Here is a 576,716-nt window from a genome sequence, read left to right as displayed (position 1 = left end):
TCTTTCTTCCTTCCTTCCTTCCTTCCTTCCTTGCTTCCTTCCTTCCTTCAGTACTGAATAGAAATAAGCCCTGGGAAGGTGGGATCATTTTCAGGGCTGAAAGCACACGTTGCAAAGTAGGCTTTGAAACAGACTCTATTTTAGTGACTGAAAGTGAAGTGAGAAACGAAGGTGATTTGTGTTTGTGCTTCATATGTTTCTCTATTTGCTTTAAACATGGACAGTATTTAATAGCACATGCAGCTTCTAAATCCTCCTGATATTTTTGGAGCTGAGAATTGCTGGAGGCCTAAGCATAAAAACTCTGTCCAAATTGGTTCCTTTGGTAAGAAGAGGAATAACAAGGAAGGGAGGGGACCCTCAGAGGCTGGTGGCCTTTTCTCTGCATTCTTGTCGGTCTCGAAATGGGTAATTACCATCCTCAGGGTGAGAAAAGGCAGAAGAGACAACGTCATGCACCAGCTGGAGCTGAGTAGTGCAGCATTAGTGACCGCTGGGCAGTTTGGTTCCTCTCTATGATTACACAGGGTGTTGATGAGAATAGAAGAAAGCAGAGTGTGCGGAGAGGGGAGCAGAGAAACAAAATCACTCCAGGAAATCGGGAGAAATAAGTGACATGAGCAGCAATCAGGCTAATGACCAGGGAAAAAAGGAGAAGGAAGGAAGTACAACTTTCACAGGGAAACTGTTGGCACTGGTCTCATTTGCGTCTCTTCCGAAGGGATGACCCAGGATGAAACCAACTCAACGCCACTCACCAACGCGCTGTGCGTTCTCCAAGGAGAGGAGCCCCGAGGGGCTGTGACCTTGACCACACCCCCTTCCTCACCAGAAGTCATCCCACACCAGGTCCAAGAGAAGCCAGATACCCACAGGAACTCTGGCCTCCTGCCTGATAGCAGTCAAATCAGTAAGTGGAAGAGATTCTGGAATCTTCCTATGTCAATTAATAATTAAATTTGGCAAACCATAACCGAAGACTTAACCCAGAAGCCAGCAGTCTTTGTCAGAAAAGGGCCAGAGAGTAAATATTTCAAGGCCACACGGTTTCTGTGTCAGCTGCTCAACTCTGCCATCATGGCATGAAAGCAGCCAAGACAATACATAAACAAACAGGTGTGGCTGTGTTCCAATAAAACTTTATTTACAAAAACAGGCAGCAAGCCAGATGTGATCCACAAGCTGTCGTTTGCCAACCCCTGAGTTCAGTGATAATAACAAATCCTATTTGACAGCACTTTACCATCTAGGCAGCGTCCTTGCCTCCTCACTGGCTCATCTCATTAAGTTGTAAAGAGGCAGAGTAGGGATTGCTAGACTCATCTGACACACAAGGAGCTTGGGGTTCACAGAAACCAGTGCAGGGCACAAGGTCCCACAGTCTAGAGCTTTCTCAAAGTCAGATGTTAGCATAGCACACACTGCCAAGGGCCTATGACCTACAGGATAAGTCCTACCCTTCTTGGCTCAGGCCACAGGGGTCCCCCGGCTCTGGCCTCTGCCTCTCCATCCTCCACCCTTTGTTGAGATCTCCTAAACCCCAGCAACTTCAAACAGTATGGCATGCCCCAAGTCATCGCCCTGTGGCAGTCCCCTGGGCCTTTGTACATCCTGCCCCTGACACATGAAAGCCCAGCTCCATTCTCCACCCCTTACTCCAGGAGTTCTTAGGCAGGCCAATGTGCTATCTAGAGAGGACCCAAGAATTCTCCCAAGAGTGACAAAACCTGGCTTCTCATTCTAGTTCTGCAAGGGGGTACATGGCCCTCTACTGGTGAGCCAGCCCTCCAGCACTCAGTTCAAGGTCTCTGCCAGAGGATGCCTCTGACCCCATCCCACAGGGCACCAGGGCTCCTGCTCACATCTGGGTGATGATCAAAGCCCTCTGCACCCCCAAGTGTCAAGTCTTACTGTTCATCATCTGCAAACTTGGGTGTTCAGGCAGAGACCCTCGTGTCCACCTGTGTCCCCAGCACAAGGCTGAGGGTCTGGGACGGAGCCAACCATAGTGAATGGTGGTTGACTGGATGGATAGAAGAACGAACCAGAGGACAAGGGTCACAGATGAGGAAATGGAAAAATCCTCACACGACCATTTCTAATAAAGGGTGAGGCTGAACAGAGGGAAAAATTTAAAATTTCCGGGGTACTTGGGTGTCCTGGTTGGATGAGCAAATGACTCTTGATTTCGGCTCAGGTCATGATCTCACTGTTCGTGAGATGGAACCCTGTGTCGAGCTATGCGCTGACAGCAAAGGAGCCTGCTTGGGCTTCTCTTTCTCCCCCTCTCTCTGCCCCTCTCCTGTTTGCGTGCGTGTGCTCTCTTTCTCTCAAAATAAAAAAAAAAAAAAAACATTAAAAAAAATTAAAAATTTCCTTTGCTATGACATAAAATTTAGACAGTTCCCCAGTGGTGTTTCTGATGACTTAGATTCCAAATAATAAAATGAGCATTCTATGAGACTGCCTGTTAATATGCTGATGTTGCATGATTTGTAGGTAAGGAAGGGGGAGGGGAGAAGGTCTGTGCATGGTTGAGTCCCCACATTGATGAAGAATCGGTGACAGCTGACTTGACAATAAACTCCCGCTCCGAACTCCCGCAGTCCAATTATTTCAGCTATATTCAAGCCTATTGGTGCTACACATGCAGAAGAATGAACAGCAAAACTGTATTAATGAGGTTCTTCATAAGATAGAAAAATAAATGCAATGTGCAGCAAAACATACTAACAGGGGGCTCAGTGGAGTATAGAATTAAGATTTCACAAAATAACTACAAAGGCAGGGTTCATTTCTGGTGTGGCCAGGGAGAATATGGAGGGGAAAAAAATTAACCTAGGAGTCAGAACACAAGCCTTTGTCCTGACTCCCCATCTCTAGCAAATGACTTTACTTACATAAGACTCAGCTTCTTCATCTGCACAACATGGGTAATGATCAATGCCCTGCTCACCTCACAGAGTTGTGAGGGTTTTAACAAGATGACCTCATTTTCTCAACTACAGATAGCTATAAAGAGGCAAGGTGTTACCCAATGGCCCAGGCTTGCTTCTATTCAACCTAGCAATTACCTTCACTGAAGGACAGCAGGATGCTTCCTGTACGAGATGAATTTGGCCCATGTTTTGCTTTCAACACTGAGACTTCTGTTGGAAATTAAACCTAAATGCACTGGCTAGCACCAAAACATAATTGGGGAAAGGCCAGCATGCCACAGTGAAATGCTACACGTTAACAGGAGCTCCCAAAAGGATGATGTATCGAAATCAGATTTCAAAAGAAAGAACCCATTCTGCTCAGTTAGCAAAGACTGATCAATTCCTAAATATGATCTCCCAAAATAAATATCAAAATCTCAACCATGTATTTTCCAGCTTTCCAGAGGCATTCCAATTAGACAAATTGATCCAGGCAGCGTTAATTGATCAGCCCCACTGGGTCAGACCCTGTGCTGAGACTTGAAAATACAATATGCTCCGCTCTTGAGCTCCTAGGCTAACAGCAAACCGGTCAGGAAGAGAAAGTATTCTGGAATGGCGTGACAGGAGCTAATGCTGAGGAAGCACAGAGAGGGAAACCATTCTCTGCACATGTGTGGGCAGTCATCCTAACCACCAGGAACACCGATCCACTGGAGTGTCCCCACTGTGCTTTGTTTATCTGAGATCATGGAAAGGTGCTACCCACACCCCCACTCAAAAATGCCCTTCCTGGCATCAGATGCAAGGGCCTGAAACCCATTACTGGATTTCAGATAAAAAATATTGCCATTTCTAATTTTTTCAAATCCCTGCTGGTCTTGGGCTGGGGAAAAGAGATTGTTTCTCTTTTTTTTAATGTGAATTCTAGTTAGTTAATATACAGTGCCATATTGGTTTCAGGAGTAGAATTCAGTGATTCATCACGTACTGTTTCAAGAGAACTCCAAGTGCATAATCTCAGCCAATCCCCATTGCACTAGAGTGAGATAGGCTACATTAATCCAGTTAGAGAGGAAGGCACTGAATCTCAGAAGGGTTAAGCAGCTTTCCCAATGTGGCACAGCCAGAAAATCCTGAATCCTCCCCTCTCGAGTCTCTTCAAATACTGCACACCTCAAGCATCACAGATTCCATTCCATCCTGGGACTCCCCACCCCCACTCTTTAGGGTGAAGGAAGTACAGGTGAAGCAAGTGCCCTTCTATTCCTAAACTGCTGATGTTTATGTCAGAAGTAGGTGTTAAGTTTTGCCAAATGCTTTTCATGTCTCTGTTTATATGATCATATATTTTTTCTTCTGTCGTCTCTTAGTAAATTAGTCAGACTCGAAGTGTTAAGCCAACTTTGCATTCTTGACATGATTTCCACTTGGTGGAAGACTGATTTACTAAAATTTTCTTGAGGGCTGTTGCATCTATGTTCACAAGGATTATTGGTTCTATTTTCCTGCAATGTCTTTGGCTTTAGTAGTAGAGTGATGCTAACAAGGAGCTCGGTGGAGCATAGAATAGAAGACAAAGTCTCTTCTATTTTCTGGAAGAATTTGTAGAGAACTGACATTATCTCTTCCTTGAATGTTTGGTATCATTCACTGGTGAAACCATTTGGACCTTTAGCATATTAATCATAGTTCTCCCTGCAATTCCTCGTCAAATAGTCTCTCCATCTGTGCGGTATCTGTGTTGGATTCTGATGGTTGCTCTGTTTCTTGGGAGCATGTTGTTTTTTCTTGCCTTCTCTTGCCTTTTCACATACTTCATGATCCTTTGTTGAAACCCAGACATGAGCGCAGGACAGGACAGACTGAGGTAAATCATTGTACGTCTAGAAAAGGACACACCTTTCCTTTGGCTGGGGCTCTCATGTGAGGGTTTGCGTTAATCCAGTCAGGTGCTGGGCTGGGCTGGAGCTTTGTCATTGCGTCTGTCTTGATGCTGAGTTTTGGTCTCCCCATTATGCTGTGTTTCAGAAAGGCTCTCTTTCCATACTCTTGGTCCTCTCCTGTCCCTCCCCAACAGTACCCCGCTGTCATTTGTTACTGAAATCTTAGGTTGGTGGGAGGGATGGGGGTGGGCAGACCCATCTCTGTAGTTCTGATTAGCCTGTACTCAGGCCTGGGTTCCTGGAGTGTGGCCTTCCAGGAGCCCCTGCCTCCTCCCTTCTGCAGTTGTGGGCTCCACACTGGATCCTTCCCTTCCCTGAGGACGAGCAGAATGGCCTTGCTTGGGGCCCCAGATGCTGAGTGACTCTGCAGCAGACATGGAGGGAAGGGTGGGGCCCAGTTCCTGGCCCCTCCCACATGGCCGCTGTTTCTTTCCTTCACACCTTGTGCCTGAGTCCCTCATACAATAGTCGGGTTTCATAGGTCTGTGGGAAAAGCCTGCAAGTGGGTCCAGACCCCTAGTGTCAGCAGCCCCAGAGGCTTGGCTCTGTCCCTCCAGGGCATGCCCAGCCCTCACCAGTGTGTCAGCTGCTCTTGGCCAGCTTATCTTGCTCGTGGGGTGCCTGCCCCATGGGGGATATGTTCTCACACCTCCTCCGCCCCTCCGAGGCACAGCCTCTCCTTGGATTTCCCCCAAGTCGCTACCCCCCATGACCTCGGTCAGCTCTCCACTGGGTTCAAAAGCAGTCATGAGTTTGAAGGAGGCCCAGCCATCTCTCACTGCAAGGGCGGTAGCAATACTCTGCCCCCTCTCTCCATCCTGGGATAGAGGCCAGATTCAGTATCCTTCTATGGCTAATCTTTATTTTGGTTCTAAGGTTTAATTTGAATGAGCTGAAAACCTACCTTCACTGAAATGTCTTATTCCAATTCACACAAATCGTAAAACTTAAAAAAAAAACAAACTCTAAAAACTATCCTCATATGTCTAACTCAGAGAAATATCTTTTAAGCACGGTACTCACATAATTACAGAACTGGGGGGTGGGCGAGATGGATGATCACTTAGACCCAAAAAACAAACTCTGAACATTCTGCATTCTTTAGGCTCCTGAAGCAATTAAAATGAGAATCATTTGAAGGCGGACAGAAAGCAAGTTTCCTTTCTGGAATAACAAGAAGGTGGTGCTCCTGCGTGGAAATAGAAAAAGCGTTCTATTTTTATTTATTTTATTGTTTGCCCCTCTAATACTGGCAGTGGCTTTATTTTTAGTTCACTCCTAATTAGTCGTGCAGAAGAAGTCAGACTCAGTGCAAGGTGGAGAAAAGAGTTATTCTAGGCAACTCCACACTCACGATACCCTGGAAGGTACTGAGCGAGAGATTTAACTCCCAGTTTGCTCAACGCCAGGGCATTGGTGAGGGGTCACCAAGGAGGTGACTGGGCCCTGAAGGGTTGGGTGCTGAGGCAATGTGAAGGCAGGGCAGAGGCCCAGGATCACAGTAAAGGGTTCCAGAAAGACCCATGAATCAGTGAGGTGGGTGTCGGCAGGGGCAGAAGAGAAAGCCAGGGGTCCACCGGAGGGCGGTGTGGGGAGTGTGCATTCCGTCTGCCAGGTGCTCTAAGGGGCTGAATCTGTTGAGCAGGATGGATGCTCAAGGGGTGAGGCTGGCGGTGAAGCAATCAGGGTCTCCCCTCGGTGCTGGCAGGACGATTGAGAGAAAGGTTGGAGAGCGATGACACAGGCAGAGGAGGAAGAATGGCTCGCGCCTGAACGGGGTGAGCAAGGAAAGGAGGAGTCAACAGCGGCTGAGGTTCTGGGCCTCGCATCCGCCTTAGCAAAGATGTGGTGCTAATGGGGGACAGGTGGCTGAGGCAGGCCAGGCGGCGGCCGAAAGGGCTGGGCACGGGCCAGCGAGGCGGATGCTGTGCCCTGGGAGGGAGCCCACGCCCTGCAAGCAAGAGACCTGGGCTACCGCCTCAGCTCTGCCCCTTACCAGCTATGTGACGTCGGGCAAGTTACCCTACCTCTCTGCCCTAGCTTCCTCAGCTGCAACACGGGGATACTGGTCTCAGAGCATTCTGTATGCCGAAATTAGAAAACTGCTAGAAGAGGGGCTCCTGGGTGGCTCAGTACGTTCAGCGTCCGACTTCCGCTCAGGTCATGATCTCATGCTTCGTGGGTTCGAGCCCCGTGTCAGGCTCTGTGCTGGCAGCTTGGAGCCTGGAGCCTGCTTCAGATTCTGTGTCTCCCTCTCTCTCTGTCCCACCCCCGCTCCCACTCTGTCTCTGTGTCTCTCAAAAATAAATAAACATTTAAAAAAAAAACTGCTAGAAAAGGCTTAGCGTGGTGCCTGGTCCAGAGCAAACAGAGATTGTTCTTTAATCCCGTGCCCCGAAAATGTCTATGGAAATCTTCCATGTGCCCAGTACTCTGCCCAGCAGTGGGGCCACGGCAGTGAGGAAGACAGTCATTGTCCCCACCCTCTGGAGCTCGAAGGCCCCCAGAACTGCCGGTGCAGGGAGAGCTCTGGGACTGGGAAGGAGTAAGCTGGTGCACAGAACAAAACCACCCCTGCAGCGGGGAGAGGAGACAGAGGAGGCGAGAGAGCAAAGCAGCCTGGGCGTCGGGTGATGTGTCCCCTCCGTCCACTCCTGACACTGCCTCCCTGCCCTTGAAGGCCCTTGTGCAGGGCAGGCCCAGGCCCTCATGAGAAGCAGCCCCATCTCTCTCCACCCACCTCTGAGCACAGGCTACCTTCTCCATCAGCCTTCTCTCCGAGGCCAGAAGCGCCAACCGCAGCAGGCTTTCCAGCATCAGGAAGCAGGATGGATCAGCTTCAGGCTCTGCCTGGTACTGACTTTGGCTCCCTTACTTCTCCCTCTCTGAGGGCCACTTGCAGCCTCAATCCTACATCAAGTGCTAACTCCTGTTCAGTCCCAGGTCAGACTGAAGGGAGCCCGGCTCAAAATCCAGAGACCACCACCATTTCGAGGCCGTGGCCCCCGCTCTGCCTGGAACTCGGTTCAACACCACAGCTACTCCCTTCATCCTAAGACCAGCAGCTCAGCCCTGCCCTACGCTGGGCTCTTTGCTGGGCATATATCCCGAGTCCTACACGGACTGGGTGGTGTCCTCACACTAGGGCTCAGCCGGATAAGACACTGCCTCCCACCACAAGCTCTGTCTGGGACGATAACAGGCCACCAGAAGGCACTGTGGTCAATGTGCAGCAGAGAGAAGGAAGTGCTGGGGGACACAGAGGACAGGCTCCCAGCCCAGCCAGGCGAAGGGCCTGGCAGGCAGGGAAAGAAGCCGAGAGGACGGAGGATGGGTATTTAAGGAATTGCACCCTTCTCAGTGCAGCTGAGCCTTTCTCCAAAACCTGGAACGTTGCCTCGAACGCCAGTTCCATCCGGGACTCATCGTCTGTGCCCACGGCTCCCAGATGCCAGTCGTCTGCCTGCCAAGAGCTCAGGTGTCACCTGCTCTCAGACTTGCCACCATGCGTCAGCCACCTGCAGGGGCCACTCTGCTCCCCCGCCCCAGGCTCTCCCATGCCACCACCTGCTTGGGCGGCCTTGTCTCACCTCGTTTGTCACAGTGCTCTCTGGGGCACTGCCTCTGGGGCTTTCCTGTCTCCTGCAGACAGGAGGACCCCTGCTGCTCAGTGGCTCTTAGCTCAGCGCACCAGAACCCAGTGGACCTGTCCGCTCTGTGCCGGCCCCCAGGACATGGCCCCCCTGAGCTGCGACTAGGAAAGGTCTGCCGGCTATGGGCGCCTCCCGGGGGTGGGGGGTGGCTGGAAACAACCCTCCTCCCAGCACTTCGGCACCTCGGGCCTGTGGACCTAAAACAAGAACCCCTAAGCCATTTGCTCTCCGAAATGGTGCTGAACTCTGCCGGTGGAGAACCTGCAGAGACACATGTCCTCCTCCGGGGCTGCCATCGGGCAAGGGACATAAGTGCCCACTGCCTCACCACACGGGAGCAAGGCTGGCCATGCATCCAGCTGGGGGTCGGGGGGGACAGGCGAGAGGGGTGTGCAGACAAGCTGGTGACAGAGCCCAGAAGCCAGCAGATACCTGGGGAGCCAACAAAGAGGGACACACAGAAGCTGGAAGAAACCTTTGTCCGTGTGTGTGTGTCAATACCAGAGGCACTGGGGACGCCCTCCCAGGTGCCTGCTCCTGGCAGCCCCAGCCCCGGCCGCAGGGCTGGACGCCTTAGGTGCCCTGGCCTGGAGCCCCCACACTGGATTTTGCCTCCTCAACTGAGACTCTAATCGATGTTCCCTCTCTCTGCACCTCAGCTGTATCATCCATGAATAACCCGAGGCTTCAGCTCTTTCCACAACATGAGGTCTCTGTGACATGCTTTCCACTTCACATACGTCACTTCTCTTCGCTAGTGCTGTCCCGTCACCAGCCCCAGCATAACCCCCCACAACACTCCCTCTGAATGCCCGCTGCATTTGATACGTGCTTCCTAAAAATCTTTCTTTCTCTCTCTCTCTTTTTTATGACTAGGCTTGATCTCTGCTATAGGTCTACAATCCTTTCTCTGAAACCTGAGGGGGCTTCAAAATTCAGAGTTTTCCAGATTTCAGAAAGGGGCAGAATGAACATCATGTCTAAGGTGTGCATGGCACCAGCTACATTTTAGGAGGCGCCTGGCCACTCGGCATTAGCGACTCCACAGCAAAGCATACACATGGGAACCTGCACCCAGAATGGGATCAGGGTGACTCAGCTCAGCTCAGAGCAAACACCAGGACTGCTGCTACAGGGTTGAGAGGCCGCGGTAGGCGGTGTGGGTCACGGCAGCACGGGGTGAGCCACGCAGCCCCCTGGAGCCCTAGAGGGCTACAGGCCAGTGGCACAGAGAGTTTGTACAAACGGGGCTGCTGGTGACGCGGCTGCTGGACAGAGCCCAGCCCGGGCATCCGGATTGGGCTCTGCTAGGGTTTTCGCCTGCCCCGTGCGGATGTGGGCAAGTTCTGTATCCTGAGCCTCATTCTTACGTTCATCAAGAGACCACGATACTGCCCACGGGCTCATAATGACAGGAACGAAGGAGGCCGAGAGCGATAGAAATCTAAGGAATGGCGGGAGGGTCCTCTGGGCCTGCCCAGCCCTGGTTTTCTCCACTGGATCATGTTAAGTGAGGGTCTGCTTGTCCCCTCCTACGCAAGCCCCTCAGGGCATGTGCTGAGCTTTTTCTGTCCCTATTTCCAGTACCTAGAAGAGAGCTTTGCAACAAATGAGGATTCCATAAATGTTTGTTGAATGGATGAATGATAGATAGAATGAGTCATGGAGGATGTAGTCAAGGGTTACTTGGTGGCTGAACAATGAACACATCCCACATCCTCTTGTCCCCCTCGTGTTCCACTGTCCTCTGAGCAGCCACCCTTGGCCAGTGACAACCACTGTGTCAACACCTGCAGAACTGACTGTGCATCAGTCAGCAACCTCAGCAGAACTGGGTGATGGGCACCCTGCCAGGTGAAACAGGTGCAGAACGTAGAGCCACAATGGGATTTCATGGAGACATGAGAGAGAAGAAAGCCAGTTACAGACTGCGGCAGGAACACTGATTCTGAGTTGGACGCATCTGCTTGTAAATTCCAACTCAGCCCCTGGCCAGCTGTGGTCCTGGGGCAGGAGCCCTGATCCTCGAAGGGCCTCAGTTTCCTGTTTTCAGTGAAAATAATAACGAAACCTGCCTCCCAGAGTTGTTGTGCATATTAAAGGCACAAAATAAGCAGCCAGAAGGAAGGTGTTATCATTTTACAGTGCAGACAATTGCTCTTTAGAGTGAGATGCAGTCTCATACCATCACCGTAATTAGGTTAATTGCTCTAATATATATTGCAATTAAGGCACCATATTTGTCTCGGGCATTTTATCACATATCACTTGATGCCATTCTGAATGTCACGGAGGGACTTTGATCAAGTCAGTGATTGACAGATGGCAAACATCAATTAAGGAGCAACCAGATTTATTTTGTCCTCCTTGCCTCCTTCTAGAAATACTTTTCGAACCCTCGCAGACTGTTCAACCCCTACCCACTTTTTCAAGGGCCAATTAAAATGAAACATGCCCTAGGAAAACTTTCTTTCTTGTCCCCCAGCTGTAAATACTCTCTCAGCCCCATGCACCTCCCGTAAGGCCCCATCACTGTATTACCGTGACCGTGGACTTCTCTCATCCCCCTTCTTGATGTGGGGCATCTGGAGGGCAAAGGCCAGGTTTGACTCATCTTTGTCTCTCTGGTGCTCGACACAGAGACTGGCTCTTAAAATACCCTCAGCAACTTCATATAACCCCATTATATGAAGCTGGGAGAAGAAAGAAAATTTCCAGATCCTGAGTTGGGGAAAGCAAACTAAAGCAAACTAAACACATCGCCTCTCAACGAGAAAGAATGAAATCTGGCCACTTGCAGCAACGTGGATGGAACTGGAGGGTATGATGCTGAGTGATAAAGTCAGTCAGGGAAGGACAGGTATCGTATGTTTTCACTCCTATGTGGATCTTGAGAAACTGAACAGAAGTCCATGGGGCAAGAGAAGGGGAAAAATTGATACAAGCAGAGAGGGAGGGAGGCAAACCACAAGAGACTCTTAAATACAGAGAACAAACTAAGAGTGGATGGGGGGGGTGGGGGAAAGGGAAAGTGGGTGATGGGCATCGAGGAGGGCACCTGCTGGGATGAGCACTGGGTGTTGTACGTAAGCCAATTTGACAATAAATTATATAAATAAATAAATAAATAAATAAATAAATAAATAAATAAATAAAAATTTTAAAATGAACACATTGCCTCCGTCTTCAGTGGGACACTTAGGACCTAGCCTGTGCCCATGTGCTCACCTTGACGGCCATAGTTTTTGAGTCAGGTGCGATGGCCCTGGAGATGCTGGGGACTTTCCACAAAACCCCAGGACATGGAGAATGTTGACACAATCAACTTCTCAATCCTGGACTTTTAAATACTCTTTCCTCCAATCCGACCTAAGAGAACAGTTGTGGTAGAGGCTGGCTTCACGGTGCCTCTCTCTACCTCCCCTTTCATGGGCATCCTTCTCCCACCTCCCACCATGCAAGAGAAAGATACACCTCTTCCCCACCTGAAACCCTCCCAGACTGTGCTATCTTGGAGCACGGAACAAGGAGAGTGGAAGCTCTCCGAGTCCAGAGCCTCCTCGGGCATGGGACAACAACCACCTGATCCATCTTGCAAAGACATAGCTTCCAACAGAGTTTACTTTTTACGTTTAGTTAGTAAGTATAAACATTTGTAAGATGCAGCTATATATAAATGGCAAATTAAAATTATTGTAATAGTAATCCAGGGCAGAAGAAAATGTTGACACTTAAGAGCCTTAATAATTAAGGGAATTCACAAATTATATTTCAAAGCATGTACATGTCTTTGTGGCAGAGATGTACGGTAGGGTGATTAATAAAAGACTTTAGGTGTAAAAATATATACTATGTTCACTTAAAACCCTGAAGGGGGGGCGCTTGGGTGGCTCAGTCGGTTAAGCGTCCGACTTCAGCTCAGGTCATGATCTCGCGGTCTGCGAGTTCGAGCCCCGCGTCGGGCTCTGGGCTGATGGCTCAGAGCCTGGAGCCTGCTTCCGATTCTGTGTCTCCCTCTCTCTCTGCCCCTCCCCCGTTCATGCTGTGTCTCTCTCTGTCTCAAAAATAAATAAAACGTTAAAAAAAAATTAAAAAAAAAAAAAGGGGCGCCTGGGTGGCGCAGTCGGTTAAGCGTCCGACTTCAGCCAGTCACGATCTCGCGGTCTGGGAGTTCGAGCCCCGCGGCAGGCTCTGGGCTGATGGCTCAGAGCCTGGAGCCTGTTTCTGATTCTGTGTCTCCCTCTCTCTCTGCCCCTCCCCCGTTCATGCTCTGTCTCTCTCTTTCGCAAAAATAAATAAACGTTGAAAAAAAAATTTAAAAAAAAAAAACCCTGAAGGGGAAAAGGAGTGGAAATTCAATATCAAGGATAAAAAGGAACAGTATAAATCTGCAGCCGTTAAAAAATAGGTTACTCGTGTTGTAGTTTTAAAGATGAATAATGGTGAGTTAGAATCAGTATGGTTTTTATATTCCGTTAAATACATTAAAAGAAGGGATGGGACATTTTTATTATAAAATGTCAATAGTTTACAGTAAGCCTGAAAATTACATCATTTGTAGCTCTTTTTAAGTATGATTAAAATGTTTAGATATATACATTGATTTTAAAATTGTTTTAGGGCTATGGCATGTTTCTCTGATCTGGATTTCTACATTTTAACAAATAACTCTGTTGAAATCTGAGAAAGCAAAGGCGAAATGAGGAAAATACTGCAATAGGCGATGTCCCACCCCACCCCCTAGATTTATATGTTGAAGCCTAACCCCCAATGTGATGATACTTGGGAAGGGGGGGCCTGTGGGAGGCAACTAGGTCATGAGAGTGGAGTCCTTACAAATGGGACTGGTGCCCTTATGAAAGAGATCCCAGAGAGCTCCCTCCCCCCTTCCGCCACCCCTGCCACTATGTCCCTGAGGACAAAGTGAGAAGGTGGCCATCTGCGAATCAGGAAACAGATCCTTACCAAATACTACCTCTGCCGGTGCCTGAATCTTAAACCTTAAATTTCCAGCCTCCAGACTGCGATAAATAAGTGTTTGTTGTTTAAGCCCCCCATTGGGTTTTTTTACTGTTTACTTATTTGAGAGAGAGAGAGAGAGAGAGAGAGAGAGAGAGAGAGAGAGCGCATGCATGTGGACAGGAAAGAGGCAGAGAGAAAGAGGGAGAGAGAGAATCCCAAGCAGGGTCCATGCTGTCAGCACAGAGCCCGACAGGGGGCTCGATCTCAAAACCATGAGATCGTGACCTGAGCTGAAATCAGACGTTGAGCCACCCGGGCACCCCTGGGCCCTGCATTCTATAACATTCCGTTACAGGAGCCTGAACGGACTAAGATAATACCCATGAAATTAGAAAGTCAAAGAAGTTAATATGGCATGTGTAGGGGCCGGCCCCAGATTCTTACCCTGGCGAACACCTCCAAGTCACCGTGTGACCTTGAACACCTCCCTTCCCTTCTCTGAGCCTCTGTTCACCCACGAAATGGGAGAAGTAGACAGGAAGTTCTATAAAGCTCTTTGTAGGTTTAAAATACTTCATCACCTAATTTCCTAGAAAGCAGACCCAGCTCAGAGAGGTAAAATAAAGCCTCAACAGATTTAGTTTGAATTCAACTCCTCGGAAACAACTCTCCCCAGTCCTGGATCCTCTGAAGGAGACCTGGTGTCCTTCCTCCTCGTGGTGTGGGACCATCTCGAGGTCTAGTGACCAAGAGGAAGGAGGCTGGGGTGCACGTGATGTCCTCCAAGCCTTCCCAGGCGGCACATTTGCCTGAAGACCAATTAGCAAATGAAAGGGAGAGAAAGAGCAGAAAGAATGGACCTCTCTTCTTTCTGAGCCCAACTTCAAATCCAAAGCAACAAATGAGGCCAATTTACCTGTCTCCTCACAGTTAAAACAAAACAAAACAAACAAACAAACAAAAAAAAGCTAGCTGCTGGAGTTTGGAGGCCTTATGGTGCGGTGGCTGAGTGATGTCCCCAAACCAGCCGAGACAATGGCTGTGTCCTGGGGGTCAGTCCCCTTAACACTGGACTCTTCGACGTATGCACTCTTTAGAAGCATTCTGCTCGATATTTACTGATTCTACAAGCTCAGCCTCTGCGCTGAGCTCTTTACACAACTTCTCTTTCCATCATTTCAGCAAAGCTTGAGACAGGTGTTGTCTCTCCATTGCACGGATGAGGAAATGTTTGTTCAGAGAGGCTAGGAAAGGTGCCCCAGGGGGTCAGCTCCTGCAGCCTGCAGTGTCGAGGCCACATCTGCTGGTTGCTGAAACCTGGGTTCGAGTGCAGTTCCACGATTGGCCACTCGGGGACGCACTGACACTCCCAGAGCCCCATCTCCCTGGAAAAGAGGGTAGGCGGCCACCGCAGCTGCCTGTGGCAGAGGGGTGTTCTTTTCCAGTAATGAGAGGATAACACACATAACGGAGTTCTTGTCTCACATCCGCCTTTGGAGTAGGAATTTTCTCCTGTGCACTGTCCGGGTAGGGAAACTGAGGCTAGGGGCGCAGAAGTAACTTGCGTGTACACAGCAAGGGGCCTAACCTGACCTTGAATCCTGCACAGCTGTTATGATAGATGTGTGGGGTGCCCAGTTTAAGGGAACAGATGGGAATTTCACATCGGCATCTCCGCATCACTCAGACGGACAGATGCACACTTCTGATCCTTCTTCTAAGGAACCTCCAGATGGTCCAGCTGAGTATGACATGTCAAGTGCGCTCCCGGATACGTCCTCCAGAGCACCCATTAAACAATGCTTGAAAGCAGCAATTTCTATGCTGAGCTCCACTAACCGCCAATGTGTTTACAAAATGTTAAAACTGACTCCAAAAGGAAAAACAAAGGAAAATTTGGGAGAAATCAAATAAATGTGGGACCGGGATCATCACCCTCAAAGATTCAGAGTGTCCATTAAGATGTTCAGAGGCTTTTTAAAGCCCTGTAGCAAAGGCATTTGTTTAACTGAGCTACTGCCTCTGGCTTTGGCCTATGTCATTCATTATGTCCGGCGTTTGGTAAATGACATTGGTCGATGGCTACCTGTGTGATCTTGGGGTGAGATCGCCTGAAACACTGATATAAAAGGAAAAGAGAGAGACACTAAGGATGAATCATAAGCAATCGGCAATGTTCTAGGGGAGAGCGGAGAAAAAGACCAGTCAAAAGTTTAAGAACCTAGTGGAGATACGATAGAAGAAATAAATACTAAGAGAGAGTGGACGTTTATGAATCAAAGGAGAGAGTTTCAGGAAAGATGCATTAGCACGGTATCTGCATTGAAGGATGGAGCGTCAGACGGACATGGGAACACCAGTGGCTCCCCAGACAACGGGGGTGAGATACAATCTCACCAGCTCTTCCTCTGCCTTCTCCTGCTCCTCTTCCTCTCCTCTTCCCTTCCTGAACAATTCAGTCCTACAGCCATTGGGTGGAACTGAGCCAGGTGCTGGTGGGGGGGGTGGGGGCAGGAGGAGCCACTGTTCCCGGCGAGGGGCACAGGAGCCAGAGAAGGAGGACGAAGCTTCCGTGAGCCTGGGACCGGGTGGGAAGGGATGCCCGGAGCAGGGAGTCGGAGCCTGAACCTGGACAGCAGCACAGGCTGGGAGGCCGAAGTCTGGCCAGGTGGGGGGACTGTGTGTGTGGTAGACACGGGTGCAAGGCTGGTTACCCACGGGGCAAAGATGAAAAAAGACAGTCCATTACCAGAGTGGGAGTCGGATTTCTCACTTTCAGGGAAGGGAGTTACAAATGCGGAAAGGACAAAAACCAGAATGAACTTTCTGTCTTAGACTGAAATACACCTATTATGTGAATTTATGGTTTTCAATATCCTGCGTGTCCCGAAATATAGGTATAGTTTTAAGCTTTGATAACTTCAGACTATAAATACTGCAAAGTTACAGAACACAGCATTTGAAAGATTAATCATTTACGTTTCTTTTACATGTTATTTAGTTTGTGAATTTTGAGCTACGAAGCGTCCGTTTTCTCAGTCCTTCTGAAGATGCAAAGCAAAATTTTATAACGTATTCAAAATTTTCATAATTAAAAGAGTGTGATGGAAAGTTAAAGAATTAAACTTTCAAATACTGGTTTTTTGTGTGTGTTTGTAGTCTTTATGCTTCTGACATTATTAAATCTTAAAATGCCACTAAAATCATGGCACACTATATGCAAATGCTATTGGGGTGATACAGAGCTAAGGAATGTGCACGTGTATATGTGTATTTATAAATACACATATACTATTATACTATACATGTTTGTATTTTTCATCTGCAGATATCAGTGTTCTACATGGCAGAGATGAACACCACTAACACCCAAATCTTGGTTTGTAAATACCATTCTCCATTAAAAGGGACACTATGTATACAGAAGATGCTTGAATAAATTAGCCTTAGAAAACCACAGCTTCACCTCTACTCTATTCTTGCCAAAGATGCATAACCGGAACATAATCGCCAGAGAACATTAGACAAACCTCAACTGAGGGACAGTCACCAAAATAACTGGCCTGAAATCTTCAAAAGTATCATAGTCACAAAAGTCAAGAAAAAGTGAGGAAGTGTTCCGGACGGAAGGAGACTAAGGAGACAGGACACGAGACATACGAAGCAGCCCTAAAAACATTGCATCTGCTCTTAAAGACATCAGTGGAGCTACTGGCAAAACGTAAAAGGGATCAAGGGTTGGCGACTTTTTCCAGTCTTTTTCAAGTTTAATTCAAGTTTCAAGTTAATCAATGTTAATTTCATGGTTTTGTGTGTATGTTGTGGTTATGTGCAAGACTGTCCTTGTCTGTAGGACAAGGTGACAGGGCACCAGGCGGGCAACCTCCCCTCAAATGATTCTGGAAAACAGAAGTGATCTGCACTGCACTTACAACTTGTCCATAAGTTCAAGGCTGACTTAAAGGTTTTCCCAGTGAAATGAAAAGGAAATATTGATTCTGAAGACACTCCATTTATTCACCTGCCAAATGAAGTGTTGGTGGCTGCCGAGGCTTATTGAGAAGACGATAATGTGCATACGTTTTTCTGTTGCCTAGGAAAATACCTTGCAGACATTCAATATGAAGTACAGAATGACTGGAGGGACAGTGGAATACAAAGAAGCCTTGGGGAAGGTTGGATGAGCCAACGGCAAGAAGGAGGAAACAGCAAACCAGTTCTGGAGCAAGAAAGACCTCCCGGAATTTGAAGGCAACGGACTAAGGATGCTGCACTCACTTCCCCATTTTGCTGGCATTTGCCAATATCGGCAAGGCCAATGTAGACTAGTTTCCCCCCTACCCTGTGAATGGCAGGCCCTTTGGGCAACCAAAGAGAAAACACACACCTTTCTGCCTCCTTCCTTCCCTTTAGGTTCCCATATGCAAGGTCAGTGTGCATTCAGAAATGAACAGTGTACCTTTGTTGTAAACACCCAAAATATCAAGTTAAAAAAAAAATTGGTTGAGGGCTGCCTCGATGGCTCAGTTGGTTAAGGGTCGGACTCTTGGTTTTGGCTCAAGTCCTGATCTCATGCTTCATGAGTTTGAGCCCTGCATCAGGCTCTGTGCTGGCAGTGAGGAATCTGCTTGGAATTCTTTCTCTCTCTTTCTCTCTCTCTCTTCCTTCTCTGCCCTCTCCCACTCACGCTGTCTCTGTCTCTCTCAAAATAAATAAATAAACTTAAAAACAAGTGATGGGGAGCTGAGTGTTTGGGCAGAAGAGGAAGAGAGACTATTCTTATACCCTTTGTTATCTTTTCAATGGAAGATCGTGTCAGTAGATCAGTGATTCTCAATGGAGGGGGTAGCAGGCAATGTTGCCCCCTATAGAACATTTGGCAATGTCTGGATTCATTTGGATTGTCACAACTGGGGAGCAGGGGTGGGGAAGAGAGGGCATGGCTGTTACCAGAATCCAGTGGGTAGAGGTCAGGGGTACTGCTAAACAGCCTACAAGGCACAGGACAAGCCACAACAAAGAATTATCCAGTCCGGAGTGTCAATAGTGTGAAGTTTGAGGAACCTGAGAAATATACACAAATTAAAAAAAAAAAAAAAAAAAAAAAAAACTTTGGCTACTGCTTTGAAAAAAAAGTTTTTTAATGTTTGTTTTTGAGAGAGAGAGACAGACAGTCAGAGCATGAGCAGGGGAGGGGCAGAGAGATTAAGAGACACAGAATCCGAAGCAGGCTCCAGGCTCCTAGCTGTCAGCACAGAGCCTGACGCGAGTCTCAAACCCACGAGCAGCGTGATCATGACCTGAGCTGAAGGCAGACGCTCAACTGACTGAGCCCACCCAGACTCCCTGGCTGCTACTCTGAATAAAAATAAACATACCAGAGATCACTGAGCAGATGGCTATTGACGTTTTAATGGGCTGAGCCGTAGAGAAGACAGAGGATGTAAGTTCCTATTCACAAGGCGGGCATGACAGGGTACTTATTGTACATACAGCCACTTATTCTAACCTAGGCCATTGTGGTTGGGGGGCAAGATGAAGTCCTTGAGGCACAAATGGCACTGGGTAAAAGGAAGCGGCTGGGATGAAGGGGTCAGAGGCCAAAACTTAATTTGGGTTCTATTGATTACTACTTTCACAGCCAGCCAGGAACTTCCACCTTTCCCCATCTGTAAAAGGCAGCTAATATCCTCACGCGGTCATCCTCTGAAGCCTGGATTCTGGTGGCCCTCACTCCACACACAGGCACCACATAAAAGCAGACCTGGAAGGCTGGCATTTGTGTTAAGCGGCAGCCCACATCCCCCAGGATTCCTTCGCTCTTGTTCCTAACAGCTCCCATTCTCCAAGTCCTTGCTTCAAACACCAGCTTAAGTGTCTGCTGCAGGCCTGTGTGCCTGAGCAATGTTCTAGCCTCCCTGCGGGCCTCCGAAGCCTGTCTCAAACTCTCTGTGCTTGGCCCTGTTTTGGAGCATCCCCCAATCTTTCTGATCCCCAGCCCTTGCAAAATCTGTCACGAGACTGGGGTCGGTGCTGGTTGCACTAGTACATCGTGTTGAGGTGCAAGGGTCACTATGACATGACGGAAATGGAAAGAATCTGTAGACTCAAATATGCTCCACATGTGGGGAAGTTATTCTTGTTAAGACAACCTCTCACTGTGTCCCTCACATCCTTAGAGCCCGGCACAAACCGATGCACAACTGATGTTCAGTAAATGCTTCCTGTTGGTGAAGGTCATGGGTGCAGGGTGGGGAAGGAGGGGAGAAGTTGAAACACAATGCCCAACCCCTCAAAGCTTACACACAGTGAGGAAGGAAGACAGAAGGCTCCAGAACCAGCAGAGAACCCTAACTGGAAATGGACAGGTGGGACAGGTGGACATGTCCCCTTCAGAGACTGTGTCCCTGAGAGTGCCAGCGGCCCCAACATAACCAGCAGAGTCCTCCCCGTGCACGGACTTGATTAGATCCACCCTGGGGTACTGAATTTGTATTTCTCATGATATACATATCCAGAAATCATCCAAAGAAGGCAAACAGGGCAGAGATAGTCTGGACTTCTTCCTAGAAGGACAGACTGAAGAAACCAAAGATGGTGACCCTAGAGAAGAGAGGCATGGACTAGAAACATTCTGTGCAACCCTGGGGCCTGAATTGGGATGATGGGGAGGATTTCAGCTCAACGTCAAGAATTTTCCAGTAATTAGAGTCTGTCCGCAGCAAGAAGGCTGGGCTATGGGGAAGTATGTACTCTTAGATGTGGAGGATTTCAGCTCAACGTCAAGAACTTTCCAGTTCCTCAAAAAATTAAAAATAGAACTACCCTATGACCCAGCAATAACACTACTAGGAATTTATCCAAAGGATACAGGAGTGCTTATTCGTAGGGGCACACATACCCCAATGTTTACAGCAGCCACTTCAACAATGGCCAAATCGTGGAAAGAGCCCAAATGTCCATCAATTGATAAATGGATAAAAAAGATGTGGTTTATACATACGATGGAATACTACTTGGCAGTGAGAAAGAATGAAATCATGCCATCTGCAGCAACATGGATAGAACTGGAGGGTATTATGCTAAGTGAAATAAGTCAGTCAGAGAAAGACAGATATCCTATGTTTTCACTCATATGTGGATCTTGAGAAACTTAACAGAAGACCATGAGAGAAGGGAGGGGGAAAAATAGTTTCAAACAGAGAGGGAGGCAAACCCATAAGAGACCCTTAAATACAGAAAACTGAGGGTTGAAGGGGGTAGGGGGTTGCAGGGGTGGGGAAAATGGGTGACGGGCATTGAGGAGGGCACTTGTTGGGATGAGCACTGGGTGTTGCATGTAGGTGATGAATTACAGGAATCTACCCTCAAAACCAAGAGCACATGGTACACACTGTATGTTAGCTTGACAATAAATTATATTAAAAATAATAATAAAATAAAATAAAGCAAAGTAAAGTAACTTTCCAGTAATTAGTGTCTGTCCACAGCAAGAAGGCTGAGCCACGGGGAAGTATGTACTATTAGTCGTGAACAATGATAATGGAGAAGGATGCTGGAGCCGCTTCAGAGGTCCATGCAGAGGCTGGTCACTTAACACATCAGACAAAGGCCTAATCACGGGTAGGTCCCCAGGACCCCACGCTTGCTGAGTGATGCTCAGTGAACCACCTAATGCCCCGGGGCTCTGCTCCATCCTCCATGAAAGAAGGATAATTGTATCTGTAAGCATCAAAGTGAAAGAAGATCTGCACGTTCGCTCGCCCTGCACAGGGTGTGGACTTGGGTTGCAAGTCTCCCTCCCCCATGAGATGTTCTCCGGAATGCAGCTCTGCCCCACCAGCGTCCCTGGGGGCTCACGTCTCAGGGCCACCATCTGTGCCGAAGTGAAATTTTCTGTGGTGGAAACAACACAGAGAGAGCCCTGGGTTTAATGAACTCAGTGGACTCCCCGGGCTGTCTGCGTGAAGATCAGATTTGATTGAAAAGAGGGACATAGTACAGGGCCTGCAGAGCCCTTGAGCCCTGCTCTGACGCGGGCATTCACAAGGCAGGCGGCTTCCTTCCCGCTCAGGGGGTCCGCGGCCATCCCAGCCTTCCAGGGCCAGCCGCAGGTCAGGGAGCACGTCCAGCCAGGTGGGGCGGCGTAAGGAGGACAGCTCTCCAAGTCAGGGGTCCCAGGGACCCTCTCTGAGGCTCAGCGTTTCAACTGTCAAACAAGGGACAGCATCATAATCCTCTTTGAGGCTACAGGGAGGGTTACGGGAGACAGTGCCGGGCACGGAGGCACGTGCCCACTCCCCCTGACTGCCCAGAAACAAAAACAGTGTAGCTGGGCAACATGGGACAGGAGCCTCAAAAGTATAAGACATCGGCTACATGTCACATAAATCAGGTTCGATTATTCATGTCACGTAAATCAGGTTCAATTGTTCATTCAATTATTGTACCAGTGTAAAAAAAATTACAATTATTTCACCTATACAGAACCCTGAGTACTCGCTTCTGAGAGAGGCTGAAGAGGACAGATATGAGGACAGAGAGGGATATGGTGATAAAACTGTGTCCTAGGGGATTTGGAACCAGAGACACAGAGCTTGCTCCCCTGGTATAAAACCCCGCCTAGGTATAGGTACTCGAAAACACACATGTGGGCACAGACACCCACACATGCACACTCACACACACTTGAACCCAAATAGGTCTAAAATGTTCACTGAGAGGCAGCCTGGTGTGGAGAAAAAGCAAAAGCTTTGGAGTCCAAACTACACCCTGGGTTTGGAGTTTTCTTATTAGTTTTATGACTTTGGGCAAGTTTACTCCTCCAATCTTCATGATAACTAATTTTCAAAGTCATAGAGAGTAAATTAAATCATATAGGTAAATCGCCCAGCCTAACGTGTGATTCGTAGTATTTGGTAAGTGGGAGTTTTGGGTGGTAGTCCTTTATTAATGCATGGGATTGCATTAACATGTACTGTGTGTTGAAGAGTCCCCCACGTGGGCGGACAGCTCCGAGGTCACATGGGACACAGTGGTTGGAGTAAGAACCCATAGGTCCCGCTCCCAGTCCTGAGCTCCACCCACCTGCTCCTCTGTGAGTGTGGCTCCGAGGGAGACCCACCAAGTGAGAGAACCCAGCTCCAGCCAGGAGCCCTATCAGTCTTCCAGCTCCCTCCAAGTTATTTGCGCAGAGACAATCCAGCAGGAAGCAATCTCAAATGTTTGTTTATGGAAACCATTTGTTTGCAAAATTCCTTTTTGTGTACATCACTAAAACTCTTCATTTGTAATTCCCCATCTGTGGCTTCCAGAAAAGCAAACCTTAAGGAAACCTTAAAGAAAAGTGTCACATGAGTAAACCTGCAGAAATATACATGAATCAAGAGGGCCTGGCAGGGAGGAAGAAGAAATCCAGGGGCCCAAGCGAGACAGGGTCCACCAGCACCCCCTAGGATGGACAGCGGAGACCCCAGGAAGCCCCCTCCAGACCTCTGCAGTGAGAAGAGAAGGTACCATCTGCTGGGCGTTAGCGGGGCCATCCACGGTTCTGGCTACCACTGCTGTCACCAGTAGGGATAGAATGGGTCCTCCAGTTCGAGCCCCGCGTCGGGCTCTGGGCTGATAGCCTGGAGCCTGTTTCCGATTCTGTGTCTCCCTCTCTCTTTTCCCCTCCCCCGTTCATGCTCTGTCTCTCTCTGTCCCAAAAATAAATAAACATTGAAAAAAAAAAAAAAGAATGGGTCCTCCAGGGACTCACTGTAGAAGAACAAACCTGTATTGTTGCTGTCCCAGCTGCTGGCACCTTTAGCATTTCCCCAAGACTCAGGTTTTGCAATCTCACCTGCCACAGCTTTGAACCAGAGAGAGTATCTTCGCCATTGAGCTTGAAGGCTACCTCTCAGACTATCACCTATTATCCCGTGTTATCACTACACAGAAAATGGACTCGGTCAAACCACACAGAGCAGTGAGACGCAGGGGCTGCCAATGGGGCTGTTTATACTGGAGGAAGGATATTTGAAAACCCATCTCAGAATGTAACCCAGCATGATCCTTTTATATGCAATTATCCCCCAGTTTGGCATGAAATTCAAATAAATGTTTAGAAATGCTCCAACCTCCGGATGAAAGCTATAATTAATGTATCAATGATTTTTTTTTTCTAAAGGGCATGCAATCAAAAAGAGGAGCCAGCATATTAGAGCAATTAATGGAAATTATACAGAGTTGTGAGGACAATGGGTTTGCATTCTGGTTTTAAACATTTTCAGGATTTAGACACTGTCAGGTCAAAATCTGTTGTGGCTGGAACCCAAACTCTGATTAATGTCTGTGGCTTATGAAGGGCAAATGGCACAGGCAGGGTGAACTTTACAAATAGTAAAAAACAAAAGACAAGGTCCTGCCACATGGAACTCAAAATCTGAACAATATGTAAACTAAACAGCAGATGGAAGCTGAGTTTTCAATCAAAACAGTGTGGACAGGGAAAGGACACTAAGTCTAGGCAGGGGTGGGGAGCTTCTGGAAGGACCGAAATGGAGCCAAGGTTATCAGCACAAACAACGCCTTGTTGCCAACATTGGGTCCCTGAGCCACGCGTCTTTGCTGTTCCCCAGCAGCCAACTTCCGATGGCTGAGCTGTGCCACAAACATTCCTGTTTATTATATTATCAACGCTCGAACTGCTCTAAAATCACCCTTCTCCTGCCCTGCAGGCAACTCAAGGGCAAATGCCTGACTTTGTATTGTATCCCTCAGCTCAATGCCTGGCAGAGTAGATTCCCAGGAAATGCTTATGAAATCATATTAGATTGAGTGCTCACTTCTCACATCTATTTAATTTTTAGACAGGGTCTTCTCTTTGGGCTTCTAGAAATGTACATGCATCTCCCAAGACTCCCCGTATGTTGCCTCCTCCCAGATGCCTTCCTGAACTGCCACAGCCCATGGTAACTTGACCCACGTCTTAGCTCCAAAATCATTCATCATCTCTATATTTCTTTAGGTATCTCTACCTGACCTGAAAGCTCCTGGCAAATGAGGAGAATGTCTTCTTCATCTTTGCATCTTTCACAACTGATTTTTTAAAATATATTAGATGTTATGGACTGAAGTGTGTCCCCCAAAATTGACATGTTGAAGTGCTAAGCCCTGTACATCTCAGAACGTGTATTTGGAGATGGGGTCTTCGAAGAGGTCATTAAATGAGGGTCTTGAAATGAGATCATATGGGTGGAGCCCTAATCCAACAGGACTGTGTCCTTAGAAGAAGAGGGAGAGACACAGGACTGTGTGCACAGAGTAACGGCCACGTGAGGTCACAGCAAAGACATGCCTATCTGCAAGTCCAGGAGAGAAGTCTTCAAAGAAATCAACCCTGCCAGCACCTTGATCTTGAACCTCCAGCCTCCAGAACTATGGGAAAATAAACTTCTATTGTTTAAGCAAAGGGAGATCAGAGAAAGAGGGATAGATTCAGCCTCCAACTTCTGAATTTGACAAGCACATTGATAATTTCCAGAATACTAGAATCAAGGATATGCATAAGTTAACTGTGAACACCAATTTAGGACAAGGCAGAAATGACTTAAAGTTGACAGACTTTGGAAGGAAGAGAACTGGAGTTGAAGCATAGCTCTGTCCTTTATAGGTCATGTGTCATTTCAAGTCCCAGGACCTTTGTTTGCTGATATTTTTTTCCTCAGGTTTGAAAAATCTCCTCTAGGGTAAGCCTGGGACTGCTGTGAGCATTACTGAGTTAATGTGGGTAAAGTATCTACCCCACTACTGGCACATTCCAGACGCTGAATTAAATAGCAGCCATAATTAAGAAGGCACCCAAGGTGGGAAGGAAAACAGAAATTCTGGAGACACCGAGGATGATACGTGCTCAGTATATGCTTTCTTGGAAGGTTCTGGGCCCACATCTCTACTGAGAGCCTTCACTCACGCTGGAGTAAGAGGCAGAAGTGATGAGTCCTGACGAGGACTCTCCTTGGCCAAACTTTTGCCAGGCTCCTCCAAGACCTTGATCCCCCAGGCCCCATCCTGGGACCTTGTCCTCAAGAGCAAGAATCCTGCTACATCAGTGCAGTGAAATTCTCCTACCGTCAATATCTAGTCATCCTTGATATTCGGCCAATTCCTCATTTCCCTTTATCCCCCCTGAGTGACATCCTATCACTCTGGCCTGGCTTCAGCAAGAATCCAGTATGGTCAGCTTAGCAAGAGTTCCCCTACCTTCCTGGTAATTTTCCATCCACTGACCCCCCTCAACTCCATCCCTTGGCTATAAATCCCTTACTTTATTCAGAGGGGAGCCCCATCTCTCTCCCCTATTTACAAAACCCCATGGCAGCGGTCCTTCCAATAAAATCTTCCTCACTGTCTTTAACAAGGGTCAGAATAATATTTTCTAACAGTCCAAAGCTCACTGTGTGGGCTTGAATACAGTCTCCTCTGGGGGGCAGAAACAGCATCCTAATCATCATTTGAACCCCCGTAACTATCACATGGCAGTTCTGATAAACTATACTCATAATAGTAGCAGTTGGTAAGCATAGGAAGAGAAATCGTCATTCCTACTCAGATTTGCTTTTCTAAACAGCAGGCTGAATTGTTCTGACTGCCCCAGCCAGAAACCACCCCTCAGGAAGGTGCCTGCCCCTGGCTCCTGTCGATGCTGGATACATCCCCATATCTCCCAATGAGAGAAGAATGTGAGGACACACACACTTCGCCTCTTTCTGTCTGGCTTGTCAAAACTCTCGCAGCAGAATGCTCAGGCCTCCCTAAAATAGCTCCTGATTGCCATGCCCAGCAGAAAAGCTGCTCTGGAAATTGTCGGGTTGCCCAGAGAAGCGATTCCATCAGTCATGACAAAAGCCTATGTTGTCCCTCAACCCTCCAGCTTGAAATGGTTACCTTCAGAGCCTCCTGCGTCATGCTAATGAGTTCTTTTTCTGAAAGATCTCCATCTTTCAGACCACCAAGCTTGGAAGTCATGCTCACGGTGGGAACTACAGCTCTTAGGGTTTCGTGAGGCTCAAGAAAAAAAAAAGCAGATGTGGGAAAGAATTAGGGAAGATGGCAAATGTCACCACTGAAACCGTTTTCCAAATTCCGAAGGATTAAAAGCCAGGAGGCTTTTCTCACCTCATCTCTGTAAAATCTCCAGTCATGTTCAGGGAGAAAGATAAATAATTACTTTTCAAGGCTGTTTTTCCTCAGCACCTACATACAACATGGATCCAAGCGCAAAGATAGACCAATGCTTGACTGAAAGTAGAGAAGCATTATGACAGAGAACCAGGGGTGATGCATGGAGCGGGAGTTGGAGTTACCTGGTTCTTGATCCAGATACACCTGGGGCCCCTTGGATGACATCGGCGAGGAAAAGTGCCCCTGACCCAGGTGCACCATCTTTGGTGAAGACCTCCACCATGAGGGGGTCAGAACTCTTTATTTAAAAAATGAATTCACTCGGAGCACTGGGTGGCTCAGTTGGTAAAATGACTTTGCCTCAGGTCATGATCTCTCAGTCTGTGAGTTCGAGCCCCGCGTCGGGCTCTGTGCTGACAGCTCAGAGCCTGGAGCCTGCTTCGGATTCTGTGTCTCCCTCTCTCTCAGCCTCTCCCCTGCTGATACTCTGTCTCCCTCTCTCTCTGCCACTCCCTCGATTGCTCTCTCTCAAAAAGAAATACACATTAAAAAATTTTTTTAGTGAATTCACTTTTTAAAGTGGAACTCGATGGTCTGTTGAATTGCTGTCCCCCATGGGCCTGTTTGCTGTGCAGTGTCCTGGTTTTTTTCTGTAGGTTTCCCATTTGAGGGAAACCAAGGGCCGGGAAGAATGGCTCTACAGCCCATCTCACTGGCGCCCCACATCCCGCCCCCAACAGACCCAGTTCTCCCCTCAGACATCCACCGCTGAGGCCCCTAATCAGGCCTTGGTTGGCTCTTTTTGTGTGCCTAGGCTCCATCCTGGCCCCTCTCGTAGCATGGATAAAGCTCAAATGCATCCACATTTAGACTAGAGGACTCCACAGTGGCTGCACCTGCTGTTGGCTCCTTGCTGCTCTACAAGCTTCATGTGTCAGCTCCTCAACAAGAGCAGGCACATTCTATGGCTCCCCTGGGCCTCCCAGCCAAAGGCCAATCAATTTTCCTGCCCTAGGTAATGGCTCTGTACCAGGACCACCAATCCCCTGCCTTGGAAAACTCCATCCCCCCTCACACCAGGGTGTGCCCTTGTCTTCAAGGCCCGCACCGCCATCACAGAATAGGCGCCTTAGCACATTTCTCAGTGCACCGGTTCATCACACCTCTGCTCCATTACACCATGACAACATTTCTTTGGAAGACCACAGTGGAAAACAGATCCAGTGAAGCTCCTTTGGGAAAAGAAAAAACGGTACCTTCCTAGCCTGCTCCTTTATCTTGCAGCAGCCCACACAGGGCCTCTGATGAGCAACTTAAAAGCCAACGATTCTAGCTCTAATTCTTCACTTTGGCAGACGGAGAAACGGAGGCCCAGGAAACAACATGACTGGCACGAGAACACACAGTGGGTTAGTCGTGAAGTGGGTGTGGCCACAGCATCCAAAGTCGCCCACTCCAGTGTAAACCCATCCCGCATGCTCTTCTGATGATGTAAGATCAACACACCTCCACTGAGAAGAAGGATTTATGTTCCCAACCCAGAGGAAGAGGAGACAGACATTCCTAGTAAGACTAACTCTTTAAACCAGAGGCAGTTTGCCCCTCCCCCAGGGGCAAATGTCTAGAGACATTTTTGTCACGACTATTCTCCACTGGCATTTTGCGGGTAGAGGCCAGGGATGCTGCTCTCCACCCTGCGACATACAAGACAGCCCCCATCACAAAGGATTGTCCAGCCCCAGACATCAACAGTGCTGAGGTCGAGAAACCCTGCTTCAAGCCATGGCAGAAAAACACCAACCAGAAGAAGGAAGACACATGGCTTCACGGCACACTTAGAGGGAGGATGTGGATTGGTCCTGTCTAAGAGGACAGTACAATACACATCTACACAGTGTCTTCGTCAGCTGGCAGTGAGGGAGAGAGCAACAAAGATCTAATGAAAACATTATCAAGGGAAAAAATGAAGTGTACTCATTAAATCTTTGTAATCTAAGAGTTTGTAGAGTAAATAGACACGCAAGCAAGGATGGATATACATACGAATGAACATTTGCATTTTTCTGCCTAATTTTTCAGATGGATCTCTAGAAGAGATTCCTGTTTCTAAGGTCCTGGCAATATTTCCTCATTACTTTCCTAAAGTGTCACCAGATAAAACCCCCACCAGCAGTGCATGAGAGTAGCCACCTCATGGCCCTTGCCAATATTTTTTTGCCTTATACTTAATCTTTGTTTATGTAGCAGGTTAAACGGTCACCTTGTTGTGTTGTTTTCATTAACGTTCGTAATGCTAAGAATGCTTTACTTGTTTATTGGCCATTTGCATTTATTCTTCAGTGTATTTCCTGTTCAAGTCTTTTGCTCATTGTGTTCATTACAGTTTTAGCGTTTTCTCATTGATCAGTATAAATATTTTTATATATAAATGTATGAATCCTTTACCGTGACCGTAAATATTCTTCTAATTTCTCATTTGCCTTTTAAATTGTTTATGATGTCTTAGTAGTAATGAAGATTCTTAAAATTTGTTATTTAGTCAAACCATTTAATTCTTTATGATTTCTTCTAGAGAGAGGACTGCCTCTTTTAACAGTCCTTAACTGCCTCTTTTAACAATCAGGTAAATAGTTTCCTATTTCAACCCTGGTGTTGTCTTTATAGTTTTACAAACATTTAATTATAAATATTTAAAATCCTCAATAGGAAGCAATAAGGGAAATGGTAACTATATTGCCAGTTGGAAGTCACAGAGAACTGAAAATATGATATTGATGTTCCTCATCTACAAATGAGTATGTCTTGGGGAGCCTGGGTGGCTCAGTCAGTTGAGCATCTGACTCTTGATTTCAGCTCAAAGTCGTGGGATCAAGCCCCCCATCAGGCTCTGTGCTGAGTGTGGAGCCTGCTTAAGACACTTCCTCACTCTGTCTCTATCTTTCTGCCCATTCCTTTCATACACATGTTCTCTCTCGAAGAAAAAAAATAATTTTAAAAATTAAAAATAAAATAAAATAATAAAAATAAAAATGAGTATGACTTCCCATTGTATTTATGACTTATTTTACATACTCAATAGACCTTTTTAATTAAAATAGAATTGTAAACATCTAAGACATATAAAAATGTATAAGGAATAATATAACAAAGTCTCCTGTATCTCAGCTTTAGGAAATAAAACCATATCAATAGACAGGGGAAGGCACTGGAGGCTGCCCCCAGCCATACCCCCTCCCTGCCACACTACAAGTAACCATAATCCTGAACTTGTGTTTATCATTTCCATGCATTTCCTTTCACTTTTATTGCTTAAAAAGTAACAGACAAATCAACAGAATAGTTCAAAGAACTCAAAAATAAATCCAAGTTCCTATGAAAATTTGTGCAATGTCATAGGAGACATTTTAAACCAATGATAAAAACAATGATTTAATCAAAAATGTTGGGATGACTGGCCAGCTATTTAATAAAACTAGGCTGGATTTCTATCTCATTCCAATATAAAAATTAGTTCCATTTGGATTAATAATATAAACATGAAAGAAAAAGAAGGAAAGAAAGGAAAAGAAGAAAGAAAGAAAGAAAGAAAGAAAGAAAGAAAGAAAGAAAGAAAAAGAAAGAAAGAAAGAAAGAAAGAAAGAAAGAAAGAAAGAAAGGAAGGAAGAAAGACAGGCACCGAGTGGCTCAGTTGGTTAAGCGTCCAACTTCTGGCTCAGGTCATGATCTCATGGTTCACGAGTTCAAGCCCCGCGTCAGGCTCTGTGATGACAGCTTTGGATTCTATGTCGCCCTCTCTCTCTGCCCCACCCCCGCTCACACTCTGTGTGTGTCTCTCTCTCTCTCTCTCAAAAATAAATAAACATTAAAAAAAATAAAAAGAAAGAAACAAATATGAAAGAGAGAGAGAGAAAGAAAGAAAGAAAGAAAGAAAGAAAGAAAGAAAGAAAGAAAGAAAAAATATAGAGGAAAGAAAAGAATATGTGTATAATCTCAGAATGAAGAAAATCTTTTTAAGAAAACTATGACCACAAAAAATTGTAAGGAAAAATACCAACAAATTATATTTTGTTAAATAAATAATTTTAAAGAATCCATGGGGGTGGGAGAACCATAAAGTCAAAGACAAAGATCTGTGGAGGGAAAGATCTACAACTCATGTGACAGATACAGGGCAAATTTCCATAATAAATGAAGAGCTCTTACAAACTACTATGGAAAACCTGAAACCCACAACAAAAAAACAAGTAACAGATTTCAAGGAGTGTGCTCACACACACACACACACACACACACACACACACACAATCAATGGATATATAAAGAGGGTCAATAGAACTCACAGTGAAAGAATCCAGTATATCTCTTTTTACCTACGATAATGGCAAGGATTAAAGGATGGACAATACCCAGTGTTGGAGAGGATGTGCCACCTCTGTTAGACCCAGGGCCCTTGGGTTCCAAGCCTGTAAGTCTTTCCCCTCCATTCCACGCCAACAGCAAAGGCCAATGTGCCTTCTCTCTCCTGGTGATATACCATCTCACCCATGCTAATGTGGAGGAGGCTGAATGGTAGAAAATATAAAGAAAATGTCTGTGAAAATGTCTCCCAGGATCAGACATGGATGGGGACCTCCATACCTGAGGCAACTGCCATTGTACTGTGGCATCAGGTTCTCAGATACCTTCACCACTGTTGGCCAAGTTCTCAGTTGAGCTGTCCCCAATGGATTCCTTCAAAATGGCTGTCGCCATGAAGCAGGCTAGTGGAACACTGGTGGCTGTCCGTCAGCACTGATTTAGAGGGCCAGTGCTTGTGCACCCAGTCGTACATTTGGATGTCCTACCCATGATTCCATACTTTGTTAGTCCCTGTTTCACGAAGAAACAGAGCAATATTTCACAACTGCTCAGAGCTTTTAATAGGAGCTGGTAGGGGTGCCTGGGTGGCTCAGTTGGTTAAGGGGCCGACTTCGGCTCAGGTCATGATCTCGCGGTCCATGAGTTTGAGCCCCGCGTCGGGCTCTGTGCTGACAGCTCAGAGCCTGGAGCCTGTTTCGGATTCTGTGTCTCCCTCTCTCTGACCGTCCCCCATTCATGCTCTGTCTCTGTCTCAAAAATAAATAAACATTAAAAAAAATTTTTTTTTAAAAATAGGAGCTGGTAGGATTGCTGCATCATAATTTAAACAATCAAGAATGAAATTAACAACCTTATTTATGCTATACAATCAAATCACAAATTACACAGAGAAATTCTGTATTTTTCAGTTAAGATGTCTCTCTTTTCTATATGTTATTTCACAAGGCTTACACCACTAGGCTCTGATGTTTTTCCAGCATGTATGTGGTCCAAGCATTTAGTCCAACAAACTTCTTTCTGTGTCAGTCATTTGCTAGGCCCTGGGATACAGTGATATGAATAGGACACCACCCCCTCCTTCAAAGGTGTTTCATGTAATAGTGGGAGCATGGATGAGGTTCTGATATGGTCTTGAAGTGTGTGATGCCTTTGGGAGGAGAGAGAGGGGCAGGAAGGTCATGGAGGAAGTCTCTGGATCATGACTTTGAAAATTGCATGGGAGTTTTCAAGATGTACAGAAAAAGACATTTTGGACATTGGGCCAAGCATGTGCAAAGGCCCTGAGATATAGTTGGACTCGCAGAGGCCTAATGCTCAGAGTAGATTGTCAGTAAATCATCTGACAGAATCAAAGTTTATCTTGCAGGCAATAGGGAACCCTGAAAAAGTTTCCAACAGGGAGTAACAAGGTCAGATGAGTAGTTTCCCTATGGTGGCTGGGACGGGAACAGAGCTAGCAGGGTTATCACAGTATTACTATTATGAACAATAATGGGAATATTAATGAAGCTAGCATAACACATTCTCTCTCAGGGCACCTTCTTTTACTGCTAGAAATAAATAACACCTTGTCCTACATTGGGTCTTTCTTTTAGGAAGTTCAAAGAAACTTGTTGACTTTGCCTCTTTAATCTTTTCCAAATTCTCTGAGAGATAGGATGAGGAAAATGACACTTCTATTCAGGCACTCACAAAGACTTTTTGAGTCTAGTGTGTGTGAACTACGTACATGAAGGGCTTTGATCTCTTTCAATATCACCCCACCCTCTTCAGGGGAAGAGGCCCTAATCCCTGGACCTTTGGGGTGAGGACAGAACTTTCAGACTCTAGATCTGACTGCAGTAACTTTCCCAAAGCTTTTCCTCGTAAAAATTTGAGACCAGAGAGAAAAAAAAAATGAAAATCACAAACACAAAAATCAGTAGTTATTCCATAACCCAAATATGATTACTTTTCACATTTGGATGTATTTCCTTCTGGTCATCTTGGCCACATAAGAAAATCATGGAGGATCCAGAAGAATATATAATTTTGTACCCTAATAAATTTAGATCTTACACAAAGTAGAGTGGGACACAAGAAAATGTGCATTATATAGGGAGGAAAAAGAGGAAAATGTACTGCAGTTTAAGATGACCCAGTCCTGCCAGACAGGAAACTGCACACAAGTGAAGGTCACATCCACAGTAGCTTTGCTAGACTGCTCTCAGCTAGGAAAAGTGCAATGAAGTTTTAAGTTACAGGGGACTAACGAGGTGGCCTCAGAATCCCCTCCAAATCCTGGATAATCTGACTATGAAACCGTGAAATGACAAAGTACCAGATTAATCTCAGAGGCTTTAACCCTGATTAAGTTTGATTCTTCTGAAAACAGGAAATGTGAAAATTTGAATCAAACCAGGGTGAAATGAACTAATTCAGCCGCTTAACCAATGACCTTGATCAAAACACTGAGCTTCTCTAACCCTCAGTTTCCTCGTCCATAAAGTGGGAATGATATTTCCTTCCTCATGAATGTTTAGGAATTTAAAAGAGAGAATACTTAGGCACGCAGTAAGCACTCAATAAAGATGCTCCTCACCATCCTGTCACTTTCTGGTCCCTAAGAAACCAATCAGAAGCCACCACCCACTTTTGAGACCTCTGGTGGGGGTCTATCGGGTCCACCACCTTCATTCCTCCTTTCCACACACATTCCCAAGGACACAGGACCTTCACGTGCCCTCTACTCACCTGGATCCCTCCCTGTCACCCCTGCCACCACCTCTGGAGCAGCAGAGCCTGAATTATGACATGTTCACTTTCTGAAGCTCTTTTCAGGAAGATCTCCAGTCGTGCTTCCGTCTGATGTGCCCAATCCATTCCCGAGAAGTTCTTGGCAGACGTTGCCATCCTCCCCTGGGCTTCTGCTGCCCTCGGCACGGTCCCCCAGGTAGCACACACTCCTCACGTTGCAATTCTCCTATTTCTCAGCCCTCCGACAGACAGTGAGCTCTTCGAGGGCAGAGCTGTGTCTTTGTCATCTCTGTAGAGCTGGTCCCCATCTCCAAGGGCCAGACACAGAGTAGATGGCCAATACCTGCTTACAGAAGGAGTGATGCTTATAATCACTCAATCTGTATGGCATGACTTTTTACATCGGCAAAGCGACAGCTCTTCTCTTTCCATGTTTGACTTTGATATAGACTAAAGGAATAGAAGAACTCAAGCCTACCCTAGAGGTTCATAGTAGATGAGGGGACCAAGGAGCACAAGCCAGATCCTCTGCCCCAGAAGCCAGTCCTGTCACACCACAGACACGCTGGCAATGCTCCAGGCAAGCAAGCAAATAGGTCTTCTCATTCAGCACTAGTGGATTAGGCAGGCTCTTAGCTGGAAGAGGACAGCACGTTCTCCTCCAGAAGACCTGAACCATCACGGTTAATGCCATCTTCTTTAAGCCCAAAGGGCTCCCATACACCTAGACATGTTTTATTAGATCTGAGCTGGTGAGAATAAGGCCTGGGTCCACACAGATTCAACTTCAGAGCAACACCATCCTTAAACACTCTCATGTGCCAATTACACTTCCTGCTGCTCTCCACAAACATTGGTCTCATGACTAACACTTGAAGCCCTCCCCGGTTTGGACAAAAAGAGACCTAATTGTTCTGGTTGTCTATTACTGCATAACAAATTCCTCCAAAGCTCAGTGTCTTAAAAAAAGTGCGGGGGCAACAATTGACTATATCTCATGATTTTATGGGTCAAGGACTTGGGGAAGGCTCAGCTGGGTAAGTCTTCTGCTCCATATGGCATTAGCTGAAACTATGCATTGGAATCAGCTGGCGGATGGGCTGGTCTGGAGGACCAGATGGCTTCAGTCTCATGTCTGGCACCTTGGTGGGGATGGCTGGAGGGCTGGGCACAGCTGGGCTGAAGGGTCATCATGTGACCTATCCAGCACGATGATCTCAGAGTAGTAGTCAGACTTCTTACCTAGTGGCTCGGAACCCTTAGAAAGAGAATTCAAGGAACCCGGAAGTATAAGCTTCCAATTTCTTAAGGTATGTAATAGCATCACTTCCATCCTAGTCTATTGGTCACAAAGCCCACTCAGATTCAAAGGGTTGAGATAGAAACCCTGTATGTTGGTGGGAGGCCTGCCAAAGAATTCACAGGCAACTTTAATCCTTCAGATGGAGAAGGACTATCCTGCAGAAGTGGCCAACTTCTTCCCCCTGAATTCTCTCTGTCTCTCAGTGATGCTTTCACAGCCATACCCACGGTCATCTCTGTGGAGCTGGTCCCTCGCTCCAAGGGCCAGACACAGAATACACAGCCAATACATGCAAAATCCATTTCCCTGTGAACCCAACATCCCCAGGCCTCAGTGGCCTGTGAGGAGCAATGGGGTCATGTTTACTTCAATGTAGGATTTTGACTAGCATGCCATCCCTACCTGTACGGTTGTTAAACCTTCACGGTTCACTCTCCACAAGCTACTTCTGGGAGCTCTGAGGGGCTTCTCCAAGAGGGGTGTTTCCAAGATGGTTTATTCAGAAGTAAGTCCTCCCAGGTTGTTCCTTACCCTTCATTGAGCAACTCAGCCTAGACACAGAGATAGAGAGACAGAAAGAGATCTCACATGCCACATTCACATACCTCCTACCATGTTACCGGGACCATCCAGTGGACCCCAACAAGGCCACTAACACTGCACAGCCAACAGTCCACAGGCTTCCCGGACACTCGTACCCTCTTCTGTCCCATGACCTCTTCATCCACAGATGCTACCCAAGAATCCCATTCTGTAGAGAGCTGCTCACGAGGCAGCCACATCCTTCTTCAGGCCTCCTCACCGGAGAGAAGCTCTGTGGGCCCGCAGGCTCTCTCTCTTCCCCATCCCATGTAGTTACGGCCAGGGGCCTTGTCCTTATGGACCCGAGCCCAAACTGCCCCACTCAGTGTGTTAGATGACTGCCCTCATCAACCGGAGTGATACAGGTATGGCTCTGACTGGTTGTGTCCTGAAGCCTAATTGTTTGCGACTTTGGAAGCCACATCGAAGGCCAGCTGTTTTTGTCCACCCACGGAGGTTGCATTTTCCAGAAGGCACAATGCCACAGCCAACAGGGTAGTGTGGAGTCAGGCACATCTGGGTTTGAGTCACAACTCCCTAGACGTGGAACCCTCAGAAAAGTCTTTCACCTCCCAGCCTCGGTGTCCACGCCCGTGAGACAAAGATAACGACATCTGTCCCACGGGGGGATTGCAATAATTAAATAAAACAATTTAATGTAGAATCTGGCTTTAAAGAGTGCTCAAAAATAATAGCTATTAAGAAAGTGAGGGCAGTGGTAGTGGTGCTGGAGGTATTATCAGACCGATTTACCTAGTTCTGACTCCAAGCCCTCTGCCGTGCCCGGGGCCTAGGACCATCTGTGACTCTGTGTCACCCACCTCCTGTGCCCGGCTCAGCTCCATCTGCTGTCACAATGATCTGTGTGCCAACCTTCACCCCCTCGCCACTCATCCACCAGTTCATTCACACACAACACGTGCAGAGAGGTAAGGGACAACGTTCCCCCCCCCTTTGAGGAGTTTCTCCTCCTCTGGAATATTTCCATTCACACAGGTCTCCCTGTGGTGGGCATAGCAACCCAGAAATAGGGCAGCAGATATGTGAAGCCTGGGGCAGGTATGTGGGGTAGAGCGGAGGGGAGGTGACGGGTGCCACCCGAGGGGCAGGGGCCAGCCACTCCCCAGTGCTTTCCTCCCAGTACCCCACTGTCCCAGAGCCTTGGAGTGGGTGGGCTTCTGCTTCCTGCCTCCGAGCTCGCACTTCCGTGGCTCACAAAGGGCAGGGCCTGCCTCCCCCCCTCCCTATCTCCCCAGCGTGAGCCCTGAGAGGACCCAAAGCTGATGACGGAGTACACAGCAGCAGCCTTTTAGCGTTTTTTAACTACAAGCTGGGTTTTTGTTCTCCCCCACCCCCGGTTTGTCTGCAAGGAACAAAATGTCCTAGTCTACTCCACATAAAATATGTACCTCCTTCAGCACCATTTGCAAAAGTGTTCTAAAATTGAAAACTGTTGTGGGCTAAGATGGTCTGCCCTCTCCTGCGTTTTTTATTCTGTCTCAGAATTCTGCCGTGATGGAGGAAGCACAGATGTTCAATACAGGTAGAGCCCGCTTTTACCAACATAACACACAGGATCATCAAGCCATTTTCACCCATCACGACAAGACTGGTTTTTCCAGATCTGTACAGATGCATCCGGGAGGGGAGGGGCATTCAGGGGCCCCTGGAATGGCTGAGCAGTTTGTAAAAAACCAGCCTGTTCTCCTGAAGGTGAGACGAGAGAGATGGGAAAACATGAGCCCTTAAGGATCAGCGTGTCAGCCTCGGCTCTGTGCTTCCCGGCTCCGAGACCCAGGACAAGTGGCTCAAGGTCTCTGAGCCTGGTTTAGCATCTACAAGATAGGAACCAAAATGCACACAGTGGTAGGTTTGCCAGCTAGATCGAATAAGAAAACATATAAAATAGCTACCATGGTAAATAGTACGTGGAAGGCACTCTACAGTTGCTTTTGTTGTCATGATAGAAGGAATGTTCAATGAATTACAGCTCTTGTTACGTAATTAATCTATCATTCCCATGATTTGTTCTCTGAAGAGCCAGCATTAGAAACAGCCCCGTGTCTGATATGAACTCTATCCTGCTGACTCCAGATCACCTGCTGGGAGTCCCCATGCTTCTTCAGTTCCCGTCCCTCAAGGCAAGACAGAGATCCCAGCGCTCATTAAACTAACACATCGTACCCTCTATCTTCCCGTACTGGTCTCAGGAAAAGCTGACACACACACACACACACACACACACACACACACACACACACAGGAAGAACTTCTCACGGAGGACTGTGTGCCCCTCACCCCCACATCACCCACCCACCTCTCTTTCTCTCCCATTCACGGTGAAAGACAAAATTGCAGAACACTTAGATACTATAAGGCAGAACACATTATGCTCAGGTACTGTAAACCACTTTAAAATTATTCACTATATAAAAATCTATTGGTTGGTTTACTATAAAGATTAATTTTATGTGCCAACCTGACTGGGCTACATACAGGGTGCCCAGATATTTGGTCAAACATTATTCGGTTTCTGTGAGGGAGTTTTTAGATGAGATTAACCTTTACATCAGAAGACTGAGTAAAGTAAATAGCCCTCTCTAATATGGGTGGGCCTCATCCAGTCAGTTGAAGGCTTCAAAAGAACAAAAAGGCTGAGTAGGAGGAAACTCCTGCCTGATGGCTTTCAAACTACAACATCTTCCCCCCATCCCGTCTTTGGACCTGAACTGAACTGAAACTTGGCTCTTCACAGGTTTCAAGCCTGTCGTCTCCAGCCTGGAACTAAACCATCAGCTCTCCTATTTAGTCAGAAATTCTCCAGAGAATTCTGACTAGTCCATCACTAGATGTTGTTCTTGTCTGTGCATTAAAACGGGCATCTGAGTAACTTCTAAGCAATACTGGTCACATACTAAGAGGTAGTTAAAGAAGATAAACTGAGGGGTTTTTGAACGTGATGTGTGTAGTCAGGCTTTTCTCCTTCCTCGCTCTGCCCTTCATCCCTAACTGGTCAGGCTAATGGTGTTTGGCTACAGATATTACAGATAAGGAAGACAAAGTGCCCAGCTCACTTCCCCTACAACAGTGCCCCTAGAGGAAGGAAAGTAGTTAAGTGTCCTCGCGAACTCATCAGCCAGTCACTCTCTGAGGCACCAAAAAAAAAGAAAAACAGTCAATCTTGAAAATCAGATCCTTTTCAGAAGGACCGCCGCCAGCCAGTGATAGCAAAGGAAAGGAAATGCCAGCTGGTGTGACATTGACGAAAGTGAAGACAGAAGCCGGCACACATTGACCTGGGTGACACGTGTTCCCAGCTGTTCTTTTTCTAGCTCACGCCTTCATTCACTCCTTCATGTAGCCACAGGACAAACACTCACTGAGCTCCCATGGTCCCAAGCTCCTGCAGCAGGGACTCAAGAGGGCCTGACTCCGGCTAGCTAGGTGGCACAGGAGCGGGAGACGCAAGGGAGGGGAAATCCTTTAGGACACGAGGCAGCGTGTGCGGGCCAACAGTGGGTGAGTCAAGGGCAGGGAGCGGACAAGAAAGAGCACTGATCCGGGAAGGCGTCGGGAGGGAGTGCCCGCCTCCGAAAGAAGGAGAGGTGCGGTGGGCGGGCGCAACAGGGATAGGGACAGCTCTCAGGCTGAGAGCCACAGTGTCCCTGGTCCAGGAGCAGCAGAAGGTAGCCATGCTCTTGTCTGGAGCCACAGGGCAAAGTGCCAGTCAAAGAGTTTGCACCTGATACATGACTCCACAGGGACGAAGAATTTTGGAGTGTGTCCTAAGAGCTGTGTTTTCAAAAACTCAGTCTGACAGGGGACATATTTTTTCCCAATTTCCTATTTTTCTGTTAAATTCTTTCTTTCTGTTTCTCTACAAAGGCCCTGATGCTGAACATGCAAGACCTTTAAAAGTGGAGAAAAAGGTGACAAGAGGCAGGTGTTTCCCTCCTATGGTAGAGACTTCTGTACATGTTTCATGTTTCCCACTGGAAGGAAGGTTTCTTGAGACTGGCGGCCAGGGCTGCACATGAGCCCCCGCAGAGTCTACGCCCTGCCCCTGACACGTTGCACAGCCGTCTGCAGGGGGGCCCAGCAACTTCCGTGGGCTTTCCCTTGATGCTTCCTATTCAAGCACAGGATGAACCTTAGGACCACAGGATGTTAGATCTTGAAAACATCTCTTCCAATCTTACAGAGGTGGAGACAGAGAGTGGATGTGAACACCACCAAGCAATGAGTCCATGTTGGATCCAAGACAAGAATCCAGACCAGCTAACTTCTGGTTGAGTGTTGTCCTCACTCTACAAACTGACTGGGATGGGAGAGAGGACACCTGCATTCAGGCCGATCGGGGGGCCTGTAAGACAGACGGGGCTCTACCGAGCTATGCCGATCTACGCGGCCAGCACCAGACAAACACAGAGCCAGGGGATCCACCTCCGTCCCCACAGCCCCGTCCCCATGGCAAAATTACTCTCTCTCTTCTCCCAGGAATGTTCCCAGCCTCTGGAAGGCTGGATCTCATTATGCCAAATTACAAATGGTTTTGTAGTGCTTCGTGAACGTTAGAATGCTTCAAGGTCGACAAAATGTAATTGTCTCTCAGTATATGCCCAAATAATTATTTTAAAGTCCCTAATCATCCCGGAGTCACAGAATACTCTGGACCCTCCCTAATCCAATTCTTCATTTTACATATGGGAAAACTGAGGCCTGGGGGAACACGAAAGACTTGAGACCTGCCCAGAGTGGTGTTCCCAGCAGTGGCTTAGAGCTGGGGCCACTGGCTCAGAGACCCACAGACAGCATGTGGCGGGGCATACAAGGCTGGGGTGCGGGAGAACGGGGTGCACTACAGGGTGAGAAGGGCTGCAGTGAATGATCCAGCAGTCGTCCTGACTCAGCTCCAGAAATTGATGTGGGGACACACTGGCTCAAGGTCACAGGGAGTTCTTTCCCCAAAAAAGCTGAAAGTCAGATTTTCCTGTTGTCAAGAGTGAGGATTTTTTTTTAACCTTCTATGGGCCAAAAGCACGTGTCTGTGGGCCAGGGGTGGTAGGCACACCAGGTCCAGCCGTGGCCGGTCTCGTGGTCTCTGCTGCCTTGAGCGCTGGTCTTTTAAGCCTGATTGAGGGGTGATGTCACATCTCTTGAGTCACTGGGGACACAGAGGCTGTGAGTTTCTAACTTCAGCTCTCTCCACCGAAGCTGACCCCCTCAGTACAGGCAACTCGGACCTCTGGGTGCATCACTTCAGCTCTGTAAAGAATGGCTTCCCAGGGACGTACAGTCTTAAGCAACCTTGACATAAGACATCTGCCTGGGGACCATAACGGAATGTGATGGGCTGATCCCAGCATTAACATTCCGGTATCCATGTAGGGCCCAGGTGTTTTCAGTAGCATAGCTGCAGGACAGTCACCCAGCTCGAGCAAGCTATAAAAACCCAAAGAGAAACCGCGAGAACATCCCTTTACACTTACGCCCAAACCCCACTGTTGTAAATTACCAAGACATCTATGAAATTGTGCTCCAAATTGAAAAGTAATTAAAACAGGAAAACATGGCCTCATCTCATTATGTTTCCCTCACTGGGGAGAACCCACCTGAGGCTGTAAAATCCCTCTGGGTAGGTAGCCAGCTAACGCGCCTGCTGCCCAGATGCAGATTTACGTTGACATTTCTGCTGACAAAATGCCCCTCTCCTTATTTGGAAAAGCCACAGGAAGCCAGAAGGCTTTCATGCCGGGGCTCTGCCGCCCTGTAGTAAAGGCATCTCAAACAGTTTTCACCCTGTAGCCTTAGGTAGCCTACACTGTGAGATTCGAGGGGGATGTCCTTCTTGGCAGTCTCCTCCTGCACAGAATCCTCCAGCTGACGCTGTGTCCAGCTAAGTCCTCAGAAGCCCTGAGCTCTGAAAAGATTATGGTACCTGGTGCCCAACCCTCACCTACACCTGTAATTCAAAACACACTCCAAGCCCTAACACAAACAAAACTTAAGCAGTGATAAAGTCAAAATAGCCTTTTCCTAGATAACTATGGTTAAAAACTTCTGGATAAGTCCATGAAATCGGAATCTTTTTTTTGGTGCCCCAAAATGTCCAGGATACCTGTTGAGCAACTAGCGACTGAGTTTTGCAGAAACAGGGTCTCAGTGAGGAGAATAAACCTGGGCCACCCTCTGACACAGATACTGCCACGAGGGCTCCCTTAGGGGTCATCTAGTTCAGTGACCTTCACCTTTGGCAATGGAAACAGTGGCCCCGTCCCAGTAGCGAGGTGTGAACTTGATCTCAGAAATTTCCAATACGCCGTACTGCCCTATTTTGATTGCCAGTGAGCAAAATGCCCACCCAACAGGCGATTTAAAGATTGCCAAGTAAGGTACGCTTTGGATGCTTCTCATATGAACTCCTCATTCCATCATTGAATTGCATAGCTGGTGGTGAGTCAATTTGCATACATTTCAAAAAACTTACCTGCTCTGGCTTCAGGAGCCCAGCGTGATAAATTATGCACCCTTGCCAAAGTAGGGAAGTGCATGCTCCAATTAGTTAGGAATGCAAAACACAATTAATTAGGTATGCAAAACGCAGTGAGTCCTGGACCTGAAACAAAGGAAGAGAAAGGGAGTTCAGGGTAAAAACAGAAAAAATATGCTCCCAAAGAAATGAAGTCATTGCTTCTGCTTTTTGTCCCCTCCCCACCTGGATGTGCTCTGCAAATATGTTACAAGTCTTAGTTTTCTTTTTAGCCTTTGACTCGTTGACATTCCCTGTTTCTGCAGTGATGCACTTCCTTCACCAGGTTCAATGCTCCCTAGCTGTGGATGCAGTCAGAACTTCCTCCAATGTGTCCAATTCACGGATAATTAGTCCAAACTAAAAACATAATCTGTTCAGGGTAATTGACTCTATATGAAGTCAGGTTCAAAAAAAAAAAAAAAAAAAGGAAACATGTCTACTTTGGGCTTCACAGGTTTGCATATGGCATGATTATTTCTTAAACCAAGTTGAAATCATATGAGGTCTAATCCCCTTTTAGATCTGGTGGGTCACTGCTGAGGGAGGAAGAAGCAAGCCGAGTTCCATAAACAGAGCACTGAATCTTTACGCAAAACTCAGAATTTACGTGGAATTATTCTAACATGTTTTGGGGGGTTACATTTACTCAAACACAGCCAAGTGTTTATTCCTGGCACCAGAAATGTTCAAGGCCCTCCACGGGCTGGCCTAGCCACCTTTAAAACCTCAATTACTGATAGTAATCCAGGAAATGAACTGAAATTAAGAAGGTACTCTTGTATTTCTGCCTAGCGGTGTTCACAAACATGTTCAAAACATACTTTGTAAGTTCCTATAGGAAATATAAATTGGTACAAACTTTCGGGAAAGCCAATTGGCAATAACACTTGGAGTTACTGGAATTACTCACAGTAATTTCACTTCCAGAGATGACTCTAGGAGAGTAACTGGCAATACTGACCAAGAGTTTCTATAAGGAAGTTTATCATAGTGTTATTTACACGTATGAAAACTTGAAAAAATTTAAATGACCAACATTAGAGAATTAGGTAAATAAATTATGTTACAATCAATGGTTAAATATTATGAAGCCATTTAATATGGTGTCTACCAGGCTCCAGGCTCTGAGCTGTCAGCACAGAGCCCGACGCAAGGGTCAAACTCACGAACCATGAGGTCATGACCTGAGCCAAAGTCGGATGCTTAACTGGCTAAGCCACCCGGGTGCCCCTTTTTTCTTTTTAATATAGAGAAACATTGTATTTTCCCAATTCATTACAATGCAAATGTATTCCTCTTATAATACAAAAGAGTTTTTAAAAAGAAAAAAGACAATTCTTTATACTTTACAATACTTTATAAATGTAAACTGTTTTTGAATTATAGTAGATGTTATCAGTCAGTTTCTAGCTACTAAGAGACATAGAAAGTGAGCTGTGTTAATTTTAATAATAGTTTCAGAAAGATATACAATCTATGGAACCTTCGTTCCTAGCCAAACTGGAAAATCAGCTTCACATTTGATGGATCTCATTTTAAAACATACAAAAGGACGATTCTATAAAGTAAAGCCCGTAAAAAAGTCATTTGCTGAGACCTGTCATTCCTGTCCAGTTCGGCCCTGGCTAGCTATTAAGGTAACTGTTTGGAAAGAACATATTCCCCTCTCTGGTAATCAAAATGCATCTTTTCCTCCATCTGTCTCATAATGAGAAGTCATAATCTTCTTTTTATGACATCACCATAAAAGACATCAATGGAACAAAAAATACCTTGCCCCTGGTAATAATAGTGTTTGTTATGGAAATTGTAAAATGTTCCCATATAGGTGCAATCCCCTTTAATTAAGCCTTGTCAAAGAATACATTTTCAAAACATCGAAATCAGATATCGCAGAGCCATGAACTTGCTGTCTTGGAAAAAAAAATGCACCTCAGGGATTAAGCTTGGGGCTGAATCAATTTTCTTATTAAGAGGCTGCATGGCTCAGGACGTTTGCAACAGAAGCCAAGCCAAGCCTCTCACTTTATGTTCAGCCTAGCAGTCCAGAACTGAGACTCCTTTGAGCTTACGATCTGGGGGCTGATGGTCCCAAAGACTGTGCCAAGCTTCCCTCAGCAGGCTGAACCCTGTGGTGCCCCCACCGGCTCCCTCTGCCGTGCTCTCCTCCAGACTGAGCCCTAATCTGACCGGAGAGACAGGGTAAGAGACCCAAAGGACTCCCACTACTGACTCCGGGATTCGGGAAGTTCCCAGAAGAGGGGAATGAGGCAGTCGTGGGCCCAGCCACATTCTAAGAAGAAACCATAATTTTCTTTTCATGTTACCTAACCCTTTTATTTAAATTTTTTTCAAAAATTTTAAGAGTGACATGTGTGCCCCATGATTTTAAAAAAATTACTAAAAGGTACAGTAAAAATCTTCCCTATGGCCTCTGTGGTTCACCTTTCCCACCCCTCTTAGGTAACCAACAGAGATAGCCTGGAGTGTATCCTTCCTCACTTTCCTCCCATGCTCATAAAACATACATGGGGGGGGGGGGGGGGTATTCAAATAAGGGCATTCACTTAGTCCTCCAGGCCAATAGCTATAGATCTGGAAAACAGCATTTTCTCTTTTTTTAATTTATTTTTAACATTTATTCATTTTTGAGAGAGAGAGAGAGAGAGAAAACGCATAAGTGGGGGAGGGGCAGAGAGAGAGGGAGACACGGAATCCAAAGCAGGCTCCAGGCTCTGAGCTGTCAGCACAGAGCCCAAAGTGGGGCTTGAACTCACAAACCATGAGATCATGACCTGAGCCGAAGTTGGATGCTTAACCATCTGAGCCACCTAGGTGCCCCAGAAAACAGCATTTTTAACCATTCAGTTCTGATCTCCTGAACACTCACTCTGTAACAGGTGGTAAGCTGCAGATAGGACCTGGGTGGGGGCCTCTATCCTGGGTGTTCCTTTGTAGGGGGACAGACACATGCCTGTAAGAATGCCTCAAGGAGGTATGAAGTCAATGCCAAGGAACATCCAACCACATCACCCCAAAGTAACAATGAGAGCTAGGTCCAGAAGGATGAACAGATCTCACCTAGGGTACAAGGATAAAAAGAGTATTCCAGGATGTAGGGGCAGCATGTACAGAGGCATACGGCCATTAAAAGAAACAGTAAGAAGTCTGGTAAATCTAGAGCTGGGGTTTGTGGTGGGTAGTGGGCAGAGCAGTGATAAGAAATGATAATGGATATTTAAGCTAGAGTCAAACCTAGGAAAGGCTTTTTGTAGCAGACCAAGGAATTCACTTTTTATTCGATAGGTAATTGGGAGCCACTGAAGGTTAAGAGCAAGGAAGGGGCCATTGCAAAGGTGGAAGTCAGGAGGAGGGAGGACCCTGGGTATCTTCCTCCCCATCCCTGCTTCCTGGGGCATCTTTGGATGTGACTCGTCTCCTCCAGGGTCTCAAGGCCTACGTGACATTTCCAGACCTGCTGAAGCTGCCACCCTCCAGTCCCTGCTTCTAGATAACTGGTAACAGCATCACCTCCCGTGTTCATCCAGCCCTTGATCTAGAAAGGGATTCCTGCCACTGCTAATCTCTGGGCCGTTCTCCGGATCTTCTGCTTGGCTGTGGGTTCTGTCACTTCCTTCACCCGTGTAACCAATTCCCTGCTGAAAATTCTACTAAAATACTTAGAGTGGTTCCTATTTTCTGCCAGACCTTCACTGATACATAGTACTTCCATTTTGTCAGGATATTATGAGGCCATTAAATTTGTTTCAGAAAGGGTTTTAGTAAAGTGAAAAGGCATTTATGTTATAATATGAAAAAAATCACAAAATACAGACCCATCTACAGTTATCACCTCAACTATGTTTTTAAAATGAGATTTTTTTAAGACCACAAAGGCAACGTTAAAATGTTTATAGTTGTCTCTGTTTTAGGAAGTAGAATTTTTTTTCTTCTTTTCACTTTTCCATATGCTCATAATTTTCAACAATGAGCATATTTTAAAGTCGTTTTTTTTTTTTCCTGAGAAAGTATTTGAGTATTTTTAATCAGGATAAAAGTAGACAAGATTTTTTTTTTTTTTTTTTTTGTAAACAAGTGCCTTGAAGTTTAAATTTGTGGCTTATGTTTCTCCAATAGTTTTTAGATAGGTTTTTGAAAAGTTGATTCAGAAACGCTCACATGGTACAAGACCTGTGGAAGGGGATTTGGAATATCCAACAAAGGTAAATGAATATTTGCCCTCAAAGTTTATTTATTTATTTTAATGTTTATTTATTTATTTAGAGAGAGAGAGAACATGGGCAAGGGAGGGGCAGAGAGGAGAGGCAGAATCCCAAGCAGGCTCTGTGCTATCCAGAGCCTGAGGTGGGGCTTGATCCCACGAACTAGGAGATCGCGATCTGAGCCAAAATCAAGAGTCGGATGTTTAACCAACTGAGCCACCCAGGTGCCCCAGCCCTGAAAGTTTATTTTGTAAAGCTGTCGTCTCCTGGACGGAGTCCGACTGGGAACCAGGCACATAGCCCGTGACTCCCCACTTCCCCAGCTGTGCGTGAACAGGCCGGAAGGAGCCACGCCGCGTCCCCTGCCCCGGCCAGCCCTCTCTCCCGCTGTCTCCCGCCACCACCAGGAGGTCTGGAGCGAGCAGGACCTTCCCTGTGCACATTAATACCCCTCCCCCTCCCCTGATGAACATGGCCCGTGGTTCAGTCGGAGGCCACGTGGTCCCCTTCCCCCAGGCCCTGGCAGGGAGCGTAAACTTCCCCTGAAAGCTGGACATGATTACCTCGTGGGTGGTTCTTCCCATCTGCTGTTCTGCATCCCCACCGCCATCAGAGGGCAGAAGGATCACAGTGTCTGCGAGCCCATAGGAGGCTGTCCCAGAGGACGGGTCTGGAAGCAGTGCCCGGGTTCCCCAGCCCTGGAGCTGCCCTGACCCAGCACAAGCACAGGCCACGTGAGGCTTGACGGGGGGCAGACACTCGGGTCTGGACTTAAGGCACCCGGGCCGGGTGCCAAGAGGCCTATCAAGACACAGAGCTTGTGGCCTACCTTTGGATCAGTTCTGTCAAACCAGCTTTTCTCGAGATGCTTCGCTTTAACACAAAACAATAGCTCGGCTCAGCCATACAAATATGAGCAGTTGCCCTCAGCCCCAAGGTTTTCCAAGCCCCACATTCACTGCTTTGCCTTTTCCAAGTCAGCTGGTCCTTTAACATGAGATGGAATACTGCCCCCCCCCCCCATTCACCAGCCGATCAAAGAGAGACAAAGACAAATTAGGTAATTAACAGCCCTTCCTGCTGTGATTCAAAGCCACAGCTGACATCCAGACCCAGCCTCCTGGGCCCCCAATGCAATCATTAGTGGCCCTCATTGAGGCCATTCTGGGGGCCACAGAAAAACTCTCTGCAAAACCAGTAAAAAACGAGAAAGATCTTTGGACACTCAGAGACAGTCCTGCAGCCCAGGAGCCCTTCTTAAGGCCATCCCAGTGCTTCACACCCCCAATCCGCCTTGCGGAACCCACAGTCTCTGAGACCAAGGACTGTCTGCCACCCACAGACAGCAAGATGCCATGCCACCAAGCACCTGTGACACTCGGGAGCCGTCAGCAGAGCAGGAAGGAGCAAAGAAGGGACTGGGTTTGCATCAGTAGGTCTGAGGCTCAGTCTGAGGGTTTGTTCCCTGAGCTCTCTGTCGTGATTCTCGTAGGCCATCAGCCACTTCACCCACGATACAAACTTGCTCTTTCTGACCTCCCTAGAATCGATTTGTTACCATCGCAACACAGACAAAACCAGGGAGATAATCTTCATTGAGAGTGAGCATGGGAGAGAGACGCGCAAGGAAAGAAGGAAGGAAGTGGAGCCTAAAACAAAGGAATGGGTGAGATTTGGATGCATAGCCATTATTATAAAGGTAATCCGTCTACTCTGAACATACATGCCTTTGGCTTTAAGAGTGAAAAGTGTTCAGAATATGGAATTTTTAAAAAAGTCTCTTGTTCTTCCTGCCGCAGCAACATGACCAATATTACACACAGCTACAATATGGCAACACGGCGGTAAACTAAATTGCGTTCTTTGTCAGAAATAGCTTTTGGAAGATACACCAAAATTTCTGTGTAGGAACATTTGGGGGAAATGACATTAGAACACATTCTATAGTATCAATGTTTTTCCAGGCAGTTGAATTAAAGTGTGGATGTCTCCAACATGTCCCGTTTCATGGATTTGGATTTGAGGTGTTTTATTCCAGCTCCGCGTGCCTCCTACAGTTGCTCAGGTTGTGCACTGCACAGTCCAGAAGGCATCGTGCACGTTTTAGTCTATGGGATGTGTGCCCCTGACACTGTGCAGTGCACATTCTGGGACCATGATGTAGTGACCTGAAATGACACATGGGAAGAACTGATTTATATAAGCCATGAATGGAAAGTTGTATTGGAGAAGATACAATCTCAACAATCAATTCTGTAATAGTAACTGTGTTTTATGGGAACACTACAGAAACATAACCAGGAGAATTGATAAACAATTCCAGAGTGAGGTTACAGAGATAGCATCACACATGAAATTTATCCACAGCATCATTTACCAGCAGGCTATCGCAGCAAGGAAATATAAGACACTATGTGCACATAGTGTCACAGAATACCATTCACATGATTATATATAAGGGGAAAAGGATATTTGAATAGTTGAATTTTCACAAGTCTTCATAACGATGTAAGGTATGACCATGAACTTCTTTTGGAACGCACGGTGTACTTGAAATAGTAACTGAACTAGAAGATGGGTTACGCATTTTTCCTTCACAAAGAGTGTCAAATTTGGCGACCTTTTCTGTGATGATTCAGTGGCTCTGAGCAGTGTGCCACAGGTTGATTTTTTAAAAAAAATAAACACATTTAATCTGACCCTTTGGGGTGAAGAGTGAGTGATGAAGTAACTGCTTTGCTAAAGGAACTCAGACGGAGAAGAATACTTTTGAAAGCATTTCCATCCCTATGTGATTTTCTTACCAATATACTTGATTATCAACTTTAACAACATTCACATGTGCACACTTAAACGGATGTCTGCAGCCTGCTTAAAATCTTCCAAATGAAGTTTCACTGGGTTTTGGACCCATTTGTTTAAAAATGTAAAAATGAAATATCTTCCAATTAGTTTGCAAGAATAACTGCCTGACATCAGGAAGACGGAAATTTACTAGCCCAATTTCAACAAAAACCTTTGCATAATTGGTGGATGGCACTGAAAAATGAGAATCATGATTTAGTAAACACAGCCGCCAATGCCCTTCTTTCATGTGGATGGACGCCTCTTTGTAAGGAATCCTTTTCAACTCTGACAGCCACTAAAGCCAAGTTTTTTTTCTTTTTTTTTTTTAAGTTTATTTATTTTGAGAGAGAGAGAGAGCATGCGGGAGGGACAGAGAGATAAAGAGAGAGAGAACCCCAAACAAGCCCGGCATCGCCAGTGTGGAGCCCAACGCAGGGCCTGAACCCACAAGCCGTGAGATCATGACCTGAGCTAAAGTCAGGTGCCCAACTGACTGAGCCACCCAGGCGCCCCAAGCCAAGTATTTTTTTTTATAACTGAACTTAGAACTTTGCTACCTTGCTATGTCATCTAATGTTAAAAATTTGAAAATGAAGCATATCCAGCCTCAATACTGGATAAAATATCAATTCTAGGGGGAGCAGGGTGGCTCAGTGGTTAATCATCCAACTTTGGCTCAGGTCATGATCTCGTGGTTCACAGATTCAAGCCCCACATCAGGCTCTGTGCTGACAGCTCAGAGCCTGGAGCCTGCTTTGGATTCTGTGTTTCCCTCTCTCTCTGCCCCTTACCCACTCATGCTCGCTCACTCTCTCTCTCTCTCTCTCCTCTCTCTCTCTCTCGAAACTAAATAAACATTAAAAACATCTTTTTAATAAAATCAAATATTAATTCCAGTGCAGAAAACAAAAAGTGGCAGATAAAAAGGGATTTTATAAGGCAGAACCCCTGTAGAAACTCATTTCCCTGAAAGATGATAGAGGGTGGAAGAAGAAGGTTCAGGAAGGAAGGTGGACCTCAGTCTTCAGCGAATAATCTGAGGGCTCCTGAGTACACAATCCATCTGTGAGAGTACAGATCACTGGGGCTTCTCCCTAACCCTCCAGAGGATGCCTCTGCATGGCTTTGGGGCCATTTCTCATGCTCCCGTGCTCAGTGACCTGCCCTTCAAGACCCATCTCAAATGTCCTTTCCACGACGTTCTCTAAGCCATGAGTTGGAGGTGAGTTCCACTTCCCTTCATCCACCCTGTTCAGCAGCACAAGTATGGCCTGTTAGTTAGGGAAATTCCGAAAGAAGAGGATCCTACGTGTCCAAGGGTAACTACCCACAGTGACATGAAGGAAAACCTCAACATCGTGAGAGAACACGCAGGTTCAAAATCAAGGAGGCAATAAAGCATCAAGGTGGTGGGCTGATCCAGGTGCGTGGTCCAGGACTGCATCCATACACGACACTCTCCACCCAGGCTGGTGTGCTCCCGTCCCTATCACTCAGTATGCCGGGGGGGGGGGGGGGGGGTGGGGATCAACTTGTAGCCATACATCCATTTAACAATATTTAAGAAATATAGTCAGATATTGTCAGATGCAGGGCCAGGCTGGGCACTTTCTACCTGATGATGTAGTTATTTCTGCTCCTCCCTGAATTCCCCTACCCAACAGTGCTCCTATAGGGCAGACCTCTGTTCAGATTCACAACTCCATGGGGTCTAGGATAAGGGCCCTCGCAGGTTTGATGAAGAGAGAGGGGATCTGTGAGCCCATCGTGAAGCCAAGGGACTCTCTCCAAAACGAGAGGCAGCTGGCTTGATTGCAGGTTTCAGCTACCCCAGGATAGCTCTCTCTGTTTCCTCCCCCCACCAAGACTAGTTTTTGTCTTCATGTCAGACTAACCTAGAATAAGTGCAAAGAGCAAAAAGATAATGCGGTAACAATTCCAAAGTGTTTTCCTTGTCTCTACCCTTGTCTGGACCTCTGCTCTGGCCGGATAATCCATAGGCCTTGAACCAAGACTCAGTCAGACTGTTTGGAAAGAGGTCTTATTTGTTGAGGCTTACAGCTTTTGGAGGGTTGCATGTGGAACATTGAGGAAGGAAGGAAGGAAGGAAGGAAGGAAGGAAGGAAGGAAGGGAGGGAGGGAGGAAGGAAGGAAGGAAGAAGGGGAGGGAGAAAGGGGAAGGGGAAGGGGAAGGGGAAGGGGAAGGGGAAGGGGAAGGGGAAGGGAAGGGAAGGGAAGGGAAGGGAAGGGAAGGGAAGGGAAGGGAAGGGCTTGCCCAGGCCAGCCAGCAGCCAGTCAGTCAACAGAATCACCCTGATCATGGGTAAAGAGGAAGAAAATCAGTCTCACATGGGTCTGCTCCCAACACAGCCATGTTCTTAAGCCTCCCTCTGAACCTTCAGTCCTGTTGTCTGTGAGACTAGAATGTTCCTCTGCCCTCTTTCACTGTTGTGATGGTTAACTGTATGTGTCAACTTGACTGTGCCATAAAGCGCCCAGATTAAACACTATTTTGGGGTGTGTCTGTGAGGATGTTTCCAGATAATATCAGCACTTGAATCATGGACTCAGTAAAGTAGATTACCCCCTCCCCCAATGTGAGTGAGCATCATTCAATCCACGGAGGGCCTGAATAGAAACAAAGGCAGAGGAAGGGAGGATTCCTTCCCTTCCTGTCTGCTTCTTTGAACTGAGACATTAGTCTTCTCCTGCCCTTGGACTGTGAATTACATCATTAGATCCCCTGGTTCTCAGGCCTTTGGACTAAAATTACACTCCTGGCTTTCCTGGGTCTCCAGCTCACTGAGAGCAGATGGTGAGACTTCTCAGCCTCCATAATCTCATGAGCCAATTTCTCATAATAAACATATGTCTGTATATCTACCAGTTCTGTTTCTTGTGGAACCTTGACTTATATACATGTCAAGCTTCCTTTTGAAAAATTTTACTGATGCCTCACCCTAAAAGTAAGGTCCATATTCAACATCATTACTATCACCTGAGGAACATCTTAAAATCCAGATTCCTAAACCTACTGATTCTCTGGCAGGTGACACATGCATTGAAGTTTGAGAAGTTTTATTCTATTCATTCAAAAGGCATACACTAGGCACTTAATCTTTGCCCTCACTGTACTAGGTTTTTCCTGAATGTCTTCACTTAATATAATAGTTCTTTATCTTCCCCCACTATTATATTGCGAGATACTGGGGAAGAAGGACCATGTCTTACATTCCTTTGTATCATTGGGATGTCTGGCACAGAAAAGTTGCTAACTAAATGATTTTAGATTAAATGATTAATCAAAATAATGTTTCTATATCTCTGGAGAAGCTGTATTTTTTCACCTGAAAGTTTCATTTCAAGAGTTTAATTCAGGGAGCCTGGCACTGGTCCCAGAAATGAAGGAAGTGCAACAGTTATGGTCTGGTCAGAACAGAACTGTCACCTCCATGGTCTACATGGCTTACATACATCACACGTCCAAAAGAAAAGTTAGCTATTTTGAGGACCATATAAGTTTATTATTATGAAACTGACTAGCAACTGAAGATCATAATGGTGTTCGCGAAGCAGCTAAGTCCAGCCTTCCTATCTCCCCCATTGTGCACCAGTGAGAAATTAGCTTCTGGATGGAAGGTAGGACTTGTAATTATGCGTTCATTTAAGAATCACTTATTGTCCCTCTAACCTGCACTCAGCTGTCTGCTACACTCTGAGATACAGAAATAAAAGACAGGCTTCACTTCCAGAAGCAAACTATGTCACAGGACCACTTATCTGCTACATTTTTATTAGACTGAGGATGTCTCAGCATAGAAAAATCTTTCTGATACTGCACTGATTCGGTCACCCAAAGTTTTTATGGTCCCTCCCCACTTTCTAGAGGGTAGGAGATATCCTCTATGGCTCATTGAAGACACCATTTAAAATCCATTAAAGAGTTCAGAACCAAGGACAGAACTCTCTGGCACCTGGAGACAAAAATTCAGGTCTAGTTTAATGCAAACATTTAATTAGCCTCTACCTACTAGGTAATTCAAGCTACTCGGGATTCAGGGATTAAGGAGGCACAACCACAATCCTATAAGAAGCCCCCAAATATGACTGTGACAGGGACACAGCACACATGTACAGTGTGATGTGACAATGATCATCAGTCATGTTCAGATGATATTTCTCCCCTTGTCCTCCAAGATCGTCAGAACTTTGTCAGTCGTGTCCTTTTCCACAGAGAAGGCTGGGGCTTGTTTGGAATCGAAGTTGGCAAAATATTTCACAGATTACGATTGTCTTTTGCCTTAGGCTACATCTGTCCAAATTGGATTTACTTGAACAACGGGATAGCTATTACAACGGCAGTCTTTCAGCCCTGTAATCTAATGAGATGGCTTTGGATACTATTAAAAGTTAAATCAGTCGATAAATGAAATATTAAAATCACCAGAGAATTGGCCCAATGTACAAAATATTAACACTGCAAGCTCTAAATCAAGTGCTGAACATGAATTTTAGCCAAAGCCATTAAAAGAGTGTGGACTCTGTCCTGAATTTTGGAGCTGGGCCTGAGGCGAGTTTTTCAAAACCTCAGGTTCTCCTCTTGTTGGAGCCTTGGTGTGAGAGAGGTCCACACCGAGGGCTCTCTCAGGACACTTGACACTGGAAAATCTCTGGAGCCCACGACATTTGGGAAATGGTGCATCAAATCATAGGGCAATGTGACGAGCACTTTATCTATTAATCATCACATTGCCCCACTAGACCATGATGGCCTCGAGGACAGGGGCTGGGTCTCACTCACCTCTGTATGCCCTTCTCTTAGTGCAGTGTCTTTCGGAATACAGGTGCTCACCAAACGTTAACTTCAATCTCCTTCCTCTGATTCCTTCTCTCCCTTCCTCCCTCCCTCCCTCTCCCTTTCTCCCCTTTCTCTCTGGGTGTCACAAGAGTTCCCTGTCAAAGCTGTATGCACCCTTTAAGGCTCAGTTCAAACCCCACCTCTTCTTGGTGTCAGAATCACACTCTCTTCCACAGTCAACCCCTCCTCACATGGCTTGATGTTTGAACATTTCTTGCACCATTTTTTTTTCCATTGAGTTACAGTTACCTGTACAAACACATATCACTGTCTTTTTTCAGGTTCTCCTAGACTCAGGCCCTGAGACAAGGATCCAAGTTCAAATGGTTTACTTGGCAGATGGAAGGAACACTTGAATGGGAGCAGCCTAGAAATACAGGAAAGAAGGGTGGTAAATAAAAAGTGTGGTACCAAGCCAGTTGCCAGTAGGTGACTGGTACTTTATCTCAAGAGACAACTCTGAAAAGTGGTATAAAAACCATCCCTCCAAATTATCCACCTAAGGGGCAAGATAGCTGGGGTATTTATACACCAGCTTCCAGAAGTACTTACTTAAGGACTGCTCCCAGAGATTGCTCCCCAGTACATCTAACCTGCCACATTACAGCCTCCTTCTGTAATTCCAGGGGGGAAAATTCAAGCACAGGGTAGGCTAGGTCTCTTCCCCCTACCACCTCCAAATTCATATGTTGTAAGCCTTAACCCTAATGTTACTGTGTGTGGAGATAAGGCATTTAGGAGGTAATTACAGTTAAGTGAAGTCATAAGGATGGAATCCTAATCCAATAGGATTGGTAGCCTCAAAAGGAGAGAAAGAGAAGTCTCCCTCTCCAAGTGCATGCACCAAGGGAAACCCATGTGAGGACACAGTGAGAAGGCAGCCATGTGCAAGCCGGGAAGAGAGCATTCAGCAGAAATGAATTGGCAGGAACCTGAATCCTGGACTTTCTAGCCTCCAGAGCTATGAGAATAAGGTTCTGTTGTTTAAGCCACACAGTCTGTGGTATTTTGTTACAGGAGTCCGAATGTTTGGAGGGTTGTACACTGAAAGGTCAGAAGAATATGGGAGGGACACTGAAGGTATCTCTTTTGTCCCATATACAGGGCCGTGAGTCCAAGAGCTTCAACCATGCAATGTTGTCTTCCCTGAGTACAAACCAGAGAGAGAAGGGAAGCAACACTTCTTGAGCCCTTACTACATGTCAGGCACCATCCAGACATTTAAAAAAATCTACTTTATTAAGGCATCATTCACACACAATAAAATGCACACATTTTAAGTGTAAAATTTGGTGAAATTTCACTAAGGTGCATAGACATGTAACTCCCCCCACAATCAAGATATGGAACTCCTTCTTTCACCCAAAGATTCTCTCGTGCCCCTCCCCAGTTAATTCCTACCCCACCCCTGGTTTCAGGTTACCATCGATCTTTCTTTCTTTCTTTCTTTCTTTCTTTCTTTCTTTCTTTTTCTTTCTTTCTCTCCTTCTTTCTTAGGGAAAAAATGTGTATGGAGTAGGGACAGAGGGAGAGGGAGAGAGAGAGAGAGAGAGAGAGAGAGAGAGAGAGAGAGAGAAAGAATCTTAAGCAAGCTCCACATTCAGCATGGAGCCCAATGTGGGACACAATCCCACAACCCTGGGATCATGCCCTGAACTGAAATCAAGAATCCAGATGCCCAACGGATTGAGCCACCCAGGTACCCCACCACTGATCTGCTTTCTATAACTACTGATCAGATTTCTCTTACCTAGAGTTTCATGTAGAATCACATAATATGCAGTCTTTTCTGTCAGGTCCCTTCTGTCTGCATAATGTTTTTTGAGAATCATCCATAATGACTCATGTATCAACAGTTCATTCTCTTTAATGCTAAGCAGAATTTCATTGTATGAATATATCATAATTTATTTGTTTGCCCACTGGTGGACTTTTGGGTTGTTTCCAGTTGAAGCTATTGTTAACAAAACTCTTATCAATATTTGTGCATAAGCTTTTCTGCAACAAATGCTTTTATTTATCTTGGGTAGCTTCCAAAGAGTCAAATTGCTGGGTCATATGGTAAGTAAGTACATGTTTAACTTAATTAATTAATTAATTAATTAATTAATTAATTAATTTTGGAGAGAGCGCATGAGTGGGGGAGAGTGGCAGAGGGAGAGAGAGAATCTTACCGGCTCCATGCTGTAAGATTGGAGCCTGATGGAGGGGCTCAATCCCACAACCCTGGGATCATGACCTGAACTGAAATCAAGAGCCAGGTGCCCCAGTGCATGTTTAACTTTGTGTGAAATTGTATGCTAGGAATTCTTAATTTATCTCATTTAATTTTTTCACCACTCAACAATGAGGGTATAATTAGTCCTGCTTTTTGAGTACACTGAGGCTCAGAGAAGGGAAATACTTGCCTAAGCTCATACAGCTGGTAAGGATGGATTTGGGATACACACCCAAGTTTATCTATCCCCAAATCCTGTGTTTTTTTTCATGAAATCAACCTGATTTCCTTTACTGACTCAGCAAGGAGGACTTGACATTGAACCCCCCCCCCCCAAAAAAAAAAAACAGATAAAGACTTACATCCTTCTAATCTCTAAAATTACCTAGTCCAAGAAAGGTTAAATGATCCCATTGGGGTGAGGCAAGCTTGGGATGGAGAAAGAAAGATGATTACAGAGGCAGAGAACTTGGCTGGGCCAGACTTAGGACAAGCACAAAGATACTACCAGCTACCACAAAAGCTGCCAAAACGGAGAAGACAAGCTTATACCTACCAGTGTAGAGCTCCTAGTTCTGAAAGCTATAAGTGATTGCCTACAGCCTGACAGGCTGAAAATATAACCAATGAATAATGAAGATGAAAGAACCAGTCCTTGCTTTTCAGTCAGCATCTGAGAGTTTTAAAACTCTACCAGTGTCGAGGCAGCAAAGTGATTGCTGACCAAAGCAATCTAATCAATTAAAACCTAGTAAATACTCCTCCACACAGGCTTCAGAACTCACAAATGGGAGAATCTATTCACTGGAACGAGGAAGTAGTTGGGGTCAAGTTCAGATCTCTACAGTCTGTAAGGGTGGAATTGACCTGTATGGCAAATCTGTTACTGCTAAAGATGCCCACTTTGGCTAAAGTCCAGAAATAGATACTATTAAAAATGCATTAGAATGGCCATGTTTACATCTCTATGGCCAACTGAAAGCCTCTGCTCATATAAAATGAAGCCCCCTCTGTATATTATAGTCTTTCGTGCCTGTCAATACACAATAATGTGCTTGAATTTCATAGAATTAGAGTTCTTGAAAAAGTGGGGAATATTCCGTGAGTGCATGGCCAGTATAGGAGATTAAACATATACATTACACAACAACAACCAGGAATCATACATTTTAGTGTGACCCAGTCACCCTGATGAATCACATAACTACTGGGGGTCTCCGCCTTGCCACTTGGAACTAAGGGAAACAACCTCTAGGCAACTTACCTCACGGGATGCTCTAATGTAGAAGTATGCCAGAAGGTGCTTTGGGAATAAGTGGTGCTGTGTTAATGTAAGGTTTTTAAACATTTAAATTGCTTAGCTATTAAGTGCTTCTCTGTTTGTGTTAATTGTTCATTGTTAAGATGTATTTCTGGCAGATGGAACACATGTGTTAATCCCTTTCCCCTCGAAAGGTCACTAAAATGGCAGCAAAATCATTTTAAAAGTGTGAATCCACAGAGACGAAGGGACTAGTACAGGAAACCACTGGAAGTAAGAGAAGTCGATTAATTTCCAAAGCTGGAGGAGAGGCTAAGGGAAGCTTCACTCAAGGACTATATTTTTTTTAATATGAAATTTATTGTCAAGTTGGTTTCCATACAACACCCAGTGCTCATCCCAACAGGTGCCCTCCTCAATACCCATCACCCATGATCCCCTCCTTCCCACCCCCATCAACCCTCAGACTGTTCTCATTTTTTAAGAGTCTCTTATGGTTTGGCTCCCTCCCTCTCTAACTTTTTCTTTTCCTTCCCCTCCCCCATGGTCTTCTGTTAAGTTTCTCAGGATCCACATAACAGTGAAAATATATGGTATCTGTCTTTCTCTGTATGGCTTATTTCACTTAGCATCACACTCTCCAGTTCCATCCACGTTGCTACAAAAGGCCAGATTTCATTCTTTCTCATTGCCACGTAGTACTCCATTGTGTATATAAACCACAATTTCTTTATCCATTCATCAGTTGATGGACATGTAGGCTCTTCCATAATTTGGCTATTGTTGAGAGTGCTGCTATAAACATTGGGGTACAAGTGCCCCTATGCATCAGTACTCCTGTATCCCTTGGGTAAATTCCTAGCAGTGCTATTTCTGGGTCACAGGGTAGGTCTATTTTTAATTTTTTGAGAAACCTCCACACTGTTTTCCAGAGCAGCTGCACCAGTTTGCATCCCCACCAAGAGTGCAAGAGGGTTCCCATTTCTCCACATCCTCGTCAGTATCTACAGTCTCCTGATTTGTTCATTTTGGCCACTCTGACCGGCGTGAGGTGGTATCTGAGTGTGGTTTTGATTTGTATTTCCCTTATGAGGAGTGACGTTGAGCAACTTTAATGTGCCTGTTGTCCATCTGGATGTCTTCTTTAGAGAAGTGTCTATGTCTTCTGCCCATTTCTTCACTGTTTTTGGGTGTGGCGTTTGGTGAGCTCTTTATAGATTTTGGATACTAGCCCTTTGTCCGATGTCATTTGCAAATATCTTTTCCCATTCCGTTGGTTGCCTTTTAGTTTTGTTGATTGTTTCCTTTGCTGTGCATAAGCTTTTTATCTTGATGAGGTCCCAATAGTTCATTTTTGCTTTTAATTCCCTTGCCTTTGGAGAAGTGTCAAGTAAGAAATTGCTGCAGCTGAGGTCAGAGACGTTTTTTCCTGCTTTCTCCTGTAGGGTTTTGATGGTTTCCTGTCTCACATTCAGGTCCTTTATCCACTTTGAGTTTATTTTTGTGAATGATGTAACAAAGTGGTCTCGTTTCATCCTTCTGCATGTTGCTGTCCAGTTCTCCCAGCACCATTTGTTAAAGAGACTGTCTTTTTTCCATTGGATATTTTTTCCTGCTTTGGATTAGTTGGTCATATTTTTGTGGGTCTAATTCTGGGGTTTCTATTCTATTCCATTGGTCTCTGTGTCTGCTTTTGTGCCAATACCATGCTGTCTTGATGATTACAGCTTTGTAGTAGAGGCTAAAGTCTGGGATTGTGATGCCTCCTGCTTTGGTCTTCTTCTTCAAAATTACTTTGGCTATTCGGGGCCTTTTGTGGTTCCATATGAATTTTAGGATTGCTTGTTCTAGCTTTGAGAAGAATGCTGGTGCAATTTTGATTGGGATTGCATTGAATGTGTAGATTGCTTTGGGTTGGGTAGTACAGACATTTTAACAATATTTATTCTTCCAATCCATGAGCATGGAATGTTTTTCCATTTCTTTATATCTTCTTCAATTTACTTCATAAGCTTTCTATAGTTTTCAGCATACAGATCTTTTACACCTTTGGTTAGGTTTATTCCTAGGTATTTTATGCTTCTTGGTGCCATTATGAATGGGATAAGTTTCTTTATTTGTCTTTCTGTTGCTTCATTATTAGTGTATAAGAATGCAACTGATTTTTGTACATTGATTTTGTATCCTGCGACCTTGCTGAATTCATGTATCAGTTCTAGCAGACTTTTGGTGGAGTCTATCAGGTTTTCCACGTATAATATCATGTCATCAGCAAAAAGTGAAAGCTTGACTTCATCTTTGCCAATTGTGATGCCTTTGATTTCCTTTTGTTGTCTGATTGCTGATGCTAGCACTTCCAACACTATGTTAAACAACAGCGGTGAGAGTGGACATCCCTGTTGTGTTCCTGATCTCAGGGGGAAAACTCTCAGTTTTTCCCCATTGAGGATGATGTTAGCTGTGGGCTTTTCATAAATGGCTTTTATGATGTTTAAGTATGTTCCTTCTATCCCGACTTTCTCGAGGGTTTTTATTAAGAAAGGATGCTGAATTTTGTCAGATGCTTTTTCTGCATCGATTGACAGGATATATGGTTCTTATCTTTTCATCTATTAATGTGATGTATCACATTGATTGATTTGTGAATGTTGAACCAGGCCTGCAGCCCAGGAATGAATCCCACTTGATCATGGTGAATAATTCTTTTTATATGCTGTTTAATTCGATTTGCTAGTATCTTGTTGAGAATTTTTGCATCCATATTCATTAGGGATATTGGCCTGTAGTTCTCTTTTTTCCTGGATCCCTGTCTGGTTTAGGAATCAAAGTAATGCTGGCTTCATACAATGAGTCTGGAAGTTTTCCTTCCCTTTCTATTTTTTGGAACAGCTTGAGAAGGATAGGTATTATCTCTGCTTTAAATGTCTGGTAGAATTCCCCTGGGAAGCCATCTGGTCCTGGACTTTTATTAGTTGGGGAGATTTTTGATAACTGATTCAATTTCTTTGCTGGTTATGGGTATATTCAAGTTTTCTATTTCTTCCTGTTTGAGTTTTGGAAGTGTGTGGGTGCTTAGGAATTTGTCCATTTCTTCCAGGTTGTCCAATTTGTTGGCATATAATTTTTCATAGTATTCCCTGATAATTGCTTGTATTTCTGAGGGATTGGTTGTAATAATTCCATTTTCATTCATGATTTTATCTATTTGGGTCATCTCCCTTTTCTTTTTGAGAAGCCTGGCTAGAAGTTTATCAATTTTGTTTATTTTTTCAAAAAACCAACTCTTGGTTTCATTGATCTGCTCTACAGTTTTTTTAGATTCTATATTGTTTATTTCTGCTCTGATCTTTATTATTTCTCTTCTTCTGCTGGGTTTGGGGTGTCTTTGCTGCTCTGCTCCTATTTCCTTTAGGTCTGCTGTTAGATTTTGTGTTTGGGACTTTTCTTGTTTCTTGAGATAGGCCTGGATTGCAATGTATTTTCCTCTCAGGACTGCCTTCACTGCATCCCAAAGCATTTGGATTGTTGTGTTTTCATTTTCGTTTGTTTCCATATATTTTTAAATTTCTTCTCTAATTGCTTGGTTGACCCACTCATTCTTTAGTAGGGTGTTCTTTAACCTCCATGCTTTTGGAGGTTTTCCAGACTTTTTCCTGTGGTTGATTTCAAGCTTCATAGCATTGTGGTCTGAAAGTGTACATGGTATGATCTCAATTCTTTTATACTTATTAAGGGCTGTTTTGCGACCCAGTATGTGATCTATCTTGGAGAATGTTCCATGTGCACTCGAAAATAAAGTATATTCTGTTGCTTTGGGATGCAGAGTTCTAAATATGTCTGTCAAGTCCATCTGATCCAATGTATCATTCAGGGCCCTTGTTTCTTTATTGATCCTGTGTCTAGATGACCTATCCATTGTTGTAAGTGGAGTATTAAAGTCCCCTGCAATTACCACATTCTTATCAGTAAGGTTGGTTTGTATTTAATTGTTTTATATATTTGGGAGCTTCTGTATTCAGTGCATAGACATTTATAATTGTTAGCTCTTCCTGATGGATAGACCCTGTAATCATTATATAATGCCCTTCTTCATCTCTTGTTACAGCCTTTAATTTAAAGTCTAGTTTGTCTGATATAAGTATGGCTACTCCAGCTTTCTTTTGACTTCCAGTAGTATGATAGATAGTTCTCCATCCCCTCACTTTCAATCTGAAAGTGTCCTCAGGTCAAAAATGAGTCTCTTGTAGACAGCAAATAGATAGGTCTTGTTTTTTTTATCCATTCTGAAACCCCATGTCTTTTGGTTGGAGCATTTAGTCCATTTACATTCAGTGTTATTATGGAAAGGTATGGGTTTAGAGTCATTGTGATGTCTGTAGGTTTCATGCTTGTAGTGATGTCTCTGGTACTTTGTGGTCCTTACGACATTTCACTCATAGAGTCCCCCTTAGGATCTCTTGTAGGGCTGGTTTAGTGGTGATGAATTCCTTCAGTTTTTGTTTGTTTGGGAAGACCTTTATCTCTCCTTCTATTCTGAATGACAGACTTGCTGGGTAAAGGATTCTTGGCTGCATATTTTTTTCTGTTCATCACATTGAAGATTTCCTGCCATTCCTTTCTAGCCTGCCAAGTTTCAGTAGATAAGTCTGCCACTAGTCTTATGGGTCTCCCTTTATATGTTAGAGCATGTTTATCCCTAGCTGCTTTCAGAATTTTCTCTTTATCTTTGTATTTTGCCAGTTTCACTATGATATGTCATGCAAAAGATCAATTCAAGTTACGTCTGAAGGGAGTTCTCTGTGCCTCTTGGATTTCAATGCCTTTTTCCTTCCCCAGATCAGGGAAGTTGTCAGCTATGATTTGTTCAAGTACACCTTCAGCCCCTTTCTCTCTCTCTTTCTCTTCTGGAATTCCTATTATATGGATATTGTTCCATTTGATTGCATCACTTAGTTCTCTAATTCTCCCTCATACTCCGGGATTTTTTTATCTTTTTCTCAGCTTCCTCCATAATTTTATCTTCTAATTCACCTATTCTCTCCTCTGCCCTTCAATCTGAGCTGTGGTAGCCTCCGTTTTATTTTTCACCTCATTTATAGCATTTTTTAGCTCCTCATGACTATTTCTTAGTCCCTTGATCTCTGTAGCAATAGATTCTCTGCTGCCCTCTATACTTTTTTCAAGCCCAGCGATTAATTTTATGACTATTAGTCTAAACTCCTGTTCCATTATATTGCTTAAAACGTATTTTGATCAATTCGTTAGCTGTCGCTACTTCCTAGAGTTTCTTTTGAGGAGAATTCTCCCGTTTCGTCATTTTGGATAGTCCCAGGTAGCAGGGAACTGCAGGGCTCTTCCCCTGTGTTGTCTGGAGTAACTTGTGTTGGTGGGTGGGGCCACAGTCAGACCTGATGTCTGCCCCCAGCCCACCGCTGGGGCCAGTCAGACTGGTGTGTACCTTATCTTCCCCTCTCCCAGGGGCAGGACTCACTGTGGGTGGTATGGCCCATCTGGGCTGCTTGCACCCTGCCCGGCTTGTGGTGCTGCTTTGATGGGATCTGGCATATTAGCCGGGGTTGCTCCACAAGGTGCACAGAGGTGGGAGGGGCAGGCTCAGCTTGCTTTGCCATCAGTGGTCCCCTGTGGGAGGGGCGCTGTGGCACCAGGAGGGAGGCCGACCCATCAGAGGGATGGACCCACAGAAGCACAGCGTTGGGTGTTTGCACAGTACAAGCAAGTTTGGTGAACTGGTTCCCTTTGGGGTTTCGGCTGGGGGATGGGCGAGGGAGATGGCGCTGGCCAGCGCCTTTGTTCCCCACCGAGCTGAGCTCTGTCTTCCAGGACTCAACACCTCTCCCTCCCAGTGTCCTCTCGCCCTCCTGCTCTCCGAGCAGAGCTGTTGACTTTTAACATTCCAGATGTTAAGTCCTGCTGCCTGTCAGAACTCATAGAGTCCGGCCCCTCCGCTTTTGCAAGCCAGACTTCGGGAGCTCTGCCTTGCCCAGTGGGCTGCCCCTCCACCGCCCCGGCTCCCTCCCGCCAGTCCGTGTAGCACGCGCCTCCTCTCTGCCCTTCCTACCCTCTTCCATGGGCCTCTTGCCTACGCCTGGCTCCAGAGAGTCCATTCTGCTAGTCTTCTGGCGGTTTTCTGGGTTATTTAGGCCAATGTGGGTGGAATCTAAGTGATCAGCAGGACGCTTGAGCCCAGCATCCTCTTACGCCGCCATCTTCTGAACCTCTCCAAGGACTATATCTACAGGAAGTCACCTAGGAGCTCAGGACATAGGGTTACCAGGTCCCCTGAAGGCAGGTGGGAGGCATAAGGCACAAGACAAGGAAGGAAGGTGAGAGTCCACACAGAGAGGGCAGATGCCACTGGAACTCTTCCCTTCCAGACATTTATTCTTTGATCAGATGTACACGCCCCAGAGGGATGATACGCAAGATAATTCACTGGGGTATGGGAAGAAAATACTAGAGCTTCTATTTCTAGTTTTTCTTAACACAGAAATAAAACTAGGCTCTACTAATACTTACTACACTGATCGGGAGTCATACATGTAAGGCGCTCATATATATACAGAGATGGACAGCAAGACCAAAGTCAATGTTAGCTCAAGAGAAGTTGGACCAGAGAGTTACAGCCTGTTTGCCAGAGTAAGAGAGACGGCCTGTAAACAGTGGCATTACATGAGTCTAACCACCGAAGAGTGGAACACTCTGACCCCCTTTCTGTGTCTAAGGAAATACTTCCCATTCAGGAGATTGGAAGGTACCTTTCTGGAGAATATGGTCAACTGGAGGGAAGATCAAATCATACTGACAGTCAGTGTGCCCCAGTGAAAACTGTTGGAAACTCAATGGTTCCACTTGTAGACAAGCCCTCTCCCACTTGTATTGTATACAAAGACACAGAGAAAACTCCATTTCACTTTTGATGTCACTTGTAAATATGAACAGACAACCTGAAAGAAACAGAAATCTGGGGAAAGCCTCTAGCATGAAAAACAAGGAACAAAATAAAAAACTTGAAGGAAATAGAAACAAAAAGACAATACAATGAAGAATTCCAGAATCCCAAAATGATTTCTGGGGACAAACAAAGCAAAACAAAAATATGTGTAAGAAGAGAAACAGGAACATAATATACGATTTGAGTATAGAAATAGTAATTAATAATGACTCCATCGGGAAGTAACTATAAGGCAAGAACGGAGGGTGTGTGAGTGGGCACTGGGTTGTAAGGAAGCTAAATTCCTGTCCGCCATACTGGGAGTCAGTAGGTGATGCCTTAACATGGCAAGCCATGAAATATAGTACAGGATTCTGGGAAGATGGCAGTGAGATCAGTGGTTTTTAAAATCTAAGTCACAGCTCTAAAAACACATAGAGCAACTAAGGTGGAAAACATAAAAACCCACATATGACCTCTACAACAGGTCATATGGATGTCATATGTGATCCTGACACCTGACAGGTGTCAGGATACACCCATGAGCTCCCAAGTTATGAGTGGGTTGAGGACAAACCACATGCAGGCTCTCAGCATCTGTGCAGAAGGACGCAGTGCAGCAATGGGTAGATGCAAGAACTGTAAAGTAACCAACAAGCACTCACCAGAGAGCTCAGAGGGCCCATGTTGTGACAGCCAGAAGCGTGAGGGGTTTACACACCCCAGTAGCACTTGAGTCCATGGTGCCTTCCATATGCTGGGAGGGAGATGGGCCAGTCCGGGCCCCATGAATTCTCAGAATCACTCAGCCAAAGTTTCTTTCCAGGAAGAAGTAACCACAGTAAAACCACTGCTGGGAACAGAACCTACACTGAGGAGGACAATAAAGGGAAAAGAAAAAAAAATAAAGTCTAGATAAAACTGGAGAAGGAGAACAGAGCCAAGAATGTTTAGAAAGTACTTAAGTCTACTTGCACAAAAACAATAGAAGAGGGAACTCTCAAGCCACAAAATTAGAGAAACTCTCCCAAACCAGCTTACTTTCTGATAGTTCAAGAAAACTAAATCATTAAAAAAAAAGAAAAGATCGCCACAAGGCATCAAGACAAAATACAATGCAAAGTTATAAAAAAAAAAAAAAAGAAAAAAGATTAGAATAACATCACTAAGGATAATGAAAGCACACCAGAAAGACAACTCAACAAAACAGATAAACACTACAACTTAATATCTCAAAATGGGCTAAAATATATTGAAAGGTGGTACAAGCTATGAAAGAATAATATTATTCAGAAGCATAAAAAATCACAAATGAACTAAAGAACACAGAAAATTAGACATTTGTAAAGTTCACTTCAGAAACGAAGGCAAAACAAGGAGGAATAAGCACAATAGATAATGCCTTAAGAGAAGCAGACCATTAAAGGAGGGGGGTTGGAAGGGGAAAAAAAAGTTTTTAAAGAAAAAAATGAAAAGAATTGCAGATTAAAAAATATTGAGAACACAGGTAATGAAGAACATATATAATGGAGGACCTCAAAAACCAAAAACCTCAATAGGGGAACAGATTAAGTTCTAGATGTAAATATTGATTTATAGAAAATACAAAGATGGAAGAACACATTAAACTATACTGTGGAAATGCAATCAGCAAAAGCCCAACTGTGGGAAACCCAACAGGACAAATAATCTAGAATCTCCCTCAAATAAATCACAAGGAGGTCAACAAAATGGAGAGGGACTCCATTAGCTGCCAGAACTGCCATAACAGAGTACCACAGATTGGGGGGGGGGGCGGTGCTTAATCAACATAAGTTTATTTTCTCGCAGTTCTGGAGGCTGGAAGTCCAAGATCAAGGCGTTGGTTTCTTCTGGAGCCTCTCTCCTTGGCTTGTGGATACCCACCAGTTCTGCCCTATATCTGTGTCCTAATATCTTCTTATAAGGACAGTAGTTACATGGGACTAGGCCCCCATCTTAATGACCTCATTGCAACCGACCACAGCTTTAAAGAGCCTAACTCCAAATACAGTCACATTCTGATATACTGGAGGCTAGGACTTCAACATATGAATTTGGGGGCGTGGGGGTGGACATAATTCAGGAGCCTGTAGATTAAAAGAGACTTAAAGGGGCACCTGGGTGACTTAGTCAATTGAGCGACCAACTCTTGATTTTGGCTCAGATCACAATCCCAGCATCAGACTTCGCACTGAGCATGGAGTCTGCTTAAGGTTCTCTCTCTCTCTGACTCTCTCTCTCTCCCTCTTCTTCTGCTCCTCTACCCCACTCAAGATCTCTCTCTCTAAAATTAAATAAATAAATAAATAAATAAATAAATAATAATAAAATAAAATAAAAATATAAGAGACTTAAAATTAGCATCTTCACAAAGTAAATATTTGGGTGATAAGACTATTAAGAAAAATAAAGACGTGGAGACAACAACAGTTAGGATAGCAAATAATTTAGGGGGGAAGATCAGGGCTGTGTTTGGCTATGGGCATGCAGAAAGCATGGAGGGTGACTCCAACTTCTATCTCTTGACAAGGGAGGGGTTTACAAGGGAGTTCCTCTTCTAGATTTTTTTCTTTAAGTAACCTCTCTACCCAGCACAGGGCTCCAACTCATCACCCCGAGATCAAAAGTCGCACGCTCTGCCGACTGAGGCAGCCAGGTGCCCCTGGAGCTCCTCTTGTAATAGTTCATTATGCTGTACGTGTTTTATATAGTATTTGTGTTATGCTTAACAAAAATAAATAGAAAAATAAATATGTTGGTATTCTGGAACATGATGATAAATATAAGAAGTAGTTGAAAGGATCAGAGTTTTCTGCATTTGGGAGAAATGGAGGCAGGAATTGCACATACATACTTCAATGCCTACAACATAAATCCTGTAGTTGCTAAAGGCTTTTCATTTACCTATAGTATACCCTTATGAAAAGTAAAAAAAAAAAATTTAAATTAAAAAGCATATATTCCCATTTGGGTCTGTCTTAGTAAACCGTGTATACTCCAGTGACTAGCCCATTGCTGGAAACTTAGCACACATACCCCATAAATAGACTTCTAACACATGGACACTTGATTTCATTCCAGAATCAGAGATAGACAGTATCTAAACCCAGGTGTGCCTTGTTTACCTTGGCAAATGGCTTTATTTTTTTATTTTTATTTTTTTGAAAATGGCTTTAATCTGTGCCTAGAACATGGGCACATCCATGTAAGAAATCAGATGCTAAAACATACAGTAGTAAGGTCCAGAGCTTGGATTTGATTATTTAGGCAAATTCACTTCATAAATGGTATTGTGGGGGAAGATTTGATTATACTTAGGATATGTAAAAGTGCCCAACACTTTGTCAGTCTCATAGCAGATGTGCAAAAAATTTTCAGTAATTATTAATAGAGCCACCAACCTAGGGCCTCAGTGAGTGACACTAAAAATGGACAATGAACATTGGCCAAAGCTGTTCTTTTACTAAGTCACAATCCATATATAGATATTTCCAGGCCAATAGCTAATCTTCAGCCCTTTGTGATGCTTGAAAAGAAGGTTCAAGAACATCTTCTCACACACAACATATAAACTAAGTTCTCACAACCAAAGACTGTGAGGGTATTAGCCACAGAGAGTTGCAAAGATGGGCTGATGTTCAACTCAATTCTATTGGTCTTTAGGTAGTACTCAGCCACCTTTGGGTTTTCCAGACTCCACTGAAATGATGGTCCTGCTCTTCATTGACAGGTATAGACCCCCGCGAAGGCTCACAAGGAAATTTTCTTTTGAAAAGACATCAGTCAGCTCAGGCTGCCACAACAAAATACCATAGACTGTGTGGCCAAAACAACAGAGCATTTATTTTTCATGTTTTTGGAGGCTGGGAAGTCCAAGATCAAGGTGCTGGCCAATTTGGCTCCTGGTGAGCACTCTCTTCCTGGCTTGTAGATGGCTACCTTCTCACCATATCCTCACATGGCCTTTACTCTGAATGCACACGGAGAGAAGGAGACCACTGGTGTTTCTTCTTCTTATAAGGGTGCCAGCCCTATCAGATTAGGGATCTGCCCTTACGACATCATTTAACCTTTATCACCTCATCATGGGCCCTATTGCCAAATACAGTCACACTGGAGCTTCTACAGTGAATTTTGGGAGAACGCAAACATTCAGTCCATGACAAAGGGCATCATCAGTAACAATCGTATATTGATAACTTACATGTTGTAGCACTTTACAGTTTACAAACACTTGCACACCCTATTTTCGTTTGAACCTCTCAGCAGAAGGCAAGCAGTGAAAGGATTATTGCATCACATTTGCAGATAAAAAAAAAAGTCTTGGGATGTTTTAAAAGCTGCAATTAAACCAGCTACCTTTCAAGAATTTCTTGATTTAATGCATATACAGGTTGGGTGTTTTTATAAGAAAGAAAACAAAATCACATTAAATATGTATGTTAAGCTCATTTTACCATTCTAGCAAAAAAGATTTGGAAAAGTGGAGTGATCCTTTTTTCTTTCTCTCTTGAATTCTCTTATTGTTTTTTTTCCCCCACCAGATGCTAACAAGACCCAGTTTTCAAATCAATGCTCTACAAATTAGACACAGTACAGGAAGTCATGCTCCTCTGCTATATACATCAGCCCTCACGTGGCATCTGGAGCCATGCAGGGTCAGTTCATACACAGCCACAGCTTGAAGGTCTGGGTCAAGAAGCCGTCTACCCCCAGTACCACACTCACTGGGGCAACGGAGCCTGCTCGAAACAGCTCAGCACTCAAAAGGCAGCTGGCCTACCCCAGTAGGCAGGAAATTAAGCCACGGCCACTCCAGGCCAATTTCCCTGCCTTCTATCCAACCCATCCACTCTAGGACCTACAGAGGACAGACTTTTCTCATCCGGGACTCAGCTCCTCCTCTGCATCTGATGGCTACACCTCCCTGACTTCCCTGAGGAAGACCTTGCAAAGTATGTCCCCTCAGAAGGCCGGTCTCGAAACTTAACCCCAAGAAGAAAAGGAGACTCTATTGAGAAGTCTGGAAGTTCTTGTCCGAGCAGAGTCAGACATGTTCCTAACTGCTGGCCTTCTCAGGGCCTTTGCTGTGCGGATGCACTGATCTGCTAAAAGGAAAGCATTAGAGGGGCGCCTGGGTGGCTCAGTTAAGCATCTGGCTCCTGATTTTGGCTCAGGTCATGATCTCACTGTTTGTGGGATCCAGGCCCTCGTCAGGCTCTGCGCTGGTAGCCTGGAGCCTGCTTGGGATTCTCTCTCTCCTCCTCTCTCTCTGCCCCTCCCCTGCTCATGCCGTCTCTCTCAAAATAAACAAATATTTTTTTTAAAAGGAAATCATTAGAATGTACGCTTTTCCTAGAGTGTTGGGGATCCCTTACGGGGGACAGTAATACCTCTTCCCACCCCTAGGGCTGATGTCACCAGAAATGCTTTCTGAGAAACACTGTCCTGGGGGGCAGGGACTGCACTGCCTCCACCTGCTCTTCCTGTCTGTGGGCCACCCTTGGCCTGTCCCAGATTCGCCCCAGCCTCGCCCATCCTCTCAAGAGACAGGGTGCTGGGGCCGCACAGGCACCTGCTGGAACATTCTGTGCCAACATTCTGCTATGCAGCCGGAGAGCAGCCAGGACTGGGCCACCCAGGAGGAGAGGCAGGACGGCAGAGCTCTGCTCTCACTCTGCCCTGGGTTCGTCAGGAACTGGCTTTATTAACAGGAAAAAAGAAGCAGTTCGTTATTGACCGGCCCTAGTCATTTGCTGCCTCTTGCTCTCACTCACAGGACGCCCCTCTCGACCCTGACGGTGAGCAGGGGAGGCCTTCAAGGGCCTGCGCGGACAAGGCAGACACTATTGATCCTCAAGTCTTTTGCTATCGCTGGTTCTCGGCCTGAGGCAGTCATTAATCAGGAATTTTGCGGGCAGCTGGACCAGCACGAGTTTATCAATGAAGTTCACCGTGGAAACTCCTGCAGAAGTTTCCATGTAGACCAGACATGGGTTTATGCTTGGCCACTGTCGTCATTAAAGGACATGGAGAGGGGTGCCTGGGTGGCTCAGCCGGTTAAGCATCCGACTTCAGCTCACATCATGATCTCACGGTCCGTGGGTTCGAGCCCTGCGTCGGGCTCTGCGCTGACAGCTCAGAACCTGGAGCCTGCTTGGGATTCTGTGTCTCCCTCTCTCTCTGCCCCTACCCCACCCACACTCTGTGTCTATCTCAAGAATAAATGTTTTTTTAAATTAAAAAAAAAAATGAAGGACATAGAGAGCCCCACGTGCCCCCCACTGCCCGTTTTTGTAACCAGGTTGCCACATGGTGTCTGGCTGGCGGAGGGAGGGGGGAGTCAGATGCTCTCTCAGTTCCAGGCCCTACTGTCAGGAAGACCTGGCGGCTCTGCTCTGATGACGTGGGGACTCTTGTGCCGCCACGTAGAGCTCATCGCCCTGCAGGAGGGACTGCGTGGAGAGGCCACGTGGAGCGGCCACAGAGACCACAGAGAGCGGCACCGCATCCCACCAAGCCCAGCCTTCCAGCCTTCCCAGCCAAGGCGCCAGACGATGAAGAAGCCAGCTGGGTTGTACGGGTCCCCACAGACATCACGTGGGACAGAGGTGAGCCAGCCCCACCCTGCCCGATCCAGTTGCTGCCCCACAGGAGCCTGAGAGTAATGAACGTGATCACTTTCGGCCACTGCATTCTGGAGTCGCCTGTGAGGCAGCCGTAAATAACTACAATGGAGAGCAAGCCAAGGGTTACAGACTTTGGAGTCAGGATCCCAGAGACAAAGGGCGAGCCAGCCGGAGGGGGTGGGGTCAGCAGAGGGGAAGGCTGAAGACCCAACGGGCCCAGAAAGGGACACGTCACAGAGGGGCTCAGACTCAGCCCAGACAAGTGCTCTGTGTCTTCTGTTTCTTTTAAAGTTTACGTATTTATTTTGTGAGAAAGAGAGAGCACGGGCACAGGAGAGGGGCAGAGAGACAGGGAGGAGAAAATCCCAAGCAGGCTCCGCGCCCAGTGTGGAGCTCGACGTGGGGCTCAATCTCACAATAGATCACAACCTGAGTCGAAATCAAGCATCAGACACTTAACCAACTGAGCCACCCAGGAATCCCAAAAGTGCTCTGTGCTTCTGGCCGAGCCTGTGGTCTGCAGCAGGCAGAGAAGGGAGGGGCAGGGTCTTAGGTCTGGTCACGTCTCGTGGCCTCATGGAGGAGTTGGCCACACCTGGCACGGAGTCCCTGCCGTCTAAAGAGACACACGCTCCCGCACTCTCAGCGTCTCGGCATGAAACCTCACACACACACATGCTATCAGAGATCCTCAACCCAATCCTTTGTGGCCGGCAGTGCCATCACCCCATTTTATGGCTTAAGAAAGGGAGGCTCAACTGTAAGTGACAACCTGGAGGCATAGGACAGTGCACAGAGCTGGTAGGACTCCCGCCGGAGTCCTGGATGTGGGACATGTGGCACGTCCCCTGTCATCGCTGGGCAAAGGAGGTGAGGTCACTGCTCATTACTTCTTCCCCTGGATGTGGGTCTGCAGGGCACACACTGGAAGTCCAACCTTCCCTTTCTTAAAATAGCTAACACTGGCAGCATGGGTTTGGCTCCCAGCTCACCCCTGACTCGCTATTGGAACCCTGGACCACTTATCTGAACTTTCTGGGCCTTTGTTTCCTCCTGAGTCAACACGGATGTCGATAGTATTTACCTTATAAGGTGGTTTCAAGGATTAATTGGGTGAATATTTGTAAAATACTTGTAGCAGCGTCTGGGCAGAGCAAATGTTGTGTGTTTGTTAAACAGGTAACGGTTGAGAGCGTCCTGGTAGCGACTACATTCTAGATAGAATGTAGCCTCCAAGGTGAGGCAGGGACCCCTACAAGCAGTGTGCGAAGGGTGTGGTATGGACCCCCGTGGTCCGGCTCAACCTGAACCAGCTGTGGGGTGTCCCAGGTCCAAGGAAAGGGCTCAGGTATAAAGGAGCTGAAAGTGGGGGGAACCTGCTCTTCCCTGGTCTGCTTGTTTACACCAAAGGTCAAGTGCAGGGTTCCATCAGCCATTGGGAGCAAGTGCACAGTTGGGCCTCCGTGGCCCTTCCTGTGAATGAGGTCAGAGAACCCAGGACAAGCCTCCAGCCCCACTCTCTGTGGAAGGTGGGGTAGCCAGAATACATTTTCCTCCGTGCCATCTTCCCCACAAAAACTGTGATGTGCACTACCATGGGGTTCTCTAAAGTCTTCGAGAAATACAAGAATACGATAAGCAGGACAGAGCTAACAAGTGCTGAGCACTTAATATGGAGACTGTGCATCCAGTTCGTGTGCATTACCTCCTTTCTTCTCCACCATAATCCTATGGGGTCAAGACCATTATTATCCAGATGTTTTGTTTTTTTTGTTTTTTTTGTTTTTTACAGACGAGAAAGCTAAAACTTAGGATAAGTGACCTGCCCAAGGTCTTGAAGCTAATACCAGGGCTGTTACTAAAATCTGCTTTGAAGCTGGTACTTTGACCCACCACATTACATCATTATTGGTGATTGAAAGGATAATATCAACAGCAAAAACTACTGGGATTTTAGAAGCCATGTCTATATGATATGGCAGAGCTGCCCGAGGGTAAGTGCACTTGGCTGTGGAAAGGGCTGGGACTCAGGAAACAAAGGGACCTTGATTGAAAATACAGGCTGCCCCTACAAAAGCTCTCTTCAGGGCCTTTAACAGCGGCAGAACTGAGCACCTGTGGGGTTCCCGGTGCTCGAAGCCCTACACCATTCATCCACAGACCTCTGCGCATAGAAGTCACCACCCCTTTTGCAGCAGAGGAAACTAACAAAAAGGTCACCAGCCAGGAAGTGGCTGGGCTGGGGCAGGAACGCAGGAAGTCTGTGCCCCTCCCCCACACACCTCCAGCCCATAGCTCTCTCTGGTCTGCCAGCTACCCATGAGGAGGGAGGGCAGGGCTCAACTGTTTCTGGAGGTCCTGGTGACCAAAAATGTTTAGAACCCAATGTGGGGCTTTAGGTGGGCAAGTTTGAAGGACAGCCTGTCAGCCAACCGAGCTCCAATCTATGCCTCCTAAAATCTGAAGGCCCTCGGTCCCACCGGCGACACCAGAAGCTAACAGAGGCTGACCATGAACATGTTTCTTTTCTCACTTCAACCAGCGAGTGCCTGTTCCATGTCAGGGTATTGGTTGATAAACATTCTTGGCCACATTCAATGCCCACCACACACCTACAACGTGGATATTTGTATCCTCATTTTAAAGCCAAAGAAACTGATGTTTCGAGATGTAAGTGACATACTCACGCCTGTTCCACTCCTCCCTCGCATTCTTTCTACTCTAGGTGTGTCCGAGGGATAGGAAAGGGTGGGTTAATCCTGCCCAACCACCTGAGGTAGAAAGCTGCTATATTCTCACTTTTCAGGTAAGGCAAGTGAGGTTCAGTGAGGTCGAGGGCTCCTAAAAGCCCCCAGATGTGAAGTGAAGGATTTAGGATTTGACCCTGAACCGTCATCTGACGGTTTGACCCTCATTTGACCGTCATTTGACCTTGATTCCCTCTGCATCATCCCCTTCGAGGGCAGGGACCTGGCTTGTCCCCCTTTGGCACTCCACGCGTCAATGTGCCCTACACAGAAAGAGGATGGAACCCGGGAAAGACAAGAAGGAATGGGCACTGGGCAGGGATGTGTGACACAGTGAACAAAATGTGTGAGGAATATCAGGCAGCCCACAGCCTCCGGCTCCCTGCCACGCTGGGGGCCACTAAGGCACCCCTGAGCTTTGCTTTGCTTCCACAAGAGGTATCTCTGGGCCCCGGCCTTTCTCTCCGCACGTAACCTTTCCCCCAGTAGGATGCCTTTTGCCACTGTCCAACGGCCTATTCCCAGCTCTCCTCAACCTCTTTCATTCCTTTTTGGCTTCCACAACATCTATGTTTCACTCAGCCAATAATTTTGCTCAATATCTAATTCATCTTCTGTCTTGATAGGAAGCCAAATGGGGACGAGATACAATTATTTGTGGATTTCCAGCCAGCCCATATGTCTACCAGCGTGAGGGTCGGGTTTTCCTCGCGGGCAATCTTTGTTTTTCGTGGAATTACATTCTGAGACAGTGGCCTGCTTTGACATCCTAAAGGACAGGCAGGACACATCTTTCATCCCTCGTTGCCTCGTAGCCACGGTGCTTAAAGCCCTTCTGTAGCCAGAGTCTGCGGCCTGTCGCTGTCGCCACGACCAAGGCGAGAGAGGAGTGTGCCCAGGGGACGGTTGAGGGAGCAGCGGGCAGAGTGTCACGTGAGCCACGGCTGATGTGGGGATTCCTCTCCTCATGCTAGCAAAGGTGGGAAAGGCTGGAAAAGGTTTCAGGTGCACGCGAAAGCATTTCTTTCGTCTACGGAAGTGAGCAGCAAACCAGGAAGTGTAGCTAGCCACGCGACTTCGCCACCATAGACATGCAGGTATGTTTATATCGTGTGACAGCGACTGCAGGTATATCAAAAGATTTTTCATGCACGTGACTACTTCAAGCTGGTGGGAGTTATCACATCTAAACCAGATCGTGCTATTAAGTTTGTTAATAGAAGCACAAATAGGACTAGATCACAAATTGAGGATTTAAAAGTTTTTCTCTCTAGCGTATCAACATAATCAAACATTATTTATGTCTCACTCTCTGTAATCCTACGTAGTGTTTTATTTTGTGCATCAGGAGACGCTACTTGGAGAAGCGGATCCGCAAGCTTCATTGGACCACCAAAGGGGCCCACGGCGCATCAGTGGTTAAGATCTTCTGCTCCAAGGGAAGACCGAAGCTCTTCTACCCCCTCTCCAATGGGACGTAGAGAAAGAAAAAGGAGGAGAGAAAACAGAAGGAGGAAGTGAAGGAGAAGGAAGAGGGCTGGAAATGGTACCAAAGGAATCCAGAGGACCAAGAAAGAAAGCAGATTTGGAGCTGTACAAAACCATTCTAAGAACATAGCAAAAAAGACTCAGTGAAGGAAGGAGAGATTTAAAATAAAGAATCTGAAAATAAATCTTAAAACTCTACACTCGAGTATCTACTGCAAGACAAACACTGAAATGAAGAACCAAACACCCAGAGGACCCCGCTCTTGTTCCAGGGACTCCTAGAACGGCTTCTGCCTGAACCTGCTGAGGCCAAGGCCAGAAGGAGGAAAGTTCTGGGTTTTTCATGGGATCCTCCTGTGGAATGATAGGACCTGAATGCCTTCTCCCCTGCCGCAAGCAGCAGAGGATATAATCCGGCCGATGAGGTCCCGGATGACGCCGAGCTCCAGCTCAGTCCTCAGGGCAGAAGTGGAGTCCCCCTGTGCCTTTCTACGGGGGTGGCCCAAAGCAGGCGCCACCAGTGAGGCAGGGTGGGGGTGGGGCGGGGTCGTGGGCTGTCCTCCCGGCCACACAGGTTCCGGGCCAGAGCAGCTACTGGACCAGCACCCTGCCCTCTCTGTTTCCCCTTCAGTGTTTGCGTCAGATCAGACACAGCCTTCCAACACCGATGTAGCCGAGGGGGCTGCTGGGACCAACGCCCCTATGCCCTGCTTTCTAGCTTCGTTTCCCACCCCTTTCACAAAGGGAAGGAGGTGGAGAGAGACCTGGCCGGAGATCAGGCTCCCCGGAAGCAGACCCTGACAGCAGGTGAGGGGTGAGGGGGACCACAGACAAGGGAAGGTGGGCAGAGGACTGTGTTTTCAAGCCAGCCACTTCCGGGGGGGTGCAGCGCTCAATCCCACTGCGGGAACTCTACGGGCCCGTAAGCGACCCGCAACTCAGTTACCCCGCAAGGAGCCAGGGAGCTGGGGTACAGATGCCCCACATCCCCCCAGGGCCTGGCTGAGGGCTGACAAGGTGGCAGTGATGATGGTGATTGGCTCTGGCAGCAGCAAGAGAAAATCTACCCGCCTAAAAACGCAGGTGCTGGCATCTGGAAGCCAGCTGGTCAGCACTTGAGGAGGGACAGGGTAGAGGACGGCGGGGCCCCAGCAACAGGGCTCCGGGGCTGAGATTTATTGAGCTCTTATTAGATACACACTCTCCAGAGTGTTCTACACACTTTTCTTTTCATCACGTCCCCAGAGGATGAGCACAACTGGCTCCACTTTACGAAGGAGGAGTCGGGGGCTCCCTGCTCTGTGTCCAAGGTCGACCAGCCTGTAACATGCAAAACTCCGAACTGACCACAGGCTTGTTTGGCTAGAATTCGGCTCCTTGATTTTTCTGTCTGCGTCTCAGAAGGCCCTGCGGCAGGGCCGGCTTCCTGGGCATGTGACCTGTGCGTTCACACAGGGCTCTGGGCTCCGAAGGGCCCCCTGCTTGGTTCTGGGCTCTGCAATTTCACCCTCTTCAAACTACTTTTTGAACAAGGGGGCCTGCATTTCTGTTTTGCGTTGGGCCACAAATGACACAGCAGGTCCTGACTCAGGGCCGTGCCCACCCAGGCTCTAATTTCTCTAAGAAACGCATCTCAAACCCTTAGCCACTCAAAACCTGACTGCCTTGACAGAAATTGAAAAATCCCCATCATATGGATGATAATCTTCCTCCCCAAAGTTACACCGAGAATTAACAGGTGATAATGGTTTAACAGCACACTCCCAGCAACAAAGACAGGCCAAATTATTTCTCAATGGCCCTGGCTGTTTCTTTAATCTTCTCACTTCTTCTCTCTGTCGTGGCACAGCAGTTAATAACTTGCAATAAATCCAAGCAGCTGTGACTTGAAAGCTACCGAGGCCCAACCAAAAAACAGATCTATATTTTCTTTGAGGGGTGGCATCTAGGTTACCTGGGCCCAGCAAGGATTCCTCGATATTAAGGCTGTTCTTTTAAGACCCACACCGACATCTCTACAGTCTCACCCAGGGACTTGTATTTTTCCTTTTAATCACCTGCACCCACCCTTCTCCTCTAACCTTTCCAGCCGGCTTGCTCTTTAAAGCGCAGTGGCTGGATTATCAGACAGCGGTGATCACAAACATGGCGTTGAGGGCAACAGTCGCAAAGCCTGAAGATGTGGTCCCCCCAAAGACCGTGTTCGAGTCCCATTCTGGGGCTGCAGCCATCACCTGGGGTAGCTGGACACCGACGTGCACAATGTTGTGTGACTCCAGAGGATTTACTGAGGCCAAGAAGGCATCACGTACACCTCTGCGATTGCAATTTCCCCGTCCGGCAAAGCCCTCTCTACTTGTTTCTTAACATTTATTTATTTTCGAGAGGCAGAGAGAAACACAGCATGAGCAGGGAGGGGGAAGAGAGAGGGGGAGACACAGAACGCGAAGCAGGCTCCAGGCTCCGAACTGTCAGCACAGAGCCTGACGTGGGGCTCAAACTCACAAACTTCGAGATCATGCCCTGAGCTGAAGTCGGACGCTTAACCGGCTGAGTCACCCAGGTGCCCCAGCCCTCTCTACTTACAGACTATGTGATATAAACCAAGTCTGAATTACTCCCCTGTCTGCCTGGCAGAGTGTATAAATGGGCCCCTTTATTCCCTCCAGTCGAACCCCGGAGAACACGAAAGGGCATTCCCAAGGGACCACAGGCCCAGTCTCTCATCCCCAGTTCCAACATCAAAAAAGCTCAGAAAACTAAGTTTTTCTCGACTTATTTGGATTATCAGACAGCGGTGATCACAAACGTGGCGTTATTTGATCAAAACCTGTCCTGAACGTGACTGCAGCCGATACTGTCTTTAAAGATCTCTTTATAAGGAATATTCCCACTTTCGCAGCAGAAGTATTAACAGTTTGACTACAAGGTCCCACTCCAGACCTCCAGGGCTATTCCATGATACAGAACACACGCACCATGTAGCGGTCCAAGATCCGAAAATTCCAAGTTCCACACCACATGCATTTCCTGGGGTTCGGCTAAACCCTTAACACAGCAACCACAGGGCACTCACAGCTCAGGGCATCCTGTCAGGCAGTCTCTCGTCCAAGAGAAGGGATGAGACACATTGCTGCTGGGGAACTTCCCTGGTGGCATCTCAGACTGGCCCTGCACTCAGAAGGCTGGATACGGAGGGCAAGGAGAGGTGGGAAACAGAGGCAGGTCCCCCCTGGTAGGTCAAAGGTTCAATAAGCGAGGAAACTTACATCCAAGGCTTGTCTTGGGCACCACGAGACTCTGCACCTCCCTAAGTCTTAAAAGCGTATAGAGGGGCCTCTGGGTGGCTCAGTCAGTTAAGCAACCAACTCCTGATCTCAGCTCAGGTCATGAGCTCACGGTCTGTGAGCTCGAGCCCCACATTGGTCTACCCACTGCCAGTGCCTGGAATTCTCTCTCTTTCTCTCTCTACCCCTCCCCCACTCATGCTGTCTCTGTCTCTTTCAAAATAAACAAACTTAAAAAAAAAGTGTACGTAGAGGCCTTAACTGAGTTCAGCCATGTACAATGTCCAGATGGTCACCTTGCTCTCTCAAGGCTGCATCTGTGAAATCGCTCTGCTGTGGGAACGCTGGAGGAAATACACAGGGAAGGGGGCAGGAATCTCCAATTGCCCGGGGCCATCTCGCAGGTCACCCTGTGGTCATGTCCCCCGGATGACCTCTACCGACAAACACGCATAAATGAAGTATACAAAGTAGGACACCATCATTTCTGGTTTGGGGTGGGGGAGGGGAGTGCTTCATGGAGGAAATATAATGGGACCAGGAGATGGCCTGGGAAGGGGAAAGTCATTCCCAACCAGGCAAAGGCATGGAGGCCGGAAGCTGTGGGGAGATGTGGGACAAGGGAGGTCACTTTCAGAGAAGCCAAAGGTCTAAGGGAGAATAGGAAATAAAGCTGGAACGCCCACATGGGAGTGGGGGGCTTGAATGCCACACTGAGGCCAAGCTTGGCAGGGCCACTGGGGCCGTTTTCGGGAAATTAAATCCTGGCAAGGCTGCAAAGAGCCCAGAGTGGCCGAGTGGCCAGGAGGCAGCTTCTGGAATCCCATGGAAAAATGACTAAGCCGTGGCCCAGGCCGTGGCTGGCTGTTGGAGTCAGGGGGAGCACACGCTGGAAAGACGATAGACGGCCTAGACGAAAGGGGTCTGGGAAACATGGGCAACCCCGGGTCTCGGGCCACAGGAGCGGGACATTTGTGCCGCAGCTGGGTGGGCCAAGGCACCCACGGGTGGGCACCACTCCCCTTGCCGTGAGCTCACGACTGGTGCACCTGTGGCGACCCCGCCGGCTGCACCCATCAGGGCTCAGTACCATCAGCAAGGCTTTTCTTCATTTGTATTTCTCTCCTGACTTAGCCAGTGAGGCCTAATTATTTAAATCTCAATTAATCTCCGTAAGGGTTCTTGCATGAGAAGTTTGTTTAATTACCTCCTTTAAACTCCCTGTTGCACATGGCCTTGTTTGGCTTATTGATCACTCGGCCTCCACACTTCTCCCTCGGGGCTGGCAGCTCAGTAGCTCAGAGGACATTCTTCAGCAGCACATCCGCGGGTTACCGAGCTCTTCCTGTTACTGCCCAGGGTGCACCCCGATTGAGGACGGGGCTCGGGACAGCCATGTGGTAGAAAACGAGGTGGAGGGGCGCCCGGGGGGCTCAGTCAGTTGAGAGTCCGACTTCAGCTCAGGTCATGATCTCGCGGTTCGGTTTGGGAGTTCGAGCCCCGCACTGAAACAGAGCCCGTTTCAGATCCTCTGTCCCCCTCTCTCTGCTCCTCCCCTGCTTGCCCTCTCCCAAAAATAAATATTAGAGAAAAAAGAAAAGGAGGTAAGAGTCTCACCAGCAAAGGCCCCCACCTCCTGTAGCCACGAGCATCTCTGGCCAGCACCAATGATCCATGGGAGGCATTCCACGCCCCCTCATGCTGGCCAGACATAGGTCCGCCCTGTGTCTGTGCCCCCACGGACTCTCCCCACCACTCGGTGTGCCGCCTACCCTTTGCCCATGTGAATCCCTCTCTTCCTCCAGGGCCCCATTCATGCCCTACCAGCTCCAAAAGACCTCTCCTGCACACCCGCCTTCCCGTCACCTCCGTGTTCCCAGAGCCTTGCTCAGCACCTGGACGGGCAAAGGGACCCCTGCTCCTTGGAGCTCTTGTTATGGACTGAATGCGTGTGCCTCCCCCCCCCCCCCATTCACCTGTTCAAACTCTGATCTGATGGTATAGGAGGTGGCTGCATGTCTACACAAGTCTGCCCTCTAACACTCAGGCCAGACTGCAGCATGCATGTCCAGAAGCTCTGAGAGATGAGTTCAGGAAGCCACCTCTGCCCTCTCACATGAAGGGGGCAAAGGCAGGGCGGCGGGCAGGGGGGGGGGGGGGCGGGGAGGAGGAACTCAACACTGAGCTCCCCAGGCAACAGGGAGCTTCTGAGGAATCTGAGGAGAGGGGACAAGGAGATTTGCATGCAGCAGGTTACAAAACAGTATGGCTGGGACCATCCCATTTTTTTGGTAGAAGTGTGTGTGTGTGTGTGTGTGTGTGTGTGTCTGTGTGTGTGCAGGTGTGCGCGCACGTATGTGTCTTTGTTAGCTGAATTCTAAAAATCAGCATATATAACTTTCACAACAGAGAGTGAAACAAATTCACTTCCTTTTCCAGCAGGTGCTATGTGCCTTTTTGAATGACTGCTGTTAAGAGCACAGAGTACCGGTTAGAAGAGACTTTCAGACTCGTCAACAAGATGTGTGTGTGATTTGAGCAAATCTTCCGCAGAATTGTGAGAAAACCACCTCCACACCCACCCCTCTGCCCACCTCCACAAACCCCCCCTCTACCCACTTCCACACCCAGGCTCTACTCTTTATCATGCACAAATGCAACATTCCTCTCCATGTCTCTTTCTCTGTTATGTACTGAATGTGTCCCCCCCTCCCCCCACCCCCGCCCCAAATTTAAATGTTGAAATCCTAACCCTCAGAGCTGATGGCAGTAGGAGGTGTGGCCTTTGGGAGGTAATTTAGGTCACACCTCCTACTACCATTACCAATTTAGGTAATGAGGGGGAGCCCTCAGGAATGGGATCAGTGTCCTTTAAAAAGGGACCTCAGGGAGCTCTTTTGCCTTCTGTCTGCCCCACGAGGACACAACAAAATGCGGGCAGTCTGTGACCTGCAAGAGGGTTCTACTGGAACCCAGCCTGATCTCGGCCTTGCAGCCTCCAGAACTGAGAGAAACACATGTCTGCTGTTTAAAGACTGCCCAGTATGGTCCTTTGTCATAGCAGCCCTCCCTGACTCTCGCTAGGACTCTGGCTCTCCCCCTCACACGCACACATCACACGTGCACATGCAAATCTCTAAGGTCCAAGAAGAGAACGTCCTAGAAGGTCAATATTCAGACCATCTCAAAAACAAGAATGGAGCACCTGAATGCAAGGATCCTGACTTCCGCTGGAGGCACACATGCCTGTGAAGCAGACGGATGGAGACATAAACACCGTGTTACCTGTTGGACTCCAGGCTCACCTGGGGCTCAGAACTGGGGGGGGCTCTTCACTCTTTCATTCAAGTTTCCCCACCCCAAATCACACTGATGACACTACTTAAATCACTTGCTTCTTTATGGCTTTTATATCTACCCCCTTTTTCTAATAGTCTATTTAAAGCTGGAAAATGAACCTCATTTTTTCTAAATGTAATTTGAGCAAATTTGCATGATACACGCAGTAACAAGTGGGTCCTGAATTATGTATGATCCTTCTAATGGGCCGGAGCTTGTTGGGAATGTGTGATCTTATAAACTACTGGGTTTGCTTTTTACGGCAAATTGAACACCATTCCCCCCCTCTTGCTTTACATATTCTCCTAATTAGGGGAGATAAAATAGATTTTAGACCTGAAAAAAGTGATTTCTTTCCAAGAGCCTACATTTGTATGGAAAATTAAGCTCATTGCAGTCAGCTGCACCCTCTAATTTAGAGCTGTTGTCAGCATAAAGGATAATCATAAAAGATTTCCCCATCAGGAGCTCTTACGCAGTCGAGATCCTAAGGTGACATTTTCAAGTTAAGTAGGGGACCGTGAGCTGTGCTCCTGCGAGCGGCCTCAGAGACTTTGGGATGGGACTTGGATTTCACTAAGGAGGATCGATTTAAAGTTGTTCTACATGTGGCTTGTCTATTCCTCAGGAAGCAGAGTTAAGTTTGAAATTATGAACGATTGCTGCCCCTTACTGAGCGCTGACAGCACGCCAGGAGAGGCGCTAACTGCTTTTGTGCTGTGGTCTTGGACAGGAGGCGGTTCGTTGACGGCACAAGGCCACTCAGCGGTGGCGGAGAACCCCTGCTAGGGATTCCAGGGGATTCTGGAGTTGCAGTGGCCTTTCTTGTCCTTCTGTACAGGGGGAGCAGTAGGGTGGGTGAGGGTGGAGGGTGTGAAGAGGTGCGGGCGCGGTGGGTGGAGGAAAGTCTATAATTATCCCGAAGTATTGCATCATCATGAGCCTGGTAGTGGGGGCACTTCTTTCCGCTTTCACCCCAAACAGGAAGACATCCTTTCAGAGACTTTAAAATCCCTTCCCCTCGCTACAGGCTATCAACACACCCACCCTGCGGAGAGACCACACACCGGCTGACTGGGTTCAAGAGAGAAAGCGCCAGAACCCACCACCATTCTCAGGGTGAAAGAGGCACAAGCCTATCCTTTCCGGGGCCCATGGCGGGGGCCTGAAGGGAGATGCTGACAGTGTGAAAGCAGTGGCTTAGCCTCCGGCCCCTCAGAAGAGAGAGGAGGAAGAGGCTCCCTCCTGCAGCCTGCCTTTTCTGGCCTCGTTTTCAACCTGGGCAAGCCCTCCTGTCAGGGCGGCTGCCAGCAGGACTGTCTTCTCCTTCAGGAGGGACCCCATAACCACACAGATAGTCAACCCCAACAAGACGGTCACAAAACACAGTGGTATCGGCCAGGGGGTGGCAAACTGCCTCTGGGAAGGGCCACATAGTAGATATTTTTGGCTCTGTGGGCCATACCACAACCGTTCAGGTGCACCACTGCAGCAGGAAAGCAGCCATAGACAATATGTAGATAAACCAGTGTGGCTGTGGTTCCAATAAAACTTTATTTATAAAAGGGGGTGGTGGGCCGGATTTGGCCCATGAGTCAACCCCTGGTCTAGACATCCTGCATGTCTCAATGGTAAATAACATCACACCGAGTATACTAATGATCTAGCCATGCTGTTTATGGCCTCTTCTCTAGTAATAGGTGAAAACCTGCCCGTCTTTCTGTGACACTTAGTATCTTGTCTTGATTGTCTGCTAAAAACTACTGTGAATAAGAACATTCATGTCCCCCAGGGCAAGCAACTCTTGCACGGAAGTCCATTCCACACTCAAGAGAGCCACGAAACATCATAAGATGTGAGAAAAACACACCAGCTTCTTAGAACACAGCTCTGACTCCTACAATTCCAAACAAAAGGACTTTTCTGAATCAAACATCTGCAGTCAGGTTAATGGCTCCTTCAGTTTTCCCCAAGAGCAAATGGAAGGAGGGTCTTCACTTTGCATTTCTGTAACAACCTGCAGAGATTTCTCTCGGGAATAAAAGCATCATCTTTGCCCAAGGGAATTCACCTCTCTACCCCTGGGAGGGGGGAAAGTGTGCTCACAGCTATTCATCAGGATTCCAGAAGAAGTCTCAGGATTCTGATGCCGCTACCCTGACAGACAATAAATGGGCCCAGGCCCTGGGGCAGAGCATGGGCCAGATTTGGGGCTGGAGGAGGTCACATCTGAGCTAAGATTGGAGGGTAGGCAGCAGTTAGGCAGGTGGAGGGAGAAAGAAGAGAGGCTCAGGTCGGGGAAACAGCAGAGGCAATTTCTCTCCTTGAGGAGAAAAAGAGCCCAGAACCTTCTAGAATCTCAAATAGGTTCAGTGGGGCTTGAGGGAGGAACTCAAGGGTGGTTCTGAAGAGGTAATTAGGGGTTGGGTGATGCAGGCTGGTGAAAGTCGAGTTATATGATGTTGGGAAGAGGGTCTGTGAAGCATTTTAAGCAGAAAGGTGATGTCATCACATTTCGCTACGGAAAGAACAGCGATCAGAATTCATGGAGCATTCTGCTCTACACCAGAACCTGCGCTCCGCTTTTCAAACACTATTCCGTTTATCCCTGGGAACAGCCTGGTGTAATGGCGAGGAGCACAGGGTCTAGAAGCCAATTCCGAGGCCACACACCAGCAAGGGAACCCCAGGCTCCTGGTTCTCCTCTAACCTCAGACCTCAGAACCGAGCTGTAGGCCTTTTGTCTTCAAAACAATAGTTAACAAATGAAGAGATCAGCCCCCCCCCCCCAATATTCAGAAGATGCTCATTTCGTGGCTAATTTCTTCAGACTCAGAATGCATCACTTTTGTGCAGTTGCTGAAAGAGACCCCATCAAATCATAAAGAGAATTTATTCTATAAAGAGTAGGATAATTAAGACACATTAGTTAGCTCAGCGTGAAACAAAGAAGCCACTCAAAGAATTCACCTTTCCCTGGAAGAAAAAAGAGAAAGAGAAGGTAATCTTTTGTTTGCTCCCTTTTGCCTCCGAGATGCCAAACTTACTTTTCACATCTTAATTTTTCTGATTTTTTTGTTTGTTCTTGGAGGGTAGGAGGTGGGTGCTGTTTTTGCTCAAGTGCCCTGGCCTGGATTCTGGGAGCAAGGCCAGTGTGAGCTGCAAGACAATGAAGTAAGTTCTGCCTCTTTCGGAGGCTTCAACCACAGCGTGACAATGACCCCAGCTGTGCCTCTCCAATTTACTTTTTTCCTCTGAAATGTCACAAACACAGGCCATTATCATCTTTTTAAAAAGTAAGAGGCTTTTTAAAACTACCAGAACGCTGGGGGTGGACAGCAGTGGGCAATGCTTGGAAAGAGAAGGCAGAATGGAGATTGTGAGGGCGACTGAAGACCGTCTGATGTCACCAGCAGGCCCGGCCCTTCTGCCTTGACCTCCAGAAAGCTCAGAGCTTGACCCTGTGTGTAAGTAGTGTAGGTATGATTTTAAGATAGTAAGTGTGGTTTTAATGTGAGTTGCTGTGTGTTTTACTTTCTGCCTGTATGTGTGGTTTTTGATCTTCTGTGTGGGGTGTGTGTATGTGTGTGTGCATGCCGAATGGAAAGCCACCTCAAATCTTCTGTGGAATTAGGCAGGAAAGAGACATTTTAGAAACCAAAGAATCCTGCTGCGGTGACCATTTGTTAGCCCCATTTGTGAAACGGAAGCATGAGAGGAACCGTTCCCCGGAAACTGAGCAAGGGTCCTTGGCCCCCAATCAGTCCTTCAGGACTAATAGCAGGGGTATTAGAGTGCATGCCAGCTTGTGTTTTACAAGCCACAATAAACCTGCTCTTCTTTTTTCTTTTTTTAACATTTATTCATTTTTGAGAAAGAGAGTGAGCAAGCAGAGGAGGGGCAGGGAAAGAGAGGGAGAGAGAATCCCAAGCAGGATCCACGCCATCAACACAGAGTCCAATGTGGGGCTCGAACCCACAAAGTATGAGATCATGACCTGAGCTGACATCTGACCTGAGTCAGACCCTTAACCGGCTGAGCCACTCAGGTGCCCCCCACCTGCCCTTCTTATAATGTCACGTTGACATTCTTCCCATGGAGAGGAGAGATCTGTTTCCCCTCCTGGAATCTGGTAGGTTTGTGGCTACGGTGGAAGGCACGCCATGTGGCTCCCGAGGTGAAGTCATGAAGGTGATATATGACTTGTGTTCAGCTCATTTTTGGACACTTGCTCCTGGAACCCGGCCACCACACTGTGAAGCCCAGGGAGCCGCATGGAGAGGCCACATGCAAATGCCCTGACCCCCAGCCCTCGCAGAGCTCCCACCAACAGCTAGCCTCCACGTGAGACGAGGGATGGGTTTCCAGATAATTCTACCTTCCAGCTGTCACATCACCCCAGTCTTCCAGTCTTCCCAGCTGGAGCCCCAGACAACATGGAGCAGAAACAGCCCTTCCTGCTATGACCTTTCCGAACACCTGACCACGGGATCCACGGGCGGAACACTCTGGGGGTTGTCTGACAGTGCCTGTAACTGGCACACAGTGGAAGGGGAAGGGAGCGTGAAGTTTCTCAGCACTGTCGACCGTTACCACTTGCTGACCTCCAACAAGTCATTTCACCTCTAGGAGGCTCAGGGTTCTCATCTGCAAATGGGAATAATACCTCCCTCATGGGGACTTGTTCAGAATTTTGTATAGAAAATTTTGTACGGAAAAGCATTTGATAGATATCAGGAAGCGCTGTTCAAAGAGGAAGAATTATTATCTTTAAATTTCAGAAATGTCACCAGTAAGCCAAAGGCAAATTCATCAGGAATCTTATATGACTGTGGGTGACAAGGCCGGATGGGGTCATTAGGACAGGGTGTCTCTGTCCCTCAACTTTTAACTGTGACCTAAAAGGTAGTCATGAGAATCCAGGAAGTGAAAGTGTACATGAAAAGCATTTAATGACATAGTCCTACTAACTAGCATTGTTTTGAGTATTAAGTTGTAGAACACGTTTACATTAAGGTTGAAAATAGAACATTTCTGGGCCACCTGGGTGGCTCAGTTGGTTGGGCGTCTGACTTCGGCTCAGGTCACGATCTCATGGTCCGTGAGTTCGAGCCCCGTGTCGGGCTCTGGGCTGATGGCTCAGAGCCTGGAGCCTGCTTCGGATTATGTGTCTCCCTCTCTCTCTGCCCCTCCCCCATTCATGCTCTGTCTCTGTCTCAAAAATAAATAAAACGTTAAAAAAAAAATTAAAAAAAAAAAAAGAAAATAGAACATTTCTTAGGGAAGCCCACAAGTTTTCGCTTGTAGCCAGGAGTATACCCACCCCAGTAGGAGACTGGGGATTCTTCTCCAGGACAAATGTCCAGGGTCTGGCAATTTCGTAAGAGTTCAGTAAACGCGGACCATTGTTTCTGGTGCCATCTGACGTGGTTTTATTTCTGTGCAGAATATTTCTTTTGGAGGAAATCTCCCTCTTGGGGATTTCCTGGATCCACTGGCTAGCTCTTTTTTGGTCCTGATTTCTCCCTCCTCATTCCTTATTCCTTCCTCCTGTGTCCTCATTTCCTCCCTCCTTATTTCTCTTTCTCACCCTCTCCCTCTGTCAGTCTCTCCAATTTGGAGTTTTGAGTTGGTACAACTCGCTATTGTGAACTTCCCTCTCTTCGGACTCAGCTCCTGCCTGTACAGTGTCTTCTCCGAGCTCCACACTCCCCCGCGTGCGGGCGCACCGAATCCCGGTGACTGGCGGGGAGGGATCGCTGCTCCCATTTTACAGATGAGAACAGAAAGGCTCAGAGAGACTTGTGGTTTCATCCAGAATACACCACGAGAGAGGCATAGCTCGGATGGAAGCCCAGGCCTCTGACCTCCCCATTCCAGCTAGGCTGAGGGCACGCCCCCCTCCTTTGTCCGCTTCTACCTCCATGTTCTAGAGGCTTGGGATGACGTCACTGCGTTTTAAGTAACTTCAATTAGCCCCTCAAACTGAAGCAGGAGGAGCGTCTGCAAGTTGGTTTTATGAAGGCTAGACTCATTTTGATACAGAACCAAGATATTTCATGTATAATGTTGGCATATTGTCGATTATCCACAGAGTCTGTTTTTTCATCACAAGCCCAAGGGTTCCCTTTACCAGATTACACTCTTTCCCCAACAAGAAAGGGGCCGGTGGGTACTGGAGAGGGTTCGTGTCCGACGTGACTGAGTCGGGCATCGCACAAACCCAGATGTTATTACATCTGGATGTTTGTTTGTTTGTTTTTCTTCCTGGAAAGAGAAATAACGAGCTCTTGAAATTCAAATTCCCATGGACTCTGAAGTCATGAACATATTTAAAACCAGTGTGAGGCTGTGACATTTACAATCACCGAATTCATGTCGGAGAATAAATCCGGAATCACCTACATATGGAATATCCATTCATCTCCAGCCATGTGTTGGGCTATGTATGCTTCAGCACTGAAAATATTCAGAAAAGGTGACAGGCTCGTGTTCTGGAGGTAACCACCCTCGACCGCCAGCCTCTAGACACTCAGCAACATGTGCTAAAAATCAGGGGAACCCAGAGACACAGCAGCAGGGAGGAGAGAACGGAACAGCGGAGAGAGACAGGGCCCGGCCGTTTGTCAGCTCCTACCTGAGCGGGCGCACTTGGCTTTGCCTGGAGACACAGGTGTGTGGGCTGACCGCAGCAAAATGAATGTCACAGCCGGGACGGGCATGTGAGTTTCTCAGCCAGAAACGCATCCCCATTAAAACCAAATGAGGCTCCCGCAGATGACGTCGGGAGTGCTCAGCCGCTACTGCCACAGAGGGACAATTTATTGAAGAGCTAAAGATGCTCACCTCGGCGAGGCTGACAGGCAAACACGTGAGGGACGCTTCACTGGCCACCTACCCTTCCGAAGAGACATCTGCCAGCCCTTGCTGTGTGAGTCATCCGGGGAGGCCTTGCTAAAAGCTCCAAATACAGGTTTATTTATGCTACTTCCCATTGTCTGGGGGGCGGGCTGTGAAAGCTTCCTGTCTTCCTCCTCTCCAGCCTCATCCTCCTGTGTCTGGAGAGGGTGAGGAACCCACCATGGCCGGAAGTAAACACCCCGTGTCCAGATCTCTCGAGAGCACCTTTGTTTTACTTTCTGAACCTGTATCTGGCACACTGATGAGAAGAGCGAAAGTGCTGGAACTTCAGAAGAACCATTTCTCCACTTTTCTCATCGGTTTTATGACTAGAGGCCAAGAAAAGGAAACCCAAATATTCATCCCGCCCTCCCTCAGCAAGTAATTTTTGAGCACTAGTTCTGGGGAGCAAACAAAGTGAGCCACAGATTACCTCCACACAGCTTCCTCCGCTGAAATGTGCGCATGGTGGTTTTCTGCTTTCAGAGTGTGTCTTGTCACCTCAAAGAGAGCGGAAGCTTCCGGAAGCCCACCGTTGTCTACTCCTTCGGGCCCCCCCGCAGAGCTTGGCCACGTGTTCAGCACCCTTCTAGGATTCCTTATCTCACTTAAGGCCACAGCCACCCTGTGAAGTCAGTTAGGACTCTCGTTTTAGAAATGGGGAATCTGAGCCTGGGGAGCCAGTGGTTCTGCAATGGACCGATGTTTGTGACGCTCTGGTCCAGGCCTCTGAGCCCAGACTGTGCACTGTGTTCATACCGCAAGGCAAGGAAGACACAACGCTGATGAATGGAGAGAAGTTTTGATCCCGAGGCTCTTATAGTTTAATGGGCAAGTCAACTGAACATGAGGAGGAGGACTGAAGCTGGGAGAAGCCCAAAAACTTAAGAATAAGGGTAAGGGGAGGGCACCTGGGTGGCTCAGTCGGTTGAGCGTCCGACTTCAGCTCAGGTCATGATCTCACGGACTGTGAGTTCAAGCCCCGCATCAGGCTCTGTGCTGACAGCTCAGAGCCTGGAGCCTGCTTCAGATTCTGTGTCTCCCCCTCTCTCTCTCTGCCCCTCCCCCACTCACACTCTGTCTCTCTCTCCCTCAAAAATAAACTTTAAAAAAAAATTTTTTTAGGGGCGCCTGGGTGGCGCAGTTGGTTAAGCGTCCGACTTCAGCCAGGTCACGATCTCGCGGTCCGTGAGTTCGAGCCCCGCGTCAGGCTCTGGGCTGATGGCTCGGAGCCTGCAGCCTGTTTCCGATTCTGTGTCTCCCTCTCTCTCTGCCCCTCCCCCGTTCATGCTCTGTCTCTCTCTGTCCCAAAAATAAATAAAAAATGTTGAAAAAAAAAATTAAAAAAAAAAAATTTTTTTAAAGGTAAGGTGGGGGGGTGCCTGGGTGGCTGAGTCAGTTAAGCATCCGACTCTTGATTTCCACTCGGGTCATGACCTCACAGTTCCTGGGATGGAGCCCCGCTTTGGGCTCCACACTGAGCCTGCTTAGGATTCTCTCTCTCCCTCTCTCTCTGCCCCTCCCCCCGCTCATGCTCACGCTCTCTCTCAAAATAAATGAATAAACTTAAAAAAACAAAAAACAATATGGGTAAGTCTGGGAGCTAAGGTCATTGGCTCAACGCTCCATCCAGGGGCCTCGTCTCGCCAGCGGGGCCACAAGGACCGCGTCTGCTTCTCTGCAGCCCGTCAGAGGTTTGCCAGTGGTGGCTCTGCCCCTCCAGCTGCCCTTGGTCGGACTGTCATGTCTTTCACTGCCTGGCCCCGGGGCTCCCATGCTCACTCTCCCGCACTTGGGCACACATGACACCATAGCATGCATTCCACACATCAGGCAGTGTGGCTTCGGGCCAGGAGCGCCCCTCTACCCCAGCTGCCTTGACAAAACTTCCAGAGCCGTGTGCACCAAGGCGATTTCCAGAACTCATCCCAGGAAAGCCTGTCACAGACCCAAGTGTCAAAAACGTCACTCCCTCAGAACTCCTGGCAATCTCCGAATCTAGTTAAAGAAAGGTAAGATTTGTTTACTAATGGAATGGCCTCTGTGTTTCACAGGTTTTATTACCGACTCGACTAGGGTTCCATTCAGAAAGCCCATATTGAGCAAATGCCCTGGGTGGGGCAGGGTGCAGGTGCTGTGGCAGTCGGGAGGCCAGGACACAAGCCTGGCCCTCCAGAGCCACCCCCCCCTCCCGCAAGGCAGAGCTCACTGTGCGGCCATGACACAACACGTCCCAGCAGCCCATGGCTGCTGGCTTTGCTTTCTGTGTATTCACTGTTTAATAAAGGCAGCAGAATAGGAAAAAGTAGGGGGCTTGTAGTCAGCCAACTTCCCGCCTAGGGCCTGACACGGCCTGATTCCTCAGAACACACTGGAGATAGTTGCCCTCTCTCCGTGTAGTCAAGGCAGCTCTGTGCCCTGCCTGTACCCATCACCTCCCGTATCCGTAGCCCCGAAACACAGGGCGGTTGCTGGGATGTTGAGAGACATAATTATCACATCACTTCATGAGCGAATTAGGAGCAAACAACTCATTTCCTGGGTCTCCTGTCGAGTTTAAATACAAGACAGCAGCCTCAGACCGGGAGAAATCTGGCAGATCTTACCTGGGGCCCGAAGCTAGGCTAAATACCGTCTTTGAAAAAGAATGAAAAAGGCAGAGGTGAAGGTGTGTGTTTCCAGACTCCTGGCACCCAGCTCTGTGCCAGGGGCGGGAGGGGTGGCAAGGACCCTCATGCCTGCTCTCTGTGCCCCTGGGAACCAGCCTGAGGTGGGGGACTAACATGACACAACCGGAGACCCTCACTGTGTGGTGCCGTGCTCCAGGGACTCAGGGGGTGGACAGACTCAGGTCCTGCCACTGAGGAGTTCCTGTGTAGTAAAGGACACGCAGATGTCCGTGGTGACTACAGTCCCCGCAACGAAGACCCAGGTTGGGGGAAGGCGAGTGGCAGGGCCCTAAACCCAGTCTGGGGGTGTCCAGACAAGCTCCCAGCAGGTGAAACATCACCTCAATTCTGGAGAACAAGACAGAGACGAAGAGGAAAACATTCCAGGTCTAGGGCAGCACTTACGAGTACAGGACTGGGGACATGTTCAGGCAAGGGGGTGCTGGAGGTTTACCGGACGTGGGGTCTCACCTGATCCTGAGAAGCCACACAGGAGAGGACGCTTGACTTGTGTGAGCCCTGGGGCTGCAGCTCCATGGGACACCAGTGGCTGAGGCCTCCCTCACGCCTGTAACTGCAGCCTCAGCAGGATGGCAAGACGGCTGAAATCCTGGCCTCATCACAACTGATGGGAGATATACAGAAAAGAAAGAATTAAGAATAAGAATACCTGTAGCCTAGAGATTTGAGATTTATTTCCTTATGTAAGTTCACAGCAATCAGAGGAAATGACCCAGAGAGAATCTTCCATGGCTAGTCTTCCCATTGTAGGAAAGAGAAAACCTTCTTAGATCCCAAGCTCTGTGGCCCATCAGTATGGTTTCCTGAGCGTGGGAGATGAACCTGGCATCGAGCATTTTGGTTTGTATCTGGGAGCGTTTGCCTGGATGGTCCCTGGTAAGCTACTTACATCCAGCTTGCCCTAAACCCCTGCTCTAGGAAGGCCTCCTCACTTACCGAACCCCTTGATCCTTTAGGGTGGACTAGAGCCACAAACTTTAATCCTAAGGTTCTAAGACTACTCATTAGGCCTTGTTGGGGGGGGGGGGGTCAGGGGCACAGGCTTTCTCAGAGCCAAGCCCATCGAAATCACTGCACACAGCCTTGGGCAGGACTCTCTATAACTGTCTATAAGATGAAGGGGGGCAGGCAGCTGAGTGGGGTGTGGGAGCTCAGAGGGCATGCACGGGGTACAGGGGAAAGGACAAGGGAACAAGAATGAGACAGGTCTGGGTTCAAGGTCCAATCTCTCCAGCTTACAAGCTACATACCTGCCGGAAGTCAGGTGACCTCTTGGGGTCTCAGTTTCCTCCTATGTCAGCTTTCAGATAGCATCCCAACTCTTATCAGGAGGTAAAAGCTTTGTATTATAGCCAGAAGACAGTGTCAAAATCTGGTCAGTTCCCAGGACCCTAGAGCACAGGGACAGTCTTGTGTAGATGTTAACTTTACTGACCAAAGGCCCTGAACAGGCTGAAAGGCCATGAGCCAGGTTCACAGAACAGGAGTCAGAAGCCTGGTGCCCAAACCCCTGCTAACAGAATCTCCCCTGAGGAGGACCCAGGAGGCTACTGGCTCCAGAGCGAGGAGGAGCAAATCCGATTCTCCTATGAGTCTGAACGAAGATATGTCCATCCCAGTGAGTCTGTAGCTGAGCCAAATATCGTGCACCAGAACGAGAGTGAGGCCTTCCCCACTAGCTCTCCCTTGGCTCCACAAGATCCAAGTTTTTGGCAGTTCTCTTCTTTTTAAATAATTTTATTTTTTATTTGAGAGAGAGAGAGAGAGAGAGAGAGAGAGAGAGAGAGCGAGCGAGCATGCTGGGGAGAGGGGCACAGGGAAAGAGAGAATCTGAAGCAGGCCCCATGCTCAGTTCATAGCCCAATGCAGGACTCAATCTCACGACCCTGGGATTGTCACCTGAGCTGAAATCAAGAGTTGGACGCTCAGCTGACTGAGCCTGCTGGGCACCCCCCTGGCAGGCCTCTTCTGAGGCACCCTAGAGTGTGTCTGTTCCAACAAAGGGTCCTGCTAGTTATGTTTTGCTAAAAAAATTATGTTTTGCTGAGTAAATCTGAGGATCTAATTGGCTTTATTAAGCAATTCATGAAGCGGACGGCATTCCCTCCAGCAAGCAGATGGGAGCTCCATAGAGGGGCACCAATGGATGGTTTTCATAGGGAGGAGGGCAGGGTACGAAGGGATTAGCAGAAGAAAAGAGGGTTCCAGGCAACATCACCTTCCCTGAAGGGGAAGGGAAGGGGGTCTTTTGGGGGGGGAATCTCCTCATCTTCCTTCAGAGGATGGAGAGAGCCCACGTGACAGATTACCTCATTGGTGCCAACCAGAAAATTCCAGATTGACTGGCTTCAAATTTCTTGCCTGGAGAGGTTGAGACTGCAATTAAGTCTTGCTTTGCTGTCCTGGGGGTCAAGTGACTCCATCTTGGGCCTGTGGCTTTGTTTCTAACAATTTATAGCAAGAAAAGCATTTCCTTCTGAGCCAGGTCCAGTCAGCTACAAGAGAGTGGGCACCTTCCAGCTCCTCCCTTCCTGTCCAACCTCGCCCACCAGAACCGTCCTTATTGAAGCAAAGGCACGAGGGACAGAAGTCAGGGTTGAGATCTGCAGCCAGTTGGGACGGAATACATGAAACGCGGTTAAAGGGAGTTTCTAGGCTCACACAGGTTATAGAGCAGGACTGAAAAAACCTCGCCAGGATTTTTCAGAGCCACTTCAGGTAAGAAAAAGTATGGAGAATGATTTCTGAAAGCGAGGGAAGACAGAAATTCAGAAGCTCCAGCCCAGTTAGCTCGATGTCAATTCTGGGCAGAAACCTGTTGATGGGGATCATCCAGGTGCGTGAGTTTGGTTGGTGACACTGACATTGCCCGTCTCACTTTAGAAATGTGCAATGGGCAGAGTCCAGCTTCTTTCACCCAAATACTTGGTAAAATGCTTTTTTCAAAGCAAGATGAGGAAGGAGAAACTGCATAATGTGCGTTGAGGTAGCCATTCACAGCGTGGAGCTGTCCCTTTGGAAGCCACTTCGTGGGAGAGCTGACCCACTGGTTGCTTTTGCGTGGAAATCCACGAGCGGGTTTTATATGGTGGCAACTTTTGCCTCAACTTGCCAACAATCAGAGCTGTTCAATAATACACTGACATCCTCCGAGAGGGAGCTCCCCATCACAAAAGGTATTCAACTAACATATTAACATCTGCTAGCATGGCTCTTAGAGGCGCACACAGTGTCGGGGTACAGAACGAAAAGACCCAAACGCCAGGATTTACTTGGCCGATCACCACCTCCGCGACCTTGGGAAATTCCCTTAACCGTTCGAACTCTCGGCCAACTCTTATGTAAAATGAAGATAATTTTTTATAGGGAGGCTGTGAGTTCCAGGAGATGGTAAGTCATAAATTAAATGAGATAATGTCCATAAAAGCATTTTATAAACTAAAAAATGCTGTACTGATGTGTGTTATCATTAAGATTTTAGGGGCTTGGAAATACAGGACTCTTGAGGCTGGTAGCATTTGGTACAGATTGCAGTATTTGGTGCTGGCGCTCTGAAGCCTGGATAGAAATAAAGTGCCGTGAAGCAGATCACGCCAGCTCTGGCATGTGGTGCGCAGATTATTACTCAAACTTCTCATTCAGTCGTAATGATTATTTTAAAGCATCAAGGCCAGGCTAGTTATATCGGCTTGCAAGTTGGCATATTTTTATCTTGGTCTATTCCAAGTTCGAAAAATGATATATTGGGTATGCTCTAGGTCCGGTGACAGTCCAAGAAATCCCCTACCTAATTAAAGAGGTTGACAGATGGAAAGGAGTTCGGGACACGGTATCCCCAGCTCACTGCTGGGCTTGGAGCAAGGTTGCCGGCTGTGCACGGAGTCTCTGTGGGGAGAAGGATGCCGAGCTGGACAGGGTGGCTTTCCTCCTTCTGTCTCGCTGGGGCTACACAGGCACTGCGTCCGGGGTCGGCTTCTCGGCTGTGACTTCTGGCAACCGGCCTCAGTTCCACCGAGAGCTTCCAGTTGGGAGAGTCGGGTGCTGGCATCTGGGGCCATGAATCCTCTCGATTCTCATTTGCTGTGTACCGTCTTTCTGGTAGAAAGGCCGTTCGGCGAGAACTTGTGGAACGACTGCTCTACCCAGCAAAGCTTTTGTCTCTTCTGAATAAGACTTGAGCGCGGTCTTGTCCCAACTCAGCACCTTCTAGCCCTAAAAGCCACCAGAAGTGAGAACGGAGTCACCAGCTGACCCTGCACTCACTATTGTCCTTCCGTTCCCTTGGGTTCTAGCCCTTCACCCGTGGACGCCATGAGGGAACCAGGCCTGGGGAGGCAGGTGAATTCCAGTGACCCAGTCTATCTGGTGGTGGAGCTAGGGAGAAAACACTTCAACAGAAGACGTTCCTTACATTCTCTGGGATCCCCACGCTAAAGGATGGCTGAATTGGGTGATTCCTGAGGATGCTTCCAGCGCTCTAAGCTATCGCACATTTGCTGCTGAAGAAGAATTACATTTCTAAAATATCATAATACGATATAGCAGAGAAGCACCAGCTTGGGGGGCTGTCACTTGACTGGCTGAATATCCTTGGGCCAGCACTTGGTCTCTCTCATATTCCATTTTCCACCAAAAAAAAAGAGGATGAAACTCTTTGACTCCCAGAATGAACTCAAGTTCTAGAGAAAAACGGGTATGTCAAGCCCTTAAAAGCTTGAATTGCACCTAATAGGGGTTCAATAACTCCTTGCTTGTTCCTGTCCCCTTTATCTCCAACAAGGGATGGACAGCATTTTTTTTAAGAAAGTGAGGACTCCTTTGTCTGGAGGCCTGACAGATAATGTGACAGGAAAGAAGGGAGCTGGAAGGACCAAAGTCAAGTGAGAGAGATCGAGGCTCCCGTCTCCTCCACGGTGGGGTGTTTCTAAGACTACCAACCCCTGGCGGCTGGGGGGGGGGGGGGGCCCTCCCTTCCCACACTCCATGTGAGTCCCCGGGGGTCTGGTGCCATTTCCTGGTGGCTTCGAGCGGCACTAGATGCCCCTTTCCTGAACCCAGGAGCAGGCAATGTCCCACCACGACTCCGGACGGCAGGGCCACCCACTTCCAAGCTGGGCCGTGTTCCGGACGCTGCATTTTATGGCACGGTATTCGCAAGGCTCTGCATTTCTTGACGCGGTAAATCTTCCTTCTTCTTCCTGCAGAAGGAATTGCCATACGCGCATAAAAGTGACTGTAGGAGAAGTTTTAGGCGTCTCTCTGCCCCTTTCCCACCGTGTAAGCATTCCTGCGGATCCCGGCTTGGTCGCCCAGATGGTCTATGAGAAGAAATCCACAGCAACTCATCACCGGGCGTTTCTTCTTGCCAAGATGCACAGAAGGTTTATGTTTCATGATGGAAAGGTAAGTATCTCGAACAAGGCAGAATCCAGGGTAATAAAAGCTCCTTTTATTTCATATTCTCTTTCGCAGTGGTGGGTTCTATTCTGAATCTCACTAGACGCTTGACAAGCATAAAAAGCAACCGTTTCCTGCCTTAAAAATGTTGCCTTCTGAGGTCTTTTTGTTCCCTTGAACCCAGCCAGCCTAGGTTCTCCATGGGAGGGCAGAGATGCTGAGAAGGATACCATTGTTTGCACCGGAATAGCAGCTGTGTGGGGTGGGGGTGGGGTGGGACCTCTCCTACAGGCAGGGCGACAGGTCCCCTGGCAGAGGGTGGCAAAGCTTGTTTGTTTTCCTCAGGTATCTGTGTGTGAAGCTAACCCGTGTGACTGCCGCAGCCTTCTTTCCGTGCAGGGGCCCTGTGCCGGGCACACACTCTGCATACCGGATGCAATGCTGGTGCTTCCAGTTCTGTATCCAGCCATTTGCGTCACCCTCAGAAAGGTTCTCATCCACTGTTGCTGGATTTCAGAGAACCCAGAGAAAGCCATGGGCGTCTTCCTCCTCTCTCTTACACACACGGAGTAACAACGCATGCAATTTCGTGGATTCCCTGCGCCCCCTTCACGAAGCCCATCCATTAACCCACAGGATACTGGACCTCCGAGCTAAGAAGTTGCTCTAATGTGTGCCCTATCTGGGAAGTAGCCTCCAAAGGCATCTTTCCCCCTTGAGTGTGAGCTCTGTGGGAGCAAGGTCACCTCACATTCAGCTCCGCGTTCCCCACAGCCCATTAACCCAGGACCAAAGTGACAATGAGAGATAGATTCCAGGTCCAAGTCAGCAAGGGCATTAGGACCCACCAGATGACTCTGCTTAATCCGTGACTGAAAGAGATTCTGCCCACCGAGCAGAGGGTAGAAAGATAGCACAGCTTAGGCAGAAGCCTCTTTCTCGGCAAACCCTTCCCCCCCAGATCTGGGGCCGCGCTCCCCAGTCCTCTGCAGCGGCCAGCGTCTGCTCCAAGCACCTTCACAGCAAGCCCCCGCCTTGCGTCTGCTTGCGGGGACCACGTCGTCATCACCCAGAGGCCCCCTCCTAGGGCGACCATGGTACTGATCCGGCCCGAGTTGAACAGGCCATGACACTCACGTGTCTTTTTCCATCAGAAGCAAGATATCTAAGTATTTCACAGAAAGCTTCATCGAGCCTATTTTTTGACCCTAGAGATGAGAGCCGGTCTGTGAGTGTCACTTGGATAAGCCAAGGTGGTCGTGACAACTGTGGGAGGCCCAGGGAACAGAGGCAGGGATCTGGATGGAAATAGCCAGTTTCCATCCCCACCCTTCCGTTGAGAGGCAAGGTGACCCTGCCCTCACCTCCGTTTGCTCATCTGGAAAGTGGGGATGACAGTATTTCCCTCGCACTGTTGTTTTGAGAATCCAAGGCTGGGGATGGGCCTTGATACCTGTGGAGAGGGCTGTACGGGAAGAATATGAAGAGCGCCACCCTGAGTGCACAGCCCCAGCCTCTCTGCACACCCGGAGGGCAGGGGCACCCCGCCTGCCAGCTCATCCCACAGGGTGGGGGCCCTGAGCCACGCACTGATTCCGGAGACCCCGATCCCTGGGGACAGGGCATCTCCAGGTCTCCTCCTCCGGGACCAAGAGTGCTGACCTTACCCAGCAATTACCCTTCCCTGGTAAAGCTCTCCGGCTCCCACAACTCGAAGCCCCGCAGTTAACAGCCGGCGAGAAGCTAATAAGCCCCGAGCAGTGAAGAGCCCGGGCCGCAGATCCTGTTGCCATGGCAACTCCTGCAGGTGTTCCTGAAAGGAAGGAGGAGGCCAAGGGGTTCGGGTTGCCTCTGGCTCCCTTTCCGAAAATCTAACAGTAAGAAAGGTCACCGGGTGAGAGAGGCCTCCTCGCGTGGGCAGCAGACACAAAGGCCCTCGCCCGGGGTTGCACGGCTAGTAACCCGCACGGAGCGCCGCCATCAAATCTGCTCTTCCCCGCTCCGCCCGGGCTGCCGTCGCCGGGAGTTGGGGAGACTGTCTCTGCCGCCCAGGCCTCCCACCTTCTTGTCTAGGTCTGCAGACACCTGTTCCCTCCCATTCCCTGTCACCATCCAAAGGAGATCTCAAGTAGGACAGCTGCTGGGCCCCAGGTCCCCACCCCTGCCCTGGATGAAGGGGGCACATGGAAGGGGGCTCCCTTTCCTCCTGGTGTCCCAGCCATTAAGACTAAGCCCACCAGGGGCTACAGGTGGCCGGTGAGCCCTGCCTTGTGGAAAAGGACCAGACAGAGAAACCCACAGGCAGGGAAACTCACAGAGGGTTGGTAAAAATAAGAGGGGCTCTTGTCGCGTCTGAGCCCCTAGATCTGGTGTTCCCAGAGGTCCCCTACACCCTGCCCCTTCTGTGGTTGGTTACGGGAGCAAACAGTCACCCCTCCCATTGCTCTGAGTTGTGTTCTGTTAATAGCACAGCTCCCACCCCCCACATCCTCTAAGGCTGTGGAGACCTCAGCTTGGTGTGGGGACAGTCACCGTGCCTTTCTGCTAGATCTTCTGTCTCCTGCTCCTGGCACCTGAAAGCCTCCACCCCAGGGAAAGGCTTAGAAGGAGCATCAGGAACAAGGAAGGAAGAAATTGGGGCTGGGGCTGCCTCTGGGGAATGCCTTTCCACATCCCTAAAATACCCTGCAGGCAGCCAATCACCTGCAGGGGATACGAGCAACATCACGAAGTCTGGGGAACCAGGAGGTGATTTCGGTGCAGAGAGCTCTGACACTCACAGCAGGGGGACCTCACCTCTATGTGCCTCAGTTTCCTCATCTGTAACAACACCCACCTCACAGAGTTGTAAGGATGGAAGTTGAAGAATGGAGATGATGCACAGAGTACCAGAGTTTGGGCAGGATGTACATGGGTGCCTAAGCCCTGCCCCGCCCCCCCCCCCCCAGCACTTACTATAATCGACAAGGAAAAACAAGGGAGGGGGATGGTACCCCAGACCTCAAACCAGAGAAGTCCAGCCACCTGTTGCAGACTTAGAGGAGTAGCAGCTTGTTACAGAGCAGATGGGGCCGGATTGAAGGAATGTGGCAAACACGACTCTCAGTCCCTCAGCCCTCCACAAAATCCATGCAGGCTCCCAGGAGGTGGTGGAGGATGCTGGCAGAAACTCACTGAGCCCTTGGGAAGACAGCACTGAGTGCTGGAGGTGAGGGAGGGCCATGCAGAAGCCCCTCACAGAGTCAGGAGTTGCTCTCGGACAGTGGGGGAAACACCAGGATCTAGAAGTTAATGACGGATGTCTACGGACGTCACAGACACAACTCCTAAGCAACTTTAACCAACCCGCAGTAGCAGCAGGTCAGAAATGAGTGGGAATGCGAACATGATAAATCAAAACTTAGAAGATGAGGCCAAAGTGACCTTTCAACCACCCAAAACACCCCAACGAACTTCAGTTTGCCTAATCGAGAAAGAGGAGAAAACCCTAACGCACAAAATCAGAAATGATAAATTGTATATAACAAAAAAATACAGACACAGAAGACAAAATCTTTTTATAATTTTAGGCTATTATCTTAAATCTCGAGAAATGGGTGATTTTTGAGAACAATACTAATTTACCCCCCAACTGAGTCAAGGAGTAGAAAATGACTCTGAAAAGACTGATCACCATAAAAAAAAAAAAAAAAAAAAAGAAACAAGAAAAAAGAAACAACTGAAAATGTTGTCAAAGAATTAACTCCATAAAAGATACTAAGTCTCAATGGTTTTGAGTGAGTTCTTCCAAACTTTTAAGATTCAGTTAATACTCACGCTAGGTCAGTGACTTTAAAGCATTAAAAATACTTTTCATTTTATAAAGCCAGATTTAGTTCATCTAAAATCTCAGACCTTGATAAAGAGAATCTGGATGTGCACAAACACTACAAGCAAGTCTCATCTATTATGACAAAATGTACACCTTTCACATAAAATACTGTGGTTGCACCCAGCGCTAGAGCAAACAGATGATTCACTAGAATCCCCAATTAGCTCTTATCGAAGAAATGCAAAGAATTTGAAAATAGGCAGAAAATGCAAGGTTTCATAGTAGCAGAGTTACCAGTTCAGCTCTTCAATTGATTGAAGAAAAAAAATTTGTAAGATTATTCTATGTTGAAATACATTTGATAAAATCAATATACAACCGTTTCTGACTTAAAAAACAAAAGCAAAAACCAAAAACACCTCTAATGTTTTAAAAAGATTCCTCTAGGAGTAGAAGAGCTCTCCCTTACTGTGATGGAGGTAACACCCAACTGTCTTTTGAGCTGACGGCCAGTCTTTTTCCCGGGGCCCAGGTTCCTCGCCCTCCCTGGCAGTCCACCTCCTCCCCCTCCCTCCAGCCTCTGCCCCTCCAAGTGGGAATGGGTCTACAGGTCAGAGGCCACCTTTTCAAGGGGGGCTTGAGGACTCACGTCTGCAACTTGTAGGCCTGTGCTCCCAGGATTCATTCACGGTGGGGACTCCTACTGCTGGTACACTTCCAGATCACCAGCAAGCTCTCTTTCTGGGATTTATCCTGGCTCCCCTGGGGCATAAGCCATCCAGACAGAATCCAGAATGTTTCCCCCTGCAGACATTTGCCACGGAATAATATTACAACCTGGAATAGATGAAGGCGGTGAACACGACGTTATGACCACTGCTCAACACCCCCCACCCACCCCAGCCCTACTCCCGGCTCACTGTAGGCCTTTCCACACGATGGAAGAAGGCTCCACTTTAAAGGAGGGAGATTCTGAAATATGCTGCCACACGGAAGAACCTGGAGGACATCATGCTGAGTGAAATAAGCCAGTCACGAAAAGGCAGATAGTATGTGATGCCACTCATGTGAGGTTCCTAGAATAACCCAACCTACGGAGACAGAAAGTAGAAGGGGTAGTTGCCGGCTGGGCAGACGGGGAGATGCGGAGTTGTTGTTTAATGGAGTTTGTTTTGCCAGATGAGACTACTGTGGACAGTAGTTGCACGATGTGAATCCACTTAACATTACTGAACTGTGCACTTAGAAATGGTTAAGATGGCTAATGGTTTTGTTTGTTTTTACCATAACTAAACACACACCCTGCTGCTGCTGTTACTACTACTTGGGACACGGGAGTCAAGTAGGAGTTTGAGGCTCCTGTCACCTACTGGCTGCGTGATTTGGGGACACTATTTAAGCGGTGAGGCTCACTCTGCTCTGTAAAATGCGTTTTAAAATGATATTATCCAGGGGCGCCTGGGTGGCTCAGTCGGTTGAGTGTCCTACTCCTGGTTTCGGCTCAGGTCATGATCTCACAGTATTGTGAGTTCGAGCCCTGCGTTGGACTCTGCACTGGCAGCACGGAATCTGCTTGGGATTCTCTGTCTCCCTCTCTGCCCCTCCCCAACCCATGTCATCTCTATCTCCTTCAAAATAAATAGACTTTAAAAAGAAATGATAATATCTAGCATCAAGCTTGCTGTGGAGATTACTTACAAAGGATGTTGCACATTACAAGAAAGTCACCAGTCCAAACGTGATGTAAATAAAAGGCTTTGATTATCATGCTAGGGAGCTTATCTTGTAGAGCACAGAGAGCCACTGGAGGCTTTAAGTTGGGGGATGACAAGATTTGCTCTGTTTTAGAAAGATGGCTCTGCTGGTTGTGAGAAGGGTCCCTGAAGTAGTGAGAGTGGAGGTAAGGACACTGGCTACCCTAGTGTGGGATCCAGGTGACGATGGGGGTCTCCGTGCCCACTGCAGTAGAGACAGCAGCTTAGGGAAACACTCAGGGAGTTGGCCCAACACATGTGGGCAAAGGTGTGAGAGAAAGGAGGGCTCGGTGGTGCTCACTCGAGCATCACAGCAAGGTCCCCTGCAAAGGGAGATGCCAGGCATGTCCAGGGGATACAGCAGAGGGCTCAGGAGGCACCCTATGCCCGGGATGAACGGTGGGGCAACCTTCAGGCAGAGGCTGGGCCACCTGTCAAAGGCACCGAGCAAGGAAAGAGTCCCAGCGGGGGGGGGGGGGGGGGGGGGGGCTGGGAGGCTGCAGCAGGGGACCTTCAGAGATCCCTCCCACCCACAGGGCTGATTTCCTGCTCCCTCACAGAGAAACCAATCTCATCCCATCTACTCTAAGGTATTTCCACCAACTGTGTGTGTTTACTGGGAGTTAGGTCTCCAAATGGGAACATCCCTCCTCTGGGTCAGGAGGATAAAAACGTCCACTCCAGTAAGAAGTTAGGGCTCAGAGGACTTCTCTTTCGCCTAACAGATCCTGGATACATTTTGGATCATCTCCTCTACACGAGGAGACCTTCTGGCTGTGGTCGACCCCTTGGTTCAAAGTGCGTGGCCACAGACTATTAACAGGACATGCGACGCCGGGACTCTCCAGGAGTGTGGAGTCACACAGAAGTTAGGCTCTGGAATCAGACTGGTGTGACTGGTCCTGACCCTCTCTGTTCGGGCGACCTTGGCCAGGTCAGTTAGCACCTCTGAATTCCTCTTCTCGTACGTAAACGGGAGACAGTACCTACTTGCCTTGCCGGAGTGGTTCACGGAGATGAGACCTTGCGCTACACGGGTGCTCAATAAATTGTACTTTATCTTTAGGGTGCCTGGATGGCTCAGTCGGTTAAGTCTCCGACTCTGACTTCAGCTCAGGTTATGTTCCCATGGTTTGTGAGTTCAAGCCCCACATCAGGCTCTGCACTGACTGTGGAGCCTGCTTGGGATTCTCTCTCTGCCCCACCTCGTCCCCCGGTCTCACTCTCTCTCTCCCTCAATAAATAAATAAACTTAAAAACATTTTTTATGTTTATTCGTTTTTGAAAGACAGAGAGAGACAGAGCATAAGCAGGGGTGGGGCAGAGAGAGAGGGGGACACAGAATCCAAAGCAGGCCTCCAGGCTCCGAGCTGTCAGCACAGAGCCCGATGCGGCCTCTTCCAAAGAATAGGGCAAGAGATCCCATGGACCGAGAGATCATGACCTGAGCCAAAGTCGGACACCCAACTGACTGAGCCACCCAGGTGCCCCAAAAAACATTTTTTAATAAATAAATACATAAATAAAATAAATTGTACCTTATTCTTATTGCTAATAGTAGCAAAGAGTAAAATTCTTCAGTTAAAGCACAAGAGTTATAAAAAAAAAATGGGCTACAAGCAAATTTATCAAAGGACAGGAGGAGGCCTTTTCCAGTCTCCCAGGAAGAAGACATGAACAGTGGGGCTAACTTGGACAAAGGGAGGCAAGGGAAGCCAGCGCGGGGAGGACAGTGCTGGAGACACGCAACACTGGAGCCCTTCAAGTACCCAGAAGAGAAAGTCAATGTCTTTTCTAAGAGACAAATGTCTCAGGGATAGGGTGGCTTCACCCCCCGGCCTGGGCCACAGGCTGGGGGAACAGAGACCCTCTTGGAGTGGCAGCAGAGACCCACGTGGCTCGGCTGCCGCCACTTTCCTCAGAGCCCAGGATGCCCCTTGCAGTGTCCTTGTTGGTACACAAAGGGGCCACCTGCCTCCTCCCACAAAGAGAATTCTGAGCATCCTGACTGCTTGCCCTCAGCCCGGCTCAGGCGTAGCGGGGGGGCCGTGACACTGCAGGTGCCAAAGAGCAGCAGAGGAGATCGGGGAGGTCACCTGAGGGTCTTGGAGACCACTTCCGGACCCCAGCTGTGCGGACTGTCCGTCCTGGTGACGAGCCGTCTCCGCGGCTGTCCTCTCCTCTGGCCTCTCCCCTCATTCTGACACACCCTGCCCTCCCCGAAGACCCCATGGGAAGCACTGCCCTGCTGAACGGGGGCCTCCCAACGATGGAGAGGTGGAGTCAGGAGGCACACAGAGAAAGCCAAGCAGGGAAGCTGCCCAGAGTCACGAATTAGGCAGGCCGGTGCTCAGACCCAGATCCCGGCTCCAAACCAGTCCTTTGGCCCAAGCGGCCCAGACTCGGCAGCAGGCCCGCCGTTCGGTGTCCAAATTCCATCAGGAGAAGGGCTGCCTGTCTACAGCGGAGTGGAATTTCCACGCTGGCCCCTTCCCATTGTCAGATGAAACATCAGGAGAGCCCCCGCCTCTAGAGCCTCTCCAGGGCCACCTCAGTCACCTCTCCGACAGCTTCCGCCACTGCCCGGCTGTCGTTGAGGGTCTCGGTCTCTGAGATCTGCCTCGTGTGCTCTGAGGTCCCCTTTCAGGCCTCTGACAGCCACCAGGCAGGAGCTCACAGTCCAGGAGTTGAACACCAGCATCCAAACCAGACGTTACACGTTACTCCTGAGTCTGATGTGCACACGGCTGGCTCGCGACCCTGAGCACGTTGCCGCGCGGTGTCTCTGGGGTCTGCAGCATCCGACTGTAGGGCCTTTGCTTCTCGCGTCTCCCATGGCCGGTGGAGAGAGAGAGAAAAACCAGCGTGTGGCTGCTCAAACAAGACCCTTCCTCTTCTTCTTTTCAAGCCCCGGAACAGATGCTAGCCTATTTTCCCATTGTCTCATTTTCTAAGCCATCTTCAGTTTATAATGAGTTTAAAGTTATTAAGAAGAGATACGGAGTCCCAGGCGTTGGAGCGCAATGACAGCACAGAGCTGCTGCGTTTACAGTAAGCTGGAGAAAAAGGCAGCCTCTTCCAAAGAATAGGGCGGAGCTGCCTTTGAATGCTCTCCTGCTACACTGACCACGATGAGTTTCTTTCCAAAGAGAGAAGGCCCGGTTTTCAAGGGGAAGGTTGACGTGCCACAGGCAGTGCCGTTCGGACACGGGGAGCCAGCTGATTCCGGCCGCCTCGACTCCACGTCTAAATTTAGTGGCAGGTTAAGCAAGTGGTGGGTCTTTTCATCTTCCTGTGAAGCCACTCCCCTTTACAGGCAGCACATGCTCACCTCGCAGGTGAGGGCCTGCCAGAGTAGGCGGTGCTGACCGGCACTCCCAGACCAAGGACTCCAGCCCCTCGTGCTCCAGGCCACCTTTCCAGAGTGAGGCTGGTGTGGACGGAAGAGCCACATTCCGATCCTGTCCCATTCCTTGTTTGCTTCTGAGCGAAAGGCAAGCGGGTAGGGACACGGCCAACGAGAGACAAGAAGCCAGTGACATAAATCTGGTTCTCCCGTTGGCTGTGGCTTCCCGTGATTTGGTGCCTCACCCCTGGATAACAGTCGGCGTCACGGTGGGGGTCTCAGCATCAGCAAATTTTAAATTCTCCTCAGGTTATTCTAATCTGCAGCTTGATCCTTAACCACGGGTCCTGACGAACTTCAAAGTGGAGACGGGCGCTTCTGAAACCCTTGGCTCATCCTCCTTTTAGTAAGCTAGGTGATGCCCCAATAATTGTCTACAGACAACAGGCATGGTGGCCAAAGCCACGTGTATGGTTTGGGAAACATGGAATGCCAGGGAAGGTTTGAACAAAGGCCCCTAGGTATTGTGTGGGAAGTGGGGGAGTCTGGACATTTTCGAATCTGAGCTCTTGAACAGAGATCTCAGAAGGCTGGGATACCAGCAGGCAGCTGGGAAGACTCAAAGAACATTCCACAGACCCCTTTGCCATATGATCAGCTCATGAATGGAAAAGAAAGATGGAAAATACAGCCTAGTGCCATTCAGATGCCCGCCAGGAAGTTCACCCGTGTTCTTCAGCAGAGGGAGAAGGCACCACGACAACTGGGGTTTTACCCAGCAAGTGGCCAAGGTTGAATCAGACTACCTCAGATCGCCAGGCAGTTCCATTACTTACTAGCTTTGTGTCCCTGGGCAAATAACTCACCCTCTCTGGACCTCGTTTCCTTATAAGGTTATCATGAGGATTAAATGAGTTAATGCATTTCAAACTTGGGGTATATGTTTGGGGGGAACTCCCTCGGCTGAAGCAGGGCCCAGCACCACTGACAGAGAGGAGTCCTAGGCAGACGGTGGGTTCAGCAGGGCACAGAGCAGGCCACGTGGTATCACCTTAAATACCTGGAAGGCATTATTAGCCCTACTTATGCGTAAGAAGACGAGGCTCCGAGAGATGAAGTTATCCGCTGAACGTGGCACTGTGTTCACACCAGGCCATCAGATACCGAAGGCTCACTCCCTACTCCGCCCACCGTTGGGTCCACTTTCCAGGCCAGCAAACCTTTAAAATCTGGGTGTGAGGGGGCCAGGGCAACCCTTTCTTGTTCTGCTTCGTGTGCAAAGAGGAAGGTTTTGAGATAACTACTAGGAGCTTTTTACAGGCTCTGTGCTCGCGGCTCGCAGAAAATAAATTATCTCCTTTAACATACATGGTGCACATCCTGAATACTGACACAGAGACCACCTCAGTCTTCTAGAGTATTTTATGCAGTTGGGAGGAATCTGGAATGCATTCCTTCATTTTTTCTTTCCTTCATAGAAACTGTTCAAACTTTGCAAATTTGATTTCTGGTGAGGACATGAGTCAGATCAGAGCAACATAGTTTATATGAAGGACTCCCTTCCCCCCCTTTTTTTTAATATAAGGGGAAATTTATTTTAGTATTATTTATAAAAAATCAGAGACTAAAATTCCGACAATGAGGACATCATTACATTATTACAATTGGCTTACAAGTAGGTATTAACCTGTTCTAGAATAATTTTAAAGATAATTTCCATGGTATGTATGTATTTAATATAATTTATTGTCAAGCTAGCTAACATACAGTATATACAGTGTGCTCTTGGCTTTGGGAGTACATTCCCATAATTCATCACTTACATACAACACCCAGTGCTCATCCCAACAAGTGCCCTCCTCAACGTCCCGTCATCCATTTTCCCCTCTCCCCTGCTCCCCTCCCCAATCAACCCTCAATTTGTTCTCTGTATTTAAGGCTCTCTTATGGTTTGCCTCCCTCTCTGTTTGAAACTATTTTTCCCCTTCCCTTCTCCCGTGGTCTTCTGTTCAGTGTCTCAAATTCCACATGAGTGAAAATATGATACCTTTCTCTGACTTATTTCACTCAGCATAATACCTTCCAGTTCCATCCACGTTGTAGTAATGGAATTCATTCTTTCTCATTGCCAAGTAGTATTCCATTGTATATGTAAACCACATCTTCTTTATCCATTCATCAGCTGATGGACACAGCCACTCTGGAAAACAGTGAGGAGGTTCCTCAAAAAATTAAAAATAGAATTTATCCAAAGGATACAGGAGTGCTGATCCATAGGGGCACATGTATTCCAATGTTTATAGCAGCGCTATCACCAACAGCTAAATTATGAAGGACTCCTTTCCACATAATCACTGCACAGTGGCCGGCTGGGGATGTGGAGACCCACAATTGGCTGTTGGCCTCCAGCAAGGCACTTCAGCCCTCTGGCCCTCAGTTTATCAGTCTATAGAGTCATGGTGTTATATTCATGTCTAGGGCCTATAATTCTGCAAGTTGGAAGAAAAACATGGCTGGATGGATTCCATTCAAATGGTATCTCAGAAGAGTGCTCACCTTGTTTTCAGTCACCTGAAATGATGGAAGGTATCTGGAAGGTTAGAAAAAACCCATGTGACCAGTAGGCATGCTTCCTGAGAGAGGCTTGATCAATGCCATCTGGTACAGCTGGTGCCCTCAGAGTTCTAGGAAGACCTGTTTGGCCTTGTGGATCTCTCTGGACAGGTGTTCCCTAACTGGGGAGAAAAATGTTGACCCCTTTCCTTTGAAGCATTTCAGAGGCTTGTGTAAGCCATTCCCAAATTCCAGGTGCTACCAAAGGTTTGGACAAGGAACTCAGTGCTGGGGTAGACAACAGGTCAGGAGTCAGGGGAGTGGGCTATTAAGCCAATAAATCTCATCCAATGATGAAAACTTTTTGTTGTTGTTAGAGGACTCTGTGGCTACATCCACAGGAGTAGAAATGAGATGAAGCCAATGAGGAGGACAATGGTAGGGAGTTTAAGGTAAAGCGACATTATTCTTAGAGTGCGTGCCCAACCAGGTAGGACACTGGTGACAGTGTGGGGAGATGTGGAGACTAGGCTGCCCCGGTATGCCACACGCCGAGACCCACACTGAGCCACATTACATGCAGCCCACAGGCTTTGACAGAGCAATATAGAACCAGACCATCAGTTACCTTTTCAAATTAATCAAAAATTTTTCCTTATAACAAAGGATTATCCTATATAACATCATCCCATCTGTCTAAGTTAAACCTTCTTATTAACACACGGCCACCTCCCACCTTCCCTCTTGCCACGCACTTCTTTGGAGTTGGGGTAATGACCAGTGTGCGTCAGATGGGGTCTCACCTGGTCCGCTGGTCACCGAGTTGCTGTGGCTTGAATCTGGTGTGAGGTGGTCACAAGCGCAAAGTCCAGAACTTCCATACCAAGCCTCCACCTTCAAGCACCCACTTCTACAGCGGAAGCAAGTGCCAGGGAGTCATTCATGGGGATCCTTATCCCCCTGCACGGGAAACACCCCTTCTGTGCGGGTTTTCCTGAGTGTGTTGCCATCCACACCTTTGCTATTTGCTAGGATCAGCTCTATGCAAATTAGTGATCCCCTCACTAGGAAAAGTGTGCACACCAGTTAGCCCACCCACCTGGTTATCTAGGTGTCACAGACATGCAAATGTGCCAACCTTAGTACGGCGATGGTGTAAGTATGGGGACCCCTAATGCAGTAGGCATCTCATATGCTCGGGTTGATCTGGCTGTGGCCTCAAAATCATGATTCACATACTATAACACTAATGAGTGAGGGTAACATTTCTTGGGCCCCTACTATGTATCTCACAGAGCCTAAAGCACACAACCTCACATAACTCAACAACCCTTGGCACAAAAACAGACACTCAGATCAATGGAACAGAATAGAGAACCCAAATTGGACCCACAAATGTATGGCCAACTAATCTTTGACAAAGCAGGAAAGCATATCCAATGGATAGTCTCTTCAGCAAGTGGTGCTGGGAAAAATGGACAGCGACATGCGGAAGAACGAACCTGGACCACTTTCTTATACCATACACAACAATGAACTCAACATGGATGAAAGACCTAAATGTAAGACAGGAAGCCATCAAAATCCTTGAGGAGAAAGCAGGCAAAAGCCTCTTTGATCTTCGCTGCAGCAACTTCTTACTCAACACATCTCCAGAGGGAAGGGAAACAAAAGCAAAAATGAACTATTGGGACCTCAACAAAATAAAAAGCTTCTGCACAGCGAAGGAAACAATCGGCAAAAGTAAAAGGCAACCGATGGAATGGGAGAAGATATTTGCAAATGACTTATCAGATAAAGGGTTAGCATCCAAAATCTATAAAGAACTTATCAAACTCAACACCCAAAAAACAAATAATCCAGTGAAGAAATGGGCAAAAGACATGAATAGACACCTCTCCAAAGAAGACATCCAGATGGCCAACCGACACATGAAAAAATGCTCACCATCACTCATCATCAGGGAAATACAAATCAAAACCACAATGAGATACCACCCCACACCTGTCAGAATGGCTAACATTAACAACTCAGGCAACAACAAACGTTGGCGAGGATGAGGAGAAAGAGGATCTCTTGCACTGCTGGTGGGAACGCAAGCTGGTGCAGCCACTCTGGAAAACAGTATGGAGGTTCTTCAAAACATTAAAAATAGAACTACCCTATGACCCAGCAACTGCACTATATCCAAGGGATATAGGTGTGCTGTTTTGAAGGGGCACATGCACCCAATGTTTATAGCAGCACTATCAACAATAGCCAAAGTATGGAGAAAGCCCAAATGTCCATCGATGGATGAATAAAGAAGATGTGATATATCTATACAATGGAGTATTACTTGACAATCAAAAAGATTGAAATCTTGCCATTTGCAACTACGTGGATGGAACCAGAGGGTATTATGCTAAGGGAAATTAGTCAGAGAAAGACAAATATCATATGAGGACTCATAGGAGGGCTTTAAGAGACAAAACAGATGAACACAAGGGAAGGGAAGCAAAAATAATATAAAAACAGGGAGGGGGACAAAACAGAAGAGACTCTTAAATATGGAGAACAAACAGAGGGTTACTGGAGGGATGGTGGGAGGGGGAATGGGCTAAATGGGTAAGGGGCATTAAGGAATCTACTCCTGAAGTCACTGTTGCAGCATATGCTACCTAATTTGGATGTAAATTAAAAAAAAACCAAGAAACAAAAAAACTCAACAACCCTGCGACATAACACAACCCTCATTTTACACACGGTCAACTAAGGTTCAGGGAGTAGAGAACTTTGCCCAAAGTTGCATAACTAACTTGAGGCATTCCTCCTCCGTCCCAGGACATCTGCTCCAACCAGTGACCGTCCCACACACACTCCGTTTCTAGCGCAGCCCTACCCACCTCCACATCCAAATGTCTTCATTCGCTGTATTGTATCCAGAAAAGACGGTTCTGAATAAAGGGTGAGGAGTTGAGTCGTCTCTTAGTCAAGAAGAAAGTATGTTGACCGGTCACGGCCAGAAAGAAAACGTGTACACAACGCTCATCACTTATATACAGCTTTATTTGCATTTTTGGAACCACTGAGAACGATCAGCAGGTGCACACGTGGCCCATGGAACAGCATTTGGCTTTGGGGTTCCTTCCCACCGGGTGGCTGAGAAACCTCGACCACGCAGGCCCAGACCGGACTCACACCCAGTGCTCTCCTGCGCTGAGCGCCGCGTTGAAGGTTCGCAAGGCCCGGTGCGTTCCCCGCAGGGCCAGAAGGAGCGACCCAGCTTCGGCTCCGTGGCCGGCCTCTCGCAGGTGTCTGGCCAGCCCCTCCGCATCCCAGGGCCCCTGCTGCGGGCTGGCTAAGAGGTGCTCGATGATTCGCGGGTAGAAGGGAGTAGAGATGCACTTGGCCAGCAGCCTGGCGTCCAGGAGCAGGGAAAGAAGTTCTTGGTCGCAGTTGGAGTCATTCACCTTCAAGAAATGAGACAGGCAAAACATGAGAGGGGCCCTGCTCAATTCTTCCTGCCAGAGAACTCATCACGCATACCCCCCACTGGCTGCTCCACGCCGCCTTTCTTCCCGCTTTCGTCATCCTGCACCCTTCACCAGGGTTCACGGCACTCACGCCAAAGAGCACACACGGGGGCGCGAGCCTGAGCTCACACACACATGGGACCACAGACACGGTTCCCCGGCAGCAGCAGACGCAGCCACGTGCCAAGAGCCCCGAGCCGCTGCCACAGCTACCAAACACCGAGGGCCAGAAACTGCCAACTGTGTCCCCATCAGCCCTGGAAGTCACGGATCAGGGAAAGGAGGGGGTAAGAACGCTGGCACACATCGTGGCAAGTCATGCGGCCAGGACGGAAGCTGAATTCAGGCCAGTCTCGACTTCAGAGCCCAGGCTTTCAACAACCACAGTTACCATCTCGTTGGTGCTTCGCCACGGCCCATTTTCTTTAACCCCAAACCTCTGCTGTATGTAGAGGCCCAGGCAAACAATTCTTTCTACAAGAGAAAAACCTGTTTTTTACTCCACTGAGAAAATCTATCCATCAACCCCACTGATGTAACTAGGAAGACGGACAGGAAGGCTTTAGGTCGTTCTTGCTTAAGCCTCTAGAAAGCTCAGTACCCAACTTACCTTTTTAAGACATTTTTGTATTTTGGAGACCAATGTTATGTGGCCTGTTTTACAGGCTCTTTCAGCTCGGATATCCTCTGTGTTTCCTCCCTGGTCTTCTCTGCTTAGTCTCTGTATGGTTTTCGACAGGGTTGACACTTAGCATACGCTTTTCTATTTTCTATTATTTCCACATTTTTTTCTATAAGGAATCAAGTCAACATTCGTCGCACGTCAAAATCCGGAGCTCCTCATTTACGTGGGGCTGTCATAAAACAGCTTGATGACAGTCCTTCCTAATGTCACTGAGCATTTTTAGCAATTTTGGTTGTAGGGACCACAGGAATAATGTGGCATTTCAAAGCCAATGAACTAATGTTTGGGCCAACTATGTTATACAACTGTTCACAGGGTGCTCGTCCTGCATGTTCTGTGACAAGGAGGAAACGCTACTGAAGACGAGGTCAACTGCATCTATGGACTGCAAGAATGAAAGCAAGAGCTGTTCTGAGAATGAGAGTCACCGCCCGCTGTCAGAGAGCATCAATCTTTCCTGCAACTTAGTGATCCTTTAAAACCAACCGCAACGTCAGTCTCATCTCCTGGGTGACATTTTCCCTACGTCCCTCACCTAAGCTGATTCCTCCTTCCTTACAGATGTTCTTCCCGCGGGAGTAATCTGTAGGTCTGGCTCCCTTGCCAGACTGGGGGCTTCTTGAGGGCACAGAGGCTTTATCCTCCTCTCCCAGCATCCAGTTTAATCAACTGTTGTTACAAGGCTGGACGAACCCGCATCATTGAATGCTGTCACACTTTTGTCAATGGCACAAGTACATCCTAAGAGCGCTATCCCAGCAGAGGATCTGAACAGAGCCACGTTCCAGGACTGAAGAGTCTCTTGCAAACCCTGGGCCTCGTGCTTTTGTCAATACGAGCACATGCAGCTCATCCACTTCGGACTCAGGAAGACACTTAGGTTGAGCTCAGTTTAGCATCTCTTGCTGGTTTTTGTTTGTAGAGGTGGGATGGTGGGAAAGGAAAGGGCTGTGGAAGACCGGTGAGCACTCTCCACTGGGGTCTGCTTATGGGTTCTGTGTCTCTTCTTTCCTTCCAGCTTCCCTCCCTCTCCAGAGCTAGGAAACAGGAGTCTTGACCCTATGTGAGTGCTGCCCCCACTGTCACAGTGTCTTCCATTTGCTGAGGGCCATCCACGTGCCAGTGAGCACTCAGTCTCAACCTTAAAGCATCCTTGCAAGACAGTTACAATCTCATTTGATGGATGAAGAAGCCAGTTCAGTGAGGTCAAAGTCAATGTGCCCAATGTCATGTGGCTGCTGAACGGTGAGCTGGACAATGAGCCCTCATCCTTGACTAGTTGTGTATTATTTGTTTACCTCCAGAGCAACGATCTCGTCTTCCTTGTTTATCCCCGCATCCCCCATGGCCAGAACAGTGTTGGCCACAGCTGGGGGCTCAGCAAGACTTGTAGGATGAATCCAAGAATGAGTAACCCTAAAGCTCTCACCCTTTCCTTGAACACTACTGCTTTCCTGAGCACATGTGCACGCACACACATAGGGCATCTGAGTTACTGTGTAATTTTTTGGTTCACCCTTAAAAACAAAGAATCCCTGCACCCAGCCCTCTAGGAGGGAACAAATGTGTGCCAGGATGCTACAGGCAAATGTTTGATAAAATAGACAGATAAAAGACTCGGAATCCAAACACTGCAGGGCAATACCTTCTCCACTGCCCTGAATAAGTCTTCAAGGCTAGGACACCTTTATTATTCTCTCTGTTTCCTCACGAACCCTTCCTTTGGGGGTCTGAAAGACTCCTAGAAAGGGAGTGATGGATTTTTTTCAGCTTGAGGAAGAGACAGGGGTTCTGTCAATGCTCACAGTTACTGCTCCTCTTATCCCTCTCTTCTGTTTGCTTCTCTCCAGGGCGAGGACATCCTAGAAATCGGTTTCCTGCTGGCCAGGTTGGGGTCAGGGGCGGGCGGCTAAGCACTGAACCTCTCAAAGCTCTCGGTCCACTCCCTTGCCTAAGAAAACAGAAGGGGTGCCTCGGTGGCTCTGTCGGTTAAGTGTCGGACATTGGCTCACATCATGATCTCATGGTTCCTGAGTTCCAGCCCCGCATTGGGCTCTGCACTCTCAGGACAGAGCCTGCTTTTGATCCTCTGTCTCCCTCTCTGCCCCTCCCTCGCTCATGCTTGCTCTTTCAAATATAAATAATAAAACATTAATAGAAAGCAAGCAAGCCAGCAAGCAAGCAAGCCCAAGGCAGAAGTCACGGAAATGAAACACAATGATTCCCCTTGGGCCCTGGCCCACTCAGATGTTGCTGACCTCCACTGAGCTCTGTGGTGGCCCGGCCAAGGCCTAGGGGGAAATTCTGGTTTAGCTTCTCGTAATCAGGTCCTGAGAAAATGGGAGTGGCTGCCTTTGTTCTATTTCCTTTCTCTGACCTTGCACCTGGCTCTGGCCCTTTGCAAAAGGTACAGAATGGTCAGAGCATACTTTGTAATTGTCACGCACACAGGAAATACCGTGTAGACACTTACACTGTGCACATTTGGGACAAAATAGAGAAAGAACACAGAAAGAAGGATGGCCTTTGTGAGGACTCGTTCCAACAACTGCATCTTAAGGAAGAGGGGCCTGAAGGTCAGAGAAGAAATGGACTGGCCAAGGTCCCACACCAGGCCTCCTGCCTCGGGGGCGCCAAGGCCAGACTGAGTCACTGTCCTCAGTCCGGCAGGGTGCCCGGCGGTGCCCCAGACCTTCCCAAGCATGACGGCCACATTCCGAGCTGCCCGCTTAATGTGTTGAGCTTCAACTTTTCTTCATGTTTCTTGTTTTTGACTGAAATTCTAACAAAGTACTACAAGTCTGGTAGCCACCCATCCCTCATTCTAACCCAGTGCGTTTTCCTTTTTCAAATCAAGAAAAAAAGAAAAGGTGGAAATAGTTTGAAAAAACAAATCCTCTATATGTGGATCCCACAGGAAAATGACTTCCCTCCTTTCCTCTCTGGTAATTCTCCACGTGCAGAGATTTTGTGGTCTACTTCATTCACAATATACTAAAAGATTCGTAAGTGTTTTTACACAGTTTTCATTCTTAAAGATCACAATGGCTACAAAATAGTCTATTGAAGAGAGAGAACAGTTATATACCTTCTCCTGCTATGGATATGTCAGTTGTTTTTAAATGTCTGATATTATCGAAATACCAAAAATCAATTTTTTTATGTAAATGCTTTCTGTGAGTTCTAGAACTTAAATTATCAACCCTGATTTTAGTTGAAATAAACATTCTAATCTGTTTGCTATTCTGTTTTTATTATTTGTTTTACAGAAGTTTTACATTTTTATAATGTCAGGAAAAAAACTATTCGTTTATGATTTTTTTTCTATTGCTTTAAATATTAAAAGTTTTAGTAGAATTCCTCAAAGGATCTGATACACACACACACACACACACACACACACACACACACACACACACACATTTTACTGACTTTTAAAAATATGTAACTTTTTAATTGATCAAGACTTATTTTGGTATACAGTCTGTAGAAAATCACACATTCCTGACATTTGCTTGATTGGTGCTTTTAGAGCTTGAGGAAAAAAATATGTTCTGTCATTTCTGGACTCAGCTGGATGTTGGAAATAAATATGAGACAAGTCCAGGAGGATCAGCTGATTTAATTCCTCTGATCAAATAACTCGGAATTCGAGTCAGAGGCAGTCTGGTCTTGGGAAGAGAAGACAGACTTTGGGCTAGAGACTAATTTCCAATCCTGGTTTCTTTGCTGGACAGCCGTGTGACCCTGTTAAGGACAATCTCTCTGAGCCCCAGGCCCGTAGACCTCAGACTGTCTCTGCGGGCTGTGATAATCTATGTTTTTAAGTGCCTAACACAATGCCTGGTGCAGAGTTCAAGTTCAGTAAATGGCCGAAGTTGTTACAGTCAGACAAACCAGGCAAGATGCATGTTCCAGAAGGAGAGGACATACATCTATCATAAAATGACTAAATGCTTGCCATCTCGGTCACTGATTGTTTCTTCTGTCAGTAATTAATTTTTGAGAATAAAATAAACTTTGCAGATCTTGGGAAATAAATCTATTAAAGCACAAAGGGCTATCATCTTCCAAGCCATTAAAACGTTATCTTCTTAATTCCAGTTTCAACAACAGGTAATGAACTTTCTCTGAATTAAAGTCTCCGACTTTATGGATCTATACAAAACCAAGAGTAATTATAGTGATGAGGTAAGCTGAAATTCGGTAGGTACCTGAAATGTATGCAGGGCCTCATTCCAATAATTCTGCAGAAGATTATGTACTATTATTTCACTGTTTGCTGGAGGACAGGGTGCCTGTCTCATTTTTACATATACTGCTACTAATAGAAGTTATTGAACATCAACTCCAAGGGCAGAAAAATAAAAGGGCAGCACGAGTGTATACTCGGAGAAGGAAAATGCCTGCAGGGTTTCTTTTGTTTTCTGTTTATTTGAAAGATATTCAGACTCCACTTCGCAGCATAAATACCAGCCTCTCCTAGCACGGGATTTCACAGTATGCCTCTTCTGAAACCAAAATTAGGGCAAATCATCTAACTTCTGCTCTAACATTGAGAGAGAATCTTTGAAAAGCCGAGTCTGATCGCTTCTATGACCACAGCAAACACTGCATCGTGGGCCCTGAGTTTTGCAGGTTCCACACTCTGTACTTACCCTGTTCCTACCTTCGTTTCTTGTGCTGTTATCTCACATATGAATCTCCATATCATTCCTTTAAATAGAGGATGTGATTTTATTTTATCTTCACAAACATCCTGCCCATTCCTCACTCCTACACACACTAACAGGCTAGCACAATGGATGCTTAGCACATCTGCTCACACTAAGTAAGTCAATCAACCACCAATGAGGCCTAGAAATCGAATAGATTAACTGACAGGGAGTGAGCTGCCTGTCACCAGAGGCATTCAGCTGAGAACTGTGAGAAGGCAGTATTGAGGGAGCTCTTCAGGGTGGAACAGACTCTCATCAGGGAGGGACTAGTTGGAAGCCTGGATAGAGTTAAAGAGGAGACAAAGAAAGGAAGAAGGTTTCTTGGTTTTGCATAACAATGTTAATCCAAACGTCTTTTCCTGAGCATCTTTAAGGCTCTCCCTCCTCCGATCTAGACACAGTGCAGTGTAAGTAATGTCTGTGGGCTCCAGTGCCTTCAAGGCAAGACAAAAGAGGCTAAGAGTCACCAATGCTAAATATGTGAAGGACTGTCCATGGAGGCATCTAATATCCTGAGCAACTCCATCGGGCAGGGCCAAGATCAACATGTTCAAGGTAAAGGTGCAGCTTTCAGTCCCAATCCAGAGGTGCTCTCTTACTATGAGGTTTATCAAAAAATGGCCGAGAGCACCCCAGGAGGTGGTAAGCTCTCGGACCCCAGCAGTGCTCACCCAAGACCCAGGTTTCCTAGTGGGTTTGAAAAAGGAAGCCCTATAGTGGGCCACTTATTAGACCAGCTCAGAGCTAATATGATTCGAGATGCTCTCAGCAATTTCATTTCTCTGCAGAGACAACCCGTTTCCAGGACAAGACAGCCTGCCTCGTCACATGAATGCAAGCAGCATTACAGGCTTTGAACACTGGATCTACAGTTTAAATTCCAGCTCCAGCCGTTCCTAGCTGTATGACCTCTGGGTGTGTGTTTCCATCTGTGAAACTAGAATGCCACCTTTTCACAAGATTAGTAAGAAGATAAGGTGAGGATGTGCCCGTAACGATGTCGGGAAAAGAGCCAGTACTGGAAAGACACGGGTTGTCACTAGCTTCTGAGAGGAATGCTTAATTAGGTGACAAGGTCTGTAACCCCTCATCTGTCACCCCTTGAATTCTTCTTTCACTAGGCACTGCAGTCCAGGACAGGCCCCAGGATGGAGGCCGGGCAGAGGCGGTGAGCAGCACTGACAAGGAGGAAGGAGTGACGAGCAAAGCTACCACAAGTCCGGAATTATGAAACGGGGGGTTTCGGTATACAGAACTCTTAGCGATCGATGTCTGCTTACTCTGAGGAAATGAGCGAGTGACTTTCCCAGTGCAAAATACTCCAGAGACGAGATTCGAACACAGCAGCAGGAAGATTTTTCTTGGAGAGAAGAAAGTTTTGGAGGTGAGCTCGAATCTCACTGGGGCTGATGGTCGAGGGAAGCCAGCAGTCCATACCGACCGCCCCTGACTCGCAACACTCTTACAATTTTTTGACTTCACAGTGGTGCAAAAGTGATACACATTCAGTAGAAGCACCACTTTGATTCTGCATCTTTTCCTGGGCTAGTAATACCCAGTATGATCCTCTCTCATGGTGCTGGGTGGTGGCAGCGGCCACGGCTCCCCGTGAGCCACACGACCACGAGGGTCAACAACCAATATGCTGACACATCTTCTGCACCCGGACGGCCGTTCCGTTTCTCACTTTCAGGACAGTCTTCAGTAAATTATATGACACATTCATACTTCGTTATAAAGCAGGCTTTGTGTTACATGATTTTGCCCGACTGTTGGCTAACAGAAGTGTTCTGAGCACATGTGAGGCAGGTGAGCCTAAGCTCCAGTATTTGGTAGGTTAAATGCAGTAAGTGCCCTTTTGACTCACGATATTCCCAACTTGCGATGGATTTATTGGGACGTAAGCCCATGGTTAGCTGAGGAAGATCTGCACCATGCGGGGGTTTTAATTATTCATCGACAATATAAGCTCTAAGAAAGACTTTCTCTTGCTCCAGGAAAGAGGCTACTGGCCATTTGTAAGAGGTTACATGCTGAACACTAGAGGCGGGCAATTTCAGAAAAGCTTCGAGAAGGAAATGAAGAAATGCGGTCCAATCTCTGGCATCAGCACTTAATACACCACCTGCTGAGCTGTAAACACCTGTAAAGCTGTCAGCTTCTTGTAACCAATAGTGAAGTAACACGTGCCAACAGCAAGCACGTGGCGCTGTTTTCCCACGTGGATCCACGTGCTGCGCAGGCGCGGCTGCCTACCAGAGGAGTCCCTTGGTTTTGTCTTTTAATGTCAACAGGAACTACCGTCAATAACCACAAGGGAGAAACTGAAGTTACTAATGAACCCAGGCCCTCTACTAATGGACAGAGTGAATAGCAAAATAAAAACAAACAAAAAAGCAAATGTTATTATGTTTTTCATTGCAATACCACATATGATTTCAAATAGAAAAAAAATTTAATAAGACAGAATAAAGACAGCTAGTCAGGAGTCCTGTAAAAAGGCCTACTGAAACTCTGCCCTTAGAGAAGGGTCACATGACCTTTTAATGGTGCTGGGAGAGCAATGATGAACTACAGCTAAGTTCTTATTTCATTTATACAGCATTCTTGAAGTGACAAAGTGACAGAGATGGAGAACAGATCAGTAGTTGTCACAGGTTGCTGGGGGCGGGGGGGAGCATGTGGGGGAGGGAGAAGGTGGCTGTGGCCACAAAGGGTCCACCACAAGAGATCCCTGGGATGCAACTGCTCTGTGTCTTGACCGTAGTGGTGGTGACACAAATCTCCATGGGACAATATTGCACAGGACTTCACACCCAAGTGAGTGCCTGTAAAACCACTGCCATCTGAATAAGGTCCAGAGATTGAATCAGAACATTGCACTACAGCTCTGCAACATGCTACCATCAAGGGAAACCATGTGAAGGGTACAAGAGATCCCGCTGTACTATTTCTTCCAATTGAATGCGAATTTAAAATTATCTCAAAATAAAAAAGTTAAAAATTTTTAAAAACTGGAAAACCCTGCCAAACTTCAGCTCTTGGGAGGATGCACAAGGTCTGACGATACTCAGCATTTCCATGAACACATTTTAAGGTCACAGATGGGTTGGCCTAATGTAAAAACTCAACCTCAGTGCAGGGAATTACAGTTAAGTGCCATTACCAACCTCCCCCAGGTAAGGGCCTCGGTGGTCGGTAAGTAACTCACCTCAGCAACTGACATCTCCGGTTTTGATTTGTGGATCTGAAGGCCACTGAGGTTTTGGGTGTCATCATCACAACCCCAGACAAACCACCCACAGTCTGAAGGGCTATTTCACAACCACAGAGCTTTAGCCCAATGCTGCACATGACACGGAAGTGTTATGGAGGTAACTCAGCACCATTTACAAATGACTTGGGTGTTGCAGTGTTCCCACTTGGTTTCTTACTGTGATAGCCAGTGGTAGAGGGTGTGCGTGGGTGTGTGTGAGTGTGTGTGTGTGTGTGTGTGTGTGAGAGAGAGAGAGAGAGAGAGTATATGTGCGTGTATGAGGGTGTATCAGGGGTGTGTGTGTGTGTGTGTGTGTGCGTGTGAGACTATGTGTCAAGGGCGTGTGTGAGCATGTGTGTGGGGGGGTGTGAGCGTGTGTGTCAGGGGTGTGCATGGGTGCGTGTGTGCAGCAAAGCCAGTCTGCAGGTGGGGAGCCCCAGTTCTAGTTGCAGTCCTCACGGATGCATCCGGGATGAAGAATCTTTACAATGAAACCTGATCTACTCGCCTCTGGAATTTAGGAGGCACTAAGGGAGCTTCATGCAGGATGAGTGCAGAAGGGTGATGGATAACACGTCACTGTAGTCTTCTCAGAGAGGCCCACGGCCAATTTAGTGGGAACGCCTAAGCAGAGACACTAAGACAGAGACGACAGCGGGGAGAAGGAAAAGCGCTGAAAACATGCAGCCTGATTTTCTTGTTTCTCCCTTCTTCCTAATTTCTTGGATTTGCAATAAAAAATGGGCTAAAGAAAAAAAAAAAACATTGTAATCCATTCCCAACACTATGCAGGGTTTATCTGAGCACAGTTGGATGGAGGGTTACAGCAGACAGGCCCCTCCACTCCCTACTAATGCCTTGTTTCCAAAGAGGCCCCTGCTATGATCGATCATCAGTGATAATGAAGAGTGGTCATAAAAATGTTTGCAGAAGCTTTATATTATTTCAGAAATACATCTCAATGAATAAACGCATTAGATTCTTTTCATTTTGCTCATTATGACAATTTCCAAATGGAATTATTGCCTACTTTCTGTAACCATAGACCTAACTTTCTGTATCCGTTGTCATTAAATCTCTTCATGGTCTTGTTTGGCAAGTATGTGCCCAGGTTCTAGAATTCTCTTCTCCTCTCTTGTCCCTAGAAAACATCCTCTAACATTTTTGTTAAAAAAAAAAAAACAAATATAATTGTGTGTGTGCGTACATGTGTGTGAGTATACACGCATACCTAAAATTATATCTGTGTGTGTACACACTCACATAGACACACACACACACACACACACACACACACACACAAATTTTACAGTGAAAGAATGATCTCTACAGAAGGATTTCAGTAAGGATCATACAATGGAAATTCATTAAAACACAACTCTGAGCTACCTATTTCTAAAGTGTAAAATTTGAAAAGGGAAGTGAAAGTTTCTTCCTTAATCACGATAACAAGACAACCAGCCTTGAGGGAGAAATCTCAAGCCTTGACTTTAGTACGTCATTCCTCAAGCCCAGACACTGCTTCAATGGCGCGTTAGTTTGCCAGGGGAAACAGGGCTTGAGATTTTAGAAGGTGCCAGTAAACATTACCTGCAGCCACTGTCTCACCTTTAATTAGCAGGCAACCAAACACATACATCCAGGCACAGAATCCTGCCTGACGCGACAAATTCCTGTGATCTACATTTCAAGTGGCAAGGACACGTCCACTTGTCCTGGGCTGCTCTGACATTTCTTTAAAGGGTATGCAATACACTGGCTTCTCCAGAGAAACTGCTTCATCATTCGGATTTGTATTCTCAGCACATGAACACAGAGTCTGGTTCATGAGAGAGGTTTAGTAAATGTTTATAGAATAAACAAATATTTACTTCTTAGACAAAACAGAAACAGCGTGGTCAGAGAATACTGCAGACAAAACAGCCTTAAATCAATCACGGATGTTATTTCTGAGAATGACAATGCTAATTCGTTTCTCCGAAGCACAAGCAACGGTAAACTCCACCGGGGATACCTGGACGAAGGCGGTGATGTGCTCCAGCGCCGTGGCGTGAAGGCCGTCGTCCTGGCTCTCGAGGAGAAGCTTCAGGGCTGGGAGCGGCAGGGACTGGCTGAGCAGCAGTGAGCTCAGCGCCCTCACACCCTGGAACCACAAGGGCAGTTACGTGAGCAAGCAGGCAGGAGGCACCCCGGATGCCAGGCGCTAATCTGGCGGCGTCTTTCCACACCTTTTCTAGGAGGGTGTGTGCAGAAAGCGCACACGGGACCACATGGATTGTTTGGTATCTGCTTCACTCACTTCACCATGTATATTGTAAACATCTTTCGGCCCTATCAGATATTCACTTGATATTCACCAGATATTGCGTTTAACAGCTGCAAAGTCTCCCTCCGGGCGGACACAGGACTGTAATCTATTCTCCTAATCTCTCAGAGCCCTAGTTTCCTCACAAGTAAAATGGAGGTAATTATATCTACCTTGCAGTTCTGTGCCTGCATGCGTGCGTGTGTGTGTGTGTGTGTGTGTGTGTGTGTGTGTGTAGACACTTAAATGATACAAATGATTACAGGTTGTTAATATTATCACCAAGATCCAGTTATCCTCTGCAACAATAAGAGTCAGCAACTTACCTATTGAAAAACGTGTTTATAATTCTGTCAAGGTGAACTGAATGTTTCATGAAAAGTATCTGTAGTCCAAAAAACTGAAAATGCATTTGAATTTTATTCTCAGCCCTTTATTACCCTAGCTGAACCTGTCATCAGAGAGCAAGAGTTTATACAAGATAACAAACGATGGCCCTTCACAACAAAAGTACAAGAACACAGGATATCTGCAAGCTCTTCCTCTCTGCAGAGCTATATGCTCCCCCGGTGTCCTGAATGTAGCTATAACAGAAAGAACAGAACATGTGCACTGAGGACCAGACAGAGAGTGCAACCTCCTTATACAAAACAGGGGTTGTTTTTGAAAACTAAGAATCCCTGTCCCCCATGGGACTGGCCTTTCTCCTATGCTACTCCAACAGCAGCATTCCAGAGAAGAAACACTCTACTTTATGACATTTTGATAATTTCTTTACATTATTATAAAGTCTAGATAAAACAAGGGTGACACGAAGAAGCTCCTATTCAAAGCCCCCAGGAGAAAAGCGTTCTTCAGAATCCCACTCACTGGAGTGTTTTACCATTTTCTCCTTAGTACATCTTTGCTGGAAATCAGCAAGGCCTTCAATTTCAGACTGGAAGGTTGTACTACGTGAACTTGGGTGGAAATGATCAATACCCGCAGGGGAACACGTTTGTAGAATGTGCACTTCAAGCATCATGGATTCTACCTCACATTCTGTGTGCCCTAAAGCACACGGTCCTACAAGGAACCTCACCGAGCTCCTGGGCCAAAGAGAAATGCGGATCTGCCCTCTGGGATGCCACAGCCCACAGAGAGTATTTGGGAGGAGGAAACACGGACTCTCACACACGACAATTTCACGCAGCTGTCCTGCACCAACTTGCTTCTGTCACCCTCCACCTCCTCCTCCTGGAATGTCACAGCGATGTTCCCCCACCTGCACGTTGCTCAGACAGCGCTCAGACCGCACTGCCCAGGAGACCTCGCGGCCACGACAGACTATTCTGTCCAACATGGCAGCCAGGAGCCTCACGCTTATGAGCATTTGAGATCTGGCTGGTACAACTGACGCACTGCTTTAAAATTTTTATTCCATTTTCCTGAATTTAAGTTTTAATAACTGCAGGTGGCCAGTGTCCTGACAGTATAGCTACAGTTTTGAGTTTCTGCAGACCTCTGGGTCTGTGCACAAGAGGTGACCTCTGCTGTTTCTCTTTCTAATGGACCCCTATTGGTTCATTGAGTCTCTGCTGAAAAGGGCACAGGAAAACCCCATCTCCTACCAAGCTGCCTCGGATTTCCGACATTTGGCAACTCCTATATTCCGACTACACTATTTGTCATCTTGCAATATTGTAATTAACTCATTTGTTCAGCTGCCTCACTTGAGGGCAAGGATATTTTCCCTTCTCTGTATTCCAAATTTGCTTGGTAGAGACTATACCTAAAAATATTTGTATATCACTCCCTCCCAGCACTCATATTTACTAAGTTCTCTGTAACAGGTAAACAGGTATTTCCCAGCAACTTATGATATTTAGACTAAGCGTATCACTTGGCTGACCTTAGCTTTGATGACAACTTTTATCAAAATAACCTGTATACCCCTCTGAGCAGGCACATGTGCCTAACTGTCTGGGACATGGTACTTAAAGGGACTTACCTTTCCCTTCGCCCCCACTTCCCATCCCCTAAGTTCCCGTATTTAGAAGGTTGTTTTTTCTTCGTGGCTCTTTAGAATGCATTTATGTCTAGCCCGTTACTGCTCATGGTACTTGCTGACTTACGGCCATGGCGGTTTTGCTGACAGAAATACACTTTACCTGAAGTATAAAGTCAAGGACATCCAAGAATGGAGGAGTACTTTTTGAGCTACTGAGTACTTTCTATCTCTTAGCTAACAGTTACTGGCTAAATACTTACTCTGTATTTAAATACTCTACTAGGTCCTTCGGTATGTTCCCCTGTGTTACAAGAAGAGTTTATCGGGAGATTTACAGGGGGATCTGGGAAGCTCTAAGAAAGGACAAAGTAGCAAAGAGAACCATAAAATACCTCATCAGCACCTTCCCAGCTCAAACCTGTCTGGCCATCAGGATACAGAACGAGAGGCCTTGACTTAAGAGGAACAGGTGCATCTGGGACCAAAGCCAGGCCAGAACCCCGCACAAATGTGATTCATGGTGATGTCCCCAAGGCATGGTCCCTGTGGCTGATGGTTGTCAAAGACGCAGGACCGGTCCACTAATGGTCCTTCTGTCCCTGCACAGCCCTCCTGCTCGTCCTGGGGTATCCTGCACCCAAACGTGCTGCAGGATCTACAGCAGGAGCAGAGGGGCACAGAGATGCAGGTCATCTGATCTGCAAATCAACTCTAGACTCTATCAAAAGTACTTCAACTATGAGAGAGAACAATCACACTGAGACTTAGAGGCTGCAGATTAGCTAGGCTCGCTCATTAGCTGGGCCTTTAACTCCCAAACACCTGACCCAAAGCATGTGTGACTCTAGTTCATGCTGTGCTTCAGCAAAACCAAGGGCTTTCAGGGTCAGTCACAAAGAGCTGCAACTTGGAAGTTTAAATTTGTAAATGCCAAGAATCTGTTTTATGCTGGTTTCTAATTCTGAATATCCCCCATTCCTGAGAATGCTTCATATATTGCCATGGATACAAGCTAAGAAGGATACAGAACTTTCAAGACTACAGAAATATAATCTGCGAGCAGCACTGATCTTATCCTTCTGGTAATATTTTCCATTAGCAAAACCAACATGGCGGGAAGTAAACAAGAACCAGGAACAACGGCAGGGATTGCATAAATAATATGGGAACTCAGTGGGGAGACAGGAAATGTGGAGAAGTACCCTGTCCTAGACAGTTGGACAAACGTACTTTATAAACCACAGAGTAGAGCAACCAAAAGTAATAAATTTTAAAAAATTGAGTCATGGATCATTTTACCACCAGAGTGATATTAAATATTATGCACTTCTGAAATTAGACAATGTAATTTCCAAAGGTGGTAAAATAAACTTAAGAAGACATTTCCATTTCTTAATTACCATGTTCCTTCCTCTGTAACCATTTTAACTCACATTTGAGCACCTTTAACAATCAATAAAAATAGTACCTAACATTTGCAAGGTTCTTTTAATCAAGGCATCCTAAGAAAAAAAAATCTGTAAACATACCCAAATTCAAGACAGAAGTGAGGCATCGTAAGGAAAATAAAGAAAAGTCACTGTGGCAACACAACTCGTTTGATAATGATTATCTTTCACCTTATCAAACCGGAACAGAGAAGCGCTAATGGCTTACTTCAACATGGGCTTTAATCCAGTACCTTCCCTCCTGCCCCAAGAGAACCAGAGGCTGATGGAAACTCGTGATTAGGTGCTTTGGGTGCAGTTGGAAATAGCCTCCAGTCAGCCTCCTCAAAGGCCTAGAGACCTTGGGGAATACTCAGAACTAGAGTCCCCTCGGAGATCACATGATCTAACTCCTTGTTTGTTTCCGGGGCCAGAAAAGGGAGGGGCAGAGCATCTGGTGCTTTTCTCATGGCCACAGATCACGCTGTGGCCCAGACCGGAGGACAGTACAATTTGCTGCATCACCAGGGCTCCTGCTGCTCTTGTACATCTGATATCCCCTGACCTTCAGGTGCTCCCAGTCCCAAGAAAGAGGACAGGCTCTAATCCCCTTCCCTGGTGTGTGAGGAATACTCTAATAGACGTGTGCTTCAGGCACTGTGCTATGTATTCTGAGTTCCTTAAAACACTCGGGAAGCATTGGTCCGATGATTCTGAGATTAAGCGGGACCACTGTAAATAAAATATTATTCCATTTGTCAAGGCACCTCAACCTGGCTGTAGAAGCATATTAGGGAGCTGAATCATTATAGTTATTTAACTTCTTGTTCAATCACCAACTCTTTCTTTTTTAATAGGAAACAGAGCATAATTTACGATGCGTTAGTCAATAAAAAGAAGAACAGCATACTTCTCCCTGCATGTCCTCGAAGGTCGCCCCTAAACTTCACATGCAATGCTGACAGCTCTCACTACTGCTTTGGACACTCAGATATGTTATTACCCGCTGCCGGGTGGCTGCAAGATAACACATGTAACTGTTACTGAACCTCAATTATGTAATGAATGGTATGATGTCAAGGTCAAAGATGCAGTGGCCATGTTCTCAGCTAACTTACATTCCTTGCCTCAGAACTAACGGTAGTAAAACCAAACCAGTGAGGATATTTAAATAAAAACCAAATTCTCCAGGTAACGATAGAGATCTCGACACACTAGAGCTAACACACTACAGGCCATTCTTGAAGGAAGTATCATAGAAAAGGGGGATGACAATGAAGCTTATACAAGCACATAAAACATGCACATTCAATATGCAGACACCCCAAGCGTAGGAAGCATGGCTCACTAGGAAGTATTCATTTTCCAAGCATTCAAGTGGAACGTCGGTTTGATGACCAGATCCGCCCTTCGTTGCCCGAGTGACCGGGAGCCAGACCTTTGCTCTCAGAGCCTCAGTTCCATCAGCTGTTAACTGAAGGTCAAGGAGCCTCCTTACCGGTGGTGGAGAGGGTTAAGTGGGACGATGGAAGTGGACGCCCAAGAGTGGTAGCAAACGCTAGTTTACTGCCATTACCACCAGCTTGCGATACAGAGACAGTCGGCCCTAAATAGTGCTTCCCTAACTCAGATTCGGCATAACTGGCATTTCTGCGATTTGGTCCTGACCTAACGGTGCTTGATCTTAGGTTATGGTAAGGCGAAGGTGAACCCCTCATCACGTACATACCACTCACCCTGGTGAGGGCAATAAACTGTGTTGAGTCCCCGCTCCACACAGTAGGTTGAAACCCGCTGCAGGTGAGTGATAACACAGCCACGGTTCCCACCCTTCCAGTGCTCACAGCGCAGTGCGACAGATCACAGGTAGGTAAGTAGCGGAGACAAGCAAATCACACACTCTGGCATAAAGGGAAGTTATTTCTGCTGTTGGTACTTTAAATATTTTATAGAAGAATTTTGTCATTCTGGTGGTTGGAAACCTTTAAATGGAGAAAATATTTTAAAATTCGATCAGAAAACACTTAGCCGGTCCCTCATTCAGAAAACAATCCATTAAATGTACATTCATAATGAGAATATCTTCCTTGAGTGATTACTGTGAGGATTCGAAGCATCGTATTTACAATTTTATTTTCAAGTTTACCTCCTATGTGGCAGGAACCTGAAAACCAATTAATCAATTTAGTGCCATTATCCAAATGCTTATATTTAAGACATGTAGAAGTTGCTCAAACAGCACACTGCTGAGGTCAGATTCACAGCAGGGAGCTGTAATTAATACGTACTTATTTGAGAATGTACAAATTTACATACATTAAACAAATGCCTCAGTGACAGCCAAATTATGGGCTCAGAGAGAGAATGGTGGTCAAAATGGAGGTGGCTGAGTCTTTATCGTGTTTACAGAGATTAAACATTGTGGTTATGTGATCTTCCTACAACAATGGCAGAAAGCACGGAAAAGCGAGAGCGGCTGGCCACCTGCCCAGAAGGGTGCTAAGGCTTCCCACTCCATCACCTGGTCCGGTTCGGGCAGAGACAACACAGGGGCTGGCTACGCAGACCCCTGGGGACGTAAGCTTGAGTTAGACATGAAAGGGCATCCAAGAGGAACTGGAAGCTGAGTCACACCCTAAGATTTGCAAAGGGAATCGGCTCAGAGCATCCTTTCAATACGACTTTTCTTCATTTGATCTACTGGAAATTATGGGCCTTTGCCTACTGATAACTTCAGCCAAGTGTTCCTCAAGCAGAGTCACTGATGACTGCTTCTAATAAAGACTTTGGACAAGGAAAAGGGATGCCCCCCGGGAAAGCCACTTGAAATACTCGCTTACCTCTACGGGGAGCATCTGCTTGGTGTCATATAAAGAGCGGCACATTCTCAAAACCTCATTCCCCAGTCCGTCCTTGTTCTCCGATGTGCACCTGGTCAGCATGGCTGTTGCCAGTCTCACCCACGGATTGCTGGTTGTGCTGGACCTGAGGGAGGAAAACACGAGACACTGGGAATGGATGATTAACGCTCTAACAACTGCGGTGCGGAATTTTTAAAGAGAGAAGAAATGCCACCTTTGGAAGCAAAATGCTTTGGGCAAACTACAGTCACAATCTAGATGCTGCGTTCCTCCTTCAAGTCTGTACTGTAGAAGGGAGAACATCTCACAGAGAAAACAGCTTGCTGTGGCATTACCAAGTGCCTAGCAGCGTGGAGGCCGTGGGCAGACACTATGAGCAGAGGCCTCCCTCGGGCCAAAGGCCGGCTCCCTGGCTTCCTACTTGGGTGACTCAGGGAAGTTACTGAAACCCTCTCTGCCTAGTCATTTAGTGCTGGGGAAGCCACCCAACCTCTCTGGGCCTCAGTTCTTTTTCATTCTGAAAGAGCAATTTAATGTGTTCTTTGCAAAATTGCTTTATTCAATGAATGATGTTTGTAATTGTGAATTATCGCTCTTAATTGCAGGCACATTTCACTATCTACTACCTAAATAATGGCTTTTGTTTATCATAGGATTATGACAGACTCAGGGGTCAGGGCGGGGCTGAAGGACACAAGGGCGCAGCAGAGGTCAGCCTGTGAGCACAGACCGAGGAAGCAACACACAAGAGGTAGAGACATCACACTTCATACAGCTTCCTTATTTCTGAAACATAAAAGCATCCCAAAGTTTGCTCTGTTTCCTTCCTCTGGATGTCAGGACCTCATGTTTCATACCAACATCACGATTTACATTTCAACAGGCAAGGTGAAGGCACATTCATCCCATGGCCTCAGGAACAGGGTACCAATTTTACTTAGACATATTAAAATAATTTTCCTATTTATGAAGATTCTGTTGTCTCATTAGAATGGCTCTAGAGTCTAGACACTGAACACCTAAGGATGGTTCTTCCCTTGAAAGGGCCTTATCCCTCGCCCCCTAAGGAAAATGTCACGTGTAACAATGACAAAGGGACTCACTAGCCTCTGGCAAAGCCTTTGTGTCTCAGCTCAAACGAACAATGTGTGAGGACAAAGAGCCCTGCTTATTCAAGGTACAAAGCTCTGAGAGTGTCTGGTAGACTGAGGAGTCTTCTTACACGCGAGGACCCACCCTCTGCTTTCCTGTTTCAAAGTCTGAATTCCACCTTTCTGGGTTTTCCCTACCAGGCCGCCTCACTGCAGTAGGAACACTGGCCTGCCCAAACAGTAGGCCCCGATGGGCCTTGTGGCTTTGACGACAATTATCAAGATGTACTTTGCACCAGCCAGCTTTGATACACTGGATGAGAATTATACATGTCCCATAAGTACGAATCTATTATTCTTCCCATGCATTTTCCCACAGGGGAATAAAACTAAAAAACCAAAGTTGGTTCCAGTAAATTACAATCACGTGGATCAGGCAGATTTCTCAGTTTTTACCTTTATTGTGTTAACTGGCAACATTCCGTCATTGTCACACTATCCTTCCCTTCCTCCTGGCCTTTCCTGATTTTTCTCCCCTCTTTCCTTAACGGGGGGTGGGGGGTGGTGATTTTGGAAGTGAGGTCACACATTTGATTGTCTGGGAACAGAAAAGGGACTCAAAAGTACTTTAAAGAACCTATTGGTAAGGTGTCCCATCATACAGTGTCTTGTGGTGAAACACAAATTCGGGAAAGGAAAAAAGCCACAAGAGACCACTTTATTTGACTTATCTTCAGGTACCCGCTCGGATGGAGACACAGCTGGTCAGAGGGGTTAGGCAGACTGGTAGTGCATTGTTTCGATTCTAATGATTTAGTAAAGGAGGTTTTTAGAACACAGGTCAGCAATTTAGTGATTTCACTTCATTCTGGCTACAAAAGAATATACCTTTAAAAACTGAGGCTTTAAAAACCTGCTAATGCATTAAATGTTTAAAATGCAATGCATGCCTTAAGCGATTAAGCTGAGTTCACTTCGTGTGGGTAAACCAGTGTTTCGAAATGGTCACTGTTCTAAACGTCACAAGAAACTGTAAAACCACAGTAAGCTCCTCTACTAGACAGTATCGTTTTCCGATTTTGAAAAACTCTCTTTAGACCGAGAGATCCGTTTGGAGGGTATGAAGGAATCCGCAACGCAACCCTGATCACTTTCTTAAAAAGCAAAGCGTTACTGACAATCTAATTAGTGAGTGAACCGCACACCATCATCACATTAGAGCTGCTTGGGAACCGTCCAGAGAGGCGGGCTCAGCAGGCCCAGCGGGGGACCCTGCTCCCAACGGGGACCCTGCTCCCAACGAGAACCCCTGGGCTCCGGGGCAGCCCCGCCATGACAGCTGGGACCCAATGGAAACGCTGCTCCGATACACGGTCACGTGGGAAACTGAAGGCTTGAGTGTGAGAAGCTGTACTGCAGGGCTTCAAATAGGGAAGGTGAGACCCGAATCTTAAAAGTTACACATCCGCATGTCATCTATGCCACAAACGGTAGAGATCAAAAGAAACGGTCTTCCCCCTTTCTGAAAACACTCATTCGGACACAAAACAAAACCACCGCTCTCCTTGGTTGGCTTCAGGAATTCCAACAGGCTCACCCTGGGGTTAAGTGAGAGGGCCTTTGCCGGCTGTTTGGTAGCAGTCCTTCACAAACAGCACACGGAAGAATGACTCTTCAGGGAAAACCTCCGTTAGCTCCTGGGGGGAACAGAGGTGCGCGCTGGCCCGGGGCAGAGCCAGTTGCTGGGCCCGGGGTTGGGGGGGGGGGGGGAACAGCTGAGTCGTGGGGCAGGCGGGCCTGTGGAGCAGAGGCACGGGTGGGCACGCCTGCTTTTTGCCAACGAGGAGCAGCAGTTTGTCGCAGACGGTGCATGTGCCCAGAAGACAGCTGGCCGTCTTCCATGGGCATCCTTGGCTGACAGCACGGGGACTGCATGACTACCGTGTGTGGCCCTGAGTGGCAGCTGCGAGCTCAGCACGACGTGCAGGAAACATGGGCTGTAAGGGCGGCCGGTCGTCAAGTGAGACCTCTGCCTCGTCCACTTACTGACCACGTGGGGCCGAAAGTTCTTAGACTTCTGAATTCCCACTCCCTCTTTAGAAAATTAGATGATGTCACTCTCCATGCAGGTTTACTGAATGAATTAAGACTAAGCGTAAAACGCACGTAACACTGTGTGTCCTCACTAAATGGGAACTATCAATTGATTCCATTCGGATTCTCAAGTCGGCACTGCAAGCTGTGTTAAAAGAGACTCAGAACATTTCCCGGTGAAAATACTGGAACGGAATTATTTTGCTGACGTTATAAATCAGATGTTATTATAAAGCACTGATATTTTTGAATAAAATATTCGGCTGTAGGGGCAAGGAGAAACGGAAAGAAACAGCAATATTTCCAAAAAAAAAAAAAAAAAAAAAAAAAACAATTTTAATTTTCTCCAAAGGTTGATGCTGATTTTATACATTTCTTCTCACTGGCTCTTTTCAAGTTACTGAATTAAAAAAATTTTTTTTACTCTTTATTTATTTTCAAGAGAAAGAGACGGAGTGTGAGTGGGGAAGGAACAGAGAGAGAGGGAGACACAGAATCCGAAGCAGGCTCTAGGCTCCGAGCTGTCAGCACAGAGCCAGACGCGGGGCTCGAACTCATGAACCGTGAGATCATGACCTGAGCTTAAGGTGGCCGCTTAACTGACTGAGCCACCCAGGCTCCCCTGAAGGTACTGGATTTTTAAATTTTTTTTTTTTTAAAGTTTATTTATTTTTGAGACAGAAAGAGACAGAGCATGAACGGGGGAGGGTCAGAGAGAGGGAGACTCAGAATCTGAAACCGGCTCCAGGCTCTGAGCTGTCAGCACAGAACCCGAGGCAGGGCTTGAACTCACTGACCATGAGATCATGACCTGAGCCGAAGTCGGCCGCTTAACCGACTGAGCCACCCAGGCGCCCCCTGGATTTTTAAAAGTAAAGAACAGACCAAGGAAATTTAACTTGATGTTAACACTCACACAAGGTCGTGTTTCATAGGCGGCCAAGCTTGCAGGAGCAAAACCAAGTGTTGAAATTCAACCTCCTGGTGGCTACATTCCAGGAGCTCCACGAAGAGAGAATAGCGGTTTTCTTCATTCTCGATGTCAGCTATGTCCACCTGGAAGTGGAAATACACACTTGACACTGGTGGCAAAGGCTACTTCACTGGTTTATAGAAGAATTCGTATTTGATGACTTTGAGGAAACATTCTTGAAAACTTTTACAATGTGTTGGGAGGTAAGATTCAACACCACCACCCTCACCTCCTCCCTACCGCCCCACCACCCGCAAAAAAACCTTCAAAAGCTCTCTGCTTCACCCAGCTTAAAATGTTAACGTTAAACACTGTTTAGAACATATCACAGGAAAGTTCTGAATGTTCCTTACGAAAATAAATTTAAACAAGTAGATTTCCAGAGAGCTGGCTTAGTGATTTCCTAATACACGTTAAGTTAAAATATAGAATTATTTTATATGAAACTATAATAATTTGTCTTACTTAACATTAGCCAATTTTTTTAGTTTAAATTATCCTCCATGTACTTCTACTTTTCATTTTAGCATTTTTTTATTGCTGAGTCTTCATGCTGTCTAGAAAATTTCTCTAGACTTGACTAAATTGTATTTGTTATGATTTTTGTTACACATCAAAATAAAGCAAAATATCTTTTATTTGAATCTCCATTTCTGATGCAAAAGAAGTCCTGATCAGTAAAAAACACTAATTTTTCCTCTCATCGCATAACTGAATATTTCCTTTATTTACACTGAGGCAGTCCTGAAACGAATCACATCTCCAACACCTCTGTGGGTGAAAATGTTTGCTATGTTAAGTTAGAAAGCAGTTTTAAATATAAAAGTAAGCCAAAAGCTGGTTTGCCTGTTCCCTAGCCTCTCTTAACACAGATGCCCCGCATTCGAGTACATTAGATACAGATGATGATAGAGACCTTGAAACGATAAAAGAATGGATGGTTACCTACACATTTGTTAAATTTTCTGTATAAATACATATTTCCAAAGCATTTAATTTAATGGTCATTCTGGCTCTGGTCCCAAGTAGCCACCTGAAAAGTCACAGCATATAGTCTGCATTCTCACAAAAGCTGATATGTACTATGAAATGTTCAGTAATTATAGGGGAAGTGCTGCTCACATGGTGACCTGGCAGATCAAAACCTGCTTGAAAGCTCCACGTCCTTCTTCCATGGACTAATAACCCAAAAGCATTTTATAGTTTGGGAAATCATTTCATGACCCAGGAAGAGTTCACCCTTATAACTGTTTTGGGTGGAGAACAGCACAGGTGTTATCAGCATCCCTTTATAGATGCAGAAACAAGCTTATCTGTCCCAATAACAAGGCGAGCAAGTGGCAGAGCCAGTAGGTAATTATGATCATATCAGAATGTTCTGGAATTAGAGGACTCAATAAGCTAGACAAGCCCTGAAATATTTAAATAGGGGGTCTAATTGGGAGTTAGGCAACATTTTCTCACCTATTTATACAGAAATGTTTAAAAAAATTCCAAACTGAAGAAATCCACCTGTTTTTCACCTGACCTCCCACCTTCAACTCCTCTCCAGGCTCAGGGTCTTTCCGATCATCCGCATCCACCATGTGCACCTCCCCTCGGGAACTTTGATCTTGTTTTCTCTGCCTGCCACATTCTCTCTGCAGATATCTGTATGGTGCATTCGCTTATTTCCTTCAAATTCCTCAAATGTCACCTCATCAGGGAACGTGCTGTGTAACTGTCCACCTTAAGTAGCATATTCCCCCACACCATCTGTCTCCCTCACCTTGTTTTGCACTTACAAGGATGGGACATGTTTCATATGTATTGGCTGATTGCCTTTCTTCCTCTATAAGAATGGAAGCTCCTTGAAAACAGAGACTTTCACTTATTTGTTCACCGGTTTATCCCTACTCCTTAAAATAATGCCTGACAGACAGCAGATGCAGAATACTATTGAGTGTATGAACTAATGCGTATACAAATGAATAAATGAAGACAATCCATCATTTATAAAACATTTTAGCACAGAATGGTGATACTAAATATTCACGAGTTGCCATAAAGTTTTGGCTCTTCTCTCTCTCTCTCTCTTTTTTTTTTTTTTTACTGGAGACAGACATGAGGCTTAAAACGAAGACGCCAGTGAGAAGGGGATCACTAAACATGACTCAAAGGAGGCCCGTGTATTGACATGATGTCTCCACCAACAATGCCCTGTGGCTACTTGTGTGATTTCAGTACAGTCCCTCTCTTTGGGTCCTATTTTCCTCATTTCAAAAATGTGCTCCAAGAAGCCCTGAAGTTTCAGAAGATCTGAGGAGGTGCCTGAAGGTCTGTGAGAGGGAAAAGGGCAGGTAAATGGCTGCTCTTGTCGGAGTTACAATCCAAGCTTTTATAGCCTTTTTGTAGGAAAGGTTTTGTGGGTTTTTAAAAATGTTTATTTTTGAGAGAAAGAGAGAGCGTGCGCACATGTGCGAGCGGGGGAGGGGCAAAGAGAGAGGGAGAGACAGAATCCCAACCAGGCTCCACGCTGTCAGCACAGAGCCCCACGTGGGGACTGAACTCATGAACCATGAGATAATGACCTGGGCCAAAGTCGGATGCTTAACCGACTGAGCCACCCAGGCAACCCATGGGTTTTGCATTTTAAAAATAGTTAAAAACAACTGAATGATGCCTCTAGTGTCAGTCCTCCAGTTTCCATAATCAACGACTGTATGATGAATAACAAGCAGTTGCTCCTTGACATGAAAGGCAGAGTCTACATAGGTTTCCTGAGGACACCATGAAAAGGAAGAGATTAGGAAAAAGTGATTCTTGCTTCCAAGATCATTTAGATTTTTTAAAATATTTTTTGAGAGAGAGAGAGAGAGAGAGAGAGAGAGAGAGAGAATCCCAAGCAGGATCTATGTTGTCAGTGCAGAGCCTGACACAGGGCTTCATCTCCTGAAACATGAGATCATGACCTGAGTCGAAATCAAGAGGCAGACGCTTAACCGATTGAGCCACCCAGGTGTCCCAAGATCATTTAGGTTTATTTTCAGAAACTGTAACATACTGTAAATTTTTAGGAAGTGTAGTGTATCTAAAAGGAGAGAAAGATTTTTAAAAAACTGTAAATTAGGGGCGCCTGGGTGGCTCAGTCAGTTATTTGGCTCAGGTCATGATCTCATGGCTTGTGAATTCGAGTCCCGCTTTGGGCTCTGGGCTGACAAGCTGGAAGCCTACAGCCTGCTTCAGATTGTGTCTCCCTCTCTCTCTCTGCCTCTCCCTGACTTGTGCTCTCTCAAAAATAAACAAAAAAAATAAATTTTAAATAAATTTAAAAAAAGCAGTTTTAAATTATCTATCACTGTAGCTGCAAAAGCTTCACCTTACATGAGAGAAGAATGTGGGCCTGAAAATGGACTCGAGTGCATGTTTTTTTAACACGAGAAAGAATATGCCTTGCCAGATGATCAGTACACACAGTAAAACCTTAGATTATGAGTAACTTGTTCTGTGAGTGTTCTGCAAGACAAGCAAACCTTTCTAATAAATTTTAACTTGATGAACGAGCAGTGTCTTGCAATATGAGTAGTATATGACAACAAATGTCATATGATCACCAACTGAGCCAATGTTTCTCCCTCTCCCCCTGCCTCTCTCGCTGTGGGACTGTGGGTGATCACCAATGCAATGTCACATTTCTGCAAAATCCTCAAAAGGAGGCAAAAGCAAGTGTCGCTGGCCAGGTTCCTTGTTCAAGTTGCACTAAAAGGAAAAGATTCCACTGAGCGATAGATAGCAGTGATTCCATTAGTGATAGTGAAAGTCGTGCTACACAATAACCCTCTTCTCTCGTCTCCCTCATACCAGCCACGAAGGCTTTCAAAGGTAAGTGCAGGTTCATTTGTTTACTTTTCTTTATATTTTGTATTTTCTTTATTATTTTGCATTATATTACAGTATTGTAGTCATTTTTACGTGAGTATTTTTGGGTTGTGAAATGAATCATCTGAGTTTCCATTATTTCTTGTGGGAGAATTTGCTTTGATATACAAGTACTTTGGATTACAAGAATGCTTCCGGAACAAATTATGCTTGTATACATATTAAAATATCTAAATTGATCTAAATTTACCAAGATAATATAAGCTTATCTTGTTTATCATATCCTATAAGATTTTAAACATAAATTCAGGTAACCAAAACAAAATGAATTTTTGTATAAAGAAATATACACATTTACAAAGGACTTACAGCCTGAACAAAATGGCTTTGACCCATTTTTCCCTACTCCTCTCTTAAGCACAACTATAAACTTTGGAAATAACGAGAGAAAACAAAAGAACTCTTAAAGGTGGAAAAAAGAAAGTTAACTAGTTGGGACCTGAGGACTGGACAAACAACACAGGTCTGGGGTCTGGCATCCCCTCACCCAACCGAAGGATACTCAGACTCAGTATTTCCTGACTCCTGATTGAAAAATACAAGACAGGCCAGGTAAGGTCATTTCTCGTCAGAGTTCCAGAAGGAAGGGAGAAAGAACGTGGAGTTTAAAGAGTATTTTAAGAAGTAACATTTAAAAACATCCCAAATCTTGGGGCGCCTGGGTGGCACAGTCAGTTAAGCGTCCGACTTCAGCCAGGTCACGATCTCGCGGTCTGTGAGTTCAAGCCCCGCGTCAGGCTCTGGGCTGATGGCTCAGAGTCTGGAGCCTGTTTCCGATTCTGTGTCTCCCTCTCTCTCTGCCCCTCCCCCATTCATGCTCTGTCTCTCTCTGTCCCAAAAATAAATAAACGTTGAAAAAAAATTAAAAAAAAAAAAATAAAAACATCCCAAATCTGGTGGAAGACATTAACCTACAGATTCGAGAAGATGAGCTAACCCCAAACAGGGGTTAGTGAGTCCAAAGAAATCCATGCCCGGACACATCATAATTAAACTCTTAAAAATTAAAGACAAAAAAAAAAAAAATCTTGAAAGTGGCCAGAGAGAGAATACAGTACCTATAGAGAGAAAAGCAATTTTAATAACAGTGTATTGCTTATGTGAAGCCGCAGAGGCCAGAAAGAACTGGCCCAATATTTCTCAAGTATTAAAAGAACTGTCAATTACAAATTCTATATACAGTAAAACTATCCTTTAGGAAAAAAAGGGGGAAATGAAACCATTCTCAGGGAAGGAAAACTAAAAGAATCTGTTACAAACAGCCTTCGTCTTAAAGACTGGCTAAAGAAACTTCTTCAAATAGAAAGGACATGGGTTTTGGCCCAATATATTTTTCTATCACAACTAGTAACGCTCATTAATGGCTGCAAAAATTAAACAATCTTAAATTGAAGAAAATCACTGTGTCATATATCTGACAAATTATCTGGAAAAACAAAAGAGGGAAGTATTGTTTTGAGTCAGTAAAAGAGAAAGCAATGGGTCTCAGAACCTGCAGAAGTCATGGGAACATGAGATCAACATTAATACCACAGGAATTTAAATTCTCCAAAATACGTGGACACAAGGTGTTGCGTGAACATGAATGCAGACCTAGGAAACAATCAGATTCTCTCTTTTCCAGAGGGTAGCACAGTTCCTATTCAAATATGTATTCCCAGATCCTAAATACACTTCAGGCAAGGGTGAGCAAGCAATACAGTATCTAAACAGCCACAAGATGAAATGGCCATAGAACATATTTTAACATAGAGGGAAAACCAACTGGAGGTGGCTAGCAAATGCTTCCTCATACCTCACCAAGGAGACTGTAAAATAATAAATTTTGCTGGACCTTTCTGACCTTAAGTGCCTCTTCTGTAAGATGAAGGTAACATAGTGCATGATAGTTCTGGTTATTAAATAAGAGAGTGTGAATAAAATAGGCTGCAGAAAGACTGGCCCATTGTAGGCACATAATAAATGACAGGTATGATTTATATTACAGCTCCATATAAAAATATGGGCTGTGATTTCTTCTAATAAGAATTGGGTCAACAGATTAGATGGGACAGGAGAAGAACACAAAGGAATGTGGCTGTTTGGGGATAATGGAATCATGGGTTAACTTTCATCCCTTTTTAGAATCTCATTTATTTGTACAATATAGGATTTGCAATGGCTTTATAGCATGCCTTCTAGAGATGAGTGAAAATAATTAGCAATTTCTCACAAGTTTTTCTTCTATGTTTTGTTTGATTTTATCCTTTTTTCCCTCGAGAGAGAAAGTAATAATATGCCTCTGTCTCTCTGAGTGAGCGGGGGGCGGGGGGGGGTGGTGAAAATGTCCAATATTTCACAGGCACCCTATAGTTCGCAATGATTCCATACAGACACCTCGAACTGAACATTACTGGATTTTAAAGGGCAAAATTCACATGTGAGTCAAACATAAAGATATCTCTTTCCCTTTTGTCTCTGAAAGCGATGCTTCTGTCTTCACTGAATTAGGTGACTTTAGCCCTTGCTGTAAGTCAATTTGTCAAGTAGCTACAGCCTCCTTATCAGACATTGAGTCACTGTCCTTGAAAAAGTGGACTGAGTCACCTATTCTCAGATGAAAACAGCTTTAACTTGAAATTCCTCTGTGGCCGCGGACAGTGAACATGACTGTCGTAAACTGAGGCGCCCCTCCTGAAATCTGCATCTTCCCCCAGGCACGGACAACGTGGCTTATTTGATCTTCAGATATGTGTGAATATGAAATCAGTATTAATGTACATAACCATACTATGTGAACAGAAAATAATTAGCGTCACATAAAGGATTATTCTCAATGTACTACCATCAATCACCACAGTCCTACCTTCCATATGGGCTGATGGGCTGTTACACTGCCTCTACGATTTATGAAATTTTGGGGGTAAATCTGAAATTATTTCAAAACTAAAAGTTAAAAGAAAAAAACAAGAGAAGTCATCCCCAGCTACCTCATATCCTCACCACCCTGCAAGATGCAAACGCTGGGATGTTTCCTGCCTCTCCTCCCCTTCGTCCTCCAACCTTTCCCTCTAAGCCCGAGAAGGAAGGAATGGACAGCACTGCTACGCACGACGTCAGGAGCACCACCCGTGTGGTGGCTGAGGTTCTTGCACCTCTAGGCAGGAGGCTCTGGATGTGATTCCCCCTCTACAGACAGAGCCCAAGAGGCTCCCCAGCTGACCTGGCCCTGGGGGAAGTGTCCCGGGGTGGAGGAAGCAGTCCCACCCAGGAGCAGTTGCTAAACCCGAGTGTGCGTCCCAGGAAGAGGTTGCTGTGACCCAGGAAATGTACAAGGCTCTGAAGAAGGTCTGCCTAGTGAAGGGGAGAAGCAGGGCCTCCCCATCTGACCACACCACCCCCACCCCCCAAAAACGTCCTTTTGAGTGAAAACACAGCCCTGACCTCCAGTGTCTTTCTCCACAAAACTAGTTTGTCCTCTGCTCTTTCCTCATGCTGCTCTGTCTTTAGCAACTTAAGCAAACCTCAGAGGGGCACTAAATGTGTTTCTTGTCCCCCCACGTCTAAGCAGTCACCGGGCCCCTGGGATTAACTCCTTCAGCTCTCTTTACCCTCCTCTATCTTCACAGCTGGTACCAAGTTCAGGGCCAAGTTTGGGCAACCTGACCCCTGCTTTTGTCCCCTGCCTGGCACCCTCCAGTCTGTTGTTCGTGAAGAGGTCAGAGGGTCTCTCCTAAAAACGCATCTCTGATCACGCTGCTTCTCACGTCTCTCTCTCTCCCACGCAGTCTCCGCACCGCCACGGTAAAATGTGCACAGGACACTGGGGGCTCTGCTGCGCTGAACTGAGTTCGGGAATCACCTCCTCAGAGCAGTCTCTCCTCACTGCCTCCAGGCAGGACGACTGCATGCCCTGCCCTGAACCCTATGCACTGTGCAGACTCTTAACAGCAGCGTTAGAGCCTTCGGGGTACGGACTTCTTTGTGCGCGTATCTACGTGCTCCGCTGGATGGGATCCCCACACGAACAGCGTACATTTACCTGGACCGGAGTTAGAGATACACACATACCATCCCATTTAGTCTTCACACATCCACGCATTATGTCCGTTTTACAGACGAGGAAACTGAGGTTGTGAGAGGTTTAGTAACTTCTCCAAGGCCACAGAGCGAGTGAGTGGTAAAACTGGGATCTGAATGCAGTTTTGTGTGAAGCGCCCAAACGCTTTACTGCTAACTGTCTGGTCTCTTGTCTATCCCCAGAGTATACAGGGAATGGTGCATAAACCATGCCGGAAGAATCTTCGATGAATATTTCACAGACCACGGTTACTAGGCATGGCATTTTTCAGCATGTTTTAATTGAGCAGCAAAGAACATACGCAGTGCTCTGTACTGAGCCAGGGAAAAATGCTACTAGATGAAGCAATGCTTTCTGTTTTCTTTTTTTTTTTTCTTTTTTTTTTTTTAATTTTTTTTTCAACGTTTATTTATTTTTGGGACAGAGAGAGACAGAGCATGAACGGGGGAGGGGCAGAGAGAGAGAGAGAGACAGAATCGGAAACAGGCTCCAGGCTCTGAGCCATCAGCCCAGAGCCCGACGCGGGGCTCGAACTCCCGGACCGCGAGATCGTGACCTGGCTGAAGTTGGACGCTTAACCGACTGCGCCACCCAGGCGCACCAATGCTTTCTGTTTTCTGAAGCAAGCTCCTCATTCCCCTTGCCTAGTCACACTCAACCCAGGCAGTCACAAGCAGAAAGACAAGATGAACAGAACACGCGTGACATGGTGCAATGCTACCCAGACGTTAGAGCTGAGTATCTTTCCCTGGCAGATGGGAAGAAGTGCGGTAAAGGGCCAAGAAGACAGGCATTGACATCAGACAGAACCAGGTTCAAACTCCAGTACGATCGTTCACAAGCTGGGTGACTGTAATAGGTTATGTGACCTCATCTCAAACAGAGACTGGTAATGACTTTGCAAGCTGTTCTAAAGAGTACACGCAGTAATGTGCACTTAATACACATTCCTCAGTCCCATCTTCTTCCCTTGACGATGCCCATGACAAGAAGGAATATCTTTAAAGGAAAGGAGCCCTAAGTCATCAAGAGAGGCCTTCCGAGGTGCCTCTTCCAAAGGTGGAAGGTGCCTCTTCCAAATAGTTGCAGAACCCAGTAACACTGACGCTCTCTCAACCTGAAAAGGCACATCAAGCTCTACTAGAACATTTCAGATCTCTTGCTTCTGTCCAGAAACATGCTTGTGAATCATTTGCTTCCATACAACAAGCAGCCGGCTGGTCAGAAATCACTGGGAGCGAAGTACAGCAAATTAATACAAAACAGTATCAGTCTAAAAGCACCAGGCCACTCTGTAAGGAAACCTTTCCATTATTCCAAGGAAATCATTTTGCTTGTACGTAAGTGGGAAGCAGCATGGTCTGAGCCTTCATCATTCACGGCAAGAACAGCAGATTGAAGCTCAGGGGTCCTGGCCTTGCCATTTTAAAGGTGACCTTAGGTAAGTTTTTAAAAATTGAATATTCATTTATTCAGCAGATATTTACCGAGTGTCCTTAAGATCCATGTTCTCATGTTATTTATATTCTAATGGAAGAAGAAAGACATCATATAATAGAATGACAGACAGAAGGACAGGCAGGGAGAAGTGAGCAGATACTGGTGATCAGAAGAAAACTAAGAGGTTGTGAAATTGATCGTGACTGGGGCCTGATTTAGGATGCAGTATTTTAGAAATGGTGACATTTAAGCTAAAATCAGAGGAAGTAACTTCTTGTTTCTGGACAGCATGTCCTTTTCTATAAAATGTGACTTTGGAATTGGCATGCTTTTGAAAGTCTCCTCTGGTTCCAGGAATCGGTTTCCATGGCTAGCAAAGATGTATTACATGTACGGGTAATTCACATGTGTGGGATATATTATATGTGTGTGGGCACATAGGCACATATATTTTTAACATCAAATCTTATCCTATACTTGATTAAGCAAACCATTTAGGGCAGGGAGTCTTAGCTTTGAAGACATTTAAGGTGACAGTAAATTCTTTGTAAGAAACTAAATCTAGCTTTGCATCCTGAAGCTGTTCCACTGGTCTTGGTCTGATAAAGAAGTGTGTATTTTGTTAATGTTTTGGCAAAACGAAGCCAAACTGGCCTTTGACCAGAGGAGTTAATATGTCCTTGCATGTTTCAAAGTAGGCAAAATGCATGAATTTGTAATAAGATTAGGAGTTTCCTTAAACTAATTTTTCTAGTGATCACTTACAACCACAAATCCAGACAGATCGAAATTTTAAAAGGTGAAACTCTAAGCCACATGTCCCTTTTTATACAAAAACAGAAAAAACAATAAGGTGAAGGGGTATGGAATCTTTTAAGGAAACATCAGTATTTTGACCCATATTTTTCATGCACCAGTTAACCAGAAAATTACAAAACCTGAAAAACTCAGATAAATTATACCAAGGGAATTAATACAATACATTCCTCCCTTCCCCCTCCTTAAGTCTTTCCCCTTCCTTCTCTCCTGTACTCCATGCTGGGGTACTTTTCTGGAATGGAAAAGGAGGCCTCTCAAGCTGTTGAAAAATGAGGGCCTCTGAATTTTTAATTCTGTTAACTAATCATTAGAAAACTAGGAATTGCTGTCTCTCTGAGAACCAGTGAGGTAGCAGGCTCCACAGACTCTGCGTTTAATTTTGCAGGAGCTGGCTGGTTTCCCGGCAACACATTGATTTGTAGGGCCACTACTTTGGGCACCTCGAGGATAATTAAATATTAAGTCCCTCTTTGATGTATGCAAAGTCTGCCTAAGAGGATTACCAGCCACAGCGAAGGTAGCAGTCCTACATTTTCTGGTAATTGAACGTTGCAATATCATTATCTAGTCTTATCTTTGCTCTGTAAGAATCTGCCTCTACCCTTAATATTACCTTTGAGAACAGAGAAAGGGGTAGGGAGTGGAGAAAACGAGAGCCTGTGTAATCAACATTTTGGGGTCTTCTAGGTGTTTGGGATATGGAGATGAAGAAGACTCTAATGTGTGTGGAAGAAAGAAGAGTGAGCAAACCATCCTCTGTCTCCTCCAGCTCAAGGTTCCATTTTGCACACCAAGAAGGCAAGGCTCACGGTTTAGGAATCTTTTCCAAGATGATGAAGCAATGGAGGTGGGAGGGTGGCCAAGATAATAGGCTTCTGAAGGATTTGTGCACCGGCACCCCGATCTTTCTACTGCTCGAGTGAAAGGTAAAACAGTTTTTTAAAAACAATAATGGAGACGGCTTCAGATTTGAACTAGGAGCGTAATTCTGTAACACTCTACAAGCTGCGGTTTTTCCCACTGTGAAGCCACAATTTTTCCACATTCGCTCTCCATGTAGCAGTTATTTACAATGATAAACAGAGTGCCCTGGCCAAATACGCTTGCCCTCCAAAACAGATTTCACACAGCAATGCCAGACTGACACAGAATACTTAATTTTTATAGGAGGAGGAGATACTCACTGATTTGATTTATTTTGGAACACTATAGATGAATGACATAATTAAACTATGGTAGTTTTGTTATTTCCACTACCAAATACTTTAAAGAAACTCAGCTCAATAGCTTCAGAGAACAGGGAAATTGCTCTTCTATGAGGACAAAGTAAGAGGGGGAGAACCGAAAGGGGTAAGGAGGCACGGGACGAGTTTTACTGGAGTCAGGGGCGTTGGGAGAGAGGTTTTCTAAGGGCCTGAAAAAGTTTTCGCCACCAGAGCAAACAGTGGTGAAATGAGACTCTCCGTACACACCGTGCAAAGGACAGAAACCAGACTGCGCTCAGTGAAATGGTCAGGTCAATTCAGAAAAGTACACGGAAAAGGAATCTTAACAAAAGGCTGAGCTCCCTTAAATCCTGTATTTGGAAAAAGTTTTGCTATGACGAAATTAAAATCTCAGAAATATCCAGAAATCACTGAAATCATATAAAAGATGGTATCCCTTTTATACCTTGTTCTCTGGGTAACTGGAAAGTTAAGAAAAGCTTAAAAGAAGAAATCATGGTTATACTCCTACTCTTTCTGAAGCATTTTGGCCCAAATACGCAAGTGTGTGTTCTACTGTTTCAACATGACAGGTAAGATAGATGTTTTCCCTTTCCCTGGCCTCCACGTTGTTTGGTAGTATTTTTGGTATATTGATCTGACGTAACGCGAAGTGAGGCTCCGACCGGAGAAACCGGCCTCATCGTTCTGGCAGGCTTCAGCCAACAGCGAAGACGAAACTGAGCAAGGTTGAGCACTTGAAAAATGGAGGTTCTGTCAGAAAAGTACCTAACGGTAGGGGCGTTCATTTGTTTCAGAATGAGTCAGAATCCAAGATTCCACGTGGCAAAAATAATATGACCTAATTTTGAGTTTAACCCAAGAGATGCTACGTGAACCTTCCTGTCGCTAGAAACAAGCATACTTCGAACGTCTACTGTGCCGGAGACCTGGAATATATTTTGTAGCCTATTGCATCTGTGTTCATAGACCACTCTTTAAAAAGACGGTTAGTGATCCCTTCATGTAATGCAAGGCAACATGTTGAGACTAAGTATGTTGGTAAGGTCATGGGGCTTCAGAAAGAGTATTATTCAGATACCAGTGACTTTTAATACAACCCATTTCAGGAATTTGGCAAGATTAAGAGAATACCTGATAATCCATCTCTTCTGAATCTCAAATTCTCTAATTCTAAAGAATACATAAGAGTAATTACCCGTTTCTCTCATGTAGGAAAACAAGAATACTTAAAATAATAATTGTGAAGTTCTGAGATGAGTCTCAAGATATTCTTAATATCTGATGCATTTTTTAAAAGAAAAATTCATTGTTCTTTCGATGTAGTAATAAGGACATAAACATTAATTAGAAAGCGAAGCTTTAAAATTAGAAGGTACATTGAGTTGCAGTCAGACTTCCAGGAAAGTCTCTTGCAGAGTAGATTATGTGGGAAGCCTTATTTTTTTGGCGTATGGTCTGCAGGCTGACACACTTGACTGAGATTACTGATCCTTACATCCTATGTCTTTAGGCTGCATCAATTTAGAGTTTGAGCCAAACTTCAATGGCTACCGTATTTCTTTGATTTAGGAATCAGTATTCTCATTTACTCAATCAACAAATATTTGAGCTCCCAATGTGTGCCCAGCATACTTAGGGGAATTCAAAAGACAATATATCCTCCAGGGCTTCTGAATTTTCCACAGTAGTGGGGAGACAAGACAATAACAGTAACAACAATAATAATTATTATAATTATATTATAATTATAATTATTATATATAATAATTATATACAAAATTATATATGTATAATCATAAAATATATATAATTATATATAATAATAATAATAATTATTATTATTATATAGCTAAAGCTCAAATGTGTGGAATTCAAGGTTTAATTAAGTTTGAAGTGGTCAGGGAAGGTTCCAGAGAGATGGCAGACCAAGTGAGTCTTGAAGGATGAGTGGAGAAACTAAGATCTTGTGTGTGCCTACGTTGTCGATATAGGGACAGAAGAGAGAGGAGGGCACCTGCCTGCCTGGGTAGAGTATGAAAAAAGTGAATTAGCTAAACTGCACACTGAATTTCCATTTAGATCCGCATTTCTCCAGGGACAGGGAGAGTTGCGATAATTAACGGATACTGTCAAGAATCCTGACTATATCCTCTGAAGAGAAAAATGCCACACACATGTGAAGTGAATGAGACATCACTCCAGCACCTATGCACGTTCAAACACATGGAAAAATCCAAACCAATTCAATCCAATCCAATCCAATCCAAACGTATTTAACTACTAAACAGCTGGACTGAGGAACACAGTGGAAAGTCTGTATTACCAAGCTGATTATTCACTGGAGGGTGGTTTAAAGTAATCGAGAAATAACCTCCAATTATTTTTAATAGGGAAAGCATGCAAAAACCAGTCGGACGCTCCCTTACCTGTCTCTGGGGCCAAGCGGCTTTGAGAATGGCTTCCGTTCGAAAGAACACAAGGAGCTTGCCATCCTCCTCAGTCAGGTTAAATGACTGTCCCAAAATCTGCAGCACTTGAATGCGGGGCCTCACGGGCCAGGTGTCATCAGCACAGAAAGGCCGCAGCCACAACAGCAGGTCCTCAGAGGAAACCAGGTCTTCCCTGAAGGGCAAAACCAAGGGTTAGGCAGAAACTCCTAAACCTTCTTTAAAAAAAATTCCAGTAACCCAATATAGTGATTGAGCCAAAGACTTGTTTGTTGGGTGACCTTGCCTTTTTTCCTATTGAGAAGAGAAATTGAGGTTCTTCTTTTTTTTTTTTTTAATTTTTTTAATGTTTATTTTTGAGAGAGAGAGAGAGACAGAGACTGAGACAGAGACTGAGTGTGAGCAGGGGAGGGGCAGAGAGAGGGAGACACAGAATCCGAAGCTGGCTCCAGGCTCTGGGCTGTCAGCACAGAGACTGACGCGGGGCTCGAACCCACAAGCCATGAGATCATGAACTGAGCCGAAGTTGGACGCTTACCTGACTGAGCCACCCAGGTGCCCCAAGAAATTTAGGTTCTAAATGGCTTAAAGAAACCATATTAGGTATTTAAAAACTATGTAAAATGAATGTAGTTTTTACATATTTTATAGTATCATATTGAGTTACATAAAGCAGATGAAAAATAACCATGTTCTTAGCTACTCTTTCTTATGAAAAGCTTAATAAGTATGTATTTCTATTAATGCTACTAACAGAGGTAGGCATCATTCTAAGTAATTTTAGGTAAACTAGTTTATCTAAACTAGTTGACAATACCTATGCAAAATCATTATTATAAATATTCCATTTTATTTAAATTTTTTTCCATTTGCAGAGATTACTGACATAACATCATACAAGTTTAAGGTGAATAATATAATGGTTTGATATATGTATATTGTGGAATGATTATTAATAAGTTAACATCCATTACCTGACATAGTTACAAAATTTTTTCTCGAGATTAGAATTTTTAAAATCTACTCTTTTAACAACCTTCAAATATATAATATTGTTAACTGTAGTCCTTACGCTGTACATGTAAATTCCTTTTTATAGATGAGGAAATAGCCTTTAAGGAAAGGCTGTGATATGCCCACACACATCTAGAATAGCGCAATATGACCCCAAAGTCCATGTTCTTTCTACACTTTTCTCTCTGATAGAATTTCAATACAGGGTTAGAGTATCAAGTTTTCTACTAAAGATAAAATATGAATGCATGGTTATTAAAGACCTGGGAAGTCTGAAAGGCTTCAGAGAAGGGAAGATTTGTACGACTTTCTATCCAGTGCTAGAATCTATTCCTTTGTAAACCCAAATGGGCCATCTCAGGAAAACAACTCCTTTGATGATGATGTCAAAGAATTACTATTGATTACGGTTAAGAGGCCTCATATAGATACCTCACGTGCACAACAGCCCCAGAGAGCAGTGCTACAGCACTGACATACAGGTTTTGCTGTAACGACATCCTTATGAGGCTTCCAGCAATATATCACCAAGTCCCAAATTCCACGACCCAACAAGACCACAGGATGTTTTTTAAAATTCTACAATACCACTGAGTGTTTCTGTTACTACACATTCTATAATACACTTGTCAGTACAGTTTCATGGAAATTCGATTTAAAAAACAATTCATCACTTGTATTTAGGAATGAAAGAAATTCTAAAACACCATGGAAAAGTGGCTTAAGCATTTTCTAAATCTACGAAGTCGTTTGTCAGTTTTAACTATGTGAGCCCTTGACATGTATCAAAAACGGCAAAATCGGGGTGCAAGAGAAGTAGATTTCTTGGAAATCTATGTGCAAAGTGAGCAGATGGTATCATGTGGTGGAAAAACATTTTGGGGAAACGTGATGGACCTGTGAGCCCTGGCCCCACCATGTGCTAACAACTCTAGATAAAAACCATGAATGTCATCATTCCCATTTTATAGTTAGGTACCAGAGGTCCTGAAAGTCTGTCTCTTGGGAGTCTGTGAAATCAAGATAATGTATAGAATGTACTTAGCCACAGTACATGGCACAGAGGAAGTACTTAATAAATAGTAAGCATCATCTGCATAACGATCATTATGATTATTAGCAGTATCATGAAAGCACCAGCTTGTGCATGATGACACAGGGATGAGAATTATAGGATTCCTGCCTTCAAAGAACTAACAATGGTCCAGAAAGATTTTAAAAGTGACTACTATTCAAATTACTAATATATGTAAATATGAACAATCATTTTGGAGGAACAGAGAGTAGGGCCAGGGAAGGCTTCACCGAGGTCGTGGCATTGGAACGGGATCATAAAGGTCAAGTGGGCTACATGTCAATGGCAAGGTGAGAAAATATCATCCAGATCAAGAGAACAGCAAGAAGAAAGAACCAAGGATTTCCAAGGACAGAGCACGTTCAGGGAGCAATGCAAGTGGGCGGTAAAAGAGAGGAGAGAGCTAAGGCAGCACAGGCCTCCTCACCTGGGTAACCGAGAGCACGCACCCCCGGCCACAAAAGCAGTGCAGCTTCATGCTTTGACAGCACAGGATCTGCAGCTGTCAGGCTTACATTCAGCTCCCAGAATCCCCTCTTCCTGACAGCGTGCCAGTGACCGGGAAGTCACTTAATGGCTCTGAGCCTCAGTTCCTCATTAGTAACTTGGAGAGAAGTACAACCCCTTACTTTTGAAGCTTTTGAGAATTAAACAAATATGTAAGTAATAAATTTCAAGCACATAATACATTATCAGACCTATGACTAAGTGCTTCGATTAACTGGCAACCATTATTACTGAGGCCAATATTTGAACTTGGACTCTCTTACTGCCGTTATGAATGACTACACGATGCTCCCGAACCAAATAGGGGATATGTTCCAGAACACTGTGGCAGCTGATTAAAATTATTTAGATACTGATGTGATATAGAAAGATTATTATAATGTTTTCCAAGTCAAACTGAGTTCGATTCCATTTACATTAGAGGTTATCATGCAGTTGATAACACTTGATATTTTGGAGGAATCTGCTCTAACTGTGGGTTGACAGTTCAAACACATAATGAAGTCGGCAAAATTCATCCCCAGAACAGAAATGCTGTGTTCTGGAAGCACCATGTTCCAAATGAGCTTCACTGTATGTCCACGTGAATACTGGTGTTCAATAAGACCACACAGAAACGAAAGGCAGCTCTATAGGAGAGCTACCCAAGGACATGGCCTGGACGCTATCTCCCAAAGACATCAACTGCAAAATGGTTAACATTTTAATTTCAATCTGAGTTTTTAAAATCCGTAGTCAGTCACTCCCATGACTCATCAAATACACATACGCACACATACAGAGAAAGAGCAGGATTTTTGATAAAATGGTAACAAATTGGCAAATCAAGGGGAAGCGTACATAGGTATTATGTTTTTCTATCCTTACAATTTTTCTGTGGGTTTGAAATGTTTGAAGTAAATAGGTGGGTGAAAAATAACCAATTATGACTTTTATAATGTCAAAAAAAAAAGACTGAGAAGAAGGAAAATGATTCCATTTTTAGAGTATCTTATGAAGGCAAGGAGAGGATTTAATGAGCTTAGGAATAAAAAGAACATTGTTTCAAAACATTTTTACTTTATTATGAAAGTCATACAAATGTTTTTCAAAAGTTATAAACAGATAAAAGAAAAAACTGCTCAGAGTTTCACTGCAAATACATAGACATTTTCCACCTTTTTCTCTATAATGAGTATTTTCTGGGGAGGAGGTTTTTATACTGCACAGAGGTAACTTACTACTACTCTATTTAAAGAAAAATTAGGGGCGCCTGGGTGGCTCAGTCGGTTAGGCTTCCGACTTCAGCTCAGGTCACGATCTCGCTATCCGCGAGTTTGAGCCCCGCGTCGGGCTCTGGGCTGACGGCTCAGAGCCTGGAGCCTGCTTCCGATTCTGTGTCTCCCTCTCTCTCTGCCCCTCCCCTGTTCATGCTCTGTCTCTCTCTGTCTCAAAAATAAATAAAAACGTTAAAAAAAAAATAAAAAAAAAAAAAAGAAAAATTAACAACTACTGGAAACACGTTCATACAATCGGTTTGGGATCAAAAAACAGAATCCTCTGAAATAGCTCTATTAACGGAGAAGGACAGCAGCAGCAACAAGAACAACAAAAATATACTCGCCAAACAATTAGTTCTATAGTGGAGCATGACAGGATACTCACTAAAGGAAGGGAACTGTCAACAAACAAAAGCAATTATTGAATCAAAGCAAAAAGACAGATTTTGAGAAAATTAGTAAGCCAATCCTTGGTAAAAGAATTTTCAGATTCTGCCTGGCATACTCATATGAGGAGAACTCAACCTTGCACTTAAACAGTTAAAGTACATGAAAAGACATGGCAAACACAAAAAGCACTTTACGTAGTCTTGATGCACTACACAAAATGAAATTACCGTTCTCATTTGAGAATGGGGGAAGGAAAGATACTGCATTCAAACAGGAAAAACACAGACCACTGTGATTTCTTGTAAACATGAATGTCACAGAATCTGAATGCCTAAAGGGAACAGAGGGTCACTTAGTCGAATCTTCTATATTTGAGTTACAAACTGGCAGCCAAATTTGTGTGTTGCCTTGCACGGCATACGACAATGTTTCAAAATTTAAACATTTTACAGAAAAATCAAGATTTTCCAGTTCCTTTTCCCGGCCTCCCCCCAGTTTTACTGAGATACTAGCGACACACGGAGCTAAGTTTAAAGGTGTAGAGCATAACGATTTGACTTACGTGTACTGTGAAATGATTAAACAGTAAGTTAACATCCATCACCTCATTGAGATTTAAAAAAAAAAGGGGGCGCCTGGGTGGCTCAGTCGGTTAAGCGTCTGACTTCGGCTCGGGTCGTGATCTCACGGTTCGTGAGTTCGAGCCCCGCATCGGGCTCTATGCTGACAGCTGGGAGCCTGGAGGCCTGCTTCGGATTCTGTGACTCCCTCTCTCTCTGCCCCTCCCCCTGCTCGCACTCTGTCTCTGTCTCTCCCCAAAATAAATAAAACGTTAAAAAAAATTTAAAAAAAAAAACAAACCTTTTTCTTGTGATAAGATCTCTTCAGATCTATTCTCCTAACAACCCAGCCCCTCTTGAAAAGCTGAAAGAGGACAAGCGGGCCACTGTTTCCTTTAGACAAGGCGTGTGTGAGCTCCCGTGCCCCTCAGCCTCCACCACCCCCAACCTCTCCTCAAGCCCAGCCCACCTTGCTCATGTCCGTTACCTGCCTGGCCTCAGTGGGAAATGAATGTGCAAACCCTGATCTGTAAAATTCTAGGTGAGGTTAAAAAGGGAGGGAGGAGGGGCGAGCAAGTAAACGTAAGTAAGCAAACAGTGAGAGACACCAACACTCATATTCTAAGTAGGTCCCTTGACTCAAGTAACTGACCCACACACCACGCACACTTTGCTCCCTGCATACAGAGCTGGGTGGGGTGGACGCTCCCCAGTGTAGTACCTTCTGTTTCCTGGCTCCCATGAAATAACTGGGGCACCCGGCAAGAACAAGAGAGAACTGCAAATAAATGAATGCAGGGACACATCAATGGTATTGCAGGAGTGTAGAAAGAAGTGTGACTTTTCTTCAAATAATTAACAGAATTAAATTCTATGAAAACTTCCTGCAAATGAAATCATTTCGATGTGCATACAATTCCAATCTCAAGTCTGAACTTTTGACAAATACTAAGAACCTCTTTGTGGCTGCTCTTGAATGTATGCAACCCAGAATCTCTTCCTCAGGTTCATTTATCAGTAAAAACCTGGGTGCATCTCACTATAATGAGGCAGGAGTGACAGCTATGAAGTCTTAAGCAGAACCTGAGCTGGCCTCGAGAAAGACCGCAGTGGGAGGGTGGATCCGCTGTGCTGCCCGTTGACCGGGGCTGTTGGCAGGGCTCAGCGTCGCGGCACACGATGTTCATGCTTTGGGGGCACTCGGCGAACATCTGATGATTTACTCTGTCCCACAGAGCACGAAGACTAAGAAGAAATCAGATTCTATTTGCTTTAGTGGGCTTTCTTTCTCTTTTTTTTCCTTTCATTTTCTGTGCTTAAAAATACTGTGAAATCGCTAGGTAATACCAAAGAGCTCAATGCAGTCTGAATATCTGATGCTGCTGAGTATACATGAAGCTTTTACACAGCTGAAGCTGGACTGTGATCGAGGAGCAATTTAAACAAACAAATAAAATCTTCTAAAATACCCCAATACTTTTGGAGGAAATCTTTCTTCCTTTTTGAGTAGCGTGCAGAGGAATTCCTCATTAATTATCTGTTTTCTGAGTGGATTTATTTCTGCACGTCCTTTTGAGAATCACTAATATGCCGGTTCACACCCGTGGGCCATTCCTGTTAGGAAACTGTTTAAAGGTATACAAAGGCAGGGAACAGAAGAGGGAATGAGGCCAAGGCAGAGAGAAGTAGACAGAAAAGGCGAGAAAACTGAGGGAGGTAACGCCTGAAGACCTTGCTACATGAAGTTCAGTCCCTGGATGGAGGAGCACTTGGGAGCTGGTTACAAATGTAGAATTTCAGGCCCCACCCAGACCTACTCTAGTAAAGTCTGTATTTTAATAAGACCCGCAGGCAATTCCAGGGCACGATGGCATTTGAGAGGTGCTACCTCACTCACTGTCCATTGCAGGCTCTTTAATGTCAGAAGCAGATGAGATATGGTGAGAGAAATTCATAACATGTTGTTAGCTGGGCGACCCCGGAAAAATAACAAAACCTGTCTGAGCATCATTTCCTAATCTATAAAATGGAGACAACAATAATAGAATAGGGTGGTTGTAAGGATTTGGTGAGTTGCTGAGAGCCATTCCGGAGATCTTGCCACTGACTGATAGATGCTCATTAGTTTTTTGTTTTGTTTTTGTTTTTTTAAATTTTTTTTTTAACGCTTATTTATTTTTGAGACAGAGAGAGACAGAGCATGAACGGGGGAGGGGCAGAAAGAGAGGGAGACACAGAATCGGAAGCAGGCTCCAGGCTCTGAGCCATCAGCCCAGAGCCCGACACGGGGCTCGAACTCACGGACCGCGAGATCGTGACCTGAGCTGAAGTCGGACGCTTAACCGACTGAGCCACCCAGGTGCCCCTACAGTTTTTTGTTTTTAAACACATGATGATATTTTCTTAATTATGGGTTTACCAAATATATTCTTTTAGAAAAATATTATTTTAGTTATTGGAGGCTTTTAAAATCCATTTATCTTAAGCAATCTAATCAATTAATTCTTAACTCAAACAGGACATTTGGATTCTATTCTTAAAATGTTATAGGCATACATAAAAAATGGGAGAAAACATACTCATCAATTTAATGTGCACGAGCCTCTCAATAATTAATTACCCTAAACTCGTCTTCAATTGTAGAGGTTGTACAAGATTTTTGACACTATTTCAAATTCTTACGATACTCCCCCCCTGATGTCCGGAGGCAAGAATGCGGTGAAACTGGAAAGGAAGTCTGTCTGTCCCGACACTCCACTGGTGGCCTGTCTGGGTGTGGTGGCTGTGGTGGCTGACACTTAGCACAGGCGAAAGAGGAGGGAAAGAGGGCTTTACGAATGGGGCAGAAGCTGCGGGTCAATGGCAAATCATACTTGTACCAACATAAGGAGTCAAAGGAGGACGTACCCACGACGCCATAAAACCCAACACGTGGTGGTAGCCACGACTCTCCGTATGCAGTCTGCCTGCCAGGACACTATGGGATGGCGTATGCCTAACCTAAGAGCACGTGAATGTGTGTGACAGCTGACAGTGTGCAGAGAAAGAGGTGACTGGCTCTCTAAACATGCCATGGAGGGCAGTGGATGTTCAAGTTTGGGGGCGGGGACCGAGGGAGGCTGATGGTATGTCCCTGAAATACCCAGGCCTGGTGTGGCCTCCTGGGGGTCAGGCAGTCAGGTCAGGCTAAGTAGTGAGTGACTGAGAGGGTTACTTCGAAAGGGTCCAAGTCCCCATGTCGCTCCAAAGACCTCACTGAGAGCTACGTGGAAAGGAGGGACTCCCCCATGTGACGCTGCTGGGCAGAGTTTTGGGAAGAGAAACTGAAGCCAAGGATTTGGGTTTAAAATCCTTGTGGATCCAAAAACTACCTGTCAGGAATAAAAGTTATGACTTTGTCTTTCTTCTTCTTTTTCTTTTTTAAGAAAAAAGAAATTGTTCACTGAAGTTTTTCTGTTGAGAAGACTTTGTTATTCTGTGTCTCTGGAATAAAAAAAGTAAGATCTCGTTCTGTTTCTCCATTCCCCAATGTCTTCCTCTTTGGAAATCAAAGCTAAAAGAAAAAAAAAATAGTCTGTATGCAAGACACCCGAGTTGGATTCCTGTGTATCTGTGGCTGGAAACCCACTAAGAAAAATACTGCCTTCTAATCCCTCTGTGACGTGTCCCCTGGAAGGGGCTTAGTGCCCTTCCAGATCCCTGTCATCCCGCGAGGCCAGGCTCCGGGGCGTCCTGCCCTGAGAGCAGCTGTGCTCTGACAGGAGCGGCCGGCAGCGAAGGGGCGGCCGGGCAGGTGCGAGGAGGCGCACGTCTGGGAACGGGGCTGAGGGTCTCCCACACGGCGTCTCTGCTCTGCCACATCTGCAACGGTTCTGGTAGTTTCCTCAGCCCGGAGTACCGTCACCCTCCTCCTCGTCCTCACAGACTGACATTTCACAGACCAGGCCCAACGTGGCCCCTCGTGTATCCTGCTCTGACCTCCCCAGGCAGAATAAACTGCTCCCTCTACTGTGCTCTCTGTCTAGCACCTGCCCCTCCAGAGTGTGGTAACCAGGGCTGGGGGAGGGGCACGGGGGGCTCGTCGCCCCTGCAAGACTGAGCTTCTGAGGTTGGGGGTTATTTCCTCCCCGTATCTTACTACTCGTGACTCAGCACATGGTGCACATGTAGGTTATCTCATTTCTCTTTAGAACGAGAGGTAAATCGGCCCCTGCTGTGGCTTCCTTCTTACTGAAAGACCCACTGAAAGAGCAAAGGGGATCAGAACAAGCATGTGAGGCAAAAGGCTGAGTCGGTAGAGGGCCCTGACTGCCGTGTTTTCCCACTTTGACCAGTATGGCTTATCCTCTGTCTTCCACTCAAACCTCGGGCACAGAGCAATGCATGGAAATAGGCTGCAAAGGCATCTAAGAGCTGAATCACGACTCAGAGCCTGGCTGGGATCCTGGCTCCATCTCCCAGGCCTACGACTGGGGGCAAGGCCTCCTCCGAAAATGGCAACAGCGTACGCAACCATCAGAAATAATACTCAGGGAAGCTACAAAGACCAATGGGAAGACTCACAATAGCAAGCAAATAAAAAAAGAACAGGAAGTGTTCATACGTTTTGATTGAAGCTATATAAAAATACATCTGTACCTGCACAATAACTAGAAGGTAATGTACAAATAAAAACAATTACAATACTCAATGAACTATGAGGAATTTTTGCAAATATTTCTTCATTGGTATTATTATATCATATTTCCTATTAAAAAAAACGGAGGGGCGCCTGGGTAGCTCAGTCAGTTAAGCATCCAACTCTTGATCTCAGCTCAGACCTTAATTTCAGGGTTCTGAGTTCAAGCCCCACACTGGGAAACCTATAGGAAGGAAAGGAAAGGAGAGGGGAGGGGAGGGGAGAAAAAAGAAAACTGAGGGGCGCCTGGCTGGCTCAGTCAGTAGAGCATATAACTCTTGATCTCAGGTTTGTGAGTTCAAATGCCATATTGGATAGAGAGATTTTGTTAAAACAAACAAACAAACAAACACACAAAAACAACATAAAAAAAGGAATTGGGGCCCGGCCTTACAGGGATGACATGAGTAAAAGCCACAGGAAAGATGTCTGTAAACTCTGGTGAATATATAACCACCCATTTGATGCTATTAACGCTGTCACTGCCACTGGACCTAAATGAAAACTTCTTTCTAAAAATGGCATTAGAGACACACATCTTTCTAGACTCATAAAACCTGTACACTCATAGTCCTCCGACAAGACAGACCTAGCATGTATAAAGCTCTAAGAAATATATAAACATTCTAGAAATTTCCATACTTCACTCAGTCCAGCTAACCTCTCGGAGATGTGAACCTCTCTCTCCTAAGAAGCTCAGAGCAGCTCCCCCTCCTGGCCTCACTCAAGAGGTGGCGAGAAGAAACCATACTCTCCCTGCAGACGGGGCTCTGGAGAGAAGGGGGGTGTCCTGCTGGAGCTGAGGAGTGAGAGGGCAGCTGCGAAACTGTGTCTCCAGATGGAGAGCCTCTGTAGTGACAAAGTTCTCAGCAACTCCTTCCGAAAACACCTGGGAAGACTGCTTCCTCTCGGCAGTTTCATAAATATGGATATTCACGATAATTCTAAGATCCTGCGGAGTGCCACAAAGCGAGACACGCGAGCCGTTCTAGGCTTACCCCTTGTCCACGCTGGCGTGGACAGCTGCGACAACACCTTCCAGGACCTGGAGGGGGTCCCTGGGCCCACCGAGCTCAGCGCTGCCTCCGCTGTGAAGGGAGAGAGAAAGAACCGGTTCAGAAGGGGGCTCCGGGCTCAGCAAGCAGCACGGCGTTCGCACTCGGAGCCCGGCTGGGCTGTGGCAGTGCATGGTGCCGGCTCCCAGCCACGCGGGCTGCGTGTGGTCTGCGAGGGCACTGAGCCCTACACGACGTGCCAAAGGTGTGGAAACGAAACACCTTCTGCCTTTAAGACGCTCACGGTCTCATATGTGCTTGTTTTGCTGGCAAGAAAACACAATCTACCTGCCTTCTGTCCTCGAAAAAACAGTCAATGGACATTATTATATGTGTGCATTAAATACATAATCATCCAAATTCTCCAGCTGGACTTAAAAAAACCCTAATATTTACGTGACGCTCACTAGGTACAAGACACCGTTGAATGCTGTATGCACATGTACCATTTAATCCCCAACAGCCCACAAGGTAGGTACTATTATTATGCCCATTTTACGAGTGTATATATCTGGGACTCTAGTAAATTTTGAAAAAAAAAGCAACAGAAGACAAGTTTTAGCAGAGTGTTCTGAATAATTTCAGCGGTAGGACTTAAATCAACTGCTGGATTCAGTTCTTTACATGCCTTTGTTGTTTCATATCTACCAAATTCTACTAACTTTCTAAAAGGTGAACGTTATGGATGTTGTCAGTAGCAATTTCTTTTCCTTTGAAAAGGAGGTAGCTGAACTTCTGAAGTTCCCTCTCCTCCCACTACTGAAAGATTTAATTCACATTTATTGAATATCTTCTGTGTGCTAAGCATAACGTTTATTAGGTGAGAACCAAATCTTAGTAAGTGGAGCTGGGTGCAGGGAAGGAGAGAGAAGTGTAATTTCTGGCACAATTTTACAAGGGTAAAAATATCACATATTTTCATTATCTACAAAAATAGGCAATTTTTAGGAAATAAATTCATCAAAGCACCGATTTTTCAAAATGTTTTGTTTTTGTGAGGTTCATCTATAGTTTGATTTAAGAAACACTAAAAAGATAGCTATGAATCAAAAGGTGCAAAATGTGACCGAGTATCTGTCATCAATGAAAAAGAGGAAAGGGGCGCCTGGGTGGCTCAGTCAGTTAAGCATCTGACTTCGACTCAGATCATGACCTCGAGGTCTGTGAGTTCGAGTCCCGTGTCGGGCTCTGTGCTGACAGCTCAGAGCCTGGAGCCTGCTTCCGATTCTGTGTCTCCCTCTCTCTCTGTCCCTCCCCTGCTCGTGCTCTGTCTCTCTCAAAAATAAATAAACATTAAAAAAAGAAAAAAGAAAAGAAAACAGGAAAGTGGGCGGCTCTTATAACCACCACCACCACCACCAAAACATAGTAAGCTAATAACAGAATACTGCTTTATTAACTTGACGTTTGTTATTTCTTACAAAGTGTTATATTTTATTTCTCTATCTCTATCTCTGTCTCTGTCTCTCTCTAAAAATTACCAGATACCTCAGATCATTATAAGGTGAAAACTGTATGAGGCTGGGGTAATTAAACTGATAAAGGCTCATTTGATTTCAGTTCAGCTGTGGAAAACTGACATGCATTTAATCAAAAAGTTCCTCAAGAGCAATGCAGAATTACAAAGAATGCTTAAAAGGAGAATACATTAAACACAACCAAATCTTTCAGCCTAATTGCATTATTCACAGAAAGCACTTCATGCCTCATTCTTCTTTTAGCTTAACTTTCCCCCTTTTCTAACCGTCCCGGATGCATTCCCGCGAAGACACCCGCATACTGACATAAAGCTAGAATTTCTCAATTGTTGGTTTCAGGCCATTAACTGCAGGTAAATAAAACTCTAAGAGACTTAACAGATGTCTAACTTCTTCAGTATACGATTAACCCTGCCTTGTGTATACTTCGAAAGAAGCTTCTGGGAGCCATTTTGCAAGCTCTGAAAAGAAGTGTGAGTAGAAAAGTCAGGATGTGTACATCCACCGGGGGTCACGTGATGACCTGACATTTAGCTACCTGCTAATCTTGGCCCTTCTCCTACTTCAAGAATTATTTGGGGATGGGGACGATGGCGGGAGGAGGGGGAGCGGCAAGAGGGTCTAACCAGAAGTTAATTTCAGGGTGGGTTACACACAATACCAATGGGGCAACACTTTCATGGTTCTCCACCCTTGAGGTATTTTAAGACACAAGACTTTGAGAAATCTGATAATAACCTCTCACTTTTATGAAGTACTTCCTAGTGAATAAGATGCCTCCACATACATGATCGTATTTTTACCTTCGTGACTGTGAAGCGAGGGCCATTACTGGCAAACTAGCGCCTCGGCTTTCCGGGGACTCTTTTCTGGCTTACCTCAGGGCAGAAACTATTCTCCTCACTGCATTCTGCACTACGTCCTTGGGCGAGATGTCGAGAGGGCCCACGGCCACCTGCAGCAGCTTCTGGATCATTCTCAGAGGCAGGCCATCTAGACACATGGCCACGGCTTGATCGTGAACTTTCCCCTTTTCTGATCGGGACAGATCATACAGGCGACTGTATTTCTGCAGCGCTTCCTGAAAAGATAAGGGGCACAACACCTAAACATCAAGAAGAAATAAGGTGTGGCCACATGTACAGAGTGAAGCAGGTTTAGACGACTCTCAAACCCAACACACTCGAACTACAAAGGCCACACGGAAGGAGACGTAGTGGTTTTCAAGAGCTTGGGCTTCCCGGACACCAGGCTGGAGTACAAATCCTTGCTTTTTCGCATTTATTAGTTGATGAGCCTTCGGGACCTGCAAAATGAGGATGATGACAGAGATTCTTGGGAAGAGAGGGTGTTGTGAATGTTACATGAGATCATATAAGAGCCAGGCCTTTGCACAATGTCAGACACAAAGTGAACTCATGAAGTCTGAGTTTCTTGATTATTATTACGGTGATTATTATTACAACCACATAACAGCTCTGATCTGCACAAACCCAGGTAGTACACGTGTGTTACCTAATTTAATGCTTAGAGTGAGCCTGCAAAGAGTTTTAATTAGCTCCGTTTTACCAAAAAGTAAATTGAAAACCAAAGATGTTAAGTAACATGCCCAAAGGCACACGGGGATGTTCAGGGGGACGAGGATCAGAATCCAAAAGACTACATCTCCCCACCCCCATGCCACACAGCCTGCCCCTCTTCGATAATATCTGTAAAAATTAATGTGACAACAAATAATTTATGAAATGGGCCACAAACTACTATTTTTCATCATACCAAATGTGGTCACTTAGTGTTTAGAATGCTTTCCAGGTTCTTTATGCTTCTCAGGTAACCTAGAATGCACTGTTTTGCTTTTCAGAACCACCATGTAAAAATCCGTTAACTGGACAGTTGATGATACTGAAGCAATACTGTTCATGTTTTGATTGTGATAATGTTGCAGTGGTTGTGTTCACATGTATCCTTTGAGAAAAAGATAAGGAGATATTTACGGATAAAATGAAATGATGACCGGGATTTTCTTGAAAATAATCCACAGGAGTGGGGAGAGGGTAGGGGAGGTGGGCATGAGATGACGGGTCACATTCTGATGACTGTTGATGCTGGGAGTTGGGCGCATGACATTTCGTTTTACTCTTCTCCCCACTGTGAGACTTCTGATAACAGAAAATGCCCGTGAGTTCAACAGAACAGTTACTCAGGTCCCTGCTGAGCAAGAGGGAACTGAGGCGTCACAGGATAAAAACCTCGAGTTTAGACCGCGCTAACGTAGGGTGTGGGGGATCTTCTTTCACTGGGTGTAGAATTAAAGAGGTGAAAGTTAAAGCCTGAACTCAAAAGGGACAAATGTATGGGGATAAAGGTTATTTCCAGTGTTTGCTATGAGAGGAACTCTAATAAAATCAAATAGGTCCAATTTAGGAACCAGAAGAGTATCCTATTATGGACCATCCACGGTCTGACTGAATAGCATTTGCAAGCAGTCATTTGGTACCTTTAGATCTCAGCCTGTTTGAAACAAACAGCTGTTTTTGTTAATAACCCCCCTGGCCCCACAGACGTGATTCAAGTCACTGAAAGATAATACTTGTTCCAAGGACAGTAATGACAATTCTCCCGATTTGAATACAGCATACTTAATTAAAAAACTAAGCAAGACAAGTATGTACATTTTTATACTAATCAGCATAATCATTTTAACTTGGAGGAATTCAAATTTTACCCTAGTTCTTATAATTATGGATTACAGTTCTCTACATGTCAGTAGGATAAAATCAAGATTGGAAAAGCCGATCCGTTCCCTGCAAAGGCTTCTATCTGGCTTGCACATCATTTAATGTTATTCATTAGGCAGGCGAATAGCATTGAAAAATACAAAATGAAATAAAACTGCTATCAAACTTTTGAATTCTGCTCATTATCTTTTCCACGAGGGTTTGCATTTATGCGTCTCCTACACATTTTGAAATCTTCCATTTGTTCATTATCTGAACTGCTCTCCACTGACCGATCTTTCTAGTCAGGAATATTTCTTTACAAGCCAAGAATACGATTCAATCAATATGTAAGGTTTTAGAAAAATAAAAGAGGAGATTAGTGGCCACTTACAGGTTCATTTACCGTAACATTAATGGGGCAAATGAAATATTGCTTATATATCTAAACATTGTTTTTACCTATATGAATCCATTTACTTATTGATCTGGCAACTTCTCAGTTATGGAAAAGAACAGCTTAAACTCCCTCGGCTGTAACAATACAGAAGAAAAACTAGAAAAGCTACAGAGGGTTCCCCTGTGTTGTCCTAACACCCTGTCCTAACTGCCTCAAGAATCATCCTGGGCAGGGGGCTCCTGACTCTCACGAGAGTATTTTCTGAGACACCATGAGGGTCTCAACTAGAAACCATGTAGGAACAATTGTATCAGCCAAAAAAATGCATATCGATAAAATTATGTTGGAAACAGAAAACATAAACAGGATGGGGCGTATAATTAAAAAAAAATCTGGGGGCGCCTGGGTGGCGCAGTCGGTTAAGCGTCCGACTTCAGCCAGGTCACGATCTCGCGGTCCGGGAGTTCGAGCCCCGCGTCAGGCTCTGGGCTGATGGCTCAGAGCCTGGAGCCTGTTTCCGATTCTGTGTCTCCCTCTCTCTCTGCCCCTCCCCCGTTCATGCTCTGTCTCTCTCTGTCCCAAAAATAAATAAACGTTGAAAAAAAAAATTAAAAAAAAAAATCTGAAGCAGGCATGGATGGCTCTTTCTGGACTTTTTGGAAAATTCGGGGGAAAAAAAATCTATCATTTTTCAGTTGGAGAGCAAAACACCTACCGGCTAGAAGCAGGGCTTGCAAACCACCGACCCCATCCTTTCTCAGCCTCAGTGACCACTCCCTCCCCCAGGCGCCCATCCTGGGCCATACCCCCCGGGTGCCCATCCCCCACCCCAACCACCTTCTGTCCCTCAATCCCGTTAAGTGGCCCCAAATCCTCTTCAAAGAACCGCAAACCTGCAAATGGGAGTCCACAAACAAGAGGTGATGAAGAGGCTAGAGGATAAAGGGTTGAGGGACATTTGCCAGGACATCTGCAAGACTGAAATCCCTATCAACAATCACTAATACGGCTCTAAAGGACGAATGTAAGCCCTACTGAGGTTGCCAGAGGGAGTGAGCACAGAGAAGAAGTTTTCCCTTCATTACCTGCTCACTATTCCTCAGAGAAACAAGGAAGCTGTGGTTGAGGGTTTCCAGGTGAGCAAGTGATTTCTCCAGATGGCCCCGGGCATCCACATAGGTGATTTTACAGTCACTAGCTTCTTGAATGTCGTCTTCTGAACTTCTTTTCCGCGGCTTCTCAATAAAATGCTGGACTGCCTGGACAGCCTTTCTAGTCATCTCTTTGCGTGCTTCCACGGACAGCTTCAACACAAAAAGGTATTGAATGGCAGTGAGACAAACCGGCCCTGCGTTTGCATTCAATACGGTATTAATAAGGTGTATTTAATAAGGTATTAGCGAAGTAAAGAGAACAAGAGTGAAACGTTGATATACAACTTTAATTGGTGTCTAGGACTTTTGTTGTATTAGTTTTTCTTCTGTGAGGAGAACAACAGTGAGGTGCCATATGCACTATTAAGGTAGTAAATCCAGATTTTTTTTTTAATGCTAAAATGCAAAAGTAGGTGGTGTTATGATGAAACTAGCATTCAGATAGATTACTGGTTACAATGCAGAAATGAGGAGTCATTTCTACAGTTACAATTCCCAGTTTCAATCATTTATTACAAGGAAATGATTAAAAAGAAGAAAATTGTATAGGCATAATGATTTCAACTGGAATAATACTCTAAAATAAAGTCTCAAAAGCAACCTAATTGCCTGGTAATAACAGAAATGGTAACTAACTTATGATAAATTACTAGATAGAACATTATGCAGCCGTTAAAATTAGATATAAAATCAGTATTAGCAATTTGGAAAGTGCTTATCATGAAATGTTGAATTTTAGGAATCAGAAATCATAAAACTGTCTACACCACGCTCGTATTAAAATCCGAACGAAACCTGTATGGCTGAACAGAAAATACACACACACACACACACACACACACACACGCACACACACACACACAAACACAGACACCAGTGACTGCTATGTTAGGGTTATGAGCAATTTTGTTCTCAATTTTGTCAATTTTCTACACTAATGTATTCATTCAATTACTCACCAAGTATTTGAGTTGTGACACGCGAAAGTCACTTTCTTAGGTATGCACGAGTTGTCTTTTTCTCATAATATTAAAAATATTAAGCTTGCTTGGCCTCAAGTCTAAACGTAACCCATCTTGACGGACGCACCACAGACTGGTGAGCCACGCTGGGCTTTTTGAGGCCCCGCTGATTTGCGCTGTTTTGGATCTTAGATTTAAGCCTCATGTCAACTACTCAGGCACATTTTTACTACAGCCTTAAAAGGGCTCTGTGTTGATTTAAGTAAATAAAATAAAAAACAGATGAGGAGTCTTAGGACAAAATCTTATCTTTATTTTCCTTCTCAACATCAGGTACCCTGTGTGTCTGGTTATTCTGAAAAATACCACAGACATCAACATGGCACCTGCAACCACACCAGGAGGCAAACCCCGCTCAACCCTCCCCACCAGCAGCCTCCAAGTCACTCTGTGTAGAATTCATGTGGCATAATGAGGACAGCTGACATTTTCTTTGGTCTATACAAATATGGGTAAAAAGGAACTTGAGGAAAGTACTATTTCCACTGAACTGTAATTAAGTGTGTGCTTTGCAAATGCAGCTTCAAGTAAGTTTTGTGGCCAGACTGCTACCCCCAAGCACCTTGGCATACAACAACATCAGAAGCCACTATTGACCATCAGTATCAGTGCATCATTCTCCTCCCTTGCATACCCCGTGAACTCTTTTCTGTGGTTGAGAAATATAAGATCACAGAACTTGTGTTTAGTTCAACAGCCCTCCTTACTTTCCCCCATCATATGGATGGAAGGACTGAGCCCTGGGGAGGTTCTGTGATATGTTGGGGTTCCTCGCATGAGTGCAAAAAGGAAAAGCCAGAAGGCAGGGGCCTTGGTCATGGATCTGGTGCTCCCCTTTCATTGCACGTCACACAGCCTCCACTTTGCCATTTCTACCCCCTCACGGGCTCTGACAGAGCATATGATGGGTGCACACTGGCCGAATGCTCAACAGAAGGAAAGACAAGTAAGAAAATGGCCTAGAGAGTCCTTCCTTTCCACTCACTCCTGTCTGCTTCCCCAAGAAACACGGGTTTGGGGAATGTTTGGATATCCAGCTGGCCAAATGTCTATGCTCTCCCAGCCCGTCAAAGGGCGTGGAAGGTTTCCACAACAGACTGGCAAGAGAGTAGGAACAGGACAGGCAATTCCCCTGTGCGGAAAGCAGCATCCTGAGAGAAACCACTGGCCTCTGTGCCCTGGGAGGAGTCCAGAGGCCATCTTTGTTGTCCGAAGTCAGTCTTGTGACTGTCAACCACCCCTAGAATAGTTGGTAAGTGTAGGGAGAGCACTAACCTCACAAAACCCGTGTTTGATTTTTACTACCGGGGTGACACTTGACAACATGCTTCAAGCCTTCGTTTCTTCATGCATAAAATGCAAAAAAAGTCATCTGCCACACAATGTCATTCTGACCATTTAAATGAGAGAATATGCAAAACAATCAGCAAAATGCCTTACCCATATAGTAGGAAACTCAGGAAATCGAGGCTCAATTCTAATTTGACCAACTGATACACCACCCAGGCCATCATCTACCTGTTAGGTTTTTATCTTCCTAGTAAATGTGCCATGTAATCTCTTTTAGAAAAACCTTTTCATAAGCTCCGCAAGTTCCTTGGCACGGCAGCTCGAGGACCCTCCCAAGCTGGCCCCAAGCTATCCCTCTAGCCTCGCAATGTAACCGTAGCCCACACTCTAGGCTCCACACGCGGAAGCTTTTCTTCATTCCCCAGTGTCAACTGGTATCTTATCTCAGTGAAACACTGTCTCTTCTCTTCTTTGCAGGGCAAATGCCCGGTCATGACTCAATACCGAGATACACACAAGTCACCCTGGACTCGGTTTCTTCAGCCTCGACAGCTGGTCCACTGGCAGGCCGTCTGCCCGACAACCAAGTGCATACTCCATGCCGACATGCGTGTGGACCCCAGCTGCCCAGCAATACTGAGCACAGGCCTCACACTGACATCCGTGCTTTCCTAGAATCTGCTATGGAACCGCCACAGAACAGCCAGTAGAGGTGAGTGAATCCTCTAGGAGTTTAAGTTGTTTGACCTCATCACCAATCTCATCAGAAAAGTACCTCCCCCCGTTATTCTTAATGATCTTTCAAAATAAGTAAATAACCACGGTTACTAAGAATACAGCATGTAAACAAATGTAAACGTAAGTTAATTTTCCTGAGGGAGCCGGGGCCTGTACAAGAGGCAGAATGATATGATAAAAGATGCAAGGGCTTTTACTTGCCTGGGCACTGTGCTTGATTGGATATTTAAGCTTTTCACTCTTTGTGAGAACAGGTTCATCGCTGAAAGTCCCTAGGGTGAGGGGCGCCAGGGTGGCTCAGTCCGTTAAGTGTCTGACTTTGGCTCAGGTCATGATCTCACAGTCTGTGAGTTTGAGCCCTGCGTCAGGCTCTGTGCTGACAGCTCAGAGTCTGGAGCTTGTTTCAGATTCTGTTTCCCTCTCTCTCTGCTCCTACCCCATTCGTGCTCTCTCTCTCAAAAATAAACATTAAAATTTTTTTTTTAAAAAAAGACTATAGGGTGAGATTAAATACAAGTTTCACACCGAGTAAGTCTATTAGACTTATTTTGCTTAAACTCTTCCATGATAGAAGAAATAAGTAGTAAAAGAAAAAAAAAAAAAGATAGACAAATGTACCGGAGAGAAAAATCACAGTTTCTTCACTGACCCTAGTAGCCACAAGGTACTTCTGTTCCTAACCTTCTATTCTGAAGCCCACGGCATTAACACATCACTCATACACATATTTCTATAATTAGAAATCAAAGATTTTGTAAAACTATCCCCTGACAGCAATTAGTAACTACTTACTATTTAAGAAACTGTGGGTTGTATAAAATAAAGTTAATTGTTCTAGCACTCAGTAAGTATGTACTGTGCATCTATTTCATAGGCCCTGTGGAAAAACAGGAGCCAGGCTCAGAGAAATCCCATTTAGTATAGGAGATAAGCTGGTGGGAAGGGGTTGAAATCTAGGAGTCATCCCCAACATCCCTGAATCTCACTGGGTCTACCTTTGAAATATATCCAGGTCTACCCAATTCCCACCACGTTCACCGTCACCGCTCAGTTCTAGGCCACGTCACCCCTCTTGTACTGCAATGGTTCTGACTTGTCTCCAGATGAGGCAGAGAGTGCAGCAGTCAGCAAACACAAGGATTCCGTGCATTCTACCGCATTTGCCAATCCCCCTGCAGCTAGGATGAGTCGTGTTCCAGGCAATGGAATCTGAGCAGAGGTGACACGTTTCTTTTCTGAGCCAAGGCAACGTATAACCCACATGCGTCATTATCCAGTCTCCCTTCTTTCCCAGCCATGGCAGAGAGTGCTGGTCCCAGATGGCACCAATACAAGATGGCAGAGCTCCCGTCAGCCTGGATCCTACGTGACTTTGTGGTAGACAGCCCTTTGCAGTCTCTTACTGGATTGGGAGCACAAGGGAATATTAACCTTGGTTGTGTTAAGCCACTGTGATCCTGGGGCTAACTGGGTACTCCAGCATTACCCAGTTGCACAGTGATGTTTTAAAAACATAAATCTGGGGCGCCTGGGTGGCGCAGTCGGTTAAGCGTCCGACTTCAGCCAGGTCACGATCTCGCGGTCCGTGGGTTCGAGCCCCGCGTCAGGCTCTGGGCTGATGGCTCGGAGCCTGGAGCCTGTTCCCGATTCTGTGTCTCCCTCTCTCTCTGCCCCTCCCCCGTTCATGCTCTGTCTCTCTCTGTCCCAAAAATAAATAAAAAACGTTGAAAAAAATTAAAAAATAAATAAATAAAAATAAAAACATAAATCTGATCACGTCACTCCTCTGCTCAAAACTATTTAACGGCTTCCTAATTTACGACAAATAAAATCCAGCCTTCAATGCCCTATGAAGCCCTATGATTTGTTCTTCACCCCACCCTACCTGTCTAATTCTACTTCCTTCCTTTTTCTACACTCCTGCTCCGCTCCAGGCAGACTGGTCTCCGTGTAGTCCGTCAGCGCCTTTCCACATGTGGGTTCCTCCGCTTGCGATGTTCTCCTCCAGGCTTCCTCACGGCTGGTTCCTGAGCTTCGCTCAGGACTCGGCACCGATGCTGCCTCATCAGAGAGGCCTCCCCTGGCCACTCTACGAAAGCTAGCACCTCCTGGTGCTCTCTGTCCTTATTCTGTGTTCGTTCTTCTTCATAACTGACACCCTGTCTTTCCATCTGCTGGCTGCCTCCCTGTCACTTACGTTCCTAGAGCCCCAAATCCAGAATGGTGGCTCGTAGGGAACAGCTGCCCAATATGTTGAATGTACAAGTGGGTGAATGACAACATTTTATCTATTTATTTTTAATGTTTATTTTTGAGAGACAGAGACAGAGTGCGAGCAGGGGAGGTGCAGAGAGAGAGGGAGACACAGAATCTGAAGCAGGCTCCAGGCTCTGAGCTGTCATCACAGAGCCCGATGCAGGGCTTGAACTCGTGAACCACAAGATCACGGCCTGAGCCAAAGTTGGATACCTAACTGACTGAGCCACCCAGGCACCCCTCTCGGTTCCCATTAAATGGGAACACATTGCCAAACAATCTTACTTCAAAGAAAAATATGAAAATGCAGATATCTGAGGAAAAAACATCATCCTTCCTCAAGCCTCCCCTCATCTGTCCTTCCAGAATCTGTTCAGAGTTCACACATCTGGAAGCGTCCCCTGACATCACCTCTTCTCGGGGTCATAAACCACTCGTAGGCGCTCTTAAAGCACTCTACGTTCATCCGCATTGAAGAACATATCGCACCACATTCACATCGTTGGGTTACTTTTACATCTCCTTGACTAAACAAGGAAATCCTTTCAGGGTAGAAACTGTGCTTTTTAAAATCTCTGTGTTTCCTACCACCTAATTCAATGCTCGGCACATTGTAGACAGACAAAAAACAGCTGTTAGATTACTCAATTCTGATCAAAGCAGTAGCTGGGGCTGGGGGAGAACCTTCAGAGGAGCAACGAAATGACATGTTCTCAATACATCCCTAGAAACCTGTGGTCCAGAATGGGGCCAAAAGGCTCCAATTTACTGCGGCGTCCTGTTCCTGTGAGAGGGCCTTTGGAGACTAAAATTGCAAAAGGATATTTTAAAGGACTCGAACAACAAAAAAACCGTGATCGGATGTGTGCCATCAGGACAATGCCACTTGTGGCAATCGGAAGCCATGCAGGAAGAGACACCGGGACATTAAACCCGGGGCGACCTTGAGCGTATGCACTGGATGCACACCCGGTGAACACACGGTGTACGTGTGCCTTGGGCCGGGTGCTGGCAGCACAGACAAAATTAGATCAGGTCCGGGTATCTAGGAGACGGTGCACAGGCCTCAGAAGGGGCGCCCCGGCTGACCGGAAGTGAGTCTTCCAAAGGCGGCCACTGTCAAGGCCAGCCTCTGCGGTGCGTAGGCGTGAAGACAGGCCACACATCCCGAGGGGTCAGCAGGTCAAAGGGGCAAGTGGGGAACCCGGGAGTCGGCTGGCTCGGCTGGAATCCGGGGTGCACGCAGAGGTCCGCCGGGGAATGAGGAAGAGCCGAGCAGGCGGGGGGCACACGGAGGGGCCTGCTCACCAGGCTGGCCGGACGGCTCTCTATCGCCAACTGGGGAGCAGGGGAGCTGAGGCAGAAGTCGACACAATCAGTGCTATCATTTTCAGGTAATGGCTTGATTCAAAATTCACCAAGACAACTCTCCTCATCTGCGCGTACCTGAAGGCCGATAAACCTTGCAGAGCAGAGACCGTTTGCTTTCTTTTTAAAATGAACACAGCATGGTTTTGAAGATAAGGCTGGTGTTTAGCAAATGGCAGGTGACTCAAGAAAACCCAGTTGCTACTTCCAGTCAGCTGGAAAAATCAGCGTCTGCATATACCGTTCACGTTGCTAATAGTAACTACATAAGACGATGGAAAAATCAAGGGCAAAATTCTTCATTTTTCTTTTTTTTAACATCACAGCAAATATGACAGAAGGAAGAAAATCTCTGGCTGATAAAGGACAGACCTATAGCCTCTCTTTTCAGGTCCCCATTTAAAACTTGTACTTTGAGGTGCCTGGGTGACTCTGTTGAGTGTCCAATTTCGGCTCAGGTCACCATCTTGCGGTTCGTGAGTTCAAGTCCCGCGTCGGGCTCTGTGCTGACGGCTCAGAGCCTGGAGCCTGCTTCTGATTCTGTGTCTCCCTCTCTCCCTGCCCCTCTCCCACTCGCTAGAGCTGGTCTTGGCACAGGGGATACAAAGGCAAATTAAGACACAATCTCTACCTCTGAAGAACATACATCGTACTGGGAAAGCCAAACACAAAATAAGCACTTCTAAAACGTAACAAGTATAAAACTAAGCATGGGGGGTGTATCAAGAAAAAGGCAGGAAAGTCTTGACAAAGGAGGTAACATCTGAACCAGAACTTGAAGGATGAGCAAGAATTCACGTGGATGAAGCGGGTGGGGTGGATTTCAGGCAGAGACAGCAGCATAGGGACTTTAAAGAAAGGCTTTTATAAACGAGAATGTTCTGCGGCTGTGACTCTAGAACACCTGAGGGATGGAATACCTTCCCCCCACAACCAGCGGCTCACTACCTCAAAGAATCTCAGGGAGGTGGAGGAGTGGGTACAGAGCACCAGCCAACAGTGCATCTGGGAAAGGAGGAAGAAGTGTTTTTGAAAACAAGTGGTCCCAGGACTTTGATGCTCCCCGGCTCCCCCACAACCCCATCCCCACAAAAAACTAGGCACTACCTCCTCTAGCATCACTCCCGCACGAGACCTGGACGGTCACTGTTCGAGGGGTGAGGAAAAGCCCACGGTGGTGTCCACGGAGAGTCTGCGGGTGCTTGGGCAGGAGACCATCCTGCAGGGGAACAGATGCAGAGGAGGGCTGGGCTCCCCAGGGGGGCCACGGTGAGGAGCTTACACATTCTCCTCGTGGCCAGTGAGCCGCACACAAAGCTCTTCTGAAGGGTAGGCCCGGGAAGCGAGTGTTAAGGGAATGAGTTTCTAAATCTTCACCTTCTCTAAACCCTCTGTCCTAAAACTGATCTGGAGAACACTCTGGAAGTCAGGATGTCAATATTTCTCCTTCTCGACTCTCGTTTCACAGAGGCCTTCCTCCACTTACATAAGAAAGACACGCACCACATTTTTCCCGAATCTGACTCTGCCGCATGGACCTGGAATCTACAAAGTTCCAGACCACCAAGCAAGGGACAGCTGACAATCCTGGTGTGTGACAGGCCTCCGACAACTGGATAATGAATGTCTTTTCGCACACAGCACGGTTTCCCCTTCTTTTGCTTTCAACAAAATTTATGAAAGATTTAATGGAGTTGTCAGTTGATAAAGCATTAAAAATAATTTTTAACAACAGATTGACAAAGCTCCTTCCCCATCCACTGTGAACAAGGTTTTTAAATATTCCTATCTCTGAAAATGTAAAAGGGAATGAACTGATGTTGAAGGCAATCTCAGTGTAGCCATAACTAGCGCTCATCAAAGGGCACGTAAACTAATTAAGAAGCAATATTTAAAGCCCTAAGCATCTCATTAAGAGGTACATTTTAAATACACTTTTAATGCTATGATAAATTCTTATGGATCAAAAGTTAACACATTTATGTTGTTTTCATCAAATGTATGGCTGAAACAATAATACAGAAAAAAATTTTTTAAAAAATCTCAGAGTGCTTTGGTCACAAGAAAAACTTTAAATGTTAATTTCTCTCTCTACAATTCTTTTTGATGCAGAGAAAGGACTTGTAAGTATAAAGACGTATACTTTTAAGTATAAAAACACTGCATTGGCACAAAACAACTCAGTGTGTTCATTCACCAACTCCCAAACTCCTTCACTAAGAGACCCGAGCAGACTACTGTGAGATCTAGCAGTTTAAGTCTATGTCTCTGTCTCTAGAATGACCAAAGTCTTTTTTAATGTTTGTTTGTTTGTTTGTTTGTTTGTTTTGAGAGAGAGAAAGACAGTATGAGCCGGGGAGGGGCAGAGAGAGAAAAGAAGACACAGAATCTGAGGCAGGCTCCAGGCTCCGAGCTGTCAGCACAGAGCTGGATGCGGGGCTCAAACTCACAAACCGCCGAGATCATGACCTGAGCCTACCTGACCCGACTGAGCCACCCAGTGCCCTTAAGGTGACCAAAGTCTCTCTTAAGATTCTTTCCCGAGAAAGCTCAAAACTGCCAGTAGAATCTACTGTTTATTTCAGTCAAAACCCAGAGATAGGCTGATAGGCCCCTGAACCCTTCTTGGAGCAGTGACTTTAGAAAGCTTGCCATTATAAATCCTCTCTCTGCCGCTTTGAGATGTACATCTGGAAGCATCTCTTTTTTTTTTTTTTTTTTTTTTTTAATTTTTTTTTCAATGTTTTTATTTATTTTTGGGACAGAGAGAGACAGAGCATGAACGGGGGAGGGGCAGAGAGAGAGGGAGACACAGAATCGGAAACAGGCTCCAGGCTCTGAGCCATCAGCCCAGAGCCCGACGCGGGGCTCGAACTCCCGGACCGCGAGATCGTGACCTGGCTGAAGTCGGACGCTTAACCGACTGCGCCACCCAGGCGCCCCTGGAAGCATCTCTTTAAAACACAGACATCCAAGGAGACAACCAAGGAGGTGGTCCATGCTCCCAACCCCGTGGCAGGGTGGGGGGCACAGTTGGTTAAGCATCCGACTCTTGGTTTCAGCTCAGGTCATGATCTCATGGGTTCGTGGGTTCGGGCCCCGCGTCAGACCCCACGTCAGGCAACGTGCTGAAGGTGTGGAGCCTATTTGGGAATCAATCTCCCTCCCTCCCTCCCTCTCTCTCTCTCTCTCTGCCCTTCCCCAACTCGCACCGTCTCTTTCTCTCTCTCAAAATAAATAAACTTAAAAAAAAAAATCAGTCTTTATTGCCTTTAACTAGTGCCCTTCATTTCTTGTTGACAAAAGAAACAGAGTACAAGTCATTGGAAAAGAACACGACCTTTCCAACGCTAGAGATGTGCTTGTTCTTGTACTTTTTTTTTTTTAATTTTTTTTTCAACATTTATTTATTTTTGGGACAGAGAGAGACAGAGCATGAACGGGGGAGGGGCAGAGAGAGAGGGAGACACAGAATCGGAAACAGGCTCCAGGCTCTGAGCCGTCAGCCCAGAGCCCGACGCGGGGCTCGAACTCACGGACCGCGAGATCGTGACCTGGCTGAAGTCGGACACTTAACCGACTGCGCCCCCCAGGCGCCCCTGTTCTTGTACTTTTTAAAGGGACTATGGTAGTTATCAAATCGCTGTGTGATTTCTAGATGACTCTGGACACAAACAGAGCTACCTAACAGTTTTACTTTAATGCCAACATTTAAAATATAGAAAATTACATCCTCCTTTGTACCCATTTAAAATTATGATTAAAAAAAATCTTAGATAGCAAGTGCTATCTGAATGTTTGTGTCTCCTCAAAATTCAGATGTTGAAATCCCATCCCCCAAAGGTGGGGCCTGGGGGGGGGTACTTCAGTCATGAGGGTGAAGCCCTGGTTAAAGGGATTAGCGCCTTATAAAAGAGGCTCCAGAAACCATAAAAGACTCTTAAAAACTGAGAATAAACTGAGGGTTGATGGGGGGTGGGAGGGAGGGGAGGGTGGGTGATGGGCATTGAGGGGGGCACCTGTTGGGATGAGCACTGGGTGTTGTATGGAAACCAATTTGACAATACATTTCATATTTAAAAATCAATAATAATAATACAAATAAAAAGAGGCTCCAGAGAGCTCCCTGCCCCTTCACTATGTGAGGACACAGGAAGAAGGTGCCAACCGTGAGCCAGGAAGAGAGCTCTCACCAGAACTCGATCATGCCCGTGCCTTTATCTTGGACGCTATTTCACTGAGGTGTGATTTTTAGACCACGTGCATTGAAACAACTGAGCGCTACTGCAAAAGTGAGAATCCCCGAGCCCTTGCTAGACTTACAACTCTCTCTGTGGAGTTAGGGAAGGCACTGGCACCGGTGGAAAGAAATCTTTCCTTTGCACAAGCTTCCCCAGGTTAATTCTAATGGTAAAGGAAGCGTTCGACCTCTTACTGTAAGCTCTGGGGACTTTAAACTTCTGAAGGACCCAATCAACTGGCTGAGGGAGAATGTGGGGTGGCTGGAGGTGGTTTCTGGGATGGCAGCTGAGGGGCAGGAAGGAGGTCACTGCAAGAGTCCAGACAGGTCGGGAGAGAGGGGCAGGGGGAGACGAAAGAAGGCGGCAGTTCTGGATTTAGACATTTGTAACAGAACTAAGGGATACCAACACGCTGTCCTGGGCTAGGATGTGCTTCCCCTGGTATATGTAGCCAGGTGCCTATCAGCTGACCCAGCAGCTTCCAAACCCTTTTGTCTAAGACCCAGAGTAAGAAACACACTGCATACCAAAACTCACTGTCTGTATCTATAATATGCATATATTAAAAGCAAACAAAAGTTTCCCGAAACAATACAACCCCTACTCTGGTGAGACGCATACTGACATTTCTGATGTTAATCTAAATACTAGTCTTTTGTGGTTTGATTGTTTTTAATACCGATCACAACACTTAATTACAGGCCGCACTAATGGGTCATAACTCAGTCTGTAAAACACCTGCAAATCCGCTCCAGCGACAACAGGATGGTTTGCAGGGGCCAGCAAACATGGAGGCTACAAAGTATCAAATTGCCTAAGTCATATTGAACTGACTTCATTAAAGAAGAAATTACTTTATGTTTTACCAATGGCATAACACTAATTTCGGTGTGGACACTGAATGCTGCACAGATGTTTTATTTCTAAGTCGGCTTTCCTTATTAGATTATGAGATCCATCAGAGCGGGGCCCATATCTTCTTCATTTTTTATTCCCAATGCTTAGATAGCACTTTAAGCACCGTTTTTAAGTTACAAATATAAAATATTATGACATAGTATCTTAAATATCATGCAACAGAAAATGAAAAATGAGAAGTCTTAACAATTTTGCTTTAATATAGTTAACCAGATATTCAACCACAAAAATAAGAAGGCATGTCTTGTCACATTCGGCTATATACTTCACAGAAAATCAATGTTATAACTTTGCCTTTTTGCTTTAACTATCAATTGCTTATATAATAAAAATGAATGATGCAGGACACAGAGGCCACTTTATCTCTGCCTTTTGCCTTGTAAAATAACCACAGAAATATTATTCTTCAGCAAGTGTGAATAGCCCTATCTTTTTTACTATTCACGTTCAGTGGTGACATAAGCTTCTCCATTCCTAAGTTTTTCAATAGCTTGAAGGTCACTTTTATCTCAATAGGGAAAGACGTGAAGAATGCTAGAAATGAGATGAGACATTACCGCAATCGGTAATGAATGCTACCGTCCACCGCTGTTGTGCGTATACAGGTTTTAGCAAGCTCTGAAAGCACACATTCACACTTCCATTTAAAAACCTTTTCCTATCATGTAATTATTAAGATCACTTTACGTAGAGCCACTAAATTTATATCACAACCAAATGTAAATTTGAAAATCCAGATCTTAATCCAACACTTACAACTACACAGGGTCATTTAAAACCAAAACTGTGGCTAGAGTTTTCAAATTGGACCCAGAAGAAATCAATGGGTATTTCTTGTTGTTTTGTTTTGTTTTTACCTTCTAGGTAAGAATAAAATAGAGCGATAAATAAAAGCAGAGGGGAACCGACTAATACCGCGTACCTACTTGCACCCAGATCTTTATAAGGGTTATTTTATTTAATCCTCACAATAGCTACACGTGAACATGTTCCAGATATCGTGGGCATCTTCCTGATATCCACTCAAAAGCACGTGTACCAAGAGCTGACCGTGCAGTCTGTAAAGGACCCACTCAGTGCTGCTCTGGGGAGACTTCAGGTAGATCATTCAGGGGACCCCACCCCTCTCACCACAGTGATTATTAGTGCAGGTAAATCCAGATCAAAGCCAGTCAGGACCTGGCATACCAGGGCCACAGGGGTTGGTTCGGGGGTGATCTTATCAGCGTAAACTTAAAATTTCTGTGCGGTGCCTGTGGGGAGCTTGCTCACTCGATCTGCCTGGATGTAAATTAGGAAACAGCATAGCCCCCATTACTTCCAGCCATCACACTGAAGCAAAGAACCTTACGATGAAGCTAACACCATAAGACAGCGGGGGGAAAAGAGATGGAAAGAAATTGGCTCCTTGATGACCACTCACTGCTGGGTCAGACGACCCTGAAGTCAGCCCCACCTCTGGACCTTTCAGTTCATCAGCCAGTAAATTTTCTGGTCAATTAAGCCAATTTAACTGGATTTTTTACCTGTGTCTAAAAACATTCAAAAATTAATCTGTATATATATATAGTAGTGATTATTGTTCTCCATTATACAGTGAGGAAAACTCGGAAGATAGAGTAATTTTCCGAAGGCCCAGCCAGATGGCAACTCAGGAAATCTGACTATAAACTTGCCTCTTTCTCCATCAGCATGCTACCATCAAAATAACTTAAGATGCGTCTAAGATCCATCAACACATCAACATTCAATTCAACACGTTGAGAAGCCACATTATTAACGTATGACACTTTTCAAATTCCTGGGTCAGTGGTGATTTAAACTTGCTTTTCTCTGTTCTCCTCATGAGAATTTTTGACATCTGCTGATCAGTGGCATCAATGTCTCATAGTCTTTAGACAGAGAGGTGGCATTAAATATCCCTCATCAGACCAGGTATACTGGACAAAAACTGGTTATGCTCTGATTAAGGAACTCTGCTAGGTGATTCAGTGAAGACAAAGAAAAATAAGGTTATATAGTATGTGGAATTTCCTCACAGGATGTTTAGAAAAATGCGCTACAAAAACAAATACATACAGCACATATGCCAAAACTACAATAATGATCACAAGTCAGGTGAGTCTGGTGTTGATGCCTTACCCTGGTCCATCACCATCACCCAAAAGACACTGCAATGACTATCAACAAAACCAAAAGGCAACTTACTGAATGGGAGAAGGTATCTGTATATGATTTATCTGATAAGGGGTTAATATCGAAAGTATATGAAGAACTCATACAATTAAACACCAAAAAACCACAGAAAATCTCATTAAAAAAACAGGCAGAGTACCTGAACAGACATTTTCCCAAAGAACATATACAGATGGCCAACAGACACATGAAAAGATGCTTATTAGTAATCATCAGGAAAATGAAAAACAAAACCACATGAGATACCACCTTATGCCTGTCAGAATGGCTAGTATCAAAGAGACAATAAATAACAAGCGTCCAAGAAGATGTGAAGAAAAGGAAACCCTCATGTACAACTGATGGAAATGTAAACTGGTGAAGCCACCGTGGAAAACAGCATGGAGGTTCCTCAAAAAATTAAAAATAGAGATACCATATGATCCAGCAATTCTACTACTATTCACCCAAGAAAAACAAAAACATTAATTTGAAAAGATATATGTACCCCTATGTTCCCTGCAGCATTACCTACAATAGCCAAGATATGGAAGCAACCCCAGTGTCCACTGATAGATGAATGGACAAAGATGTGTTATATACACCCAATAGAATATTACTCAGCCATAAAAAAGAATGAGGTCTTGCCATTTGCGACAACATGGATGGACCCAGAGGGTGTTATGCTGTGTGAAAAAAAAAATCAGAGAAAAACAAATTATCATATGGAATCTAAAAAACAAAACAAACAAAACCGAAACAGACCCATAAATACAGAGAACTGGAGGTTGCTGGGGGGTGGGGGTGGGGCAGGTATTAGGCCAAATAGGTGAAAGGGATCAAGGGCTACAAACTTCCAGGTATGAAATATGTAAGTCATGAGGATGAAAGTATAGCACAAGAAATACAGTCAATAATAATGCAGCAACTCTGTATGGTGACAGATGGTAACTATACTTACCGTGGTGAGCACTGTTATCATGTACAAAATGGCGGAATCACTGTGTTATACACCTGAAACTAACAGAACATGGTATGTCGACTATACTTCAATTTAAAAAAAAGGAAAAAGATGTTGCAGTGGTTTCACATTGGAGTTTCCCTGTCCCCAGGCTGGTGCCATAGGTTCCTTCTCCAATCATCACCAAACTAATCTTTCTTTTTTGTTAAGTTTATTATTTAGAGAGAGAGAGAGAGCATGTGTGCACGTGTGCATGTGTGAGCCAAGTGGGGGGAGGGGCAGAGAGAGAGGAGACAGAGTCCCAAGCAGGCTCCGCACTGCCAGAGCAGAGCCTGAGGTGGGGCTCGATCTCACGGTTTGTGAGATCGTGACCTGAGCCAAAATCGAGTTGGACCCTGAGCCACCCAGGTGTCCCCAAAGTGATCTTTCTAAAGTGAGAATCTAACAGCATCACTACCCGGCTTAAAATTTATGTCTGATCCATGACCAGGACAAAATATAAACTCTTTAGTCAGGTATGTGAGAGTTTTCATTACCAGGCCCTGCCTTATCACTGTAGCCTCATTCTTACCCTCTCATTCATACCATATTTCTTGTAGTTTACTGAAGGTACTAGGTTTTGGGGTTTTTTTGTTTGTTTGTTTATGCCTTTATGACAACTACTATATCTGTCTGGAATGTTCCTCCATGGTATGCAAGCTTTCCCTCCATGGTACTCATGACAAAATATCCTCATTTATTAAGACTCAACTCGAAGACTCTTCTTCTCTGGGGCCTTTCCTGGCTATACCCCAGCCCTACTGACCATGTCTACCTTGCTTCTTCCACATCACGAATCACATATATCAAATCATCAATTACAAACCTATCACAAATGTATCCGTTGACCATCTTTCTCTGTGAAGAGTACCTCCAGCTGTCAAGTAGACAAAAACAACCAGTATCCCGAGGTGGGATCTTCCCACCGGTACCAAGGCTCAGAAAAACCAGTAGGCAATAGCTCAGAAGAGGGGGCGTGGCTTTTTATTCCAAATTCCTTTGCTGCACAGGCTGGAGAAAGTATTCATAGAAGAGCGATTAGGAGGTAAATCTGTTTACAAGTTTAAGCAGTACTAAAATGAGAGAACGGAGTTTACAGGATGAACAAAGAATGGAGAAGTCAAGAGAAGCCACGGCACTGAGGAATTACAACCGCACAAGACGCGGTTCGGAACTGGGGGGTCGGCCGGGGAAGAGCATTTCAGTAGGCACGGTATTTTCAGACTTCTCCACTGCTTTATTTTCATGGTAAAACATGCTCTGGCATTTGCGGCACATGATTCTGAGGTGGCTTCTTTATTCCCGGGTCATCCCCACGACTTCCACCCGCTGCGGACTCAGAGCCTGCGGCCTTCCCTGCAAGGGGTGTGCCTTCCTTCTTGCACTTCCTAACGGGGAGGCCTGCGGGGGCCGCAGAAACACATTCCGGCTCCGTGTCCCGCCAGACTCGTCTTCGGGAGCAGGGGCACCATCATTTATGATTGGACTGGCCAATTTTCAATCTCTGTCACTAATTATTACTTTAGCCAATTTGAAATAATTTTCCCAGCACAAACAGAATGCGTTTTCAGTTTGCCAGTCAGGCCAATAATTATGATCGCCCCAGATGGGCTTCCTGCAGCCAAATTTTTCAGGCAAGGGAGATAACAGAAAGCGAGATTTTGGGAGCAGGCCTCTATGTAAATCCTGACTTTGCCACTTTTAGCTCACAAGACACTGGGAGCTGTTATTCAACTTCCCTGAGCCTTCATTTTCTTTTCTGTAAAAACGGTGATAAAGCATTTACTTCCCAGGGCTGGCTGGACAATTCACAGAGGAACATTACAATCAACACTGTCTTCTTTCTCTTCTGGCATCTGTTTGGAAGGCTGGATGTGAAGGGGTAAGTGAAGGCAACTGGTCCACCCATACCAGTACTCGGCCCGGAGGATTATGGGTAGACTTTTGGAAGGGAATATCAGTTCCCCTTATTGTTGGGGGGGTGACGAGGACACTGACTGATGTTTAAGGGCCAACTTTTAGACTCCTGCATGTCCCAATATCCACGGCAAATGCACGTCCACAATCCTCCTTTGAGGAAGCAGCCAAAAGGAGCCTGTTAAAAATAGGTTATCTGCTTGGCTTCATAATCTGAGCACAGCTGATGGCACCAGAGACTAGCACTGCGGCCAAAGGCAGCCACAGAGGTTGGACGGTGAGACAATTAAAAAGGATCGGGTCAGGGGCAATTTTCATATGCACGGTGTGGGGGTTCACACCTCCAAGTCATGACTTGTGAGTTGTTCACTGAGAAGTTTCCTTCACTCACATCCTCAGTGGACACAGTATTCTTACTATCATGTCCCATAAACTGAAGTGATCAGACTTGGGGCGGGTGGGGCGGGTGGGAGGGGGGGTGTCCTTACAGCCTGAAAGAAACCAACTATCACAGAATTCTAAAGCAGAGCTCACTGTACATCTGCCGTAGCAAAGAACATGTGGGACTGTCCTTCCTTAGGTCCCTGAGCTAGTGCTCAAGGCTAACTCCATGCACTACACGGCTCCGTTCTGAGCCACACACGTGTTTACAAATAAGATGTACCAGGCCACCTGGGTGGCTCAGTCAGTTGAGTGCTGACCTTGGCTCGGGTCATGATCTCATAGTTTGTGAGTTCGAGCTCTGCATCAGGCTCTGTGCTGACAGCTCGGAGCCCGGAGCCTGATTCAGATTCTGTGCCTCCCTCTCTCTCTCCCCCCCTCCCCAGCTTGTGCTCTGTCTCTGTGTCTCTCTCTCAAAAATAAACAAACATTAAAAAAAATACAAAATAAACAACAAATAAGACGTACGGAGCACGAGCATGAGGAAAGCGGAGGCTGATCTCCTCCTGGCAGTTTATGCTTTCAAAATGTTTTACACGTGGAGCCATTTCCAGGTTACTGCCCTGACAAAAGCACCTCAGTTTTATATTTTAGTGACTGTCCCCTAGCTGCCCCACTACCCTGCACAGACGATGTTATCAGTTTAAATTAAGTAAGTGAAAATAAATTTGTAAAATAGAGCTACAGTTTTTGTATAAACAGCATATTCAGAACAAGGTTTCAGAATATGACAAACTTAAAGTCGACTCCTGGTTCTGTCACTCAGATGCTAGCAGTTTAGGTTAAGTCCCCTAGCTTCTCTGAGCCTGTCGTATGCACCATGAAAGAGGGGCGGCATCGTCTACCGCACCTGGTGGTTACAGAGAGCGGATGAACTACACTAGGCACCAGCACCTGGACAACCGGGCACCAAGCCGCTACCTCTCTCCCCTCCTTCCGCAGTCCTTCCCCAGGCTGTGGCCCTTCACAGGCGTCCACTGGCTTAACTTCATCTCCATGTCACATTCAAAATCACTGGTCTTTAGGGGACTCTTCATAACAGAGGCCCATTTGGACCAAACTCTCCAACTTACTAAAGTTAGACTTTTTATGCGTTTGTGAGCCTACAAAATAATGATGTCCTGGACCTCACTTATTTCAGTTCCAGTGACCTTCCTTCTCAGTTCCTAAAGCAGAACTGTGTCATGTGATCACCGTCAAGTCTGCAATCGGAAGACCTGGGTGTGAAAATGGGATTGGACCCTTAGTCCTATTTAAAACTCAGGACGGTGATCCTTCAGGAATCTGACCTTCCCACTGGAGATGGTAATATCTGCTCCATCAGCACCCCTCTAAGAGATCTGGGACTGTAAGATGACCTAACGTACGGGGAAATTATTACACTCAAAAATCCATGTTTTCATGCTGCCTTGAATTCCTTGCTCTGTTTTTACCAATGTTTGCCTTGTCTTCCTAGGTCGTTAAGGCCACTGAAAGTGGGGATCACATCCCACATTTCCTTAGGGTTTCCTGCAATGGACCAGCACAGGGCTCACTAACAACAAAAGCAGCAGCAGCAGCAGCATCATTAGCAACAGTAGCCAACATTAACTTTAATATTTACTGTGCCCAAGCATGGTTCAAATCACTACACTGGTATGAAGTCATTTAGGTAAGGAAGCCTAATATTTGCATTTCATCGTACAGAAACTGCTGAAATGAAAAGGAAAAAAATTCTAGTATATGTTTTATGAACATATAAACCTTATTAAGAATAAAAATAGGCATCTGGCAAGAGGAGGGTCAACCGTAGGGTCAAAGCCAAGGCTCTGTAGTGGGGGTAGGTGTGTCCAAAACATGCAGATTCTAGGGATGGGAGACTTATTAACATTTCAGGAGCTCATAATCAGGGTTACAGTGAAAAACTGGGAGAGGCACTTATTAAAATGCTAGGAGGTGGGCAGCAATCGGACGACATTTCCCTGTTTTTCCCACTCTCCTATATGATTACTGCTTCATACCTTCTCCTGTCTCAAGTCTCCACAGTCCTGGGGTGCCTGGGCATTCAGCCAGTTAAGCATCCGACTCTTGATTTTGGCTCAGGTCACGATCTCACAATTTGTGGGTTCGAGCCCCACATTGGACCCCGCAATGACAGTGAAGAGCCTGCCTGGGATTCTTTCTCTCTCTCTCTCTGCCCCTCTCGTGTACTCTCTCTCTCAAAATAAACTTAAAAAAAAAATCTCCACAGTCCCTACTTTATACTCATGCCGAGTTTTCTTTCTTTGCCTCTTCGCTGAGAAAACAGAAGCAGCGAGAAGCTAATGACTTCCATCTCCTATCACATCTGTGTCCATGGGTTCTGCCTCCCTCTATCTGCTATCATGGGAAGCAGACAGGGATCTTGGCTAAGGCCAACCATTCCATCTGGCCTCTAGGGCCTGTCCAGTCTCACTAATTACAACAGAAATTAGTACCATTTTTTTCCCATTCATTACTATGTCTTTTCCATTAATGAATAGAAAAAAATTTTTATATTAAAAAAAATCTTAAGTCTGCCTGTCAGTGTTGGTTCTTCCTCATCCTCAAGTCCTAATGTTGGAGTGCCCTGCACTCTTTTTTTCTTCTCCACCTACTTGCTCCCGTGGGAATTATACCCAGCCACCTGGCTTTGACTCCTCTCTATATGCTGACAATTCTGAAATGTATTTCTGTGGCCCAGACTTTTCTGTTGACCTCCAGATTCATACTGACAACTTCCTGTCAACAGCCTGACTTGAATAAGAACCACATGGTCCTCTCAATAGATGCAGGGAAAGCACTTGACAAACTACAGCATCCTTTCTTGATTAAAATCCTCAAGAAAGTAGGGATAGAAGGAACGTAACTCAAGATCATAAAAGCCGTATGTGAAAGACCCACAGCTAATATCATCCTTAATGGGGAAAAACTGAGAGCTTTCCCCCTAAGGTCAGGAACACGACAGGGATGTCCCACTCTTGTTCAACATCGTGTTGAAGTCCTAGCCAAGGCAATCAGACAACAAAAAGAAATAAAAGGCATCCAAAACACTAAGGAAGAAGTCAAACTTCTGCTTTTTGCAGGCGACACGATACTCTACATGGAAAACCGAAAAGATTCCACCAAAAAACTGCTAGACGTGATACTTGAATTCAACAAAGTCGCAGGATATAAAATCAACGTACAGAAATTAGTGGCATTTCTATACACCAATAATGAAGCAGCAGAAAGAGAAATCAAGGAATCGAACCCATTTAGAACTGCACCGAAAACCATAAAATACCTAGGAATAAACCTAACAGAAGAGGTAAAAGACATCTCTGCTGAAAAACTATAGAAAGTTATGAAAGAAACTGAAGAAGACACAAAGAAATGGAAAAGCATTCCATGCTCATGGATCAGAAGAACAAATATTATTAAAATGTCGATACTACCCAAAGCAATCTACACATTCAATGCAATCCCAGCAAAATAACACCAGCATTCCTCATAGGGCTAGAACAAATGATCCTAAAATTGGCATGGAGCCTCCGCTCCCGTTCCTCTCCTCTCTCATCCCCCTTCAGCCACAATGGCCTCCTTGCTCCTCCTCCAGCACATTCCCTGTCAGGACTTTTCACTTCCCCGTCCATCTTACTTTTGCTAACCAAAGAACTTGTTGCCGCCTTACTTCCTTAAGATGTTTGCTTGAATGTTGCTTTCTCAGTGAGGTCTTCTTTAACCATCTTATTTTAAATTGCAGCCATCCTGCCCTCCTGAGTCCTTTCCAGGTTTATTTTTCACTTGTACTGATTGCCATCTCACATGTCTGAACTTAATCATCCTTCTTTATTGTCTGGTTTCCACTTGTCCCTAATGAACGGTCCCTAAAGTCCCAGGTGCCTGTCTATTCTGTTCAGTGCTATACAGCCAGCAATGAGAACAATTCCTTATATGCAGTAGGCGCTGATAATGACTTTCCATTGCTGTGTAAAAAATTACCCAATTTTAGAAGCTTATTTATTATCTCATAGTCTCTATAAATCATGAGTCTGAGTGTGGCTCTGGATCAAGGTCTCTCATGAAGTTATGATCAAACCATTGGCCAAGACTGTGGTCTCACGTGATGATAAGGCTGGGTGGCAGGAGGAGATCCACTTCTATGCTTACTCCTGTGGTAACAGTAGCTGTGGTCTCTTGTCAAATGGAGCTCTTCACAACATGGCAGCCACATCCCCCAAGAGTAAGTGACCAAGAAGGAAACCACAGTCTTTCTGTAACTGAATTTTATACATGGCATCCCATCATTTTTGCCGTATTCTGTTCGTTAGAGGAAAATCAATAAATCCAGCCCATACTCTAGGAGAGGGGATTACACAGGGGATTAAATACTGGGAGGTAGGGATCATTAAGGGCCATCTTACAAGCTGTCTTCCCAAGCACTCGATAAATATTTGTTCAATGAATGAACAAATTAACCAACGATGTACACTTGAAAAAAAGAAGATCCTAAGCCAAATGGGAAAATCAGACTGACTTCTCTAGGAACTTATGGATTTTTTACTCTTAATAAATGGGAAAAGGGCAGGTAGGACAAATAATCAACTTTGGAAGTATAAACACCATGTAAAACCTTTACGAGAGGAGACTTTCTTTAGAGTATTGTGATAAAAGGTCATTTTTCTCAGGACTATCTGTATTTTATTTATATATGAGCAAATTGTGTTATTTTATATCAAGTTTCAAAAACTATATTCTCTATCCTTCAAGTATTCTCTGTTCCCATTTATTCTGTGCCGTTGACAGTCATAATGGGAAAAGAAAAAACAATTCATTTTTAAATTTCCTCTTCTATGCCTATCTCCCAAGCTCCTGGTTTGTTTTGTTTTGTTTTGTTTTTGTTTTGTTTTTTTGCATTTTTGTCAAGATAGGATATGCTTATCGGACTAAACCCTCACCCTTGAAAAGAGAAGGAAATAGTTCCTTAAAAGCAAAAACATTCAGGAGGAGGAATGGAAAGATAATGTTCACAATGACAGTAATATGCACAGGCTAGCTGAAAGACACATGGGAGTGATATGCTCTGCACATTTGAAAATCTGGAAACAATCGTCACTACTGGGCATCATTAACAAACATATGCCTGAAACAGAAGGTCTTCAATAAATGTTGGTTGTGTCTTCCTTTCTACACAGAGCACTTATTAAATGCTTCAACAGTACTTTTTACATTAAATTATCATTCATCTGTTACACATGCATACATTTGCGCCAATCAGCCACGAGCTTCTCAAGGGCAGTCTTTTATTTACAGCATCTAGAACAATGGCAATGAAAAAGCGCTCACTTAAACATTTCCTCAATGTATCTGGTATGAAAAAAACTCATTCAGTTCAGAATCAAAGGAGTCAAATGATGACTATACCATAACCAGAGATCAATGGGAGAAATACTTACTATGAAATTAAAAAAAAAAAAAAGAGTTAACATTTAGTCATCTTGTAACACTGAGTAAACATTTTATAATACTCATAGTCGAGCTTAGTATGATTATAAAATAGCAACAGTGAACACCGTAAAATTTGGGGAGGGGACTGACACATAAGTATAACCCATGACCTTTGACAAAGGAGCAGAGGAACTATAACGGGACAAAAGTCTTGTCAACAAATGGTGCTAGAACTGGACATCCACATGCAAAAAAGTGCATCTAGACCCAGATCTTACATCCTACACAAAAATTAACTCAAAATGGACCACAGACCCACCCATAAAACATAAAGCTATAAAACTCCTAAAAGATTACAAAAGAAAAAAAATCTAGATAGCCTTGGATATGGCTGAGAATACGGCTGTGAGTTTTTCAAGAGTATCAAAGGCAAAATGCATGAAAAAAATAATTGATAGCCTGCCTTCATTAAAATTAAAAACTTCTGTTCAGCAAGACAATGTGAAGAGAATGAGAAAAGAGTCACAGAGTGGGAAACATATTTGTAGTAGTCATATTTGGTAAGGGACAGTTCTACAAAATACACAAGGAATTCTTAAAACAATTAAAAAATATTGATTAAAAAATGGGCCAAAGATCTTAACAGATACCTCGCCAAAGAAGACATAAAGATAGCAAATAAGTACATAAAAAGATGCCTCACATCATGAATCTTCAGGGAAACACAAGTTAAAAGAACAGTGAGATAGCCCTATGCACCCACCAGAATTGTGAGAATGACTTAAAATACGGAACAGTGACAACATCAAATGTTGGGTGAAGGTGTGGAGCAGTAGGAACGCTCACCTGTCGCTGGTGGGAATGCAGAATGGTGCAGCTGCCTGGGAAGACAGTTGGGCAGTTTCTTACAAAAGTAAACATACTCCCACCATATAATCCAGTTACTGCTCTCCTTGGTATTTACCAAAAAGAGTTGAAAACTTACGTCCACATAAAAACCTGCACATGAATGTTTATAGCAGCTTGCTTCAAAACCACCAAAACCTGGAGGAGACCAAGATGTCCTTTAACAGGTGAATGGATATATAAACTGTGATACATCCAGACAATGGAATACTGTTCAGGACAAAGAAGAAATAAACTATCAAGTCGTGAAGAGTCAGGGAGGAAACTTAAATGCATAAGACCACGTTTAAGAAGCCGATCTGAAAAGATCACATAGTGTGCAATTCTGGAAAAGGCAAAACTATGGAGCCAACAGAATGATGTAGTTGCCAGGGATTGAGAGTAGAGGGTGAATAGGCAAAGCACAGATAACTTTTAGGTCAATGAAAATATTCTGTATATTATAACGATGAGTAGATGGGTACACTGTCCGCACCCATACAATAAACAACGCCATGAGTGAGACCTAAGGCAGACTACGGACTTTGGGTGATGATGATGTGTCAATGTAGGCTCATCAGCTGTAACAAAAATGTACCTTCTGCTGAGGGATGTTGATAATGGGGGAGGCTGTGCATGGAGGGGGGCAAGTGGCATATGAAAAATCTCTGTACCTTCCTCTCAACTTTGCCGTGAACCTAAAACCGCTCTTAAAAAAAAAAAAAAGAGTCTTTTTTTTATTTTTTAAACTTTTTTTTTTAATGTTTATTTATTTTTGAGAGAGAGAGAGAGAGATTGAGAAAACAGGGAAAGGCAGACAGGGAGACACAGAATCTGAAGCAGGCTCCAGGCTCTGAGCTGTCAGCACAGAGCCCAATGCAGGGCTCAAACCTACAAACCGTGAGATCATGACCTAAGCTGAATTTGAACAGTTAACCAACTCAGCCACCCAGGCGCCCCCCCCGAAAAACCAAAGTCTTAAAAAACATAGGAGTATGCCACTTTCCACCTAGAAACAGGAGCTTCAGAAATGCAGTTAGTGCTTCCTAAGACAAATGTGGGTCAAATATCCTTTCAATTTTAAAAATCTTAACAACAGGGGAGCCTGGCCGGTGCCAGTCAGTGAAGCACGCGACTCTTGATCTCAGGGTTGTGAGTTCGAGCCCCACAGTGCGTGTAGAGATTACTTAAAATCTGTTTTAAAAGTTATAATAAAAAGATCTTCATTTAATATTCCAATAATTATACATAAAAATCCCTGTGGTTCTTTCTCTCTATATATATATGAATAAATAAATATATACATATATGCATACATATACACACATCAGAAATTAGAAACAGGTACGTGTGGTTTATTTTGCTTTAAAATGTTATATATTGAATAAACTAAAATCCATTTACTTACAGATAAAAATAGATTTCAGCTTTGAGTTAAATATTTTTTTCAGTTTCCCAGTTTGGTTTTAACTTCAGGTTTTTTTTGTTTTGTTTTGTTTTTTCTGTAATCTCTATACCCAATGTGGGGCTCAAACTCACAACCCCAAGATCAAGAGCTGCACGCTCTTCTGACTGAGCCTGTCAGGCACCCCTAACTCCAGTCCTTTTTTAAAACCTTATTATAAAGCCTATAAGGTCTCTAAGCCCTTAGTGTATGTAAAGGTATAGGCAGGCACAATTATGGTTCCCAAAGAGGTCTACACCCTAATCCTTGGAATCTGTGAATATGCTCCTTAGATGGCAAAGAGACTGTGCATATGTGACTAACAATACGGACCTAGAGATGGGAAGACCATCCTTCGTTATCCACACAGGCTCCAATCTCATCACATGGATCCTTAAATGTGAGAACCTTTCCTGGCTTTGGTCAAGACAGGAAGATGGGAAGACAGAAGGGTCAAAGACAGGCTACTGCTGCTGGCTTTGAAGATGGGGACAAGGAGCCCTGAGCCAAGGAATGAGGGCAGACAGCCTCCAGTTATGCATAGGAGAAGGCAAAGAAATGGATTCTCCCCAGAAGCCTCCGGAGACCTTGGTTTCTGCCCACTTCTATCTTAGCCCCGTGAAATCTTCGTCTGGCTTCTACCCTATGGAAGTGTCAGGCAATAAATTTGTATTGTTTAGGCCACTAGGCTCCTGGTAATTAGCTACAACAGTGCTAGGAAACTAGACACAGAGAAACCTTCTCTTTTTCTTTTTGTTTTCTTTTTCTTTTTTTTTTTAATTTTTTTAAAGTTTTATTTATTTATTTATTTATTTATTCCAACATTTTTATTTATTTTTGGGACAGAGAGGGACAGAGCATGAATGGGTGAGCGGCAGAGAGAGAGGGAGACACAGAATCGGAAACAGGCTCCAGGCTCCGAGCCATCAGCCCAGAGCCTGACGCGGGGCTCGAACTCACGGACCGCGAGATCGTGACCTGGCTGAAGTCGGACGCTTAACCGACTGCGCCACCCAGGCACCCCAAGTTTATTTATTTTTGAGACGGAGAGAGACAGAGCATGAACGGGGGAGGGTCAGAGAGAGAGGGAGACACAGAATCGGAAGCAGGCTCCAGGCTCTGAGCCATCAGCCCAGAGCCCGACGCGGGGCTCGAACCCACGGACCGCAAGATCGTGACCTGAGCTGAAGTCGGACGCCCAACCGACTGAGCCACCCAGGCGCCCCTTTCTTTCTTTTTTTTTTTAAAGAGGAACACATAAACCGTTGAGGACAAGATGAATCGATGTAAAGTTTTGGATGAGGCATAACTTATTCTATTACCCAAAGAGCAGTCATGAGGAGGGCAGGTGGCTCTACTCCTCAGTAGTTACAGAAAGGAGGGATCAAGAAAGCAGACGTGGAGCCCATATGAGAGAGTAACAAATAAATGGGCCCAGTAAAGGAACAGGTTGCCTCCGAACATAGCGAGTGGGCCCTGCCACATGGGGTAAAGACGATTGTTGGCTGAAGACCTCTAACATGCCGTAGGTAAGACTAGGAATGGCATTCTGGCTCAGCCACTAACTTGCTTCTGACCTTGAACAAAGTACTTAACCGCTGACCTTCAGTTACTCATTTCTAAACTGAGATTGAAGGCTTCATTGCAGGGCTTTCACGATTAGTAGAGATAAGGTGAAATGTCAAGCCAGCACCTGGAACCGATGGTAAACAACCAATGGTGGCTATTATTACCATTATTGTGTAGCGGGGGCAGTGATTTCTGGAGATGAGAGATAACGGCTCAGGTCTTAGAATTTATTATTATTTAGCTGGACATCCATCTGGGTATGTGTGGGAGGAAGAGTTTTCTCTTGCTCTGGAGTGCCTACCTTAGCTGTAAAGCAGAAAGTTCCCTTTGGACGCCAAGAAAGTAAATGGTGCTTCCAATCTTTCACTTCTCAAGACAGGAGGAGTGACACCTGGAGCCACAGGGAGAAGAAACTGATGACGGGTGGCTAGTCCTTTTCTTTCCTTTTTGAGACCTGTCTGGCAGCGGGGAGACTACATTTTTCTTCTGCTCTTCTCCTTCCAGTGGTAAACACTTGCGGGTCAGGCCCAGACTCCGGTTCCCAAGAAGCATTATCCGTCCGACACATTCTTGTGACTAATGAGTATCTGAAATGTAACTCGTTGGAACTGATACGTGCTTTAATTTAAGTACACCCTAGATTTCAAAGACCATTAAAAAAAAAAAGGATCAGTGTCTCATTACTATTTTTATACTGATTCCATGTTGAAATGATAATATGTGGGACAATTTCACCTATTTTGTTTCACTTTTTAAAACTTAGCTACTTGAAAACTTCAAATTCCACACGTGGCTCACATCATATTTCTACTGGGCAGCCCTGATCTAGAGGCCACTTCTCTGGGCCCCACAAATAAAACTCAAGTTGGGAGACTGCCCTTCTGAGAGAGCATATAAGCTCTGCAGCCCTAGAGTGTGCCCGGCAGAGCCGTCTGAAGGCCATCTGAAGGTCTGGCACAGGGAGCGACACGCGGAACCCCGATGTGGAGGGTCGAGCCACGTCTGTCACTCCCAATTTGACCAAAAACAAAGCTGTGATTTCCAACCACCTGATCTGTCTCTTAACTGATCATAACTTGAGAAGAAAGGATGTTATTTATTGTTCTTTCCCCATCAAACCCCCAAAACATGATTGAAATATTTCTGTTCTCATGAAGTAGCACAAACATAAACTCCGGGTACACGTACCCAGGGAAGGTAGTGTAAAGGTAGTGGTCCTCTTTAGGTCCAAAGGGGCACGGGCTTCAAAAACATCTCCATTGATTTCAGCGGAGGGCGGTTTTCGACCAAAATGAAACGTGGGCATGAATGGCAAACTTCCCCAGGAAACTGGTTTCTGAGACACGTGGGACTCTGCAGCAAAATGGCAGCATCAGCCGTGGTGGGATTCGACTGAGAGGAACGCAGGGCCTAAATGATGCAGCGGGAAGCAGGAAGGCAGGGTGACTACCAACAGGGACACGCAAAGTAAATCCATCTCGGACAGGAGGCAGTACGGATGGGTGGATTTTCCTTCCCGCCTGATGAACGTATGCCACAGTCAACTCCAGACAGGCGACTTTCTCAACCCATCTCCTTGCTTGACTTCACCTGGCATCCTGGCAAAGCTAAATCCAGAGAGGTTCCCGTGTCTACTCTCCTTCCCCCCGTGTCACCGAGCCACTTCTGTGCTCTCCAGCATTCTAGGAAGGTGTGTCTGGATTGAACTGAAACCAGGCCTCTAGAACCATGTTTCGCTTGGCTGTTTCATGGCTGGTTAAGTTGCATGGCTATGGAGCTGATGCTGATATGATTTTATTTTTTTCTATTTTTAAAATGAGATGCATGAAGAACTGCAGGTGGGATTAATGTAACTTCAGATGTGCTGAAGAAGCCCCACTGCTCCAGTGAAAGAAAGTGTATTTTGCTGAAGGAACCTGCGATTACCCAAACACCTAAGTCAGACCTCTTTGGCTACGACGGCAAAAACCAGGGAAAATCATCCGTGGCCCTTACCTTTGTGAACTTATGAATTTTGTATTTTGATGTAACTGAACTCTAACTAAAAGGGCAAGAGGCTTTGATTTTGGGGATGTCAGTTTTTCCTCTGGGAATTTAAATTGCGACTATTTTACAGTTGCTGACCTGTATTACTTGGCGTATTTTCTATTCTCGCTTAAACTCCTTGTTTCATTTCTGAGGAGTTTTAATTATCAGTCCAGTGGGGCAAAATCTGAGAGGAATTGATGCCTGAATCTGGTGTTCTGTCTACAGGGAGTCAGAAGAGTGTGCTCCTCTGATCTATTTCAGAGCCTTCTGGAAGCAAAGGCCACTACGGGTCTCAGGAAGACATAGCATGAAACTCGTCTGTGTGAGAGGAATGGCCTCGTGAAGTGGGAACACCAGGACCAGGTTCTGAAAGAAGTCGGACTCCTTTCTCCCCTTGTTGGCAACAGCTTTTGCGATTAAGCCTAATCAGGTAAGGGAATAAAAAGCCCACTGCCCGTGCCCCATCCTCCCCTGACAGGGAGAAAACTTCACTCCAAACAACGGACAGGAAACTACAGGAGGAATGTTTGTGGCATCTCTCTCCCTCTCCCTCCATAATCTCCCCCACAGGAGAGGAGCTGACTGGAAGCCGTGGGGAGTGTGGCTGCCCCCTGGCTGCGACCTGGCTGTCCACAGAATGACCTTCTGGAGCAGCTCTCAGGAGTCAAGTTTCACGCAGGTGTAAACGTGACAGAGAGGCCATTGGGCCGCAGACCCAGGCCACACTCTCCAATGCCAGCTGTTCCAACAATAGCTATTAACACTTATTGATTGTGGATATTTTTGCTTTCAGCTTTCTGAATCCTAAAGTGGGTGTTAGTGAAGTAGAGGAACATATTTAGGCATCACCCTCAAACACTGCAGCAAAGAGACCTCAGAAAAATCACCTTTTCTCCGATCTGATACCCTGGCCTGGGAACACAGTTGAGGGTCTCTTAGGAGACGCCCCCTCATCCAAGCCCTGTCTCCTTTTGGATACATCTCTCGGTCACCTCCCAGAGAACTCCCTGCTGAGCTTGATTAACAACAAAAGATGATGTGCTAATCAAAAAAAATTAGAGACTAAACTGTGAAGAAAGAAAACTGATTTTGCACAATTCACAAGTTCAAAGGGTGGTGTAATGGCATTTCTAGGCACACATTCCATCTTGCATTTTCAAATTATTTACAGAATCTCCATATCTGGACACTGATAAGAAATTAATCTCTTTTAAGGAACTGAAAATTTAAGGCAATCCTTTATGCATTTATCAGAACAAATCTTCATGATTCTTATTTATATCATAAATATTTAGGAAGCTGAAATGATCTCTCACATATCAAAGACAGTTGTAGTTTTAAAAACAATAACCTATGACAGTGGTTCTCAAAGTGTGGGTCACAAACCACAAGACTCTATCAAGGAGTCTGCTGAGTCAAAATTATTTTTAGGACTCTAAGACATTATTTATCAGTTTTTACTGTATTGACATTTATAGGTTGGTAAAAAGGCAATGGTGGACAAAAGTGTGGGGTCTTAGCACAAATCAAGGGAGTGGCACCAGACTGGACTAAGAGTCACTGTGTTCTTTGCTGGCAAAGTTTCACTTAAGAGTGTTATTCTTCTTCTTTTTTAATACATTTATTTATTTTTATTTATTTATTTAAATTCGAGTTAGTTAACATACAGGGTAGTATTGGTTTCAGGAGGAGAACCCAGTGATTCATCACCTACATAGAACACCCAGTGCTCATCCCAGCAAGTGTCCTCCTAATGCCCATCACCTATTTAGCCCATCTCCCCCCCACTCCCCTCCCCTCCATCAACTCTGTTTGTTCTCCGTATTTAAGAGTTTCTTATGATTTGTCTCCCTCTCTGTTTTTATCTTATTTTTTCTTCCCTTCCCCTATGTTCATCTGTTTTTTTCTTTTTTTTTAATGTTTATATTTATTTTTGAGACAGAGAGAGACAGAGCATGAGTGGGGGAGGAACAGAGAGACAGGGAGACACAGAATCCAAGCAGGCTCCAGGCTACAAGCTGTCAGCACAGAGCCCAACACGGGACTCGAACTCACGAAGCCTGAGACCATGACTTGAGCCGAAGTCAGACGCTTAACTGACTGAATTACCCAGGCACCCACATCTGTTTTGTTTCTTAAATTCCACATACAAGAATGTTCTTGATGAAGGAGTAAAAATTACTAATATTATTAAGTCTCAAACATGGAGTGCACGGGTTTTTAATATTCTGGGTGAACTGACATATATACACAAAGCATTTCACTGTATACCAAAGCATAATAAGGAAAAAGCATTTGTGTGATGGTTTGATTTATGAACTGAAGTAGTTTCTTTTTGCGTGCATGATCATTTTTGCTTAAAAGAACAACTAATAGAAAACTCTGGTTGTTCAGACCTGGATATTTCACAGACATTTTCTCCAAAGTGAACAAAATGAGCCTGTCACTTCAAGGAAAACGATTCATACTATTTGTTGCCACTGATAAAATTTGAGCTGTCAAGCAAAAAATTAGAATTTTGGAAAACTCGTATCCACCACTGTGAGACTGACAGCTTTCCGATACTTAAAGACTCATCTGCTAAGAGGAGTGCTCATATTAGTACATGTGACTGTCGATACTGCATAATGCAATTTATCAACATCTGGTTGATCTGCATAACTCAACGGATCACGATTTTCCAAAGGCCTAACGCGTTATATTACAAGCCACACATGGGTAAAAGATACACCCAGAGTGCAACATAGACCAGTGGTCTTAATGTAACAGAGTACAAAGGGTTCAACGATATGGTTTTAGATTCCACACTGCAATTGGCCTTTAAAAAATCTACCACTTGTGAAGTTTCAGTGTAGGATCAAAGGAGAGCACGCCAACTCATAGGCTATGAAAGCACTCCTCCCTTTCCAACCTCGCATCTGTGTGAGGCTGGGTTTTCTTCATTTACTTCAACCCAAACAACAAAAACTGAAGGCATAAACACGAGAATCTAGCTGTGTTCTCTTAAGTGAGACATGTAAATATAAAATAATGTTAGTCTTTCATTAATCTTTTTTCTTTTGGAAGCAGTTATTTTCCATTAACATATGCTATTCATGTCAACCCACGTAATGGGTCTATTATTGGTAGTTATAAGCGAATTAAATAAATATTTCTAAAATTTCTTCATTTCAATTTCTAACATGATAAATATCTATAGCTATATCCTCAATAAACAAACTCTTTTTACAGTTTTCAATAATTTTTAAGAATGTTAAGGCACTCAGATCAAAAGGTTTTACCATCACCAGTTTTGATAATAACTGTTTAAACAACACTGAAGGAGTTCCTACTTCATACTGTGCTAGGAACTGGAGAAGTAGATAAAAGGCAGCATCCCTAGCCTCAAAGAATTTCTAATTTCATGAAGAGTGTAATTCTCAATTATAACATTTTTACTGTAAAAAAGAAAAAAAAAACATTTCAACTTTCTTAGGAATGTATTTACATCTTGATGTTCTCAATGGCAACTAACCTTGTATATGGCACACAGCTGATATCTAAATACTTAGTGATTCAGTCTGAATCTACATAATATGCATTTGATTTGTGCATCAGAAAGTCCTATATCTGCCACATACTTAGGAACTGGGCATTGCCTAAGCATTTTTACATAGGATTCAGACACTGACTGCTCTTTATGGTGACAAAGGTGCTCCGTCCTTAGTGAAAAGACCCTGAAGTTACAGCAACAGTGCAGCCTTCCACTGAGACAAACCTTAGGAAATAAATTTTATTTTTAGGTCATATCATGGTTTTTAAGACAAATTTACTCTTCCAGATTTTATATCAAATAGTCTGGATAACAGGATGAGGGAAGAAACGGTAGCTTATTTCAGGAACAATCATAACATGAAAAAGAGATTCCCTTATGCTGTTTCCATAGCTCTAGAAGGCAGAACCGAAAGGTGGAAACTATAAGGAGCCTGAAAAAAAATGTGGTTTTACACACACACACACACACACACACACACACACACACACACACACACGGGGCAGTAACTTAATTATCAATAGGTATGATGCTTGAGGGTCAGAGGTCAGACCTATTTTTCTATTTTCCCCCACTCTACCCCAAAGGAGACAGCATGTTTCCATCAGAAACAAATGGTGGGAGTTGAAACAGAGAGTGCAACCAGGGTGGGGTGAGGGTGGTCAATGTCCATCCAACTTCAAGTTGAGAAGCACCTGGCAGGAGGCAGAAGGCCTGTGTTAGTTCTGTGATTACCTGGGGCTCTTAAAGTAGGGTCCTAGCAAGCTGCTGGGCAGCAGTTCGTAAGTGAGCAGAGGATTTCCCACGTCGTCACTTAAGGATGCAACCCTCCCCGCCATTCCCAGTGCGTGGGGGTATAAAAGGCTGGGAGTAAGGAGAAGGCTGAGGTCGCACCTAAGTCCCGTCTTAGCACATCACATCTGAACCAAGCACACAGTGTTTTGACCCCAACTGCAGCTTCTTTGATCATTTTCCTGGATTTCTAACCCACTAACTTGCTCTCTGTCCCTTCTACAAAATGTATCTAATTGCTCAACCGGAAAAGCAATAGGAAAGCAACTCTTACCTGACTCCACAAAAAAACAAACAATTTAGATTTGCAGCAAATGAACTTTAAACATTTGTGTTCTCCGAAGCTTCTGCATATTCATCACCTCAAATGTCATGAAAATTCAATCTCTGCCTATATGACATAATACCACTTTGTGCATATTTTCCCCAGAATTTCCACAAATTCTGCCAATGCAAATGGCAACTGAATGACAATGATCTCGAAGGCAAACAGCCCTCTCTGGCTTATTTTGTCAGGGGAAGGGTACAAAGTGCAGGCTTCTGGACCCTCCTGTCTGAATTCTAGCACCTATACAACAGCTTCGTGCTCTTGTCCCGCACTCTAGAACTAGCTCACCAGTTCCTTCCACAGTTCGGTTTGGAATTAAACGTGGGTACACATTTGAAACCCGCACACCACATGTGAGCAGTACAGACTTATTTTACATTTTTAACATCATGTACGAGCTGTGGGAACATCTGGTGTTTTGCAAATTTGGCCAAATCCAGCTGCACTTCCTTTTCCAAACGTGTCCTCTGACATGTAAGGGTTGTATTTCAATTTGAATTTCTCTCGCTCTCTGTCTCTGTCTCTCTCTCTCTGGCACAGTACTGTGGGACTTCAAGCAACCACTGTACCTAAACTTTATACTTTTCCTCTCTCAAAGGAAAACTGAAAGCTTGCCAATTAATAACATGAGGAAAAACAGCTAGACCAAAGATGTAAAATTAATTTTAAATGCTTCTCTCTCATTTTCCTCTAGCTTGCCTGACTCAGTAGAAAACCATCTCTTTTTTTTATATTTATTTAAGCAATCTCTATCCCCAATGTGGGGCTCAAACCCATAACCCCAAGATCAAGAGTCACATGCTTTTTCCTACTGAACCAGCCAGGTGCCCCGAGATCGTTGACTACACAAGGGTATCTTGCTAAGGACGACACCATTTGAATGGAGAGAAAGCAATGCCATAGTTATTGACTCACTCTTTACTGGGTCAGCCAGACATGTTCTCCTCAGGAAAAGTGCCCATGTGTGCACAAACAATTGGGTCATACGTTTTCAGGTGGTTGGAGAATGTGCTGTAACCGAAAATCATCGGACTTGAAACTTCATAAATAACAGCTCAAATTCGGAGTGGATTCTATGTCCATGTCTTACGTTTAATCCTGAGTAAATCACTGCTGCTGGAAATCTAGACTCATCTGTCCCCTTCCATACACATACTCGCAATTAGCACATGGCCTCGGCGATGGCATGCTACTCTTTGTCCTGCCCTCACATAAAGCGTTGAAAACCCACATCAGGCTGAGGGGAAAGAAACGGCCTTAGAGTGAACCCCCCCCAGCCCCCCCACCCCCCCCATCTTCCTGGCTTCCTGTCTGGTCTGTTTGCTTGTCCAGCTCCTGTAGCCAGTTCATGGTCCCACCTCTGGAGCCTTTTCCTTGCACCTCAACTCCCCACTTGGTTCCTTCCCTTCCCTGCATGTGTACTTCCTTGGACTCCAACCCTCTTCTCGTTCCGGGAGATTCCAAACCCACGTTTGCCGGACTCTTGCCTTTTTCCCATACTTGCCAGGTTCCTGCCCACCCTTCTTTGTTCAGACTCAGCCCTGCTCCGGGCACATCCCAGGACAGGCTACTCCACTTGGACTGAATGTCCCTGGGGTTCTCTAGGCCCTGCTCCCCTACAGCTCCTACAATGGCCCCAGGCCCTTGACTCTAGCTGCTGGTTCCAGGGCTCCTCACATACAGTACAGTTCGGGGGTTAAGAGCAAGGACTCTGGAAAAAAGCCTTCTCGACTTCACGCTGTGGTTCCTCTATTACCAAATTAACTTTGTAGGCCTCACTTTCCTCACCTGTCAAAATGGGGGTAATAATATATCTGTACCACAGATTACTCAGCCACAAGGAGGGAGAGGTCTACCAGATTCCTTAGTCTAAACCACAGAGGTATTAAGTTGCTGGTTCAAAGTTCAAAACCAGGTTCAAAGGACTTGAAACACGTACTCTTTTCAAATATATGAGGCTATCCTCCTTTAAAATCATTTTTAGTTGCTTCCTTGGAAACAACAAAAACGATCATTTCCTTTTCGTAGCAGTGCTTGTAAAATTTCTTTATTTTAATGTTTGTTTATTTTTGAGAGAGAAAGAGAGAAAATGTGAGCAGGGGAGGGGCACAGAGAGGGAGACGCAGAATCCAAAGCAGGCTCCAGGCTCTGAGCTGTCAGCACAGAGCCCAATATGGGGCTCGAACTTGCAAACCGTGAGATCATGACCTGAGCTGAAGTCGGACGCTTAACCAACTGAGCCACCCAGGCATCCCTGCAGTGCTTGCAAAATTTAAAACCAAGTTATTAACTAAAGTGCTTGAGTTCTAATAGTCAGTGATGAAGTCCTTGGTTCCATCCACAACTATTAATCGAATAAGTTAGTTAGAACTAGAATTCCCCACAGATGTTTGAACCTCTACCTGTATCAACATCCAAATGAATGACTTGAATTCTTAGCCTTTACACTAAATTTTCAGGCTAATATGAGCCATGTGAAAAATACTTGTAATATAAAAAAAAAAAAAAAAAAGGAATGCATCTCCAAAAGAGATTCAAAAGAACTGTATCTCCAAAACTCTCTTTTTTCCAAAAGAAAAAAAAAAAAAGTACTCTCAATAGTGGGGCACCTGGATGGCTCAGTCTTAAGTGTCCGACTCTTGATTTCTGCTCAGGTCTTGATCTCACGGTTCGTGGGATCGAGCCCTGCATCAGGCTTGGGATTCTCTCTCTCCCTCTCTATCTGTCCCTACCCTGCTCACTCTCACTCTCAAAATAAGTAAACTTTAAAAAAAAAAAAGTTTAAAAATACTTGTGATAGGGTACTGGGCAGACTTGCCAGCTTGGAGACGGGGAGAGCAGCAGCAAAGACCGTCAAGCAGAGGAGGAAAAAAGTTCCAAAGGCAACAGAACTCAGCAGTTGAGACCAGAGGTGGGAGGTGTTTTCGGGAGAGACATTCCCCGCCACCAAACAGCGAGAATTTTGTTTTACAGTAAGGTCCCGAGACGGCAGGAAGAGAAGGAGAAGGACTCACGTTATTTACTCTGTATGAAACTAGGTATTGTTGAAGGATCCAGAGCAGGAATTGGGAGTCCAGTTAAAGGCGCTCAGACCTAAGCGTGGAGCAGACATTAGAAAATGTCTACAGAGACTTTCGTGGATAATTCTATCACCAAGTCATACACTACATGGAATTCATGCAAAAATTTTTAGGGGCTCGATTTCACCACAGCTGAGCTGTCGGCCTGCCACTGAAAGCAGGTAATGTGGGTGGGGCACTGGACGTGCTTCCCGCTTCGCAACTGGAAAGAACAAGGTGGCGTATTCACTGTGACACAGGAGAACCGTAACGTGTACAAGACGCACACGTGAATCAGAAAGAGTCAAGTCAGATTTAGACTACTTGCACATCTGTGACAGAGGAAAACGATTTCCCAATTAGAACATCTCGCCATCTCGCGCTTAGCAAGAAACGAAAACGCCAAACACGTTAAGTATTCTCCATCCCAAGAACGGAAATAAAAACAATCTACTGGATTTAAGAGCCATTTTGGTTTCTTCTACAGCATTCAATGCACTTTCAACGATCTTTTCAGTTACCTTGGTCACAGCTTTCGGAGAAAATGTAATGGCATCCACCACCGTGAGGAGGTCGCCCGGGTGGAGGCGATCAAAGTACTTCACGCAGACGTCATAGGCGCGGAGCCACTCGGGTGAGGACTCCGGGACTTGTTTAATGAGGTGCGGGTCTCCAGTCCAGAACAGCTTCTGCAGCCAGATGGCGTACAGAGAGCTCGGGGAAAGCATGTGTCCATCCTTTGCGGGGATTTTGGGAACAAGTTTGGAAATAGATAAGATATTTTGACTTGAAAGAACTGGCTCCAGGGCTTCAAGAGGATTCGCGCTGTCATCGGTCAGCTTTTTGTAATTAAGACCTAATGGAACGAAAAGAAAAAAAGGGAGTGGGTTCTTTCCAACATAAACATACAGGAGCTTTCACACAAACACACACACACACACACACACACACACACACACACACACACGCGCGCGCGCGCGCACACACACAGCCCTCTGGACTGCTGAAGGGAAAATTTTATCTACCAATTTATAGCAGATATTCTGTCGATTACAGAGATCAGAAGATGTGAGCTCCTGTCCCAGCCTGCGAGGCGGTCAGCTGTGCGGTCCTCCACAGGCCGCCCGCTTCCGCGTGCCTCAGGTTTCCTGGCATGCACGCTGGAGAGGGCTTATCCTCTGGCTTCCTCCATCCTTCTACGTCCTTCCACGGCACCTATATTTCCTTTGGCCAGCATGCTCATCGCACTGCATTCTATTTCCCCATAGTTCGTCTGCCATCCCATCAACTACCTGCAGGCAGGGATGCAATTTTGCTCCTTTTCTTGCATCTGGTCCAGCTTCTAATTTGGTTACTCGGTAAACCACTGACAGACTGAAATAAATTCTCACAACTGTTTTAAGTATTGAATAGAATATAGATTTCAAAGTAAATTATAAAGTATCATACAGACTGGAGAGGTATTAATGTGTTTAATGTCTTCGTTAGGAGCTTAGAGAGACAGGGATACCATTCTAAAGACTGCCACCATTTATCAAAGGTGCAAATGCTCTTATTTTAAGGGTTTCACACATCCTTAAAACACAGTCTCCAGTGAGGTGAAATTCGGCCAAATTGCCGAATGTGAAGTGTCTCAGCCCTGTCCTTTCTATAGATAAAATAGAACCACTGGGAGTAGGGAACAGACCTCTGGAGGATTAGTCAAAAACTCCAGATCTCAGCACCAGGCCTACTGTAAGACAAAGTCAATGTGTGACTTTCCATAGGTCTCTTATAGTTTCTTTGGTATTTAATTCCTTAAACACAGTAAGTAAAGGAGTTGCAAAGATAATAACTAAAGTCAATTAGCATCAGATCCTGTGATTTCTGATCTCTGCCAGTCACAAAATGCACAAACATGACTGTGCACAAAAAAATTAATTCCTGGCTTTAGTTTAAAGAATGAGTTCAAGCAGGGAAAGGATCGTCTTACCTGCAGCAACGACCTTAAATTTCTTCAGGAGCCGAATGTGCGTTTCTGGCTTAATGGCATATTGTGCCAAATCTGCACAGCCACAGCTTTCCAGAAGAGAGAAATAATATAGCAACCTTTCGTGATCAAAGCCACCTATAGCAGGGTAAATATACTTGACCATGTGCTTGTGAAAGGCTTCAGGATCAGTCTTCAAAGTCTCAAAGAGATGAAGGGCTTGGGCTCGATTTTCAATTTCTACTGTGGACAAACTGAAATTAAGGAGAAAGAAATTGTGTTAAGATTTGGTCCCTTTAGTAAACAATTTGTTGTTGTTTTTTTCCCCTCTGACTGAAAAAGACAGGCTGCTTCTTACAAGTCCCTTCTTCTTGTCAATCAATTTCAGCAAACCACCAGAATGTGGGCTGTTTATATAAGGGCAAATAGGAGTGTTAAATGCTTACTGTTATACAATTTTCACGTTCTCTCATATGGGTCACAGCAACCCTGTGAAGTAGGGTTCACATTCCTTCAGATGGGAGATGTCACCCAACGCTTAACATCCAGGAGATGAACCCAGACCTGTCAGCTTCTGTTATGCATTATTTATTCATGTCACAAGAAACACTTAAAATCTGAGCTTCATTATAGAAATGTAAACAACCTTATTATTTCAGGAATTTAGGAAATGGTGGGGGAGAAGAAACAACTCCAACTTTGAGGCATATAAGTTTTACACCCAAGAGCCCCGAACTGCTATTCAACACACCCAAATTTGATACTGTGTTCAAAGAGAATTAAAATGGGAAAGAACAGATATGTTCACTTGACTTATCTGTGGTAATGAATGCCATTAGAATGAGCACACTTCTTGGTATTTTCACCATGATTTAGAGGTCTTTATAATGTAATAAAAAAAGGGTCATTTAAGGTTAAAGTACTGCAAACAATTTTTAAGGAGTCTTAGTTTGGTCAATCAGTTTTTATTTCTGGGGGTAAAGGGGAAGACTTAATTTTGGTCTTGGCTTCTCCCCGGACAGAACATAATGCCTCCAGCCCGGTGTAACCCTGATGCCCCGTGCAGAGTAAGTCAGCACTCATAGAAATGTCCAGTCTCCGGGGCATTCAGCAGTAGCATACAAAGGATGCGAGGGGTGCCAGAGAGACTTCTGGTGGAATCAAAGTTAGATCACATACAATTGAAAAGCAGCATCTCTGAAATATGATGCCCTATTTAATGGAATTCCCACTTTTAGGAAATGCCAAGACATGTTTTTTGGTTTAAGGACATAAAGTTAATACAAATTATGTTTTGAAATTTTTATAAGGGTGTGATGATACTTGGGATACCAGCAGCAATCCATAAAGTGAAAATATCAAGTAATTTTTTTAAATACTCTTTTAACTGTCACTTCTCGAGAAACTGTTTTTCTATTAAGACATAGTTCAAACATCTATAAAAATGTCCCCAGTCTATAAAAATGTCCCCGAATGCCTCCTCTGAGCACCCTTCTCTTCTAGCACTCATAACGTGCTGTAACTTTTCATTACCTTGTCTGTCTCCCTCACTAGGCTATGTACCACTTGATGGAAAAGATGATACCAGATCTTCATCTTTAGTTTCTCAGTTCCAAACACCAGTGTGTGGTAAAAAGGAAACATTCAACATGTGTCTTATGAATGCCAAACAGATGGGTGGATGAGCAAAACGTAGGTGTCCTCCAGGGACCAGGCACCCTGCTCATCGTGGGGGGAGAGTATAAAGATTTACAACAGGGGCGCCTGGGTGGCTGAGTTGGTGAAGCATCCAACTGTTGCTTTCAGCTCAGGTTATGATCTCACGGCTCCTGGGTTTGAGCCATACTTCCAGCGTGGAGCTTGGCTGGGATTCTCTCTCTCTCCCTGTCTCTCAAAATAAATAAATAAACTTAAAAGAAAAAAAAAAAAGATTGACAACACAGAGCTCTATCCAGCAGTTTGAAAAGCTAGTTGAGTTCTAAATACTTAAGAGTTAAACCACAATGCAAAATAATGATAAGGACAAAGGCCACACAACCATATTCTAATTAACAGTAGGATCCCTAAAGCTGTATCTTGAGAGGAGATAAATGTCAATGTTAACAGAAGGCTTACTGAAGGAAGCACTTGAGCTTGGCACTGAAAAAAGGAATGAAGCAAAGAGAGTTTAACAGAGGTATCGAGACAAGAAAGCACAAGGTCTGTACAACAAATGAGTATAAACGAATGGCTGGTCAGAAAGCAACCTTGATAGTATCACTATTCAAAGTATGCAATGTCACCTCTGAAATATACTGTACGCGCCGTCATGTATGAACGCAATTCACAGAATTTCTGATGTTTCTGCATAATTTGTAAAACGAAGTCTGCAGTAAACAGCAAACCGTGTAACCCCATGAAGACAGGTCATACGGATGAAAACTTCCAGGCAGAACAGCATGCCGATGGAGGGGGGAAGGGAACACACGTGCACTTCTTAGGCTGATTCCTAAGCAAGGCAAGTGAAATCTAAGTAATTACCAACCTACAGACGAGAAACTGCCATCAGAGAGGTTAAGCGACCTGCTTAAGACAAAGGGTCCACATCTGTTTGGACTTGGCGTGTGTTCTGCTCAGCTCATCACAAAGTAGCCTTTGACTAATGAAGGTCAAGTGTCTGCAGTACCAACCATGTCAAAAACAGGAGTTTTTCTGTAATGAACATTAGTTCTCTCTCCCAGCGGCAATACTCTCAAAGAGTTCTCCTGTCATACTTCATTCTTAACACCCTGATAAACAGAATACTTGAGATAGACTCATCTACAAAGTGGCCAGTGATTAAGCCCTAACAGTTTTAGTTCACTGGTGATTGGCTTCATTCTGAATATAGTCTCTCCTAACCAACACGACTTTCCCCTTTGCCCACCCACTTATTCTTCTGTGCCTACAATTCGGTTTGTCTGATGTGCAATTTTACCTACTTATCTTGTCAAGAAAGATCTGGAATACCTTTAGTGAAACATGATTAAATGCCAAAACCTGCCTCTTCAGTAAATTACAATGTGCTAAGATCTTTTATAGACGCCAGTAATCAATAACCCATTTTAATAGTTTCCATTGAAAGAAGCTGTTATCTTCCCTTTGGAACAAGAAATGAAAACTCTGCTTGGAAAACAATTCCAAAGAACCCACATTCAAGAGAATAGGAAGAAATACCATGAAACCACTATGGACTTTTCACTAATCAAATTAATGATTACCCTTGAAAACAGTTTAAGTGCTTTATCTTGAGCCTAGTTTTAGCCATAAAGCAGCTTATATATATAATGCATATTTAGCTTTCAGAGATTAACTAAAGGAAGAAACTAGCATGAGTTGTACCCGGTGCACAAGGAATAAATTAATAGCACTAATCCTTTGATTAGTGTTCTGTAATGGCTTCAAGTTGTCAATCACCCAAAAACGTGATTCAAGAACAGCATGTATTGAAAGAACTTACATTCAAATAGGAAAACAAATTTATTTAAATATGTTTTTCTTTACTCAGTCTGAGACTGATTGATAATAAAGTTCTATTACCTGTCTGAACAATACCGAGAAGAGGAAAGGAAGAAAAAAGGACAGTGGGACAGGAGAAGGCAGACGGCCGCTGGGAAAGGCAGAGACAAAGGGATGGGGATATGGCTTCACACAGTCCAGATGTACTAACTTCCAGGCATTTCCGCCAAAGACTAATCCTAAAAGTTTAAAGACATATGGGTCCAAATTCATGACCCTGATCATGAGCGAACAGGGTTCCTCCACTGATGCCTGTGCAAAGAGACAATTCTACCCTCTAAGTTATAACTACTCTGACCTGAGGGAAACAATCCAAGGTATTCACCACACAAATGCTCAGAATGAACTTGACGTGGCCGACTTGATGTGCAATGCTGCCTGACAGTTGCACATGGGAGTACAAAGAGAAAATAAGGTCAAAATAGCCGTGGCGTTTTTCAGTTTTGCCAACATTTTGGCCAAGTCTTTGTAAACTGAAAAATGGAATTTAATTTTATAAGTTCACCTACACAGTTGATGGGATGACCAATAATGAGCATCTCTGTCTATTTCTTGTCATACAACTACTCAGATCCTCTGCGGAATGTTGTATATGAACAGAGCATGATGGGGCAGGCCATGAGAATAGGCTTCGTCTCCTCTACAATGACAATCCTGACACCTTAGATTCTCACTGGTTTATATAGTCTCATATTATTACCTAACAAAAAAATATTTTCAAAGACACCACAGCACAGAAATAGATGAATAGGTACCATTTACTGAGCATTTAGATGTTAAGTGCCATGTCAGCTCATTTATTTCTCACAAAGCAGATACCTTATAATTAATGTTGACTTGAAAAATAACTATTCAAAGATAAGATGTACAATGTTGGGCTAATACTGGTCATAGGATGGGTTTGGTGTATATGATCTGTTTCCAGAATTAACAACAGCTGTTTTTTGAGCACCTACCACATGTCAGGTATTTTGTATAAATCTCTGAAATCTCACAGCAGTTTTGTCAAATGGAATGAGAAAACTCATTTTGCAGACAAGGAAACCTAGGCATACATACAGGGCTGAAGCAACGTGTCTACCTGGCAGGAACACTTTAGTAGGAAGTCACAGAGCCAGAGTTTGAACCCAGGATTCAGAGTCTGAGCACTGTCCACCAGATGGAAACAAGCCAAAGTGCATTGTCTTGCTTACATTTTATGCCAGTGTCAGGAGCTTTTGACAGTTTGGGAGAGAAGTGGCCTTAATGGTCACAACATGGAAAGGAAGGTTGCAGATGTATGGAAGGAACGGCTTCCACTTTGGTAATGGTGGTAATCAGTTCTTCCACTCTTAGGAATGGCAGGTTTCTTCTTAGGCACAATGCAAATCGGAGTATGGGTCATGATCCACAACCCCCCGCCCTTAGGCCAAAAGAAAGATCAAAACCAAATTTAACGACTACAGAAGGCCTATGTCCTGAATATCTATATTCAAACTTCCTACTCTAATATGGATTTTTTTTCCTGGTCCTGAGTTTTTATTTTATCCTAATTTTCAATGTTATGAGCTACTTTTAGTAAGCCGAGCTACCTTAAATCCTCTCTCTATGCGCTAACTATTCTCACACTAACTCCTCAACCAAGCCAGGCTTCCTTAAGGGAGGAGACAGAGAAAAGGCCAGGATTTAGAATCCTTTACAGTGTGGCCGTGTGGACACAATTCTGCCTCTGAGCAGCAGCAATCCTGGGACACAAGTCCCGTGTATCTTCTGTTTCAATTCAGAAAGAGACAGATGCCTTACAGTTTATTCATCCTCCCACAGCTAGAACTTGCGCTGGTTCATCCCTGTACCTGAGAACAAAAGAATCCTAACAAAGAATATGAAACTGATTGTGAAAAATAGAAGAGTGCAGGCAGGTTCCATGCGCCAGGGGGCCCCTTGCCACACATCTAAAGGAGACTGAGAAGACGGTATCGTGATCTCTGACACTTGGGTAATCACCTGGTGATTCAAAGGTGGCTATCAGAGTGAAATGAAAATGCAGGATGCAGGCCTTCAGATCTGCTGTTTAATTAAGAAGGGAAACAATGGAAAGTGTCACCAAGGGTGACAGTCGAAGGGAGTTCTGGCCCCTACTTAGTTCTCCAGTGCTAAGGTGCCATATGCTCCAGCCACAATGGTTTTCCTTTAGTTATGCAAAATACCAAGATCCCTCCTGCTCCAGAACCCGTTCCCTCTGCCTAGACTGCTATCTACAACTTGTGCACTTCCTTTATGGTACTTACTAGGACTAGCAATTTACTTTTTGGCTATTTTCAAGTGCGTGCATGCATGTGTGTGTGTGTGTGTGTGTGTGTGTGTGTGTGTGTGTGTTGAGAGTGGGCACGTCTCCCCTATTACAATATAAGCTTTGTGAAGGTAATAATGTGTCCGTCTCATTCAGCACTTAAACCTAAGCTTAGAATAGGAAGACACTATAAAAATAATAATATGTAGTGAGTGAACAAATGTGGTACTATTCAATCGTCTAGAAGCATCCGCTGGTATTTTAAAAATGATCTTGTGTCCAAAACTTAAAGGTGCTCACAGAGTCAGCAGAATTGACAAGAATAATAACAGGAATAATGCAACAGTATGACAGAGTGGCCAGGCTATATACTTCCCACAGATCCTCTCTTACCTTTAGAACCTTACAAGGTAAGGATAATGGTCGGATCACTGAGGAAACAATGACTCAAGAGGATTAAGAGGCTTGCTCACAGCTACATAGTTGGGGTTATGGGCAGCAGATGTGGACCAAATGTGGCCAGACTCCAAAACCCGTGCCCTCATGCTAAGCCACACATACACTGGTAGTTGATGGTGTAAGTATTTCTGCTGGTCTCTTCTAAAACGTCCCTCTTCTAAAACATCCAGAACAGCCCAGAAGTGAAGGTGGCCACCGAGGCTGTAGTGGGTGATAGATATACATCAGCCCTGAGCATGGGGAGCTGAACATGCCGGGGTGTGCCAGCTGGAAGGGACGCCAGGCACACATGGCCACTCAAAGTCATCACTGATATTTACAATGACTAAGAAGAAAACAATGGGGGCGCAGGGGAAATAAGGGGAAGGAGGAGACCAAGAATTCAAGTATGGGTGTTTACGATGATTATCTCCTTCTCACAGGAGTGAAATTCCAGGAATAACTGCCAGTAATGATGTACTGGTCATGTGAAAAGGGGTGCAGGTTTGATATTTTACCGTGAAGTCATTTAATTTTTGTTATCCCTTAGAGTTGAGGAAAATAAATTCCCGAGAACTGAATGACCTTGCATCGGGACATACAGCTAGAGACTGACAGTTAGTATTTGATCCAGCTACAGTGATTTGAAGGCTTATGCTCTACTGCATGACGTTGCCTCACCCACGACGGTGTGCACCCCTCTGTATGCGAGCTGGGCAGGGAATATCTCCAAACTCAACCAACAGGAAAGAGAATATAAAATTATAGGAAAATCAACTTTTCAGGGAAAATGACTTTTTAAAGGGACAGAAAAGCAAAAATCTTCAGGAGAGGAACATTATTTTTCTGACCTATTAACTTCTCATAGGCATTGACTCAACAAGTAAATGTTGGGCAATCTCTATTCTATTAACAAGGCTGGTTTCAAATGCCTGTGTTACCAAGTGTGATTAAACAGTAATGTGAACCACATCTTTTAAGTAAGGAATGAGGGGCACCAAACACCACTTACTAAATCAATATTAGGTGTTTTGTCACTCACAAGTAATGATGCCAGGCGGTAATGATTTCCTGCTTTTGTAATTGCTGTGCGTCTCCATAATCACACTGCTATCAGGTATAATGATATGCTGTGAACAGTCTTGCACATTACTAGATTGCCTGATAATTTATAATAAATTCAGACCAATGGACCAATCCTGCTTATATAGATATGATACCCTTTTATGTAACATTCAATGAAAGGAAAAAGATATTTAATAAAATGCCAAGATATTTTTTAAATGCCAATGTGCATAACAAACATTTATTTGAACCTATTACTGGACTTTAAAAACGGTGCAGTGCAATATTTATCACAGATAAGACTATCACCCGTGTGGTCATTTGTTTAGCATCATCCAATTATAATCTGTCGCCCACGCTAGACTACAGGTTCCAAGACAGCTGGGATGCCAGTGGTTGCTGACCACTGTAACCTGAGTATCAACACTGTTCCTGGTACACGGTAGATTCTCAATAAAAGCAAACAAACAAACAAAAGAAACCTCTGAATAAACACACCAACATTACAGTAACTCAGGGCTATTATTACTGAAAAACAAAAACTAATAAACTGTTGTTGGAATATGGACGTATCAGGAGACATATAAAGGGAGAAGGTACAGATGTTGGTCTACTACAGGTCAAAAGGAAAGGTGAAATTGCACTTCACAAGGTCAAGATCCTTCTAAAATAGAACGGAGAAAAGACAGACACGGAAATAAACGCACATCTGAACCGTGCACTTACCCGCTGTCCGTGAACAGGAACTCCAAATGCGTCATGAGAACTTCCCAGCGGGAGACACTGTAACGCTGTGCCAGAGAAAGGGCAATGCTGTAGACGTTCTCCTCAAGTGTTCTTCAAGAACGTCCATCAGCCACAGGGAAGGGAAAGAAGAGAAACACATTACCCTTAATCAGCAACCAAACTATTCATTAGGACTCTCTCCAGCTGCAAGGGGTGCAGCCGGCACGGGCCTTAAAAAGACATTTCACAGCAATTCAGGAAACGTACTTCCCAGGCATGTTAATGCTCCTTTCTCACCGCGGTGCACTGCAACTGACCAAGGAACTGTCCGGAACGGTGGTTCTCCACCGAGGGGGATTCTGTCCCCCAGGGGACATCTGACAGTGTCTGATTATCATGGCAGGAGAGGAGGAGGACAACGCTACTGGCATCTGAGCGGCGAAAGGACAGGGATGCTGTCGAACTTCCCGCAAGGCACAGAAGGCTCTCCCACAAGGCATTATCCAGTCCAAAATGTACGGAGGTCAAAAAATTCTGGTACAGACACCAGAGCCTACAGGCCAACAACAGTGCAAAGGAAATGTATCCCTGCCCTACAGGCATGTATCTGAGAAAGCACAGTCACTCAACAAATGTTTGTTTTCCAGACTGTATCAGGTATTGTGCTAGCTCCGTGGGACACAAAGACAAACAAGACATTTCTTGAGGAACTCACAGCCTAGTGGAGGATGTGAGATGTCAACCAGGAACCAAATACAACGGGGGGGGGGGGGGGGGGAGGGGGGGAGGGGGGGCTCCCAGAGGACTTCAAATACTGACAGCAGAGATGAGGGAGTGACCAATTTGAGCTGAAGCCTGGAGGATAAAAAAGCAGAACTGAGGGAAGGTAGTTACGAGAGAAGAGCCAGAGGGCTTCTGAGAGAGAAGGCATGGGGGGTGGGGCAGGAGGTGTTCCTGCCAAGGGACCTGCACCTTATCCTACCGGCAGTGGAGAGCCAGAGGAAGGTTTAAACCAGCGCATGGGGTCACCAGACTTGAGACCTTGTAGGTTTATGAAGAATTCTGGGCCCCAGCACCCACCATGAAGGCCATTCTGCAAAGACTACGGCAGCACCTCTATTTCCCAGAAACAGAGAAATTCTAAGGATGAAATTCTCGTTTGGAAGATTGGTGGACAGAACCACAGGAACAGAAATGAAATATCTGTTCTTATTAAGGGATATTGCTAAGACTATATACATGCTAACTGAGAAAAACAGGACGTTTACTTCTATGTTTGATTAGCCCACAGTTGGTAAACATCTTCTGTGAACAGCAAGACGGTAAATCTTTTAGGCTTCGCGGCCATACGGTCTCTGTAGAAAATTCTTCTTTTTATTATTTTTTTAAATTCTTGTTTTTCCACAAACCTTTAAAAATGTAAAAACCACTCTGTGTATGTGGACTGTAAAACACAGGCCCAGGGCTGGAATAAGTCTGTCACTGCGTGAAGTACTAGGTCATTGCCGATCAAAAATTTCTTCAAGTATTTACTGAGTATACTCTATGGAATGAGAAACCCTTGAGAATAGCGACCATTAGCAATTCATCCTTTCTCTGAGGGGAGTCTGACACAGTGCCTGACCCCAGGAATGTGCTCACTAGGTACCGGTACCTTCATCACCTGAGAAAGGTGGGAAGAAGCCAAGCTCTGTGTGCCCTCCTCCAGGTTAGCCCAACGAAGCACCGAAACCTATTATCTAAGATACATGGGCAATAAAGGACGGATAAAAGGCACTTATAGAAGGCCAGTGCCATCAAAATGGATGCACGATTCGCAAGAAAACGAAGACTGGTCACGCTGTGTACAGTGAGGGGGCGGAGGGGGGGCTGCAGAACAGGAGGAAGCAGACGCGTCAAGGATTTTTGTAACACACTGAATGCCCGCCTCCAAATCGGAACTGCGAACTCAAAAACGCCACACCCACTCTGACATTTTAAACAAGCCGTTCAGAGAATGTTGGATATTTTTCTAGGTAACAAATTGTGGAGAAGGTTCTATGGTATGTTTGTCAAAAGCATGTATTTGTCCTCTAGGACACACTTCAAATAGCATCCTGGATACTTACAAAAGAAAGTAAAGGACAAAAACCCCAGCAAAATGTAACAGATGATGTTAAGACATGCCTTACCTCCTAACTGCATTCTGCATAATAACCTTCTTCTAAGAAACCATGAGCATGGGTGGCACCCAGGATTACCAAATGCCCGGAGGAGAAGCCCACTGGACTTGGCAACGGGAAGCCGAGTCTCACCCCTGGGCTGTGTGACCTCGAACAACTCTTTAAAGTTCTCTGGTTCTCAGATCCCTCTTCCGAAAGTGAGGAGGCTGGATTAAGTGACCCCTTCAGTCACTTTCAAATTAGACATTAAACGGCTCCATGACATTGTGAACCTCCAGGAGAACAGAGGAGGAGAGAAAAAACTATTCCACATTTCTCTTAACTAAATCCCACTACAGGCTGTTCTTACTATCTTTTCTTTGATCTGTCTATTCCCTGCCTTACTCTAAAGAGAATTTGGGGCGGGGGGTGCCTGGGTGGCTCAGTCGGTTAAGTGTCCGACTCTTGATTTTGGCTCAGATCATGATCTCACAGCCCGTGAGTCTGAGTCCCGCATTGGGCTCTGTGCTCACAATGCAGAGGCTTCGTGGTATTCTGTCTCCCTCTCTCTTTGCCCCTCCCCCGCTTGCTCTCTCTATCTCTATCAAGATAAATACAAATAAACTTTAAAGAAAATTTGGGGTGCTTATGGTAGGAAAGAAGCTTGGGCTCATATAAAGTTATTACAGAGTGCCAAGGGTACTTTGCCACTTTCTTAGAGGTTTAAATAATAATAACGAAAAATAGCATATACTACAACCATAACCAGGGCTACATTTGTTATTTTAAAGTAATGTAGCAGGAAGGAAGAATAATCACTAAATATAGGCACAATTTAACCTTAGCTTCAAAGGCTGGAAGCCTAGACTGCATTGCAGGCCTCGCTTGCCTGGGAATACAACCGTGCATCGGGGGTAGGGAGTGGGCGGGGGGCGGGGGGGGCACAGGGCGTTGTGAAGATGGGATGGCTTTGATAATTGAGAGACCAAGGCCAAGATTAATATCACGGTGATGATCCTTACCACCTATGTAAACTTGGGCCAGTTACCTCACACTCCCGAGTCTCACGTTCTTCAGCTATAAAATGGAAATACCATTTTACGCCACAGGGTTATTATGTTCGAGGAGTAAAAGAGATTTACAAAATAAGCTTTATAGAGCACCTAACACAGCTCCTTGCCCATGGGAAGTGCTCCACAAATTGTGATGTTAAGAACAAAACAACTCTACTTAATAACCATTATGGGTGAACACGCTTTCCCGCTTTCTTTTTTTAATTTGTATTTTTTTCTTTTTTTGTTTTTTTCCACTTTCCCACCTTCTGACATGTAACTAATTCTCATTTGATCTCAGCTAAAAAAAAAATGGAGACCAGTATTAAAACCAAGGGGCATCCCACGCCTCCGAAGAAATGCTTCTCACTGGGCCTTAACCTGTACTGCCATCTCACATGGGGCTTGCTGCTGGAAGGGGTAAGCGACAAAGGGAAAAGTGGCAGGTGCTACTGGCTTCCACCAAGAGAGACTGCTGGGCCTACCTGGTCAGCTCTCCTTCCTCTGGAAACCCATGACAGATACAGGTGCCCTGAATCTAGACTCTGGGTCCTTCCCCCGGTACTCAGTCAAACAACATCTCATTCTCAACACACGGGGGAAATTAAACTGCCCCCTAGTTTGCAGTGAGACTTCCAGGAATAACAGGCAATCTTTTTAAACGTCTATAATAAGCTTCACATTTTTTATGCCGGTCATACCCTCACCCCGTTAACATGGTAAGAATGTTGGTATTGGGCTAGCCAAATCATGGGAAACTTTTAAATAATTCCCACGCTTATTATTTAAATCTGCAGGTTTAAAACTTTGTCTGCCATCAACTGATCCAACTGGGAACAGCCACGTGTCCATCACACCCCAGGAAGAAGGAAAGTCCTATTTATAACAACCACAGATGTAAACCTTCAAAGGACAGTGTCCTGACCATTCAACCTGTTCTTTTAGGCTTTAAATCCAACCCTTTAGGAGACAAAGGTATCCCTTACTCTGCCAAACCAAGGATAGTTTCCCTTTTATACTGGTCATCTGCCGTAAACCGCTGTACATCCACACCCTTCCGGAGGCCCTGAAGGATCTGGGCCTGCGTGAAATCCAGGAGACGTTCGTTGTAGTAGTGTAACTGCTTGGTCAGTGAAACCAGGTCCTCTGGCCAGGCGTCGTGTCCGTATCGAGTCACATGCCTGGTGACCATCTTGATGAGCTCCTTGGGATCAGCCTGTAACAAAAACAGCAACAACAAAAACAAAATAAAATAACAACAAGACGACCACGTCTCCTGGGCAACCTGTTTGCCTCTTCCCCTGCTGCCATTTTATCAAGGCTCACAGCCACCCTGAGAAATCAGTGAAGGCTCACAGCCACCCTGAGAAATCAGTGAAGGCTCACAGCCACCCTGAGAAATCAGTGGGGGAGCCAGTGAACTTTGCAGACCAGAGAGACAAGACACAGAAAGGAGTCCAGAAGGAGTTTTCTGGACGCCTGCTCTGTTCTTCCACCTTAAAAATCTCCACCCGTTGAAAAAATAATGTACATTTGCTTTTTCAACTCTCATCACCCTACGTTAGATTGGGGGCCAAATTACCTGATCATTTATAATAATTCACCCTGAAGTAATTGTCATCTTCAATTTTCTTTGGACCATGTAAGTGTTCTCAATAACTAAGATGCAGCTCAGTAATGCCACTCTAAATGCCAAGACAGCTAAGTAGAAGAGTGTTTTCTCCAGGGATAAGTTGGGGGGAGGGGGAACCCATCCCTGTTCCTAAAATCACAAAACACTTCTAGTTGCATAAGAGAGCATCCAACCAATTTTTCTTCTGCTCAATTTGGAGCTCAGTGGGATATTGCTCTATAATTCTTTACAGCTTCTCTAACAACAAAAAAATTACTCAAAGAGAACAAAACCTGGAATCTGACAGCCAGCAGGAAAGAAAAATAAGTGATGAACTGGCCACATTTATTTACATTAAAGTTGGTCAGGGTGTGTCAACGAAGCAAAAGTGGCTCAGCTATGATTTTGGAATTGTTTAATAGGGAGCCTAATACTTGAACAACAGTAATTCGATCCCTCAATTCCTAGGAAGACATGGTATATATTTTAATATAAGCAAATTAGGGGAAAAAACTTCAGAATCTATCTTTGGTTCTTAGAAACACACCTAATTATAGTAAGCTGTCAGCATTTCTAACGTGTACGCCATTATTCTGAGGTACACAGGAGATTTGTCAACGTCGAGTCTGTATTACCAAACCTAGCCTGACATTTCTCTCTTGATCCTATTAGGAAACATTCTGAGAGAACCGATAAAAACCAATTAGAGAAATCTTCTCGGGTTCCGGTAGGTGGATTTGAGAAAAAGTCAATGTTTTTTTCCCTACCTCTATGCACACACTCGGTCCTGTTGCATAAACCACAGATTAAGTCTCAAGTCAAAAGGCCTGGGTTTGAAAACTCACTCTTCAAAGTAAGCTATGAGGCCATCTTTCATTCATTCAACAAATATTTCTTGTGCACCTATTATGTGCCAGTGAGAAGATATGACCCTCTCCTCTAGGGATGCAGTCTCTGGAGAGAGACAATCAAGCAAATAATTGTAAAATGGTACAATACAGGTAAGCACAGGGTTCTGTGGGAATTCAGAGGAAGTCTTCTTGGAAGATTTAATGCCTAGACTAACCACTCCGGTATCAGCAGTGAAAACGCCAGGAAAATCTAGGGAGACAAAGTGCAGTGAGGGTTCAATATGCGCTAAGGCCTGGGGAGCTAAGACCTGACGGAAAGATGGCAGGAATAAAGCAAATCTAACTGCAATTAGAAGAGATTTGGGAATCGGCTGCATATGGATGGTGTTTCTGGCAGTGGATTTAGACAAAGGGGATCCCACGCCTCAGCACTTAGTACCGCCTCCACAGCTGCCATCGAGCCCCACCCCCTTTCCGCTCAAGGGCTGAAGCCTCGGGGCAGCACCCTGAATCACGCAGCAAGGGCTCAGCCGGCCCTGAAGTCACGCGGCACAGGGCCACTGCTCCAGGGCCAGCGAGCCCATCCACACCTGCTCTGTCCCCGCCCCCAGGTGGGCACCGTCCTTGCCTGTTTTCCCAGCCTCACCCTGTCAGCACTTTCTGGCCTCGCAGCAGAAGAGAGCAAGAGCGCATCTCCAATGATCGGGTTTCAGGGCGGCACAACTCTCCCGTCGTGGCCTGTCACCTTGTGCCCCGATCCTACACCCTGCCAGCAAACCCATGCTCACCACCAAAGGACAGCTTTTCCCCCACAGACGCTCTGACCCGGCGGTTTCGGACCAAAGCCCTGGGTCTGCACTTGCCCGCTCCGCTGCATTTGGAGGAGAGGCTACGAGCATCCCGCCATCGGGCTCTCCGAGCCCCTCTCTACCAGGCTGTGGCTCCCACGCCTGCTCGTGGAGTCAACCGGTTCCATTCTCTCAAGGCTTCTCCCACAGGTCTTGTCTCCACATTCATTTTTCACTTTGTTTCCTGGCATCTCAAGGATTTGGCACCTGTATGGGGGGAGCGGCCTGCATACTTTTCACTTGACCTCAATAGCATAACGCCTCCTGCTTTCTATTCTCTTACACTTTAACACTAATTCAAATTTACAATTTACACTGCTTTTTCTTATATTACATTATAGCTTATTAAATTATGGCAGAGACCACGAGTATTTCGTGAATTTGTCTTTTCCAGAGCGCAGTAGCCTCTCTTGCACAAATCAGGTACGGGGTAAAAGGGAAAGACGATGAACGGCAGTAGTGGCTTTTGTTTATTTATTTATTTTGAGAGAGAGAGACAGAGATTGTGGGCATGTGCAAGAGAGGGAGTGGCAGGGAGGGAGGGAGAGAGGGAGAGGGAGAGGGAGAGGGAGAGGGAGAGGGAGAGGGAGAGGGAGAGGGAGAGGGAGAGAGAGAGAGAGAGAGAGAGAGAATCCCAAACAGGCTCCTCGCAGGCTCCTCGCTGTCAGCATGGAGCCCGACGTGGGGCTCGAACCCACAAACCACGAGATCGTGACCTGAACTGAAATCAGGAGTTGGATGATTAACCGACTGAGCCACCCGGGTGCCCAGGTAGCAGTGGTTTTAAAGTCAATAGTCCTTCTATTCCAGGTCCCTCAGTCAGTAGGGATGCAATTTGGGGCAAGTTATTTCAGATCCCCACTTCCTCACCATAGGACTCAATGCGCACACCGTCCTGATGGTTTGCTAAGAGGCACAGATAAATAAGGTATGTTAAAGTGCTCTTTCTCTATCATTATAAGAAAGCAAACTGGGCCCAGGGCTTACTCGCAAGCAATTAAGAAGCAGTGGCTGGCAAAGATGGGCACATAAGCAATTCACAGAAGGCATCTGCATATACCCACCATTGCCGAGTCACAAACCCAGAGTGCCAGGGAGTGGCAGAGTGCAGGGAGCAATTACTCCTCTCTGGACTCTTCTGAGGCTCAGCTTCTTCAGATGTATAACAAAGGAACATCACCAGAGGATCGCCTTTCTCAGGCTAAAATCCCATGAATGTAGAGGAATTCAATCATAAAAATAAAACAAATCCTTGTACATCCCTCCAGGTGTGGAATTGGGGAAGTTCCACACCTTTCCTCATGTATGCCTCCACTAAATATTCAGAGCAGATTTCTTGGTTAAAAGTACAATTTTAGACCAATGAATTGCAGTCAGTACATTCCTTCATAGTTTAAACAACTGTAATTTCTTTTACTAAGTAGAAATTATCTAGCCACTCTGGAATTTTTATTTCATGTTCTTTATACATCAAATGTGTTCGCTTTTCTAAGAAATATTTAAGAACAAACACCTAATATTTTTCAGTATTGGAGACCTAAAAGTCTTCGGTATGGAGACAGGCACAGAGCTAAACATACGTGAAGTGAATCTCACTTAAAACTAACCATTCGGTGGGACCAGTCTGCTAGTACCATCTGTTTTTACAGAGGCATTGGGAGGTGAGAAACTTGACCAAGGCCGCTGGGTTGAGTGGTGGTGTGGCATGTGACTCCCGAGCATAATGCCTCCCCAAAACCATCCTTGTACATTTGGCATGCAGGGGAGGGGATCTCTTGAAATTGTAAGGATCCTGACGAGACCAGAGTATACACAGCTCCCCCCGAATGTGACAAAGTCATGGCACCAGAGTCCTTTTACAAACGATCAACTGTCACTGATGGACTTAATGCTGTCATTTGTTATTACATCCAGATTGGCTTTTTTTTTTTTTTTTTTTTTACACATAGGTACATTCTCCCTCACAACCCTTTTATACATGTATACACATGTGTAAACACAAGCGACCATAGAGGACACACAATGGTAGGTGTTCAACTAAATACCTGATTCGAGCTGTATCTTCAAGTCTTTCGGTTCTTAATTCTCTAATGACAACAGAGAGAGTTTAGAACACCATTTTCTGTTAAACCCCTTGACATAAATATACCTTGTTTAAAATTCTGTCTTAATAAGGTGGTGACAGTAGGGGCATACTATTAACCCTCTGATGATGACTTCCAAGTGTCTTCAAGCTTATGGATCATCAAATCTCTGTTAAATGTACAGAAAGGTTTTCAGTACTTCAACTGATTGTGTAAAACGTAATACTAATGAGAAGGGACAACTCACAAAGGCTTCTAAGAAAAAGGAAATCAGATATGGGTAAAAAACCACAGGAATAGGCATCAAATAACCTGGGTTACTGGTTCTTCTCCCCTGAGCCTCGGCTTTTCCATTATTAAAATGGAAGCAATTTCTTCTTTATGGAGCCCCCATAAAGATTAAACGAGGCTAGATGGATTAGCATGTTGTAAGTTCTAGCCCTCTATGTAAATTATCTTCTTACCATTAGCATTACTACCTCTCTCTCTTCCTCAAGGAACTTCACTGGTCGTGATTACTTCCAAAATTTGATTTAAATTTTAATCACCATTCTTCCCCTGAGCTTACCACAATTTCTCTCAAAATATTCCAAAGCATCCCCCCACTCACCCCGACACGTTATTTCACGCATTCAAGCGTCTAAGCACTCTGGCACGAATGTCATTTGACCCTCACACCGGCCCAGCAATGTGCACAGGAGACCATGGTTCCCATCGCAGATATGCCAATCTGCACCGCAGACATCCTCGGCTGGGGGCTGACAGCAAGGAAGTGAGTCAAGCCTCTTGATTCTCACCTACCGCACTCCTTATGCTGCTGACAGGTCCCCACAAATGTTCTACACCCGAACTCACATCGCAAATCGCTGTTTGTGTGTGTGTAGACAGAGCCCTCCCTCTTCTCCCAACTAAGTCCAATGATGTGACCCAAGCATATGAAAGCTTTTAGCTTCTAAGAAGCTTTTGAAGGACTTTACAGGTAGCCTCAGAATCTCTCATATTTGGCATTCAATGTGATATTGCAAAACATCACAGGCTGCAAAAATAACCACATAAAAAGGCATCAAAAATTTTAAACGGAAAAGTGTGGAGAATTAAATTATTCTAAATTTTTCCCCGAATTTGGCAACACAGTTCTTCAGGGGGTGAATAAAATATGATTTCTTTAAAGAATATGGTCAAATCCCTGTAAAAACAAAATATGCATAAACATTCATGGCTACAGAATGCTCGATGACTTAATCTACTGCTTACTAGTAGAGGTAATAAATCCATTCCAGTTTAATAGTCTCCATTTCTTGGTAATATTGGTTGGAAAGTTTTAAACAGGTGGTGCGTTTCCCCTCTAGGGTTGTTATTTGCTTGAGATAATTTTCTACTTAGTATTTTCAATTAGTAGCTTAAAAAAACCACATTTAGAAATGGTCTACCATAAAGTTTTGAATTTCATCCCCTGCTGGGTTTGCTTCTCTAGCATATAAAACTGAAGGGCATGTTTCCATTTTTAACTGATTTTATCTTCTGAAACTTTAAAAAAAATGCTAGCAAGATCACACTTACACAGATGCATTTACAATAATTATAAAGGTAAGGTATAAATGCAAACAAAATCAAGGTACCTAACAGTGGGTATATTCACATTTGTATAAAAAACGTTTCCATAAATACGTATATCCATACACCATGTCTGGAAGGAAACAAAAGGGAACCACTGACTTTCTGCTGTATACCATTTTCATCGTTTGAGTTTTGTGGCCACATATGTGTTATTTCTTAAACATAAAAACAAGTCAATCAGGACAAACACAAGGAGAGAAAACTCTCTCCAGCTGACCATTTGTCAATTGTTACTATAGGTCCCTAAAAAGAAGAGTTGAGGTAAGGTGGGCTGCTCCAAAAATGATCTAGAAAAGCCCTAGGAGCCTGTGCTGGCAGGCTTAGGATAGTGCTTCCATTAGGGTGCACAGGCCTTTTGTCAGAAATAACCCCACAAATTCTCTCAGTACCTGTATTCGAACCTAGTAATCATCCCGCAGCTCAGAACTCGGGTTGGGGAGGGGCGGGGAGAAGGAGAATTCCTGAGGACTGAAAATTGAAACGAGCTGAAGTGGCGAGTGAGGGAAAGCTAGCTTCACTGAGTGCTGTTATGTGTAGGCCACAAATCGAAACCACTTTGATTCCAATTTCTACGATGACTCATTGGGAGTTTGTTATATTTAATTCCAAACTCAGCAGTGTTGTTTTATGCAAAGGAAGATGCTGAAAAGACTCCAACAATGAGCCGCCCTGTTGCCAGTGGAAAACTCTATGTACTTAAAACACACAGCTACTGTTTCCATCCGCAATTCCTTCAAACCGAAGAGAGCGGGAACTTCAAGCCGGAGAACTCGGGCCTGAAGGCCGCCCTGACCCACGGCAGCTGAAATGCCTCCTGAAGCTATTCCTGTGCCGATAAACACCCACCGAGCCACTACGATGGGTGAGGTCCCGGGGACTCGGAGAGAGATGGGGTCCCTGCCCTACCACAAGGAGAGGGGGCAGCTGTGTGTCACCTACAGTACCACGGAAGAACTGCTCGCGGGGCGTCCACGCTAGAGCAGTGAGACATGGAAGGGACCCGTGTGTGCTCAGAGGCAGAGAAGGCTCCACACAGGAGGCTCTTTTGAGTCAGACTTATCTGCTGAGAGTGGGAAGAAGGAGGCACTTCAAGCGGGGAAATTACATCTGCACAGGCACAGAGGTGTGAAAAAGGATGTTAAATGCAGAGAAATATAAATTCTGAACAGCTAAAACATAAACTTCAAAAGAGCTAGCGTCAGGATCGTGCTGGCGGGGTAACGAAGAGCCAGTCAGCTCAGGGAGGGTCGTCTCCGTCACACAAAGGAGTTTAGAGTTCACCTGTAGCCACAGCGGAGCTTCCCGCAGCGACTGACTCATTAGACTGCACGCCAGAAACCGCTCTGGTGCAAGCAAAAAGCAGGTAAAGCCTAGAATCAGGAGCTTTAAGTGACAGGATGTCACTTTCCACCAGGGCAACCTGGAGCGAGTAACTGGATTTCTCCGAGTCTTATCTTCTGCAAAATGGGCTTGCTCAAAGGATCAAGTGACAGAATAAATGGGAGAGGTACTTTAAGACAGCCAGTGCCTTCTCAGGGTTAGTCTGATCTTTCTAGCGTCCACTGAAAATTCCCATAGGCCAGACCCTTGCTGCTACTGCCCCCCCCCCCCCCCCCCACACGCCTTTTGACACTTTTTAGCTGGACAGAGGAGACCCTGCTGTCACAATGAGGTCTGGTCACAGACTGAATTTCTATCCTTTCCATCTGGGGTCAGGCAACTCTTCAAAGCTCTGAGTTTTATAGAGTAAAATTTCAATACTATCTCAAATACTTTGTGAAAAACTGCCACAGTATGCAGGATGGGTGCAGGGATGCTTCAGTACTTTCGTCATGCTATTCCCTTTGTTTGGAAGGCTCTTCCCCTCCCATCCTCCTGGCTCTGCCCTCGTCTTTTTGTCCTGTCAAAAGTCACTTTCTGAATTGAGGCCTCTCCTGAGCCTGTTTAAATTGTGCTCTCCACACACGCACACGCGCGTGCTGCTTACTCTTCTTTGCTTTTTGTTTTCATAGCTCTTACCCCCATTTCACAGAGTATATATTGTATTTACTTATTTTGTTGATGGTGTCCTTTCCTCAATGGAATGTAAGTCCCAAAAGGGCAAGGGTTCTTATGTGTCTTGTGCGCTTGTGTTTCCCCAGGATCTAGAACATGGCCTGGCATAATCACCTGATAAATCCCTGAGCGCATGCGCACGCACACTCTCTCTCTCTCTCTCTCTCTCTCTCTCTCTCTCTCTCACACACACACACTTCAATCATTTCACATGTGCTGAAGAATTATTCATTAATTTTCAATAATCTACCCAGTGAAGATTTATTTACTCCTCTTTATTATCCAGGTCCTGCTCTAAGCATTGGGAAAAACAAATACCACTCAGACACTGGCCTCAAACAGCTCATTATCTAGTGAGATGAAAGATACATAAATGCAAGACGAGAGTGTAAGCACAATGACTGGAGTAAGTACAGGGCACTACAGATGTCCACAGAAGAGCACCAAACACAGCCTGGGAGCACTGCCGAGTGACGGCAGGGGACAGGAACCCAGCCTGGGCGAGGTAACACCTGAAGCAAGTAGCTAAGCAAAGAAATGCTGGGGGAAAACATCATAGCAAAGAACACAGGTTTGAAGACAAGGAAAGAGAACGCACAGGGCATCTGAGAAATTTAAGTGGCTTGGTATGGCTGGGCAAAGGAAGATGGAGTTGGAGAAAGAGGCAGAGGCCAGACCGTGGGGGACATGCAGACCTTGCCCGGACAACAGGAAATCACTGAGGGATTTTAGGCACAAGGCAGGGTGACCAGATCTCCATTTTAGAAACACCACTCTGGCAGGTGTTTGGGAAAGAATACAAACCTAACAAAAGCAAAGACAGGGTGGTGTTTATGAGACGGTTACAGTGCTCCAGGTGAAGAACCACGGAGCCCGGAGACTGAATTAATTTGAGGACCTGGGGCAGAGAGAAGAAAAACAACTGGAGAGGTGTTCGACCTCTCCCACTCCCTTTTAACACATCTATCTGGAAGAATTTCAGAACATCTTTGCATCTTGATGTTAAAAAAAATCATGGGTACTTTCTACCTCTTCAGCTCACCTTTCAGACTACCAACCAACCAAATGCTTTCCACAGAACTGCCACGAAGTCCCTGGAGAATGGGCTGGCCCCTGAGCCGGCCATGTGCTGTCTTAACGCTACCGGAAGAGACACCTGTTTCTGTCTGCAGCAGCCGAGAAGTTAGAAATCATGTGTTGAAGCAAACACGCGGGGCTACGTGGACTTTACTGTTTCTGTTCCCACGTGGCTCTACTGCAGTTTCCTGAAGAGAGGACCCTGAACAGCAGCTGCCTTTTGCTACCAGGCCCAGAGACAGAGGAGGAGCAGGTGTCCCGAGCCACGCCACGGGGTGGATGAAGAGTCTAACAACCAAGAATCAGAGGCCCAGGGCTAGGGCAAGACAAGATAGCTCTGAGGGACATCTTCAAAGGAAGGATAGTTTGATAGGAGGACGGTGACGGGAACAAGGCCCAGAGTTGACGGGTGGCGGGGTGACATGAGATGGAAGGAAGAAACAGAAATTGTGGTTAAGGGTAAGAAAAGGGCAAGAATCAAGTCTCACTGTTCTTCTCACTGTGATGCCAGGCTCCAGGTCGTTCACACTGGGCACTTGATAAACACTGGATCTATGGCAGGATATACAAAATACAAGATCTGGAAATAAAATGTTCACACTTCTACTCAGTGAAAAGAACTGCTGGGAACACGGAGGAAACCAAGATGGAAGCACCTTTACTTCTAACCCTGAGCTTTCCATGTTCTTTGTCTCTTCCCATGGTTGAGTTGGGGAGACTTTCAATGGGGCTCCTTATGGAGTGACTGCAGGATCTGAAGAAGGAAACAGTGACTGCCAGATATAAAAGTCGGGGTGGACTTGAATGGTTTTCTCCCAACCCACCTCTCTCACAAACAGTACAGGATTTAAGGACTTTCAACTTTTGTTACAAATAATTTTTTATAAAAATAATTTATTATCAGGGAAAAGAGGAACATACGTTGTACTAGAATTCTCCTCCAAGAGGACTACTTTTGGAGGAGGACTACTTCAATTAAGATTTTTTAAGAAACGAAACTGAAGACTGGGCCAAAATGTAGCTCTACAGCAAGCTCTTTGGCCCTTACGGGCCCAGCGAGTCTGTGGTGCATCGGTCTGCAGCGCTCTCCTGCAAAGCCCGTCCAGTCCCCTGCATGTAACTGTCTTCTCTGCATTTATAGTAAGCGGCCGGTTCATGGCGCTCAGACAGCCATATTCGTCTTTTGTCTTAATGCTCAGAGCCCACGGCACTCTGAGCACGGTTCAGATCCCACGGCACGCACCCAGATGACTGACCTTTCAATGCTCTGTATTCATGGAAAGTGCAGCACAGTGCTAGGCACACAGTGTGATCTTGATACAGAGTACGTACATGGGAACAAGAGAGGGCGATCCCACTCCAGCACTTGGATCCCATGCCAACGGCACCCACTTAGAAATTGCGGTCAAGGAAGTCCTGAGGACACAACTGACTTGTGTTTGTAACAAGGCACAAGGCTTTGGGTCAAAGTAAAGCTTCACTGCGTTTCAACACGCTTCGTGTTTTGGAGTAAATTACTTGTTGCTTATGTATGTGCCCAGCACTAACGAAAGACAGACACCGGCAAATCTGCCGCGCACATTCTCTGACGGCCACCGAACATAATAAAGACAGTGAGTACACTGTTCCGGAAGGACATTCGCCACGCTTCCACCTATGTGATCACTTCTGTCCCTCAATTTACAGCACAGTGGTTCAATTTGTTATTTCACACAGAAACATACCTGAGACATAAAAATAAAACAAAGGAAAATTACTAGAGCATGGAATCAAGTCACTGCACAAAGCAATAGCTATAAAAGACAAAACAAAAAAATTATATGTATGTATACACACACACACACACACACACACAGACAGAATCCCCAAAATAAAGTAATATATTAAGTAGCTAAAAAGAAGAAAACGTTCCTTACTTGGCCAACTGTCATTCATGATAAAACTATGCCTGAGGACAATACAGGTCTAATAACAGTATGCCCTTGCAAGATTAACGTGTGTTCTAGATGATCCCCCCTCTTTCTCTTTTTAAAGAAAAATGGATGAATGAGAGCCATGAATTTTTGCCACAAAGGGAATGTTTTCATGTCCTTGTAGATTCCTAGAGATGTTTGGGAAGGCTGAGGCAGCTAGAACTTTGATACACACTTGGATTGTAAAAGTACTTCTTGAAAGTGTGCTCTGAGGTCAGGACAGAAAGAATCCTGCCACGAAATTTGACCTTTTATCTGTACACATGGTGGATTTCAAAGTCCGATTTGCTTATCTACTCTTAAAGTAGTAATTCTCTTAAAAATAGCTCAGTACAAGGGCACCTGGGTGTCTCAGTGGGCTGGACGTCCGACTTTGGCTCAGGTCATGATCTCACCACTCATGAGTTCAAGCCCAGCATCGGGCTCTGTGCTGACAGCTCAGAGCTGGAGCCTGCTTCTGATTCTGTGTCTCCCTCTCTCTCTGCCCCTCCCCCACTCATTCTCACTGTCTAAGTATAAATAAACATTAAAAAAATACACCAGTACAAAAAAAAAAGGTAGATAATTTCCCAAGGCTGATAATTAAAACTGGTATATATACAAGTAAACCTGGAGGGCTTTGATTTTCCCGTGGCATCCGTAATAAGTCTGTGTCCACAAAAGAATGCACACATAACTTGAGGCCACACTTTATAAGTTATGTAAAAGTTGTCCGGAGCTTGGTGGCAAGTAGACATAACATGTTTCAACATTCCATCGGCACAGTAACTACTCTCGTATTTCTGGCTTAAAAATAAATAAAAGTACAGCACTGCTCAAAGAACTACATTGCCTACTGTCCTAAATTAGAGCCATCTTCCTTTCGGGAGGTGAATTAAACACTCAATTCTCCATTTCTCCTCTCCTACTACTTTAACCTTTCCTAAGAAATTGTAAAATAAAATAAATGACAGCAAAGTTGTGGGAAGAATCAGCATTCACAATGACATGAGAAACTACCTCTTCCAGTGCCTGGAAAAGTTATTATGTCCAACGCTGGGAATGCATTCTGGATATAAAGCACATCAGTCCCTCCAAAGATAAACATGTGTTTTAACTATTTTAGACAAGTAACTCAGCTCTGCTTGTTAATAAAGTGGAAACGAGGAGGACTCACCCTGTAAAGAGGATGGCACTTGTCCCTGAAACATGGAGCCAGTCGGGCATAGATCTGGAGGCTATAGTAATATGCTGCCAGCTGGAGAGATAAAGCAGAGTGGGCCTGCTTTTCAAAGCACTTGTTAGCATCTAACACCTAGAAAGGAACATGACAGAATGAACTCAGCTGAAAGGAAATTAAGAAAATCATCATAAGCCATTACATTTCTAGTCATCACTACAGAATTTATGTTCAAAGTCTCCATCACATCAATGCAAGCTCACGCTCAACTGAACAGGATGACGTTAAAATTCAGAAGACACTGTAAAGGCAGATCCTGTGATGGAGAGGCAGATTTTGAAATGAACACTTCAGCTAAAATGGTAGAATTTGCTCTCTGAATACTGACACCACAGTCCTTCCAGCACATAAGAACAATCAGAAGGAAGTGAGACATGTAACAACTTATTTGGTGAAAAATCCCCAGGACAGATTTTTTTGTTTGTTCATGAAGTCCCTTCTTGGTAACGGCAAACTCACCTGTGGTAAGGCCAGGAGGTACGCCAGAGCCAAGGTCATGTCACTTGGTAAAGCATCACTTGCCAGCTGCAGGAGAACTGAAGGCAGGGGAAAAAAATGCACGATTTTACTTGAAGATCTATACGACATTCATGGTTACTACGTGCCATGTTTTCAGTCCTACATGATTTCAACAGATACCTAGCTTGAGAGGACTCTCTGAGACCTTTTACAAAGGTCTATGCATACCATCTAATACAGATCACATGAAGCCATGCTATTAAATAGTAACCTTGCCTTAACTCAGACAAACTGTGCTATTCATTACACTTTTAAATAGGAGAAAATTCTGTTAGTGCAGGTACAAAGTCTAAGTGCAAAGAGATCAGTGAGGATGGTTTCTTACAGCTAATCTTTTGGTTATAAAGGCCCAAGCCATGCTATAAAATTATATGTATCAATGACAGCTGACATGGTAACTGAGCATATGAGCAACAAAGAGCAAAGCAACAAGAAAGCTATGTGAGTGCAAATTTAGGATAAATCTTTTGAATACTACAATGAATAGGTTTTGTTCCTTCCAAGAACATCCCTCTTCATCACACTCCACAAAAAGCCCTTGCTTTGATTATATAAGATCTTAAGATTCCCAACTATTAACAACTTTTCCACACATTTTTTTTATATAAGCGACAACTTATCAGTCTCATGGCTTTAATAAAAGAGAGCACACTGCCAACAAAGCCTGTGTTTATGCGTGGTTTGTATTAACACGGGATTCATTTAGGGTTTTAGCGACAAATACCAGGTAGTCATATGTAATCACAATGTAAATCCTTTTATTTTTAAAGGACACAGAATCTCATGATCTGCACTAATGAAGGAGAACTGTTACGTGGATAATCCAAAGTAAATGATATTTGACTTCAGAAATACACCATATAATGTTTTTCCAGAAGATTTACCTTCCTAATTGTGTCTCACTTGAACTAAAATTTAAGTCATTTATATAATCTGAGTTTAGCTAACAGTCTGGACAATGAGACACTGGTGGGGCGAGGAACCACCTACAAGTGGATGAAGTGTCAAAAGCTGACTTAGAATTCAGAATCTCCTGTGGAGGACTCACGGGAGGGATCTGAGCTTTCTCTGCTGCACCTTACAGAGGCAATATTGGTTCTCTAAATACTCATTTCCTCGGTATTCTCCAAACCTTACGGACCAAACTGGACCACCAGTCAGCCTCAGGACTTCCGAGGAATCGCACTATTTTAGAGAGGTTTTCTACTCAAAAGCTACTCATTTCAAGGCCCATCTGCAAATTCATTCCTTCATTCCGTGGCAATGAGAATCTTCTCTGAACCAGACATTGCCCCAACAATCAGTCTCTGCCCTTTGGGATAAACACACTAGGACAAGAGAAAGTCTCCAAATAAATAACAAAAAATACAATGCAAAGAGCCCAAATCAAATTTTCTACAAATAATTGAGAGCGAAGAAGAAACAGTACTGGTGAGTGTGTTGTAGAACACTATTAAAACTGAAGGATGAAGGCTTAGCTCTATCTTTGGGACGCCAGAAGATAAAGCAAGAAAAGCATGTAAGTTTAATCTGCGAACATTCTGGACAATATGCGGCAAATTTACTTCGTGTCTAGAAATTGCATACTGTACACACACACACACACACACACACACACACGCATAAAACCCCTGGGCCACCATTTTGACTTCTACCTGCCTTATATCTTCTACCATTTGATGCCTGCCTAATAGTCCTTCAGGATCCATGTTTTGGAGGGGAAAAAAGTCCGATAGTTTCACATACTAGTGATTTTTCCCTTTTAATTTTCTTTCTTACATTATTTCTTATAAAGTGACCTACAATCTCACCTAGTTTTTTCCTCCTCCCATTCTGTTTTCAGATACCTCCTTTCTTTGTGCACAAGGGAAACCAATTTTCTTTCTTTCTTTCTTTCTTTTTTAATTTTTTTTTCAACATTTATTTATTTTTGGGACAGAGAGAGACAGAGCATGAATGGGGGGGGGGAGGGGCAGAGAGAGAGGGAGACACAGAATCGGAAACAGGCTCCAGGCTCTGAGCCATCAGCCCAGAGCCTGACGCGGGGCTCGAACTCACGGACCGCGAGATCGTGACCTGGCTGAAGTCGGAAGCTTAACCGACTGCGCCACCCAGGCGCCCCGGGAAACCAATTTTCAAATAAGCATATCTGAACCCACTCATCAAAAGAGCCCAGTCCCCTCAAAGTTCAGGAGCTTTTATTCAGGTGTGTGGCTGTTTCTCTGGCTATTGAAGGACCGTCCCTCTTAAGAGTTGTGACAGGGGCCAATCTGACACCTATCTGTCATAATACCAGTTCCATTACTATCTTCCAGTCAGATCTATTTTTTTTAATATCACTGACTTCATCTTTCACTCCATTTAATGTGCATATTTCTGTGTCCCCAAACCAAAGCACCCTCCAGTGAGGAAAATACTCCAGGAGATATTCCAATGAATATGCTACAGACCCTGAAGGAAATTCCAAAACAAAAACAACCCAACAACAAACTAAAACGACAGAAAGGAACAACTGACAACATAATTGAAATAGATGCAGAGTCCTCAGGAAAGATCATTCAAGGGGAAGATCTTCATCTGAACACCTAAATTCCAGTAGGTTTATTTTAAGAAGTTATATTATTACAAAGATACAACTGACAAGATGATCTCTAGCATTTCTTGAACATATAATAACTGAATACAAAGCTTATTATAGCAGGAAAGATAAAAGAAATACTTCATTTCCATTAGCTCGGAGTATGACAAAAATCACCCTCAGAAAAAAGTCTAAAGAATCATCACTGTTACTTTTACCAGCAACAGTAATCACCCTAAAATATAAATGTTTGCTTCAAGTGAATAATATCCACACAGATTTTATTTCATACGCACAAATGTGTTATTCTTTTTTTTTTTTTTTTCCTATTTTATGATGCTTTGACATTCTGGGTGTTTGATAATCCTGGAAAGACTGCCCTTTCTCAGAGCTAGAAATTCCTAAAGATACCAAACAAATTACTCTGAGCACATCTCTGATATGCAAACCAACCAATTTAGAGCCAATACTCTGAACCACCTTCTCTCCAGTGGCTTTTATATTCCTCCACTCTAACCACCCCAGGGCCAGCCACTGGACAACCAGAGAAAACTACAGCCTGGAGTCTTACAAAATTATTCAAACAATCTATTTTAGGCTCGCTCAAATTTGCCTACAATCCCTCCCCTACTGTTCCCATGGAAAGTACAATAAAGACTTTTGCCCAGGCTTTCCCCTCACACCTCCGCCTCCTCTGCCTCCGACCCCAGGCTGACCCAAGTGTTCCCCCGGCAAGAAGTGATTTAAAAAAGGCCAGCCAGGTGTCCGAGGCCGGATACTCTCCTTGCATGCTTTTGGCTTCTGTAATCCTGCTTGCCTCTTGCATCAGCGAACTGCCCACATAGCACAACTGATAACGCCTCCCACCCACCCCTTGCAGCCAATAGAAGGTTTCCAATACCCGGAAGCTAGCCAGGCATAAAAGAAGGCCAGCGCCAGGGCTCACGGCTCAGCCTTTGGAGGTGACTCCGCTGGGCCGACCCTGGTGCGAAATAAACAGTCTGCTCTGATTCCCCGAGTACATGTCGCGTGTCTCTTCCTGGGCGTCAAGTATTTGCTGTAACAATGGGGCCCTGGGTGGCCTGTCCTGCCTCCTATGTCCAGGGATCTGCAAGTAGAAACTTCCTTCATGACCATCATTTCCACGCCTGGGTGTCTTACCATACCTAACATAAAACCAAAATCCCAGGTACATTTTGGAACAACTAAAACAGCATCTATAAACTATAAAAACAGGCAGAATGATACAGTAATTTGGGAACCATCTTCAGAAAGAGAACCCAGACCCACCATTGATTTATTGCATGGCTCTGTGTCCCAGAATTCAGAACGTTCTGAACTTCCAGGAAGTTATGCTAGAAATGTATCACATGTGACATGATACCTTCAGCACGTTCTGAGAGCACCCAGAATCAAAGACATGACATTTCTGCTGTAAAACATTTGAATGCTCACACTAGATGAGATAAAGCAAAGATTAAATAACCTCATGTCAGTTTAATTCAGGTTTTGATGCCAAACAAGTTATAAGAAGTCCTTTTGGTTTTCGAAGCATTGTGAATTTTAGATCAGAGCCTTAGTTTTCAACGCGTATCATCTCTTTAGCATATAGAAAGCATCTAGAAGTTCCCTCCCCCCACCCCCACCAAACAGTATAGACTTGAGGGAACAAATGACTTTCTTCAGTTAGGACACTTTTTGATTCCCCCCCAAAGATGATGGATAATAGGTTCTTCTGTTAAGAATTGCCAGAGCGGTAACAGAGGCAATTACTTCCATTTCATATAACTCATAATAATTAGTATTTTTTTAATGTTTATTTATTTTTGACAGAGAGAGAGAGACAGAGCACGAGCGGGGAAGGGGCAGAGGAAGAGGGAGACACAGAATCTGAAGAGGCTCCAGGCTCCAAGCCATCAGCACAGAGCCCGATGCGGGGCTCGAACCCACGAACTGCAAGATCGTGACCTGAGCCGAAGTCAGACACTCAAATGACTGAGCCACCCAGGCGCCACTAAATCATACTTGTTAATGGATTAGCTGCTGCATTTAGGCGTGGAGATGGGCTGCAGCAGGACGACAAGAGCAGACATGCACACACCCGAGTAGCGGGTGCACTTCTGCCATCCCTGCTGTTACTCAGCCTCTTCTCACTGGGACCCGACCCTCACTTAGCTGCTCCTCCCAACCTGTCTGTGGAAGAAGTTCGCGGTTTTCCTCAGTCAACAAAAAAGAAAGTCCCTTTCTACTGGTCCTGTGCCAACACATAAGTAAATCACACCGGTCCTGGGAAAAAAGGTTCCTCCCTTGGGAGCTCTCCCTTCTAACCCACTCTGCAGGCCTCGCCATCCTCTCTCAGATCTCACCGAACCACAAGGCACTGCCACCTGGTCCCTCCTTGGCTTTCAGGGTCACAGCGTTCCCCGCAGCTCTCCTCAAATGACCCTCCTCCGTGTCCACGTCACCAGATCGCCTTCTCCTCGACCGCTGACTGTGGGAATTCAGTTAGACTATTTCATCCCTACCTGTCAACTCCACTTCACAATCTCTACCCAGGAGAACTCAGCCGTGTTCTTCATTTCAGCTGAGACCTCAGTACTTTCCTAATCTTTATCTCTAGAGCCCTGATCCGTTTCCTACGACTTATATTACCGACCGGTTACTGTGACACTGCCACTCAAATATCCCCCCACGTTACTAATTCTCTCCTCGGTATCATTCATATTTCTGAAAAGGGTGCACTATTCTTCCCGTTAGCAAAACACAAAATCCCAGAGTCATCCTGGACTTCACCCTCTCCCCTGCTTCCAACCGTCAGCCACCCAAGCAGGCTGATTCATTTCCCAAGAACTCATTCCCACAGACTTTCTACTTCCACTGCCACACACTCTCCTTTAAAAACTGGAATCTTTCAACCCTACTTGATGCCTTCCAATCCATTCCAATCCATTTTAAAACCGTACTTTCATACTAACTTCCTGTTATTTTTCATCAAGCATTAAGTCTCAACAGCTTAAAACACACATATACACAAACGCAATGCAGATATGCAGCTCTTCAATGGTTTCCCATTTCCTGAAGAATGAAAATTAAATTTTATTTGATGTTCAAGGTCTCGATAAATATGGGCCAACCTTAATTTACAGTTTTAACTGGTATTATCCCTGTCCTACACACCAGCTAAATTAGTCTGAATCTCTAATGATTTATATGCCAACTCTCTGCCTGCATTCATGCCATTTCTTTACCCAGCAATAATTATTAGTAGTATAAAACAAAAATACCTATAATTTTTAAAATATCTGCTCCAACAAGCCAGATATGAGAAAGATGCTTTGCATGAATTAGCCCTAATTCTTTTTGCATCACAAAAACCCCCCAAAGGAGACAGTGTTATCTTGCTTTCTACACAGGCTTGGAAAGCTAATGTAAATCACCTACACTCAGAAAAGTAGCTAATTTGTAAAGACAGTGTTGTGAACAAACTGTCTGTGCTCCCTTGAAATTTATTTGTTGAAACCGCAATCCCTAGTGTGACGGTATTTGGAGATGGGGCCTCGGGATGGTAATTAGGGTTACATGAAGTCACGCCTCTGGGCATTAAAACCTTCTAGGCAGCATGGAGACTCCAGGACTTCTGCAAAGTGAAAATCAAACCCCACATACAGGAAGCTGCTCAGTCTTTGAATCTGAAGCCACTGAAGAACATTCGACAAAATTATCAGTGAGGATGTGAAGTAGACTGATCCCAAAAGGTCTCACTGGGATTCACCAGGTGTCATGATGACTACAGGCTGAGTTGGCGTGATTTTACTGTACCATTAAGGTATATGGGGGGCGGTGGGGGGGGAAGCCTGCCTTACATTTAAAAGTGTATATGAATTTAATTTGCAATGCTGGCTCTAAAATCTTGAATATAATGCATTTTCTAAACAAGTTATACAGTCAAAATCAGATGAAATCTATGCATAAGCCTCCAAGCACTAATTCTGTGCAAACTAAGTGCCTCTGGAAAGCACTCTATGATAAATTTAATTCCAGAACTAAATTCACATAGGAGAGCTGCCCATATTATTGATTTGGAAATCATTAGCCATTAAATCATTCATTTAGCTAAATAAATAATGATCAATTTTCTTCAGCTAGTCTCCATAAAAACCTTTTCATCAACTTTATTAAAAAATTCTGAAAAGCCAGATCATATTGGGAAGTTTAATTTGTATTATGACCTATTTCTGAACCAAAGTTAGAAGTCATATTATCACAATTTCTATTTTGGGTCAGTTAGCCTATATCAGTCTTCAAATCTGCTGAGTTTCTGACAAATATTTGATTTTATAAAGTACCCAAAGACACCTACCTCAGATAAAATAGCATTATCAAGGGATGTCAAATGTTGACAGTGCTTATGAACATGCATCATAAGTTGCATCCCCAAATATAAACTAAAGAGATTATTAAAATCACCTCTACATTTTAAAAATAATTCCATTTTTAATATATACAAGCATTCTGAAATCTTTTTCCCACTCAACTGAATAATATTGGGGAAAAAATTTTAATACTTCAACGCACTTGGATTCTTTCCCTTGGTGGAGTAGTAAAATCTGAGCGTCAGAAAAGATAATTTGATGAAACACCAGGACACACACACACACACACACACACAAAAACCACATGCAGTCCCACTAAAATCTCACAGACACTACTAAGAACAGCGCACACGCCCCTGGGAAGTTAGAGTCGGATTCGCCAAGAGCGTGGCCTCAATTCCTGTCCCAGCAACTGACGCACACACGGTGCTCACTCTTGTCACCGTGGAGACGCTGATTTCACGTCTGCCATATGGAAAACCTGAGCAGGCCTGTACACCTTAGAAACAGATAGGACACGCAGGGTTTGACCCCCAATGGGAAGAGAACAGACACAGATATAACAGGTATCGATGGCATTCTCTGGATTGCCAGGTGAGAGGTTTACAAAGCAAGTGTGTTGGTTTGAAGAACAGACACGTGATGGGTAGGGAGATGCTAGCGTGTTAAGTGAAACTTCCAAAGGGTCTTCACCATGGCTTCCCAAGTGAATTGCCTTAGGAACTCTAAAAATATTTCATGCATGGGCTGCACTTCAGACGTTCTGAAATACAAGGTCTGTAGTGGATCCCAGGCATCAGCACTTCTTAAAAATTTTTCCAAGGGGCTCTAATGCGAAACAACTCCCCCTGCTCTTTTGATCTACGTTGCCCTTCTTCATCCTTCAAATCCCAGGTCAAGTATCACCAGCTTGGAAGCCTCTTCAGGCCACCTTTCCACGTGGCTGTCACATGTCTATAATCCCAACACCTCTTGCGTCTGCTCTCATAGCCCTTATCACACACAAATGTGTCTGTCTTGTCTCCTCACCTGGACAGTAAGCCCTTGGAGGACAAGACCAGGTCTTCTGTGACTTTATATTCCAAGTACGGGGACAATGCCGAGCACACAGGTGGCTCAAGGACCACTCCTTCAGTGAGTAAAGGACGTATGGTGAGAAAAGGCACTGGAAGGGGTCCCCTGGTCCATCATCAGGCACGTGTCCTCTGCTCCACACAGCGCCTGAAGAAAGTCTCTCTAACCTGCTTCATGTTTCAAGATCACTTGAATGTCCCATCATTTAGTTACCAAGTGCAGCAGAGATGGTCAAGTACTCTCAAGACCCTATGAAAAGGGGAGGCCTACTAACCCAGAAATCTGCACCTCATGAGGAACTTTCACTTTCTCAAAAAAAAAAAAAAAAGAACACAGCTCTGGAAAATAGCAGAAGCCTTAAATACACTGAGAAATCAGTCTGAGACGGGATGCTTGCTCTAAGAAGGCATCTGCAGGTTGGACAATGTGATGCCACTGTTTTGCCTTTGGGCGAAGCATGCCTTTTGTATGACAGATACTCTCATCAGCACATATATGTATGATGCAAGCTAAGCAAAACACTGTATCAATCCATGTTTCCAAACTTCCCGGTTATGATTTTAGTCCATTATTATGCCAATCAATGGGTGATACACTTCGACATCCAACCCACTATTTTCCTAAGGTCTTAGATTCTATCTGTGCAAAGCAGCTCAATAACCATTCATACTTTGATCCACAAGCAAACAATTACAGAGAATTTATCCAGAAACAGGTCTGAGGAACAAATGGGTGAAACAGAGGACACTTCCTACTCCTCTGGTATCCCTGCAGAACATGAGTATGGACAGGTCACATGTGATAAGATGAAAAAGGTCACGTGTGATAAGATGAAAAAGGAACAAACAGTGATTCCATTTTGAGATGCTTTTACTCTTCAGGACAATTTTTTCTCCTGCAAACTCCACCCTGCAAAAAATGGTATCTTCGACATATTAACAAATTTTGAACAGAAAATATCAAACTAGGTGACACTGGCATGTTTTTGTTCGTTGCTGTTATTATTTTTGATTCAAGGTCTAATGCAGTCCCCTGCAGAGGCTGGTAAAATGGGGAGAATACTACCCACGGCAACGATCAACGCTGAATCTGAACTCAGTTCAACCAACCACTGGCTGCGTAACTTAAAACAAACAAAACAAAAATAAAAACAAAACTATTCTTATCTCCGAGACATGCTTCTTTACACTGTAAAATACGACTGATGGTAACTATCAGGTGGTCTGGTATTCAGATTAAATAAAATACTGTACTAATAGCATTTGATACGGGGCTTCTCTTGCAGCAGGCAAAGCAAATGCCGCCTACCAATAAACGTCTATGGAACTGAAAAAAAATACTTAAAAGACAATCAAAAAAAGAAAAGCAAGCAGTAATAAAGAATAATTAAAAGGGGAAACAGCAATGTAACTACACTCTTCATGTATATTCAGCATTCTTTCTAAGACGTGCCATGAATTTAATAACAGCTTTTTGGAGAAAAGCAAACAAACAAAAACGTACTCATCGATTGTGAGACACCCTGATTTCAGAAATAAGAGGTAAAAAAAAAAAAAAAACATACATTCAGAACTGAAGGAAAAAGGTATACTTAATAAAAACCTCTAGTATTCAAGAGGCCCACACAGTAGATAGAAAAGTGGTATTTGTTCCCCCTCTTTCCAACTACATATAAATACTGATTGAAAGAAAGATTATCCAAAAATGAGTGACAAGAACAGGATTCTGGGAAAACAGCAGTTCTATTCCACATACACATTTTCCCCAATTTTATCCCATACATCGATGTGCTCAGTTAAGACAGCATCATCCAGATTTACTGGTGGTGAGAGACAGTCAGAAATATGTAAGTGGCAGGTGTGGATAGGTCTGCCAAGGACACAATGTTTTGCCCTCCCTCCTCTTTTCTTCTTACTGATGCCTGGAATATAGACAAGATGGCCGGAACTCCGGCAGCCTTTAAATCATGAGGTATTCACTATGGATGACAGAGCAGAGAGACAGGGAAATGAAAGAAAACAGTTGAGGCAACTATCCTGGAACCTTAAAAAGAAGTAAGGAGATGAAAGAGAAAAAAACACACAAATGGTAAGATGCCATTGGTGAACTTGCGTACACTGAATTCTTTTCAAAAAATTCTACATGGAAAGATATGCTGCCACACAGAAAATTCTTAAATGAAATACACATCTACGTTCTGTGAAGCAAATACTTCAGAGTTCTTAATTAACACATAAAATCGGAAAGCATCGAATATTTATTGAGCACTTTATACCATTCACTGTAACAATCACTTCACATAATTAGAAACTTAAATACAGGAATCCTATCATCCTTATCCTTTTAAATCCTCAGTAAGTATCCAGAAAACGGAAGGTACTCAATAAATGTTTTAAATAAGTGAATGGTGGTGTCAGGTTAAGCTATTCAAAACTACTGAAAACTTATATTCTTGTTTTTCCCAACTTCCATTCACTCATATAGTTTTTCACTTATGGATCTCCTAGTAAGACTTACACACAGTCAAGGAGCTGGAACTTTCTTTCATACCTTCTGTTGTTGGAAATACCTCCTCCCCTTCAGTTTTCGTCTCAGCCAGTTTTCCAGTTCTTAGCAATACTTCTGCAAAGCTTTCTACTGGAACGTGCTGATACGGGTCACAGGTCACTGCAGACTAGACAGAAGCGGTTACACCATTTAGTAGGATGTCTTTTCTTCTATGAAGATGTTCTAAGAACAGAATCATAGGCTTTTATATCTTCTGATGATGCGAATTATAACTTCTCACTTACTAAAGCACATTATTTTATGTAAAGTTTCAAACAGATTTTAATCTCACAATATGGCATAATAGACACAAGTCATATAAAACCAGTGAATAACATGAGTACGAAGCCAAAGATGTACATTTTCCACAATATTTTAGGGTTTTTTTACTGAAATGCCCACAAGAGCATGACAGTTGAGCCTACATTCTTAGGCGCACTGTCCTTACCTCTGTGACAAAGGGATCGGAGAGGACAGATTCATAAAACGGATGGTAGCCTTGTCTTTCTAGCCCTTCATTGGCTATGGTTCCCATTGGATAAGCACCGCCAAACTCTCGCCCCTAAATAGAACAAAGTGAAGAACAGTGGGTAAGAAGAAAGGCCCTGGGGGTGGGGGGAGAAGGGAAGCAGGGGTGACTTCAGGAGAAACTGACCCACGTGCAGTGTGTTAGAGCTACAGACAGTGTCACAGCGACACAGACACCCAGCAGAGGACGTAGGAGTGACAGCTGCCCTCTAAGCGGCGTTTCTACCTGACCCTGCAGCGCCTCTGGATTCTCCGGTCACTTTGACATCAGGGAATCAGAAACAAAGAAGCAATCAGTGTTCGACTCACGGCAAGGTCTCTAGCCTAGAGTCAGAATAACCTTCCTCAAACATCACTTGGTACACATAGCTCCCTTGCCCAGCTTTGAACAATACCAACAGGCGGCAGCATCAAGTCTAAACCATGTAAAATAACACTTAAAGTTCCTGGAGGTTAGTTAGCATCATTAGTTAACATCGAAGGCTAATTCTTCCCTCCAACCAGCCGATCTACTACACACATCGTACCAGCTCCTAGGCCTTTCTTCCACTAGGAGCGGCCTGTCCATTGCTGACTGCCTTGTTAACCCCCCCCCCCACCCCCCTGCTTGCAGGCCTGCCTCATACCTCACCGCTGAAACCCTCCCAGCTGGACACTGGAAGGAAGTGCGCCCGTCACGTCCCCGCTCATGTCCCCGCTACCCCACACCCCAACGTGTGCCAACCATGACCTTGGGCAGCAGCAAAGGCCCTTCTGTACATGACGATGACAACTACAATGGACACTTACCAAAAATGATCCAGTATCAGGCACAGGGCTAAACATTTCATCTGAGACACATACCCCCAAAAGGTCCACGAGGGGAGACAGAAAAGTGACCAAAATCATAACCCCAGTGATACACACCACGATAGGAGATGCAGGGCCGTCCCCCAAAGTCAAGCACTCTCCATCGCAGTCAGTGGTAAGGACATCTACCCAACCGTCTCGGCCAGGTCATCCTCGGTTCTCCCCTTTCCCGCAGAGTCCACACCCAGACCACCCACAGGTCCACAAAACGCATCTCTCACTTCCTCCCTGGCTCTCCAGTCACCCCAGCACTACCTCTCGCCTGGAGCCTCTTTGCTCCTACTCCTGACTCACCCGGCCAGCTCTCTACACAGCACTCAGATGACCTTAAATGAAGGTGGATCACACGACAGCATTGCCTGCACTCCACACCAGTTCCCTGTCCTACTCAGAATAAGACCTGTGGACCCCACCAGTGTCTCTACAAGGCTCTGGACACCAGCTCCTTCCTCTCATCTCCTACCGTTCTTCCTGCTGCTCACTCTGTTCATACTACACAGGCCTCCTTTCTGTTCTACAAGGATGTCAAGCACCTTCCTCCAAAAAGGGCTCTGCATGTGCTCTATGTGGCTCAGTCAGGCTTCTGCTGAGAGTGCGTCCTGGGAACCCCACCTTCTATCCACGTCGGACATCAGAACTTCTCTCTCCCCAATACGGATCCTTCTCCCGCCACCTTGCAGAAGCCTCCTCACCGTCCGCATGACTGCCTACCGCTACATTACTGCACAATTACTTTATTGGCGGGTCTGTGTGCAGGCTCTGCCAGGCGAAGGGCTTGCCGCCCTGCTCCCGATCACTAGCTTGGGCTCTGGCACAACGAAGACGCCTGAAGAGTAGTTGGACAGCAAATAAACTGAACGCTACACCCAGAGAGCATCTGGGGTGACCTGGTAAACAGCATGTTTCTCTTTCCTCTGAGCTTTCCGGAGAGCCCAAGGACTGCAGGGTGAGAACGCACGGAAGTCAGCAGAGGAGCAGTGGGTTTCATGTGTCACGGAGAGCACAATCGCTCAACCGCTTGTCCTGACCTCGACTTCCAGAATGGGTGAAAGAGGCTGGTACGCTGCTCTCTTTACCCAGAGCACCTACTAGAAACTGAATGTTCGTGTCACCTGCTGAAATTCACATGTTGAAATTCTAAGCCCCAACATGACAATTAAGAGGTGGGTGGGGCTTCTGGGTATATATACATGATGAAATATTACTCAGCCATAAAAATGAATGAGATCTTGTCATTTGTGTTGACATGGATAGACTTAGAGGGTATTATGCTAAGTAAGAAAGACAAATAAAATATGATTGCACTTACATGTGGAATCTAAAAAACGAAGTAGCAAACCAAAAGAAAAAAATAAAAAGGCATAAACAGACCCATAAATAAGAGAACCGGTGGGGGCCAGAGGGGAGGGGGTGGGGGATAGGCAAAATGGGCGAAGGGGAGTGGGAGGTACAGGCTTCCAGTTACAGAATGGGTAAGTCACAGGTAGGGAAGGTACAGCATAGGGAACATGGCCAAGGCCACTGTAAGAGTGTGGTATGGTGACAGATGGCAGCTATGTTTGTGGTGAGTACAGGATAGCGTATAGAGTTGTCAAATCACTATGTCATACCCCGAAAAAAATAAGAGTTGGGACCTTGCAGAGGTGGTCAGCTCTGGGAAATGGAGTCCTCATGAATGGGACAGACCAGACCTCTTATAAAAGAGGCTCCAGAGAGCTCCCTCACCCCTCCCACCATGTGAGAACATAGCAAGCAGACCCCCGCAGACACTGAATCTTCCGGAGCTTTGATCTCAGACTTCCCAGTCTCTAGAACCATGAGGAAGAAATGGTTGTTGTTACGCCCCCCAGTATGTGGTTTTACTGTTATAGCAGCCCAACCACCTCAGCCTTCCTGCCAGCTTCTAGCGCTTTTTCATGACTACTGGCCCACAGAAATACAGCAAAAACAAGTAAGCATTGATGGAATCATTTTCCTTTTCATCCCCCTAAATTCTAATTCTGACATCTAATCACACCTAAATCTGTAGCAGTGTCTTTTGCAAGACCCTACAAAATTCTATAAAATAAATGCCACATTCTATAAAATAAATTACTCTTCCCCTGGATGATGGGAGGCTTAGATTTCTTAACGCATTATTTTAAGGATCTAGAGAAGAGAAAGCTGTAACAACATGAACACAACTGAAAGCCAGTGCTGAGGGACTGACACAAGCCACACAATGGGTCTTCAGAAAAAAGAGGCATCGCTTACTTGAAGTGGCCGAAGGTAAGTTAAAGACTTCTTCCACCACTGCCCATCACTCACGGCCTGCAGCACGGCCTTGGTGGTAGTTGTGGTGCTGGACAGGACTTTCATGGTGGCCGCGGTGCCCCAGTGGAACAGGTCTGTGTTGCTGCCAGGAACGCTGGCTTCACCCTAGTTAGAAAAGAAAATGGCAAGATCAAAAATGTAGGCTGTCACTGTCGTAGGAACAGAGGGTGATCATGAGGTTACTGACAATTATCAGACACAAAGATACATTGTAAAATCCACCTGTGGGGCACCTGCATGGCTCAGTCGGGTTGGGCGTCCGACTCTTATTTTTGGCTCAGGTCATGATCTCACAGTTTTGTGGGTTCTAGCCCCGTGTCGGGCTCTGTGCTGACAGCAGGGAGCCTGCCTGGGATTCATTCTCTCTCTTTCTCTCTCTCTGTGCCCTTCTCCCACTCATGCTGTCTCTCAAAATAAATAAACTTAAAAAAAATAAAAATAAAAAATAAAATCCATCTTGGCTAGCAACAAAAAAACGGGAAATGAAGCATTATTGGTATATCGTACCTCCTTGGAGCACTTACAAAAGAAAATTTGGTAAAGGAAAAACCATCATGATGCATTGTCAAAGAATCCCCTTCAGAAACGTTTATAAAGCAAATAACGGGTTCTTGATTTTTTACCAATCTAATATCCTACAAAGACAAACTCCCATTTATTTCTTAGACATTCTGAAATATTTGTTATTTAGGTTAATTATGAAATAAATTATTCATTTGAACAATGCTACTATGACCCAGACAAAGGGAGAGAATTCAGAGGGCCCATCTATACACGTTGAAAGGTATTTTGTTTTTCATCTAAACAACTTGATGATTAATAGTGTTTAAAAGGTTTATAACATGAAACTTCCTGCCAATCTTGAAGCAATCAAGCGAAAATTCTGACTCCCCATTTACTCACCTGAGAGATTCCATGTGGAGAAAAATGCTAATATATTAACTTCATTTTAAATGGAAATGACAACAATCACATCTGCTTCTGATCAAAGAAAAACATTACTTGTTCTATAAAAACCAAGTTCTTGGTTTAGTGTTAATCTACTTCCGCTTATTTTAAGTTTCCCATTTAATAGAAAGCAAAAATTGAGGCCTAGTCCCACTATTTCAATAGCCTTCTTAATACTAATAGAAGGAGAGTTTAGTTTGGCTATTTAGATCCATATCACAGCACAAGCAATAAAAAATGTAAACTATGTAATCAGTCAGTAGTCTCCAGGGCATTATCACACCACAAATAATGCACCATTGCAGACTATCCGGCCAGTTGCCCTTTATGGTAAGTAGCATTAAAGACCCCCAAAGATGTCCGTGTCCCAATCCCTGGAACCTGGGAATACACTGCATTTCATGGCAAAGGGACTCTGCAGATATGATTAAGGACACTGACCCTGAAGTAAAGATTATCCAAAATTATTGGTCCTTTAAACGAGGCTTTAATCACACGAGACTTTAAACAGAGAAGCTTTCTCAGTTAGGGTCAGAGAGAGGGTGTCCGGGACATGCCATGGGGGAAGAGGCAAAGAGAAACCTGAGGCATTGGAGACTCAACCCATCGTCGCTGGCTTTGAAGATGGAGAAAGCGACCACAAGCCCAGGCATGTGAGCGGCATCTAGAAGCTGCAAACAGCTCTGAGGTGACAGCCAGCAAGGCTACAGGGACCTCCGTCCTATGACCACAAGGAATCGACTTCTGCCAACATTATGAGTGAGCGTGGAAACAGATCCTCCTTTGAGGCTCGAGAAGAGCACAGCCCTGTGTGCACCATGATCTTGGCCATGTGAGACTAAAGAGAGACCCATAAAAGTCTGCCAGATGTCTGTCCTGGGGGAATTAGAAGATAATTTATTTGCATTGTTTTTAAGTGGCTGAATTTGTGGTAATATGTTATAGCAGCAATAGAAAACAAATACATCATGTTAGGATACTTAATTTCTAGAAAACTTTGTGAACTTTACTCTTACTTCCAAAAGGAAATGAATTTAAGCTTTACTAACCAATGCTTACAACTTAACTTATCCAGTTTTTGTTTAAGGCTTCTGGTAAGATTCTCTAAACTGTGCTTTTAACATGAAAAAAGTTGTGTCCCAACACTAGAAGAAATGGTAATTAGGTGACAGAGTAGTGGTGTTAGCTAAGCTATAATGGCAACCATACTGCAATATAAATATGCCAAATTAATAACCTTATGCTAAAACAATGTTTTATGTCAAATATATCTCAATTTTTAAAAAGTTTTAAAAACTGTTTCTTGGGGGCTCTTTGGACACTGAGAAAAGTATAAAATACCAACTCAATGTAATCATTGTCATTTGATTATAAAAACAACATAAACACTGGATGTAAATATGGAAAAAAATCACATTAAGTTGCTTGTATACTTATAAGAGCAACAATGTTAAAAATAACTGAGGTTTAGGTGCCAGTAAAACACAATACCTCTCCTGGGTTTCAGATCATCTCAGATACTGCAGCTTGGTTCACTGAATGCCATTCTGCCCCTACAAACTGTCCTACTACTGTTACAAGTTGATACGTTAAAGACTACATCTCTCAGACTCCCTATATTGGCATTCCACACATAATCTAGTTCTCCTCTCGTAAATGCACCTGCTGCATGGAATTTGGGAGGCGGAACTCTAGTAGAGACCACACCTCTGTTACTTCTGCCTTCTGCTGCTTTCCTTCCTTCCTCCCTTCCTCCCTCCCTCCCTCCCTCCCTCCCTCCCATAGTCTTAGTTATTCTTCTACAACAGTGGTAATAGAAGCCCCAGTGCCCAGACTCTAGTTTTATGCGTGTAAAGGCTGGCTTGTATCCTGGTCATCAGTTACCACTGGAGCCAACTGATAAGGAGTGGCTTTCTGCTTTCGCAGCTTATTTATGGCAGATTGCAGCTCCCCTAGCAGGCAGGTTCTGTCATTTTTCTAGTAGTTGGTCTTAGAAACACATCTAAAGCCTGCTCCTCCAGTCCTCTCAGTGATTTTTAGTCCCAATCTCCATAAAGCCCCTAATTTTCCATTTAAAAAAAAAAAAAACTCATTCTGCTAAGAGCTAGAATATTTTCTGTAACCCACAACTGAATCTTGCATGATTTTTTAATTAAAAATATATAAGTAGGAATCAGAGAAATCAGCAATACTATCTTCATTCTGGAATAGAGAACATGGCTTAAATCCACTGTCATAATTAGGCTAAAATTTTTCTGCAAGTCTTGGAGTAAATTTTCCAAGGAGGAGTTGAGTCTACAGAGTAGACAAGCCTAACCAAAATCACCATGGCAGCTCAGAGGGAAACTGAGCAGAACGAATACCCAGAACTGCCTCAAACCAGTGCCGTCCAACCCATTAGCCATAGTCATGCGGGGCTATCGCACACTTGATACGTGGCTATTCCAAAATGAGATGTGCTGTAATGTACCACACTGGATTTCAAGGGCTTTGTACTAAAAATAACAAATAAATAACATAACCCTCATGTGCGTAACCTCAAGGAACAAAGATCAAAGCAGAATGCACCCTTTCTGTGGACAGGCATAAGCAGGAGGGAGCCCAGCTGGGGTGGGGTGGGGTGGGGGTACTAAGCCTTACATTTCCAGTTTCTTCTCTCAATTTCAGAAATCAGGACAATTACACACACCCCCTCTCCTTAGCATGTGTTGGACGGAGGAGGTGAAGAGCATGGAAGGAGAGATGATGAGAGACTTAAACTCATCATCCAAACCTCAAAGGACAAGGCAGGAAGTCCTATGTAGAAAAAACCAGACTTCTCCCTTCAAGAGTAATAATGATGGTAGCTTGCTATGTGCCAGCACTTTACAAAGTGCTTCATACATGTATTGGGCATAAGAACCAGAAGGAAATACACACACACACACACACACACACACACACACACACACAATAGCTTCAGTGGTAGCATTACTAGAATTCCTTTCTGTCCTTAATCTCTTCGCTATGTGAGGAGACAGCAGTGGAGGCTCATTTAGTCACCGCTTTGGTACCACAAACAGCTGGTTCATCAACGAAGAAAAATAAGCTGATTCCAGCTCCTGCCCTGCAGAGGCCCCTCTTTGCTAGTAAGGCCACAACCCCAGCCAAGGAGCATGTGATGTCACACAGTGGCAATGTTACCTCCAGCTCCTGTCCCGCATTTACAGGGTGTGGACTTAGTCCCCTGGTCCGCCTGTCATCGTGCATGTGACCCACCAAGTCCGGCCTAAGCACACCTCTCCGGGCTACCGAAAGCCCGTGTATACTCTGCTTCATTCTGTGTCTAAGATCCCCCCACTTGCCAACCGTGCGTGGAGAGGAGAGAGCTCTATGTGTCCCTGTGTGAATAACACTGCCAAGAATAGTTCTTCGCCAGAAATAAATCTCAGAAGGAATCTGAAGTATACATTGTCTCTATATAGATATAGGAGATACAGATATATATGTAAAACATACAGTAAGCAGCTTGATTTATTGGCTATATTTCTGAATTACTTAATATTTACAACTGGAAAAAAAACACAGAAGCAAATTAGAATTCATTCACTTACACGGCAGTTACTGCGTGACTCTCATTCGGTGTCACGCCCTACACCAGGCAATGAGGTGACAAAAACAGGGAAAACACAGTCTGTGCTCTCAAGCTGCTCAGAAACCAGGGAGGGAGGCAGACATGTGGACACAGCCCTGCAGTACAATCTCAGCCTCTAAAGTAGACAGACATCTACGGTGCCACGCGGCACGAAGAGAGGCCACACCTCCTCCGCCCAGAGGCGCAACCACAGAAGGCTTCACACAGAAGGTAGTATCTCATCGGGAAAGAATGTAGGCCCCCCCCACACCCCCCAAAGGAGGAAGAGAGACTTTCAGGCAGACTTACACAAGAACGAGAGCGTGAAATGAAACGACACAGCAAACTGGAGGAATCTTGATCAAGTCAGTGAAGGTGTGGACAGTGGCACGCGAGGGCAAGGGGCCGATCGATCACCAGCATGGAGGGACAGAGAAGGAGCTGGAGCGAGAACCCCGCTGACCAGGCCAAAGCACCCCCGCTGCCGGCCTGACAGACGGGAAGCCACTAAAACCGTTCACGCAAATGGGGTGGCAAACTCAGATCTGTGTTTTAGAAATATCATTCCAGGCACAAGAATCCAGTCAGGAGGTTGGTGTGTTAGTCCAAGCTTAAAATAATCACGGGCCGAATTAGGATCATGCTAGGAATATATGAGGTTGCCATAAGGGTATTTTGCCACCTGAATGCATATATTAAATTCAAATGTTTTTATTTCTAATTCTTCTCAAAGTGGAAAGGGCCTGAGGTAAGTCAGATAAGCAGAGAAATTCAAGGATTCTGACTCCAACTTTCTAAGAAATAAAGTACATGGTCACCAAGCTGGGTCTTAGTGAAGAGCAGAGAGAAAGAAGAAAAGAACAGACGTTAAGTCAGGAACCCAAGCAAACATTCATGGTTAGCTAAGCAAGGTTAGATGCAGTGGGGGAAAAACAATGAACAATGCAAGTTACTGAGAAAGAATGAAGACAGGACCAGGTTTGCAGAGAGGAATAAGAAAGATCAGGGGGCAGCTGGATGGCTCCATCCGCTGAGCATCTGACTTCAGTTCAGGTCATGATCTCAGGGTTCGTGGATTCGAGCCCCACATCAAACCCCACACTGGGCCCAGCACTGACGGTGCAGGGCTTGCTCGGGATTATTGCTCTCCCTCTCTCTCTGCCCCTCCCCCACTTGCGCTCTGTCTCTCTCAAACTTAGGAAAAAAAGATTATACACACACACACACACACACACACACACACACACACACACACATATATACATATTTTTTTTTTTTCTAGGAGTGATGTCTAATAGGAGTCTGGTTTATATTACATAAGAGACATGACGGCTACCATTTACTAAATGGTTCCTATGTGTCAGGTGCTGGTCAGGTGCTTCCTCTGGTCATTCCTGGGTTTTAGAATAACACTGCAAGATAGGTATGCGGAAGCCATATGATGCACAAGTAAAGTGCAGATGCTGTCCACACGCAACTGGCCTAGGGGTGTCTCCTCTTCCTGACCAGGTCGGGCTATCAAAACATGTGGTCCACTTGTTCTGCAGAGGGATGTGACACACGAGTAACATCACAAGCACACACGAATGTATTTGAGAGTACTTACTCTCCTGTGTCATGAAAATACGATCTCATTAAAGATGGTTTGAAAAATTCAAAAGGTTAGGGGGAAAAGAAGATAGTACTTAGTCACAGCATCGCAATACAAAGACAATACTGCCAGGATACAGTCTCTCTTCCTGTCTTTAATCCAGGCTTAGAGATCTTTCTTTAAAACCTTTTATCGAAGAAGAAGATACATTAAAAAATGTATGCACGCAAGCATACAGTTTGGTAAATTATAACACACTCATGCAATCAGCACTTAGACTAAGTCACAGACCATCACCAGGATCCCAGATGCCGCTTTTGAGATCACTTCTAGCCATCCCCGTGGCCGAGGTAGATGCTATTCTGACTTCTGGTAGTATAAATTAGTTTTGCCTATTTTTATACTTTATATGAGTGGAAGTGTGTCTTGGGGTCTGATTTCTATCATTCAACATAAATTCATCCATATTCTTGCAAGTAGTTGAAGATTGTCCGAATTGTTGTTAGTATAATATCGTTACACTGTTAATGTAACAGTGTTACATAGTGTGAACATATCAGAACTTACTTATCCTTTTTTTCTATTGATGAGTATTTGGATACTCTCCAGTTTGTAGCTAATACCAATAGTGCTGCCTTGAACATGCTAATAGTTATCTGTTGGTGAATATATGCATTTCTGGAAACAAATCTAGTAGGGGGATTACTAAAACATAGAGTATGCATATGTCCAGACGTAGTGAATAGTTCCAAACATTTATACTCTAACCAGCAATTACAACAGTCTGGTCACTCCACATCCATGCCAACATCTAGCATTACATGTCTATTTCCTTTTAGCGGTAGCACTGAGGATATAATAGTATCTCTTTGTGGTTTTAATTTGAATCTCTCTGATGACTAATGAAGTCGAACAGCTTTTAATAGATCCATTGGTCATCTGACCATCTTTTGTGCAGTGTCTGTTCAAGTGTTTTGCCTTTCTTCTGTTGGTTATCTGCCTTTCCCACTCACCTCTAGTTCTTCACACGTTCTGGACACACATCCTTATTACATGTACAAATTGTGAATATGTTTTACTACTTGGCAGATTATATTTTCATCGTCGTAATGTTGTCTTTTGATTAATAGAAGTTCTTAAATTTTACATTACTCTAATTTATCATTTTTTTCACTTTACGATTAGTATTTTTTGTATATTTAAGAAAGTGTTGCTTACTCCAAGCTCACAAAGATGTTCTTCTATATTTTTGTTGACCTGTAATATTTTTGCTGTAAGTAAAATCCTGTTAAGACAGTGTCCCGCCCTCTCTCCTATGCACCTGGAGCATTAGATGCATTCTTTCCATGCACTTACCATAAAATTTTGATAATCTCATTTTTTTTGTTTGCCTTCCCAACTAGACAGTAGCTTTTCAAAGGTAGGGGTTATGTTTCTTTACCACTATATCCTCAAAGCATGGGAAAATCCCTAACTTATAGTGTATATCTGTAGATATGTAGAAGTCTGGCTTTACTGCACTATTGAAATGTTTGAGGATACATTTTCTCAGGCCTAATATGTTGTGCCTATAGTAGCTAATGTTATTCAAACAAGACTTCATGCCACATTTCAAATCTTATTCACCTTTATAATCTTCTTAATTGAGAGGGTGTATTGAATGGTTAAACTGTCATCAACTAATCCAAGTACAGAATTAAAACTACAAACAAGGTAAGAAATAAACGGCACTTGAACAGAATGCAACTTCACTCGGAGGAAAATCAAGTCAACTGAAAGATACCAAAAAATACAGGCTATAAAACAATCATTCCATTTCATAAAATGAACCTAAACTTTACTTCTCTATTTCATACAGATAGGCTAACTTCAGACAGGACATTTAAGACATATGAAAATTAAAATCTTGTTCCAGAAGATAAATGAAATTGACATGCTCAGAAATGTATGAGATAAAAGGCTTGTAAGAGATTCCCTGATGAGAATTACAAAACAGAAAGTAAAATAAAAGGCTCATTTGGACCACAGAAGAAGCATCCAACTTGGGGACAGTCTACCAGAATTATACTCTACCTAGAATAATTAATGAGGAAAATAGTTTTCATTCAAATACATATAATGGGGGGGGGGGGGAGGCTGGGCAAAATTTACTCCTGAAACGATCACTACTGGCACTTTTTATATTCATAGTTGCACACTGTTAATTAACTTAGAATGTATAACAGCAGAAATAGATTAATCCCCCAAACCAAATCAACAACTGCCAGCATAAAATTTAACATGAAATCTCATTAACGTCAGTATGTTACACAGCTCAGAGGTTAACTTACAAAGCTCTAATAGTATCTCTCAAATTCTACACAGACACCATTACCGACCAGGTTCACGAGAACAAGAATAGTTCCACATCTCAAGTCTGGCTTACAGAGTCTTGTTGATCAAGGACTATAGTGAATAATCTATTTTGGAGTTGCTATCTCTGGTATCTGGTAACATAAGGGTTAGTTTCTGAGAAATCTGTTTGCCTCCTATAAACTGAGTTGGTGGTACACATAAAATAGGTAAGGATTACAAATAGCGCTCGAACTGAACTCATCCACCATCCCTTCCCTTCCAACAGATCTTTAGATGCTCCAAAGTTCTTCCCTGCACCCAACGCTTCCAGCAAATTTCACCCTGAACCTAAAATATTAAGAATATAGTCTTTATTATTACTGGTGATACTACTTTTAGAAGTGTCTGAGGGAAAAGAAAGAAAAAAGAAAAGAAAAGAAAAGAAAAGAAAAGAAAAGAAAAGAAGGAAACAAAGAAAAAAAGAAAGAAAGGAGAAGGAAAGAGAAGAAAGAAAAGAAAGGAAGGAAAGAAAAGAAAGAAAGAAAAGACAAAATAAAAAGAAAAGAAAAGACAGAATGAATCTGTCAGAAGCAGAAACAGAAAAATACCTCATGGAGCAAATCGCTCCAAGGTCTGACTCTGCTTCAGTTCATCTGCTAAGTAACAGGTCAGGTTATATAATTCAGATGTTTTCACCTTTGCGAATCATGAACCCCTACACAATTCCGATCAAAGCTGGAAGTCATTCCTCCAGAAAACAGAACGCACATGCTGTGCACACACAGGAACACACAAAGTCACATACACAACCCCCCCACACACACACACACAACACACACACACACACACACACACACACACACACACACACCCAAATACAGCACACTACTTCAGGGGCTTTGGGAATCAAACCCTTCTTGAATCTGCTGGCATTCCTGGACCAAGATTAAAAGACCTGTAGTTAGGAAAAATACAGGTATGTGAAATATATTTTTATTTTCTTTCAGCATGCCAAATTTTTAAATCTCTTTTGATTAAATAATTTGGGGTTCTAAATCCATCCGCAAAACAAATTTACGGAACATATACCTCTGGCATGCTTACTATGTTTAAGACCCAGTGCTAGGCAACAGGGTTACCACAATGATTAAGACATTGTCCCTGCTCTCAGGAACTCATAGTACATCAGGAAAGACAGGCAAACAGGAAATTTGCCTTATTTCACCAATGAACTGAGAACTTATCAAATTGGATCCCACTGGAATATTCCTCCCCTTATAATAAAAGAATTTATCCACACCCATCATATCCACATCTTAACCTTCCTCATTTATTTTCTTCACATATTCAACAAATATTTGGACATCAAATACAACAAGGACACTTGTAGTAGATACTGAAAACAGAGCAGTGAACAAAACATGACTCCTGCCACCCAGAGCTCCTCTTGTATTCCAAGAGGAGATAAGCCAAAGATAAATATAAAGCATGTCAGAGAGGTGTATCAGATAAATGACAGGAAAAGAGCTAGGAAGAAAAATAAAGCGGTATATTGGGAGTAGGGGGAACACTGTAATTGTGTATGCAGGGACCGGGTAAGCTCTCACTGAGCAGACATTTGAGCAGAGACCTGGAAGGAGCGAAGATAAGTCACTGAATATGTGAGAGAAAAACACAGCAAGGATAAGGACCAGAGGGAATGTTTAGAGAATGGAAAGAAGGGCAGTATGCCTGGAGTACAGTGGGCAAAGTCAGCGGGGGGTTAAGGAGAGAAGAGATCAAGTCAAACAGGTAGTAGGGAAGATAGATCACGGGTGTCCTCATAGGAGATCATAAAAGCTTAGCTTGTACTCCACGGAATGTGGCGCGATCTGACATATTTTTAAAGAATCACTCTGGCTGCCTTGTTGAGCACCAACTAGAGCAAGGAAAAGGGCCGAAAGAGGCGGACAAACAGAACACTACCGTAAAACTCTAGGTGAGACACGGCAATAACTTAACCAGGGTGGTAGCGGTGGTGATGGTAAAATATGGTCTAATTCCAAGTCCACTGGGAGAGTGGAGCCACCAGGCTTTCTTGACAGACTGCTTGCGTTACACAGGACAAAGAGAACTGAGGACGATGACAAGGTTTATGACCTAAACAACTAGAAAGACGGAGCTGCCATTTTTTGACATAGGAAAGAGCACAGAAGGAACACCGCTGGTAGCCGGGGTGAAGGGTGCGATGCTAAGATCAGTGGCTCACTTTTAACACGCTGAGATGCGATGCCTGTAAGAAAGGGAAGTACAGATGCCAGACTGGCAGTCGCGCACACAAGCCTGGAACGCAGAAGATCAGGGCTCAAGCTACACGTAGAGAATCATCCGCACAAAGTTGCACGATCACAGGTGCAATCATCTAGGGAATCGGCAGAGACAGAGACGAGATTAAAGACTGAGACCTGAGGTATCTAACATTTAGCTAGAGAAATGAGGAAGGACCAACAAACACGGTGAGAGTAAGTGGCCAATGAGGTATAAAGAAAACGAATAGACTGTCCCTGAAACAAGTACGTATCCGATGTTACTGATACGTCACATAAGATAAAGACAGACTTGACGCGTGAATTTACCAATAGGAGGTCACTGGTGACCCAAACACAAGCTGTTCTGAGGAAACAGTGAGGAGAAAAAGACGCATGGAGAGCACGCAAAAGACAACAGGAGAAAAAGATGTGGCCACTACTGGGTATAAAACCAAAGCGTGTACACAAAGCCCCTCAGCATGGTACAGATGAGCCCTGTGTTCAGATCACAAGGCCTCCTTAAAAGGAAAGGAAACTGTCAAATCCCCCAGATTTCACTGAAACTGAGACATGTTATTTGAAAAGTATCCTTTGCAAGTGAATTTAAATCCAAGTCTAGATTAAAAAGTAAAAAAAAAAAAAAAATAGGGGCGCCTGGGCGGCGCAGTCGGTTAAGCGTCCGACTTCAGCCAGGTCACGATCTCGCGGTCCGTGAGTTTGAGCCCCGCGTCAGGCTCTGGGCTGATGGCTCAGAGCCTGGAGCCTGTTTCCGATTCTGTGTCTCCCTCTCTCTCTGCCCCTCCCCGTTCATGCTCTGTCTCTCTCTGTCCCAAAAATAAATAAATGTTGAAAAAAAAAAAAAGTAAAAAAAAAAAAAAAAAGTAAAAAAAAAAAACCAAAGTATTCTTTGTTACTGAAAGAGTCAAAGAAACTTAAAGAAACGAAACAAATGTATTAGAAATGCGTGTACTGGGGCGCCTGGGTGGCGCAGTCGGTTAGGCGTCCGACTTCAGCCAGGTCACGATCTCGCGGTCTGTGAGTTCGAGCCCCGCGTCAGGCTCTGGGCTGATGGCTCAGAGCCTGGAGCCTGTTTCCGATTCTGTGTCTCCCTCTCTCTCTGCCCCTCCCCCGTTCATGCTCTGTCTCTCTCTGTCCCCCAAAAAATAAACATTGAAAAAAACAAAAAACAAAAAACAAAAAAAAAGAAATGCGTGTACTCTGTGAAGAAAGGGCAGGATGGAAGAAAGAAGAGAACCTGGAACATGAGTGGCAGAGCCCGGTGAGGAGGCAGCTAATCTAAGCCTCTCTGAGGAATGGAAATCTGTGGCCCCGATTCTCCGAGCCAATCAAAGTGACAGGATTCACAGTCCTGACCATCAAGCCGTGGACCGAGCGATCACAGTCTCCTACAAGCATGCCAATGGGCAGAACACGCCCTCCTTCGGTCAGACCTCAGTGAGAGAGGAAACACCACATGGTGAATGAAATGCAGGAGTCTTGTGAATCGTGCTGGCTCTGCATTATCATCCAGTTCGCGATGTCACAGATCACCATGAACTCAGTCTCACGTAAACACTCATTAGGCAATGTTATCAAAAAAAAAAAAAAAAAAGTGAATAAGGACCTACTCTGTTCCCAGTGATGTGCTGGTGTCACAACAGTAAAGAAAGCAATCAGCACTTAACAAAGTTATGGAGAATACATTATAAGAAGATAGGAAATTCTCTATCTCAGGAGCTCATTCCCACCACTTTATCCCAGAGCAATGCATGACTACACAAAATGTGCATGTAAAATGTTCACTGCGGCTCAGTCTAAAAGAGAGGAAAATCAAACATAATCTAAATGTTCAAAAACAAAGCAAAAGATAAATTTTTGTACATACATCAAATGACTGCTAACCTGCCATTATATAAATGGTCTGTATATAAGGAGAAGGGCAGCTATCTGTGACAAATAACATTACGTGGAAAAAAACAAGCTTTAAATTAATATGCAGGGGCACCTCGGTGGCTAACCGGTTAAGTGTCCAACTTCAGCTCAGGTCATGATCTCACGGTTTGTGAGTTCAAGTCCAGCCTCGGGCTCTGTGCTGACAGCTCAGAGCCTGGAGCCTGCTTCAAATTCTGTGTCTCCCTCTCTCTCTGCCCCACCCCTACTTACACTCTGTCTCTCTCTGTCTCCCCAGAATGGGTAAGCGTTAAAAAAATTTTTAATGTGGAATTAATATATGCAGTACGAATCCATTTTAAGTTTACAAAATAATAATTCTCCAGGAGATAGACAATAGCTATCCAGAAAATCTGTTCATATTCAGAAAAATTCTGGAAGATATATATAAACTTAAAAATGTTTACCTCTAAGCAGTAGGCTTCATGGTATGGGTAGAAAGAACTAAGAGAAGAAAGAGAACTTATATACTAATGTACTGCTGATTAAATTACTTCATAATTTATTATTTTTTTAATGTTTATTTATTTTTGATAGAGCCTGAGCAGGAGAGGGGCAGAGAGAGAGGGAGATACAGAATCCAAAGCAGGCTCCAGGCTCCCAGCTGTCTGCACAGAGCCCGATATGGGGCTTGAACCCACAAACCATGAGATCATGACCTGAGCTGAAGTTGGACACTTAACCAACTGAGTCACCCAGGCACCTCTATTTCATATTTTAAAAAGTAGAAAGGCCAAAGCTACCATAAATTTCCGTGTACTTATCAAAAGTTAACAAATGTTATTAATATTTTATCATAGATGTTTTACATTTCTTTTTTTTTTAACTTTCAGGAATAAAATATGCTAAATAGAGTCAGTTATCTGAACCCATGCCTCCTCTTAAATGGATTGCTAAAATAAAAGATTGTGTTATTTCTGTAATTAAGAAAGCCATTATGAATTCCAGTCAGGATGGAGCAGTGAACTCCTGTTGCAATGTGCTCGTGGTACTCCAGAATACTAAGGGTAATTAAAAACAAAAGTAGAAAGGCACTCACATTCAATGGAATTCAACATTTGGGGGCTCGGAACTGAGATGCTGACAGTGCCTGTGAAACGCTCCTCTCAAGGCAACTGTGAATCGAAAGGATCCCCTGTAAGAGGATCAGACCCACTGCCTGGGATTATGTATTTATATAAAATTGCAGGAATAAAGAGGCAGAGAACTAACAGGGCCCAAGTCCCTCGTTGGCTCCATGCCTGGATTCCTCAGATCCTCAACATTACAAGAGGTTGGGCGTCCCACGTCAAAAGGTATTAATAGGACATGACATGTTCTGGACTGAAGCACTAAGGGTACAGACTGAGGAAAACCACAAAACTCTATCCTTAGAGAAGGTCTAGGGAGATAAAAAGTAAACAGAATGGAATGACCCCCCCCCCCCCCCAATGAACTTGGAAACCAAAATTCTAAAACACATCGGGGGCGGGGGGGGGGGGTGGATAGTAAAGTGATAATTTTAACAAAAATCCATTCCAGATGAAACTCTTTCTTTTCAAACTTCAAAATATTAATGTCTTTGTGCATTCCAAATATGAAATGTAAAATCCTTGGCATGCCTGCATGGCTCTGTTAAGCATCGGACTTGGCTCAGGTCATGATCTCACACTTTGTGAGTTTGAGCCCCACGTGGAGCTCTGTGCTGACAGCTCAGAGCCTGGAGCCTGCTTTGGATTCGGTGTCTCCCTCTTTCTCTCTCTCTGCCCCTGCACTGCTCACACTCTGTCTCTCTCTCAAAAATAAACAAACATTTAAAAAAAATTTTAATTCTTTATGAAGGAATAAGCTATCATAAAACATAAAAGAAAACAAAACAAATACCATCTCAATGAACTAATTTTTGTGTATGTTAAGAAGCTCTAATTCACCTTTTCGTATATGAATATTCCTCAAGCCTACAGTTATTTCACACAAAAAGTGGATTATTACTTCCTTATCAATAAACACAGGAGCCACAACTATAAAAAAAAAAGCATAGGAATAAATGCCCACACTCTTGAGTTATGCGTCTATTTCTTAGATACAATACCACAGCACAAGCGATACAAGAGTACTACTGGTAGGCTGGACTTCAGCCACATTAGACATGTTTGCACTTTATGAAAATGAAAAAGTCAAGTCACACACAGAGAGAAAAACATTTTCAAATCACCTACTCAAGAAAGGATTTGTAGCCAGAATTTAAAAAAAACAAAACAAAACAACAAAACTCTTACACCTCAATAAGCAGCAGCACAAAAACAGATGTTCACGATCATTAGTTCTTTGGAAAGAGCATACCAAAATGATAACGAGATACCACACACATCCCCCCTAAGGATGGCTTTTGTCAAATCCAGGCAGGAACAAGCATTATGAGAATGTGGAGACACGGGGATCTGAACACTTCCTGGTGGGAAAGGAAAATGGTGCGGCCACTTTGGGAAGCAATCTGCCATTTCTTCAAAAGTTGAACACGTATATGCGTGCAATGTAGCAGTTCCTCTCCTATACACCTACATGAGAAATCGAAACCTATTTCTCTATTTCCATATTTTCCAGCAAATAGAAATAACCCACATGTCTATCACCTGGTGAATGGAAAAAGAAATGGTTTCCTAGGATACTGAAAGCCAACTGTCCTTTTGCTCACTTTTAGAGATTTCTAAACAGTCCTTTTATAAATTTGAAATCACTCTATGCTTAGCCCACGCCACAGTTATAAACATTAATTAGTCTAGTTGTATAAATCTATGGCCACTTAAAACGCTCATAACAAGTTTTCCCACAGTGAAAATGATTTTTTAATGGGAATCTTATATATAATCCATTTCCAAATCTAATTGGATTTATCTGGGGGGAAAACACCATTGGCTAAGTGATACAACTAATACTAGCTAAAAACAAACGTTAATATACTCTAAATGGCGAAATACTGCTACATCTAAAAAGCATAATAACCAACATTAATAAGAAACTGAAAAATTGTAATTTTGGTAGTTATTCACAAAATATGCATTCTGGTCTATTTATACACTAATATCTTGTTCATGGGGACAACAGCCAATATCTTCAAATCTGTAGGCTCTACTTGAACTAATGCAAATGCTACCGCATAGCAATTACATCTTTACTTTGCTTGGATATATAAATAAAAATTATTATTTTCACAACTGAGTAATGAAAGTCTTGAGCATTAAGCAGATTACATATATAGTCAGCTCTCATTTATGAGTTAGAATTTAGTGTGGTTATTATATCTACTGTTAATGTGTAACGCACAGCAACCTACAGCTGAGCACTGTATTTTAATCTAATAATAGTAGCTATAATATTCTGAAATGTGCTTCATGAATCAAAGCCATAATGTGTTCATTGAGGGTTTAGATTTGCACTTCATGAGATCTAGATTTTCTGCAACTTGCTGAGAAAGGACACACGAAGACAAGAAAGCTTTTTAAGGAGCTACAAAAAAAAAAAAAAAGAGAGAGAGAAAGATTTTAAAAAATAAATAAATAAAATAATCATTTTGGAAGAATCCCTTTTCCTTGCTAAGTAGAATGTGTAAAAGACTGCCGTGTAAAGGTGGTCTCCTTCATTCACTAAAGAGACTAATGGAGCAGGATGTGCCCACTTGTGGAGACACAGCATGTCCTTCTCCAAAGAAGCCACTAAAGGGCCAGGTTGACACTTTGTAATTTATTGAAGAAGGAGAAAATAGGAAACCCAACGTCACAAAGGCTTTTCATGGATTTTATAAAGGACGGGGATTCAGAATAAGCTTAGAGAGCTGAACTCAGCAGAAACACTTTGCAATTCTATACTGAACAGAGAAATCACACACCCCGTACGCTGGCCAAAACATAACAGATCTCAACAGCCACCACAGCACATACATATGAGTTAAATGGGAAATTCCTTTTATTTTAAGCTAAAATCTACTTTATAATTAGTTTTTACCACAGAATAACCCGTATGCAGACGGAGTTTCCAAGCGGGCTTTGTCGAACATTTCCTACGCATCCGCCATGTGACAACCCCGTTATGGACGGTGCAAAGATAAATGACCTACTTCCAGTGACCACGTAATACCAAAGCACACCACGTACATGCTGACACGATGATGTGAGAATGTGTGGGGGATACAGAAGCAACAGTAATTAGAGAACTCGAGGAAAACCTGACGAAGAAAATGATACTTCAGATGGGCTCAAAGCGTAAAAGAGATGACCAGAGCACAAGGCAAGAAGGGCAGCAGAGGCAGCCAGGGAAGTAACACCAAAGGTGTGACAGAGGCAACTCCGGAGAACGGTGGCAAGGTCAGTAGGACTGCAGCCCAGCGCATGTTTGGGAGGCGTGAAAAGAGACAAGGCGAGAGAGACAGACGGGAAGGTGGGAGATGTGGCTGAACCGCTGGAGAAGCACCAGAGGATCAAAAGATACAAAACTTGGGATAAAGAAGATCTCACTGAAAGTAGGTCTTCACCCGGACCCTGAAAGATGGCACAATTGGCCAACTTCCTCCTGATACACAGGACATTCGGTGACTGCTGGCCACAAGTGTTCTGAGTCCCATGGAGAAAACACCACAGAATTTAATGTGCTCTCACATCCAGTGAAAACAAACGGTAATCAGTACGACTACAAGTCAAAGCATGCCAAAGAAGAAACGTATCCACCACACTCCAGGCCCCTAGAAAACACTTCGGCTTCCATCCAGAGGGAGGAGTCCCACGACAAAAAAGTCCACCGTCTGCAGTGTTGACAGTGGCACACAATCCTCCACCCGGTGTCTAATCTTCTCCAACTGCGATACCTAATCTGGTAGCCAGTAGCCTCATGTGGCTATTTAAATTGAACTAAAATGAAATTAAATTTAAAATTTGATTCCTTCGGTGTGCTAGCCACATTTCAAGTACCCACGGCATATGTGGCTGGCGGCCATGGTGGGATACAGGACGTCTTCCTCACTGTGGAAAAATCTATTGGTGGATGCTGTCCTGAAGTCACCATCACAGGAAGAATAGGGGAAAACTCCCAAAGCACAAAAGGATCTCCCATTCTGAGATCCTCAGATCACTCGGCACTGAACTAGGGTTACACCGGTATATTCAATAGGTTTGTCAAATTGAATTTTAATAGAAAAGAACGAACTGCGGAAATGGCGTAGTCATACATAACCCACGAGGAATAATATCTCTCCAGAAACTCCATGAATAGATTCTGCAACTGAAACTTTGTATCAGATGTCTAAAAGTAACTATATAGTACACAACTGCAAAGGAGTTTGGCAAAATGGATACAGCCAATTAAAAAAAAAAAAAAAAGATTAGGTGCACCTAACGCTCCACAATAGATGGCTTCCAAAATAGAATGACGTTTCAGAAAAATGAATGACTTTTCACATTTTGTAAGTGAAGCTTAGGCGCGCCTGGGTGGCTCAGTAGGTTAAGCGTCCAACTTCAGCTCAAGTCATGATCGCGCTGTTCCAGAGTTTGAGCCCTGTGTCGGGCTCTGGGCTGACAGCTGGGAGCCTGGAGCCTGCTTCAGATTCTGTGTCTCCCTCTCTCTCTGCCCGTCCCCCCCACTGCTGCTCTGTCTTTGTCTGTCTCTCTCTCTCTCAAGAATAAACATTAAAAAAAAAAAAAAAGTGAAGCTTACCATTTAAAGGAATCCTGTGGAAAACCAATCTATAAAGAGAATTACTATCTCTTAATTGACCCAATTAGAATGTCAAAAACTGGGCTACTTTCTTCAACCTAAAAAAAATGACAATTTTATGTTTTTAGAAGCAGGTCTGGAGAGTGAATGGCCATGGAGCCAGCACTGACCAAAAGAAAAACGGTGTCAGGGCGCAAGTATTCTTCCTTTCTCTCCCAGGACGAACTATCCCAAGGCACGTACACACTTAGGTGGCTCAGACATATTTTATTCACAAGAATCTCAGTGAGCCAAGGGAAAAGGAGAAAAATTCTATAGAAAATGGGCAAGAGAACTGAACAGACACCTCACAAAAGAAGAGGTCTCCAGAGCTAATTCCATCTCATTAGTCATGAGAAAAATGCAAACCAAGATCCCAAACAGATACCGCTAAATACTTAAGAGAAGAGTTAAGATTTTTAAAAAGCTAACAAGGCCAAATTGCTAGATTGGAATAAATGGCAAACCCAAACACTGCTCCTGAAAGTGCAGTCGGGGGAGTCTGGGTGGCTCCGTCGTTGAGCGTCAGACTCTTGATTTTGGCTCCGGTCATGATCTCACATTGTGAGTTCAAGCCCCACACCAGGCTCCACGCTGACAGTGAGGAGCCAGCTTGAGATTCTCTCTCTCCCTCTCTCTGCCCCTCCCGTGCACGCGTGCATGCTCTCTCTCTCTCTCTCACAAAATAATTAAGATAACATAAACTTGAAAAAAAAACAAATTAAAAAAAAAAAGAGCAAATGGTAAAACACCTTTGGAAAATCATTTGGGATTCTTGACGGAGGCTAAACGTACAGACACCGGCTAACATACGCTTCCAGGCCGAGGTAAACAGATGCCGGACAGAATGGTATGCACATGTGCGCCAGCAACACGTAGAAAATGCTGATGCAGCCTCATCTCTAGTAGCCAAAAGTAAAAAGACACCAACGCCAGTCAACGTCGCAATGGATGAACTGTAAAATACACACACCGCAACTAATTTCTCCACAGCAGAACAGTGAATAAACTATACACGTGTAAGAACATGAAGGAATCTCGCAAAAATTATGGAGCACAGCCATTTCTATTAAGTACAAAAATAGGTCAAATCGTATTGGGAGGGGTGTGATGGGTATTAAAATTCCTTAAAATAAGAACAAAAGCCACAAAGATCTGGTGTCACAACGCTGGTGATTTCCGGAAGGAAAAAGAAGAGCTAGAAACTAAGCTGGGACAGGGTGCAGGGGGACTTGTGGAAGGCTGGTCATACTAATTTCTCTATCTGGTGGCTTCATGGCTACTTTCTTTGTGATAATTTATGGAGCTGGACACTTTTCTGTACTTTTTCTTTTTTTAATATGAATGTTGTATTTCTCACACACACACACACACACACACACACACACACACACAAAACGTTTAAAAGAAAAAGTTTTCCCACACACACACAGCCAGGCGACTCCCATTTCACTCCAATCATGGTCACCTTTCAAACTCCTCCCTCGCAGACTAACTCACCTCATGGAGCGCTTTACTAATTAACGGTGAAACACTGATACTCTCTCCTCCTTCTGGATGGATCTGGACATTCACTTTTTGATAAAGAATCTGAAAAGAGAACATGACATACTGTAAAGGAACTGTTGGGTTTGTTTTTTTTTTTTTTAATGTTTATTTATTTTGGAGAAAGAGAAAGAGACAGAGCCTGAGCAGGGGAAGGGCAGAGAGAGAGAGGGAGACACAGTATCTGAAGCAGGCTCCAGGCTCCAAGCTGTCAGCACAGAGCACAAAGTGGGGCTCGAAGTCACGGACTGCAAGATCGTGACCTGAGCTGAAGTCAGACATTTAACCGACTGAGCCACCCAGGTGCCCCTAAAGGAACTGTGTTTTAAATTTGCCTCACTTTACAACATAGACTGGAAATTTTAAAAGCACTCTTTTGAGGAAAAAACTGGTACTTCATAATGAACACTTTTTGGTAACAGGCTTACTTCAGGACTTTCTGAATGGCTTCCCAATTTGAGAAGTGGGCACCAACGGTGAAAAACCTGGTGTATAATGTACTGAATGACGAGGATATGAAAAGGAGAATTCCAGAATCTCCTCCTATATTCTTATACCCTCTATTTATTTCTTCTATATTTTTTGCAACAAAAGTATTATCCACTCTTAGGCAGATCCCGTGAATTTTGGGAAACTGAGCATCTCCCCAACCAAAACTCCGTCCTCCGCCATTTCCAAAGGACTTCCAAGTTCCCTGGTGGTCTAGTGGTTAGGATTCGGCACTCTCCAAACGACTTCCGAGGGATGGTATCACCACTGGTTTTTAACATATTTTCCATGACCATTTCTCATGTTTAATTCTTGACAACGCTAATTTCTTCCATTATATCCAATAATTTACCTCTTAATATTACCTCCTACCTTTCTCCCTTACTATAATAAGCCAACAACACTACCTTCTATCCAATATCTCCAAATCCCTTTTCACATAAGTGACAAGCTATTTTTCTTCCATATTATTTAAAAAAACAATCGCAAGATCTCAGATCCACACACCCAACAAATCAGATTTCCTACAGTTTGGGATTTACTTTACTGGAACACTTACTTCTGTCTGCAGATTGCTGCTCGCTGCCAGAAGAAGTTCAATGCTGCCAGGAGGGCAATGTGTCAAAGCAAAAGCCATGAGCTCCTGACGCGTGGCCAAGTCCTGGTAATTTTCTGATTGTCCTAACTGGCTACAAACATCCCAACTCTTAGAATAACCTATAAAATGAGCAAGAAAAAACAAACGGATTTTCACCAGAAGAAAAATCTCCAATCTAACATGAGAAACTCAGTGGATTTCTGCTCAGGTCTTGTGTCACCAAAGCACAATCTTGGTCATTAGAGATGCGTAACTTTTTTATAAGCAGTAAGAAACACATAAGGATCTAAAGTAAAGTAGAAAAGAAATACTGGGCTGGCTTATTATCCAGAAAGGTTAGCAATATCCCACCTGTTTTTCTGATAAACTCTGTTTCCTTTTAGAATACCTGACAAGGACTACCCATCATCTACTTAGCTTTGACAGTGAGTAAAAAGCTAAGTCAGAGATCTGAATTCGGAAGACCTGAGGATACAGCCCAACACTGCTATTTAGCACTTGTGTGTGCCTGAGAGAGTCCCAGATGTCACAGCTCCTTTACTACCACAAAGGGACAGTAATAATGCCTTCCTCCTTGAGTTGTTGAAGGATTAAATCACGTTTATATTTAAAAGCCACTTTGTAAACTTGCCAAGTGTGAGAAAAGAAAAACTATTACAGGCAGCTACACAGACACATTCACTTTATAGAAGACAGAGATCCAAGGACAGCGCAAGGCACGCTGTCCGTCGTGGCACTAAGCAGAGATGTTTGCTGCACAATGTTATACTCCAGTAAAATATAGTTTTATTTGTCACTGAAGGAGTTCTAGTTTGAAAGGGTTTGTTTGTTTTTTCTAAGTACTAAGTTCTATTTTGAAAGGGTTTGCTTTTTCTAAGTACAAAGGCCTGGGTCCAGAACAATTTCTCTAAACATATAAAGTAAAAATCCAGGTACTACACTTTACGGGAATAAAATTCTTTAACAAAGCTTTCAAAATAATTTTAGAATAATACACGTTTTTTTCAGACAACCATAATTATTCTGAACTTAATGTTACAAAGTCAATATTGGTTAATATCAATAGTGGCTTAATAACTGGTTAATGTTAATATTGGTTGGTATTCTGAAGGTAGGTAGCTTTTATGAAACGGATTTTCTAATGCTGATATTACAAACCACAGTGTTTTCCCCTAGACTTTTAAACATTTTCATAGATGTACTGAAAACAATTTTTTCATTGACCAAATATTAGGCTCTGTTGAAGCTTCTTCACAACTAGGCCTACACCTTGGCCTGGCTGAGCCTGCATACTCCAGTTTCAGCAATAATCCTACAAAAAAGTCAGTTTAGAGAGAATCTCCCACCCTTGACAACTGATCATTGCTGATATGTGAGCAAATTCCCCATCCCTCATCCCTGATATCTAATCACCCTGGCCTGCCTTCAGCAAGAATCCTGTTAAGGCATGTCAGAAAGAATGCCACGAACCTTGATGTCTCATGCTAATTTTCCATCCACTGACCCCCTACCATGCTCCTTGGCTTTAAGTCGCCATCTGTCTTTCTCGTATTTGGAATTGAGTCTCTTCTCTCTCCCTTAATGCAATAGTTTTAACATCTATTGCAAAAGTCCTGAATAATGTCTTCCTTACAATTTTTAAGAAATGACAGAATATTTTTCTTTAACGGTATACACGAAGTGCAAAACTCTTAAGTGCACGCCCCATGAGTTATTACGAGGTGAAGCACTACATTTTTAACCACTCGCTATGAAAACAAAGACACTAGGTAAAAAGATACGCTTGATTTTTTTTGTTTTTTAAATATGAAATTTATTGTCAAATTGGTTTCCATACAACACCCAGTGCACATCCCAACAGGTACCCTCCTCAATGCCCATCACCCACTGTCCCCTCCCTCCCACCCCCCATCAACCCTCAGTTTATTCTCAGTCTTTAAGAGTCTCTTATGGTTTGCCTCCTTCCCTCTCTGTAACTTTTTCTGCCTTCCCCTCCCCCATGGTCTTCGGTTAAGTTTCTCAGGATCCACATAAGAGTGAAAACATATGGTATCTGTCTTTCTCTGTAGGACTTATTTCACTTAGCATAACACTTTCCAGTTCCATCCGTGTTGCTACAAAAGGTCAGATTTCATTCTTTCTCATTGCCAAGTAGTATTCCATTGTATATATAAACGACAACTTCTTTATCCATTCGTCAGGTGATGGACATTTAGGCTCTTTCCATAATTTGGCTATTGTTGAAAGTGCTGTTATAAACATTGGGGTACAAGTGCCCCTATGCATCGGCACTCCTGCATCCCTTGGGTAAATTCCTAGCAGTGCTATTGCTGGGTCCTAGGGTAGATCTATTTTTAATTTTTTGAGGAACCTCCACACTGTTTTCCAGAGTAGCGGCACCAGTTTGCATTCCCGCCAACAGTGCAAGAGGGCTCCCGTTTCTCCACATCCTCTCCAGCATCTATAGTCTCCTGATTTGTTCATTTTAGCCACTCTGACTGGCTTGAGGTGGTATCTCAGTGTGGTTTTGATTTGTATTCCCCTGATGAGGAGTGACGTTGAGCAACTTTTCATGTGCCTGTGGGCCATCCGGATGTCTTCTTTAGAGAAGTGTCTATTCATGTTTTCTGCCCATTTCTTCACTGGATTATTTGTTTTTCGGGTGCAGAGTTTGGTGAGCTCTTTATAGATTTTGGATACTAGCCCTTTGTCCGATATGTCATTTGCAAATATCTTCTCCCATTCTGTCAGCTGCCTTTTAGTTTTGCTGGTTCCTTTGCAGTGCAGAAGCTTTTTATCTTCATGAGGTCCCAATAGTTCATTTTTGCTTTTAATTCCCTTGCCTTTGGAGAAGTGTCAAGTAAGAAATTGCTGCAGCTGAGGTCAGAGACGTTTTTTCCTGCTTTCTCTTCCAGGGTTTTGATGGCTTCCTGTCTCATATTCAGGTCCTTCATCCATTTTGAGTTTATTTTTGTGAATGGTGTAAGAAAGTGGTCCAGTTTCATTCTTCTGCATGTTGCTGTCCAGTTCTCCCAGCACCATTTGTTAAAGAGACTGTCTTTTTTCCATTGGATATTCTTTCCTGCTTTGTCAAAGATTAGGTGGCCATACTCTTGTGGGTCCAATTCTGGAGTCTCTATTTGATTCCATTGGTCTATGTGTCTGTTTTTGTGCCAATACCATGCTGTCTTGGTGATTACAGCTTTGTAGTGGAGGCTAAAGTCTGGGATTGTGATGCTTCCCGCTTTGGTCTTCTTCAAAATTACTTTGGCTATTCGGGGCCTTTTGTGGTTCCATATGAATTTTAGGATTGCTTGTTCTAGCTTTGAGAAGAATGCTGGTACAATTTTGTTTGGGATTGCATTGAATGTGTAGATTGCTTTGGGTAGTATTGACATTTTAACAATATTTATTCTTCCAATCCATGAGCACAGAATGTTTTTCCATTTCTTTGTATGTTCTTCAGTTTCCTTCATAAGCTTTCTATAGTTTTCAGCATACAGATCTTTTACATCTTTGGTTAGGTTTATTCCTAGGTATTTTATGCTTCTTGGTGCCATTGTGAATGGGATCAGTTTCTTTATTTGTCTTTCTGTTGCTTCATTATTAGTGTATAAGAATGCAGCTGATTTCTGTACATTGATTTTGTACCCTGTGACTTTGCTGAATTCATGTACCAGTTCTAGCAGACTTTTGGTGGAGTCTATCGGGTTTTCCATATATAATATCATGTCATCTGCAAAAAGTGAAAGGTTGACTTCATCTTTGACTATTTTGATGCCTTTGATTTCCTTTTGTTGTCTGATTGCTGATGCTAGCACTTCCAACACTATGTTAAACAACAGCGGTGACAGTGGACATCCCTGTTGTGTTCCTGATCTCAGGGGGAAAGCTCTCAGTTTTTCCCCATTGAGGATGGTATTAGCTGTGGGCTTTACATAAATGGCTTTTATGATGTTTAAGTACGTTCCTTCTATGCCGAACATAAAAAGATATGCTTGAGCTTTCCTACACTCAGAGACAGCTACAGAAAGCAGATCATTTAGTAGAGAGTCTATGATCAGACAACATCACTTCCTACCCCATGGGGGAATATGTTCTTTCATAGTGAAATTATTCTACACACACACAGACACACACAAATCTGATCTTCCAGAGACTGGAATTTTCACTATAGAAAATTTTAGGGTTGCAGACTACTTTCTAACTTCTCAAGATCGGTTTGAAAAGCACTATGTTATCCTTTTTTAAAAAAAAAATTAAAGACTAGAAACATTAACTACTCACAAATCATAGATAATTCAAAAATTTTAAATTTTCTTTTATATAACAAATACATGAAAAGGCATTAAAATATTTTATATAAAATTGTTCTTAAAAATTATGAGCATATTTTTAATAGACAATGGAAAGCAACCAAAATCTCAGCTAAAATATAACCCCTCAGCCCATTAAGTACTTACATTAATATATAAGCACAAAGAATACAGACTGATTAGTGCTCCTAAAAGGTTCCTCAAGTCTTTTGAAGAAAATGTGCCTGGCTTCCCAATCAGGCCAATTGATTTCAGAACAGACCTTTTCCATTACTCATCATGCAAAGCGGACCTGAGCAAAGTGTTAAGTAATTTGTCTATTTCACCTGTGGCCATCAGCTCCTGACAATGCACATTGGCTGCTTTGTAGTCATGGAAACGAAGTGCTTGTTCCACTAGAAGGATCAGAACTTGTCCACGCCTTTCTTCTGGGTCTTCACCTGTAAACACATGCAAACAACTTAATGATTATGGCAGCATCAATTAATAAAACAGCTCATTAACATTGTATTTTGAATTAATTAAAAAATAAAAGGTAGAGATGAGACTGATTTTTTAAATGATTACAGGACAAATGTCAAGGCAACTTTGACCTTCCAATCTATTTATTAATCCTGGAATTAGCTCTCATTCTCCTAAGAGATCAATGATCAGTATCAGCCCCAGACCAACCATTCCAACCTAAGTGGGGAGAGAAAAAGTTTTCCTCCCAGTAGTGGCATTAAATATTTTGCTATTTTTTTAAATTAATTAATTAATTTATTATTTATTTATTTATTTATTATTAACAAATGACAAATACAAAGAGGGGAGCCTTAAACACACAGTAAATTGGTTATAACTTTATGGTTTCACTAGCAGTACTATCTTTTATTTATCATAGTAAGCATGCAGGCTCTCAGAAAACATACCAAAATTCAGTTTACGGTAACACAAGATCTTAATCTCTCAAAAAGATTCTTAGAAGTCAATTTAGATGTGATGTCCTTCTTTGACATCTCTACACTTTCTTCACGAAAAAGGTATGGTTTAGGTGACCTCCTACATGTTTATTCACTTTTCATTTTCAGAATACCAATTTATTGGGATTATTGTTTTAAAAATCTACATCTAGTATCAGAATTTAAGATCTCTCAAGACAGGGGTCCCTTCCCTTGTTAAATTCTCAGTACCTCCAAGTCATACATATAATTGGGGTTCAAAAAAAATACTCAGTGAAATGAGTAGAGATTCTATTATAATTCAAAGTTACAACATAAACACAATTTGTACACTTAGACAAAAAAAAAGTAAACAAGTTATATTTTAATCAAGTAATGAAACTTTAAAATTATTTTCAATATTTCCAAAAAGAAAAAGGAAAAATGCAATGATCCTTGCATTTTTAAGCTATAATGCAGTTTGGAAGAAAAAGTAAACATATCACAGAAAGGTTTGAATGAAAGTTTTAAAATATGTTACCGTTAATATCCATCCTGTGTTTCACAGATTTAAAATCCAAGTATTGGCCTAAGCTAATTGAAAGACATTAGGTTTTGTTTTTTTTAAGAGAAGATAGAACACTATGATTCATAATAGTATTATTATTAGAACAACAAACCCATGTTCTGTAACACGGACACATAATACTGGAAATGGAACAATATGCACAAAGTTTCTCAAAAATACATGCACATATCACACTTAATATAAAACCTATTTCCTAGATAATCCTCTCAAAATGTTTCCATTTATTCAGAATATCTAAATAAAAAAATGAAAGGACCAAGGGTGATTTTTTTTTTCATAAGACAGCTTGGCTAGGTGGCAAAGATATTTTGCAGATATAAAGCCTCTAGTCAGCTGACTTTAAGGATCCATTAATTACCATCATCCAACAATAACAAAAAGGTGGAAAGAAAGGATAAGAGTAAAGGATTCAAAGTGAGAAACTTCTTAACTGTGAAATCATCAATAAATTGTTTCACTTCTTTATCCCTGTTTTCTCACATTCAAAATAAGAGTCATATCTTTGCTATAAGGGCAGTAACACGTAACTTAGATAAGAATAAAAGCATAAGGGGAGGATTATTATTGTAGTTAATGTAAACTTTTATATGGAGATAGGTTAAATGGTCACCTTCAAGTCCAAAGTTCAAATATTTAACTGTTTTTCTTTCTAGAAAGTTCCAATCTGAACAGGTGGATTAGTGGGAAAACATAACCAAAAACAGCCTAAAAGAATGATCTAGAAAAATATTGCAAACAAAACAAAACGAAACAAATTCTTAACAGCCAGGAGTATGGCCAGACAAGACATCTATTAAAGGAGCTCTTGGGTGGCTCAGTTGGTTAAGCATACAACTTTGGCTCAGGTCATGATCTCACGGTTCTTGAGTTCAAGCCCCGTGTTGGGCTCTGTGCTGACAGCTCAGAGCCTGGAGCCTGCTTTGAATTCTGTGATTCCCTCTCTCTCTCTGTCCCTCTCCTGCTCATGCACTATCTCTCTCAAAAACAAGTAAACATTAAAAAAAAAAAAAAGACATCTATTAAAATAATTCTGATATTTAGTCTGAAAGAAAGAACATAAATGGTGGCATGATAAGGCTTTGAGTATATGAAATATAATTTAAGCCACATCCACAATTTCTCTGACACTCCTTTCTAAAGATGGAGCACAGTGACCCTCCCATTGACAGGGACTGGTTACTGATTTACTTGACTAGACTTCCAAGACTAGGTCATAAAGGACACGAGGGCTTCCTCCTCAGTCTCTCATGGTTCAACTGTTTGAGGAACAATTAGGTGTCATGTTGACAGAACAGTTAAGGAGCCCTATGAAGAGGTCCATGTGGCAAGGAACTGAGGCCTCTTGCCACCAGCCAGGAAGAAACTGAGGTCTCTTCCAACAGCCGAGTAAGCCAGCTCAGAAGCAGATTATCCGGGCCCAGTTAAGCCTTCAGGTGGGGCCCATATGTGTTTCCCTTATACTCGGGAGGGCCCATGTGACTGCCTCCATGAATAAGACACAATGGCAATGAAACTGGCCAAATTCCAAAACTGGACTAGAAAACTCCATGAAGCTTTTTCTGGTTTCTCTCAGAACACTGACTCTGGGACCCCTCAGCCATCACATAAGAAGTGCTGGGACTCTGAGGCCACCATATGGAAAGACCACAAGGAGAAACCATAAAGAGAAGAGACAAGACCCCGACCCCGACTATTTTATCCCCCAGCTATGTAAGTCTTCCCAGACCATGTGCCAGGCATGTAAGTAAAGCAACCTTTGAGATGAACCCATCTATCCCTCGACACTATCTGAGTGCAATTTCATGAAAGATCCTGAACTGCCTGGCTGAGCCCAGTCAACCTCCAGAACTGGGAGAATAAAAATCAAATGATTTTGCTTTAAGTCACTGAACTTTGGGGGTGGTCTGTAAGGCAGCAGTAGATAACCAAACACCCTGTGTGCTTCAGATCAATGTCACCAGCTTTGTGATTCCTTTCTTAATTACCCTCCTCACTGGGAAAAATATTAGCATTGCCTTTCTTCCAACCTCTGTAATATTTGGTTGCAGAAGCCAGGTACACATCATGTCCTGTGTTGCAGCATAGTTATCTGCTTCCTCAGCCCTCTAAGATTCCAAATGCCCGGAGGGCAGAAGCTGCGTGGAACAGAACTTTGTATCCAGAGTACCTAGCGGTACTACTTTACCTCTCTGTGCTTCCGCTTCCTCATCTGTAAAACGCAGGGAACAAGAGGTTGTTGTACATCACCGAAGAGCTACTATGTAAAAAGGAGTATCCGGGCACCTGGGTGGCTCAGTCAGATTGAGGATCGAGCCCTACACTGGGCTCCACACTGAGCATGGAGCCTGCTTAGAATTCTTTCTCTCCCTCTACCCCTCTCCCCAGCTCACGCTTTCTCTAAAAATTATAATAAATAAAAAAATTTTTTTAATGTTTATTCATTTTTGAAAGACAGAGACAGAGCACAAGCAGGGGTGAGGCAGAGAGAGGGGGACGCAGAATCCGAAGCAGGCTCCAGGCTCTGAGCTGTCAGCACAGGGCCTGATGCGGGGCTCAAACTCACGAACTGCGAGATCATGACCTGAGCTGAAGTCGGATGCTCAACCGACTGAGCCACCCAGGCACCCCTAAAAATTATAATTAATTAATTAATTAAATGAAAGAATGCATAGTACAGAAGGGGACTGAAAGAATGTCAATACCATTAAAAATTCCTACAATTTACCAAGATCACTGATATTCCTGTTTCGTGTCAACATGACCCAGGACAAAACGGGAAATTAGTCTTAGTGGGTACATAAAAATGCTGGCAGTATCCCTGAGCTGCTTCATTCGTTTCTGTGAAATTTCCTTATGAAAATGTTCCCTGATGAACAGAGCGCTTCAAAGTTTACGAAGTGCTTTTATAGGCATTAACTCCTTCAGGGATCCTGTAACTTGGAGGGTGAAGCAAGGGTATCATTGCCAGTCACCAGAGACAACAGCTGGAGCTAAAGCCACTTTGCAAGCGTATGGGACAGTGAGGACTGAAGCGGTTTTCTGACTCCCTGCCCCCAATTTCCGCCCCCACCCTGTCATCCAAATGCCTCACGATGGGTGACAGGTCCCAAAGCTGCAGCGGGCCCGAGGGTAAAGATGCTAACTCTCTGCTTTCAGAACTAGAAGAGGACAATGACACAGGACAATTTACTAAAATGTAGCCCTTAAGAGTAAGTCATTTATATTAAGATTTAAAAACATTTATAAATGTATGTCCCCTAAATATACTAGATATATATGTTTTTAAAAGTTCAAAATATAAACAGAAATCTCACTTACTTTTGAGCCTATACTATGTGGTTTGGACAAGTCTAACTTCAAACCACTGCTTATAAAACATATGGCCAACAACTGTTTTTGTGGAGATAAGCTTAAGTCAAAAATACAAAAGAAAATTATTAACAGACTCTGGTAAGCAGAACAGTGTGGTTAAAGAAACATGAAAGAGTCAGAAAGACTCCTCAGAAGTCAGGCTCTGCTATTTAACCCTGCTGAGCCAGATATTGGACTTCTCTGATCCTTAATTCCCCTTATAAAATGAGAAAAATACCATCATCACCACCATTTAATAGGAGATGAAGTAAGATCACCTATGTGAAAACCCCACCAAACAGTAAATGCACGCATTTTTCTAAGAAATTGTTCAGGTTCAAAAACGCCACACCGAATCTGGGCACCGAAAGTGACCTGGTAGGCCTGACCTGTTCTACACTTAAGCTTTCTGGTGATAAATGCTAATCCTGGCTGCTGCTCTTTGTAGCATCCTGAATGAGCCTGTCCTCATTTAAAGGACCAGCAGCTCAGTATGGGTACCCATTTTTATAACGTGCCAATCTTTGCAGAGAAGACAAATCCTTGCTCAAGAACAGCTCTCTGACACCTGGAGGTAGATTTTCTGACTTTTGCCTGGGATGATGGCAAGAATAACACAGAAACCCTACTCTGCAATTTAGCATTCAAAGCTTACCTGCTACCCTCAGCAAGTCAGCAAGGCCCAGAAGCTTGGCGGACTGTCTGTAGCACGTGGGGGATTGGCAGATACACTCCTTGATGAGCCCGATCCGATCAGAGCACAGTCGCACTAAGGAAGAGAGACATACTAAAGACTGGTAACCAGGGACATCACGGAAGAGTGTCATGACTGTCCAAGTTTTAGGTAAGTGAACACAATGAAAGCTTTCAGCCTCCAGATCAAAAAGAATTAAGACACGATTGTTTTTAAAAAATTACAATTGTTGTTGCTTTTGAATAAATAATGTACAGCTTGGATCTTTTGTCACCCAGCTTCTGAAAGAGTGAAGGCGCTGACGTTAGGGAGCTATGACAAAGCGTCACCTTTTCAACTGCCATGTAAGGCCTCGGAAAATTTTAAAGAATTCACTATCTGTCTCTGAAAACGTCAGATACTTCCTATCACACCTGCACCCCCATTCACCTAACCCCTCCACCCCAAAATCCATCCCATATTCCAAACATCCATATTTCTACCGCCACGTCATCACCCCTGTTTTTAAAGGGCAGGGATCTTTCAAGTGCTCACAGTTCCAATGTATTAACCTTTCTCCAAACCGGCCCTATCTTCTCACTTAAGACAGATATTAGGAAAATAAAACATGTCTGATCACAGTGATTCACACTATAAGATAATTAAGGACACTTAAAGGGAGAAAAAAGCTTCAGCAAAGAGTATTATGTATATGCTACGAAGAGATGTTTTTTTTACTTAAGGGAGACGTAGCAACCTTTTTTTTTTTTTTAATTTTTTTTTTTCAACGTTTTATTTATTTTTGGGACAGAGAGAGACAGAGCATAAACGGGGGAGGGGCAGAGAGAGAGGGAGACACAGAATCGGAAACAGGCTCCAGGCTCTGAGCCATCAGCCCAGAGCCCGACGCGGGGCTCGAACTCACGGACCGCGAGATCGTGACCTGGCTGAAGTCGGACGCTTAACCGACTGCGCCACCCAGGCGCCCCCGTAGCAACCTTTAAGAAGCATGTCACTATCGGGGAGGCCAGGCCCCCATAATTACAACAGTAGGAACTATAATGACAGCAGCTGACATTCAGTGAGTATGAGCTATATCCCAGACACTGTCATAGGTAATTTACATATATTAACCCTACAAGGCAGAACTTGTAAGGCAGATGCTATTATCTTCAAAGGAAAAAAAGGTACAGAAAGGTCACTGAAAAAGTGATGGAACCAGAATTCAACCCAGCCCCTTAAAATATTTTTCATACCTTCATTCCTTTACCCATTCCCAAATCCATGGCTTTATCCCATATATTCTGGGTTCTCCCAAAACTTCTTATAGGTAAGCGGCAGGAGGTCCAGGGGTTGGTGAGATAAAGGAGAGCGGTAGTAGTTTTCTTTGGAATGGGCCCTTTTATTGTACGTTTTCATTATGATTTAATTTCAAACTTACAGAAAAGTTGCCCGAATGATACCAAGAACTCTGTACGTTTTGCCAAGAATAACCAATTGCTAATAATCTGCTCCATTTACACATGCACGTGTGCAATCATGCAGGTGAGCACTCCCTCTCCACACATATACGCACACGAATGCCTGTGTGCACACGTGCGCGCGCACGCTCACACACACACCTGTTTTTCCTGAACTACTTGCGAATAAGTTGCATATGTCGCATCCTTTTATTCCTAAATACTTGAGTGTACACTGGGTTATTTTAAGAGGGCTATTCATGCATCTGCTAGTACAGTAATCCCTTGTGGCCTTCACTATAAAACGGAAGGTAGACGTAGACTTCAGTTCCTTGCTTCACAATGAGCCGTGCCCCAAATACCCACCTGACGTTAGACTTAGGCTTGGTCATGTGATTTCTGTGGCCATATGCCACGTCTGAGCAAATGTTTAAGAGTCACCGTGGGATCCCACTCCTTATCTTCTTCCCTCCCGTGAGAACGCCACTTCACAAAGCTGAGCTGCAGAAATGCCAGTGTGCGAGAACTCACCTTCTATTCCGTGGCCCTGAGGCTTTCGAGACTTTTCCTATAGCACAGGCTAGCAAAAATTAACTGATACAGCGTTCTTCAAACTTTTCTCAATCAAAAAATTGTTTTGTTTTTTTTCTTAACATTTGCTACTGTTTTACGGGTTTTCCTCCTTGTATGTATTTTACGAAAATGTATATTACTACCTCATTATTTCAGATGCAATTACTATGAGAAAGGTACTTTCTGCATGTTTCTCATTTGATTTTCCAAATAAAACCTGCCCTACCGAGATATCATGGTCAGTCTACATATGTAAGAACCTGGGGTTTCTGTACACACTTTTATAGCCACATTTGATGAATGCTGGTTCTCTCGGGGAAACCCTGGTTTCAATAACTCTAGTAAGCTGACTTCCTTACTATATAGCCATTCTTTCTCTAGTTCAATAAAATCAAAGTTCTACTTTTTCAGTTTTCTAAACTGAAGTCACACATAGCAACAGATCTTCATTTTCTCTGAAGTTCCAAGTTTGGTTCTTTGTCTGTTTCTTGCCCGAAGCAAGGCATAACTACTAATATTTTAAGGACATTAAGTAAATTTGCAGAGTGGAATTCTAATAGAGTGCAATTGCCTTATTCAAACGTCTTTTTACTTTATTTATTTCTCTATTTTTTGAGCCTCTGGACAATCACTAGACCAATTCTCTTTTACTGCTTATTGTAGGACATGCTAAATTATATCTCAAAATGTGATTTCTTGGTTAGGCAAATTCAAGACTTAGATGTTATTATATTTCTATGAAGGAAAGGAGTCTCCGACGCTTAAAATTCCTTTTCAAATGGAATTAGTGACCATGAAAAAGATATACACGTATGCATCTTTTAATAGTTGAGGATCCCTCATTTTCCTGTGGATCTCACAAATATAGATCCAGTGTTTTAAATGCACACACACACACACACACACACACACACACACACAAACTATAACTCTCACAGACACACACACATCTCAGACATAAGAAGCTCTTACCGACCAGCTACACACATGCCAAACGCTCTAATCACGACCTTGTAAGGCACAGACAGGGAATCATGCCCAACAAACCACAGATGCAAAATACCACTTTCAGTCATTCACGAATGGCACCAAATGTACACAACAGCACAGGCAGTTACTCGTGACATTGCTGAAGTACAAATCTGAATTGGACAGGGGAAGAAGGTGACAATATGCAGCAGTCACTTAGCCAATGAACAAGAACACCTGAGTTTCCTTATTAAATCTTTTACTTTCACACCACTTCATCAGAAGAGTATGGTTCACTCTTGACAAACACAGGTTTTTGTACCAAACTATCTAGCTTTGAATTCTAGCTCCATCTCTAACTGTGTGACCCTAAGCAAGCTATTTAACCTCCTCTATTTTGATTTCATTATCTGGAAGTTGGAAACAATAATAGACACTACTTCATAGAGGACCTCTGAGAACAAATACATATACTTAGAACATGAAAGCTACTCAATAAATGTTAGTTGTATTACTACTACTGACATATGCACAGAAATACTTGTGAAGTATGAGATCCTCTAATGTAAAACTCCTCAATGTTTCAAGACAGAGTTTTCAGGTCTATCTACAGAATATTGTATTATTATCTCCAACTGAGGAAGGGGACATTCAAAAACACGAAGATGCCACAGGTCACAAAGCTCAGAGCAGATGAATCAGAATTTAAACTCCTACGTGACACTCATGTGACTCTGTCTTGTTATCGGTGTTAGTCCCCCCGAGTCAGAAGTGTGCCCTATTCTCTTCATCATTTCAGTTCCTAGAATAGGGTAAGAAGCTAACTTGGGTTTTGAATGGAAGGAAAGCAGAGTAGGAACACGAGAGTGAAGAGATGGTGGGGAAGAGGAACAACGACAAGCAGGTAAGACCACTCTAATTCCACCACCAATTAGACACTAGAACCTCCATGTAAAATAACAAAGATGACACTTGATGCTTGCACGGCCCTTACGATATCCCAGGCACTGTGAACACATGGCCTTCATGTCTATTAGCAATTCTAGAAGTTGTTTGTTAGCATCCCCATTTTGTGAATGAGAAAACCTAAACAAAAAGAAAGGTGAAATACGTGTCCAGTCACTAGCTGGACAAAACTGGCTGTGGGTGGCTTTAACCACAGTGCTGTAAGACTGAAAATGATTTACCCTACTATAGAAAACACGGGGGACAACTGAAATATCCCACATCTGCCCATGTGAATATTAAGAATAATTTACATAAAACATGAATTTCCAAATGATGGGGAAAAGCAAACACGTGCACACACACACACACACACACACACACACACACACTCAAACGTAAGGAATCATTTTTACATGCTATTTCTGTTCCTGTTTTCTATGAACTCTTTAAGTGTCACTCAGTACCCTTAGCCTTCACTTGGTGACCAGTACCAACTCCTGGAGTGTAGGCCAAGGCTTTAAAACAAAGCAGAGTGACAAAATAAACTATGTATGCTATAAAAAAAAAAATACCTGGACCTTAAGTGTTTAAATACCAAGTTATGTGGTTTGTCCAGTATCCCTGATGACTACAAAAGCAGCTTAACCCTAAATTGTATCTACAGCATAAACACAACACACAGGATACAAACGCAGCATCCCATGTCCCCATCCAGAAAATTTTCTGACATTCATTCCAACAGGAAGCTCCAAATCAATATATCAAGCTGGAAAGCTGTCAAGACATGAAAGCAAATGTCCTTCTTAAAATACTCTTCAGTCAGGAAACCTCTCAGAAGTAACAGCAGGATAGCAGGTTCAGTCGCAGATTCTCAAACCCATCAGATGACGTGCAAACACTGCCAGCAAAAGTCCTGCTAATGGAGCACCACGGAAAATTACGAGCTCGATTTGTTATTTCAATTCAATTGACCGAATTCATTTGCATTTGGGGAACTGCAAGAAAATGTTTTTTGTATTACATCAATCTGCCTGGATTAAATAAGCAGCTAAAATACACTCATAGACAGGGGCGCCTGGGTGGCTCAGTCGGTTGAGCATCCCACTTCGGCTCAGGTCATGATCTCACACACAGTTCGTGAGTCCCAGCCCCGTGTCGGGCTCTGTGCTGACAGCTCGGAGCCTGGAGCCTGGAGCCTGTTCGGATCCTGTGTCTCCCTCTCTCTCTGCCCCTCCCCCTCTCATGCTCTGTCTCACTCTCCTTCAAAAATAAATAAACATTAAAAAGAATTTTTTAATAAAATACACTCATATACAGAGTCAAAGCTATGAGGGCTTGGCCCAACCAGGGCAAAAGTTTCCTAGTGCTGTATACTCTCCCGGGCTGACGGGCTGAACACCTCAACGGAAAATATAAGTGTTTCAGGGGAGACAAGTAATGATTTAAGACATCTCAGAATAAAATGAAAATGTTTTTTAGTAACTCTGATTAATCTTCACAATTTTAAAAAGCTTTGAGCTCAAAAAACACAATTTTCCAGTGATTTAACAATCTCCATAAATGTACTTGTTTAAGATGCTACAGGATATGTATAATCACCTAGAAATTACTTCCAAACAATAATATTCAAGGTAACACAAATACTACCTTTTTCAAGTCTAATAAATTTATCTAACAAACTCTAATTTGTAGTAAAACTACAATGGAAACCCACATGAAAACACGAGAAGGTCTCAACTGACTTCTATCCCCTAAGATCCATCTGACTCAAACCCTACACAGGACAAGGACACCAAGGAACCTGTAACAGGACACCACTGTCCAAAGGTACAAGGAGTTTTAAAAGAAGAAGGAGGAGGAGGGGGAGGGGGAGGGGGAGGAGGAGGAGGGGGAGGAGGAGGAGGAGGAGGAGAAGAAGAAGAAGAAGAAGAAGAAGGGGAAGAAGAAGAAGAAGAGCCGATGCTAGTGAAAATGCATCAAAAACCAGAGACGGAAACAACTCAGCTATAGCTTCCCCTCTCCCAATTCCCAACATTTCCAGGTATAAGAATAAAGATAAGAAATTACATGGAAGGCACCAAGCATACTGCTAATGATCAAGCTACCCGCTTTATTTAGGGCACAGAGGTCTGGAGTTCAAGGCAACAGAAAATCTATCTCCCACTTGTCACGTAAGGTTCAGGACACTAGGAGACACACACTGTCCTCACCGCACAAAGTACACAAATGATCACAAGCGACTGTGTATCAGCAGGCTTGTCTTGGGTGGTACTTACTCAACCTGTACATTTAGGTAAAAGAACTTGAGCATTGTTAAGATATTGCTAGGAATTAAACTCTAATCAAGAGCTTCCTGTCATTCTTCCTTTTAAAAAAATAGTATCAACTTAAGAATAGTCTGTACTGAGCATAACAAAATAAACTATGATCATGTACAGCTACTTAAATGTATGCAACTGAAACAAAATACAGAAAAACTGCATCATCAAAAACTGATGAAGATCTGAAAGTCTATCTGTAATCCCCCATTTCTTTTTGTTTTTATCGAATAGCCTCACAGCTGTTACTAACGTTATTCCTTTTAATGGCATAACTGAGAACTTAAAAAATAAATTTATAGTAAGACATCGGCTCTGTTTTTTTTAGATATCCACTTAAGATTTCATTTGAAAATGGGGCAGAGAGTAGGATCTATTGCTAATGGATTAAATGGCCAAAGGTAATGCTAATAATTCAATGCAAAACAACTGAATACTAAGTTAATAATGCAACACTAAATGGAAAATTCACCTTGCAAAGGCAGGATCTTTACCCCAAATTCTTCAAGACATCCAAGGGCTTGGATAAGATCGAGCTCCTCTTGAATGGCCACAGGTCTATCTGTTATCAGCTGTAAGCAGCACCTAGGGGAAACCAGGTAAATTCTGTTGTTTCGGGTTTTGTTTTTTTTTTTTTTTTTTTTTTTTTTTAAATAACACACGTTTGGCTAAGTTGCCTTTCTGTATTCAACAATGTGAGATCCAACACACATTTATCAAATACTGACTCCATGCCAGGTTCTGCTAGATGCTGTCTATTACCTTCCTGAGTCCTCATAGCAATCCTGTGTGATAGGCAAATAGCATCACCTCCTTTCTAAGGAAGCCAAAATTGAAGCTCAGAGAGGTGAAGTAAGTCGCACAGGGTTATGCTGATAGTAGGTAATGGTACCACAGTATGAAGCAAAATGTGTTAACTCTGCCTTTAACACTCTTTTTACTGCTGACTCCAAAGGTGATAATCATACAGGAAAGGTTTAAAAAAGGAGACAGATTTCAGGTAATTTCCACTTATTCTTCTAGGGAAAACAAACATCTTGTTTCGGTGACAATTTTGTTTCCCAAAGGAAAAAAGACTAACCTAAGAAACTGCACAAAGGACATTTTTCTGATCAGAAGGAGGAGTCCATTGGTAATGCAATAGTGAAATGAAAGCGAAACAGGAGAAAGTGACTTTGCTAAACTAAGAATTTGTGATACCCTATGGAGGATTTTAAGCAAGTTTTTAAAAATCCAAACAAAGTGTCCTTAATAAATATTTTAATTAACCAACTTTCTGAAAGGTGCATGTGGAAGGACATTGAGACGCAAGCCTAGAAAGACTGGTAGAGATCAGGCCAGGAAGGGCTAATGGTGCTAAAATCATGGACCACCTGATGAAGATCCCATGGCCCCAGTACCCATCTGTATGATGGATACAGGTCTACCTTGCTTGCAAAACTTTAAAATTTAAATAAGATGAGCACTAACATATACTGCTGACTCAAGACGAAAAGCGACAGAACCTTGTGGTATCTACCAAAATTCTATCTTTGAACTATCTTTGAACCCAGGAATTCCCAGTTCTAGCAATTTATACTACAGACAGACTAGCACACGCCCACACGTAAGTAGGGATGTTGAGTATCATGGTGTTTTTAAAATATAAGAGGGACACCTGGGTGGCTCAGTGAGTTAAGCATCCAACTCTTGATTTCAGCTCAGTTCATGATCTCATGGTTCATGAGATCCATGTATCAGGTTCAGGAGCCCGTGGCAGGCAGGCTCTGTGCTGATAGTACATAGCCTTTTTGGGATTCATTCTCTCTCTCTCTCTCTCTCTCTCTCTGCTCCTCTCCCACTCATGCACGTGGACACGCTTTCTCTCTCTCAAACTTTAAAATATAAGACAATGCATTAAATCACAAGCTAATCAAATAAATTCTAGAAAGTCAAACAATGGAATATTCTACAACCATCAAAAGAGAATGAATCAAGCCTACAGGCACTCATGAAAAAACCTTCAGAATAGATCATAAGTGGAAGTAACAAGATGCAGAAAGGTATGCATCCATTTGTGACTTAAGAAGAGGGTAACGTTCAAGAAGATATTTTGGAAAGATACATAGGAAAATGGCTTAAAAAGATAGCTAAAGGATAAAGTTAGGGCAACAAGAATGAAGAGAGAATTATCAGAAATATCCTTTTTTCTATTGCTGAATATTTTTATCTCATTGGATGTATTACTTCCTCAATTAAAAAACTAGTTCAGTGGTGTCTGGGTGGCTCAGTCGGTTGAGTGTCCAACTTCAGCTCAGGTCATGATCTCATGGTTTGTATTTGAGCCCCGCACTAGACTCATTGCTGTCAGCACGGAGCCCGCTTTGATCCTCTGTGCCCTCTCCCCCCCACCTCCTCTGTCCCTCTCCTGCTCATGCTCCTTCTCAAAAACAAATAAACATTAAAAAAACTAGCTCATGATAATTTAATCAATAAGAATGTAAGGGCTATTTTCTATATTAAATATTACTGTCAACATTTCAATATACCCAGCCTTACAGACCATAATCAGTCTGGTGCCACCTTACACACATATATGGCATCTTTTCCAAATTAACGTGTGTCCTTGTGGGAGAAAAAGGGATGGAATGAAAGGGAAATATCAGAAGTGTAGATTTAAAAACAATCTCTGAAAACTCCTGCCAAAAAGATTTAGGTCAAACACAACTCCCAGTTTTAAAAGCTATTCTATTTGATATTTTCATCGTCTGAAATAGAAACACAATCCCTTAGGAGAGAAGAAAAAAAAAAATTTACTATTTTTAACAACTCTGTCAAGTCCAATAACACGGTTTGAGAAAACATGGTTCTCTCTGTAATAAGATATCACTGGTGGGGGGAAAGTTTCCTTTAAGCTTTTAGCTACTAGTCATTTGGGGGGGAAATTAATCTAAATAGGTACCACAATCACTACAACCAAATTAATTCCTAATGGGCCTAAAATTTCTATGTGAAAATATAACTATCAAAGTAGTGAAAAACAACATGAAAAACTCTTATAATGGTCTTGGGAATTAAAGGTCTTTCAAAGGATGACACACAAGATAGAAACTATAAAAGAAAACAATCAAAATCTTTAAAGATTCTGAACAGCGATTTGAAAATCATACATAATAAAAACTTGGCAATGTGGTTAAAACATGTAAGAGATGCAAAGGGTAAATGTCCTTTATGCACAGAAAGCTCTTAAGAATCAACAGTAAAAAGATCAACACTAAATCTCCAGGACAACAGGCCAAAGAGAAACAGAATTCACAGTCCAGAAATTTCCACCTGGAAGGGACTTTGAAGCTTTATCATCTAATCAGGTCCCTCATCCCCAAACAGAGCAAAGTCATGCAAAGCATATGGCCATTGCCTAAATGTGCTAAAAATTTCCAGAACTTGAATTTACAGGCCATCTCATAAATCCTTTCTAAGAGAAAAGATATACAATCTTACAGATCATCAGCAAGAAAGACTGGGAAAGTATGCTGGAGAAAAGGGGTCACGGGAAAGCTGATGAATATTCATAACGTAATTATCTTTCTGTATTCAAGCAATAAGTAACTGTGCCCCATGGAGGACAGTCAGTCTGAGCCTGTGGTGGTATATTTTGTAAAGTAAAGAACCAAACCAACAGTGGAGTCTGTGTATTCTGACTTCCCCCCTCCCTCTTCTGGAAGAACGTGGAATTACTCTACCTGGCCAGATCCATGCAGCTATCCGTGAGGCTGGTAGAAGCGTTAAAGTACTCTCTGCTGGCGGCCAAAACCAAGTCAATACTTCTTTCATAACTGACCCTGCACTGGGTCTTTCCTTTACGGGCCGCGCTAGCTGGCGGATTTACCGAACAAGCACTGCAGTGCATCATGTGACCAGCTAAGTGGATGTTTTCAAGGCGACTGGAACACAAAAGGCTTTCTGTAAATATCTGGGGGAAAGAAGAAACTGGAATTAGCCTCAAAGAGGGCAGATACAGTGCTCCTCAAGAAAACGAAGGCTCTGATATCCAAACGAAATAGATTAAAAAAACATTCATCGTACAGGTAGCAGTTGCACAAGTGAGACTGAATGCACTAAATGGCAAGGAAGTACGCTTTAAGTGGTTACTTTTATGTCATGTGAATTTCACCTCAATAAAACAAACTCATCTTTTAGGAAGAAGAAATCGTTTAACTGAACGCACTAACAGGAAGCATAATACAGTTGACCCTTGAACGACACAGGGGCAGGGGTGCTGACCTCCCCACGCAGTCAAAAATCCCAGTATAACTTTTGACTCTCCCAAAACTTAACTCCTAACAGCCTACTGTTAAGCGGAAGCCCCAGTGATAATATGGACAGGTGATAGACACATATTTTTTATTTACTGTATTCTATAACTATTCTTACACTAAGGTAAGCCAGAAGTAACATTAAAATCACAAGGAAGAGAAAACACATTTACAGTACTGTACTCACCAAAAACAAAAACAAACCCGTGTATAAGTAAGTAGACCCGTGTGGTTCACACCCATGCTGTTCAAGGGTCAACCATACCTCAATGTGTACAATGAACATTTGAGTCAAATATCTGAAGTTCATGTTCATTAAAAACAGGATTCCTTAGACCTACTGTCCCATACTCAACAGGGCCTACTCTGCTTAAACTATTTATAATAGTTCAATTTTTAAAAGAAAATCTCTGAATATGACACCTATAATTTATGACTGCTTAATGCATCTGAATTCAGGCTTACATACTAGCCAAGCTGCAAATATAACATGAACTTTTTTTTTCCAATCTGCAAATTAAAAACTATTGAAATAAAACAAGAGCCACTGATAGAAGGTAATCATGCAAACACTGTATTCTACTAGGCAACTAATAGCATCAATATAAAATTTACTGTATAACTGAGATTATGTACTTATTACTTAGTCCAAAAAAAGTCTTAAAGAGATTCCTTTAAATTTACACTAATAACGTCAATATATAATTAGTATAACAACTTCCCCAAGAATGTTCTTCCCTCTTAGGACTCCTCTGTAGGATAAGGATAGCACAGAAACAGAAGCAAGAGTTGAAAAAAGTAGATTTCATGGAGAATAGAGTTTTCTTACAATTAAGGCGACTACCCAATTTTCATGGGATTCCCTCCTTTTCACTTGTTTCTAGGCCTCTAGGGAAGGTAGTATTTTCAGACAGGCCTTTATTGAAATGACTGATAAGGTTAATATTACTAATATCTACATGGGATCTGCTATAAAATACATATTGTGACAGAAAGCAAATTACCAACAAGCAGCTGTAATCAGTTACAGGCGACAAGTGAAAATGGCTTAATCCAAGGGACCCAAATGACTTAGATATGACAGTTTCTCTATTCCTTTGGGTTATTCAAGTAAGCCATAGAGAGTTAATGCCAAGTATTGAAAAATATAATTCACTCACTCTAAAATTTAAAAGTTTTTGCTAAAATAAACAATATAGATTTCTGCCCTACCTGCTATATCAAAATGTTTAACATTTTCAAAATTGTGCCATTGAGCTTTCGAATATCTCCCAAGTATTGTTGAAAACCCCAACATAATAGCCAAGAGTCAGCAGGATAATATAGCATAACTTAAAAGGTACTAAAATAGTATTTAAAAATGTAAGTTTGAAAAAAAAAATGTAAGTTTGCCAAATCTGTATTACCTTCCTCTATAACCATTTCAAAACTGTTATAATATGCTTTCAAATGTTTTCTCTAAGAACTGAGACTAATGGCCAGAAGTCATTAAAATATCAAAGTCTAATAAAAAGGTGTTAAAATATAAAACAATTCAATATGTCAAGCTGTTATGCAATTATACAAGAGCTAGTTAAGTGTAATATACTTATTGCCAATTTTCCAATGAAAATCGAAAACAGGAAAATAACAAAACAATGCCATCCCAACTTAAAAACACTACTTCAGACATATTCATGATGGTTAGGTTTTGGATCCCATGTGAATATAGACTTTCTCCTGGAACTGGATTTCAAGTTTTCACTTTAGACACAAAAGGGGAAGCTCCTGGCAGTTATATGTACGTGGTCTGAGACTATAATCATCAATGTAAACTCCATTCTCATTCAAGCATTTAAAAACCTGAAGTTCAAATACAAAACGATTTCTTAACAGTCTATATTAGCACTGTTTTGTTAAAATCACCTTGAATAAAAATGCCAACCAATTTCACAGAATACAGACCTATATTTATAACTCTCATCAACAGGTCATGCTTTGCGATGTCAGAGCAGAGCAACACAAGAAATATTCTATACAATTTCATGTCTGGTTTACTGACAGAAAAACTCAAAACAGGAATCTGCTTTTAAACTATCTCTCACTAAAAGTGGGTTAGCTGGATCATTTTTCCACACGGACTATGAGTAATTGGGTGGTATGACACATACCTTCCAAAAATAATCATTCAATCCCCTGGGCTACATCCCTAAGTCAATTAGCAACCATATCTTAAGTCTCCTTTGTGTTCTGGACATTCCAATAAGCACCGGGGCACAAGAGGATGAACATGAATACGATAATGCCTACCCTAGGGGCCCATGACCAAAGGGAAGAACCACATGTGGAAACAAGTTACCGCATTTGAAAGACCATAACAGAGACAAGTTACATGAAAGGACAAAGGAAGGCATCCTAGAGGGCATAATTAGTGAAGTGAGTCCTAAAAATTACCAGCAATTTTCAGATAAAGGAAAGAGGGATATATCCAGGCAAAGGGAACGATGCTGGCAGAGTCACAGAGACGTGAAGCCGCATGGTGCGTGCAGAGTCAGGGCAGATGTGGTGGACGTAGCGAAGGACGGGGTACACGGTGACCCTTGCGTGTGCAGAGTAACACAGGGGAGAGCGGACGGGAAAGCTGGTGTGCTGTGGCTTTCTCTGCCACACTAACAAGCACGGCTACTTTCTGATGCTGAATGGAGCAAGCACCAAATGTGAGGAAGGGGCGCGTCACGAGAGGATGTGTTTTAGAAGAATGCTCGGAATCAGTGTAGATGAGAAATACGGAGGTCGGGAGACAAGAAGAATTACAATTTAGCAGAGATGAAGACAGGACAGATTTGACAGACCTTTCCCAGGTACATCAAATACGCTTTAGTGACCAGCAAAACCGAGAAGTGAGAGGAGACAAGGATGTGTTCCTTGGTCCCACTGGGGAGGAACGCACTGAATAACAAAGACAGGGAAGACAGGTGGGGAAGCGCTCAGCTTGGAGAGCACTACCAGGGCACCTGGCTGGCTCAGGCCACCAAGCGACAGGCTCTTGATTTCAGATCAGGTCATGATCTCATGGTTCCTGAGTTCAAGCCCCACGCCAGGCTCTGAGCTAACAGCACAGAACCTGCTTAGGATCCTCTGTTTCCCTCTCTCTCCGCCCCTCCCATACTCTCTCTCTCCCTGTCAAAAATAAATAAACTCGGGGGGGAAAAAGAAAAAAAAGAAAGCACTACTCCCTTACTCAATAGTATTACTTATAATGAAGCCTATGGCCATCACCTTTGTGTCCGATAAACACACTGTAACAACTAAACCTTCCGAATTAAGAGGCAATAATTTCCATGTGTAGAGTTACCTCATAGCAAGCATCAGAATCCAGGCAGGTGTAAACATTCTGCTGCATAGTTAACATGTCCTGCAACAACATTCTCCAATGAGACTCACTGACGGGAGGCTGCCTGTGGAGGGCAGGGAGGGAGGGAGGGAGGGAGGGAGGGAGAAGAGGAGCAGAAGAAGAAAATAACTCATGAAATCTCTCTTCGATTGGCCAAAGCAACAAACAAACAAACAAACAAACAAACAAAACCATCGGTGTCACCATTCTATGTGCCACACAACCCGCAAGTGATCAACAGATATAATCTCATTTGAATTTCCAGGAAACAACTTGGATCCGAGGAAGAGTTGAGCGGCTCTGCATCAATGCTAGAGGCTTCCAGAGCTGCCTCGGTCACAGGCCGCCTACACTCCAAACCGGAACAGCATTAAGTGATAACAGCAAAGCTAAACAAGCTGTGAGTTTCTGAGACAAAATAAAGCACAGAAAGATGTAGCAGGGACAGCACTTGGACACCAGAGTACTATTGCAGATTCATCTTCATCACACCGCAAGGCCCCACAGGGGATGCTCTGGACCCCGCCCACCCCTGGCGTCCGTCGAGAGGCTGGGGACCCCGGCTCACCAGCAGGGCAGCGCCAGTCGCTCCTTCCAGTGGGGTCCCTGCGGCAGTCCACAGAGCGACCGACCGGGCACCACAGGGGTTATGCTCACCCGGGTGACAGCCCAGGTGCCAGGCGACAGAGCCTTAGAGGTTAGTGGCAGGAGCTGCCCTGTCGGCCTCAGGAGGAAGTTTCATGCCCCACAAGAATCAGTATCTTTCATAACAACTCCACAGGCACAGTTTTCAGGGTCTCCTCAAGGACATGTCAGTGACCACCCTCAGGAAAGCCCAAAGCACAAAGCCCCTCTCAGGTTTCCCAGTTCCTTTCCAGTTCCTCCGGGTCAGAAGCAATTTACCAACCAGGGATCAGTTTTACACAACCAATGAGGCATGCACAATCTCATTGATCAAATACCATTTTATGCTGGAAACCAGGGTTACAGAGTTTGAGAAGTCAACGGTTCACATGGTCTTGCAGCAGGCCAAAGGGGTTTGTTAAAAATTTCACTAAGAATCACATATTAGCTGCATGATTATGAACACTGAATGTTCCTGAATTTCAGTTTCCTCACTTAAAACCCATCTTGGAAAGTGATAAAAAATGGAGATTAATTCTTATAAAACACAGGCATTGAAGCAAGACGTTCTTAAGTTTAAAAACAAGCTCAATCACCTATATGGATTTGAAGAGGTCTCTGAATTTCTCTGAGCTACAGATTCCCTTGTTGTGCACTGTGAGGATTAACTGAAACTAGAATGTATGAAGGAACACTCCCTCCGTTTTTCTGGTATAAAGTAGTATTCAATAAATGTTAATGAATGAATCTGAAAGTTACAAACACATTTCTTTGGTTTCTATAGTTATATACACGATTGCTAATATTGTTTAGCAGGAAAGAGAAAGTTCTGTAATTCTCTCTGCCTCCCCCAAAAGTTCACCTTCATTGAATATACATGAATTTGGAATCATTGTTTGTTTACTTGCTAGTCTTGTCATTCTACATAATCATGAATCTCATTGTTTGAAAAGGGCAGGTTTTGTTTTATTTTGATTGGCATTTGTCATAAACCAACTGACCGTTTCTTTACCACACATCTTCTCCCTTTTTAATGCATTAAGAATGGGACAAATAGACTATTTGTGTATAATATCATTGCTATAGGGAGAGCCTGTGTTTGGGATCATTGTCGTCAAATCTCTGGTATCTAGGAACTTTTTCACCTAAAATTTTTTATAAGCATATGCTTCATTTGCTTACAGTAGCTTGTATTTATTACACAAAACATATAACTTGTATCCCATATGCAATAAAGCACAAGAGAATGCATTTTTCCCCCAGAAAAAAAAAAAAATGACACATTTGCACATTTTCCAGGATCATCCCTGAAATGTGTCCATTACTTAGACCTTGGTAGGTTGAACTCTGTGGCTGAACTTCAAAGAACTAGAGGGCTCTTTCAGATTTGGCTTGCAGGTAAATAAGTTGCAAAATGTTTGAAGTGAGTGTCCATCTTGCACCAGCTGGATAAAATCAAACCTAAGCATTGTCTAGCTGAATCAAATTCTCATAGCCCAGCTGTTCTTCTGGAAGCCATCAACAATGGGACAGATGGTATTAATGTTTTCTCACACATGGCTAGCCATAAGTACAGGTTCTAATTGAAATAAATTATAAGACATTATTTACAATGGCCTTTGCAGAATACATTCAGTAAATATGAACCAAAAGTAGAACCTGAAGGCACTATACCAGATTTGCAAATTAACAGAGAGATCCCTAAATACAAACATGATGTATTAGTTACAGCCCTGGAACAAAGGAATATTTTCCAGGGAAAAATAGCATTGCATTCAAGATGGTAAAACTTGATTTGTGTAGATTCAATGAAATCTGCTACCATTTAAAATATGCATAAGGATATTCCATAGATGCTGAAGGCCAAGCTATGGTAGCATACATGAAATAATTAGGATTCACTTCAAATTAACTAGTTTGAAAGAAAAAAAAGAGGCCATATTCTCTTACATATTCAAAGTAGAACAACCATGAGAGATGAACTATAAGGACTTCAGAAGTATTTGAGGGACTCAAAGGAAGGACAGGAAGTAATCTGGCTGCAAAAGCAAGGCTTTCTTGAAGACGAGGTTCTAGAGTCAACATGATCAGAAATATTGACCATTTGTTTATAGTTTTTAAAAAAAATCTTAAGGGGCACCCGGGTGGCTCAGTCGGTTAGGCGTCCGACTTCGACTCAGGTCATGATCTCACGGTTTGTGAGTTTGAGCCCCGCATTGGGCTCTGTGCTGTCAGCTCGGAGCCTGAAGCCTGCTTCGGATTCTGTGTCTCCCTCTCTCTGTTCCTCCCCAGCTTGCACTCTGTCTCTCTCAAAACTAAATAAAGATTAAAAAAAAAAAAAATCTTAAGACTTGAGTTGTGAAAACTTTTAAAATTATTCATTTAATAATTATTGGGAGAGGACCATCGATATATGAGGTCCTTTATTAGATGTATGGGAACTATAACACTTGCCCCAGAGAAGCTTATGATCTCAAAAGGAACATAAGGCACACACATCAATCACTATGAGTACACTAGTGAAAAAGACAGAGATAGGGAGAGACAAATACAAAATGCCAGGGGATTTCTTAGGAAGGAGAGTTCCTTGAGCAAACCACCAAGCAGTTTGCTACTGTTGACTGGGACAGGATTCCCGGAGACATCTGGGTGGTGTATGTTCACCCATCTACCATCTCAAGGTTGTTATTGTTTATAAGTAAGTCTGAAGGGTCTTAATGCCCTTACAGTCCCACCATAACTATGTGGCACGTGGCAGGTTGGCTCTCTCCAGCTCAGACCTTGACAGAAAGGCCTAACTTATGTATTACCTACAAAAAACACACTTCAAATACAAAACCATAAATTAATTAAACGTTAAAGGTATACCATGCTATATACCAAAAGACACATCATGCTAACACCAATAAAAGGAAAGAGAGAGGAAAATTGTATACAAGGAACTAGAGCTGTCTCTATTTGCAGATGGCATAATATTCAGGAAAACCTACTGGAACTAACGCAGGAGTCCAGCAAGGTAGGAAGACACAAGCTCAATATATATCAAAATTTTTAAAAATATATTTTAACACATACCAATAACTCTATACACTAGGAGTGAGCAATACAAAAATTAAATTAAGAAAATAATTCTATTTATAATAACACAAGAAAATAAAATATCAGGAATATTTTATGGTACATGAATATTCATAGCTTTAGCTGTAAAAGCCAAAACTCAAAACAACCCACATGTCCCTAAACAGGTGAATAGGTCAACAAAGTGTGATAAAAGTACAGATCAGTGGTAGTCTAGGGTAGGGGTGAGGGAGTGATGGGGAGAAGCTGAAGGGAGGGGAACATAAAGAGGCAAAAAGCAGCTTTTAAGAGTGACAGATATATTTATTACCTTGATTGTGAGATGGTTTCATGAGTATATACATATATCAAAACTTAACAAATTCTACACTTTAAATATGTGCAATTTATTGTTGGTCAATTATAACTCAATGAATTAAAAAAAAAAGAAAAATACTACTATTTTTAACCATATACAAGTATTGATTAATTCTGTTCATTACTTACTTCCGACCAGTATGCCTGGTCAATCTGACCATCAGCGCGCGGGCCTCTTCTGAACTAGACTGAGTGTTCTTAACAAACGAAATCGGTTTCTCAAGTCCGTGTTTCTCCAAAAGCTCTGACACACTTAAAGTGAGAAAAGGATATTTTAAATTTTTTTTAATGTTTTTATTTATTTTTGAGACAGAGAGAGACAGAGCATGAGCAGAGGAGGGGCAGAGAGAAAGGGAGACACGGAATCTGAAGCAGGCTCCAGGCTTTAAGCTGTCAGCACAGAGCCCAAAATGGGGCTCAAACTCACAGACTGTGAGATCATACCTGAGCTGAAGTCAGACGCTTAACCAATTGAGACACCCAGGCGCCCCGAGAAAAGGATATTTTAAAGTCTTGTTACCAAACCAAAAAATCTAAGAATCTTATACATGTAGCATTTAGGTGTTTAGTATTTAAAAAAATATATGGCATACAGAATGACCCAATTTTACAAATTACATTAATTCTCAGCCAAAAAAAGTTAACAATTATGTATCCAATTTTATATCCCATACTCTTATGACAATGTACTTAGAACTAGTAACTATTTTTTCAAAAGTATGACATGTCTTTATCTAAAAATAGTTTTTGTAATTTTCCTGTACTCTAAAAGCATCAAATCAGTAAAACAAGCAAAATCTATCATTTCAATACCAAGCTTTAACTCTGAACAAACCTGCTGAGTAACTTATTATAGGCAAGGCTGTTAGAAAAGCAATAAACGGGGCGCCTGGGTGGCTCCGTCAGTTGGGCGTCCAACTTCAGCTCAGGTCACGATCTCGCAGTCTGTGAGTTCAAGCCCCGCGTCAGGCTCTGTGCTGACAGCTCAGAGCCTGAAGCCTGTTTCCGATTCTGTGTCTCCCTCTCTCTCTGACCCTCCCCCATTCATGCTCTGTCTGTCTCTCTCTCTCAAAAATAAACAAACGTTAAAAAGAAAAAAATTTAAAAAAAGAAAAAAATTAAAAAAAGAAAAAAAAGAAACAATTTTAGAGTTGGAGCCCCAGAAATACCACAAGGCTTAATCTCCCTCCAAAATCTATTCTATAAAAATAGAAAATATGTCACAAATTTTGTCTCATATGAATCTTCTTGAGACCTGGTTTGCCTCCCCGAACCTCACATTTATGAATTAACTACTACTGGACTCACAGAGTGACTGGTTAGACTTCACTAGCTCTTCATAAGAACAGGTTTCATGGGTCATGTCACCTGGTATTAGGTACGCTAAAACATTTTTCAGTAATTGGTGGCTATGAAGTGGAACAGAAATAAAAAGTCCTTATTTTAAAAAATGACTTAAACTAAAGAGGCAAAGGCATGGGTACCATCCAGAAACTGACAAGGGGTTACTGTTTCCTTGAGGTTCTAAGAGCATAATGTGACATCAGGACCACTCATGGTTATGCCCAGGGAACATATGGTGAAATATACTGTGTTTATTTTACTGTATCTTTTTGAGATAACTGTTCTCAATTTCATTAGACGAAAAAAATTGTAATCCTCAAATTTGTAAGGAATGATTCTATAGTGGTTTAATCCACTAAGCTTTACTCAAAACGATGCTCAACTTTTCAGGGACATTGGGGACAGAAGAAACACAGCCAACCTAAAATAAGCAAAGCTTGAAAACAAAGAGCAAGCTTGATTTATTAAGCATTTTTCAAGAAAAAAAAAAAAAACCTGTAACTTTCAGAACACAAAGTAACACCTTTCAGTCTAGGCAATAATAAATAGAGGAAACAGAGGTCTGGAGGCAACTGAACAATTAATTCTTCATTAAACTCCCATACATACACAGCACATAAAAACACTGTTTCCTTAAATACAACTTGAAACATTTTTATACTCAAGCCCCTGAAATTGAATGAATAAAACTTCTAATTAGTAGACTCCAAATTATATACTTCACTATTTTATCACCACTATAAAGTGATGGTATTACCTATTATTCTATAATTATATATATTGGAAAAATTCTTATCCCTAAAATTTTAATACAGATATTTAAAAATTACTCAAGCATCTTCATATACACATATAAATACTAGTAAACAGCACATGACTTCCTAAATACTAAATTGGGAAATTTCAGGCTCCAAGACAAAGTTTAATGCTTCATTTTGACAGTAAAGAATATGACTACAGAGTTACCTGAAGGCTTTAGTGCAGTTTGATCTAGTTCAGATAGTCCATCAAGTGCAATATGCCCAAAAAATGAAAATCAGGAGTATACTAAACATTGTTTGCTGAAAGATACAGTAATTGCTGCAGAAACTAACATTTCTGTGTAGGAGGCATTTTAAAAACTTCATCTAACACTAATCCCATAATCTCCATGAGTTTGAAATTCTAAAAAGAAAGCCGAAGGCTCAAATATCACAGAGCCTGTAAGTGGCAATGCTTAGATTTGAACACAGGTCTGCCAGTCTTCAACGTCCAGGCTCTTACTACTCTACATAGGCTAGCTGTACATTTGCATTAAGAAAATGCACTCAAATAGAAAGTCAAACTGGAAATACACTAGACATACTAAAGGTAGTATTTCTTGGACAGACCTCCTCCCTCAGCACAAAGCCAACAGATTCATTTTTCTCACCTGAGAATTTGTTCCAGTTGGTCGACCATATCATGAAGAGCTGCGGTTGCCTCGGTTTTAGGACTAAAGGATTAAGAGGAAAAAAAATTAACAAGTTTCAGGAGTAGCTTCTTATATGAAATATAAGACTCAATGAAGTGAAAAAGAGAAACGATGTTTCCCTTATAGTTCATATACAACAATATTACACGGCCTGGGCAAAATTTTAGTCATCTCCTGAATGCATTCAGCCAGCATCTTTCACAACTCAAGAGATGAAAATTAAAAAAAAAATATTGGACTAGAATGATATTCTCTATTACTGATTAGCATGATATGGACAGGTATTTACTGAAGAACTTTTTGCTCAATTCTGCTAAAAGCAACAAAGAATTATAAGTCAATTTTAGTCTTTTCTTAAAAAAAAAAAAAAAAAGAGGTAGAAAGTAAAATCACCATTTGGTTCTGTTCTTTTAACCAAGAAAACAGGTTAGGAAGCATGGCCCTGCACATTGGCTTTCTCCTCCACCTGTCTATATCCCTACCACCCCCTAGAAGTTTCCATCAGGATTCTATATACTCAGAAGATTTCTTCTATGTCATCATTCCCTCTGCACCCACTTCAATATTAAGGAACCAAAAAGAAGCAAGGCTATCATGTAGATAATCCCTGGAAGGCAGTGGAGATAAAAAGCAAGGCCTCTCTGAGGAAGCATGTGGACAGGGGACTAGGAGAAACATTATCATGGCAAACATACACTAATACAAATGTAGCTGGTAGATTTAGTATGGAACAACACACGTACAAGTGAATGCAGGGATTTGGCACAAAGGCTGAGACACTACTATTAAAGTCCCCTTCCATCCGGTACAACTCTGTGTCCCTAATATGGAGGGACTGCCCTCAGCCGAGCAGCACGGCACCTGATGCTCTCCAGTGCCCCCCACCCCAATGATGCAACTGAATCCCAGCCAGGTCTTAGGGTTTTATTAGTAAGATGACCAAATAAAACTCTTCATCTGAACTTAGAAAATTAAAAATGCCCTAACTTGAACCCCCAAAAATACTCACTATAAAACTATCAATCTTTCCTGGTCTCAATCTATTTGGCAATTATTTGTGCAGTTTACAAAGATTACACTATCCTTTAAAACCAATTTGAGGCCTTGACCTAGAGTGTTAAGTTAGGGTATGTTCCACTTAAAGTCCTTCAGAAGGTCAATTGTCACAGCTACGTTCTATTAACCCACGACAGTAATTTCTTAACTATCATTGTGTAGCTCTACAATAAACATTTGTCACTGACTTTCAAGAATATGGTGTTCCTCCGTTGTGAATTGATATTCACGAACATAATAAGTTTTTTTTTTTTTTTCAGCCAGATGGAACATGCTGCCTACGTAAGGTACACGAAAAATTAATGAGGTTAAATAAGTGTTCATTTCATGGTGAAAAAACACATAGTTTACCATTTGGTAAATAATCATGTAACTGCTAAAAACAAACAACTAATCACAGGAAAATACAAACTGACAAACTTGGCATGAAGAACAAAGAGAACCTCAGAAAATACTCTGAGGCTCTGAATTTTAATATGGGGCTAATTTAAAATGACATATTATTTAGAAAATTATAAATGTGAAATATAATCATTAAGAAATAAATGGAAAACAAGAGAGTATCAGGCTATTTTTTTTTATTTACAAAAAAAAAAAATCTGTTAGATCAAGTATCATTAATCTAAAGCCAAGATAAAGAGACATTTCTTAGCCTAGACACTTCAAAACCACACTAATTCTGTAATGTAACTGTAATGTCTACATTAAAAAATGTTCTTTTAATATCATTCCACTGATACTTTACAGTAGGCAAATTACTGTTCAAAAATTAATAGATAGGCTCTAGTTGATATTTATGCTTATTTGATCTTCCTGAAAAACAAAGTCTAATACATTTATTCCTAAAAATTACGCACATTACTTGGACGTCGATGAGTTTGACTAGCAGATTCAAAGACCACAACAGAGGCACAGAGCTGAAAGACAGACCATCAAGTTTCCCAGCTGGGCCATCGAAGGGAAAAAACTCCCATCACTCTGCTTCCGGACACAGATGTTAAGAGAGGCCTCTGCGTCTCTTGTAACCCTCTGCAAAGAGTAGTTTTACTACTAACACCCTGACAGCCACTGGGTTGAGGTTTCTAAATGATGGGTACAAAATCGGCTACTACATTCGGTAACCGAACATAGGTTGCTACAAATCGGTTACTACAGTCCCTTTACCAGCCTTCTGCTGCCTACTGAAGGCCCATGGCTCTCAGGGGGGCCCACGGTTCCCACAGACACACCTGCTGTTCCTGTTGCTCTTGACTAAGGATGGGAGGTGGCCTATGGTCATAGCTGTATAGGTCTGGGTAAGACATACGTGCAGAGTCACTCTGTGATTTACCTTTCCCTACATGAAGATTCCTTCAACTGAGACCAAGGAAGGAAAGGATGTATTAAGCACTACTATGGTCTCCATTTAGCTTTACTTTGACAAGTCTCATTGCCTGCATTCCTTCTTGGTGGTCAGTACTGAGACCCTTGCTGAGGGGAGATGAACGATCAAGATCTCCAAACTACCCAACATCTCTACAACATAATGGACAACATCTGAGAGCACCACAGGCACAAAACATCCAAAACTGAAACCTGAAACAAGAGGACAAATGAGGTGCTCACACACAAGGCCACCCCTCAAGCACTCCTACCATGAAAAGGCTTCAGCCTGTCATAGGCTGCCAGACAGCTTTTTCATGTCTTAGAGATAAAGTAATGGCCAAGAATCACTGGACATGAAGCAAAGTCCCTAATGGTAAAAGCAGAGATACAAACAAACAGGATATGAATACTGAGAGACCATGGTGAGAACGTGGGTAATGCAGGGAACAGAGGAACAGGTACATGTGCATCTCTGAAACAAGACTAGGATACTATTTTATTTTAAATGTTCCTGGAATTTAAATAAGAAAGCCAAACTAAATTTTAAAATTTGAAAGAGGGATGAGAAGATAAAACTGAAGACACTCTTAGATCATTTAACAGAAGATCAAAAAGTGGGCAAAAGAATAAAAGGGGTAGTAAACAAAGAAGAAAGTGCAAAAAAAAAAAAAAACTAGAGAAAGAAAGAGAGTAAAAAAGAAAAAAAAGGGAAGGAAGTAAAAATAAAATTACCAAGGAAACTGATTAGGGAAACAATATAAGAAAATTTCCCAATGATCTGAAAGACAAGAGTTTCCAGACTGGAACAGACTAACTAAATGAACACCACAACAATGCATTTAGACTCACAATAAAACACACCCTTACGATACAGAGATGAAGAGAAGGTATTGAAATATCCAAAAAGGAAGAAAAGCCATATATAAAGTAACAACTTAGAATGATATGGGACTACCTGACAATCCTGGGAGGAGAGGACAAGACGGATGCCTTCAAAACTCACAAGGAAAAGATAATTATAAACCTAGAACTGCAGACACAGCCAAGCCTACTATCAAGTTTAAGGGGGCAATTCTGGTTATCTTTCTGACATGGGACAGTCTTCAAATCAAAATGCCTCCATGTAACCTTTGACAGGAAGCTATTAAGATTTTGCTCCATCAAAATGAGAGAATAAGCGAAGGAAGGAGAAGAGAAGAGATCTCAGAAATGCAATATGCAACACAAGAGAGGCGCAGCAAGTCCCGGGATGGCAGTTGCTCAGAACACACAACAATTAATTCACATCAAAGCAAGAGAAAAGACAAGTCCAAGACGGAGGCTTCAAAAGGAAGACGGGGGAGAGAAGACAAGAAAAAGGGAAGGAACTGAGATATCTTTGTAAAGAAGAGTTTTACGTTCCGTCGGAAGACTGAAGGAGATAAATGGGCACAAAGCAAACAACAAAAAAGGAAATGATCCAATTCAGGGACAACAAAACGCTGCAAAAAAAGGAAATATAATCATACCCAGCTCTGTAGAAACAACATTTACTAACACAGTGATGAAACTACGGCCTTAACCACACTGACAGAACAGTAGGACAAGCAGGTATGGGGAGAGGTAGACCTCCATGAAAGGAAGTCGAGAATCATGTAGCACTGCGGCAGCAGCATGAGCCTACTGTTTTAGAGGAGGCAGGCAAAGACCAGAAGAAAACCGTTATCTACACAAGTGTTCCTGTTAGAAGACAGGTGTTCAAGCATGACGAAGGGGGGCAGCAATCAACTGTTTATCGATCACAAGTCTTTCGATTCCTTCACTTTCATGATGTGCATACATTGCTTTATAGTTAAAATTTAGGAGATGATGATGTCCGTTTGGACTCTTGATTTTAGATCGGCACCTCCCACCCCCACTCATTTGTTTCTCTCCATGACGCGGGCTTTTCAAAGTGAGAAGACCAGTTGACTTGCAGAGTGCCTCACCCTCCATATGTATCTGTTTCCTTCATGTGTTCTTGGACTTGCTCCCCTATCCCCTGATTTACTGTAAAGCAGAAGTTCAGCTCAAGGACTGTAGATTCAGAGTGAACAATTTTACTCGTAATGCATCTCTGCAGGAGGCACAGAACACCAGGCTGACCGTGATACCACACGTGGTAGCTTGATTAAAGATGGTGGCAGTAAGGGGCGCCTGGGTGGCGCAGTCGGTTAAGCGTCCGACTTCAGCCAGGTCACGATCTCGCGGTCCGTGAGTTCGAGCCCCATGTCAGGCTCTGGGCTGATGGCTCAGAGCCTGGAGCCTGTTTCCGATTCTGTGTCTCCCTCTCTCTCTGCCCCTCCCCCGTTCATGCTCTGTCTCTCTCTGTCCCAAAAATAAATAAACGTTGAAAAAAAAAAAAAATTAAAAAATAAATAAATAAATAAAAAATAAAGATGGTGGCAGTCAGACTTGTACTTTATAAAGCTAAATCTCCCCTTTGAAATAACAAAAGAAATATATTAAAAATATGCTGAGCTAATACTTTGGTATCACGCAAATATCTTTTACCCATCAATCTTTCACCTGACCGCAGTCCCGTTAATGACTGCATGAAACCATTATTTCACACTGGGATGCAAAATTGGTGATTTCTATCATTCATTTCACAAAAAATAAAAATCTCCTTAAAGGAAAAGAGAGAGGGAGCAGCATTAGTCGCAACAGTCAAGACATGGAAACAACCTAAGTGTCCGTCAACAGATGTATAAATCAAGAAAAAGTGCTATTTACATGTACACAGTGGAATACTATTCAGCCACACAAGAGAAGGAAATCCTGCCATTTATGACAACATGGATGGGATTTAAGGGCATTATACTAAGAGAAATAAGTCAAAGACAGACAAATACTGTAAGACAGTCTCACTTATATGTGGAATCTAAAAACCACCACCACCTCCTCATAGAAAAAAATCAGATTTGTGGTTACGGGGGATGGGAGTGGGTAGAGTGGGAACCGAATAAAGGTGGTCAAAATGTATAAAACTTCCAGGTGTAGAGAAGTACGTACAGGGGACATAATGTGCTAAGATGGTTATGAAGCAACATGTTCCAGTCAAGGAACAATCTGGGCAAACAACTGAAACCAACCAAAACACTGCTGTATGCTATATTCAGAAGAGTAAAAGATCTCATCACAAGGTAGAAAACTTACTTATTTATGTATGTATGTGTGTATGTATGTAACTGTAGAAGATGAGGGATGTTAACCAAACAGACTTGTCGCTTTACAATGTATGGATATCCAGCCATTACGTTAAACACTTCAAACTTACATGGTGCTGTATATTAATTACAGCTCAATAAAACTGAGAGAAAAATAAAGTAAAATAAAATTATTTATATTCATCCATGATTACTTAACATGCTTATTGTAGGCAAGGGCCCAGAACAAATAATTCATAGATTACCCCAAGCCCATAAATGTGAAAAAAGCTTCATGAAAAACACAACTGGAAACAGAGATATCACTGTCTATGCACTTAAAATTAAGTATTTTTCATCGTGGTGGTGGTATTTTTGTTTGTTTTTTAATGGATAATTTATCCAAGTTGACAAAATTACAGTGACTGCTCATACACTGTTGGAAAAACAAAAGTTTATCTCTAGGCTACAGGTTTGCAGATGATTTCATTTTCTTCTGTACATGTTTTTATATTCCCCAAATTCTCTCTAATGAACACTCAGGGAAACAACATTTTCGTTTCAGCTGTTAGGACAAAAAAGACGACAATAAGACTGGCACACTGTGGATTCTCACCCGTATCCTCTTTGTGGAAGACATTCTAATATGTCATAACAAAGGGACAGCTGGTCATTTCGTTCACAGTTGTAGATACACTCTAGAGCGACTGCCATCAGTTGGTCCTGATCAGGAATAATTTTTTGCTGCAGCTACAGAGAAAATAAAGCATGCTGTAGTAAGAGTCAGATTTATAGTCCGTTTTTCCCTAGCCCAGTACAACTGTCAATAGAATATTAAACAGTGCAATTAATCACCTGCAAAAACAAATCTTGATTTTTCTTTAGCTTACAGACTTTTGGGGTCTTTAATAATTCTGAATGAAATCACATTTTAATTACAGAATCAGCTAGAAAAGATAATTTGTACCCATAATCTTTGCATCTGCTGAAAACAGATTCTTCAATTTATGACCCATTCAAGATAAAGTGGATAGAAGAAACACAGTGAATTAAAAAGGCACTTCATTAAAAACATTTCTAACCCTAAAGCCAAATTTTATGTGTTTCAATTACAAAAATATATAAAATTCCTTAACTAATATTCAGAGATGTTTGAACCTACTATTTTTCAGTACGCATTATATATTAGTCATGTAACTAAATAGCACTGACAGTCTATTCAAAAGAAGTCACACTGTAACGCAGTAATATTCAAATCACAGAGCACACTCTGGTGCAGAAAGAATGGCTACTTTGGGTCACTGTCTTCTATAGGATACACCCTTTCCATCGCAAATCAGACTCCCATTCTGGAGTATTTTCTAGGATATAAAAATACTGTATTTGTGCCTTGTTTTTCTCATCTATACAAATGGATATTAACAACTCTCCATAATGTCACAGTTGTGAGGACTAAATAAATTAATACGTGAAGAACGCTGACATGATTACCACCAAAGAAATGAAAATAGAAAGAGGAAACTATATTCTTAGAGCCCTATTCAATGACAAAGTAAGTTTAGAGCCCTCAATGACAAAATAATTTCCATAATAAAGACCTAGTGGGGTTCAGCATTTTAGCAGAAATTCACAAAACAGATAAGAAAGTGATGGAGAGAAGCTACCAAAGGCATCTATCGTCTCGCTGGAAAAATCACATGGATGGACGGAAGAAGAAACATTCAAGGTTATGAGGAAAGTAGTTTTCTGAGGTAGTATGGTTACAGGAGTTCTACAGATTTCTTCAAGGTGTTAAGAGAAAAACATCCCATTAACTTGACATCGACACGTGCCAGTTATCCAAGGTTGCAAAGTGACAGACTGGTTAAAGAGACAAACAGGGCACAGTAAAAGTCATTATTGTTTAATTAAAATCGCTAACTTTTCCTGATTTCTTACTGTGTGCCAGGTACTATTTCTATGTGCTTCACATGCATGAATTCTCAATTCCTCAAACCACCCTGTAAGGTTAATACTAGTTCTATTTCGATTCTACATAAAGGGGAAACTGAGGCCCCAAGAGGCCCTATAACTTGCTCACGGCACAAAGCTGGCTGTGGTCAGGCCAGGAGTCAAATGCAGGCAACTGGCTGCAAGACCAGGGCTAAGGATACCTGCTCTCACAGCCCCACAGCCTGCAGGAACAGGCCCGCGGGAACATTTCACAGTAAGAATGGGAGAGACTGACAAAAACTACAGTATTCAACAACGCAACTCCTACAGGAAAATGAAAAAAAACAAACCAGTTTGAATGAAAAGGAATAAATGGAAAACCAACTGCAGCAGAAGCCAAACTCTTTGATGTCTCCCTGGATTCCCCTGCTTCCTTTCCTGCCCTCCCTGCGACACTGAAGAATCACTTGGAAGTTAAAGGTTCTAAAGTCCATACTTGATCATATGTGTTCAAAATCTCCTGCTGAAAACCCTTTTGCAGTCCTACGATGTGAAAGGTAAAAAATGAACTTTCTGCCTTCCACTCAAGTCCTTCGTGCCTGGTGCCAGCTCACTGTTCTGGTCCTACAAACCTCTATGCAAATTTTAGTTCACTCAAATTCAATTACTTGCCTTCATCTAAACATGCTATTAGTCTGATTATGTCTCCTTGTCGTAGTGTACTTCTCGAAAACTCAGTCTTGCCCTATCTACGACCTCCCTAATAATCCAGTTGTATCTCTGCCTGGCTTGAACTTCAATTGGACTTGGCCAGATTCTTACAGCCTCTTACATATGCTCAATAAATGTTAATCCAAAGACTCTATCCTCATTCTACTCTGATACATAAATTATTTTTTCCTCTTTATATTCCTATGGCAGCTTTTTGTTTGCTTCCCGTGCCATTCAGTATATCTTTCCTAATGCAATCTATTAGCACATAAATTGTAATGATCACCATTTTAAGGCACTTACCATTCGTGCTCTGTTCATCTACCTACAAGATGTCTAGCTTCATGAAGTGTATAACACACTTCCTCTTATTTCCATCAAGCCTGCCCTAATATCTCAGTAGTGACTATTAAACCATCATTTGCCCCACCTCGAGCTAACAAAAAAGAGCCCCTTTAAAACTTTCTAGGAAGTCAGTGAGTCTTCCCCACCATGAGTAGCAGATTATTCTCCATGCTACACAGCAAGGTAAAGTGTAGGAAGATTATAATTTTGTTTTAAAGAACAGTCTTGGGTGGCTCAGTTGGTTAAGCGTCCGATTTCACCTCAGGTCATGATCTCACGGTTCATGGGTTTGAGCCATGCATTTGAACCTGCTTCAGATTCTGTATCTCCCTCTCTCTCTGCTCCTCCCTCGTTTGTGCTCTGTCTCTCTCTCTCTCTCTCTCTCTCTCTCTCTCTCTCTCTCTCTCAAAAATAAACAAACATTAAATGAATGAATAAATGGATGAATGAATAAATGAATTATAAATAAATAAATAAATAAATAAATATCTTTAAATTATGCGCTACAGGCAAGTAGATGAAGAGCAGATGATAAGACAGGATATCTGGAAAACCCCAGAGAATGAAGCAATACAAGAAACTAGTAAAGGGGCAGAATACAAAATTAACATACAAAATGAATAGCTTTCATATATAAAACCAACAAACAGAGGAAGTGAAGGTAGGGAAAACTTGATTTATAATAGAAAAAGAGAAAACTAAAGGCTTAGGAATAAATTTAACAAAAAATGTGCACAAGCTACATGAAGAACATTTTTAATACACCTGAAAGACAGTAAAAAAAAGACAGAATAGAATGATACCCTCTTTTTTTTTTAATATGAAATTTACTGTCAAATTGGTTTCCATACAACACCCAGTGCTCATCCCAACAGGTGCCCTCCTCAATTCCCATCACCCACTTTCCCCTCCCTCTCACCCCCCATCAACCCTCAGATTGTTCTCAGTTTTTAAGAGTCTCTTATGGTTTGCCTCCCTCCCTCTCTGTAACTTTTTTTTTCCTCCTTCCACTCCCCCATGGTCTTCTGTTAAGTTTCTCAGGATCCACATAGGAGTGAAAACATATGGTATCTGTCTTTCTCTGTAGGACTTATTTCACTTAGCATAACATTCTCCAGTTCCATCCACGTTGCTACAAAAGGCCATACTTTATTCTTTCTCATTGCCACGTAGCATTCCATTGTGTATATAAACCACAACTTCTTTATCCATTCATCAGTTGATGACCATTTAGGCTCTTTCAATAATTTGGCTACCGTTGAAAGTGCTGCTATAAACATTGGGGTACAAGTGCCCCTATGCATCAGCACTCCTGTATCCCTTGGGTAAATCCCTAGCAGTGCTATTACTGGGTCATAGGATAGGTCTATTTTTAATTTTTTGAGAAACCTCCAAAACCTCCACTATTTTCCAAAGGCACCCGTTCGCAACCCCACCAACAGTGCAAGAGGGATACCCCCTCTTTTTGAATAGGATGACTGGATGTTACAGAGATACTGGTCTCTTGCTCTCTCTGCCCCTCCCCAGCTCATGCTCGTGCATGTGCATGAAATTAATTAACTGAACCTTAAAACTTCAATAAATAAATAAATATTAGTCTTGCTAGGCTAATTTACAAATTTAATATAATCACAGTAAATATAAGCTATTTTATGGAATCAAACAAGTTGTACTACAGTTCAGATGAAGAAACAAACTTTTATAAGAATAGCTTAAAAAAAAAAAAAAAAAACCTAGGGAGAAAAACTATAAAGGAACACCACCCTTACCAGACTTTAAAAGCACACTATAAAATCTCTATAATTAAACAGTTGGTCCCAGTGTACAGACAAACCAGTAACAATATAAAAACTCTAGGGGAGCCTGAGTGGCTCAGTCAGTTGAGCATCCGACTCTGGCTCAGGTCATGATCTCACAAGTTTATGAGTTCAAGCCAGGCTCTGTTATGAGTTCAAGTCAGGCTCTGTGCTGACAGCTTGGAGCCTGGAGCCTGCTTTGGATTCTGTGTCTCCCTCTCTCTCTGCCCCTCCCCCGCTCACACTCAGTCTCTCTCAAAACTAAATAAACTTGCAAAAAAATTTTTTTAAGTCTAGAATTAGAACTAAATGGAAATCTGATATAAGACAAAGGTGGCATCTCAAATCACTCTAGAAAAGACCAAATTTGTAATAAATGGTGCTGGGACAACTAGGTAGCCATCTGAGGAAAGAAATTAGACCTCATGTCACCACACAAAAAAATGAACTCCAAGTAGATTATGGATCCACACAGAAAAATAAAATCATACAAGTACTGAAAGAAAATGAGTGGATTCTTCTTTGACCTTGGAGGAAAAGGCTTGCTCACCATGACTCCTAATACAGAGGCAGTAAAAAACTGCTCAATTTGTCTACACATAGAGATAAAAATTCTGGCTGACATAACCCACCAGAGACAGAGTCAAAAGATAATCTACCAACTGAAAGAAATGTACACAATCCATACCATTAAAAAGGGGGGTAATTATGCCAATGTAATTGAATTTCTACAAAAACAAAGCACAAAGGAACAAAAATCCAAATGAAAAACGGGGAGAAGACAGGAATGGACAAGTCACCAAAAAAGAGATAATCCCCTCAAATACATGAGGACATTTCAAATTCACTCATAATTAAATGCAAATTAAAACACCCCTGAAATACCACTTTCCACTTCCCACATTAGTAAACATGTTAAACTATGGCAATGAATTCTGTCCACAAAACTGTAGAGTGACAAGCATGGTCTTATACCGCTGGTAGGAATGTCAACTGGACCAACCATCCCCCGTCCCCACCGCCCCGAAGGAAACTCTGGCAATGCCAACACAACACTTGCCTGTAGGCTCAGGATGCCCATCGTAGGAACACACCTTGGAGGCATACCAAAGACACAAAACCGGGGCACCCGGGTGGCTCCATCAGTTAAGCGTCCGACTTCGGCTCAGGTCGTGATCTCACAGTTCATGGGTTCGAGCCCCACATCGGGCTCTGTACTAACAGCTCAGAGCCTGGAGCCTGCTTCGGATTCTGTGTCTCCCTTTCTCTCTGGCCCTCCCCTACTCATGCTCTGTCTCTCTCTCTCAAAAACAAATAAACATGGGGTGCCTAGGCGACTCAGTCGGTTAAGCGTCTGACTTCAGCTCAGGTCATGATCTTGTGGTTCATGAGTTCAAGCCCCATGTCGGGCTCTGTACTGACAGCTCAGAGCCTGGAGCCTGCTTTGGATTCTGTGTGTCTCTCTCTCCCACTCACGCTCGCACTCTCTCTCTCTCTCTCTCAAAAATAAACATTAAAGAAAAATTTTTTTAATAAATAAATAAAATAAACATCAAAGACACAAAACCACATGGGAACAAGTTATTCACTATAGCATCGTTTGTAATTACAAAATACTAGAAATAACAGAAAGCTGGGGAGACTGAATAAATGAATTTTTAATTTTATTATTTTAATTTATATAGCCTCACATGGCTAGAGGTTACCATACTTAACTGCATGGTAGAGTATAAATTTTTCAGTTCCCTAAGGAGTATGGGCCAAAAGCAGGCAAGCAGGAAATCGAAGACAAGAGTTTAAAGTGTTAAGTAGACTTTCCCATTTATGCCACTGCTGGGATACAGGGCCTACGTCAGCACCCAAAGCTTCCAAACTCAGGCCTCTGGAGGACTGCACCATAGAAATACAGGATAGCTGGAAAGAGGAAAGTCCTTCTGAACCTTGAAACAGTTTGATTCCCCATCAGATGAAAGTGACCTTCATCACTAAGAGAACGACAGGAGGAACAGAAAAACAGGAGTGGGAATTATTTGCAGCATATAGCATGTGGATTTCCACCAGAATCACTGGATAAATTGTCAAGTGCACATTCCAGATCCCTACCCCCCAAATTCTCATTATATCTGGGTTGGGCCTAGAAAACTGTTATTTTTTTTAATGTTTATTTATTTTTGAGAGAGAGAGAGACAGAGAGACAGAGAGACAGAGAGACAGAGAGAGAGAGACAGAGAACAAGTTGGGTAGGGGCAGAGAGAGAAGAAGACACAGGATCCGAAGCAGGCTCCAGGCTCCAAGCTGTCAGCACAGAGCCTGACGTGGAGCTCGAATCCACAAACTGTGAGATCATGACCTGAGCCGAAGTTGGTTGCTTAATCGATTGAGCCACCCAGGTGCCCCCACACTTTTTGTTTTAAAGTCTTGGGCACCTGGGTGGCTCAGTCAGTTAAACGTCCAACTCTTGATCTGCTCAGAGTTTGTGAGTTCGAGCCCCAGTGTTAGGATCTGCGATGACAGTGCAGAACCTGCTTGGGATTCTCTCTTCCCTCTCCCTCTGTCCCTCCCCTGCTCACACTGGCTTGCTCACTGGCGCTCTCTCTCTCTCTCTCTCTCTCACTCTCTCAAAATAAATAACAATCAAAAAAATTTAAGTTCATAGTTCCCATACACAGATGCATTTTTAAAATGCTAGTACAGCAGACAGAGAACATGTGAAGGCAGAACATTTTATTCCCAAATCCTCTTCATCCAGACTTGCCCAAGTTCCTTCATAAGTTCTGCTTTCCAAAGGGCCATTCAAGCAAAGAACAGCAGCTTAAAATCACAGAGGAGTGCTTAAAATCAGGATGTTATACAAAAGAAGAAGAGTTTGTAGCATACACTACAGTTAAAAGGGCAAGTATGTATCTGTATTATTGTCCCCAAATATGCACTCCCTTCTTCCCTGCCTTATTAACATCAGGCTTGGCCACAGACTTCCTCTAGCCTGTGAAATGTGACCAGATGTCACGTGACATACGTTGAGCTGAGTTTTAAGAGTTGCTGTGCGGTTCTACTTTGTTCTTTTTCTCTGTGCCACAGCTCGGCAGAGGGGGCCTGCTCTTTTAGCCACGTCCCAGAGCGAACAAGACATGGAACACAAGAGAAGCCCAGCCACAGCCTGTATGACACTTGCAAGTGATGAATGTCTGTTCTAACCTACTCATTTGTTAATGCAGTGTAACTTAGTCCAAGTGGTCTGATACAGAAATCACTGCTCCCGTGATATTACTGTAAATACTCTGCGCCTAACACATGGCAGATCTTTTTGGAAAGGGCCAAGTAAAATAAAATAAAAACAATGCTCCAAGCACAATCCTCATAAGCAAACAAATGGAATCAAGTGACCTAAAGCATCATAATGAAACCCAGTTTCAGTCCCTCGTTCATCATCTGCCCTCACAAAATTTACTGAGCACCTGCTCTCTACAAGGCACTGACACTCTGGCAACACACAGATGCAGGGGACATAGAGAACACACACAGGAAACAAGGGTGGGAGAGACAAACATGAGTGTTTTAATAAAAATAAATAAACACCAATTATGAGAGTGTGGCATGGGTTATTACAGAGGCAGGGACAAGACCTGTCATAGCACAGGTAAGTCACAGGTGTCCCAGCAGAGGGAATCTTAGACAGCAGGATCTTGAAGGGCAGGTAGATGTCTGCAAAGGGAAGGGAAGAGAAGTTGACCATCCCTAACAAAGGAGACCGGCTATTAAGACATAAAGAGGCATGAAAGACAGAACAAGGTGAAGACAGGGTGAGTAGTTCAGTGTGAGTGAACTAGCACATTCCTTCACAGAGGGAAACGAGGCTCAAGAGGCAGACTAGAAACAGACCACAAAGAACCCGCTAGAGAGCCTAACGTTTACCCTGTGGACATTGGTAAGCCACTGGAGGCTTCCCATAGATCATGATCCATGAACATGAGCAAAGTTCTGTTGTGGAAAGATAATATTGTTAGAAAGATAGAGGTTGGATCAGAAAGGAAGAGCCCAGCAACCCCATTGTTCTCTGCTTTGATGTTTACATATTTCAACAAAAGCAAATGACCGTATGTTTTATTCAAAAGGCACATGCTAAATTGCCAAGTAAAAACAACAAAAAGCTGATGACATACAAAGGATTTACAAGACTCTGTAAGGAAGAAGTATCACAAACAAGATTACTAGAAAGAATTTAAAGTCACTTCCTTCTTCCTCATAAAACATTCATTTTCAATCCATCCTGCTTCTCACATTGTGTTCTGCGGTCTTAAGCAACCCACCCTTGGCTAACAGTAAACCACCCCAAATTCAAAACCAGAATACTAAACGGGAGCTGCTTATGAGAAGATAGAAAATTTTAGAACACCAAAGAATAGATATATTTCTGACAAACGACCCTTTCAGAAACCAAAAAATATGTAAGGTTAGCTAAGCAACATTTTCCTTTTTTATCTGGATTATAGGGCTTAAGACCATACACTTCAGAAGACTTCAGACTGCAATAAAGGTTAGCTCAAGGAAGTGCACTCAATTCGAATTCTGGATTGGAAGAAGGCTTCAATGGCCTCTGGCGTGAACCCCAATCCAACCCTTTGACTCTCACTACAAAGTCAGGGTGTTCGAGTGGCCATGCCACCCCGCTTGAGCCACTGCCAACAGAAAGGGAGCCAGTATCTCTTAAAACAACATATTTGATTTATGGCTAAATTAAGAGGTTATTTACTTTGCTAAAGTATACTGTACTTAACAAAATGACTTATTGCCAGTGAATGTGAACAACGACTTGAATTCTACAGCAGTACAGAGCTTTAAACACAGCTGACCCTTGAACTGTGTGTCCACTTATATGCCAATTGTTTATAAATACGGGACAGGACTGTAAATGTATCTTCTCATCCTTATGATTTTCTTAATGACGTTTTCTTTTCTCCAGCTTACTTTATTATGAAGATACAGTACAGAATACATCTAACATTCAAAACGTGTTAACCGGCTATTTATGTTATTGGTAAGGTCAACAGTAGGCTACTGATAGTTGGAAGTTTTGGGAGAGTCAAAATTATAAATGGATTTTCACCTGCATGGGGGGGTGGGGGTTGGTGCTCCTAAATGCTGTGTTGTTTGAGAGCCAATATATAGTAGTCTTAAGCAAATACAAGAGATATTAAGAAAAATCAGAGTTCCTTATGACATCCTAAAGATTTTCATAAGTATTTTGAAGGTCCTAAAGGGTCCGAATCTTTTCTTCTTCTCCTGGCGTTAGGGTAAAGCACACTGGTTAAGAAAACAGCTGTGAAATTAGAATACCTATGTGTGAACCCAGGATCTACTCCTAACCTTGTGACCCTGGACAACTGCCTAACCACACTAGATCACAATTTTCTTTCCCTCCAGTATTAATAAAAAATATCTACATCATAGGATTGCTATAAGGATTAAATGGGTTAACACTTGTAGAGTGCCTATCTATAGTAAGAATTCAGTATCTATCAACTATTAGTTTTTTTGGTATTGATATATATCTATATATATAATCAATATAATAGAAAGTCAACAAACTTATGAGTAAATAAATCAAAGTACATATAAACTTCCAAAAAATTCGTGGACTGAATTGTTGAAACATTTTTAAGGAATAATATGACAACCATTTTCTTGTCTGTTTCAAGTGAAGTTACTTGCAAAGCCTATTATAACAAACTGACAAATAAGACATAATTATGCAGAGGAAGAAGTGCAGAGATTTTTGTTAGAGTTTCTACTTACATCTGGTTTGGAGTGCTGAAATATCTTCAGGGGAAATTTTAAGTCCCCTTTAGCTAAAGTTACTAAATATTCTTTTAATAGCTCATTAGCCACACCAGGAGACTGTTTCTCACAACGATGAAGGAAGGGAACCATCCACTGGTAGGCACTTGTCACATACTTGTCCTCAGAACACTGAAAATACAATGAACCAAAACAAACACACATTAAATACCTATCATACCAGACAACAAGTTCAAGAGACTGACGTTAAAGAGTTGAAGGCCAACACTTCCTAAAACAGACGCTCTGGTTCACCTCTCCCAGGCAGCCTGAGAGGTAGCAGAATGGCCTTCTGCCTGGGGCTTGTACAGTGGACAGCACTTGGGGCCCTCTCTTCGGGACCAGGGCCACTCTGGGTCCCTCACAGCCTATGCCCAGCTCTGGAAGACAAAAATGTTACTACTACTGCTCCAACATGAGGTCTCCCAGAGTAAAGAGAGGTTCTACCTACAAAAGTGTGTGTGTGTGCGTGTAAAAGATGTCTCGAGAGATGGAGAGAGAACAAGCGAGCCCAGAGATGGGAAGAATAAAACAGAAAAAAGCAAAGAGACAGAGGAGCATAAAAAAAGCTCTAGAAGGGGGGCAGCTGGGGCTCAGTTGGTTGAGCATCTGACTCTTGGTTTCAGCTCAGCTCAAGATCTCACAGTTCATGGGTTCAAGCCCCATGTCGGGCTCTGCACTGACAGTGAGGAGCCTGCTTGGGATTCTCTCTCTCCCTCTCTCTCTGCCCCTCCCCACACTCTCTTTAGCTCTCTCCCAAAATAAATAAACTTAAAACAAAACAAAAACCTCTAGAAGACAACTACTTCAGAATAGTCTCTGAATCCCAGAGTCTCTCCCTTCCTTTTCCTTTTCCTGTTTTGTTTTTCCCCTTTACATCCACCTTCACAAAACTCCAAATGACACACATAATTTTACTCATTCTCCCTGACATTATACAATTCCTTCTTTTAATTACCCCAGGAGATACACCTAAATCCCCTAAGAGGAGTCTTACATGTAACACAAATCAATTCTCACTGGCTGGATAATCGGTGGGGGAAAAAAACTAGTAAGCAAAATGGAAGGCAGGGCCAGAGGGAGAGAGAAAAGGCTGACTGGTAAGAGGGAGAAAGAGGACAAGAGAGAAAAAGGAAGGAAGACGAAAAAGAAAGTACATGAGAAAAAAAGAGAAGAGTCAGAGAGAAAGGAGAGCACGTGGGGCAGCGCAGGGACAAGGATTCCATGCCTTCCCGGGCCGCTTAGAACCAGTCTGGCCTGTGACAGCTGGCCCCCCACAGCCCCACCGTTCTGGTCTCAAAGGTGCCTCTCTATTCAGTGGGTTCATGAGAAACCAGGTTCTAACGTTGGGGGGTGTTTCCTCCCCAGGGTGACCCAAGAAGAATCTAAAAGTGGCTGGGCAAACCCTCCTGAACTTACGAACCACTAAGCCAAGATGTTTTCTTCACACAAGCACCCAGCCCTCTGAATCCAGTACTTTCGTGTAAGCAAAATAGAGAAGTAATTGGGAAATTTAACATAGTGAAGGCCTAGAAACATGACTCCTAGAATGACCAGCTAGTTTAGAAATCTAATAGCTAAAAGAAAGAAAGACGTTATATACAGATGATTGTGAATAAAGGGCAAGCAAGGTACAAGAACAGCCAAAATAGTTTGGGATGCCTTCAGTAATTTATTCAAAAACTGGATTTTATTTATTTATTTATTTATTTTTAAGTCAAGAAACCTTCCTTTATTTACTAAATTCTCAGGTTTGGAGGCCATTTTATCTTTGGCTTTGAGACCCACGTTAATCCAAGTACACAGAAAGTTGAAATAAAACGTACACTACTCATCAGCAATCTTAGTTTTTCAATGTCTTTCATCTGCTGGAGTTCTTTCAAGGTTAGGGTTAAATCGCACCCGGCTTCATAAACCAAGGCTTCCAGGGTAACCAAATTATCACAGAGAACCAGCAAACCGGGAATGTTCCGCTCCATTCCGAGTCGAATGAGTGACAATGCACAGTCGACCTGAAACAGAAAAGCGACAGGAAGACTGAGTGTTTCATCTCCCACATCTTCTACAGTCAAAGCCTCCTGTACAGAATCGGACTCTTGTGATCATCTTCTATAAGACTGCGTTCTCAGTAATGTACATTTATTTAATACAAAAACATTAGAGTTCTTTAGCAAATATATCAGCAAACTGTTTCAAAAGAATCAGTAAGAAATACTGAAGATAATGAAAGACAAACATTTTAAATTCATAGAGCATGACAGTTTAAGAGCAATTTCATATATATTTGTCTATTCTTACGACATTAACACGGGGGGGGCGAGGGGGAGCTATTTAGTGATAATGCCAAATTAATCCTACTTTCACTATATCATTCTGCTCCAAAAACAAAATGTTTGCTTTCATATTCCTGTTCACTACCTACCCTTCCACAGTGCCTCCTATATAAAAAAACATTCAATAAATACTTGCTGAATGATGAACTCTGGTTGACACTTTCTCAGTCTCCATTCAAGTATTTGCCCTTCACTGAGACCAACACGAAGAATGATTTTCCTAGACATGCTCAGGACACAGCAATTTGACTCCCTATCACTTGATTGGGTTTATGAAAGGACATAATTCGGGCTGATGGCAAAATCATCTAAGGTGGCCTTAACTCACCGCTTCTCGTACTGCTCCCTTACACGCTCATCCTAGACCACCAGTTATTTACTAAGGACCTTCCGTGAACCAAGCACCATTCTAAGTGTCAGGAATAGAAACTGATGAGGTCTCTTCCTTCAATGATCTCCACCTCATAGGAAAACTCACCCAGTAAATCAAAGACTGAAGTAGAGCAAGGATGAGTGGGGCCTCAAAGAAGGGGGCACGTGGCCCCACCTGCGAGTGTCACCAAGTCTCCCTGAGGGCGGAACACTTAAAATGTGCTGTAAAGAATCCGTGGAGGGGCGCCTGGGTGGCGCAGTCGGTTAAGCGTCCGACTTCAGCCAGGTCACGATCTCGTGGTCCGGGAGTTCGAGCCCCGCGTCAGGCTCTGGGCTGATGCTCAGAGCCTGGAGCCTGTTTCCGATTCTGTGTCTCCCTCTCTCTCTGCCCCTCCCCTGTTCATGCTCTGTCTCTCTCTGTTCCAAAAATAAATAAACGTTGAAAAAAAAATTTAAAAAAATTTAAAAAAAAGAATCCATGGATACTGGGGTCCCCTCGGGGGCTCAGTCGGTTAAGCGTCTGACTCTTGATTTCAGCTCAGGTCATGATCTCGTGGTTCGTTGAGTTCGAGCCCCACATTGGGCACTGAGTGAGGAGCCTGCTTGGGATTCTCTCTCTCTCTCTCTCTCTCTCTCTCTCTCTCTCTCTCTGTCCCTCTCTTGCTCTCTCTCTCTCTCACTCAAAATAAATAAATAAACTTAACAAAAAGAAAAAAAAAATCTGTGGATATCGGCAGGTCACAAGGAAGGAGGGCAAGAGAAGAGCATGGAAGGCAGAGAAGTGTCCCATATTGTGAAAGTACAGTTTGTTCTGCAGGATCCCAAAGACTGGATGAAGCGAAGCAATGAGCAAAATGGCTGGGGCAGTAGGGAGGCACCACAGAACAGAGAACACTGTTTACTGAGCTAAGGAAGGGGCAGATTATCCTGAAATCCAAATACGGCCAAAGGATTTTGAACTGAGGCATGTCAGGAGCAGATGTCCGCCCAAGAAAGAGCATTCGTTTAGTAAGTACGTGCTGAATGGTGGGCTGGAAGTGGACTGAACAGGAAGCAGGCAGACCGGTTCAGACAGCTGCACTTACTGGTGTCAGAAGACTCTCTACTAGCGACAAGAGCAGCACCCTGGGGGACAAAGCCAGAAGAGATGGGCCACCCAGGAGAGATGAAAACGAATGGCTAAGACAAGGATGAGGGGAAAGCACGAGGGCATCACAGAAGCCACACAGAGGAGCCTGCGGGAAGGAGGAAGCAGTAAAGTAACAGAGGAAGGGGACTTGACATTAAGAAGCAGTTTCAGTGGAACGGCAGGGGTGGCCGGACTCCAGACAAACGAGGAGCAAAGAAGCGTGGAGAAAGTGATCGCAAAGAGGGGAGGGGACTATGTCCGAGCTGAGCTGCGACAGGAGGAAGGCAGCTGCAGCCAAAGCCAGGGAGAATATGGCTCTAACTTTGTTGTTGTTATATTTAAAAAAAAACAGGAGTGATTTCAACTTTAGGACCGAAAAAAAAAAAAAAGTTGACAGAGCAGAGAAGGAGAGGTTGAAGACACTGAGGAGAGAGAAAAGATGACAGACAGAACAGCCCTGAGCAGGGGGGAGTGTGGACTCCAGCAGCCTGAACGCAAGAGAAAAGACCTCTTTCTCTGGGAAAAGCCAGAAAGAGGAAGGACAAAGGGAAGCGAGCTCTCAAGTTTCCCAGTGAAACACAGGCATGAGAATGAGGCCGAGGTGGTAGATCCGGGAAAGCAGAGAAGGGGGAGGGGCAGCGCATCAAGGCGAGGCAGGAACAGCAGTATTAAAGGACCACCCTCCAAGCCCTTCTAATAAGACCCAGGCACTGACTGGTACAGATGCAGTGAACAAAGAAGAAATGCACATGGTGCCAATAAACACAAGGGGGAAAAACCGTCTGTAGGTAAGGCATGAGGCAAAACAGGAATGATGTGGAAACACCTCAACAGATAAAGGCGTTTTTACCTAATTTCTAGTAATAAAAACACAGGTCATGTCTGAAAAGACAGATTTACCTGTATATCAATTAAAAAAAAAAACTATCACATGTGAATTTTCAGAAAGCATGAAGAAAACCTGATGCATGAAACACAACTCTGTGCAACTAATAGTTTGAAGACATACACAGCACATTAGCCATTTGTAATACACTCACCAAGTTTGTGATCCAGATTTGTTTTTCTAATATCGGCCTTGAAGTTGTGGCTCTCCCAGATACTTACTGAAGTACAAAAGCTTTGGAACCAAATTACCTGACACCTTAAATGAAAGTGGGCTCTAATACAACTTCAATTTGGCCGTGTACCCCAAGCCCTCACCGGATACATTTCACATTATACACATTCTCTAATCCAACAAACAAGTTCTGCTAAAGGCATTTGTAGGCACTAAGGAAAAAGAAGTCCCACATCAATTAAGTCTCTAAAAATGAAAAAGATGAAACTATGTTAGATACACTTCATAGCATAAGCCACATGAAACATTAGTAAACAAAATGGAGCAAAAGAGCAAGACTTCTGACAGAAGGGTTTTTAAATGAAGGAAAGGGATGAAGGAATACGAAGCAGATAAATAAAGCACCCCCAAATCACTTTGCTTCCTTTATAATTATTCCCAATTCCTCAAGTGATGAATTTAAGATGTCTAGGAATTATTGTTAGACTGTCAAAAAATTTATATTTCAGGGGTGCCTGGGTGGCTCAGTCAGTTGAGCATCCGGCTTCAGCTCAGGTCATGATCTCCTGGTTTGTGGGTTCAAGCTTCACGTCGGAGTTTACACTGATGGCATGGAGGCTGCTTGGAATTTTCTCTGTCCCTCGCTCTCTCGCTCTCTCAAAAATAAATAAACATTAAAAAATTTTTTAATTTCAAAGAGCTCTGCAGTCTCCTTTCTGTTTATTTTTTATAGATTTTACCTTTTAGAGCAGTGGTAGGCTGACAGCAAAACCGAGCAGAAAGTACAGCAACTTCCCATACAGCCTCTACCCCCACTTGCCCACAGCCCCCCACACCATCTACATCCCCCACCGACACGGTTCACTTGTTACAATCGATAAACCTGACGCATCACTGTCACCAGAGGTCCAAAGAGGACAACGGGAGCACCTCCAGAGGTTCTCTTCCAGCACCTTACGATTCTAGACATTTTCAAACATACTATGGTCCTTAGCCATCTTCAAAAACCTGGAAAGTCCATCATAAATATTCTTGGCCCGCCCCCCCCCAAAAAAAAGTATGGTCTATAATAGTGCCATCAGCTCCAATAAATAATTCACCTTCAATTCCATGACTACTAAAAATAGGAATGAGATGGAAGCAGAAATTCAAGAAGACTATCAAATGGAGACACAGAGCTGTGCCAATCGCTAAGTAGAAATTTAAACAAAGGGATGGAAGTTCCTTCCCACAGTGCTGCTGCTCATCAGACCTTTTAGAATCGGCCTTCCCGTGAAGTGGAAAACTGATGGTAGGATGGATGGGTGGTCCAAAGCCAAGACCACAAGTAAAAAGCAAAAGTCATGCATCGGCCAGACCCTGAATGAGGTTTCAAAGTGCCTTCTGCCATTCTTCAGTCTGAATTGCCAACTTCTGTCCTCTAAGCCGAAGACAACTATTGCTGATATTTGCAAGGCCCTCAATTAGCAGAATTGGTAATGTTCTCTCCTGTGTATTTTCTTTGTTTCGTTGACCTTGGTATAAGAAGCAACCCCATGAGGGGCGCCTGGGTGGCTCCATCGGTTAAGTGTCCAACTTCGGCTCAAGTCATGATCTCGCGGTTCATGAGTTCAAGCCCTGTGTCGGTCTCTGTGTCCAGAGCCTGGAGCCTGCTTCGGATTCTGTGTCTCCCTCTCTCTGCCCTTCCCCCACTCACACTCTGTCTCTCTCCCAAAAATAAACAAACACTAAAAAAAAAAAACTAACCCCACGAACAGGCAGAAAATAAACAGGCAGTAAAGGTAAGTGGCAGGTTCAGAGTTACAAGGCGTGTTAGCAAAGAGTTAAGATGAGTATTCAGATCTCCTAAGCTTCCGTACAATCTGCTCTCTCTCTTCCACAGCCCGTCTGATGCAGTTCTTATGTGGCTCCATAAAGGCACAGGGGAACGGACGGAAATTAGGCTTCAACTTAAGGAAAACATTAGAGACAGAGCCTCAAACCCAAATTCCTAAAAAGCAAAATAAAAATCAGCTGCCTTACTGCAACGTGACAAGGAGCTAATCAGGCATTTCTGGGGTGATACGGTCTTTTCAACTAGCATGGTATTAAGCCTATTAAAAATCTTTGGAAAATCTGGGACACCACTGTCCCATATTCTGTCCCATAGTCCCACCATACTTCGCAGCTTACATTTGATTTCAGAGTAAGGTTGTGAACAACTTTTCTTACGTGTATTTGCTCTTTAAGAATCCCCAGAAAGGCCACAAGAGCTTCTGAGGCAAAGGAAAAAAGAGCAAAAGTAGTAAGAGAGATTCATCTCGTCTCTGCAAACCAAATACAGGCTCCCTGGCACCACCGTCAGCTGCCACGACGTGCCCTGAATCCTGAGGGCCTGACGCGGCTCTGCCAGCACCGCGGAGTCGCGGCTGTTGTCCGCCCCTCACCTGTCGAGCATAATGCTCTATTTCCTCTGCTCTTGTCTGATACCAGTCCACAACCTTCTCTACCGTGAGCGGCGGCGTCCTGTACCTCAGCAACTCAGGCTGTGCGGCATACAAGAATTCACTTTCATCTTGCAGACGCGGCTCGACCACCATTCTGCGAGGCACAAAAGGAACAATTAGTCACTGGAATGCTGGGAAAAGTTAGAATTTTGTGCAAGTCAGAGAGAGAGAGACAGGAACAGGGATGGGAAGGGAGCGGTCACAGAGATGGGGGTATGGTGTATGTGTGTGTGTGTGTACAAAGGGGAGGGTGTCCGCGTGTATCTTTTCCCGTATCTATGTGCACACTTACATGATAAATGGGACATGTGGGGGATGCCTAATCTATTTCCCTATTAGGCTTCCCAATGTAAAAAATCAGAATGGACGATACACCAAAACAGCTATGCCACAAATCAATCCAGTGAGTATTAACAAAATCAAAATCAGCCTGGGAGGCACATTTTACGAAATGCTTATAGCTGGGTGCCGGCCACAGGAGTACCAAATCAAAATTACCTGTGATGGCCGGCCAGGCCTCGTTCAGGTGAAACACCTCCAGGCGATTCTGACTCAAATATAAATTCAGAAACCTGGTTTTCTCTGTTCATAAAAACCAAAGGAAATACGCCTTATTTACATTGGTAATATACTGTCAGCAGGCATCAGCAATGTAGTACGCTACTGACATTTGCAAAGAGAGGAACGACTTCAGGCCGGTTGCCGTAGATTAAAAAGAAGAAGAAGGGGGGGGGGGAGGAGGAGGAGGAGGAGGAGGAGACCAAGAGGAATGTGTGCATGGATGACACCTGAGGGATCACAAATTATGAGTTTTGGGGAGGATGATCCCGGCCAAGTGGACCATCAAGGCAAGGGGCTTTGGGGTCAGAACTGAAGTGCATGCCATTGCTGAAAGGCATGAAACTGCACAAATTACACAGCTAACACTTCTCTTAGATTCATTTTATTCAGATTAAATGGGTAAATACTATGCCAGAGTGTTCAAATAACGTAAAGTAGACATAAAACATCGTATGACGGAGCGGGTGCTTAATTTTTTACTTACAGGTATTATTGTTGTTGGAATTGTTAGTAGCTGTAATGTAGGAGCAGACACAAAGCCCATAAAATATCTGGGCATTTTGGCCACATGCCTCAGACAGCGTACTGTGCTTATAGCCAGCAGCCCTCTGCCCAGCTGGTCTCACAACTGACATTCACTTTCTGGCCAGTGGTTTTTCCCATCACTGCCACGAGAAAAGTCACATACATACCCCGAAATCATTAAAGCCACACATGTCAGCAGGGCAAAATACCCATGAGCAACTCTGAGGTCCCCTGGTATTTTCTTCAGTCCTTAGTATTTCCCTCTCAGCACCGTTTGATGGAATCTCACCACGTTCTTTCAGAAACAGGCTCCCCTTCCCCCACTCCAGTATGCGGTGCCGCCTGCCGTCCCTCGTCTTCCGGGTGGCTCCTTCTGGGTCACCTCTGCTCGGATAGCCCCTCCAGCTGACCCCTGCATCCTGGCTCCTCCAAATTCCCAGTCTGGCTCTCTCCTCTCTCCTCACTCTGGACTCTCCCTTGGTCGCACCTCTGACTCTACAATATCAACTACCACACACATTATTACAACAATGACCATGTTTTACCCCGAACCCACCCTCCGCTCAGAAGCTCTGAAATCCTCCTGCTTTTTGCTCCTCAATGGTTCACAGGCACTTCAAATGCAACAAGATCCAAACTGAACTCACGATGTCCTCAGGTAACAGAGTTACCTCTTTAAAAACAGAAACGTGGCTACATCATCCATGCCTACTTTTAAAGCCTGTGATCCGCCACAAAATACTCTAGCCTCCTCTTGGTGCCAATCTCACTCTTACCCGGGGTGCTTCAGCAATCCACATCCTTGTTTTGAGTCCTGAAAGAGGGCACCGCCTTGAGCCTCCTTCCAACATGCTCTTCCCTCTGCTTAGAACACGCTCCCTCTCTTTTGCCAAACTCACCCTCACTGTTCAAATCTCAGATTTCACAAGATTTTGCCCGGGACAACCTTCCCTGTCCTCCACCAAGTTGAGATCTCCCTGCTACAGGCCCCCGGCGCCCCAGCCCTTGTCTTTCCTAGCCCTCATCCCATTAGTCATCTACAACAGGACCATTTTCCCCGCCAGGTTATAAGCCTCACGAGTTACAGGGACCGCATCTGCTTTTCTTTGGTATTCTCGCATCTAACAGAGGACAGACGCCAATTAAATGGATAAGCAACACGGTATGTCCTGGAATACTGAACATCTGTACCATCTTCAAAAGCATCTTTTCCTCTGTGAAACTTCTGACTTTTCATTTCTAGTTTTAGGAGTTCTGGCACAGCAAGCCTGGCTTCCGTTTCGGCTCGCCATGGTCGGTCTGAGAGGAAATGCCCTCGTGCCTTTCATCTACCTAGAATCAAGCAAAGGCGCAGGCCGCGGGGACCTGGAAGCGTGGGATGAAGGGTGCGATGCTCCGCCAGTGCTATTCTCTCAAAAGCCCATCCGGAAATGAGAGAGCTCACTGTCAACGGTGTCTCTGCACCTCCGCCTACCACCCTGTCACTGACCTCCCGCCGTCTTCGGTTTCCCTACCTCTTCCACCTCTCATTACAATTGTTAAGTGATGACTTCTAGTCCAATATGGTGGATGAATACCGTGCATTTAAGCTCCACTTTTCCCTGCAACGGCCCTGAAATGGCAGCACAGGATCGTTAAGGGGTGTGGGGTGGAGGATGTCCCACACACTCTCAAGAGCTGCAGGGTACATGCTCAGTCACTCCCTTCCCTTCTAGAAACCCACAGGTAATGGCCAGAACTTAAAAATCAACAAGTAGCTACACAATGGTTATTCAGAGGTACGGAACACAAAAACTATCATCTACAAGAATTAGAAGTAATTGCTTCTGGAGAGCAAGAAATGGGAGAAGGAAACAAAAGACTGAGGGTTTGGGTTTTGCTGTTTTGTTTTTTTGGTTTTTTTAATTGTCAAGTTATTTAACATACAGTGTGGTCTTGGCTTCAGGAGTAGAACCCAGTGATTCATCACCTATGATACTAAGTCCTCATCCCAACAAGTGTCCTCCTTAATGCCCATCACCCATTTAGCACACCTCCCCACCAAACCCCCTCCAGCAACCCTCAGTTTGTTCTCTGTCTTTAAGAGTCTCTTATGGCTCACCTCCCACTCTGCTTTTATCTTATTTTTCCTTCCCCTCCCCTGTGATCATCTGTTAAGTTTCTCAAATTCCACTTTTGAGTGAAATCATTTGATATCTGTCTCTCTCTGACTTATTTCGCTTAGCATAATACCCTCCAGTTCCATCCACATTGTCACAAATGGCAAGATTTCATTCTTTCCATCACCAAGTGGTATTCCTGTGTGTGTGTGTGTGTGTGTGTGTGTGTGTGTGTGTACGTACATAGGCTACATCTTCTTGATGCTTTTTTTTTTAACCACAGCTTTGTAGAAAAATTTTAATCTACTTGCAAATATATACAACTCTGATTTTTTAAAATGAAAATCAAAAACAGCTTTTAAAAAGCAAACAGCAAAAACACAGCAGAATATTCAACTGCTATTACACTAAAACTTTTGGGGGGTAATAAAAGGTACCTAAGAGATACCTACTCCATTATCTCAGATATCCAAAATACAACAAAACAAAGAGAAACGGCCAACATTAGCATGAACATTAGAGAGCTTTCGAATGTCATCTGCAATGATCGACACTACGGGTTTTTATCATTTATCAGACAGACCGTACATATACATAGCTTCAAAAATCCAAAAGCATGAAAAGACTCCTATCAAAAAGCCAGCGATTCCATACACAGTTGACATCTTTGTCCCCCTCCATGTCTTTCAGCCACGTTCCTGGATTTTCCTCTACACATCCAAACAAACAGTATGTGTATGGGACTGTTCCCTGACTTCTCTACTCTACCTGCTGTTCAGCGGTCTTAAACCACAACCTTCCACTCCCCTTACACTCTTTCCTCCCACTGTGGCTATATCACAATTTGGATTAAACCACTAATTATCTACATTCTGATCTTGTGAATGTTACCTTCTCCTGAGCCACGTGGTACATTATCATAACTATTGTTCTTTTTGAATAACTTTTCATTTTCTGGAGTTAATAAACGCCAGTTGTCCTACGTGTCTCATTCACTATCATATGCATTCATTGCTATTTTTTCCAAATTCTCCAAAAGATGTATTAATAGCAAAATTTAAAAGCTTTCCCCAAATAGTCAAATACATCAGACAATACACCAGTTCCGTTTTTAAAATTTTTCTAAGACACCTGGTTCTTGAAGCCATCTACCCCCTGCCCAGTCTGTGCTGGCTGCTCTCTCACCCGACAAGAACACAGCTGTCATCCCAGGCCTTCTCACTGCCATGGCCTATGTTAGAGCCCAGTTCTGAATCTAATGGCTTTCTTTTTTTCAGTTGACTCCTTCATTTTAATAAAACACATATCCTATGGCTTCCTGGAATGAGATGTACACGGATGGTAAATTTTACAAGACCTTACATGATTAACCTCATACTTGAATGATGATTTTAGCTGCATCAGGATTCCCGATCAAAAAGTATGTTCCAGCAAAAGTTTTTCTTCTAGCTCCTAGTGCTGTTCTGGAGATGTCTGAGGTCATTCTAATTCAAACTTCCTTTTATGGAATATGTTTTTCTCTCTGGTAGACTGTGTCCCTGATATTTGGGAAGGTCATGATTGTATGCTTTAGTGTAGTGGGCATTTCAGTGTGAAAACTCATAGCCTTCAATTCTAAATACTAGACTTGAAATATTTCTTATTTCTTCACTTCTACGATATGTCATCTCTTTCTAGAATGCCTGTAATTTGAATATTAAGCTTTTTTTTTTATCTTTGCTTGCTTATTATCTAGCTCTATAATAGTTTTATTCTACTTTCTGGGAAAATTCTTTGCTTTTATCTTTCAACTTTCCTAATTGTTAGACACCAACTATCTTATTTTTTTATTTCCCAAAGTGCTCTTAGTTCTCTGTCCCTGTTTTATAAAATCCTTTTGTTATTTCACAACTACAGTATCTCATCTCATGGGCAACATTAATTACAATTTTTGAAGTTTTCTTTTTGTGTGGTCTCTGACTTCCAGTTCCACCTTCTGTTGGCTTTGCCTTTCCTGTCTGTCCTGCCCACTGACGCCAACCCTCAAACGTCCGGGAAGCTCAGTGTGCTGACAGGACTCGTTCTTTTGCTGGCTTCGCTGTGACCAGGTAATGCACTGATCTTCTGGGACTAATATCTCAATACCTGGAGGCCTCTTCTCAAACACGATTCCATTTCTCTAGAAAAGAACTCTCCCAACTTCTACTTGGGGAATATGCCTGCACTCTAGGAGCTCGGAGGGGGCGGGTACCCCTAGGCTCCAACATTCAGACATAGATTTTCACTGAACGCTCAGAATTTCAACCCCAGCACTCCACCCCCACCCTGCGCTGTGCCTAATGCCCAGGCAGCTGGAGGATTTCCAGATCATCCTGGAGGTTCTCTGCCTTAATTCATGAATCCAAAAAATAAACATCTGATTTCATGCAGGGGAAATATAGAAGGCTAGATGGTGATAGAACATTTTCCTGACCTTGAGAAGTGAGGACTAAGGGAATTCAACTGCTTTCAGCCCCAAACCTCCTCTCCCACCCCTTCACCAGTAGTTGATGCCTCCACATTCTCAGGCTTTCTAAGATTAAGTCTCACAAAAATATAAATGCAACTTGAGGTTATGGTAGAAGATGGCGGCATAGGAGGACGCTGGGCTCACTGCTCGTCCTGCTGATCACTTAGATTCCACCTACACCTGCCTAGATAACCCAGAAAACCGCCAAAAGACTAGCAGAACGGAGTCTCTGGAGCCAAGCGCAGACGAGAGGCCCACGGAAGAGTGTAGGAAGGGCGGAGAGGCGGTGCGTGCTGCACGGACTGGCGAGAGGGAGCCAGGGCGGAGGGGCGGACAAGAGTGTGTTCCAACAGCAAGCGGGACTTGACATCAGGAAGGTTATAAGCTAACAGCTCTGCTCGGAGAACGGGAGGGCTGGAGGACAACGGGAGGGAGAGCTGCTGAGCCCCCGGACGACAGAGCTCAGTTTGGCGGGGAACAAAGGCGCTCGCCAGCACCATCTCCCCCGCCCATCCCCCAGCCAAAATCCCAAAGAGAACCAGTTCCTGCCAGGGAACTTGCTCGCTCTGCGCAAACACCCAACTTTGCGCTTCTGCGGAGCCAAACCTCCGGCAGCGGATCTGACTCCCTCCCCCTGCCACAGGGCCCCTCCTGAAGTGGATCACCTAAGGAGAAGCGATCTAAGCCTGCCCCTCCTGCCCCCGAGCACCTTGCCTACCCACCCCAGCTAATACGCCAGATCCCCAGCATCACAAGCCCGGCAGGGTGCAAGTAGCCCAGACGGGCCACGCCACCCCACAGTGAATCCCGCCCCTAGGAGAGGGGAAGAGAAGGCACACACCAGTCTGACTGTGGCCCCAGCGGTGGGTTGGGGGCAGACATCAGGTCTGACTGCGGCCCCGCCCACCAACTCCAGTTATACACCACAGCACAGGGGAAGTGCCCTGCAGGTCCTCACCACGCCAGGGACTATCCAAAATGACCAAGCGGAAGAACTCCCCTCAGAAGAATCTCCAGGAAATAACAACAGCTAACGAGCTGATCAAAAAGGACTTAAATAACATAACAGAAAGTGAATTTAGAATAATAGTCATAAAATTAATCGGTGGGCTTGAAAACAGTATACAGGACAGCAGAGAATCTCTTGCTACAGAGATCAAGGGACTAAGGAGCAGTCACAAGGAGCTGAAAAACGCTTTAAATGAAATGCAAAACAAAATGGAAATGACCACGGCTCGGATGGAAGAGGCAGAGGAGAGAATAGGTGAACTAGAAGATAAAGTTATGGAAAAAGAGGAAGCTGAGAAAAAGAGAGATAAAAAAATCCAGGAGTATGAGGGGAAAATTAGAGAACTAAGTGATACACTAAAAAGAAATAATATACACATAATTGGTATCCCAGACGAGGAAGAGAAAGGGAAAGGTGCTGAAGGGGTACTTGAAGAAATCATAGCTGAGAACTTCCCTGAACTGGGGAAGGAAAAAGGCATTGAAATCCAAGAGGCACAGAGAACTCCCTTCAGACGTAACTTGAATCGATCTTCTGCACGACATATCATAGTGAAATTGGCAAAATACAAGGATAAAGAGAAAATTCTGAAAGCAGCAAGGGGTAAACGTGCCCTCACATATAAAGGGAGACCTATAAGACTCGTGACTGTTCTCTCTTTTGAAACTTGGCAGGCCAGAAAGAATTGGCACGAGATTTTCAGGGTGCTAGACAGAAAAAATATGCAGCCGAGAATCCTTTATCCAGCAAGTCTAAATAGAAGGAGAGATAAAGGTCTTCCCAAACAAACAACAACTGAAGGAATTTGTCACCACTAAACCAGCCCTACAAGAGATCCTAAGGGGGACCCTGTGAGACAAAGTCCCAGAGACATCACTACAAGCATAAAACATACAGACATCACAATGACTCTAAACCTGTATCTTTCTATAATAACACTGAATGTAAATGGATTAAATGCGCCAACCAAAAGACATAGGGTATCAGAATGGATAAAAAAATAAGACCCATCTATTTGCTGTCTACAAGAGACTCATTTTAGACCTGAGGACACCTTTAGATTGAGAGTGAGGGGATGGAGAACTATTTATCATGCTACTGGAAGCCAAAAGAAAGCTGGAGTAGCCATACTTATATCAGACAAACTAGACTTTAAATTAAAGGCTGTAACAAGAGATGAAGAAGGACATTATACAATAGTTACAGGGTCTATCCAGCAGGAAGAGCTAACAATTATAAATGTCTATGTGCCGAATACAGGAGCCCCCAAATATATAAAACAATTCCTCACAAACATAAGCAACCTTATTGATAAGAATGTGGTCATTGCAGGGGACTTTAACACCCCACTTACAGAAATGGATAGATAGATCATCTAGACACACGGTCAATAAAGAAACAAGGGCCCTGAATGAGACATTGGATCAGATGGACTTGCCAGATATATTTAGAACTCTGCATCCCAAAGCAACAGAATATACTTTCTTCTTGAGTGCACATGGAACATTCTCCAAGATAGATCATATACTGGGCCACAAAACAGCCTTTCATAAGTTTACAAGAATTGAAATTATACCATGCATACTTTCAGACCACAATGCTATGAAGCTTGAAATCAACCACAGAAAAAAGTCTGGAAAACCTCCAAAAGCATGGAGGTTAAAGAACACACTACTAATGAATGAGTGGGTCAACCAGGCAATTAGAGAAGAAATAAAAAAATATATGGAAACAAACGAAAATGAAAATACAACAATCCAAACGCTTTGGGACGCAGCGAAGGCAGTCCTGAGAGGAAAATACATCGCAATCCAGGCCTATCTCAAGAAACAAGAAAAATCCCAAATACAAAATCTAACAGCACACCTAAAGGAAATAGAAGCAGAACAGCAAAGACACCCTAAACCCAGCAGAAGAAGAGAAATAATAAAGATCAGAGCAGAAATAAACAATACAGAATCTAAAAAAACTGTAGAGCAGATCAACGAAACCAAGAGTTGGTTTTTTGAAAAAATAAACAAAATTGACAAACCTCTAGCCAGGCTTCTCAAAAAGAAAAGGGAGATGACCCAAATAGATAAAATCATGAATGAAAATGGAATTATTACAACCAATCCCTCAGAGATACAAACAATTATCAGGGAATACTATGAAAAATTATATGCCAACAAATTGGACAACCTGGAAGAAATGGACAAATTCCTGAACACCCACACTCTTCCAAAACTCAATCAGGAGGAAATAGAAAGCTTGAACAGACCCATATCCAGTGAAGAAATTGAATCGGTTATCAAAAATCTCCCAACAAATAAGAGTCCAGGACCAGATGGCTTCCCAGGGGAGTTCTACCAGACGTTTAAAGCAGAGATAATACCTATCCTTCTCAAGCTATTCCAAGAAATAGAAAGGGAAGGAAAACTTCCAGACTCATTCTATGAAGCCAGTATTACTTTGATTCCTAAACCAGACAGAGACCCAGTAAAAAAAGAGAACTACAGGCCAATATCCCTGATGAATATGGATGCAAAAATTCTCAATAAGATACTAGCAAATCGAATTCAACGGCATATAAAAAGAATTATTCACCATGATCAAGTGGGATTCATTCCTGGGATGCAGGGCTGGTTCAACATTCGCAAATCAATCAACGTGATACATCACATTAACAAAAAAAAAGAGAAGAACCATATGATCCTGTCAATCGATGCAGAAAAGGCCTTTGACAAAATCCAGCACCCTTTCTTAATAAAAACCCTTGAGACAGTTGGGATAGAAGGAACATACTTAAAGATCATAAAAGCCATTTATGAAAAGCCCACAGCTAACATCATCCTCAACGGGGAAAAACTGAGAGCTTTCTCCCTGAGATCAGGAACACCACAGGGATGCCCACTCTCACCGCTGTTGTTTAACATAGTGCTGGAAGTTCTAGCATCAGCAATCAGACAACAAAAGGAAATCAAAGGCATCAAAATTGGCAAAGATGAAGTCAAGCTTTCGCTTTTTGCAGATGACATGATATTATACATGGAAAATCCGATAGACTCCACCAAAAGTCTGCTAGAACTGATACAGGAATTCAGCAAAGTTGCAGGATACAAAATCAATGTACAGAAATCAGTTGCATTCTTATACACTAACAATGAAGCAACAGAAAGACAAATAAAGAAACTGATCCCATTCACAATGGCACCAAGAAGCATAAAATACCTAGGAATAAATCTAACCAAAGATGTAAAGGATCTGTATGCTGAAAACTATAGAAAGCTTATGAAGGTAATTGAAGAAGATTTAAAGAAATGGAAAGACATTCCATGCTCATGGATTGGAAGAATAAATATTGTCAAAATGTCAATACTACCCAAAGCTATCTACACATTCAATGCAATCCCAATCAAAATTGCACCAGCATTCTTCTCGAAACTAGAACAAGCAATCCTAAAATTCATATGGAACCACAAAAGGCCCCGAATAGCCAAAGTAATTTTGAAGAAGAAGACCAAAGCAGGAGGCATCACAATCCCAGACTTTAGCCTCTACTACAAAGCTGTCATCATCAAGACAGCATGGTATTGGCACAAAAACAGACACACAGACCAATGGAATAGAATAGAAACCCCAGAACTAGACCCACAAACGTATGGCCAACTCATCTTTGACAAAGCAGGAAAGAACATCCAATGGAAAAAAGACAGCCTCTTTAACAAATGGTGCTGGGAGAACTGGACAGCAACATGCAGAAGGTTGAAACTAGACCACTTTCTCACACCATTCACAAAAATAAACTCCAAATGGATAAAGGACCTGAATGTGAGACAGGAAACCATCAAAACCTTAGAGGAGAAAGCAGGAAAAGACCTCTCTGACCTCAGCCGTAGCAGCCTCTTACTCGACACATCCCCAAAGGCAAGGGAATTGAAAGCAAAAGTGAATTACTGGGACCTTATGAAGATAAAAAGCTTCTGCACAGCAAAGGAAAACAACCAACAAAACTAAAAGGCAACCAATGGAATGGGAAAAGATATTTGCAAATGACATATCAGACAAAGGGCTAGTATCTAAAATCTATAAAGAGCTCACCAAACTCCACACCCGAAAAACAAATAACCCAGTGAAGAAATGGGCAGAAAACATGAATAGACACTTCTCTAAAGAAGACATCCGGAAGGCCAACAGGCACGTGAAAAGATGTTCAGCGTCGCTCCTCATCAGGGAAATACAAATCAAAACCACACTCAGGTATCACCTCACGCCAGTCAGAATGGCCAAAATGAACAAATCAGGAGACTATAGATGCTGGAGAGGGTGCGGAGAAATGGGAACCCTCTTGCACTGTTGGTGGGAATGCAAATTGGTGCAGCCACTCTGGAAAGCAGTGTGGAGGTTCCTCAGAAAATTAAAAATAGACCTACCCTATGACCCAGCAGTAGCACTGCTAGGAATTTATCCAAGGGATACAGGAGTACTGATGCATAGGGCCACTTGTACCCCAATGTTCATAGCAGCACTCTCAACAATAGCCAAATTATGGAAAGAGCCTAAATGTCCATCAACTGATGAATGGATAAAGAAATTGTGGTTTATATACACAATGGAATACTACTTGGCAATGAGAAAGAATGAAATATGGCCTTTTGTAGCAACACGGATGGAACTGGAGAGTGTGATGCTAAGTGAAATAAGCCATACAGAGAAAGACAGATACCATATGGTTTCACTCTTATGTGGATCCTGAGAAACTTAACAGAAACCCATGGGGGAGGGGAAGGAAAAAAAAAAAAAAGAGGTTAGAGTGGGAGAGAGCCAAAGCATAAGAGACTGTTAAAAACTGAGAACAAACTGAGGGTTGATGGGGGGTGGGAGGGAGGGGAGGGTGGGTGATGGGTATTGAGGAGGGCACCTTTTGGGATGAGCACTGGGTGTTGTATGGAAACCAATTTGACAGTAAATTTCATATATTAAAAAAAATGCAAATTGAATCAAGAACGAAATTAAAGGAATACTTTAAAATGAAAAGAGCTGCTATATAAGGATCATTTGTTTAGAATATTTACTTTGTAGAATTTAATATTCTTCCATTAAAAAAACCTGTAACATAGGGCTGCCTGGGTGGCTCAGCCGGTTGGGTGTCCAACTTGGGCTCAGGTCATGATCTCGTGGTCCGTGAGTTCGAGCTCCGTGTCAGGCTCTGTGCTGACAGCTCGGAGTCTGGAGCCCGTTTTAGATTCTGCATCTCCCTCGCTCTCTGCCCCTCCCCCTCTCATACTCTGTCTCTCTCTCTCAAAACTAAATAAAAACATTAAAAAAAAAAAAAAAACCTGTAACATAATGGAGTAAAATCAAGCCAAGTGTTTAAAACAACCGCACCTGAACTCCCTACATCGGGGACCACCGTCAAGTACGTGATCGCTGACCACATGCCACGTCCACAGGCCCTCTGCGTGCCCCTCCCAGAGGAATGAAGGTCCCTCGCGCCAGCTCACCCTTTACCTGCGCTCCGGCTCCTCACACCAATCTTTCTCCCGGTGTTTGTGTTCACGCCAGGGAATGAGCACCAAGGAGTCTCCGTTATAACTTAAATGAAAAAAAAGAAAGTATTTGAAATACACATTACCTCAGTGACTGGCTACACAAGGAGCATGATGCAAAAAGTTTCTCCACAACCTTAAACCTCCACTCCCGTTTATGACATAGTAAGTCAAACACAATACAGGCTACATACAATACGTTCAGTGGAAAATACCAAATGGTCGATCTCTCTTGCATCAGAAAATGGTTCAAGAAGAAAAGGGTAATTCAAAACAAAAAAACTGGCAAGGAACTGAAGGACAACGCAGGTATATGCTCATTCACCCATGTCAAAGCTTTCATCAAGAGCCTGTGTTGTACGTTCTTAACGTAAACATAAATGTTCCCATGCCCTCGAAAGGCTTAGTCTAACTTCTTGTGATCGTAGAAATGTTCTGTAACTATGCTATCTAACATAGTAACCAGTAGCTACATGCACGTGTATTAAGCACTTGAAATATGGCTAAGAGAACTTTATTTAATTTTAATTAGTGCTAATTAAGATTTAAATAGCCACATAAAATTTAAATTTAAATGGTGGCTACCGTATTTGACAGTACAGACCTGGAGGGAGGTAAGTATTGAGGGAAGAAATGATTTTGCAGGTTAAAAATAACACTAAATGCTAAAAGATGCAGATTTCCAGGAAAACAGCACTAGGGATGGAGGGTACAACATGACGAGAGAGTTCACCCTGCTGCAGGACATATGGGGAAACTGTTAAGTCAGTAAATCCCGAGTGCTCGTCACAAGGAGAAACATTTTTTTCTTTCTCGTCTTTCCTTTCTACTTTACCTATAGGAGGTGATGGATGTTAGCTGAGCCTAGAGCGATTATCACTTCACAATGTATGTAAATCGAACCATCGTGCTGTGGACCCTCAACTTCTATAGGAATGTATGTCATTTATTTCTCGATAGAAGTGGAAAGAAAGTGTATCAGCAAAAGATGATAGCAGGAGAACTAAAAAAGGCAAAAATAAGGCCGGATTGGATGGAATTAGGAATAAATTTAGACAGAAAAGCGAGGTAAAGACAGTAGGGTGCGGGAGCAGAGCAGAGCAACACGCGCATCGGGAAGCCCGGGAAACAGAAGGCTGGCAGCGTCTCGGAGAGCCGTGCGGTCCTCGGCACAGGCCTTTCGAAAGCGAAGCGCTCCAAACGCGAGCTCAAAGGTCCCTTTGGGCCCTAATAGTCCATAAGCCCATGACAACAGAAACATCTGGAATTAAGACAATTTTTTTAAAATGTTTATTTATCTTGGGAGAAAGAGAACAAACACACACACACACAAGAGCATGGTTGGGATAGAGCAAGAGAAAAAGAGAGAGAGAGAGAGAGAGAGAGAGAGAGAGAGAGAGAATGAATGAGAATCCCAAGCAGGCTCCACGCGGTCAGTGCAGAGCCTGACCTGCAGCTCAATCCCACAAACTGTGTGAGATCATGACCTGAGCCGAAACCAAGAGTCGGATGCTTAACCAACTGAGCCACCCAAGCTCCTTCCCCAAGACGAAAATTGTAAGAACAAATTTCAATTGCTCTGCTTTATAGCTCAACAAAACATTTTCTCTACTTCTAAGTATTCATGGTAGCAATTTTCTAAAATTTATCATAGCCCCAGAGAAAGGACTGCACTTCCTGATATCAGGTTGTATTTTGTACTTTCCTCTCTTACTAGGTAATGTGGCATGCCTTGCACAAGAAATACTTTGTAAACATTTGAATACTACGTAGATGGAGGGACTAGTCCTCTGGACAAGCCCGTGGGATGGTTTCAAGTAGAAGAGGGAAGCCAAAAGGTCTGAGAACGGACAGTGTTGTGCATCGATCAACAGCATTCCCATCAAGTTATTACTGGTGCAAATTATCCAAAGTCAAAACTCCCCTCTAGATACAGACAAAAAGAAATGTACTTTACTATATTTTTTAAGCACAGTATTTTACCGGCTTCGTAGCTAACGTGTACAGATCTTGCATACTGTGTACCAGATACATTTTTGAAGGTATCTGAGTTCGTTTCTTAAATTTCTGCATCACACAGATGATTATTTAGCATGGATGCCACAATCACACTATTTGTCAGCCAATAAAAAACTATTTTATTTCCTTCCATGTCGACAGCTAATACTTTACCACAGGCTACTGAAATGGGAAGCAGAAGAGAAGAGAACATGGGGAAACAATGATGACGATGTTCACTCTTCCAACAGAAGAATAAATTGTAGCAGTGAACTGAGGAACAAGGGGGAAGAAAAACGAACAAACGATTACCGCCTTTTCTAATTAAAGCAGACACGGTTCCATAGCTACACAAAATGCTTTCTCAAAGAATTTTAGAAAAATGTATTACAAGTTGAGATTTGTACTTTCTATACTAAGTGCATATTAGATACAAGGGTTATTACTAAAATGATTAATAGTGGCGTGGGCCCCCTCAGCAAAATAATAACTCATTTGGTAAAGACTAGAAAGCTATAAAACTTTGTGAAGCTTCACTGAACAGAAATGGGTATGAAAACATACCTATTTTTATCAAAACACGTATTAAAGGCAAGTTCCAGCTCTGAGGTGCACTCCAAAAAGTCGTCCTGAAGAGTCCTGAGTTACTAAAGCATTTTTGCTGTATTTTCAAGGCAGAGCACAACCGAAGGTTTCTAAATGTGCTGATCACCACCGACACGGTAACAGCGCTACTCGCACTACTGTTAGCATACCCCCGATGATCGGCAACATTTATCGAGCTCTTACTATGGACTAGACAGGATGAAATGCATTTAACGCACAACCCTCATTTAGTCCCGCCAATCTACTGTAGTTGGTGATATGATCTTCCTCATGTCACAGTGGGAAAACTGAGGCCTGGCTTAACTTGTCCATCCTCATAAAACTAGTAAATGACAATCAGAACCCTAAACGTGGACGGACTTCCAGCTCGCACACTAGACTACCTGTAGAAAGGGCCCAGGGGCTCCAGTGTAGCCCCCAGCCACAAATCCAGTCTCTTGTCACCACTGCCTTGGTCCACACCTATGAGTCACCAGGCAAGATCTGTAGGTGGCAGGTAGGGGTCATTTGAGCCTTCCCGAAATTTAACGTTAGACAACCCAGTAAGGACCAGTTGCATGCATATTTAAACTACAAAATAAAACCAAACTCAATACGAGTAGATTACTAATATGATAAAGCTAGCTTCTACCACATGCGGCTAGACCTTAGGTCTGATCACCAACACTTATGTAAAAACAAAACACAAAAACCTTCCTTCCACTCTCTCATTTCCTTACAGAATGTTTCAACAAACCAAGTTATTTTAAAACAAATTTGAGGAGTTTAACATGCTTGCTATAAAAATACTCTAAGTTCTTTAACCTGCTTCAAATAACAGCATTTCAGAGACAAGATCTCCTCCTCAACCAGAATATAAATTTCTTGAGGGCAGAACTTTTGTTTATTTTGTCCACTGCCTCAGTAACTAAAATAGTGCCTGGCATTTAGCAGGCTCTAAAATAATATGTCAAACGAATTATTCAATAACAGCACAAAGATTTCTTAAGTGAGGACTATATCTCATCTATAGTCAATTCTTTCATGAAAGTGCTCTCTTGAGTATCACAGAAATTCAAAATTGGAATAAAGCAATGAAGGGGCACAATCTAGTCATAAACATAGATATGCCACGGAAGTGTGTGTGTTTGTGTGTGTTTATGTGTGTATGGAGTCTGCAGAGCTGCGAGGGAGAACACGAATGCTTTCCTGTAGAGCCCACGACCCTGATGACACAGCAAGCCATGCCAGTGATGGCTCACATCTCATCTGGGCAGCTGGCTGGACATGTCGTGTTCTAGGGTGGGGGGGGGGGGGGGGGAATTTCAGAATACCTATTTCTCTAAATCTCACCATTCTTCACACTTGAAAATAACTGCTTATACCATTACTTTTGTTAACATGCCCAAGTTTTAGCTACTTATTCTTTCATAAGGTAAGTGGAGTGATAACATTTCATTAATTCTGTTCACACTGAAGATAGGAATCATGTGAATCAATCTGTAAATGAGGTTGGTGACACTGTGGTTCAAGAAAACCCAGAAAACAGTTGTAGGAAATTGAGTGACTTGCAAAAGTTACACTTTGAATCTCAAGTCCCATCAACACAGAACGTGTACATACACTTGATTTCATTTTGGTCCTTTATTGTTTCCACTTGGCCTAAGACATCTTAAAACCTAACATGTATCATCCCCCACTAAAAAAAGGAAGACCGTGGTAAACTTAAACAACCTCTTTACAAAGTAACGGCTGCTTAATTTTAAGATTCTTTATATGAGAACTCGGCTCATTGTTTTATTCCAAACAATGAACATGCTGGTTTCATCTGAAGGTAACATTTATTTGTCAGCAGGAAAGGAATGAGTATTGCAAGTTCTATTATGTCCAACTATTCTCTCACCAGTGATTTCCCACCCTAAGTATAAATGTTTTATTTCAAAGAAATTTTATGAAGAATAAACTTACAAAAAGTTCTTTTGTTTGTATTCCATGACTCGGAAACAAAAGGATAAATAGACTGCATGATACTACTAATTGCTACCTTTTATGCAATGGTTTTAATATGTGGAGTTAAATTTATTTCTATTATTTAGCACAGAAGAAAATGTTCTGGTAAATAAAGGACAAAAAATAATAATTTGAGCCCACATATATAACTACTCTGTGGTCACCATCACTGAACAAATCAAACTGGTCTGAAACTCAATGGGATACCAATCAAAAAGCTAGTTATCATTCAGAATGCCAAGTTGCAAAAATGCTATCTAAAGGCATCATTCAGAGTTCTCTTCTGGAACAACAGGATTCAGTTTCATTAATAAATGACTTAGAAGATCCAGCAGATTAAAGAGCTATCTTGAAACTTCCCAGTATTCTCGGATGTTAGCAATGTGTGAGAGAGACCACAGTGAAAACACCACCACTCCAGGACTTGGACTCTCCCCCTGTCCCCACCAGCTATATCCCTGGGACCCACCTGTGTAATCTATTTGTTAAATACTGTAATATTATCTGCCCCAAATGAAGACAAAACTAGACAAACATTCTTGAACTCTAATGCATTATAATTAGGAGAATGCTCTCCAAAGTCTAACCTCTGTGACAGAACGCCACCCTGCACAGCTGTGAGGTCTTGATCAAGTTATTCAACCTGCCTGTGCCTCAATTTCCCCATGAGTGAAATAGAATAATAGTATTAGACTCATTTGGATTTGGGAAGAATCAAATTAGTACATCTAGAGACTTTAGAGTAGTACCTGGTATATAAAAAGTGTCCAACCATTATAAAAAGCATCATTATTCCCAACACCAGCAAGGTTTTCATGGGCAGTGAAGTACAAGATCGATGTAACTGGGTGACGTTTCAAGATCTACCTGATGATGAGTAGTAACACCACATAAATAACATCAATGATTATACTGACAAATACCTAACAAGTGCAATAAAGTCTGCGGACACCGGCCTCAATAGATGGCACCTGGCCAACGCAATGCGCAGTGATAAGAAGTGATGAGCTGATCCATGAGGCAGAAATAAGCAACAACATCCACAAGGCATCATCTCTCTCCCAAATGCTTCACACAAAGTTTGAAGATAAATTTTTTACCACAGGCAAAGGGTGGCTTGATTATTTCTGAGAACTGGTCTGCAAAATCACTGACACTTAAGGGAAAGCCACAAACTCCAAAGGAAGAAACTGTCAGAAAGGTTAAGAAAGGTTATTCTTGGGGCACCTGGGTGGCTCGGTCGGTTAGGCGGCCGACTTCGGCTCAGGTCATGATTTCGCGGTCCGTGAGTTCGAGCTCAGTGTCGGGCTCTGTGCTGACAGCTCAGAGCCTGGAGCCTGTTTCAGATTCTGTATCTCCCTCTCTCTCTCTCTGACCCTCCCCCGTTCATATTCTGTCTCTCTCTGTCTCAAAAATAAACGTTAAAAAAAAAAAAAGGCTACTCTTCACAAAGATGTTTGCTGTCAATAAAACAAGGGGCGACAGAAGAGAGAGGTCAGTGATAGGAAAACTATCCCCTACACCACCACCTCCCTTGTCCCTTGGACAGAGGGCCCTGATTTTGAGGAAGAGGCACTCAAGGTCCCCGAACAACAAATACTTATGTTTGCTATAAGGAAAGTTACTAGGAGAAAAAAAGGCATTCTCAAACCCAACTTCAATGGCATATATTTCACTAAGAATAAGCTAAAACAGACAACATTAAAAAAAAAAATCCCCCAAACAAAACATTTATGTAGTAATTTTTACATTCAGCATTTGGTGCTACACACAACCAATATTTATAAATGTTTCTAGTTTTTTATTTTTATTATTTTCATGTTTATATTTATAATATTGCACCTATCGGAAATAAGTGCTCAACCTAAAACTGGTAAGTTATGACTTTCATTTGTAGCATAAACTCAACTATAGTTTCAGCACTGCCAGGATTTCATGCAGTAAGGGGAGAAGCTATATCACATGTGATGATACTGAAAGATCTGAGGTCTAAGAGCCAACTGAGGATTGATGAGGACGATCCTCATCCTGGGGAGACCCAAAACTACACGTGCCAACTACCATCAGGGAGGTAACACAAGAGAAATCCAATTTCGCTCCCTGTTCTGTTACTTAGACTGACATAAAACCAGTAGAGAGAATAAAAGCAACACTCTCCTTTCACATTACTTGAAGATAACAAGACCCTGACAAATCTCCTTTGGTCTATTAATTAAACCAGAAGAACCTTCCAGGACAAAGATAGAAGTATATGACATCTGAATTTATCAACTACAAAACTAAAGAAATGTACCAAAATGTTTATGAATTGTATCACCGTATATTACAAGCTCTGACCTGTGTAAGGTTTTGGTGCTAAGAGACTTTGAACAAAAGGATTAGAGAGGAAAAGAATTTTTTTACCTTCCTTTTATTCATATAACCAAAGAAAACGGCAAAATAATGCCTGTGCAGATCCCAAGCCACAGGAAGTGTAATTTCCCCACTGTCACCCTTCAAGATCGTGCACAGTCCTACCTCTAGACCTACACTGAATGGACATTTCAGACATAGTGCTTACTATGTATGAGCACAAATATAAAGTTGTAAGCAATTATACATATTCATGAATACATGAAGTCAACAGTCTCGAGAGACAGACATTATCTTTGCCCTTTTACAGGAGAGAAAACAGTGGCACAGAGATGTTTACTAAGGTGCAAAGTCACACAACTAACAGTTGCAGCTGGATTTGAACCCAACAGCCTGGTTCCAGAGCCTTCGTTCTCATGCACTAGGATATCCTACCCATCTGACTCCCACCTGTTCCTGCTCAAATCCCCGCCTCTCACGGATGTTCTCAGACCATCCCAGGCCAGACTGCTTTCTTCCTAAATTCTCACTATTAATAACCAGACAATTCATCTGGCATTTACTCCTATTTAACCTTATGATAATATACAGGTAGTACCTTCTTCTCTGATTTTCCTGGAGTACTTCTCTATTATGTTCTTAAGTTCCTAGTATATATTTTGTTTCCCCATTAAAAGTAAATATTCCAGGGGAACCCCGAGTGGCTCAGTCAGTTAAGTGTCCAACTTCAGCTCAGGTCGTGGTCTCACAGTTTCTGAGTTCGTGCCCCACATCGGGCTGTCTGCTGTCAGTATAGAGCCGGCTTCAGGTCCTCTTTGTCTCCCTCTCTCTCTCTCTCTGCCCCTCCCCCACTCACTCACTCTCTCAAAAATAAATTAAAAAATTTTTAATGTAAATATTCCACTCTTTTAAGTACTCCTTTGCATCCATCACAACTCCTAGTTATATAGGCATAGTGTTACATGAATAATAATTTATAAGCGCATTATTTCATTTCCTCCTCAAACACCCCATAAGCTACATATTACAATTATAAATTTGCAGGAAAGTAAACTACATGGACTCAAAAATCTTCACTGACTTACTGAGTGAATGCATAAATGATTTATCAGTAGGAACGGATCCAGTGATGTTATCTTAATTCTAAAATCGGAGCTCTCAAAAACAAATAGCAACAACAACAACAACAAAAACCCTTAAGAATTGGAAAGGTAAGATTTAGTCAAGATACAAAACTTAGTCTGAACCACATGAAAAATTGCTCAATATCACTAATCATCAGGGATATGCAAATCAAAACCACAATGAGATATCACCTTACATGTGTCAGAATGGCTAGACTCAAAAAGACAAGCAATTAACAAGTGTTGGTGAGGATGGGGAGAAAAAAGACCTTTCTTCATGCAGTGTTGGTGGGAATGCGAATCAGGCATAGTCAATGTGGATAACACTACAGAGGTTCCTCAAAACTATATGATCCGGTAATTCCATTACTGCATATTTACACAAAGAAAATGAAAACACTAATTTGAAAGGATATGTGCACTCTTAGTTTACTGCAGCATTATTTACAATAGCTAAGATACAGAAGCAACCCAAGGGTCCATCAATAGATAAACGGATAAAGAAGACTGTACACACACACACACACACACACACACACACACGACTATTACTCAGCCATTAAAAAAGGTTGAAATCTTGACATTTGTGACAGCACGGATGGGCCGAGAGGGTTTTGTGCTCAGTGAAGTGAGGCGGAGAAAAATAAATGCCATATGATTTCACTTATATGTGGAATCTGAAAAACAAAACAAATGAATACACAAAGGAAAAGTAGAAAGAGACCCATAAATACAGAGAATTGATGGCTACCAGAGGAGAGGTGGGTGGGGGATGGGCAAAATGGGTGAAGGGGAGTAGGAGATCCAGACTTCCAGTTGTGGAATGAATCAGTCACGGGAATAAAGGCACAGCACAGGGAATATAGTCCATGGTATTGTAACAGTGCTGTATGGGGACAGACGATAAGCACACTGCAGTGAGCACAGCATAATGTATAAATGTGTCAAATCACTATGTTGTGAAACTAATTTGACATTGAAACTAATCTGACCCACAGTGTGTGTCAACTATATTTCAACTTAAAAAAGGAAAAAAATTAATCTGACCAATAAATGAAATCTATAAAAGTCAATTAAGACGACATAGCTAGGACTGATTCCTTTACAGCATATACCTCACTGCTACTGAGATTATCTGTACACATGGGTTTCAGGGTAGGGGCACTTTACACCCTCAGTACCTAACTTGCAGAAAAATCTCAGCAAAGTGATTCAATCAAGTAATTACTCAGCAATGCTTCACAAGGGAAGCATTGCGTTGCTCTAACTCTTGAAAAACTCTTCAAAAAAAAAAAAAATTTACACTTTGGAAGCCAAGTTGTATACAGTGGCAACAGGAAGAAAAAAATGTAGATTGATATTTAAAAAGACTCATAAAAATTATAAATTCAGCACTTTAACCTGATCTGAATGGATAGAAAAGTAGTCTTGATCCATGAAATGCATATTTACAATGTTGTCTTTAATTGGGCCAATCAATGCAGTGATCATTAGAAGAGAAAAAAAACTGAAACCTTCTGTGATGTTCCCAGATCAAGCCTCCCTGACTTTCTTCCGTAAGACTAAGCTTTGTATGTATTCCCGTTACTGCTGTCATTGCACAGAATTACAGATAGATGGTTCCACTTAGAATGGTTCAATTTATAATTATTTTACTTTACGATGGTGTGAAAGGGATATGCCCTTGGTAGAAGCTGTACTTTGGATTTTGAAGTCGGGTCTTTTCCTGGGCTAGGGTCATGCGGTAATGGTCCTCTCTCACGATCCTGGATGGCGGCAGGGAGCCACAGCTCCCAGTCCACCAAGCGATCACGGAGGATAAACCACCAATTTACTTACAACCCTTCTGTAATCATGTAACCATTCTGTTTTTCACTTTCAGTACGGTAGTCAATAAATTACATGAGGAGGCTCACCACTTTATTATAAGACAGTCCTGTGTTAGATGATTCTGCTCAATTGGAGGCTAGCATTAAGTGTTATGAACATGCTTAAGGAAGGCTAATCTGAGCTATGATGTTCAGTAGGTTAGGTGTATTAAATGCATTTTTGACTTAGTATTTTCAGCAATGGGTTTATCAAGATATAACCTCATCATAAGTAAGATATGCACAATTATTTACTTGTGTCTTGCTCCTTCACTAAACTATAAGTTCTTTCAAAGTGTTAGTCATTTTTATATTCTTAGTACAATACTTGGCATTCATTGAAAGCTCACTAAATACTTAGTGGATGGATAGATGGACAAACTGAAGGACCAAAGGATGAATTTGAATAAATAAGTAAACAAAAACAACCACTGAACTACAGGGGTATTTACAGCTTAAGATCATTATGCTTGCTCTGTGGCTAAAGATTTAGACAATGTACTTTAGTGTTCTTTCAAATGTTTCTGATTTAAGATTTCTGCAACAGACTGTACAACTTCCTATTGTATATCGTGCCCTCAGGAACACTGTAATACTGTAAATTGCAGGTGACTCTGGGCCTATGTGTATGGGTACGCATAAGCACAGAGATGTGAAATGTCCTAAGCTTTAGACAAAGAAGCACAAAGGTGGTTTGCCTTAAGATGTTGCTGTATGTGTCTATCCATACCCTTTCCGTCATGAGTTCTTTGGGTCTAGGCCAAATTACACTGCAGACTGACTTACAGTCACAACTAAAGAAATGAAAACCCCAAAAATGAAGAGGGAGAGGCTCTCATGTCAATTGCACAGGCTGTGGTTAGAAGACAATGGTCCAGGTATCTGTAGTGCAAGTAATTCTAATACATCTCTACTGCTGATGAAGTTCAAAGTTAAACTAGAGATTGTAGGAAGAGAAAGAAAGCAACGTGTTGGAGAATTTGGAGGAAATGGCATTTCTTTTTTAAGTTTTACTTATTTTATTTTTTAATTTTTTTTAACATTTATTTTTGAGACAGAGAGAGAGCATGAACAGGGGAGGGTCAGAGAAAGAGGGAGACACACAGAATCTGAAACAGGCTCCAGGCTCCGAGCTGTCAGCACAGAGCCCGACGCGGGGCTTGAACCCACAGACCGCGAGATCATGACCTGAGCCGAAGTCGGACGCTCAACCAACTGAGCCATCCAGGCGCCCCTTATTTATTTATTTTGAGAGAGCAAGTGAGCAAGTGAGAGCGAGGGAGGCGCAGAGAGAGAGGAGAGGGAGAAAATCCCAAGCATGCTCCGCGTGTTGTCAGCACGGAGCCCAACGCGGGGCTTGAACCCACAAACTGCCAAGACCGTTACCTGAGCCGAAATCAAGAGCTGGCGGCTTAACTGACTGAGCCACCCAGCAGCCCCGGTCTTATATTTTTTATTATAGATTCCTACTACTTAATAAGCACTCATCCACCCAATCGGAAACAAGAAGTACAGTAAGAGGCGAGGGAGTTGACCCTGGAATAAAAACAGGCTCCAAGTTATTCACTAACAAAAAATATCAAATAAATAGCCCTATACCTGTATTGCTAGGTCATTTTCTATAATTTTCAGATTAAGGAAACCCATTACAGATTAATTTAACCCATTGTAAATTAAGAAATCCTTTTGGATCAACTTCACAGAGAAGCTAACTTTAGAGCACACACAGTGTGATTAAATAAAAGTGCATTATGGGAAAGGACAAAGTATGTTCCATAACAACCGGGATAGGAACTCAACTAGTGAGATGAACAAACCCACATGTCCAGCATCCAATCAAAAATACCAGATATGTAAAAAAGCAGGAAATTATGGCCTGTAACCAGGACAATTACCAATTTATTTAAAACACCAATATACCATGCGGTAGACATAGAGAATTTTTTAAAAATCCAAATCATACTCCAAGGAATGAAAATTCAGCAGCAGAGATGAAAAACGCACTGATAGCATTGATAGCAGACATTGCAGAAGCAACCTATTTACAAAGACATAGTAATAGAAACTATTCAAAATGAAATGCAGAAAAACACCAAAAAAAAAAAAAATGAATTGTAAGACAAGATCAAGTGGCCAGCACACGTGGAAGCGGTGGTCCAGAAAAGAGGGTGTGTTTTAAGGAGGGGAGGTGGAGTGAGAAACGGTATCTGAAGAAGTACTAAGCACGTAACTCCTAAATTGGGTGTAGATCCAAGAAATCTCAATCAGCAGCAATGAGAATAAACACGATGAAAACCACGTCAAGGAGCATCATAATCAAACAGCTCAAAACGAGTTATAAAGAAAATCTTAAAAGCATCCAAAGAAAATAAGACCCACGATGTAAAAATGCACAGTTAAGAATGACAACTGACCTCATGGAGGACAACGGGAGATGGCAGTGCAGGGAAACCCTTGAAAGACTAACAGGAGAAAAGTGACAGCCTCGAATCCCACACCCAGCAAAAGCATTTTCCAAAACAAAGGCAAAAGAAAGACTTCCTTGGGCATACAAAAGCCGAGAACGCATCACCGGCAGATTAGCCCTGTAAGAGATGCCAAACAGAGTCTTTCAGACCGAACAAAATTGATACCAGATAGAAATTTGGATCTACTAAAAGCAATGAAGAGCAGCAGAACAGTAAATACATGTGCAAATATAAAACACATTTTTAATTTTTTATATTTCATTCTTATTTTATTTTTTAATGTTTATCTTTGAGACAGAGTGAGTGAGCAAGCATGCTAGCAGGGCAGGGGCAAAGAGAGAGGGAGACACAGAATCCCAAGCAAGCTCCAGGCTCTGAGCTGTCAGCACAGAGCCCGACGCGGGGCTCGAACTCATGAACCTCAATATCATGACCAGAACTGAAGTCAGACGCTTAACCAACTGAGCCACCCAGGCACCCCTTAGTTGTTTTGTTTTTTTTTAATTTATCCATTTATTTTAGGAGACAGAGACAGAGAAGGAGAAAGAGGAGGGGGAGGAGCAGAGAGAGAGAGAGTGACAGAGAATCCCAAGCACGCGCCACATTGGCAGCACAGAGCCCAACGTGGGGCTCCAACCCAAGAATCATGAGATCGTGACCTGAGCCAAAACCAAGAGTCAAACGCTTAATTGACTGAACCACCCAGGAGCCCCCATTTTTACTCATCAAAGCAAAAATGATAAAAAGGTATAGTTCATAACATATATAAGAGTTAAATATATGACAACAGTCATTCAAAAGCCAGCAAGGAGAAAATGGAAAAATACTGTGGTAAGGTTCTCATCTTGTACTTGAAGTTCTATTATACTATTTGACAGTAGACTATCATAACTACAGAAGTGTAAATGCTACAGCAACCACCAAAAAAGAAAGTACAGCTAATAACCCAATAAGGGAGATTAAATGGAATTCTAAAAGGAACCAGTTCAAAAGAAAGCAGGAGGGGTGCCTGGGTGGCTCAGTCGGTTAAGCGTCAGACTTCAGCTCGGGCCATGATTTCAGGGTTCGGGAGTTCGGGCCCCACATCAGAGTCTCTGCTGTCAGCACAGAGCTGGCTGCAGGTCCTCTGCCCCCCCCCCCCCTCTGCCCCTTCCACACTGGTTGTCTCTATCACAAAATAAATAAATAAGTAAACTTAAAAAGGGCAGGAAAAGAGAAAAAGGCAAGCAAAGAAAAAATGGAACAAGTGGTAAACCGATACCAAAGTGTTAGCTTTAAACTGAACCGTACTGAACTATGCATTATATATAAACAGCCAAAGCATGACCATCAAAAGGCAGAGATTCCCCGATTAGATAAAACAGCAAGATTCAATTACAGTCGACCCTTGAACAACGCCGGTTCAAACTACGTAGGCACACTTATATAGATTTTTTTCTGATAAATACAATCTCGTCCTATAACTATTTTCTCTTTCCGAGGATTTTTAAAGTAACATTTTCTCTCCATAGCTTACCCTATTGTAAGAATACAGTATATAATATAGACAACATACAACGTGTGTTAATTGTTTTTGTTATTGGTAGGTGCTCCACTCAACAGTAGACTATGAGTAGTTAAGTTTGGAGGGAATCAAAATTTAAATGTGGATTTTTTTTTTTTTACCATACGGGGTGTCAGTGCCCCTAACACCCACATTGTTCAAGGGTCAACTGTATATTCTGTCCATAAGAAACACACGTTAAATATAAAAGAACCAAAATATCAATGTACATCCAGCATTAGAAAGGTATTCAATCTGAAGGACATCAGAAATCTCATCTCTGGTGCACGCTTCGTGACACATATACTGCAATTGGGACGATACAGAGAAGATCAGCATGGCCGCTTCACAAGAATGACGCCCAAACTCATGAAGTGGTCTGTTTTTTCCAACAAGATATAAAAAGAAAAAAAAGAAGAAGAAGAAGAAATCTGATCTCTGTTGAGAGGAGAGAACAGCGCTCACAAGCCACTCCGTTTGTTTCACAGATGAAACTAGGCTGTGACGTCAGGAGTCAGGACAAGCGGTCCTCTCGGATGAGAGGACTGCAAGATGGTAACAGGAGAGGGGGTAAGAGATGCTGATAACATCTTTCTCGGTCTCATCCAAATATCCAGCAAATTGTGCGCTTACGATTTGTTCGTTTTCCTGTATGTATCATTCAATCAAAAATGAAATTAAAACCTTTAACTGCATTGGAAATAAGGTTCACTAAGCAACTTCTGGAGTGATCATTTGGAAACTCGGGTACCTGATACCAGGATAAGGGGTCCTGTCCCAGAGGAGCAATCCCAGCATCAGTGTCATCAGGGAGGAATACTCCCTGTTATACACATTCTGTTTATTCATCAGTGCACTAGAAGCTGAAAGATATCCGTAACTAAACATTCTTATCGACATGTACCCAAAACACCGGTACGGCTGCTGTCACTGCTACTCCTTTATCCTCTGCTACTACAACCACTGCTGTATGCTGAACACCAGCGACATGCCAGCAATGGTGACAGACGACAGCTCTCTTCGATGACTTAACCATCACAATACCTCCACAACGTCCCCATTCCACACCTGAGGAAACTGATGCGCGTCAGTGCCATGTCACGTGATCCCAACATTTACGTATGTCATGGAGTTTTTCTCCTACAGTCATTACAAATAGTAGCTAAACTTTTAGGATTAAAAATGGAGTACACATGGAGGTCAAAACATTTCTTAAAATAATGCATATACTTTGTGTATGAAATACGAATTTGATTCTTAATAGAATTTTTCTTATTACAAATACAATATTTAAACAGGCTTGCCTATATCAGAAATTGGGAAAGTGTCTCACAGGGTTATTTATATGTTAATTAAATATAGTGTGATAAAGAGATTCACTGCTGTTACAGACAAGTATTTACATATTAATGAAATCTTGACTGGAAAAGACATTGTGTGATCAAGAAGAATTATAGGGACTATTTCCCTAAGGTAATTCAACCATTCAGAAGATGTTATAATCTACTTAAGGATCACATGTACTGAATTATTGGTCAGGAGACTTAAACTTTGGAGGAAAATGAATAATGAAAGAAAAATCTCATCTCCATGAGAAGAGTATCATTACCACTAGCTAATGCTGAATTTAGTAACAGATTTTTAGGAGAATGTATTAGTTTAAAAAAAAAAGTACCCCCTCAAAAAGATCTTAATTTCAAATAAATCAGAAACTTTAACTGTTTTAAGCCATATTAAAAACATTGGACAATGTTACATATACATATGTAAAATGATAATGCAATTAAAATTATTTTTAAAAATTCCCTATTTCAGCAAATATTTCAACTAATGCCTTTCAAATTTTCTGCCTGAAGGCAGGAATAGAACTCCCTTCTCTGCTTATCCCATAAACATGCTGTGAGAATTACATGTGAAACGTAAAACTGGTTTGTAAATTAAAAAAAAAAAAAAAAAAAAAAGAGTCCCATGCTCCAAACAGGAAATGAACAAATCAGTACACCTTTATTTCTTTAGTACTTCTCAGAGTACCAAATACACAACAAGTATCAACACACTTTCCAAAGCCCATACAAATTCCTCTGAAATAAGATTCACTTCTACCTTAATCAAGGAAATTGTCCTAAATCCATTTTGTGGTTTTAAATAATCAGAAAGACAAAAACTAATGGAGTCAAGATCTAACGTGCCCACAGTGCCAGGAGACATGCAAACCAATCGCCCCACTGCCAGCTCCAGACCCTGTTCCCAGACAGTTGAGGTGATGAGCCTTTCCTTTCTGATCCAAACGCCAAGTTATCCTTGGATCCAGAAAGTGCCAACATATCCAACATTTGTAGAGGACTCTATATTCTTCTGTACTGATAGTCACCACAGAAGACCAGATACTTATTCCAAGCCTAAATACAACCCAATGTATTGTTCTTTGTTCACAGCAGTTCAGAAATAAACTGTACCTATGGGAATTGCATTCTGATTAGGTAACTAAGCAACTTTTCAATGTGAAAGGGAAAAGAAACACTTTTATTTTTCTCTTGAGAATCAAACAAATGAATGCAATGCCCTAATTTTTTCCATAATTATTTCATCATGCAGGCTACAGTTCAGATAATATTTCCATTACAACAACAAAAATATGGTGGGAATGACCAATAGAATGACCAACAGAAACTGCTTTTTAAAAATTTCAGAGAAGAGGGGCGCCTGGGTGGCACAGTCGGTTAAGCGTCCGACTTCAGCCAGGTCACGATCTCGCGGTCTGTGAGTTCGAGCCCCGCGTCGGGCTCTGGGCTGATGGCTCAGAGCCTGGAGCCTGTTTCCGATTCTGTGTCTCCCTCTCTCTCTGCCCCTCCCCCGTTCATGCTCTGTCTCTCTCTGTCCCAAAAATAAATAAAAAAAAAAAAAAAAAAAAAAAAAATTTCAGAGAAGAAAAAAGAAATCTTTATTAACAAGAGCAAGCTGCATAAAAACATAAAAAGAGATTCCTGATTGTTTTACTGGAAATCCTCTGCATTAATTCATTTCAACTAACAAATTAATTGGCAACATCTTTTGTACCCCGCGACTAAACAGTATAACACAGGTGAAGACTCAGGTAAAGACTGGGTAGGTAACACAACTTCATGTTAAATATTCAGATGGCTCTTTCCTCTTTGAACTTCCCAATATCAAAATCACACTCAACTTTCAAGATCTAGAGAAAACCTTCCCTCTTCCAAGAAGGCTTTCCTTCCAACAATAAGAGAATATTATGAGCAATTATATGCCAATAAGTTGGGCAATCTGGAAGAAATGGACAAATTCCTAGAAACATGTAACCTACCAAAACTGAAACAGGAAGAAACAGAAAATTTGAACAGATGGATAACCAGTAAAGCAATTGAATGAGTAATCAAAAATCTCCCAAGAAACAAGAATCCAGGGCTGGATGGCTTTCCAGGGGAATTCTACCAAACATTTAAAGAAGAGTTAACACTTATTCTTTTGAAGATATTCCAAAAAATAGAAATGGAAGGAAAACATCCAAACTCGTTCTACAAGGCCAGCATTACAGCATTACCTTGATTGCAAAACCCAAGACCCTACTAAAAACGAGATCTATAGACCAACTTCCCCAATGAACACGGATGCAAAAATTCTCAACAACATACTAGCCAACCAGATTCAACAACATATTAAAAGAATTATTCACCACAATCAAGTGGGATTTATACCTGGCAGGGCTAGTTCAATATCCACAAAACAATGTGACACATCACATCAATAAAAGAAAGGACAAGAACCACATGATCCTCTCAATACATGCAGAGAAACCATTTGACAAAACATGGCATCCTTTTTTGATAAAAACCCTCAAGAAAATAGAGATAGAAGAAAATAGAGATAGAAGGATCATACCTCAAGATCATAAAAGCCATATATGAAAGACCCACCGCTAACATGACAGGGATGTCCACTCTCAACAATGTTATTCAACATACTGTGGAAGTTTTAGCCTCACCAATCAGACAACAACAAGAAACAAAAAGCATCCAAATCAGCAAGGCAGAAGTCAAACTTTTACTCTTCACAGATGACATGATAATCCACGGGGAAAACTCAAAAGACTCCACGAAAAAACTGTTCGAACTAATCCATGAAATCAGCAAAGTTGCAGGACATAAAATCAATGTACAGATATTGGTTGCGTTTCTATACACCGATAATGAAGCGGCCGAAAGAGAAATCAAGGAATCAATCCCATTTACAATTGCACCAAAAACCATTAAATACCTAGGAATAAACCTAACCAAAGAGGTGAAAAATCTATACGCTGAAAACTATAGAAAGCTTATGAAAGAAATTGAAGACGACACACAAAAAAAGGAAAAATACCCCATGCTCATGGATTGGAAGAACAAATGTTGCTAAAATGTCGATACTACCCAAAGCAATCTACATATTCAATGCAATCCCTATCAAAATAACACCAACATTCTTCACAGAGCTAGAACAAACAATCCTAAAATTTGTATGGAACCAAAAAAGATCCCAAAAAGCCAAAGCAATCCTGAAAAAGAAAACCAAAGCTGGAGGCATCCCAGTTCTGGACTTCAAGATGTATTACAAAGCTGTAATTATGAAGACAGTTTTGTGTGAAGACACAAAAACAGATCAATGGAAAAGAACAAAGAACCCAGAAATGGACCCACAAACCTCTGGCCATCTAATCTTTGACAAAGCAGGAAAGAATATCCAATGGAATAAAGACAGTCTCTTCAGCAAATGGTGCTGGGAAAACTGGACAGAAATATGCAGAAAAATGAACCTGGGCCACTTTCTTACACCATACACAAAAGTAAACTCAAAATGGATGAAAGTCCTAAATTTAAGACAGGAAGCCATCAAAATCCTAAAGGAGAAAACAGGCAAAAACTTCTTTGACCTTAGCCACAGCAACATCTTACTCAACATGTCTCCGGAGGCCAGGGAAACAAAAACAAAAATGAACTATTAGGACCTCATCAAAATAAAAAGCTTCTGCACAGCAAAGGACACAATCAGCAAAACTAAAAGGCAACCAACAGAATGGGAGAAGATATTTGCAAATGACATATCAGATAAAGGGTTAGTATCCAAAATCTATAAAGAACTTACCAAACTCAACACCCAAAATACAAATAATCCAGTGAAGAAATGGGCAAAAGACATGAAGAGACACTTTTCCAAAGAAGACATCCAGATGGTTAAGAGACACATGAGAAAATGTTCAACATCATTCATCATCAGGAAAATACAAATCAAAACCACCATGAGATACCACCTCACACCAGTCAGAATGGCTAAAATTAGCCACTCAGGCAATGACAGATGTCGGCGAGGATATGGAGAAAGAGGAATCCTTTTGTACTGCTGGTGGGAATGCAAACTAGTGCAGCCACTCTGGAAAACAGTATGGAGGTTCCTCAAGTAATTAAAAACAGAACTACCCTATGACCCAGCAATTGCACTATGAGATATTTATCCAAAGACTACAGGTGTGCTGTTTTGAAGGGGCACATGCACCCCAATGTTCACAGCAGTGCTATCGACAACAGCCGAAGTATGGAAAGAGCCCAAATGTCCACTGACAGATGAATGGACAAAGAAGATGTGGTATATATATACATATGAAATCTTGCCATTTGCAACAACATGGAGGGAACTAGAGCGTATCATGGTCACTATCATATTGGTCAGAGAAAGACAAGTATCATATGACTTCACTCATATGTGGAATTTAAGATACAAAACAGATGAACATAAGGGAAGGGAAGCAAAAATAATATAAAAGCAGGAAGGGGAACAAACCATAAGAGACTCTTAAATACTGAGAACAAACTGAGGGTTGCTAGAGGGGGTATGGGTGGTGGATGGGCTAAATGGGCAAGGGGCATTAAGGAGGACACCTGTTGAGATGAGCACTGGGTGTTATATGTAAAGGATGAATCACTGGATTCTACTCCTGAAATCATTATTGCACTATATGCTAACTAACTTGGATGTATATTAAAAATAAATATTTTTAAATATTAAGTAATTAATTAAAAAAAAGTAAACTTCTGCCTAATATTTCAGTTGTGAAGAATGGAAACAATGTCATCTGATCTCTTTAAGGACAAATTATTAATCATTTAAGTTATAAGGCAAATCAATTTGACCTAAATCAAATTTGTCCTACTTGGAATTTTAATAAAATGCATATTGATGTTTTGCTATTTTAGGACCTAATTTTTATGTTATTGTAATTACAGAAAAAGGCTCCATGTTTGGCTATTCAAACACAAGTGTTAGAAGATATATTAGATATATTTTAGATATATTCCAAGTTCCCTTCAGTTTGCACACCCTATTTATCACCAAGAGATGGAGAAGAGGCTCTCCACAGGAAGTCCAGCAATAATGGTAATGTAACCTTGCATCTCAAACTAGAGTTAGTTCGTCCTCATCCTATTCTTTGTTCGAGAAGTACTTTCGCAGCATAAACAGAAACATGACCCAGAGATGGCAAGCCACTCTAAGCCCTATTTAATTGTAATATTAATTTCACTGAAAGTATAGGAGTATGCCTTGAGGATATTATACTAAGTGAAATAAAAGAATCATAAAAAGACAAATACTGCATGACTCCACTTTTAGGAGGCACCCCAGAGTAAGCAACTTCACCCAGACACTAAGCAGAATGCTCGTGGTCAGGGGCTGGGTTGGGCAGAAAATGAGAGTTGTTTAACGGGTGCAGGGTTTCATGAGGGTAAAAAGAGTTCTGGAAATTGGTTGAACAAGGGGAACAGACCTACTAGGGAAATGTATGCTGAAAAATGGTTAAAATGGTAAATTTGATGTTGTATGTTTTTTTACAATTAAAAATTTTTTCTTGAAAAATAAAACAAAAACATTATAATGGTCAAATGGTCTTAACAGTCCCTGCACTTAACAAAGCCAAAAATATGCAAAGCTCAAAATACGATTTACAAATGCAAGACAGATCTAGTCATTCTGAATCGGACTGTTGAAGAACACAGTCGGTCTATCACCATGCTGCGTTATCAAGTGGGGCAGAGAGCACCAGAAAGGGATTCAGGCCTAGGAAAAGCAGGAATGATTCAGGGTTCGCAAGGGAATAAAATGCCAGGGACAAAACACGAGTTAAAGTACGCGCGGCACAAAAAAATCCCAGGTCTGCAGGTCACAGGAAGAATGCTTCTGCCCATTAGGTGCTCGTACAACTTATACTGTTTTTTCAAGGTGGCTCCAAATGAACACAGGCAAAAGTGGTTTCCAATTTCTATGCTCTAGAAAAAGAGCAGTTTCTAAATAGCCAGGTATATACTGACATGGGATGCGGCTGACCTCCTAGATGATCTAAATAGCTGATCACTTCACATCTTTTAGCCAGCCCCTTTGGATGTTAGCCTTAACGGTATGTCACATAAATTACTGTGGAACTAAAGGCAGACAGTGATTAGAAGTCAACAAATAATTCTTACAATCACAAATTCAGAAAAGAAATTAGAAACGTCAACACATTTTTATGGTTCACACAAGTACAATCTATCCACATGTTATAGCACACTTTCGCGGTCCAACCTTCAATCGCCAAATAATTAACAAAACTCAGATATTTATAAGCAAACGAACTGCCAAGTTACCACAGTAACAGCTCGTCTAGGAGACAAATGTAGTGTGCCGGAGAGCTGGATAGTCTACTTCCATCAACAGAGTTTTACCACTTACAATTATAAAATAGTTTAAATACAGTAATATCCCCAAATACACTAAATAATGGAATCTTTCCTTGCTGATTCTGGAAATAATCCAGGAATATAAATATGAGTATCAATTTTCATTATCTAGCAAATACATGTGTCAAAGAATTTCCTGACTGACAGATATTGAACAGAGTTTATTTCTACATATTAAAAGCAAATGAAATCTAAATGCAACGTGGTACCCTGGATTGGATTCGAAAACAGAAAAAGCATATTAGTAGAAAAACTAATTATAGCCAAATAAATCTGTCATTTAGTTAGCAGTATTGTGCAGTCGGTTCTGCTATCCTGTTTTGAAGATGCAAATTTGTTCCAGTGATAGATATGAGGGAACAACTTGGGCATAACACAAGTTTTGCATTTGCTGGTGCCAAATTTCATCCTCAAGAAACACTAAGTGCACACAGAAAACCGAACCCAGCCATGTCAGGCTACGCGTGCAGAGACGTCCAGACAGTCACCAGAAACCTCGGATCACAGAGTATGTTAGGAAGCCCCCATCCACATCTGGTGACACCACTTTCCACCAGATTTCCAACCACCCTCTTCCTCCACTTCCCAGTGACGCAGGACCTGCAACTCTCCCGACACCCACTTCCACGTGCAAAGTCCTTCTAAGGTCTTTTTCAACATAAGTGCCATATTTTAGTATTTGTGTGCCTATTAACCCTTTAACACATGTAAATAGTGTTAGTTAGGACTTTCATTTAGGTTCCTTTTTTTCACCGAACAAAGTTTTTGAGTCCTAGACCACTAACCCCACTGTTCCCATAAGCCCTGTGGTTTTCACTGCAGGATCCCACACAGTCAGTGATTTTAGGAATGTATAGGTCATGTTATAGCAGAACTGACTATTCCAGTGATAAGTTCTTAGTTTTGACAAGTGTGCTATGATTATATAGGAGAAAAGGGAAGCTAAGTGAAGGGTATCCAGAACTCCCTGTATTTTCAACTTTTCTGGAATTATAAAAATATGCCAATTAGTTTAAAACAGGAGGCATGTGAAGTATACAAGGCCAAGGTGCTAATATAGGATTCTACCCTAACAATAGTTGCTAATACTTAAGTAGCATTTATTTGGTGCCAAGCAATGCATTAGCTCATTAAACATTCTCACAATGCTGAGGACAATTCATGTCCATTTGACAGGTGAGAAGACCAAAGTGCATTTAAGAAAGTTATCCAAAGACATGAACTAGGCACTCGGGCTCTAATAGCAAAGCTCCTACCCCTCTTCTGCTACGCTACTTCAACAGACAACCGTTCAAAATACCACTTTTTAAACTAGGTTACTTCCATCATTCTGGAAAACATTCTACACTAGGGAAAGAGGCATAAAATGAAAAATCTAAATAATCTTTCTAAAACATGCCACAAGTATCAAAAATCCCCAAAATAAACAAGAATTTCTTTTATAAAAATCTCTATTAACACATATTGTGGGAGCTAATGAAGACAGTAAGAAATGTCACCTTAGTACTTTCATACAGTCAAGTACACTATAAAGTGGAAACATTTTATAGCAATGATAAACTAAGGATAGACAGCTAATAAAAGGATGTGGCATCTATGATGGAAAACGTAATTTCAAAGTTTAACAAAACCTGGTCGCATTTCATCATCGTCAAACACACATGACAATTTAAGAATGACAATATAAAATACAAGAATACCATACGCCACAGAAGTTTCCCAGCAATCATAATCATCAAATTTGGTGAGATCAAAACTGGTTAACCAAACTTTGGTTAAATGTCAAAGCAAAAGTTCTGCCTACTGGATCTCAACACAGGGTAGGTAACAGGTCAATTTGCTGGCATAACCTACTATCACTTTCCAGAATATTACACAGCTTGAACTCTAAAATGCAAAACGCTACCTACCCTCCCATGTACATTCTACACAGGGGAACAAGACACGAGGTCGTTCCCTTACGGATTTGATATTCAAATATTCATTCATTTATTCAATCATTCATTCATTCATTCATTCAACAAGTATTTACTGAGTACCTACAATGTGCCAGGCAATCTTCTAAGTGCAGGGCGGGTAAGGAAGGGAAAACACACAAAATCCCTGTCCTACCGGGGCTGCTGTTTTACTGGGGTGGGCAGGGGGCGGGGGGAACAAAATAAATGAGTAGAACACAAACTAAAGTAGGAGTGATAAATGCTAGGAAGAAACTAAAGCACGAAAGGAGGATTTAAAGTGAGGGTAAAATCGTAAACAGGATGGCCGAGGGAGGTCAGATAAAGTGGAGAAGACAAACGACCACATAATATGTCAGGTGTGAGTGCGATGGAGAAAAACCGGGTCGGGCAAAAGCTGTGGGAGGGAGCGGAGGCTACCTGAAGAGAGTGGTCAGAGAAGGGGTTTCTGAAGAGGGAGCCTTTGAGGGGAGACTCAGAAGGAAGTAGGAGGCCCAGTCACATGAAGATCTAGGAGAAGGGCACACCAGGCAGGGGGCACACTGGCCACAAAACCAGCCCCACGGCCGAGGCAGGGTGGCGATTTAAGGGACAGTGAGAGGCTCGTGTAGGCAGGAGGGAGAAAACGGGGGACTGTATGCCCTTACGCTGACAGCAAGCTGAAGACTGAGCAGAAGTTACACAGCCATTCTGCATTTTGGGAGCCACACATTTAGAGTTCAGCGACTTGTTTCAAAGCAATTTAACAGATTATTGAAAAGTCATTATTACTTGCAAAATACAAGTTGAGACAATGAAGGGCACTTTATAAAGCAGGATGAGCCGGGGGCTCTGTGGCTGAACAGTACATACAGCTAGAAAAAAAAAAGGCATGTGCACAGAAAGTTCTACAGTCCTTGAAGGCAGTAAATGAGGAAGTGGGAAGATCATGTTACTAGTTTTCAAACACTGCAACTGAGGGGGGTTAAAAAAAAAAAAAAGGCAGAAAAAGCTTCAAATGTATTTAGAGTCTTTTCGGCTCATTTCTTGCTCAGTTTGAAAGCGTGACGCTGTAAGCAGGAATTTCTGTTGATATATAAAACATACCTGATTAGTCCTGTGAAAGAACAATATTTTACGTGCTTCGGAATCCCTCCCATAGTGCCAGGCACAGGGATGGTGTTCAGCAAACAGTGAGCGGGGAAGTAGAGGGGAACACTCATACTCCAACAAAACAGACACTTTGTGTTCATCTGACTTGAAAGTGATTTAAAAATAAACGAACACCAAGTATTCAAACAAGAATAAACTTCCTCAAAAAGGAAACAATTCCTATAACTAGATCTTCCTGATCCAGGCATCCCTTAGAGTAGAACTTCAAACAGGGTAGAAGAACAGGGCTTCACCCACAGGCTAAAGGAGCAACGGAGTTGTGAATGAAGGCCGTGGGAGCCTTGGTGGAAAGTTCACCAGGGCGCCTCCCTTGTTCAAGGTGAAGTATATTCTACCGCACTCCCGTCAGGACAGCTTTTGATCTCTTTTATAAATGGCCACAAGGCGGATCTACTTTATCCAGTCAGCAAACATTTTCAGACACTCTACTGCACAGGTACAACCCTGGACTGTGAGGATCCAAAGCTAATAAGAGATGGTCTGTGCCTTAAAGAGTTGGTTTCGGGCTTCGGGTTGGATATTTATTAAAGATGGAGCAAGAGGGAGAAGAGCAGAAATGAAAATGACTGAAATATATTGTAAAAGGGGTTATGCTACAAGACCAAACAAAACGATCAGAACACAGGAAAAGGAGGACGTTTATGGAAGAGGCTCCTAGAAGAGGCCCCGCCCTGCTGGATGTCCCACAAAATTACGAGGAGACACAGACACAGGTTACTGTTAAAACTTATTATTTTTCCTCATGTTTTCCACCTGGAGCAAAATATACTCAACATGACCTTGAGAAACAAAAATTAAGCAAAAAAAGAAGAAAAAACAAAACTTTAACTATATTCATTTTAAACACATGGAGAAAGTAAAGACTCATAAGAAACCAATCTTTTCAAAGTTTGTCTAAGCAACACATCCCAACACAATGATCCCACGTAACTTTATCTTCTGATTACCGCCCCCCAAAACACCACAGCACTACAATATGATATACCTAACATATTTCTTGCAATTTAACTTGGTAACGGCAGCTCCAGTAAAGGAACCACGGGCATTCAGAGATAATCCAACGCTGGGCATGTAAAAATATTTTGCAAACCAATTCTGAAATTTCAGAAAATCGTATGGTTAAGTAGACATCAGAAGACGACAACCATAAAGGAACTCAAATTACTTTAAAAATTTTTTTTGGAACAGTAGCCCCCTCTTTACTTTTAAGGGATAGCCCTTTATGTATACTAACAATTTACAGTAGAAAAAAGTCATTTCTATTAATATTAGGTCTATTTTTGCCAAGGGGCAGAAAATAAATTATATTCTAAAACACTGGTAAATATAAATTCACAAAATGCATTTTATATATCACTATACAGGAGTAAAAGAAATATGAAGATGAAAAGAGCACCTCAAGCTTCTTTTTGTTCACTTCTATCATCAAAAGACTTTTTTTTTTTTTTAGCTTTCAGAGAAAAGCAAACAAAAAAAAAATAAACAAAGAAAAGTTCATGTTCATTAAATTAAGGTCATCCTGTTAAGCTAGATGCATTTTGGCTTTGAGAGCATTTAAAAATAAAATAGAAATAATTTTATAATCAGAAAAAAGTTTAAGTAGATTACATTAAAATTACTTTTGTTTAATACAGAGTATTCAGCATGAGACAAAACACTTATTATTTAGAAAAAAGATAAAATTCAGTAAACAAAGTCACATACCAAGCTTCAGGCAGCAAGACAGAATATTCATGTGGAGAAGTGGTCTCTGGGAAGTTGGAGAGAATCGCGAGGCGATGAGGAAGCAGGTCTGATCCATGATAAGTGAACAGAATTTCTAGGGCTTGTACATTACTTTCCTGTACAAACGGCAAGGGTTAAGTTTCCAATGTAAACCTCAGAAAAAAAGGAATGATTTTGTAGGACAACATCCAAAAACCTAAAATTAGCTCATTATGCAGTTCTGATATAAAAGGTACTTTGAAATATTTCCAATTCTTCCTAGTCTGCACCACATATCTCAATCTAATGCTATGAAAATTACTTATTTTTAAAACTCAGAATGATGAATAAACATTTTTAAAAATATAGTTCCAGGAGTGCCTGGGTGGCTCAGTCGGTTAAACACCCAATTCTGGCTCATGTCATGATCTCACGGCTCGTAGGTTGAAGTCCCGCATCGGGTTCTATGCTGACAGCTCAGAACGTGGAACCTGCTTCAGATTCTGTCTCCCTCTCTCTCTGCCCACCCCCCCTGCCCGAGCCCGGCCCTCCCCCATTCATGCTCGCTCGCTCGCTCGCTCTCTCTCTCTCTCTCTCTCTCTCAAAAATAAACAAACATTAAAAAACTTTTTTTTAAATATGGTTCCATTTTCTCTACATTAATACTACAACAAAAAATGAAATAATGGCAAATGCATGCAATAACATTAACCGAACGGCTCAGAGACTTAGAAAGTGTTAATAACCATAATTATTTTATTTACAAAAAAGAAATTACCCGAGCATAAGTTCTTGCTGAGAGAACAATATTCTGATTCCTGAACTTCTTAAAGAATTCAGCATCATATCTCTGTTCAGATGCATGAGGTACTCCCAGGATTTCCTGAGGGGAAAGAGCGACTTAATAATGAAAAGGCTTTTAAATATGGGTGACAAGAAAATATTAAAAAACCTTTACAACTCTGCCTCCCTAAATAAATAAGCCCTGAATTAATTAAACTATCAACTGTTAACTGAAGTAGTACATCTGCATTCTTGCCTTTATTGTGAAAATGGCTGTATTTATAAATGCTGTTAATATAAAGGAAAATTAAAAAGTAAATGAAATAGGCAGTAAAAAATTCATTAGAGTAGGACAACCAAAACCCACCACCTGCTAAAAACAAATAAGCAACCATTATACACAGCTGTGTAGGACATGCACCTGTGTCTGTAGGGGAACTTTAGATTAACCTTACTGCTGCCGGTGATCTATATAAAATGCAGATGGAACCATTCATTCGTTCAACAAATATTTATCGAGTGTCCACTATGTGCCAGGGGCGCTGTGACAGGCAGCAGCGATACAATGAACGATACACTTGCCCTGCCCTCCAAATTGCTTAAAACCTAGTAGGGAAGACAAATGAGCAGCTAGGAACAGAGAAAGGGAAACACGCACACATAGGAAAGGTGCTATGAAACTAGTTTTGGGAGGACGGAGAAGGCTTCCCAGAAGTGGCACCGAAGCTGAGACGTGAAAGACAAACGGGAAGGAGTCAGCCAAGGAAACTGCAGGTGCAGATCTCCCCTCTGCCACGTAGGACACAGGGCTCACATCTGCCATGTTTCACGCTGAACCCCAGATACCTAGCAGACTGCTTTCACATAATAACCGATAAATAATTTGTTGACTGAATTAATTTACTGAGGTAGGAAAGAGAGAAGAATGAGGAGGTGTGGAGGAGGTGAGGGAGGGAGGATGGAGGGTTGAGAAGGTCACTTGCAAACATGTTGGGTTTGGAACTTTAGCAAGTCTAAAAGAAGCTTCCCAGAAGGCAAGTGGATGGATAGATCTGGAGTTCTGGGGTAAGGTATGCGTTATATAGAGGATGTATTGTAATTAATACAAAAGTGACTATGACTTTTGGGATGAGCACTGGGTGTTGTATGGAAACCAATTTAACAATAAATTTCATATATTGAAAAAAAAAACAAAAGTGACTATGATTTCGAGGGGGATTAAGTTGAGTGAAACCAGCCTTAAGGAGCAACACCATTTAAAGGATCGGCCAAAAAAAACAAAAAGTAGAGTAGTGGGGGCGAGAGGAATCTGCACCTGAAAAGCAGATGGAGGAGCCAGAGAAGGAAGGGGGAGGGGGAGGAGTTTAACACATACTCATGGAAACCAAAAAAGCAAGCAACCATTGCAAAAGTGTTCTCCGCTCCCCGACCTCATCCACAACAGTCGTTTCCTTTATTCCCTCAGTTACACATCCTAGGACCGCCCTGGATCTTTCTTACCAAGAAGGAACTCTCTGGACACCTCCACGTCAAGCACAGACTTGTGAGCGACTGCTCCTTCCACCCACCCAGTCCCTGGCATTCCGGCAACTCCCCAGCCTCACGGACACATCCAATCCACCGACCCTAGGCTTTTTACCTGCTCTCTCTCCTCAAAGTCTCTTATCCCTTCTAACCAACTTAATCCCTGGCCCATCATTATACAGAGATTTCTTTAATCCCTTGCTTCTTTCCCTTTATCATATTCACCTGGCAAAACCTAATCCTTAGTCAAAGGCAACTATGAACCCTGATTACAAGTTACTGGAAGTCTCTGCAGAAATACTACAAAACCAAGCTGACAGTTCTCATTTCCAGATCTCAACACCGTTAGGGTCCCGATTCAAATGAACTCACTGTAAAAACATTCGTGAGGCAACCTGGGAAAATTGAATGTGAGGCGGATATCAAATGATGTTAGGGAATTACTACTCATTTTGTTAGAAATAATACAGTGCTATTGTGGTTATTTTTTTTAAAGTCTTTACCAATTACAGACACTACTTAAGTATTTACGGGTACAATGAGAAGACGTCTAGGATTTGCTTTGAAATGACTAAGTGAAAGAAAAGGCAGGAGTGGAGAGTAAGATACGAGATTGGTAAAATGGTTGAAGCTGGGCAGTGAGTACATCCAGGCTTATTATACTCTTCTCTATATTTTAAAGAAAGTTGGAAATTTTATAAACTCAATTCAAACATGCTGTCCCACAATGCTACAACATTTCCCTAACAGGCTTTCTCTCCTATTCTGTTAAGAACTTTTCCACAATTCTTTCATTCTTTCCAAACCTCCATCACCTTATTCCCATCTCCATTCTCGACTAAAAACTTGCTTCCTATACTTTAACTGACACTATTAGATGGGAAAGCTCTCATTTTCCAACCCACTAACACTGTACATCTACCTGTACCGATACCAATAGGATTTTCCTTCTGTCAGTTACAACAGAAAAATTATATACATCTGCTCCCAAAACAGCCTCAAACCCCACTCAAGCTCCGGATCCCATTTCTCCTATTTCTACAATCATGCCATTATCTCTTCTTTCTTCTGTTCAGTAAATTCCTCCTCACCCTCCACTGGTTCATTCCCATTGGTATACGAACAATACGTCTTCTTCCTTCCATGAAAAAAAAACAAAACAAAAAAAAAAAAAAACTCCTGATTTTATATACCCTGTAGCTACCCCCACCTTCTTGGCTCCCTTGAAACAAAATTTCTTGAAAGAGCTGCCCACAACTGTCTCCACTTACCCCCTTCCTGTTGTTTCCTAGACCCACTCAATCTATAACAATTCAAGTTCTTACACAGCATGAAAGTCCTTTCATCATGTATCCAGAAGCTATTCTAACCACCCCTCCTCTTTTGGTCTATGCTGCCCCTCCGCCCAACCCCACGAGCTGTCTCTGCCAGGTGCACCCCATCTTCTTAAATGCCGCTAGGCCTTTCCTCATACAGCAGGCTGCTCATCAGCACTGGCTACTGAATACAAGAGACTTCATTAGGAGTTCTTGCTTTCTACTCAAATTACCTTCCTTCCCCAAGTCTCAGTTTTCACATCCATAAAACTGGAAGGATAGTACCAGCCTCAAAGGACTGCTGAGAAATAATCTGGATTAAGTTCACAGCACAGTGGCTAAGTCCTCAACAAATGCGTTGGTATTTATTAAGGTATTGTCTGACCTACTGATTGCTTCAACAAGTATTTGCTGAGCTCCTCAACGAGCCAGGTGTCAATCTGAGTTTAGGGATGTCAAGACAAACAAGACAAATCCCCTATGCCTTTATGGAACTTCTATCATCATGTGCCCCTCATGGTAATCCCCCCCCCCCCGCCCCTAAAACCCGCCTGCCTTTTTTTAAGCACTAGTTGCACTATCACTTCCTTTGAGGCATCTTCTTGGGACACCCCCAGGACTCCACTATGCCCCCTCACCAGTTCTTTGCACATTATTATAGTCACTTAGTGCCTATAAAGTGAAGACCTCCACCTCCTGCATGACAGCTGGTACTTACCAGGCACTCGCGTGAACTTTAAATGAATCCATTTTTATCTAATTCATCACAGAATTAATAAAATAAGCTATGCACTATGATTAAAATGCAACGCCTGTCTCTACCACCATCCAGCTGGTTAGCCACTGTATCTGAACATCTTCATTTTTAAGTTTTAATAGCCAAATTCATCAATTTCACCTACTTTCTGAAAGCTTAATTAGCCTAATTCACTAAGAAAGTGGGCTCGACAAATACTTTAAAAAATGTAATAGTACCTCCTATTATCAAATCGGAAATATTACCAAATAGGAAATAGCAATTCAGTAACTAAAGGGCAATAAAAAAAAATTAACTGCATAGTCAAACTCTGAACATTTTATGGAACTCCTTAAGATCTCAAAATCAGTAAGATTTAGTAAAACAAAGGCTAAGAAAAAATAATAAACTATATCTGTACCGACTTTTGCAGTTCATAACACGCTTTTATGTATTACCTCAAAATATACGTCCAACACAGGATGCCTGGGGGGCTCAGTCAGTTAAGCGTCTGACTGTTAGTTCCGGCTCAGGTCATGATCTCACAGTTCATGAGTTCAAGCCCCACATGGGGATCTGTGCTGACAGCTCAGAGCCTGGAGCCTGCTTCGGATTCTGTCTCCCCCTCTCTCTCTGCCCCTCCCCCATTCATGCTCTGTGTCTCTCAAAAATGAATTAACGTTAAAAAAAAAATTTTTTTTAGAAGAAAAAGTCCAACACAGTAAAAGGTAGGCTTTAAAATAATATGGCCATCCAACAAACTAGCAGTAGTTACAGACAAAAGTATTTTCACTCTTATGTGGATCCTGAGAAACTTAACAGAAGACTATGGGGGAGGGGAAGGGGAAAAAAAAAAAGAGAGGGAGGAAGGCAAACCATAAGAGACTCTTAAAAACTGAGAATAAACTGAGGGTTGATGGGGGGTGGGAGGGAGGGGAAAGTGGGTGATGGGCATCGAGGAGGGCACTTGTTGGGATGAGCACTGGGTGTTGTATGGAAACCGATTTGACAATAAATTTCATTATTAAAAAAAAAATTAAAAAAAACAAAAAAAAGTATTTTGTATGAAAATGATATATTCACTACTATGTTTTCTCATAACCATAAATAGCCCTCTTTTGTCATTGGTATTTTGTCTGAAAACACTTCTATTTTATTACCAGGTGGGAAATCAAAGTCTCTTGGATTTGCCTGCAGGTAGGATAAGGATTAAATACCTGCGTATTAACACAGGGACAAGATCACATCATCAGGTGTCACATTTACTGGGCGTCTGCTGTGCCAGTACCAAGGCCCACAGAAAGGAGGCTTAACACAGACCGATGAAGTAACCTGCCAGGGAAGCCAAACTTTGAAAGTTGGAAATTTGTATTAATTTCTGGGTAATTTCGGCTAAAAGGGTCATGTGAAAAAGCCACCTAAATTATTTATATTTGCTGAAATAGTTTTAACAACACTTGAATCGTGCTACTGAACGTGGTTTGAACATCAGGGTTTGTGTCCCCGAAAGAAATAAATATAAAGTATACTTTTTTTAAGTTCAAGTGTCTAATTTTGGCCATAATTAGAATCAAAGTTCAACCAACTAAATTCAACAAATCACTGAAATAAAATGAGTAAGAAATATTCATATTAGGGTTATGAAAACCCAGTATATACTGAAAGTTGGCTAGAGACAGCTACACACCATACCTGAAAATAAAAATGTAAAATAAAAGTAAATCAAAAGGGTCATATATCCAGAAAACATATATACCAAAACAGCTAGTCTTTCTATTCCCTAGACTAACACAACAACTTGTGCCTTCCACAATCTCTAATTTTTACAAAAGCTGGTATGCAAGAGAAACTGCTTCTGCACAAAATGATATTTTCGTAAACAACAGTTATAAAGATCAGATCTGTCAGATATTAGGGCAGCCGTAGCATCTATAATAACAGATCGAACAAACATAATTGGTTTGATTAAAACTACTCCTCACCTCGTATGTTGCAAGCCGATCTAAGTAGGTTAATAATTTCAGTCGACAACGGCAAAGTTCCTTTTGCTCCAGTGTTAACCTGTTGTGAATAATATTAGGCCACTTATATTAACACAGAAGCACAGTTCTCTAGGAGTTAAAATAGAATAAAAATAACCAGTATTCCACTAAGCCCCAAACTGACAGAACAATACACAGAAGCACCAGGGTGAAATAAGAGCAAATGCATTTGATGGAAGTTGCTGGAATAATTTAGAGCAATTAATCCTAGTAAAGAACACACTTAACTGACTAGTTATTTTAAAGACAGTAGCAAATGAACAGCAATAAATCATTTACTTCGAAAAGTTTACTAATTTAAGTAGTTCCTGTCTCCTCTTCATCTCCTTCTCCTTCTTATTCTTGGCAGACTCTTCATCAGGTGGTGAAAGCTCTTCATAGGGGAGATTGTCAATGTCTACTTCACCAGGTAATGTGAATCTGCACGAAGAAACAGAAGACCCAAAGCTATTCGTGAAAGCAGCTTTCTCCTACTTCGGCTGACTACTTTGGCTGATTTTATTACTAAGTTGATTTTCACAGAAACAGAAACAACCAATTATTTGAAAAAATGCTTTTTGTATTGCAGGCAAAGAGACGCACACGCTATATCACAGGATGAGCAAAACGTCATCACTAATCATCACATGCAGAAATTTTAAAATCATGACAATAAAAACTACTTAGGAAAACATGGGAGGTTATATTCACCCAAGGTGAAACGGCCAATGAAGAAAATGTTGCCCAGAGTTTATAATCTGAATCACTTCTTTTTAAGGTTTTAAAATGGTAATGAATGTCCGTCTCATTTACGTTATTTATTTATCAAATACACAATCACGTTTGTAACTTTAAAGAGTTCCAAATGTCTGATGAGCAATGCCTCTTGTCAAGTAACTTTACTACTATTACTAACAGGCATTTGTGTGGTACTTAAAAGCTTATGAAGTGCTTTTGCAAAACACATAACTTAAGCACTCCAATTCTCTAAAGAGGGTACGAGGCCAGAGACAAAGGGAATGAAGCTCACACTTGCCCGGGGGGTGCTTCTGACTAGTGAGCACACCCAGGTCCGTGCCTTCAGCCCACAGCTTAGAAACTGCCAGCATCCAGTAACACTTCGTAGAACTTGCTCTTTTCTTAGCACCAAGCTCTCATATGTACTTAACTCAAAGGAAAGAAAGCTGTGACCTCAGATAAGGGCAGCATTGATCGAAGGCAACTGTCTCATTACAGGATAAACCTAAATAAAGAAGTTTACCTTTCACCACGTCTCAGCTTAAATGTTTTCACAAAGTCACCTTTATTCCTAAATCCAAGTCTTTCTGTGACCAACCTGCCATCATCTGCTCCTTTCCCTATCGCCACCAGGGCCTCCAGGTCCGTGCCTTTCAATCCATACTGAAGCAGTTCCTTTGCAGCGTCCACATTTTCGGGAACCCTTTCCAAACACTCATGAAGAACCCAAGATCGTTTCTTTATTTTACTCTGGATACAAATAAAAAAGAGGCATTACAGAACCCATGACGTGTGACAGCACCTAACAGCTGCCTTCTAGAATTGTAAAGCCATACCTAAGGGAGTCTAGCTACCTATGCCCTTGGCCCACAGGAAAAGGAAAATTCCCCAACAATGATTAAAATGGGACGTAGAGAATGAGATGCCTATAGCGTTCCTTTCTCTTCTAATGAAGAGAAACCCAAAGCTGAAACCCAAAGCTTCAGGACTCTTTTTCCGAAACATAAAAAAGATCTGCCCAGAGTTTTATAGCTGCTCGTTAGTTTGCATTTGGGCTATATAATGGAGTCGAAAATAAGGCAGAAAAGCAAAATAAGATATATCCTATTGTAACAAGCATGTTTAACTTTGAAACGAAACTAACGAGGCATAGCACATCACAGTTCTGTATTTACTTGACCATGAGATGTATCACAAAGTGCGGATGATAATTTAATCATCAAAGTCATAATATGCTATTCTTTGGAAAGACCAAGGGCCTATTCCTCCCACCCAACTGCTTCCTCTGACTCCACTCAAAATCCCTGACTTTCCCTCCTCTTAGAGTCATTGTGGTTATAAATTTTAAGTGACATTTGACTTTTACCCTTTATTCTTTTTACATATTTCATTCTATCCATTCTTCCTTCAAATGTCTCCTAACTCACTTCCTCTTCTCCAGGTCTATGGCCTCCATACCAGTCTATGTCATCAACACATAACATCTGTGACACCAGAAGGGTCTCTTGCCCTTAGAGGGTTTCCCCACCATCACTCCCCTTCCACACCAACTCGTCTTCTACACCACCTCCCTCAGCACCTCCACAGTCAAAAATCCACAACACTTCCCGTTACCCTACAGATAAAAAGCTTAAGTCATCACAAGTCTTCAACATCCTCCGGAACCCAAATCAATGTATCTTTCTAATATTTCCCCAAGTTCACTACTGTTGAATACCAGATCCAGCAGATTGGTTTACTTACAGAGCTCATTTACTCATCCAAGAAATAGCTAGTGGGCACCTACTGGGGACCAGGTACTAAACTAGACACGAAGCAATGATTAGGACAGATTTAGTCAATGCCACGGGTCATGCTCATTTTCTTCTCATTTGCTCATACCATTTGTCCCATGAAGAATGCCTTCCAATCTTTTAACTCCAGGAGGCCTGTTCTGAATTCTCTCAAACCTGCTCAAAACATCTTCACTACAAAGGGCCTTCCATAACCACTAGGTCTAAAATGATTGCTACTTTCACTGGGTTCCCACAGCATTTATCTGGAATCTTCCTGCATAGTTATTTATATTTATTTTTTTAATTTTTTTAAATGTTTATTTATTTTTGAGAGAGACAGACAGACAGACAGACAGACACACAGCACAAGCGGGGAAGGGGCAGAGAGAAAGGGAGACACAGAATCCGAAGCAGGCTCTGGGCCCGGGCGAAGCAGGCTCCAGGCCCCGAGCTGTCAGCACAGAGCCCGACACGGGGCTCAAACTCATGAACTGTGAGATCATGACCTGAGCCGAAGTTGGACACTTAACCGACTGAGCCACCCAGGCATCCCTAGTTATTTATATTTTAGACATGAGGCTTACCTTCTCAGAAAGATTATAAGCTCCCTAAAAGGGAAGGTCATATCTATGTCTCTCCTGTACCCCTTTCACCTCCCCTCGCCAAGTGCTTTGACTCTTAACTGCCTATTTATTTCACTGAATTAAGTATTTCTCCCAATAAAAAAATGTACCTGCTCTCTCTTAACACCTGTCAGCTCCTTCAGAGACCAAAACTGTCCTCTACTGTGTTCCAGAAAAAGCCCTAAGCGGGTATACATAAACTCACAACTCACTGTCTTGATCACAAAAGAAGAAAGATAATATAGCTTTGGTGTTCTGATATTCTAAAGGATATACAAGCAACTTTTTCTCTGTATTTCATGATCTCTCATGCTCTCTCTTCTCTGGCGTCTTGTACTAACAGTTTATCTTCCAGTTTTATTGAAGCATCAACTTCTTACTTACAACTTTTTCAGATTTTTATTCTTAATTACTCGTGTACGTAAATTGTAAGGAAAACAATTACAACATTTTCCCAACATTTCTTAGATCTTCCTACAGGCAAAGGTATTCTCTTTTCCAAACGTCACGTGAAGAACCACACGCCTCTCGAAAGCATGCCAGAAACCCAACCTCTCCCTCACAAAGGTGCCAACGGTACAAATACACAGGATACAACACACGTTAACTCAGGCAGCAGGAAGCAGGAGGAATCCAGTTGGAAATTTTACACTTGATCTTAGCCAAAAGGCCGAGAAGCAATTCCAATTGGAAAATTTAAACACAAAGGGAGAATTTGGCAGGCTTGTTACATCGCCTCTCAGCTTCAAAAGTTCTCTTCACGGCTATCTCTGGGATAGACAGAAGTTCCATTTTTTAATGGACAGAATATCAAGCTTCATTGGGAGAGGGCGCTAGAGGGCCACTGTGGAGGAAAGGCTCTGGTTTCTAGTCCTAACAGGCTCAGGTTCTAAACTTCTTGCTCCTGTGGCTTAGCAGCCAATGCATGTAGGAGCCCTCCAGAGTGCTTACTCCCCGCCTTGCTCTGCTGAACACAACTTCCCCTGAATGTCAGCTGTACTCCTATGGGCAGATTCCTTCCCAGTGAATCTCCCAGGCACCCAGCAGAAGGGGAGGTGTCTTTCCAGACTATCTCCACCTGCGTAGCAGGACCTTTTTCTTTTCAGTCATGGCCATGGGTCCTTACCTGAGGTCTTCCGACCCCTAACCTCCGCTTACTGTTGCACCTAGCAGCAGGCATCACTTTGCTCATCCATCCTACCTTTTCCTACCTGCCAACCTTGGCATCTAAGAACCAGCCCTGGCCCAAGACACCGCAGAGAACTCTTCCTGCCGATGTGCTGCAACCACTCTTCAGTGAGGTCTGAATCCCAGCTCCCTTCCAAGTCTGTTCCCTCCTTGGGTATGCTCCTTCAGCCCTAGGGTAGTCCTTAATGTTCTCTTTACCCCTTTATAGGAAATCTCACTAGAAAATAATGTTCCAGGGGTACCTGGGTGGCTCAGTTGGTTAAGCGTCTGACTCTTGATTTCAGCTCAGGTCATGATCTCAGTGGATGGAGCCCCACGTCAGGCTCTGTGCTGACAGTGTGGAACCTGTTTGGGATTCTCTCCCCCTCTCTCTGCCCCTCCCCTGCTTGCATGCACATGCTTTCTCTCTCTCTCCCAAAATAAATTTTTAAAAAATGCTCCATATTAAAACTTTCCCTGTCCAAATTACTAGGTGGTTTCTGGTTCCTGATGAGACCCTGAATGATGTAGGTGAAGAAAGGTAAGTGAGGTAGAGGAAGAGAAAGGATTAGACCAAAAAACCAGATAGTTAGCTGGCTTATCAGTGAATATTTGTTCACACATTTTCAGCACCAAGGTCCAGCTGCAGGGCCAATACAACCGGATAACTCCTCCAGGTTGAATAAACTTTAGAAAGGTCAGCAATATATAATGCTCCCCAAAAAAGGCCCATAACCAAAAAATATCCCATAATTTGAATTTTACCACGTTACGAATATATGTAAACATACCAAGTAACTCTGAATGGAAGCAATGTTGACCGCGGACTTCCTCCACTGTCTCTGATACACTAGGTCAGTGTCCAGGCCGTACGTCTGAGCCAGAGACAAGGCTTCCTCATATTCTTCACTTTCAATCTTGGGACAAGGAAATGGGAACAGGAACGTGACATTACTGAAGCGCCCACGGTGTCACTATCATGATGCGATCACCTTAACCCTTACAGCATGTTATGCATTCCCAACTATTCTCATAGGCACTGTGGCACCAGGAGCCCAAAACCTTGAGTGGCAGACAGATCAAGCGCTTCTTTCCACTCTTTAACAGACAGCTGAGAGACAGCTGAAATGCCCATATTTATGGAGTAAAATGATGGCGAAACCAAGACAAGGAGAACCGACAGCCTGACTCCTGGTCAGAGCCCACCCCGGACACTACAGCACCCGGCACAAACAACTAGAACGCTCAGAGTGGACCAAATCTGCTTCCCAAGCAGATGCCTGATTAGAAAGCAAGTCTGCATTTCTTCCCTCACCATCTGCAGTCTGAGGAGACAGCTGCACTGAACACAGATAAGGTGAGTGCTGAAGGCCACGTGAAGGGCAGCAAAGACCCAGCTAATCCACAAAGTGGACCAACGGTCTCAGTGAATTCATCTTTCATCCACTGTTTTTATTTTGATTCCTCAGGCACAAAAACCAGCATAATTTTCAAAAGCTCTATAATACCAATATCTCTAACAGGTCAATGATAGGACGATCCCTCTTTAAATTTCTATGTTAAAAAAATTTGTTTTTCTCATTCCAATAAAATAAAAGCTGGATGCCTATGCACTCTGACAGCGATAGGACGCTCCCTCACCTTTCTCTGATAAAGCTCTTCTGGAGTCGTGGAGCGCAAACTCACGAGGCGGTAGTTTTTAGTAATGGTTCGCGGGCGTTTCCGTGGAGGCGCAAATCGTTCCATCTCCGTCACCAGGTACAGGCCCTGCTTTATGTAGCCGAAGTAGCGAGCCTTCGCGGATATTTCCTGATCGGAATCAGAATCCTCTTCACCTTCATCTTCGTCTCCACCCCTAGTCTCCAAACGAGATCGTTTGGGAGCAAGTTTAATCTCACACTAAATTGAAAAAGGAAATGTTAAATCAGTAGTGAGGAGCTGAAGACAAGCTTTAGAGTGAGAAAAATATTTTTAATTCTGCTCTGGTTCAATGCATGACACGAGCCATGTGATTAAGAGTAAGCTTCAAGAGAACCCAACACAGACAGTATATACATCAACACTTCCAGAAAGATCCTCTGTCTTATTGGCTCCAAATCTCCAAAACCAAAGCCTGTTTTAAAAACAGCTCATTAATACGATCTCCCAAATATATGCCTGGCAATTATTTTAGGGAAACAAAAAGAATGTCAATATCTTCACTTTGGTATTTTTGTACCTGCTGCAGAATAAACAGGAGTTTTTCATCTATTTAGAAAATGAACATGAAGGTATTTATTTGCTTTACTGAGACTAGCTTTCCTGCCCTCCCTCCCTTTGGGGAAAAAAAAAAAAATGTGTAACAGCTTCATAAAGTTCTGAGTCCGAAAGCCTGACTGTTGAAGATAACTTTCATTCCAGACTTAACAGAGTTGGCTTAGATTTTAAGCCATGGTTCTTTTTAAATCACATCTGTAGACTCAGTAACAAACTTTGAGATTTAAAAAAAAAAAAATACTTGTGAATCTGCACTGAAATGAAAGCTATTGAAGGTCATTACACTTGAAAGACTTAGAATAAGAATTGTTCATGATAAAAACAGAACTTTATGGGACTAGCCTCAATTTTCAAGTCTTCTGTCATGACAAACAAGCTTTCTTTACTAAAAGAACCAGAATTTTTAAGTTCCCAAACTTCAGGGAAATAGTTTGTTAAAGACCATATCTAACTAGAAATCTTTTACATTTTAAGATGTCCAATCTAAGAAAAAGAACAAAATATGTCATGTCCGTGAAGAAAAAATGCTTTTACAAAGAGCAAAATGACTCCATTTTCTCCATTCTTTTACAGCGCAAATTTGTTAATTGACTCAACAATAGATCTTTCTTATTATCCTCACTGAATCTCTGATTCCAGTCACAGGGTTATGTTTTTAAAAACAAGATTAGATGATGGGCTAGCTAAAATTTAAAAATCAAATGTTTATCCATACTTCAATAAAAATAATGGACAAAAATCACTAAAAACTAAATCAGGTGTTTGGATTTTTGGTGAAATACAGGTTTTCTTTCCAACACACTAGCTGCTCCAAAAGGGAAAGCATTACCTCCAAACTTAAAAATCCTCCATCATGGGTAGCAGTGACTTGAGGTGATGGTTCAAACCACTCACAGGATTTTCCCAGTAAATTCTTCAAAGTTTTCACCGACGAAACCGTCAAAGCACCAGAACAGCGAGCCAAAGTCACTGCACCGGCTGCCCACCAATTTACATCAATCAGTGGGTAAAAGGACTCTTTATCTAATGGGGAAAGTAAATCAACACAAGCGCATCGTCAATGTGCATTAACTACAATACATTTAGTCCAATGATCAATTTAAAAACCATATTTGGGCCCTAAACGTGTTCAATAAGAAAAAATAAATTAGAAGTCGTCACCCAAATTTTTATGTACCAAATGGTACCTGAGTTCCGACAATTTGTCAAAGTTCAAAATTCTAAGGATGCAGGAGCAGTAAATATCTTTAGGTCTTCCCTCTCAAAAAATGAAGTCTACCAACACATGTCAACAGAACAGGTTGAAATGTCGGTGTGTATGAAGCATACGTATCATAAAGGTTCTAAAAGGTTTTGAAAAATGTTCACGTATCCCTTTTCAGACTAACAATAGGAGAGAATCATACACTTAAAAAAAATTTAAGACAGACATATAATAGTTTTCACTTCTAAAGTTTATTTTGAGGGGGGAGGGGCAGAGAGAGAGAGGGAGAAGGAGAATCCTAAGCAGGCTCCATGCTGTCAGCTGAGAGCCCAACTCGGGGCTCGGACCCAAGAACCATGAGGTCATGATCTGAACTAAAACCAAGAGTCGGACACCCAACGACTGAGCCATCCAGATGCCCCAATGCTGATTTCCTCTTAAAGATTTGAAGGAGACCAGGACTGCCAGCTCAAAATTGACCAGTTTGACATAAGAAATATTTTAAGATGCAGAAATGAGTGAAACTCAAAGTTCTTTTTGTCTTGGCACTTAATAATTTTATTGTTCCCTTGATAAGATGCTGCGGAAAACCAACTTCCAACCAACCCTCAGAGTCACTCATTTCTGGGTACTACTCCCAACGTACATGCTAGTAACTTCGGTTTTGTTTTTCTCCTGTTAATCTGTCTTCTGTCAATCTAATTTTACAGGGCTCCAGCCAGAGAACCGTGGAGGGTAAACAGAAAAAGATTTGTTTTCATCCCCTACATATATCATCAAGGAGCACCTTTACTATATAATTACTGTCTCATAAGGTTTCAATTATCATATTTCATACAACTCACCTTTGATTTTTTTTCTCTTCTCAGGAGAGAGCCTCCAGTCAGGATTAAGGTCGTCATAGCCTGGCTAAACATGAAAAATATGCACAGGACTTCTTGAGTCAACAATGTAAGAAAATTATAAGAGCATCACTAACAACTATGGATTTTTTGAAATAACAAACTATGGAAGCGATGCTTTCCTTCGATCTCTTAGTCGTATTCTACCTAGCTGTAATCTATTCCTCTTAATAACCTTGCTCTTACACTTAAAATGTGCACCTGGAACCACTGTAACTCAATTTAATGAAGAAAAGAGCATGCAGAAGAAAAGAGAGCGAGTGTGCAATTAATATGATGAGAGCAAGACACACGAACATTCGTTTTGTGCACACTCACATACACACACTTACACTCCGGGAGGAGAACGGCTATGCTGTGGTGAATACGCACAAGTCTGGGTACAAGTCCTACTCCTGTAACTTGTAAGTGGAGTGACCCCTCCAGGCCTTAGGCTCCACGGTTCTGAGATTAGACTCTGCAACCTCCATGTTATCCCCGGTTCTAACTTCCTAGGACTAATTTACTACAGAAAAAAATATAACCATGCGATTCTCAAGCTGCCTCCATTCATATTCTAATTTCATGGAACATAATGTCATGCCCACCTTTGAGAAGGTGACGACACATCAATCTCTCTCCACTATCATACAACAGCTGAGATGAACACACTGCCAGACCCCCTCTGGGCTCACTGTTAATTACTGCATCTTCAGAATTACAGCAGTATGGGAAAAGACCAGCAAAAATATCATTTGGCTATGTGAAATCTTAAGCCTAAAAAAAGTAATGCTATATTTAAGTCAAAATGTGCTTTCTCATTTAATATATACTTTATCAACAATTTCTCAGTGGCTAAGCCTTAAGAGTATTAAAATTGATACTTCTTTCCAAGGCCTAAAAGAATTTCCTGATCTCCACTACTATGATAAATCACTCACAGCAGTCACTGAAAACAGAAGATATAATTCTTTAAACTTTACCCAAAAAGTCACCCTAAAAGCCTATTTATATATTAACAGAAGAAATAGATTGTCTCAGTTTACTTTCTCATAATTAACTTTCAAAGATTCAGAATACCAGAAGATTACTGAAACTAATCAACTCGGATTCCTTGGTCACTTATAGGGCACTTCAGACGTTTATAGGTTCTTTGGTCACTTATAGGGCACTTCAGACGTTTTTAGGGCCTCGAAATCATCAGCTGTACGCGCTCCCACAGCACCTTCATATGGGGACATGTGTGCTTCCCTGCTGACATCGTGGAGTACACAAGGGGAGGGTGGAGTAACACTTTAAGTCCCACAAACAACAAGGATGATTCGGCCTTGGGGGAATTGAAGTACATACAGATCACAGTGAAATTTAACAAGAAATCTCCAAAATTTTTTCAAACGAAACCATCTCACTAGTATAAGTACATTGAGAATTCAAGGTGGGCTTGTCTTCATCAGAGTTAATGATGAGGAAGAGCACCGTGAACAAGCTGCACCAGTCCATGAGGGTCAGTTTTCAGACATTTCGGGACTAGACTGTTCCGTGCAGATGGCTTTAATAATGGATGTCTCTTGTGAATTTGATTTTAAACACAAGACGAAGATGTGTTCTTCCACAGCCAGAACTCTGTCAGAGTCATCTTCGTACTCCCAGACCTATCACAGTACTCACCTGTCACGGTAGCTAAATGCTGAATAAGTGAATCAATTACTTTTTTTTTTTTAATGTTTATTTATTTTTGAGACAGAGAGAGACAGAGCACGAACGGGGGAGGGTCACAGAGAGAGGGAGACACAGAATCCGAAGCAGGTTCCAGGCTCCAAGCTGTCAGCACAGAGCCTGATGTGGGGTTCGAACCCACAAGCCATGAGATGATGACCTGAACCGCAGTCGGACACCCGACTGACTGAGCCGCCCAGGTGCTCGAGGAATGAATTATTCTTTTAAATCACTGCACCCTAATTAGAATGGCTAAGCTATAGGAAAATTAGCTTAGTACTAGTATTCCTGCAGCCTCTCAAAGGTGTGGTCTCTTCTGCTATTTAGTCAATGAACACTGTGCACTTACACTGTGAGGGGGAAGAGAAACCATACATTACTGGCCGCACAACTCAAGCAGGTAGAGAGCTAAGAAACAGATGTGAGTGACTATAACCCAAGTTCAAATATAACAGCTGCCCAAAAAGAGGTATAGATAAAAGTGGAGGGGTCTTCAAAGGGTGAAGAGGTCATTTTGAATATGGCCTCGAGAAAGACAAAGGGGGTTCAAGAGGTATAAAGGAAGTACTACACTGGGTGCCATACGTTCAAGACTGGATAAAATCTGGATATGGCAAATGGGTGGAGGAAGACATTCCAGTCAGCAAACACAGAATGAAAAAAAGTACACCGGTAAAAAAAAAAAAAAAAAACGAAACTTATTCAGGAAAACAGTGGGTCAGTTTAACTGAAGTACAGGATATCCATTCTAATTATCTGCATTTTTGCTTGTCTTGGGGTTTTGGTAGAAAGATGGGACTCGTGATGCCATTTTTTGTTGTTGAGCTAAAATTCACATAATGGAAAATTAACCATTTTAAAATGAACATTCAGTGGCACTTTGTACGTCCACAGTGTTGTCACTTCCATTTAGTTTCAAAACATTTGTGTCGATCCAAAATAAAACCACTTACCCGTTAAGCAGTGATTTCCCACTCCCCATCCCCTCAGCCCTGTCCGCTACCAATCCACTTTCTGCCTCAGTGGATTTACCTATTCTGGATATTTCGTATAAATGAGTTCATACAACACGTAACCCCTCGTGTCTGGCTTCTCTGGAGGAGCAGAAGGTTCTCAAGGTACATCCATGTTGTAGTATGTATCCGCACTTCATTCATTTTTACGGCTGAACACAGATTCACGCTAGATATCTGAACTAAATGTTTACTTTCACAATATGTGGGAGTTGGATGAAACTATCTGCACAGTACATTTAAGAAAGAAGCCCAAACATAACTCTGCTTCAGGCAGAGGTGACCTACCAGACCAGTATCCTGACACAGCTGTGCCTCACTACTCTCAAAGCAGACATTCCCACTGCCTCCCTTCATACGATTCCAACTATTTATGGACAGGTCTCCTCAGGCAAGGGATGCAAGAACAAAAGGAAACTATTGGGACTACCCCAAAATAAAAGACTTTTTGCACAGCAAAGGACACCATCCGTAAATGAAAAGACAACCTACTGAATGGGAGAAGTTATTTGTAAATGGCATGTCCAAAAAGGAGCTAATATCCAAAATATATAAGGAAATTACACAACCCAACACCAAAACCAAATAGTCTAATTTAAAAATGGGCGGAGGACACGAATAGACATCTTCCCAAAGAAGACAAAAAGATGGCCAATAGACACATGAAAAAAATGCTCAATTATCATTCATCATTAGGGAAATGTAAATCAAAACCAGAATAAGATCTCTCACCTCACACCTGTTAAAATGGCTAGAAAAAAAAAGACAAGAAATAATAAATGTTATTAGGAGCTGTTTCCACTGTTGGTGGAAATGCAAACTGGTCCTACCACCGTGGAAGACAGTACGAAGTTTCCTCAAAAAGTTAAAAATAGACAAAGCACACATTCCAGTAATCCCACTACTAAGTATTTACCGGAAAATGAAAGTAAGCAATGAAAGAAGAGAAAAACACTAATTTGAAGGGATATAGGAGCCCCATATGTTCACTGCAACATGATTTACGACAGCCAGGATATGGAGGCAACCCAGTGTCCGCTGATGCACGAATGGAGAAAAAAGATGTGGTGCATACGTATGATGGAATATTACTCAGCCAAACAAAAGAATGAGATGTCGTCATTCACATGGCAACATGCACGGGTATTATGCTACGTGGAGTAAGTCAGACAGAAAGACAAATACTACACGATTTCACTCGTGTGTGGAATCTGAAGAGAATATAAATTGACTCATAAACACAGTGAACAAACTGGCAGTTGTGGGGATGGGGAGAAATGGGCAAAATAGGTAAAGGGAATTAAGAGGTAACAAAACAAAACAAAACAAAAAAAAGCTGATATTCCCATTGCTTCTCTCATCCTAGTCAAACTGGGCCAGACTTCCCATCCTTCAACCCTAAAAACTCTAACTGTGAGGGGCCCGTGATCTGGCCATGCTTTATGGTATCTGATACACACGCTGTAGGCCGGTGTTTTGAGGGCAGGATCACCAAGGACCCACGGCCCCTGTGAAAGCACTCCAGGGGTGCTCACTCCTAGTGCCATGTTGATATATTCTGAGAAGCAACCTCCCTGTCACTCCTCTGTGGGTGACATGCCACCTCATGACTGAGAACATCCTACAGTGACAGCGATAGCACTGTTTTCTTCAGTGAGGAATTTTGATTGTTGACTCTCTTTAACAGCTAGAAGCTAAACATAATGAAGGCCACTGCCTCCAACAGCATAAAAGCAGCCTTTCAACTGCTTATTCATTCCACAAACACTTACTAGTATTTTTTTTATGCCAAGCTCTATGTTAGGCCCCGTGGAACAAACATATATTCAGGGTCTTTTCTCCAGGAGCTCACAGTTGAGTGAAGCTGTGAGGACAGCTGTGGATTGTGTCAAGACCAATCACATTAACTGTCATCTTCCCACTTATCTTTCATTGATTGATCCATTTAACAAAATCTGTCCAATACCTACTATTGTGGCAAAGAGCAAATTGTAGGAGAAACAAAACTTATCTTTCCTATTTTATCATAGGATGTACAAATAGAAAAATGATAAAACTTCTTCAGACAAAAATTAAGGCCAAAAATGAGATGGAAATATATAAACATAACATATGGGAAATGTTTGAAATGAAAATCACTTTAGCAATTTAGCAATTTTACTATATTCCACACATGAACAAAACTTAATACTCACAGATTTCTAGCCAGATGGATTTTCATATTGACAATGAAAGCTGAAGTATTTAATCAACTCACAACTGGGTAGAAGTAAATCAGAATAGGCACTTCCACAACTATCTTTAATCATTAGATTTTATAGAGAAAATACTCAATTACACAAAGCATATTATGAAAACTAATAAAGTAGTGAATTACATGAAGAAAGCCCCAGATGAGCTGAATTCACGATTTGGTAAAAGAGGCTACAGTTGTATAGGGCAACAGTAACACTAGCTTCTTCTCAGACAATGTTTTAGCTAAAATTATAAGCTGGCTCTACACTATATGTTACCATATAATCTATTTTAAACATACTGGCTTGGCCATTTCATTTCCTAGAACAGCAGTAAGAGAGGCAGAGCCCTGTCCTACCTGGCTGACCCGAGGTCCCTTGACTATTGCAGGACGAGTGAGAAAGGAGCAGCTGTTCAAGGGCTCAGCCAGTGATGAGTACACAAAATGACACCAATATATTTGGTATATGACTTGTTAATAGTTTCGTGTTTCCAGTGTCTCTGCATAACGAATGCTGAACTCCAGAAGCATCGTTCACATCAACTGCATGGACTCTCTCCCTGTTTTCCATTAATATCATCACTCGTACCTAACTCACCCAGATAAAAGTCACGATCTAGGGGTGCTGACTTTGGCTCAGGCCACGATCTCACAGTTCATGAGTCCGAGCCCCATATCGGGCTCGCTGCTGTCAGCACAAAGCCCGCTTCAGATCCTCAGTCCCCCTCTCTGCCCCTCCCCTGCTGGTTCTCATTCGCTCTCTTTCTCTCTCTCAATAAATAAATTAAAAAAAAAAAAAAGTCAAAATCTGTCAACATAAGGGCTACAAAAGATACTCTGAAACAAAGGCTTAACCTATGAAGTCCAAGAACCTGAGTCCAACCAGCATCTTGATTCTCCTGCAGCAATGCAAGTTTACTTCTTTTTAGCACTATTCCCATCTATTAGAACACAAAAACATTTGTTACTTACTAGGACTGTAGTGAAGCAATTGAAATAGGTTCCTGTCACTCAGGGTGGACAGCCAAGCCTTAGTAGACAAATGCTACTTACTCCCAACAATCCTTCCCCCCAACTGGATTATGAGTCTTTCCTCTGAGCTTATCTTTTCATAATATTAACATGTTACTCTGTTGATTTGTTTATAATTCCCCTTGCAAGACTATGAGCATCTCACTGGGACTTACTGCATTCTCTACTCTAAAACTTGGTAAAGATTCAATAAAGAGATGAACTCTATTATTTTATGATTATTATTATGAATACAGTAACAGCTTACTCTTTATAAAACTGTTACACACAAGCTTTATACCACTTACCGTGGTACACTAAATTTTGCTGACTCCCTTCATATAGTACCCATCCAAATCCAAAATGGCCAAGCCAATGTGATGAACTCCCAGGATACAGGTGAAAGACTCAAGCAAAGTATAGTTTTTCAAACCCTTTGTGCTGAAGAAAGAGTTACCACTCTCACATACTCTCCCAGCACACCATAAGTACTGCACAGATCTATTGTAAACTTCAGGGTTTACCAGCGGGAAGCTATGTCAATTATTTACTCCAGTTTTTGGTGATACACACTAACTGGCTCGAGAGTTCAACACATCTGAGAAGGCTGAAGACATCTGTGTTCTATTCACTGGGAAAAAAGATTTATCTCTGTTCTTCTAAAGATCAAATAAATAAAGCCTAATAAATATATTTTCCACCTTTTAAAAACTGTATCTATTTTTGCACAGGGAAGAGCATCTACATCAGAGTCAGAGAGAGATGAAATCTCTCTGAAATCTCAACTCTACTGCTTACTTGCTAAATAACTCTGAATAAGTGCTCAATAAATAACTGAGGTTATTATTACAGTAAATTTTGTAAAAGCTACAAGAATACTATCTACATGAATCGTGACCAGAGCTACATAAGCCTAAAATGTGTATCAAAAAACAAAAAACAAAAAAAACAGAGTGTTCTGTGAAAATGATGAAGCCTCACAAGAATTTGTTTGTGACAGAATGAAGAATGACAGAATGAAGAAAGGATGGGACAAAAGCAGGGAGCAGGGAGAGGAAAGTTCAGGAAGCAAGTGTGAAGCAGCATAATGATCCAGGTAAACAAAGGAGTTTGCATTTTGACCACAACTTTAGAATTTTAAAGGAAAGAATAGATGAAATTAAAGTCTTGCTTTTCAGCCCTGGACAAAATTTCTTTTGAGACTAGAATGAGGAGTCTCAAAGCAAGATCTGTTCTATTCAGCTCCAGTCCTTCCCTGCGCTGAGCGACAGCGCGAGAAGGGCGGGGCTGACCGCCACAGGCCCCGGATGGGATGAATTCGGGAATAAGGCGGTGTGCCGAGCAGCAGGAGAAACAGCAATAAAGGTAGGATTAGGTTCAGTAATTCTCACTAAGCCACTGTTCCCTCAGCAGGGGGTTCTACCACCTACGAAACGTCTGCAGTGATGGCAACCAGGTCCATGGTTTTCAGTTTTGTGAGCCCCAAAACCTGTTTGTTTGTTTTTTTTTTTCCTGGTTTGCTCAGGCATTCGAGGGAAATAATTTATGGCGACCCAATCTGAAAAACACGGATATATTACCCTAAAAATTGTTCAGTTTGTAATAATAGCTAGAACTGGCTTGAGAATCAAGCTACATCAACAGACAGCCTCTACAGACTGTGCGGTGGGCGCTAAACCAGAGCCACAAGGGGCGAGATGGAAGCACACCGGGGCACAACAGAACAGTCTAGAGCAATTCCTGATGAGCTGCCCTTCTACATTCTCAAGGGTCAAAGAGTCTCCCCAGGGAAACACAGGAGATCAACTTCTGGCATAAACTCTTCTCTCTTCCCACCATAAACCTCTTTTGTCATTTTCTAATTTCCTTCCTTTCCTGCCCCATTACTCTTCTGATGGCCTATTCCAAACTACTGGGATACTTACATTTACTCATTCAAGATTTTTAAACAATTTTTAAATTATTTTAATAGAATCACTATAAAAATCAAAAAAATTAATGAATAATATTAATGAGCTAAAGAGTAGCGAATTACAATGATACTGATTGGCAACTAATGACAAAAAAATGTCTAACTACTTAAAAAGTTGAGTGTATGCCAATAAGGGTTACAAAAAATGCAATTTATCTTCACAAGAAGGATATCCAGAATTCCAGTAAACAAAAGAGCATACTAATAAATTTTGCCTAAATAGTCCTTACACTACATGTATGCCATTCTAGAATACTAACAAAATCAAACATTAAGTGTGCTTCAAACTTGATCAATATTTCTATTAGGTGAATGAAATAATTTAAGAAAATGAGTAAACTTCAGAAAAAAAATTGCCCAAATGTAAAATATTGGAAAGAACAGAGTCTTTCCAAATGCAAATTTATCACTATACATTAATAGCCACAAAAAATACATGGTACCTTTTGGATCAGTTATCCAGTGTGCATGGCTAAATATGTTAAACAAATGGTTTTAGAGTTGATCCACTCCACTTCTAGAGGGAAGATATAAATCAGGTTAGCTATCAATTCCGAGGAGAGAAAAACAATGTTCCTTGTATTTAGCTGCTGAGATTGAAGACTGAGGAACCCCTCTTCTGTTTAGAACAAATCGAGATCCAGGGCCAGAGTGAGTGGTAGAGGTACAGAGAACAAATTAAATTCAAGGTGAGTAGGAACTAAGGGGAAAAAATCTTGCCAAACTTGTGTATTAAAACAGAAAAAAAGGGGTGTCTGGGTGGCTCAGTCGGTTGGGTGTCTGACTTTGGCTCAGGTCATGATTTCACGGTTTGTGGGTTCGAGCCCCGCATCAGGCTCTGCTGACAGCTCGGAGCCTGGAGCCTGCTTCGGATTCTGTGTCTCCCTCCCTCTCTGCCCCTCCCCCACTTATGCACTGTCTCTCTCAGTCTCTCAAAAATAAATAAATGTAAAAAAAAAATTTTTTTAACAAAAAAAATGAAGAATAATAGCAAAAACAAATTTAAGTCTGTGAAAAGTGTAAGAAAATATACAGCCAGTTTCTCTTTCCCTCTGCTATTCTGGGAATAACAAAATGCTCTTTGCTTTTCAAAATTGTTTTAATAGCTCAGATTAACTGATGAAATGAAATTAAAAAGAATTCTGAAAAAAAGACATCAATCCATTCAGACCATTCAGGGAAAAGGCTCCAGTCTTAGAATCACAAAACTATTCACCAAAGCTGGTGAAAAGATATTCCTATAGAAAAGGGAAATGGAGAAGTGAGAGGAAAAAAAATTAACCCATAAGTACTGAAATGCCAAATCACCATCAGAGGAGTAAAAGATTTAGAACATAAAGTTGTATCTAACTGAGGTCTTTCTTTTCATCTTCACTCTATCGCAATACACAGCATTATATGCACAGACCTTATTTGCCCATCATGATTTTAGAATATAACAAATGATGATTCTGTTACTAAACCACTAAGCCTTTTCATTCTTAAAACCAGTCATTTCAAGACACTAAAAAATTAATAGACTGCATCTTCACTCCCTACCTTTTGAGTGAAGAGGTCTCCCTTCAAGCCTTAAGCAAGCCCAATATTACGTTAGTGTTGCAAGATTTGGGAAGAACTGTAGCCCTTTTAGAATACTGACCCTCCAATTTTTTTACCATATTAGTTGGCTTTTGCTACAAAATTAGTGTTTCCATTCTGTATTTTTATAGTAAGAAAAAAGGAGAAGGGGGTGGACAGATTACAGTCAGTATACAGAATGTACTGCACTACAAATTAAAGTCAGCACACAGTGCTACTCTGTTCTTAATTTATCCTACTATGCTGATGATATTCTAATTTAACTAAAGCTTTGGCATGCTGAGCATGAATAATAGCTGTGAGCTGCAGTCAAACATCAACCAAATGAAACCATTATTGTCAGTACTCACCCTTAAGCGAGAACCATTCTAATAATAATAATAATCAACAGACATACCTGCTCATTTTGATTCCATTCCCCTTGCTGCTTCAGAGACGGAATGGCCCAGATGCTTAGTTTCCCTGAGAAATGAATGGCAGCAAGGAGGGTCCCATCTGGAGAGAGGCTCATCTTAAAGATCCCATCCTATATAATAATATTACATTAACGTCAGATCAAGGAACTTGTAGCTGAATAGAAGTAACCTCCAGAATTTAATAACACTCTTTAAAGGATGCCATGTCATAAATGATCTCTCACAATAAAGGGTTCCAACAGCTTCATACACTATAAATGTGCTCCAGCATAAAGAAACAGAACTCTTACCCTTAAGGAGTTTTTTTTCTTTTTAACCTATTTTATAGTGTTATAATTCACATATAACCAAAAACCCAAATATATGAGCATTATAAAAACACTCCTTTACATCACACGTCAATTACCATGAGTTCTCATTAACTTTTACGGGTTGATATTGACCAGATGGTGAATTTCCTGGATTTGGGGGTTCACATTTTCACAAGATTCTATATGTGCACAATATCTGGAATATCCTGTCACAGGCCACAAATTTATGCTGTGTGGATGAAAGGGAAGGGAAAGGAGGAAGAAGAGAGTTGGCAGAAAAGAAGGTCCAATGGTGATGGGAACAGAGGCAGCAAGGGGGGAAATGCATTCCTTAATTTAAGGGGCACCAGGAGTGTTTATTTTCCAGATTTCCTGGTAAACATGAGGAATCTAATCACTGCTACAGAAAAGAGAAATTTTGTTAATATGCTGATTTTACATGGCCAAGCACGGGGTGCACAGAGAAAGTCTTGTCTTTTCAAGGCCTACTTGTCCACACAATCTCTCAGTCCTTTCTTGATGAGAAACCAGACAAGCAGAGATGTCCCCTGTTCATCGCCTAAGCAGAAGCAGAAGAATCAAACCAACACTAACTGGACATCTATTGCCCACGCAAGCATTTACTGAAAGCAGCGTCTAAGGTAGTTTACCCACAAATAATAAATCAGACCTAAAAATGACAGCCTACAACCATATGTGTCCTTAGCATTTAGAAAATCTGGCAACACAAGAGTCCACCACCACCTTTTAAGGGTGAGTGTGCTACCCGGTCACACCAGGGCAATAATCAGGTGGGGCTGGACAGCATATGCATGCTTAAAAGGATCATAAGCTTTCCAGTAAGCCAAAGCCCCCACCATTCTTGGTTATGGCCCTATGATTAAGGTCAAATACTAGCTATGATCTGAAACTTACACATGACTATACTAAAAAAAAAAAAAAAAAAAAAAAAAAGGAAAAAGGAAAAAAAAATTATGCCTGGCTCAATTCACCACATTATCTACCTGGTCTCTACAGACACAAGCTTAAATCCTCAGGTCTACAATGACTAAGGCGTATTAGCCATCAAAAGGAAATAGAACAATTTCAGAAAGTGAGAAACACTGCTGGATGAGTACATAGATGAGAAGATTAGCATCCTCTAATCTCCTCACTAAGGACTAAAGTCACTTTAACTGGATATAACACGTCTATCCCAGATTGCCAGAATTAAATGTAAGAAAGATTAAAATACAAAAAGAAGCAATAAAAGCAAAAGCACTGAGAGCAAATGTTAACTACATCCCATCCCCTCCTCTGTGACGGAGAGAAGGTCAGGAAGAGAAGACAAAGGGCCTAGCACCTTCCATTCACAACTCTGGTCAATACGCTCCATGGTTTGGCGGAAGGTGGGATCACAAGCATAAATTTTCATTCTCAAGAACTCTCCCTGCATTCTTCAGAGTTTGCAGACAAAGAAACTGAAGATCCCAAAGGTTCAGAAACTTGCTGAAGATCATTCTAGTATAGATAGCAGAACCTGAGCTAGATGCCGCCTTCAGTCCCAGACCAAGTCACTTCCACCGCACGGTGACCACTGCCCTCCCCGGTGCCGCAGCCTTTCCAGGAGGCTCCATGCTCCTCGGCAGCAATCATGATCAAGTATACTTTACTGTTTTCTCACCTAAATAGTCACCAGTGGTCTGTATGAGAACTCTCTGGTATTATAAATGCTTCATTAACCAATTAATAAAAGTGCTCTGAAAGCAAATGGGAAGTTGATGAATCTCTTTAACAAAAGACAAACAAAAGTATATTGAATAATGTGAATAATTTAACAATAGCCTTGTGATCTAGAAAATAATAAATGAATATGCTAAATTATCCTTCGTTTTAATCCTTCTCTCCCTCTTACCTTCCTTTTCTCTTTCGACATGAAGAACTAAAATGCTACCACTTGCTTTTCAACTGGTGGCTTCTTGAATCCCCTTAAGTTTCATTTGATACTATGATCTCCTCGCTGAAAACTTAACACTCCTTTCTTGAAGCATTTTGCTGTAGGAATTTGCACTTACACCCACATGTAGAAACTAGAGTATAACGAATACCCATGGAACCAACAACCAGCTTATCAACAAATACCAACTTTTCACACTTGCTTCACAAACCCTTCCCCAATCACCACAATGTTCTTGGGGTTTTTTTTCCCCCTGGAGTACCGTAAAGCAAATCCAGACATTAGGTGTATACACATTACGTATGCAGTTCTTTAAAGTCCAAGTTACCCGTTTAACTTTCACATACACGCACAGTGAGAAGACAGTTCTCAGCAGCAACCGAACTGCAGCCTGTCAGACATAGACAAGCCACCTATGTTACTTTAGAAACACGATGTTTTCCTTCTGAAATAAAAACTCCATTTTATTTGTAGAAACACTGCAGAGCGTCTACAGCACACAAAGTATCTCTGGCTCAGGGAATAATTTATTTTCCTGACAGTAGCTGTTACACAAGATCTAAAGCCACAGTTAGAAAATCCAGGCTAAAGTCTGTGAACCGAGCCTGCAGTATTTGGAAGTCAGAATGTTTCTTGCGTGGCTGGGGAGAGAATTTCTTTCAAATTATTTGGAAATAAGAGGAAATGGCTTTTCAATCAACTGCACATCACGCTAAAAGTAAACCTCAAACCTTCAAACCATAATTCCTCTTACCGTATTCAGATTTCTCAGCATAAGTGAATAATAATCGTTCTCTCGTCTTCTCTATTTGAATTAAGTAGTTCCAAAAGCAATATAATTTAGCTGCAATTTTTACTTCAGTTAAAATGTGTCTGGGTTTCTTTCATATTCCTCAAATATGAACATCATGTTTATTTTAATCATTACAACAGCTGGAATGATGGTCAAGAGTATGTAACTTGGCAGTGAAAAGAGGGAAGCCTTTTCTCTGAGAACAAGAACATGACAAGAAAGCCACTCTTGCCAGTTTTACTCAACACAGTACTGGAAATCCTAGCCAGAGCAATTAGGCATGAAAATAAATAAAAGGCACACAAATTGGAAAAGAAGTAAAATTGTCTCCTTACAGATGACATGGTATATTTAGAAAACCCTAAAGACTCCACCAAAAAGCTGTTAGAATAAACAAATTCAGTAAAGCTGCAGGATACAAAAATCAACATACAAAAAATGACTACTGTTCCTGTACCCTAACAGTGAACTATCAGAAAGAGAAATTAAGAAAACAATCTGTTATACTAGCATCAAAAAGAATAAAATACTTAGGAATAAATTTAACCAAGGAGGTGAGAGATCTATACAAGAAAGGCCATAAAATACTGATCAAAGAAACTGAACACAAATAAATGGAAAAATATTCCATGTCCATGGATTTAAAGAACATTGTTAAAATGTCCATAGTATCCAAAGTGATCTATAGGTTCGATGCAATACCTACCAACATTCAAATGGCATTTTCCACAAAAATAGAAAAAATAATCCTAAAATTTGCACGGTACCACAAAAGACCCTAAGTCCCCAAGCAGCCAAAGCAATCTTGAAAACTAAGAACAAAGCTCTAAGTATCACCATTTCTGATTTCAAACTACTGTTACAAAGCTATAGTAATCAAAATACTACTGTATTGGTATAAAAACAGGCACAAAGATCGATGGAACAGAAGAGAGCTCAGAAAGAAATTCATGCATAAATGGTCACTTTACAACAAAGAAGTCAAGAATACACAATAGGGAAGGGATACTCTTTCAATAAATGGTATTGGAAAACCTGGATACCCACTGGACCCCTACCTTACACCATATACAAAAATCTACTCTAACCAGATGAAGATCTGGAGCATAAGCCCAAAAACCCTAAAACCCCTATATGAAAACACAGGGAATAAGCTCCTTGATATTGGTCGTGGCAATGATCTTTTGTATTTTTCACTAAGAGCAAGGTCAAAAAAGCAAAAATAAACAAGCAAAACTACATCAAACTAAAAACATCTGCACAGCAAAGGAAACCATTAACAAAATGAAAAGACAATTTATGGAATGAGAGAAAATATTTGCAAGCCACATATCTGATAAAAATATCCAAAATGTACAAGGGACTCCTACAACTCAATAGCAAAAAAACACAAATAACCCAATTTAAAAATGAGCAAAGCATCTGAATTGACATTTTCTAAGTAAAAAAAAAAAAAAAAAAAAAAAAAAAAAAGACATACAAATGGCTAACAGGTACATGAAAAAGTGCTCAACATCACTAATCATCAGGGAAATGCAAATCAAAACCACAATGAGGTATCACTTCACACACATCAGGATGGCTATTATGAATAAGAAAAGGCAACCAATGCTGGTGAGGATGTGGGGACACAAACACACAAACTGTCAATCGGCCTTTAAAAAGGAAATCCATGGGGTGCCTGGGTGGTTCTGTCAGGTTAAGCATCCAACTTCAGCTCAGGTCATGACTCATGGGTTTATGACTTCAAGCCCCACGTCAGGCTCCGTGCTGACAGCTCAGAGCCTGGAGTCTCCTTCGGATTCTGTGTCTTCCTCTCTCTCTGCCCCTCTCCTGCTTGCACTCTGTCTCACTCCCTCTCTCAAAAATAAATAAACATAATAAATAAATAAATAAATAAATAAACAAACAAACAAACAAACAAACAAAGAAGGAGGAGGAGGAGGAGGAAATCCTGTCATTTGTGACAACATGGATGTAGCTGGCTGGCATTATGCTAAGTGAAATATGTCAAACGCAGAATGACAAATACTGAGTATCACTTATATGTAGAATCTTTAAAAAAAAAAAAAAAATCAAACTCCTAGAAACAGATAGTAGAAAACTAGCTGCCTACCAGAGGCGGGGGAGTGAGTGGAGGAAGTTGGGAGAGGTTGGTAAAGGGTGGAAACTTTCAGTTACAAGATGAAGAAGGTTTGTAGATAATGTATAATATGATGACTACACTTGATAACACTGTATTATGTAACTGAAACTTGCTAAGAGAGGACCTGAATGGTTCTTACACACACAATAAAAATATAAATATGTGAGGTAGTGGATGTGTTAACTCGATGGGGCAAAAGCTTCATTTACATATATGCAGATCCAATCATCACATTATACACTTTAAATATCTTACAATTATACCCCAAAGAAGGCGAGGAAAAGATGGGGCACTTGGGTGGCTCAGTCGGTTAAGCGTCCGACTTCGGCTCAGGTCATGATCTTGAGTTCAAGCCCCGCATCTGGCTCAAGCCCCACATCCGGACTCTGTGCTGACAGCTCAGAGCCTGGAACCTGCTTCGGATTCTGTGTCTCCCTCTCTCTCTGGCCCTCCCCTGTTCACGCTCTGTCTTAATAATAAATAAATGTTTCAAAAAATTAAAAAAACAAAACAAAAGGTGAGGAAAAGAAAGAAAGAAAATGATGAATTTCACTTACTGCCTGCTTCAGTCTACTCTATTCCATGAGTATCTACTGAAAGGCAGTCTTACCTTGTAAGTTACGATGGAACAAAGGGAGTTGGTTGACAAAGATCATTTGCATGGTCTTCTTTCACCATGAATTCATCTATGACCCTTTTAATTGAGCATATTATCAATTCTATTTACCTCCTTGTATCAAAATCTCTTCCCACAGCTTTCCAAAAGATACTTTCCTCTTACCTCACTGAATCTCTTGTGTAGCAATGTGATACCAATACTACTGAAATTAATAACATGAACAGGATTTTAACTTTCACCTCTATTTCTCATTTATTAAACTACTAGCTCAAACGTCCATTTGATCTTTTGTTAATTAAAAACACTAATTAAAGCCTCTACTACTGGCAGCAATAGAGTAGGAATTGTGTCTTCTCTCAAACACTACAATAAAACCTTTAACTGTCCTTTCTAAGAGAGTAATTCTTTTAAATGTTAAGTATCAGATCTTAGCACGGAGAGTACTTTAACTTACCTTTCTTCAACTGCATATCTACACAGAACAATTAAAAATGAGTGATTTCCTATTTCATTACACCTTTCAAATGTACACGCTACATGAAAATTAAAGTACTGAACTCTAGTACATACATTCAAAATGTTCTGAATTACTACAAAGTCTTAAAGGTGAATTCGTAAGTGTTGCTCTTCCCACATTCAACATGAATAAACATATCCAGTAATACAGATTATATGCCAGGTATGTCTGACACTGTGGGAAGCTAGCAGCAAGCAAAACAGAAATCCTGCCCTTAAGAAGTTGAGCTGATATTCTTGCCCACTGTGGTTTAGAAGTCTGACCTCCCTAAATAAATAAATAAATAAATAAACAAACAAACAAACAAACAAACAAACCAACCATCCTCAAATGCCTGATTAACAAACCCGGGGCTAGTGAGCAGGGGGAGACACTGCAAAAATACATAGGAAATAAAAAGCCCTTGGGAAAAAAATTTTCCAAGACAACATTCTTTATAAAAGAACACACAGAACTTTTATTATTAATATACTCTTTGAAAGGTAATACTATATGCCAAATAAAACTAGTGTCTACAGCCCAGCAAACTGGAATGTTCCAGCACTGCCCTCTGACACTTCCAGGACTTGGCAAATGCTGCTACCAGGCTGGAAATGTCCAGTGTCCCTCTTTCTGTGTGAGGAACCCTCACTTCTAAATTGAGTATCCTCTCAAGAATGAAAGGCTCCCTCTTTGTGCACCTCAATGGCACTTCATATTAAGTTATAGAAGGGGTTATAAAATGCATAAGACTGTATTATTTCCCAGCTGCTTCTGTAACTGTCTCCCCTACTACACTGAGGGCTGCTTGAGGAAGTGCAATGCATTTTATTCATCAATTTATTCTCAGCTCTAACATTTTGCCTGCGCTCAAAGTGAGTGCTGACTGACTGAAAAAAAAAAAAAAAGAATAAACACTGAAATGACATATAATTGCTTTAATAAAGTCAACAGAATTTTAAAAGTGAGTCATGTAAGATTTGTTAAAGATAGTAATTTAGATAATATTAAAGAGAATGCAGAAAGGATGCAGGAAGAAAAAGTAAAATAATGCTATCATGCACTAAAATGGTAACAGATCAACAACAGAGGCGATACAGAGAACTAAGTCCATGGCAGAGGCCAAGCCATTTGATCTTTCATATGTTTCTTCATCTGCAAAATGAAAACAAACTCCATGAAATGCCTGAAGAGAATGCTAACTGGAAAACAGTGCCACCATATGGGGATTCAACATGAAAGTGACTTTCCAGACATCAACAGCAGTGGTAGTGCTCACTTTTGTAGAGACAATGCCAAAACAATCCAGAATGCATGACTTAGTTGAAGTCAATGGCAGAGAAAGAACTCAAACTTTAAATATATTAAATGCAAATGCAGCACCAGAATGCTCATCTGATTTCTCAAGATTTCTGTACTTTCTTGTAATTTCCCTTGGGTAAGTAAAGAAATTGAAGAAACAGAAAAATGAGGCAGTTTGAGTCACCCCAAAACAAAAAAGATAAGATCCGGTGCTTCCATATAGGCCAAGACTCTCGTGAGAGCAAGACAGAGAGAGTGAAGTAACCATCTCCATCAGAGGCAGCTCCTAAGCACCTCACTCACATCAGGAGGAAACTGACAAACATACTTGTCAAGGATCCATGCATCTCTTGGAAAACAGTATAAAATGGTTTTTGAAGCCCAGAATCAACATGGCTTGCTTTTTCTTGGAGTTTCAATAATCTCAGATTTAAAAAAACAAACAAACAAAAAAGGATATATTATGGACAAGGAAGGAAAATTTGCAAGTAAGATAAAATTAAAAAAAAAAAAAACGTCAAACATATAATGGTTCCAGGAGATTTGTCTTCCATTCCCAAACTCAAGAGGACTAAGTTCATTCTTCACCCTTTTTTTTTTTTTTTTTTTTCAAATCTTCGTTATTGAGAGAAGAATGATATACAGTAAAACACACAAACCTTCAGGGAATAGCTCCAGGAATTTTTACTTATGGATCTGTCCACGCAGGGTACAATTAAGAGCACACCCAGATGAAGATCTATAACACTGAAGGTTCATTCCGTTGTGCTTTAAAGGTACTCTGGTGAAAATATTTGAGAAGCACAAGGTTAAGCTTGTGAGTTACCTGTTCTTGCCCCGGGCGACTATAAAACTTGACACTTAACATCCTTAACAATCCCAGGGTCTTCGGTACCTACAAAATAAACGCACATCACACAAAGAAAAATTAATGGAATGCTTCCTCGCTGTAAAAATCCTTTTATCGCGAAATGAAAACTATAAGAAATCTAACATTTTAAGAAATAGTTAAGAAAACCATCAATAGGTGTCAGAGATGTACTCACAATAGCCAATTTATTAAGGAATTGATCTTATGCTTCAAAAATGCCAGAAAAAAGAAATCAACATTTAGAAACCAGTATTTGAAATAATAGGACACAGACTCTCTTTAGACTTAACAGATGCATTTATAAAATCAAGAGGGAGAGAAGGGTGTAATTTAAGAAATTTAAAACAACAAGTATTGTTGAAGATGTAGAGAATTTAGTACGCTGCTTGAGGTGGGGAGAAGTAAAATGGTACAGCTGCTGTAGACAAGTTTCATGGTTCCTCAAAAAGTTTAACATAAAATTACCCTTTGACCCAGCCATTCCATCCTAAGTATACACCCAAAAGAATTGAAAACAGGTATTCCATCAAATAATTATACACAAATGTTCACAGCAATACTATTCACAACAGCCAAGAAGTGGAAACAACTCAAAAGACCATTAACTAAAGAATGAACAAAATGCAATATATCCACACGACAGAATACTGTTCAGTCATAAAAAGGAATGAAGAAGTGATAGATGCTACAACTTGGATGAACCTTGAGAACATTATTCTAATCAAAGAAGTCAGAAACAAAAGGCCACATATTGTATGATTCCATTTATATGAAACAGAATAGGTAAGTCCATAGAAACAGAAAGCAGACTAGAGGTTGCCAGGAGCTGGAGGGAGGAAGAATAGGGAAGGACAAGTTAATGGGAATGAGGTTTCCTTTTGGGGTGATGAGAATGTCTTGGAACTAGATAGTAGTGATAGTTGCAAACATTGTGAATGTACTAAATGCAACTGAATTGTATATTTTAAAATGGTTAGTGGTTGGTTTTATGTTTTATGAATTTTACCTTGAAAGAAAAAGGCAAAGAAGAGTACAGTTTTGCTGAGCTTAAAAATTTTCCTATCAGAACTTCTGAGTAGTTAAAGCCATCAGTGGTGGCTTAGCTCTGTATCTCCCAATATTTCCTCCAACAAAAAAAGAAAAAGAAGGGAAAAATATGAGGTGCCTGGCTGGCTCAGTCAGTAGAACACGGTCATGAACTGAAGCCCCACACTGGGTGTAGAGCTTACTTGAAGAAAAAAAGTGGGGCGGGGGGGGGGGGGGGGAGTAGAAAATAAATCTATATGAAAATCATGTCCTCACCTTAACTTGAAGACAGAAGATAACACAAACTTAAAATAACTGTAAGTAAGAAAGACAAAAAACACCAAATCCCAGGGTGTCATCTCCACTGCTCCTGCCAACCCCCATGTCCCCATGATGCCTACTACCAGGCCTGGTGTTGAGCAAAAGCAGATTGTAAAAATACTGCAGGGTCAAGGAAGGACAGATGAGGGAAGACAGCAAAGGGATCATCTAAAACCACTGTCAGTGAAGCAACAGAAAGACAAATAAAGAAACTGATCCCATTCACAATTGCACCAAGAAGCATAAAATACCTAGGAATAAATCTAACCAAAGATGTAAAAGATCTGTATGCTGAAAACTATAGAAAACTTATGAAGGTAATTGAAGAAGACTTAAAGAAATGGAAAGACATTCCCTGCTCATGGATTGGAAGAATAAATATTGTCAAAATGTCAATACTACCCAAAGCTATCTACACATTCAATGCAATCCCAATCAAAATTGCACCAGCATTCTTCTCGAAACTAGAACAAGCAATCCTAAAATTCATATGGAACCACAAAAGGCCCCGAATAGCCAAAGTAATTTTGAAGAAGAAGACCAAAGCAGGAGGCATCACAATCCCAGACTTTAGCCTCTACTACAAAGCTGTCATCATCAAGACAGCATGGTATTGGCACAAAAGCAGACACACAGACCAATGGAATAGAATAAAAACCCCAGAACTAGACCCACAAACGTACGGCCAACTCATCTTTGACAAAGCAGTAAAGAACATCCAATGGAAAAAAGACAGTCTCTTTAACAAATGGTGCTGGGAGAACTGGACAGCAACATGCAGAAGGTTGAAACTAGACCACTTTCTCACACCATTCACAAAAATAAACTCAAAATGGATAAAGGACCTGAATGTGAGACAGGAAACCATCAAAACCTTAGAGGAGAAAGCAGGAAAAGACCTCTCTGACCTCAGCCGTAGCAATCTCTTACTCGACACATCCCCAAAGGCAAGGGAATTAAAAGCAAAAGTGAATTACTGGGACCTTATGAAGATAAAAAGCTTCTGCACAGCAAAGGAAACAACCAACAAAACTAAAAGGCAACCAACAGAATGGGAAAAGATATTTGCAAAGGACATATCGGACAAAGGGCTAGTATCCAAAATCTATAAAGAGCTCACCAAACTCCACACCCGAAAAACAAATAACCCAGTGAAGAAATGGGCAGAAAACATGAATAGACACTTCTCTAAAGAAGACATCCGGATGGCCAACAGGCACATGAAAAGATGTTCAGCGTCGCTCCTCATCAGGGAAATACAAATCAAAACCACACTAAGGTATCACCTCACGCCAGTCAGAGTGGCCAAAATGAACAAATCAGGAGACTATAGATGCTGGAGAGGATGCGGAGAAACGGGAACCCTCTTGCACTGTTGGTGGGAATGCAAATTGGTGCAGCCGCTCTGGAAAGCAGTGTGGAGGTTCCTCAGAAAATTAAAAATAGACCTACCCTATGACCCAGCAATAGCACTGCTAGGAATTTATCCAAGGGATACAGGAGTACTGATGCATAGGGCCACTTGTACCCCAATGTTTATAGCAGCACTCTCAACAATAGCCAAATTATGGAAAGAGCCTACATGTCCATCAACTGATGAATGGATAAAGAAATTGTGGTTTATATACACAATGGAATACTACGTGGCAATGAGAAAAAATGAAATATGGCCTTTTGTAGCAACGTGGATGGAACTGGAGAGTGTGATGCTAAGTGAAATAAGCCATACAGAGAAAGACAGATACCATATGGTTTCACTCTTATGTGGATCCTGAGAAACTTAACAGAAACCCATGGGGGAGGGGAAGGAAAAAAAAAAAAAAAAGAGGTTAGAGTGGGAGAGAGCCAACGCATAAGAGACTGTTAAAAACTGAGAACAAACTGAGGGTTGATGGGGGGTGGGAGGGAGGGGAGGGTGGGTGATGGGTATTGAGGAGGGCCTTTTGGGATGAGCACTGGGTGTTGTATGGAAACCAATTTGACAATAAATTTCATATATTAAAAAAAAAAAAAACAAACACTGTCAAAATTATAATCCAAGAATTCTTGCCAGAAATAGAAAAAGATATATACGTTGAAAGAGCCAACGGGGATTCTCTGAGAAAATTAACCCAGAAAAATCAACTCTGAGAAATATCCTAGAAAAGCTATTAAATTTCACAGACTAAAAAAAAAATCCTCAAGGCCTTCAAGTATAATGGCCAAATAACATTTGTATATTATTTGTATGATTCCCTTTGTAAGGAAAATAATTTAACTTCAGTGAGAATTTTCATATTCCACATACAAAGCAAAGCAATAATGGAGTAGTGGGTTTTTTTGTTTTTTGTTTTTTTTAAGTTCAATGAAAGAACTAAGGATTTTATATCCACACGTTTTCCTTCAAATACTAGACTACTAGAAAACAATTTTGAACATACAAGAACTTAAGGAACTCTTTCCCCATGAGCCCGTCTTTTTTTTTTTTTTTAATTTTTTTTTCAACGTTTTATTTATTTTTGGGACAGAGAGAGACAGAGCATGAACGGGGGAGGGGCAGAGAGAGAGGGAGACACAGAATCGGAAACAGGCTCCAGGCTCCGAGCCATCAGCCCTGAGCCTTACGCGGGGCTCGAACTCACAGACCGCGAGATCGTGACCTGGTTGAAGTCGGACGCTTAACCGACTGCGCCACCCAGGCGCCCCATGAGCCCGTCTTAAAACATCTTCTAAAAGAGGGGCGCCTAGTTGGCTCAGTCAGTGGAGCATGCAACTCTTGATCCCAGGCTGAGTTTGAACCCCATGTTGGGTGTAGAGATTACTTAAGAATAAAATCTTAAAGAGCATGTGTACACACACACACACACACCAACACACACACACACACACACACACACACACACACACACACACACACACACACACCTACTAGAAGATAGTTTCATCCAACCAAGAGATGACTGGGAACACTTCAAAACAAGAAGTGACAGCATTCTGAATCAGAAATGGACATCTAAGACACTAAAGAAAGGTGAGGATCAAGGTAGAAACTAATGTGCAAATATTATGTGTTTTGTCAAAGTAGCAGTAGTACAAAAAGGGCAGAGAACGGAAAGGAAGAAAGGAAAATAAACTGATTTTTGTAGAAGCAATTAGAAGAGATTAAAGAATACCAATAAAATTGATGCATGGGTAAAATGTTGGGAGGCCACTGATAACATCAATAGGAGTATTTCAGTGAAATGATGGAAGTAAATCCCCATGCAACAGAATTCGAATTCAAGAGAGGAAAGAAAGAGGAAGTGCAAGCAAGTATAGACGACTCTAGAACATGTTAAAGAAACGGAAATAAATGGGCTGGTAGCAGGATTTAGTGGGGTCTATATCCCCCAAAGGCAAACAAAAAAATGGTTTTTATGATGGAAAAATAAAAGCATGTTGTACGCTGATAAGTCTAACAGACAGCACAATTCATGGTATAGGAAAAATATTCTTCCATGAACAAGTGTGAGATCTGGTAGAAACACAGATGGGTTGGCCGTAGCCGGTACAAGGACAGTTTGTCTGCGATAACGACAGAAGAGGTACAGATGCAGGCAGGTGGTGGGGTCTTATGGAAATATTCCTCTGATTACTTCTATATTCTGAGGGAAATAGGATTTCTCAGAGAAACGGGTTTCCAAACAGCCTGTGTCCCTTCCACAACAGCCTTTACCAAAAAAGCAGCGTAGCAGTAACATAAAAATTAGTTTTGTTCCTTTTTATACTTTTTCTAAAATTCTGATCTTAAAAATACAAACATAATAACAATGAACACTCTAGATCACCGTATGGCTTATCAAGTGCCTTCAAATATATTACCTCATCTAATTGTCGCAAAAGCCTTACCCACAGAGGTGTAAAGTGTTGAGGCAGAATTCCCATCCCAGACTTCTGACTCCCGAGTCTGGGTTCTTTCCTTTCTCCCAGTTACTGAATTCAAACCTGCTGTCTGTTATAGCTTATTGCCTCTATTTGTGGACACAGCTATATCCTCCCATACAGTAAACCCCGTGAGGGCTGCTACCTCTCTATTCCTAACACCCAGCAGTGACTCAACGTTGAACAAATGAATACATAAAACTACCCAACATTAATTTGAAACTTTGGTCAATGCACATATTGAATCTTGCACCGTCTCTTAGACAACCTGGCAGCCTTGTGAGAGACTAGAATGTATGTGTCAGCAGCATTTTTTAGTCAATATCCACCCGAACACAATAGCAACCTTAAACAAACAAGTTCGATGAGGACAGTATCTGCCACCTGACAAAAGGAACTAATCCCAAAACTCAAATTACTCTGAGGTAGGGGCAGGCTATGTAGAAGCACTGGACGTTTAGCTGCAAGACATATTTAAGAGCCACTAACGTAATTAAAGTACCCTTCGAAGAAATTAATCATACAGCCGAGCATTCAATTTGCAATTTAATGTTTTTCCCCACTTATTCTGTCAGGGCACGGGCAATTTTCTTTTAAGAGACTGCAATACCAAAGCTTCAGGCTGGGGAGGGAAGGGCCATAGCAAAGCAGATTTCAATACTTCAGTGAGGAGCAAAGTGAAAGCACAAGAGAATTCAAAGAAGCCAAGGTGAAAAGAGGGTTCACGGTATGCGAGAGCACTCTGTGACTCTTCGTCTCCCAGACCCCTCTGCCACAAATGCGCTCGATTATACTGAACTGAAATGGACCTCCACAGTTCACCTGCTTCATCTCTCCTTGTATCCTCCACAGTTAGCCTATATTTTCTCTTTTGCCCCTCAACCTTTGACAAATTTCATAGCTACTGAAAAGCGCAAGTGATGGTACAAAGAAACACCAGTATACCTTTCGCTTGGGTTCACCAGTTATCGATGCTTTGTCATTATCTATGTGTGCTTTATCTATGTGTGTGTATACACGTCTTTTAAATTATGGTTTTGACTAAACCATTTAAAAAATAAGCTGCAGACATCACACTTAGATTCAAGAGCCAAAGCTGTTCAAACTCTTTCCAAGATCTGCCCTGAATATCTCACATAGAAAACTACAAGCTGGGTATGAACTACATCGAGAGAAACAGGAAGAACTTCCTGCAAAAACGAAATAATATGTTTAAGCAACTCTTACCCCTTTATGAATTATGGGACAATCACAGACAAATCTGACAGTGCCACTGAGACGGGCATAATCTCACACGGGGAGTGGGGGAAGGCGCTCAACGGAGTCTAGAAGATCCGTTCCACCTGTGTTCCCTATTTTTAGTCATGAGATCTTAGGCTCCTTATCTGTGAAGTGTGGCTACCAAACCCCAATCCGGACTCCTCTGGGTCCCACAGGAGAAGAGGCAGGAAGTAGCATCAGCAGAGGGTAGCACATGGAAGGAACAGCACAAAAAACAGTCCTCGATTATAAACTCATCCAGAAATACAACCAGATACAGGGTCTAGTGTCACATAAACCACTAAGTTGAACTAAATTTAAAAAAAAAACAAAAACAAACGGTGCCTGGGTGGATCAGTCAGTTAAGCATCCGACTTTAGCTCAGATTATGGTCTCACAGGTAATGAGTCCAAGCACTACTTTGGGATTCATTCTCATTCTCTCTCTCTCTCACTCTCTCTCTCTCTCTGCCCCTCATGGGATTCTCTCTCTCTCCTCTCCCTTCCTCACTCACCCTTTCTCACCAAAAAAAAAAAAAAAAAACCCACATACCCAACCCTACTTTGTTGAGCTCAATTCACAATAACATACTTCAGAATATGCTGAGAACTAAAGACAAAAATGAATGGGAGCTTACAATAATTGCTTAAGATTTTCTTTTAAAAGCATTTCTTCATTAGTTCCTTTTTAACACCAGACATTTAACCATTCATGGTTTTAGGGTATTATTTTAAAATCAGTGTATCTTAACACAGAATTAACAGGACAAATACATTCACTATAGGAAAAAACAACATGACACATTCCCTTATACTGTGCTTTACTTTAATTTCTTGGTTTCTTCCCTACTGGAAAAAATATCTGAGCAGCCACTGGAAAGAAGGCACTGTGCTAAGAACAGGATACATAATTTTGATCAAGTGCTTGACTTCCTGAAGTTTACATAAATAACCAAAACATATAACATTACAGGGTGGTCAATATGGCCGATAAATTATTCACTAATATCTCATTTTTCTTGGCTTTCTGGATACACAGAAAAAACAATTTTTCAGGCCCCTTACAGGCAGGAAGGGCCATATGATTAGTTAGAATGCATGCACTGTGAGCAGAAGTAACATCAATTCCGGTTTAAAAAGTTCCACCTTTCAGCCCTCTCTTCCCTCTTCTACAAACTGAGACAGTGGAACCTCAAGAGGTCACCAGCCTCTGTGTACTCTTCAGTCATCACTTGGAACAAACTGTTCAGGGGAGTCATGGCACCAAGAGCACGCTCTGCCACAAATAAGGGATGAGTTGTTACCCGGTAAAACACAGAAATGTCAGGAGTTTTCGTCTATGTAACTGTTTTTATTATCACAGCAGAAGCTAGCCTATACTGACTATTCCAGCACACCAGAATACTCTGCTATACAACAAATGAATGAATGGCCAGGTTTATCACCCAGGTGAACACAGACGAAAATGTCAGGAAGTGTAGCATGGTGGTGAAATCTTGAACAGGGGAACTTCCGTTGTATTCTGCCACTTGCTAGCTCGGTGACCCGTGGTAGTTACTTAACTATGCTTTACTTTTGCCATCAACAGACAGGCTAGTAACAATACCTATCTCAAAAAGTGGAGGAGAATTAAGTGGGCTAATACATACAATAGCACTCAGAAGAGCCGCCAGCACAGCAAACACGTGGAATGAACGTTAACGTTTAAATAAGCAAATGTAAGTAACAGGACTACTGTTGTTCTTCTAACATCTGCTAATACCATTACTAAAAATGAGACCAAGTTAAACACAAAATGCTTTAGATAAATTTGATGTTTGGAAGAAGTACCAAAATTTCACACAAAGTCACCTTCCTCATCCAAGACAAATTATTTCCTCCTCTCCTGCCTAAGCTCTATTAGCAAAGTGAAAGGCCATAACTAATACTTACTGCAGTGACCCTGTCTCCACCATTAGTAACCTGCTTATAATAAGGCGATCCTGAAAGAACTCTCCAGGCAGATAGGCCATAGCTAGACGCTTTGGATGTGCCCACTTCAGCAGTTTCGCATCCACCAACCAGTAAAAGTCTAGAAAACAGAAAAATAAAAAGAACTGATAAATTGTAATATGAGTAAGAGGACATCAAAACAAGGAGAGCAGAAACAGTCACCTTCACAAAGAAAACTGAAGTAAAAGTTGCTATATACTAAACCCAGAAGTAAAATATTTTAGAAGAAACAACCAGAAGAAAACCAGATGGTTTTTCACCTAGAATTCCACCTTCACTTACACAGAGGTAAGGCTTAAACATTCAAGTACCTGAAATCCAGATGGGAACGGTAAAGAAAGAGTAAAAGTGTTTTAAGGTTGGCCCCTGAACACTGAAGAAATGGTCTGTATCAACACCAATAAACTTCATATCCAGATGCGTCCCACACCCAGATATAGGTATGTTCATCACAGCATTATGCACAGTGAGGACACAATTACAGATGTTAGGGATGACAGCCAAAAGTGCTGTGGATAGGACAGTACCCTACAATAATAACGACACTGAAACAAGATGACGCGGTAGTTTACACGCACGTTATGATCTGTTTCCTCCAGTTGTTCTACTTTGTGAACAATCAGAGGCAAGCTGCCAACAGGGCAAACAGTCTGACATATACTAGAAGGTAAAAGACTGTGACACTACACAGACTAAACTCATTAATAATGAAAAACAAACAGTCATGATGTTTTTATTGACATATAAATGATACATAGCATATTAGTTCAGGTGTACAACATAAGGATTCAAAATTTGTAATATACTGTGAAATGATCGCCGTAGCTAGTTAATATCTATCCCATACACAGTTACGCGTTCTTTTCCTTGTGATGAGAGCTTTTAACATCTACTCTGTTAGCAACTTTCAAATATGCAATACAGTATTTTTAACTGGAGTCAGCACCAACAGTCATGATTTTTAAAGTCACAGCATTCACTAAATCTAGCCGAGAACTATGTAACAGGCATTATAATCATCTATCGAAAAAAAAAATGTTTAAAGGTAAAATTATGATAAGTTAAAGGAAGCACTACACCTACCAGTGAATTATTCATTGTTCCCAATGACAATAAAGTGGAACACTAACAGAAAAGAGAAGTCACAGTTTCACTGGTCTTGTCCATGTAACACTGCCCCAACATGATCTACCACTGTCCCAAATGACAGAAAATAATTATCAAGCTCCCTTTAAAGCAAAACACTCATATTGTCACCAGGCTCCCATTTTGTCAAAAAAAGGATGTACTTCATCACACAAATTAGTCCTTACCTTTTTCTAGACCATGTTCATAGAAATAGCAAAACTTAAAAAACTTTAGTTTCTGCATAGAAAATACAAGGTAAATGAAAACAACACTTTAAAAGGCTCTTTAGAGTTGGTGTATCAAAAGGATTTACTTAAAAAAAAGGGTAGAGGAATGACCAGGGATATACCTATGAAACAAGAGTGGCCACGAGTTTACTGTTGAAACTGAATGACAGGCACAAGGAAGTCAATATATTATCGTCTCTATGAACACGCTTCAAATAATCCACAATGAAATTTTTTTCAAAAGTGATTTTGTTTAAAAAAAAAAAAAAAAAAGGCAGAAAACAAAAAAAAACTCTGGGAGTGCCTGGCTAGCTCCATCAGTAGAGCATGCGATTCTTGATCTCAGGGTTGTGAATTTGAGCCTCACACTGGGTGTGGAGATTACTTTATTATTTAATATGAAATTTGTTGTCAAATTGGCTTCCATACAATACCCAGTGCTCATCCCAACAGGTGCCCTCCTCAATGCTCATCACCCACTTTCCCCTCCCTCCCACCCCCCATCAACCCTCAGTTTAGTCTCAGTTTTTAAAAGTCTCTTATGGTATGCCTCCCTCTTTTTTTTTTTTTCCCTTCCCCTCCCCCATGATCTTCTGTTAAGTTTCTCAGGATCCACATAAGAGTGAAAACATATGGTATCTGTCTTTCTCTGTAGGACTTATTTCACTTTAGCATAACACTCTCCAGTTCCATCCACATTGCTACAAAAGGCCAGATTTCATTCTTTCTCATTGCCACGTAGTACTCCGTTGTGTATATAAACCACAGTTTCTTTATCCATTCATCAGTTGATGGACATTTAGGCTCTTTCCATAAATTGGCTATTGTTGAAAGTGCTGCTATAAACATTGGGGTACAAGTGCCCCTATGTATCAGTACTCCTGCATCCCTTGGGTAAATTCCTAGCAGTGCTATTGCTGGGTCCTAGGGTAGATCTATTTTTAATTTTTTGAGGAACCTCCACACTTGATCTCAGGGTTATGAATTTAAGCCTCACACTGGGCATAGAGATTACTTTTTTAAAAATCCTCTGAATAAACAGAAACAAAACAGGTAATCCTGAATATTGATATTTCTGAATATAATCTCAGTGTTTTTTCAAACAGAAAACATGTTTTTCATAAAACATATCTTTAAAAATTAGCAACCTATCATTATAATAAACATAAAAACACTAAGAATTCAACAAATTCCCAAAAGACCAGGATAACTAAAATATTTTCCTCTGCTCAGTGTATAACATATATATTTATATTAACAACAGTATAATTCTTTTCTCAAAGGATTCAATATTATTATTTACTCTGCACTACTATGTCATGGAGGGGACATACCTAATTTTCAGATAAAAAATGTACACAGTTTTTGGCTCTCGGCTTGGAGGAGGCGAAGGTGCAACTCTCTTCAGTCATCCAGAATCCGGGTTTATCCGACACCAGCCGCCTCCACCACGCCGCCTAAATTCAATCCCAGTAAGATCTAAGTTGTATACCTAAGGTACACCAGTGGGGAAGTCAGTGCCACATCTGCCCTGACCCCCAAGACTGCCCCGAGTCTGTCTCCAAGAAAAAGTTGGTGATGACATCTCCAGGGTAACCTGTGATCAGAAGGGTCTGAGGCTGACAATGAAACTGACCATTCAGAATAGACAGACCCGGATTGAAATGGTACCTTCTGCCTCTTCCCTGATTATCGAAGCCCTCAAGGAACCACCAAGAGAGAGAAAGAAGCAGAAAAACGTTAAGCACAGCAGAAGTATCACTTTTGACAAGATTGTGAACATTGCCCGACAGATGCAGCACCATTCTTTAGCCAGAGAACTTTCTGGAACCATTCGAGAGATCCTGGGGACTGTCCAGTCAATGGGCGGCAATGTTCATGGCCACCACCCTCATGACATCAGAGATGCATGAACAGTGGTGCAGTGGAATGCCCCACTGAAAGAACTACAAAGGAAAATTTTTCAATAGAGGATCATTTGACAATCAAAAAATAATAATATGTATACATACACACGTATATGTATAAAACTAAGTTGCCTGACTACTGAAGAAGGAGATACAGAGCTAACTGAAATCTCAGATTTCTTATCTCTTGTTCTTCATGCTAGAAGACATGTCCTCGCCATGATTTTTGAGAAATATCATAGCCATGTATACATCAAACTGGCTACATGCAAACTCCATTAAGAACAAAAGAGATCCAGGGACGCCTGGGTGGCTCAGTCAGTTAAGCGTCCAATTCTTGATCTCAGCTCAGGTATTGATCTCAAGGTCATGAGTTCAAGCACTGCACTGGGCTCCTCACTGGGCATGGAGCCAACTTCAATCAATCAATAAAACAAAAGAGATTCAATACCTGCTTCCAAACCTTTCCTCCATTAATGCCTAATTGAGGAATAAGTGGAAAAAGAGGCAGAATGATAGAACTAATCACATACCGTCCTCACTAGATGATAAAACCATGTAACTTGAATGAAAACAGTCAATGAAAAAGAAAGAAGTCTGAGGCCCAGCCCAGCACAATATACAAAGTAAATGTTTCCTGAGTAACTGAATTTATTTTATTTATTTATTTTTTAATTTTTTCAACGTTTATTTATTTTTGGGACAGAGAGAGACAGAGCATGAACGGGGGAGGGGCAGAGAGAGAGGGAGACACAGAATCGGAAACAGGCTCCAGGCTCTGAGCCATCAGCCCAGAGCCCAACGCGGGGCTCGAACTCCCGGACCACGAGATCGTGACCTGGCTGAAGTCGGACGCTCAACCGACTGAGCCACCCAGGCGCCCCAGAGTAACTGAATTTAAAGCTCCAACTTTCTCCTTAAGTAGCACAGTGAAAGGTGCCAGAGCAACTCCACTTCCCCCTGCCAGTCCCCAAGCTTGCTGGTTCCAGCAGCGAGGTGTGAGAAGATGAGGCAGGGAAAAGGGGAAAGGTCAAGGCCACAGCGGGGAGGGAGAAAATGGGGGAAGGGGATGATTCACTGATAAAGATAGAACTAAACAAGGCTAAGCCGATAATCTGATAAAGGAAAGTGTTAAGAAAAAAATTCCAAACTATTTATGAAAGACTAAAAGCCATGAATACAGAGAAGAATACCATGTTCTTTGACACACCCTCAATACCTGAAAGAAGTCAATTCTTCATCTATAAATTGAATGCAATTTCAAATAAAATCCCAACAGAATTTTTCATGGGACTGAACACATACTAAAAGTAGACAAATCTAAAACTTACACGAGAGTGAGCAGTTCTAAGAAAAGCTAACTCCGTTCTCACTGCTAATCATTCCCTTTGTGAGCTGTGCTTTGTGCGTCTTCATCTGCAAATACTTTCCTACCTGTGGCCATTAAGACATTCTCCTTCAAATTCCACCATATTACACCTAAAACTTACAGGGGTGCCTGGGTGGCTCAGTTGGTTGAGCGTTCAACTCTTGATTTAGACTCAGGTCATAATTCCAGGGTTGTGGGATTGAGCCGCACATCAGGCTCCATGCTGAGCGTGGAACCCACTTAAGATTCTCTTCTCTCTCTCTCCCCACCGCCGTCCCTCCCCTGCTATGCTCTCTAAAAAAAAATTAATTTTTTTTTAAATTTTAAATTTCTATTTATACAATGAAAAGATAAATCACACACCAGATGAACACACAGAAGTAACAGAGTATTAGCAAAGAATGTATATGGATCTCCCATAATCAGCCCAAAACAAAAATGGACAAAGCATTAAGCAAGTCACAAAAGGAGAAATCCAAAAGTCAGTAATGCATATTAAAACAATACAGATTTAGGGGTGCCTGGCTGGCTCAGCTGGTAGGGCATATATGTGACTCTTGATCTTGGCATTGTGAGTTCAAATCTCCATGTTGGCCACAGATATGTTAAAAAAAAAAAATGAGTAAAATACAGAGAATGCTTAAGAACACAGTTAAAGTACTGGTGAAGCTTCAAATTGGAAGAATCATTTTGGAGAATGATGTGGCAAACCTAACAAAAAGACATACCTGACAACCCCATAAACTATGTTCTAAGGACACTCTAGAGAAATTCTTGTACAGGTATATTTATCTCATGGTAAAAGAAGATTTTGTGCAGCACTATTTATAATGCAGGAGAATTAGATGTATTTTAAATGCTTAAAAGGAATGGATAAATTCAACAAATTATCCAGGAAAACATATACAACAGTAGAATGGATACATAGATAAGATGGTAGGTAAAGAAATGGGGGGGGGGGGGAGGTATGCACCAAAATCTTGAGAGCAGCTACCTCTAGAAAGGGATGAGGAGACAAAGGAATGGAAGGAAGGAATTTGGGGAATTGTTTGTACTGTCTCTTTTACTCATGTATGTGCATGTACACGGACACACACACCCCTTAAGTAAAAAAGAAAACGTTAGTATTTGTTAATTCTGAGTAGTAGATACTTAGGTATTCATGACCTCATTCTCCGTACTTTTCTCTTTAACTTAAAAACGGGAACATCGAGATACACGTATCCCAAATCATGTACATAAATTTTGCCAGTTAGTGAAGTCCAGGAAAGAAAATGCAGTAAACTGGCTTTAGCACATAACACCCACCCACAAGTCTAGTCAAATACTGAAAATAAAATCAGCGTATCATTTACTTTGTGGCATTTAGAGGTTTTCATACATTAACGGTTATAGCTTAAGCATTCCGTGATTTACTGCTGAAAGGATTGTTAGATTTTTGCAGAAGTCAGCCCGCACACAGATAATACTCTAGAAAATAATTTACAGCATTAACATTGTTCTGTTCCAGTGAATTCCTCCACCCAGAATAGTTCCTTAAATATACTGGATATTTGGCTTAAGTGCTTACTTTAAGAATCATATTTTGAAGTAATGGTTTTAAAATTTTTCTATAAAAACATAAAGCAAAACAGATTTTCTACAGTGCAAATTAAGTTCTCTAGATTAAAGCACATGATGTGTGGGAGTTGTAACTGTACTTCTTGACAAAAAGGAGAGAAAGACTGACCTTCCCGGTAATCTTCAACCTCAAAATTTTGTGGAAAATAGGAATATCATAGGTCTAGGTATCAGGCATCAGATTCCAGTACCTCTGCAACAAAGTAACTATGTGATGTTATGCCATCAATATTTACTAAATGCAAATTGTGTGCTAAGCAATGCGGAATATGGAATTATGGCAAGCAACTGAAGAAGCTTCATGATGAACCGTTTATAATTCTTCTTGGAATCCATTTGTAGTGTTACAGTATCTCCCAGTTCATCAGCATCGAGCACGGGGTGGCTCTTAGGGCCGTGCTTTCGATCCCCACCTGCTTTCCTCTGCTGGCCTTAGAGGTACACTGATCGGCGGGAATGAAAATGAGCGGCCCCACTCCTGGGGGGCGGAGGCGGGGGTGGGGGGGGGGGAGCAGGGAGGGACAAGTCAACACAAACCACTGCCGCACAGGACCTCTTCAAAGACCTCGGAGGTAGGTACAAAGACAGCCAACAGGACAGTACGTGGAGGAAGGAGCCAAGGAAGGCTTCACAGTGAAAAGTTTATCTTTTAAACAATTTCTCGAATAAAGGGATCAGGTAAAGAACATTCCAAGCCCTGGGAATTCAATGTCAAAAAGCAGAGTGTCGTTTGTGAAACGGTGTTTGGAGAAGAATGAATGCAGTGTGTGCTTCTAGCCTATAAAAAGGGAAGCAGGAGGGGGAGAGAAATTTCAAAGGGGTCCTGAACACTACAGAATAGTTTGTCTTGCTCCCTTCTGGGCACTTGCCACCTTCCACCTTACCTTCTCTACCAGAAGTTATTTAAATCACGCCTCCATTAGCAAACTCGGAGCCACTTAGGAACAGAGATTGGATGTGCCTCCTTCATAGCATTTACCACAATTGTTTCACGCAAAACACATCTATCTGTGCGCTATGTGCAAAGCACTACAAGGAACAAAGATAAATAAGACACAGTCCTTGTCCTTGGCTTAACCTCCCCGGGCTTCAGCTCTCCCACCTGAGAAATGAAGGGGCTGAACCAAATGACGGATGAACCTCTTCCCCAGCTCTGACATCCTAAGAGGCTCAAACTCAGAGCAGGAACACAGGTATCAGACAACAAAAATAAACTGTGACAAATGGAGCCAAAAACACAAGAAGAGGTGAATTAAATGAGCAAGAGTAAAGGCAGTGGCCGAGCAGAACAAGGGGCAGCAATACATACGGGGGTGGTCAAGGCCATCTGAGGAAAGGCAGCTGGGGACAGAATGTGTGCCCCTAGGCATCGCCCCACATGTGACACTGATGAACCGGGAGAGCTCCATGTGACACTACAAATTGTTTCCAAGAAGAACTGTAAATCGTTTAAGAAGGTCCTTCAATCTATAATTGTTGAAAGAATCTGCCATCTAGTGGCTCAAACTTCTGAAAGCGGAGGAAGGAAGTTTGAAATAGGAGAAACAGCTGTATATGCTCCGTCCAGTGACCGGTGGGCTTGTGGCATACAACCCACAGAAAGGGAAGAAGGAAGAAAAACACTACAGCTCTCAAAATTTTAAAGCGCCTAAGATCATGCCTGTCAAAATAAGGGCTCAAGAATTGTTACCTACTGCTTCACAGCTAGAAGTCACTCCTCTCTTGGGATAATGGAAAATGTTCTCCTCATTTTAATTCATCTTCAGTGTATCTTACACATTCTTCATTTCAAAACCTTTACTACTTCAAAACTTAAGATTCTGCTGATCTCTTTATTAGATTAAGACTTATAGGAAGAAAACACACATAATTGGAACTCACTCAACAGCAATGGTTTTCAAACGTTCATATGCATCACAATCACCTAGAGTGCTCGTAAAAACAGACTGCTGGACCACACCTCCAGAGGTCTAATCGAGTTGGCCAAGGATGGAGTCCAAGAATCTGAGTATCAAACAATCTCCCCCAGTGATTCTGATGCTGCTGGTGCAGAGACCACACTTTAAGAACGCAGCTTTGTATGATGTTTGAATCTATGACTGGAGCTCTGGAGGACACAGCTCACTAGAAATCAAATTATGAAGCATGGCACGCTTAAGGATGATCACAGAAAACTAATTTTAATGAATGGTTAGTTTTTAAAGGCAAAACAATGAGAATTTTTCTTCAATAGGAAAAACACTATAAATGAATAAAAAATCATTCCATTTTCCTACTAATTAGGCATTTAATATATTTAAAATTGAGGGGTACCTGGTTATAAAGTCCTTAAAACACAATTTATAATAATTCAAAATCAAGAGGTGTGAGGAAATATATAAAGTTCAATACTCTTTATTTTAGATCTTTCAAGCAGAACTGAACCCATACTGAGATAGATGGTTGGATGGCATAGAACAGAGGTCAGCCAACATTTTCTATAAAAAGCCAGAGAGCACATATTTTAAGCTCTGTGGACCATAAATGGTCTCTTTCACAACTACTCAATCACAGTACAAAAGAGCACAGACAACATGTTAAAAAAAAAAAAAGCATTACAAAGTTCTAATAAAATTTTATTTGTGGACACTGAAATTTGAACTTCCTATAATTTTCATGGATCATAAAATTTTGGGGGGGAGGGGGGTTTCCATTTTTTAAAATGTAAAATCCATTCTTGGCTGATAAGCTACCTTAAAGCAGGTCAGATTTGGCCCACAGCCCATAGTTTTCTAGACTCTGGTACAGAGAAAAGCTTACTGAGTGTGAGTATCAGACGACCTGAGTTTACCACGTAGAGTTGTATCATCCTAGGAGACACTATTAACCTCTCAGAGCTTTGGTTTCTCCAACTATACAAGAGCAGCTATAATACCATCTTACTGGATTGAAGATTGAAATTCAATAAATATCTGGTAGTCCGTAAAGACTCTAAAATTTTTCAATTATAACCTTAATACCTTCAGGTTTAGTCAATTCAGTATCAATTCAGGAAGCGCCTTCATTTTTCAAGGTACTGTGCTAGTAGTGTTAAGAAATGCTTCGTAGGGAAACCAAATTTTCCCTGCCCTGAAGGAATTTATAGTCCCATGGGGTAATGGGGCTGTGATTTCACCTAAAAAAGGCTTGAAAAAACCTGTTTCAGGCCTTCCATTCATATAGTTGTTTAACCTGAGCTGTTACATTTTAATTCTTCCATTCCCAGGCTTTCATTCATTTACTCAACAAATATTTCATTGAGCACCCTATGCACCAGGCCACATTCTAAACTCTGAAAAAAATAGCTACACATAACACAAAGTTCCTGCCCTCATGGAGTTTACATTCCAGTGCATCAGTATTGCTTCTCCCCTCTTTCATGCTTTAACAAAGCCAAGTAAATGTTGACAACTGAACCATAATTTACTGATATTCCATGCAAAAAAGCATTGCTATAAGCATTGATAATACAGTGCTAAGACCAGTGCAGATAAATGAAGGAAAAAAAAAAACAAAAAACAAAAAACAAGGACATTCCAAGCAGAGGAAAAAAGAAGAACCACGAATACCTTTAAGAACAAAATCATTTTGAGAAATCTAAGAATATATATATATAGGTCTAGAGTTATCTAGAGCAAGAGTCAGTAAACTACAGTCCCTGGACCAAATCCAGCCCACTGCCTATTTTTGTGAATAAAGCTTTCTCAGAACACTGTCATGCTCATTCATTTATATATTGTTATGGCTGCTTTCAACACGGCAGTGCAAGAGTTGAATAGTTACAACAGAGACCATGTGGTCCTTTACAAACAAGGTGTGCCAATCTTGGTGTAGAGCAAAGAAACATGAGGGGATGTGGCAGAAGGCTAGAGAGGTTAAAAGACCAAATTATAAAAGGCCTTTAATACATTGGGGCATCTGGCTGGCTCAGTCTGTGGAGCATATGACTCTTGACATCAGGGTTTTTTTTTTTTTTTTTTTTTTTAAATTTTTTTTTTTTTTTTTTCAACGTTTATTTATTTTTGGGACAGAGAGAGACAGAGCATGAACGGGGGAGGGGCAGAGAGAGAGGGAGACACAGAATCGGAAACAGGCTCCAGGCTCTGAGCCATCAGCCCAGAGCCTGACGCGGGGCTCGAACTCACGGACCGCGAGATCGTGACCTGGCTGAAGTCGGACGCTTAACCGACTGCGCCACCCAGGCGCCCCTTGACATCAGGGTTTTGAGTTCAAACCGCATGTTGGGTGTGGAGATTACTTAAAAATTAAAAAAAAAAAAAAAATTTTTTTTAAAGGCTTTTAACACTAAATTAAGGAGTTACATCCGTATCTCAATGGCTAAAGGAAATTAGAGGATTTTTAAGTAGGTGATCAGACTTATATCGGACTTGTACTCCGTGCTGGAAACACAACAGAAAAGAAATTAGAGGAGACCAGACAGGAAGCAGGGAACACACTTGATAAAGTGGAGAGTGTCTCAGCTAGAAGGATGGCAGGAGAAATAAAGAGGCAGAGACAGATTTAATACATTGAAGAGAAAAATAATCATCAAGTCATTAAGATTCGTAAGAATGAGTTAAGAATTATCTAAAGCAAATCTCAGGGCACCTGGGTGGTTCAGTTGGTTGAGCATCCGACTTTCGCTCAGGTCATGATCTCACAGTTTGTGGGTTCAAGCCCCACATCAGGCTCTGTGCTGACCGCTTGCTCAGAGCCTGGAGCCTGCTTCAGATTCTGTGTCTTCGTCTCTCCCTCTGACTCTCCCACTCTCTCTCTCAAAAATAAATGAACATTAAAGGCACCTGGGTGGCTCAGTCGGTTGAGCGTCCGACTTCAGCCCAGGTCATGATGTCATAGTTTGTGGGTTCGAGCCCCGCATCAGGCTCTGTGCTGACCCCTTGCTCGGAGCCTGGGGCCTGCTTCAGATTCCGTGTCTCCTTCTCTCTCTGCCCCTCCCCCGCTCACGCTTTGTCTCACTCTGTTTCTCAAAAATAAATAAAGGTAAAAAAATTAAAAAATAAAAAAATAATAAAGCAAATCTCAGGGTTCTGGCCTGGAAGAAATGCTATATACCAAGATTCAGGAATACAGGAGAAAATGCACATTTGGAGGTAAAAAGCGATTAACAGAATATAATTGAATATGAGGAACTTGTGAGCTAGCTACCCAAGAAACGATGTTCTGTAAGCAAGTGAATAAATAGCTGTGGCTTACAAGTAACTTATGGGATACAGATTTGGGAGATATCACATACGCATTTAAGTGCTGACTGGTTTGCTTAAAGTTGCCTATAAAAATATATAGAATAGGTAAGAAAAACAATGGCCAAAGGACTCCACTGAAAATCTACTAGAATTAATAATCAGGCTCAGCATGGCTATAGAACACGAGACCAATATACGTAAATCAATTGTATTTCTATATACTAGTAATAAGCACTCGGGGAAAAAAAATTTAACTTTTCCAAGTTTTCAGACACCAGTGTGCCTCTTTCAAATGATTTATGGCACACAAAAAAATATTATTTATAACACATTTATTTAAAGTCAACATGCTTTTCTTTTTAATTTAGCTTGGTCATAATCACAACTCTGTTGACATCATGGATTTTCTATACAAATTAGTATCAAATAAAGACTTGTGCATGTCCTACCTAAAGCCACCACACATGTACCTGTTACACTTTGGGAGAGACAACGTAAGCAGAATAGAAAATGACACGTAAGATGGACGAATTTCCCAGATGCCCAGGTGACAGTGGTGATCCCTGTCATAAGAGGTACAAGGGGACACACACAGGTTTTTGGAAAGGCAGATGTTCTTGACTGAATGCACCGGTGTGCAGGTCTTGTAACTTGTCCCAGGCCAAACTGGGGAGTAGGGAAGTGATGGCAATGTTGCGTAGGTTTTTCGATGCACGTGCACACACGTTATACACATACAAAGAACAAACACGCTCTTAGGAGGTAGAATTTGGATACAAAAGTTCTACTGGCAAAAGCCAAATACGTTAGATGATGGCTGTTTTAATTTATTGACGAGGGGAATTCTTCCACGACGTATCCATACACCAAATCATCACATTACACACTTTAAAAATACCTTACAATTTTGTCACTTCTACCTCAATAAAGCCGGAGGAGGGAAAAACAGCTCTACCGGAAAGGCTATTCTTACCATAGTCATGGAAAACTCCAGGCACTTCAGCTAGGTCTATAATGCCCTTTTTCTGTCTGTACTTACTGAACAAATTTTTTATTATATTTGGGCTTCCCATATCGGTCTGTTGAGACAAGTGGCCTGGCTCATGGGAGTTCATTTTCAAAATAAAATATTAAGTTTTGAGTTAATATTTGCCAAGACTTTAAGGTCTGTGTCTAGATTTTTTTTACACGTGGATGTGCGGTCACTTAGCACTATTTGTTGAAAAGACTGTCTTTGCTCCATTGAACTGCCTTTGCTCCTTCATCAAAGATAAGCTGGCTATGGGCACCTGGGTGGCTCAGTTGGTTAAGCATCCAACTCTTGATTTTGCCTCAGGTCATGATCTCAACAGTTCATGTGACTGAGCCCCGGGTCAGGCTTTGCACTGACAGCATGGAGCCTGCTTGGGGTTCTCTCTCTCCCTCTCTCTGTCACTCCCACCTACCCACCTCACACATGCCCTCTCTCTCTCAAAATAAATAAGTGAAATAAACTTTAAAAAATTACCTGATTAAAAAAACCCACATAAATATTAACATCAATCTTTTGAGCTTGGTTAGTTCCTGAGGGTGATATACTCTCTGTAAGCTGAAAAATTCAGTTGCTGGGGCTACAAAGCCAGAGTATTGACTGGGGTAACCTTGCTAAAGAAATGCTTGCTCACTGGTGGAAAACTGTTCGGGTATCAAATCATGCTCCACGAACTTTTGTTTTACTCCTGTTTGTCATCCCTACACCCCACCAATGCCTTAGCAGCCTGGCACGAACAGGCTTCCAAGGAATATCTACAGGCATAGAATAAACACACTCGTACGTTCTCTCCCCCCGCCGCACCCCATGGGGCTACACAAGAGAATAAAACAAACCACCGAGCTGTGTTACTTCTACACCTATGTCCTACACAGTCAGCTCCTGACAGGCTCAGGTCTGGCCTCGGAGCACTTCTCAATCCAGTATTCCCAGCAGCCACAGCCTATGGAGAGGAGAGACACCTAAAATGAAATTTATTCCTATCCTTCATTAGGACAACTTCAAAAGCAAGGATATCTTGTATTCATTTTATTTAATCTTTCAGAGCTTTAGCGCAAAGGTTCTCAAGAGGGATGGGGGATTATAAAGCCTTTTAACACATGCTGAGATCCCATCCTACACCTTACCTTATCAAGCCTTCAAGGGTACAGCCTACATATGCGCATTTTTTTAATTCTCAATAAGTGATTCTGTTGTCCACACCTCGTTAACAACCACTAGCCTAGAAAGCAGAATGTCCATAGAAATACTAATCATTTAGATTTCCCAGATGTCCCTGACCCTGTTTCCTTCCCTCAACCCACAGCTGATGCCAATGGTCATCTAAAGACTTAACTCCCTCCCAATCCTTAGGATGGATTTAAGCAACTCTTCTGCAAAAGCCCAGTATGTTCAGCATCCACCCATCTGGTCAATTTCATGCCTAACCTTGTATCCAGATTTCAGAACTACCCAGGTTCTGAAACTAAATTCACCTTCTACTCCAACATTAGTAGTTTAATTAGTAAAGTCTTTCTCAAACTTGTTTGTTCTCTCAGGAAAAAAAGTTCTCCCTTTGAACCCTAGCTCCCCTCTCTAGTGAGCCCCATGGACTGCAAGGTATCCCTGACAATGGGTCTATCTCTAATGCCTACTACTAAAGTCCCTACCACAATCTTCCTCTGTTAAATGCTCCGTAGTAGTCTATACTAGACCGAAGGTACTTGAGCAGCTTATTTAATAAAACCATCTACTGTCTGTGCCCAGTGCAGCGCCAGCAAAGAACAGTCCGGAAAGAAGGACTTGCCTTGAGATTACACAGCTCAACAGTAGAACCAAGAACAGAATTGAGATCTCCTGTCTCCTAACCCATTACACATTCTACTATGTCAGAAAACTATATATTTTTTTTAGTTTTCTATTTGCCCATAAAATAAAATTAAACATCACTCCTTCATTCCTATAAAATAAGCTAAAGAGTCTTCTTTTAGCTCTCTACTCCCAAGAGGAAGGCACAACAGCTATCATAGCTCCAAGTAGAAGCAAAAATTCAATCAGGCCCAAGTTACTTCTTTAAATTGCATTTCCGTAAATCTTTGCAGAGGGATTGTAGAGTAGTCCTTATAAGGGGGGAGAGGGGCAAAAACTAAAGTAAAAGATTTATAAAGGTCTTTTATAAAGACCTTTTTATACATAATTGTAACATAAATTGTTTTTAATGTTTGTTTATTTTTGAGAGAGGGAGAGACAGACGGAGCACAAGTGATGGAGGGGCAGAGAGAGAGGGAGACACAGAATCTGAAGCAGGCTCTAGGCTCTGAGCTGTCAGTACACAGCCAGAAGCTGGGCTCAAACTCACAAACCATGAGATCATAATCTGAGCTGAAGTTGGACACTTAACGAACTGAGCCACCCAGGCACCCCTATGTAACTGTAACATAAAGGGGATGAGCCCCTCCTATCAAAGAATCTCCAAACTTAGAAGTCTTCAACTTAAAAGACAGCCAGCTTGGTGTGCACCTGGGTGGCTCAGTCGGTTAAGTGTCTGACTCTTCTTTTTAGGTCAGGTCATGATCTCATAGTCCATGGGATCGAGCCCCACATTGGGATCTGTGCTGGTGGTGCAGAACCTGCTTGAGATTCTCTCTCTCTCTCCCTCTCTCTCTGCCCCTCCTCTGCTCACTCTCTCATTCTCCCTCAAAAATAAAATAAACATTAAAAAAACAAACAAAAAAGACAGGGGCACCTGGGTGGCTCAGTCAGTCAAGTGTCAGACTTTGGCTTAGGTCATGATCTCACAGTTTGTGAGTTCGAGCCCCGCATCAGGCTCTGTGCTGACAGCTCAGAGCCTGGAGCCTGCTTCAGATTCTGTGTCTCCCTCTCTCTGTTCCTCCGCTGCTCGCAACTGTCTCTCTTTCTCTCTAAAAATAAATAAAGATTAAAAAAAAAAAAGACAGCCAGCTGAAAGCTGCTGAGGACCAAGAAACTGCTGAGTCACACATGACTACCTATCTGTAACATATTCTGATGAAAACAGATCACAGGATACAGCCAAGACACTCCATTTCCCTGTCTCTCTGAAGACAAGTGCCTGCAAAGCCAAAAAATTTAGTCTGTGAAGCTCAGAAGTCCCTTATTCACATCCAAAAGCTTTCACCTCTATGAGACAACGCAGCTTTCTCTACAGACAACAGCACCCTTGGTTTCTCCTCAAAAAAACTGACCTGAACTTAAAGAAAGGAGAATTTTCTCATGCTGGAGAAATGAGAAATTGAGAGGTAAAATGAAAAAATCCTTAATATAAGGTCAACTCGATTACTGACATTCATACTTCTCAGGTACAGTCTGCACATTAATCTCTCAAATGCCAATAGCCAGTACATTATCACAGGCCAAATGTACTCTCACTGCAGTGGGAGATAATCAGCAATGATCAGAACTACAGTATTCTTTTCTAGAAGCAATCCTTCATAAAGCTATTAATCTTACCTAGTTGGAGTTTAGGAAAAATTCTTAACGCAATTATACCTAACTGGTCCTCCAGCTGTCAATATAGCCTATCTTTTCTAAGTTTATTTATTTTGAAAGAGACAGAAACAGCGTGAGTGGGGGAGGGGCAGAGAGAGCAAGAGAGAATCCTAAGCAGGTTCCACGCCATCAGCACAGAGCATGACATGGGGCTTGAACCCACGAAACCGTGAGATCGTGACCTGAGCCGAAACCAAGAGTCAGACACTTAACCAACTGAGCCATGCAGGTGCCCCGGCATATCTTTTCACTTACCAATGCCTGGATTCTCACAGAATACATATGACCTTAAGAACCAGAAAGATAGGCACTATTACAGCAATGTAATATCTGTGAAAATCTACTCACTGACTTCCAAATGCATCTCATAGGTCTAAATAGAACTTATACCTCCTAGGAAAATAAAATTTGCCTGAGCCCTTAGATAAACCTTTAAGGTAAGGAACTCTCAACGCTACTCTCTTCACAAAATCAAATTTCAAGATTTATGGGACTCACCTCCATTTTCCCAAAGGTGATATATGAAGAGACTGGCCCTTCTGCATACGCTGCTGAACCCCTTCCCAATCTATGTCCAAGACTCTTTTCCTTCCATTTTGTGCCAGTGAAGTTACCATCCTGTCACCTGAGAACTCATCACACCACAAAATTTTGGACTTCCCACTAAGTACTAGCTTTTTTTTTTTTTTTTTTTTTTGGACTACTGCCTTTATCCCATGGGTATAAAGCGTTCATGTATTTAAAACAGCTAAGGTTTTGTTTAGGGGAAATCAGAAACCCACATGAGATGACCAGATCAACGCGCATAAGGCATAGCCCTCTAACACTTCAGGATGCCATTATTTAGAGGTATTCCTCAGTCTCCTCTTAAATGAACAGCTTTCTGCAGACCATGGCCTCCCTATACCACCTCTGAGCCTCGCTCGAAATAGCAGCAGCTCCAATCAGTGCATCAGTTACCTAACTACTCTACAACTGGAGTCCTTGTAATCCGTAACCTACTTTAAGGCAACCATAGCTTATTATCCCCTGGAAATGCTGTTTCAAGTTCCTTCTATTCAAACTACATTTGCCCTAAAATAGTTGATTAAGATGAAAAAAAAAATTATGATCATCCAAATGCTTGGATTCTTCCTTTGCACAACAGTGACACACATTATTTATTAGTCATGGTTCTTTTTCCACAGACAGGAGTATCTTTCTTAACATAAACATGAATAGCTTTCTTAATATAAAAAAGGTTCAAATGAAGTCTTCTTTAAATGGTCTCTTTTTCTTTCTTACTCATCCTTTATATATTACAGTTTTACTGAAGTATGATTTATACTCCATGAAACTTGCCAGCAGGAGAGAGAGTTAGGGGTAATGGAAATACCCTAAAACTGATTGTAGTAGTGACTGCACAATTATGTACATTTACTTTAAAAATCACCGAATTACACACAAAATCAGTATCAAAGAGTCATCAAGGATTCAAGGCATGGGTGGTTCTCTGAGGCATCGGAGAAGGCATGTTCTCAGAGACTTTTTGACACTGTTGAGATGTAAATTAGAGTCTAGTAAAAGTTACAAACACTCTTTGCGTAGTTATCAAGGAATTTTTCAACATTCAAAGTTGACTACATCAGATTTTGCTTACAGAAATTACAGTGGGGGCATCTGGGTGGCTCAGTCGCTTAAGCATCGGACTTCAGCTTAGGTCATAACTTCACGGTTTGTGGGTTCGAGTCCCACATCGGCTCTGTGCTGACAGCTTAGAGCCTGGAGCCTGCTTTGGATCCTGTGTCTCCCTCTTTCTCTCTGCCCCTCCCCTGCTTATGCTTGGTCTCTGTCTCTCAAAAATAAATAAAAATGTTTAAAAAAAATTTTTAATTAAAAAATTTTACAGTGAAGTTAGAAACAAAACTTTTTAAAAAAAGTGATTGCTGTTGAAAGTGGTGTCATTTAAAAATAGATGAAGTCTTCAATTTGAACTCAACTCATACTGAGCACCCTTATTTGTGAATAGGACTCCCAAAATAGACTGGACATAGCCAGAGGAGAGACACTACATCTGAATCTCCACCACTGAGCACAGCACTCAAAGCAACTGCGGTCCCTCTAAGAATGCAGAGGGGGTAAGAAATTCCTCTTAGCTGTAATCAAGGTGCCAGCTAAGCCAAAATTAACAAATATTAAAAATAGAAATGAGGAGGCAGGGAGGTATTGGGGTGGGTCTAGAAGGGGAGCAGGACCAGTAAAGGAGGCAGAGAGGTGGATAAAATACATTCATTAGGCAGTGAGGACATGTAAAGAAGAAAACGGCCAAAATCAGCAAATCCATACAGGTAACCTGAAGCTACTCAATTAACTTATGTTTCATATTACCCAATTTACCACCTCGATTTCTCTTCTTCAACAGTGCTCACAGCATTAGGCAAAACAATGAATTTCACAAAACCCTGAGTTTGTACGTTACCAATTTATTCCAACTCCTTTCTGGCTGATTTATTTCACATTTATAAAATCCTTGTAGATGATAAATATCACAGGCTCACATTACTAGAGTAACCAAAAATAAATAAAAATGTGATGAATATTTCAGCTTCTTTCATTTAAGAAAAGACTGCATAATGGAAAAAATAAACAACCTAGCAATATTTTTGTTAGGCACAACAGGGCATTTACATGTAACATACGCCTTGCGTTGTAACAATTTTCATTCAGAAACCTTAACGCAGTCATCCATCTTCAAGCTGACTGCTCTCAAGAATCGTATATGATTACAGAACCAACAATAGGCCTTCCTTCTGTGGTGTGATAACATATTTAAATTTCTAAAATTTTTAGAGACCACCCCCCCAAAAATAGGGTGATCCTGGGCCAGAAAGTGAAAGCCTTAAGAGTAATAAATGGAATCCTACTTATGACAAATTGTTACGTAAGAAGTATTCAGTGAATGATAATTTCGAACAGATGGTGCCAAGAGAACCCCACTTACCCTCCAGAAATAATGCCAGAAAAAAAAAAAAAAAAGAAATCCAACATTGGCCTTTATAATAAATCAAGACGGTGGAGAAGACCATAATGAAATGAACAAAGCAAAACAAACAAAACAAAGTATTAAGATAGAAAATACGCTTCTTTTAAAAGGGGCAAGAAAAATAAAATAGAAATGTGAGGGACGAATAAGAACACAAAATAAAAGAAAAAAGGAAGAGAACAATCAAAACAAACTTAATTTTCCTTTCCACTCAGGCAATTAAAATTACTTATCCAAGAAACCCACAGAGGTAAAGTATCATTCAGCAAAACAGAATCTTATACTAGACATGGGGGCTTCTAGAAAAACGTACACTACACATTCTTTGCCTTCAGGTACCTGACATTCCAAGGGGTGACAGAGGATCCATTCACCAAAATAGAAAGAAAAATAAAACAAGAGGTGACTTATACATAAGTGGACATAGCAAGTCCATGCAAGAAAACAAATAGGCCCTCATTGCCTGTGGCCTGAACTGGGACATTATCAGCAGAGACTCACCCAGCCTCTAGCATCTCCCAACCGAACCAACATTCCTCCAACAAAGCTGATCATATGTTCTCGTCTCAGAAATCTGAGTTCCCTTAAGAACAAGCTGCCACTCAAGCTCCCAATTATCTGATCCCCAACTTGCCTTCCCAAGGCCCCACCTCCCACGGCGACCATCACTGCTCTTCCCCTGCCACACACGCCCTACAGTGGCAGCTAAACTACCCCACCTGCCATTTCCCCAAAGCGTACTGTGGCTTCCTTCCTCTGGTCACTGTTCACACCATCACTCTGTCTGGAATATCCACCATGCCCAGATCGTATCCATTCTCCAAAGCAACTGCGAGTGCTGCCTGCCACAGTCCTTCCTTGAAAGACCAGGGAAGTATCTCCTTCATCTGGATCCCCACATCACCATACCTGCACCTTTTTAAGGGCCCTAACATATACTGCATTCCAGTATACACACATACCCACATAATACATACACACGTACATATCTGTACGCACATTTAAGTAGAGAAAATGCATATTAGACATTAGAAGTATATGTATGTGTATATAACATATGCGTATATATCATTTCCCTCAAGATCTTGAGGTCAGGACTGTCCTTCACCCTCACATCTTCCACAACACCTAGTGGAGTGTGTTGCATGCAAGCCACAATAAAAAAGAGTAATGGAAAGCAAGCCAAAGATAAAACAGACTTTCTACCCTCAATCTTTGTAATGCAGACAACTCCTCTAACAGAATGCACTTTTCAATGGAGGACAGATTAAATTTTTATAAATGTATGTATGTGCTAAGAAAGGTATAATATAAAATCTTTATAAATGTATGTATGTGCTAAGAAAGGTAGCATATAAAATTTTTAAATGTATAGAGGTACCAAGAAAGGTATTAATACCTACGCTTGAAAACAACAAAATCAGGTTGAATAAAACAAAGACCTTGAAAGAGCAAAACAGCAAAACCTGGCTTGAACATAACAAAATAAATAAAATAATAAAACACTGTATCCAAGAAGATGCAAACAAACAGGTCACCCTCAACAGAAATCAAACCGGCCAGCAGAGCATCGTGGGTATAATACACACACTGTCCAGGCTTGGCAAAATTCACAACGGAAAGCTGAGCGTGTCAAAGCAAAAACACATGCTTACCCCCCTTCTAGCGGCAAAATTTAAATTCAAGACTTAACGTGAAGCTATGCAAGGAAAACACAGTATCTCAACTATAAAAACGTACATTAAGAGGCCACACTTCATATAAGTTGACAAGAATAAAATAAAAACAACACAATTTTCTTATTGTTGTAATGTGTTTATTTTATAATCAAAAGAAATGTTTTATGAAAATGGCAGCAATTTGCAGCACATACAATTACATTCAGTTTTATAACAACGTAAAGACCGCTAACTGTGCATGTGGTCACTCAACCATAGCCAAAATAAAAGTCTATTATTTCAGATTGGAAAATAATATGCTAAATACAATAAACAATTTTTTTTAATTCTTTAATTAACTAGACTTGCAACTGATTTTCCAATTTCTTAAGGAGACACCAAACCGACTCTTTAAGGCAAGAGCCACACAAACTAAAAGGAAGAAATTAATGGTATTATATCTACTCACTACTATCATTTCCTGAGTACCTACTATGTATCTAATCCTCAAAGCAACTAGTGACTCACTGAATACTCATTTCAATTCCTTTCTTCCCTTAAGAGAGATTCATAAAATAACTACAGAGAACTTCTAGAAAGGAGAAATACAACAACTGAAGCAAAAAACAGAATGCCTAGCTTAAAAAGAGGAGGCATATGGGATGCCTGGGTGGCTCAGCCAGGTAAGCCTCCGACTTCGGCTCAGGTCATGATCTCACAGTTCATGAGTTAAAGCCCTGTGGCAGGCTCAGTGCTGACAGCTCGGAGCCTGGAGCCTGCGTGGGATTCTGTGTCTCCCCCTCTCTCTCTGCCCCTCCCCTGCTTGTTCGTGTTCTCTCTCTCTCTCTCTCAAAAATAAACATGAAAAAAAAAAAAAAGAGAGAAGCCATAGAATTAGTAAAAAGAAAAAAAAAAAGATATATCAGAAAAGATTACCAGAACAGATTTTTCTTTATAAATAGGATATCATATGTATCATTAATTCATTGTATTTATAATATATCTCAAAAGTGCCTCAAACTACTTTCGTCATTAGTGTCCATGTTTATATGGAAAGAATTAAAACAGCCTCTTCTTTTTTTCAACAAAAAATAAAGGAGAAAAAAAGAGTGAGAATAAAGGGGAGTCCAAGGAGACTCAACATCTAGAGAACAGACATCCCAGAGAGAAAAGAGAAAACACAGGGGAAGAAACAATCAAAGAAGTCAGCAAATTTTCCCAAAAGCAAATATTCAAACTGAAGGGTCAACACTGTGGGTATAACAAAACTACTCTAAGACATTACATGGTCAAGTTTCAGAACACTGTGGGAAAATAAAAAAGAATCTGAGCTTCCAGAGGGAAGGGTGTCAAAAAAAATAGAGAAAACAAAGAAAAAAGTGTATCAGAATTCTCAAGGGCAGCACTAGAAGCTAGACGACAATGGAGCAGTCTCTTCAAAATTCTAAAAGGAAAATTATTTCCAGCCTACAATTCTATCCAGGCACATTATCAATGAAGCATGAAGACAGAATAAAAGCCATTTTCAGACAGGCAAGGCCTGAAAAAATATACGCTTCCCATGGACTCTTCCTCAGGGAATTACAGAGTTTCACCAAAACAGTGAAATAGACCAAAAAAGAAAAAAAAAAAAAAAAAAAAAAAAAAAAACCATAGCATCCAGGAAACAGGTGATGTTACAAAAAATAACAACAATAATAATAACAAAAGCAATTCTCAGCATGATGATGAAGTGAAATTCTTAACAGAAGTTGCAAACCCAAGTCAGAGCAGGTCAGAAAGTGCTGAGAAAAGACTACAAGAAGATGATACCTACAGAATATGATGTACTAAAAGGGGGTCTACACTAATGGGGGTGAGTTTAGGGTTAGGGCAAACAAACAAAAAAATTAACTACAAGAATACACACAGTTAAGAAGTTTCCAAACAGATCTTACTATAACCTACAAAGCCCCTCTATGATTTAGTACTCACCTCATCTCTTTCAGATCAGTATATTACTCTACTCACTCGGTCAGCTTCAGCCAAACTGGCCTCCTTGCTATTTCTAGAAAATGGCCAGTACACTCCCAACTCATTTTTCTTTGGCTATTCCTTCTGCACAGAACATTTTTCCCTCAGAGAGCCAGATAAGTAAATACCCTCGCCCCTTACAGGTCTTTGCGCAAATGTCACTTTCTCAAGGAGGGTAATCAGTCAACCCGAATTAAAATTACAACCCGTGCCCTACTCCCCACCGCGTCATGGCCACTGTCCTCCATCCCTGTTGATCCTTTTCCCCAATGCACATATCAGTTCCGCAAACACTGTACGTCCATTGTTTGTCGTCTGTCACCCCTTCTAGAAGTAAGTTCCACAAAGAACATACCAAGGTATATAACAGCACGTGGCACAGAATAGGAAATGAATGAAGATTTACTAAATGAATGAATGAGTGAATAAATGAGTCAACGAATATTTAAGGATGAAAAGGCAAGGACACAATACTACAGAAGGTTCTGGTCTCATCTGTGGATAGCATCTAACCATAATATTCATCCTACAAAATCAAATGCAATAGGAGAATAAGAGAATACTCGCTTTGTGTACGGGAGACAGACTGAGTTAAGAAAACCATACATGCATCTTCCATAAAGGGACATTCATAGATAAGGTGTAAAACTGAGAAATTAAGAAGTAACAACATGGGGCGCCTGGGTGGCGCAGTCGGTTAAGCGTCCGACTTCAGCCAGGTCACGATCTCGCGGTCCGTGAGTTCGAGCCCCGTGTCGGGCTCTGGGCTGATGGCTCAGAGCCTGGAGCCTGTTTCCGATTCTGTGTCCCCCTCTCTCTCTGCCCCTCCCCCGTTCATGCTCTGTCTCTCTCTGTCCCAAAAATAAATAAACGTTGAAAAAAAAAAAAAAGAAGTAACAACATAAGCATTTTATTTTTATGTATGACAACAGCCAAAGCTATCAAATAAAATAGCTACATAAAATAGCTCAAAGTAGTTATCTTTGGAAATAAATTGGGTGAAAGTTTTTAAAAATTATTTAACACTTGAAACCACACACAACTATAACTTGTTAAAGATAAATTGAAAAAATTATGTTGGAAGAAGATACTCAATAGGCACATAATCCAAAGTTAATATCTAGATCACACTAAGAATGTCGAGACCAAATACCCAATAAAAATTAAGCAGTTATCTAAGAAAGCATTTTGTAGAGACAAAACATGAATGGCCAATAACTTGTAAAGGTGACCAACCTCATCAGTAATCAGGGAAATGAAAATTAAAACCACACAGTCAGAGGGGCAGCTGGGTGGCTGAGTCGGTTAGGTGTCCGAGTCTCGATCTTGGCTCAGGTCATGATCTCACAGTTCATGGGATCGAGCTCTATGTCGGGCTCTGTGCTGACAGCATGGAGCCTGCTTGGGATTCTCTTTCTGCCCCTCCCCTGCTGATATGCTCACGCTCTCTCTCTCAAAATAAACCAACTTAAAAAAAAACCCACAATGAGAGACTCTTTTATACCTACCAGCTCAGCAAATATTTAAAAGTCTGGTATCAAGAACACTAAAAGAATATGAAACTACAGAAACTTTCATACACTGCCATTGTCCACTTGCAGAACCATTCCGAAAAACATTTGCATTGCCTAGTAAAGTTAAAGATGTACCTCCTCAACAACTCAGCAATTCCACTTCTACTTATATATCCAACAGAAACCCTTGCACGTATGTGTCAGAGGAATGCATAATCATTCTGGCCACAGTACAATTCTTATAACAACAACAACAAAAAAAACCTGGAAACAAAACAAATTTTCATCTACAGAGAATGAATAATTATGCTGCAATATATTCACAACATGAAATATCCTTTTTTTTTTTTTTTGATGTTTATTTTATTTTGAGAGAGAGCACACATAAGCAGGGGGAGGGGCAGAGAGGGAGGAGAAAGAGAATCCCAAGCAGGCTCCACGCTGACAGCACAGAGCCCAACACAGGGCTCAATTCCAAGAAACGCGAGATCATGACCTGAGCCAAAATCAAGAGCTGGACGCTTAACCGAATGAGCCACCCAGGTGCCCCCCATAACATGAAATATCGTACTGGTAGTTAAAACTGAATCTCAAAGTAAGACCTGTGTGTCTTCCTTATGATTCCATTTATATAAAGTCAAACAGCAAAACTAAATATGAGTAAGCGGTAAAACTATCAAGAAAACAAAAGACTGATCAACACAAAATTCAGGACAGTGGTTCTCTCTGGTGGGGAGGGCGTCAGGGAAGAGTACAAACTGGGCTCTGGTGGATGTGGGTTCCTTTGCAGTACGAACATTTCATAATAAAATTCTTTTTTTTTTTTTTTTTTTTTTTAAATGAAGACGACATTTATTTATTTTTGGGACAGAGAGAGACAGAGCATGAACGGGGGAGGGGCAGAGAGAGAGGGAGACACAGAATCGGAAACAGGCTCCAGGCTCCGAGCCATCCGCCCAGAGCCCGACGCAGGGCTCGAACTCACGGACCGCGAGATCGTGACCTGGCTGAAGTCGGACGCTTAACCGACTGCGCCACCCAGGCACCCCTCATAATAAAATTCTAAACACAAAAGGTCAGACCTAGGACTGAACAGAATACAAAAAATCCATACCTTTTTTCATCCAAAAGACTTAAGTACAGAGAGGATCAGAGAGTTTAAGGACTTGCAAACAGACACAGACTCACTGTCAAAATTCAGAATTCAAGCTAGGTTTGCCTGATGCACAACTTGATATTCTTCCCATCTAGAAAACCAAAAAGTTTGCGTGGCTAACTTAAAAAATAGATGGAAATTTCATTCTCAAATAACAAAATTAAAGGAGAGCAATCACTGGAAGTAGAAAACGCCCAATTTTCAAGTAACCCTCAACGTAGGTGGCCAATACATGGAGAAGTGTCATATATGAAGAATGGGCGAGGGCTGTAGGAACGAGCTGTGCAGCAATGAAAGCAGCTCGAACCTGCTGAGAAGGAGAGGAGGAGGGAAGGAATGTCTACTGAGACGTCTTGGGCAAGGGTACTTCACATGCACGGTTTGAGGAGTTCTCTCTCGCAACACGCTAGAGTTAAAAGTTAGCTATATACTCATTTCACAGATGAGAAAAGTAAGACTAAGTAAGTGAAGAGAGAAGAAAGGCTTCCTCATTGAATATTCCCCGTGTCCCATCTGGCTCAGAGCTGTCCGCCAGATGAACAGAAATGCTCACACAACGATTACATACATATTACAGATATTTAAGATACCTATGCACGAGAGGAAGAAACGAAAAAGCCAAAATAATCAAAATGGACAATTTCTCCTCTCTGAAACAGTGCCAAGACGTCTACATCCACCTAATACTCTACCATATAAGAGAAGAAATGGTTACTTACCTGTGACCAGGATGGTAAATAGCTGTGTTGATTCCATGAGGATAATGACTACTGAAGCTGAAACAGTGACTCTCTTGATAGCTCTGATTTGTTCCAACACTAAATTTAAGAAGGTAAATAAGAAATAAATACCAGTAAGGCACAGTGAGAGACCAAAAAATACCCACTGAAATGTCTACACTTAAAAGACAAACACCACCAGCGGTGCCTGGGTGGCTCAGTCGGTTGAGCGTCCGACTTCGGCTCAGGTCATAATCTCACAATTTGTGAGTTTAAGCCCCGCGTCGGGCTCTGTGCTGACAGCTCAGAGCCTGGAGCCTGCTTCGGATTCGGTGTCTCCCTCTCTCTCTGCCCCTTCCCTGCTCATGCTCTGTCTCTCTCTGTCTCTCAAAAATGCATAAACATTTAAAAAAAATTTTTTTAATAAAAAATAATAAATAAATAAATAAATAAAATACCACCACCAAACACAGCTGAGGATGTAAAACAACCAGAACTCAGATACATTATTTGTGGGAATATGAGTGATACAGAAACTCTGGAAAAAGGTCTAGAAGTTTCTTACAAAAATAAACGGTATCTACCCTATGACTCAACAGTTCTACTCAAAGATAGTGACCAAAGAGAAATGACAATGTATATCCACAAATAGTTAAATAAGAATGGTCACAACAGCTTTATTCACTGTAGCCCAAAACTGGAAATCAGAATTCCATCAAAAGAAGAGCGAATATACAAATCGTGAATGTTGTGGTCTGAACGTCTGTGGACACCCCTGCCCACCACGGATTGAATGCCTGCGTCCCCCGTAACATTCCTAAGTTAAAACTCTGACGCCAGTATGATGGTATTTGGAAGTGAGGTGTTTGGGAATTAATTAGGTCATGAGGATAACACCCTCACAAAAGGAATTACTCTTCTCTTAAGAGGCCAGAGAGCTAGCTAGCTCTATTCCCACCACATGCAAACAGCGGTCTGCAAGCCAAAAGACCACAGCCCAACCATGCTGGTACCTAGAATAGAATTACACCCTCAGGAAGTGTCAGCAGTAAATTTCTGTTGTTGATAAGTCACCCAGTTATGGAACTTTGTTGTAACAAATCAAACTAAGACACATGAAATATTCATACAATGAAACACAATGTATTATAATAAAATGGAATAAATGGATACACGAAAAAATGCAAATAAATCTCAAAATATGCTAAATGAAGGAAGCCTTAGACAGAAGGGTGCATACTATGAGTCCATTAATGTGAATTACCAGAACAGGAAAAACTTATCTAGAAGAAGAAAAAATAAAAAAACAGCAGTTGCTCTAAGGGTGGGTGTAAACGGATTCACTGGGCAAGAGCATGAGGGAACTTTCTAGCATGATGGTAATGTTCTGCATCTTAATGGAGGTTTGAATTGCACAAGCACATGCATTTATCATAATTCATTGGCTGGTACACTTAAGATCTGTGCATTTCATTTCATCTGCAAATTTTACTTCAAAAGAGAAAACTATAAGCAAATATTGAACTTTAATTAATGACATGATGTGGAGGTATTTAAGTATTAACTCTGAAATTAATTAACAAAGAACACTGATTAAATGGCTAAATAGAGGGATGGACAGAAATGTGATATAGCAAGTATAATAAAATCCTCATTCTAGAATTTAAGTGAATGTATATGAATATTCACTATACAATTGTTTCAACCTTCCTATTATATTTGCAATTTTTCACAGTAAAATGCTGAAAGAAAAAAACAAAACAAAAGCTGACACTAAGCCAGAGAAATAAACATTATGTCAAACCGGAGTTCCCAAATAAAGTATATTTTTACCTTACAAGGTAACTTTTAAGTTCTCCTCGGTAATTGATGACCAGGAGTTCTGCAGACCACTGTGCACTGGCTTTATATTCTAAAAATATCAGCCCAGCAATGGCACAGCTCAAATCACCTGCTAAACTGGATGCCTGCAGAAAAGAGGTAAATTAAGTCACTAAAAAGATACCACACAGAAGTTAACATGTGTGCAATTGGAAGACGTCCCAGACATTGGCCCTGCCAGGTACATATTAAGACAGCCCCAGAACTGATCTGTATACTAAAGAATCATGCAAATCAGAGTGCCTAGAACCAGACACACAACTCTAGACCTGCCCTCCCAATCAAAGGCTAGAAGCACACAATCCTCTTTGGATGAGAGATTCTCCTAGATTCGTGAATTTCTGTTCAGACTGTACTTCTATTGTGTGTATGGGGGTGGGGGAGGGGAGCAATGCCACAATTCAACTTCAAAGAACTCTAAGATACTTCAGATTCTGTGTCTCCCTCTCTCTCTGCCCCTCCCCCACTCATGCTCTGTCTCTCTCTGTCTCAGAAATAAACATTAAAAAAAAAATTTTTTTTTAAATAACTCTGAGATACAGAACTCAGATATCACCTTCCAAATGTTGATTTGCATTGCCTGCAGGAAACAATGCTTCAAGAAAAAAGCCTCACTTAATTCCCATTTGCCCCATCAACAACTAAAAGGAAAAGGCACTTAAAACACTCATTCAATGGCAACCTTTTTCCATTAACTAAATATCAGGCTATATTGCTAAGGATTTGAAGGCATGTGCACCCTAGGAAGCACACATAATAAAGTTTATCACCCTGAATGACTCCTCACTGTCTAGAACCACCAAGACTGTGACCACATGTGGCTGCTGAACACTCATACATGGCTAGTCCTGAGATCGGCTACAAAAGTAAACATGAAATTTCAAAGCCTTGGTATCAAAGAAAGTATCTCGTTAATATTCTTCACATGGATTACATGCTGAAATAATATTTGTGATATACAGGATTAAATATTAAATAAATTGAACCTGTTTTCTTTTACTCTTAATGCAGCTACTAGAAGATTTAAAATCACACATGCGATCATATATAAAGTTCACATGACTTTTCTATCAGATAGTGCTTAGTCCAGGAAACAGGGATGCAAACTTCCTAGTTTGATTCCCCAGGACTTCCATAATAGGAGCCTAACACATTTTTTCAAGTTTTTCCACTCATTATTTCTGAACAAAAACCATTCTCTATATCATAAGTTCTTATCCCCAGCTTCTCGTTAGAATCAGCTGAAAAACCTATAAACAGGGGCGCCTGGGTGGCTCAGTCGGTTGAGCGTCTGACTCCAGCTCAGGTCATGATCTCACTGTGAGTTCCACCATCAAGCTCTGTGCTGACAGCTCAGAGCCTGGAGCCTGCTTTGGATTCTGTGTCTCCCTCACCCACACCCTCCCCCGCTCACTCGTGCTCTCAAAAATAAACATTAAAAAATTAAAAAAAAAAAAAAAACCTATAAACAATATTAATTCCCAGAACCCATTCCCATCAATTAAATCAGAATTTCTACGGGTCGAGTCTAGAAAATCAAGTAATTTTTTGTTTTTCTTTTCCTTATAAAGCTTTCCAGGCAATTCTAAGATGCAGCCAGAGTTAGAAATGCTGTTGTACCTGTCTCTGTATCTTGGGTCATTCAAGGAAGAAGGACACAAAGTGAAAAGTGCTGGGTCCCTGAAATTGTTTCACTTAGGAGCTGGATTGCCATGGCAACAGCCTGGCCCCACCCCCGCCCCCGTCCCCAATTCAATTTTAGTTTTCAAAACTGTAAAGCGCAGATAATACCTGTCCAATCTACTCGAAGCATTCTTGTGAACATTAAATGAGAATATATGTCAAAGTCACTAATAAAGTATAGAGCACTACACAAATACAAGTTATTACTACAAGTCATTTCTTCACTCTCCCTTTCAATTTCTATCCTTTTAGGATGACAGACGCAGCTCCTCTGAAAGCTGTTCCCTATTGCAGCAGCCCACTGACTGCTCTTCCCCCCTGGAACTTCTCAACAGCTTTCCATACCTCTGTTTAGCATTTACTTCCCACCATGGTTTTTTGGGGGGGTTGTTGTTGTTGTTTTAAGGGTTGTTTTTTTTTTAATGTACTTATTTTGAGAGAGAGATAACATGAGCAGGAGAGGGGCAGAGAGAAGGGAGACAGAGAATCCCCAGCAGCTTTCACACCATCAGCACAGAGCCCAATGTGGGGCTTGAACCCCCGTCGAAACCAAGAGTCAGACACTCAACCGACTGAGCCACCGAGGCGCCCCACTTCCCACCATGTTTTGATGCCAATGGATTACCTCTGAACACCACACTACAAGATACAAAGGAAAAATATTTCATGTACAGATATCTACCTACTAGATTCTGAATATCTTAAGTTCACAACTTACTCAGACTTACATTTCTATTTCCCCTCTTTCACATTCATTCAAGCACCTTCACATACTTGTTTGAATGCCTTTCATGTAATGAGCTTCCGGTTACATACATACCGGGGTAATAACAAAGAGTTCGCTTCCCATGAGATCAAACACCCTCACGGTTCCCGTACTTTCAGCGTAGGCCAGCAGGGTACAATCGTAACTCCATGCTACACGTCTCCACTGGGGTTTTGGGTCTTTTGGAACTATAACGAAAGGAAAAGTGGTTGTAACAATGTGTTATACAGATAGTTTAGTTGCAGTAACTATAAATGTAAATTATTCAACTCTATTACATCCTCTCCCAAGGATTTCTAATGCTTCAGTTCAATCGAAGAGAACAGTTCCCAGAAAGCCACTTCAAGTAAGAGTGGGACATATGAACCAGAGCCAGCTCTGCCCCGCTTACTCGCGAAGGAAAGACTGTGACCCCAGTGGTCTAGTGAAGGCTGAGCATGCCCTGGTGTGGCAAAGGCCTGGGAACAGCGCACCTCAAAACACTCGCAAAGTTAAAATGGATCAAAAGCAGAGAGAGTGGGCAGAAAATAATTCCAATCCAGTGAGTTCCGCATCTCTAACAGCAAAAAATGAAAATTTCACCTGAAATCTTCTAAATATACCAAATACAGATACCAAGGAAATACAACGCAGTATTCTGCAGAAGAAATATACACACGCGTGTGTAATACACAGACACAGATATTAGGTAAATCAAGTACTATCCTGGATCAGTCATGCAATTATAATATTTTAATAACCAATCTTAACAATCTAACACCTGTACTTTCTCTGTTCTGAATTTTTCAGTACAATAATGAAGAAAAAAGCTGTCGGCTACAAAAAAACAAACAAAAAAAGGGACAGTGAAACTCTCGACTCTGTTAGCTTTGTTTGAGGCTTTTGATGTTTTGTGGGCTTCAGTTGTCCCTCATTAGAATGCCAGCACTGAAGAGACAGGGCCACTGCCTTTTCCTTTACCAGCAGGGACTCCAGATGATTAGGGGACTGACAAGGTGACATCGCGAGTCAAGAGCAAAGCAAGCCCTGGACCTACGTGTCCTGCCTTCCCAAACAGTGAACACTTCACCACCACACACTCACCGCCTCTCGGTCAGAGTTTGGACAGGGCCTCAGGACGGCCTCAGAAAGGCTTCCGAGATGCACTGGCTTCTCTCTACTCCCCTAACAGAATCGCCCAGTTAAGGCTTCGCTGTCTCTTGCGGAGACGCTCACAACAGCCCCCCCCCCCAAGTGGTCTCCCCCCTTCCATTTTCTCCCCAATCCTTCCCCAATACTCTCCAAAGAGATCTTTCTAAGGGGAACAGATCCCATCCTGCAGCTGCATGGTTCTCCATTTCCAACAGAATCAAGTCCAAACTCCTCCACATGCACCAACGGCCCCATACAAAGAGCCCCATCACAGCCTTCCAGTGTCCCCTCCTACCACTACCACCTCCACATATCCGACGAGCCAACAACACAACTGGCAAAAAAGCAAACCACGCGCACTCGAGTCTCAGCCTTTTGTACACATTGCTACCTCTACCCAGAAGGTTCTTTTTAAATTTTTCTTTAAACATTTATTTATTTTTGAGACAGAGACAGAGAGTGAACAGGGGAGGGGCAGAGAGAGAGAGAGGGAGACGCAGAATCGGAAGCAGGCTCCAGGCTCCGAGCCGTCAGCCCAGAGCCCGACGCGGGGCTCGAACTCACAGACCGTGAGATCATGACCTGAGCTGAAGTCGGCCGCTTAACCGACTGAGCCACCCAGGCGCCCCAGAATGTTCTTCTTTAGTACTCCTCAAATGGTTCTCTTTTGTTACAGCCACCTGTGTTAACAAGTGGCTACCTCCTCCTTCCTGGACATTCTCCCAAACTGACTGCTCTCCTCTCTGTGCCCCAGATATGCTGTACAAAACTCCCCCATAGCATTGATCGCATCGTATGATGTTGTTTCCGTGACTGATGCCCCCACCAGTTTCTGAACTCCACGAAATCACAGACAGTGTCCTACTCAACACTGCCATCCTGGGACCTGGAACAGAAAGTGATTAGTTTCACTTTCTAATCTTCACTAGTAAGTGAAGACTACGTCTTTCAGAGAAGTCTGTATTAACAGGACAAGGTAACAGTAAGAGTTTAGCATCCTTCAAGGACTACCAATTAAACATGAATCACATAACTGAAGACTTCTTTCCACCTAAAAGAGGTAACACAGAATTCAGACTTCCCTCTTATCTCTGTAATACCCATAATATATGTTCTTCATATGAGGAAAGTGTACCAGACATCAAGGAGTTTCTCTATTTATCAACAGGTAAAAAGCATACCAAAAAAAAAAAACAATCCAAGGGGGTCTTTGAATACAGGAGGGTCTAGTGGATTTATTAAAGACTAACAAAATACTACATACACTCTAGAAAAGCAACTTTTTTAATGATAATAAAATGAAGAAAAATATCAGTTCTCTGTCTTTATAAAGCTAAAAAAAATCCGAACTTGGAAGTAAACCCAGGCACAAAATGATAAACAACACAAGACCCACATACACACAGATGCCACATAAACACCAGCAAGAGGACACTTTAATGCCCTGAAAAATATTCATGTGCTCAAGAAACACAGCAATATTTTTCCATTATTACTGTTTTACCTGTGATAACCGGGTTTTTTCCTCTTATTTCATTTTGCTAGGATAAACAGATTTATGCACCACATTCTGTTTCTGTCTAAAATAGGTTCCATCTAAAGGGGATTTGTTTTTACTATTACTTCTAGTTATAGCCAGTAGCTCCAGAAAACTCCGCATGTGTTTTGACCCAGATAAAGACGTTTTCATTACAAAACAGGATTTCACATAACAATGTGAAAATAAAGGCTTTATCAACAGATTCTTCCAGCCGACTGTGTGGTTTTGGAGAGGAACAAACAGTCCAGATTTAAGTGTTAATGGGGTTGTCTGAAGGGTATTCAGAAAGGCTGCTGGTCAAGTTAACCAGCAGTCTGACAACCTCCACGTTCATGGTCAGACTGTTCATTCTGGCTCATATCTTGCACCGGCTGCAGTCCCTTCAACCTGCCTGGGTGCCAAGTTCTTTCCCACCTTACGCTTTTGTCTGCGCTGTTTTCTCAGCCTGGAACCCTTTCCCTAAGCCCTCTCCTGGCTCCTTTTCATCTTTCAGGTCTCACTTTATGTACCGCTTCCCCAGGATGCGTTCTCTGACCACCCTGGCTAAAGCAACCCAAGGCCCCATTATTCGCCACTGTCCACTGGTTTCATTTCCTCCACATATCTGATCCCAAACGATTATGCACATGTTTGTCTACTTTTTATCATCTGTCTATTCACTTAAACTATAAATTCCAAAATGCCTGGGCCTGGGTCCATCTTGTTCCGAACTGCCTCACCAGGGCCTAGCACACTGGTGGTAGCAATCAGCACTCAAGCGCTAACAGAGTACACGCTAATCCAGTGCTCAGCCGCCCGGATTAGAAACAGACACAGGACAAGATTACGAGGTAAGGAACACTGGGTTCTCTTCTCAGTGCTGCCATAAAACCAAGGGGTGTGACCTTGGGGAGATCACCAAGGTGCCGCTTGGTCATTTGCAAAATGAAGGGTTGAATGAACAATCTCTCCCGGACTCACTCTGACTGCTAAATCGAGAACCAGTGAGCAAAAGCAAACTAGTGGGGCTATGAAGACTTGGAGTCTTGAATGTTTGAAGTAAGTACTGGCAAAGACATGAGAAAAATCTTACAATCCTAGAATGAGAAAGGTCTAACCATGATGAGAAACTCTGAAATTATACAGGGAAAAGAAAAAAAAAAAAAAAAAGGCAAATGTAGTCACAAGAGAAAAAACAAAACAAAACACCACCACCATAACAAATTTCAAAGGAAATCAATTGGGTGACAATATTTGTAACATATGTGACAAAGTATTAACATTCATACTATCAAGCCAATAAGAACAAGTAAGCTAAGGGTAATATAGGCAAAAGGGTATGATCTAGCAATGCACAAAAAAATAAAAATAGCCACTTAACATATGCTCTACCTAATAACTAAAAAAAATGCAAATTGAAAATGAGATACTGATTTATCCTTTGCCAGTGAACCTAACAAATACTTCTTAAATAGGTAACAGCAGAGCAAAAAAACTGCTTCCATCATACCTTTTTCATAGTTGTATATATAGGTGGAACCTTCTGGAAAGAATTACAGCAGTAGCTATTTGAGTACTACACCCAGACACAAACAGGATGTCTTTCCAGCACTGGTGAAGAGGGATGGGGGAGAAGATGGGTAAGAAAAAGAGGAAGGAAACAAGCCACTGTAAACAACGTAAATTTCTATCAAGAGGAGAACAGATGAATAAAATGCGGTTCACATTCTTACAGGGGAAGACTGTGGCTACGCCGAAAAGACTGAAATGCATCTGTACGCACTGATTAGGAAAGACATCGATACAGTCAGAGGGAGAGCAAGCTGGGAACAAAGTCCACAATAGGATCTCGACTTGTTAATGACAAAGTCAATCCATATATGTACAGGTTTACAGAAGCAGAGGTTTTATATTAAATCATTAATATAAGTCCCCGTGAGAAATGCAAATGGAAAAGAAACTTTACGTTCTCTGCCTCTGCACTGTTTGAATTTGTTACCTGTATGTACTGCTTTTGTAATAAAATAAACAGGGTAACTAGTTCCAGACTAGATCTCCTACCGTGAAAGAAAAATATGTCAAAGACCCATTTCAGATGTCAAAGACCCATTTCAGGCATTATCTACAGGCAGTGCAAGACTGTGACCCCAGGGAGAGGCTGCTTTCAGCCGATAGGCACCTTCTGGACTAGGCACCTTCTAGACACAACAAGGCGTTGTGTGAAGAGAGACCTCCAGCTGCACGTGCAAATCTCAAGGAACTGAGCAGATAAAGAATGGAGTCACAGAGCTACACGGGAGCTACAGAGCTGAAAACCACCTGAAAGGCAGCTTTCCAGAGGGAAGTGAGGGAGGCAAAGAAGGAGATTGAAAAATGTGCGGAGATGAGCCCTGGGTCTTTGGCCACACACACACACACACACACACACACACACACACACATTCCACAGGGCCACACCGCCAAGGAGAAGGGGACTGACTATCGGCAAAAGCGACTTCCAGAGGTGGGAGAGGATTTGGAAATGTTTGAGTTCCACCTCATCAGAGTGGAGAGACGTTCATGAACACTCGGAGCTTTCATAAGACATCCCAGAAAGACTCCATCATAAAGTAGGACTAACCTAACCCCAAAATAAAAGCTATTCTAAACCTATGTTAGAAGACTTAAAAAAAAAAAAAAAAAAAGCCTTAAAAAATTAAGCTGATTAACTACTTCCCAGAGCAAACCTCAATACTCTAGTAGGGATGATAACAAGGCTCGCTAACTCAGCTCCATAATGTTGAGCATACAATCTAAAGTGCAGGAAAATATACACAATCATGGGAAAACCCAGACAATATAAACACGCCCAGAAATGCTACAAACTGAGGAATGAGAGACAAGGACTTCAAACCAGCTATTATAGCATAGTTGGGAATTCAAAGAAAAACATAAACATAGGCAGTATATAGAGAATGTCAACAGAAACGTGATGGAAGCTACGAAATATCGAGATATCGAGCCAGGTTCTAGAAATACAAAAACACAAAAGACAGTGTCTGGGCCTGGGCTGTCATGGGGCCCACCAGGCCACCAGTGCACTGAGGGAACCTCAGCTCCTCACAACAGGCGAACTACTGCTTGGTACCAGAAGCTCTGGTTTACAGGATCTCAAAATCAGAAATAGGAGAAAAATCTCTTAACATAGTACAGCTCTAAAAAAAATAAAAAAAAGTTTAAAAAAAGTCTAATTCCTTGTGGTAGTATTTAGGTCACTATTCAAGACAGGAAGAGAAGACTAGTATTTATGGCCTGGCAAACAGAGCCAAAACAAGTTGCAACCCACATTTAAAACATTCTCAAATGGCATATATTTTATAAAGCAATAATTGAAAAATATCAAAGTGGAACCAAACAGTTCCTATTTTAGTTTGCAGACTCTGCAATATGTAGTTTCAAAAATGCATTAACAACAATCTGGCTCCTTTTCTCCAGGCAGACACAGGAAATCTCATTTGGCATATGAGAGTTATTCCTATAAAGAAGAGTCAGATAATAAGCAAATGATCATTACCTCAAATTATATGAAATGGAAAGAAGCCATTAATGCAGCATTAAGGTCATAAATTCATACATTTGGAAGCCAACAAAATAAAACATTAGTTCGCAAAGCATTATTATCCCATCCATGCTGCCACATTAACTGTATGCACTAAAACCTCTAACAAATATTATAATTTGTGTGAAATACAGAGGGATAAGCTTCCTATTTTCATGTTAACTTGTAGATCTTTCAGTTTACGTACTGGTTAAGAGTGGGTGTCTAATGCCACAGCTCAAAAGGACCTTGCATGTCTGAATCACTCCAACATGCTGAACATGCTTCTCAGCAGCTCACCACGGGCCCCCCAAGCCCTCACCCAACAGAAGCACAGCACTGGGAAAATCATAATTGAATCTCTATCCCTAAATTATCCTTCTGGGAACATCTTGATCCTTACGCATTATTTAAGCCAGGTCTGGTCTACTTTAATAAGCGCTGGTGAAGATTACTGAGACTAAATTCAGAAAATGCTAGTACTCCAAACTTTAGAAATGCACACACACCACTCTCCTTCTATTATTCTCAACAGGTTACTAAGCAAACAGGACCTCTTATCTACCCTTATTGTTTGTGGCATGTATACACATTTGTGTGCAGTAAGAATAAAAGCATGGTGGGGGCAGGGGACACCTGGATGGCTCAGTCAGTTAGGCTTCCGACTGACTATTCTGGCTCAGGTCACAATCCCAGGGTTGTGAGATCAAGCCCCATGTCAGGCATAGAGCCCGCATAAGAATCTCTCTCCCTGTTCCTCTGCTCCCCACCCCCCACTCACTCAGTCTCACTTTCTCTTTCTCTCTCCCTCCTTCCCTCTCTCTACATACAAATTATAAATCTATATATATATACAGTCATGAACTTCTAAAACTAACTCACAGGAAATAGACAAATATACTTGGTTCACACACAAACTTACAAACATTATTGTAATAGTTCTCAAGTGTCATTACCCATTTGATAGGGTCAAAAACCATGTGCCTACTATGGTGTTAGACACCATGCTAGGCACCAGGAACAAAAAAAAAAGCTGAATAAGATGGGAGCCCTGCCTTCAAAGAATTTACAGTCTAACCGGGAAACAGACAAGCATAGCAACAACTAAGGGGAAAAAAGCAGATTAGCCTATGTATGGTGATACATGTTCAAACAAGTCCAAGGAAAACATTAAGAAAGATGCACAAATGAGGAGGAAGCAGGCAGGGAGGGAGGTTTCCCAAAAGAGCTGATGCCTGAACTGAAATATGCAAGACTCGTTAATTAAATATAAAAGTGAGAGTTTCTAGGCAAAAGGAACTATCTGTACCAAGGCGTGAAAAGCACGGGGCGGGGGGGGGGGGGGGGGGGGCCTGGAAAAGCACAAGAGGCTCTGTGCTAGAACACGGGATGTATGGCAGGGAGATCTTAAGGGACACACAGACTGAAAGTCAGAAAAAAATGAGCTGTACTCTACAGTCAGTGGGGAACAAACGAAAGATTTTAGGCAGAGTAACAGTACTGGTAGCAGTAGCAAAAGCGATCACTTAAGGTCTCCTAAGTACTTAGCATACATCAGACATTATGCAAAGAGCTTTACATATATTAGCTCATATTGTTTCCACAACCCAATCTATAGTATTATGCCCATATTACAGATAATTGAAGCACAGAGAGGTACGGTAACATCCAAGGTCACATTTCTAGAAAGCAGGGGAGCCAGATTTGAAGGGTAACCTGATAGAATTCTCATTTAAGAGCAATGAATCTGGTGTGAAGTGTGGATCTGTTGAGAGGCAAACAGAAGAAAACCTTGTCAGGAGACTTACTAAAAAAAAAAAAAAAAAAAAAGACAGTGAAAATGTTAAAAACCAGTGCTAGGGCTGTGATGGCAGAAGTGCAGAAATGGAGGCAAGAGATATTTTAACAGGTTCCCAGAGCTTGGTGACATTAAGCTAAGGCAATGCTTCCCCACTGTGTCGCTCACTACAACTGCAGTGAATTATGTGTCTCTTCCCCTGATGGACTGACTACAAACCCTTAAATCCAGGTCGTCTAAGGCTTACTCCTCACTTCACATGTAGCACCCAGGAAGAGTGTCTGGCACACAGTAGCAGCTTAATAAATACTTGTCAAAGAAGACAGAGAAGGAAAAAGGAGGAGAAAAAGAAAAGAAGGAAAAAGGATTACTGACTTGGTACAGCTAATGGTATCATTGACAATCCAGGGAACAGAGACAAAGAACAGATTATAAGAAGGAGAAATAAGTTTATATAAACAAATAGGCAATGTTACATTTGCTTTTAAGTTATAATATATACTATTTGTAAAGACAACTCCATAAGAACTCTATTACTACCTTACCTACTAGCATACGTGGAATTTTAAAATTATTAGAGCAGTTCTGACATACTAACAGAATATCGCCATTCATATGAAAACTGAAAACATTTTCCAAACATATGATCTTTAATTTTCAGAACCAATGTGCATGGCCAAAAATGGCAAAAATGAGAAGGAAACTCGCCCTGAGCCACTTACTGAGGGTGCATCTGACAAGGAGCTTAAGCATTTCCTTGTGGACGTTGGGGAAAATCCTCGATATAACCAGTATTTTGTAGATTTCAAAACTATTCATGTCTTCCTTCTCCTAGCTTTCTTTCGTTGTCGAGGATTTATTTTACCCTAATGTTACTTTAAGATAAAATATGTACACCATGTTCTTCCAACTAAATGAGAAAATGTAAGTGAAACCCTAAATACAGTGGCTGGCACAGAGTAAGGACACCATACATATTTGTTGTCACCATCGCAACAACCACGATTACCATCGTTCTCATTCCTACAACTACTACACTAACTAACCCAAGGTCAGACAGATGGAACTGCAGGTCAAGTAAGACACACATGGTGGTTGCATTTATCTCCTAATTTAGCGTCCTCCTAATTCTTCTCTTCCTGTAAGGTTCCCTCTGCCTTTTCCTCCTGCTCCTGCAGAAAGAAACACGCCCCATGGCTACTCTTCTACTCATCCTTCAGGCTGATTTCCAAAGTCACTTTTTCTTAACAATCTTGTCACATAGCCCCGGTTAAACTCTCACTCTGCTCTGTATTTTTCCTTCATCAGATTTGTCACAGTTTGTACTTCTATTTTGAGTGTCTATATACCTCATGAGGTAGGGGACAGTAACTTTTTGTTCACAGTCATATCCCTAGTACCCCGCAAAATGGTTCATATACGTAAAGGATAGTAATTGGTGTTGAATGCATCACCAGAAGAATGAGTAAATTCCAACACTTGACTTACACATTTTTTTGTATTGAATTCAAAATAAAAGACTAGAGGTGCCTGGCTGGTTCAGTCAGTACAGCATGTGACTCATGGATCTTGAGGTCATGATTTCAAGACCCACACTGAATGTAGAGATTAAAATTTTTAAAAAGTCAAAAAAAAAAAAAAAAAAAAGATTAGAGACACAAATACTTTATCCCAAAACTGGCACAGACTTTTATTTTAAAAACAGCTTCAATTTCGTATCTCTTCAAAATGGTCCAAAATGGACTAAGCAAAACATTTTAAGACAGTAAGAGAAATCAGTTAAGATGTTTTAAAAGTATTTAATAAAGTCACAACAATCTTTGTTAATATTTAACATCTATTCTGACTTTTAAGAAATACTATTAACTGTTGCAACTTTGAAACTTCCATTTTGTAAATATTTTGGAAACTCTTACCTTGACATTTCCCAATGATGGATGTAAAATCATCTTTTGCGGACCTGCAAAATATGTGTAAAATTAAGCCAATAGTTTCACCATCACAACATATTTTGTCGTACTATGAAACCCCACAAAAATGATACGAGAGACAACTTGTCTGCACAACACTAAACCAGTCCTTCTCTCAGACATGGATTTGTGCTCAAACAAGACCCTTTCGTTAGTGACATTTTCTCCCAACCTTATCTCACCAGAAATGGAGCTATACCTAGAATACAGCAATACAAGAATGAGATTAAGCATGGTCTTTTAATACAATAGAGACATTGGCCCCCTCCCCAAAGATTCTGATTCAGCAAATATGGAATGGGATCCAAGAAACAATGTTTTTTTAAAGCTCCACAGATTGATTTTGGTCACGAACCACGGTCTGTATCATATTACAAACTTTAAATCACTTAAGAAAAAAGATCAGGGCACCTGGCTGGCTCAGTCGGGTAAGCATCTGATTTCTGATTTCGGCTCAGGTCATGATTTCATGGTCGTGAGTTCGAGCTCCACATCAGGCTCTGTGCTGGCAGTGCAGCTTCGGATCCTCTGTCTCCCTCTCTCTCTGCCCCTCCCCCACTCTCTCAAAAATAAACATTTTAAGAGAAAAAAAAGGTCTTGCTTTTAATAAATCAAATAGCTTTAATAAGTGACCATATTTGTTACTAGTGACCTATTTAAAATCTGTGATCTTGAAATATATGCCTAAGTAGTTTAATTATTATATGTTCAAAAATGAAAAGTTGGTAAACCATCTAGAAAATAATTCAGTAACAATTATCTAAAACCTTAACGTCTACGGTCATTTGATCCATTGCCTCAATTTCTATAATGAAGTTATCTCTAGGAAATAATTACAGATACACACAGATCTCAAGGAAATTCATGGAGCCTAATTTATGAAAGAGAAAAATATACCCAGTGTAAGATTAGATTTTGCCAACTGCACTCAATGAAATATTATGCAATTACTATATGTGACATGGAAAGATGTTCATAATTTTCAAAACTTATCGAGAGAAGACATATCAAATAGAATGCAGAGTATTGTTAGACTAAGTATTACCCACACATACACACACACACACACAGAAAAATTCCAAAGAACATACAACATTTGGCTGAACTGTAATTTGTAGTTCTTCTTTCTTGAATACTTAACTACTTTCTAATATTGGTAAAGTGACTAAGCATTACTTTTAAAACAAATTTTAAACACTAATATTTTTAGCTATTTATTAAGATACTGTATTATGACAAAAGCCAATTATAAATATGTTAATAAACTTCCTCAAGAAATTGACTATTCAGCCTCCACACGGAAGAGAGAAGAACATGGTCTTTGAAGTGAAGCTGACCTGATTTCAGCTCTATCTGGGTAACCTGGACAAAATATTTAATAGGAGTTTCATCTTCCTCTCAATAAAATGGGATGGGTAATATCACCTTCATTGCTTAGGGAAGGATTAAAGAAGACATAATGCATAAATTAGCACAAACTAGACCTAAGTCAGTGTTCATTTCTTTCATCCTTAATACAGATCATCACAAATAATAATTGCTCTTTCGCTGAGAAAGGTGAAGGAGAGAGACATAAATTTGGTTTTGTCAAAACTTCGCAAATGTATTCACTTAAGCAAATTTGGGGGCGGGTGCCTTTTTTAGAAGAGTCCCTTACTTTAATGCTTTTTACTGGGTTCTGTGATGGTTCCTAATTCCCATATTTGTAACAGCCCATAATCATAAGAAATTGTTACTTCACTATTTAGGAAAAAAGGAAACACACGTTAGCCACATAATACCTACTTACTGCCAAATTACAGATTAAAGTAGCAATTCACAACACGTCACTTTCCATCCACGTGAGCCCCGCACACAAGCAGGTTAGGTGTGCCAGATAAGAGCAAGTGACTGGGGCCACCTGCCGCTCACCACACACACACACACACACACACACACACACACACACACACAGCGGCCCTAGTCCGATCTTACAAAAGGCAGGGCTCTCTCTACACTAAAACTAACATGTGTTTCAGCTTTCCATCTTTTTCCCTGCCATTTGCTATTTATGACTGCTTCCAAGTAACGAATAAGGACCCGAGACACTAGAGTTATCACTCATAGTCTAATACCATCAACGGCATTTCCCGAACTCCAGCGGCCTACTCCTATCACGACTGCGCCAACCTTGCATCGGACGTGTTCCTCACACTGGAGTACAAAATACACGTGGAAGAGCAAGAACAAAGGTCTTAAGTATTCAGGTTCGGCCACCGTTCACAGGGTTTACTTTGAGGATCTACCCCACCCCTTTTTCTTTAATGATGACTCCACATCTTCGCTCAGACTCTCCTTTCAGGTCCCTACAAACTGTGTGTGTCTGTTAATTCAGCAGAAGGAACGGACTGCCAAGGCTGAGCAGTCAGCGGACTATACCCGGTGAGGCACTCCCCGCGTCTGCTGCCTCTGTCCCACTCGCAAACACCTTACTCATTCAGCAAACATCAACTAAGCACCGATTATGTTCAAGGAAATATCCAGTGCTCGGGAAAACAGACAGGGCCTGCTTCCAAGGCACACAGTGTAGCTGGACTCACAGACACCAGAGCCCATTCACACTGAATTTTGAGGAAAGGACAACCCTGGGGTTGTGCAAAGCAGCGGCGCTAACTAGACCAGGGGAAACCCACATGTAAAAATACAAGCATACATGGCTAAACAACGTGACCAAAAGGTAGTATGCATTCCTGGATAAGAGCAGGAAGACCGAAGCTGGGACAGCAGACTTCAAATCCTCAAGAAAGAAATTTAACCATTTGTGTCAGCTTCCTCATTTCTAAAATGGAGAAAAATAGCAAAGGCTACCTCACGGGGCTTCTGCAAGGATGAAATGAATTAACACCTGTGAAGAACTTACAAGGGTGCCCAACGTCATTGGTGTTATCTTATCACAAAGTACAGTACTATGTTGATTATTTCAGGAGCATAAAGGGGAGGATCCATAGGGAGTATGTTCCTGAAAGGCTTCCTGCTGGAATTCGTGCTCTACCACGTAAGAGACCTCAGATACACTAATGTGACCAAAAGCTTTTGCAAATTACAGACCAGATGACCAAGATTTCGATGAGCATCACTTCGGCTGCCTGGAAATCCTCCCTCAGCCCCTCATCTCGATCACCACTTACGTGAATGAATTCCTAGAGCTGGATGTATGTACAAGTTTTATAAATATTTTACACTCTACCAATCCAGTAGCAAATCCTTTTATAAAAACAAATAATTTTTTTATTCCTTTCATCAAAAATGTTATCAACAAGTTCTAGAGACCCCCGGTCAAACTCCTCTTCACTGGCCCAAATATCAATCCCATCCCCACACGCACATTCTGACCCTAACACCTAAAATCATTCCACGGATGTTCTCATTTCACGGGAGAAAGATGGAGGTTTTGACAACTAACCGCTGTTTTTGTACAGTCACACCACAAGTACACATCTCAGACAGATTTCACGTCACTACAGCACACGGAGAGCAAGTGCAAACCCATTTCTACCAGCAGTGCCAAGTTCAAAACTGTGCCAGCTTGACACTCACTGATGCTGTGAAAAGAACAAGGGTCTGTTTTTTAAAGCCATGCCAAATTAAACAATGCAGTTTTTTTTTAATGTTTCTTTGGGGGGGGGGAGGGGGGAGGGAGGGAGGTGGGGAGAGGGGGAGGGGAAGGGAGAGGGAGGAGGAGAGAGAGGGGGAGAGTGCACGCACATGTGCAAGCAGGGGAGGGGCAGAGAGACAGACAGACAGACGGACAGAATCTGAAGTGGGCTGCAGGCCCTGAACTGTTAGCACAGAGTCCCACGTGGGGCTTGAACCCACAAACCATGAGATCATGACCTGAGCCGAGGTCTGGTGCTTAACCGACTGAGCCACCCAGGCGCCCCAAACAATGTAGTTTTGAAAGCCTGTCATTAGTGCCAGTCCTCTCCATCCTGAGGATTTCAAGAGGGATCACAAAACGAAGCCTCCCCATCTGAAGTCAATGCCCCAATGGGGGCAAGCCCTCTGTCCACTCCCCAAAAAGGTGAGGGGTCCAGTTCTGTTTGAATAACTGGAAAAAGAAAGAAACTGCACAAAAAGCTAGCACCGGGGTAGGAACAACTGAATGCACGTTATACTATGTTTAATCAAAAATAATGAAGTATTGGTAAAAAGTTTTGACCGATATCCTAAAATTCTGATCTCCTTACTTATTTTTTGAAAACCAAGAGTCAGGCCTTGCCTGCAGAAAGAAGTAGCCTCGAATTTTAGAAGTGCAACACATTTAGTCTGCTAGTGCTAATTTCCAAAAAAAAAAAAAAAAAAAAAAATTAATTTTCCTGAGTTACTTTCTATTGTTGCTACTTCTTTCACAACTGATATATTACTTAAAAATAAAGTACGTGAAAAGCTCAGCTTAAAGAAGACTTTCAGATGTGTATATAATACCGACGAATGTCTCCAAGGACAGAGACTATCACTGGTCTCAAGTAATACGTACTCTTCGTCTTGCAGACTCAAATTCCACGTACAGCTTTAGGCCAACAGAGCAAGGCGGCCCCTACTTTTTCAATACCTTCTTGAGCATGTGTTTTAGTGGACTTAGCAGTGACCAGTCAACCAAGAGTGACTCCCAGAGTTCTGAAGATGTGCCTGGTCTACTGAAAAAGTAAAACTGCCCAAGGGAGAAGAGAGGGATCTGGGGAAGTAGACCATGTGACTCTAACAAAGCATCCTTTGTCCTGTAATTGGCAGAAGTTGCCGTTTGACACCAACCCACAAAATTATGGGAGTTAAGAGCAAAAGCCCTTTAAATAAGCCCTTCAAAAAACTTAGTTCCCATAAATGAAGGAAAATTTTCTCAAGGGAAAATTCTGAATAGGAGTAATATTAACAATTACCTGATCTCCACACACTGATCTTGAACGGCAGCCAAAATTTTTCCATTGCTTTCATAGAGAGGGGAAAAAAAAAAATTACGTGAATATTTGTAGCCGTCTTCAAAGATGAAATTATTCTAAGAAGTTAAAAATTATTTTTTATCTTTTTCACACCTTCAATTATCCAACTTTTGACCTCAAAATTAAACGAGCATAAAAGGTACCAAAGTGTGCACAAAGTGATTCAATACAGTGGAATTCATTGAAGAGACACAAATAATATGTAACAAATATGTAAAAGGAATTTATATACAATAAAAAACAAACAAGAATGCAAGACAAAAGGACCCCAATATCCATAACGAAACTGAAGTGCTAACCCCACTAAAGAAAACTATCAATTTTTAATACCTTACCTTGCAAGTACCAAATGCCAATGTATCTGTTTATTAACCAAGCGAACCAGTCCATCAGGGAGCAAAAAAGGCACAGGGCTGAAACAACACATTAACCAACTTAAAATCTAATCAGAAAAAATACATATAAGTAGATAAATGTTATAAAAAGCATATACATCTATAGAACAAGAGAGGATTTTTTTTTTCCATTAAAATATAAAATTCGAGGGGCGCCTGGGTGGCGCAGTCGGTTAAGTGTCCGACTTCAGCCAGGTCACGATCTCGCGGTCCGGGAGTTCGAGCCCCGCGTCGGGCTCTGGGCTGATGGCTCAGAGCCTGGAGCCTGTTTCTGATTCTGTGTCTCCCTCTCTCTCTGCCCCTCCCCCGTTCATGCTCTGTCTCTCTCTGTCCCAAAAATAAATAAACATTGAAAAATATATATATATATATATATATATATAAAATTCGAATATGGGCAAACCTAAAACCCAAAGTTACTAATTGCTTATCTGAAACTTCTGACCAGGTACATAACTCTTTTTCCAGAAAAACATGGTGGTATATTCAAAAGTATAAATGTTACAAGCTTTCTAAGGAAAGGTTATGGAGGATGCCAGTAACATAGCAGAGGTGAGCTTGTAAGAAACCCTTCCTTCTATGCTTGCCTAGAAATTCTGACTCAACGGTAACAAATTTCTTAAGAAAGAAAGAGAAATCTCCAAGCACTAGAAATGAAAAGGGAACTTAAAGTTAGAATTGGCTACAGGTATGAAATTAGGAGGGAACACCTGGGACAGAAAATGAGCCAAGGGGCACAGGGAGAACAGGAGTTGGAAGGGAGACTCCTGCGAAGGCCAGCACCCATCAGAGACTGCACGTCACTCGGTGACGGAAGAGCCGGAGCCTACCCAGGGCCCCGGGGGAGGGGGGGAGGGTGTTCTAGAAGCTCATCTGAGTCTAGAATTTGGTCTGTGGGGTCATGGGAATGAACTCCCCTGTGAAAAAACAAAACCCCAAGCCTTTACTACATGCAAGATCAGACCGCGATGTCAAATTCACTCAAGTGGTGCAAGAGTAGCTAAGCGGAAGCTCATACTAACATCATTCACAAAAGACAGGAGGGAAGGATCCACCGCGGGTGCGTGAGCAGATACGACAAAGCAAGAGTGACACAGGAGGAAGTCAAGACAATAGGTGGAAAAGAATAAAGAAAACAAGCTAGTGAAAGAAAAAAAAAAAAGAACAAAAATTGTGTAAAATAGAAAACAAAAAAAGTAGGCTAAAAAGATCTGTAATTAAAATATGTCGGTGGGCGCCTGGGTGGCTCAGTCTTTAAACATCTGACTTCTGCTCAGGTCATGATCTCATGGTTCGTGAGTTCAAATCCCACATGGGATGAGCTCAAGCCGCTTTTCTCTCTCACTCTCCTCATTCTCTCTCTCTCTGCCCCTCACTCACTTGCGCCTTCTCTCAAAAAAAATTTTTAAAAAACAAAATAAAATGACAATACTTGTTTTAGATAAATAAATAAAATAGGTCAGTAATGGGGCTCCTGGTGGCTTAGAACCCACTTGGGATCCTCTCTCTACCTGTCTCTCTGTCCCTCCCCCACTCGCACACACTCTCGCTCTCTCTCAAAATAAATAAACTTTAAAACCAGTTAAAAATATATATATACATGTATATCAGTACCATATGTTCAGTGTACTTGCATTCATTTCTAAAACACAAAATATTTAATACCATGGTAGTTACAGAAATACCATAACAAAGATAGGAAACACGCATGTGAGTGATAGCATCAACAGATGGAAGAGAAGAATACCCATCCTCTCCAAGGGAAGTGAGGGGTGGGGGCACCTCAAGTTGTAACATTTTGCACAAAGAGAGAGAAGGCTATCTGGAGCAAACAACTGCCTAAATCACATGGAGGCATATGTGCCTACACAAGTAGATAATATAATAAACCTGTTATAACTTACAGTATCTATAATTCTGTTTGTAATATTTCATACTTAAAAGAGAAAAAAACACTTTAAAAGAAAAAGCCACTTGAAACAAATATTGGCCCCAAAACCTTTAGTTTTAATTACCATAAACTGAAAGAGCAAAAACTGAACTTTTTTCAGTTAACTTCACAGTTACTTATGAAAGTAACAAAACATATCCTCCGGAAGATCAGACAATCACTTCAAGGTGCACTGGCCTATACTGGATATTTTCTGCCCACACTTCCCAAAGATGTTCAGGACTAGCAAGCTAGATCACCCAGTGAGCTCAGGAAAAAATAGCCTACTTCTAAACTCCTCTCCCATCCTTGCCCCTCCCTCCACTCTCATCTCTTTACCCTATCATACTCCACAGCCCCTAAAAAACAAGATTAAATTTACACACACACACACAAAGCATAAAAACATCAGAACTCATCCTAGAGAAGAGCTAAAGGTCTCTATTATCTCTGGAGCGTTTAAGATTAAATGTCCTTAAGGAAAAAAAAAATCTGTGTTAAATAAATCTATAAAACAATCCCTATATACCTATCTAAGAGCAGAACTGTATCATTTGTCAGAATGATCATTTGTTTCTTTTAAGGCTGAAAATTTGCACCATTCCTAAAACATCCTTAACACTAAAAAGAACTAAAAAGTCCCCAAGAACAGAAACATAAAGGACCCCCTGCCCCCCCATGCACAGCAACTGAATACTGATCACAAGAGTTGTTGATCAAGTAAAAAACAAAATTGTTCTTAAAAAGATCCCCAAGCTACAGACACATCATGTGGGCATTCAAGATAAGGCTGAGAATACTCAGAGAAAGCAGAAGTCATCCTGAGATAGTCTTAATAAGGACTAAGGAACAAAAATTACCCTAAGTTAACTGAGCTACCTTGTCACTTTATCAAATGTTTGAGAAGGTCTATTTTATTCACCGGAATGTCAGCATCTGTATCACAATTTGGGATTCAATTCTGAAAACTCAAATCATAAATAAGATAATATTTGTATTTGACATTCATACTATTCTCTGAAGCGACACTCACCTGTACCAGATGTATTGGCGTAAAAATAATAAACGATCTGTAATAAAAATAGCAAAACCAAAATATGAATCAGCTATTCTTTAGAAATCACTTTCAAAATAGCTTCATCAACAATAAACCTAAAATATACTGCTGAGTCATTACAAAATATGTAGAACAAAATTCTTAAAATAAGGGAATATAATCTAATATGCACTGTAACTTTTATAAGATCATGTACTTTTTTATATTAAGGCCCAAATTTTTGTTACTCAAAACTCTGAAGGATTTTCTAACAGTATAAAAAAGTAAAGGTGGTTTGAGATGTAAATTTCACCGAACAGGCTTTAATAAAACCATACAGTAGAAGTCACAGTAACCACCCTTTAAAACCAAAATATTTGTACAAAAATTAAGATACTATTATATTTTGTAGCAAAGATTTTAAAAAATAATACCTAAAATGCAGAAGTCAAGCAGACACAAATCTCTAACACACTGAAAATAAAGGGACACCTCACTTAAGTCGAGTCAGGAGGCCAGAAGGGAGAGCAGTACCACTTGACATTAACTACAAGAAGAAGCATCAGACCTCAACAGAAGAGTCATCAACAAGAAAATATCCTGTTACAGGCCCCAACAAGGAAGAGATGTACTGTCACATCGCCAATAAGAAATCGACTACCTCTGCAATTCGGGCAATGAGAAACCATCACCACCCAGAACTCTTTTCTCCAATGGCTTTTTAGTTCAAAACAACTCCTCACAACTACTTCCTCCTCCAGAAAATAACGTTCCCCTCCTCTGTTGAACTTGGCTGTAGTTTTGCTGTAACTTGCATGTCCTGAATTGCAATTCTGTTATTCCTGAATAAACCCATTTTTACTGGTAAAATAACCGACAGTTTTATTTTTAACGTTAACTATCCTATTGACAAATAATGTTTTATATGATCCTATCAAAATATGTATGTGTGGCAGCACCTGAGTCGCTCAGTCAGTTGAGCATCTGACTCTGGATTTCAGCTCAGGTCATGATCTCACAGTTTGTGAGATCGAGCCCCACATCAGGCTCTGTGCAGACACTGTGGAAATCTGCTTGGGCTTCTCTCTCTCTCTCTCTCTCTCTCTCTCTCTCTCTCTCTGTCTCTCCACTGCTTACACACACCCCCTTTCTCAAAATAAATAACCATTAAAAAAATTGAAAAAAAAATAAAACGTGTATGTGTGTGTGAACATATAGATGTGTATCAATGAAAAAAGATCTGAAGGGCAACAGGTTTCCTCTGGGTGGTAAAATGAGAAATTGTTCATTCAAGTTTGTGGTTTTCGATATTCTCTAAATTTCTCTAAATGAATTTTATCACCTGGGTACATTTTCTAAATTTTCAAAATTTCAAAACATTAGTCACAATGAAAACTGAATATGCTAGCACTTGTATCAGAAAATAATCTTTATCAGGAGATAAAACAGTTAATTTCAAGTACTTGACTCCTTTGAAACTGAATCTTCTCTGTGTAAGTAGCTCAAATTCACCAGCGTTATGAGGATGAGCTTTGGAGGCAGAAAGACATGCAGTCAAATTCCAAATGAATAATCCTGGGCAAATTTCCTCATCTAAAAACACGAAGTCATAACAGTACCTACCTTGCTTGTCTGGTAAAGGACTGTATCAATAAATGTACATAAAGTCCCCATAGCACCAGCTTAGCAACAAGTGCTGAAGACTTGCTCTGATACCGTGAGCTCGTATGTATATGTAAACTCTGTCAGCAGTTACATGAATGCTCTGGTTGATAAAATATTTAATCTGAAGAACTCTGGCCAGATGTAGCAGAAATATCGTGTAAACCAATTAAAACAGCTGGTCATTGCCTTTTCACTTTCAATGTCTAGACTCTCTGGGACCCACACTGGATTTGATTTTCTTCATTTCTTCTAGAATACATTCATAATGGTTAAAGTTAAGCCATATTTTAGCTCTCGACTGCATTAAAAATGTGTGTATGCACACATATATCGGCATATACACCTATATACCCATATATCATACATAATATGCATACATATAAAAAATTAAATTCAGGTAACATGTATGCTATTCACTTTTATCAGGCTTTCCGTTATAAGTCTAAAGAACATTTTTAAAACTCCTAAAGTTTCAAAAACAATAAAGTTACAAATGAAATGGGAAAAAAATTATCTGCTCTTATCATTATATAGAGAAAAATAAATAAGCTACATTACCTCTAATTGCTTTGGTGATGATAAAGGATGCACCATGTTTTCGGTTGCCTCTAGACTGCAATTGGAAAGAAAAATGTATTACATTTGAGAATTTTCTTGTGATACTTACACAACATGTAAAATTATATTCTTTTGCTAATGCTCAGTACAGGGCACAGCTACCAGTATTTAAAAACTACTATTCAGAGACAAAAGAAGGAAAAACAGGACTGAAAACAGTGGGAGCAAAACTGAGCACAGTGGAGTTATAGGCATTTGTCAGCACAAACTTTGCTAGGGAATACAAAGATTCAAGATGGAAAGTCAAATACCAAACATCACGTAATTAATTTTTCTTTAACATTTATACATTTTTGAAAGACAGAGACAGAGCATGAGTGGGGGAAGGGCAGAGAGCGAGGGAAACACAGAATCTCAAGCAGGCGCCAGGCTCCAGGCTCTGACTCGTCAGCACAGAGCCCGATGAAGGGCTCAAACCCAGACTGCAAGATCAAGACCTGAGCTGAAGTCGGACCTTTAACCAACTGAGCCACCCAAGTGCCCCTCAAACACCAAACAGCAAAACACCAGCCCAAGACCATACTAGTTGCCAGTCCAGCACAGGCTATTTGGGTGGGTTACAGTGGCCTAAAATAAGTTTTGCTTGGAAAAGTGGCCATACGGATTAATAAACTCGTATCTTGGGAGGCAAGCTTATTATTTGTTGTAGGCCCACAGAGGAAATCCCACTAACACACTGATATACAATTGCTGTATTAAATAGTTCCTTAGGTATAGACTAAACCGAGTAGGGTAAACAATCGCAGAAGCAACAAATAATGAATAAAACGCACTCATGTACTGTTAAGGAAGGAGCAGTAGGGGCAGACAGATAGGTCTTAAAAGCACTGAAAAATGATTCCATTCCACAAACATGAACTGATTATCCGCTTTGCAGTTAAGACACAATTTGGTCCCGGGGAGGGTTATAAAGATGAATACGATGCAATTGCCCTTCCAAGAGCTTGAAGTTAGACAGCTGAAATCAATAGAACCAAAAAAAAAAAAACCAAAAAACAAAAAGTGCTCCGAGGTTTCAATGTAAGCTGATACTCTGCTTCTTTTTTTTAATCAATTTAAAATGTTAAGCATTCTGAAACATTCCTGTAATTAACCAGTGGGTGCTACGCAGTGAAAACCAGTATTTGTTCAACCAATAGCAGCAGCAACAACATCCTAGCTGCAGGACCTACAATATTCACTTTGTTCAAGACAAACATAAACTAAGTAAATACTGTACTCAAAAAATAGTAGTATGTATGCAGATCTCTGCCAGCCTAAAAAATACATTATTCAAGACAAGCAGAAACTGCAAGGGGGAAGGAGGTTAAAGAAAAACTACAAACTTTATAGGAAAATGAGTAGTTTCTCCAGTAAAGAAACACCCAGGAAAGATGTGAAAAAAGAATCCATATGGTGGGACTGCCTGATTTTAATAAAAGTCCTTTTGGCCCTTGCTGCATCCTCTGAGTCGAAAACAATGACTGGCACAAGTTAGGCACTCAAAAAATGTGTTGAATAAATGTGGGTTCCTGGCCCCTACTATTCACCTTGCGCTGAGAGGCCCCTCTCTACGGAATGACTGCAGACCCTAAGGTCCAGTGCAGGTTACCAACCTCTAGAACCCCTTCTTTAGCAGGAAACCTAACTGCGGATCAGCACCTCCTCACTTTTCCCTCTGGCAGCATTCTGTTCACACCACCAGCACAGCGCAATTACGCTAAGTGATAAAAAATGTTTACTGGACTAGCCCCAGTCTAGACTGCAGGCACCACAAGTTATTCACCTTCCTATGCCCAGCGCCCAACACGGTATTTGGGACACGGACGGACATACAAGCACACTAAATGCTTCTTTACTGAAGTACACAAGAATGGGCGCAATTCAGCCCCAAGGAGGAGTAAAGGTTTCAGTGGCGGCCCTCCAGCTGCTGAGATGACTGTAGGGTCCTGGAAAGTTCTCCCGCTGCAGATGAGGCTCAGCCCTGGTCAGCTCCTGCCTCGCCTTCCTGAAAGGACCACCCAGAGTCCAGACAGCAGAAGGGCCCTGGAGTCCCAACGCTGTGCCTCCCCTCCAAATACAATGAAACTGAGACCCAGAGCCCGAGGTTCTATCCCGACAACAGAATTGGGAGCCCAGGAGGGATCTCAGGTACCCCTGCTTTAGCGGAACCAGACCCCAGATAGCCCGCGGTGCCGTTGCCAAGGCGACGGTACAAGCGGCGGAACCTTGCTCCCCCTCCCACCCAGCTCCACTCCCCTACGTGGCTCTAGTTTACGTGGCTCTGCCCGGACAGCGTCCGCGCCATGCTGGCCGCAGCTCTGGAGGCGCCTGGTTCACCTGCACTTCTGTCTCCGAGGGCCACTCGGTGTTGACCAACAAGTCATAGAGAATCGTCTCCTCCTCAGCCTCCGCGGTGCCTGGATTCACCGCCGGCGCTGACTCGGAGGCCGCCATGTTCGCGGGGCAACTGAGCCACCGGGACAGGGCCACTACGGCATCCCGCCAAGGACAAGCTTCCTGCACCGCGGCTGCTTAAGACTCCCTGGGAGGGGTGGAGTTAGCTGGGCGTGAAGCTGGGCGTGGAAAGGAAGTGCTAGATTAACCCTTTAATGAATAGGAAGGACGGTGACTTTGGCTTGTCTGGAGTACGATTTAGGTCCTGGTCCCGGTGCACTGCCTGTTTATTAATCTGCGTCAGATGCGCCAAGTCTGAGCCCCTGGTATCCAGCCAGCTTCTATAAAACAAAAATGGTGAAAGTATCTCCCTAAGATGCTAACATTCATTCGTGTATTTGTTGGCAAATGCATAGAAAGAGTGCAAACTGTTTTTTTTTTTTTAATAAACACCAAAAATGATGCAACTCGGTAGATACTAAACCAATGATTGCTGTCAGACGAATAATGCTATAGGAGCTCAGAAAAGGCAACAAAGTTCAGAGAGTCTGGAGCGGCTTCCTGGAGGAAGTGGAGCTTGTCCTGGGTCTTTAATATTAGGCAGAATTAAGGTTTGGGGAGAGCGTCTCAAGCAAGTTGAAATGGGATGGGCAAAGACAGGCAGAAAAATATACAGTTGAAAGAGCACAGGCAGCTGAATAGAGCCCAAGTGAGAAAAGGGCATGGAGGCAAGAAACTGGCAATAATACATTGAGAACCTACTTGGAGGGAGCTAAAATGCCAGCCTCATTTGTTCATTTATTCATTTAACAAGTGCCTCTATGTGGAAAGCCCTGTACTTGAAAGCAGAGCTTATTGTAAACCTAATGAATGTACAGTGTGCAAGGAATTAGCCTGTCTCACATTCAAAAGAAACACAAATACTGAACATTTCCTGCAGGAATTAAATTGCACAATATCCATCAAGATGCGTTAGGCAATAATGCAATTAAAAGCCTCAGATGGGAAGCCTAGGTCTCCCATTTATTTCCAAGTTAAATGACCTTAAAGCCTGCCCTATTTCACCTACCAGCTCCCCTTGCCTCTCATCTCCTCTCCTGCTCCTCCCCCCTCCTCCCACCACCTTCAGCCACAGGGGCCTTTCTCCTTCTGAACACACCAGGCACATTTCCCCTGCAGGGACTTTACATGGGCTGTCCCCTCTATTTAGAAGGTTTTCTCCCAGATATTTGTCTGTGTCTCTCCCTTATTTCTAAGTTTTTGCTCATATGTCACCTTATCTCTGAAGCCTATTCTGATTGCTTGTTTTTAAATTTGCAACCACCTGCTCTGAACTGTAGATCTCCCTTAACCTTCTCTGCTTTTTTCCGTAACACTTATCACCCAAAACGCTATATACTGTGTTTTATTGTATTTGTTTATTGTCTGTCCCCATTCACTAAAATGTAGACTCCGCCATAACAGAGTGCACTACTATATGCATACAGATGTCAAAATGGAAAAAAACTCAGCTTTTCACTTGTGTAGGGAAAATCCAGTTCTTCCCTACTACGTGTGTCTTCCCTGCGAGCCTCCTACTCACACACAACACTTCTGGTTACTAAATGTGCAGAGGTTTTTCCCCACACCATCAAGCAATTCTCAGACCAGCAAAGTCTCCAAGAATTCAACACTATCAAACCAGAGATAGAATCAGATTCCACAGGTTAAGGGCTCAATCTCACAAGACTTACCCCTGTCCAACACACACACACACACACACACACACACACACACACACACTCCCAAACATACACTTCAGATGCCAGTTGCAAGCCCAAGGTATCACCTGTGCTTCTGTGTAAGTACTGCATGCTAACCAATTATGCCATTGGAGCACCTTATCACTTGTGCTTCTGACCAACCAGCTATAGATCAGAGATTCCAAAGACACCTCCCCCACCTCAGGTCCAATTAATTTGCTAGAGCAATTCTCAGAACTCAGGAAAACACCTCGGTTTACCAGATTGTTAAAGCATATGATAAAGGATACAGATGAACAGCCAGATGAAGAGACACATAGGGCGAGATCTCAGAGGGTTCTGAGTGCAGGAGCTTCTGTTCCCCTGGAGTTGGGGTACATCACCGCCCCCCCCCCAGTGTGGTTGTATTCATCAGCCTGGAAACTCTCCAATCCCCTGGCTACTGAGATTTTTATAGAGGTTTCCTCATGAGACATGATCAATTATTAATTCAATTCAATTTCCGGCTCCTCTCCTCTCTCTGAAGAATGGAGGATGGGGCCGAAAATTCCAAGTTTCTAATCATAGCTTGGTCTTTCTTGTGACCAGCTGCCATTGAGGAGTCATCCAGGGGCCCACTCAGACTTACTTTCGTTAGAACAAAAGACACTCCTCGTGCTCTTATCACTTAGGAATTTACAAAGTTTTAGGAGCCCTGGATTAGTTTTAGGAGTCAAACACAAATATTAGAACAAGAGATACTCCTAGTATTATCATTTAAGAAATTATAAGGATGTTAGGAGCTCTGTGCTAGGAACCAGGGGCAGAGATCAATACATGTATTTTCTATCATCTCACACACACTATATACATCCCTGCCACATCCCCCAGAAGATATTAACAGCACCTGGCACAGAGCGCAAGACAAAACACATATTAGTTGTTGAATAAATGAAAAACTTCCCCCCAAACCTTTTTTTATATGTTGTTTCCCCCTAAGTACTTTTCTTCAGAGCAGCAGACACCAGACATGTGCATGCAGATGTTGTATGCAATAGAATACAAAGGGGTAGGAGCTCCATTTATTCAGAACACACAGTGAGGGTGGTCCCTGAACTTGCGCGGCCTCGGTCCTGCCCTCTCCCAAGTCTGCACACCAGGGCTATCCACTCCTCCCTATCTAATCCGAGTATTTTGGACAGAGAATGAGATTGCTTTCTGTTTCATCCATGCCCTTCATGACCTCCACCTGATCAAGCACACAAGCAGCCAGGGGGCTCCTGGCCAAGCTGACACAGGTGCTTCCTTCTCAGCTGGTGTGTGAAGAGAACAAGTGCAAACATATCACCAAGAAAATGTGCTTCTTTTGGCATCATCGCACTGTATTAATTGCATTATCCATCGTCACCCCGACCCCACTTGCCCGAGCTTATACAACAGAACAGGAAACATAAGGCCATGCCTAAGTGATCCATGCAAGCCTCTATTCTGAAGAAACAAAGAGCATGGGCTGAAACTACATTATTTGACTGTACATTTAACTCGGAGCAATTTCCAGAGGGGAAATTCCACTCCCAGAGATGCTCTGAGCAGATAGATAGGCAGGTTATGAAGCCCTCTTCATCACTATTTAATATCTGGAAAAGCCCAGGAAAGAGAAGGTGAGGTGACCACTAAAAGGAAAGAAAATGGAAAGAATATGTCCTGTATGTCCTGAGAAGAGCTCCAAGGGTAGAGCATCAGACACTGGGGTGGACAGGAAAGGCAGAGAAGTGATCAAAGTTCAAATCAAAGTTCAGCTGAGTCTAAGGATCAGGATGATTTAAGACAGATGGAGGGCTCAAGCCGAATTGCTAATTGATTTTCAGTAACTGTCTGGTTAGTTGTCCAAACTGAGACACTTTGAGAATGAAAAGATATGATTTTAATAATTCTATTAGGAAAATAGGCATGAAACAGGACTGCCCTGGGCAAACTAAGAGGATGGGCACACTAATTTAGAGCAAGAGAGTTGTGATAGAGTGAAGAGGGTGTGTGCATTTCATAAGTACAGCAAGACTCTTCCTGATTCTCTTAGTGTGACTGATGTAGTGACAGCGACCATTCTTTTTTTTTTAATTTTAGTTAACCTATGGTATGGTATTGGTTTCAGTAGAATTCAGTGGTTCATTATTTACATACAACACCCAGTGCTCATCATAACAAGTGCCCTTCTTAATCCCCGTCACCCATCTAGCCCATCCCTCTCCCTCCTCCCTCCATCAAACCTCATTTTGTTCTCCACCTTTAAGAGTCTCTTGTTAGTTTCCCTTCCTCCTCTTACCCCCCTTCCCATATGTTTTGTTTCTTAAATTCCGCATATGAGTGAAATCATGTGGTATTTGTCTTTCTCTGATTGACTCTTTTCATTTAGCATATAATACATTCTAGCTCCACCCACATTGTTGCAAATAGCAAGATTTCATTCTTTTTGATCGCCGAGTAATATAATATTCCATTGTGTGTGTGTGTATGTGTGTGTGTGTGTGTGTGTGTGTGTGTGTGTGTGTGTGTCACCTCCTCTTTATCCATTCGTCAGTCAATGGACATTTAGTCTCTCTCCATAGTTTGGCTATTATTGATAATGCTGCTATATATTGCTATATACATTGGGGTGCATGTACCCCTTTGAATCTGTATTTTTGTATCCTTGAGGTAAATACCTAATAACGCAATTTCTGGATAGTAGGGTAGTTCTATTTTTAGCTTTTTGAGGAACCACCATACTGTTCTCCAGAACGTCTGCCCAGCTTTTAGCTTTTGAATAATTGTCTCAATTGCTCTCCCTTCACTCAAGTCATGTAATTCTAGTGGGGCTGCCAATCCCCAAACTCTAGCTCTTCAATCCATATCTCAGAGAGCCCCATTCCTCTGACCTCAAGCACTGGGTGGAGAATTCTTCCCTGGGATGGATGGATGGATGGATGGAAGGATTTGAAATGGAAATGGAGGAAAAAGCGCCTTTATTTTTTGGATCACAGAGTTTGAAGGACACAAATTGGGAGTTTTAGCAGTCATCTTACCAAAACCCTATCTGCATGCAAAGACAATGAAGCCAATGAGAATGAAAAAACAAAACAGAGAGATAAAGACTTCATTTGATATTAACATGCCTGAAACAAGTGACATCTGTGTACTCCTGTCTTCCTAGCTAAGTGAGCCAGTGCATTCGTCTTAAGTTAATTTGAGTTGAATTTCAACACATTAAAATCGCGTCTTTCAACATTTCTACCAACTGAACTTGCAGATTTATCTAATTTAGAATCTATATTTACTATATAGATATCTGCAATGCTGCTTCTGAGTTATTAATAATATATAAATGGTATTACTGCATGAATACATTGATAGTATTCATGGCTTATAAAACTCTCATCCTCATGAAAAACTGAAGCTCAGAGCAATCCTAGATCACAACAGATCCAAAATTCAAACACACTTCATCAGGTCTTGATCCTGTGCACTTTTCCCCACACCATAGCACATCACCCAGGGTATAGATGGAGCCCTTAGATGGTTGAAAGTGGAAATGCGTTGTTTTGGATGACAAGTACTAACATGTGGAATGAGAATATTGTCAACCTGTTGTGTCACTAGGGAAAGTAAATATATTGTGTATTAGACTTTGTTTGCCAAATGCTACCATGATCATCCAACATACTTCTTAATTTAGCTGAGAGTCCAGGCCTGGTTTGAAGATGGTTTCAATCATGAATAAGTTATTCTCAAAGCACATTATGTTTTCCAAATAAGTAACACAGATAGTAACTGTGAGCTGCTAAGAAGTAAGATTGAAATAAAAATTGAGACAATTCCAAGATAGGCATTTTAAAAAGAAGCAATCTGATGTTTTTATAAGCCTTTGTTGAGGGGAAGGTAAAAAACAGGAAACAATTTTTCATTCTGAGGTGCCTGGGTAGCTCAGTTGGTTAAGCATCTGACTCAGCTCAGGTCTTGATCTCAGGGTCATGAGGTCAAGCTCTGCATTGGGCGCCACCCTGGATATGAAGCCTACTTAAAAAAATTTTTTTTTCTTTCTTCCTACCCTTACATCATATAATTACACCTCAGATGAACTAAAATATAATTCCCCTTCACTTTGCTGATAGCCATAGACATTTCTACCTTAGAACCAGACAAAAGTTATGTAACAATATCTTATGTAAAGGAATCATTTTTTTCCTATTAATTTTTCCATGTAGAGCGATCATTAACTGATAGATTCATTTTGTAGTTTCTATCAGCTAAAAAGCCTATTATTCCAAAAGCCATTAACGATTCAGCATTTAACCCTTTATGCTTCTGCATATTAAAAATCAAAGAGATTAATACATCATATGAAGTTGCTTCCATTTTTAATTTGAAATTGCATAGAATTGAATTTAGACACTTAAATGCTAACCTGTAATAGGTGTCATACATCTGTGCTTGACTGGATGGTAAACTAGCTCTTTATGAAGAGAATTGTAGTCATAATAATGAAATAATATTGAGCGCAACTCAAGACATTCTATTTCCTCCAGAAAACTTGCAGAAACCCAGTTTATTCTTCTAAAACTATTCTAAGTCTGCCATAACATCTCTTGGCAGCCAAATAGACATCATAAAGTTCATAAATGGTATCAGGTAAGAAAAACTCTCCAGCCCTTTATTTAAAGATCCTTTACTCCAACTTGCTACACAATTCACACAGGCCATTCCCCCCCACCCCCATTTTCCTTGCTCACAAATCATATGGAACAACAACTTGGGAAGAGGCCTTTCAGACCCACATACAGTGACAAACACAAACATAAGCAGCAAGTGTGAGAGGTGAGCAAATAAATTGGTAAAAAAAAAAAAGATACATTAAATGTATTTAATTTAGATAAATTAATTTATATTAGTAAATAAGTCAATATTGACTTACTAGTAAGACAAGCTATTTTCTTTTATTTGGTTTAAAAACAAAGGTAGGGGAGCCTGGGTGGTTCAGTCAATTAAAGCATCTAACTCTTGGTTTCAGCTAAGGTCATGATCTCACAATTTGTGGGATTGAGCCCTGTGTCAGGCTCCTTGTTGACAGCGTGGAGCCTGCTTGGGATTCTCTTTCCGTCTCTCTCTGCCCCTCCCCCACCCACACTTTCTCTCTCAAAATAAAGAAACTTTAAAAACAAAGGTAGATGATCTGTAATATACTCAGAAGCATCAAAAAATAAGATAAAGTGATGGATGGATTGAGGCTAAATAAATGGAAAGATGTAATAACACAATTGTGGAAATATTAATGATAGAATCTCAGTGGTAGGAATATGAATGCTCACTGTAAAATTCTTTCAACTTTCTATGTATGAAAACTTTTGTAATAAAAGTTGAGAAACAAGTCTGCAATTTTAGATAGCTCGACCAAGGGAAATGGGAAAAGGAAGTCCAATAAATAGTGTGGTAAAGTTCTTTCCAATTTGGGAGCAGGATTTAATACTAAATAACTTTAGATTTATTATATTAAAATATTAATAATATATTAATTTAATAATATATTAAAATATTATATATTTTCTTAAAAAGTTGGGCACCTGGGTGGCTCAGTCAGGTAAGCATCAGGCTCTTGGTTTTGACTCAGGTCATGGTCTCACGGGTATGTGGGTTGGAGCCCCACCTCGGGCTCTGCACTGGCAGGGCAGACTCTGCTTGGGATTTCCTCTCTCTGCCCCTCCCCCCCACTTGCACTGTCTCTGTTTCTCTCAAAATAAGTCAATGAACTTTTAAAAAAATTAAAAAAAGAAAGAAAGAAGACCCATATCTTGCAAACTAGAAAATGGAATAAAGGAACTTTTAAAAACTATCAATTTGAGGCAGGGAAGAACAGAATAGTAAGAAAACATAGACCAGAATAAAGAGAAAATCCTCCCACTTGAATAAAGTGGTACAATAATCATTTAGCTAATGCCACTCACACACACACACATCCATCCACATGTATGCCACGCACACACTACATACTGAGTTCCCATCTCACTTTGTCTCATGAAGAGTAATTTCAGAAGTTTGGGATATCATTTCTTCCCTGATCCATTCATTTGTTTTAATCACATATAGGAAATTTCTCGGTCATCACATCTTCAAATATTGCCTGTTCACCATTGTCATGAGAGCCATGATGGACTTTTATTTTTTTTTTTCAATATATGAAATTTATTGTCAAGTTGGTTTCCATACAACACCCAGTGCTCATCCCAACAGGTGCCCTCCTCAATACCCATCACCCACCCTCCCCTCCCTCCCACCCCCATCAACCCTCAGTTTGTTCTCAGTTTTTAACAGTCTCTTATGCTTTGGCTCTCTCCCACTCTAACCTCTTTTTTTTTTTTTCCTTCCTCTCCCCCATGGGTTTCTGTTAAGTTTCTCAGGATCCACATAAGAGTGAAAACATATGGTATCTGTCTTTCTCTGTATGGCTTATTTCACTTAGCATCACACTCTCCAGTTCCATCCACGTTGCTACAAAGGGCCAGATTTCATTTTTTCTCATTGCCACGTAGTACTCCACTGTGTACATAAACCACAATTTCTTTATCCATTCATCAGTTGATGGACATGTAGGCTCTTTCCATAATTTGGCTATTGTTGAGAGTGCTGCTATAAACATTGGGGTACAAGTGCCCCTTTGTATCAGCACTCCTGTATCCCTTGGGTAAATTCCTAGCAGTGCTATTGCTGGGTCATAGGGTAGGTCTATTTTTAATTTTTTGAGGAACCTCCACACTGTTTTCCAGAGCGGCTGCACCAGTTTGCATTCCCACCAACAGTGCAAGAGGGTTCCCGTTTCTCCACATCCTCTCCAGCATCTATAGTCTCCTGATTTGTTCATTTTGGCCACTCTGACTGGCGTGAGGTGATATCTGAGTGTGGTTTTGATTTGTATTTCCCTGATGAGGAGCGACGCTGAACATCTTTTCATGTGCCTGTTGGCCATCCGGATGTCTTCTTTAGAGAAGTGTCTATTCATGTTTTCTGCCCATTTCTTCACTGGGTTATTTGTTTTTCGGGTGTGGAGTTTGTTGAGCTCTTTATAGATTTCGGATACTAGCCCTTTGTCCAATATGTCATTTGCAAATATCTTTTCCAATTCTGTTGGTTGTCTTTTAGTTTTGTTGGTTGTTTCCTTTGCTGTGCAGAAGCCTTTTATCTTCATAAGGTCCCAGTAGTTCATTTTTGCTTTTAATTCCCTTGCCTTTGGGGATGTGTCGAGTAAGAGATTGCTACGACTGAGGTCAGAGAGGTCTTTTCCTGCTTTCTCCTCTATGGTTTTGATGGTTTCCTGTCTCACATTCAGGTCCTTTATCCATTTTGAGTTTATTTTTGTGAATGGTGTGAGAAAGTGGTCTATTTTCAATCTTCTGCATGTTGCTGTCCAGTTCTTCCAGCACCATTTGTTAAAGAGGCTGTCTTTTTTCCATTGGATGTTCTTTCCTGCTTTGTCAAAGATGAGTTGGCCATACATTTGTGGGTCTAGTTCTGGGGTTTCTATTCTATTCCATTGGTCTATGTGCATGATGGACTTTTATAGCCTCTGTTTGTCACAACTTCCCTCTCCCACCTTGTATCTCTTTTTTGTGTTTCTGTTCTGAATTCAGTATAATTTCTATCTCTCATCCAGTCCACTGTAGTTCACTTTCCAGGTTAATCTATGTGTAACCATCCCACCAGGTTTTTAAATTTTTTTACTTATTTTTGAGAGAGAGAGAGAGAGAGGGAGAGAGACAGAGCATGAGTGGGGGAGGGGCAGAGAGAGGGAGACACAGGATCCCAAGCCATCTCCAGGCTCTGAGCTGTCAGCACAGAGCCTGACATGGGGCTCGAACTCATGAACTGGGAGATCGTGACCTGAGCTGAAGTTGGATGCTTAACCGACTGAGCCACCCAGGCACGCCCCAACCAGGTTTTTAATCTCAATTACTACTGATATCTTATTTCTGGAACTCATTGTCTTTTAAAAATCAAGTATGCTGGCCATTTTGTTAGTTTGTTACTTCTTATGTTCCAAATCCTACCTTTAGAAATACGTCAAAAATAATTTGTATTCTCTACCTGATTTCTAATACCTAAAGTCTTTAAGGACCTTTTTAAAATTTCCTGCTGACTCTTGCTCATGGTGACTTGGTTCTTTATGCATTGTGTGTGCGTGCGTGCATGCGTGTGTGTGTGTGTGTGTGTTACTGTTTGCCCATATGCTTTGGAATCCACTCTGTGAGCATTTTCTGAGACCTGGGTTGGATGGTGCCTTCCCCTGGGAAGACTTGCCTTCACTTTTGCAAGGCGCCTGTGGGACTTGGGTCCACTTTAAATTAAGATTCTGAATTATTTCACATGTTACAAATACTGTAAGTTCAGGCCAACTGTGACCACAAATTCTTAAAGGAAACTTTTATATCCACTCAGATTCCAGGCTGAGTGGGCAAGTTTGTTTGCTTTCTGCCTCTGGTTTAGGAGATTTTATTGTAATAGTGTTGCTAATCACAGGTCTTGTAGATGGATGGATACTCCATATCCCCTCCCCTCACGGGCCTGACGCTTTGGCCCCAGCTTCTCTATCCCACCACACTTCTATCATCTGCCCTGAAGTCAAAACTCATCCCTAAAGCAGCTGATGACCTCACTGCTTCTTCCACAAATTCTCCTGCCTGTTGCCAAGATTCAGGGTTTCTTCCGCTTTCTGACAAACTCACCCATTTATTTTGTTTATTTATTTTTTATTAAAAAAATTTTTTTAACATTTATTTATTTTTGAGACAGAGAGAGACAGAGCATGAATGGGGGAGGGTCAGAGAGAGAGGGAGACACAGAATCCGAAGCAGGCTCCAGGCCCTGAGCTGTCAGCACAGAGCCCGACATGGGGCTCAAACTCACAAACTGCGAGATCATGACCTGAACCAAAGTCTGATGCTCAGCCGACTGAGCCATCCAGGCACCCCATCACCCATTTATTTTAAAAGTTCTGTTTTTGCTTTTATATTTCAGCTAGCACTCTTGGTGTTTGTAAGTGTCTTTTGGGGTGTCTTGTCTGACAAGTTATCTGAAATGAAACTCTCTGAATGTTACAGAGGGACACACATGGGGGAAAGCATTCTCCCCAGCTTTGCCACAAACAGCCACGTGGTTCAGATGTGCAAACCACATGGAGGGGATCAACAGTGGCTCCAAAGGGAGCCAACTGGCAGCATCTAAAAGAAATGGTGTTGTTTGCCAACATGCATAAGACACCTCTGGGGCTCCCCAGAAGTATCTGGTAGGGGAGTTTACAAAATGGCTGGGGGTCCTACGTCACCAACTGGGGGCAAGACCAGTGAAATTATGGTGTTTCATGTTACGATGATGATTACCATTCATGTCCTCAGTCTGGGGACACCTAGGGAGTCTCAAATAACACCAATAATTCAAGAATTCAAAAGGCAACTACAAAACCAAAATACTATAATTTTTGTGGACAGGAACAATGGCTTTTTAATCTCCATAAACCCAGCTTGAGGGTTGGCCCTGAATACATTTTTCTTGACTGCCTGAATTATTCATGATTGTGTTTGTCACTGTTACGGATTAACCCTTTTTTGCTTAAAAGAGAGACTGCAACTTATTTTCTCCAACAAAATACTAATTTTCTCAAGGAAAAATTCTCTGGATAAATAGCCCTTTTGTGAGCTATAATTTTTTCCCCTATGGTTGTATTGAAATTATGGTCAAGTCCAGTTTATCCTTGAGTTTCCACTAATGAAAACCTACAATGGAGATATTAACCAACAGAACAAGGATTCAATGAAGCTGACGAGAAATTAATAATGTGTTTGGTAGGGCAAAGTATGAACTGAAAATGTAGAAGCTATTACACCGGGATCAGACACTGTCTACAAAGCTAAATTAAACACCGAGGATTAAGAACCATTTGAGGTAGAATTATTAAATGTCTCTCAATTTTAATGATGTTAGCTCTTCAGTGGAATTTCACAGTCAACTGTTTCCTGGAAGTCCTTATCATTTTAGGTTTCTCTTTAAAGAAAAATGTATACCAGATGTTAAACTCTAAAGTTTTTTTTTAAGTTTAAATTGTTATATTCTGATACAGACATGAGATTAATGATTTTAAAAAGAAGCTTTCCAACCTAATTAAGTCCTAAAGGAATTAATGAAGAGAAAAATTAAAGGCATTTTAGAGGAGACACAAATCTTTACCAAATTTAGGTCACCAAGTAAGAAAATAGTATGTTAAAATCAAATGTACTGATATGATAGAAATTGCTCTAGAATTAACATTGAATCCAAGAGATAAAACTCAATAGTTTTGTAGTGAATGCACATTTATAGAATGTCATTTCTTCGACCCAGTGGATCTTGTACAATCTTCCAATTCCTTCCCTCCCTCTGGCATAAACTCTAGAGTCTGGAAAACCTCCTTTTGAATCACAGCTCTGTTATGGAATAGTTTTACTATTGCTTTGCACATTTCATTTAATCTATCTGTGGCCTGGTGTCCTAAAGTAGGAAGACCTAACGTAAGGCATTGTTCCCACAAAAATTTTCTCCTTGACCAAACTCTAGATGGGCTCTCTGAGTCTTCTTGACTGAGCCTCAACCTCAGTCTATTAAAATCAGTAGATTCTCAGCACAAATGATCTTGTCAACCACCTTCCTCTGCCATTAAAAGACTTAAACACTAAAAGTTGCTAACAGCTCCAGACACATCCCTAAGATGGTCCTAACCCACCTCTCCCCCACCCCAACGTGCCCGTTTGAGACAGCCGGCCAACGCCTGGGTAGGTCCAGACCACTCTCTCATTCTCTAAAATGAGCTTACAATTGGGAATCCTCCCTCCCATTGTCCCTTTGACACATATATGTAGCTCCTGCAACTCTTTCTAAAGGACCTGAAAGCTTCCCTTTGAAATGTAATCCTCAGCAAGGACAGGGCCTCTGTCTCCCAGTCTCTGTGCAAGATAGAATCCTAACTTCTGATAACTGGCCAGCTAACTGACACAGATGACCTGATGTGCATCTCCACTGACCAACCTTTGCACTGCCCTGACTTTGCTCAAGCTTCCACCTCTGCCATTCCCTATCCTCTCATTTGCCCTTTAAAATGCCCAACCACTTCTGCATAAGTCGAAGTTTGGTCTGGTTCATGCAGGACCCTCTTCTCTAAGGCAACAGTCTATTACTGATTAAAACCTGTCCTTACCACTTCAGTGCCTGTTTTTATTTTTTTTTTTTTATCTTTGACAGTTTAAGATGTGAGAAGAAATTTAGTAAAATAAAACATAAAATGAAGTAATTAAAATAATAAAGTAGACATCTAAGAATAATGCCATGAAATCAACATGACCGAGCAGGTAAGCTCTAAAAATAACAACAGAAAAATGAATTCTAAAATAATCTTTCTACATATACGGTCCAGGGATGCCTTCACACATCAAAACGTTTTTATTTTTAATTTTTTTAAAGACTTATTTTGTGAGAGAGAGCATGCATGGGTGCATGCAGGCAGGGAAGAGGAGCAGGGGGGCGGAAACAGAGAGAGGAAGAGAGAGAGAATATTAAGCTGGCTTCATGCTCAGCACGGAGCCTGACAAAGGGCTCAATCCCATGACCCTGGGATCATGACCTGAGCCCAAACCAAGAGCTGGATGTTCAATGGACTGAGCCACCCAGGCGCCCCCATCAAAATGTTTTTATTTGGGGCGCCTGGGTGGCACAGTCGGTTAAGCGTCCGACTTCAGCCAGGTCACGATCTCGCGGTCCATGAGTTTGAGCCCCGCGTCAGGCTCTGGGCTGATGGCTCAGAGCCTGGAGCCTGCTTCTGATTCTGTGTCTCCCTCTCTCTCTGCCCCTCCCCCATTCATGCTCTGTCTCTCTCTGTCCCAAAAATAAATAAACGTTGAAAAAAAAATTTTTTTAATGTTTTTATTTATTATTATTATTATTATTATTATTATATGAAATTTATTGTCAAATTGGCTTCCATACAACACCCAGTGCTCATCCCAACAGGTGCCCTCCTCAATGCCCACCACCCACTTTCCCCTCCCTCTCACCCCCCCATTAACCCTCAGTTTATTCTCAGCTTGTAAGAGTCTCTTATGGTTCATCTCCCTCCCTCTCTAACTTCTTTTTTCCCCTTCCCCTCCCCCATGGTCTTTTGTTAAGTTTCTCAGGATCCACATAAGAGTGAAAACATATGGTATCTGTCTTTCTCTGTAGGACTTATTTCACTTAGCATAACACTCTCCAGTTCCATCCACGTTGCTACAAAAGGCCAAATTTCATTCTTTCTCATTGCCACATAGTATTCCATTGTGTATATAAAACACAATTTCTATATCCATTCATCAGTTGATGGACATTTAGGCTCTTTCCATAATTTGGCTATTGTTGAAAGTGCTGCTATAAACGTTGGGGTACAAGTGCCCCTATGCATCAGTACTCCTGTATCCCTTGGGTAAACTCCTAGCAGTGCTATTGCTGGGTCATAGGGTAAATCTATTTTTAATTTTTTGAGGAATCTCCACACTGTTTTCCAGAGTGGCTGCACCAGTTTGCATTCCCACCAACAGTGCAAGAGGGTTCCCGTTTCTCCACATCCTCACCATCATCTATAGTCTCCTGATTTGTTCATTTTGGCCACTCTGACTGGCGTGAGGTGATATCTGAGTGTGGTTTTGATTTGTATTTCCCTGATGAGGAGTGACGTTGAGCATCTTTTCATGTACCTGTTGGCCATCTGGATGTCTTCTTTAGAGAAGTGTGTATTCATGTCTTCTGCCCATTTCTTCACTGGGTTATTTGTTTTTCGGGTGTGGAGTTTGGTGAGCTCTTTATAGATTTTGGATACTGGCCCTTTGTCCGATATATCATTTGCAAATATCTTCTCCCATTCTGTCGGTTGCCTTTTAGTTTTGTTGATTGTTTCCTTTGCTGTGCAGAAGATTTTTATCTTGATGAGGTCCCAATAGTTCATTTTTGTTTTTAATTCCCTTGCCTTTGGGGATGTGTCAAGTAAGAAATTGTTGAGGCTGAGTTCAGAGAGGTTTTTTCCTGCTTTCTCTTCCAGGGTTTTGATGGTTTCCTGTCTCACATTCAGGTCCTTCATCCATTTTGAGTTTATTTTTGTGAATGGTGTAAGAAAGTGGTCCAGTTTCATTCTTCTGCATGTTGCTGTCCAGTTCTTCCATCACCATTTGCTGAAGAGACTATCTTTTTTCCATTGGATGTTCTTTCCTGCTTTGTCAAAGATTAGTTGGCCATACTTTTGTGGAACCAATTCTGGAGTCTCTATTGTATTCCATTATTGTTAAAATATCAATACTACCCAAAGCAATCTACACATTCAATGCAATCCCAATCAAAATTGCACCAGCATTCTTCTTGAAACTGGAACAAGCAATCCTAAAATTTGTATGGAACCACAAAAGACCCCGAATAGCCAAAGTAATATTGAAGAAGAAGACCGAAGCAGGAGGCATCACAATCCCAGACTTTAGCCTCTACTATAAAGCTGTAATCAAGACAGCATGGTTTTGGCACAAAACAGACACACAGACCAATGGAATAGAATAGAGACTCAAATTGTTTTTAAATGCACATTCCTGGACTACATTTCAAATGTGAGCAATCAAAATCCCTGATGGCTGGACCCAGGAATCTGCAGTTGAAAGAGCTCCCCGGAGTAATTCTGATCTACTTAAGTTTGGAGATCAGTGGTCTAACTGATTAAGTAGAAATGTACAGGTGAAAAATTTCTTCTAAACGAGCAGATAGGGCATAGTACATATTCTGTTGGCCTTAGCACTTATTAGGTAAGATATCTCATATAAAACTGGGGGTGGAGGGAGAGGTGAAAAGGGATCAGGTATGGAATTATGCCCATTTTCAATCAGAACCTCAAAGCACCTCAAGTCTTCCAGTCCTTCCATGGGGGGATACGGTCCCTTGGATAAATGCATGAAGCGTATATGTCCCCTCTTCTTGAATCTGCACTGGGTCTATGCATGACTGTTCTTACATCAAAGCCCAGACTTCAGGGCCTAGCAGCTTGTTTCCTTCCTCTTAGACTCTGGAGCTGCCAAGAAGTCCCTGCTAGGCTACTGGAGAGGCCCAGCGGAGAAGCTCCAAAGTGAAGTGACTGGCAGCATCCCAAGGAATGGACTTATTCATCACCTTGCTGCCCCTCCTGTAATCTTCTTTCTCAGCTGTTGCTAACACCATTCACCCAGTGATCCCCACTAGAAACAGAGTGGTGCCAATGCCTTCCTTCCTCTCTCATTTACTCCTCTTCCTCTACCTACCGCCCTCTACCTGCCCCCAGTCAAATCCAACTCTGCCAGGTTAATGATATTCCCCCTACATGTCCCTTCCTGTCTGACATTCTTTCGTTGTCCTGGTTCAAGTTTCAGTTACAACTTACATGTGCTACTGTGATAACCTATTAGTGGTTTACCTCCACGAATGCATTCTTCACAAAACCACCAGAAAGAGTTATAGAAAATAAAAATCTGATCAGATCACTCTCTTGCTTGCTTAAAATCTGCTTCATCCACAACAGTGGTTCTCAAATGGTAGTTCCCAGACCAGCAACATCGGCATCATTTGGGAACTTGTGAGAAATGCAAATGATAGGTCTGCTAACCTCAGACCTACCGAAATCAGAAACTCTGAGGGAGGAGGGCCCCGTGTCTGCATTTTAGCCAGTCCCACAGGCGATTCTGATGCACAGGGAGGGCTGGGAAACACTAATTTACCGTATTAAACCAATCTTCTTCATTTGATATACGCAGTCCTCCCTGATCCAGTCTAGGTCCAAATGCTTTAGGCTTCTTTGTATCCATTTTATGATTTGTACTTGACATCTAAAGAATGGAGAAATAGTAGTTATTTTCCGGTGTAGGAGCTCATCTCCAAAACTGTCCTCCTACAATCCCAGCCTCCTTTTTTCTAGCCCTTTGTAGCTCGTCCATGTAACCAGTAGGATGTTGTGGCAATGATGGCATGAGGCACAAGGCAGGGAAACAGGGAGTGGGTAGTCGAAGAACGTAGTTGTAAATAATAGCTATGACCACATGACCAGTTTCAGAACTGTGGACTACAACTGCCATGAGTATTTCTCCCTTATTTTGTTATGAGTGTGTGTATGCTATATATATGCACACACTAAGCTAATATCTTTATGTCCTTTCCTCTCTTATCCCTTTGTCATGTAACATAAGATGTACTTACTTCATGTCATAGTATTTAAGAATTGCTAACTTTACATCACGATATTCAAATTACATGATATCAAGAAGAGTAAACGTCATGTAAGGACTTTGCATCCTCACCTGGGGAAAGGGTCAGTGAGTTATCAATAGTTATACACAGGACGGTTGTGCCATGTTAGGCGGGAGCATGACCTTGTCATTGTCTTAGGAGATTAAGCATAGTTTAAGAAGATATATATGGGTGCCAAGTTGACAAGGTGGATTTGCGATGCTTAACGTTATGCGTCAACTGGTCTGGGTAAGGTTGGGCCTCATCCAAACAGTGGAAGGCCTTGACAGAACACGATGCTGACCTCCCTCAAGCAAGAGGAAATTTTGCCAGCAGACAACCTTCAGACCCGAACTACATTATCAGCAATTCCTGGTTCTCCAGGCTGATAACCCATCCTTGTAGATTTTGAATTTGCCAGCCTCTGTAATTGCATGAGTCAATTTCTTAAATCTCTTTCTTCATATATACACATTCTATTGGTTTGTTCTCTGGAGAACTCTGACTAATACATGGCCACACAAATTTATACCCTGTCCCACGTGCTTTTCTTGTAATGAAATGTTGCCACTCATACTTCAAATGCTACTATCTAGAATCCCCTTGAACGTGGACAGACCTTTGTAAATGCCCCAATTAACAGAATGGGGAGGAAGGGATACCGCTCGACTTCAGGAGCTTGGTCATTAAGGATTACCTGGTCCTTGGGATGCTGCCTTTGGAATAGAACCATTATGCTGTGAGGAAGTCCACATGGAGAGGCCACTGCTGGCCAACAGCCCCAGCCAGGGCGTCAGTGACATGAGAGCATCAATTAGGGTGTGTGAGTGAAGGAAACTTCAAGTGATCCCAACACCTACTCTTTGAGTCTCTCAGTTGAGTCGACAGATATTGAAGAACAGAGGTAAGTCATTCCTGCTGTGCCCTGCACAGGCTTCTCACCCACAAAATCTATGAGCATCATAAATGGATATTTTATGCCACCACATTTTGGAGTAATTTGTTATGCAGCCAAAGTAACTGGAACATCACTATTCAGAGCTATGCTTGAAGCAGCCTCCGTGAATTCCCAGTCCCATTATTGTAACATCATAGGAACCTATGTCCAGGTAGTATAAATTTCCATATTCAGAATTATTTTCTCCAGGCATTTTGAAGAATTCTTGGCCATCTTTCTTATTGGCCCTGCTTTTTGTTTTTTCAATATAGAAAGTTGTGTTGTTTCAGCCAAGTTTAAATAAAAATCACAGACCTTATTAGAAGAAAACCTGTGATCGGTTTCAGAGACAGGAAGGAGGTACACGGAAGTGAGGACACTAGGAAGGAGGCTAAGAAAGCAAGCCTGAAGCCTGTGTGCAGATGCAAGGATGGCTCTCTTCCGTAGGTAATGGAACTCAGGGGTCCTAGCAGATTCTGGGCAGCTGGACTCAGAACATTTTTCTGGTGCATAGTCTGTTCTTAAACACCCACAACCTCCAGGCCATGTTCTCTTGCTCAGGCTCCAAGTACAGCGCTATCTCCCCAAGAGCCATCGGCATCACTCACCGGGGCTGATGAGCACTCAAGATGGCGGGCATGGGAGAGAGAGTAACATTCATGCCTGCCGGCCAGTCAGCACCCAACCATAAATCATGTCCTTGCCTGGCTTGCTTATAATGAGACCGGCACAGTTAGTGAGATCTCTTTTTCTGTTTTACAGTCCCTCTGAAACTCATCTGGGTTGTCCTTTGTCTCCCTCTCCTCATATATCTGGAGTGATGGACTTTATGGCCACTTCTTCAGGGGATAGAGAATTATAGATCTCTGGATTTATGTCTGTTTGCCAGGCCCCCTCTGGTCTCTGCACCATAAGGTGAATGCTGGGGCAGCGAGAATGATGTTGCATTCTAATAGATCTGGACCAGTTTCTGACAGCTTATTTTGACAAAAGCATAAAAATTCAATGATTGTTGCTTGGCTTAGAAGCTGCAGGAAATTCAGAAGGAAAAAAAGAGGATGTTTAAATGTGAACCTCCCTTTCTCCAAACTGCTTTCTGAGTCAGGAAAATTGAGAAAAACCAGGTAAGCTAAGCCAACAAATTTAATGACAACAATGGCTGGTCTAGAAGGAACATGATTTATCCCAGAGGATGCTGTAAAAACATACTGTTTCCTGATTTTGAGGGATTACCACCTGCTACGTGAACAAATCAGAGGTCTGTTAGGGAAGCAAGGGGCGGGGGGGGGGGGGTGTGGTAGCTGGCCTCGAAGATGGCCCCCAAATGATCCTTATCTAACTGGTATTCACACCTCTGTCTGTTTCTACACCGAATAGGCCTTTGTGACCAATAAGCTATTGCAGAAGTGACTGTGTGGTTTTGATGGCTAGCCCATGAAAGATATCACTCACTCTGCCTTGTTCTCTAGGACCACTTGTTCTGGTGACAAGGGAGTGGGGTTGGCGGGGTACCAGCAGCCATATCATGAGAACTTTCAAGCAGCTGAGGAAGAGGTCTATGTGGAGAAGAACAGAAGCCTCCTGCTAGCTGCCACACAGTCATGACAGCAAGCCACCTTTATAAGCTGAGCCTCCCTCCCTAGCCCCAGATGACGGCAGTCCCGGCCAGCAGACCGACTTCAACAGCCTGAATGACTCCCAGTGGAAGTACTCAGCCATGCTGCTCCTGAAGTCCTGTCCCACAGAAACTGTGAGTGACAATAAATGTTTACTGGTTTAAGTCACTAGATTGTGGGGCAATTTGGTTTGCAGCAAGAGATACCTAATGGGGATATATAAATTGGGATTAGATTTGGCTGTGTGGGACAAAGAACCCAAAACAAACAAGATAGATGTTTATTTCTCCCCCATGTAAGAAATCTAGAGTCACAGTTTTGGCTAGTATGGTGCTCCTCACAAGGAACCCAAGCCACTTCTCTCCTTTTGTCCTGCCATACTCCGTATATGGCTCTCTTTTTGTGGTTCAGTTTGGCTGCTCAAACTCCAGGCCAGCCAACAGGAACGAGGAGGAGGAAGAAGGATCTACGACCTCCCTTAAGGATGCTTTTGCGTATATGCCATTGGCCAGAACACAGGCCAGTCCCAGGGAGGCTGGGAAGTCCTTATTCTGGGCAGCCAGATGTCCACCTAAGAGTCAGAAATTTAAGAAAAAAAAAGAAATAAACCTCAGGGCAAACTAGCAGTATTTGCTAGCTAGGGATTGGCGTTAAACAGGATTTGCTGTTAGGTGGTAGCTTAGCTAAGTCTCCGTAATAACCAGGAGTGTGCCAGGAAGATAGGTGTGGTTATGCCACCGATGTCCTCAAACTCTTTGCCAATTACTGCATCAAAAGAAGGGGCTTATTTCCCCTTTCTATGAGTCTAGGTTGGTCATGTGATTTGTGTTGACCAATAGAATTTGACAAAAGTGACATTTACTATTTCCCAGGCCGATTTACGAAATATGCAACATCTGCTTTCTATTTTTAAACACATCCTCTGGGAACCCCACTGGCACCTGAGAAGTCTTTCTTCCCTGGGACTAACTTTGCTGTGAGAAGATCCAAGGTGGCCTGTGGAGAGAGTGAGTCCATGTATAGGAGCACTGTGGCCTCACACATGGCTGTGAAGTCTTCTCAGATCTTCCAGCCCAGCCAGACTCTAGCTGATGGCATGCGAGTGAATGACCCCAGGTCGTGCCACTGGAGCAGAAGGACCAGCCAGCTAAGCCTTGCCCCAACTCCTGACTCACAGAATTATGAGCAAATAAACTGGTTGTTGTATGAGTTTTGGAGTGGATGTTACACAGCAACAGATAACTGAAACTTAAAAGGCTCTTCTAAGGAGAGGAAACAACGTAAGAAAATACACAGCGGTAAGAGGCAATCTGGTGTACGCAAGGAATCCTACATAATTTATTACACTAGAGGGTGAAATGACCCCAGGTAATAAGCCAGAAGTAAGCAGGAGGCTGGGCATGGAGGGTTTGGTGTGTGGCATCCTAAGGAGACTGGGTGCGGGAGCCTTAACAACTATGAGCTGTATCAGAGGAAAGGGAGCTTCCTGGTGAAGGTTGGTCACATCAGGTTTACTGAGAGTGGGATTCAGGATCCGAGCCAAGTACTCTGGAGTCCTCCCCTCTCCGTGGGGATGTGAAGGCAAACTCCCTGGGTACCATTTGAAGAGGAAGAAGCTTGTGGTTTCTTGTGTGGAATGATGGGTGGGTTTGTATCATATGAGGAAGGACTTGGGTTTATATAGTGAATTTATCGCCTTATCTGATCAACTTCTTTTACATTAAAACAACTTCTCTCCCTTATTGCTTCCTTCTTCTTGGAGGCTGGATCCTTAGGAACTAGGCAGCTTGTTTATCTTTATCAAGAGCCAGAATGGAGTCTGGGAGGGGGATGGGTGCCATTGAAAGGACAAAGTAAACTATCTGATCTGACTTCTATTTCCTAGCCTGGTTTCAGGGTCGCTTCCTCCACCATGTACGACACATTTCATTCTTATTTTTGGTTGTAAGGAAATGACCATACATTCAAACATTGTTTTCGATGGTGCCTTCACAATCCAGGCCAAAATGTCTCCTCCTTCTTAGAGTCACTGTTGGTTGCTTATCGCTGTATTCTAGATCACTCGAAAAAAATTTCTGAAGGATTCATTACACGAAATCCATCCCGATGAATGCTTCATCTCCGTTCTTTTCTGCACCAGTTAGGAATGTGTTGGGCTGCAAACCAGAGAGAATTATCAGTGGCTTAACCACATAAGGCATTCTCAAACCACAAGAGGTCTAGAGGTAGACGGATCTGGGCTGGCAACTTGTATTACATTGTCACCAAGGATCCAATCTTCTCCCGTTTCATATTTCAATAGCCATAGCACGAAGCTTCCATCTTCATGACGCATTGCCGCCTGTACAAGTCCCGTGTCCATGTGGCAGGAGGAAGAAGGTCACATGCCAGTCTGGATATTCTGTTTTAAAGAGTCCTTACGTGGGGTTTCCACTTACACCTTTCCAGGTGGAACTGGGGCTCATGGATCTCTCTCTCTCTACAAAGGAGTCTGCAAAGTGATTGTTTTGTTTTGTTTTGTTTTTCCCAGTCTGTATAACACAGAAAGGGAAGGAGGAAGAGGACAGCATATGGCTTTTGGGTGGCCAGTCTACAGAGTCCTTCCCTGGGCCCCTGCTCTTTATGCTGTCCATGAGAAAGACATTATTTCTCATGTCTGTCTTACTTGCAAAATCAACCACGTGTTTTCCCGTGGAGAAGAATAGCTTACTTGAAAACACACAGCACAATCTTTCTGGGTGCATGGGTAATGTAGTAACATTCCACCATAACATGATTAGCACGGTCATGTTACATAATACCCAAGTACATAGAATGTGGGGTTCTATGTAAGGTTATAGAAATAAATCCCCAGGGCGTGGGGGGCAGTCCCAGCTGGTAGTTTTAAATCCAGTGCAAACTTTACTAGGCTTAGCTGCAGTTTGGGGCCACCTAGTGGTGGCTGTCCTCCCGCCTAATTATCTCCTGGTAGCTGGATTTCTGGAAGTAGGCCGGGATTCTAGCACTGTTTCCTAATAGTAGGCCTCCATTTTATCAGATTGTTCTGGGAAGGGTAGACCAGCAGGATGCTGGACTGGGAGCACCCATCCTCTATTTCTTGGTTTAGTGAAGGAATTGCCTGCCACTTCTTTGCCTGGCCTTGTCCTTACCTGCCAAGGTGGGTAGCCAATCACATTTTATCCTAACTCACATTATTGAGGGTATTACCACACGCAAACACACACACACACACACACACACACACGCACGATATTTATTAAAATTGTATATTAAATGAGATAAACTTGATAAGGCATAAGGAGAAAACATCATTCATCACCTTGAAACTCTCTCCATGGGCTCTTTTCCTGACCTAGGTAGATGCCTCTGGCATCTTCTAAAGCTTTTCTGGTTACTCTCAAATAATGAAAAGTTGTCTGGTTACTTTCATCACAATTGTAGCCTCATTTCTGTAATTAAACTATCAAGGCCAGGGGCACCTGGGTGGCTCAGTTGGTCAAGCATTCTGACTTCTGCTCAGGTCATGATCTCACGGTTTGTGAGTCTGAGCCCCGTGTCGGGCTCTGTGCTGACAGCTCAGAGCCTGGAGCCTGCTTCGGATTCGGTGTCTCCCTCTCTCTCTGCCCCTCCCCCCCCCTCTCAAAAATAAATAAACATTAAAAAATTTTAACTATCAAGTCCAGTGTCATGATCAAAATTCACAACTTTAACCCAAATTATAGCTTTCTTCCTCCCCGGGTTGGCCATAGGGTGGAGTGTGGTCAGTCTCTGCTCTCCCCTCTCCCATTAGCTGTTGTTTCTGGTGTCTGGTGAGAGATAAAGTCATGTGTGGTGGGGAAGGTACCTACCTCCATCCGGCTGGTGTCATAGTGATCTGGTTCTGGTGCTTTCTGATTTTTTTCTCAGAGGGGGTACTTTCTGCAGGTGTTTTGGAGATTCTTTTGCTGGTATCTTCCAGGTCTAACTCACATAAGGCAGGTGATCTCTCTCCTCTGGTTAGAAGATTAGTACAACAGGGTTCTTTGGGAGTCCCTCTGCTGTGTCTTTTAGCTTCTCCAGGCAGCTCTCTTGAGCACATTACCTTTAAAGATAGCTTCAAGTCTATTCCCAGAGGTCCGGTTGGCCCTTGGGAGAAAAATCTTATGTGTTTCTGCCTCAGGTGTTAGAAATGTGGCCCGCTCCCTCAGCAGCCTGGTCTTCCACTTTGTCCTTTGCTGTCACATCTTCTCACAGCATGCTTTATGCTTCCCAAACCCCAGAGATGAAAAGGTCTCTGAGTAGTGCCCGGAAAAATACTTTCACTCTTGAGAGAGGAAAAATGCCATAGGGTGTCAACGGTTGTCTTCAGAGAGACCTTTTTTCTTATACCTTCAATCCTCTCATACATATTAGGTAGGGAATGGCTAAAGGACCAAAAAGCAGATTTCAGATTTCCCTTTTGCAAATGCTGCATGATATGGGAACTTCTGTCTGTCTTTGGAATGTGGCATCTATTCAGAATTGCCACACTGCATAACTCTCAGGGGTATCATTTATAGAAATGTATATAAAACGTATGACAGCATAGAATATAAGGGAAATGGTGCCCCCTGGAGGTGTGAAGCTGCAGGCCTGAATGTATTGTCCCTGGCTGTTGGAGCTTCAAGAGAGTCCCGTTACATGTAACAGTAATAAAGCTAACACTTATATATTGTTACATGTGCTATGCTTTACCTACTTAATTCTCCCAACAATCCTGTAAGACAGGGACGATTATTCATGGATAGTTTACAGATGAGTAAACTGAAGCCCAGACTTGCTAAGGTTACACAGGTTACTCAAGGAAGTAGGGATCCTGAAGCTGGACGTCTAACTCCACCCATACATCTTGCCTGAGGGGTTTCCTTTTCTCCAGGTCGTTCTGTGACCAGCTAAAGATGGTCCAGCATGCACCCTGGAGTTAAGCAGATGTGGCTCGGATCCCCCGCTGCCGTTTCGTAGCTGCAGGTGGCTTTACGTGAGTTACTTAACTTCCCTGAATCTCTGTGTCCTCATCGAAAGATACTGATACTTCCTGTGCGTAGAGGGAGGATTAAACATTGATCTACTTTTCCCATCTCTCTGCAAAGAGAAAGGAGTCAAAACTGTATGGAAGTCAAATAAACTTGATATCATCAGTACTACATCAAACAACAAAATGGACGTTGGGAAACCTAAATCAAAAGTATTACGTGAATGCCTACTGGGTGCAGACCCTCACTGGTATAGGTTTTGCGGGCAATGAGCGCAGCGCATCCTTCCCATCGTTCACACACCACAAGGCCCTGCTTTTTCAGAAGTCGGGGTGCTGAGTGAGGCAGCGGAGAGGGCAACGTCTTACCCCCTGATCATCCAGGACCATTGTGTGACCTTCATCACATAACGTCTGCTTCCTCACATGTGGAAAAGTGGTCCTGATGACACATGGCATGCTCTAAACAACAGATAACTATTAGCGCGGCTAATGACGACGGGTCCTGGCTACCTACGCAAGGCGAGGTCCGGCTGAACCTGGTCAACGCGCTGCGGGGTCCAGGCCGGGCCTTCCTTTCGGCCGGAACCATTCTCCCCGGCCTGAGGTCCTACCCGGACTGGGAAAGCTGCAGGCCGAGGGCCGGAAGCGCGCGCTGCCAAGGCGAAGCGTGTCAGTGCGGAGGGAGGGCGAGCGAGCGGAGCCGCGCGGGACGGGGCGAAGATGGCGGCCTTTTCTGGTGCGTCTTTGGAGCGGGGGCTGGTGCGGGCGGCTCCCTCCACGCCGCGGCGCCGGCAAGCGGGCGGGAAGCCACTGGGGCGGTGGGGGCGGTGGGGGCGGTGGGGGCGGTGGGGGCGGTGGGGACAAGTGCGGCGCGCTCCAGGAGGGAGCTGTCCGCAGCGGTCCCCGAACTGCGGGGGGACCAGTGGCGGCCTCCGCCTCGGTGTTGGCGAGCGCCTTTCTCTGCAGGTGCTGCCCGCCGGGCCTCCCCCTGCACCCTCTCGCCTTTCTCCCCCGCCGTCGGCCGGCCTGCCCGGGCACCCGCGGCAGCGAAAACGACGCGGCGGCGTAGCGCTAGGCCTCCGGCCTGTCGTACGTGGCAGTGGCGCTCGGGAGCCCTCTTCTGCCCGCGCCGGTTCCGGGCCTGGCCAGGCCGAGAAGCAGCGGGGCGTGGGGAAGGGTCAGTCGGAAATGCCCGTCCTGCCTCTGTCCAGTCTTTTCAGGCCTTCCTAAAACGAAAAGTCGCAGGCACACCTCTGATCATTATTTGTTGCCAAACGCTGATGTAGCAACATTAACGTTCTATGTTGAAGCATATTCGCAGACACACCAGCCCCGCATACATTTTGGAAACTCATTTGTTCTTAGTTCGCGGTACGATGCCCTCCTGTATTCCAAACAGTGATTTGAGGTGGCTGATCTAACCCCAAAGTTGTCGCTTTCCCGTCTTCTCTGTCCTCCTTTTTACATCCAGTTTTACGAAGCTGCCGTAAGCCTTATGTATACCAAAGGTGGCGAATTTATGTAGCCATATACGTATCAAGTGAGGCCTACTGTCTTTTAATGCACTTAACCTATGAAGATGACTTCAGATATAACACAGTACTGTACTTTCTTTGGCTTACACCTACAGGAAGATTAGGAATTCCACGCCTTTAGTCACGAGAGGCGATTTCTGATTTGTTTTAGTTGCATCTTATAATAGGAGGCAAGGGGAAATGTACTTAGACTGGTAGCTGTTTTTCTTCGCCCAACTGTCCTAGAACAAGATGTTAGCACCAAGGTGCGCAGAGCAGTTTCAGATTGTCATTTTATTAGGTTCACTTCTTTGGGAGTCCTGTGCAAATTTCAGTGATGTTAGGGTGAAGGACTAGAAGAGTGTGTGATATGAAATAAAGACAAGTAGGATTACAGAACATGAATATTCCTATTTTTCCCTTAAATATTTAAGTGTTACATTTATAGAAAACGTGGTTTCGAAGCAAACATGCAGAGAACATGACCAGAATGAAACACGAAGTTGTCCGGGGTTACCCGGCCCAGGTCATGATCTCAGGGTTGATGAGTTTGAGCCTCCTTATCCTGCTCTGCACTGATGGTGTGGAGCCTGCTTGGGATTCTCCCCCTCGCTCCCTCTGCCCCTCCCCTGCTCCCTCTTGCTCTCTCTCTCTCAAAAAGTAGATAAGCTGATGGGGCGCCTGGGTGGCGCAGTCAGTTAAGCCTCCGACTTCAGCCAGGTCACGATCTCGCGGTCCGTGAGTTTGAGCCCCCGCGTCGGGCTGTGGGCTGATGGCTCAGAGCCTGGAGCCTGTTTCTGATTCTGTGTCTCCCTCTCTCTCTGCCCCTCCCCCGTTCATGCTCTGTCTCTCTCTGTCCCAAAAATAAATAAACGTTGAAAAAAAAAATTTTTTTAAAAAAAGTAGATAAGCTGAAAAAAAAAAAGAAAGTTTGGAACTTGCTGAAAGCAGTCTCTGGTTACTACTTGTGTAACAATTTCACCGGCAGCCTCAGCTTGCAGTATACTGAGTGCAGCGTATTTAAGACTGTCTCCTTTTTTCTAGCAGTTTGCATTTTAGAGAGAATACAGCTAGACCCTAATGGGAACAATTCTTAGGAAGGTCTGCTTGGGTATACAGCTTTAGATCTTGATTCCTTTTTTGATTTGTGGATTTTCCTGGGGAGATTTAGAGGTAGGAGAACCTTTTTTGGAAACAATTTTCCTACTTTCCCATGTCATTTGTACTTATATGAACTAGTTTACTATGTGCTAAAATTTTAGTGTTCTACCTATTTTGCTGTGTTACTTGCTAGGGTGATTCTTCTCACCTAATGCAAAGAAAAAGCAGTTTTCGCACTGGATATATTCAATTTATAGATTTATGCCATTTCACAATTATAAGAAATAAAAAAGTTCCCTTAAAAATTAAAAAAAAAAATTCCAAATTGGTTATCCCTGGGGTTTAGGAACGTTTGAGTATTATTAAATTTTTCATAAGAATATATGTTTTTGTAATAGTAATAAAAGCTGCGTTTTTGTAAATGGAGACTTAAAAATCACTTATTTGGAAGGGAGGTTTACACAATCCAACTAACTACTCCGTGTGTGCCAGCTACCACAGTTCATTTGAGAAATGACAAAATTCAATCAGAAATAGCCCAATCTATTCATTTAGGACTGGCTTCAAAGTGAATTATTTAAATATGAGAACAATTAAGAACAGTAGTTCTTCAGCTGCGATTTCTAAGTATCCAACTTTTCACAACCGGCCCCTCCCTTTTCAGTTAGTCCGAGTTTGATCCCGGCTGCCAATAAGCGTGGGCCTCTCTCTCCACTTGTCCGTTCACTTTTCTCAGGTCGCTGAGGCTAATCACATGGTTCTCAAATAGTGAAGGTGCATAACTTCCACATTATTTCTAGATGAAACAACCAAGACGTTGCTCAAGATAGAACCTTCTCTCCAAGTCTGGTAGATTTTTCTTCACTAGCCCTAGGAAGGAAGGACTGGTGGCTACTGTGTATCGAGTGACGACCATGTATCACATATTTTCATCTATAATCTTCTGTAGCTCTACAACGCAGATACTATCAGTCTGATTTTATGTGGAGAAAATAGGTGTATAGCTTTGCAAGCTGTAGAGCTTGCCAAGGTCACATTGCTAGTAAGTGAGAGTTTATTCGTGAACTCAAGTCTTTCTCCAAAACTATACTCTTTTAATGGTGCCGTACGCAGGAGGTGCTGAAGAACAGCTGTGCTTCAAAGCCTTTTCCCTGTTCCCTGAACAGTCCTTTTAAGAGCAGTATGATTTCAATTTAGTGTGCTCAATTTCTTACAGTTCATTTTTGTTTTCAGAGATGGGTGTTATGCCTGAGATTGCTCAAGCTGTAGAGGAGATGGATTGGCTGTAAGTACATAAAACTTAAATGCACCTGGGACAACAATGTTCAGTAATTTAAGGAGTTGCTACAGATTCTATCAAAAATTTTGGAGTCTAGTTGGTACGTAAAATTCAGTTTTTCGTAGGATTCTCTTATTCTCTAGAAAGCTTCCCTTTTAGACTCTGATATATTTTTAGTTGGAAAAGATGGGTACTGTTTACCAAATAAAATTCTCTTTCAGATTTATAGTTTAGCATGACTTATTTAGCTTTTTTACTAACGAAAATTCTTCGAAATATGATTCTTTCAGGCTCCCAACTGATATCCAGGCTGAATCTATTCCACTGATCCTAGGAGGCGGTGATGTCCTTATGGTATGTTTACATTTGGTGAGGTCTTTCTGGGTTGAGGACACACAGTTCTGGGACTGTTTGTGACCACTTTAAGAGCTCCCCAGGCTTAAAAATGATACTTTCACCGAATTACTTTTATTCATACCCTATTCAAAGTACTGAGGTAGAAGTTGTAGGGAACACGAAGGTGGATTAGATATGCTCTTTACTCTTGAGAAGCTGAAACCCTGTGGCACAGTAAGACAGGTACACAGGTAAGTGTTGTACAAGAGGCTCTACTTGGGGTAAGTAGATTTTGGACAAAGGAAAGCTGAAAGAGAAAACCTTATATGTGGAGAGCGTATCAACAAAAGCAGCGAGCAGGAGGATGCAGGAGTTGACCCCTGAGTAATTCAATTAGATGGTAGCATAAAATGTGTGTGTTGGGGGCGGGGTGTGTAACTTGAGGTAAGATGGGAAGTACATAGTGGGTCAAATTACTTGGGCTCTTTCTCAAGTATCATGTTAAAGAATTGATATTTGTTGGCAGTGGGGCTCATTGGACATTTTTAAGTGGGGATGTGTTACATAGTTGTAACCGCGTCTATGAAGACTGATTTGGTAGCAGCTTGTAGTATAGCTCAGAGTTTAGATACTGGTAGGATACTTCTGTAATGATCTAGGGTAGAATGATGAGGGCTTGGATTTGAATGGTAGCAGTGGGAAAAGAACGGGAGAGCAGATTCTTGAGCGATGGGAGAGAAGTGACAAGATTGGCAATAGAGTTGACTGCAGAAGCCTGAGTCATCTGGAGGCACTGGTGACAATAAAGGTAGCTAGTCAAGTCTCAAAGATTTCTATGTAGTATCATGTTAATTTGGCTTTTCTAATTGGCAACTTAAATGATACAATCAACTTTTTTTTCCATTTAGGCTGCAGAAACAGGAAGTGGAAAAACTGGTGTAAGTAATGAACTTAAATTGATTTACTTTGTAAGAGTTATTTTTTTTAAGTTTATTTATTTATTTTGAGAGAGAGAGTGCGAACTCACATGCACAAGAGCAGGGGAGGGGCAGAGAGAGAGGGAGAGAGAATCTCAAGCAGGCTCCGTACTCCATGTGGCTCTCACGACTGCGAGATAATGACCTGAGCCGAAATCAAGACTGAGCCACCCAGGCGCCCCTGTAAGAGTTAATTTTTAAAGTAAGTTTGAACAGTAGTTTCTGCTTTGAAGTATTTAATAAAACAACCTTTTCCAAAATGTAAGGAATTGAGGGGCACCTGGGTGGCTCAGTTGGTTGGGCTTGCGACTTTGGCTCAAGTCATGAGTTCTGGCCTGCTTGGGATGCTGTCTCCCTCTCTGTGCCCCTCCCCCACGCTCACGCTGTCTCTCAAAAATGAATAAACACTTTAAAAAATGTAAGGAATTGATTGCCACCGAGGGTGATATTCTTGTTGCCCCCTAATTCTGAAATAGGATCTACAAGAGTATACCTTTAAGAATAGTACAGTTTTAAACTGGTCTTGTATAAAGAGTTGTAGTATCTTCTGTATTTATACTTATTTCTGAATTTTAGTGCAATGGCTCTATAATAAACAGGCTGACAGTAGGGGTTGCTCCCCTGTTGGCCTGGACCAGAGAAGTAGTATGTCAGCCTGGAAAGTAGTTTCCTGCTTTAATTTAGGCTCATTATGCAGGTCCCCTTTGTGTATTGTTTTGGGCTATCAGCTGTCTCCTATTGCCTTCATTTAATCAACTCTCTTATTACCTTGCTCATGTTTTGGGTTTGGACAAATGAAATTAGAGTAGCAGTCTGGAATATGTAATTATTGAATGTGCATGCATAGCTTCTGTAATGTCTATTGTCAAACTGTCATTAATATCTGAATACTAATGTAGAGAACAATTGTTTCTTTGATAGGCTTTCAGTATTCCAGTTATCCAGATAGTTTATGAAACTCTGAAAGACCAACAGGAAGGCAAAAAAGGAAAAACAACAATTAAAACCGGTGCTTCAGGTAACTTTTGCATAGTAATATTTACCTTTTGCATAAAAATAGTAATTCTCATTCTTGGCATTGACAGATGGGAGGTCAGAGTGTGCGTTTTTATTGTCGATACCTGAGGGGAGGGGTAAAGGCATTTGGTGCCTTGGAAACCAGGGATACTGAATGTCACTTACAGTATAAACAGTGAAAGATTGTCCCTCCTAGGGGCGCCTGGGTGGCTCAGTCGGTTAAGCATGAGACTTTGGCTCATGTCCTGGTTCGTGGGTTCGTGCCCTGCGTCAGGCTCTGTGCTGATAGCTCAGAGCCTGGAATCTGCTTCAGATTCTGTGTCTCCCTCTCTCTCTGCCCCTCCCCCACGCTTGCTCACTTGCTGTCTCTCTCTCCCCGAAAAATAAACATTAAAAAAAAGATTGTCTCCTAAAATACTAGTAGTGCTCTCTTTGAGAGAATAATACCCTTATGTCTAATATTGAAGATATGTTGGTGCAATATTTTACAAAGATATTAAGGATTTTATTAAAAAATTGATGGAGTAAAAATCCATGATGGTGGGAAGTATTGCCTTCCACAGGGAAAAGAGGCATGCATTTTCCCTTTAAGATAAGAAAGGGGTCCAGGAAGTTAAAATGTAAAGTATAAATTTTAAACTCAGTTTTAGTCTCGTTTACTTGGAGACTGGTCTTTTATTAGGATTTCGGGTCCTATCTGTGCCATGAACAATCTTACATCAATTTCCTCATCTGTAAATTGTGTCGCTTTTGTTAAATGGTTCTGAATTCCATTCTACCTTGAATAATTTATGGTTTTGTTAATACTTTGACAAAATTTATTTTAAATTTTAAATTTAAATTTTAAATTTTTATTTAAAAAAATTTGATGTTTTAAGTCCTATTTGTTTCATGATACAAAACAGAATTGTGGCAAAATTGCAAGCTTAAGTGGAGTGAACTGGGTATATCAACATTTTTCTTCTCAGTAATTTAAAGATACAATGTTGCATAGTTCGTAGAATGAACTCATTTGTAGAGGAATTGCGAGGTAATGGATATGAAGTCTTTAGACTGTTGGCCTACTTGAAAGTAGTTTCAGAACTTGTAACAACAGTAAACCATCATTTATGAGAGATGGTGATACAGGAGCATGCTTCCAAAGGAGGATAACCAGAATGGTAGTAGTTTTGAATATCATGGACTGTGAGAAATAAACAAATTAGATATTTATTGATTTAAAATATTTATTTATTTATTTAGAGAGAAAGCATGCGAGTTGGGGGGAGGCAGAGTGAGAGGGGGAGAGAGAATCCCAAGCAGGCCCTGCCCTATCAGCATGGGAGCCTAGTTGGGTCTTGACACCTTAAACTGGGAAATCAAGAAACTAGATGTGTAAACATAGAGAAATAAATAAAAAAAGTGTTGGGATAATTGTTAAATCATTGAAATCATTGAAGGGATCTGGGGAGAAAATAATTGTTCTAGAAAGGAGCAGGACTAATTAGAAATAACCTAATGAAGATTTCTGTGTAAATACTTACTAATTAACTCGATTGAGCCCACAAAGAAAGAGAGAGCCTCAGGGGAAGTTACTTCTCCATCAGAGTGTTTAAGCAGACGATAGATATCATTTGACCACAAGTAATCTAGGAAAGATTTCTACATTGGTCAGGAAACTGGGCCTGAAAACATGTAGAGTTCTCTAGCTATTACAATTCTTTGGTTATCCATAGACTATTAAGGTGTTTTAGAAAAGGAAAATGCTGATCCCATGCAAGGGAGGAGGAAAAAAAAATTGTGACTTTTGAATGGGATATTGATTTAATTAAAATAAAGAACTTTTCTTTTAAAAATGATAGTGATACTTAACTAGATCTTGATATGTTGGTCATTTATTTCCATTATGATTGTAATCAGGTTGTTTAGTTACCAAAATTCATTTATCGGTGCCTTCATAGTTCTTACAGGGATCAGTGCCTTCTCGTACAAAGTGCAGTGAAGGAAGTGAGGAGAAAAGGTTTTAGCCCAGAAGGCCCGTGATTATTGCCTTTGACCTGTTTCAGTTTTCACTTTCAATTTTGCCTTGAATAAAAACGGCAGAGCTTTAACTTGTACGTTCCAAATAATGTGTAAAGCCATATTAAATCTAGAGGAATTAAGGTATGTAAAATATAAAATATTTGGCTTGTTTTTTAGAGAGTTTTCAATTTCATATGTTTGTAACTTATTTTTAGTGCTCAACAAATGGCAAATGAACCCATATGATAGAGGATCTGCTTTTGGTAAGTGGATAGATTTTTCCTGACCCAAATAGGAGACTTGGAAATTGCAAAAGATAGAGGTGTATTTGTTTAATATTTAAAGACATACGTGTAAGAGATACCACAGAAGAACGTCAGTAGACAAAAACAAAAAAGTGCAGAAAGAACACTTGCAGTGTTGATGACGGATGCAGAAACCGTATAAAATGGCAAGGGGTCTCATGTAGATAACAAGTTACCTGTTTGGTAAGAAAGATAACCCGTAAAGAAAGTGGCTGAAGGATGTGAATCAGCAGTGCCCACGAGAGCAGATCCAAATGACAATAGTCGTTCAGAGACAATGTTTACAGACAGCAGGTAAGTGGAAATTGAAGTTGCAGTGAGGTATTGTTTTATACCCATTTGATTGGCAGCAGTCGAACAGAGTGATAACCAGCCTATCAAATTACTGCCTTTCTGGAAAGCAGTTTGGCATTGCTAGTTAAAAATATGTGTATACTTCTGGAAGGTCTAGGTATGAGTGCCCGTATGTGAGGATATACATACAGAGCTGTTAGATGTGGCGTCACTTGTAAATGGTAAAAACTGACGAGAGGATGAATGCCATTACTGCCCAGAGATTGGTTAACAAAGATTAGGGTGTATCCGAGGACCATCGTGTGGCCTTTATAGAGAATGAGGCAGAACTATAGTGTTGACTTGAAGAATTTTCGCCAGGTGTGGGTGAGAACCGAAGCAGGATACCAAGAAGTAGAGGGAGTGTGAGTAATCACGCCCCAGACAGACCCACAGAACATGTAAACTGCTGCTCTCCACCACGTGACTTCTAGTTTGTATAAAGTTTCTATCTGTATGCATGCGTAAAGAATTTTAAATGTAGAAATTTTAAGGATTTGCCATTGCTTAGATAACTTTTTAAAGAGTTTAAAGTTTTATGGAACGTAGTACCCATACGAATAAGAATTTATACTTTGAATAAATAATTTAATTTCTGACGAGTGAAGTAAAATGTGTGATGAGATGCTTTTCTTGAGGGTTTGTTGTACGTTCAGGTAGGGAACTGGGGTCGTAAGCCTGAGCCGGGACAGAAGTTACAGTTTCTTTCCAGGACAAACGAAGGCTGTATGCTTTACTTAGAGCCAGTAAGCGCTGACAAGCACTGTGACTGCCCATGAGGTATAATACAGAACATCGTTTAGTAGGGTCCTAATATTAGCGAATAACAACCACAGGTTTATTTATTTGTGCTTTTCCCTGCTTTCTCTGCGGTTTCTGGATCTGTGGATTGGGGAACGAGCCAGAGATAGTTGCCGTTTTCCTTTTAGTGTCGTATTTGCTCAAGCTCTAATTTAAGCATAAAGTCAGAGCAATAGGTATTGATGAGTGAGTGCTGCATCACCTCGTAGTATCCATTTCTTTAAAAGACTCTAGACAAGGATTGTCTGAACACATTTGTGTTGGTGATGCAGCTGAGTTATCGGTGTGAGTGAGATTAGGTGCCGTGGTGACTCTTTTCCAGACTTGATGCAGTAAAGTCTCATCTGAGTTAATAGATGATAGTGTAGATAACAGTATAGAAACTAGTCCGCCACATGGCCAGGGCCTTCCAGGGGATGAATAAGGGTGATTACCTGTAGGGAAGATCTTGTTACTCAGGATCAGTAAGTCTCAGTGTCTGGAACATTGCAACAGGTGAAAGAATTATTTTATTGGTGAGACTGAATGCTTAATTTATATAATTGTACTGACATTTTTTTTGTGTTTTTCTCAAATCCAGCAATTGGGTCAGATGGTCTTTGTTGTCAAAGCAGAGAAGTGAAGGAGTGGCACGGATGCAGAGCCACTAAAGGGTTGACGAAAGGTATTTAAATGGCATTTGTACTTGTCTCAGCTTGTGAAGTAATGTATTAATACATGAGCTTGCTTTCTGTAGCTTTAAGTAAGGATCTGAGAAGATTTCTAATGTTACAAAAAGACAGACCGTTCTTCATTTGGAACATACAAATTGTAATTCAGAAACAATGGGAAAGTGGCTACATGGCATGTGAATCCTAGGTGTGTATAAATCTCGGAGTATTTGCCCTTACAGGAAAACACTACTATGAAGTATCCTGTCATGACCAAGGATTGTGCAGGGTTGGCTGGTCTTCCATGCAGGCTTCCTTAGACCTAGGTAAGCATTTCTAAGATAAACTGAATTTACGGATTTATATTTGTGGATTGTTGACATTTATTACAGTGGGGAGCAAAATAAATAAGCATAACCATATAAAGTTTATATTTTAGAAACTTGGAAATAAATGTGTGTATACTCACTGTGTTCCAAAAGGATTTGAAGTGTTCAGAAGTACATACTGTAACGGTATAAAATGAGGAGGAACAAAGTTAAGAAAAAGAGTGAAGTCGGTATGAATAAATATGTACCACACAGCGTAGCATAGATGCTTCAAGTTCTTGTAGATTTGTGAACTTCTTTTATGGGCGGAATGTTTAGTTTTACGTTTACTCTTAACCAGTAAATAACGTATATTTTAAAATCTAGGTACTGACAAGTTTGGATTTGGCTTTGGTGGAACAGGAAAGAAATCCCATAATAAACAGTTTGATAATTATGGAGAGGTAAGTTGTATTCTCTACCTGATCGTGGCATTACTAAGTTCTCTTGTGTACTTACTTGATCGCTTGTGACATGACTGAGGATATAAAAGTGACTCTCAGATTCAAGTGGATTTCCTGAATGTTTTCCTCAGAAAGTTCAGATTTGGACTTCAGTGAAGAAATGTTACAAAATGAGCTAAATATTTTTCCCTGTGGCCATTTATTAGCCTTTCCAAATATACTACTTTGTTTTGTTTTCATCCATTTTGATTTTGGCTTTGACTTGAATGCATTATGTTCTTCTCATTTCTTGCTTTTGATCATGAAAATCTAATCATGAATCTAAATTTTTTTTTTTTTTTTCCAACGTTTATTTATTTTTGGGACAGAGAGAGACAGAGCATGAACGGGGGAGGGGCAGAGAGAGAGGGAGACACAGAATCGGAAACAGGCTCCAGGCTCCGAGCCGTCAGCCCAGAGCCCGACGCGGGGCTCGAACTCCCGGACCGCGAGATCGTGACCTGGCTGAAGTCGGACGCTTAACCGACTGCGCCACCCAGGCGCCCCATCTAATCATGAATCTAAATGTAGTTTTTAATGTGGATGAGCCCGAGTATCCTGTTGATTCTAAAAAGCCTGTCAAGATGCCTCTGCTGTTACATATGATATGCTGTAATAGGCATTTTTGTTTGTTTTGTTTTTAAAGATTTTATTTATTTTTTTTTTTTTATTTTTTTTTTAACGTTTATTTATTTTTGGGACAGAGAGAGACAGAGCATGAACGGGGGAGGGGCAGAGAGAGAGGGAGACACAGAATTGGAAACAGGCTCCAGGCTCCGAGCCGTCAGCCCAGAGCCTGACGCGGGGCTCGAACTCACGGACCGCGAGATCGTGACCTGGCTGAAGTCGGACGCTTAACCGACTGCGCCACCCAGGCGCCCCTAAAGATTTTATTTTTAAGTAATCTCTATCCCCAACATGGGACCCAAACTCACGACCTCAAGATCAAGAGTTGCACGCTCCACTGACTGAGCCAGTCAGGCACCCAAAATAATAGCAGTTTTAAACACCTACATTAGGGCCTCACGGAATTATTTTAAAGAACTGACGTGTACTTTTGATGTAGCTGTACGTGAACTTGTAACTTTATGATTTTGCTTTCTGTTAACAGCACTTGACTTTGTGCTTTTCTAGGAATTCACTATGCATGATACCATTGGATGTTACCTAGATATAGATAAAGGGCATGTCAAGTTCTCCAAAAATGGTGAGCTTTTTGTGGATTGTCTTATTAGAGAAAATACATGATAACAAATATTTATAACTTACAATTCCCTTACCCTCCTCTTCATTTCTCCCTCCCTGTCTTACCTTTGAACCAATACTTACTGAGCATTTCCTGTATGCCGGGCACACGGGGAGGTGCTAAAGATGAGTAGAAGATGGGATAGACAAACACGTTTAGTCTTGTGGGGCTTACCTACCGGTGGGGAGAGACAGAGGCATAATGTGCCAGGTGGGAACGAGTGCCCTGAAGGAGATTGTAAGCAGGGTAGGGGGATGGAAGGTGATAGCAGTCTAGGGCTATGCTACTTTCACAGGGTTGTCAGAAAAGCCTCTCTGATAAGGTGACATCTGAGTAGCAATCCGAACGAGTCGGGTGGTGAGCTGTGCAAAAGTCTTCCAAGTGTTTCAAGCAGAGGGAACAGTAAACGCAAAGGTCTTGGGAGGAAAGTGTGCCTGAGGTATTTGAGTAACAGCGAGGAGGCCAATGGGGCTGGAGAACACTGGGCGTGGAGAGGGGTGGTAGAATGTTAGGTCAGTTGAGGTAGTGAGGCCAGGCCATGTAGGATAGGGCCTTATAGGCCATGATACAAACTTTCTGAGTGAGATTGGAAGCCTGATTGGTTTTGAGTAGAGAATTGGCATCTTTAACCATATCATTATGGCTTCTGTGTTAAAAACAGAGTGGTGAGTGAGGGTGGTGGCAGTAGATAGGGAGCCATGTGGATGCTGGGGTTTCTATTTGGGGTGTATTAAATTGGAGGTACTTCCTACACATCTAAGTGGTAAAGCCAAGTAACTGGTTAAGTGTGTAAGTCAGGAGGTCAGGGTTGGAGATACATCTTTGGGAGACATTGGCTTAATGATGAATTTAAAGCTGGAAGACTGGATGAGATCCCTTAGGGAAGGAGAATAGATGAGGAATAGGAGAGATCTGAGGCCTGGGGTGTTCCTGTGGTTAGAGGTGGGCAGATGGAGGAGAATGCAGCAGAGGCGAATGAGGAGGAGAGCCAGCAGGAGAAGCAAGAGAGGTTGAGGTCCTGCGGTCCAGGTGAGGAAAGTATTGGAAGGAGGAGGGAATAGTCAGATTGTGTCCAGTGCTGCCGATGGGTGTAACCTGGGAAGGTGACGGATGAGATTTGCCACCGGGTTTGGCAAGAAGGTATCACTGATGAGCTTGAGAAGGACCTCTTCTAGTGAGCGTGATGGGTGAGTTGGGGGAGCCTGATGGGGAATCACTTGAATAGAGAATGAGATGAAATGAAGTGACATGGTGAAAATGGAGATCAGGGAGTTTTACTACAGAAGAGAAAGAAAATAGAAGGTGAATGGAGGAAGATGTGGATTCAAGGAGGTTGTCTGTGTTTTAATATGGGAGCTATTGCAGTGTGCTTGTATGCCATGGAAAGTCTGGTTGAAGCGTCTAATGGAAGTGATCCAGTAGGTAGGGAATGTTTAGAAATGTAGGGGGCAGAAAGGGCACTTCTAGGAGTAAAGTAAAAAAGTGAAAAAAGTGAAAGGTCTGGCATTGGGCAGGACGATTTATCCATGGGAACAGGACACGAAAGCATGAATGCAGTTGGGTTGATAGTGGTGATGGTGCGAGTGAGGGGAGGTTCTTTTCTGATAGTTTCTCTCTCTTTTTAAGGAAAAGACCTTGGTCTGGCATTTGAAATACCACCACATATGAAGAACCAAGCCCTCTTTCCTGCTTGTGTTTTGAAGGTAATTAGAAAAATGTTGCTATGATTCTAAGCTACTCTGATCTTCACTGTTTTGTATTAGTTAGTGTGCTAGTAGGTTAAGAATTTTCCTTTTCTTTTTCAATGCTAGAATGCTGAACTAAAATTTAACTTCGGTGAAGAAGAATTTAAGTTTCCACCAAAAGATGGTTTTGTTGCTCTTTCCAAGGCAGCGGATGGTTATGTTGTCAAATCACAGCACACAGGTATTGCCCCTGAGAGGGTAGCAATTTCAGGAATGGGGTACTGGCAAGGACTCCAGTAAGGAGGCTTCTCGTAGTGAGTTCCGTATGCTCCCTTTGCTGGTTTAGTCACACATCTTTGCGTACCATGTCAGTAAAATCCAGTTTCAAAACCCAATTCATAAACTCTTGAGTATTCAGTGTCAGCGTAGGCCTTTTGGGGAACCTGATCATGATGATGATGTCTAGTGTTTCTGAACTTGTGTGTATTCAGTGCCATGGGCACCGTGTCAAGTGCTTTACACGGATCGGTGTTCACTACCCTGTAAGGTAGCACTCTTCCCACCGTACAGACGAAGACCTCGAGGAGCAGGGACTTGACGTAACTTGCCCAAGGTCACACACAGCAAGTGGGAGAACTGAATTTAAACCCAAGCAGTTCGAGCCCAGAGCTCGTACTCTTACCCACTGTATTATTTAAAGTAAATTTCATAGCTTGTTTACTTTATCACAAAATATATAATCAATTGCATCTATTGCAAGTAAATTTAAAGAAGCCATAGTTCATTTTAGGAATCTTAGCTTTATTTTGTTTTATGACCACCTCCTATACTTTTCGACAGTTATTGAAAATTCCGATATTGGAATATTTGCGCTGGTGCTTTACAAGTAAAAGTATTGAGGTGTGATTTGAACGTGTTCCAATCGTTTCTGTTTTCTTAAGGTAATGCACAGGTGGCACAAACAAAGTTTCTCCCCAATGCTCCGAAAGCTCTCATCGTTGAGCCCTCCCGAGAGTTAGCTGAACAAACTTTGAATAACGTCAAGCAGTTTAAGAAATATATTGATAATCCTAAATTAAGGTAAAGCTTCCTTTTGCGCTCACGTGCCTGTTGTTTTTAGGTTTGAGGTATTTTGGAAGAAGAGTGAGATAGAAAAAAAAAAATGAGGTAGAAATTCAGTATGCATTTGAATGCACAGGTGGGAGTGTGTAACGATTTAACTTTGATACATGGTAGCAATTATTTTTTTCTCTTTGAACATTTTTATTACACAAAATAATGTTCTGAATGTACACCATTTAGTTTTGTAAGTTTCTTCCAGTATGTTTACATACTATATAAACATTAGGCAAATAATACTGGACCATTTCTCCATGCTCAAAATGTTTAATTTTCATTCATCCCTAAAATTTTATGAACATCCCGTGTATTACATTTTATTTCTAATCCTGAGCGTGTGGTTATTTAGCATCCCATGTTATTTCATTGTTTTTGTTTTTTTTTAACTTGTCTTATTTTTTTATTTTTTTAAATTTATATCCAAATTAGTTAGCATATAGTGCAACAATGATTTCAGGAGTAGATTTCTCAGTGCCCCTTACCCATTTACCCATCCCCCCTCCCACCTCCAGTAACCCTCTGTTTGTTCTCTGTGTTTAAGAGTCTCTTATGTTCTATCCCCCTCCCTGTTTTTATGTTATTTTTGCTTCCCTTCCCTTATGTTCATCTGTTTTGTATCTTTAAGTCCTCATATGAGTGAAGTCATGATATTTGCCTTTCTCTGACTAATTTTGCTTAGCATAATACCCTCCAGTTCTATCCACGTAGTTGTAAATGGCAAGACTTCATTCTTTTTGATTGCCGAATAATACCCCATAATATATATGTACATATATACATAAGTTTATGTATATAAGTTTATGTATATATATATATACATAACATACATATATATACATGTGTATATACATACATATACATATGTGTATATGTATGTCTACATATACATATATATGTATGTGTATATATACATACATATGTATGTGTATATATACATATATATGTATATACATACTTGTTTATATACAAGCTTATGTATATATATATGTATATATGTATATATATATATGTATATATACCACATCTTCTTTATCCATTCGTCCATTGACGGACATTTGGACTCTTTCCATACTTTGGCTATTGTTGATAGTGCTGCTGTATACATGGGGGTGCACGCACCCCTTCGAAACAGCACACCTGTATCCCTTGGGTAAATGCCTAGTAGTGCAGTTGCTGGGTCTTAGGGTAGTTCTATTTTTAGATTTTTGAGGAACCTCCATACTGTTTTCCAGAGTGGCTGCACCAGCTTGCATTCCTAGCAATTATTTTTTATATAAAACTCCTGTTTGATAAGTTCAATAGAAAGTAAATTGGGGGCGCCTGGGTGGCTCAGTCAGTTGAGCATCGAGTGTCCAGCTTCGGCTCAGGTCACGATCTCACGGTTTGTGAGTTTGAGCCCCACGTTGGGCTCTGTGCTGACAGCTCGGAGCCTGGAGCCTGTTTCAGATTCTGTGTCTCCCTTCTCTCTCTGCTCCTCCCCTGCTCGTGCTCTGTGTCTCTCTCTCTCTCAAAAATAAATAAACATTAAAAAAAAAAAAAAGTAGATTGAGATTTTGCTCTTCCATGAAGTGTAATGGTTTGCAAAACAATATCAGAATAAAAATTAAATTTTTGAAAAATGTTTATATATTTTGAGAGAGCGGGCAGAGAGAGAGGGAGAGAGGAAAGAGAGAAAATCTCCAGTAGGCTCCATGCTCAGTGCAGAGCCTGATGTGGGGCTCCCTCCCACATCCCTGGGATCATGACCTGAGCTGAAATCCAGAGTTGGACGCTTAACTGGCTGAGCCACCCAGGTGCCCTACACACTTTTTTAAGGGAACGTTTCATTCGGTGCTAGGATGCGTCACTTCATTTGCATAGAAGGTGTATCACTATTTCTGGCATGTTGGTAAACAGCTTGGGGTGGCTGAGTCCGGCCTGTCTCCCGGGGATGAGAACTTTCCATTCGGGCCCTCGGACCGCTCCCTCTCCAGGCAGAAGGCGCTTCCTTCCAAGACAGCTTGGTGTCAGGAGCATAATAATGAGAAAGTTTTTGCATTCCCGGAATTAAGTGTGGGAATGTGGGGATGGTGTGAAGGGGAGAGAAACAGCAGAACAAGTTGGGTAAAATGCCTTAGGGATGAGGTCGGGGGACACAACCAGGGTATCTGCTTCGTGTAAGGGACTTGGAATTTGTAAGAGAGTGTTTTTGGAAGAAGTAAAATGCTATTGTGAATTGATTTTTGTGCTACAATTAGGTGTAAAGGTTAACATGCCTATGGACAAGGACTGGAAGGGAAGATGACTGGTAAAATCAGTTTGTTTATTAAGATGGTAAAACTGTGAGAATACTCATTAGTATTCTGTGTAAACGAGGCTTCCTTGAAAACCTGGCTCAAGTTCCCGTCTGTGAAACTAACCGAATCGTACCAGCCCAGTCCTTTCTCCTTCCTTAGATACCACTGACTGTAAGCCTTGCCTTAACCCTTACACACGGTCATGTGCTAGCGGTCCTTGTTTTAAATATGCACGGTGTTGCTCATCCTCGCTTGCTAGTTTTACACTGCTTAAGGCAGGGGCTGTTCTTTTATATTCCTCAAGCCTACAGTGCTCTGCACACCAGCATAGATTGGTGTGTGTGTGTGTGTGTGTGTGTGTGTGTGTGTGTGTGTGTATCTTCTGCTAAATTTATAGGGATCAATATATCTGATTGGGATTATGGATAAGAGTCAAGCATTGTAGGAGATGAAATGATGCATCTAGGACCATAGTTTCCAAACCTGGGAACTTTGGGGCCTTATTTAACGATACACATAGATTTGTTGGTCCTCTCCTGAATGCACTGAGTCAGGATTTCCAGGGAAGAGGAATTAGAACTTTTTTGTTTTCTTGAGGAAGAATGGCAGCTCCTCTGGGTGATCCTTTTAGAGACTTTCTGGAATCTGGTGTTATCAGACTTAGGAACATAATGGCTCTAATGTAGTAGGTTAGGGAATATGCCAAGGTCATGCACGTTCATAGGCTAGAAGTCTCTTTGTGTTGTTTGTTTTTACTGCCTGAATTGCTCAAGTTGCAGATAGGAAACCATAAAGCCAATCTTTAATCAGCCATAGAATTATAAGACTCTCTTAAGGTCACCTACTTGCTTTTTTTTTTTTTTTTTTTTTTTTTTTTTAGCTGTTTAGGGAATAAGTTTATTACTGTCTTTACATGAAAAATCTTCGTAGCAAATTGTGGTTTTGGTTTATTGGCTCTCAGCAGCCCTCTCCTGAGCTCTTAAGGAAGCTTGCTTCTTCTGAGCTACCTGATCTTTGTTCCAGGCAAGAGACATTTTGGGATGGTTCCACCTCTCTTTTTAACTTTCTTAGGCTTCTTCTCATAGATTGGATTCTCTTGGGTAGCACTGTGAGCTTTCTTACACATCTCCTCCATCATATCTGGAGTTATATTGTTCTTCGGTGTTCAGAAAATTGCTTCTCATAAGTATCTTCATCTTCTTCCACTAGGTAACACATATAGTCTGCCATGTTCTGACCCAAGATGTGCTTCTCATGTCCTTCTGCACTGAATTCCTTGCTCTCTGAATCATAATCAGGGAATCGTTTGGTACTGTGAGGAATAGACAAGCCTCCATCCACAGCTCCCTTGGGGGCCCCCAGAGCTTTATCTCCAGTAGCAGTTCTGGCAAGCCCTTTATCCAGATAGCAGGCGAAGGCACCGTGTTGAGCATCAATGCTTTCCACATTGTGTTCATCTCTGTCACCTCCACTTGGCCTTCGTAGATCTTGTCCATGTCAAACCTGTTGAGAAGCCTGCAGGCCAGCAGCAGGCCGGTACAGTATGCTTAATTTCTCAGGCCAGTCTTCACACCATGCTTTGGAAGTTTGTGAACATGAGCTGCACAAACTATCACGTCTCCTTCTGTTAGGGCACAGGCAGTCTGACAAATGGTCTCCCTGTTGGTTACATGAGCTATCATCCTGTATTTAGGTGTGTTATATTTACTCTTATCCCAAGTTTCCAAGTGTTTCCAAGCATAGTAATCAGTTTTACCCTCTCATCATCTTCTAAATTTCACTTGGTATCTCTTGAGGTAAGCCTTATTCTTGACAACTTTAACAAATTTCATCCTGCAGAACAGAGACCCTGTCATTTATTTCCTTAATGTTTTCTAGTCTTTTTTAAAAGATTGATCAAATAAGAATAAAATAAAGATGGTTGGTCGATACTTCTGATTGAAAGTTATCTGGCTGCATCAGAAAGTAATTTTGTCTGCTTTATAAAAAGACAATCTTGGGGCGCCTGGGTGGCTCAATCAGTTGAGCACCCGACTCTTGATTTCAGCTCAGGTCATGATCTCACGGTTTGTGTGCTCTAGCCCCATTTTGGGCCCTGTGCTGAGGGTGTGGAGCCTGCGTGGGATTCTCTCTCCCTCTCTCTCTGCCCCTGCCCCAGGCCCACATTTGTGTGTGTACGTATATGCTCTCTCTCTCTCTCTCTCTCTCAAAAGTTAATATTTAAACAAAAAACACTGTCTTTTTGCAAATAGCTTTAGTGAGATCTAATTCACGTATACAATCCATTGCTTAAAGTGTACAGATTGCTTTTAGTTTTTATTCTATTCACAGAGATGTGCAGCTGTCACCAAAACCAATTTTTAAACCTTTCATGACACTCAAAAGAAGCACTGTACCCATTGACAGCCATTCCATGTCCTCATAACCTTCCCATCCCTAGGCAACCCCTGGTTCATTTTCTGACTATAGATTTGCCTTTTTTGGACATTTTACATGAATGGAATTGGATGGTATGTGCTCATTTCTGACTGGCTTTTCTCACTTAGCGTAATGTTTTCAGGATTTGTTCACGATGCAGCATGTATCAGTGCTTAGTTCTTTTTTATTGGCCCAAAGTATCCCATTAGATGCATGTGCCACATTTTTGTTTATCCATTTGTTGGCTGATGGACATTTGGGTTGTTACCACTTTTTGGCTGCTGTGCTGTGAACATTAGTGTACAGGTTTTTGTGTGGACGTCGTTTTATTTCTCCCGGATGTGTACGTAGGAGTGGAATTTCTGGATCACATAGTAGCCTCACGTTTGATGTTTTCAGGAGCCGTCCAGCTGTGTTCTCAAGTGACACCCCTGTTTTACTTTCCTACTAGTAATGTATGAGTCAAGCAATACAAGTCAAACAGTAAAGCGCTTTAATCTTTTTCTTCATTATCATGATGGTATTTATTTCAGGGAGCTTCTGATAATTGGAGGTGTCGCAGCACGAGATCAGCTCTCTGTTTTGGATAATGGGGTAAGTTGTACTTTTAATTTCTAAGAGGTGGCATGATGGGTTGTCATTTTCGCAGTGTAGTTCTGTTGTGCTTCAGGAAGAATCAAGAGAGGCTGAAATTAGAACAAGGTCAAGTATGTATTCGGAAGCACCTTGTGGGGGTGTCTTTTCTTTTCCTAAGAGTGTACAGCAGTTTCTTTGCACCCCTCACGCAAAATTCAGCATACAGGATGTTTGGTTTTTTCATTTACCTTTTGAGTACTTGAGGATTTTCTTCTTGCTTTCTCATGAATTAAGAGTCCTTTCTTTTGGGGATAATGGGGAAAGAAGAAAGTAGTTAAGGATAGAAATGGAGATCAGCTGGATTGCAGAGAATGTAAAAGTTGTCGCAGGGACCCAAAGGAAGGATGAAGAACGATACAATGTGGCTCCAGAAGGAGGGAGAGAAGTTAGATAAGGGTGGGGGGAGTCTCACAGACTGCTCAGGCAGGCAGTTACAAAGGACAGAGCTAAGACAGTGATCCTCATTATGGGGGAAGAAGCTTGGGATATTCTTAACTGTGCTCATCAATTCTGTGAAGCCAGATATAGATAGGACTTCATAAAATATTTCATGTGTATGAAATAACTTGCTCCTTTCAAATTTCTCTTCCATTTCCTTCCCTAAATATTTTATCATTTAATCTAAACCTCCTGATACTGAGTCACAGTGAGGAAATATGTCTGCTTCCTCCAGGCCCATTGGTGTCTCTATCAAATGAAATTTTATGCCAAATGGTTTGCATTTGACCTGGTATGACATGTTAAAAGCAAAGAATCCCATTGCTATACTTGTTAATACTGGTCTAAGGTAGTAATATTGCTTTGATAGGTTTTTATTTGCTGTGTTATATTTTTTAGGGGTTGTAAGAGATTTAATATGTTCAGGGTGCCTGGGTGGCTCAGTGGGTTAAGCATCCGACTTCGGCTCAGGTCATGATCTCACGGTTTGTGGGTTCGAGCCCCGCGTCGGGCTCTGTGTCGACAGCTCAGCTTCAGATTCTGTGTCTCCCTCTTTCTCTGCCCCTCCCTTGCTCGTACTCTGTCTCTCTCTCTCTCTGAAAAATAAATGAATAAATTAAAAAAGAGAGAGAGATTTAATATGTTCATTCCTATTCTTGGTTTCTCAAACCCCAATCCGTTTTCCCCGTAAGTTACTAAGCTTCTTAACTCCTGTTTTGCAGCTGCAGAGCTTTTAGGGAATTCTATATGATTTGTCAGTCATCTAACATTTGGTACTGGCTAAATCCAATGGCAGAGGTAAAGGCAGTGTTACTCCGTAGCTTTCTTGACCAGATTTGCTTCCATTCTACTTAGCGGATCTCGTATGTTCTCTCTCTGCTCTTCTTTCCACCTGTATTCTCTCCTTGTTCCGTCTCCCGTCATCCTGTGGCTCAGCCCTAGTCCTGTGTTGTATCTTACGCTGGACCAGAAGTCAGCTTTGGAGTAAGAGAGTAGAACTGTGTAATTTAAAAAATATTTTAGAGTTGCACAGTAATGCAGCCTGTGCAGTTGAGGCCTAGGGGAGTGGTTGGAGCTCTTACACAAGTTATGTAAGTATTTCCAACTTAACTGACTTTTTTTCTTTAAACCTGTGAGACCTAGTGTCTATATTTCATGTAAAGTGAGTTTTTTTGCTACTGAAATAGAGGAGAGAGGAAATTCACATGTGGGTCGGAATCCTATGGTAAAGAGATGTTACATACAGAGTCAGAGTGATATTTTGTTCATTGCCCTGTACAGCCCATGTCACGGTGCTTGGCACATGGTTGTTCTTAACACACTTGAACAGGCCTTTATCTTCAGATTTTCAGGCAATATTCTCTACACTGAACTGAAATTTGCTTATTGTTATCAGTACAGATGAAACAATTGCTTCAGAAATGTCAGTTTCATTTTTCATGGGACTATAAATGCCTTCTGTCGGTTCAAATTAAAAGCCAACACAGGATTCTGCTTCTTCAAGTGTCTGTGAGATGTTGAAGTAATGAGACTCCGGTGATAAATTTGTTAGGAGAAAATTATGTTTTTAGTCTACAGTGGAGAAAACAAATGAATAGGAGTGAGTTTTCATGCCGATTAATCGAGTAGAAGTTTTGAGTTGTCTAATTGAATGGTTTGATGTAATATTTGTGCTCACACATAGATCTATATATACACTTTAAAACAGTTTACCTTTATTGACTGCTTTCTAGAACTGGACCAAGCCCAGCTAAATACTTACCTACATTGTCTTATTCAGGTCCCATGGTAGCCTTCTGAAATGATGCTCTTCTCCATTGTTACAGACTAGGAAGAGGGCTGATAGTAAATATTAAGGCACTTGCCCAAGAGCTTATGCCTCACCGGTAGACCTTACTTCAAAGTCCATGTTCCTGCTCACTTTACCTTTGAGCTTGATTAAAAGACATGTGTGTGAATGGAAAATGTTTGTTATTTGTACTGATGTGGGGACTTATTATTCTGTTCCCTGTGTGTATACTTGAAAATTTTTAGAATAAAAAGTTAAGTAAAACTTGTTCTTATTTGACTTAGACCTTTACTCAGGTTTGGACTTTGAGTTTGAAATTTAGTTTGGGTGCTTTGGAGCTGTATCATTTAAATTCTCATGACTTCAGTATTCTAAACTTCAGTTTCCTCATTTAAAAATAGGAATAAAGATAGTATTGTTTTCTGTAGTGGTCATGAGATGATACAGTACTTGTAAAACATTAGCACTGTGCCTGTTCATTATAAGCACTTGACAAGGAGTCATTATGATTGCGTTCCTGGGTAGTCAGAGCATCATCGTTATTAATTATAACTGCATTTATTGAGCACCTGGCACACAAACTGGGCATCGAGTGTCTTCTGTATCTCATCTCTCAGTTGTCACAGCCATGTTGCAAAGCAGATTCCAAAAATGAGAAAATTGAAACTAGAAGAGATTAAGTAAGTTGAGGTCATCCAGCTGGCTAACGGTGGAGGTGGGAATCGAGTCCTGGTTTGATTTGAGTTCCCATAAGATGCATCTGGTTTTCACTTGGAAAATATTTATGTATTTTATATATTAGACTGTAGTTTTATAAATTATTTTATGTTAGATTATATATATATTATTTTATGTATTAGGCTATATCAGTTAAGGATGTCAAAATCAGCTACTAAAATCTTCATGTTAATTTCACGCCAAATACAGGTTTGGTAATAGGGCATTATCTATAGTTCCTTTTCTCTGAATTTGGAGCTGTCACTGCTTCAGTATGCATGTTTTCATGGTAAGTAGACCGTTATTGGTTGCTGTTTTATGGTGATTATAATAGTGCTTCGGTTTTCACTGGGTTCTTCTTTTGATATTTTTCAGGTAGATATAGTCGTTGGCACCCCAGGAAGACTAGACGATTTGGTGTCAACTGGGAAACTGAACTTATCCCAAGTTAGATTCCTGGTCCTGGATGAAGCTGTATGTTGGACTATAGTCATGCTTTAAAAAAAAAAAAAAAAAAGTTTGCTTATGTGTTTGGAGGTAAAAATATGTAGAATGATGGAAAAATACAGTTCATTCATGATCCCAACATGTAGAAATAATCATTGTTACCAGTTTGGCATATTTTCATCCACTCCTTGTATTCATGTTAATATTATTTTATATAGTAAATCAAGCTGTGTAGGATCTGGGAAATCTTTTTTTTTTCTTTAAATGTAGTATTATATGTATTTCACATCCTTACTTGTAAATAGGTTTTAAAGGCTGACTAGTGCTCTCTTACATGGATACTTCATGGTTTTGTTTAACTACTCTTCTTACTAGATATGTAGATTTGTTTTTTTACTCCAAATAGTGGTCTTTGTTGGTACATAAATTACACAGTACAATTATTTCTTTATGTTATAGTTGCAAAATGTGAACTGTAAGGATATTAATGTCTTGACAGACTTCTAAAGTATTTTCAAAATGGATTGAGTAGTTTTATAACACTGAGATGATTTTTGTTTTCATTTTTGCAAATTAAAATCCTGTGTTTAAGGACATGTGGTAGGAGCTATTAACTCTCATATTCATTCTAGAACACTAGAGTACAGATTTTGGGTTGTTTATTGTCAGCTTTTTTCATGTTTTAGTTACATGGAATTTAAAGCTGAATTTATAATTTGTATTTATCCGTTAGAAAATAATCATTTTGGTAATATGGTGGGGATATGTATGCTTATGAATTTGTTTCCATTATCTTTCTACACTTGATTTACAAAAGAAAGATCTAGGTGTTGATTTAAAAATTATGCTTTCTTTCCTTCTCCTTCAGGATGGACTTCTTTCTCAAGGTTACTCTGATTTTATAAATAGGATTCACAGTCAGATTCCTCAGATTACCTCTGATGGGAAAAGACTTCAGGTATGAAATGACTGATATATCCTAAAATACATGTAGACAGTTGTTACGTGTTAATGCTTTTTGTTTTCAAAACATTTTTAAGCATTTGTTTGCAAATGTTTTTGAAATTTGTTTTAAATTTTTTTTTTTTTTTTTTAACATTTATTTGTTTTTGAGACAGAAAGAGACAAAGCATGAACGGGGGAGGGTCAGAGAGAGAGAGGGAGACACAGAATCTGAAACAGGCTCCAGGCTCCAAGCTGTCAGCACAGAGCCCGACGCAGGGCTTAAACTCATGAACCACGAGAGCATGACCTGAGCCGAAGTCGGACGCTTAACCGACTGAGCCACCCACGCGCCCCTATTTTCTTTTACATTTACATCTTGTCTTAGTGTCTTCTGATTAAGTTAACTACTGTAGAAAACATTTTCTTTGTTACCTGATTACATAGCACACACAAAGAAAGAGTCTTAAAAGCTGCCCGTAGAAATGAAGGCGAAGGGAACTTGAGGAAATTAGGTCGCTGAGGATGATAAGGAAAACATTCTTAGTTGGTTTTTCCTACAGAGCATTAGAGTTTATATTCCAGACTGAGCACTGCTTCCTCTTTGAGGGGAAAATATCTGGAGCTGTTGAACAACAGTGGTTTCCTTTGTAATTATTTCTTAAGATGTTACTCTTGCTTTTCTCACCCTTCTTTCCTAGGAAGAATTTGAGAGGTGTAGAGGCTTCAAGGGGAGGGAAGGGGACACACAGTAATTTAGGATTTTAGATCTTCAAACACCTTCTCATCTTACCTAGTTTTTGTCGGGCCTTGTGGAATAGAGACGTGGTTTATGCAGGGGTGAGGGGCTGCGGCTCTGAGACCGACCTGCCCAGAGTCATGCCACCAGTTGTTGCTTAGATGCCAGGTTGACATACTTTGGGCCTCACATTAGGTGGAATTGTAATTAGAACAGTTTAGCTAAATTTTGATTTTTTTGTTTCCCTAGGTGATTGTTTGCTCTGCTACTTTGCACTCTTTTGACGTAAAGAAGCTGTCTGAGAAGATCATGCATTTTCCCACGTGGGTTGATTTAAAAGGAGAAGATTCTGTCCCGGATACTGTGCACCATGTGGTTGTCCCAGTGAACCCCAAAACTGACAGACTCTGGGAAAGGCTTGGGAAAAACCACATTAGAGTAAGTACTTTACAGTGTTAACATTTGTGTGGAATAAAACATCCATAAACTAGCTTAACCTTGGGCTCTTCGTGATTCTTACAGCCAGATACTATACCTAAGAAAAGAGGAGTCCCGCACATGGGCCAGAAAAGTTCAGGCCTTGAGGGCACAGAATAAGCGATGGGCTCAACTTTTCTTTTTTCCTCTGTGAGAGTTACTTTTATGATCATCTTGATGTAATTTTCATAAATAAGTAGGATTATGTATGTATGTAAATCTAATTTCAGATACAGTGGTTTTTAGTAGTGTTTTGACGTCCTCTTGAGGTTCCTTATTTTCGTAAAAATCAATTTAATGCGCCCATTTAGTCATTTTCCCACTGAGCGTAGATTTACCTGTATAAAATAAGGGTTTGTAACATATTGTAAATATATGATATCCTAAGAGCCACCTTTGCATTCTTATTATTACATTTAAAATTGATTAGTCTTACCTCATGAAGATACAAAGCTTCTGCACAGCAAAGGAAACAATCAACAAAACTAAAAGGCAACCAATGGAATGGGAAAAGATATTTGCAAATGACATATTGGACAAAGGGCTAGTATCCAAAATCTATAAAGAGCTCACCAAACTCCACACACGACAAACAAATAATCCAGTGAAGAAGTGGGCAGAAAACATGAATGGACACTTCTCTAAAGAAGACATCCGGATGGCCAACAGGCACATGAAAAGATGCTCAACGTCGCTCCTCATCAGGGGAATACAAATCAAAACCATGCTCAGATATCACCTCACGCCAGTCAGAGTGGCCAAAATGAACAAATCAGGAGACTATAGATGCTGGAGAGGATGTGGAGAAACGGGAACCCTCTTGTACTGTTGGTGGGAATGCAAACTGGTGCAGCCACTCTGGAAGACAGTGTGGAGGTTCCTCAAAAAATTAAAAATAGACCTACCTTAGGACCCAGCAGTAGCACTGCTAGGAATTTACCCAAGGGATACAGGAGTACTGATGCATAGGGGCACTTGTACCCCAATGTTTATAGCAGCACTCTCAACAATAGCCAAATTATGAAAAAAACCTAGATGTCCATCAACTAATGAATGGATAAAGAAATTGTGGTTTATATACACAATGGAGTACCACGTGGCAATGAGAAAGAATGAAATCTGGCCCTTTGTAGCAACATGGATGGAACTGGAGAGTATTATGCTAAGTGAAATAAGCCATACAGAGAAAGACAGATACCATATGTTTTACTCTTGTGTGGATCCTGAGAAACTTAACAGGAACCCATGGGGGAGGGGAAGAAAGAAAAAAAAAAGAGGTTAGAGTGGGAGAGAGCCAAAGCATAAGAGACTCTTAAAAACTGAGAACAAACTGAGGGTTGATGGGGGGGTGGGAGGGAGGAGAGGGTGGGTTATGGGTATTGAAGAGGGCGTCTTTTGGGATGAACACTGGGTGTTGTATAGAAACCAACTTGACAATAAATTTCATATATTTAAAAAAATAAATAAATAAAAATAAAATAAAATTGATTAGTCTTAGACCCACAGTTAATAAAGGGTTTTTCTGAATCTGAAGAATGATTTTGCCCACATACTTTAAAGACATATGTCTGTATCTAAAGTTAGATACGCTTTTCTCTTTAAGAAAAAAAACGATACCTGTTTGGAATCCTTACTTACCCACTTGCCACCCTGTTTTTCTCCTTTTCTTTTCATAGACTGATGATGTACATGCAAAAGATAACACAAGGCCTGGTGCTAATAGTCCGGGTAAGTTGAATGAGTGAACAGATGCATGCATGAGTGAGTGAATGAATGAATGAATGAATGGGATTGAAAGATTTTGAAAACAAATTGATTTGTCTTACTGAATTTATGCCCTGTCTGTTCTCATGAAGGATTTGAGGTGACCTACAAAATTAGAACAGGAATTTTGACAATAAAGGTAACAAAAGTAATAATAAAGAAATGGGGGAAAATTGACTGGTGTCAGTCAACTTAGAGCAGTATTAATCACTGAATTTCAGATGTTAGTCTCCTGACATCTAAGTCACAAGTATTTTGGATTATGGAATTCTTATTGATTGGAGGATATCAGCAGATTTCTCTGGCAACAGATTTTACATTGGCCCTGAATCCCAGGAGAAACGTCACGTAGGTTCTTCATTCGGGGAATTAACAAAGAAAAATGTCTTTAGTTTACAACTTTGTGAAAGATACAGAAATTATCTTGGAATCGCTTATCTGTTCTTTTTGTGTGCAGTAAAATATTCCCAACACAAAATTGCCCACTTTAACCATTTTAAAGTGGTCACGTTCAGTGGCATAAAGTTCATCCCTACGTTGCAGTCATTGCCGCCATCCATCTCCAGGACTTTTTCATCCTCCTAAACAGACACTCCATATCATGAAATATTTACCAGTTTTTAAAAAGTCTAACATTAAATCCTAATTCTTTGAAGATGCTTCTGTGCAGAGCAGAGACGATTTCAGGTGTCTCATGTTAAAGATCTGCGAAGGTACGCTGTATTGGAAGGATAGTGCTCGTCCGGCCTAGAGTAGGTCTCAGATGTGTGGATTCAGGTGTCTCAGGCGGATCGTTGGGAAGGGTTAGACTGCATTTACTTTATGGTTGGATTCATTGGTAGGTTTATGGCCAATATCTAAAAGGTGAATTCTCTGAAATCTTGATTAAATAGAGTTCCTTTGAATTTGGTTTTATGTGCAGTTCCAAATTTATAAGGTGCATGCTCGACTAGCCTTATCGTTGGAGAAGAGCAGAGACCTTGCTAGTTCAAAATAATATATCCTCCCACTGTTAGGGAATGCATATCATAAAATAAAAATTTTTACTTCTTCGAAATAAATTTTTTCTTATAAATGTTTTGCTTAGTTTATACTGCAATTAGGTATGACCGGAGAGCCTTTAGAAATATGGTGGATTACAGAATTAAAGTTTTGCATTAGATAGTTGAGTAACTGTAGTGTAGCTTCACACTGAAAAATAGAGATTGGGAGGATGATGACTAAGAAATTACCGAGTTCGACATACAGTTTTTATTCCGTTGAGAAGTATGAACTTTCTGGTGTTAGATTGATTTAAAAAGTCCATTAATTACTTTTAAAAGGGGTTAAAATAATTGACTAAACATCTCCATGAGAGGTAAGAGCAAAGTTTTGTTGTGGGTATGAAGTTCTGTTTATTTGTGTGTTTATACGTCTGTTTTCCTTCATAAGAGGCGTGGCATAGGTGTTTTTGGCACACTATAAAATGGCATAAACATACACTAACAGAAATAGAAATAAATGAGTTGGGGTGACTCAGTGGCCCAGTGGGTTAAGCGTCCGACTCTTGGTTTCAGCTCCAGTCACGATCTCCCAATTTGTGGGATTGAGCCCCACTTTGGACTCTGTGCTGACAGTGTAGAGCCCGCTTGGGATTCTCTCTGTCCCCCTCTCTCTGCCCCTCCCCCTCTCACACATGCACCCTCTCTCTCTCGAAATAAATAAAAATAAAACTTAAAGAAAAATGAGCGAATGGATATTCTCACCATTTCATCCTATCTTAATATTTCTTATTTTTGTCTGTACTACTTATATTAAAGCAGAGTTTTTTTTAGGTGGGCAAAGCAGTAAGTCTGTGACTGTAATTATGTGTGTTCATAACAATTTTAGATTGAAATTCTTTTTTTTTGTTGTGGTGGTGGTGGTGGTATTCAAGAGATGTGGTCTGAAGCTATTAAAATCCTGAAGGGGGAGTATGCTGTCCGGGCGATCAAGGAACACAAGATGGATCAAGCAATTATTTTCTGTAGAACCAAAATTGACTGCGATAACTTGGAGCAATATTTTATGCAACAAGGAGGAGGTAATGTTTCCTCACTTGAAATAAATTGTGTTTATTTCCTCACTTAATCGGTTATTAGTCTCATGTTGGTGCGGTCTAGAACGCGTGCGCTGAATTTAAAGCAGTAGAGGCGCGTTGTCAGTGTCTGTGCTTGTCCAGTACTTTTCCATATGATAAGCCCCAGGAAAACCGCTTTTCACGCAGGCACAGTTTGATTCCAGTGCTCTGAGGCGCTGCTGTCATTTGGAAGAAAGGTAATGGTATTATTTAATATTAAAATTTTGAGGGTGATTATTAAGTAATAGAGTGTATGTCTTCTAAACCAATAAATGAGGAGTAAACCTTCATATGAAAAAAGGCTAAGAAAGGAAGAGGAAAAAAAATGGAAAAGAGAATGGTTAGAAATTACAGAGTAAGACGGCTGGTGGAAAAATCTGTATGAGTGAACGCTCGCTCCAGTATTTATCAGTGCGCCAAAGCCTTCTGTTAAAAGGCATACGTTGTTAGACTGGATAAAATCTAACCGTATACTGTTTACAAGAGACATACTTAAAACCTGAGGTCATGGAAAGATCAAAAGGGGCTGAAAAAATGTATTAGCTAAACTACTAATCAAAAGAAAGTTGGTCTATCTGTATTAATAAGAGATGCAATAGAATTTAAGACAAAAATATTAGCTAGAAATAAAGAAGGTCACTCTGTAATAAAAAATCTAATCTACAATGACTATATGATGATTCTAATATTATGCTCCTTATGACATGATATATATGAATCAACATGAAATAATGCCCAACGTGATCTGTCATTAGGGAAATGCAAAATCACAATGTAATACCACGTACACTTATTGGAATAGCTAGATTACAAATACGACACCCGATTTTGGCAAGGATATGAAGCAGCTGGAGTGTTTGTATGCTGCTGTTGTCCAGGCACCTTGGTAAAAGGTCTTACATGTTTTAATAAAATTAACATTGCTGTCTTATGGCTTAGTAATCCAACTCCTAAATATTTACCCAAGATAAGTAAAATTTACCCAAGATACAGTGAGAAAAGATATGGGCAAGAATGGTCATGGCAGCTTTATTTATAATAGGCCCAAACTGAAAATACACTAAGTGGGCATCAGTGGGGGAATGGCTTAAACCAGATGTGAACTATTTATACCGTGGAGTCCTGCCCGGCAGTACAAAGGAATGGACTTCTGGTGGATGCAGCGACTCTGGGTGAATCTCAGACATGAATGATGCTGAATGAAGGATTTCTTACACAAGAGTGTATATGTGTATACTGTATGATTCCACTTACGTGAAGTTCTGGAAGAGTCAGAACTAGTCTTTGATGGAGAAAAAACCCGCAACAGTGGTTTCCCCTGGGACAACGGGAGGGGGGTTATCTGGGAAAGCATGTGGGTTCTTTGTGGGATGACATTCATATTCTCTATCTTGTAGGGCTTTGGGCTACATAGGTACGTGCATTTGTCAAAACTCAGCAGATATACACTTAAGATTTATACATTTCCTTGTATGTAGTATTTCACGTTAGAGGAAAACAGTAAAACCTAACCAAATAACTACATTCTAGTTAATGAAATGCGTGCTAAACTGTGTGTAGATATTTGCAGCTTACAGTAAAATGCATCAGAAATATAAAAATGAATTGATAGGACAGAGGGACAGATACGGAGTAAAGCAAATATAGTAAATGTTAATGGTATAATCCAGGAGGTGAAAATATAGCTGTTCACTTTTAGAATTCATTCATTGTTGCTGTGTTTGAAATACAGTAGGGGCGCCTGGGTGGCTCAGTCGGTCAAGCGTCTGACTTCGACTCAGGTCATGATCTCGTGGTTTGTGGGTTCGAGCCCATGTCGGGCTCTGTGCTGACAGCTCAGAGCCTGGAGCCTGCTTTGGGTTCTGTGTCTCCCTTGCTCTCTGTCCCTCCCCCTCTTGTGCTCTGTCTCTCTCTCTCAAAAATAAACGTTAAAAAAAATTTTAAGAAATATAATAAATGTAAAAATATATAAAGCAAAATTTGACAGATGTACAAGGTAACAGGTAAATCCTATTTTCATAATGGGGAAAACTCTAACATATCTCTTTTTATAATTGTTGTATATCAAGGAACCAGAAAACTCTAAAATAGAAAATATGAAAAATTTGAAGTAATGGTCATATAAAGAACATGTTACATCGTTCCTTACAGTGAATAGTTCAGTACCTTTTTTTTCCCCCAAGTCATGGCAAACAGACTTGCTTGGTTGGTTGAGTTATAGAGACTGATTCGTAATAAATACTTCTTCCTGTCCATGTTGGTTTTGAATGGAGGATTTGATTATTTGGTTGGGAATGCTGTTAATCAAGCAGTACTATTCCCTAGTTCCTTTCACCTTCCTTCCCTAAATATTCTGGATACTTTTACTTAAAAACCAACTCTCCCAAACCATGATTAAAACCAAAATAACACAGCGTATACCAGACTTCAGAGGTTGAAGAGAGGGGAAAATGAAGGATCCCTCCCTTCGCGATACACAGCTCCACCGGGAGTAGGAGTGTATCTAGGATACTTTCCTCAGCCACTCGAGCTCGGAATGTGGCAGACCAGCTGTAAGTTGGCCTGCCAGTTCTGATTTGCTGTCATCTCTCCTCTGCATGGTTAGTTCTTGTGTGAGTCATTTTGGGTGGACGGATAGCTCTTCATAATATGTTTTTCCTTGAATTCTGAAGTATATCGTATTGAACCTAAAATTTACTATGGAGAGTAGTTATGGCATACTTGTTACCCTGGGCTACCTCATAGTGGAGCCTGTACATTCTATTAAGTTCCGGAAGGTTGTTTGCTCTTACTGTAGTCTGGACTCTACTGCTTTTGTTACTGTATCTGCTTGAGTTTCTTTTCAGGATTGGCTACCACTGCACTGACTCTATAGTAGTTCCTCTTCATCTGACCAATTTGGTTCTTCTAATCTGCTTCGGTCAGGGAACCGGATAACTAAGCTGCTTAGAACACCTTGAGGAGGGTAGGGTTATGGGAGTGACCTTTTAGGTAAGGGCCTCAACTTCATAAAGCCTGTTTTGGTTCTTCCAAGATTGACCTCGGATCTACTTTTTGGTTCCTGGCTTTATATGGGATAGGTGAAGTTCCTGGTATACACATATGTTTTCCTTTCACTAACACAGTTAGTTGGTACACTGTTCCATCTACTTCTGTAGATCAGGAAGAGTGACTAAAAATGTCCTTCGAAGCAAATCAGTTTTAATGCTCATAGAGTTTATTTCAGTGGCATTTCACCTATGATAGAAATTGTGTTAATCATGGTTTATGGCAGATTGGGGTATGGATTTCTGTGGAATTATATGGTAACACTGTAGTCTGAATGCTATTGGTTTTTTGACATGGTCTTAGGTGTAATGTTTTCCAGGGTTAACTGTTGAATGTGCTTTTCACTAGGACCTGATAAAAAAGGACACCAGTTCTCATGTGTTTGTCTTCATGGTGACAGAAAGCCTCATGAGAGGAAGCAAAACTTGGAAAGATTTAAGGTACTAATATTTAGCTGACTGCATTTCTTTAATACTTCAGAGGGGAATTGTAGCCAGTTTTAATTAGTTCTGGTAAATATCATTAAAGCAATTGTCCTAGAAATTTCTGAAGATGTTTACCCTGTTGGTATATCCTTATCATGGCAGGATTTAGTCATCTTTAGCAGTCAAATGGTAAATTGTAAGTTCTCTGTCAGCACAACACCACTGTAATAAGAATTTTCAACTTAAGGAATTTTAGACTCATTCTTTCAGGTAGCTCTTTTTTTTTTTTTAAACAATATTTTTATTTATTTATTTTTTTAGTGTTTATTCATTTTTGAGAGACAGAGAGAGACAGAGCATGAGAGGGGAAGGGGCAGAGAGAGAGGGAGACGCAAAATCCCAAGCAGGCTCCAGGCTCTGAGCTGCCAGCACAGAGCCCGATGCGGGGCTCGAACTCACGAACTGTGAGATCATGACCTGAGCTGAAGTCGGGCGCTCAACCGACTGAGCCACCCAGGCGCCCCAAGGTAGCTCTTTTTAAGAGAAGCATCATGGGATAGTTAAACCGTGTCTGGGAGTCTTTTTTTTTTTTTTAATAGTTTGTAGTAATATCCATAGAGAGTTCATAGATTGATTAGGATAGGTATCAGAATACAGTTTTGTGGAATTAAGACTATTTGTAATTGTTTGGGGCACACCGTCCCAGTTCCATGCTTGCAGCCCGTGACCGGGTTGTGTAGCTCTTGGTGGAGGTGGGTTGGGCTTGAGCCTCCAGCCACAGCATTGTCCCTGCTTACCAGTGTGTTTGCCCCAGTGCAGAGTGTGAATATCATCTTCTCTCAGACCCGTCATGTGAGTAGAGGGTGGGAAGTGCTGGGTGAGGGACTTTGGATTCCGCTTCCGTGCCGAGCAGAAGTGACGTGGGTAGTGAAGCGCGCTGCGTGGCCACACTTGAGCCACGTTGTGTGCCCTTCTCCGCCCTGGACCTTACCCTGGGCCCCAGGTCAGCGTGTCCTTCCCCTTCCTGTCTCTCACTCTGTGCCTTGGAGCACAAATGACACCCAAAAGCTAATTTGTATTTTTTTGGTGAGAGCACAGGGGCCCCTTCTAGGTTCCTATCTCTTTAGGATTTTTGTTGTCACAGAAAGTGTAACCTCAAGGGAAAACACCTAGTATTCTGAGTTTATTTTAATACAAGGGTAAAGATAATACTTATGTTTTAACATTTTGTTCTATCTGTCTTTTGAATTACCAGTCAGGATTTCTAAAGATAAAGCCACATTATAGCAGTTTAATATTTTTGGTGTGGGAAAAAAGAAAGTAAAAAATGAACCCAATTATTGATTTATTCAGTGTCTTATTTTAGCAGATCATGACTTAAAAATTTAAGACATGGCCCAGTGAATTATGAATATCTGGACCTCTAGTCTGATAGTAACACATTAGTTATCAGAAGTCTGTCTCATCCAGTGGATGACCATATTCGTGTTTATTTTTTAGTATACGTACCAGTAAATTCCTTCTCTGTTCTCTCTAGAAAGGAGATGTGAGGTTCTTGATTTGCACAGATGTAGCCGCCAGAGGAATTGACATCCATGGTGTTCCCTACGGTAAGAAGAAAGTTCTGATCCCTGCGGTTTACATTTTATGGAATTCAAAGTAAACCCTCTAATACGTTTGAAATATTTAAAACATCAAACATCTAATACGTTTGAAAATTGTAGAACTAATGGCGACTGGTAATAATTGTTCTTATTTTCAGTTATAAATGTCACTTTGCCTGATGAGAAGCAAAACTACGTCCACCGAATTGGCCGAGTGGGAAGAGCTGAAAGGTGCCGCTGGAGTTTCTCTTTTGTTCTTTTAATATTTGCTTGCTTCTTGAATAAAGTCTAATAAGGACTCTAAAATCTTTCAGGATGGGTCTGGCCATTTCCCTGGTGGCAACAGAGAAAGAAAAGGTAATCTTTTCAGCGCTGTATTATATTCGCTGTTTGTGTTGTTTTAGATGTTGGAAATGAAAGCAGTTTGATTTTTCCATTTACACTGAATTCAGTTGCATATGGAATATAATTGAACATTTTTTTTGTTATTTAAAAAAATTTTTTTAGTGTTTATTTGTGAGACAGAGAGAGAGAGAGAGAGAGACAGCACAAATGGGGGAGGGGCAGAGAAAGAGGAAGACACAATCCGAAGCAGGCTCCAGGCTCTGAGCTGTCAGCACAGAGCCCGACGCGGGGCTCGAACTAGGAAATGGTGAGATCATGACCTGAGCCAAAATCAGAAGCTCAACCATCTAGCCACCCAGGCGCCCCTGGAGTATAATTGAACTTTTTAATGGCATCTTTTTTTCTATATTTTCAAATGGACCAATAATGAGATGAAGTATAGAAAGGAAAATGCAAACTGTGATTTTCACTAATAGCTTTAATATATATACTCGATTTCACCAAAAACTATTTAAATCCTCTCTGACATTATGCTACAGAAAACTCTTATGGGAGAGGATGGGGACTTATCTGGAAACACAATTTGATACAAATTTACAGAAAAGTTGCAAGAATAAGGAGCTCCCACACACTCCGTGTTCAAACCGGCCGTTCGTTTTGCTTTTTATTTCTTATAGAAAACATGTGGACTTTATTTTTGATATAACCTCAATATAGCATTCTCTAGCATTCACTTGTTCGCCCTTGTTTTTATCTGAGAATTCCTTTCTATAATTGACATGCATTCTAGGAAAACGTCAGGATTTTTCTCCAAAAGAACTCTTTCAGCAGACCGAGTTAACGCGTTCCTGAGGGCCAGTAGTGAGTGGACCGCACGTCACGCCTGCAATTTCTCTTGTTCCTCGGGGACAGAAAATACTGCAGAAACTAATTGAGAGTAAAGATAACTAGTGTGTTTCCGTCTCTACATGTTAGTGTTTTTCCATCTTTAACGTAGGTTTGGTACCACGTATGTAGCAGCCGTGGAAAAGGGTGTTATAACACGAGACTTAAGGAAGATGGTGGCTGTACCATATGGTACAATGAGATGCAGGTAAGACTCGTAAAAACGTACTGAAATTGGCAAAGATAGACTGCATTTAATTATAAAAATTATACCCCGGCGTTTATCTGTTGGTTGGTTATGAGGAAAAGTAGTGATTTATTACAACGTCAGAGTTTGTAAATTATAACTTGTGAGTTTATCTCTTCAGAAATCTAACTTCCACTTATTCTAAGGATTATAGTCTTCCTGGTTTATTTGATGCTATTAAAATTCAACTCTGTCAAAATGAGATTTTTCCTCAAAAATGCTTTTTGTTTCCTTTCCCTTCTTAGTTGCTGTCTGAGATAGAAGAACATCTGAATTGCACCATTTCTCAGGTTGAACCAGATATAAAGGTCCCAGTGGACGAATTTGATGGGAAAGTTACCTATGGTCAAAAGAGAGCCGCTGGTGGTAAGCTTTGAGTTACTTTTATTTCTGTTCTGAATGTGAATGTGTCCTTTCTGAGCTTCATTGTGTAGAAGAGAGTAGGTAATTTCATCTCATGCTGAGTGTCTGTTTTAGCAGATTAATCATTTCCTCCTATGACTCTCGCAGCGGTTTATCTGTACCTGTCTTGTCACATGCTTTGGTTATGTGATTTGTGTGCCAATGAAGGACAGCAGCTTACCTGTGTCTCTTGAGGTATTCGTGTCATAGAGTAGTTGAACATTTATGGAATTATTAGGAAGCGAGAGAATAATGGCGATTTTGAACAAAATTGAAAACCTTCGATTTAATTCAAGTGGTAACCCAGCACACGGTTGCTCCTTTGGCCTGGAATGCCCTCAGCTCATTCCTGAAAATTTTTTCAAAAAATTCAGACTACTAAGCTAGTGCTTTCCAAACCAAAAAAGAGCAGAGGGGAGGGGTTGCTAGGGGTATTGGGACACTATTAGTGAGGCCTAACCATTTATTTATATTGATTTAACATTTTTAAAACTCACTTTTGGAGATAACTTGCCCAGTAGTACATTTTTATTGCTAGAAGCAATGTTTAAACGGACGTGATTGAGCCAAAGTATTGCTGACAAGTTTTTTCAAGCCTGTCATTTACATGACTTTATAATTTGTGTGTGTGATGCAGGTGGAAACTATAAAGGCCATGTGGATATTTTGGCACCTACTGTTCAAGAGTTGGCTGCCCTTGAAAAGGAGGCGCAGACATCTTTTCTGCATCTTGGCTACCTTCCTAACCAGCTGTTCAGAACCTTCTGATTTTAACGTAAACTGAGTAAGATTTGAATAATAAAAGTCTGTAGTCTTAAAACTCTAAAACCCATGTACTGCTTGCAAGCAGCAGTATTTATAGTAACATAAGCCATTAATGCTAAGTCTTGCATGTCAAGAAACGTTACTGTTAGGAATTCTTCATAAAATGGCAGCCTAATGAGAATAATAAATTCGATGACTATATTTTTATGAAGGTTTGTGTCTTATTTTTAAAGTAACTTGATAGTTTTTCAAGAAGACGGTGGGTTTATGAAGTCAAGTTTATGGGTATGTGACTTTGCTGGAGGAGCTGTGTGGAAACACCGCTGGGTATCTTGAGTAGAATTTTTCACAGGAAGTGGTTCTAAATGGAGACGTTCTTGAGATGGTTATAGTCGTCTAGGTGGACGTTGAAGCTAGAGGAGACTCGTAACAGGAAAGAAAATTGGGTGATGCCAAGGCAGAAGGACAACTTGCTTAGTTTTAGGGGCCTGGAGTTTTTGAGAGAGGCAGAAAGGTTCTGTGTCTGAGGATTGAGGACTGATTTGTGATGGTGACAGTGAAGATGTATCTTGGACAGTTTACCTTCTTCGTAAGAACCTTTCTTTGCAAATGATAGTTGCCTATGAAGATAAAACTATTCTGCTGCCCTCTAGGTTTTAAAATTAAACACAGTTCTCTGGAATACATTTCCTCAATCCCTTTTGCCTAAAATACCAGCAGGAAAGGGGAACATTTCAACATGTACAATTGGATTGTTATTTTGTGTCTTCATAAAGTGTTATTCCTGCCTTAGGATTCCTTAAGCACACAGGCTACTCTAAGTTCTTGTGTGATGGTTTTCAAACCTCTTAGCCCCAAAACAGTTTCTTCAGCCAAAATCTTGAGTGAGACTCAGTGTGGACGTTAACAGTGGAAAACCGCTGCCCAGTACATTGAGTTGGCCTGTGTGAAGCGAGGAGGGGGTCCCATTCTCGCTTAGGTTTTGACCACGTTCTTTGGCGATTTCCTAGAACGACCCCAGCCGACCTCGGAGCCATGCGGTGAGAGCTCTCTGTAGTCTGCACACATGCATCACTGCTTTAGGAAGGGGTTTTTAACCAGTATAATGGCAAAGGAAAGACTGAGATCCGGACCATTTGCACACGAGCCGGGGCAGGTCTGACCTTGCTCATGTCCTCGTTTTCTAGGCACAGCCGCACAGTTTGCAGGAGCGCGTGTCCACGTGGCCCGGTCTGCAGCACTGGACCTGCAACCTGGCTTCCCTGGGCTCAGCTTTCACTCCTTGTGTGCTTTTGGAAGGTGGTCCTCCGGGACAGGCGGGTAGGCCAGCGAGCGCGGCCGCCAAGAGCTGGGAGGCTGTGGGAGGGGCGACTGCGCTTTTCCTCCTCAGACGACTGTCCCTCTGCCCTGACCTGGGCAGCAGAGGTTGTAAAGGGCAAGCTGTGTGGAACCGGGCCTGGACGCCCGGCCTGCCCTTTCTCCTCATGTCGGTAATCCTGCCCTTCACTCCTCGTCCCTGCTTCCAGAAACCCTTTCCTTCAGGCCTCTGGATTCATGCTGAGAATGTAAGGAAGTGTTAAAAGTCTGCTTGAAGAGACGGTCACTGAACCACGAGAGATGCTGATTGCCCCCTTATTCCTTTTAGAAATAGCACCTCCTGAGCTTGAGTCGGTCCCAGATCGCCTCGCTGGAGACTCTCTCTCCCAGGTACTGGTCAGTGGGGTACGAGTCAGAGTGATGGGTACAACTTCTAGGTCACATCCTCTACCTGCCCTTTCTCTGCTCTCTCAAGCTGGAACTTGGCTGTGGTATTAGCCAGTGTCCACATTAAGAAAGTGTCACACTTAGGGTACGGCAGGGCCACCAGACAACCTGGAGGACCTTGTAGGGGACCTGCACCCTCTCTGGCCGGCCTGGTACAGTACGTTGACTTCTCTGAGCCACCCTATGGTTAGGCCTCCACCCCAGCTGATACAGGACTCTAGGGGCACGGCAGAGTCCAGAAAATGTTAAATATTAACCATCACCTGTTAGTCTTTCTGACTCACAGCTTCAGTGCTGTCTACGCAAGGGTAAGAGCTTAGAGATGTACCCGCAGACCTGTGCCTGTGGCTCTGCCGTTGGTCTCCCCCCTGCATACTCGCCCCACCTTCCCGTGTCCTAGACCTGGCCTGGGGGTTTGGGAGTCTTGGCACATTCCTCCGCATCGTCTGCCTCGCCATTCTCTTGGAAGCTAGCTTCGGGCTTTGATTGCTAGGGTTATGCTTTCAAAATGACTGGTTTTGGGGGGGGGGGGGGGCTTTTTTTCCTATTTCAAATTTTAATAAACTGAGCTGAGCTTCTCTATTTCCATTTATGTATCCACTTTAAAGAGAACTGATTGTCAAGGACTCTGACCAGCGGCATTAGTTATAAGATGGCCCAAACCTTGCTTTCCTCATTAGTACCTATTTTCCAATTATAAACAGAAATGGGAATTTCAGGTTAGCTGGACCCACCCTCCATACTTTTGACTTCTGTTGCCACTCTCAGAGGGAATCACTCAATAACACTGGGGTTCATTTTTTTCTTTGAGGTCTTTGGTATACAGGTTAGGTCCTACTGTATATACAATTTTGTATTTTCATTTGACCTAAGTATTTTTCTTATTGTAAATAATGGCTGTGTAGTCCATGGAATGTGCTGTGATATATGTGACTTGCATTCTGACTGCCCTTGAGCACCGAGGGGATTGAGGAGGGTGTGAACGTGGGTGCGAATCCAGCCCTCACCCACGCGAGCTGGATGACAGAAGGCCAACTCCTTAGCCTCTCTGATTTAGTTTCTTTGTGTGTAGAAATGGCAAAAATAACTCTCATCATTCAGGATTATGTTAAGCATTCAGCGAAGCCCAGCAGATAACAGGTACTCCTAACCATGTTTTCTAGTGTTTCTGCCGTTCGCTGCTGTGAACGTCCTTGTTCTCTCTGTGGATTGCTTTCTACCGGATTCCTGGAAACTGGATTGTTGAGTTAAAATGAATGATGCTTATGAACATCTGTCAGGGTCATGACCGGATCACTTTCTGCAAGGGTTGTACTGGGTGCCATTCACACTGACAATATAGGAAGAATTCTGTACGATTTGTTTTCTGGACAGATAGTACTTGTTGCATTTAAAGTCCGGTTCCACACTGGCTCTTTGTACGGTGCGTGAGTCGGTAGTGGGGTTCAGAGGTTGTCCACATGTCACATGAGGTTTCTTGGCACACGACTCCTTACTGACCCCGCCCCCGCCCCCGCCCCCCCCCCCATCCTTGTTCTACAAACAAGGTCCCAGCTTGCTGTAAGTAAGGTGCAACTCTTCTTTTCTTTCTTTTTATTTTTTAAGGTAGAAGTGTATGTGGCAGTGACTGAGAACAGCCCAGATTAAAAAAAGAAAGAAAGAAAGAAAAGTTGGTTCCCAGCCAGTTCTAAATGGGCAAAACCATTTAGTTATATTTTTCACCTTATTCTGATGTAAGAAGGAAGTACACACTTTCCTGCAGCCCGTGTGGGAGATGTGAGACTCGAGAGCCGTGCAGGGAAATACATCCTGAGCTCTGGGGGCAGGTTCCCCTATGCAGCCATTTTATTATTTTCTTACAGATGCTGACACCTACCAGGGATTTTTCCAAATGACCTTATTTGGGGGAGAAAGGGATATTTGTTAGAAGGGAAAAAATGTAGTGGAACAGGAAGGAAAGGGAGGGATAGTATTTTCTGCTCTACAGTAATTGATAGAGGATTCCTTTGGAGGGAGGAGTGCTAGGGAAGTTTTGCTGTTGTTTTCCATTCTTTTGTTTTAAATAATTACCTTTCGTTTAGGATCATCTAAAGCTCTGCTTTCTCTGACGGGGGTTGCACTTTCACTGGTGAAAAGTGTTGAGGGGATTTGGAAGAACCTGGAGCCGGACAGGCCCGGATCTGACCCCGGCCGCCGTTACCGACTTCTAGTTAGTTAATCACACGCAGAGGTCGGTGGATCGCAGGTGGGACCCAGGAAGGGCATTTTAACAAATTCCCCAGAAGATGGTGACACCCATGCGCCTTGAACCACAGATCAAGAAACACTATTACAGAGAAATCGCTGTTAGAACTATAATTCTCACTGCAATCTTTTACCCTAAGATTCAGGCAAGATTGACTCAAACTGTTATCTGAGAGAGAGGCTTGCGGTCCTAGAATCATCATCCAGTGCTGTTCTGCTGCCTTTGTACGAAAAGTGATACCTTGTTTCCTTTCCTTAGGTTAGTGCTTCTCATTGCTGGCTGCACATTGGGATCACCTGGGAAGCTTCACAAGACAATCCCGACGTCCGTCCTTCACCTCCGGACATTCTGGTTTTATCGTTCTGGAGTGGGGCCTGGGTAGCCCAGGTGATGCCAATACGCTGCCGGGATGGAGAGCTGCTGCTTTAAACTGAGCCTGACTCTGGGGGTTTCTTGATCCTGTGGCAAATCGCGTGTGCCCTCTGCGCATGCCTAAGCTAATACGAGTCTTAACGTTAAATATAGTTTAGGTTCAAGGAATCCTTGCTATTGTATTAGGGAGAGGAGGTTATTGTAGAAAAAGCATTTCGTAAAAATGGTATCCTATGTCCGTTTTGAGAAACGAAGATTATTTTTTTTTTTTAATTTTTTTTCTCAACGTTTATTTATTTTTGGGACAGAGAGAGACAGAGCATGAACGGGGGAGGGGCAGAGAGAGAGGGAGACACAGAATCGGAAACAGGCTCCAGGCTCTGAGCCATCAGCCCAGAGCCCGACGCGGGGCTCGAACTCACGGACCGCGAGATCGTGACCTGGTTGAAGTCGGACGCTTAACCGACTGTGCCACCCAGGCGCCCCGAAGATTATTTTAAAATTAAATTTTGTAGCCAGAAGAGTTCCGTTCCCTTCCAAATAGTTATTTTGGGGATTCAGGCAAATCTTTGAAGGATGCTTCCATTTTTGAAAACCCATTTGGCCTTTTAATTGGTTTTGTTTTTGACATCGCTTGGTTTTTACTTACAGCATTTCTAATGCTTTGCAGCTGCCTTACAGACTTCTGCAAAATCATTGCTTCAACCTGTCATTTTACCTCAGATCTCGTTCCCCCGCCTGGTACCTCCTCCTGTCCACCACAAGAAGGGCTGGTTGGCTGTTAGCTGTGTGTTTTCTTAAATCCCCGTCAAAGAACAGGTACTGGCTGCTGCCAGAGTAGGACTTTGAAGAGGCAGCTCAGGTCGTCTCTCTGTAAGGTGGAACATTGGGTGTTTGGGGCTTCTCTGTTGTTTTGTGTGTGGTGGGTCAGGGTCTCCGGGAAGAGAGTCCAGCTTGGGAAATCCTGGTCAGAGTAGGAATCGCCAGGATGGAGGTTGGAGGCAGAGGGAGAGAGCCGGCAGGGATGGGGTCGGTTGAGTGTGGGAGCATCGGGGTCTGATAATGAGTTTGGGGTTTTCTTTTCTACATGGGGATCCCCTTGAAATCCTCAAAAGTTGGCTACCTTGTTGTCAGTGTGAATTGGGCATCAAAGGGAAGGCTCTATCCGTGTTTTGACAAAGTGATGTTGGAGGGTGTGGGATTTCGTGAGGACCCCATCCGGTGGGAAATCGTTACAAATTGCAGGGGGCGGGGGACAAAAAAACCCTCTCCGGAACAGTCGTCTACACCAAAGCTTAGAAAGATGACACTCAGGCTTAGGGGCAGTCAGGTTTAGCAGTGTCTACGAACTCCCAGGAATTCTTAGACGGATTTGGGACAGAACTGGCCAACCTGCAGTCACACAGGCTGGGAGCTGGAGGTACCTTTGTTGGGCTCCTAAAAGGCCAGCAGTTTGGAGACATTGGATCATAGCCCTCTCATTAAATACTGTTTGTTCACTTAAAATATTAGTTCTCTTGGCTCTAATGACAAACTCTATCATAGGCTTCTGTCTACAAATTACTTCCTTTGCCACTTCCATCTCAGCGCCCAGCACCAAAAGAATACTCTCCTCCAAGATGACCCTGAATGAACGCAGCAGGGCCCCACCTACACTAGCTCTCGTGGGTCTGCGCTTTGCCATTTCCCCGTAAGTGCAGCAGGTGGCGCTAGTGTCACACCGTGAATACCCACAAAGAGCTGAACGCTTAGGCTGGTGTATTTTTACCGCTTGGGGTCAGTTAAGGATTACCTGACTTCCTTTTTTTTTTTTTTTTTTTTTTTTTTTTCTGCTAAGCAAATCATAGATTCAAAGGAATTATTGCCCATTACATCTGTCAGAGTCTGTGGTCGTTTTCTCTGGATCCCGAAGGCCAAGAAATGTGCATTTGGATTTTTTTGAGTTGGCTCCACACCGTTTGTGGTCGAGTGGTTTCTCCTGTCACAAAGCACTCACAGGATCGTGGGCACCCATTTTGTCCCGGACCCAGCGTTTGGAGTTCTCTGTACAGAGAACATCCACGCGTGTCAAAATCGCATTTATGCTAATCGCCCTTCTCATTACCATCTCTAGAATGCAGAATGCTTTTCCTCAGTCGTTTCCTCTGATTCTGCCTATCCCCAGAGGCCCAGATCTGAATGAAGTGAGGTGGGGAATCGTGTTCACGCCCACTCACCTTCCTGCCACTTCTCCGCTGATCCTGGGGATTACAGCGTTGCCCTTGGAGAGCACGGTGGAGATTGGCGGAATGATCCCCAGCTGACTTTGCCTGCCTGTGTGTGGGTGGGTGTGGGTGGGGGTGAGGGCAGGATGTGTGGGCTGAGACAGACAGCCCAAACAATGAGCCTAGTCACCTCAGAAAGTAGCTCATGGCTACTTAATTTGAGAAGTCAGAATGATCGGACACCCCAAGTGCCAGTCTCCCTGCCGACCAAGTGACTTCATGGGATTGTAAATTGAGAGACCAGCAAAATGACCAGATACATGATCTGCCGTTTTCCTCTCCTTTTTTCCAAAGAATACCATCTTTGAGGGGTAGAGACAGGAGACTTGAGTCACTATTCAAGAACAGCCCTTTCTGATGTAATTTAAAGCTATGGCAGGAACTTGTTTGATTCTATCATTTTCAACTTATAATTAATCTGTGTCAACCTCCATTCAGGAACCTGCAATGGGCCTTTATCTCCTTAATTAAGTCCAGACTAACTTGGGCACTTAAGGTTCTCCTTGGCCCCATTCTTCCTACTGTCATGTCCTTTGTTCTGTAATTCATACTGAACCTCACTCCCCTCCATACGTAAAAAAAACAGGTAACATTGGGGCGCCTGGGTAGCTCAGTTGGTTAAGCGTCCAACTCTTGGTTTCAGCTCGGATCGTGGTCTCACAGTTCATGAGTTCGAGCTCTGCGTCGGGATCTGTACTGACAGGGCGGAGCCTGCTTGGGATTCTCTCTGTCCCCCTCTCTCCGCCCCTTCCCCCCCCACCTTCTCAAAAATAAATAAATAAGCAAAAAAAATAGCCAACATTATCTGACCGTTCACCATGTACCAGGTATCCTATGTGTTTACTCGTCTATGAATTCTTCTAACAATCTCAGGAAATAGGTTCTATTAGTATTTCCATTTTACAGATGAGGAAGTTGAGGTACCTGGCAGTTACTGCTTGCTTAAGATGACCTGGCTAATAGCAGTGGAGCCAGCATTTGAATGCAGGGTCCTAACCCACATATGTGCCCTGCTGTTCCTGCTGTGGGTTGCGTGGCTGCTGTTGCCTCCTGGTAAACCTTCCCACCTCCCCTCTGCCTGTCAGGACGCCACCCATCCTTACGGATCTGAGTCACTTCTGCCTCCTTCGTGGGGGCAAGAGAACACCACGTTTTTGAATACCTACCATGAGCCAGATATTTTATATTCAGCCTCATGTAAGAGCCAGGGTTTTGGGGTGTGTGTGTGTGTGTGTGTGTGTGTGTGTGTGTGTGTTTCCGTTTCCATTGCAGATAAGACATTCAAGGTGCAGAGAGAGAAGTCCAGGTCCATCAGGTTCTGGAACCTCTGCTTTTCCGTCCTAGGCTCTGCCCCAAGGAAACCTTCTGGCATGTTACTCTTTGTTTTGCCCTTATACTTTAGGTAGCTCTTCGTTTTTAAAAACCGGTTTGTGACTCTTTTTCTCAGTGTTTTCAGGTGAATCGAAAGCTCTTCCAGTGAAGGGTAGGTATGTCTGGGCTCCCTTCTCTCTCTCTCTCTCTGCAGTGTACGTAGTGAGCGCACAAGTGTTATTGATCAGCCTATTTTTCAGGCTATGAGGAGAGTCCATCAACCCACCCAATGGCATCAGTTCTAGAGACTAAGACCCAAGACAGAAAGATACTTCGTGACTTTTAACCCTGAGCAGGAACTGTTATTCTGTGGTGTCATCCAGGCCAGGATGGAAGAAGACCAGCACCACTTTTAATAGGAAAATGTAGCTTTTAGCTTCTTCAAGAAAATCTTGACCAAAATACGAGCATGATTTTGAACATATGGGGCCCAAAGCTCCAATTTCCTATGGCTGAGATTTCAGTGTTATGGTGGACCGATACTTGCACAGAAATATGTGAATTCATCATGGTTATTTCTGTAGCATTGATGTTGGCAAACTTCCAAGTCAAGAACTTTCTGCCTGTGCAGCTCTTGGTTATTTGAGGTTGATGACTCACTTTGTGTAACATCCTCTTGTTTTCCTCCTTTTCCTCCCAGGGGCCCTCCTACCTGAGGGGACTGGTGGGGCTGGGGGGGTTACGGGACTCCAGCCACTGTTGATGACTTCTTTTCGGTTTTGTTAACATTTGTGGGGAAGCTGTCTTGATCTCGTCTTCTTCCCCGCCCAGGCAGGTCACTTCCCTCTTCCGTGGCCTACAAACCTTTTTACGCCTTCACTGGAGCATTTGTATGCCTATATTTTATTTACCTGCTTACATGTCAGTGTCTCTCCCCAGATAGGATATATCTTTCCAGCAGGTCTGGTTCCATTATCTTCCGTACTCGGGGCAGAGTCTGGCCCAGAGAATATTCGCAACCATTTGTTGAGAAGGAAGGGAGGATGATTGGATGGATGGATGGATGGATGGATGGATGAATTATTACAAGAAACTTCTTTGAGGGGATTTTAGACATTAACAAAATAAATGAGGAGAAGTTAGGATTTATTTGCTACTTAGTTTTTGTTTGGGACGGGAGATCTGCGTATCTTGAATATAGGACAACAGGAAAAGACAGGCTTTCTCTTTAAGAGGGCTTATGTTTTTGACCCACCTTTGGAGGAAATCCTCACCCCTCCCCCCCTCCATTTGCCATACTTTGTCTGGTCGTGCTGCAACATAGCTCCGTACACCGCGTGACAAGTGTGCTGCCACACTTTACGTCTGTTATCCCTACACCTCTGAGACAGGAACAGTTGTTTTCTCCCAAGGAAACAGAGGCCCAAGGAGGTGATGTAACAGTTCGGCAGTCCAACTTGAGAACTTCAAAACCCCACTCTTAACAAAAGACGGAACAACTGGACAAGAGCTGAATGAGGAAGTAGAAGACTTGAACGACACTAAACTGGACCTGACAGGCATCTCTAGAACATTCCACCCAACAACAGCAGAATACACATTCTCCAAGATAGACCATATTCTTGGGCATAAATTAATCTTCTGTACGTTTGAAATTATGTAGAATATGTTCTTCAGTCACATCGGGGTGAGACTAGAAATCAGTAACAAAACTTTGGGAACTTGGTGAATTAAACAGCATATTACCGAACCACCAATGAGTCCAAGGAGAGATCAAAGGGGAAAAGAGAAAATACTCTGAGCTCAAGGAAAACAGAAGTATGGCACAGGAACTCTTCTGGGATATAGGTAAAGCTTGGAGGGACATTTATAGCTGTGAGTGACTGTGTTAAGAAGGAAGAGAGATCTCAAATCAGTCTAACCTTCTCCTTTAAGGCACGTTGGTGGTGGTGGTGGTAGGGGGTGGGGATGGGGGACAAAATAACCCAAAGCAAGCAGAAGGAAGGAAATAATAAAGATGAGAATGGAAATTAGTGTCATAGGAAATAGAAAATCAACAAAACCAAAGTTGGCTTTTGAAAAGATTAACAAAGTTGACGAACTGTGGTAAGAAAGAGGTAATTTCCCGGTGTGACCCCAGTAGTAAGCAGCAGAATCAGGATTCCTGGCCAGGGCCCTTGGATGCCAATGTTGGGGTTGTGGGTCTGTCCCTTCCCTGCACTGTGCCTCAAGGGCCGGGCACTTTGCCTTCCTCATCTGTGGTCCCCACTGCCTTGCCCTGTGCCTGGCACACGCAGGGGCTCAGGAAATGTTTGCTGAACTAAAATGGAAAGTAAACCTCCTCCCCACCCTTAGCCAACCATCTGTGTGAGATGATAAATTATGCTTCCCATGCAGATCGGGCTGAATTGCACTATTTCTGATGAGAAACGCTGAAAACAGCAAACTGCTTGTCCTTAAAAATAAACCCTCAGCTTCAGGGATTTGGCCCAGAAATGAACCGTGTTACAGCTCAAGCCCAACGATTGAGTTTATGACCCTGGAGCCAGGGGGTGATGGGGCTTCCGACTAGAGCCAGAAACTCGATCACCTTGACCTGGCCCCAGGGTGCGCACTGGCTGCCCGGCCGCCCCTCTCCCCCATCCCCGTTACCACTCATGGTGAGGGCAGGCCGGCTCAGGAGGCAGCTGATCCCAGGACACAAGATGCTGAACCTGGCCCCAGACTGATAGGTTAGCAACAGGGGTTCAGCCTCGGGACCCCCACGGAGCCAGACCGGGCTCCATGTGGAGTCTAGCTTCCTGACATTTTATAAAGGGTGAAATGTGAAGAATGTTGACTTTAATTAACCCAAGTGCATGTTGATACGTCCCGAAAGGCCGAGGGGAGAAGGTGATCCCAGGTAGATTATATGCCAGAATGCTACCACATGTTCAGGCCGGAGTGACAGGGCCACCTGTCCTGGGGGCGGGGGAGGGGGGGAGCTGAGTGCCTTCACAAAGGGCAGGTCTCCTTGGACCGACAAGCGCTGTGTGAGGAAGGCAGGATGCAGGCCGTTGGCCCACTCTCCAGAAGGACTAGATGAGGCCCCTAGAAGTCACCCGTGGACGCACAGTGGGGAGGGAAATGAATCCATTTGGGGACTCCCAGGTCCAGTGGTTTCTGGCACACCCCTGCCTGTTGGGAGCCTGCGTGAGGAACAGCGTTCATGAGTTTCCCATGAAGGGCATGTGTGTGGTGCGGGGCGGGAGGGCGGGCGCTGTGCACACTCATGTGTGTGATTTCCCCGGCTTCTATGCAACAGCCCCCGTTTTTTCTTTTCTTAATTTAAAGGTGACTCTCCTGGAAGCCCCAAATGTGGAATTGACCCTAAATTGAAAAGAAGATCTTTTTAGGGCAAGAGCTTTGTTCTTGTGAATTTTCTGCCTCACCAACCATGGGGAATGTGAGCTGGAGGAAAAGTCTGTTAAAGAAGCTGTTCATTCATTTCAAGGGGCCGAGGAGCTATTTTGCGGGAGAAAAGTCTCCTCATTCTTTTGGCCTTTTGATCCACTCAGGCTCCGTGGCAGGAAGATGTGGAGGACCACCCGGAGCCCTCCCACCTGCTGCTGATGGGGCGGAAGGGACCAGAATTAAGCATAAGGAAATATAAGCTTTAACTCTAACTTTAAAATTAACAACCTCTAATTTCCATACCATAAAATCAGTAAAATAATACCCCCCCCCCCCGCCTTTTTTTTTCGGAGAAAGTGAGGTAATCGTAAAACGTCTCCCTCTCCTTGTTCCTGTGTCCACATCTCCCACCGTTATGCCGCCTGGATATCTGGCGCACGCGCACTGTTCCAGATGTCGGACACGGATATAGAATTTTCATTTTATAATTAGAATAAAAGAAAGACCTATTATCAATGAATATTAGGATAAAAACTTGGTGATAACATCAGGATGAGGCTCATTTACATCCAGCAGTATATTCAAAATGGTGGCTTAAACACAAAGGATTTGTTGTTGTTGTTGTTGTTGTTGTTTTTAATATAACAAAAGTGTGGAGGCAGGCAGTGTGAAGCCGGTGTGGTTGGTCCTTTACATCACAGATCCAGGTTCCTTCTGCTCTGCCATACTGAGCTCATAGCTTCCCTCCTCAAAGATGCCTCGTGGTCTTAGTTTGCTGCTGGGGCTCCAGCCATCACATCTGCACCAAAACCAGCAGAAAGGGGAAAAAAAGAAGGGCCAAAGGGAACCCCCTACCTGGTTGTCATCCTTTTGAAGAGTCTTCTCAGGGTCTGACCCAACAACTTGTGTTTACATCTCGTTAGCCAGAACTTGAGGTCACATCTCTGCAAGGGAGGCCAGAACATGTAGGTTTTCTCTTTTTTCCTTCCTTCCTTCCTTCCTTCCTTCCTTCCTTCCTTCCTTCCTTCCTTTCTTCCTTTCTCCCTCCCTCCATCCCTTCCATCCTCCCTCCCCCACTCCCTTCTTCCTTCCTTCCTTCCTTCCTTCCTCCCTCCCTCCCTCCCTCCCTTCCATCCTCCCTCCCCCACTCCCTTCTTCCTTCCTTCCTTCCTCCCTCCCTCCCTCCCTCCCTTCCATCCTCCCTCCCCCACTCCCTTCTTCCTTCCTTCCTTCCTTCCTCCCTCCCTCCCTCCCTCCCTCCCTCCCTTCCATCCTCCCTCCCCCACTCCCTTCTTCCTTCCTTCCTTCCTTCCTTCCTTCCTTCCTTTCTCCCTCCCTCCCTTCCATCCTCCCTCCCCCACTCCCTTCTTCCTTCCTTCCTTTCTTCCTTCCTTCCATCCTTCCTTCCTTCCTTCCATCGTCCCTCCCCCACTCCCATCTTCCTTCCTTCCTTCCTTCCTTCCTTCCTTCCTTCCTTCCTTCCTCACTCCCTCCCTCTCTCCCTTCCTTCCATCCTCCCTCCCCCCTCCCTTCTTCCTTCCTTCCTTCCTTCCTTCCTTCCTTCCTTCCTTCCTCACTCCCTCCCTCTCTCCCTTCCTTCCATCCTCCCTCCCCCCTCCCTTCTTCCTTCCTTCCTTTCTTCCTTCCTTCCATCCTTCCTTCCTTCCTTCCATCGTCCCTCCCCCACTCCCATCTTCCTTCCTTCCTTCCTTCCTTCCTTCCTTCCTTCCTTCCTTCCTTCCTCACTCCCTCTCTCCCTTCCTTCCATCCTCCCTCCCCCCTCCCTTCTTCCTTCCTTCCTTCCTTCCTTCCTTCCTTCCTTCCTCACTCCCTCCCTCTCTCCCTTCCTTCCATCCTCCCTCCCCCCTCCCTTCTTCCTTCCTTCCTTCCTTCCTTCCTTCCTTCCTTCCTTCCTTCCTTGAAATCTGGGCATATTGGCATTCTGTACCTAAGCCACAACGGCTAGGTGATTTTTGAGGAGGCAACTAACACCCTCTGCGACATACACTTTATATGTTTGATGGCAGCATTATGTGAATCTGGTGTCCATGCATGTGAATTTTTCTCATCGACTCTGTCCGTCATCTCTTCACTGCTTGCTTGCACCGTGCACACAGAAATGATTTATACCCAGTCCTTTCCTCCTAATGTTTGGGAGATAGACAAGTAGGCAGAGTACAAAAAGGAGCCACAACCGTGACGATAGAACACGGAGAGCCCGGAGCCCCACACCCAACCTGGGGGGTTCAAGGCAGAGGAGACAGAGGAGCTAGTGTTTGGAGATGGGAATATCAACTTATTTGAACAGGTGTGTGTCAACCAGTGCTCTCTGTCAGCGTGCAGCCCATCACCACCGCCTCGGAAATATCCTGCGGGCAATTCCTGCTTCGCTCAGATGGTATGAGAGAAGATGAGAGGCTTCGATGTGCATCAGTTAGGAACCTCCCAGTCATAAGAGACAGGAAACGCAAGTCGACCTGGCTACAGCCTAAAAGAGAATGTATCAGCCTGCGTAACTGAGACGCCCAGGCACAGAGCGGCCTCAAAGGGCACTTCATCCAGGGGCGCACACGAAGTCAGTGAGCCTTGGTTTCTCTGGGCGCTGGTGTTCCCTCTGTTGGCTTTATTCTCGGGCTGCGCATGGTGACCTGTGACAGTCCCGGGCGCAAATCCTCTGAGTCCAGCCAAAGCAGAGAGCTGATCTGCACAAGACCCAGATATATTATGATGATTTGAGCAGTTTGGATCGTATGCCCACTCATGACCAGTCACTGTGGCTGGGGTATTTGGTACGCTATTGGCCAGCCCTAGGTCACACGCTTGCTCGGGTCCCCACTGCAAACGAATGGGCTGAGGAAGGAAGATGGCCCCCAAGGGAAGCGGGAGAACCGTGGCTGGAAGGAAGGGCCATGGAGAAGGTGACAAACACCCAGTAGCCACTACAGATGGGCGTTGCTAGGTGCGGAAGGGATTGGTGTGCATATCCGCCGATGAAAATGATCAGGTTCGAAGAGGTTAGATACATTACCCACCATCCGTGGCTGGTGAGCAGCAAGTTGGGATCTGGGTCCCAGAAATCAGGAAAGGCGTCGGAAGGTGCCACTAGCTTTGTGTCTCGAGGGGCCAGTAGTTGCTGATCAGGGGAGGAGACTTTTCCATTTTACCTTCCAAACAACATGGTAAGGAGATGGCCATCTGGGCATGTCTGCCTATGTCCACATCTCGTAGGTGAAGCCACAGACCCCGCTGGGGAAAGCAGTGCTAGGTGTCCTTTGCCGAGGGTGGACACCCGCCGCATCTGAGGTGGCCAGTGTTCCGGGGGCAGAGTCTGCCCCGTAGGCGTGGCGCTTAGCTAGGCCCAGCACGATAGATTCTTCTGGGCGTTGAATTTTTTTTTTTTTTTTTTTTTAGGAATGGGTTGAGGCTGTGCCTCTCACCTGAAAGCACTCACTAAGCAGCAAATGCAACACCCATCAGCAATGACACCCTCAGCACGGGTACCAGTCCCAGGGGCTAGCGCTGGTGGGCCTTCTAGAAGGACAGTCCTGCTGCCATCAGGAGCTGGGTGACGCCTCAGGCAAGGGTGACTGTCCCCGTGGGACAGGGATGACTGACACCGTAGAGATCTGCAGCCTGGTGGCTTTGCTCAGGGATGCTACTAAAATGGACTTTAGAACATGGAGAGGAAGAAGCTAGCCTGGCCAGTGCCTCAGTTTCCCCATCTGCATATTGATCAAAATCCTCTGAACGGTCTGTCCCACTCCCCTTAGGGCACTTGTTGTCTCTTAGGATTTTGGTCACTTAGACCTGTGGACACTCAAACCACACCCCACGTATTCAGGCCCTGAGTTCCCTAGATGCAGAGCTGACCGACCACTGACGCCTCCTTCAGGAAGGGGCTCCCGTGTGGACAGGCCCGAGTGGGCACGGTCCGCTTGTCTCCTTGCCACTGTGCCCGGGCTCCTGCTGGGGGGACAGAAACCCCTTTCTTTCTCCGCTGGGTGCGAAGGCCCCTCCACACAGAGCACTGCTCGAGGACAGACCCCCAGGCCTCAGAGTTTCTGAGAGCACCCATGTCCTAGCCTGCCCTGTGGTGACTTCCCACTGGTTATGGGGCCTGGCACATGGCAGGAGCTGGGTGGGCCCCAGGGACAGCCTCCGGCACACCGGGAAAGGGATTTTATGAGGGACGTAGCTGAGGGTGGTGACAGGAAGGCAGAGGAATCTTCTGCGGGACTGTACTTCCTCCTGCTGTGGGAAGGCTGCTCCCCAGATTGTCCCCAGGGGCGCTGGCTCCTGCCCAGCCTCCCAGCTGATCCAGGCGCTGTGATGTCTGCGGTCGGCACGGACAAGGTTCTGCCAGGCCTGCGGCCCCAAGTGGCTGCGGGAGCCCCGGTGACCATCACAGGATGCCCCGCCAGACGAGAAACAGGATACCGGGCCGGGGAGCCCTGAGAGGGACCAGAGCCAGGAAATGCCTCTTCCTGCGGCAGGGACAGCTCGGTGACCTGGAAAGGTGTGGGCCGCCACGCTCATGTTTCTACGGTGACATCACCTCTGGCGCGGACCTGAGGCTCGGCGTCTCGGACCTCGTGGGCACGCTTAGCCCGCGCTGTTGGAAGGGGGACTGGCAGCCGGTGCTTCGGTGTCTGCACAGGCGTATTTGCATTGCACCCTGAGGGTTTCTCCGCCGGAAGAATTCAGGGATAACCGCAGAATCTTCTCTCAAGGATACGGAAAAAGAGACAGGGATTTGCCCCTCCCCGCACGCACATGGTGTTGGCTCATCCCAGTTGCATGCTTCCAGAGATGGGAAGCTCACTCTGTGCCAGGCCGTGAGTTCACTTCTGGGCCAGTTCTAGCTCTGTGTTGAAATATAGGTTCTATAGTTCCCTCCACTGCTCTTCACTTTTCCACCCCTCAAAACCAGATAAATCTCTGCTCCTTCAAGCCCTTCGGAAATACCTCCCACTGGGCTGCTTTTCTCCAGAACAAAGAGTCAGCACCCCTTTAATGGGGCCTCTTTTTTTAAACATCAAAAAATTGGTTTTTTAATGTTTATTTTTTGAGAGAGAGAGACACACACACACACAGAGACAGAGACAGAGACAGAGTGTGAGCGGGAGAGGGGCAGAGAGAGAGGGAGACAACACAATCCCAACCAAGCAGGCTCTAGGCTCTGAGCTGTCAGCACGAAGCGCTAGGTGGGGCTCGAACTCACGAACCACGAGATCACGATCTGAGTAACTGGGCCTCTTTAACATGACCTCCAGGTCCTCTTTGTCCTGGTCACTTTGGTCTGAATTTTAAAGTGGCAAGAGATGGCACCCAGGACTGATGCAATGCATAAGTAGCATCTGGCTGGTGTGGAATGAAGCAGGGTCCTCACCTCCTCAGAACTGGACATTTGACCTCTATTAATATAACCTAGGGTGGTCTTACATGTTGGCAGCTGTCAAGTCTCAGGAGCAGCCCAGCTGCCTTTCCATCCTACCCCTACCCCTTCCCAGCCAGTAGACTGTCCTCCTCAAATTGGCATCTTGAACCCAAATCGGTGGCTTACCCTGGTAGAGATTACCTTGCTGGTCGAGAACATCAGGGCTCCACAGCTTTGATTCTGTCTTTTCTCCCAGATGTTTGCTTTTCACCTCATAGAGGACAATGGCTCCTTCCTCCAGTTTTTGACCATCTAATCTTTGGACCCATCTTTCCTGGGAGATAACAGCGGCAGACCCACTGTGAGCTGTGGGTCACACTTGGCTGCAGAGCCGTATCTGGCGACCTCTAGCGGGGAGGAGGGAGGCCAGGGCTGCCCGATGCACCTGGGGCTCCTGGCCTCCCTTTTTCCTTCCTGAACCCCAGGGCCTGACGGCGCCTTCTTGTTCCTGTAGATGATGTGAATTCGGTTCTTTCATATTTTCTCTGTCTCTGTTTTCATATGTTAGCTCTGACTCTGCCGGCTCAGTCCTACATTTATCCTGTGGCCGATTCGCATACCAAGCACCGTCTTGACGTAGAGCATCTCTCCGGGGCTCACAGGGTTGGGCCTCTCTCTTCTTTTATCGCTGCCAAGGACTTACCACATGGAGTGGACATTGTCAGACACATTAGTGACTCCTGGTAAGGTGCAGGAAGCTGGAATAGCCAACCTGGAAGGGACAGGAGGGATCGTCCGGCCCTACCACCTCTGGGCTGCAGGGACTTAAGGGCAGACCTGGATCATGACACAAAACTGGGCTATGAATGAACCAACAGAGATGGTTGAGGATCGATGTACACTGGTGTGTTGGGACCAGTGCAGGTGTGCCTGGCCCAGGAGGAGGCAGAGGGGAGCAAGTCCCTCTCGCAGTGATGGGGGCCTTCTTCACGTGCCCCATGTGTCTCTCACCCGATACCATAGGCCCTGATTTGACCATTTGTGGGAGCTTTGTGGCACCCGCCTTACCACTGCTTCTACACTTTTGCTTTTTCTCTCTTTTATTTTTTTTTATTTTTTTTTTTTTAATTTTTTTTTTTTCAACGTTTATTTATTTTTGGGACAGAGAGAGACAGAGCATGAACGGGGGAGGGGCAGAGAGAGAGGGAGACACAGAATCGGAAACTGGCTCCAGGCTCTGAGCCATCAGCCCAGAGCCTGACGCGGGGCTCGAACTCGCAGACCGCGAGACTGTGACCTGGCTGAAGTCGGACGCTTAACCGACTGTGCCACCCAGGCGCCCCAAGCTTTTTCTCTCTTTTAAAGAAGACTAACTTCACAGGCAGTATCTCTTCCAGCTCTCTGGAGTCTTCGGTCAAGTTCTCATGCACGTCACTTAGGTGTTAAGGAAGACTTGATTGTAGAGAACTCCTACCAGGTGAGGCCAATGCTCCCCACCTGATAAGCCTGTCTGCCGCCTGAAGTTGCGGGAGCTTCATCTAAGTCCTTGCCCACCTGCCTGCCACGTGGCTCGGCTCAGAGGGTTCAGGTGCACAGCAGGTCCAAGGCAGAGTTGGAATCAAAAGTCAGTTCTCCAGCCCTAGCTTGGTGCTTGGCGGCAGGATGTGCTGGCTGGCCACCTCGGACAAAAAAAAATAAGCCCCATGAATCTCCCTTTCATTCAACTAAGCCAGGCTAGAATTTGGGGCCAATGATTAGCAATAGGGCTTTTGTCACAGGGCTAGTTTTCTGTTTAAATAATAATGACGGATACATTTTATTGAGTGCCTTCCCTAAAGCAGGGGCTCTAGACTCATTACGGAAGTAGGCCATGCTGCCTCCATTTTACAAATAGGGAAACGGAGGCTCAAAGAACTGTCGAGAAATGCCCCCAGAGACTCTCACCTGGTAAGTCTGCACGTGGGGTTAGAATTCTTGGATCTCTGACTCCGAGCTCCTGTTCTTTCTGCCATCCTGCTCTGCCTCCCTGGAAATACTACTGAAGAACGTCCTTCCCCCTCCCAGCTCCTCGCCTTCTGCCGCCCACCAGGCCTCTACGCCTGGCCCCATCTCTTTGTCTGGCCCTCCTGGGCCAAGCTAGGCACGGCTGGTGATGGGAGCCCCTTGGGAACGGGGCAGGATGGCCACACTAATGCACTCAGCTCTCAGGCCGGAGATCAAACAGGCCAGCCTCGAGAGTAGCACCGCACATAAATCAGCCCTCAAAGAGACACGGTTCCAAATGACCAGCGAACTTGACAATTCCCACAGACATCCAACACCGCCATCGGGTCCTCCCTGCTGCCTCTTGGGTGTGAGGTGTGTGTGTCTCACACACCCTGGGAACCCAGATGCCGAGGTCTCACGGGCTTCAGCCCGCCCTGTGGGATTCTTCGGTGGCCGAGCTTTCGATGGGGGTGCCTGCAGTAATTTAGCGCTTGCACACCGTCTGTGACGTGGTGGAGAGTAACTGAGCCCAGACTCAAAACTTGCAGCCCCCTCCGGGCTGTGTGATGTGAGACAAGTTACAAACCACCATTTGCAACAGGGGGACGAAAAGAGTTACCTCGCGCTGTTGTTGGGAGATCGACAGGGATAGCTGATGGGTGGTTGACACCTAGGGGATGCTAGTGCCCTTCCCCCCACCAGCTCCCCACGAAAGGATTTCACAACCATCGCCTCATTTAAAGCTCACAAACCCCAGCGTGATAGGCATACGTTGTCTCTGCCGCCCGAGGACTTAGAGATTCCATGACTAAGCCAAGGTCACTTGGACGGACAGTGTCAGCCTCAGGACTCGAATTTGGCCCTCCCTGACCCCCAATTCCCTCTTCTCTCCCTGCCTCTTGGGTTAGCTTGGCTATAAGAGATTTATGCTTAAAATGGCTAATAACCTTCCGAATAATCTCCCCCCTAAAGTAATAGCACCAGTAGTGATACCTAATGCTTCATTCTCTCACTGTCTTGAGAGGCTGGAGACCAAAGGGTTTTATTAAACACACCCCGCAGACATGGCGCACGTCCTCCTCGAAGGGGTTCAGGCAATGCCACCCACAGCCCACAGCCGTCGGTGCCCCTTCTGGGTTCCTCGGAAAAGCTTGGGTGCTGTCAGAAGACCTTCTCCTGGCCTTTTGGTGACACACTGTGGCTACTGATTTGGCAGGCAGGGTTTCAGCCTTTTCTGGGCCCCCACATGGAGGTGGCTGCACAAATGACCCCCCTCCGTGGCCTTCACACCTCCCGTCCAGCTCCAGCAACACTGAATTCTATGGGAACCAGAGCTGTGGTTCCTGCCCCAGGGAAGCTGGGGGTCCCAGCAGACCCACTCCCCCCCGCCCCGGGGCCTGCTTCTCATCTCCTAGCACCACGGGCAGTAACCCCTGGTCCTGTGAAAGCCAAAGAGGGAGGAATGTCACATGAAAGGTGCCCGAGGAGGCCTGGCCAGTGTCAGGCCAGCAAATGGCAGGTGCCGGGGGTTAGCATTAATGGAGCACCAAGGGGGTGGGGGCTTGAGTCCGGAGGTTTCCTGGGGAGGGAGCCGGTGCTGTCTCTGACTGCCCCCTTGGCCGCGGTCACCAAGGAAGGCCTGTGGAGTTCCTCTCCTTACCTCCTGCACACACCTCCTCACCTGCCCTCTGCCACAGCGACATCCTTCTAGCATAGGCGGTCGTCAAGATGGCCTGACTCCAGGCTCCAGGCTCGTGCCTCCGCGCTGCCACCCTGCTCTTCCCGAACCACAGTCTGAGCCTGCCACTCTTTCCCGGGAGCCCAGCGTGGCTGACCAAGGCCTCCAGGCTCACGGCAGGGCGCCGGTGTCTATCTGTCCAGCCCACCCTCCCCTCTCTCCGGCACCTGCCATTGCTCTAACGCACTGTGCTGCCCACTGTGCTTGTATGCCCAGCACCTGTCTCTTCCGGCATCGAACGCCTTACATGATCAGATGGAAGGAAAGTGTGCTCCTGTCGGTCTTACCAGTTCGGCCGGGGGGCCTCCTGGGCAGACAGTGGGCCCACACTAGGGCGAGGGGTGCGGCTGCCTCCTCTCCCTCTGGGCAGCAATTTCCTGAATAAGGTGAGAGCCCATGAGAAGGTGTGAGTCAGGAGTGTGGAGGCCTTGGAGGGAAGGTAGAGGTGCCTGGGCGTCGGTGGTTATTATTGGAATATGTCAGTTTGAAGCTCCCCCTGTTCCCTCTTGATTGAATAGAATGTTCCAGATTCAATTAATCCCTGAATATTTATGAGGCTTCATTATTCTATTTTCCCTATTTTGAAACGTTTTAGACAGTTTCCAGAATACACAGTAAAAAACAAATAAAAAAAAAAAAATAACAGCCTCCACTCCCTCCCTGCTTCCCCCACCAGGCTGTCCGGGCCTCTTCCTTGAGGTAAAGCAACTTTTATCCAGATTTCTTTCCCATTCCTACAGAATAAAGGCCAGCTTCCACAGCTGGTGTTAATGCCCTTTCCAACCCAGGCTGCCTTTTCTTCCCCGTTCACATCCTACTGTGACCTCGCTGTGCCCCGCGCTCTGGCCACTTGGACCCTTTACATCTCTCAGTCTCAATTCCTACGTCCCTTTCTCTCCACCTGTGCTCTGGCCGGAGGCGGGCAGATGATATGATCTGGCAGGATCTGGAAAGGCTTCACGCAGGAGGTGTGTGTGGGGTGAGCTTGAAGGTGAAGCAGTGACACCCACGCCCCCAACAGTGGCTGCGGAACAGAGTGGGGGGCAGGAGGGAGGGCCGGGCTGCTGGGGGGGCCGCTGGGGGCCACTGGGGGCCGTGGGAGCCTCTGTTCCCTGGCAGTGGGAGCCACAAGGTGGTTTTAGCAAAAGGGTGAGACACTTTCAGCTTCATGTTTTGAAAAGATGATGCCGACAGTTCTGCGGAGAATGGCTTCAGAGAGGGAAGACAGGACTGGAGGGAGGTTAGGGACTGCCCCAGTCCAGGTGTGAAGTGACCGAGCAGGGATCCTCAGCTGGGCTTAGTGACATGGGCAAGGGAGGTCCGGGGCCTAGGGCATCTCCTCTGTCCTCACTGGAGTGAGTGGGGTGATGCGGAAGAGCTATGGGTGGAGAGAGGATGCATTCACTTGGAGAAAGTTCCCAAATTGTCTTTAAGAAGAGTCTTCTTAAAACTTTTTTTTCCCCGTGTTTACTTATTTTTCAGAGAGACAGAGACAGAGTATGAGTGGGGGAGGGGCACAGAGAGAGGGAGACACGGAATCTGAAGCAGCCTCCAGGCTCCGAGCTGTCAGCACAGAGCCCGACGCGGGGCTCGAACTCACGAACCGTGAGATCGTGACCTGAGCCGAAGTTGGATGCCCAACCGATTGAGCCACCCAGGCGCCCCTTTAATAAGAGCCTTCTAAGGGCACTCCATGAAACCACATATTCTCAGGGCCGGCCACAGACCTACGGAATATGGATACTTGGAGAGAAGGGGCTGGAAATCCGTGTTTTAAAATGCACCTAGGATGATTCTTAGGATCAGACGAATCTGGGAGAGAACAGTCACAGGGGATGGCATGCTGCCCGGCTAACGCTGGGCCTCCTCCCTGGATTGTGAGCCCCCCAGCCAGCAGCCGCTCCCTGAACCTGCTCCAAGCCTCCCCGGGCCCACGATCAGCGCTTGTGGAACGAATGAACCGATCTCCAGCCCGAGACAAAGTATTTCTTCTCGTAAGCTGCAGCAAATTTCCAGCCATGCCTTTTGACTCCCGGGGTTGGTCGGCCATTCCTATTGCATGATTTGTCCAAATTTTAATCAAACTTTCTTATTGGATCCTGCCATCTGCCTAGTAGCTTCGAAGGTTTCCTATCAGCAGGGCAGTCCTATGTGTGCCATATTTTCAGATGTGAACCACCAGAGAGTCTTCTACCTTTCGGTTAACTTGAACAATAGTGAAAAATAATTGCTTTTTTTTTTTTTTTCCCATAAGAGAGGAAATGTTACCAATGGCAAGGTCTTCAAAAGGCCACTTTGCAAATTCAAAATTTACTTGAAAGCACACAATCTTTTGCTGGAGGCCAGGCTTGGTATGTTTCTGATTACACCGGTGACCTTCACCCTGAAAAGGCTTTGTAGATGGGCCTTTTTTCTAGACAACCTACTGATGAGCAAATGATCTAACACATTTCACACCACATAAATTTAAGCCTAATAAATGGCTTCAAATTCAGAACTCCTAATTCTGGGTTCAGAGAGGTAGTCTTCTTACAAAAGCAATCATGTAGACAATTAATAAACCCACACACGGCACTGGGAAAGAGTGAATTCTGTCCCCTTCCCCTGATCCCCTGTCCCCAAACTCCAAATGACTAGCTTCCGGAAATGTGAATTTGCTTTGAGTTTCTTGTAGGGGCAGAAGACGTGTCTATGGTAAGTTTCCACTCAGCTACAAACGTCTTCTGCCCCGTCCGGTATGGTAGCCACATGTGGCTCTTTCAATTTACATTTAAATTCATTAAAATAAAAAATTCTGTTCTTTAGTTGCACCAGCCACGTTTCAACTGCTCAACAGCCACACGTGGCTAGTAGCTACTGGCTTACAGCACAGAATAGAATACTTCGGACAGCACTGATCTATTCTTCAGGCAAAACCTCCCAGGGCCCAGACTGCTTCTGTTTTGTCTCAGTTATCAGTAACTGTTACCCCCCGGGACTGTTTTATTACATTAGCCTAGGTAAGCAGAATGAAATGAAGTTCATACTGAAGAAAAATGTAGATTAAAAAAAAACCTATTGTTAATGAGAAAGAAAAGAACTTTGTTTTCAATCTGCTGATGAGCTCATTTTCTTTCAATTCTTTGCTATTTTGGGTGGCATATTTACAGCTTTGGGGATGAACGATCTCGATTATTCAGGGACAGAAAAAAAAAATCTGCTTTCTCATCCCAGTAAGATAATTCCTCTATCTGAATTAACTAGGTAATTGCTCTGGCTGGTTGTCCTTAGACAACATCAGAGCCTAATAGGGGCAGTCAGGGCCTTGGAGAGCCCTGAGGTCACCGGCCCCATGTACAGCTGGCAAAAGTAGGAATGTGGGACGAGGGGGCTTATCCAAGGCCACATGACTAGCTTGTGGCAAACTCTTGTTCCCAGCTCATTCTCTTTAGCAAACCATGGACAACCTCTCTCTTGACCCTTGCACCTTGGTCTAGTTAGCTATAAATGGGGGAAGACTTGCCCTTGCATGTAGGAGGAGCCAATTCAATGCCAAGCCAAATCAAGAGATTGTGGGACCACAGAGGTCCTGGGAGATGTGGGCTTAGATCCAAACTGTTGTAGGCCATCCCAAAGCTGATTTTCTTGGCTTCTACAGTGGGAGGTGGGCTTTGCCTCATAAGATGAGAGATTCTCCAAACTTGGAAGGGGGTTCAGATGGGAAAGAGCCCAAAAGAATGACAAATGCCCACTAACCTTTATCCATAGGTGATGATGCCCACTTATACAATTCCATCCCAGGCCTCTCTTGTAAACTCCAGACCTCTGTAGTTTACTTCTTGTTTAACATCTTTTGTGGAGGTATTTTAAAGACACCTCAAACTTAACGTATTCAAAACTGATTCTTAAATCTGAATCTCCCCAGTATTCATCAGGTCAGTGAATAACACCGTCACTGTCTGAGTTAGACCACCTGGAAGTCCTGGCATCATCTTCAACCCCTCCCTCTCCTTCTCTTTCCATGGCCAATCTATCACCAAACTCTGTAAGCTTGACCTCCCGAAGTTCTCCTGAGTCTGTTCATGTCTCTCCATATCCTTGGTCTCAGCTACTGTCATTACCATGCTGGGTTATTGCTATAGGCCAAGACTGGTAAACCAGTTACCCACCCTGATGTATTCTCCCCACTGAAACTAGAGTGACATCTTTGAAGTGAAATCTAATGGCGTTGTCTCCCTGCTTTCCATTCTCTAAAGACTTCCATTGGCCTCGGGAGAAGCCAAAGCTCCCTGGTTAACGTGAAAACCTTATATGGCCTGCCTCTTCTCTCCTGATGCACCTCTCCACCCCTCTCTGCTTGTCCCCATTTCAAATATATCCGATGGCGGGTGTCAGTCTCTCACAACCTCACTCTTCTTTCTTCCATAGAACCTTGTAGTTTCTTCTTCCTGAAGTGCTCCTATCCACCTCCCAGGTCCTGGCCATCACCTCTGTTCATATCCCATCTCCGCTCAGGCATTACTTTCCTAACAGCATCTTTTATCACCTCTGTGTCAAGGTCAAATCCCTAGTTCAGGTTCTCATAACACCACAGACCTCTCCTCCAGAGCCCACATTACTGCTGCAATGTCGTTTTTCTTTGTGTGGTAACTGGACAAACGTCCTTCTCTCCCATTAGATTGTAAGCTCCATGCTGTCAGGGACCATGTCTATGTGCTCACCAAAGAACCCCTGGTCTGACATAGAATAAACGTTGTATAATGCTGAATGAATGAATGAATGAATGAGACACACCATTAAGTAAGTCAGACTTGGGTTTGAATCTTGGTTCCACTACTTCCTTAGCTGTGATCTTGAACAAGCCATTTAATCCTTCTGAGACTCAGATACCTAATATGCAGAAGAACCTAATAGCTGCTTCAGGAAGACAAATGACACGGTGTGAGAGGTTCCTGAAGTAGCCCTTGTGTCTGGTACCCAGCAGGTACTCAAGTAATGCTTGTGGTCATCATCCAAACGGCCTTCCCAGTGGAAGACTAGATGTCCTACTCAACATCCTATCAAGTCCTCTTTTTGGTTTATGTTGGTTTGTGTCTGCAACCAAAAATCCTACATGGAATGTAGCTCTAGTCTAGACCGACAGAATAAAAGCATCACATCCCAAGTGCACACCATCACCACTTCTGACATTAACTCATTCACTTCCATAAGCACGTCAACCCTCTGGGGGGTGTGCTATTATTCTTGTCTTACCCAGAGAAAACTGAGACCCAGCAAAGCTAAGTAACCTGTAAAAGGCCACACAGCTAACGAGTGCCAGAGCCAGGATGCAAACCCAAGCTGTCTTTGCTTTTCACTCTTGCACTCTGCTATTTCATCTATATTTTGGAGAATTAACCCCAAAGCAGTTAAAAGGTGAACGAACAAAATGCTTGCAATATGTTACATAAACCACCCCATCCATTACCACTGCCAAGATCCAAATTACGTAAAAGAAAAACATGTACATATTCTTAATACATGCATAGAAAAAAAGACATGAAAAGAATATACCAAAACAACGATGATTTCTGAGTGATAGAATTTGGGATAGTTAAAAATTTTATAATTTTTTTTTAATGTTTATTTATTTCTGAGAGGCAGAGAGAGACAGAGCACAAGGTGGGGAGGGGCAGAGAAAGAGGGAGACACAGAATCCCAAACAGGTTCCAGGCTCTGAGCTGTCAGCACAGAGCCCGATGTGGGGCTCAAACCCACAAGCTGTGAGATCATGACCTGAGCCGAAGTCAGTCACTTAACCGACTGAGCCACCCCGGCACCCCTTGGATAGTTAAAAATTTTATTCTTCTTTTGTTTTTCAGCTATTTCCTACATTTTTGACAGTATAAAATACAATTATCATCTAAAAAACAAACACTGTTTTTCTGAAAAGTTCATTTCTTTTTTTTTTTTTTAATTTTTTTTTTCAACATTTATTTATTTTTTTGGGACAGAGAGAGACAGAGCATGAACGGGGGAGGGGCAGAGAGAGAGGGAGACACAGAATCGGAAACAGGCTCCAGGCTCCGAGCCATCAGCTCAGAGCCTGACGCGGGGCTCGAACTCACGGACCGCGAGATCGTGACCTGGCTGAAGTCAGACGCTTAACCGACTGCGCCACCCAGGCGCCCCTGAAAAGTTCATTTCTTATTAGTAAATAAGAATGAGAAAGAGAGGGGCACCTGAGTGGTTTAGCTCGCTGAGTGTCGGACTCTTGATTTTGGCTCAGGTTGTAATCCCAGGGTCTTGGGATTGAGTCCCACTTTGGGCTCTGTGCTGAACGTGGAGCCTGCTTGAGATTCTCTCTCTCCCTTTGGCCCTCTGCTCTGCTTGCATGGTCTCTGTCCCTAAAATAAAAATAAAAATAAAAATAAAAATAAAAGAGATAAAGAAAGCAAAACGCACCACTCAATCCAACTCCAAACAGGAGAGGAAGAGAAGAGAACGTGACTTTGAGGTACCTGGAGTTTTGCTGATGAGCCCATCTCTGTGGACTTGAGTTCTGGGCCTGAGAGCAACAGCTAAAATTCTCATTGTCAGGCAAAGCTCTCTTAGAATTTTCATTAATAAATAACTTTGGACCACAATTAGCTCACTCAGTATTGAGCAGTAAGAGCGTAGTTGAGCATGAATTCATTGTCTGCAAAAAGCCTTGAGAGGGCATCTTGGGCTCCAGCTTGAGCATGGCTGTCCCCTTACCACGTGCCTTGGAAAATCTCTACCCTCTTCTTCTGCCAAAAGGGAAATCTGCCAAAAATTGAGCTGTATCTGCTTGATCACCTTTTGAAATCTGCCGTGAGTTGCTAGAAGCTCAGTGAATCCTTGCTGTCATAAGTGTTTTACATGGACCCACTCACGTAAACTTCAGGACAACCCTGTGAGTTAGATAATAATACCATCCCCATTGTATGAGGAGGAAAAGGAGGCACAAAGCATTGAACGGACCTGCCCAGGGTCACATGATTGATAGGCGTAGAGATAGGACTCAAGTCCAAGCAGTCTGGCTGTCTAGTGAATTGTGTGGTTGTGACCGCTGCATTGTGCCAAGGGACACCTTTCAGCTTGGAATGAGATGCGATACAGAAAAGAGCTTGGTACAGCTCGAAACACACACACAAAAAATGCAAGCTGTTAGTTTGGGCATTTTAGAGGAAATGGCTCCTTGCTTTGGGGCAATGTTTTAAAATGGTTAAAGATTAGGAAATAGGTATAAACCTAGGAAAAGCTGCACATAAATAAAACATTTCCACCTCTCATTGGGGAAAAAAAGTTTCCACCAAGAGCACAGGAGATTCCCCAAACAGGAAGAGACACTCCTTACCCAATAAAGTAGTGATTTTGTGTTCGTGTGTCTTCCCTGGGAATCTGCCTTTCAGATGGCAGATATATTATGCAGTTGGGCTTATGAAAATTGCTTGGGCAAAACAAGCTTGAAACTCTCTCCCCTGTCCACACATCTATTTGCCATCCATGCATCTAGGGAGCAGAAATTTGGGTAAGTCCGACACCCCCAAACTGAGTTGTTTGCCTCCGGTGGTAATCGGATATTGTCTCTAAGACTCCTTGGGGGAAAAGACCTAAATGGTCACCTGGTTGCCCTGTTTCCCCACTTACTGTCTTCCACCTAAAACTATTGCCAACGGATGGGGTGACGTTCCGTTTCAGGGACCTCCAGGGAAGTGGAGTATCTGGCCTCCTCCTGGGAAGCCCTCATCAGTCCTGTAATCAAAATGTTTAGGGCCCGTGGGAGAGCCGCAGCAGAGGCCAGCTTATCAAGGTGGGATTTATTTACTTACTGTCCAAATCATTTCACATCAGATTGGCTTGTCGCTCTCTCCACTCACCGGCTGGAGAGCGGAGGTGACAGATGACTCCATTGCTTACTTAACCAACCATAAACAGGACTTGAAAGAAGGGGGTTCGCTGCGCATGGCTCATCTTTGGAGAATCTGACAAGCATCAAATTGATGGCAAACTTCTGCTCATTATTGCCCAAGGCCTCTTCTACTTTTCCCTGTTTTCTGTTCCCAAAAGAAGGCATTTACTCAGCAAACGCCCCAGTTTCACTGCAAAGAGTAGAATCTATGCCAGAAAGTTGTGTCCAGTCTAAGTGGCCTGGGGGCCGTTGAAGGCTTTCTTTCCCACCTACGTGGACCTCAGGGTAGGAGGCAGCTTTCAGAATTTGGTGGAACGTTCAGTTTTTCAGTTTTCCAAAACCCATCAAAGTGGCTATTGAATGGTGTCTTAGATTTATCTACAGTTTAGACTACAATGAGATTAAGTTCTAATGAAGTTATAATATCTGAAATAAAATTTGTGATTTCTGCGACACATATACAGGAGTAACACGTTCCACAGTTTATGGAATGATTTCAATTTATTTTGTTCCTTTTTTCCTTCCCCTTCCCCCAACTACCCCCACCCCCACTTTCCTCCCCAGAATAAGAGAGAAAACAGAATGCTATTTATCTCAAGTCAACTTCTGTGTTGGGTGTTGGGCTTTTAGAAACATTATTTCATTAGGGGCGCCTGGGTGGCTCAGTTGGTTAAGCGTCCAACTTCGGGCCAGGTCATGATCTCACGGTTTATGGGTTTGAGTCCCGCATTGGGCTCTGTGCTTTCAGCCCGGAGCCTGGAGCGTGCCTCAGATTGCTTCAAGTTGCTTCAAATCGTCTCCCTCTCTCTTTGCCCTTTTCCCATCCACGCTCTCTCTTTCAAAAATAAATAAACATTAAAAAAATAATAAAAAAGTAACATTATATAATTAAATTCTCCTAACAATGTGTGTTGCTGAACCACACTTACATGGTTGGTGTTGTAGCTGAGCTTTAAGCCCAGGTCTAGTGATGCTAAAACCCAGACTCCTTCTCCTGACTCTGTCATATCTGTTAGACCATAGGGACTGATTAGTGGTCAGAGAGGTCAAGTATGGCTACCAGAGGCATAGGCAGGCATAGGTGTGTGTGTGTGTGTGTGTGTGTGTGTGTGTGTGTATGTGGGTAAATGTGTGTGTATGTGTATACGTCTCTGTGTGTATGTATGTATGCATGTGCATATGTGTGTGTATGTCTTTGTGTATGTGTGTGTGCATCTGTGGGTATGTCTATGCATACGTGCATGTCTATGTGTGTGTTCACACATGTGTGCATGCATGTGCTTGTGCGTCTGCATGTATGTATGTGTGCGTGTGTGCACGTGGATGTATGTCTATTTCTGTGTGTATCTGTGTATGTCTCTGTGTGTACATTTGTGTGTGCATGCCCATGTATGCATGTGTGTGCGTGTATGTGTGCATGTGTGTGCACATGTGTGTGCGTGTGTGTGTGTGTGTGTGTGTGAAGTGGCTGGTGTACAAGAAGCTAAAGGATTAGAGAGGAAATAGGGGCGCCTGGGTGGCTCAGTCGGTTGAGTGTTCAACTCTTGATTTTGGCTCAGGTCATGATCTTGTGGCTTGAGAGTTCGAACCCCGCATCGGGCTCTGTGCTGACAGCACGGAGCCTGCTTGGGATTCTCTCTCTCCCTCTCTCTCTCAAAATAAATAAATAAAATTTAAAAATTAAAAAAAAAGTGAAAATGAAGGCTAGATTAAAATATGCTGACAGAAATTACTTGGGGTATGGTAATAGAATACAGACAGAAGGTGAAATAAATACCACAGCAAAGGGAAACACGGACATGATAACATTATGCTTGATTTAGCAACAGTTTGCATCAGACTCCTTTGCCAGGGAAAGGGTCTACAAGTGGGGACATACACATACGACAATTAGCACTGAAGATTGCACGTGTGTGGAACTTACCATGTTTCTAGAATACTACAAATACTATTTTAATGTGATAGCATCGCCTTTGGGAAGAAGATAAACCCTTTTGGTTAGGGACAAAAAAGTCACCACGGTGTCCTTGAGCACGTGATGTCAGAAGCCGTGTGCTTCCCTGACTGGCTGGAGCCTGGGGGACACTCCCCTATGGGGCACAAAGCAGAGCAGCAGCTGCCCAGGCCTCAGCTCACCTGCCGTGTGGCATTATCTAGAATGTCACTTAATTTGTTGAGACCTTCTTGGGGCCCTAGGAACTCATGCCATGCCTTCTAGATTCTCAAGTCACTGGGGGTGATGGAAAGAGCGAACTGTTTGAGGGCGCCTGGGTGGCTCAGTCAGATGAGCGTCTGACTTTGGCTCAGGTCATGATCTTGTGGTTTATGAGTTCGAGCCCCGTGTCGGGCTCTGTGCTGACAGCTCGGAGTCTGGAACCTGCTTTGGATTCTATGTCTCCCTCTCTCTATGCCCCTCCCCCACTCATACTCTGTCTCTCAAAAATGAATAAACATTAAAAAAATTAAAAAAAAAAAAAAAAGAGTAAACCATTCCATGGCGTAAAAGGCCAGGTTTTAAATCCCTGACATACATATCTGGTGTGACCGTAAATCCCTCATCTTCCCGGTCTGTATGATGAGGACGATAGTCCCTGTAGTAGTGGGGGGCTCCCTTGGGGGCAGTGGGAATTAGGTGCCTGGGGCATCGAATGTTCACTTCCTCCCACCTTTGAAAATGTCAGGTCCGTGTCTTATCAGAACTTGAAATTTTGAGTGAAAGATGTCTCTTCTCTCCTCCACTTCTTACCAGGCACGAAGACCACAGCAAACGGTTTGGCCTTTCCCTAGTGAGTTAACCAGAATCACCATATGGCTCGCCAGTGCTACTCCTAGGGCTGCACCTCGTGTTCGAACAAAAACTTGTACAACTTCCCAGCAGCACCGCTCACGATAGCCGAAAGGTCGGGACAGCGTAAAGCTCTGGAGGCTGATGAACGGCTCTGCAAAATGTGGTCTGTCCATTCAGTGGGGGAATATTCCACCAGAAAGCAAAATGCGGTCCTGATGCGTGCTGCCACACAGTGGGCCTCGATCAGATGCTATAGGTGAAACGGGAGGGACCCCTAAGTCACATATCACACGATTCCATTTATATGAAACGTTCCGGCACGGCCAGATCTACAGGACACAGGGCAGATTGGCGATTGTCGGGGAGAGCGGAAAGTGGGGGCTAATGAGGACAAAGGATTCCTTTTAGTGCAATGGCAAAGTTCTGGACGTAGGCAGTAATGAAGGCTGTACAACATCATGAATGTACTAGGTGCCATTTTAAAATGGTTCAAGTGGTAAATTTTATTTGCATTTTGCCACAATATTAAAAAAAAAAAAACAAAATGTAGCCTTGAAGGCTCTATTATACTCCACGGTCGTGTTGGTGAATGTTGGGTTTGAAATCTGGATGGAGCCTTCCCGGAGGGCACGTCACCGCGTAAAGATGTCTTTCCTCACGGCTGGGCCTCGAACCAGCTCTGGGCAGGGATCCCTCTGCTTGAGGCCCCCGGCTCACCCGGTCTGTGCGTATCCGCCCGCCCACCCGTAGGGTCTCCACGCTGCTAGACAAAGCCCCTTTCTTTCCCCGTGGTCAGGAGGAGCTGAGGGGCACAGTGGATGCATAAACACGGGCAGGAAGGCAAGCCGCCTGAAAGCTTCCAAAAGCCCCTTTCTGACAAATGAAAAATGTTGGTGACTTTAAGTCACAGGCCAGGCTTTTAACAACCCTCGGCGTATTTATTTAACCCAGTAAATATGTTTATTAGCAAGGCCGCCTCCTTTGTAGAGCAGGTAATGGATTCCCCATATGTTTCTGCTTTGCAGACCGGGGCACAGCGGCCAACACCTAGCCTCCTCCAGCCTCCGAGGTGAAGGCCTCGTGTGTTGCCTCTTTACTGCCCTGGCCCCTCCGTGTGCGTAATTACAGCCGTTCCCAGAGAGAAGGAAATCCCCGGGCTGCGGCCTTAACTAGCCTGGCGTTCCACGACCAAAGGGCATGTCTCGGAGGGGGGAAGAGAGGGGTAATAAAGCTTTCACATTATTAACTTTTTCTTTCTGAAAAGAAGCCTGAAAAATACCATCGCACCACATTAAAGGCCTTACGTGAGAGCAGCCTCGGCCTAATGAGGGGCTCGGACCCCGGGCCACATGCGAGCGCTTCGAGGGCCCCTTTTAACGGAACCTTGGTGCTGTGCCAGCCCCGAGGGGCTGGGCAGGAGGGAGGGCGGGGGTCGGCCTGAGGTTTGCACCTGACTCCGGGGACCCAGAGCGACAGGGTGTCACACGTGAACAGGCGTCGGTTCCTTCCCTCGGGGACCTTAGAATGCCATGCAGGAGGTGACAGGGTATCAGGCTGGGGCCATCGGAACGGCCAGCGTCAGAACAGGTGTGGAGAACACGGAGCGGCGGGGCTGAAGGTGTGATGGACCACCCCTGGGCGAAGCCTGCACCCCCGGAAAGCACAGCACGGGGCTGGCGAACTGTAGTGTGGCCAAAGACACCCCCCACGGTCCTTTCCCCAGATCCCAGCCATAGATTCCCAGCCAGCAGAAGGATTTCTAGCTGTTGCGATACGTTTGGATGTTTTGACGGCGGGTGAAATTTCCTCCCTGGGCATTCCATTCCAGCTAAGTTCGGCGCTGGCGTAGATGCGTGTGGGGCGGCAGAAAGAATGGGGCCAGGAGCAGGGACGTCCAGGTCTGGCCTCAGAGGTTGTCTTACACGTCTCATGACCCTGGGTGGGCCTCCCTCTCAGGTTCTTAGGGCCCGATGGGCTGATTCTGAGCTCCCTCATCCACGCTGCCTGGCTGTGAGCTAAGGAGGGGGTGGGGGCCAGCAGGGGACAGCAGCCAGGGGGCGGCCCCTCCTCCACCTCTTCCACACCCTCCCACGGGCCTGAGGACTCACATCACTGGGTGAGAAGAAAAGCAGGCAAGGCCTTGGGTCTGGAGAGCATGGAAGAGCCCGTCTGGATCCTAGAGTCCCGGTGCTGGCAGCCTGCCAGGTCCAGGGAAACTTCACCAGCCCTGCTCTCTGGAAATGACCGCCCCCTCTCTGAGAGCTCCTAGCAGTAGACAACAACGTTCTCACCTTCTCGCTCATTGCAGTGCTGACTTCATGGTCCCACCCAAAGTAGGCCCTGATCTAGAACTCCCGGGTCCAGTTGTGCAGGCTGTGCACTGACCATTCCCTGGGGGAGTACGGGCGGTTCAATAGACTCTGATGTCTATGTGATGGAGCCTCGTAGACTCATGCAGCGTGAAAGCCCTGCCCATCAACTGAACTCTTGACGTGGAGAGCCCACAGTACCCACTGCACACCCGGTGTGGATGGGGAGATCAAAGGCCAGGGAGGCCTCTTCGTTCAATCGGTATTTAATTTGCCTTTGCGATTAAGAAAACACTTTTGCATGTCTTATCTCATTTGATTCTCTTTGTGGGAGCAGGCGGACATTAACAATTCCATTCGACCTCCGGGTGCATCGAGGGCCACACAAGGGGAAGAGACTTGCCCAAGATCCAGGCATGGCAGCTGCAGGGTCAGGAACCGGGTCGGCCGATGTCCTGTCCGGTGCTCTGGCCACAAGACTGTGGGCCGTCCGTCAGGCTGACCGCTCATCCTCTCTCCTTTGCCGGGGAAGGACCCTCAAGCATCTCTGCCTTGTCTGCATCTGTGTGTCCCTGGACGGGAGCTGCTTGCATGAACCTCAGAAGTCAACCCTGGGTTTAGGTTCTGGCTCTCCTAGCTGATTGCTCATGAGTAAGTCACCTCATTGATTCACTCACTCACTCACTCACTCTCTCACTCGTTCATTCAGTAAGCACTTATTGGGTGCCTGCTGTGTACCAGTCATGCATCTCGGCCCCGGGGATACCCAAATAAACAACACACACACAGATCCCCGTGCTAAGTGCCCCATCACCGTTAGCCACGCCCTCCAGGCTTGACCTCCACCTGCCCATTTACCTAGTGCTTTGTAGGCACAGCCGTACTGTGACCGCTCCCCAGGGATCAGAGGAGGGGTCAAGCTCCCTCTCTGGGCAGCCTCAGCCCTTGGGAGCAGGCAAGGGAGGCATGGGAAAACTATCCATTCATCCCTGCGCCTACGTTTCCTGGCCTGGGGTGGCTGAGCATTGTCATGCTTGAGCTGGTGATAATATATTCCAACCACCCAGTGCTCATAACATTAACATCCGCGCTTGTCTCGGTGAATGATTTTCCCTGATACACAGAGCATTTCCTGCACCAGGCACCGAGGGCTGTTTATTTATAGGGTCACTGAAGGAAGGGAGATGCCAGTTTCCTCACATGTACAATGGGGGTGGGGAGGGCTTTGGGACGGTTCTTAATCCATAGGAGAGAGTGTAATCGTTCGACTAAAATGTTCCTGTGAACGATCCCAAACAGCGCTCGGTGTGTAGCAGGCAAGAAGAAAAAAAATGCTACCTCTTTTTACGTTTATTATTATTGGAGACACCAAATTCCATTCGGGGAAGGAACATGTCTTTGCCTGCAGAAGACCAAAATGCCTGCCCAGCTCGGTTCCGTCATTATTGCAGAGGGGGACCTGGCAGGCGAGGGCTCGGAGAGAGCGGTTGGGTGGTCTCGGCATGAACCGTCTGCCTCCTCTGCGCGCCAGAGACACAGCACAGTCCCCATCAGTCTCCAGCCGCCCCTGTCTCCCCAGGAACTTTCCTGACATTGAAAAGGGGGAAATGGGAATAGGCACGCTGAGCTTCTGGGCTGGAATTCTGCGAGGCAGCCGCTGGGTCCATGTTTGCCCATCAAAGGCTGCATGTTGGGACAGTTGAGGGTTGGGAGATGAGAAGAATTTGTGTGGAGCAGGGAACGGGGAGGTGCGCAGAGGGACTGCTCAGGAACGCGCCCGGGGAAGGGAACGGTGAAGACAGGAGCAAAGTCTGCTCATGTCACTTTCATGGTGGGAGAAGGTGATGCCTCTGGAAACATTACAGGGGCTTTTGCGTTCGTTCTCTAGGACACTCAGAGAGTGACACAACTTCATGCCATGTCAAAACAACAGCGAGCGATTGGTGATTCTTACCCTCACTTTGCAGACGAGGAGCTGAGACCCGAACAGTTCCGGGTGAGGCCCACGGAGTCAAACCGTGTGGGTTCCCATCCCCGCTCCGCCACTCGTTCGCCACAGATCACTCTGGGGAAGTTATTTACTCCCTGTGCATCAGTTTCCTCATCTGCAAAACGGGGATGATAAAATAAGACAGGTTTGTTGTTGTTGTTTAGAACGGTGCCTGGAACCAAGCAGGCACTGGGTAAACGTTGGTGATGACGATGGCCTCATCACTGGGAGAAAAAAAGTGGAGTCAGGCTATGAACCGAGGGATCCAGACTTGTGCTATTTCCGCAGCCCTACACTGCCTTAGACTTTGGCAGAAGAGACTGACGAACGTTAAGCAAAAATATCTCATCCCAAATTGAAACCAAAGTATTAAGAGGCAGTTTGCTCTACCACTTGTGTTTGGGTGTGCACCACTGGCCAATCAGGAAAAGATCTGGTTGGAGTGGCCGCCGATCAAGGCCTTCAGCTCATTTGAAATCAGAGCCACCACCGCAACAAAACCTTACAGTATCTGAAAAGCCCCATAACAGCTTCTCAGCTCACAGAACCCTTTACTAAGATTAATTCTTATTATTCTTTAGGGGCAGTTTCCTGAACTCCCTTTCCCACATCTCTGCTGTGCTCCTTCTGTTTCTGTGCCTGGAATGTCTCTTTTTCTCTGAGTCCTGCCTATCCTGCGACACCCAGCTCAAGCCGCACCTCCTCCAGGAAGACCTCCCTGACCATCTGGCCCACAGGGATGGCCTCCTCCAGAGCAGCTGGGTGCTCACTTGGCCGGGGACACGCAGACTTGTGAAATGTGAATCCTTTACATGCATCCAGAAGTCCTTTTCTGGAAACTAGATTGTAAGCTCCCTAGGACTGGAGCCCTGTCCCGTGTCTTTCTGTATTTTTTTTTTTATCACTTTTGACTACGGATTATTGAATTTGTATGAGCTCACACACTCATATGCTCATTGAGGTCTAGAATGCTGGATTGACATTCTATTTTTTCTTTTGTTGGTTACAGCATCTTATCACAGTGCCTCCCTCCAGTAGACATGTGTTCAGTCAGTGTTTCTTCCATTGACCGAACAAACATGGCCTCAAGACCCATCGGGTGCAGGGTCTAGGCAAACAGAGATGAAGGAACCAAGTTCATGGGAGCCACCATGGCGGGGAAAACCAGACGTGAACATGAATGATTTCAACAGCCTATGGATGGAGGTAGGTGTTTGGGAACAGCCTGAGAGATGTGAGTTGCCTTGAAAGCCGCTGTGAATTTGTTATCAGAAAAGTGGGGAAGGATGCTCCAGGCACAGGGAATGGTGGGATGCACGTGTGGTCTTGGCTTAGAGGAGCCTAATAGAATTGGGGGATTGATAAGCAGGGGGATGTGGTCGGAGAAGGAAGTGACAGCAAAGAGTCAAGTGAGGAAGGCCTCAAAGAAGGTACAATAACTCGGTGTTGCGCCAGTTTTCAGGATGTTAGGTGGGGGATGTGATCCGTTAATCTGATGTGATAGGTGGGGGAGCCTCTGTCGATGACGGTGACCTAAATGTCAGTGAGTGGGGGACTGATGAAACCTTCCCCAGGCAATGACAAGAATGTATAGCATGGTCAGCCCCAAATGGTCTTGATTCGCCATGGCCCTTTCTGTCCCGTCTGGGAGGAAGGTCGCATCTCTGTGCTACTGCCCTCCTCCCGGGAAGCTGTCTGTCCTGTGAGCCAGCAAGTCCGATGTTTTTGTGCTTGAAAAGCCTGCTCTCATCCACCACAGGCGGCTCATAGCTTTCAGCAGAGGATTACTTAGAATAACAAGTTAGTGACTGTCCTCAGATCAGGCGAGCCTTGCTGGAAGAAACAGGCATGCCCAGAGTTCATTTCGCTCAAGTCTGATGGGGGTGGGTTGAGAAAACACATTGCAAATTCCATTCTAGGAAAAAAAAGAAAAGAATTCTTCACCCAGTCAAAGCAGCATTTTAGAAGTAGTGTGTGGGAACGGGGCATCATTTAAAAATCTAAAGGCAACTGTAACGGTCTCTGGAGTATGGCGGGGTGACTGGGTGGCAGGCCTGCCTGAGGAAATGGGGAGTAGGCTGTCGGCTGTGCTCTTCTTGGGGTCAACTGATCTGGGGCCCCATAGGAAACAGCTGGGAAATCACGTGTGATATGGAGTGGGGAGACAGGGAGAGGGAATGGGGAGGAGGGTGTAGGCGGTGGGAGGGGGCAGCTGAGGGAGGGCAGGGGTGAGGGTCTGCTGACTCTCCTCCATCAACACTGGAGACCACCAACAGGCCCGGGCTTCTGCTCTGCTCCCCGCTGCCAGCCCCAGGCCAGCACTGATGATGCTCTTCTAAAAGTTCTGAAGGCGTCTACGCTCTCTTGTAAATTCACTCAATAAATATTTGACGTCCTCAACCTATGAAGGAGAATCAAGGGACACAAAACCTCTTTGCCAAATGCTAACTCTGAAGTCTGCAAAGTCTGTTAAGGCACCAGTGGCTGTGAATACATATACAGGAAGAAACACAGCATGTGTGTTTTGGGGCGACCTAGGTGACTGACTTACAGTGCGTCCCCACCTAAGAAAAGCTCCAGGGCACTGAGGGTGCTGAGTCAGCTGGTGTTCTAGAAACTGGAAGTGATGCCTCAGGGCCTGAAAGACAGGTGGATATGGAAGGCGGAAGAAGGACAGCACTGTGCTACTGTGGAAAATGTGTGCTTATGATGAGCAGGCCCTGATGACTCGTTGCTTCGAACCTTTAAACCAACCCAGGCAATTCTTGCTGAAGGGAGGAGGTGGGGCAAGATATCAGACCCCTCCCCATGCATCGAGGCCACCACTGCAAATGGTGGGGTAATTTACCCCTAAATGGTCCACTATTTATTATTATTATTATCATTATTTTAGTTTTATGGTTTTATTAGCACAAATACAATGGGCGCATAAACTGTCTATTCATTTTCTTTGCCGTGTAGCCTGACATCGGGATTGGTGACCCTGGTGGCCAACTGGGCTGCTCTTTCTGCAGTGGCTTGGTGGGTCTGGGAGGGGACATTGTGAGCAATCCCTGTGCAGTAAGATTTGTTGTAAATCAGCAGCACTTCAAGCTCCTTGATGTGGTGGACTAGGAACTTCCGGAAGCCACTGGGCAGCATATACTTTGTTTTCTTGCTGCTCTCGTAACCAATGTTGGGCATCGAGATCTGGCCCTTAGATTGTCTTCCCCCTGTTTCACCAATGCCTCTGGGTTTCCTCCAGCTGCATTGACTTTTGACATGTGGGTCTGGGTGGCGCCAGATGAACTTGTTAGTCCTCTTTTTAACAATCCTGGGCTTCACAGGAAGTCTGAGGGTGGCCATGATGCCGAGTAAAAGATGGCTGCCACCGGCATAGGCAGTGCCGAGGGAGAGAGGGGAAGCCCACTATTTTTAAGTAGGACAAAACCGAAGCTCAGAGAGGTTCATGTGACTAAGCTGTAGCTGGTAAGTGGCAGGGTTGAGACTTGAGCCCATTGGTCTGACTGTCGCCCATGCTTCCATCCAGTGCTCCATGAGGAAAGGGCCTCCTGGGTTGAGCCGGGGACTAGCTTAGGGGCACAGAGGGAGCTAAGGCTGGGAGCACATCCAGGTGCAGCTGGGAGGCCTGCACAGGAGCTTGCTGGGGATGCAGAAGGAAACGGGGATTTCCAAGCCCCACTGGAACGGAAGGTTTAACCTAAGTGTGGGCTCCGGCTCCCTGAGTCCCCTGAGGTCCCCATCCTTCCTCCTTGGCCTGGCTGGAGACTCTGGCTCTGAAACCGGAAGTTCCTGAGGGGTGAGAGTCTGGAATAGTCTGCTGGGAGTTGTATACAGGAAGAGGAAAATGCAGGTAGAACTGGAAAAGGTATAAACACATGACTCAGTGCTTTCCCTGGTCTTCTGGAGGCTGGCTTGGCCTGACTGCCTGGGGGGAGGCCTCAGCTCTTGAGAAGAGCCTCTGAGATGCTCTCTTCTGCTGGAGATCGAGTTCTGAGATCCCTCCAACCTGGGAGGCTGGAAGCATCCTCTTTGCTGAGGGATGGTGTCTGTGAAGGGGGCCTAGTGGAACAGCAAGCCTGCTGGCTTTGATGTCAAGGATTCTTGGGTTTGAGTCACAGCTCGTTCTTTTTTTTTTTTTTTTTTTACATTTACATTTACATTTATTTTTTTGAGAGGTAGAGAGAGACAGCATGAGCAGGGGAGGGGCAGAGAGAGAGGGAGACCCAGAATCCGAAGCAGGCTCCAGGCTCCGCGCTGTCAGCACAGAGCCCGATGTGGGGCTCAAACCCACGACCCGTGAGATCATGACCTGAGCCGAAGTCGGACGCTCAACCGACTGAGCCACCCGGGCGCCCCACAGCTCATTCTTTTACTGGCTGTGTGACCTTGGGCAAGTTGCTTTAGAGTCCCGGACCTCAGTGTCTCATCGATTGGAACCAGAGGGGACTGGAAGGTGGAGGTTAGGGGTTATAAAATCTGTAAGGACTGGTCACTTATGCAACACTTTTAATTGAGTTATTACCCTGCACAGGCAAGGTGCTCATGCTGGAGATTTTGAGCTGTTATGTTACTGTTATCTCAGTAACATAGATTCCTAACCAATGATGGTTACTTTTCACAGTATACAGTAGAGGCTTAATAACTGCATTTTGTAGTAGATAGCCTCCGAGGTGGCCCCAACGATCCTCGCTTCTCACTAGTCACGTTCCTGAGTGGTCCCCTCTCACACTGAATCAGGAGCAGCTGCCTCGGAACAATAGAACATGGCCGAAGTGATGACGTGTGACTTCTGAGCCCAGGTCATACAAGTATCAAAGGTCCTGCCCTGGTCTCTGGAATCATTCACTTGGGGAAGGCCAGCACCATGCCATGAGGATACTCGAGCAGCCAGTGGAGGGACCTGCATGTAGACTGGCTGAGGCTTGTGACCGATTCGCCAGGCATGTGTGGGAGCCGCCCTTGAGAGGGTCTCCCAGTTGGCCAGCTCCAGCTGGCATCTGACCATAATCTCATGAGAGGGCTCCCCAGTCCAACCACTTCAAAAATCAAACTTCTGGAAAGTATAACAGATAATAAAGGACTATGGCCACAAAGCTTTGAGGTGATTTATTTCACGGTGGTAGATAACTCATGCAAGTTACCCTCCTCTCTTTCCCCAAGGCCCCTCTTTGCTTCTTTGGTCAGTTCACTTGTCAGTTGATTTGGGGGCCGCCCCTCTGCCCTCACCCCACCCTCTTTGTTGGCTCCCTGGGCTGTCCAGTGGACAGTCCTCCGTGGTTCCCAATACCTAAGCTCCCTGGAACACGGGTGGTATTCACTATGGCTGCCTCTTGTTGACCTGCACCTACGTTCTCGGCTTGCTTCATGTTCTTCACCCTCTCCAGCAGCTTCTCACCAGCCACTTCACAGGTAAAGAGGAGGCTGCCAGCAGGGCCTGGCTTATTAATATCCTTTTCATTTCCTTAGAAATCCATTTTTTTTTTGACCTAGCACGCAGACCTGACCATGCACTAATCAACTTGGAATCTCTCCATGACCCTCAGGATCCAGCCTCAGTGCCTTCGTCCGCTGGCAAGGAGCCATGTCTCCCAGTGCCCACCCACCCCCTACCCCCACCCCACCTTATTGTCTAGTGTTTCCACTGTGCTTCAGCTCAGCTGATAAATATTTTCACGTGACATCATCATTTGGAAAGAGTTTGAGAGGTGGAAAATGAGGATCGAGGAGGGCATCGCAGGGACCCTGTGTCAGAGACGGTAGTCCCCCTCATCAAGAAGTGCCTTTTGTGCCACAGGGAGGAAGCTTGGAAATGCTTCTGTAGGCAGTAGCATCCATCAAAGATTTGGGGTCCGGGGAAAGAGTGCAGAGAGATAAATAACAAGGATATCAATGGCTTATTTCATTGATGATTATAACAAAGTGCTAGGAAACAGATCTTTAAACACCTCCCTCTGAACTTATAGTAGTAGAGCCACTTCCGTGGCCTCTTTCTTGCAGAGGTCAGGAAGAACTGGGGGTTGACCTTCCCTGAGCAACCGTGAACGTGCACGGTAAAGATCACTCCAGCAGGCTGCAGTGAGTTTGATCATGTCTAAGGCATTGGGCGAAATGGTCAGAACTGCCACCAGCTGGTCACTGACTTTGGTCCCTGGGGAGGCAGAATAAGCCAGACAGATAAAGGTCCAATCCTGACTCTGCCATTTACTGGGGTGGTCTTGGAAAATCTGAGTGTCTTTCTGAGCCTCAGTGCCTTCATTTATAAAATGGGGATAATGAAAAAAAAATGGGGATAATGATGCCTGCCCCATGGAGAGTACATGGCATACTGTATATAAAGCAGTTGGAACGTAGCGAGAGCCAGTAAGTGCTACTTAACATCAATCCCCATACCAAAGTGACAGCTGGAGGCAGGGGAAAAAAAAACCCATACACACAACATCAAAAAAAAAAAAAAAAAAAGAATTCCTTTTGAAAAAAAAGAGAGAGAAGAGACAGGAGCATTGGAGAGGAAGAAAGGAATTAGTGCTGTCAACAGCAGGCCAGTTTGTCTTAAAACCTTTCAAATTGTGGAAAGAACTGAGAAATGTATTTCCTGGGGCAGGGGGCAGTGGGCTGAGGGCTGTGCACCCCCCGAGGTGGCCTGCACAGAGCATTCCAGAGGGAGGGGCGCCTGGTGTTTGGGAAGCCTTAACAGGGAGGTGGGCCAGTGACCACAGGCTGCAGTCCCACCTAGAGCAGGCAGGGGGAGCCGGGGAAGCAGGAGGCAGAAAAGGCCAGTGAGACCGAACCTTGAACGAGTGATACGAAGTGAAACAAGCCAGACACGAAAGACCACATATTACGTGATTCCACTGATGGGAAATGTCCAGAATAGGCAAATCCACAGAGACAGAAAGTAGATTAGTGGTTGCTTAGGGTGGGAGGTTTGGGGGGAAATGGGGAGCGAGTGCTAATGGGTCTGGGCTCTTTTGCGCTGATGAAATGGTCAACCATCGATCGCAGCGATGGCTGCATAATCTCTGTGACTGTACTCAAAAGCTCTGAATTGTAAGTGTAAGTGTAAGTGGGTGAACTGCATGGGACGTGAATCCTATCTCAACAAAGCCGTGATTGAAAAGCAAACATGGGAATAAGAATCATACCCGGTTTCCTGAGCAGTGAGGATGAGATGGGCCGATGTCTGTGAAATCTGTGCAGTGTTCTCCTGCGACTTCCTGTCGTGGGTTCTGCTTGCGTGGGTTGCTCCCAGCCGCGGAAGCACATTTCCTGGCACTGCAAGGTTTTCACGCCGCCCGGAACACAGGCCCCTGTTAGAAGCCAAGGTCCACCCGGAGAGCGGAGAGCGTCTCCCGGAATAGACAGGAGTCCCGGCTCCCGTGCACGGTGGTGGCCTACCTGTCCAGAGAGCATGACCCCTTCAGGCTCCTAGAAGAGTCAGGAACGGGCCCAGCAAGGAAGAGGGAGGATGACTAACCCTATATGTCATTTCAAGTTCATGATCTTCGTAGCTACCGCAAGTCTGTTCTAAATTCCAAATACACATATTCCCCAACTTAGAATACCACAGTCAGGGCGGTTTAGCAAGGTGTTCAGGGTCATTCCGCCGGTGAGAGGGGCGGGTGTGAAGACGCAGCTCTGTCCAAGCCAGAAGCCCATCGTCTGTCCAAAGCTGCCCAGAGCAAGGGGTGCTGGAGGCGCTGTTTGCCCACATTCTGATTTTGTTCAGAGCTGGCTCTGAGCCAGGCCTCTGAGTTGACTGAAATGTTCTGAGAGTTGCTGGGGGGAAAGGAGCTTTGAACTTGCCTAATATAACACGGGCTGGTTCTCAGGATCATAAACATGTTTCTGAACCTAATTAAAGAGTCTCGTGAAAAGGGGGAGAGCTGAGCTGAGACATGACGGTCCGTCTAAAATCTCCCCGTGGGCCAGAACGGGAGCTTTGCTTTTCCCAGACTCGGGGAGAACCAGCCCTCTCTGGGGGCAGAGAGTTAAGAGGCTTTAGAAAGAAGAAAAGGCTCTTTTACAGTCCTGGCTGGGGACCTGGGCTGTACCGAGGAGGGAATGTAGGAGGCATAATTGGGGCTTGTAAAACATTTCCAGACAAAATCACTTAATGTGTTTTGGAGAGTAAAAGGCAACAGTCCACATAATCCATAAATTTGGGTAGTTTTCTACAGAGTCATGGAGCCGGATCAGGGGAGCTGAAGAGCCGCCAGACCGGTGATCCATGTGCCGCGATGGTGGCAGGTGGACTTTGCTCCGAGCGCAGGACCCCAGAGCAGCCAGATGCGCGGGCTTGAATTCCTGCTCCACTGCTCACTTACCCTGTGACCTTGGGCAGGTTATTTATCCCGCTGGACCCCAGTTTCCTCGTTTGCAAAATGGAGATAAAATAGTACCCACCTCATAGGTTTGTTGGGAAGGAAGGTTCAAGCGCTTGGAAAATAAGTGCCCGAATCAGTCTGCTGTCATTAGTCTCTGCCTTGGGAATGAGCCACTACCTGGTTAGGGCAGAACTGTAGGTCCTTGGGAATAGTCCAGGCCGAGGGAAGTTTCTGGAGCTGGGGATGCACCATGCATCTCTTGAGCGATTCCCCCCTTTTCTTCCCCGGCTCCCTTTCTGCCAGTATTGGCCACTCTCATCCATTTCCTAATGGCCTCTGTTGCCGATATACATCATGGACCCATCCTTGTCCGCAGCAACAAGCTCTAATAATGCCTCACTCTGTTAGCATAACAGTCAAACCTCTGGGTCCTGTAGACTCGGTTCAACTTTATGCTGTGTCCAGCCATGTCCTCTGTGGTTGTCACAGTGTGCCAAATGTTTCCAGTCTCCCCTCCTTCTGGGAGAAATGGTAAATCTTGCACCTCTTGCTCCCATCTGGTTGTCTGGGGACAAACAACTAGTTTGGGCTATGCATTGTAAGCAGAGGTAGCCAGCTGGTCCCTTTTTCCCTCTACCATGACAACTGGGGCAAGGGTCTAAAGCAGGTGTCAACACTTTTTCTGTAAACATGTTCAACCCTGTGAGCTATATGGTCTCTTCTGTAGCTTCTCAGCTCTACCCTGTCTTGGGAAAGCAATCGTAGATAATATACAGATGAATGAGCATGACTGTGCTCCAATAAAACTTTATTTATAGAAACAAGCGCAGATTTAATTTGGTCCATGGGCCATCGTTTGCAGACACCTGTTCTAGACCAAGCTGTCCAGTAGAAATTTCTGCAACAACAGAAATGTTCTATAATATCTATGTTGTCCAGGGTGGTAGCCGCTAGCCATATGTGACTTTTGAAAATTTAAAGAGCCTCTTGGGGCCAATACCTACTATATTGGACAAGTGGTTCTAGACAGTGCCTGTTTTATCAGCCAAGGCCCTGGAGTGAAGGTGGCATGGATGGGCCTCTTCCATCCTTGATGTTATAAGCCGCTGGGATTTGGGGATGTTTGTCACTGCAGCGTGATATAACCCTTCCTAACTTGCACACCCCTCACCTTTACCCCCATGCACATCACACATATTTCATGAGCTCTCACCTAAGCATTCTATGCAGGTCCAGGCTTCCAGGCCTTCATCATACTGTTGACTTTGCCTGGAACCCTCTACTATCCTTTATGTCACTGGCACACGCTGCCTCATTGTTCGAAGTTGGGCTCAAATATTACCTCGTCTCAGGGGTTTTCCAGTTATTCTTCATATAATGAGAATCACCTGCGGTTTCCCTAGGACTCTTTGCCAGTCGAATGCAAGCATAACATAGTAATGCAGTAGTTTATTTCCACCAGATAACGAGCTCTTGGAGGAGCCCCCATCAGATCACACGTCACTGTCTTCAGTGGGACCTCAATACATGTTTGTTGAATTGTATTTAATATACTTCAAACCCAAGCGATGTTGACCTCCCAGGGTCCTCTGTGGCTTCCTCTGGCCCTGGGTTCAACTTTGGACCATTTCTCTCCATCTTCTTCCCATTTTCCTAGGCACAGTGTACTTCTCATTCTCCCCAACTCAGCAATAATAGTGGTGGAGGATGAGGAGAAAGGGAGAAAAAGAGAGTCTTACCAGGTAGTAGTATAAAAATATCAATTTGATTATTTCCAAAAAAAAAAAAAAAAAGGACTCCGCAGTAAACAATTGTGACTGCAAACCCAGCTGAAGCCCTGTGAGTGATACCCCGGGCTGACCGTAGGACTTCAGATCTACTGCACTGCCGAGCTGGAACATGTGAGGGGGGTTTTTTACTCAGGACGTTTGTCTTAAAATTCCTTTTCCATGGGGTGTGACTTGTAAAAAATCCTAGTTTATTCTTTCAATTATTTTCATTCCGTCTGATAAAAGACATTAATGTTTTGGTTTTCTGCACAAATAGGGAGACATCACTACCACCATCCCTTATATATATGCATCCCTTTGTAGCTAAAACCTTTCCACCCACGTCCCCTTGAGCCTCTTAGTGGCATGGGGAAGAAGACGGGGCAGTATTCACCAGCTACATTTCACTCATGGAGAAACTACAGCCCAGAGCAGGAAGGTCATTTACCCCCAATCTCAATGAGCTGGGGTCTGAGTGGAAACTTGACCTGGGACTCCAAGCTCTTAGGTCAGTGCCCTCAGCCTTCAGACACATTCTAGTCCGAGGACCACGGTGGCCATGCCTCCTACCTATCAGCACTGCCATACCCCTGTGCTGGAAAGTTGGGGCGGAGCTATAAGATCCCTGCCTAATTCTGAAGTCACAGGAATTCCATACCTATCCCTCCGGGAGACTTTTACTCAGAGAAGTTTAGAGCAGGTGAGAATTTTCCTTATTACTTTTTGAAAGTCAAGGCCCAGTTCGTTAGCAGTCTGGTACCTGGGAGTGTTTGAATTATTTAATATGAGTTTGAGAATGCTTGGATAGGTATCACAAGGAGAGCGATAGGCCTAAACTCCTCGCAGTACCAAGAAGACATGCTTTATAATAGTCGGCCCTTCAAAGGGATCCTTCTTACTCTCCCTTGGCTTTCAGTCAACCTAGAGGAACACAATGTGACCCCCTCCTGGTAACATTAATGCTCCTACGAGGGGGAAGATCTTAGTGGCTTCCTCCCTCCCATCACTCTTTACTTTCACCTTTGTTCCTTACCCTTTGCTCTCTTCTCCACTTCCCACCTTGCCAAGAGCAAGAAGAAATGGAAAACTGAACCATCAAACCAGGATGGGCTGTAATAAGATTTCATTTAAGGGACTAAAGAATCCAAGGTGGTAAGAAATAGCGAAGTCCTGAATTTTTTTCAATGTACACATTACAAAATCCCTTTGTTCACTTATGGGTAATCGAGCTCCTGAAATGTCTGTTGGAACCCTAAGTCTTCTGAAGGCAGAAGGTCCAAATAGGTCTACCAAAGATGCAATTAATCCCTAGGTCAGCAATAAATATATGCAAATATCCAGTATGGGTAGAATGAGATAAAACATACACTTGGACACTGTAAGTTCTTACAATATCAGCTGGGGAATAGTGTGATTGCATATACTTCATATGCTATATAAAGATACAGGTTTCAAAACAAATAAAAAAATTGAATTCATAAAGATATTTATGAAAGTGTGTCCAGAAGAGCCGAAAGCTGGAAATGATTGAAGGGGGCTGTAATGGGAGAAGTGCTTAATAAGCTATAGTTATACTGTAGCTATTAAGAAGAATAATTATGAGGATTATTCAGACCATACTCCTCAGACCAAAAATGTTAACCACAGAGGTATGGGCAAAAGGTAGAATTCAAGTTGGGATATGTGCTATGATGGAATTTATGAAAAATTTTGTCTGCATGTGACCCAGGACCAGAAGCAAAAATGTGAAAAATAATATAGCGTGTATATGTGTGTGTGTGTGTATATATATATATATATATATATATATATACTGTTTATACTCTGATTTCCTGAGATTACTTATCAGTGTCTCAAAAAATGAAGAAACCACCTCTGTTATTTTCACTATGATCTTTGAATGAAATCATTTGAACGTGAAATATGTTAGATCTGACTCCTTAGGGTTTATTAAATTGTCTTATCAAAACAATGATGAAGGTGTTTATACATAATGAAAAGTACAGAGAATAACAGATATTTGTTCACTACCTGACTCTCAAATCCAAACACGGTGGTATATTTGCTTCATGGTTTCAAAAGAAGTAGAACATTATAGGCACAACTGAAGTCCTCTTTTGGAGGACAAAGAGATGAGCTCTTTGTTGGTCTGATATTTTTACTGTTTTTGCTACATCATTTTTTTATATCAGTAATTTTCAAAAGGATGGAGCATGTAAGCTTTAAATAGGTTTTGCTTTTTTCCATTCGGATTATGACTCTCTCTTTACTGTATCTCTCAGAGTAGATGTTAGGCAAATGCCTTAAACGGTCTCATCCTTAGTTTTCTCACCTATATGTACCTCAGAGGGTAAGGATCAAATGAATCAGGGAAGGTGGGGAAAAGCTTTCCAGGCATAAGGAACAGTTTTAACAAAAGCCCAGAAGCAAAGCCGGGAGGGGACTGGCAATAGGTCTTCATGGCTGAGGTCCTAGCCCAGAGTATAGGGGAGGGACACGTCATCAGTGAGATCCTGACCCCCAGTTCATCTGTGGTGGTTTCTCGAAGCCCTGCCCACCTATCTATGTCCAAGTCCCCAGGCCCTCATCACCCGCTTCCTGGGCCTTTCCTGGCCCCAGTATGCACCTCATGGAGACCCCACATAGCCTCCTGTGGTGGTTGTGTCCCTGCCTGCTTCCTTCACTGCACAGATGGTTCCCTGAGGGTGGGAAATGAGTCTGATTATATGCATCCCTGCCCCTAGCATGGGGGAGGTCCATCAATCATAGATGGGTGAGATGGGAGAGTGTAAAGGCCACCCCAGGCAGCATCCTCAGACCTCTCCCACGAGAAGTCTTGCTATCTGGTCTATCCAACAGGAAGGAGGCAGATTCTAAGAGCTTTCTCCAAAGAAGATTCATAGATGTCCCCATTGGAACCTGCTCAAAGGAAGAAAGAGGAAAGGAGGGAGATGATTCCAGAAAAGAGCACTCAGTTGCCTCCCCAGGTCAAGGCATTTCCTGCTCCAATCCAATCCTAGCTCATTCTGTGCCCCTCCTGTCACACTGCACCCTTCCTTAGGCTGGAGCTCCAGTGGCCAATCCTGACACTAAACTATATACAGTACCTCTCCAGCAAAAGTTTGGGCTCCTGGATTCAGAAAAGCCACAAAATGAGAGGAGACTTTTCCAGATCCAAGCAGAGCTTGTCCACAGCAGACTCTGCGGGGCACAGGACGGGACCCTGAGCTCTTTCTGTGGGCACAGAGGTCATCGTGTCAATGGAACTGAACAGAGAAGGGGGCCCAGTGGTTCACGTCTGGCCTGCTTATCTATTACTGCATAATCACCCATTTCAAAATTCAGGGGCCTAGAACACAGACATTAACTGCTCACGAATTGATCATTTGGGTGGAACTCAGTGGGGACATGTCATTTCTGTGCCACGTGGCACCAACTAGAGCAGCTTGACTTGGGCAAACCCTTGAGATCATCAGAGGACCTTTTGTCTGTCCGAGAGTTTCTAAGAAGCACTACCTTACTTCTTCTTGAGGTCTCAACCAGAGATGGCATAGTTCCACCCTAGATTTATGAGCGGACTGAGCCCCTTTCTTCACTGAGAATTGTTTGCCATCTGGAGAGCCTTGAGAATGAAAACTAGTTTGATTTTTGGACCCAGCAAGCCCTTTAGCTGGTCCGTCCCCTCCCATATTGCATCATTCTAGGAGGCACTCTCCATATTCTGCCTGGAAACCTTAGCTAGCCCATGGAGATCATTAGGTGCCCTCCTAGTTTCCGTGTTGCTGCAGGCTGCAGCGCTGCCAAACTTTCTATAACATTCTATGACAGGGATCCATGTTATTTCAGGATTCCTGTGACATTTTCATGACTTTACCTAAAGCCTTTCACTGACAGGCTCCTTAAGGCCCTGCAGTCTTTCATTCACATTCTCCTTGAGACCCTCTAGCCTTATATATACTGCCTGGTGTGAAAACCAGTGTTGTACCTTTCAGGACTTTATTATGGCAGCATCTTACTTTCAGGCACAAATATCTGTTCTAGTTATCTGTTGCTACATAATCTCAGGGACTGAAAACCACCAGGAATCACTAATTTTACTCACATGTCTGCATTCTCGAGAGGTCTCAGCAGAGACGGGTCATTTCTGTGACGTGTGACATCAACAGGGGCGATTCAACTGGGTCTGGAGAATCCACCTCAAGAGGGCTCAGTCATGTGTTACGAGTTGGTGCTGATGGTGGCTTACTGTCTCCCCAGGCCTCTCCATGGGGCAAGTGGGCTTCCTCATGGCATGGTGGCTGGGTTTCGAGAACAAGCAACACAAGGGACTACAACTGGAAGCTATCAGTTTCTGTCGGCCAAGCAGTCAGAGAGCGAGACTCAAGAGCAGGAACCTAGGTCCCAAAGTCACATTGTAAGAAGAACACGGGGGATGGGATGTGTTGTTGTGACCATCTCCCCAAAACACAGTCTGCCACAATATTCTTATTCTTAGAGGTTTGGCTTGTTGTTTAAAGCCGGTGAGGAGGTGGAACAATACCAATTCCCAACATAAACTTTACGTGCATGACTCCTGAATGTTTCTGTGCCCCAGCAACGAAGCTGACTTAATCCAGGATTGGTTTCAGAGGATACACATGGCCAAAGAACTTATTGGCAGGAGTTCTAAAAACAGCTTCACTCCCGATGGGCTGTACCAGCTTTCCCTCAGCCCGGTGAATATATTACGTCACCCGTAGGCATTTCTGCCAGTTAGATTCAACCCCTCAACTGCAATTGTCCCCACCTCCTACTACTCTCTTTCATCACCTTGTCCTCCTAACTACCTCTGACACTCTGCTCCCTATCTGCCTGGCAGGTGTGCCCTGCCCAATACTTCCACCTCTGCCCATGCCTCGGTTTCCCCCTCAGCGAGAGGCAGGTGCAGTGGACCAGTTAAGACTACACCCTCCAGAGCTAGACCCTTTGGGCTCAGCTAACTCCTACTTCGGCTGCTTATTAGGTGTGTGTTGCTTTGGGCAAGTTACTGAACTTCCCTGCCCTCAGTTTTTTTACTCATAAAATGGACTTTATACTAATAGCCCCTTGTGGAGTTGTCATGAGGATTGAGTTGATGTGTTCAAACCAATACCTGTCATTGATCTTCTCCCCTCATTTTAGACCATCTCCATTATCTCTTTGGGACACCGACTCAGGTTTTCCTTCCATCAGTTCTTTCATGTCTCTTGAAGACAATAGAGCCCATCAGTCGGTTGAGTGGCCGACTTCAGCTCAGGTCATGATCTCGTGGTTCGTGAGTTCGAGCCCCGCATCGGTCTCTGTGCTGACAGCTCAGAGCCTGGAGCCTGCTTCGGATTCTGTATCTCCCTCTCTCTCTGACCCTCCCCCATTCATGCTCTGTCTCTCTGTGTGTCAAAAATAAATAAAATGTTAAAAAAATTAAAAAAAAAAAAGACAATAGAGCCCAGGCCCCATCAATTTTCCCTTTGCTTATTTAAAGTAAGTGTGGGTTTTTAAACAGTAATACTCTGTCACATTTGTCTAGCATCATTATTTAGACGATTTCACAACCAGGATCACATTTAATCTTTAGACCTATCTTGCTAGGCAGAATTCTAAGCCCCATGAATTCCTGTCCCCAGTGCAGCCAGCATAATCCCCAGGACTATGAATACGATGCATTTTCATCCCGTGACTAGATTATGTTATGGCACATAGGTTGTATGTTACATGGAACAATTGACTTTAAGAAAGGGTGATGATTCGGGGTGCCTGGGTGGGTCAGTTGGTTAAGCGTCTGACTCTTGGTTTTGGCTCAGTCCATGATCTCATGGTTTGTGAGTTTGAGCCCCACATTGGGCTCTGGGCTGACAGTGCGGAGCCTGCTTGGGATTCTCTCTCTCTCTCTCTCTCTCTCTCTCTCCCTCTTTTTCTGCCCCTCTCCTGCTTGTGCCCTCTCTCTAAATAAATAAACTTTAAAAAATTAAAAAAAAAAGAAAGGTGATAATTCTGGGTGGGGGCTGATCTAATCATACAAGCTCTTCACGGTTGGTCTAGCGGTAAGTGATAGGGCATGTCAGAGCCTTGAAATGTGGGAGGATTTGACCTGAAGAAGATCCATCATGCTGTCTTTGAAGATGGAGGAGGCCATGTGGCAGGGAACACGAGTGGCCTCCAGCGGCTGAGAGTCACCCCTGGCGGACAGCCAGCAAGGAACTGGGGACCTTAGTCTGACAACCACAAGAAACGGAATGCTGCCAACATTCAGTCCAGAAGAAGATTCCAGGCTCCCGCTGAGAATGCAGCCAGCTGACACCTTGATCAGAGCCTCGTGAGAACCCGAGAGGAGAACCCGGTCGGTTGTGCTGCGTCTGGGCTTCTGATTTACAAAACTACACGATAATAAATGGGTGTCATTTTAAGTTGCTAAGTGTGCGCTAATTTGTTACATAGCCGTCAATAATTGTACTTGCTTCCTAAGGCTGACATAAAATATTCCCACCAATTTGGCGACTTTAGGCAACACAAACATATTGTCTTAGGGCTCTAGAGGCCAGCAGTCTGAAATCAAGCTGTCAGCAGGGCCGTGCTCCCCTGAAGACTCAAGGGAAGAATCTTTCCTTTTCTCTTCCAGCCTCTGGTGGCTCCGGGCGTTCTTTGGCTTTTGGTCTCTGCCTCATGGTCTAGGGCCTTCTCCTTCTCTTGCACCTGTGTCTTTTCCTCTTCTGTCTTTTAACGACATTTGTCGTGGAATTTAGGGTCCACCCAGATAATCCAGGGTGATGTCCTCATATCAAGATCCTTAATTTAATTACCTCTGCACAGACGCTTGTCCCCAGTATGTTCACATTCGCAGGGTGGACGTAGTTTGTTGGAATCCCCACTACATCCGCTGCGATAACTAATGTGGAAGTGGGGCTCCTTAGGACCCTTTCACAGAGAGCAAACTGCAGAGTGAGTAGGCATGTGTATACCCTCCACGATGAAGTCCAGTTCTCACTACACCAGCGATGCCTGTTTCTCCCATAGCATTTAGCACTACGTTGGACAGACAGTAGAGCTGAATGAAAGCCTGTGGATTCATTGAAATTCCAAATTAGTCATGAGTGAAGTTGTACTGTATTTAGAAAAGGATTCAGGATGGGGGGGTGGGATTCTCTTCTGCAAGATCTCTGAAACTGTCTAAGAAGCCTGAGTTGGTGAATATTTTCATTCTTGATTAAAATGATGAAGAGTCCAGGGGCTCCTGGGTGGCTCAGTCAGTTAAGCGTCCGACTTCAGCTCACGTCAAGATCTCACGGCTCGTGAGTTCAAGCCCCACGTCGGGCTTGGCGCTGACAGCTCAGAGCCTGGAGCCTGCTTCGGATTCTGTGTCTTCCTCTTTCTGCCCCTCCCCTGCTCACGCTCTGTCTCTCTCCCTTTCTCTCAAAAATAAATAAACATTAAAAAAAAAAAAAGATGAGAGTCCTTATGAAACAAGAGGCTTTTCCATAAGGATTAGAGATAAGAGATGGGAGGGGGAAACTTCCCCTGCCTAGAACAGTCTGGAAGCAAAATGACAGTCCTATTACTTCCATTCCAAGTGACCCTGGGCAAGTCAAATAACCTTGCTGAGTTCCCCTTTCCTGAACTATAAATACAACAATATATCTATTTCAGGGTGGGTTTTTAAGGACAATCTAAGATGATAATAACTCCTCACTGAGGCTGTAGATAGTAGGTAACTTACACCTATGACATTACTTCAACCTCACAACTACCTCATGAAGTAGATAATAACTTACTACCATTTTATAGAGGAAGAAACTGAGGCACACTGTGGTGAGATCAAAGGTTAATAGTTAGCAGTTGACATAGCACAGGCAGGATTTGAACTCAGGGTATGTGGCTCCAGAAACCGCCTTCTTAACCACTGCACTGCAGCGACTGTATCAATTAGGAGTTCCCTAAAAGAGCAGAACTGTAGTAAGTGATATAAAATAAGAATTAAAAAAAATAGCAGTTAGACTTCATGTAACTAAAGCGAGTCGAGCAGTCTATGCAAGACTGTGTGTGACCGTGGGCTTGACCCTGGAGGGCCAGGAAGCCTGGACGTGAAGTACGAGAGAGCGAGGTCAGACAAACCGGCAGGCAAAGCGGGCCCATATCTGGTCCTCACTGGTCCGTCCTCAGTGATGCAGGTTACGTGAGGGGTAAGTTGGCATCCTTCACCACACTGTGTACATCTGTCCCAGGATTTGGAGACTCTGCCCAAGCAGGAGCTGCTGTGGCTGCTGCCAGCCCAGACCAAGAGGGTGAACGTGCAGATCAGTGACACCATGTGGGGGCAACGACAGCATCTGGCCTCACTGCCTTCAGAGCAGAACCTCCACCTTCCAGATCTCCCAAAGACGTCTCTTGTAGCCAACCCTGAATCTGAAGAGCATAGGGTAGAGGATTCTGGGAAATGTAGTTCCAGCTCAGCTAGGCTGATACAGGACGGAAGACTTTAGATACTCAAATATCTTTAGATATTCAAGAGCGCCAGTAGGTTCTTTCTTCAGGACTCGGTAAGTGTTAGTCGTCTTCTTTCCCACCATTCTTGATGGAGAAACTATGGATGAGTCTGCCAGTTGGAAGTGAGGCTGTGAAGAAGGATTCTAAAAAATCTAAGACCCAATGAGGAAGTGTTTCAGTCACACTCTCCCCACCCCGTCCCCCCTGCCCCGGGCAAATTGCCACAGAGATTCAATAATGGTCCTGTTGGGTAAGGGCTCTGGCAGGGCGGTGAGGCTGTGGGCTCAACTCCAAGAGGCTGGTATAGGACAAGGGGTCCTCCCTGAAGGACAAGAAGGATAAAGTTGGTGGGGGGGGGGAGACACAGGAGGGGGGCCAGCCGAACTCCCTAGATGGCAGCCCAGGTCCTTAACACAAGGTCTCCGCAATGCCAGATGGGATGGAGTGGGGATGCTGGGCTTCAAGGTCAGGAGCTGAGACTATGTGGTGGCGAGTGCAGGAGCAGGCCCGGGGTGTGGAGAGGCAGTGAGGGCCTTGCATGAGGGCCTCTGAGGGCTCAGAGCGGCGGAACCTTGAACCCAGCTAACCTTCGGGAGAAGCAGGTGTGTGGTGTGGGGTGCACAGGCGTGGTCAGGCAGGCATCAGGCTGGGGTGGGCGGGTGCATTAACACCCATACTCCTGGTAGAGTGGAGAGAGAACAAAGCCTGGCTTAAAATCATCTCTTGCCTATTCCCCCAGATCCAGTCCCTGAACGTGTCAGGGGCTTCTGTGTCTCCTGTCACTGATGATCTCGCCATGGTCCTTCCCAAGAAAAACACCCAGACACTATTCTAAAGGTTTGCATGTATTGTGTTGGGCAATCCTTTCCATAACTCTGCATAGTAGAAATTATCAACAACGTTTTGTAGAGGAATATTTCCTGAGTTTTGGAGCAGCGTGTGGCTTGCCCGAGGCTGACCCCCAGCACATGGTAAAGCTGGGATTTGAACCCTGGCCTGTCTGAATCCAAAGCCACTGCTCTTCTCACTCCAAGGAGGACTACAGAATTGGCTGGAGTTTTGGACTTTGAGGCTCTTCCAGCTTTGAAAATCTGTGAGATTCTCCAGAGTGGGAAACCAGGTCTTTTAAAAAAATACATTTTCAAATATTCAATTGGGTTTCTTAGAATCCGAGAAAAGAAGACTGAGTTGTTTCTTTAAAAATGAAAGAATCTGCTAAAGGTTGTGTTCATTGTGGTTTTTCCTCTTGAAGCTTTTCAATCTCAAAATCAAAGCAAAATTTTAACAATAAGCTCAGACTTTTTAGAAATCAATTGCAATTGCCTTTTTGTTACTTTAATTGAGCCCCTTTGCAATTATTGTTTTCTTTTATTTTAATGAACATGCTGTACTTCTCTCAATGACAATTCTGATTCTTCTTTTGAAAAGAAAGATAGATCCTCAACAGGTATTTTTGGCCCAAATCACAATGAACCAAGAAGGGAACAGTGTGATGAATTGAGCTCCCGCTGCAAATATGCGGGGGCCATCTGTCCTAGTGCTGGAAGCCGTCCTTGGGGTGCCAGCAGGGAGCGGCACCAACTGATATCCAAGGGGCCCAATATCACCTGGCTTTGTCTCTTTTGGCTTTTATTTTTTATTTCCCGTTTGCTGTTCTAGTCACTTGAGCAATTTTGCATTCAGAAATGAGTATGTTGGACTATTTCTCACCTTTGAAAAGATTTCACCCTTTATGATAAGAATCTTTGACTTTGGGGACCTGGACACGAGTACCCAGAGTGTGAGTGTCGCTGTGCTGGGCACTGAAATGACATTCATTCATTCCACAAACACCTCTTTGCCATAACTTAGTGCCAGGTCCTCTCTGGTGCTGAGAGCATGGCCGGGAACAGCTCTCTGGGCCTCTGTGCCCTCTAAGGAGCACACCCTCCAATCGATCAGATAAAGCGATCAGACTTGATGACGTCCATGGCACTGAATCGCCCCCCCCCCCCCACGGTTCCCCTGCCCCCCCCCCCCGGGCCCCCCCTGCCGCAGCTGCGGACACCCAGAGGCATAGAGCCCATGCAGGGGTGCGGTGGGCACCAACGGTTGTACACCCCTGAGAGCAATACCGGGTAGAAAGTGTCATTGCCATGTTGAAGACGAGCAAGCCAGGGCTCAGAGCGGCAGAACCTCTTGGCCAAGATCAACGAGCAAGCCGGTGGCACAGGCTCCTCAACCTGGGGCAGGCACTCTTGAAACCCTTGCTGACTCCCCTGCCCTCCAGTCTCCCTCCCAGCCTGGACAAAGGCACAAGGCACGGGCGGACCTGCTTAAAGATCTTAGCCTCCCTCTCCTCCTCCAAGGCCAACCCCTTGTGATCCTGGTTCCTTTTGCTTCAGGTGCTTACCTTCTTCTTGAGGAAGGAGAAGTCTGCCTTCCAAAACACCCGAGGGTCGGGGGGGGGGGGGGGGGGGCGCTCTGCTAAAGCCCTGGGGCAGAATAAACATTTTCCCTCTCACTCCTCCCCACTCTGGAACCTCGACCCTTGCTCAGCTCTGCTGGGGGTGGGGGGTGGGGGTGGGACACTGTAGCTCAGGGAGGGAAGACAGGAGACCCTTTAGCACAGCAGCGCCCTGGGATGTTGCTAAGAGATGGCTCATCTCAACAGGAGCAAAACAAGTGCTTGAAGGTACTTCACCTTGAGGCCCGACAGAGAAGGACTGGTTTCCCTCATCTGGCCACCTGGCCACGTGGAGGACCCCACGGCCTCAGGGGAAAGCCGTGGGGCCCAGGGAGAGTCTGGCCAGAAGCCTGAGGGCAAAGAAGAGGGTCTAGGGAGGAGGGACAGAAGGTTTAAGAGGCAGGATCTCTCTGGGGAGGGACAGACGCGGGCAGGTGGAGACCGGGGACGGTCTGGGTCAGGCGAGGAGCGACAGAGTTGTTGCAGGGGTGTGGTCAGCGTGTGCATCCGGGACCTCTGCCCCTCCGGCCCCCACCGCCCTCGGCCTGAAAGGCAAGGTGCTCGAAGCAGGCCCTGGCAAAACAGCCTTGATTGTTGGCAGGAAGGGCTTTCTAAAACAGCTTCCATGGCAACCGAAGAGACCTGAGAGAGAGAGTCCAAGGGCTCCTGGTTGCTTAGCAAACGCCGGCCTCTCCGGAAGTGGCGGCCGTCCCTCTGCACGCGCCTGGAGAGGAGGGGTGGGGGGAGGGCAGTTTGGGAGAGCTTTGCAAGGTCCTCTTGGGTTTGGTAAGCCTGAGGTCAGGGCAGAGGCGAAGGCTCTAGGCCCGCAGCCCGCCTCCTTTCTCTTTCCACAACCCTGGCCCTATCTCGCGTGGGAGGGGATCTCATGGAACATTCCAGTAGGCCAGTCCAAGCGGTGCCCACCCCGACCACGGACACCCTGGGACTAGAAGTGAGCACCCCGGTGGCCCAGTCAGCGCTTAGGGGAACGGGGTCTGGAAGCAGGCTTGGGGCAGTGTGGACGCCAGGGCGTTTCAGGTCTTGGTACTGGAAGCACAATCTGAGGCATAGATCTAGAATCTTCTTGGCTCCAGAAAATTCCATGCTCAGTGGGAAGGGCCGCCTGGTGGTGGGGGGGGGGGGGGGGGGGAGGGGGACGGTTCTCTAGAGCCTGGGCCCAGGGCACTGACCTGCTCCTCTGGGTCTAAGGGCGGCACTGTTTGTGGGCTGGGTCCCACATGGTCGTTGAGCAGGAGCATCGGCTGATGCTTGGCATCTGGGAGCCTCCCTTTTATGCCACTGTAGGCGAGCAGGCCTTCTAGAAGTGGACAGCTCCAGTGTGGTGGCCTTCAGGGTGGGAGCCTTAAAGGGTCCAGGTGATGGCCAGCCAAGTAGTCTGCTGGAGATGACAGCCATGGCCAGCGTCCCCCTCCCCCCTTCTCATTCTGCAGAGAGTGGCCCTCGTTCCAAATGCGCCATTTCCCCGGTGGGTGACCTTGGGCGGGCATGAAGCTTCTCCCGGCCTCAGTTTTCTAAATCGCCTAAGCCTGGCTTCCCTGTGCCTTTATTCTCCTCATCTAGCACAACCTCTTTAACTTCCATCCCAGAGAGGCGGCAGGGGTGCAGAGAGAAGCTGGACAGACAGACTGTTTCATTCATTAGCTTGCACTCCAGCCCACTGGCCCTTGACACTGGCCTCCTTTGAGGTAGGAACCATGGCTGACTCACCTCTGGATCGTCAGTATTGGGCACAGGGTCAGCTCAGTGAGTTTTTGTGGAGTGAGAGGGTGCGGGAGGAGAGCCCTCGTTGGAGGCTGGTGCAGACCTTTGGTCTCTAGATCTAAGCCAGTGGCTGGGATGGAGCCGGAGCTGTGGGAGGGGGCAGTGGCGGCACAAAGGTTGGAAAGCTGAGCACTTAGGGGCGCCTGGGTGGCTCAGTCAGTTAAGCCTCCAACTCTTGCTTTTGGCTCCGGTCATGATCTCATGGTTTGTGAGTTCGAGCCCTGCATTCGGCTCTGAGATGACAGTGCGGAGTCTGCTTGGGATTCTCTCTCCCTCCCTCTTTCTTTGCCCCTCCCTTGCTCATGCTCCCGGTCTCTCAAAATCAAATAAACTTAAAAAAAAAAAAAAAAAAAGGAAAGCTGAGCACTTAGCAGCATTGATCCTTTGGTCTAGGCGAGCGGGAGTAAGTACCTGCAAGATTCCTCTACTTTTCCATTCACCAAAGGAATCTCTGTGGTTTGTAGAATGCCAGCCCTGAAAACAACAGCTACAAGCCGGCCTTCTTGCTCAGGCCGCTGGGGGGCTGGACCAGCATCGCTCCCTCTGACCCACGTGGATGGTTTTCGGCAGCACCCAGGCCCTGGGCCACCTTGCAGCACCAGGCGGGCTGGGCTGATGGCGTTTCTCAGGCAAGGCATTCATGCAAACCACTGGGAGTGCTCTGAAAAGGTGGTTTCCAGGATACTTAGTCTGTGCCTATGAAGGTAGGCTTCCACGTGGGATGGAGAGGAGGAAAAGCCCACAGATGACCTGGTGAGAGCCTGAGTGATGGGGTCAGCCAGAAAGGCTGGGTTCAAAGGGTGGCTCTGCTCCTTGTCCCTACTGGTCAGCCTCCTCACATCTAAAATAGGAATCTTCTTCCCGACTCGGGGCGGTGGCGGCGGGGGGTGGTTATCGTGAGGATTAGACAATATAACCCAGGGTCGAGCCTTTGGCAAAGAGCCTGGTCGCTGTCATACTCAGCTTCATGGAGGTCAGCAAGTTATCCAAAGTCATCCTATGTATGGGCGCCACATCCCCACGTGTGTTCACACAGGTGAAGGGGGCCTAGGCTGATGGAGTGCATTGCAGAAGACAGGAACAGCCAAGTGGCTTGATTTTAGCAGGCGGCCCTTCTGTCCTCCACAACTTTGCATGCTCGAGCCTAGAGTTCATGGACCGGGGGCCCTTCTACTCCCAGACTCTCATTTCATCTTCGCGCCTGGCTTTGAGCCCATTGAGCCGCCCACCCTCCAGCCCTTGGTAACCCAGGCTACACCGCTGGGATCTGGGGCTCTTCTGGTGCAACAGGGCCCACATCACGCACATTGTTTAGTCTTCAGTTAGAACGGGACTTCTGACTTCCTGATGTCCTGCCCATCCATCAGGTCAGGTTCACTGTGGACGGGGTGCTGTGCTTGGCACCAGGGTAGATAAAATGAAATAACGGAAAAAGTCCCCCAAGAACTCGGAGGAGAAGCCAGCCTGTGGTACTGGGGCCTGAAGGGGTAAGTCACTGGCCCCAGCTCACAAAGGTAGAATTTAAACCCACACTGATTTGGTCCCTGGTGGAGTGCTCTTAAGAACCTGTCACCTACTGGGGCACCTGGGTGGCTCAGTCAATTAAGCATGCCACTTTGGCTCAGGTCACGATCTCACAGTTCATGGGTTTGAGCCCCGCGTCGGGCTCTGGGTTGACAGCTCAGAGCCTGGAACCTACTTCAAAAAAAAATTTTTTTTTTCTTCTAATTTTTATCTATTTTTAAGAGAGAGAGAGACAGAGAGACAGAGAGACAGAGCACGAGTGGGAGAGGAGCAGAGACAGAGGGAGACACAGAATCTGAAGCAGGCTCCAGGTTCTGAGCTGTCGGCACAGAGCCTGTTACAGGGCTTGAACCCATGAATCATGAGATCATGACCTGAGCCAAAGTTGGACGCTTGACTGACTGAGCCACCCAGGTGCCCCTGGAGCCTACTTCAGATTCTGTGTCTCCGTCTCTGCCCCTCCCTGACTTGTGCTCGCTCTCTCTCTCTTTCTCTCATAAATAAATAAATAAATAAATAAATAAATAAATAAACATTAAAAAGAAAAAAAGAAAAAGAACCTGTCCTCTGCTAAAGGACTCAGGCTTTAATTATGGAAAGAATTTGTCCCTAACCCCAGCTCAGCTGATCTGGCGAAGGGGCCAGGTCTCCTTGGAGAGGCAGCCTTGGGTTCCCGTGGGTCCGCTGGCCCCTAGGTGACTCACAGTCCGGCTGCATGGAGGGGTCTCTCGGTTGCAGATCCCCACACTACTTTCGTTAGCTATAAAAAAAAAAAAAAAGGCTGGGAGTGGATTTAGTGGTTGTGAAATTTAAAAAGGCAAGTGCAGTGCTGGGAGGCATTTCCTTAAGCACAAAGTAATGAAGTGGCCTGCATGCCCGCCCGCACGCTGCACATGGTTAGCATTAGTGGGGACTGCAAAGCCATTCCACAGCCCTGATGGGGGGTGCGAGGGGCGGGGGGGGGGTCCCTCTCCAGTGGAGAAGAGCCCCTCTCCTTTTTTTTTAAGGTAAGTTTTTTTTTAAAGAGGGGTTTTAGGTTCACAGCAAAATTGAGAGGTAGGTACAGAGATTGCCCCCATATCCCCTGCCCCCCACACAGGCGAAGCCTCCCTTATTATTGCCCCAACTGATGAACCTCCACTCACACATCAGCTTCATCCAAAGCCCATTTTAGTTTGCACTAGGGTTGCATCTCAGTGCGTGCATTCTGTGGGGTTGGACAAACATATACTGACATGTATCATCGTTCCAGCATCACTCAGAGTAGCTTCGCTGTCTAAGAATCCTCTGCTCGGCCCCCATCAAAACCTGGCAGGCCCTGATCTTTTCACTTGTCTATCATTTGGCTTTTTCCGGAATGTCATAGAGTTGGAAATCACATAGGACGCAGCCTTTACGGATTGGCTTCTGTCACTTAGTGATATGCATTTATGTTTCCTCCCCGTCTTTCCATGGCTTGATCGCTTTTCTTTTTAGCGGAGTAATATTCCATTGTCTGAACGGACCACACTTCATTTATCAACTCGCCTACTGCGTGACCTCTTGGTTGCATCCACGTTTTGGCAAATTTGGGGCAAGTTTTGCATCTCTCCCCATTATCAACATCCCCCACCCAAGTGGGCGTTTGTTACAACTGATGAACCTACGTTGACATATCATGATCATCCTAAGTTTCAGCTCCTAAAAGCATCCCTCTGAAGGTTTTTGTATGGACCTAAGTTTTCAGCTCCTTTGGGTAAGTACCAAGGAGCGTGACTGTTGGGTCATACGGTGATATTACATCTAGTTTCGTAAGAAACAGTCTGTTTTCCATGAATCATACTGCGTTCCCACCAGCAATGAACGTGAGTTCCTGCTGCTCCCCAACACTCCCAGCAGTTGGTGTCACTGGGGTCTGGATTTTGGCCAATTCTAACTCCCCTTCAGAAGGGAAACGCTAGCAGAGGCAGGAGAAAGCCTCTCATGCAGGGAGCCTTTAGGGGATTTGATGGCACAAGATAGAGTCTCTTCTTGAAGTCGATCACCCCTGTACTCATTCTCCCAATAATTTGTTTATGGTTTCAAGCATTGGCAAATCAGTATGTTTACTCTTCATCAATTTCTTACGTACTTACTCACTACAGGGCAAGGACGCTTCAATGAATAAAACACCATTGTGTGGAGGAACTCACACACTTGTAATGGAGACAGATACACAAACAGAAAACTGCAATTCACCAAGATGGTTGAAATCTATAAGGATACACAAAATGCAGTGGGGCCCAGCAGAAGACCCAGCAGAAAAGAAGATCATGGTAGGCTTCAAGGAGGAGGTGACCTTGAGGAATGGGTAAGCCCAGATGCAAGACTGGACCTGGGAGGAACAAATTGCTTGGGTTGGGGTGGGGGGAGTTTAAGATAAAGGAGAAAAGGGAGAGGGGTGAGTAGGAAGCCCCTGACCCATAGGAAAGCCAAAGTTAAAAACTTTTATAAGGCTAAGTACTGAATCATAGACACCCAAGAGTGCCACGTTCAGGGGTTTGTATTTTGCCTTGTAGGAAACAGGAACCATTGGAAAACTTTGGCTTTTACTCTTTCCGGGCCAAAGACGAGAGCCTCTGCTGACCATTTCAATGGGCTTTGGCTGCTGTTGCCAGCTGCCTCTTGCATGAGAAAATCTCCCCAGGTCTAACAAGACTGTGGATTCTGAGGGTCCTTTACCAAGACCTGGGCACCTTCTTGAGGCGGACTGTGGTTCCTAGACCTCACTTGAATTCTCCAGCACCTTGGATTGCCATTCCCAAGCTGCTCCAAACCTTTAGGACTCTGTCTGGGAACTGGCCCCCGGGCTCAGGGGCCCTTCCCCAGAGGGGCATTGATGGAAACATCTGCTCAGGCCAGAGAGGAGGACCTCTTGTTGCCACGTGTCATCCTTCTCTTTGTTTCTCTTTAAAACTGTAATTATTGTTGTTTCTTAGGGAAGACACAATGGCCCATGGAGCTGTGGAATTCTTTGGCATGACTGAGTCATTAGGGCCGGGTCCTGATGCCCCCGTGTCCCAGGAGTCCCTGGCATGCTGGTTACAGGTGATGACAGTCATGGGCCAGATCTCCCAACCTCCGGACCTAGAGGAGCATGTGTGTGTGTGTGTATGTGGTGGGTGGAGAGGGCAGGATGTGGGGAGGACTGGTGTGTGTATGTGTGTGCGTGATATCTTTCTGGGCCTTTGTTATTGGAGAGATGGGCCCATATTTGGCCTTCTCTTTGGTTGCCATATGTTTCTGGGATCCTCCTCAGATCAAGGCCAATCAAGTTCAAGGCCTGGGGAGGGTGTGGAAAGAATCCATTCCTTCCCTGTTGGCTAGCCCGCTGGGCCAGAGTTGCCTTGACCATTAGCTACTAGAAGTGCAGTGCCCAGGGCCTATTAGCTTTTTCAGGGCCTACAGAAAGGTTTGAGGCCTGGAAAACTTATTTGCTCCAAAATATGTAAGCAGCCAAATTGAATGTAATAAGTGTTTAATTGGAAGTCTATAAAACATACAGTCAGCTGCAATTCAACTCGTTTAGAATTACACACTTAATTTGGTAAGCCTGATTGCTGTAACGTCTCTCTCCTCACCCCCCAAATTCATATGTTGAAATCCTAACCCCCAAGGTGATGATATTAAGAGGTGGGGCCTTTGCGAGGTAATGAGGTCATGAGGGTGGAGCCTTCTGAAAATTAACAAAAGGAAATTGTGTTTAAAATGGAGTCAGAAGGCCAGAAGGGGGAGCACTTGCACCCTACCACTCGTGGCCAATTGCACACCCAGCTGGAAGACAGGCACCCTGCAAGTTGTTGCTACTTTAGCTGCTACTTTACCATCCCAGTAGGACGAAGAGAGGTTTCCTCTTCCCCTAGCAACAGCCCGGCCAATGAGAGACAGTCAGAACTCTGCCAATGAGAAGCCAGTTTACTTGGAACTCCCAGTTTACTCCAATAGAATTTTTGTTTTCAGCAGCCCTCCCAACCCCCTCTTAGG

General features: G+C 43.4%; 3 protein-coding genes, 1 long non-coding RNA gene, 1 other non-coding gene and 1 pseudogene across 7 annotated transcripts; 3 read left to right on the top strand and 3 right to left on the bottom strand.

The window, feature by feature from the left end:
• Nucleotides 1-111,512: 111,512 nt before the first annotated feature.
• NBAS (NBAS subunit of NRZ tethering complex) lies at nt 111,513-450,840 on the bottom strand. 3 transcript variants are annotated; one of them, XM_047852270.1, is made up of 52 exons: nt 450,670-450,840; nt 448,291-448,345; nt 446,065-446,101; nt 443,042-443,119; nt 442,647-442,694; nt 437,677-437,720; nt 427,790-427,923; nt 425,239-425,372; nt 423,406-423,504; nt 397,254-397,392; nt 388,771-388,839; nt 380,323-380,451; nt 370,364-370,427; nt 369,144-369,337; nt 367,700-367,957; nt 366,850-366,975; nt 363,092-363,243; nt 362,056-362,196; nt 361,717-361,795; nt 356,154-356,258; nt 355,376-355,512; nt 328,819-328,902; nt 316,587-316,740; nt 311,093-311,278; nt 309,225-309,398; nt 299,264-299,397; nt 293,018-293,080; nt 290,392-290,514; nt 286,165-286,267; nt 282,258-282,487; nt 279,008-279,120; nt 272,250-272,363; nt 267,061-267,174; nt 262,380-262,537; nt 261,287-261,376; nt 241,282-241,446; nt 238,100-238,213; nt 237,655-237,778; nt 227,020-227,096; nt 226,498-226,635; nt 214,211-214,440; nt 210,032-210,142; nt 202,000-202,250; nt 200,549-200,883; nt 163,529-163,747; nt 160,205-160,407; nt 157,792-157,881; nt 147,290-147,485; nt 133,341-133,480; nt 129,219-129,363; nt 122,671-122,799; nt 111,513-111,934 (listed from the first exon to the last, which is right to left on the bottom strand). In XM_047852270.1, the coding sequence occupies exons 1-52, from the start codon at nt 450,784-450,786 to the stop codon at nt 111,659-111,661; spliced, it is 7,122 nt and encodes a 2,373-aa protein (XP_047708226.1). In that variant the 5' UTR covers nt 450,787-450,840; the 3' UTR covers nt 111,513-111,658. The 3 variants fall into 3 exon arrangements, with proteins under 3 accessions (XP_047708226.1, XP_047708227.1, XP_047708228.1); XM_047852271.1 differs by lacking the exon at nt 122,671-122,799; XM_047852272.1 differs by lacking the exons at nt 111,513-111,934; nt 122,671-122,799; nt 129,219-129,363; nt 133,341-133,480; nt 147,290-147,485 and adding an exon at nt 152,596-152,893.
• On the top strand, nt 343,088-343,193 carry LOC125163114 (U6 spliceosomal RNA). The gene has a single exon (XR_007151284.1). It is a non-coding gene; the product is annotated as a U6 spliceosomal RNA (small nuclear RNA).
• LOC125162063 (60S ribosomal protein L12-like) lies at nt 397,695-400,664 on the top strand (annotated as a pseudogene).
• Nucleotides 450,841-475,939: 25,099 nt separating the features above from the next.
• On the top strand, nt 475,940-513,140 carry DDX1 (DEAD-box helicase 1). Its single transcript, XM_047852581.1, has 26 exons — nt 475,940-476,038; nt 479,151-479,202; nt 479,487-479,550; nt 480,441-480,470; nt 481,431-481,527; nt 483,743-483,790; nt 485,547-485,630; nt 485,859-485,942; nt 486,312-486,388; nt 487,562-487,634; nt 489,300-489,376; nt 489,485-489,599; nt 490,300-490,438; nt 495,705-495,765; nt 499,127-499,225; nt 500,067-500,156; nt 501,129-501,317; nt 503,033-503,084; nt 505,036-505,182; nt 508,615-508,706; nt 510,229-510,301; nt 510,454-510,526; nt 510,610-510,652; nt 511,638-511,733; nt 512,018-512,138; nt 512,812-513,140. Exons 1-26 carry the CDS (start codon nt 476,023-476,025, stop codon nt 512,940-512,942), a joined length of 2,223 nt encoding a protein of 740 aa, XP_047708537.1. The 5' UTR covers nt 475,940-476,022; the 3' UTR covers nt 512,943-513,140.
• LOC125162045 (uncharacterized) lies at nt 493,973-504,470 on the bottom strand. The gene is made up of 3 exons (XR_007150872.1): nt 504,460-504,470; nt 499,562-499,569; nt 493,973-494,096 (listed from the first exon to the last, which is right to left on the bottom strand). It is a non-coding gene; the product is annotated as an uncharacterized LOC125162045 (long non-coding RNA).
• Nucleotides 513,141-551,307: 38,167 nt separating the features above from the next.
• Nucleotides 551,308-551,715, bottom strand: LOC125163101 (60S ribosomal protein L32-like). Its single transcript, XM_047854703.1, has one exon. The coding sequence runs from the start codon at nt 551,713-551,715 to the stop codon at nt 551,308-551,310; it is 408 nt and encodes a 135-aa protein (XP_047710659.1).
• Nucleotides 551,716-576,716: the final 25,001 nt, after the last annotated feature.

Source organism: Prionailurus viverrinus, chromosome A3, assembly GCF_022837055.1.
Source record: "Prionailurus viverrinus isolate Anna chromosome A3, UM_Priviv_1.0, whole genome shotgun sequence".
NCBI lineage: Eukaryota > Metazoa > Chordata > Mammalia > Carnivora > Felidae > Prionailurus > Prionailurus viverrinus.
This window is presented reverse-complemented; position numbering and strand designations above follow the sequence as displayed.

What these genes read in the sequence shown, in the direction of transcription:
- LOC125163101 (XM_047854703.1), bottom strand. Translation starts at nt 551,715, where the DNA reads ATGGCCACCCTCAGACTTCCTGTGAAGCCCAGGATTGTTAAAAAGAGG.
- NBAS (XM_047852270.1), bottom strand. Translation starts at nt 450,786, where the DNA reads ATGGCGGCCTCCGAGTCAGCGCCGGCGGTGAATCCAGGCACCGCGGAG. An exon ending in CTTAAAAGTTACCTTGTAAG is followed by an intron (nt 423,505 to 425,238) that starts GTAAAAATATAC and finishes TCTTAAATTTAG; the next exon opens with TGTTGGAACAAATCAGAGCT. An exon ending in ACCAGGCATACTGGTCGGAA is followed by an intron (nt 286,268 to 290,391) that starts GTAAGTAATGAA and finishes TGCCCTCCACAG; the next exon opens with GCAGCCTCCCGTCAGTGAGT.
- DDX1 (XM_047852581.1), top strand. An exon ending in TCTCTGTTTTGGATAATGGG is followed by an intron (nt 495,766 to 499,126) that starts GTAAGTTGTACT and finishes GATATTTTTCAG; the next exon opens with GTAGATATAGTCGTTGGCAC. An exon ending in CATCCATGGTGTTCCCTACG is followed by an intron (nt 510,302 to 510,453) that starts GTAAGAAGAAAG and finishes TCTTATTTTCAG; the next exon opens with TTATAAATGTCACTTTGCCT.